Source organism: Lissotriton vulgaris, chromosome 8 (assembly GCF_964263255.1).
Source record: "Lissotriton vulgaris chromosome 8, aLisVul1.2, whole genome shotgun sequence".
NCBI classification, from domain to species: Eukaryota; Metazoa; Chordata; class Amphibia; order Caudata; family Salamandridae; genus Lissotriton; species Lissotriton vulgaris.
Genome location: NC_141696.1, coordinates 1307405366 through 1307982081, shown reverse-complemented (window position 1 = coordinate 1307982081; position 576716 = coordinate 1307405366). Strand labels below are relative to the sequence as shown.

General features: G+C 44.8%; 1 protein-coding gene across 2 annotated transcripts; it reads left to right on the top strand.

Moving 5' to 3' along the window:
* The first annotated feature begins 110129 nt into the window (after nt 1-110129).
* Nucleotides 110130-558719, top strand: ELMOD1 (ELMO domain containing 1). Of its 2 annotated transcripts, XM_086935243.1 has the most exons (12): nt 110130-110284; nt 237941-238033; nt 348990-349135; nt 411157-411185; nt 455970-456067; nt 463551-463680; nt 468453-468586; nt 471792-471860; nt 479480-479503; nt 542011-542052; nt 544930-545063; nt 557184-558719. In XM_086935243.1, exons 2-12 carry the CDS (start codon nt 238017-238019, stop codon nt 557354-557356), a joined length of 996 nt encoding a protein of 331 aa, XP_086791369.1. In that variant the 5' UTR covers nt 110130-110284; nt 237941-238016; the 3' UTR covers nt 557357-558719. The 2 variants fall into 2 exon arrangements, with proteins under 2 accessions (XP_086791369.1, XP_086791370.1); XM_086935244.1 differs by lacking the exon at nt 479480-479503 and having other exon boundaries at nt 110149-110284.
* Nucleotides 558720-576716: the final 17997 nt, after the last annotated feature.

Sequence of the window (576716 nt, the reverse complement as noted above, 5' to 3'; positions counted from 1 at the left end):
TTGTCCGAGCTGTAGAGAAAACCAATGCAATATGCACACTCCCATGTCTTGCTCTATTTGCCTATCCGTCACCCCGCATAACACCTCGACCACTTCCTCCCAATACGTTCCTAACTGCGGGGGCCCACATCATGTGGGCAAAATCTGCATCTCCTGCGTTGCAGCGGGGGCATCTGGCTGTATCCACGTTAAAAATTTTATTTATTCATGCTGGGGTTAAGTACGCCCAATGCAACACATAGAAGTGGATAAGCTGGAATCTAGCGTTACGTGAGCTCTTCCACGCTCGCTCCAATAGCCTGTGCCACATTGTTTCCGGAATCTCCTTGCCCAGATCTGCTTCCCATTTCCCTCGCAACCGACTCAGCGGCTGCAGCACTTCTTCTACCATCCGCCTATACAGACATGTTATGGCTTTGACAGTCCCCGCCGCCATCACGACATACTGACATGTTAAGGATACCTGCGGCTCAGATAGTCCTCCCCCAATGGCGTTGGATAGCCGACACCAGGGCTGAGTGTAGTAAGAAATCACCCCTTGGAAGGCTGTACCTTTCTTGCAGCACCTGATAGGGCAAGAGGGTCTCCTCCTCATACAGGTCCCCCATTACCTGCAAACCTTGCTCTTCCCACTCTGCCAGTGTAGACCAGTCCACTCCATGCGGGAGGGCTGTGCACATGCCCAAGGGAATCTCCTGTGCATACAGCCTAGTAACTCCGCCTCTACGCTGACTCCGGTTCGAGCACATTCTCAACGTTCATTCGTCATTGGTTAGCGAACTAAGTCGCAGCCGCTGACAAAGCACAACAAATGACAACACATGGCGTGGAATCCATCGACCCATTGTGTCATCCGGACCTCTAAACTCCCTTGCCACTGCCTGCGTAAGCCACTGCAACTAAGCAGCCAGGTGATACTACTCAAAATCTGGGACTGCCCATCCTCCTTCAGCTCAGGGCCTCATTGTATCCAAGGCCACTCGCCGTCTGCCGTTCCCCCACAGAAACCCCCCCATCAAGGAACAGAGCGCTCTGAACAATGAACCCGGTATCCAAATTGGCAGCGTCCTAAAATAGTACAGCTGCCGGGGCAGTGCCACCATCTTTAAAAGAGCCACGCGGACCGCCGCCGACAACGGCAGTGTGCCCCAGAATGCCACACTCCCCTTAATCCCTCACATCGCTCAACCCACATTACCCTCCAATAGGTCCTCTTGCGTATGATAGATATTAGTTCCAAGGTAGGGTAAGCAGTGGGGTTCTCATCGTAGTCCTTCCAATTGACTGAGGCTCTCCACCACCTGATGCATTGGGAACAGGCAGGTCTTCGCCCAATTCACCCGCAGCCCAGATACTAAACCAAACCTAAGCAGCAGCGTCGTCGCCCCCATCAAGGCCCCGCTGGGGGTGGCCAGAAACATGAGCAAATCATCCACATAGAGCGAGATATACTGCATGTCACTGCGCAGCTCCAGACCAGCATAATGCTGCCCTGATCTGGCACGCACAGCCAACGGCTCAATTGCAAGAGCGAATAGCAGCGGAGATAGTGAACACCCTTGTCTCGTGCCCCGGCCCACCGAGCAAGGTGACGAAACCGTCAACCCCGTCCGCACTCGGGCTGTCACTGATCTATAAAGAATCTGAGTCCACCCCACAAACGATTACCCCAATCCCATCATTTGCATAACCTGATACAGATACGCCATTCCAGGCTCTCGAACGCCTTCTCTACATCGACCGACAGGATCACTGCAGCAGGAGCCGAATCGTGGTCCCCCTCCAGAATCTGAAGCAATCGCTGCACATTCGTGGATGTGTTCCGTGTGGGGATAAAGCCCACCTGGTCCCGATGGACCAGCTGCGTCATGTAAGGAGGAGCCGAGTCGCAAGGATCCTACTCAAGATTTTGTAATCAGTGGTCAACATTGATAGAGGGCGGTATGCTGTCATTTCAGATGGCTCTCTCCCAGGTTTCAGCAGTGGAACAATAATAGCCTCCCGAGTGGTCATTGGCAGCTTCCCTGCCTTCCGCGCTTCCTGATACACCGCTAGCAATCTAGGAACCAGTCGATCCACATATGCTGAATAGAATTCTATTGGTAGGCCATCCACCCTAGGCATTTTGTTGTGCGCCATGTGTTTAATCGTACTCCGGATCTCCCCCAGGGTGATCTCCTGCCCCAGTGAATCCTCCTGTTCTTTCTCCAATCTCGGCAGGGCCAGTTCAGTGAGGAACTCCTCTAAAGCCTCCTCGCACTGGTGCATTTTACTGCAATAGAGATCAGTATAGTAATCCAGAGATAGGCTATTTATCCCCTGTTGCGTATATACTAAGTCGCCCGCCGGAGCCGCCAGTCCCAATATGGGTGTTCCCCTGGGGTTCGGGTTAGCCAACCACGCCAACAACACTCCTGTTTTATTACCTTCTGCGTGTATCCGCGCTCGGTCGGATTTATAGACAAAGGAGCGCAGTTGTTCCACCTGCACCGCTTCTGCCTCCCTAGCCTCTATAACCTCCCCCTGTGCTCCCACATCTTCATGGGGGGCTCTCTCGGCGCTATGCAGCCGACACTCTGCTGCCTCTAAGTCCTTCAATAGAGTCTTCCTCACCACCCGCCTTTTTAGCAATACATAAACCCCGCACTACCACCTTAAAAGCGTCCCACTCAACCGCTACCGATGCCGCCGTACCCGAATTCTCCGCGAAATATTGATCAATGCCCTCTCCCACCTCTGCAGAAAAGGCCGGGTCCTCCAGCGCTTCCGGCCGGAGCCGCCAAGTCTGTATCACTGCTCTCTCCTGAACTGTCACGATCGCGATCCGACGGAACTACTATTCCCGGCATGCCCTGGGCCGGAAACTACCGTTCCCATGATCCTTCGCGGTACTACGCGATAGCGCGAGAACGTATGAAAGACAGTCGGCGGCTGATGGCGGTGTCGGGAATTCTTCCGGAGACCTTGTCACGGCGTTTGGAGACTTTGGGAGTGTTGGTGCGGTAAGGGTGCCTGGCACCACAGCGCAATACAGCGGGATCGCTGAGTTCTTAGTTGTGTGTTCGTTTCAGCCTACTCGGTAACGGCGGTTACCGTGAGTAGGTTTTTTGTCAGTCTGTAAACTCTGGAATTGGCCCGGTTGGTATTGTCGGCCAACGGAGTGTACCCTAGCTGGGTTTTTTGGGTGTGCAGGGCGCACATAAACTGTGTTGATCATATCCCCTCCTAGACTTTGGATTATACCCTTGAACCCATTTAAGAGGCATTATTTGGGCTAGTAATTGAACTGAATTACGAAGGGTCTTCGCATATTTCTTTTGCATTGAACTGGATATTACTACAAGTGACAGCGTGTATTTCATTGTGTATGGGTGCTAACTTTTGTATTTACCTCTTCCACTTAACAGGGGTATTCTAGAGGTGTATGGTTACACTCTTCCCCTGTGATGCACAGTTAGAGGTATACTTAGGTAGGTTCTTCTAGAGGTGCTATATGTATAGAGAGACGCTGAAAAGTATGAAAACATTGTTATAGTACTGTTACTTGCTTTTGTATTGTTATAGTTACACCGCAACAATTTCTACGCTACCAGATACCTCTACACATCTAGAAGAGTTATATTTTCCTTTACAGGTATATCATTATAAGGTATTTTGCATACCACTGTCAGTTCTGAGTATTGTAAACATAGTCTTATGCGTGTTATCTGCTTGTGTCTTACAGATCTCCCTCCCTGCTGTCCCCTTCCTTTCCTTCCCTGATTCTTGCATCTTTTTCCCCTCGCTTGATCCTCTTAATGCTCTGTGCTATTACGGCTATTCAGGTGTTGACTCGATATAGAGGTGGGCATACTATTCCACAAACCAATCCTGAGGACATTAACTTAACAGAATTCCCAACCTACAAATAATAGTCCTTCTGGTCGGGTTGTGCAAGTATGGCCACATTAGAAGATGTGATAGAGGCTCTGGGTAGCTTACAGTTGGAAGTTTCTACGTCTCGTTGGAGACTGCGGACCTGAGGGCCCGATTGGATGGCATTCAGCGCAATCCATTTGATGCGGGGGCTGCTCCTCCGCCGCAGCCGGTGGTACTAGAGATGCCTGTGTCTATTTCATTAGCATCACCAGAACGATTTCATGGGGAGTACGACAAGGTTCAAGTGTTCCTCACTCAGATAGCTCTACATTTTTCCTGCAAACCTAAAGCATTCCCTGCCAATCAGGCTAAGGTGGCCTTTCTGATCTCATATTTAGCGGGCAACGCTGCACAATAGGCTGTCCCGTTGGTTCATCGCAATAATCCTTTATTGCACGATTGGGAAGCCTTCCAAACTGAATTTCTTGGAGTATTTGATAGAAGGGCTGATTCCTACACAGCAGATAGGGAATTGTTGGGGTTACGACAGGGTAAAGGGGACCTCGTTGTATACTTGAACGCGTTTAGGCGTTTAGTGGCGGAAACCACCTGGCCAGAGAACAAACAGTCGTCATTGTTTCATCAAGGGTTGAATGATGAACTTAAGGATGTCATAGCGCAAATAGATCCTCAACCCACTACTTGCGATGGTTTGATTAACTCTGCCTTAAGGTTAGATCATCGACTGGGCGAGAGGAAAGTCGAAACCCGTAAGAAACCAGTGGTTGAGACACATGTTACCAAGGAAGGGAATCAGGCCTCCTCTTCTGAACCTATGGAGATAGGAGCAGTGAGGACTGCTTTGACACCGGCTGAGAGAGAATCTAGGAGAAAACAGGGCTTTTGTTTATATTGTGACAAAAAGGGCCATTTTGTGAGAGAGTGCCCATCAAAGCCAAAAGCCAACCGTTTTCGAGGAAACCGAGTGGCTTCCGCTGATACAGAAAAGGTGAAAGAAAACTGATTGACTCTGGGAAACAGGAAGGGGTTTCTTGGAGTCCTATGCATGTCCCTTCATTAGGTGGTGGAATAAATAGGGTAACAAATCATCTGTTTGTGTCCATTGTGTTACTGTTGGCCGGTGAATCTGTAGGCACTTCAGCTATGGTGGACTCAGGGGCAACTGGTATGTTCATTGATATACAGGAAGCCCAACGCATGGGATTGAGTCTAGTGCAGAAAGAAAGGCCTGAAGACGTGTATGCGGTGGATGGGAGGAAGGTTAGTATGGGTCCCATTAGCTATGACACAGAATAAATTGAGGTGTTAATGGGGGACACACACTCGGAGTTTCTTGCATTTAGTGTTATCAGGGCTCCTCAATATGGTATAATCTTTGGCTTACCTTGGCTGGAAAAACCAAACCTGAGTATAAATTGGGACACCAGAACCGTTCAAATGGGTTCAGAGTATTGCTTGAATCATTGTCATAAGGGAGCTATGAAACCCGCTCAAGCCTTGTCTGGTGGGTCTTGTATTGCCACAGCAGCTGAAAAATGTGTTCAACTTCCTGCGGTGTATCAGTCCTTTGGCAAAGAGTTTAATGAGGCACAGGCTGAGGAGCTCCCCCCCATAGGCAGTATGACTGCCAGATCGATCTGGTCCCGGGAGCTGCAGTACCTTGTGGGCGGATTTATGCTCTCACGGAGCCTGAGAACTTACACCTTCGTGAGTACTTGGAAAAGCTATTGGGGCTGGGTTTCATACGTCCATCGAAATCTCCAGCAGCCTCGCCTCTTTTCTTCATCCCGAAAGCTAATGGCGAGCTACGCGCATGTGTGGACTTTAGGGCATTAAATGCCATCACTGTGAAAAATAGGTATCCTCTACCCTTGATCAGTGTTTTGTTGGAGCAAGTAAAAAGAGCTACAGTGTTCACAAAACTTGATCTAAAAGGGGCCTATCATTTGGTTCGCATGCGTAGCTGGGATGAATGGAAGACCGCATTCAAGACTCGCTATGGGCTATTCGAATATAGGGTGATGCCCTTCGGACTCTGTAACGCACCAGCGGCCTTTCAATTCTTCCTTAATGATGTTTTTCGTGAAATATTGGACCGGTATGTGATCGTCTACATAGACGATATCCTGGTCTACTCGGATTCGGAGGATCTGCACTGTCAGCATGTGGCAAACGTGCTCACCATTTTGCAGGCAAACAATCTTTACTGCAAACTCAGTAAATGGGACTTTCATGTTCGTACTGTAGAATTTCTGGGGGTAATGCTGAGTCCAGATGGCCAAGAGATGGCGGAAAGGAAGGTTGCGGCTGTTCGGAATTGGCCTGTTCCATGTAATGTCCGTGATGTTCAATGTTTCTTTGGATTTGCCAATTTTTATAGGCGTTTCATCAATCAACTCTCTCGGTTGGTGGCGCCTATCACTCAGCTGTTGAGGAAAGCAAGCGTGTTTGTATGGTCTAATGACGCGCAAGCTGCTTTCACTGCTCGTAAAGATGCTTTTGTGTCTGCCCCAGTATTGGCCCATCCGGATCCGGATAGAGCTTATGTTGTGGAGGCGGATGCTTCGGACGTGGCGATCGGGGCAATCCTGTCTCAACGCCATGTGGATACGGGGCAGCTACATCCGGTGGCGTATATGTCGGGTAAACTGAATCCTGCCGAGAGAAACAATCACATTGCTGAGAAAGAGCTTCTGGCCATTCGGGACTCGTTTCAGGAATGGCGGCATTTCCTCATGGGAGCCCGTCATGTGGTAACGGTCTACTCTGACCATCGGAATTTACAGTTTATGTCTGCCGCTCGTCATCTCACGCCTAGACAGCTCAGGTGGATGATGTTTTTCTCTGGCTTTAATTTTGTCATCACGTTCCGCCCAGGTGCGGACAATCGGAAGGCGGACGCCTTAACACGCCAGTCAACGGTCACCCAGTGTGGGGAGAGGGACAAGGCTAGTATTGTGGAGCCGGACAGAGTGGTATGTGCTATGCAGCCTGATACATTCCTGAGGGATGTCAAGAAGGGGGTGGAAGCCTTCGTTTGGAGGACATGGCTTGGTAGACACCCAGAATGGAAGTTGTATGGGGGCCTGCCAATGTTCAATAACCGGTTGTTGGTGCCTACATTGGCTTTGAGATAACAAGTCTACGTTTGGTGCCATGAGTCACCGTGTGCGGGTCACTTGGGGTATGCCAAGACACTGGAATGTGTGCTGCGACAGTTCTGGTGGCCTTCTGTGCGACCTGATGTAGGGTGATGGGTGTCCTCCTGTGCGCAATGTGCAAGCATGAAATCCAACCATACACGGCCGCAGGGCTTGCTGCAGCCTCTCCCTACTCCTTCGATTCCTTGGGATCGAATTTCGGTGGACTTCATAGTGGGTCTTCCTGCTGACCGGGGATGTACAGCAATAATGGTGGTGGTCGACTACCTGTCTAAGATGGGGCATTTTTTGGCCTGCAAGCAGGTGCCTTCGGCGGGTCAATTGGCTATTCTACTCATGGTCAACGTGGTTCGCTTACATGGATTGCCGAGTGTAATAGTTTCAGACCGTGGCTCACAGTTCACCGCCCAGTTTTGGAAGAAATGGTGTTCTTCATTAGATATTGACACTGCCCTTTCCACGAGTTTTCACCCGCAAACAGACGGCCAAACTGAGCAGTTGAATCAAATTCTTAAGCAGTATTTGAGGTGTTATGCGGATAACAGTAAGGAGAACTGGGTGGACTACTTGTGGTTGGCAGAAGTGGCTTACAACAATGCCACTCACAGCTCTACCAAGAATACACCTTTTTACTGTTTGTACGGCAGACACCCTCGGTTTCTTCCCTTTGCTCACCCGAAAGCTGAGTCTCTCCTTCCGGAGGTGGCTCAATGAGTGGAACACATCAAGGAAATGTTGTCTAAAGCGCAGGATCAGTTGCAGGCGGTGAAACTCAGGTACAAGGCTGCTGCTGATAAGCATCGGAGACAAGGTCCGTTGTACTGCAAGGGTGATGAGGTGTGGTTATCCACGAGGAATCTACGCTTCAGAAAACACAGTGTTTTCAACCCTCTGTACATTGGGCCTTATACTGTGTTGAAACGCGTGAACCCGGTTGCTGTGAGGTTGAAGCTACATTCCCATTTACGCATTCATCCGGTGTTTCACGTCTCATTGTTGAAACCTTCACGCTCGAAGGGCCAGCATCGTCCACCTCCTCTGTTGGTACAGGGAGAACTGGAGTGTGAAGTGAGACGAATATTGGATTCCAAGCTTCGGAGGAGTAAATTGTGGTATCTGGTGTCATGAAAGGGGTATGGGCCCGAAGAAAACTTGTGGGAACCTGCTCTGGGGATTCATGCCCCGGTTTTGGTCTCTGCCTTCCATAGGAGATGCCCCTATAAAACTGGTCCATGATCTCCTCTGTTGAAAGGGGGGATGTACTGTCACGATCGTGATCCGACTGAACTACTATTCCCGGTATGCCCTGGGCCGGAAACTACCGTTCCCATGATCCTTCGCGGTACTACGCGATAGCGCGAGAACGTATGAAAGACAGTCGGCGGCTGATGGCGGTGTCGGGAATTCTTCCGGAAACCTTGTCACGGCGTTTGGAGACTTTGGGAGTGTTGGTGCGGTAAGGGTGCCTGGCACCACAGTGCAATACAGCGGGGTCGCTGAGTTCTTAGTTATGTGTTCGTTTCAGCCTACTCGGTAACGGCGGTTACTGTGAGTAGGTTTTTTGTCAGTCTGTAAACTCTGGAATTGGCCCGGTTGGTATTGTCGGCCAACGGAGTGTACCCTAGCTGGGTTTTTTGGGTGTGCAGGGCGCACATAAACTGTGTTGATCATATCCCCTCCTAGACTTTGGATTATACCCTTGAACCCATTTAAGAGGCATTATTTGGGCTAGTAATTGAACTGAATTACGAAGGGTCTTCGCATATTTCTTTTGCATTGAACTGGATATTACTACAAGTGACAGCGTGTATTTCATTGTGTGTGGGTGCTAACTTTTGTATTTACCTCTTCCACTTAACAGGGGTATTCTAGAGGTGTATGGTTACACTCTTCCCCTGTGATGCACTGTTAGAGGTATACTTAGGTAGGTTCTTCTAGAGGTGCTATATGTATAGAGAGACGCTGAAAAGTATGAAAACATTGTTATAGTACTGTTACTTGCTTTTGTATTGTTATAGTTACACCACAACAATTTCTACGCTACCAGATACCTCTACACATCTAGAAGAGTTATATTTTCCTTTACAGGTATATCATTATAAGGTATTTTGCATACCACTGTCAGTTCTGAGTATTGTAAACATAGTCTTATGCGTGTTATCTGCTTGTGTCTTACAGATCTCCCTCCCTGCTGTCCTCTTCCTTTCCTTTCCTGATTCTTGCATCTTTTTCCCCTCGCAGTATCCTCTCAATGCTCTGTGGCATTATGGCTATTCAGGCGTTGACTCGATCTAGAGGTGGGCATACTATTCCACAAACCGATCCTGAGGAAAGCTATGCGGGTCCCCTGCCGGACCAAATATGCATGTACCTTATGATGCTGTCTGGAGCCCCCGTACAATCCAGGTAACACATTTCAAATCATGTAGCGTACCCATTTTGTGACCTATTCCTCACAGCTGACTGCCCCCTGCAACAGAACACACCGGTGTCTCTAAATACCCCAACCAACCCCAAAAATCTACCCCAGCTTCCCGTCCTCAGAACAGGCGCTAAAACACTAGTACCCATCCAAACTTCTACTTAAATTATTCCCTTTAGTAAGAACCAAGGGTAACTCCCATACAAAATATGGGGGAGTAGGCCCAAAGCTTCAGAGGTCCGACCCCCCAGCCCTTGGTTGGCCCACGCCCTACCCTCAAGATAGCTAGTCGGCCCCAACTGGGGCTACCAAATCGTAGGACCGCTTTCATGTGTACTCCTTAAGCTTCTCCATCCCCACCAGCCACCAGTATCTAACCACCACCTACATCAAAGGGAAACACCCTGGGACCAGATTCATTCCCTGCAGTGCCCTATGCCCCGCAGAGGAAACCCCCAACCCTACGCATCTACGATCTCATCAGCCATCCCAGCCGTCACATGGGGCAAGGGAAGGCTTCCTGTGTCCGATTCCACGGCATCCGATCCCAGCGAACCCTTCTCCGATACCGCCTGTGATATTGTTCTGTTCTCCTTCGAGATGGCTGTGACGGCCTGCAAAGCAGCAGTTTATTCTTTCTCCGTAAGCGTATCCGTAGGCTTTTGAGCTGCAGGATGGCATCTTCGAATACGTTGCGATCTTCGTGGCCGTGGATCCTCCACCAGTGTGCATGTGCTGTGCCCCACCTCGCCCGTGCCCGCTTTGTACAACTCCAACCAACTCCAGGCCTCCTCGTGCTATTGTGGAAGAAAGTCTTCCCATCCATGGATATCCAAAGGCGTGCTGGGAACATCAGGGAGTATTGGAGGCCCTCATCTCGGAGTGCTGGCTTAACTTCTACAAACGTGGCTTGGTGACACTGCACCTTGAGCGTGTAGTCCAGAAATAGTGTCATTTTGCTATTGCCCACTGTGTATGGGCCCGCGGGTCTAGCCTTGTGCAGCAGGAAGTCTCGATCCTTGTAGTGGAGCAGTCTGGCCACCACCGGTCTGGGCGGCCTCCCTGGGGCCAATGGCCGAGCTGGCACCCTATGCACCCTCTCCAGGGTGTAAAAGGGCATCAGGCCTTTGGGCGCAACATCCGTCCTCAGCCAGTCTTCCAGGTAATCCGCCATGTTTGCCCCCTCCTCTCCTTCTGGCAGCCCCATCACTCGAATGTTATTCCTTCAGTTCCTCCCTTCTGCATCCTCTGCCTTCCGTTCCAGGGTTTGCAGCTGGTGTTGGGCGTCCGTTATCTGAGCTGCAATCGCCGAGTGAGCAGGCTCCAAGGACTCCAGGGAGAGCTCCGTCTGTTTCACCCTGTCGGCCAATTTAGCATGATCAGCTCGGAGAATCCCTCTGGGTTTCCCCATGAGCTCCCGTGACATATATCCCAGCCCTCAGGCAGTTTCACCTTCCACGTACAGCTCCGCTCACGGCATCCGCCAATCCTGCATCACCAGTAATCTAGCCGGCCTCACCGCCGTGTTCCTCACTTTTCACTGTGTGGCTTGCCACCACGCTGTCCCAGCCCCTTGAGCACCACAGGCTATTGTTAGAACGGCACCTTGATTCCTCACCTTGCATTCCCAGTTTGCCGCACGCTGGCTCCAAGCAACGCATCCCTTGGGCCGCAGGCTTGTCCGTGACACCGATCATTCGCCCCCTCAGTCCTTGGGGTGCAACAGGGGCCCCCCCGCTCAGAACGTCCCACTGCTTGCTGTGTCACTCCTGCCGTATGTCCATTACTGCCCGGTCCCTCTCACCTGATGCAGTCGTTCTTCACGTGAGGTCTTACAGATCGCCCCACTCAGCTTGAACACCACACCTCCCGTAGCCAGGCTGCCTTTGCTATAGTACTCTCAACACAGCAGTGCCCGATGGGCAGTTACTCATCCACGGCCATAGTCCAATGTTCCCAGCTATACTGCTGGCTCACCGCTCTCTGTGATAGGCCCATGTTCCCCATAGCCAAGCGCCCCTCCAAAGGTACAATACGTCACTGCTCGATTCCCCCCAACTGCTCAGCTCAGCCCGTCTCACATTGGCAGCCCCTGCACTACAGCTGGACCATCCGTCAGTTCGAGCGCCTCTTAGTGCTCATCGCAGTATCGCACTAACACTATGAGCGAGGTGGGCTCCCACACAAACGCCCCGGGCGTTGGTCAGTCCCACAGCACTTATCCGGCAATGCCCGCTGGGTTTCAGCTACCCCCTGCGCCGCTTCACTTCCTGCTGCGTGCCAGCGTCCGTTTGTCCCTCCGGGGTTCAGCAATGGTTATCAAAATGTCCTTCGGTACCCACACTGCGGCCTCCAGACCGCCCGCATGCCAGAGCAGTCCCTGCACCTCTGCGAGACATCCAGCAGCTCGAGTGCTGCTCAGTGCGCACCGCAGTGCGGCATCAGCACTGCCAGCGGGGCGGGCCCCCACACAGACACCTCGGGTGTTGCTCGGTCCTACAGTGCAGATCCAGTAATTCCCTGCCAGGTCTCAGCTTCTCCCCGCGCCGCCTCACCTCCCGTTGCCTTAAAGCATCCATTTATTTATTTGAAGAGTTTTATATAGCGCTGGCTAGACCCGGAGGTATCAGAGCGCATTACATGAGGAACATTGAGTTACAAGATACAAATTACATCTGTTACAAGAGCATAGTAAAAACACAGGCAAAAAAACAATTTTAAAGTAGTTCATCAGAGGGAGACACAGCGGGGAGACAAGGAGAACTGTGCCCAATGTCCGGCTGGGTAAGTGACGGCCGAGGGGGAAAACCAGGGCCAATCTCCTTTATAGCTGTCTAGCAGCTCCACCGGACATCAGCCTTGTTGCTCAGGTCTCTGAGGTCAGGGATAACAAGAATAACAGTTTTGCATAATTACATTTAGTTATAGTTGCTTAGACAAACATATAAGGACAAGTCCCCAATGGAGGATAGATGAAAATGGGGAGGGGAGTAGAAACAGGGGGATGGGAAGCAGATCAGTTCTGGCAGATCGGCAGGGGAAGACAGGTACCTCATGGGAGCCCAAAAAGATTAGAGTAAGCTGGCCCAAGCCCAGGTGGGGGGTCACATAGTCACTAAGTCCAGTGCCAAATTCCATCACTGCGTTGGGTCTTCTCTGTAATTTGAGGGACCTTAAGGTGGAGGTGAAAATAAGGGAGCCTCATTAGTGTCCATTAATGTCTGGTGGGGAGCGAGCATCCCAGAGGTAGCCATCCAGGGGCAATGGACAGGGAGGCAACCAGAGGCGTGGACCGGCAGCAAGCAGTGATCCAGGAATCGGTCGAGGCCAACAAGATGGTGGGCCCAGAATAAGAGTCACAACAACCTCGGCACAAAATGGCAGTCCCCAGATCAACAGAAAATGCAAGCCAAAGAACAGCTCCAACCTCCCCCACAACAAAGCACATCCTGTGCAGTCTATTATGTGCACCATCTTCACCACCACGTTCACGTGGCCCCTAGGAACAGCGTTGATGGCCTCTACTCACCAGGCCATACACCCAGCCATCACCGACGTGGGGGAGGCAGTCTTCAGTGCCCACAGGCTCAGTCAGCTGCTCCACATCGCACAGCAGGTGAAGGCCCCCAGTTAGAGCCAGCACCTCGCGGGAGTCCTCCCGCCTCAGCCATAGCCGGGGCTTTTCTTGGGAGGTCTCCATTAGAAGGGCGCCATTTTAGGATTAGGCAGGCGCCATCTTAGGATCAGGCAGGGCTTCTCCACACAGGTCCCCTCCGGGCCCACTGCTTACTGGGCACTTAAATGAAAAGGGAGACTAGTCAGACTGGTGAGCCCCCTCGCTTTCCCGCATTCAGTGTCTCTGATTACGGCTAGCTTCAAAGCATTCCCAGTGTCTCAGGAGCATTGCATCTCCACAGATTTGTGCGCTGCGTGTCCCCCAATTGTTCGATGCTGCAAACCGCATGGGGTTGGTAGAACGCATTGGGACCTCCCTGCGGAGTCACTGAGTTATGGAGTATGCAGCGTTGTTGGGACCACAAACTCACAGTGCCAGATAACAGCAGGTGTTCAGCTTTGTTCAGTAGCTCCACTCTACGCCGACCTCTGCGCCATCTTAAGTCCGATCCCAGCCCTCTGCTCCAACACTCTTCTGGCTCAATCCCGCGCAGTGGAACCCATTTTGGAGCCTAATTCTGCACTCCTGATCAGCACGGGCCGTTCAATTTGCAACCCTCTACGAGCGCAAGAATTAGCTCGTGGCAGCCTCATGGGTCCGGAGCTGAAACGGCTCATGTCCGTTCAGCTCCGGCTGAACATTTGTTGCCACCCATACGTCCCCTGGTGCTCACACCATGGTGCTCACATTCATAGTCTCTTCCGGTCCGCCCGCCCGCCAGAGAGCTCTGGTGCCAAAATGGGTGCCGCAATCCAGGTCAATAATGAACAATATAATTGCCTATGTCGCTATTTCTGATAGAGACGATGTTTTGTCAAAACATCCGGGTGAGACAGTATGTTTTGTTGATTAAATCTTTATTCTTTATGTTCTTTTAAATTTTAGTTGATCACTTCTATTTGGGCGATTTAACTTATTTGTACAAATTTTTAAAATCTGATGTACACAACAAAAGTTGATTTGTATCAAAATCCACAACAAGTATTTACAAACAATTACATTTTAGTGACCATTCAAAACACATTCATTCGTGACTCAAACCAATACACACAACCACAACAAAACAAATAATTCACAAAATGTTGCAATTGCAATATTCGCAACAGCAAGCCAATATTTTTCAGCACCAATATATATGTACAATTTATATTTCTCTTAATTTTGATTTATTAAATTTGGCTTGAAAATTAAACAGGTCTACGCCTTTCGAACTCTCGTAATTTCGGAGTTCTCATCAGGACCAATATCTGAAATGGAAGAACAAAGGTTGTTTTAAATTTTTGGATGGCCACTGCTGTGCTGCCTAACCCCTAAACTGCAAGTTTCCTCACCTGCCTCGTGCTCATCAGAGCATGGTTGGAGTAGTTCTTGGAATACGTCTGCAAAACATGCAGGAAACCAAAATCTGAAAAAAGATCGCACTACTGGACACTAATTCAACACCACATTTGTCAGCATTCCACTTTCATGCCCACTTACTTGTGAGTATCTCTAATCGGTTGTATATGTGCCTGGCTCACCGTTTCTGGAAGAAAGGGGGTGATGGCATGGTTTTATTACTATGTTGGTGCTCTGGGGTAAAGTTTTTAACTGTGCGTGGGGGCATGCTAGTGCTTACCTCTAAGGGCGGGTCAGGCGCGTTGTATCGCATGTACTCAATTATTTCGAGTTGTGCTCTGTGAACAGACAGGGAGGTCTCTATTAGATCAGAGCCTATATTAAATTTGACCATAGCAGTCTACGAGTTGTGCATTGAGGTGTGTGCTGACGCTTACCTCTAAGGGCGGGTCGTTATATCGCCTGTTCTCCGTGTTCTCTCGTCGCGTCCTGTGGACAAACGGGGAGGTCTAGGTTAAATCGATGCCTATTTTAGACTATCCGTACAAGTCTACGAGTTATATAGCCGCTGCTTTTCTGTTTAGAGCAAGAACACTCTTCTTACTTGTATAGAGCGGAATCCTCGTCTCTCGGCGTCCGAATGCTAGGTTAATTGCATTCACTTCCTGGTCCGCATAGGATCATGGGAAGTGTAGTACCGGCGATCTTTGTAGTCCACGGACCGTTTTTTTTAAGGGATTCTTTCAACTTTATGAAGTGAAGTGCTGAGAAATTCCCCTCGTTGACAATGGTTTATTACTCCCATTAACATTGATGTTTGCCACAGACACTCGCCGCATGTTCCATCATCCGAGTCTCCCAGAATTCTCTGTAATCTTAGCACCTTGCAATCTGAACATTTTAATATATATATATATATATATCTCCTCTTGAAAGGGGAACTTGTCTTAATTACAATGTGTTGCTCTGCCAAGGCAGATGGTGTTGCTCCAAATGCACTTATGTTAAGCGGTTGATTTGTGTTGCTGCCCCTGGCGCCAGTAAAGATATGAGCCAGTCATATAACACAGTGGTTCTAAATGAGAGGGGTTGAATGAATTGATCAAGCCAGGTGGTCATGTTGTTTATAGTTTGAACATTTCTGACAGTTCGTTCAAACCTGTGAATTAATCACAGATTCAAAAACATTATTGGAAAAGGTACAAAAAGATATTGGCGAATTCAAAGATTATACGGTCAACCAAAAAACCGTGCAATACGAAAAAGACAAAATCAACTTTAATCTAGAGAAAGTCTATCCATTTCTCCAAGCGGATTTTTATTCCAAACCAGAGTCGAGAAAATATTTACAACAAAACCAGGGAAGATCCTACAATAAATTCATCACCTTCTCAGACACGTCATCATCTGGAAGTTCAAGTGAAGGAGACAATCTTACCCATCAGAGCAACTTTAATAGAAGAGGTGGTCACCAACAACAATATCAAAATTTTCAACAACAACATCAAAGTCCTTTTTAAGCCAGAGGCCAGACAAAACAACGAGGAAAGACAAGGAACACCCCCCAACCATGGGAAATGTCGACAAGACGGCAAAACTACAAGAGCTAATGCCATCACCAATATTCAATCTATCAGACAAGATATTGACAAAAGAAGAGGAGTCAATCCTAAGGAAAGGACTCACGTTTGTCCCATCAAAACATACAGATTTTATCAAACTCAAAACTGAGGTGATTGAATTTTGTCGTAAATTAAGTTTGAAGTCATTTTTTTCAGATAACTTGTATCAAGCAACATCGGAGTCAACTGGATTACGCAATAAATCAACATTTTGTCCTCCAACCAATAAAGTCCCCAAAGAAATAATTACATTTGAACGGTCGATACTATCTGCTGTGGCAAATATGGAAAACAAAAAGAAATGGATAAAATACAACACCTCAAAATTGGAATCAACAGCTTTGACCAATTTAAAAACAGACACCTCTGTCATCATAAAGCAGGGGGACAAAGGTGGGTCAATAGTTATTTGGGACGAAGAATTATACATACAAGAAGTACGGAGACAACTGAGTGATGATACATGCTATCGCAGAATTAAAAAAGATCCAACATCTGACTTAAAAAATGAACTATTTGTCATACTCGATACCGGCTTTGAACAAGGATTTCTGGGGAAAAAGGAATTTGAATTTTTAAAAACCAAATACCCGAGAATACCTTTACTATATGTATTACCTAAAATACATAAAAATGAAACTTCACCTCCTGGCCGCCCGATTGTTTCGGGCTGTGGTTCTTTATTAGAACCAATTTCAAAATTTGTGGATTTTTTTCTGAAACCTTTTCTCCATCAGGTCAAATCTCATGTACAAGATACTACTGATTTCATAAACAAACTCTCAACTATTGAATTTGACAAAAATGTGGATCTAATGGTTACGATGGACATTACATCCTTGTACACACAAATACCCCAAGATGAAGGCATAAATATCCTCGAACTATATCTGGAAGAACGCGAGAGACCACACAGGGTACCGACGGCATTCATTAAAACACTGGCAGAATTTGCCCTCAAGAAAAATTATTTCAATTTCAATGGGGAATTTTTCTTTCAAGTAGGAGGGGTAGCCATGGGTTGCCCCTTTGCCCCAGAATTGGCTATTCTATTCATGGCCAAATATGAGGAAACATTTGTTTACCATAATAATCCCTTTGCACAATGGATAACACACTGGTTTCGTTTCATCTACGACATTTTCTTTGTGTAGAGAGGGTCGGAAGAAGAATTAAAAAATTTTCATACATGGCTAAACAATAGAATGTTATCAATCAAATTCAGTTTGGATCATTCCAGAAATAAAATGCCATTTCTGGATGTTGAAGTATACCCCTCCAGTGGAGGCTTAGTGACAACTTTATACAAGAAACCTACGGATCGAAACAAAGCTCTACATTTTGAGAGCAACCACCCGCGTAGCTTGAGGGAAAACCTGCCTTATGGGCAGTACCTCCGCATTCGGCGGAATTGTACAGACAAGGAAGAATATTTTCGACACGCAGAAAATCTCACTGTCAATCTAAAACAACGTGGATACCCTAAAAAATTGCTCAAAAAATCAATGAAAAGAGCGTGGTGGACACCCAGAGAATGTTTACTGGAGAGAAGATCTAAAAAGGAGATTGAGAAAATGGTATTTGTCTCAACCTTTTGTCCTGATTCCAATGCTCTTAAAAAAGTGGTCAAACAAAATTGGCATTTGTTGAAAAATTTGGATCCATCCTTCCATAATGAACCACTGTTTGCGTTTAAAAAACCCCACAGTATTTCAAACTATCTAGTGAGGGTGGCTTTACCAGAAGTCAAAAATCCGGATGTACGTACCATGTTACGTTTCCCTCCAGTCCAAGGTCACCATAAATGTGGCACGTGTTCTTGCTGTGATTCTACACAAGAAGGGAAAGTTTTCACATACAACCAAATGAGTTGGAAACATGAAACCTTTTCCAACTGCAAAACTCGGTATGTAGTGTACGGAATTTTGTGTCCATGCAACTTACTGTATATTGGTAAAACCAACCAAGAAGTACGTGTGAGGATACAACAACACAGATCAAGAATAAAAAATAATATCATCAGGGCACCACTTGTAAACCACTGGAAAGAAAAAAATCACAAAGATACTGACTTGACCTGGACAGTTATCTCAAAGGTCGACAATGATATAAGAGGTGGAGATCTAGATGCCAAACTTACCAAGAGAGAAGCAATGCTCATAGTTAAGTTTAATACGGCATTCACAGGTTTGAACGAACTGTCAGAAATGTTCAAACTATAAACAACATGACCACCTAGCTTGATCAATTCATTCAACCCCTCTCATTTAGAACCACTGTGTTATATGACTGGCTCATATATCTACTGGCGCCAGGGGCAGCAACACAAATCAACCGCTTAACATAAGTGCATTTGGAGCAACACCATCTGCCTTGGCAGAGCAACGCATTGTAATTAAGATAAGTTCCCCCTTCAAGAGGAGATATATATATATATATATATTAAAATGTTCAGATTGCAAGGTGCTAAGATTACAGAGAATTCTGGGAGACTCGGATGATGGAACATGCAGCGAGGGTCTGTGGCAAACATCAATGTTAATGGGAGTAATAAACCATTGTCAACGAGGGGAATTTCTCAGCACTTCACTCCATAAAGTTGAAAGAATCCCTTAAAAAAAACGGTCCGTGGACTACAAAGATCGCCGGTACTACACTTCCCATGATCCTATGCGGACCAGGAAGTGAATGTAATTAACCTAGCATTCGGACGCCGAGAGACGAGGATACCGCTCTATACAAGTAAGAAGAGTGTTCTTGCTCTAAACAGAAATGCAGCAGCTATATAACTCGTAGACTTGTACGGATAGTCTAAAATAGGCATCGATTTAACCTAGACCTCCCCGTTTGTCCACAGGACGCGACGAGAGAACACGGAGAACAGGCGATATAACGACCCGCCCTTAGAGGTAAGCATCAGCACATGCCTCAATGCACAACTCGTAGACTGCTATGGTCAAATTTAATATAGGCTCTGATCTAATAGAGACCTCCCTGTCTGTTCACAGAGCACAACTCGAAATAATTGAGTACATGCGATACAACGCGCCTGACCCGCCCTTAGAGGTAAGCACTAGCATGCCCCCAGACACAGTTAAAAACTTTACCCCAGAGCACCAACATAGTAATAAAACCATGCCATCACCCCTTTTCTTCCAGAAACGGTGAGCCAGGCACATATACAACCGATTAGAGATACTCACAAGTAAGTGGGCATGAAAGTGGAATGCTGACAAATGTGGTGTTGAATTAGTGTCCAGTAGTGCGATCTTTTTTCTGATTTTGGTTTCCTGCATGTTTTGCAGACGTATTCCAAGAACTACTCCAACCATGCTCTGATGAGCACGAGGCAGGTGAGGAAACTTGCAGTTTAGGGGTTAGGCAGCACAGCAGTAGCCATCCAAAAATTTAAAACAACCTTTGTTCTTCCATTTCAGATATTGGTCCTGATGAGAACTCCGAAATTACGAGAGTTCGAAACGCGTGGACCTGTTTAATTTTCAAGCCAAATTTAATAAATCAGAGAAATATAAATTGTACATATATATTGGTGCTGAGAAATATTGGCTTGCTGTTGTGAATATTGCAATTCCAACATTTTGTGAATTATTTGTTTTGTTGTGGTTGTGTGTATTGGTTTGAGTCACGAATGAATGTGTTTTGAATGGTCACTAAAATGTAATTGTTTGTAAATACTTGTTGTGGATTTTGATACAAATCAACTTTTGTTGTGTACATCAGATTTTAAAAATTTGTACAAATAATTCAATTTCAATTCATAATCTTTATTCGATTGTAGATTTTACAATCATAAAAGTTCATTTTAAAAACACACAATTAAAAACGGTTACACACAATTCATTTTCAAAGGCAATTAATGACACAGTAGACAGTACAATATATCAGACAATAAAGCATGGGCAGTATATGGTTAAAAATATAAATAACTGTAGACTTAAAAATCACCAGCACAATTTTACAGCATGGTTAGCCGTCCATGCTTTTCCTAAAGCAGATGGCTTTTTTAAAAAAATTACAAATAAACAAAGTACAGTCAATATTCAGTAGTTGTAAGTGATAAAGTGCAGGTTTAATTTGTGTGAAGCTCATTTTTTTAAGACACGGTTTAAGGTATAATTTCTGTGGGGTGGAGTAGTAAGGGCAAATAAAAAGGAAGTGTGCCAGATCTTGAAGAGACTTTCCGTCGCAGCCACAAGCTGGCAACACTTCGCCCCGCTGTGCACCACTTGGGAATGCCAGTAGAAGGTGATAAAGGTCAAAGCGGAACCTTGTTAGAAGAAACCGTTCATAGCTGGACATAGGCCATGTCAGGTAAGGTTCTATTTGCAAGCATGTTTTTAACAATAGATGTTTCCTAACACTGACCTTCTGTATCTCAGCCTCTTCTCTGTCGGTACATCTTAACAAAACTATGGCATTCTTGACCAGGTTCACATCAGATTTTCTAATTGTATTTGGGGCATAAAACAAATCATGTCGGCCAATTGCCGTTAGGCTGTCCTTTATGTACTTTACCCACGGTACCTTAAATCTCCCATCTAGCTGTAGAGCTTCTTTCAGTAGGGCATGTGTTAATGGAATTTCATTGTTTAGCCAACATTTCAGCCAACATGTGACTGGGCTTACTGCTATTCTGTCACGTAGGAAGGGGACCCCCAGCTCCTCGTGTACTGAGTAATTCCCAATACCCCTAGGCAGTCCTAAGATCTTTTTTAGGAAGTTATTTTCTGCGACCTCTAGGTCTTTAGCCTTGCGATAGCCCCAGAGCTCACTCCCATAACAGGCAACAGCAACGCTTTTTGCTTGGTACAATTTAAGCAATGCGGCCAACGGGCAATTGCCGATTTTTTTTGCAAAGCCGAGGATGGCCGCATTGACCCTTGTAGTTTCTCCCTTCTTTTTGGAGACTGCTGGGCCCCATGATAACTTGTGATCTATCAGGACCCCGAGGTAAGAGAAGGAGTTGGTTGATGGAATTTTTTCCCCGTTTATACTGAAATGACCAGGTTTCAGAATGCCCTTACCTGCCTTCATAACGAAGGACTTGGAGTTATTTATACTTAAACCACGTGACTCCATAAATTTGTGGAAGGAGTTTAAAAGTTTCTGGAGGCCGATTGCTGTTCTAGAAATAAGAACAGCATCGTCGGCGTAGAGTAAGACAGGTACCCCTTTGCGCTCGACTAAGGGGTAATCTGCTTCTACAAGTAAGAGAGATTCCTCCAGTTCATTAATATACAGGTTAAATAAGAAAGGGGCCAAGATACAACCTTGTCGGACACCCCGATTTATTTTAAATTCATCCGTTACCTTGAGGTCTTGAGAGTAACGGACGTTCGCCCTTGTGTCTGTATGCAGATCAGCGAGGAAATTGACAAGGTTCCTCTCTACACCCATTCTCAGCAAGGTGGCCCATAATAGGCTTCTGTCTACGCAGTCGAAAGCGGACGACAGGTCCATGAAGGCCATATAGACAGTGCCTTGTCTCGCCAATGTGTACTTGCTTAGAATAAGGTATAGGTTCAGACACTGCGTGATGGTCGAGTGATCTGGTCTAAACCCGTATTGTATGGGTGAAAGGATTTTGTTTTCTTTAGCCCAGGTAGATAACCTGTTAAGAATTACTCCCCCCACCACTTTAACTACTGAATTCAGTAAAGAAATTGGCCTGTAACATAACGGGCTACTGCGGTCACCCTTCTTAAAAATGGGGACTATAGTCGAGAGACCCCAAGTTCTTGGGCAACCAGTTGTCACCGCTGCATTTATTACAGCCGTGAGAACCGGGGCCCAAAACGGGATGCTGGACTTAAACAGGTCCGGTGGTAAACCATCCGGACCCGGGGCCTTGTTGGTGGTTAGACCCTGTATTCCCCTAACGGTCTCTTGTACTGTGAAACACAGTGGAATCGCAGTTGGAGTTAAAAGGTCGGAGACTTCCCGTTGCTCATTGCTCTTAAAAATTGTACTGAAGTGGGACACCCACTCCCCCTCTGGGATGTTTGTTCCAATAGCTGTGTCATTTGGGTTTTCGTACATAGGTTTATTAATTATTTGCCAAAACTTACTGCTATTCCCCAACACAGATGGGTCTAAAAGGGATTCAATAACGTTTGCCTTAATTTCCTTTTTTCTAATGGCTATTATTTTCCTGTAGGCCATGCGAAGATTTTTTATCAATTCACGATCTCTTGGTTTGGTTTTTAATGCAAGTTTCAGATCCCTGCTTGCCTTTGAGCAGTTATGATCAAACCATTTAGAGTTATTCTCACTATGACCCTTTATTGGCGCTGTGAGCATGGAACCAATTTTAGCGACCAGCCCCTCGAACCTGAACAAAATGTTCGAAGGGATTGAATCAGATGAAAGACAAACGGACAGCTCCTCTTCACATGCGCTGGTTATATTAGAATACAAGGTGTCTTGATTTACCATTGACCATTTAATGCGACGCCTGCCATTTACGCACCTTAACGTGCCATGATCGAAACGTGACTGACGTTTAGCAATAAATGGTCCACCCAAGTTTATAACAAGGGGATTATGATCACTGTATATACTGGTGAGAATAGAAAAATGTAAGACCCATTGAGCAGCATCTGGAGATAGTAAAATGTGATCAATAAAGGAACCCTGCCCATGCCCTTTAAAGGTTGGGGTGTCAAAGATTTTTATATCGGGGACCAACGACATAGCTACAATCAAATTGTGCTCGTTCATTAAGTCGTTTAGGTTCTTACCACCCCTACTATGGGAGAAGTGAAAACCTTCCTCATTATGACACCCTAAAGACCCCATTGGCGAACTAGCTGGGTTACCACATGGTTGAACATTAAAATCACCTGCTATCAACAAATGCCGTGATACATTGTAAACATTTTTGCTCAGAATGTCATTTAGAGAGGCAATATTGCAAGTTTCATTGTTACTGTTAGCATTGTAAAAATTAACCAGTGTCATCACAGTCTTCCCATTTTTTAGATCAATCTTCTGTAAATTCAGATTTACACTATGGTAGTTGCTTATGTTACATTGCAGATCTTGGCTAATGAAGATGGCCAGGCCACCCTTGGCTCTACCCCTGGTCGAGGCAACTGCTGGAGTAATGAAGCTTAAGAAACCCTCCATATGAACATTATTTTCCTCTAACCAGGTCTCTTGGAGACACACAATACTAAATTTTCTGATAAATGATAGCCATACTAAATCTCGTAGCTTATTTGCCAAACCTGCAATATTCCAGGAAATTAATTTTACACTGTCATTGAGGGCAGGACAAATAACAGACTCTCTAATTGATTGTGAGGATGTTAAAGTAGGCGACATTACGCCTGCCACCACCGGGCCCACGGTACACACTGCATCTGGCTCCCGGAGCTCAGATATATCACTAGTAACTATCCTTATGTCTGAAGGGGGTGTGAAGGGCACCACATTTTCCCCTGGTAACACTGTGGGTGGTGTTTTAGGGGGGCTACTGTTTTTGACAGCGGTAGTTTGGACAATATGTGAATTTATATCATAACAGCGACCCCCTAGCTTCTCAGATGACCTTAAATTACATGAAGCACTTACCCCACCCCCCATAGCTTCTGCATTCCTTAACCATCAATCGCAGTCCTCTAGGCTGCTAAAGGCCGTGAACCTGTTGGAGAGCTCTAGGGGCGTAAATGGTAACAGGCTTGACATGTTCCCATTGAAACCGGTTTTGTGATTAAAAGGTATGGTATTCCACCCATGTATGGCTGGTGGTGGAGCCAGTTGGTGCATATATACGGGGTTTAGAGCCGACTCAATGTTAGGGAACTGAGAAGAGGAGAAGGTATTGTTGTTAAAGTGTTGTGGAGGGAAGACAGTGGATCTGGGATAAAAATATGTCAGGGGGCGTGGTACAATGCAGTTCTTTTCATTTCCGTAAGGCCAGTTCAAGATATGTTGTACGGCTCTCCTGTCTCTAAAGTTTATTACCACGACATCACCACCAATGTCCTTTGCTCTGCCCCCCAACCAGGACAGGCGCCGGACATGAACTATCTCACCGTTAATCGCAATGGGTTTGGGTCTATATAGAGAGAGCCAATGCGTTATTTTGTTTTTTAACTGTGAGTATCCCTCTCTTTTACCGTTGGGCAATTCTGGGACCCCGGTGAGTATGACCACATACGGTAATGCTTCTGGGGGAAGTTCTGTCGGTGGTGTCCTAGACGGGCCCCCTCTTCCCCAGTTATTCTCCTTCCCTTCAGGTCTAGGGGATCTTCCCGGGAGAGTACTAGATTCCCTGGGTGGGATATTTGCGGAAGTAGTTGGTAATAAGGTAGTAGGTTTACCCTGTATATCAGTTGAAGCTGTTGTTAAAGAATTTTTACCGGTGTTACCGCCAAGTGCTTTCGGTGCCACATTTAGGGAGTTAGGGGTGGCTGAAGTTGCTACAGCAGCCTGGCTATTACTTGTACTAGGTTTAGGCAGTGTGGGACCCACGGTATTTTTTAAGAGGGGTTGGGTTATTGTGGTGCCTTGTTGGTGCTGTACTTTAGACTGACCTTGTAGACGTACAAAATTCCCTAACGCAGTCAAATCCCCCTCAATTTTACCTAAACGTGCCTCCATCCCCCTAAATCTGTCTGACAGAGCAAGCATGTAACTACGTATGATCAACTCAATATTGTCCAGAAGCGACTTAGGGGTGGCGGGTTGCAAATCCTCCTCCATCTAAATAAGGGTAGAATCAGAGTCTGTAGATGCTTGAGGTAAGGGTAACGGTAAAGTGGGGCTAACTGTTATAGTTTGGTTTGTATCAGAAGATCCCATTAAAGGTAGTGTAGCAGTGTTCTTCTTTTTGCCAAACTCAGTGTGACTTGTTTTGGGCTTGTTAGCTGTTATGGTTTTCCTTCTTCTTTTAGGTGGAGGTGGCCCATGCGTTTTATCTGTCACTAGCCTCGAACTTTTACCTCGTACAACTTTACCAGGCCTTATTGTAGGGGATATTAGTATCTTAGAAATGTTATTCTGTTCGGTGGTCACTGTAGGGGTGATTTCTTGAGAATGAGTGGGTGACAATGCCGGAGCTAGACATTCTTGGAGGAGCAAGGGTACGCTGCAGGTCAGTAAGGTGTTATCTGCTGGGGCGCTACTCAGATCGTCGTCTAAAGAAACAGACATTATAGGTTCAGAGAATGTTCTGTTTTTTATTCGCTCGATGGAACGACGGCGGTCTGCCCTCCTCTCGGCTAGCAAAAGCTCCTTATTGCCATCTATGGCTGGTTTAAGGAAATAATCATCCAATGTTCGGTTGATGATATTTTTGTCCAACCCCACTAATGCAGGGCTTGTTGCCGCAGCGGCCATTCAATAGTGAGGAGTGTTCACGAGGTGGGCACACAACAGAGACAGTTACTTACGTACGCCTTGTACCAGGATCTCTGGCCCAGCCCAGCCTCTTCTGGCCGATGAGGGCCGTAGAGGGCCCGCCCTTTGCCCGGGCTTCGCCCCGGGCGTCCCGCTCGCGTCCCGCGTTGCGGGCGTGGGGCCGCTTTGTAGCGCCGCCTGGCGCTAGATGATGACGCGCTCCTATGCGCGATAGCGGTGCCCCCTGGGAATGCTAGTTCCTACTACCTGCGGCTCTGTTGCTTCTCGCGTCCCGGCAGGGAGGAACCAGCGGTGTGAGGCAGTCAGGTGCGTGGGCGTCCCGGTCAGCATGCGAACGTTCTCCCTCCTTGTGCGAGCCTCCACGGACCCGTCTGTATGAATTAGCAGTTCGCCCCTCTGGTCGGGCGTGGGGCCGCTTTGTAGCGCCGCCTGGCGCTAGATGATGACGCGCTCCTATGCGCGATAGCGGTGCCCCCTGGGAATGCTAGTTCCTACTACCTGCGGCGCAGTTGCTTCTCGCGTCCCGGCAGGGAGGAACCAGCGGTGTGAGGCAGTCAGGTGCGTGGGCGTCCCGGTCAGCATGCGAACGTTCTCCCTCCTTGTGCGAGCCTCCACGGACCCGTCTGTATGAATTAGCAGTTCGCCCCTCTGGTCGGGCGTGGGGCCGCTTTGTAGCGCCGCCTGGCGCTAGATGATGACGCGCTCCTATGCGCGATAGCGGTGCCCCCTGGGAATGCTAGTTCCTACTACCTGCGGCGCTGTTGCTTCTCGCGTCCCGGCAGGGAGGAACCAGCGGTGTGAGGCAGTCAGGTGCGTGGGCGTCCCGGTCAGCATGCGAACGTTCTCCCTCCTTGTGCGAGCCTCCACGGACCCGTCTGTATGAATTAGCAGTTCGCAATAAATAGAAACAGAAGAGAATCATGTAGAAACACAAGTCCTGTATAACATTCTGAGAGTCCGTTTCTGCCCAGTGAAAGTCTGAGGATTACGGATTACGAATGAATGTGTTTGAATGGTCACTAAAATGTAATTGTTTGTAAATACTTGTTGTGGATTTTGATACAAATCAACTTTTGTTGTGTACATCAGATTTTAAAAATGTGTACAAATAAGTTAAATCACCCAAATAGAAGTGATCAACTAAAATTTAAAAGAACATAAAGAATAAAGATTTAATCAACAAAACATACTGTCTCACCCGCATGTTTTGACAAAACACTATCAGAAATAGCGACATAGGCAATTATATTGTTCATTATTAGCTTGTGGCAAGCTGTGTCGTTGGGAGCCCAGACCCAGTGGTATTGTTCGCAATCCAGGTCAGGCATACAAAATGGCGGACCGCCCTTTTGGTCGGCCGCTTCTGCAGATTACAATCCGGCCATCAGGCACTTTGAAACCGATCCAGTGTCTCATCGCGCATCTCACTGATTCCAGGAGTACCACCTCTGTCCGTCACCAGTGTCCACACTGCAGCCACACTCCCGGCCTCAGCCCTTCCCACCAGGGTCAGGCTCTCTCGTACCACAGCAGCAAAGGATGGTCCCGGTCCCCAGCGCCTCTCCAAGTTTCATTGTGGCTGCAACGTCAGGTAGCACACCGGCAGGAGGATCCCCGCGACCCCCACAGCTCTGAGCTATAGTCCCGATGCAGTCCGTCAGTGCCCCCACAGGACCCGGGAGATCGCCATTGCCGCCATTTTGGGCTTCGTGTGGGCGACCAAGTTCTTTCTCCTTTCTTTCAATATTGATTCGGATTTCAGTGGTGGGGGATTTGGTCAAAAAGGGCTCTATCCTCAGATTTGAGGAACCCCGGAGACACTACCAGATGGCCCAAGGGGAATCATACAGATAACTGCAAATACGACACGCCCTTCAAGCGGCTTAACTTCAGGGATATACCAGACTCATCGCCACTAAAAGATCGCCTGCTCGATGGACCGCTGCAGACGAAAGCCATATCTTTAACATATAAAAAATTCTGTAATAACCTACCTGATACCTTCAGGAAACTTAGAGAGCAGTGGCAAGATGATCTGGGACCACTTGATTATGAGGACTGGCAAACGGCCTTTATGTCCCGTAGGGAAGCGGCCATCACACCTCGATTTCGCCTAATACAGCTCAGGATTCTATACCGGTCGTATATGATGGGGACTACCTTGGCCAAAATAGGCGCAATACAGGATGACCTATGTCTGAGGGGCTGCAAACAACCAGCCACCTTCTATCACACGATCTGGGGTTGCCCTGCTGCCCTTCACATATGGGAAGAAGCCACAAATCACTTACAGAACACACTGGGAAAGGAGATAGTACCCACACCACAGCTGGGACTGTTAAATGTCTGGGCAGCAACTGACCTTACTGAAATAGAACATCAACTGGTGACACTAGGATACACACTGGTCAAGCGGGAACTGGCAAGAGGGTGGGGGGGGGGGGGGGGGGGGGGGTTACCCCGCCGTCCACTTCTATATGGGCGAAGGAATTAGACAAGTGCATGATAGCTGAGAAAGACGTAATTTATACACCGGGGATGCCCCATAAAATGGTATAGGAAATGGTCCAAATGGAATGCCTATCATGGAGACTAATGTTTATCCCCAGTGGTGGAGTTAGAAATGCGCAGAACTGTAGACAGAGATGTGAGTAATTGATGTTATATGCTTGACTGACCTCTGTATACTGTACAAATGTATAAGTAACAATACTATCTGCTAATCGGTACTGTATGTATGATGATTGTCAAACTCAATAAAAATACTTTAAAAAAAAGAAAAAAAAAGATGAGTTTAAAGGAAAAAGGAAGCTGTGAGGCTATTTCACCCCAGTTCAATATTCAAGTTTCTACCTTTGCACACTTGACTCGCTAAAGGTAGCGATTGCAAGCAGACAAGGCTTACCCCAGGATGCGGTAGATAGATAGCGAATAAGATACAGCATAATGCAATATTATCAAATCTGGGTCTCTTCTAGACAACAGGGGCATAATTTGGAGGCATTTAAGGAATGAAACCCTCAAAATAACTCCATTATTCACAGTCCACACCATGTACACGCTTCGCTCTATGCAAATGCTTCACTCACCTATGCTCTCCTTACATCCGCCTCTCTTCTGACCCCCCATCCCGCTGGCATCAATGCAACTCTCTGCCACACTACAGACCATACTTTTTGTTAGTGAGTACCCGTGGTGTACATCATCATTAGAAATCATTGGCAAAGTCAATAAGTCCATTTGGCGAGATCTATTTGCAAAGCCAATGCTTGTTTTAAGTCTCACCTGAGGCAGCATTTGAACTGCCACTTGGAAGACCTTTTGTTTACTTACTGGAGGCTTTGAGCCCGTCCATTGTTTACCATTGGTTTCCTTCATTGTCACTCTCATTTCCGGGCTTCTCTTTAGTCAGCGCATGCTGCCTACACTTTTTCTTCCTGTCTTGGTCCCTCCCTTGGATCATGGCCCTAGTACTGCTTCCTTGCCAGTGTTTGTCCTTCCACTGTTCATCCGACTTCTGAGGTATTTATCTCTTACAGTTGCAGCAGTGGGTGCATCTCTCATCTCCCCATCGCGCTGCATTGTTCCTCGTCCCGTCGTTTGTTGCTTGATTTGACAAAGGCCATAGCTCTTACGTAGGCAAGACCTATTGGCTTTTCCAAAGCTTGTTGATGTTTGGGGCTCTTCACACTTAAGCCTTAATTAAAAAAATCCACAAAAGGTATCTTAGCCAAATCTGTTTCCTTTTTTACACCCTCTTGTTGGAGATTTTGAAGATGTCCAGTTTTTTGGGGATTACCTTGGAGGGAACCGAGTAAATAGCCAAAATGTCACAAAATGTTGTTTTTCTTTGGAAACAATGAAAAAAGTGCTGTGTAAGAAAGGATTTGTTTTTATCTAATAATAGCACCCACAAAGGGTTTGCCTTACTCAAATCAAGATTTCAAGAGAGACTATTGGAATTTAATGATGTATATTTAAGAACATATTAATACCCTGGATAACCGCATGAAGTACCTATAAAGGCTTTAGTTTTATTGACATCTAATAAAATGTTTACTCAACAAATTTTTCAATGGTGAAGTATTTGTATTCCGCATAAGATACACACTGGGAAATGTACACTCTATAAATTGTAAATATCTAAAGCCATTGCGTACCGACCATGCACCAATTCTCTTGATAAAATCTAACAGATGGAAAATGGTTATAAAGGAAACCTATTCATTTTTAAATGTACTCAATTTGGAGAGTTTATTAATAGTTCTTATTTGTACAACTCTCAATCTGAAGGTCTATTTTTATCAGAGGTAACACAGCCTAAATGCAGATTCCAGAACTTTCTTTCACAGAAATGTGAGGAAAATGTGTGATTTTAGTCAAAGTTTGAGGTTTTCAGGGCAATATGGGTAAAAAAAAAAACGTGTGGGATAACCTAAATTACACTTTTCTGGACTCCCCTGATTGACCACTTTTCAGAAATGTCTCGGTTTGGTAGATTTCCGTGGGTGGCGTCCAAGCCTCGGCCCAAATACTTCAGCTAGCTACATTCTGTGCCAGAAAGTGTCAATTTACAAAGTGAAAGCTTGCTGTTTATTATGCATTTTCTGGTCTTTTCTGTCACAGCGGATAGGCCCACCCACACAGATGTGGCAACAGTTAGATCGGAGAAGTGTGGTAATGCTGGAATGTAAGAATTTGGTGGATCGCCGCAGATGCTAAACCTTTGTCTCACATAAATAAGGGTAGAATGCTTGATTTGAGCCAGTTTGTAGGGCATTCTTGGTAAGAAACGTAGTAGAATCCACACACGCCACACCACCCTGGATTTCCCTGAGTGTCTAGGTTGCAGAAAGGCCCAGGGTTCACTGGTGCACTGGGCTTGACATGAAAATACAGGCCAGGTTGGTAAAATTGTGGCAGAGTGCCAACCCTACTGACTACTCATTATTGATGAGACGGGTGGTCTCTAAAAGACAGATAAGGTAGATAGGAGTAAATCAGGGATTTCTGCCCTGATATTGGTGTTTGGCATTTGACTGAGCCTGCCTCTGTCATTCCCCCTTTCATTAACACCAAACTGTAATCAAATTGCCTTATTTAGAACTGCATTGTAAATCCAAAATGATTTTAGTGTTTTTTTCCTCAAACCCTATCGTGTTCTAATGACTGCTACTGGTCTGGGTGCTGTATGTCTACCATTTCTGTGTTTTTAAGTAGACAGTGAGACACCCAGCACAAATGGGCTTGACACACCTCCTGCACATGCATGGACCACACAGAGCAGCGAGTGGCACCCTCAGCCCTGCCTCCTGACACTGTCTTCCCTAATATATACATCAAATTTTGTGTTGATCAATGGCCATTTGCCCATTCTGATTTAAAAAGAGCTGCATTTTGTAGCTTCTCTGATCACATAGAAGGTGATGGATTTGATGTCTGGTTTTATGAACTCTGTAGTAATGACTGAGGAAGAACAAATTCAATTGATGGTGTGAAAGGTGATGCGGCTCCCTTAATGGGGCCTAGGTCCATGCTGAAGCAGGGCAAACAGTTGGAGAAACTGGCTCTCGCAATGTTTCTTAGCCAGAAGATTATGAGTTTCAGTAGAGAGAGAAAAAAATCTTAGAGAAACAGTAGAACCTAAAACGTCTGAGAGCAAGGAATTTGTTCATCCAGCCATAGAGATGGCATTGTTATACCCAGCGAGGCTCAGCTGCACAAAGAGTAAATATATTTGTGAAAGCTGAGGCTACCATGTCCTTCCTGGAGAACTCCAAGGGATGGTATGCTGAAGAATGGGGTGTTGGGAGCCCTGTTTGAGGCTTTGAGTTAAGTCATGTGTGTCGTCATTTGGCAAGGTGTTGGCTGTGTTGAGATGTTGTGTGGATGATGGGACAAGGTGGTTTTTCAGTAGTTAACTTATTGGTGGGGTACGTTAAAGGATGTTCAACTGCACCTTTCCCAGTTCTGGGCCACTCTGGTTCAGTATTTGCCAGAGTTTTAGGTTTTAGGTTGATGTGGGGTTGGAGGTAAATAATTCCACATATTTTAGTTTTTAGGTCATTGTAGACAGTAGTTATACTCTGATAATATATTAAGGAGTGATGCTGCCCAGTGCCCTAACAGGCATGGTGGTCCTGTCTCATTATATGCTTTATTGTCAACCAGGGATGGTATTTTGTGGAAGATGTTGATGAATGTTCTTGAGGGTGGGTTCTGTTATTCTATACTTCATTGTGTTGTTTAAAAAGATTTTGTGGGGAACAAAGCTCCATTTGTCATTCATGTTCCCAGAATACCCAAAGGAATAATACTCTTAACCCTAGAGGAAAAGTTATTTAGGTACTTTTGACCAGTGACTGTATTATTTATTTTATTTATTTATTTCACTTATAAAGCGCACTATCACCTCAAGAGGCATCCTGGCGCTGGCAGACTCGAAAGAAAAAAGGAAGGGGCAGCTGATAACAGGCTAAGGATTAGGGAAAAGCCAAGTTTTCAAGTGCCTTCTAAATGCAAGAAGGCCGAAGACCTGCCTGAGTTCGATGGGAAGAGAGTTCCAGAGCTTGGCCGCGGCCACACTGATTGATCTACCTCCTGCTCTGGATCTCCTAAACCTCGGTACGGTCACCAACCTGGCCGAGGAGGAGCGTAGATTGCGGGCCGGCACATGCCATGAAAACTTCCTTTGTAAACACGCTGGGATTAACCCATGGAGGGCTTTAGAGGTCAGACAGAGGGACTTAAATGTCACCCTCTGCCTCACTGGGAGCCAGTGCAGCTGAGCCAGAGCCCCTGAGGAGGAAGATCTAGTTGGCCACCCCAGGGCTAATTTTGCAGCTGCAGACTGGAGTCTCTGGAGTCTATCCATGAGATAGCTTGGGGACTCCAACAGTAAGGCGTTGCAGTAGTCTAACCTACTGAGCACGGTACAAAGCACCACCTCTATCTGAGCACGGGGCGGTAACAAGGGCAGGATTTTTCTCAGAAGGCGAATGATGGTCAGGCAGCCAGCTACCACCTTTGAAACCTGCGCCTCCAGAGTGAGGTCTCTATTGAACATCACACCCAGATTCTGTACTACCTTCACCGGCTGCACCAGTGGAGAGAAATCCACTGGCCAGAAGTTGCTGGGTAGAAGAGATTGTAGCCTGGGCCTTGGGCAATATAACACCTTGGTCTTTCCTGTGTTAAATTGCAGGGAGTTGGCTTTCAACCATTCCACTGTAGCTCGCAGGCAGTTGTGAAATTCCTCCAAAGAGGTAGATTCATTTCCCTCCAAGGAAAGAATCAACTGCGTGTCATCAGCGTAGTTAACAATTTCGATCTTATATTGTTTGATGACCGCTATTAAGGGCTTCATATAGATGTTAAATAATATTGGGCTAACTGCCGAGCCTTGAGGGACGCCATGCGGGATGGTAGAGGAGGATTGAAAGGGAGCAAGGGACACAGCTTGTTCTCTACCCTGGAGGAAGGACTCAAACCACCCAAGGGCACTCCCTGCAACCCCTACCTCTCTCAACCTGTCCAGCAAAATACCATGGTTCACCGTATCGAAGGCGGCAGACAGGTCAAGCAGGATCAAAACCCCTGCCTGTTTCCTGTCCGCCAACGTAGCTCATCCAGCACGGTCACTAGGGCCGTCTCAGTGCCATGAGCTGGTCGGAAGCCAAACTGAACATCCTCCAGGAGCTTGTGCTGTTCAAGGTGTCTGGAGAGGGTGCCTGCCACCACTCGCTCTACAATTTTTGCTGGATAGGGTAGGAGCGAGATAGGCCTAAAGTTCTTAAGGCAGTCCGGATCAAGGGTGGGCTTTTTCAGTAAGGGGGTCACCACTGCTTGTTTCCACTGAGGTGGAACCACTCCAGTAGTAAGCGACTGGTTACACACCAGCCGGAGCATGGGGAAGAGCTCAAGCTCAAACTCCTTCCAGATTTTTAGTGGGAGCGGGTCAAGCGGAGACCCAGATGTACTTTAAAACCAAATAATCTCTATGGATGCTCAAAACATTTTGGGTGATAACAAGGATGGGTTCCAACAACTGTTTTTTCACCAGGACCCACAAAGCCTTCTGACACGTTTATGGCGAGGTTAGATGTGAGGTCAGTGAGGATGGAAGCTGATGTCATCACAAATATTCTATAACCTATCCACCACCCACACAAACTGAACATTATAGTATCCTTTAAAACTCCTACTACAGCCCAAGGTCAGACATACAAGCTCCCATTACAAGATATGAATTGTTCACTCAGTATGTCAAAGATTATCTGAACATATGTAGCTTTCTCTTCTTAGAATTGTCTGTATGGGGCAGATGTTGGTGGATTCTAAATAGCAGACTTCCCACAGCCCTTTATTGTTTTTTTCATTTCTGCATGCATCTTCATGGCCCAACCAGGGACCTTCATAGCTCTCATAGACCCAGCATACTGAAGCTGGTCCTGCTTCTGTACCATGTTTTAACTTTGAAGCTGTGATTCTCATCAGGGCCGGCTCTAGGGCAGTGCGATCGGTGCCACCATACTAGGCACTGACATGGGGTAGGGGAATCCTGTTTGCAAGTATATTTTCATTTTCAAAGCACCTGCTGCTGCGTTCCTTGTTTCCAGCAATTTTCAGCCATCAATAAAAATGGTAAGATCACTCCAGTGATTAATGTTTCTGCTGGAGAGAGATCATAAATGTGTCTAGTGGAAGTTTGAACTCATTGTAAGGTAGTGCAGTGGGTTAATATGCCTGTTGCAAAGAATGTGTACAGATCACAAAGTGCATATAATGTAAATAGGTAAGTGGGTTACTGCTTGTGTCCCAAGGGATCCTTTGGTTAGTTGCAGTTAATAAGTTAACATCCTAATATAGCATAGTGAGATATTAACTGTCATCAAAGAGCTGAATGCAAAATCCGAGATATATATTAGAGTTATATGTCTTTTTGCTCTGTCTTTCCTTATCCTAAACTTGCAAAAAGGGTTAATTTGGGTAAAAATAAATTCTTATAATAAAAAAGAGAACCCCTAACAATGATGGTATGTTTTAAATTATGGATGTGTGCTTCTCCAGACCGAGGACTCTTAAACTATACTGCTTACCAGTATAGATGACATGTGAGCCCTACACCTTGTAGTCCTCTGTCTTAGGTAACATTCCTGTACACTGATTTACACACGTTTGATTGTCTCTGTGCCAATGTGTGTGTGTTTTAAAGTGCTCTGACACCTTACACTGGTCTGAGTGGCCCTATAAAACTAAATCAGTCTGAGAGAGAGTGGTTATAGAGACTTGATGAGCACTGTTAAAGGTGGTAGTGAGGGAATCTGTGGCAGATGTGGTCATTAGGGGGCGCCTACAAACATTATCGCACAGGGCGCCACCAGTGCTAGATCCAGCCATGATTCTCATGCCTGGAGAGATGTTTGCTGCCTTACTTCTGCCTCATTCCATCTAGCATTCATGTGCAGTCCCTTTCAAGTTTGGACTGTAGATTCACTCTGGCATTCGGATCATTATGATAGGATCAGTAGGGAGGTATGTTGTTCATACATTCAGTATCATAAAGATTGTTGGACGGGCTTCGGAATTCCGTCTTTTGTCACCAGTTGTTTGCTCTGGGCACCCTGGAAAGAGGTAATGTATGACACAGGTTGATTAGCAGTGAAATACATATGCCTACGTGCCAGCTGATGCTTTTATTGAACCTGCAACATTTCCCTGGGTCAACCATATAAAAAATTCTAAGGAGGGGGAACTTATGGTGGAGCAGGGCTATAAGTGGGGCGGGTCCTGCTGGGTCAGAGAACTGACCCAGCAGGGTCTCTATCGGGAACTATATACCTATTCTTACACTTGCAGACAAAAACACTGACGAATTTCTCAACAGTGAGATTGTAAAAACCCTTCTCGTTATCCATGTAAGCGATGCAGTTCCTGTTACTTTTTATGGCTTACTGAATTTTGAATTTTCTAGGAGTGTTGGCTTTTTCCAAATGTTGTGTTTCTGCAGTTTTTTCATGCAACATGACTTGTTTGGTGCATACTTTGAACCGAGTCTCCTCCAGGTGTATTCCTGAGTTCAGGTGGTGGGCGGGTGTGTATGATGGGGATGACTGAGAAGTCTGGAGCTGAACCTGAAGTGAAGTTGTTTTTTCACTGCTTTTCAGCGGGTCTGGAAGGTGTTTCGACTACATGTACATCCAATCCTTAGCCTCTTGCAGAGTGCACAGAGCGATTGTCACATGTGAGCTAATTGTAGGTGTGGGGGGAGTGTGTAAAGGAGGTACATAGCAGATAAAATATGGACAGTTGCCAAAAGAAAACAAAATGCAGGGCTTACAAGTGAGTTTATAGGATGTTTGTGTGTGTATGTGGGTGTGTGCGTGTGTGTGTGTGTGTGTGTGCGCGGGTTGGGGGCGGCTGATGAAGTGGAGAAGGAAGAACGTGCAGAGGGAGAGAGTGGAAAAGGCTTTGCTGAAGAGGAAAACGATGACGTGTGGGATCTGCAGATGGAGAAATTCAGAAAAACATGAGGAGAACAAGCACTGGCGTTGCCAATAGGTTTCGCATTTGGAAAGTTGGAGCTATTGGTTTTGTAAATGACATTTTATATTTATATATTGTTATTGACAATGCCAATAACGATATATAAATATAAAATGTCATTTACAAAACCAATAGCTCCAACTTTCCAAATGCGAAACCTATTGGCAACGCCAGTGCTTGTTTCATTTGGATCTTTGTAATCGCAGTGGGGAAAAAGAAAAAAAAAAAGGAATGGAGGAGAGGACAAGCAAGGTGACCGGCAGCGGGAAGGGGCAGGGAGAGTGGGGGGTAGGGGGTAGGGAAGGAGCCGGTAACATCCCATGACGGTTGAAGAGGCACGGGAAAGCAACCACAGGGGCGCGGGAGGGGACAAGCGACAGCAGGAAGAGGGTGATTGGGGTACAGGAAGGTGCTGGATTCTAAGCATTAAAACGTCGGTGGGAGAGATGGGGCTTGCAGCCATGGGGGCGCAGGAGATACCAAGAACCAGTGGGAGCAGAGTGACTGGAGGACGAAACAAGAAAAAAATGCAGTGGGGAGAGCAATTTCAAACACATGCAAGCGCTATGGCTGAAGCAGTAGGCGGGGGAGGGAATGGGAGGAGGGAAGAACAAATAGTATCTCAATCATGTGGGGAGCAGAGGACGGTCACGGATTAAGTTGAATAAATCAGTGCTTGGTCCCTGCTGCATCGGAAGTGACGTTTCATCTGCACTTATCAATGAAGGTGGCTGCAAAGAAGAGTGACGCAGAAGCAGACAAACATGGTTAAATTGAATCGCATTAGCTTCGAAGCGCCAAATGGCCTCGCAATGCTGGCAAATGGCCGGAGGGAAGCCGGATGGGGGCGGGAGAGCCTGGTGGGGGGGCGGGAATGCGAGCGAGGGGAGGAGAAGTGTGGCAGCCGGATTAGGGAGATGCGCGGAGGGAAGCCGGATGGGGGCGGGAGAGCCTGGTGGGGGGGCGGGAATGCGAGCGAGGGGAGGAGAAGTGTGGCAGGCGGATTAGGGAGATGCGCGTGCTTGTGTGATCACGTGACCCGCTTTTGTGGTCACGTGACTCCTATGCACTGTGAAAAAACCGCAGTGGTTTGACGAGTCGATGGAGCACTTGAATTCTCGCCTATTACATTCGCAAGCGAATGATAATAGGCGAAACCTAAAAAATGAGGTGAGTGTCTACAGTATGAGGGACTGCAGAAGTTAGTGGTGTGGGGGGTAAGGTATGGACGCTGTGAATACCACTACCCCTTCAACAGACCCTAATAATGTTTATTTCACGGTCTCATATTTTCAGAATTGAACCATTTTCAATATTAATTGTACACAACAAATCAGTGTTACTCATTTATGTGGTACTTTATTAATCCCAATAAGCATGTGCAAAGTTGATAGGTCTGGCCTGTTTTACATGTACCTTCGTTTTTTTCTGAATGCAATACCACAGTCTACACCCAAATACTGGCCACATGCCATCCGGTATGCGTGAAACACTGGATTTTAGTTTGCATGTTAAAGCCACACTCTGCATCATTCTTAATCACACAGGCCACCCCTTTTGGAAAGAACTCATAGTTACGCTTTTCAGGCACTCCTCACTCCTACCCATAACCTTTTCTTCCAATTTAAAGCACTGTTGTGGACCTTAGAGAAGACACCCCCCTACTTTGAGGATATCCATTAAGTGAGGCACTCGTACACGACAAGAAAAGAATTGCCTGCCAGCGCTCAATGATGATTTTATCTCACTCGTAAAGGTTTAAATCCCACAACAGTCCTGCAGATGGCAATGAAGCACATCAAATGCATTCAGAATATTTTTTTTTAAAGGGTAAGACGGCAAAGGTAATCAATATTTCCATTTCAAAATGTGAATTCCGTTTTTTTCTTACACTTAACACCGATAAACAATTTTGATATGCACTAATGGACAAGCTGAAAAAAATAGGTCATTCTTATGGTGTGTGGGGTTTGGGTATATATTTGTACATATATACACATTTGATTCCCGGCGCGGCAGGTTTCTGGACCAGGGCCAGCGGACTCGATAATTCTCTCGCCTCGGTGCCCACTCTGATCAGCGATCACACTCGGCAACTCTGGGCATTAGCTTGCCTCATCTTCACTAACGGCCCCACCAGACCGGCGGGGATGCCTGGTCTCACCCTGGAGATACCCATTAAGGGACCATCTCTCAGGGAAGCCAGGAAGGGTTTCGCAGCGGTCGAAGCGCCTTGGGACCCTACGGGTAAGTAATGCGCTATATAAATGCCTATACATTTACATTTACATTTATACATTTACATTGTGCCTTGGTTTTACGTAATGAATAAAACGTAATAAAATTACGAGGACATATAAAAAGCAAAGTAGTGCTTAAGAGTACTGCTAACAGCTATAATGATCAGAGTATGAAAATGACTTCAAAACACAAGAGATAATTTTAACAGATCTCACACACAAGTGAATACGAGCGTGAAAACTGAAACAGCGAATAGAAAAGAACAGTAGGTTTGTAGGCCTGGGTGGTAAATTCCGTTTGGCAACTCCGCGTTGTATGGAAAACGCGGACTTGCCAATAATTCCACGATCCGCGGCGCCGCGGAATTTCTTTCCTTGTTTGCGCTTTAAAAATGCGTGTTTATGTGCGCGGGAGCCACCAACCGGGATCCCTGCATTCGTCAACGAGTTTTCCTATCCGTTTGCGTGCGTCACGAGATTTTGGTAGCCGGCCGCGTGATCCTGCGAAAGTGTGCGATCGCGAACACGTCATTCGGAGGCGCCAGTGTTCGCGAACAGGAAACACGCATCGCGAGCCAGCGGGACAAATGGAAGAAGATGGGCTTGCCAATTGGTGACCGCATTGGCAAGTTGCCTAAATATTTCCCCCCCGAGCACGCAAACAGCGTTCGCGAACAGGAAAAACGTATCGTGAATGGGAGGAACAAGCCATTCCGCGTGTTCACGGAACTCTGCGTGCTCGCTGAGAATTTTTACAGTTTCGCTGAGCTTTGCGTAGTGCAACTACGCAAATTCCGCCCACCGCTTGAGAGTGTGAGAAGTTATACAAGAGGAAAGGGCAAGGTTTTCACCTAATTCTTCTCCATGGTGCAAAAGCAATGGCATATCCTCTGATCCTATCCTTTAAGGGGAGGGAGACGAACAAAGCACATATTTTCCTTTGCATTTTTTGTGGTAAGGAATGACTGGTGTCGCACTCTTGAATGCAATAAATTATATACCTTTAGGCTGAGATCCGGTCTTTATGCAGATGGCCTAAACCCCGAGGCTGCATGTTGGGCTTCTTGGCTAGCCCAGCCAGATTGTAGCATGTGCATTTTTAATATGTTTGCTGTATCTCTCAGCCATATTTAAAATTTATATTTGAAGTCTCAGAAGGATAAAGTCAACATTACTATCCCAGCTTTCATTTTTCAAAGCGGGGGAAAAAGAGATGCAAGCATGTGCTCCTCGGTTTATTACTAGGAAAAAGGAGAACCTGCTGACTAGCAAACACTCCTTCAATCGCTGCTTTATCTTCTGACACCAGTCACTATGAGCAAGAGTGGGGAGATGTGATGCATGTCCTAATGGGTACTGGACCCTAGGATGACCTAGCATTGAAAAATGCATAGGATAGTGGAGAACAATCAGAGTATATGATGACGAAAGGGGATTGAAGTTATCTGGTTATTTAGAAACGGTTCTTAGTCGGTGAATTCCACTTCGCAAATGAGAGCAGAGCATTGTAGCTGCTTACATATGACCCAGTTGTAGCGTCCTTCCTCCCCAGCCTGGGTGCCCCCAAAGGACTACGCCACACAAGGAGCTTAGTAATACACGTCTTTATTCTTCTGCATGTAACCGTAATCTCAACATTCTAAATCAGCAGTCAGTGCATTCTGCTCTAACACTTTCGTCACAGTTCTACAGAGTCCTTCTGGCGTGAAAAGTGTTCCATCCTTTCTAATTCGCAAGACACTACATCTCCCCCTCTGTTGAATAAAAAATTACATTTTTTACAAAATACTTATATAGCTAGACACATACATTTACATCTCTTTAATCAATATTCTTGACACTTTTATTGTTCTTCCTGATCTTGTTCTGGGAAACTGGGGGGTGTCATCACCGATATCCAGGATCTGCGCCAATGGGGTCGAAGCAACAGCTGTCCCTGATGTTTCAGACCCAGTCGCTCTTTCAATAATTAGATCCGAAGAATGATTGGTCAAGTGCCTGAAATAAGAAAAGTCTTGAGTAATAGGCTTCCCAGGGTGCTAGGCAGTCACCATGTGTCCCTTAGTAGACACCACTTGGAAAGGTTCTCCATCAAAAGGATTATCAGATTTTCTTTTCTGCATTTGTCATACAAGCGCTGTATTTCCTCTCTTAAAGAAGATGTTCTTGGCATGTCGTCCTTGATCAGCATACACTTTCATCTTTTGTTTGTTAACCAAGTCATTCTCTTGAGGTGTTGTCTCATCTTTCTTTCTCTGATTGGTTCCATTGAGGTAACTTGGTGTTCATTGCTCTCCTAAACATTAGTCACAGGACTTTCATCTGTTGTTGAGTAGGGTGTTGAACAATAAGTTCTCAAGGTAGAATTCAATACAGTTTTCAAATTGAACTTCTCAATAGTTGCAGGCTGCTCTCGTTTCTTTAGCATGCTCATAAAATGCTCAACAAGCGAGTTGGCTTGTGGCCACAGAGGTGTGCTCTTCTGATGCTTTATTTTCAAATGCTCCAAGAAATCTCTGAACTCTCGAGTATTTAAAGGTGGTCCATTGTTCGACCTCACTAAAGCTGGAACTCCTCATGTCGTAAATATGCCATCTAGTCTTTCCATGGTTTGTTCTTGAGTTGCAGATGAAAGTTCTTCAATTAGTGGAAATAATGAATATTAACCCATAAGCAACAATAGATGATGTCCATTAGCAAGTGGACTGAAAAAGTCAATGCCTATTTTCTCCCATGCATGCTTCGGGAGTTCTGACATGTTCAAGGGGTGGTGAATAGTTTTTGTAGAAAGGCATTTGCATAAATGACCAACCTTTAATTCCATTTCAGCACTGTCATCAAGATAAGGAAACCAAACTCTGGCCCGTAGATCTTGTTTTGTGATAACAATTCCACAATGTCTTTCATGGGCTACATCAATTATTTTCTGTCAGACTCTCTGGACTCAGGATTCTCGACCCTCATAATAGAACTCCTTCCTGAGTGATGGACAGTTCATCCTTGACATTTTTGTACTTTTGATAATCACCATTACGGATAAGCATTCAAGGGTATTGTTTCCAAGACTGATGTTTAATTATACCCTTCAGCTTTAACATGTCCCTATCATGGCTCTTGGAAATGATAATCTGAGCCAACAAAATGGTAGCTGGTTTGTTTGATTTTACAACGAAGTGGATATAGGCCTCCGCCGTGTTGGATAGAGTTCCGTGACCTTGTACAGGCACACTGGAAAAGTAGTCAGCAGGTTTCTGATCCTTCCCTGAACAATGAACAATTGTATAATGTTAGAAATGGGGGTCTCTAGTTGGCAATGGTTTGCACCTTTGTCCAAATTGGGACCCTTGCTTCTAGTCAGGGTAAGGGGCTGCACTCCTGAAATAACCCCTGCTCACCCTTGGCATGAGCAGACAGGCTTATCTAAGAGGCAGTGTGCAAAACAATTGTGAACACATACAGTAATACAGTGAAAACACTACAAAAGGACACCACACCAGTTTAGAAAAATAAGCAATCTTTACTAGACTTAACACAAGACCCAACAGCAAAAATCAACAATACAATATTAAGAATACGAGTTTAAAAATGGTAGAACTACTTAGTTCAATGTAGATGGTAAATGCGACACTTTACTCTCAAAGTACCTTGGATGCGTCACGCAAAACAAACAAAAGGGTCGCAGGGAAGGTGATGCGTTGGTTCCTTACCAAAGAGGAGGTGATGCTTCGGTTTCTTAACTTCTTCGGTGCAGTGCAAATTCCACCTCGGTGCGGCGGAATTTGACGCTTGCACGATTCGGATGGCCCCCGGCCGTCGACACACACGAGCACCGTGACGTCGGACGGCCAGGGGCCGTCTGACGCATCGAAGAGGTTAATGCATTCCGGTTATGATGCAGCAAGATGGCACCTCGATGTGATGCGACGATCCGGTGCGATGCGACAAAATGGCGTCTTTGATGTGATGCGACAACGTGGATGTGATGCGTGCATGCCCGATGGCCTTGCGGCTAAATCGATTAACTTTGGAACCGCAACAGGCTCTGCGACGCGCTTCTCTGGTGATGCTGATGGAGCAAGGATTCGCACGTAAAGCGACTTGCTCGCACTCATGAACCTCGTTTAATGTATAATCATATTAATCCAACTGTTCGTCATTTATTTTAGCATTTTCCCCAACACGCGGGTGTCCCCAAGAGGCTTGCCTGTGTGTCTTTTCATATTAACAAAGCTTGCACTAGAAGAAATGGCTGCTTCGCTGAAATTCAGTCTGCGCATGCGTCGGTCATACCCATGTGATGTGACGCACTCGCATTCTGGAGGGAATCTGTGCTCATGCGCCCTGTTGCAAACATGGCCGCTTGTCTCGCACCATGCTCTACGCTTGCAACTGCTGCTTTAGCCTATCTGTCTTTTCGCACTAAACTTTAATACTATTGCTATTATAAAGTAAGGGGTGTGTAAGATTTTCCACGGTATACAGTGTGATCCTTTTTATGTGTGATTTTAATTTGTTCTCGCTTATTTTTCATGTATCGCGTCTCTGGGGGCTGGAAAATACATAACCGGCGCCATGATGAGGCTCCTCTGAGTATTGCCATGTGACCTGGGAGAAACTCTACTGCGCAGAAGCTGAAACAAGCCAGCTGGCTCCTGAAGCCCAATGCGCCTGAGAACCCAGCACAAGACGATGAAAATCACCTTGATACGCAGAGACATTGTTGCTATACCTTGTACTCTCGCAATTTCTACTGTATTCCTATGGATGGGAACGTGAACCCAAGGGGCGGATAAGCAAAATTAAATATGTATGATGAGAACACTGAATTCTAGGAGGTGACAATGACCAGGACACCTCTCCTGACCAATCATAATGTGAAAAACTGTCACTTGCAACATTGGTGGGTGGTCTAAGGGTCCCCAAACAGTATAATTGCCCTAGTTTAGCTTAGGAAAATTGCCCGACTTGTCCGAGTAGCAGACCTGTCACTGACCCTACGAACTCTATAGGTGATCCAATCTTGAGTGCTGCGGAGCACTCTGTCCATACTTTCCACAAACTCCTAGGGGTGGAAATAGTCTTGAGTGCTGGCGGAGCACTTTGCTGGGAAATTCGAAAACCCAATCAGGTTACTGGCGGATTACTTGCAGAAAGGGGTAACGCAGGCGTTGCTTCTGAAGCTGTGGGTGTTGGTCGTACCTTGGTGAGCCCAGTCCTGAACCAAATCCTGAGGGGTATCCTGTCCTGACTGCCCGTGAGCTGTACCTGCTCGCATTCTGGCATTCCTTTTCTGAGGGTCCTTGTCCCCGTCCTTCCAAACTGACCCGTGGCCAGGGTTAGTCTTCATTCTAAATTAGGTAATTATCAATCTGTGGGTTTGCGTCTTCCAATCCTTCTCTCACTTTCTCTCCTTTCTTAAATAAAGCACTTTTGCCTGTGATATTGCCCTATCTCCTTAAAATGCAAATTATATGCAATTGTTTATTAGAATTGTTCCACTTCTCTCCCCACCTGTAGGAAAGTAACGAACTGTCGTATTTTATTAGTGTGTCCTCGTTTTTCCCTTTTCCCTTAGCATGGTTGCAGTAAATATAGTAAGAATAGCATAAGTAGTTTAGTTCAAGTATACACTTCAGGTCCCTTGTTTAGTTCATGCTTATGTTGAATTGTGTGTTCTCTAAATACTCATATCCTTTGATGTCCACTTAGTCTCAATGGTCCTTGCTCTAATTCATAGTTATATTTTGGTTGTAATTCTAATGCTTGATGTGCTATTTTGTATCTTGCTTATCCTGACATATATATTTTGAATCATTAGATAAAACTTTTTAACCCCATCAGGTGTCTGTGGTCATTTTGCGGATTATAGTGTGGACAAATGTACTTTGGGTTATAAATTGTATTCCTTCTAGGACCCCTGTCACCTATTCCCTGCTAGCTCCTGATCCGTCTGGAGTAATGTGCCTGTGGTAAGTCAGGTACATGATTAGCAGTGGTGAGAAGTCACCCCCGGATTACTCATAGTAGCGTGTATAAACTCACCCGGTTCACGCCAGACGCGAGTCATTGGTTTGAATGTGCATGCCAGGGCCCAGTGCGTGTAAGAATCAGGAAATCCAGTGACCCGGGTGAACTGCGCGCTCTATCAGTAATTTTCTGGTAGCAGAGGATGGTTAGGACTAGTTAAATTAGGTAGACAGGATAGTTGATAAACAAACTGTGAAATTAAAATGTGCTGCTAAACAATTTCTAGGCTGCTGATTTTTCTATTACGTTTTTTCAAATATTTTGCAATGTTTTGAGAATTTATATGACTGTGTATATGATTTTTACATTGCTGCTATAAGTATTTTATGTAATATTAACAAAGAACTGTTTGTACGTGTTCAGTGTAGTCCGAATCCCCGGGGAAGTATATAGCTAACGGTGAGTAGAATCCGATTAGCTGGAAAAGTCACTTGTTTAGAGTCATTAGTGTAGGGTGAAGAAATACCTGGAAGCACTAATTAGGATCTTTTTCGTATCTGTATAATTGATAGCCACGCAGTCCTTTGTATAAAACTTCCCTTGTGATATCACCTAGAAAGGGTCACATGTGGGAGGAGTAATAGGGTCCCCGAGGCTTGTCTGGTAAGTAAGATAGTTCGCTGGTGAAATCCTGGCTCAGTACATATCCCCGACTAAGGTGGATGAGTCAGAAGAATAACGGGTTCTATATTACTAGTGTGAAGGGTCAGGCAAAGAAGTCTATCCAGAGTGAATGAAAAGTAGACAGAAGTGGCTTACTTGTAGTGAGAGAAAATTTTTCTACCTATTTAGGACACTCAAACATAGTGGCAGACGTTGTGTGTTAGTAACTAAGTTTTGCACCCGCACTTTAGGAAAAGTTAAAAGTTTCCGTTACCTTGTGAAGGAGGGAGTCGGGCGGAAGGCTGCTCTGACGTCACTCCGTGCCACGCTGGTATTGGTCAGGACAGCGGGTGTGTAGAGAAGCCGAATTTGTAAGGGAGGGGTGAGTGCCGGAGCGTGGGACTTGGTCTCGCGAAAGGCCGCGCACCCATTGGATAAGGATTTCTGTATTCACTGTGTTGATTGGTTGCTACAAAAATAAGAGTCGCGCTAGTATTGGGAGTACCAGAGTAAACAAAATTAATCAGGCCGAGCTAGAAGCGAGCCTGGAAAGGCATATGTGGTATCCTGAGTTCTTACCTAATCCACAGAACTCAGGCTTCTATAAGGAACAGATTATACGAGGTAGACCGCACATGATGTATGGAATAAAGAGAAAAATGTCATTTGCCGACAAGGTAAAGAATTTCTTTAAAACAGATAAACCCATTAGAACGAGAGAGGGCGTGATCATTCCTCCATCGAATACTCCTGCTTCCTTCATGATGTTTGAAAAGGGGTATCATACCTGTGTGTGGCTAGAAAATTGGGCAAAGTATACTGCAGATGACGGAGTTCTAGCATTTCCTATTGATGGTACCTTTAATGGTAGGATTCTGTATAACTTAAGGACCCGCATGAATGAATTGCATCCCAGACCCAGATTGACCCAGTACGAAGCCTTAGAAGAGTGGGAAATTGAGGCTTTGGAGAGGGATAGACCCCGGATGGACAAGGGAGTGAGTAAATGGTATCCGAGGGTCCATAGAGAAACCAAAGAGCAGAAAATGAAACAGTGGAGACAAAGCATGATGACAGAGGGATTGTTTCCAATGATGGGGGTATTAGAACAAGGAAAAGGAAAAAGCACAGAAAAGACCCATCACTTAATGCCCGTAGGGGACTCAGAAGATGAGCACTTAGAAGATTTATTGATGAAAAACCCCCCTCCCTATGCAGCCGAGTCTGAGCCTTTGAATTCACCAAACCCGTTTGCCAAATATCCCAGATGTCGGAGGGATAGCGAGACAGATGGAACAGGTACAGACAGTAAAACCAGTGAAGGGGATGGGTTTTGCAGACCAAAATCCACGGTCCCGAATTATCAGCCGTTTGGAGAAGGACCACAGCGATTGGTTACTCCTACTGCCCCAAGTATTTACCCTCCCTTGGTACCTCAAGTACTGCATGACAATCCCACAGGAAAGGGTTTGAGAGAACAAGAAAAAGAAGCCCTGGCTAGGCAGCGAGATGATTTAGTCCGAACCATTGCCCAGATACATCCCCATCCAGATTCCCTGACTATCCCAGTAACCATTGGACCCGCTATTCCTCTTTATAGGGATAACATGGCTAGTCCTCGTCCTCCTGTTATCTCCCCAATAATGCCTACTCCTAGCATTCCACCCCCGAGAAAGGAAGTATTCATAGATGACGACCAAGAGAGTGAATGTGAATCAGTGGTTCTGATGGATTTGCCTATTAGAGAACCTAGGACTAGCATGTCAGGGGCAAGAAGTCAGAATAGGCCAAAAGAGGTGTTGATCGAAGGTGCATCTGGGGTTAGGAGTGCCACAGTAGTGTAACCAGAAGAATTAGATAGATGGACCAAAGAGTTGGAGAAAGAGACCACTCCCCAATCCAGACCATTAGAGATCTATAAACTAAGGATAGAAATAGAAGAAATGATGGCTGGAAACGTAGGATTAGAGCGCCTAAACTCATACAGTGAAGAAGAGTTACTGTTTATCAGCAAAAATCTTACCCGAAATGCTAGATTGCTCCATGAAAGGATAATGGACACAGCCTCAGAAATGGGAATCGATGTCAGTCGCTCCAAAATCCTTCAGAAACCCTACAGAGTAGATTTTTCGGATAAGGACTTAGAGAGCTTGAATGTGGTAGGAAAACAGATCCAGATAAAGGAATTATTGAAACTCTTGCAGAAATGGGGAGAGGTGGGAAAATGGAGAACCCGGTGGGCAAAGAAAAAGGAAGACAGCAGGGCTAAGTCTCAGGCTTCAGAATTCGTGCTACAAGAAGTAACTCCGACAGAAAAGTTGTGTCCTATGAGGGAGGTCCCGGGAGGAAAATATGCCCATGTCCCTTGGTCCCGACAGGATATTGTGTCATTTACAAATGACTTCCCGAAATTACGGGAGAAACCTGTTGATTGGTACAGGCAGGTAGAACGCTTTATAAAAGTTCAGAAATGTCTTCTGAAAGACCTAGATGGGTTTTTCGACATTGTGGTCCCTGTAGATCTGTGGACTGACTGCAAAATTGAAATTGATTGGCCTAGTGAGGAATATGCGAGAGACGAGAAAACAGGAGCTCCTGCACCTGAAGTAATGAGGAAATATGAGCAAGTCATACAATACCTCAAGAAAAAGGTACCTGCAAAGGAGACAGATTGGACCAGAATAGATAGGACCACCCAAGAACGTGATGAAACTGTCCATTCCTTTTATGAAAGGTTACTACAAGTATTCAAAACTTACAGTGGAATCGATAATGTGGACATGAAGGACATGTGACCCACTTCAGTTACAGATTCGTGCTAGGATTAAGGCCAGAGATATCTCAATGGATTCGAGATAATAAAATAAGTTGGCAGGGAAAGCCCATAGATGATGTCCTGAAATACGCAAAATACTGCAAAGATGAAATCGAAAATAGAAAGAAAGCCCTCAAGGAAAAAGTGATGTGGGCACAAGTAAAATTGGCTGAACAGCAAGAAAAACAGTTAAGTAAATTGAATTCCAGTAATAATGCTCAGAATGCCACTGTTGGGGGAGGAGGGAAGCCCCGGGCAAAATTGAGTCGGGAAGAGGCTATGAAGAAGTTCCCCTGCCACGGGTGCGGACAGTTAGGGCATTGGAGAGACGAGTGTCCACACCTGCAGGCCGGTAATGCCCCTATAAATGGTTTAAATCCACAGGTGCAGAAAAAGGGGACGAAAAAGAACCAGCAACAGGTAAAGCTACCTCCAGTACCTCGCGCTCCTAGACAGCATTACAAGAACCAGGGCCAGCAGAATGAAAGGGCGGAAATATGGGAGGGAGAGAATGGAAGCAATGCAGCAATTCCACAGTACCTGTTAAATGATTCCTTCCTCTGTGATGAACAAGATTGACGGGGCCTGAGAGGGGAGGACAAGGAGTGCGTACTTGGCGCCTCCTTACCGGTAGACCAGACTGGACCATACATTGAAGGGAAGGTTGAGGGAAAAGACATCACCTTTCTGTTGGACACTGGTGCTACCCGGTCCACTGTGAGAACAGTGGATGTTCCTAACCTACCCCTCTCGGGAGAAGCTATCCAAGTAGTGGGTGTCTCAAATCAGATAATAAGTACTCCAGTAACTGAGCCTATGGAAATCTCCATAGGAAACTTTAAAGAAATGCACAGGTTTGTGGTCTGTGATTCCAGTCCTGTGAACCTGTTAGGACGCGATTTGTTGTGCAAAATGAACTGTACCATCTTTTGCTCACCAAAGGGCGTCGAAGTTCAGACCCCAGATGAAGATGGTTTGTACAAACTAATGTTAGTAAGAACTGATGCTGACATTAAAACGTTGTCAATTGAAGACTTACCTGAAGAGCTTCAGTTAAGAGTAGTACCAGAAGTGTGGGATTTCTCAGGAAAAGATGTAGGCTTAATGGCAAATGTGGACCCAGTTAAGATAGCAATTAAGACAAATGCAGTATATCCCAAAACAAGACAGTACAAAATGAGCGCAGAAGTAAAAGCAGGAGTCGCAACTGAAATTACCCGATTGCTCGAAGCAGAAATAATAGAAGAAGTAATGAGCAGTCCCTGCAATTCGCCTATCATTGGGATTAAAAAGCCTAGTGGGAAATACCGAGTAGTGCAGGACCTGCGCAAGGTAAACCAAATTGTTGTACCTTGCTGTCCCATTGTGCCCAACCCTGCAGTAATCCTGTATCAGATTCCTTGGAACGCGGAATGGTTCACTGTCATTGACCTGTGCCATGCATTCTTTTCCATCCCATTGCATCCAGAAAGCAAGTTCCTTTTTAGTTTTGAATTCGACAGCCATATCTATGTCTGGAATCGTGTCCCCCAGGGGTACACTGAAAGTCCTTCGATTTTCAACCAGATATTAAAGAAATGTCTTGAGACCCTAATACTGCCCGGAGAGTCCGTTTTGGTACAGTACATAGATGACCTTCTAGTGGCATCTAAAACTCAAAATGACTGTGTCACCGACACCATCGCCTTGCTGAATCACCTAGGAAAGGGAGGACATAAAGTATCCCCTGACAAATTACAGTTCTGTAAAAACTCAGTAAAATATCTGGGGCACCAGATAGAGAAAGGGATCCGGAAGGTCACCACAGAAAGGATCAAGATAATTAAAGCAATGGACCTACCCCGAACTCAGAAAGAGGTGAGGATGTTTCTAGGAGTTGTAGGATACTGCAGACAGTGGATTGTGGGCTTCGCAAATCTAGCCAAACCTTTGATAAAAATGACCAAGAAAGGAGTGGAAGACCCAGTCGGTTGGGACAGCGAAAGCATGTCCGCATGGGTAACCTTGCGAAATTGTCTATGTACCGCACCTGCATTAGGTATGTCAGACTATTCCAAGCGTTTTGAACTATTCTGTGACACCCGAGAAAATTGTGCGCTCTCAGTCCTGACCCAGGAGCATGGGCTGGTCAGGCGTCCTGTAGCGTATTTCTCAGCCACTCTAGATCCAGTGGCTGCTGGACTGCCCGGATGCTTGAAAGCAGTAGCTGCTACTTGCGTCAGTCTGGAACAGAGTGAAAATATTGTCATGGGACATCCTGTCACCGTATATGTTCCACACTCTGTTGTGATTCTACTGACAAGAACCAAGACCCAGTATCTCACACCTAGTCGGCTGACTAAGTATGAGAGAATTTTAATTGGTGCTGAAAATGTAACCATTTCTCGGTGCAATGTCCTTAACCCAGCAACTCTGTTACCTGTTCCCCTGGATGTAGACGACGAAGGTGAGATGGAACATAATTGCATTGATCTAACAGAATTCAGCACTAAGCCCCGTCCTGACATCAGAGAAGTAGCATTGCTTGATGGAGATCATACAATGTTCGTGGACGGTTCATGTTTAAGACATGAGAGTGGGGGTCTGTGTGCTGCCTATGCCGTTGTCACATTGACAAACACCATAGAAGCCTCTTACCTATGCGAAGTGAAATCAGCCCAAGTAGCTGAGCTCATCGCCTTGACTAGAGCCTGTAGGAGGGGAAAGAATAAAAGAATAACTGTTTACACCGACAGTCAGTACTGTTACGGGGTTGTTCATGACTTCGGCCAATTATGGTTACAAAGAGAATTCATGACCTCCTCAGGTACCCCTATCAGAAACGGAAAGGTGGTACAAGAATTATTGGAAGCTATTCAATTGCCCAAAGAATTGGCTGTGGTCAAGTGTGCGGCTCACAGATCTGGAAATGATGATGTGACAGCCGGAAATAGATACGCTGACCAAATTGCCCAATTTTGTGCCCGACACCAAATGTCCCTCCAAATTGGGTTGTGGGGTGGACACAGCTGCCAACTGATGTTGTTTGATAATGTGCCAACGTGGGATGAATTGAAAGACTTACAACAGTCAACAGGCAGGGAAGAAAAAGCTAGATGGAGTGAAAATGACTGCCGAATGAGGAATGATGGTGTGGTGGTAGACAAAAGTGGAGTGCCCGTACTGCCCGACAGTCTGATAGATCCCATGGTCCGAATGATACATGAGCCAACACATTTGGGGAGGGATGCCATGTGTCGTGTGTTTGACAAGGTGTTCTATAATTCAAGGTTCAGGAACCAGGCGGAAAGGCTTTGCCAGAGGTGCCTAGTGTGTCAGCAATTCAATGCGGGAAAGAGGACTGTAGTAGAGCAGAGTACCATCGGTAAGGCAATAGGTCCCTTTGTCAGAATGCAGGCAGACTTTATAACAATGCCCAAATGTAAGGGATATAGATATATCCTGGTCATAGTTTGTCTGTTCTCCCGGTGGGTGGAGGCCTACCCAGCTAAGAAAAATGATGCCCTAACTACAGCTAAGCTATTGCTCAGGGAGTTGATACCTAGGTTTGGGATCCCTGAGACGATTGAAACGGATCAAGGTGGGCATTTTGCCAACGACGTCCTAGAAGAGCTCTGTAAGGCTTTTAAAATGAAGCAAAGACTGCATTGTGCCTACCATCCCGAGGCATCTGGGGTGGTTGAACAGATAAATGGCACGCTAAAGTCCAGGCTGGCGAAGATGTGTGATTCCACCAAAATGAACTGGACTGACGCTTTGCCCCTTGTGCTGATGAGTCTGAGAAGTATTCCAAATCGAAAAACAGGCCTGAGCCCCCATGAGGTACTAATGGGGAGAGTGATGCGACAAGCATGGGTACCTGGACACAAACTGCTAAGCATTACTGATGATTTGGTGCTAGAATACTGCAAGCAACTGGGTGACCAAGTGCGTTCTATCTCCCACCAGATTGGAGAGACAGAAGACGAATGGCCCAAGACTCCAGCACATAAGCTACGACCAGGCGATTGGGTGGTGTTAAAGAAACACACCCGGAAGAGTTGCCTTGGACCAAAGTGGGGAAAGCCGAGACAAGTGATTCTTGTCACCACTACTGCTGTAAAGTGTGCTGGTGTGCCGAAGTGGATCCATGCCAGCCACACAAAGCGGGTAACCGGAGAAAACGCGACTGAAGCTGAAGGCAGCGCCGCTGAGGAGACTCCCGAGGAGAGTCCGGATCTCGCTGACATCGAACTGCCGAGCACAAGTCGAGACGTTGAGTGGTACCCTGCCGACGACCAGGTTCATGATCCAATACGAACCAGGAAATATTCCTACCTAGACAGTGAGTGGGACAGTCCAGGTGAGACAGAACTAGAGGAAGAAGGTCAGGTCAACAAGACACACATCACACCTGATCAGGAAATAGGCCAAGTAGGGACAGATCAAGACGTCGACACTCCGCCTGAAACTCCGGAGTCTGGAAAGGGACAGATAGTGGTAAGGGCTGAAGTTCATGCGGAAGACAGTGAAGAGAACGAAGTGCATGAACCAGAGCAGATAGAAATAGATGAACGTGTTCAGGAATCAGACTCCAGTTCACCTAACAGCAAAGAAAACCTACAAAGCGAACCTGAACAGGACCAGTTAGAGGACCAGGCAGAAGAATTAGATGAAAGACCTGGAACTAGTCAGACAGGGAGGGAAATAGACTCTGTCAAGCACAAGAAGAAAAATAAGAGAGTGCACGAGGAAGGTCAAGTGTCCTCAACAACTAAAAGTCACAGAAACAAAAGTACACCCAGGTACGTCAAAAGGCTAAGACTCCGAATAAAAACAGTCGAGGAGAAACTGAAAGACCGTGAAAGGGCTGAAAGTGAAAGAAAACCAGCCCGAGGCAAGTTTCTGAGAAAAAGCGACAGATTGAAGAAACAGAATAAACTGTATCGGAGCCCCGAATGGACATACCTGGTGCTGGAAGAAATTGATGAGCCAAATAACAGTGGGAAAAGTGACGAGGAGTCCGTCACTGATCGGAGTTCGGACGAAGACCCTCCTTGAGGCAAAACAGAGCGAAGCTTTGGTGTAAAGAAAAGAAAAGGAGTTGCAAAAGCCACCTGTAAGCTAAAATGTCTGATTCAAGCGTAGCTGGGAGATCCAGATTTGGGTGTTGTAAAACTTGCTGTAAGATATGCTTGTGTAGTATAGCCATGCTAATAGTAATGTGGATCGGATTAACCGTCTTTTTACCTTTTATGATAAGTAAAAATCCTAACCTGTCCCCTACTGAACCTGAAATATTAGACACAGACGTTGCATGGACTGCAGAAACGCCACGAAGCTTAGAACGACATGACAAGCCAGTTAAGCAAAGACACACACGAATGAAATTAGAAGCATCAGATGAGGGTGAACTGCACTTTCACAAGATGAGAAACCGGACACATTTAAATGTTTTTGCTAACTTGTTAGTACATTATGTAGAAGCTATGGAAATAGAAGACTGTTATGTCTGCATGAAGCTACCCACATCTGTAGCTGAAGGCGTGACATATCACCACTTACCCCTAACCTACAGAATTTCCTGTAGTATATTAGCTAGCTTGTTTTATAGAAGCACTTTACAGTACTACTATTCAAATGCTGACGTAGTCTTTTCTGAGCTTCCTATTAGAGGACACCTGAACCTTGTACATATTAAAAGCGAAGTAACTCGTTATATGGGAGAATACTTCCTGACTATAGGTAACATAGATTTAGATGAAGCAAGACAAGCTAATCTGACCTGTTCTCTGCAAGAGCAGGAAAAGATGTTCATAAAGATGGCAGATAGAAGAAGAGAAAAGTTTCAGAAGAAAGCAAGTGATGAAAAGGATAGAGTCCCTAGGTGGGCTGAGCACATGGATAACACCTCACAAGGCGAAGCTAATCCTGCTTTGTTGCTGGATTTTGAACGAAAGGGAAAACTTTGTATCCATAGGGAAAAGACAGAGTATTATAACAATGTATTCATCAGTTCCAGCGAGTGTGAACATAATTACAAGGTAATTGGAGGTTGGGGTTTCAAAAATGGGTCAGAACCTGTGTTCCCCGGAATTTATTATATGTGTGGGAACAAGGCTTATTTCAAATTGCCGGATCACTGGTATGGGAGCTGCTACTTTGGCATTGTTTTCCCGAAAATATACCATGTGAATAATGCAGCTGGAAGCAATGATGAAGAAACTAATGGCTTAGTGCGTAGTAAACGTGAAAGTGTAGGTGAAATTATAGGTGATATCTTTAGTGCACTGATACCTGGAATGGGGGTAGTTCTGAACACTCACAGGATCTGCAAATTGTCTACAGTAGTGGATCGGTTATCTACTGACACTGCTGCTGGATTCCTGCTGGTCAATACTGAAATGGTTGCGATCAAATCAGTGGTTTTGCAAAATCGCCTTGCTCTTGACACCTTATTGGCAAAAGAGGGCGGAGTCTGTAGAATGCTGAAGGCGCAACATTGTTGCACCTACATTTCGACAAAAGTATCGAATTAAAACAATATGTTAAGAACATAACAAATTTGGAAAAAGAGCTCAAACCATTAGAGGTTGACAGTGCCTGGACGAGACTGACTGGAGGTCTCTCCTCTATAGGTAGTTGGTTTTCTAACCTAGGTAGAAACATTCTGTGGAAAATACTGATGCCAATATTTGGAATAGGTGTGATTGTGTTGATAATTTTCATCTGCTGTAAATGTCAAAAGTGCAAAAGAAAAACTGTAAACAAAAGAGGGGTGAAGAGAAACATTGATGAATTAGAATTAGAAGAATTAAGGAATGAAATCTACAAAAAGGTGAAGAATCACCACTCTCATAGAGAAGCTGAAAGAAAAATCAACAACAAATTTGTTGAGATAGAAATGAATGATATGGAAGAATGAGAGTTGGCATCTGTTTCCGTTATATAGTGATGATAGTAAATATCATCAAAGAGGGGATTGATGGAGCAAGGATTCGCACGTAAAGCGACTTGCTCGCACTCATGAACCTCGTTTAATGTATAATCATATTAATCCAACTGTTCGTCATTTATTTTAGCATTTTCCCCAACACGCGGGTGTCCCCAAGAGGCTTGCCTGTGTGTCTTTTCATATTAACAAAGCTTGCACTAGAAGAAATGGCTGCTTCGCTGAAATTCAGTCTGCGCATGCGTCGGTCATACCCATGTGATGTGACGCACTCGCATTCTGGAGGGAATCTGTGCTCATGCGCCCTGTTGCAAACATGGCCGCTTGTCTCTCACCATGCTCTACGCTTGCAACTGCTGCTTTAGCCTATCTGTCTTTTCGCACTAAACTTTAATACTATTGCTATTATAAAGTAAGGGGTGTGTAAGATTTTCCACGGTATACAGTGTGATCCTTTTTATGTGTGATTTTAATTTGTTCTCGCTTATTTTTCATGTATCGCGTCTCTGGGGGCTGGAAAATACATAACCGGCGCCATGATGAGGCTCCTCTGAGTATTGCCATGTGACCTGGGAGAAACTCTACTGCGCAGAAGCTGAAACAAGCCAGCTGGCTCCTGAAGCCCAATGCGCCTGAGAACCCAGCACAAGACGATGAAAATCACCTTGAAACGCAGAGACATTGTTGCTATACCTTGTACTCTCGCAATTTCTACTGTATTCCTATGGATGGGAACATGAACCCAAGGGGCGGATAAGCAAAATTAAATATGTATGATGAGAACACTGAATTCTAGGAGGTGACAATGACCAGGACACCTCTCCTGACCAATCATAATGTGAAAAACTGTCACTTGCAACATTGGTGGGTGGTCTAAGGGTCCCCAAACAGTATAATTGCCCTAGTTTAGCTTAGGAAAATTGTCCGACTTGTCCGAGTAGCAGACCTGTCACTGACCCTACGAACTCTATAGGTGATCCAATCTTGAGTGCTGCGGAGCACTCTGTCCATACTTTCCACAAACTCCTAGGGGTGGAAATAGTCTTGAGTGCTGGCGGAGCACTTTGCTGGGAAATTCGAAAACCCAATCGGGTTACTGGCGGATTACTTGCAGAAAGGGGTAACGCAGGCGTTGCTTCTGAAGCTGTGGGTGTTGGTCGTACCTTGGTGAGCCCAGTCCTGAACCAAATCCTGAGGGGTATCCTGTCCTGACTGCCCGTGAGCTGTACCTGCTCGCATTCTGGCATTCCTTTTCTGAGGGTCCTTGTCCCCGTCCTTCCAAACTGACCCGTGGCCAGGGTTAGTCTTCATTCTAAATTAGGTAATTATCAATCTGTGGGTTTGCGTCTTCCAATCCTTCTCTCACTTTCTCTCCTTTCTTAAATAAAGCACTTTTGCCTGTGATATTGCCCTATCTCCTTAAAATGCAAATTATATGCAATTGTTTATTAGAATTGTTCCACTTCTCTCCCCACCTGTAGGAAAGTAACGAACTGTCGTATTTTATTAGTGTGTCCCCGTTTTTCCCTTTTCCCTTAGCATGGTTGCAGTAAATATAGTAAGAATAGCATAAGTAGTTTAGTTCAAGTATACACTTCAGGTCCCTTGTTTAGTTCATGCTTATGTTGAATTGTGTGTTCTCTAAATACTCATATCCTTTGATGTCCACTTAGTCTCAATGGTCTTTGCTCTAATTCATAGTTATATTTTGGTTGTAATTCTAATGCTTGATGTGCTATTTTGTATCTTGCTTATCCTGACATATATATTTTGAATCATTAGATAAAACTTTTTAACCCCATCAGGTGTCTGTGGTCATTTTGCGGATTATAGTGTGGACAAATGTACTTTGGATTATAAATTGTATTTCTTCTAGGACCCCTGTCACCTATTCCCTGCTAGCTCCTGATCCGTCTGGAGTAATGTGCCTGTGGTAAGTCAGGTACATGATTAGCAGTGGTGAGAAGTCACCCCCGGATTACTCATAGTAGCGTGTATAAACTCACCCGGTTCACGCCAGACGCGAGTCATTGGTTTGAATGTGCACGCCAGGGCCCAGTGCGTGTAAGAATCAGGAAATCCAGTGACCCGGGTGAACTGCGCGCTCTATCAATGCGACGGCAATCTCTGCGGCTGGGGCACTCTTCTCCGGTGATGCAACACGCTACCTCGGCGATGCGACGGTGAACAGCTGCGGCGGCGACACACTTCTTCGGCGATGGGACAGCAACTGGTGTGGCGGCGCCACGCTTCTTCCTCATTGCGTCGTGCTTCCAGCTCCCAGCGGCACGCAGTCTCCAGAGGGCCTAAAACAACAGCCGGCACCTCACCGCAGGTAGAATTCCCAGCAAGGAAACTCAGGGGGAGCTGGTGATGAAGTCTTTGTGTCCCTGAGACTTCAGAACAGGAGGCAAGCTCAGCTTCAAGCCATTGGAGAATTTCCTAAAGATAGTAAAAGTACACACAAAGATCCTTTTCTCCTTTCCTTGGCAATAAGTAACCACTGCAGGTCAAACCCAAACAGTCTGTATTGCAGGGGCAGTCTCCTCCTTCAGCTTCCTTGGTTGCTCTCCTTGGCAAAGGTTCGTCTTGATTCCCAGAAGTGATCTAAAGTTCTGGGGTCTGGGCCCCAATATTTATACTGCAAAAATCCTTTGTCCTCTGAGGGCAGAGGGTGCCTGTGCCCAGCCAAAATCAGTTCTGTTCTCCCTGGCGGAGCTTCCTGGCAGGAGGTGCAGACAGCATTGTTGAAAGCAGACCTGGCCCAGGTAGCTGTAAGGAAAACTCCTCCCCCTACTCTCTATTCTATGAAGGCTCGGGTCAGTGAAAGGAAATCTCCTCCCCCTACTCTCTATTCAATGCAGGGCCTATTCAGACCAGCCCTGAGCCATCAGACTGCTGGAGCCAAAGCTCTCGCAAGCCCCCTGTCACTCAAAAACCAGACATGGAATACACAAACCTTGCAGTGGCATGCTGGATTGTTAGGCAAGAAAATACCTACTTTCTAAAAGTGGTATTTTGAAACACAGAATGTAAAAATCTCCCACACTAAAAGCTGTATTTTAACATTTTAAGTTCAGGCATAGTAAACTGTTTTTTTCAACCTTGTTCCCTGGGCCAGTTAGGATTATAAGATGTTATACTCAAGCTGCCTATTCTGGCCAGTGGGAACAGGTAGCCTTCCAATAGTGAAAAACAGAATTGGCTATAATTCCCAATCAGGACATGCCGGACACATCGGGGCATGTCCTACCTTTCACATACAATGCAACCTGCCCTTGGGCCTACCTTAGGGTTGACTAATATGTAGAAAAGGGAAGGTTTAGGGTCTGGCAAGTGTGTGCACTTGCCAAGTCGACATATCAGTACCAGACTGCACACAGGCTCTGCGATGGCAGGCCTGAGCGATATTTTACAAGCTGCTTCTGTGGGTGGCACAACCAGTGCTGCAAGCCCACCAGCAGCATTTGATTTACAGGCCCTGGGCACACATGGTGCACTGTACTAGGGTCTGACAAGTAAATCAAATAAGCCAATCATGGAGTCACTAATCCATCACAACAATTTACAATAGGGAGCACTTGCACTTTGGCACTGAATAGCAGTGGCAAAGTGCCCAAAGCATCTAGACCAGCAAAAACAGCAAAAACACAGGAGGCAATAGAAAAAAATGGAAGGGAGACCTATCCCAATGGTGCCAGGTCTAACATATAGTCATACTCGTGTAACCATAGGTTAATCGTTCAATGCGAGAAGGCATTTTGGCGTTTTGATTTCCAAATATAGGGGTTGATTATGTCTTTGGCGATCTTGACACCGCTGTACAGTTTGTGGTGATCCATGAATGACCCGCCTGATTATGATGTGTGCGGTTGGACTCAAGACCGCCTCCATCACCAAGATAGTAGCTCCCACAGTGGGGGTGGTGAGGACATGGGCGGTCAATGGTGGTGGTGTTTGCATGAGAAGCGAAACAGCCATCACAACGCGGGCATTACAACGCAAAGCTATTTCAGCGCAACTTTTACAACGCAAACTCTATTACAACGCATGCTATTACAACGCATGCCATCACAACGCATGCCATCACAACGCATATGTAATTACATTGCATGCCATTACAACGCAATTTTGGGTAAGTACTCTATATTATTTATTTAATACTTGTTAATTTAATAATTTATGTCGATTTTAAAAACAAGTTATTTAAAAGCATGTATTAGTACAAATATTTTTTGGTATTTTAGTTAAAATTAATAAAATTTATCTTTTTTTTTACATTATTTGAAAATTATTTAAAAGCATGTATTAGTACTATTAATTTGGTTCTTTAGTTAAAATAAATTTAAAAAAAATTAGGAAAAAATACTTGGGTATTAATAATAATACTCAGTGTTTTTAAATAACGTGGTTGAATTTTTATATTACTAATTTTTAATCATTTGTAAAAAATAATAATCAGGAATGTTGTAAAAAAGTTTTAAAAATCAACATTACTTTTATTAAAAAAAGAAAAATACTTGGGTATTAAAAATATTACTCTGTATTATTAAAATATCTTTGTTAAATTATTATATTAATCATTTGAAATCATGTTTAAAAAATAATACTCAAGAATGTTGTTTAAAAGTTTTAAAAGTTAACATTTGAAAAAAAAAAGGAAAATCCTTGGGTATTAAAAATAATACTCTGTAGTTTTGAAATGTTGTTGTTGAATTATCATATAACTCTTTTTTAATCATGTGTTAAAATGAATACTCAAGAATGTTTTTAACATTTGTAAAAGTTAACATTTGTAAAATAAAAAAATAATAATAATTGGTATAAAAAAATAATAGTATGTATTTTTTAAATGTCATTTATTAATTTTAATATTACTAATTTTTAATGATATTTTAATACTCAGGAATTTTATTAAAAAGTTTTAAAACTTAACATATCTAAATTACTGCTAGAATAGCAATGAGTACCCCTACAATATCAAGCATTTACCCTATTCTTGTACACAAATGGTGTTAGAATAGTAATTAATACCCCTACGCTATCCAGCATTTACCCTAGTGTTGCACCCCCCTGGAGTTAGAATAGTATTTAGTACCACTACATTATCCACTACACTATCTACTGTTGCACCAAAAAGGAGATAGAATAGTAATTAGTACCACTACACTATCAAGCACTTACCTTACTCTTGCTCCCCCTGGAGTTAGATTAGTAATTAGTACCCCTACACCATCAAGCACTTACCCTACTCTTGCCCCCCGGAGTTTGATTAGTAATGTTTACCCCTACACTATCAAGCACTTACCTTACTCTTGCTCCACCCTGGAGTTAGATTAGTAATTTCTACCCCAACACTATCCAGCACATAGCCTACTGTTGCACCCAAAAGGAGTTAGAATAGTAATTAGTACCCCTACACTATCAAGCACTAAGCCAACTTTTGCAACACCCTGGAGTTATAATAGTAATTAGTACACCTACACTATCAAGCACTTACCCTACTCTTGCTCCCCCTGGAGTTAGATTAGTAATTAGTACCCCTACACTATCCAGCACTTACCCTACTGTTGCACCCTCCTGGAGTTAGAATAGTAATTAGTACCCCTACACTATTCAAGACTTGGCCTACTGTTGCTCCCCCCCTGGAGTTAGAATAGTAATTATTACCCCTACACTATCCAGCACATAGCCTACTGTTGCACCCAAAAGGAGTTAGAATAGTAATTAGTACCCCTACACTATCAAGCACTAAGCCAACTTTTGCAACACCCTGGAGTTATAATAGTAATTAGTACACCTACACTATCAAGCACTTACCCTACTCTTGCTCCCCCTGGAGTTAGATTAGTAATTAGTACCCCTACACTATCCAGCACTTACCCTACTCTTGCTCCACCCTGGAGTTAGATTAGTAATTTTTACCCCTACACTATCCAGCACATAGCCTACTGTTGCACCCAAAAGGAGTTAGAATAGTAATTAGTACCCCTACACTATCAAGCACTAAGCCAACTTTTGCAACACCCTGGAGTTATAATAGTAATTAGTACACCTACACTATCAAGCACTTACCCTACTCTTGCTCCCCCTGGAGTTAGATTAGTAATTAGTACCCCTACACTATCCAGCACTTACCCTACTGTTGCACCCTCCTGGAGTTAGAATAGTAATTAGTACCCCTACACTATTCAAGACTTGGCCTACTGTTGCTCCCCCCCTGGAGTTAGAATAGTAATTATTACCCCTACACTATCCACCACTTACCCTACTGTTGCACCCCCAGACCAGGAGTTAGAATAGTAATTTTAACTCCTACACTATCCAGCACTTACCATAATGTTGCACACCCCTGGAGTTACAATAGTAATTAGTACCCCTACACTATTCAGAACTTAGCCTAAGCGCCTACCCTACACGTGCTCCCCACTGGATTTAGATTAGTAATTTTTACCCCTACACTATACAGCACTTAGCCTACTGTTGCACCCAAAAGGAGTTAGAATATTAATTAGTACCCCCTACACTATCAAGCACTAAGCCAACTGTGCAACACCTTGGAGTTAGAATAGTAATTAGTACCCCTACACTATCAAGCACTAACCCTACTCTTGCTCCCCCCTGGAGTTAGATTAGTAATTAGTACCCCTACAATATCCAGCACTTACCCTACTCTTGCACCATCCTGGAGTTAGAATAGTAATTAGTACCCCTACACTCTCCAGCACTTACCTTACTCTTGTGCCCCCTGGAGTTAGATTAGCAATTAGTACCCTTACACTATCCAGCACTTACCCTACTGTTGCACCACCTGGAGTTAAAATAGTAATTAGTACCCCTACACTATCCAGCACTTACAATACTGTTGCACCCGCCTGGAGTTAGAATGGTAATTAGTACCCCTACACTATTCAGCACATAGCCTACTGTTGCTTCCCCCTGGAGTTAGAATAGTAATTAGTACCCCTCCACTATCCACCACTTACCCTACTGTTGCAGCCCCCAGGAGTTAGAGTAGTAAGTTTAACTCCTACACTATCCAGCACTTACCATAATGTTGCACCCCCTGGAGTTACAATAGTAATTAGTACCAGTACACTACTCAGAACTTAGCCTACTGTTGCTCCACCATGGAGTTAGAATGGTAATTAGTACCCCTACACTATTCAACACTTAGCCTACTGTTGCTCCCCCCTGGAGTTAGAATAGTAATTAGTAACCCCACATTATCCACCACTTACCCTACTGTTGCACCCCCCAGGAGTTAGAATAGTAATTGTAACTCCTACACTATCCAGCACTTACCACAATGTTGCACCCCCTGGAGTTAGAGTAGAAATTAGTACCCCTACACTATTCAGAACTTAGCCTAAGCACTTGCCCTACTCTTGCTCCCCCCTGGAGTTAGATTAGTAATTTTTACCCCTGCACTATCCAGCACTTATCCTACTGTTGCACCCAAAAGGAGTTAGAATAGTAATTAGTACCCCTACACTATCAAGCACTTACCCTACTCTTCTCCCCCCTGGAGTTAGATTAGTAATTAGTACCCCTACACTATCCAGCACTTACGGTACTGTTGCACCCCCCTGGAGTTAGAATAGTAATTAGTACCCCTACACTCTCCAGCACTTACCCTACTCTTGCTCCCCCCTTGAGTTAGATTAGTAATTAGTACCCTTACACTATCCACCACTTACCCTACTGTTGCACCCCCTTGGGGGTAGATTAGTAATTGGCACCCCTACACTATCCAGCACTTACACTACTGTTGCACCCCCCTGGAGTTAGAATGGTAATTAGTACCCATACACTATTCAGCAATTAGCCTAATGTTGCTCCCACCTGGAGTTAGAATAATAATTAGTACCCCTACACTATCCACCACATACCCTATTGTTGCTCCCCCCCCCCAGGAGTTAGAATAATAATTTTAACTACTACACTATACAGCACTTACCATAATGTTGCACCCCCCTGGAGTTACAATAGTAATTAGTACCTGTACACTATTCTGAACTTAGCCTACTGTTGCTTCACCATTAAGTTAGAACAGTAATTAGTACCCCTACACCCCTACACTATCCAGCACTTACCCTACTGTTGCAAACAACTGGAGTTACAATAGTAATTTTCACCCCTACACTCTCCAGCACTTACCCTACTCTTGCTCCCCCATGGAGTTAGTTTAGTAATTAGTACTCTTACACTATCCAGCACTTACCCTACTGTTGCACCCCCCTGGAGTTAGAATAGTAAATAGTACCCCTACACCACCCAGAACTTACCCTACTGTTGCAGCCCCAGGAGTTAGAATAGTAATTTATACACCTACACTATCCACCACTTACCCTACTGTTGCACCCCCCAGGAGTTAGAATAGTAATTTTAACTCCTACACTATCCAGCACTTACCATAATGTAGCACCCCCTGGAGTTACAATAGTAATTAGTACCAGTACACTACTCAGAACCTAGCCTACTGTTGCTCCACCATGGAGTTAGAATGGTAATTAGTACCCCTACACTATTTAACACCTAGCCTACTGTTGCCCCCCCTGGAGTTAGAATAGTAATTAGTACCCCTACACTATCCACCACTTACCCTACTGTTGCACCCCCCAGGAGTTAGAATAGTAATTTTAACTCCTACACTATCCAGCACTTACCACAATGTTGCACCCCCTGGAGTTACAATAAAAATTAGTACCCCTACACTATTCAGAACTTAGCCTAAGCACTTACCCTACTCTTGCTCCCCCCTGGAGGTAGATTGGTAATTTTTACCCCTATACTATCCAGCACTTAGTCTACTGTTGTACCCAAAAGGAGTTAGAATAGTAATTAGTACCCCTACACTATCAAGCACTTACCCTACTCTTGCTCCCCCGTGGAGTTAGATTAGTAATTAGTACCGTACACTATCCAGCACTTACGGTACTGTTGCACCCCCTGGAGTTAGAATAGTAATTAGTACCCCTACACTCTCCAGCACTTACCCTACTCTTGCTCCCCCCTTGAGTTAAATTAGTAATTAGTACCCTTACACTATCCACCACTTATCCTACTGCTGCACCCTACTGTTACACCCCTTGGAGTTAGAATAGTAATTAGTACCCCTACACTATCCAGCACTTACACTACTGTTGCACGCCCCTGGAGTTAGAATGGTAATTAGTACCCCTACACTATTCATCACTTAGCCTACTGTTGCTCCCCCCTGGAGTTAGAATATTAATTAGTACCCCTACACTATCCACCACATACCCTACTGTTGCTCCCCCCCAGGAGTTAGAATAGTAATTTTAACTCCTACACTATACAGCACTTACCATAATGCTGCCCCCCATGGAGTTACAATAGTAATTAGTACCTGTACACTATTCTGAACTTAGACTACTGTTGCTCCACCATTAAGTTAGAACAGTAATTAGTACCCCTACACCCCTACACTATCCAGCACTTACCCTACTGTTGCAAACAACTGGAGTTAGAATAGTAATTTTCACCCCTACACTCTCCAGCACTTACCCTACTCTTGCTCCCCCATGGAGTTAGTTTAGTAATTAGTACCCTTACACTATCCAGCACTTACCCTACTGTTGCACCCCCCTGGAGTTAGAATAGTAAATAGTACCCCTACACCACCCAGAACTTACCCTACTGTTGCAGCCCCAGGAGTTAGAATAGTAATTTATACACCTACACTATCCACCACTTACCCTACTGTTGCACCCCCCAGGAGTTAGAATAGTAATTTTAACTCCTACACTATCCAGCACTTACCAAAATGTAGCACCCCCTGGAGTTACAATAGTAATTAGTACCAGTACACTACTCAGAACCTAGCCTACTGTTGCTCCACCATGGAGTTAGAATGGTAATTAGTACCCCTACACTATTCAACACCTAGCCTACTGTTGCCCCCCCTGGAGTTAGAATAGTAATTAGTACCCCTACACTATCCACCACTTACCCTACTGTTGCACCCCCCAGGAGTTAGAATAGTAATTTTAACTCCTACACTATTCAGCACTTACCACAATGTTGCACCCCCTGGAGTTACAATAAAAATTAGTACCCCTACACTATTCAGAACTTAGCCTAAGCACTTACCCTACTCTTGCCCCCCCCTGGAGGTAGATTAGTAATTTTTACCCCTATACTATCCAACACTTAGTCTACTGTTGTACCCAAAAGGAGTTAGAATAGTAATTAGTACCCCTACACTATCAAGCACTTACCCTACTCTTGCTCTCCCCTGGAGTTAGATTAGTAATTAGTACCAGTACACTATCCAGCACTTACGGTACTGTTGCACCCCCTGGAGTTAGAATAGTAATTAGTACCCCTACACTCTCCAGCACTTACCCTACTCTTGCTCCCCCCTTGAGTTAAATTAGTGATTAGTACCCTTACACTATCCACCACTTATCCTACTGCTGCACCCTACTGTTACACCCCCTGGAGTTAGAATAGTAATTAGTACCCCTACACTATCCAGCACTTACACTACTGTTGCACCCCCCTGGAGTTAGAATGGTAATTAGTACCCCTACACTATTCATCACTTAGCCTACTGTTGCTCCCCCCTGGAGTTAGAATATTAATTAGTACCCCTACACTATCCACCACATACCCTACTGTTGCTCCCCCCCAGGAGTTAGAATAGTAATTTTAACTCCTACACTATACAGCACTTACCATAATGCTGCCCCCCATGGAGTTACAATAGTAATTAGTACCTGTACACTATTCTGAACTTAGACTACTGTTGCTCCACCATTAAGTTAAAACAGTAATTAGTACCCCTACACTATCCAGCACTTACCCTACTGTTGCACCCTCCTGGAGTTAGAATAGTAATTAGTACCCCTACACTATTCAGCACTTAGCCTACTGTTGCTCCCCCCCTGGAGTTAGAATAGTAATTATTACCCCTACACTATCCACCACTTACCCTACTGTTGCACCCCCAGACCAGGAGTTAGAATAGTAATTTTAACTCCTACACTATCCAGCACTTACCATAATGTTGCACACCCCTGGAGTTACAATAGTAATTAGTACCCCTACACTATTCAGAACTTAGCCTAAGCGCCTACCCTACTCGTGCTCCCCACTGGATTTAGATTAGTAATTTTTACCCCTACACTATACAGCACTTAGCCTACTGTTGCACCCAAAAGGAGTTAGAATATTAATTAGTACCCCCTACACTATCAAGCACTAAGCCAACTGTGCAACACCTTGGAGTTAGAATAGTAATTAGTACCCCTACACTATCAAGCACTTACCCTACTCTTGCTCCCCCCTGGAGTTAGATTAGTAATTAGTACCCCTACAATATCCAGCACTTACCCTACTCTTGCACCATCCTGGAGTTAGAATAGTAATTAGTACCCCTACACTCTCCAGCACTTACCTTACTCTTGTGCCCCCTGGAGTTAGATTAGCAATTAGTACCCTTACACTATCCAGCACTTACCCTACTGTTGCACCACCTGGAGTTAAAATAGTAATTAGTACCCCTACACTATCCAGCACTTACACTACTGTTGCACCCGCCTGGAGTTAGAATGGTAATTAGTACCCCTACACTATTCAGCACATAGCCTACTGTTGCTTCCCCCTGGAGTTAGAATAGTAATTAGTACCCCTCCACTATCCACCACTGTTGCAGCCCCCAGGAGTTAGAGTAGTAAGTTTAACTCCTACACTATCCAGCACTTACCATAATGTTGCACCCCCTGGAGTTACAATAGTAATTAGTACCAGTACACTACTCAGAACTTAGCCTACTGTTGCTCCACCATGGAGTTAGAATGGTAATTAGTACCCCTACACTATTCAACACTTAGCCTACTGTTGCTCCCCCCTGGAGTTAGAATAGTAATTAGTACCCCCACATTATCCACCACTTACCCTACTGTTGCACCCCCCAGGAGTTAGAATAGTAATTGTAACTCCTACACTATCCAGCACTTACCACAATGTTGCACCCCCTGGAGTTAGAGTAGAAATTAGTACCCCTACACTATTCAGAACTTAGCCTAAGCACTTACCCTACTCTTGCTCCCCCCTGGAGTTAGATTAGTAATTTTTACCCCTGCACTATCCAGCACTTATCCTACTGTTGCACCCAAAAGGAGTTAGAATAGTAATTAGTACCCCTACACTATCAAGCACTTACCCTACTCTTGCTCCCCCCTGGAGTTAGATTAGTAATTAGTACTCCTACACTATCCAGCACTTACTGTACTGTTGCACCCCCTGGAGTTAGAATAGTAATTAGTACCCCTATACTCTCCAGCACTTACCCTACTCTTGCTCCCCCCTTGAGTTAGATTAGTAATTAGTACCCTTACACTATCCACCACTTACCCTACTGTTGCACCCCCTTGGAGGTAGAATAGTAATTGGCACCCCTACACTATCCAGCACTTACACTACTGTTGCACCCCCCTGGAGTTAGAATGGTAATTAGTACCCATACACTATTCAGCAATTAGCCTAATGTTGCTCCCACCTGGAGTTAGAATAATAATTAGTACCCCTACACTATCCACCACATACCCTATTGTTGCTCCCCCCCCCAAGAGTTAGAATAATAAGTTTAACTACTACACTATACAGCACTTACCATAATGTTGCACCCCCCTGGAGTTACAATAGTAATTAGTACCTCTACACTATTCTGAACTTAGCCTACTGTTGCTCCACCATTAAGTTAGAACAGTAATTAGTACCCCTACACCCCTACACTATCCAGCACTTACCCTACTGTTGCAAACAACTGGAGTTAGAATAGTAATTTTCACCCCTACACTCTCCAGCACTTACCCTACTCTTGCTCCCTCATGGAGTTAGTTTAGTAATTAGTACCCTTACACTATCCAGCACTTACCCTACTGTTGCACCCCCCTGGAGTTAGAATAGTAAATAGTACCCCTACACCACCCAGAACTTACCCTACTGTTGCAGCCCCAGGAGTTAGAATAGTAATTTATACACCTACACTATCCACCACTTACCCTACTGTTGCACCCCCCAGGAGTTAGAATAGTAATTTTAACTCCTACACTATCCAGCACTTACCATAATGTAGCACCCCCTGGAGTTACAATAGTAATTAGTACCAGTACACTACTCAGAACCTAGCCTACTGTTGCTCTACCATGGAGTTAGAATGGTAATTAGTACCCCTACACTATTCAACACCTAGCCTACTGTTGCCCCCCCTGGAGTTAGAATAGTAATTAGTACCCCTACACTATCCACCACTTACCCTACTGTTGCACCCCCCAGGAGTTAGAATAGTAATTTTAACTCCTACACTATCCAGCACTTACCACAATGTTGCACCCCCTGGAGTTACAATAAAAATTAGTACCCCTACACTATTCAGAACTTAGCCTAAGCACTTACCCTACTCTTGCTCCCCCCTGGAGGTAGATTGGTAATTTTTACCCCTATACTATCCAGCACTTAGTCTACTGTTGTACCCAAAAGGAGTTAGAATAGTAATTAGTACCCCTACACTATCAAGCACTTACCCTACTCTTGCTCCCCCCGGGAGTTAGATTAGTAATTAGTACCGTACACTATCCAGCACTTACGGTACTGTTGCACCCCCTGGAGTCAGAATAGTAATTAGTACCCCTACACTCTCCAGCACTTACCCTACTCTTGCTCCCCCCTTGAGTTAAATTAGTAATTAGTACCCTTACACTATCCACCACTTATCCTACTGCTGCACCCTACTGTTACACCCCCTGGAGTTAGAATAGTAATTAGTACCCCTACACTATCCAGCACTTACACTACTGTTGCACCCCCCTGGAGTTAGAATGGTAATTAGTACCCCTACAATATTCATCACTTAGCCTACTGTTGCTCCCCCCTGGAGTTAGAATATTAATTAGTACCCCTACACTATCCACCACATACCCTACTGTTGCTCTCCCCCAGGAGTTAGAATAGTAATTTTAACTCCTACACTATACAGCACTTACCATAATGCTGCCCCCCATGGAGTTACAATAGTAATTAGTACCTGTACACTATTCTGAACTTAGACTACTGTTGCTCCACCATTAAGTTAGAACAGTAATTAGTACCCCTACACCCCTACACTATCCAGCACTTACCCTACTGTTGCAAACAACTGGAGTTAGAATAGTAATTTTCACCCCTACACTCTCCAGCACTTACCCTACTCTTGCTCCCCCATGGAGTTAGTTTAGTAATTAGTACCCTTACACTATCCAGCATTTACCCTACTGTTGCACCCCCCTGGAGTTAGAATAGTAAATAGTACCCCTACACCACCCAGAACTTACCCTACTGTTGCAGCCCCAGGAGTTAGAATAGTAATTTATACACCTACACTATCCACCACTTACCCTACTGTTGCACCCCCCAGGAGTCAGAATAGTAATTTTAACTCCTACACTATCCAGCACTTACCATAATGTAGCACCCCCTGGAGTTACAATAGTAATTAGTACCAGTACACTACTCAGAACCTAGCCTAAGCACTTACCCTACTCTTGCTCCCCCCTGGAGGTAGATTAGTAATTTTTACCCCTATACTATCCAGCACTTAGTCTACTGTTGTACCCAAAAGGAGTTAGAATAGTAATTAGTACCCCTACACTATCAAGCACTTACCCTACTCTTGCTCCCCCCTGGAGTTAGATTAGTAATTAGTACCCGTAGACTATCCAGCACTTACGGTACTGTTGCACCCCCTGGAGTTAGAATAGTAATTAGTACCCCTACACTCTCCAGCACTTACCCTACTCTTGCTCCCCCCTGGAGTTAGAATAGTAATTAGTACCTCTACACTATCCACCACTTACCCTACTGTTGCACCCCCAGGAGTTAGAATAGTAATTTTAACTCCTACACTATCCAGCACTTACCACAATGTTGCACCCCCTGGAGTTACAATAAAAATTAGTACTCCTACACTATTCAGAACTTAGCCTAAGCACTTACCCTACTCTTGCTCCCCCCTGGAGGTAGATTAGTAATTTTTACCCCTATACTATCCAGCACTTAGTCTACTGTTGTACCCAAAAGGAGTTAGAATAGTAATTAGTACCCCTACACTATCAAGCACTTACCCTACTCTTGCTCCCCCCTGGAGTTAGATTAGTAATTAGTACCCGTAGACTATCCAGCACTTACGGTACTGTTGCACCCCCTGGAGTTAGAATAGTAATTAGTACCCCTACACTCTCCAGCACTTACCCTACTCTTGCTCCCCCCTTGAGTTAAATTAGTGATTAGTACCCTTACACTATCCACCACTTATCCTACTGCTGCACCCTACTGTTACACCCCCTGGAGTTAGAATAGTAATTAGTACCCCTACACTATCCAGCACTTACACTACTGTTGCACCCCTCTGGAGTTAGAATGGTAATTAGTACCCCTACACTATTCATCACTTAGCCTACTGTTGCTCCCCCCTGGAGTTAGAATATTAATTAGTACCCCTACACTATCCACCACATACCCTACTGTTGCTCCCCCCCAGGAGTTAGAATAGTAATTTTAACTCCTACACTATACAGCACTTACCATAATGCTGCCCCCCATGGAGTTACAATAGTAATTAGTACCTGTACACTATTCTGAACTTAGGCTACTGTTGCTCCACCATTAAGTTAAAACAGTAATTAGTACCCCTACACTATCCAGCACTTACCCTACTGTTGTAATTTGACAATGGCCGAGTTAGCGCTTAGCTGTGCTACACGTTTTTCCCGCTTAAATTGGCTATACTTGGAAACGCCATCTTGTTTGTTACGGCGGCCATCTTAGATCATGAGCGGCCTCGTGGCCAGCGTGCCCTTTAGTCCGTTGTCCGTACCACTGACCACTCGAGTTTGCCCAGCAACAGGCTATTTTTAGTAACGGTCAAGCCTGTACATGCGCAGTCCCAACTGACCAGTCACCCCTCAGGAATGTGCCGCCAAACTGACCAGCGGGGTTGTAACCCCTCCAATGAGCTGGCAGTGTTCCAAAGATGACCATATATGTACATAACGCTCTGTAACTCTGTACCGCCTATCTTTTTATTACCTGCATATTGTATAAAAGAACGGGTCACACCGATGTTCGGTGTGATACTTCTTGCATTACCGAAGGGTGCTGTAGGAATGTACCACCACCCCATGGGGTCTTAATAAACTTGTTCTTTGTACTTTTCAGTTTCCGTGCCAACAGTTCTTTCAATAAAAGTGGGTTATCTTCGGAACATGTAGGCCTTGGGAACCCGATACAACAAATTGGCGACCACGAAGGGACTCATCGGCGACTCGGATGCCCGAAGGAGAGGTCGTGACGAAGGTTTGGAAACTCGCCATGGACGCGTACGCTGCCACCGAGTGACCCGAGTCTTGGCACCCGCGGTGTTTCTTCCTTTCCTTCTGATCTGACCTTCCAGGTGGCGCCGGTCTCCGACTGAGTTCTTGCTCGTCTGCGTTGCTGGATAAAGTGCCGTTTGGCTGATTCGATTAAAAGACCTTGGCAGTTGGAATCTGGACCTTTGAGACTTGGGTAAGATTTGTGATCGGTAAGGTAGTCTACGGACGCTTACTGAAGTTCTATGATTTGTGATCGGTAAGGTAGTCTGCGGACGCTTACTGAAGTTCTATGATTTGTGATCGGTAAGGTAGTCCTCGGACGCTTGCCGATGTTCTATGACCTATGACTTTGATTTGAGTTAGCTAACATTTGTGAATTTGTGAATTTGTGAGCTTTGAATCTATATGTGTAGTGCACTTCACATAGGCAGGCATGTAGAGATGTTTCTCTGATTTTGTTTTTTTTCCTCTGAGCGGCACATTTTGTGTAAAGTACGGTAAGTGCCATTTTATACGGTATCACGCTTTCGTGATACTCTGTGAACATGCCTGTTTTAAGCACACTCCGAGGGATGTGCTGTTTTGGAAATGGTACCTCAATTAGGTTAGCGGAATCACAGCCGGCTCCCCCAGAAGGAACTCCAAATCGTGAGATGTATATAAAATTCGGCCTTCCCCCTATAATGTACAGTAAATTATGGCATAAGTATACTAGAACCGATCCCGAGTTACAATGGCCTCTACATGGGTCGTTCGACTTGCGAAAGGTTCAGTTTGTGGAACAATGTTTGTTTCAGCGCAGGTCTAGACAAAACATGTTTGATTGTGTACGAATGTGGGAGAAAGCGGTGCGTGAGCGTATGAAGCGTGAGGTTGCCTTGGCGGACAAAGAGCAGCGTAAGGCTGCTCGGGATAAGGCTTTACAGCTTGAGGAAAAGGAAGCACAAGAAAAGGTAGAGAGAGAGGAACGGGAACGTAAATTGCAAACGACTGGTCAATTCCCTATTCGTCGACCGCTTTATCCTGTCCTTAATAATGAAATTGATGATTTTTCGTTACTAGATCGATCGCCGCCTCCGTACGTTCCACCTACGGCTCCGACTGTGGATTCGGATGATGACCAACAGGATAAGTCGGGAAAAGGGAGCAAGTCGAGTGTCAGGTTATCTGCAGAAAGATCCGCGGATTTGCGTAGTTGGGCCCGTAAATTGAATAAAAATTTTGTAACTGTGGCCGATGTTGTTGCAGAGAGGGGTAAATGGACAGAACTGGAATTAGTGTGCTTTTTATCCACTTTGGCTGATGAAGTTATTACCGCATTTCGTAAATATTCGGACACGTTAGAACCTAAGGCTGTAGCGGTTCATCATGAGAATGTAGATAAAGGTTTATTTGTTCTTACAGATGTTGATACGTTTTTCAAGCAACTGATGCAGCTGCGGGATGAGACGTCCAGATTGCGGGCCGAGCGGCAAAAGAATAAGGAGTCCGGGTCGGAGTCTCTTGGGGAATCTAAGGAGTGTTCTCTCCGGGGTTCAGATAAGAGTTCTACAATGCATGTTATGCCTATGCGTGAAGCCGCACCTTTGTATGTTCCGCCTAAAGGGGAAGGTACAGATGATGATAAACTGTCAAAAGATGCCAAGGGATATTTTATTTATAATTGGGTGTATACGCCTTGGAATAGAGCAGATGTCATGGCGCTTAAAAATTCTTTGCCTGATCTTAGGAAAAATCCGGCCGCATTTTATGAAGGGGTGGAAGGGGCTATTTCGTCCTGTGTTATGACTCTTGTAGATATAGATCTGTTTTTTGGGTTAATTCTTCCGCCTGATATGTGGAGACTAATTCGTAAAAATAATGATGAAACAATACTTGGGGGAACATGGAAAGAAATAAATGCTGCTGATTTAGATAGGGAACCTGCGTGTAAGCCATGTCAGTTGATTTTAAATCTCCCGGCGGCTATTTTGGTTAAATTAAAAACGCTCGTCCCGCCTAAAAAGATCGATTGGACCATGTTAGCTTCGTGCAAACAAAAGTCAGATGAAACAGTTTCAGATTTCTTTACACGCTTCGAGGAAGCATTCCATGATTACAGTGGTCAATCGTTAACTGACGATACGGGTAGGCATTTGTTTGTAGATAAGTATGTGGCTAATCTCCTACCGGAGATTGCGAAGAGATTGAAGTCGAGTGAAAGTTCCTGGGCCACGGCGACCCCTGCGTCTTTGTTAACTATGGCTCAGTATTATGAGCGGCAGAATTGGAGGCTAAAGAAAGTGTTGATAAGAAAGCGAAGGAGTTAAAAACAAAGGTGATGTTGGCACAGGTTCGCGGTACGCAATCTAGAGGGAACGATAGAGGCAGACGAGGAGGGGGCAATGCGTCGTACGGGCGTACGGATATAGCGGAGGATCAATGTGCTTACTGTAAGGAGTTTGGGCATTGGGCTGATGATTGTCCGGTGCTCCGTGAACAGCGTAGTCAGCGTGGTCGAGGAGGTGGAAGGTCGAGAGGAAGTTACTCGGGAGCGAGAGGTAGTGAAGGTGATCGTGGCAGGTTTGAAGAGAGGGGCCGTGGCCAGGATGAACGTAATACGTTTGATAGACGAAACCAGTATCAGATATCAGAGGGCGAGAATGTGGAACATCAGGATTATGTACATGCATAGGATTGCGTAGGATGGGGTACGGAATCAGTTGAAGTGCCAGTAGATCAGAGTGGTCCATATGTATCAGCGGGCATCTTGGGTTCTACTGATCAGTTTCTAGTCGACACAGGAGCTACTCGTAGCGCTTTGTCTAAAAACTTGGTTCCGAGGGCTCGCCTGTCTGGCGATATGATAACATGTGTAGGGTTCGATGGCACACCCACTCCTAGCCCATTATCAAAGCCTCTTGCACTTTGTCTCGATACATTTTTCAGTTTTGGCCAATTTTTGTTGTCACCTTATACCCCGGATAATATTCTGGGCATTGATTTGCTTAAATATTTTCGAGCAACGATACGCTGTGCTCCCGAAGGGGTGCGGGTTATTTTAAATGACAACTACCCAGATCCACACAGATTTTTCACGATTAAAGACATTGAAGCATTAGCCTCTCTCCCTCACACGTTATGGGCGACCTCGGATACGGATGTGGGACAGATGCTTATTCCACCTATTCGGATTACTGTCAAAGAGGGGGTCACTTTGCCACGTGTCCCGCAATATAAGATCTCTAAAGAAGGTGAAATTGCTCTGACGCTCATTGTTCAAGATTTGATCATTGCAGGGGTAGTGGAGGAAGTCCCCTATAATGTTTGCAATAGCCCTATTCTCCCGATCCTTAAGAAAGATACTGACGACAAAGTCTATCGATTTATTATTGATTTGAGAGAAATTAACAAAATTGTCATTCCCCAATACCCGGTGGTGTCTGACATCACGACCTTGCTTACACTGGTGCCACCAACGGCAACAACATTTAGTGTTATTGACTTGAAAAATGCGTTCTTTTCCATTCCCATCCATCCTGATAGCAGATATTTATTTGGTTTCACGTTAAATAATAAATCGTATAGATTTTGTTGTGTTCCCCAAGGTTACACAGAAAGTCCTAGCATTTATAGCCAGGCTTTAAAACGACAGCTTGATTCTTTTGACCTGCAACCAGGAGTAGCCCTTATCCAGTATGTGGATGATATTTTGTTGGCTGCAGATTCTTATGTACAATGTGAGGAAAGTACGCTTGCCCTACTGTCCTTTTTAGCTCAGAACAATCACAAAGTGTCTAAGAAAAAGCTCCAATACTGTAGACCCAAGGTGACCTACCTCGGTCATCTTTTGTCTAAGGAGGGGCGTGCATTAACATCAGATCGAATTCAAGCAATTTTAGACACACCAGTCCCCCGCACTCAGAGAGATGTACGTGCTTTCATAGCTTTGACGTCCTTTTGCAGACAGTGGATTATGGGGTTTTCGCATATTATCAAACCTTTGTTAGCGTTACTGTCCAAAACGACACCAATGTCCCTTGAATGGACAGATGAATGTCAGAATGCTTTTGAACAATTGAGACAGGCTCTATGCTCTGCACCCGTGTTAGGTACACCAGACTATTCAAAGATTTTCACATTGTACGTGCACGAGAAAGATGGGTGCGCGTTATCAGTGTTAGTGCAAGTACACGGGGATAAGCAGAGGCCATGCGCATATTTTTCAGCCCTTCTTGATCCTGTAGCACGAGGGTTACCTGGGTGTTTCCGGGCAGTTGCAGCAACAGCAGTAGCTATACGACAGAGTGAGGGAATAGTGTTATCGCACAAATTGTTGGTGTTAGTTCCCCATGCAGTCGATGCCCTGTTGAATCAGACGAAAACCCAGTATCTCACGAGTGCACGTTTGACAGGATATGAGCTTACACTTTTGGCGCCACATATCACACTGAAAAGATGTGCTACCCTGAACCCTGCCACTTTATTGCCCTATCCGGTCGAGGAGGGTCAGGAAGAAAAACATCACGATTGTGTTTTCCTGACTGAGGAACAGACAAAGGTTCGTGTCGACTTACAGGATATGCCACTTCCAGATGTGGATGGGGAACTGTGGGTTGATGGATCGTGTTTGAGGCTGCCAGATGGTACGACTTCCGCAGCATACGCGATCACGACACTTAAGACGGTGGTAGAAACAGCTAGAATACCACAGAAATCGGCTCAGGCAGCAGAGCTGATAGCGTTAACACGAGCCTGCGAATTGAGTGCTGGCCTATGTGTGAACATCTACACAGACAGCCGGTACGCCTTCGGAGTAGCGCATGACTTCGGGCTACTCTGGAGAGAACGTGGGTTTTTAACTTCTCATGGAGTACACATTATGCACGGAGAACTAGTGCGTGATCTCCTAAACGCGTTGCTTTGTCCGAAGAAAGTAGCGATCATTAAATGCAGTGCCCATAAAAAGATCACTGATAAAGTGGGCCAAGGAAATGCCTTTGCAGATAGCATAGCGAGACAAACAGCTATGTCCCGAACTGACTCCCCCATGTACGTAACAAAATCACAAGCTGAGCGATGGTACGATGCTAGAGCAGAGATACTAGACATCCAGAAATCAGCGACTGAAGCAGAGCTTGCGGCATGGGCAGCAGATGGGGTGCTAGATGACGAGGGTTGTTGGAGAAGCAAGGATATGGAGAAATGGAAATTGCCTGCAGCTTACTTACAGGCGATGGTTCAGATGACACATGGATTAGCGCACGTGGGAGCTCTTGCGATTACTCGATTGTTATCACGAGTTTGGGAGCATCCCGAGATCGCCAATACTGCCAAGAGAGTAGTGCAGACCTGCCTGATATGCTTACAGCACAATCCTGCGAAAGGGACCCATACTCCGAAAGGAGGGTTCGTTCCACCTTCTGCACCATTTGAGGTACTCCAAATGGATTATATCCAGCTTGAGCGTTGCAACAATCTGAAGTATGTCTTAGTGGTGGTATGTGCTTTTAGCGAATGGGTTGAGGCTTTCCCCACGAAAGACAATACAGCTTTGACAACAGCTAAGGTGTTGCTCAAGGAGTACTTCCCTCGATTTGGAGTTTGCAAATTTTTGTGGAGCGACAATGGGCCTCATTTTGTCGGGAAAATTGTGGAGTATGTGCTGAAAGGGTTAGGAATCCAGCAGAAGTTTCACGCTGTGTTTCACCCTCAGTCGGCAGGTCTTGTTGAGCGGTACAATGCCACGTTGAAACTAAAATTGGCTAAGATTGTGGCGTCCACGTCATTGAAGTGGCCGGATGCCTTACCGCTAGCATTACTCTCTCTCAGATCAGTACCCCACTCTCGAACTGGCCTCAAACCATATGAAGTGGTGTTTGGAAGGCCGATGAACATCTGGGGAGTGCCTAAGCCGCGAGTGATACATGATGTGCCTTGTATAATGATGAAGGACTATTTGGCACGATTAACAAATGATTTACTTTCTATTCATCAACAGGTTCGAGAAGCGCTCCCTGACAACTCTACTGGAGAGGCTCACAATCTCCGTCCTGGAGACTTCGTAATGATCAGATCGTTTGAGAGGACGAACAGCTTGGAACCGAGGTGGCGTGGCCCCGAGCAGGTCCTCCTGGCCACTCGAACAGCTGTACGAGTGACCAACAGAAAGCGGTGGGTGCACTCAACTCACTGCCGTCGTGTTTCTCTGGACCTGGTGAATCCTGCTGTGCTGACCGACTACAAGGAGATTCTGGATAAAGAAAAGAGCCCAGCTGTGACATCGGTCGAAGTTGAGGGAGCCTTCCCGGACCACACTGTTTCTGGACGAGAGCGCTATAATCTGCGGCCACGATAAAGAAGATTTTTTGGTTTTTCGAGACTGGTTGGTTACCGCTCTGGGGTTTGTGAAACGGAAACCGGGAATCTCAAGGGGGGGGATCAGTTCTGCCAAGAGTAGCGACACCCGTCTTGACCCCGGAGAAGAAAACAACGGCTACCTCGGAGCTCAGCACCGTATTTTTCTTTTTAGGTATATACATATGTACATTTGAGACTTTGTGAACTTTTGAACTATCTGAGATATTAAGAACTTTTTGAACTATGGCGTCTTCAGCATCACGAGACAAAAGAATACTTGGTGCCATCCTTTTCGTCTTGACGATTGTAGTAATAGCAGTGATAGCCTGGGTAGTTGAACTTGTGGTGCCTGCACGTGAACATTTGCTGCCGACTACCCCGGCTCCATCTGAACATTATCACTTCACCTTGCCCTACCATGAAGAACGGCACCGACAGACTTATTTGAACAATAGCTTTATTCAGATTCTGCATCATACGCATAACATGACAAATACGTCTAATTGTTGGGTGTGTGGGATGTTGCCTGGGCATCAGAAGAAAGGGGACACTCCACTCATTCCACTCCCGTTTTCACATAATGGTTCCTGTAATGCCTGGTACACTCTTCTCTTCACCTTACGATGGCCAACAAAAGGGGGGGTGCTTTTCTGTTTGAATAAAATTTGCTATCATGACCGGGATGGGTATCCACGAGCCAAGGGTACTCGATTTGAATGGGAGGAGTACCGCCCCGATAATGTGACTGCACCTCGTGTTTACAGCAATCAAAGGAACATTAATATGTCCAGTACACATGTTATTAATGTCATCGCTACAAAAGCAGATCTTTGCATTCGTAATAAAGGCACAATTCCGGTTGGGAAAAGTGAATGTAACACTACACTTACGTTTGACAGTCCGAATGGCATATCGTTTATAGCATCTCGCAATACTTATTTCATTTGTGGAATGAAGGGTTATCATTAGCTCCCTTTAGGATGGTTAGGCACATGTTATGTATCCTTTGTATTGCCCCCAGTATTCATTGCCCCACCAATGTATCATAATGATTATGTCCTTTACCACGATTTCGTGTTGAATCGTGTTAAACGTTCTGTTGTTTTGGATGACATCACTCAGACCGATACTGCTTTACAACAATATGTGGACTTTAATTTGGGACTGTTTTCCTTTGTGGGGGCTGCACTGAATAGTCGGAAAATACGACGACTGACCCGTGTTGTTGAGGCTGTAGCCAATGATACTGCTATTGCACTAGGGAATATTACTGAAGAACTCCAGATTTCTAGGATTGTCACGCTCCAGAACAGAATGGTTCTAGATGTGGTTCTAGCTGACCATGGGGGGGCATGTAGAATCATCGGAAGTAGCTGCTGTGTATATGTACCTGATAATTCGCCATCTGTTTGTGATGCTATTTCGAAATTGCACAAGATAGCTGCCGAAATACACCCAGACAATGGAACTTGGACTCTTTCAGGATGATTCTGGTCAATGCTTACCACTTGGGGTTGGAAACTGCTAACGATTTTGTGTATTATTGTTGGGATATTGTTTTGTGTATGCCTATGTATACAATGTGGCCCAGCTTTATGTTCCATGTGCTTATCGGCTTGCATACCATCAAGACGAGCTCTTGCTCACAACAAAATGATGCTTCATAAGGAAGTAGCCCAAATAATGCTAATTGATATTGAAGATGAACACCCTGATTATGTACACTATGAGGTAGCTTCAGCTAAACGCTAAAAGGGTCGTCTGTCGTAATTTGACAATGGCTGAGTTAGCGCTTAGCTGTGCTACACGTTTTTCCCGCTTAAATTGGCTACACTTGGAAACGCCATCTTGTTTGTTACGGCGGCCATCTTAGATCATGAGCGGCCTCCTGGCCAGCGTGCCCTTTAGTCCGTTGTCCGTACCACTGACCACTCGAGTTTGCCCAGCAACAGGCTATTTTTAGTAACGGTCAAGCCTGTACATGCGCAGTCCCAACTGACCAGTCACCCCTCAGGAATGTGCCGCCAAACTGACCAGCGGGGTTGTAACCCCTCCAATGAGCTGGCAGTGTTCCAAAAATGACCATATATGTACATAACGCTCTGTAACTCTGTACCGCCTATCTTTTTCTTACCTGCATATTGTATAAAAGAACGGGTCACACCGATGTTCGGTGTGATACTTCTTGCATTACCGAAGGGTGCTGTAGGAATGTACCACCACCCCATGGGGTCTTAATAAACTTGTTCTTTGTACTTTTCAGTTTCCGTGCCAACAGTTCTTTCAATGTAAGTGGGTTATCTTCGGAACATGTAGGCCTTGGGAACCCGATACAACACTACTGTTGCAAACAACTGGAGTTAGAATAGTAAGTTTTACCCCTACACTCTCCATCACTTACCCTTACTCCTGCACCCCCATGGAGTTAGTTTAGTAATTAGTACCCTTACACTATCCAGCATTTACCCTACTGTTGCACCCCCCTGGAGTTAGAATAGTAATTAGTACCCCTACACCACCCAGAATTTATCCTACTGTTGCACCCCCAGGAGTTAGAATAGTAATTTATACACCTACACTATCCACCACTTACCCTGCTGTTGCACCCCCCAGGAGTTAGACTAGTAATTTTAACTCCTACACTATCCAGCACTTACCATAATGTTGCACCCCCTGGAGTTACAATAGTAATTAGTACCAGGACACTACTCAGAACTTAGCCTACTGTTGCTCCAGCATGGAGTTAGAATGGTAATTAGTACCCCTACACCATTCAACACTTAGCATACAGTTGCCCCCTCCCCTGGAGTTAGAATAGTAATTAGTACCCCTACACTATCCACCACTTACCCTACTGTTGCACCCCCCAGGAGGTAAAATAGTAATTTTAACTCCTACACTATCTAACACTTACCACACTGTTGCACCCCTGGAGTTACAATAGAAATTAGTACCCCTACACTATTCAGAACTTAGCCTAAGCACTTACCCTACTCTTGCTCCCCCCTGGAGTTAGATTAGTAATTTTTACCCCTACACTATCCAGCACTTAGTCTACTGTTGCACCCAAAAGGAGTTAGAATAGTAATTAGTACCCCTACACTATCAAGCACTTACCCTACTCTTGCTCCCCCCCTGGAGTTAGATAAGCATGGGTGAATTTTGCGAATCTGGCGTTCGTGAATTTGCGTATTTGCGAACTCGCAATCCGCAAAATCCGCGAATTCTCGCGAATTTTTTTTTGTGTGTTCGCAAGGGTTTCTGCGAGTTCGCAAGGGTTTTGTACCTGTTCGCAATTGCAAACTTACTTGTCAGCTCGCAACGGTCGCGACTTTGTTGTTTCTACGTCTGGTTCATCATCACAGGTTCACAGCACCCTCTGTTTCACCACTGCCACCCTCTGATTCACCCATGCCACCCTCTGGTACATCACTGCCACCCTATGATTCATCACTGCAGATTATGGGGGGGAAAAGCAAGCACACCTGCCCTGCTTCAACTGACATGAATTAATTTGGGGTTGATTAATGTGTCACTGAATTTAAACTTCCTGTCTGGCACCTGCTTCCTTATCTGTAATGTGCTTTCTTTTGCAGTGCAATTTTTTTTCCCAGGACCTTTGTGGCCTACTTGTAGCTATTCTATGAGCCTGCTGTGAGGGTCAAAGCAGGGTCAAAGAATAGTTGCAAGTAGGCAACTGAACTCTGGAGGGGCCCCTCAGGAAGCACTACAGGGAATGGTTACTAATGATGACTTTGAACTTTTGCACCTGTTGAGTGCTTTCAGTTTTGCAAAACTCGTTTTTCTGCAGAACAGCAACTGTAATGCCCCAAACAAACGTAGGCAACTGAACTCTGGAGGAGCCCCTCAGGAAGCACTACAGGGAATGGTTACTAATGATGAGTGAACTTTTGCACCTGCTGAGTGCTTTCAGTTTTGCAAAACTTGTTTTTCTGCAGAACAGCAACTGTAATGCCCCAAACAAACTTACTTGTGAAAGTTGATTTCTAATCCAAAAGTGATCCAAAGAAAGTCAAAAAGGCCTCAAATCCAAAAAAGTGCAGGCGAAAGTCAACCTGAGGAGTTATTCTGATAAACATCATCATTTTCCGAAGGTTTATGCTGCTTGCTGGTGGATTTCTTGGGCAGAATTGCAAATTTTGTAATTTCGCCAGTGCGAGATTGTTGCTGCCCGCCGCATCTACATGTTCGCAATTGCGAACTTGCGCGATGCTTTGCCAAACTCCTGCGGGATCCCGCAGCAAGATCCAAAATGGCGAAGCACTCGCAAAATATCGAGAAAAACAACTCGACAAACGCTGAATGACTGTAAGGGATCGCCGCGCGCCGCAATATTGTATCACCAAGCAAAAAAATCAGCTGCGTGCGAATTTTCGGTAAATTTGCGAGAGTTCGCGGATTGCGAATTTACCGAAAATCCGCAAAATCCGAGAGCGGAACGGATTTTCCGCCCATGCTTAGAGTTAGATTAGTAATTGGTACCCCTACACTATCCAGCACTTACGGTACTGTTGCATCCTCCTGGAGTTAGAATAGTAATTAGTACCCCTACACTATTCAGCACTTAGCCTACTGTTGCTCCCCCCTGGAGTTAGACTATTAATTAGTACCCCTACACTATCCGCCACTTACCCTACTGTTGCTCCCTCCCAGGAGGTAGAATAGTAATTTTAACTCCCACACTATACAGCACTTACCATAATGTTGCACCCCCCCTGGAGTTACAATAGTAATTAGTACCCGTACACTATTCTGAACGTAGCCTACTGTTGCTCCACCATGAAGTTAGAACAGTAATTAGAACCCCTACACCCCTAAACTATCCAGCACTTACCCTACTGTTACAAACAACTGGAGTTAGAATAGTAATTTTCACCCCAACACTCTCCAGCACTTACCCTACTCTTGCTCCCCCATGGAGTTAGTTAAGTAATTAGTACCCTTACACTATCCAGCACATACCCTACTGTTGCACCCCCCTGGAGTTAGAATAGTAATTAGTACCCCTACACTATCCAGAACTTACCCTACTGTTGCACCCCCAGGAGATAGAATAGTAATTAATACACCTACACTATCCACCACTTACCCTACTGTTGCACCCCCCTGGAGTTAGAATAGTAATTTTAACTACTGCACTATCCAGCACTCACCATAGTGTTGCACCCCCTGGTGTTAGAATAGTAATTAGTACCCCTACAATATCCAGCACTTACCCTACTGTTGCACTCTCCTGGAGTTAGAATAGTAATTTTAAATTCTACACTATCCATCACTTGCCCTACTATTGCACCCCCCTGGAGTTAGAATATAAATTAGTACCCCTACACTATCCAGCACTTACCCTACTGTTGCAGCCTCCTGGAGTTAGAATAGTAATTAGTAACCCTACACTCTCCAGCACTTACCCTACTCTTGAACCCCCTGGAGTTAGAATAGTTTTTTTACCTCCTACACTATAAAGCACTTCCCCTACTCTTGCATCCCCCTGGAGTTAGAATAGTAATTAGTACCCCTACATTTTCCAGCACTTACCCTACTGTAGAACCCCCTTGGAGTTACAATATTAATTATTACCTCTACACTATCCTACACTTACCCTACTGTTGCACCCCCGGTGTTAGGAATGTAATTTTAATCCCTACACTATCCAGTACTTACACTACTGTTAAACCATCAAGGACTTAAAAAAGTAATTCAAACAGCTACATTATTCTACACTTACACTATAATACCAGTAATTTAGTGCATGACAAATTATATGAATTGGATAGTTTTAAATTACAAATTTATTGTGAAAAACTTTAAAATATGTAGTTTAATTAGAAAAATATAATAAGGCACTAATTATTCAGTTTTGTTTTCTTTAAATAAAAATGTTTTTGAAACATATATTAATTCTTTGCAGATTAAAAGCTCTTTAATTTCTATTTTAAAATCAATAATGTAAAAAAAAAATTTTTATAAAAAAAGTTGAACACATAACATGCTTTTTATTCCTCAAATATGTTTGGTTAAATTAAAAAATGATTCAATTTATTTTTAATATTTTTGATATGTATTAATGATATATTTTCCCATATATTAACATTGATGTTAACTGGGAAAATGTCCTTAATTTATTTCTACAGTACCTTCATTCCTGTACATTTTTGCTGCATTGCGGGACAGAATACAAGCCTATTGGAACAGCTAAAAGGTAAGAAATGTAATTAAACAAATTTAACCTGTAAAAAAAGATTTAGTTTTAATTTAAAATGTATTTAACTATTGAGTACAAAATCATATGTATATGCGTTTTGCTTTTTTTTATTTCCAATTTTTAAACATAACCGTCATTAATATTGAAATTAAATTTTGCAATATGTACAGAATGCTTTATTTTAATTTATTTAGATATAATTATTTACACTTAGGTATACTTTAAGTAGAAAGTAATTGTTCATTTTTCTTTTTTGTGGCTCCAGGTGATGTAGACGCGTAAACGTGAAACTTGAAGACAGCCAATTTGAGGATCTTCGCCGGACAGAGCAGAAGCAAGGGAGACCTGCGTTCAGGTAAGATACTTTTAAAAACTTAAAAACTATAGTGCATGAGTGACATTAATTGCAAGGAGAGACTAAGGAGGTTGATAGATGTTATAAATGTGTTTTATGTGTTTCACTTAATTTTTCACCAACCATGTTGATAGTGTATGCCCACGTCGGGTCACATGTTTACCTATCACAAATGTGAAAGTTAAAGAAATAGGCTCTAGAAAGGTTATCTATTTGTTATCAATCATATTCTTTTATAAAAATGTAAAAAATGTATGATTCTTTCAATGCCTTTAAAGGAAAAGATCGATTTTTGTCACTTGGATTGTTTTTGGATACCAGATGGACATTGTGGATTTTTTTGGATGGGTACATTGCTTTTTTGGATTATTTTTTCCTTACTTTGGTTTATGGTGTTTGAAACTTCGGAATTTTTGCAAAACATTAAAGAACTTTTGTTATCTGGAAACTTTGGGATTTACATCAAATCGAAGATGGAGAAGAATTACTTATGGATCAGCTTGGGAGCTGTCTCCCTGCAGAAGCCGCCTTTTAGCCCCGACGCCGGCACTGGTACCCGGAGCATAAAGGAGGAGAGGCCGCTCCTGAGGGAGGGGCAAGGAACAAGACATGAGCGTGGCCACCGATAGAGGCAGCTGCGAAGTAAGAGCCCGGGGGGTTGTCTAGGCAGACCCGACTAGGTCCGATCTAGCCCACGGCACCCCCTGAGTGCTCCGCTCGTGTCTAGCCCCTTGCGCTCTTGTGCGCCTACTTGTAGTTCCCTCACAGCCTTTTTGCCAGCAGCTGCAAGGGGGGCATAGTTAACATCCATTGCCAACCTTCATAACCAAGCCCTCTACCCACCACCTAGGAAGCCTACAGGAAGCTCTCAGGTAGCTAGCAAACAGTCAATAGCCCAACGGAGGGTATAAGCAGCCAATCAGCACAACAGGATCCGCAATCACTATTACACCAATCAAACCGACATTTAAGGGTGATATTGTACATGCAACAACATAAGAAATATAATATAAGAATTATAATAAGAATCATCAAGGGCAGCAAGGTCGGCCAAGGTTCAACAACCCCAATAAGCCTGACAAGCCCGACAAGTCATAAGCCACAAACCTACCAATTTAACTGTACATCTTCTTGCCGTTAACTGACCAGAGCACAAATTTAACTATTTAAACAACAACGAGAATGCATTCAGGAACAAAACGGCAAGCACCATCGAATAAAGCCCCACGCAGCAAAAAAACGAAAAAATCTAACCCAGACAAGTCCCTTCAAGAAACTCCCTCCCCAGTTGCAGTCCGGAAGGGAGGTGGGTCAGAAGCCCAGGGGGCAAGCGAGACGGAAAGACCAGTTCAGACACCCGACAAACCCGGACCAACTACAGGAAAACAGCAGAAGATTAATAAATTCTTCTTTCTGAAAGACCCGGTATCCGCACTCTTTACAACAACAAGGGAGGCACTGAACCTACCGAGCCCCATTCAGCCCAACCAGTCAAAACCACCAAGTCAGTCGGGAAGTTTAAATCTGGGCAAGTCGGCAGAAGAACAAACACAAATACCTGATAACTCTACAACAGTTCTATTCGCTTTACCTTCGGAACAATTGAACAATCAATACTTTAAAAAAATGGAAATCGTGCAGGCTCTGGTTCACAAATCTAATCAATCACTGATTTAAATTGAGCCGAAACTAAACCGACTTGAGGAAGAGAAACAACAACTAAGGAAGCCAGATATGAAGAGCGAACAACAAACCTCACTGATCTCCTCAATATCCCCAGGAAAAGATTCTCTGGAGAATATTTTTAACAACTCCAAAAACAAGATCAGTTTGGGGGACAGCAGCTACAACAACCCTTGTAAAAAGCAACAAAAAGATACATCCTTAGGAGGAACCAAAGAACAAACAAAACAGAGGCTAGAAGGGGTGGATGACTGGCTACATCCCCTCCCAATGCCTAGCGATTTAAACTCGGCCAAAACCACAACAAGACCAGTACTAAGTACATTTCCGCAAGGGCTTAACCCAGTTCAGGATCTAACTTTTAAGGAGCCAAGGCTGAGCCCAGTTGCGTCCACGCCACACAATTTAATGGAAAACAGTGGCAATCACAGAATTCTGATAGATGACAGCTTTAACTGCGGAGGTAAAGTAACTAAAGGAATCATGCAGACGCCAATTTCAATTTCGTCAGCAGGCACTACTACACATTTGGACGACCCAAAAGGGAGTATAGGCAGTCTAGAACCTAATGTGCACTGGGGAAAAGCACTAATCAGCACCCTGGACCAGGCCATAAAGGCGCTTAACTACCAGTCCGACAAAATGGAGGTTCAAATTGACCTCATAAATGTTATTGCAGAGCACATCACGCATATCAGCTCCAAGACCGATTCAATAATATCTTTATTGGCAAACAAAGGAAACCTGGACGATCTCCCAAAAAAGGTGTCAACTGATAAAGGAACCATTGACCAACTTCCAAGAAAATTTAAACAAAGTACTTGCGATTGTGGGAGCATCATTTAGAAACCTGCGTCTCTCCCAGAAATATTAAAAGATATTCTCGGAGCAGTAAAAACAGGGAACAAGCGGATGGTCAAACAAGACTCACCAGAAAAAAAACACAGCAAGGATAAATTAAATGCCCCAATCGTCCAAACTAAACCAAAACACAGTAGAGAGGGAGACGGGGAACCTAATCTAGAGTACCACACAAAGGACCAGACAAAGGAATCCGTAAATCCGGAAACCCAAGCAACCAAACGTCCGGGCAACTTTGGCCTTCAGCCCCAAGATAAACTAACAAAAAGGCAAAGGAAACGCGCAAGAAAGGCAAGGCCCAAATCAAAAGGTAATCAACCGTTTGCTACGGAGAATCTCTTCATAATACCCAAGAAGGACCCGAGACAAGATCAAGTAACACCAAACAGTTCATCAAACACTTCTACCAACAAGCCGGAAGATCAAGAATCCGACCGGGTAAGCTTTTCGTTTGAGAAACCGACAACGTGGGAACAGTTCCACAAACCAGACCTAACAACTCTCGAAGGGCCGATTTAGTGCCTGCAACCACCCACTGCTCGAACCAACCTAAAGAGGTTAAATAAGCAAGCATCAACAACAACGGTGGAACACCACCGAACGAAGCCTTCGGCAAAATCTTCTCCCCTATTAGGAGATTCAATTATAGCCATAGAGGGCAGCTTGCCCCAGAAGAACTGTACAACCCAGTCACTATTAGAAAGTGCCTGCAGAACACCGAACCACAACTTGAAACAGCGATCCCAGGAAGAAAATCCCGTTCAGTCAGAGAAAGACTTGATCCCAATAAAGATCATAAAAAACGGAAATGACAGGCAATGTATAAAACAAAGCAAAACTTGTGAACAGGTGGGAATTAACTTAAAAACAATAGGAGGACACGAACCGATCAGGAATATCACCCCTATTAAAATCATAAAAAACAGACAAGACCGGCAATGCATAGCCCTAAGCAAAAACCAAGACCAAGTAAAAAATAATCAAATCTTAAAAAGAGGACAGGCACTCACCAGGGACACTAGGGAAGAGGGCCACACTGGACAGGTGGCACCTAAAATCAAACCTAGCCCAGCAAGTGGAATCAAACCTCCCGAACCCGCCTCCCAAGGAAAACAAAAAACCTCCATAGACGAAATCGAACCAATTCTGTCATTTATACCAGAATACGTAACTAAGGGCAGGCAGGACCCACTAAACAGAGGGAACTTAATAAAACTAATCAACGTAATTCCATAGCTAAGGGGCACAGCTTCTCAAGACTTGGTAGCAGTTGAGTTCCGTCAAAATAAAGATAACCCAGATATTGAAGACTCAGTGATTACCTGGGCCTCTAAGGAGATAGCCGCCATGATCTTTGCCAACAGAGGATCATTTGAGTGTTGGGGAATAACCCTTATACAACACATGTGGCCTAGATATCCATACCCCTTTCAAAAAGTATACTCAACTCAAGAGGGGAGGATCCAACAAGTTGTAAGCAGTCATCATGCCTCCAGGGTGCCCTATCAGCCTCACAGGAGAAAACCCTTGGAATAACAAACATCAATCCAAACCAGGCACAAAAAGGAGGGCCTCCTAGCATCAACAAGGACTGGTCATGGATTTCGTAAGATCCTAAGCCAAAAGAGTACCTAAAACAGATGTAACATTAGCCCCAGACATAAATATCCAAGACAAAAGCATGGACAGAAATCACTTCGTTAAAATTAACATGTGCACCTGGAACACCCACGGATTTAGCAGCATGGATCAGGACCACGAGACACAATCTTTCTTTCAAAACCACAATATCATTCTGCTACAAGAGACCTGGAACTTGTCACACCCCGCAATCCCGGGTTTATCAGAACACCATATACTTGCAGAGAGCTCGTCAAATTATGGATATCCTTGTGGAGGGCTATCGACGTATGTCTCACAGAAATTTAATTGGCAAACTGAGAATCAGGACGTGGGGTTGAGTTGGGTCCAAGTAACAAAAATTACTAGAAAACCTCAGCAGCAACTTTTATTAATAAATGTTTACATTCACCCAGATCGTTCATCTAAAAAAGAGAAAATTAACACACTTGTCAAACTCATCAAAGCTTTCCAGAAATCAAACTCCCAAAGCCCGTTGATAATATCAGGGGATTTCAATTCTAACCTAATGAGCAACGGGACATTCTCTCACAATCTGAAGACAAAATCACGAGACGGGAACAATCCGTTCTCATTGAGAAAACTACAAACACTGGGCCTAACAATTTTAAAAACTACGAAAATGGGAACTCCAACGTCAGTACCAACATATAGGAGCGGCAAGGTCATGTCAACTATTGACTTTACAATAATCAGTGACAATTCACTAGATGCCATTGAAGACTATAAGATAGTCCAATGTATAGAAAGTGAAGGTACTAAACCTGGCAGATATTTAGCAGCCATCTGCAACCCCAGAACACGGCCTATCCCTGCTGACGAGGGGTGATACCCCGAAACACGTGTCCAGGGATGGCGAAGAGAGCAAAGATAGCAGAAGATCGAAAGATGATGCATCGCGAACACGTTACCACATTAACCAGAGTCCTTAGGGGCGACACCGCCGGTGTGTGAGTAGTGTGCGACCCCACCCCCATTTGTAACATTAAAGCTCCCTTGAGCACTTGGCTGACGAGCCTGGGATCCCGCACCTACGCGCCTGAGTGGTACTAAACCTGGCAGATATTTGGCAGCCATCGGCAACCCCAGAACATGGCCTATCCCTGCTGACGAGGGGTGATACCCCGAAACACATGTCCAGGGATGGCGAAGACATCGAAGATAGCAGAAGATCGAAAGATGATGCATCGCGAACACGTTACTACATTAACCAGAGTCCTTAGGGGCGACACCGCCGGTGTGTGAGTAGTGTGCGACCCCACCCCCATTTGTAACATTAAAGCTCCCTTGAGCAGTTGGCTGACGAGCCTGGGATCCCACACCTACGCGCCTGAGTGGTACTAAACCTGGCAGATATTTGGTAGCCATCGGCAACCCTAGAACACGGCCTATCCCTGCTGACGAGGGGTGATACCCCGCAACACGTGTCCAGGGATGGCGAAGACAGCGAAGATAGCAGAAGATTGAAAGATGATGCATCGCGAACACGTTACTACATTAACCAGGGTCCTTAGGGGTGACACCGCCGGTGTGTGAGTAGTGTGCGACCCCACCCCCATTTGTAACATTGAAGCTCCCTTGAGCAGTTGGCTGACGAGCCTGGGATCCCTCACCTACGCGCCTGAGTGGTACTAAACCTGGCAGATATTTGGCAGCCATCGGCAACCCCAGAACACGGCCTATCCCTGCTGACGAGGGGTGATACCCCGAAACACGTGTCCAGGGACGGCGAAGACAGTGAAGATAGCAGAAGATCGAAAGATGATGCATCGCGAACACGTTACTACATTAACCAGAGTCCTTAGGGGCAACACCGCCGGTGTGTGAGTAGTGTGCGACCCCACCCCCATGTATAGAAAGTGACCACTTTCCCCAAATCACACGAATTAACATCGGGGTTACCTCGTCCGAAAAGTTAATCTCCCTGTCTCAACAACCCGAGAAGTTTCACTTGCGAATAATAAGATGGAGAGGCCGAGAAACGAAAGCTATCCAAGAAACAGCAATCAATTTTATGATAAAATACGAACAACAGCAAGACGGAAACCACGTAAAGAATTGGGAAAAACTGTTAGAGGCCTTGACCCACAAGCACTCCACCCCTCCCGCTCCACAAAACGGGACTAAAGTTCTGAGAGAACCTTGGTTTAACCAAGATTTAAGGCAAGAAAAGAGCAAAATAGCCCGGGAGCAACGGAAGGAACTAAGGAACAAAAATAAGGGAATTAAATCAAATTGCAACCTCATTAGGAGTATGAGAAGAAAATACCACAAAATGGTGTGGATGGCAAAGGACAAATACAAAGAAGCAGTGTGGGTAAAATTGCTATTCGCAAGCAAAAAACAAAATACTCGGGACTTCTGGGGCATCATTAATAAATTAACAACGGCGAAGTAATGTCACGGGACCTACGGAATTAACAACCGTGGTTGGTAAGACCATGTAAAGAACCTTTACTTAAAAAGAGAACCCCCCCAACCGATAAGACTCAAGGCTTAAAAAGAGAAACCGAATCCAGCTACCTGGTAGGATTATTGGATATGGTAACAATCCCCACCGATTCAGACAGTGAAAAACGGGCGAATAACCAGCTAACAACCATCTCCAGCGAAAGCGTAAAAAGGGTTATACAAAAACTCAAACCCGAGGGTGCACCAGGACCAAATGGTCTTCCCATCGCCGTATGAGGATTTTTGGGTTAAACATCTAACAGCTCTGTTTAACCAAGATTCAACCGAAACCAGATGTCAACATCATGGAAAGGAAACATCATTCACCCGATTTTTAAAAAAGGTGACAGAAGATTCCCGGGGAACAGAAATGGGTTTTCAAATTGAGGACAGACAGACATGGACTGAATGATGACATACCCTGGTTCAACCTATCTTGAGGGTATATACAGGGATTGGCATGTTCTGCTCCGATAAGGTTAGGTTGACTGTATTCCTTCATGTCTGCAGTAATATGACTCGATATACTTGTGGTCATCTGATTTCTCTACAATGAAATGAGGAAGTTATATCTACTTTATGTAGGAACCCCAATTAATATTTGTGTTCTGACTGACTATAATTGAGTTTTCTGGAATTTCTCTCACTTTGCACGGCTAAATTCATATTGAATGCATTTCCACACAGGGGAAGACAGGCTACGACCTACTCAAATCAGACGTATGACGTTATTTGATAGTTCTTTATATGCTCTTGCGAGATTACGCGATGTAAATAAACATCAATTCATCAGCTTGTCTTTTTCCTCTGGGTCTGCAATCTGAATACACATAGCGTCGCATGAATCACCCTTCGTGTTTGCTGTTGCAATAAACACAGTGACCCGGGCAAACACCCTTCTCACATGGCTCATAAGACCGCGGCGTGTCCTTTGAACTACACGCATCTAGCGTGTGACATCATTTTGTAGTTCTCTGTATTTGGGCTCGCGAGACTACGCGAGCGAGGTACATCGCGACCCTAGTTGATAGCGAGTCTGTATCGAGGTCCGAACCTAACTTACAATACTTAAAAACTTATAATCATCCATAATCACCAATTGATATGAGGCATTCTCCCCTACACAGTGTTTCCGTTTAGCCCCTCCTCTTTAGTTCATGGATTGGTGGTGAGAGAGAGGTCTGGATCACTGAAATAGGAGGGATGTTGAGAGCCCAGTGCCTCCCCCTGACTCAGTCACTGACCGAGACAACGACGGACAGGTAGGAACACAGCTCTAATGGGCCGGTTTGTACAACTTGGTTCTGCCTTGTCCATCTTCGTTAACTAACAGATGTAGGGAGTCTGGACAGTGATTATTAAGTGGGCCCTCTCTATCCCCCTTTTCTTCATCAAATTTCTAGATTAGATGTGTGTATGTGGTTAATCTTGCTGTACCACTTTTTCATAAAACATGGTAAATTTTAATGCTACAGTTAATGCTAGAGTGGCTGTGAGGATTTTTTAGGGACTGTTTGCTATATGCTAGTTATTTCTGCGTGCAGAATACCATGTGGCCCCTTGGATTATAAATGGACAGAGCAGATCAGAGACTAGTATCTCTGCCCATGGGAATCATGGGGTCGGTTCTTGTTCTTGCAGAGCGGGGTCTCACACATCCTGAGCGAGGTCCAGGAAGAGGTGAGGTCTACTCCCCGGACACACTGGGTGAGTGATTAATTTGTATACATTTGCGAACTATGTATGATTCTAACAGACCAGGGTAGCTGAGTGGGGCTCACTTGACTGTTTGTCTTCAACAGATACTACTAAGACACCAGGTGCCGGAAAGAGGATCCTAGACAGCTGAAGGAATATTATATCCTTTACGTTTGTTGACTCACTTGTGTGTTTTTTATATTGTTTTTCACACATTTACTCACCTATAGGCAATAGCAATAAGATAGAACAGACGCCCTGAAGAAAGCCTTGGTCATTTACCTTTATAGGCTGAAACATGTTCGCCCTCTCGCAGCTATTTGTGTGTACTGCGATTATTGTGATGCACTGTTCTTGTTTTTAACCGGAAGGGACTTACGTTTATTAAATAGGTTTCTGTTAAGTTCCCTATCCTTTTTTAATCACCACCTATATTATTATTTCTTGCACTGCACCCTCCCATCATATCAACACCATGTGGTATAACCGAGTGATTATGGGTCGTCACCCCAAACCGACCATCAGGATATGCTGGCTGTCTCAATGATCAAGAGACACAATACCCCGGTAGGATTACCAAATGAGAATATTGATCGATACAAGACATTGATGGGAATCCTCAGTAAGGTTGACTGACAATCGCTGGTGTGTCGCATTTTGGTGATATGGTCTGTTAGTTAAAATTTGTTCTTCCTATGCACTTGAGGAGGCACAGGGACAACTCCAATAAATCACCAAAGGATTTCTAGTTTAGTTTGTTGGTTGTATTTGAAGAAATGATTATGCCTGCCTTCTCAAATCATATTCCAATTCATAAAAAATACACATTTGCTAGAAAATGGGCAGTTGCCCAAGCACCTGCATTATATAAAAATCATGTAGGATGGGATGAGGATTCTCCTCACCATAAAATCCAGTTAAAAAATCAACCTACTGCACAAAGGCAGTATCCTGTTAAGCAAGAAGCTAAAAAACAAGTCAGAGAGATCTTAGATCAACTTGAATATCAGGGGGTGATCGAAACATGCACCTCACAAATGAACAATCCTTTGTTTCGTGTCTCCAAGCCAGACGATTCATATCGTCTAGTTTTGGACTACAGACACCTAAACTCCTGCTGTAAAACCTTTGCAGTACAAAACTCACACAGTGCAGCACTAATGAATAACATCGTGCGCAAAAAATAGAAAACCACATTCGATATTTCAAATGGTTTCTTCTGTCAAAAGATAGCACCAGAAAACAGATATTTGACCGCTTTCTCAAGCATGAGGACCCAAAAGCAATTTTGTCGTCTCCCACAGGGATTCAAGAATAGCCCAGGATGATTATTTTCAGCCAGGGTAACAGAGTTACTACAAATGTATGATGATGAGCCATTATCTTATGTCGATGATATCTATCTTACAGACGATCACCTGGAGACACACTTGAAAACCATCATACTTGGGTTCGCATCTGAAGGGTACAAATTTAACTTTAAAAAGTCACGAATTGCCCACCTAACAGTCCTGTTTTTAGGATATGAATTATCAAGTGAAGGCAAAAGCCTAGCAGACAACTTCTTAGAGAAGTGTGCAGTACTGCAAACTCCAAAAACGCTGAAAAACTTACAATCAATTCTAGGTTTCCTGAATTTCGGAATAACTTACATTCTAAATTATGCAGAGAGGGTTAAACCTCTCTACGAATTATTAAAACCTGATTTCAAACCAATTAATTGGACTCAAAAACACACAGAAATTTTAAGATCATTACAGACAGACATGTTAACTTAAACAAAACTGCAAACACGCGCAAATGAACGCAACCTTGTAATCCGAGTCATCCCAGGAAGATGCGGATTCACAAACCTAACCTCTAATGAGGGAGAAACGGTATCAATAGCTTATAAATCACACTTGTACACACAAGCTGAAATGAAATTCAGTTCTACTGAATTTTATTTAACTGCGGTTCAAACTGCTGTAGCAAAAGAAAGAGCCCTAGCCCAAGGCAAGAGCATATCTGTTTTAACAGCAGTATCAGCCCTGGAGGCAGTAACAAGACCACGCATTCCGAATGCTGTGGCATTAGATCCAAAATGGATACAATGGGAAAATTCTCTTGCTACAGAAAACGTGAAACACGCATTTGATTCAAAAATGAAAAAACTAGAAGATCTGGAATACGAACATGAATATCCTCTGTCAATCGAAATAAATTCTGTCTCTCGAACAGTACACCTGTGTAATCTACAAGGACAGATTTGCACAACACTGCGTTGTGGAAAAACAAATTTACAATGCCGTGTGCGCGATTGTTAAACGTCGCTGGCGCTTAGGTAAATTCAGACCGATGGTCACTAAAACTGAATGAATCAGAAAATGTACAGCTCAGCGAGCTGAACTACGAACTTTAAAGATGGCGCTTGAAAATGCCGATCGCGAATTCCGCACACTAATAGTGTGCGATTCGCATTACTGCGTCGAATCTTACAATAATTCCATGCAGACCTGGATTAAAAATGGTTACAAAGATGAGACAGGTGGCACAATAAAATATAAAAAACTATGGGAACAAGTAGTTCTTTTGGAGAAAGAACTACAAAAGACTCACGTGATACATACGCAGAGTCTTCAACGTGATGGCGTTCACGTTGCAGGGTATTCATTGGCCAACAGAGCCATGGCGGCAGCAGTTCAATCGGCTTCCGTGGTGGTGTAGCTTGGGACAAAACTGACTATGAAATATATGGCCTGGTTGAGCTCTTGAAATATCCACATCAATTCAAGATTTCTTTAAGTGACTTTGTATCACGTAGTACTTTCTCTGATGATTGGGACTTTGAAAATATTAATAATATGATGTCAGATTTAGAAATGTCAGCAAAATATACAGAACATGATTATTTACAGGGTTCTTCAAATTATGAAGAAATGTATTGCTTCAATCACTTTGGGCATCATTATTTGCATACATCTGCTAAACCTAGAAATGTTTTCAATTATAATCAGTGGGAACATTGTCCAACTCCGCCAAAAGGCAGTTCAAAAACATTTTATGAGAAATTCCCATACTTCTCAGGGTTTAACATCACTGATCCAGAAATGTTTTATTTTAAAATTGTGAATAAGACAGGAGTGAAAAACATGTTGACAAATACTAAATTGATTTATTCTGAAAAGCTTTATGAAAAAATGTCTACATTTGGTTTTGAATTTTGGAGAAAAAAAACATTGAGACAAAAACTGTCTGGGGTACAAAAGAATGGCAGGTACAAGGTTTAGAATCATTATTTAGAACCTGCATGATCCCAGAACAAATAATGTTCCTGAATGACACCATTCAGCAAACAACCTGTCTTGGCCTAGCTAAGATAAAAGATTTAAACAACCCGTCTATACCAGAGCCTATGCCTGATAGAAACACCACTACAGATGAGGGGTTAGACGTGTCTTATATTTTACAACAAAACAGAACTATTCCTGATTGGAAAAAATGGCTGATCTGGCCCACATACACTAATAACTGACAAGATAGATTCCTGAACAAAATACAGGGGTTCAAACAGAATAGGCCACACCCAAGATATTCCCAGAGACAACATCCAGGGATAATAACAACATACAGTGTAGGAAAACTTTGCCTAGAATGGCTACAGAAATCCACACTACCTGAAATTAGGCAACACTTGACTTTACTTAAAGAAGGCGCTGACTTGCGAGATTTCTTACTGGGACCTCGCAAACAGCGTCAAAAACGTTTCATATACGCCGTTATATACGCAGCTTACAATGAAGCTTAGAAAATAACACAAATTGAAACTGAAGAAAAAAAAAGAGAAAATGATCGGATTAATTTGGAAAAATCACTTTCTGTAGTGGACAATGGGTTAACGACTCTGTCCTCCAGAATGTATTCACTGGACAGCATTGTATAATCTGCTATTGATATAATAGAACAGGATATGCTAATGTTACAACATGGCCAATCCCAATTACGTTCTATTGTACAGTTAGGCTGGTGTTACAAAATCTGCGTTCAGGCAACGTGCCATGGCGTCTAATCAACACAACGTCATTATTTTCTATCGTTAACCTTACTGATAGACAAATCTCTTTGGCACAAAGAGGGGCAGACTATATGGTGCTGAGCATTGAAAAACTAGAAAAATTGTCATTGCCAATGTCAGAACGACCGGTCATTGAATGGATAATACATGGCACCATTACAATCCCGATAACAACTTTTCAGTTTCAATACTGCCAACAGTATATACCAGCAGGCCTGTATGAAAGGTTGGGTAAAGGATACATCAAGTCAACCTGGAATTTGCCTTATACACATAGATGTTGGAGTGGGGGAAAGAAAGAAGTATTTCTTAGTTGAAACAAATGTAAAAATTCACTAAGCGGTACACTTCTGTGTCAAGGAATTAACTTGCATGGAGCCTGCGAAGGGTTATCAAACAACCTTTCATGTCACCTGCAAGGCACCCCTGCTACACAGATAGAGCCTTTTTTCAGACAGTTTTCCAACGGCAGCTATGTTGTAATAATGACCGCAGCTGTTGTGGCATGGTGCCAGGAAAAGCCTATCTTGTGAGCGTTACTTCCATGGTCACTTGTTGTATGCAAGTATTGTATCCAAACAGCAATCCAGACATGGAGGCGGCAATATGGCCTTCTTTGAATATCTCTTCTATACGAATTGATACTTTAAGCAGAATGAAGTCTATTCTTTTACAGACAACTGTGCCTTTAACCTCGTCCAAAGAGACGTATGATCTGCAAGTTGCAAGGACAGCAGCAGATATACATACCCTATTATCGACAAATTGCCCCGTGCATTTCGTAGAAATGTTAAGTCAGATCTTAAACATGTCTGATACCAGTGGCATCGCACATGTATTTAAAACAATTTTTTCACGACTGCTAACACCCTTCAAAGCAGTTCTTAGCATCTTACCGAATTTTGTGCATTCTGTATTCGGCGGCCTGCCTCTTCTTTTGGGATTCGTAGCAGGAATTTTATTTTTGTTCCTTCTGCTCCGATATGGCAAGCCAAGCCACAGACAAAACTCATGCTACAATGGAAGAAACGATCCTAGCAATACGATACCGAGAACGGATCACTAAAGTCCTCGGATTGGCCCGGCTAAGAGATCTGAATACTACCTGGTTTCTTTCATTCAGACCAATCTGACAAGATTGTATCTTACCTGTGCTTCGATGTTTGCTATGCGGAGAAGAATGTGTGTTGGACGTCTGTCTTACACTACCATCAGCAGTACCAATGGATATCGATGCTTTGCTTGGTTCGGTAACGGCTCATGCAACATGTTGTCCCCAGCGGCTACCTATTCTGATGACGGCATTCGTTGAGACTTCACCATTACGATTAGGTGGCGGCGAAGTACGAGATGAAAGTGGCACCACACAGGTACAACCTTCTGTGAGCATTGCTGATGTAGAAATCGATGATGGCAATGATTCTCACATATGCACTATTTTAGCTTTTTCGGATCTGGTCCAACTTTCACCTACTGTTGTAGACAAATTGTTTACCAGCCTATCTGAGCTAATGTTCTAATGTTCTCTCCTAACAACAAGAATAACTTTTGAAATAGCGAGCACACAGCGTTCCCTGAACTTTGAATTCGGCCTTCAGTTTTGATAAACAGAACTCTAAAAAACATTGGAACTATTTTTTCCTCCCTTCCCGAGAGCAAAATTATTTTTCTCCAATTCCCAAAATATTTAACCATTTTTGGCACACGGTACTCTGCTTATAGTAGAACTATTCTTAGAGAACAGAACTTCTATTTTTAGGAACGCTAGAGACAATATTTTGACTTAGCCTCTAGCACACGTACAGTATTGCATAAATATGTGATGAAATGGTCTCGACCTTCTCTTTGTATTAAGAGCTATTTCATAATTGTAATTTCACACAAATACCGCGCTGAACCACAAGCGCTCTGATAGCCAGTCAGCTCCTGAGGCACAGCCGGGAGCTGCAGTGAATCTTGTGTTGTTTTAAATTGTGTAATATTGAAATTTTGACTTTGTTTTTAAAAGCTTACTCACTTGTCTGCTGCACGATTACTGTGCAAAGGCACTCATCCTAGCGCAAAAACGAGCGCTGGGTAGGGCGTAATCGCCGGTTCCACTAGCTGGATCCCTCACGATAGGACGAGGACACGCCCACTCGAGGCCACGCCCTCTTCACCGCCCCTTTGCTACAAACATGTGCATGTGCCGGAAGCGCAGCGGAGGAGCGCAGCGGGCGCGACGAATGCGCGACGAAGGCGCGCATAATGCAAGCTCGTCTGCGCTCGTCCGCGGCCGGACGGGGCTAGGGGCACGTCTCCATGCCAAATTGACATCGTATTCTGCTGAGGAGCTTACTACTCTCCAGGGCCACTGGCCGCTTTCAGAGTCAGTCCGTAGCCACATCGCCTCACTAGGGCTCGCCCCTCCATCTTTGCCAACATCGGCTCCTCTGCCGGCATTGTTGCCGCTGTCCTCTCCTTTGCCTGATTCCCCTCCTCCCACTCCTTTATTATCTATTCTTTTCTTCAACACCAGGTCAGCAGTCAAACACCATCATGAGCTGTTTGTCCTGCTTGATTCTGAGAAGCCCGACTTACTGCTCCTGACCGAGACTCTTCCCTACCCGCACTTTTGGCTGCTCTCCCCCCTTCCTACGTTCCCCTACGCGCCGACCGCCCAGCGGGTAGGATAGGTGGTGGTGTGGCTTTAATTGCTCGGTCCGAATATAATTTTCTACTTCTTCCCTCCCCCCCTATTCCTTCAACTGAATTCCTTGTAGTTCGTTCTTTTTCCTTTTCCCCTCCAATTACTTGTCTTTTGATGTATCGTCCACCCCAGCCTTCGTCTTTGTTCCTGCCAGCATTTCAAGACCTATTGGCCACCCTGGCGGTCAACTATGCCTCTGTCTTGGTACTAGGCGATTTTAATTACTGGCCCTCGGACCCTTTAGAGTGCACTTCATCTAAACAATTCACTGAATCTCTCCTTTCCCTGAACTTTGTCCCCCACATATCCGTCCCCACACACTCTCATGGCCATATACTTGACCAGGTTTGGTCTCTTAACCTTTCTGTTTCCCCGGTGTCTGTATCTCCCTGTCCTTGGTCTGACCATGCCCTCATCTCTTTTTCCATCCTTCTCAACTCTGTCACTAAGGTTCCGCATGCCAAAAACACCTGGGCGCGGAACTGGAATCGAGTTGATCTTTCTTCACTGACCTCCCTGCTTCTGAACTCCTCTCCGACCCTCACTGGTCTATCATCCAATTCACAAGCCATCGCTATCAATACCTGGCTGGCTGGAGGCTGAGACTTGGTCGCTCCATTACGTTGTATCTCTATTCGACGACCCAAGGACTCCAACAGGTGGTTCAATGACGACCTAAAGGAACAAAAACTGACCGTACGGCAAGCTGAGAGGCAGTGGAGAAGAAATTACTGCCCCTTATTAAAAATTAATTATTCCTCAATATTAACTGAGTATAAAAAAGCCATTCTAGCTGCCAAAACCATCTATTTTTCCACAAAAATTCTGACAGCAGAAAATAAATCCAGGAAGATCTTTGGTATAGTCAACGACCTAGCCTATTCTAATAGAGCCTCACCCCAAATTCCTCCCACCCAGCCCCTGTGTGACCAATTAAACTCTTACTTTCTGGACAAGATTGCAACCATCAAGGCTAACATCCCCTCCCCCTCTTCTATTTTTGTTGATCCTTCCCCCCCCACTGTCCAGTGCCATCTTACCTCAATTCCCCCCCTCACTGAGGAAGTATTCTTGGAGATACTTCCTAAGGTCAAATCGGGTTCTCCGGCAGACATCTGTCCGGCGCGAATCCTACAACAGATCTACTCTACTTGTCCCCAGCCCCCAATTACTTTCCTCAATAGTTCCCTTACCCAGGGAGTTGTGATCCCCGCACTTAAATCAGCCACTATAGTGCCCATTTTAAAGAAGCCCGGCGCTGACCCGTCCATCTCAGCCAACTATCGCCCCATTTCCCTACTGCCCTTTCTGGGCAAGGTGCTTGAGCGCCATGTCACCTCGGTACTCAGCGCCCACGTAGAAGCAAATGGTGGCTTGGCATCCCGTCAGGCCGGCTTCCGCCCCAGGCACTCTACCGAATCCGTCGTGGTGTCGGTCCTGGACAACCTCAGGCAGGGCTTGGACCACAACAAACATCAGGCTCTGGTGCTCCTCGACCTCTCTGCCGCCTTTGACACGGTGGACCATACCATCTTGCTCTCACGTGTCAAGGCGGCGGGAATCGAGGGCTCAACCTTGGTCTGGCTATCGTCCTTCCTGAGGGACCGCACCCAGGCGGTCCGGCTGGGGGATTTCACGACTACTCCACTTCAAGTCACCTGTGGTGTTCCCCAGGGTTCCTCTCTTTCTCCCTTACTATTCAATCTTTACATCTTTCCTTTAATCTTTGCACTTCAGCAGCTGGAGGTCACCGTATATAATTATGCGGATTACCTCCAGCTCATCTTCAACCTCTCTTCTTCTCCCCTTTCTGTCTCCAATTTCCAGTCTACTATGATTTTCATCAGGGACTGGATGAACCACAACCATCTCAAGCTGAACCCGGACAAAACCGAGTTGGTTCTCACAGGTGGTTCTTCCAGTCCCTGGAACTCTCTCTTCTGGCCCTTTTCTTTTGGTCCTTTCCCCACTCCTTCCTCCACAGTTAAAACCCTGGGCGTCAAAATGAACAACCAACTCACTTTACACTCACAAATCAGTTCTGTTATTTCTTCCTGCTTCCTCACTCTCCGAACCATTCGCACTGTTTCCCGTTTTTTTTCCCCCCAGGCACTCAAACTGATCATGTCCGTGCTGGTGATTTCGCGGCTGGATTATGCCAACGCCCTATACAACGGCATCCCAGCATACAGCCTGCGGAAGCTCCAGATGGTTCAGAACCAAGCGGCTCGATTGGTGTACGGTCTCCCGCGTTTTCATCACTCAACACCCCTCCTTAAGGAGCTTCATTGGCTTCCTATCAAGGAACGCTCCCTTTTTAAAACCGGCTGTATGGTTTTCCAGGCTCGCCAGGGTACTGCCCCCGCTTTCATTTCTTCTCTGATTAACGAATATGTTCCTGTTAGAGAGCTCCGTTCATCTTCTAAATCCCTCCTGCAAATCCCACGTTTCAAACGTAAAAAGTGGGGAGGAGCCAACTTTTCAACTCTGGCTCCTACCTTTTGGAACTCCCTCCCCGACCACTTACGATTTGCTTCACACTACTCCTCCTTCCGTAAAGATCTAAAGACCTTTTTGTTTAAACAGGCCTTTTCCTTGTAACTTGTCCCGGCTATTTCTCTGCGTCAGACTTCCCCTGTCTCGAGTTGCTGGACCTATCTCTATAGCGCCAAGAAACCGTAGGGTGAACGCTGCACTTTACAAATGTTTTAAATTCAAATTCAAATTCAATTTGTGTGATGAAAAGGTCTCGACCTTCTCTTCTGTATTAAAAGTCATTTCATAAATGTAAATTTCGCAAATCATTCAGCCAACGTACCATATATACATTATCTGAATGTAACCTCTGCTTGAAAACGTACAGTATGATACTCATTTTTCGTGTACATACCATTTCAAATGCCTTTTATGTATTTTGGGGTGGGTTGGAAAACACATGCATCGTTATATGTTTAGTATTTAGTAATGATCGACATTATACGTGGAGTGGGTGTTGTAATCGGATCTAGGACCCTATTTAAATATTCCTGATTCATGCCCTTATGCGGTTATGACAAATCATATCCTTATAAAGGCATAAGAATCATATCCATATTTAGTCATAGCCAATGCAGTCCAAATACGACAAGGCTACTCCTGTGGACTCCTAGAAAGTACAACGCGTTCTTAAACAAACCAAGCCTCCAGCAGCCCGGGAATTCCCCCTGCGTCTGTTTTGATTTGTCCTAGAACTCCTGAGAGTCCTGAAAGAACTGCAAGTTCTTAGTGACGTCTTATGTCCAACCTTACGTCAAACTTGGCACCTTCCAGGTATAAATATACCAGCATTTGCCTTAAGCAAACACACAGTGGTTTGGAGCAGATCGGCTATCTACTTATCCGAAGCCCAGCTGATGCGAGACTCTCCCATTGACGGACTGAGAGAGACGCTGTCTTTTCTCCTGCTGAGAAAATACAGCTCCAGTGTTTCCAGTCACCCTTGCGGGTTGCTGGGAGATCGAGTCCTGAGAAAGTGATACAAGACCTCCTTCATTCTAAAACCAAGGTACGGAGCTGATTAGATCCTCAGAGAATTCTTGATTCAGATTCTTGGCAAAAACTAACTTAACTTAAACTGCAGCTCACTTACTCCTTCCCACGTACTAGGCTTAGGTTAGGTACACCGGGGTAGGCGTATCTTAGAAGCACCAGTTGAGCACGTTTAGTCAATGATTTTAAGTATGTATATATTTTATCCGTTTTAAGTATCATATGGCTCAGAAACCATATAAATGCTTTTACAGTATTACTTCATAATACTCCTTTTACTGTACGCACTTTACTTCATGATAAGTATTGCAATTGTGGCAATTCATTTCTCTTGCATAAGAAAGAAGACTGCTCAATAAATAACAACTTTTATTGAAAACACCTGTCTCTCTATTTCTCTGCACTCCTGGTGAAACTAAGCAAGCACGATTGACTGAGTGAAATAGCTATCTATTGTTTTCACACGACTCTGGAGATATACTCCTTATTCTAGGGGGAGCAAAGTTGTCATGTTTATGTGGTTGTCAGAAACGAATCCCTACTTGTATATTCAGGAAAGTTAACCCCTTCCTGTTTACTCGAGAAAGTTTCTAGTGACCTCTGAGCTAGCTGGCATACCTAATTAAGTCTAACATATTCAGTAGAGACCTAGTCGACCTCAGCCCTACATCTAAACTACAGTTTACGTTATTCCAATGTGCAGAGCCTATTGGGAATATAGGAACTACACTACATACCTGTCAGGCCAGTGGCAAGGCAGGGGGCAAGGCAAAGGCTCCCCTAATACCACTGCCAGTGGTTGGGGTTCCTTTTGAAAGGGTGGGGATGGACATTGTTGGTCCCCTGGACCCACCTACTGCCTCAGGGAATAGGTATATCTTAGTGGTAGTTGACCATGCTACTAGATACCCTGAAGCCATACCTCTTAGCACCATTGGTGCTCCTGCAGTGGCTAGAGCACTGCTTGGTGTGTTCACCAGAGTGGGTTTTCCAAAAGAGGTGGTGTCAGATAGGGGCACAAACTTCCTGTCCAGCTATCTGACTGCTATGTGGGATGAGTGTGGTGTCAACTACAAGTTCACCACCCCCTATCACCCGAAGGAAATGGTCTTGTCGAGAGATTCAACAAAACCCTGAAGGGCATGATAAATGGGTTGTCAGAGAAACTCGGGAGAAGATGGGATGTTCTCCTCCCCTGCTTATTGTTTGCCTACAGGGAGGTGCCACAGAAAGGGGTTGGTTTCAGTCCTTTTGAGCTGGTGTTTGTACACCATTGAGCCTGCTAAGAGAGTCTTTAGAGAAGCGTCTTAAAGAAGCTAGGGACAATGTGCTTGATAATGTGCTAGGCCTGAGATCTAGAAAGGCGAAGTACATGTACAAGGCAAACAGGAAACTGGAGGCCAGCCATGAGCTAATGAAGCACTGGTATGATCAAAAGGCTACCATGCCTGAGTGTACTCCAGGACAGTTGGTGTGGGCGTTAGAGCCTGTGGCTCCCAGGGCCCTCCATGACAAGTGGAGTGGGCCCTATCCAATCTTAGAAAAGAAGGGTGAGGTTACCTATTTGGTTGACCTTGGCACCCCCAGGAAACATCACAGGGTCCTGCATGTGAATAGATTGAAACCCCACCAAGACAGGGCAGACATGACCATGTTACTGGTCACTGATGGGGGTGTGGAGAAGGAAACTGAGCCTGTGCCCGACCTCTTCTCCACTAATGTGCAAGATGGGTCAGTGAAGGGAGTTGTGCTCTCTCCCAAGTTGGCAGACCAGCAGCACAGAGACTGTAAGCAGGTGCTGGAACAGTTTGCTGGCCTGTTCTCTCTGACCCCAGGCATCACTGAGTGGTGTGTGCACCACATTGACACTGGTGACAGCCTACCTGTCAAAAATAAACTATACAGGTCGTCTGACCACGTCAGAGCCAGCATTAATTCTGAGGTTGCTAGGATGCTGAAGCTGGGGGTGATTGAACCGTCTGAGAGTCCATGGGCCAGTGCAGTGGTACTGGTACCTAAACCTAATCCTCAGGGGGGACCCAAGGATTTAAGGTTCTGTGTGGACTACAGAAGTTTGAATGCAGTCACAAAGACTGACGCTCACCCTATGCCTAGAGCTGATGAGCTCATTGATAGGTTAGGGGCTTCTAAGTACCTGAGTACTTTTGATTTGACTTAAGGTTACTGGCAGATTGCCCTCACTGATGGAGCAAAAGAGAGGTCAGCATTCTCCACACCAGAGGGAAAATCCTTTGGATTAAAGAATGCACCTGCCACCTTCCAAAGGTTGGTGAACAGGGTCTTGTCTGGGTTGGAACAGTTCAGTGCAGCTTACCTGGATGATATAGCTGTATACAGTTCTACCTGGGGGGTCGCCTAAACCACCTAAGGGAAGTGCTTCAGGCCATGCAGCAAGCAGGCCTAACTATTAAGGCAAGCAAGTGCCAAATAGAGCAGAGTTATGTGATGTACCTGGGTTACCTGGTAGGTGGGGGCCATGTACAGCCCCTCCAAGCTAAAATCCAAACTATTTTGGATTGGACAGCTCCTGTTACCCAGCCTCAGGTCAGGGCATTCCTTGGACTGACAGGGTACTATAGAAGGCTTGTTCAAAATTATGGGACCATTGTGGGGCCCCTAATAGAACTGACTTCTAAAAAGAGGCCCAAAAAGGTGATTTGGACCCCAGAGTGTCATAAGGCTTTTGACACTCTCAAAGCTGCTATGTGTTCAGCGCCAGTGTTACTGGCCCCTGACTACACAAAATAATTTTTAGTTCAGACTGATGCTTCTGAGGAAGGGATTTGGGCAGTTTTGGCACAGCTAAATGAAGGAGGCCTTGATCAGCCAGTTGCCTTTATTAGCAGGAGGCTTCTTCCAAGAGAGCAAAGGTGGAGTGCCATTGAAGAGAGGCTTTTGCTGTGGTGTGATCACTGAAAAAGTTGAGACCATATTTGTTTGGGACTCACTATCGTGTTCAAACTGACCACAGGCCTCTCAGGTGGCTCATGCAGATGAGAGGGGAGAATCCCAAGCTGTTAAGGTGATCCATTTCCCTACAGGGAATGGACTTTACAGTGGAACACAGACCTGGGGTTGCCCATTCCAATGCAGATGGACTTTCCAGGGTTTTCCACTTAGCTGATGTGGACTACCAGGGTGTAGGTTAGTAGCCCATCACCTTTCGTTTGGGGGGGGCTATGTTGCAAAGTCATCCTGTGCCCTGGGCACCCCTCAACTTTTTGCTGACTGGAACTGGTGGTAACTGACTCTGACTGACCCTGGGCTCTGTTTAACCAAGCCCAGGGCCAGTGCCAAGCTAAAAGGAGCACATCAGAATGCAGTCAAGACACCCAACATACACTAGGGTACACTATGGTATGGTGGGGTACCCCCTGTAATTGGCATGACCTACCCCATAAGCCCCTGGTATGTAATAGGGCAGGGGATTGAAACTACCTAGAAGTCTCCAGTATCCTGGGGCAGGGCAGTTTAGAGGCCAGCAGATTTTCTGCACTAGCATGTGTGCAGTGCTGAAGCCTGAGGTCAGTTTAAAAGCAGCACTGGTGGCCAGGACAGCTTATAAACCTTAAATTGTGCCCAAACTCGACTTTGGGGGTAGGGGCCCTTACAAATGAAAAACCTACCATCTTTTTACATATTAGGGGCCCCCAGGGTCACCCCTAGGTATCCCATGGGTGGAGGTCAGTTATCTATAAGGAGCGCCCTTATAAAATGAGTTTTTATATGCCTGGGTAAAGTGAAATTTTACATTTCACTCCCCAAATTGTATTAAAGAGCTGCTCAAATTAGACTTTGATGCTAGAAGACTTGGGATGGATGGTCTGCAATATTTCTGCAGATTCAGAACCCCTGAAGTCTCCCCTAGTTGCACAGGGGGTGGGGGTCCTGTAGAAATTAGGGAAATACTTATAAAATATGTTTTTATAAGCCCTGGTGCTAGAAAAGTGTCCCAAGTAATTTTCCCCATTGCAAACCCCACGGCCCTTAGATTAACATGGTAGAAAGTTATTGATTAATACATTTTGATAGGAGAGGACTAGCCGGACCATTCAAAGACTTCCCAGAATGGTCATAGTAAACCCAACAATATTATATTGTTGAATTTCTCCTAAAGTGTACATACAAGAAGTTATAAGACTTTCTTGTTTGTAAGTCCAAATTCAACCTTCCAGTTGTCTGCACTGATTGGTCAGAGTTAAGTGGATGAGCCAGGCTGCTTTGAAGAGTTGATAAGGAACCCCTTGGGTTAATCACTCTGCTGGGAGGGCAGTGTGCTGGTCTATAGGAATGCCAGGCCAGGGGTGGAGTCGTAAGCCATCCTCTTCAAAGGCAGAGGGGAGGCCTGGGTTCCAGTTTCACTCTGACAATCCTGACCCAGAGTCAGGGCTAGGCTTAAGGAAGGTATGTGCAGATGGTAGGGGAAGAGTCCATGGAAATAAGCCATCCCAATGGGTGTATTTAGCCAGCTCTAACCTCCTTTCTGGAAAATCAGCCATTATGGATTTGGAAGAATGATGCACTCTGGGACAAACTAATACCACACTCTACAGGATGTGGTCAGAACTATGAGGAGTTGCCCTGCTCTCATTGGTCAGCATTGACCTGGTGCTTGACCCAGAGAATTTTGAATAAGTATCTGAGAGGGGTAGAGCCCTCCAGATATGCTGCTTGAAACTGAATGAAGCAAGAAGTGCCCTGCTGAAAAGATTTTGCTGTGCAAGGAACTCTAAGGCTTGACCTATGAAGACTGCACCAAGTGAAACTGCAGCCCTGTGGATTACCTTGCTGCAACAGGACTCAGTGGACTCCCTGCAAGCTACAGGTTAACAGAGCTCACCTGGACAGCCCCACAAAGAATTCAAAGCCTGGAGTACCCGTGGATTTGTAAGGGTTTTGTTCAAGTGGATTGGGGAATTGAAGTTTCACACTTTCAAGGACCCTCTTGGAGATTCCAGAACCTTGGATTGTGTGTTGGATACTTTGGGACCCGCAAGCAGAACTCCAGAAAAGGTGTTCTAACTGGACCCCGCTTGCTGAAGAAGGCGGCCCACCACAGTGGTGAGAAAAATCTTCATAACAATTTATAAAGGTGTGTCCCTGACAGAGAAAACGAAATGACTAAAAGGGGCACTGTTGGTTTCTAAGCATTAGAAAGTAACTAATCTTTAAAAATTCATATCTCTGGTTCCCTACTGTGTATTTTTTTCGTTTTGGTGTCATTTAAAAGATAAACATATTACCTATTTTCATAAATTGGTGTTGGATTTTTATTTTGTGTTGTGTCTTAATTATTTACTGAAATTGTGTTTCTAAATGCTTTACATACCTGTCTTTGAAGTTAAGCCTGTCTGCTCGCAGGTACGTTACCAAGGGTTGAGCATAGGAATAATTTTCTAAGACCTATGCTGAGTCCTATTATGTGTTAATTAGCCTTATTGCCAGTGGCAGACTCACATTTGCCCCTGGCAATAACCCACTTTCCAACATAAGGTGTTGGAATAGTAAATTATACTATTCCTTAGTTTAGAGCGCCCCCTACAGCAAGTCGTAAAAACGACTTGCGATGTAATGGTTAGCGTTATAACAACACAGTCGTAACAACCGCATTGTAATTGCATGTGTTGTACCGCATGCGATGTGAACTCTGCTTCCTGGTGCTATTGTGGCTTGTGGTGACAAGATTGGGCGACTTTTTGGAATGAGAAGTGTTATTTTTTTATTTTTGTCATGAAGGTCATTTGGGAATGTCTGCCACCAAAAAACATGCAAGAGAGTCAATTTGGTGGCCATGTTTGGACAATCTAATTGATGGATGGGTTTGTGATTGTGGTGCTTGGAAGAATAATGACAAAACGGCGAAACCTTGTGGTGCTGAGCTCATACCTGTAGATGTTCCAGAAGGACCATAGAGGAAACTGGGTATTGATATTATAGGGCAATTTGCTGTATTACCACAGAGAAGCTTTTGGCATAGTTTTGATTGACATTTTTTTGTAGCTTGCTGAAGTCAGGATGGTTGAGAAGGTTAATTCTGAGACTATTATTAAGTTCCTGGATGATGTATTCTTAACCTCATAAGTGCTGCGCCCAGTCCAACGGCCGACGGCACCACTACCTCAGGAGTGCTGCCGTCGGCCGTTGGACGTTCCAGCTGCACCTGCGCAATGGAACGTTCAGCACTGGAGCTGGACGTTCCATAGCAGCTAAGGTGTTAAGAGAAGGGTTGCCTACAAGTTTAGTATCTGATAATGGGCCCCAGTTTGCTAACAGCCGCATAACTGAGTATCTTAAACATTTGGGTGTTCACAAAAAAATCTCAGTTTTCTGTCCTGAAGCAAATAGCCTGTTGGAAAGATTTAACAAAGTGTATATGGATATTGTATAGTTAACTAAAAGTCATGGGTTGAGTTGGAGGAAGGGACTCCAATCTGGTTTTGTCCGTCGTACAACTATACATCCCGCTACTAGGGCAACACCTTTTCAACTTCTTATAGGACCTGTTCTTGGCTCTAACTTGTTTTTTTTAGTTGTTGAAGGAGTGCTGTGGGATTAGTCATGAGTATGTTCCCGGAAATATTCCTAGTCACAAGGTCAATACTAGGTTGAAGTTAGCAGAGAAAATGAAATTGGCTAAAGGTAGGGTTCAAGTGGGAAAAATTTCTCTTGGCCAATTTGTTAGAGTGAATAAGCCGACGGACAGAGGTAAATGGGCCTCCTCACATGGTTGTCTCCTGTAACTCTAACTACACAAGTATTTAAAAGAGCTATAAGAATTGAAAATGGAAAAGTTTGGAATTTAGGTAGGGTGTCCATAGTCAAAGGCAGTTTGGAGAAGGTGAGGAATTTTGCTAGAGATGAGGAAGAAGAGAGAAATTTGTTTTGGGGGGCTGGGGTTCCTTTTTCGAATAGTTGAAGCTGGAGGGGTGAAGGTGAGGGAGGAAGGAGCAATGGTAATGTGTGGGGAAATCCCAGAACACTGACACATACAACCAATCTCAGGTGTAGCAGTGCAAAAGTTGCATGCCAGGAAGCTTGACAGTTGGTTCTATGGTGTGGCTGAAGGTTGTGTATATAATTAGCTTTTATTCTTAGAGGTTTTCTTGTTCTGTTTTAGATGTGTGTTTTATCAAGTGTTATTGTGTTTCGTTGTAGGAGGGAAGATGAGTGGCAACTGGACTTGGTGGGGGGTGAAGGAAATATTGAAAAGGCTGCATTGAGTGAAGGAATGGACGAAAGCAAGAGCTGGGAAACAGGTGATGCAGAGGGAGAAAAAGAGGGTGAGATATGGGAAGGAAATGATGCAGAGAAAACGTGAGGTGCATGTAGACAGTAAGAATAGAGAGGGGATGGTGTGTTGAGGGGAGGGGTTGGTGAGAACAGAGTAAGAGCGAGGAGAGAACTCGAGAGAGGTGGAAAGTGAGAGAGGCAGACCTGAAGCGAGAGGGAAACGTAAATACAGACGAGGAGAGAATAGTGATGATGGGCACCAGAGAGAGACAGGGGGAAAAGAGGAGGGGGAGAGCATAGGGTAGTGGGAGGGACCAATGAGTGAACGGTAGAGGGAGAGAGCGAGCAGCGAGAAGGCGGCAGGTGAGCAGACACCTAAGCCTGGATGCAGGCAGCAGGCACGGGGCTCTGGCTGATGAGAGGGGCGGAGAGCGGCAGCGGGAAGCCTGTCTCCATGGGACCGTAATCCCCCGGCACAACAACACGGTGAGAGGATGGGGCAGGGCCGGGGTGGGTGATTGTGGCACACCAGTCTCCGCCACCCGCCAGTGAACCCAGGCGCTGTCATGGGTGATGGAACCAGCTGCCTGGGGGAGGGGGTCTGAGCCCTGAGCCACGACAGATCCTGTCTCGGTCTGCGCCCGAGGCTGCACGCGCCTCCTGTGTGCTGTGGCGACATCGGGACAGGTGCAGACGGTAGACCCCGGCGCCTCTTGGCAGTCGAGAAATGATGGGGGGTATACTCTGGGCACCGGAGGGTGGGGGGTAACTGAAGGGGTGGCAGCAGCAAGTAGGACAGACTGACACTCGAGGGCGCGTGTGCCCATCACAGTCCAGAGGCTGACACCCATTCTTCACTGTGTACAGAGGCTGACCCCCCCCCCCCCCCCCCGGCTTCCATACACCCTGCACCGTGCCCCCCTGCCCACGCCACCCTGCTCCTCAGCACAGCTCACCACCTCACAGTCCTGCGTGCACCATGCTGCATCGCTGCACGCCCCCTCTTCCGCACACCTACCCTGAGCCCCTGTCTCCTGTGTGCTGCGCTACTCAGCACTGTACAGCTCCATTCGTCACCTGAGACCCCCGCATATCCGCAGAATACCCCCTAAAACCCGTCTCCTGTCCCTGGGCGTCGCACACGCGCACGCACGCCCACACGCACCCACGCTCCCATCCTTTTCTCACCCATCATGAGCCCCACACACTGTCACCCTGGTCGTCTGTATCCAAAACCCTGCACCCCTCGCGACTGCACGCCCGCAGGTGAGGAATGGGGCAGTCTGTCTGTACTGTAATGACACCCAGGAACAAAGCCCTGGCAGGGAGCGGCGGAAGAAGGGGGCAGGGGTGAATGGAGGTAGGGGGAGTAAAGAAACGCTGCACCTGCTGTTTATTTAAATCAGTCCTGGAGATTATGGTCGGCATCACTGCATTGCTGCTGCACTGGGGGCGTGGAGAGGTTTTGAACAACGGCGCTCGCCTGGCATCTTCGAACTTCTTTCTAACGTCATGAATTGTTTAAAGCTAGCTTTTGGTTTCAGGCTGCATTTTTTATTACCCAGCACAATGTCTCTTCTCTGTTTCGCTGTTCACCCGCGCTCCTGCCCCAGATATGTCCCACGCGCCTACACAGCCGCCGTGTAATTAATAACTGTGATAAATTGCGTTTCTCTGGGCGCCTGTGCTCTTCAATGTGTGAGGACGGGAGGGGCTGCGGGTCTCTGGTGGCTTTTATGTCCCCGCTGCTTCTGTGTTATTGTCGGGGATTATGAAAGCTGTAATACACTGTACTTTGGAAATTAACAAATGCGCACATTTCGAGTGCGCAAATCGAGTCACTCTCTGCATTGCTCTGAATGAGAATGTTTTTAGGACAGTGCAGCCACGCGCATGGGTTGTTTTTTTTTTTTAGCTTGTATATAAATAAACCGGGTCGGGTTTGTTGTGCTCCTGTCTCGGTCTGCCCGTGCGTTGTCCCTACTCTGTGCGCTCACTCCGCACGCAGAGGGATGGATGGATGGCCAGAAGGAGGTAGGCACGTCCCAGACGGATTATTTGTATTCACGGCTCCCGTCTCGGCAGTCCCGCGAGATCTGCAAGTAGGCCGCGATTTCAGCTTGTGGCTGGAGTGGATGAAAGAGGATGGGTGTTATTATGAGCCCTCCCTGCCTCCTCTTCCACAGCAGAACTCGTTCACCCCGAGAGTGAATTAGAAGGAAAGAGAAAAATAAGGCCTCTTCATCTGCAACAAATACTGGCCAAGCCAACAGTGTCTGGTGTTGGCAGCCAGTCCATTGGCTTTGTCGATGCATGTTTTGTTTTGTCCTGGTTTTTGTAAAACTTTATTCTTCAGGATCTTGCTAGGCCCCACGACCAATATAAAAAATAAACATTGCTAAAAGTGGAAATTTGTTTTTTGGTCTCACAATGTAACTTGATACTTGTATAGCACACTACTCACCCGCAAGGGTCTCAAGGCACTTGTACGAATACCACTGTGGAACCCATCCTGGCTTTCCCTGTGAGGCGTCCACTCCTGGGCACCCCCAAGGTGGAGGCCAGGCATCCTTAGCGTTGTGGGGGTCATTGTGGAGATTAAGCAAGCTATTGCCCAGAGTTGGACTCCAAGATTGGAATAGGCACCCAGGCAAGAATTATCAGGTCCGTGGAATTTTGAGCTCAAGACCCACCAAGGCAGGGAATTGAACCCTGGTCCCAGGACAGACCACTGCATCAGGGTCTGCTGCTCTAACCATTGAGCCACACTTCTCCACAATGAAATCTTTACTGTAGTAGGCCCTTGAAGGAACTACTTTTTGTAGATGTACTGTCTCTGAAAGCAAAATGTCGCCACTCCCATTGAAATTAGGCAGTATCTGAAGTGGGGTACCCCACTGCCCCATGCTATAGTGGTCGGGGGAAAAAGATGAATCACACTACAAACAGACCAATGGACGGAGAGGGCTGGATGACAGCCCCTATATATAAGAACAAGTATATTTCTAGTAATATAACTTTAGTAAAATTAGAAAGTCTTGGCCAATGTCAGATCTAAGAATTTGAAAGATTTCGAAGGCTGACACTTAAGGCTCAAGGGTGGGGGATGGTTGTAAACAGCTGGACCAAGAGGCAGCAGATTTAATTGGTTTTTGAGAAATTCTAGATACACATGCTCTTACTTTGATGTGTCTGCTACCTTTCCCATGTGGATTAATCTATTTGCGGTTGCATGTACAAAAGGAACAATTTAATAGTATCTTTTAATTTCCCCTCAGCAAAAAGGCCTTCGTGTCCATCATCACTTATTCTTCTGACTGGTGCCCTTCCTCCACACAGAAGCTTTCCTATCATTCTCCTATATTTCTGATGGTCATTGGCGCTATGGCTAATAACGCGTTGTGGCAAGTTTTAATAGTTCACCCACACCTTTTTAGGTCTGACCAGAAGTAGTTTTTGTGTCCTTCCAGAAAACAATAACTATGGATTTAGGGCCAGATCTCTGTACTGGGGTGAATGCATAACATTGTTCTGCATTCTGTCCATCGATTGTTCTTTTAGCATTTGTCACCCTGAGTGGGATGGATATGCCCAGATGTGGGCCCCGTGCTCTCCATGCCACTGGAGTCAAGCTACCCTGGCTGATGAGGGGTGAAACCCTGAAACCGGTCCTAGGATGCTTGTTTCTAGTCCAGAAAGGACATGGCCTGGCAGTTCAGGGCGATTGGCCAAAAGGACAAGACTAATTTGCATACGGCTGGGTTCAAACTGGAATGCATGGGGAGCAAAAAACGATCATCAATTTAAGCCCAGATCTCTGTACTGGGGTGAATGTATAAAATGTTTCTACATTCTGTCCATCAATTGTTCTTTTTGCATTTGTCACCCCGAGTGGGACGGGTATGCCCAGACGTGGGTCTCATGCGCTATCCTGGCTATTGAGGGATGGAACCCCAAAACTGGTCCTAGGATGCTTGTTTTCGGGCCAGGGAGGACCTGTCCTGGAAGTTCGGGCTGGACTGTTCTCAATGGGCACAGGGTCAAGACTGATTTGCATATGGCTGGGAACAAACGGGAATGGCATGGGAAGCAAAAAAAACGATGGATTTAGGCACAGATCTCTGTACTGGGGGAAAAGTATGACATTGTTCTGCATTCTGTCCATCAGTTGTTTCTTTAGCATTTGTCAACCCGAGAGGGATGGGTATGCCCAGATGTCCCCGAAAGCCGTCCTAGGATGCTTGTTTCCAGTCCAGGGAGGACCTGGCCTGGCAGTTCGGGCTGGACTGTTCCCATTGGGCACAGGGTCAATACTGATTTGCATATGGCTGAGTTCAAACTGGAATGGCATAGGGAGCAAAATAATGATGGATTTAGGCCCAGATCTCGGTACTGGGGTGAATGTATGGCATTGTTCTGCATTCTGTCCATCAATTGTTCCTTTTTCCAGAGCTTATAAGCATACAAGTAAGCATAACAAATAGTATCACAGAATATGTACAGAATGTACCTTTGGGTTAGCCCTCATCAGCAGTTGTATGGATGGAAGCGTCCGTCACAGTTTGGCACATTCCATAGAAAAGTCATTCAATGGTTAAATTGCCAGCCAAAGATGTATTTAGTGTTGACTGATAACAGCAGGTGAGATCAGACTGCGGCTGTAGAGTCTGCCTGGTGGGGGTGTCCTGGCAAGCTCATTATTTGGTATAAAAAATTTCTCTGTTGTCCATGTAGGGGCCTAATAGAAGGGTCCCTGTGCGGCAGACTGTAAAGGAAGCAGGCACCCAAAGCCAGACTGTAAATCAGACAGTTCTGGGGGAGGAAGGAGGGGTTGCAGACTGTGCAGTAAGGGACACACAGAAAAAAAGGGCCGGTACAGCCTCAAATGTCTTGAGCGGCTCAGGCTGGGGAACCTCTTTAGTGCAGTCCTGGGGAATGCAAATATGAGCAGTGTTTTTTAGGGCCAGAGAGGTAAAAAGGTGTCTTGCATACTTGCATAATGTAACTTTAGAACACAACACAGATTTAGAAACATGATTACCCTTACATATTCGAATAAAGATGAAAGTGAACTACGGTGCAGTTGCCCTATATCTGCCCTAAAAGTGCAATCATCCTATATCAGCCCTAAAGGCTTACATGTAGCCAAAAAGTCTGCTATTATCCTAATTGAATTAATGTTTAATCCGCCCATGTATGAGGGCAATAAGGCAAATACAGTCTGTTCCTCAGACATTCCTGTATGCAAAGTACTGCCTAGTTGAGGTTCTTGTTGCTCTCAGACAACTTTTTGAAAAGCCCTGTGTTTATCAGTGCAAAGTTGATCTGGTCTCTTCATGTTGATGGCCAACTATCTATTTACATTTGAATGTGCAACAGTCATTAAAGACTGTTCTTCCTAAATGACATGTGTCCTTGGGGCATTGGTATGATGTGACAGTGCGACAACACACTGAGAGTCTAGTGCCCAGATGCATCAAAGTACTGTTTTGCGATTCCTAATTTGCGAAAATTACCGAATCGCAAATTAGGAATCTCAAAATGGTATGCATCATTTTTTTCGCATTTTTTTTGTGATTCGGTAAAAATCGCAATTTTTACCGAATCGCATAAAAATGCGATTTTCAAATTGCGAATTCGCAATTCCCATTCATTCCTATGGGCTGAAATGCCCATAGGAATGAATGGGAATTGCGAATTCGCAATTTGAAATCGGAATTCAACAAAGCATTTCAAGGGTGGAGAGGGGGGTCCAAAGGACCCCCCCTGCACCCATGAAATGCACTTTTACATGTAAGTTACATACACAGTGTGCATTTTTAAACAATTTTGCAAATTACCACGAGGTTCAAACTCGTGGTAATTTGCACTTACAATTTTCAAATGCGCAAATTTTTTAACAATGATGCATTGCATTTAAGGAATCGCAAAATTGCGATTCCTTAAATGCAATCGCATTTAAGAAATTCGCAAAATTAGCGAATTTCTACAAAAACTAATGATGCATATCAAAAAGCATTTTTGGAGTCGCAAACGGCCGATTTTAAGGAATCGCACCGTTTGCGACTCCAAAAATGCTTGATGCATCTGGGCATAGGTCCCATAGTTAACAGGAAATGAAACATTTACTTGCTCATAAATTTCATTATTCCAATTATCCTTCCTTGTCGCAGTACTTACTCTAATGGCTTGGTCACACCTGCCCAAGGCACCAAGTGTCTGAGGTTGGAAACACTCAAGTGAAAAGAGAACGCACGTCCAGGTTCGTTGGACAGTTCTGATAATGTCTAGTTTTAGTGTGGGACTAACAGGTATCTCACTTATGTTCCCTCTTACGATTTATGTTCTATATTAGAGGGGCATGTTTCTCCTGAGAAAGGCAAAAATTCATCTAATCATCAAGTCATTCAACCTTATAAAGAACAAAAAGTTATTTTTTAGTACTATCAAGACAAAAGTGTTGGATTGGAGGGCGTGAAACAGGGAGTCGGTTTGGTTATCTATACCCAGGTTTTTGCAACAAACAATAATCAACAGATGGACAAAATCATTAACACAATACTTAGGTAAGTGAACATTTGGTTAAGGACATATCACTACTTAGGTCTGGTAACAAAATATAAGTTTTATTCAGAATAATTCTTAAAATACAAAAACATAAAAATAAAAAGGTCACAGAATCAAAAGGTCGCCGCGTCGACCTTTTGATTCTGTGACCTTTTTATTTTTATGTTTTTGTATTTTAAGAATTATTCTGATGAAAGTGTACATTGTATATTGATTTTAATGAATTGGTTTTAATATAACTGTATTGTGGAATAAAACTTATATTTTGTTACCAGACCTAAGTAGTGATATGTCCTTAACCAAATGTTCACTTACCTAAGTATTGTGTTAATGATTTTGTCCATCTGTTGATTATTGTTTGTTGCAAAAACCTGGGTATAGATAACCAAACCGACTCCCTGTTTCACGCCCTCCAATCCAACACTTTTGTCTTGATAGTACTAAAAAATAACTTTTTGTTCTTTATAAGGTTGAATGACTTGATGATTAGATGAATTTTTGCCTTTCTCAGGAGAAACATGCCCCTCTAATATAGAACATAAATCGTAAGAGGGAACATAAGTGAGATACCTGTTAGTCCCACACTAAAACTAGACATTATCAGAACTGTCCAACGAACCTGGACGTACGTTCTCTTTTCACTTGAATGTTTCCCCACCGTCCTCTACAAAGTTAGAGTGGGGTCCTCCTACTTGTTTATACATGAGGTTGGAAACACTACATCCATAAAGTACCTCCAGTAACCTCCCTTTTATCCTCCCAGACTCCATCCTTTAACCTGGAGTCAAAAGTGGAGGGAGACTGTCTTATGTCTTGTCATCCAAAAGCAAAGAGGAATACATATTAATTTCTCATTCCTACCTTATCGCAGTCTTTACTTTAATGAGGACATGCCAATGTCAAAAACAATTTTACTTGAAGTAAAACTCCAATTCCAAAGCAATGTTTCCTTTCAGAACTTCAATCCCAAAATTCAAAGATTTCTGATTTATTAAATCCAAACACTAGTGCTCCACAAAAGCTGAAGGGACTGCCAGGCTGCTGCTCAATGAATGCCTGAAATAGAAGAACCTTCTGCTTCTCCCAAGACTCTGCTATTCCACCGGTGGGGCACCCTGGAACAGATTCTGGCTTTGCCTTCAACATTTTGTTCAGTCTCATATCTATTGGTTATGTATATATTTTTTCTAGTATGCTTTTAACTGACTTTTGTTATATTGAAAAACAACTATAAGAAAAGAAAAGAAAAACAGAAGAGAAAAACACAAAAAGAATATATAAAAAATTTGTAAATCTTAAAAGAATTTATAAATATATATAATATATACCAATAAAATCAAATGAGAATATTTCATTGTTTGAGATTATCTATATATAGTTGGACTTTCCATTCTCAATTTCATATGTAAGCTAAATCAACCATGATCTCCATATAAACACATTTTGATTTTGTCACTTGGCTATAGAAGTTCCTTAACACAGATTCTGGCTCCATAAGATTGGGGGTGAGCGAAGAATTACGCTCCACTGGTAGAGTTCGTGGAGTTTTGCCCACTCCGTGAAGTGATGCAGAGTGGTGTATTTTTCTCTCGAGCTGCTCTTCAAAGTTAAGTTGGCAGCCTTTGTGAGAAGAAAATCACTCTCTAGACCTCTTCCTGGCGAGATTTCTCATCACGGGTGGTCGCGGCTGGTGGGAACCACTCGCATTGAGAAATCTGCGGCTTGCGTTGAGGAAGCTGCTGCTCGAGTAGAATGTATTCCCCAGCAGCATAAAGCAGCAACGCCCTCTGGTGCGACGCATAGTGCCGCTTGTGCTGATTTTACAGGTGACACCTAGAAAGTGCAATTTTTCCTCGGTGAAGAAGAGAGCAGGAAAAAAAAAAGAAAGAACACTTTCTTTGTCTGTATGGAAAGTCAGGCTACTTTGGAAAGAGAACTGGGATCCAAACAAAGAACCAAACTGTCAAAGAAAAAAATACAGACAGGGAAGTCCAATGGACAACTATCCCAACTCATCCAGCTTGCGTGCTGCCGAAGTAGCCACAATGAAGAAAATTCTGAAGGACAGACATTTTATGGTAACATCTTCTAAAGGAGGACATTGTAGTGGTTTGACAACCAAGGGTAAATTCCAAGAGCGTACACTGCAACTGGTCAGAGAGGTGCAAGCTGAAGAAAGAAATCTTTTAGGAGCGGATTTGCCAGATGTTCCATATTAGAAAGAATCCCTTGCCTCTAAGGTGCTCGAACTGTCTCTATTGCTGCCCATTGAACTCCAAAAGTGTAAGGGAGGAAACTGTCAAACCTATGTGAAATCCATACTGAAGAAATTGAAGGGCCTATTTAGGTTAACAAGAAAAGGGATCTAAAGATCTGCCTAAACACTAGAAGGAAAAAGAAGTCTAGGCATGGTCATATGATCATCATAGAAAATGACAACTAGATTCTTGAATGACTGTTGCAAGAGGAGATGAAAGACCAAGGTGTTGAAGATCCTTCCTTTCCGCTTCTAGACAGACAGATGTACTGTAGCGACTCCTCGAGGGAGTGCTGCGGGGAGGTGGGGCGGGGGAGGGCCAGCGCGAGGGTAGTAAACTACGAATGCTGCAGAATGGAGTTGAGTAAAGAAATAAATAAATAAAACGAATTACAATGTGCGCTGCATCGCCGATTTGGTGTTGCAGCATGCGCAATGTAATTCATTTTTGGTGGTTAGCAACATTGCGAAAAAAGAAGTTACATTTGAATAAAGCTGCTACGTTGTTAGGGTACAGTTTTAAAGAGCCCGATAGTTAATCAAAATGTTTGACGCTTTCTTTAAAAATGCAGTAATGTTTATTTGTTTTGTTTACCCATAAAGTTGCAAAATAGAAAGCAGTTGTTATGAAAATGTCTTCCACCTGCTGTTACAGTAATGTTGCGAATGCAAACTCTGTAATCCCTCGTTTATGTTTTTTAAAAAATGGTAGTAGTGTCTTACCATATAAATGCTTATACTAAAAACAAGGGAATGATCACTAGAGACCTGGTGTGCCAAATTAAAGAAGACCAAACAAAGTCCCTAATAACACCTAAATGTCTCGGAAATGTATTTGTAATTATTTGTTATAATTAAATGATTGTATATATTTACAAATATAGATCCAACAATAAATCATAATGTACAGTGAGGTGCAAAAGTGCCTGTGCTCAGAAGAGTGACACAAGTTTTGGATTTCCGTACCTAGCCTCTATTAATGGAGGAATGTTTATAGACAGGAGTCAGCAGCAGGAAAATATTGCTACTCCTTAAATATTTGTTTGAGATCGGACAGACAACCTTATTCACACAGGAGGGGACACATGTCAAGGGCACATCCTGACATTGTGAAGCCTTGACGAAGCGGTAGGTGTCTTGAACCTAGGCGAAACGCGTTGGCGCAAGGAGTGGACTTTGTGGAATAAAAGACTTCTATGACCTACAACAATACTGTGGAGTCAAAAATTTGAATTGATATTTTGCAATTTGCATTGTATAGTCTTAATGTAGCAGGAGTTAAAGTAGTGAAGTCCAGTCCTCCATCCTGTTGAATCCAGAGTTCACTGTGTTCAGTCGAAGTATCCACTTCAATTCTTCCTTGTTCAGAATTTGATTGATGTTGCCATCCCTGGGGGGTGTTGAGAGGATGGAAATCACCAGCCAATGTAGGTAATTTTTTGTGTGGTGCATTGCAGAAAAGTGCAAAAAAATTGTTATTGTGGTGCTTGCATGTGTTGTGCTTGTGGTGGCTGTGGGTCTGCATACAATTGTGTGTGTATGTTGTTTGTGTGGCATCCAATATGTAACAAAAAGTGGCATAACAAATTAACAACATATGTTTTTGGGAGAAAACACAATATATTGTTTATTGACACATTAACAAGTATTACTTACCAGTCTCCTCTTGACCAGGGACACACTCCATCAGCAAACTGCCATTAGGGAAATGCCAGCAGAACGGGGATACCTAAATAGGCTAAGTGCAAACCCACTGGCCTGATGGCAACAGAGTACTGTTAGCCAGCAGAGGAGTCTGGTTCATTGACAAAGGTGCGCTGCTTACACAATGGCAAAGTGAACATTTCTCTGCTCTTACTGATCTATGTGCTATGTATCCTGTCTCAAATACATGTCTGGGCTGGGTGACAGCAAGACTTTGTGCATTCTCGCTAGACAGCCATAAACAACGGAAAAGGGTGGGTGTGGCAGAGAACTCATCTGCATTCATCTACATTCTTATAGCCTTACTGGGCAGAAAGGCGGAATGGGAACTAACACTTTTTTAAAACTTGTTTTTATCAGCAACATTGCATGGCATCACATTTTTGACATGTAGCATATACATGTTACATGGAAAACTGTCCTACTTTTGTGTTAATAGTGTTCATGCTAACCGTCATCGGCTCCATACTCCTGTGGTATACTGAACATTGAAATGTGTTTTAAACATATTTATATATATCAAACCTAATAGAAACGCAATAAAACAGCAACAAGATTAAACCCTCACCCACCTCCCCGGGAACTAACACTTACATCTAAATAGGCAGTGTCCTGCGCCCCAAACAAATTTGTATTTGTAGTATTTATAAAGTGCATTAGACCAGAAGACCTGAAAGTGCTGTGAGAGGATGAGAACTGTGTGAACAGTGTCAGCCCAAAGCAGAAAAACCTCAGCAATCCAACCACTAAAAGGGAGGACTAATCCACCAAAAGCCATATTTTAACTTGCTTATCGAACATGAGGTGCAAGCTTAGGCTCCTGTTTTGTTCAGGAAGGGAGTTCCACAGCTGGCAGCCACCACTGTTAAAGCACATTGCCCCCATCTGACTTTCTTGCACCGAGGAACCAACCACCTTATATCATCCAGCTGATCTCAGAACCCTCCTTGGTGCATATCAATTCAGGGCCATCCTGAATAAACTCGGCCCATGACAGTAGGGGATTTGGGCATCAAGCAAAGAAATTTAAAGGACACCTGCTTCTCTATTGTCCAAAGAAGGAATCTCAAACCTTCCCTGACAGAGGAGTGCTTAGGTACTCCCAGGCCCAAGCGTGCAGCTGAATTCTGAGTGATTGAGCTTATTCAATGAGTATTAGTTGACATTTAGATACAAGGCATTACCTTAGTTTAACCGAGAGATGGTAAGTGAAATGATCACTGACACCCTGAGCTCTTAAAGGAGAAAAGGCATTATTTTCTTCAAGATCCCAATCATCCAGAAGTAGGAGCTCACTGTTCTATTAACTTGGGTGTCGAAAGCCAAGGTGTTAATAAAAAACACACCCAGGTTTTTGGCCATCGCCGCTGGAGTGGGTAAGGTTCCACATGTTTGGTTGGCAGTAGCGGTGGGTGAGATTTTCAAGTGGTGGGGCACAAACTAATTAGCATACATCACCGTAGCGAGCGAGTGCAGTGAGCGAGCCCGAACCCCAAAAGGGGGGTTTGGGTGGATTACCCCCCCAAGAAAATTTTGAAAAAAAAGAAGAAAAATCGTGCATTTTCAAGCAAATTTGATAAAGCAGGAAGGTCAATAAAGCAATTGTGAAAGTGCAGTTATTACATTAATAGATGGCATAACATAGGTAGCTGCTTATTCAGTATTACCACAGAGCTTCATACATTCTGTCCTATTATGCTCAGGTGCTGATTCAGACTATAAGACTTTCATGGAAATCTCAGCTCTAAGAGTAGAAGAAGTTGCACAGCAGTGTAATGGTTGCCAGGCTCGTTCCGCAGGAGCGTCAGGAACTTGAAGAAAAGTCCACAGTCTTCCCCTACGGCCTTCCGACTCTATTAGACTCTAGAGTAACGAATGGCACGCAAGGGGAAAACAGGGAAACAAAACAAGGAAAGGCGGGGGAAGAAAAACAGTCTTGCAACATACTAATTAGACTCTAGAGTAACGAATGGCAAGCAAGGGGAAAGCAGGGAAACAAAACAAGGAAAGGCGGGGGAAGAAAAACAGTCTTACAATATACTGAATATAAAAGAGGCAGCGCAATGCGCTGTTACCGTGATTCTGGTTGAGCTGAGCTTTGTACACACACTTCACATAGGTCCACGCAAGTACCCCAAATATAAATGGTATAAAGGTTTTCGTAAGTTGCCAAGGGGAAAGTTTTGATAGGCAACACAAGCAAAGAATCGTTCACCCTGCGGGAGACAGGTCCGGCCAGTGAACAAAGGTGAGCAAATCTGTGTAGTCTCCAAATAGAACAAACACTACAAAACTTTTAAAAACAGAGATAACAATGCATTTCTTACCTCAATCAGAATTCATTCACTTTTTGTAAATGAAATCCGCACGTCTTTCTTTCAGTGTAGCAAACTTGTCAATTACTTTCATGTTGAAGTCTGGTATCTTTTGGACTAGCTTGCTCTCTACAGATAGCATCGCCAAAGCATTTAGTCTTTCCTCTAGCATGGTGTTCCTGAGGAATGTCTTTATGCGCTTTAAGGCTGAAAAACATCGTTCAGCTTCTACTGTTGTCATTGGAGTCGTAATCACAATTTTTAGTAAAGTCACTATCTCTGTAAGTGAGTTTTCCATATGCAGTTTATGACTTAAACTCAGCAAAGTCAAGGCGCTTTTGGCCTTCCGGTACACAGGCATTCTGTAGAGTACAGATAGCTCAGTTCTCAGCTGCTCTTTTATGAGCATAGGATATGCTTCCACAGCCTGATTCAGAGCACGCTCAGGGAAGGATTCATCATATTGTGCAAACTCTTTACTTTGCAATAAAGTTGCACTCACCAAATGTTTTGTGAATGAAAAACGTTATTTTGCCTGCACAATTACAATGTCACATACCTCCTTTCCAATTCGAACCATAGAGGTGATGTTTTGTCTGCGGTTTGCAAAAATAGAATCCTTCGGCAGTTTGCTCTCTAAATCGTCAACCCCATCTCTCACTTTCATAATCTGTTGTACAAATGCAGATGTATTGGCTTTCACAGAGACAGTATCCAGGTCTTTTTTTTGCAACTGATCGTATAACACTTCAACAGGAGTCATTATGTAATGAAATAAAAACAGTAAGAACTGAAACTCTTTGTCTTCTAGTGTTCTAATAAAGCCATGGGCTTCACCCTGACTTGTGTGATCAAAGTCTGCTCTGGATGCTATGGCGACAAAACATTTATGAAGGCCCTCCCTCTGTTCAAAGATTAAGTTGACTGTACGAGTGTGAAAGTTCCAACGAGTTGAGGATCCCCTTGGTACGCTTTTGTCCACAATCTCATGAAGGGCTTCTGTTCTTTTTGGGGAACGTGTGAAGAATGCTGCTATGCCTCCGATATCCTGAAAAAAAACTCGTGTCTCTCTGATCTTTGATACCGCCTGTTGCATAATAAGATTGAGTTGGTGGGCGTAACAGTGCACAAAATGAGCATTAGGGTACACATCTCGAATTCGTTTCTGTACTCCACTAAGGCTTCCACTCATTACGGACGCACCATCATAGCTTTGTGCGATAAGTTTTTGTTTTTGAGGCAGGTCCGGGAAAATTAAGTCCAGTTGATCCAGTATTGCTTTAGTGATGGTTGCTGCACTAGAGTCACTTAAATGTGTGAAGCCATAAAATCTTTCCACAACGTTTCTGTCACTGTCAAGGTACCGAAACACTAACACGGACTGTGTTTGAGTGGACACATCAGTGGTGTCATCAGCCTGAATAGCCACAAAGTCTGTGTTTTGCAACTCTTGCACAATATGGCTTCTTATAACTTCGAGCATACAGTCAAGGAGTTCATTTTGTATTGTATTAGAGGTTCCCTTAAAGACTGTAGCACGTGCTAAATGTCTTTCCAAATCCTGGTCTATGGTTGACAATAAATCCACTAGGCCTCGGAAGATCCCAGGTTTTGAGGAAGTTTCTGATTCGTCATGGCCTCGCAATGCCAGTTCGAAAGCACCACAGAAACGAATGCAATCAATGATCCTGGATAGATTTTGTCTGTTCTTATCAACAGCTGCATTGTGTTTTTGAATGGATTTGCGATACGCATCATTTATCTGCTGCTCAATTGGTGCGTCTTCCCCCAACATTCCCAGTCTTGTCAGGTTTTCCAGATGATTTCTTGTGAGCGCATGCTTCTTTATTTTTCAGCGATGTGCTTCAGGTCGACAATTCCTTGCCGTGTCCAAGAAAAGTCACCGCCAAACAGCAAGCAGGGGAAGCAGAACAGAGAATTTCTTATAGGGCACCCTGTAAGCCAATCAGCTTTTTTGTACCAGGCATTTGAGAATGTACGTTTTGACATTTTTCCTCTGTCCTGGGTAGTTTGCTGTAGGTTTATTTCAGGCTGATGAGGTCCTAATTGTTTTATCTGTAGTTTTTGTTCAAGTGGCCGTGACTGGAATGACTTTGTAATCAGCTCTTGTACTGTATTCATGATGGTGTGTTGTGGCCTTACCAATATATATATATTAAAGAAACCTGTCAATAATCAAAGTCCAACGTATAAGGTGCAGTGCAATAATATCAAATTTCAGTATAAATACATTATACATATATCTTGTGGGTTATCCTAATACATCTCAAATGACTGCTAAAAATAGAGCCGTACTCGCTCCTGCCTCTCTGTGCCATAGTGGTTGCTGGAGGCACTGAAAGAGACACTGCTTCAGGGCCTGGGGAGTGACCCGATACATATCCCTAACTCCCATGTAAAAAGAATATATAGCATCAGTTTCCTTACCTTTAACACTGGTCACTGGTGTTTGATGGGTTGTAGCTGGGGTCAGGTGAGAAAGCAGCAAAGGAGGTTGGGGTCCTCTTGTTGTTTGCTGATAAACCTGTCAATAATCAAAGTACAACGTATAAGGTGGAGTGCAATAATATGAAATTTCAGTTCAAATACAAATACATCTCCAACAGCACCCCTTCCCACAAAATGACTGCTAAAATACAGCCGTACTCGCTCCTGCCTCTCTGTTGCATAGTGGTTGCTGGAGGCACTGAAAGAGACACTGCTTCAGGGCCTGGAGAGTGACCCGATACATAGCCCTAACTCCCATGTAAAAAGAATATATAGCATCAGTTTCCTTACCTTTAACACTGGTCACTGGTGTTTGCTGGGTTGTAGCTGGGGTCAGGTGAGAGAGCAGCAAAGGAGGTTGGGGTCCTCTTGTTGTTTGCTGATAAACCTGTCAATAATCAAAGTACAACGTATAAGGTGGAGTGCAATAATATGAAATTTCAGTTCAAATACAAATACATCTCCAACAGCTCCCCTTCCCACAAAATGACTGCTAAAATAGAGCCGCACTCGCTCCTGCCTCTCTGTGCCATAGTGGTTGCTGGAGGCACTGAAAGAGACACTGCTTCAGGGCCTGGAGAGTGACCCGATACATATCCCTAACTCCCATGTAAAAAGAATATATAGCATCAGTTTCCTTACCTTTAACACTGGTCACTGGTGTTTGCTGGGTTGTAGCTGGGGTCAGGTGAGAGAGCAGCAAAGGAGGTTGGGGTCCTCTTGTTGTTTGCTGATAAACCTGTCAATAATCAAAGTACAACGTATAAGGTGGAGTGCAATAATATGAAATTTCAGTTCAAATACAAATACATCTCCAACAGCACCCCTTCCCACAAAATGACTGCTAAAATACAGCCGTACTCGCTCCTGCCTCTCTGTTGCATAGTGGTTGCTGGAGGCACTGAAAGAGACACTGCTTCAGGGCCTGGAGAGTGACCCGATACAAAGCCCTAACTCCCATGTAAAAAGAATATATAGCATCAGTTTCCTTACCTTTAACACTGGTCACTGGTGTTTGCTGGGTTGTAGCTGGGGTCAGGTGAGAGAGCAGCAAAGGAGGTTGGGGTCCTCTTGTTGTTTGCTGATAAACCTGTCAATAATCAAAGTACAACGTATAAGGTGGAGTGCAATAATATGAAATTTCAGTTCAAATACAAATACATCTCCAACAGCTCCCCTTCCCACAAAATGACTGCTAAAATACAGCCGTACTCGCTCCTGCCTCTCTGTTGCATAGTGGTTGCTGGAGGCACTGAAAGAGACACTGCTTCAGGGCCTGGAGAGGGACCAGATACATAGCCCTAACTCCCATGTAAAAAAATATATAGCATCAGTTTCCTTACCTTTAACACTGGTGTTTGCTGGGTTGTATCCCGGGGTCGGGTGAGAGAGCAGCAAAGGAGGTTGGGGTCCTCTTGTTGTTTGCTGGAAAATTGCCCCAAAATGCGGTAATGTTTCAGGTTGTTAGGTGCTGAAAATGAAAAGATAACAATTTATTTTTGAAACAGTAGGGAAATGAAACAAAGACTGTGGGGAAAAAACATAATGCTCCAATTTGTTCCTTGCAGTTTGCATCCAGCTCTTAGATGACAGTTAATAGCTCGCTGTTGTATGTTAGGATTTTAACTTAGAAACTGCAAGTAACAAAAGGATCTCTCTGACAAAAGCAGTGCCTCACTGACCTATTTACATATGCATTTTGTGATCTGCATCAGGTATATGCTCTTTGCAGCAGGCACATTAAGCTTCTGCGCTGCCGCCTGCTGCTAGTTCACTAATGGGACCACAAACATAGTCTGGCAGACTGCCAACGCTCCTACATATATAGGCCAACAACTGATGTTTCTATTTTTTGTTTTATATAGCGAAGTAAACCCGAGACATCGGGCATCAGAGCGCTTTACATGAGCACCAGTTTTGTAACATCACCATTATTGCCTAAATAAACATTAGAATAAAGCTTAAAATCCATGCCGGGGTAATGTGGCCCAACATTGTCAGGAACGTGAAAACCAGAAAGCAGATGAAACCAGGCAAGACATTCAATGGCACAGTTATTATTATTGTAACTTTATTTCACTTGTAATGAAACCTACTTTATCATAAAGCACTCTGACATCTTTGGGTAATGACCGCGATATGCAAAAATGTTCAGCTATATGCCATTGTTCGCCTCCTATTGCCATGGTCCCCACTTGTTAAATGCACGAATCATACTGCCTCTTGGAGCTTAAAATGTGTCTTTAAATCCACAATGACATTTGTGGCTCTGGACAGAGTTGGCTGCTTCTATGCACCTTAATGTTCACTTTCTGGCAAAAGATGGCCAACAAACAAAATTACTTGGTGCAAAGTTCTGTCCCAAACCCCTGTCCCAAGATGACAGAGTGAAGACAATAAGGCTGCCTCTCAAGTCAGTTAAACAATAGCTTGTGTTGTATTTTGAATCACTAAGATTATCTGCAAACAATTATAGGTATTTAATGGCAGATTAAAATAAAGACTAAAGCTCAAGCATTGCTATCTTTTTTCCTCACACAAGGAGTCACTATGGGTTCTGCATGGGCTCTCAGCCAATACCCATCTCCGAGGCTCACCTCACTGAACGACGAAGGCTGTGAGGGGCTGATCAGCATCTCTTTTTGAACCTATTAAGTGGAAACTCCATAAGATCATTAGCCTCAGTGCTTTTCACACCATGACCCTGAAGTGGGCCTGTGAGCACCACCTTTTTTTGATGGCTTGCATCCTCAGTGGAGGATGGAACGCCACACCCTGGTTAGTTTTCAATGCAAACTCAAATGAAGTGGTGTCTGCTTGAGTTGTCTACAAACAAACAGGTTGTAGAAAGTTTCCAAAACTGTCAGGATGCTAAGCTGAGCCAGCTGCAGTTTCAGGGTCTATGGCACCCAATCACCTGGACATGGTCAGACGTTCATGCTTGAAGGACACACAGACAGGGTGTCAATGAAGACCATGCGAGCCCTATGCGGGTCTAAAGGCATAGTTTGTAAGTGCAAATGTAGCTCAACGCAGTTCTAAAAACATTAGGAAGGACTGTAAGTCTTACAGTCCTTCCTAATGTTTTTAGAACTGCGTTGAGCTACATTTGCACTGTAAGTTAGTACCTATGACAAAGTTCCTGCAGAGTAACCTATATGGTGCACCACATCTCTGAACACAGATTCCAACATTAAGACCGCATCCAGAGCCATCAAAACTACTTTCTGATCCAGCATGCCAGAATGCTTAGGGGAGTGCCATATCTCCCTTTCCTGGTTGGTCCATGCATCCCACCGGAGAAAGGCTCTTCATTTTCATTACAGCATTTAGAAAGATATACAATTTCCTCTGTGTTTTCATCATGCAGGAATATATCAATGGGGCAGACGAATCAAAAGGACACCCCCTGGGGTAGGTCTCAGAAGAACAGGCAGGTGTAGATTTGCTCACAATTTCTTCATCTGGGTCACACTGAGTTTTTACCTGAAGAGTAATCTAGCTCTAGTATGTAAACCACCATTCTCATTACCGTTGGAAAAGTAACGTCCCCTCCAGACTGAACCCAAACACACTATATATTATGAAATTATGCAGTCCTTAAGTAATCTATAGACTGGTGGAAAACTGTCCCTGTGGAAATGTATTATGCTTTGGAGAACTAATGGGCACCAAACATGATAACCAAATCCTTCAGATGCCTAGACATAAACACAGGGCATATGTGACAGAGAGCGGTTATAGGAACACTATTCCAAGTCTTCAAAGTGGTGAGGCAGAGAATTTGATAGGACTATTCTGGGCACAGAAAAATCTCCAACCCCCAGAAGGTGCTCAATTGTTCAAAGTTGTTCAACTTCATTTATGCCGCTTCTGGAATGATTCTTTTAAAACATCACCAGTTTCATAAAGTTGGCCAGGATGAAAAGAGATGCAGTAAAAAGCACAAATTATTAAGAGAAAAACCAAACAAGCCATAGGTTTCAGTAGTCAATAATCTTTGCATGCTGGCAAACTTAAACACTGCAACATCACAAAGGTGCACTCTTAGAATTTTAATTCTGCAAAATAAGGCAGGCTGGGGAGAGGATGTAGCCTTGAGGCTAGAGCAGCCGACCTCAGACCTAGGGAACCAAGTTCGAGTCTCGGCCACGACACTAAACATCCTGTGATTTTGTGCAGTGGGTGTCTGTGTTTTTAAAGTAAATATTTGTCAAGGGTGAGGAATTCGTTTGTTGGGAATAAGTGAGAGGAATGGTAGGATGTTTAATAGACAGCCCACTCTCTTCAGTATAAAGCTAAAAATGTGTCCCTTATCATGTGTCAAACCTCCTGTTAATTCTAGCTATTTAGCAAATAACACTGTGCATTCTGGGATTTGCAGATTTATTCTGAATGTTGGCATTATAATTATGACGTAATAGCTTCATGCAGCATGTTAGGTAAAAATCCAGGACAAGCTGTAGTGTCAACCATGAATTCAGGTCACTTGGCAGGTGTGCACTGATATAAATGCAAGCTCTTTTCAGATAGTTATTTATTTAAAAAAATGAATCACTAAAATCAGCGAGTTAAAAGTTTAAAAAAAACATTGTTCAAAGTGATCAAATTCACAGTGGGACATGTCTCTGTCTCTTTTTAACAGTACCATCCCGAATGCATTGAAAATACATTGCTTGTCGGGGATGGAGCAAGGGTGTCAGGGCACTCTAGACATCGCTTCGCAGCACTGTATAGCCATATGTGGGGTCAATAGGGGGGCCCCTGGGCCAAGGCGCCTGCTTCACTATTGCCAGCTAAGCACCGACAAGGTGCGTGGATACGTTCTCATAAAAGACGAACGCTAGACTCCAGCAAATGTTAATTTACAATGCTCACCCTTACAGGGAAACCAATCCTAGTCCACAGAGCAGGTCGGTCGGATTAAAGCCATTGTAACCGTACATGTCTACTTCTAAATTGTGTTCTACTATCGCCAGATATGTACAGCTACACAAAGGTGTATGTGCAAGACTGATCCATCCAGTACAGCACAAAAAAAATAAAATTTCATAAACTGATAACTCACTTCTGCTGTATTTACTGGGGAAACTGCAACAGCATGGCATGGTGGCGATACTTAATAAAAGCAGAGTGGAAGTAAAAACTGAATTCTAAATATTGCATTATCATAAGAATACTCAAGAACCATAACACAATTACATTTGTTTACTAGCATATTTGATGTACAAAAGTCCTGCATTGAAGCGTTTTATTTTATGCTAATGGTACATTTCAATTTATTCTCATTTTAAGTTCTTCATGAAGAAATAGTTGTGGGGTTGTTGAGTCTCTTGGGAACACTGGGCTTTGGCCCTCTCTCAGGGGGACGAAGTACGCTGGGAGTTTGTCCACGAGGCAGACAATGAGGGTACATTATTGCCTAAAAACAATCCCATTACAGATAAACTATCCACATTTAAATTATGAAAACTTTATTAGAATCTTTAAGACTTTAACTCGAAAATGAAGTCCCTAAATGTATAGTATGAAAAAAAATATTGTAGAATCTCTCAATTTGACGCTCATCCTGAATATATTTATTGCCAGTCTTTAACCTAATTTTAGACCGAAAACAAGGTTGACCCTATGCCTTGTGCTCTGACTCCGAGTAATGCTACCCCTGAACTAATACTAGCCCTTAAGACTAACGGAAACCCTATGCCCTGAACCTTAAGCCTAACCTTCCCTAGCCTTTAGCTTCAGTCTAATGCCAGCCCTAAATGCTATCCTTAGTGTCTTAAAACTGAAGTTTAACCGTAACCATAGAATTATTTTTAACTGTTTGATGTATTCAATTTCTAGAGTGTGACCACCTGCCAATAGAGAACCTGTTAAATACATTGGAAAGCACAGTTTAAGGTAGTGCCTGGAGTTTTTATAGAATTATCTGCATTATTTAGGCGTTATTATGAATTAATTAGTATCATATATCAGCTGTCGGCGTTGTGCATGGCCCGGGGATGGCTTGGCTCGGGGAGCTGCTGAAGCCGGAAGTATGGGAAGTGTTCAAGACGAGTTAAATTGTGGGGTTTCCTGATAATCTATCCGAGGTCTGGCCCACGTAGGGAAGTCTGACTTTAGGAAAATCGCCAAAAAGACTCATAAAATCCATTCACGTGGGGGGTGAACTCGGAGGTAGTTATTTTACAAAATAGACAAATGAACTGTGTCCGTACAGGATAGGAGACAAAAGGAAGGCAGAGAGAGCTGTACTCACACACTAATAGAAGAAGAAGACTATATGGTGACTGTCACGACGGGTCCCTGGTCCAGACTCCAGAAAGAAAGGCAACAGGCGGCAGCGTCAGGCAATCAAAGGCACTGTCTCCTCCACACACCACGAGGCGAGTGAACCGGATCCAACGACACTGCAGCGCCGAGCGCCGCAAATGGCCAATCACTGCATGACTACATGAAGTCAGAGACAGTGATTGGCCATTGTGCAGGGCGGCTGAGCCACCCACGCTCGGCATCCAATATGGATTGCCCCTGCTGTGCTGCGCCGTGACCGGCCAATCAGATTGGCTTGGAGGGCTCACTAACTGCTCGCCCTGTCGCCTTAATAAACCTGCACCCCCCGCTCCCCCCTCCCTACTAGGGAATGGATTGTGAGGGCCCTGGAGTCCGGGACTTTAATGCGCATGCTCGGGCAAGTTGATGCCCGAAGCATACATGCGAGATTTTGAAAAGAAACAACTTGGAGACTCGTCTCCTGTCAATCACCACACCACCAGCCCGCCCCCCCCCCCTGCGCACTCCCGTTTCAGTCGGGTGCTGCCCGGTGGCGCCGGATAAATATTGTGCTAATTTATTTAAAAGTGACACAGTGAGTAAAAACATGTATTTTAATTATTTTACGGCAGCCGCGGGTCCAAGCGGGCTGGTGGGGCAACGCCCCTACGCCCCAATGGACGCACCGCTGCTGTTGGTTGGTTGGTCCAGATTGAGCTATGCACTCTGAACGCCACAATCTCAGTTTTCTCCCCATTCGTTTTGAGCCAGTTCTCTCTCATCGACCTGCTGAACTTCAGCATACAAGCCCTAAACCTGTCCGCCACCTCTTCCCAGTCATCGGAGATGGAGACGATGATGTGGGTGTCGTCCACTTAGGACGATACCTAGAAACTAAAAGAACGCACCAGTTTTGCCAGAGGAGTGAAAAACAAACTAAATAGGGTTGAACAAATTAAATAGAGTTGAGCTTAGGAAAGACCCTTGGGGAACTCCACAGGGTAACTGAAAGGGTGATGCTCTGAAATCTCTGCAAATAACTGTGATCGTTCGATCCCACAGGAAGGACACCAACATCTTAAGGGCTACGTCCTTCAGCTTGGCCTGCCACAACCTTTGCACCATCAATGATGGAGAAATGGTGTCAAAGGCTCCTGACAGGTCTAGCAAAAGCAGGATAGCCACACCTCCCTAGTCTACTTGCCTGCGAATGAAATCCACGAAAGCTATAGGTTGCCAATTAGGTGCTATGCTATGATTCCCCCTCAACTTGTCTGAGAAGAGTCCAGGAGTTCTTGATCTAGGAGATACATGGCTAATTACTGGTTGAAATGCTTCTCAAAGATATTGGCAGGAGCAGGCAATAAAGAGATCAGGCACACATTTGTCAGATTGCTGGAGTCTCTGTCAGGCTTCTTCTTCAGAGAGATGACTACTGACTCCTTCCAGCCCTGTGGGTACACACCGTACTCCAGGACCTCCGAGTAGATCTTCTCCATGGCATCTACCATAAGGTCCGGAACCCGTTGTATGATGCTGGGCAGACAAGGATCATCTGGTGAGCCCAAGGTGGTGCCACCTAACAGAGTGTTGATTTTAGGCACAGGCAGCGGGTAGAACCAGGCTAAGCAACTGGGGTTGGGTTATTCTGAAGTCACACCTTCCACGCAGAAAGGTGACAGTATCCCAGGATCAACAGAGCCGTCCATGGGAACTGGGAAGTCTGCATAGATCTTCATGATCTTATCTTTGAAGAACTCTAACACCTAATTACAGAAAACTTGTGAGTTTTTAACCACCTGATACATCAGAGGTGAAATAAGGGTGCAAACAGTATTGAAAAGTTCTTTTGGACCCGATCCTCTGGGAGAAGTATACTGATTTTGCTTTTATGATCATGCTTTTCCAGGGCAAAGGACTGATTACCCCCACAGATGGCCTGGCAGACAGGGATGTGATGAAAGGGGACCTGTGCACGTCAAGAACTGCTTTGATGTCACCCCGACTTCAAAGGCACATTTGAATATAAGTACTGGGGGCTCTGACCCTACCAAGACAGTCCACTACTAGACCTGGGAAGAACTCTGCTAAAGTAAAGACTGCTGTGCTGTAAGGATTACCACTTTGCCTTGATTAACTGTTCTGAGGAACTGCTTCTCTACATTGCTGAGCTGCACTGCTGATTTCTGCTCTTCTGAGGACAAGGACTAGATCCTTCTCTCTTGAAATGAAATGAAATGAACATTTATATAGTGCATGGCTACCCAAAGGCATCCCGGCGCTGATAGCAGCAGGCAGCAGAGCCATCGACTAAGGGAAAAGCCATGATTTTAAAGACTTTTGGAAGGCAAGATGGTTGGGTTCCTTGCGCAGGTAGAAGGGGAGGGAATTTCAGAATTTGCCGGCATTGTATGAAAACCGTCGTTCTCCACTGGTTTCCCGAATCCTAGGTACTACAACCAGAAGAAGATCATCTGAACAAAGGCATCTGCTAGCACAGTAGGGCCGGACCATGGAGCAATATATAGGGGGGCCCTTTCCAGCTAGCCACTTATGTACAGTGCACATAGCCTTGAAGTACACTCTTTCTCTAATAGGTAGCCAGTGGAGAGATTTCAGAGAAGATTTGGCCGATTGGTACCTCAGGATATCCAAAAGGATTCTAGCTGCCCAATTTTGGACTGTATGAAGTTTTGTAAAAGTTATGGCTGGGGCCTCAAGGTAGAGAGCATTCCCGTAGTCCAGGCTGGATGAAATGAGTGCCTGAACCAAGACCTTCCTTGCCTGGAAGGGAAGAAAAGGGAGTACTTAAAGGTTAAATCACGATCCAGCCATAAGCCCAGGCATTTTATTTTACTCTTGGGGGCAGGGGCGGGGCCCAGATTTGATGGCCACATACGATTGGGATCAAATATAGATGAATTCCCCAGAATCATGATCTCTGTTTTTCTCCATTCAATTAAAGAAAAGAGGCATTCATCCATTTAGCTACCGCATTCAAGCAGGGGGAGAGGCTAGAAGAGGAATTCTCTGCATGGGTAAGTCCCACCACCAGTTGCGTATCGTCTGTATACCTCACCATATGTACCCCAAAAGGAAGTACGATTTCCGTTAGAGGACTCAAATAAATGTGAAATAAAGTTGGACTCACGGAGGACCCCTGAGGCACTCCACAATGGAGTGGCAACTGTTTTGAAGTCACATCACCTTCGAAGACCTGGAAGAGTCTGTCCTCTAGGAAGGACTGTAGCCATAACAGTGCGACTCCGGTCAACCCCAGTCTTGTGTCTCTTTGGACCAAGATATGATGGTTGACAGTATCGAAAGCGGCACTGAGATCTAAAAGAATGATGACTGCAGTACCTCCGGCATCCAAGATTTGTCTAGACTCTTCAACAACAGATAGCAGGGCCATTTCAGTACCCTGCAAAGGTCCGAAGCCAGTCTGTGACCGGTGGAGAAGATTGTGGGACTCTAAGAAGGCAGACAGCACTGAGTTAACATATTTTTTGGCAATTTTTCTTTCCGGCATTGACTCAGCGTGTGCTGAGTCATTGCCGGCTTCGACTTCTTTACCGTAAAATTGCGGAAAGAAAAGTGACTCACACCTGGATTCACCCTGAAACCTATTTTGGTTTGGACCTCTCGACTGGTATGCGCCAAGGTGGTCGATTGAGGTTGTGAAGACAACGATTGTCCTACTGCAGTGGCTTAAAAATGTGTGATGCCCTGAAGAAATTGCCTAAAATGGAAGTGGCAATGAAACATGTTGGCAAGTGGAGTATGGCTAGATAGGTATTAGCTATTCTCACTTTTTTAACACCCCGCGACCAACACGAAAGTGACAGAATAAAGCTAAGTTCCGTGTTGCTTGTGGTCTTTTATATATTTGTTGTTTGACACGATTTGTGTTTGTTTGTTATTCCCACACACTTCATTCCCTCACAAACACTGTTTTGTTTGTTTTGTGGACACTCATCTTTCTTTTGAGCTTGATGGTGCCAATGATGAGATCAGGGCAATCCTGGTGAGTACCTGCCAGGTTCCCGTTGGTGGTTCGCCCGTGAGGCGCCATCTCGCTCACACACACTTTTTTCTACCTACCCGATTTAGGCACGTAGGTGTGTGTTATTTGTTGTCTCACAGCTGGTTTTACGTTTTCAAGGGACTGGGCATATGTTTTTTAATTATGGCATAACTTGGATGTACCTCCTACCTCAGAAATTAAAAGAGAGGAGTTATTTGCAAATGTTTTGCATTTGATGGTACACCATTAATTGATTTAATGTTTGATGCCTGTTCGGTCTAAGTCTTGTTTTGTGAATGCAGTACATTAAAGCCAAACCTACTGGTATTGTCGGTGCTTGTTTTAGATGGGTGTTCATGGTTGTCTGGTCCGAAGGCAATGCCCGCCCCTAATCATACCAAACCAGATGTCCTGTTCACTTTTTGCACTGAGACACCTCCACACACACTGTTCATCAGTGAAACACATTCAAAACGAAGGCACCTCTGGTCACAAGCCACATAATATATAGCCCCTAACAACTGTGCATAGATGATGGACTTTTTGTGTGTGCTCTTGCCAGATGCCTACTGTGGCTCATTCATCTGCGTAGCCCCCTTTTGTCTATTTTAGCTATGTAACTATTTAAAAAACCAGTGAGAAGTAACGTGTATGCCTGGGCCAACACATTTTGTTTTCTGCATCTGGTTTAAGAGTACATGTTTATTTATTTTATTTAAAGAGATGTATATGATGCAAACATTACCCTAAGGGTTCAGAGCGCTGTACACAGCAGCCCACACCCATTACAGAATAATATAACCCTGTGATAAAGTATATAAACAGAAACGGTCTCTAGCAAAGTTTGTTGACCAATAATATCTCATGAGGCTTGTTTGTGAGGCTGAAACCTCCTTCGTTATAGTCCAAGGGTATCAAGCTGGACCTCAGGGACCCCCTTGATCTTGGTCCTTACAGGAGGAAACTGTCAAATAGAAATCTTCTTTTAACTTGTTTTTTAAGGTTATGGCCGAAGGGTTTGTTGGCTCTCAGGTGGGACAGAGTTCCATTTTCTTGTTGGGGACTCTGAGAAACTAAGAGAGTTGGTTTTTAACTGTCTGAATCTCGGGGGTTCAAGCCATAGGTACTCAGCACTCCTAAGGGAGCAACTACCTCTTGATAGCTTTGGCAATTTTTAACTGGACCCGGCCTCGAAAGGGAGCCTGGGAAGAGCCTTGAGATGCTGCGTGAACTGGTTGAAGCATCGTGTTTCTGATATCAATCTTGCTGCACATTAAGGGTTGCCTTAAATAGAGCTGTTCATGAATTCAGCAAGCCTGTCAACGGGCCACACTCGCGTAGTCCAGGCTGGACACAACTAATGACTGTGCCGCGATCTTTAATTCTCTGGGCGTGATGAATGGTTTCACCTTCTTGAGTGAGTGGAGATGGTGGGCCGCTATACTAGTGGATATGCATATGCATACTTATAGGTTAAGAATTGTCCCCTGTTAAACCAAGGGATTTGGTGATTTCAACGATGGCTGGTTTGCAATTGAGGGAGTCTAGGTGGCTGATCCATTCTGATATGGGGGTGGTGAGATGGGAAGCAATTACGTTTTCAGGAAGTTTAATCTAAGGTGATGTCATGATAGGCAGTTCTGGTTGTTTGTTAGTGTGTCACAGTCGGGTGATATCCTCCATGGGAGCAATTTTTACATGTAGCTGAGTGTCATCAGCATACATGTGGTATGCGATGTTCTCATTCTTGAGTTTCTCTATCACTTCCTACTAAGAGTTTGTTTAGGGGTTTGTTGATTCATAATATTTCTAGAATTCTATTTTCCTGTACCTGCTATAAGCAGTCATTTCAATGTAATTGCTGTAGTTATTTTTGTTAGATCTGTGGAACCTTGGTGGGAAATGCATGTCCTATACAAACATGCCTTTTGTGCTTTACCTTGAGGACACACTTGCCAAAAGTATTTAAAGTTTACGCTGCACACTCCACAGCTTTAGAAATTTCTAATTGGAACTGGTCTGTCGGGAACAGATTGAATTGACAGTGCTGTATTCAATCTAACACTAACTAGACACTTCGAGCTAATTATCGAAAACATTTAGTCAAGAATTTATAATTCAGTTTCTGTGCTTTTCTCTTCGATGTCGATCCATGGGGGTTTCTGCTTGGTTTGAGACAGAGCAGAATTTAGCTTGGTTGGGCCTTGAGTAGAATCAATCTAAAAATGTAACCCTGTATGTATCCAGCTCGTATTAAAATACATCTTTTGAAACCTCAATAAGGCTCTGCAATGCATGCTTTATGTACTCTATGTAACCTATAGTTACCCAACTTATTGTGCAGCATATCACTCTATCACTCAGATATAAATATATGTATCTTGAAATATTGGTTTCTATACCAATGCATTTTGTGAAATAAAAGTACCCCAAAACGTTTTTTGTGTACAGGAATACATCGATTGATCATGTTACAGACCATCTGTTTATAAATATATGGTGCCTGGCCCTGTTAAGGGGGATGTGGGGTGAATGTTTTATGGTCCAGGAAGGACTTGGCCTGGCAGTTCGTGCTGGACTGTTTGCATGAGGAGCTGGGTCAAAGCTGATTTGTAAATGTCTGGGTCCAAGCTGAAATGGCGAGGCGAGCAAAAAAGACGATGGATTTAAACCAGATCTGTGATTAGGGGTGAATATTTGATTTGTTTAGCATTCTGTCCATCATTCTGTCCATCATTTGTGCTGTAAAATAATTTTTTAGCGCAATGCAGAGTTATAACATATGTTGTAATGTGCAATTTTTTTTTACCACTGGCAGTAACTGAATTTGTTTGATGGCTACATGTTTTCACAATACACTGTGCTGTAGGCAATAATACATGGCCGTAGTACACCTGGGATTGATATAAATACAGATAAAAAAGAAGGATTATGCACACATAATGAAGTCCAGTGACCTGAAACACTTCGGAAGGCCGCGAGTGTGCCATTTTGCACCTTAAAAAAAATGAAATGACAACTTCCTTTAGATTGCGTGCCACTGATTCTATTCTGTGGTGCAAACTATCAATGTATTTCTATGAACTGGTCATCTTTGATGTAATTTCCACCCAATATTTTTCCTAACTGTTATGCTGGCATTACTACCCTCTGCATTCTACCCCTGCTAAACAGGGATAATAAGCTTAATCTTTCCCCCTATAACATGGCTAAATTGGTTCATTCCCTTAACTTTCATATAAGTGCCAAGTATATAGTCTGGAACATACACCCAGGGTCTACTATTTAAATGCTACTTGTTCCCAGGACCTGGCTAGGCAGTTCGGGCTGGACTGTTCCCATGGAGCACAGGGTCAAGACTGAGTTGCATATGGCTGGGTTCAAACTGGAATGGCATGGTGAGCAAAAAATGATGGATTTAGGCCCAGATCTCTGTACTGGGGTGAATGTATTTATTTATTTATAACATTTGTAGAGCGCGCTGTTACCGAACGGTGTCCTGGTGCTGTAATGATAGCTCCCCCTAGCCTAAGCCTACTGTTTAGTTTGTGAACAGCCACGTTTTCAGACTTCTACGGAAGGTCATCAGGTCAGTAGTCTGTCGAAGGGCCACCGGGAGGGCATTCCAGGCTAAGGCGGCCCCTCGGATGAAGCTTCTGCCCCCCCATCACACTTTCCTAATGCTTGGGGTCTTGATCAGCCCAAGACCCGCTGACCTAAGAAACCTACATGGTCTATACCACTGAAAATACTGTCTAAGGAATGGCGGGCCAATTCCGTGGACTGACTTAAAGACTGTACACAGGGCCTTGAAGGATATCCGCTTCCGCACTGGCAGCCAGTGTAGCTTCATCAGTTCATGGGAAATGGAAGCGAACTTTGGTAGGCCTGTGAGAAGACGGGCTGCTGCATTCTGCAGTATCTGTAGCCTGTTGAGCACTCCTTGTTGGGCCTCGAGGAGTAGGCTATTACAATAGTCGAGTCGTGATAACACAAAGGCCATCACCACAGTTGTTTTACATTCCTCTGGTAGGAAAGGAAGGATCTTCCGAATAGTTTTCAATGTCCAATGGATGGATGAGGATAGAGCTTTTACTTGAGGTCTGAAAGAGAGCTTGTCATCGATCACGACGCCTAGGTTCTTAACCTTAGTAAGTGGAATGGGGGGTGTCCCCATCTCCTCAGGCCACCACTTCGGACTCCAGAAGTTGACTGTGGAGCCGAAAAGTAGCACTTCGGTTTCAGCCGAATTCAGCTTTAGGCAGTTCCTGGCCATCCAGGTACCAACTGCTGCCATACATTCCTGAAACTTGCAGGCCACGTCATCCTCTCTCCCTGGAAGCAGATACACCACAATCTGTGTGTCATCTGCATAAGATGTCAGTTCAAACCCATAAGATCGAATAACCGGGGTGAGGGAGGAGACATAGATATTAAAAAGGGTGGGGCTTAATGAGGATCCCTGGGGGACCCCGCAAGGTGGTAAAAATGGTTTTGACTCAAATTCCCCCAGTGCCACCACCTGGACCCTGTTGGTAAGGAAGGCTCTCAGAATGCTGAGGCCCTACCCCTGTACCCCGCAGTCCTCCAGACGGTCCACCAAGATAGTGTGGTGAACAGTATCGAAGGACGCGGACAAATCCAACAGGACCAGGGCCGCACGACTCCCTGCGTCCATCACTTTCCTGATTTCCTCCGTCGATTTGATCAAAGCGGATTTGGTGCTATGGCCTGTTCTGAACCCGTGTTGCAAAATATCAAGACCTTGTGTAGCTCCTAGGAATGCACTGAGCTGGAAGTTCATAGCTCTTTCTATGAGTTTGGCCGGAAGTGGTAATCTGGCAATAGGCCGATAGTTATTGGGATCTGCGATATCCAAGTTAGGTTTTTTTAGTAAAGGGATAATCGAGGCCAATTTCCAGCTGGTTGGAAAGTCCCCAGTCTCAAATAGCTGATTAAAAAGCTTGGCTAGGATAGCGGCTATAGGGGCCGCTGCCTGCTTCGCCACCATTGCAGGGCAGGGATCATGAGGCGAGACGGATTTTATGCTTAGCAGCTGTTTCTTGATCTCTTCTGCGCTGACTGGAGCGAAGGAAAGGAGTTTGGTCTCCTGTGAATTTGCTGTGGAGTTCCTAGACGTAGCTTCTTGCAAGCTGTGCGTGACTTGTACTTCCAAGGACACAAAGATGTTCTGAACCTTGCTCATAAAAAACTGTGCTAAGTTCTCGCAAAGTTCCAGGTTAGGGGGCGTGGACATTGGCTTAGGAGTTGCCAGGCTCGCAACAGTGTGGAATAATTCCTTGGGCGAGCTCTTAGCCCCTAGGATACGGTCAGTAAAGTACATTAGTTTGGCCTTTCTGATCTTCTCTTTATAGGTCCCCTGACTTAATCTGAATTTATTTTTATCCACCTCTCTATAGTTTCTGCGCCATGCCCGTTCTAGCTTTTTGCACTCAAGCTTAAACTCTCTGAGCTCCTCAGAGAACCAGGGGGATGACGGGGTGGTCCGGGTGGGGCGGCACCTTTTTGGTGGAGCCAGGGTCGTGCAAGCCTGGTCAATGTATGACATATTTCTGCATTCTGTCCATCAACTGTTGTTTTTGCACCTGTAGACAGCAGCACCTATTATACCATCCACGTGGTTGGCCTGTAAAACAGGAGTGCAGCCCTCCCATATGTAGCGTGATTGCAGCACCCTTAAAAGCGTCTGCCAAACCTGTTACAATAACCCTTTTTCATAGACATGAAACCCTGCTTTTAAATGATAATAAGTCACCTCAAAGTACACCTTGTTGCACACACAGAGCAGTACCTGATATTTAAAAGGCAAACATATGTGAAATGAAAGTTGGCATGGTACTCCAGTGACTAGACCTCCAAAACAATTTCCACTTGCAGGGCTGTAGCCGGATCCTAGAACATGTCCAAGAACAGATTATAAACTTTGATTTGTAAATTATGACAGTAAGTGGCTCAAATAGTCATTCAAAGTATTGTTTCATATTTACTAAAAGTCCAATTCATCTGTGAAGTTATTATTTTAATAAATATTCAGAAAAAGTTACTTTTTAAATATTACCTTTTCCTTGCCTGAAGGTCCTGGAGGCTAATTAGCATTAGACTCCCAGCAGCTGGTCAGACAGTAGTTGACCTTATTGAGGTGTGAAAACTGTTCCCAAAGCAGAAGCTTAGGCTTGGTGGCAGGATGGACTGGGTGTGGGACATATTGTTAAAGATTGCAGGGATTTGTTAGCATGAGCTGAAAGCCATTTTGTATTTCTGGCAGCCATCTTGTTTGCCATGTGCTGCCACGTGCTCGCCATGTGCTCTGTCCTCCCTCAGTTTTGACTGCTCTTGTTATCTGCCTAGAAACGAACTATATTTAACATCTTCCACCTTCGCACATGCTCAGTTGAGCTTGCAGCTGTCCTTGCAGCTGTTTCTAGTCTGTAAATGTCAGGATGTGTTCACCAGAATTAGCAACTGTTAGCTCCCCCCACTTTGTTGAGCAAGCAGATCTTGCATGTCCATAGGCATAGAGCCCCCCCGCAGCCCTGGGGACTGCCACCCCCGGGGCTTTGTTATTAGTGATGCCCCCCGAGCCCCGGGGACCGCCACCCCCCTGGGCTTTTTTTCTAAGTATGCGGGGGCTCACGGCCCCCCACAGCCCCGGGGACCGCCACCCCAGGGCTTTAATATTAGTGATGGGGGGCCACTAGGGCCCCCTGAACCCCGAGGACCGCCACCCCTCGGGGCTTTCTCGCAGCCCCAGGGACCACCACCCCCCGGGGCTTCGTTTTTTTAATTAAAAAAATTAAACCTGTGAGGGCGGCTCAACCCCCCCCGACATCACCCCGGGGACCGCCACCTCCCCGGGGCACTTATATGTACCAGCCCCTGGGACCACCACCCCCCGGGGCTTTGTTGATGTTGGGAGGGGGACCACGCGGCCCCCCTCCTGGAGCCCTCGATGGCCCTGGGGACCACCACCCCCCTGGGCCGGCTCCTGCAGTGTCCCGGGGTGCCCACCCCAGGACACTGCTGTTTGCTGTGGTCTGCTTAATTCAGACACTCTGTTCATCACCACCCCCTTTTCTGAATCTTTTTTGTCCACCATAAGCGTGGAAGGGTATACTCAGATGTGAGTCCCTTGCTCATTGCACCATCAGGATTCAAGCAAGCCGGGCCGAAGACAGCTGAAATGCCAGAAACCGGTCCCCGGAAGCTTGTTTCCTTACCTGTATAAGAATTGGCTTGGTAGTTTGGTCTGCCCTGTTCCCATGATGCACTGGGCCAGGGTCAGACTAATTTGCATGTAGCCAGGTTCTGAGCTGGGATGGTGCAGTGAGCTAAAAAACGGTGATGGATCAAGCCCTGATCTTTGGACTGGGTAAGAGTGGTCTGCTTAATTCAGACACTCTGTTCATCACCACCCCCTTTTCTGAATCTTTTTTGTCCACCATAAGCGTGGAAGGGTATACTCAGATGTGAGTCCCTTGCTCATTGCACCATCAGGATTCAAGCAAGCCGGGCCGAAGACGGCTGAAATGCCAGAAACCGGTCCCCGGAAGCTTGTTTCCTTCCCAGTATAAGAATTGGCTTGATAGTTTGGTCTGCCCTGTTCCCATGATGCACTGGGCCAGGGTCAGACTAATTTGAATGTAGCCAGGTTCTGAGCTGGGATGGTGTAGTGAGCTAAAAAACTGTGATGGATCAAGCCCTGATCTTTGGACTAGGTAAGAGTGGTCTGCTTAATTCAGACACTCTGTTCATCACCACCCCCTTTTCTGAATCTTTTTTGTCCACCATAAGCGTGGAAGGGTATACTCAGATGTGAGTCCCTTGCTCATTGCACCATCAGGATTCAAGCAAGCCGGGCCGAAGACGGCTGAAATGTCAGAAACCGGTCCCCGGAAGCTTGTTTCCTTCCCAGTATAAGAATTGGCTTGGTTGTTTGGTCTGCCCTGTTCCCATGATGCACTGGGCCAGGGTCAGACTAATTTGCATGTAGCCAGGTTCTGAGCTGGGATGGTGCAGTGAGCTAAAAAACGGTGATGGATCAAGCCCTGATCTTTGGACTGGGTAAGAGTGGTCTGCTTAATTCAGACACTCTGTTCATCACCACCCCCTTTTCTGAATCTTTTTTGTCCACCATAAGCGTGGAAGGGTATACTCAGATGTGAGTCCCTTGCTCATTGCACCATCAGGATTCAAGCAAGCCGGGCCGAAGACGGCTGAAATGTCAGAAACCGGTCCCCGGAAGCTTGTTTCCTTCCCAGTATAAGAATTGGCTTGGTAGTTTGGTCTGCCCTGTTCCCATGATGCACTGGGCCAGGGTCAGACTAATTTGCGTGTAGCCAGGTTCTGAGCTGGGATGGTGCAGTGAGCTAAAAAACGGTGATGGATCAAGCCCTGATTTTTGGACTGGGTAAGAGTGGTCTGCTTAATTCAGACACTCTGTTCATCACCACCCCCTTTTCTGAATCTTTGCTGTGGTTGGGCGGGATCCTCGCGGCTCCCACCCTACCACAGCAAACTGCTTTGATTTTTGAAAGAGAGAGCAGGAAACCTGCTCTCTTTTTCAAAAATAAAAGCCGATTGCTTTTCTATATGGGGAGCAGCATGTTAGCTGCTCCCCATACAGAAAAGCAATGCGGGCTCCCGCAGGATGCGGGGAGCCGGCGGGGACCATGGGGGGCTTAGGGACCCCCCCACGGCCCCCAACGAGGAAGGCCAGGCCCCGGGGGATGGGGTCCCCGGGGCCAGAAGTGGCCTGGGAGGGGGTTACGCGGCCCCCTCCAAAAATAAAAAATAAAAAATAAGTCTGGCCCTGGGGGATGGGGGGCCACGTGGCCCCCTTCCGATTTAAAAAAAAATAATAATTGGGGCAGGCCCTGGGGGATGGGGTCCCCAGGGCCAAAGAAAAAAGATAACGTGTGTGAAACCTATGGTTTTTTCAGTGAATTATATATATATAAGTGATTGCAACTGAGAGTTGGCTGTGGGCAAATCCAGGTTAACAAGTGTCAGAAATGCAAGGCATGCTAGCATGGAATAAACAAAAAGGGAAATCCACCTCCCTTTGATGAGTAAACCATGGGTAATTCCATGTTTCTTTAATTGCAGGAGTGACCATGTGGTCTATGTTCTTCAGTGCACCTGTCCTAATATCTACATGGTTAGCACAATCCACATGGCACACGTTAGGATCCTTCAGCACCTCAGGGCAATAAAAAACAAAGATAAAACATATCCGGTAGCCCGACATATAAATGAGATTCATGGAGGTAATGTGAATGAACTCTCTTATTAAGTAATTGATTCTGTCCCTAGAAACAGATGAGATGTGAACCATGAGATAAAGCTCAGGCAACTCGAATCCCTGTATATAATAATGTTTGATAGCAAGACACCCGAGGCCTGAATTCAGAAGAAGATATGTATGTCCATCTTTGAGCAGGAAGAGCATAAGTATCCAGAATATAATGTCATAAAGCAAAGATGTATGAGTTTCATCTATGCTTTTTATGAAATGTTTTGAATGTATAGATACATTTTATGTCACGTAAATATAAATAATATATTCTTCATAAGATTATGCCCCTATTTTTTGCACATTGAAAAGGTACATCAATTTGGCAATGAATTAAAATGATAACATGTAGGACGGAAATTAGGAGTCACCTAAAAGAACAATGCTTTTACAATGCACTAGCACTTTCAGATGTGGCACCGTTTATAAAATTGACATTACTAATGCAAGCAGAAAGTGATGTATAATGGAGCAATATAGAGTGTTATGTTTACCAGTGAATATTATTAAGGCAATCGCACTTTGTACATATAGCGATAATGCACAGTTGCATTTACATCGTAGGCTCGGAGTTGATATGTAAACAGGAGAATAGCTGAGCTATTTTGCATGAAGGCACTTGCACTTTATGCCCATATTATACAAGAGATCGTTATTAAGGAACTTGCACTTTGAAATAGGAGCAGGTTTTTGCCCAGATGCACTTGCACTTTTAAACCCAGAGTCCATACAACAGTACATTACTAGAAGAGTTTGTAGTGAGAAACAAAACACTGTGGGTTTATGAAATTTGCACAACTGCATTTGTACTTTAATGCGAAAATGCACCTACCAGAGTCCTTACAACAGTATATTACTGGAAGAGTTTGTAGCAAGAAATAAGCCATTGTGGATTTATATAAATTGGTAGAACTGCATTTGCACTTTAATGCGAAATTACACCTATCAGAAATATTTATGTATCACTCATGGAAAATACCTCAATTAAACATCTTAGTACAGTATATATATTTTTTGCCTTTTTAATATGCACTATGCACTTTATAGTGGCTATCGCCTAGTGATAAACACTGTCAACAGTGTAACTGTATTGACGTCCTTTCTTAGATTAGAAACATGCATTTTGTCATTTACAAGTATGAAGTATTGAGGTTGTGATGTTCATCTCAAATATAAAAATGGGAGAGAATCAAATAGAGAGGTCCATTGACAATAATAACAATAAATAATAAAACATGGGTGCGAAATCAAGAGGCACCTCTAAGGGGCACACAGGTCAAGCACAATGGTGTAACACATTTGGGTTCATTAATAGAGTAGAACGGTATTTATTAATTTTCACCAAAATGTATATAGCATGCCAGCAAACAATATAAAGAAAGATAAAAATGAAAAAATGGTTATAAAAATTAAAAAAGAGAAAGTATGCAGGTAAAGTTGTAAGGAACGAAGGAAGATGAGGAGTATGCAAATGTTATGAAATCTGCAACATTCTATTTGGAATAACTTTGGCGCCGTTTGATGATTCTTCGTGAAATTTTCAAAACTAGTGGGGCGCTCCGGTCCGCTCCTATCCTGAAAGTCTCAGGATGATTCGTCTAGCAGGGGCCGAGAAAAAAGGGGGTCCCAAAACGTGTTTTCCCCAGGCAATTTTCCAAAGGAACCTTTCAGCGCGGCTACAGCTCGAACTGCTGAACGGAATTACACCAATTTTGGCAAGGAGGTAGTCCTTAGTTCAGACTTGTGCTTTTTTCTGAAATGGAGTGAATCTGTTCAGTAGTTCCTGAGAAAATGACATTTAAAAGCACATATATATCTATGGGCATGCAGGATCCGCGCATCCCGAGCGCACCCTGCCGTGCACGAGCTGTATTTAATTGGCTGTCAACACTTCAAATCAGGAAGTGTTGGCAGCTATCTTGTTCCTCTGTAGAACCGAAGCACAAGAATCCTATAAAAAAATGCACAAAATGCAGGGTGCGCTCATCTTGTCGAGGAAAAAAAAAATGAAGCGCGGGCTCCCGTGCTATATTAGTTATTTGCCCCCGGTGGGCCAAATTCCGGGGGCATCTTGAATTAAAAAAAAGTGTGGGGTGGCTCAATACCCAAAATTATGTATAATTGTGGGGGTCACACTGCCTCCCCGCAGCCCTGGGGACCGCCACCCCTTGGGGATATTTAAAAAAATGTACATACCCTGTGTGGGGGGCTCAAACCCCCTCACGCCCCAGGGACTGCCACCTCCCCGGGGCACTAAATATTTAAATTGCGGGAACCGTGACTGACCCACCAGCCCCGGGGTCAACCACCCCCGGGGCTTTGCAGATGGTGGGAGGGGGGCCGTGCGACCTCCCTCCATGAGCCTTGTGATGGCCCTGGGGACAGTCATCCCCCCAGGCCTGGCTCCTGCAGTGTCCCGGGGACACTGTAGTTTGCTATGGCAGGGCGGGAGCCTCGCGGCTCCCACCCTGCAGGTATTTATAGTTAGGACCTATTATCCCTAGGAAATCCGCAACATTCTATTGACAATAACTTTGGCGCTGATTGATGAATCTGCGCAAAATTTTCCAAACTTTTGGCCAGCTCAGTTCCACTCCTTCCCTAAAAATTTGGGGGTGATTGGTCAAGCGGGGGCTGAGAAAAAAGGGGGTCCCAAAACATGTTTACCCCATGCAATTTCCCATAGGACCTTTAGCCACGGCTACAGCCCGAACGGGTGAACGGAATTACACCAAATTTGGCAAAGAAGTAGTCCTCAGTTCAGACTTGTGCCTTTGGCTTATTTGGTGTAAATCCGTTCAGTAGTTCCTGAGAAAATGATAGTTAAAGTAATTTATATATCTATGGGCGCAGTGGATCCACGGACCATTCCGCGTACCCTAAGCGCAGCCTGCAAGCACCGTGCCGTGCACGAGCTACATGGTGATTGGCTGTCAACAGTCAAAATCAGAAAGTTTTGGCAGCCATCTTGTGCCTCGGTAGAACCAGGACCCCCCCAAAAAAAAATTTTCTTTTTTTTTAAATCGCAGGATGCTCGTAGGATCCGAACATCCTGGCGATATTTAAAAAAAAAAGAAACGCTGTAAACATGTAAATTTGCCCCCGTGGGGCAAAAAAGTGAAAAAAAAGTGTGGGGGGGTCCCAATCCCCCCACACTGCCCCGGGGACCGCCACCCCCGGGGCTCTAATTTAATATATGCAGGGGGCTCACGGGCCCCCCGCAGGCACGGGGACCACCACCCCGGCTTATTCAAATGGATGGGGGGCTCTCAGGCCCCCCAGCCCAGGGGACCGCCACCCTGGGGCTTTAAAATATTAACTGGGGGGCTCTGAGGCCCCCCCAGCCCCGGGGACCGCCACCCCCGGGGCTCGATTTTAATGTATGCGGGGGCTCACGGGTGATGTCATCAGTGATGTCACTGACCATGTCATGAATGATGTAATATGTGACATCATCACCAATTGATTGCAGGCGCGAGAGTTACAATTAGTACAACTAACTATAACTTAGGAATTTCAATGGTTTTGTATAAGTGAAGCTAACTATAAAACCGCTGAAACCTATGTTTTTTTCAGTGTATATATATATATATATATATATATATATATATATATATATATTACCTACTGGCGATAGCCAGTAGGTATATATAGTTAGGATTTTTTTCCTATGGGATTATTGAAAATTCTATGTCGAATAACTTTGGCGTTTGTAGACGGAATTGGCTGAAATTTTCAGGAAAATGGCACATTTTGTTTCTGAGCAGCCCCTTGGGGGGGGGGGTTTCGTCAAGGGGGGGCCGAGAAAAAAGGGGGGTCCCAAAACGTGTTTTTCCCATTCATTTTTCCATAGGGCGGTTGGACTCACTTTTAGCTCGAACGGCTGAATGGATTTACACGAAACTTGGCAAAATTGTAGATATGGTTTGCCCGACGTGCCTTTGCTATGTCTCAATATATGTGCTCCAGTGGATTTTGAGAAATTAACGTTTTAAAAAATATATATATCTGTGACAGCGCTCCGGTTAGCGCCCCGGTTCGCGTACCGGAAGCGTAAAGGAACTTCGCGAAGCGAAGCTGATTGGCTCTCCGGTGTCTGTCAACATTCTAAACAGTCCGGAGCAGCCGCCATCTTGTCTCTCGGTAGGATCGAGAGACAAGAGGTGGTGAAAAATGAAGGGGGAAATGAAGAAAAGGGGGCAAGGTAGACCCCTCCTGACCCCCTAGGATTGATGAGGGGAATATTAAAGTGCCCCGCCGGGCAAAAAATTTTTTAAAAAAAAATTTGCAATTTTTTGCAGTAGAGGCGCTTCCCGGTACGCGAACCGGGCAGCTAACCGACAGCGTAACGGGAGTCCGCCATCTTGTGTGTTTGGAGCGTCCGGTTCGCGTACCGGGTAGCGTTCCGGTAAGCGTAACAAGGGGAAAGCCAAGAGAAACAGTAAAATAAAATTTAAGGGAATAGATTTCCACCAAACTTGGCAAAATTGTAGGGACTGTTTGTTTGATGTGCCTTTGCAAGGCCTCAAGATATGTGCACGTGAGCTCGTGAGCAAGCGGCGAAGGCTGTGAAACGCGTTGAGTGTTGTTGCCGAATAAAATCACTTAACAAGCAAAATTGGGCCTTGACTTTCTGTCGTGTGGATGAAAAAGACAATGTCTTCTTGGATCTAAAGGGGTAAGACGAAACCCCGTCGAGGCCCGCCATTGTCAAAGAGGCGCAGGCAGAACTTCGTCATTCTTTTGGAATATATATATATATATATATATATATATATACATATATATATATATATATATATATATATATATATATATATATATATATATATATATATATATATATATATATATATATATATATATACATATTACCTTCTGGCGGTTGCCAGTAGGTAGTAATAATTAAGTTTCCATAGGAAAGGTGTTTTTGGTTTTGCCAATAACTTTGGCGCTGCTTGATGAATCTTCACGAAATGTTCACAAAACTTCCCCTTTTTGGTTCAGCTACTGTGATTGGAGTCGTTCCATCAAAATAGGGGGTCCCAAAATACGGTTTCCCCATGTTATGTCTATGGGGATTTTTCATTTTTTGAACACGACTACAGCCCGAACTGATGAACGGAATTACACCAATTTTTGCATAAAGTTAGAAGTTGGTCCAGAAACTGTGCTTTTTGTGATTTGGTGTAAATCCATTCACTAGTTTTTGAGATATTTAACTTGAAAAAATATAGATATCTGGGGACGCGAGTCCTGGCAGTGGACTCACAGATCCTACTAACATTTGATTGGATGCCAACACTTCAACCAAGAAGTGTTGGCAGCCATCTTGGGACTTGGTTTGAAGCAGAGTTCCTGAAAAAAAGTAAAAAATAAAGAAAAGGGTGGTGGGAGGATCCCATATGGACCCCGCCAGAGTTTAAAAGCTTTAAAAAAAAAAAGTTTTGCCGCTGATTCGCTGGTGGATCTGTGAATTCTCAGCACAATGTAAAAATAAAAGACGAGTGGGCTCCCATGCGTCTTTTAAAAAACGCCCCAAGGTAGGCCAAATCCCAGGAGAAAGCTAAAATTAAAAGAGGGGTGCAAGGGAACCCCTCCTAGGGTTTAATCAAACCTCAAGGACCGCCACCTCCCCAGGGTTTTCCTATTGTATTATGTGGGGGTGCCTGCACTGCACCCCGTGCCCCAGGTACCACCACCTCCCTGGGGCCTGCTCTTTTAATACCTGAGGGTAGCCTCTTGAACCCCCTCCCAGCCCAAGGGACTGCCACTTCCCCAGGGCTTTATCTGTTATTAGTGGTGGGCCACAAAGAACCACCCAGCCTCGGGGGCTGCCACCCCCCTGGGCAACCTCTAATAAAGGAGGGGGGCATAGATGGACCTGGGGACCACCACCCCCCTAGAGCTGGTTCCAGCAAAGTCTCGGGGTGCCACCAAGCCATAGCAAACACTTCTAGTACACAAGAGCAGAAAATGCTCTTGCTTACTAGAAGTGGAGCAGAATTGCTTTTACACACAGGGAGCTGCATGTTGGCACCTCTCTATGTGTAAAAGTAATGCCAGCACCCACAGGAGGCGGGGAGCCAGCAGGGACCGCAAGTTCCTTCAGGTTCCCCAACGGTCTTCAACGTTTAAAACATAGGTGCCCTGGGTGAGACCAGGGCACTCACACTACAGGCTGTGCCCCAGGGGATGGGGTCCTTGGCCCCATTCCCTTTTAAAAAAATAATAAAAAGAAAAAAGGGGCAGTCCCTTGCAGATGGATCCCCAAGACTAAAAATGACCAGGAAGGGGATCCCCACTCCTTTATATATAAATAATAAAAAAAAGAAAATGCTGGGCCCTGGGGATGGGGTCCCTGGGGCCGAAAATGGCCCCCTCCCTTCAATGAATTTTTTTTTAAAAACACTTCCTTTACTGCCTCTCTGCAAACGCGCCTCCTGGTGCAGTGGTGGTTGGGGGATGAAGTCTCCTTAAATGCTGAGGGTCCTTGGGGGTCCAGTAACCCCTTCTGTTATCTCCAGTAAGTCCCAGAAAGCGGGATTGCTGAGAGGTTGTCAGAGGCTACGCTCCCTTTCTCCAACTCTCTGCAAACACTCCTCCTGGAGCACTACTAGTAGGGGGATGAACTCCCCTTGGCTATTGAGGGTCCTTGGGGCCAACTACCCTTCCCGTTCCCACCAGTAAGTCCCAAACAGCGGGATTGCGAAGAGGTCTTTGGAGTCTATGCTCCCTTACTCTGCAAAAACGCCTCCTGGCACACTACTAGTTAGAGGATGAAGTCCACTTTACTCCTGAGGGACCTTGGCATTCAAGAAGCCCTCCTGGGACCTCCTGTAAGTCCTACAGAGCGGAATACCTGAGAGCTGGTCAGAGACACAGGCCCCTTTCTCTGTCACTCTGTAAATGTTTCTACAACTTAAAAATCCATAGAAATTCATTGACAAAACCAAAGGTTACAGGGACTTTATAGTTAGGAATTAGCATTTAAAAAACCCTAGAAATTCACAGAAAAAAACAAAGGTTACAGGGACTTTATACTTAGGCTCAGATTTCACTCTTACAAAACCAGTGAAATTCAGCTGTTATAGTTAGTGAGCTAACTATAACTCACGCCCCTGCAATACACTGCTTATGACCTCACATATTACATCACTCATGACATAATCAGTAACATCACTCATGAAATCACTGATGACATCGCAAATGACATCACTCATGACATCAGCCACTTAATCTCTTACGCACCCAATCACACCCCATATAACCTTTCATACACCCACTCCATCTTCCACACTACCATTCTCAAACCCATTCACACATCCATACCAGTACTTAGAAAGCCACTCACAGATTCATAGATCAACACATCCACTCACATACCTATACAGCCACTCATACACCTACTCACTCACTAATACAGCCACTGACGTCCACTCATACACACATACAGCCACTCACACGCTGAATCTTTCACCCATAGAGCTACTCACACACCTACTCACTCATCCATACAGTCAGTCACACAGCCACTTACTCACCCATATAGTTACACAAACACACTCACTTGCTCATACAGATACTAACACATACTCATTCACCCATACAGCCACTCTCACATTCACTCACTCACCCATACAGTCACTCACATACACCATCACTCACCTATGCTGCCTTTCACATACCCATTTACTCACCCATATAGCACTTACACATGCACTTACTCACAGACACAGCTATACACATACTCACTCCCCCACACAGCCCCTCACACATGCACTCAGTAACCCATACAACCACTGACTCACCCACCCACTAACCCATACAGGCAGTCACACACCCTGTCACTCACCCACACAGACACTCAGACAACCAATCACTTACCCATACAGAAACTTACATACCCACTCACACATCCATACAGCCACTTAGACACCAACTGACAGACAGATACAGATATTCATACAACCAGTCACTCACTCCTACATTCACTGAGTCCCCTAATCACTCACTGAATCATCCAAACAGGCACTCAGACATCCACTGTTCACCAATACACTTTGGTATATCTATTTAACACTCATAAACTTTTTAAAAACACTCATCAGTGATGTCATTTGGGATGTCATGAGTGGTATCATCAGTGATGTAACTGGCCATGTCATGAGTGATGTAATATGTGAGGTCATAAGCAGTGCATTTTGGGGCCATGAGTTATAGTTAACTCATTAACTATAACAACCCTGTAACCTGTTTTTTCCTGGGAAATATATACATATTAATATATATATACATATATACATATATATATATATATATATATATATATATATATATATATATATATATATATATATATATATATATATATATATATATATATATATATATATACTTAAGAATACAGAAATTCCACCCCTCTGGCAGAAAATTACGAGCCACTCCGGTTGCAGTAAAAGGTATTGATTTATTGAGGCAGAAATAAAATAACGCATTTCGACCACACACAGGGTCTTGGTTAATTCATTAAGTCATTTTAAAGAAACTTCTGCGTTGCACATGACATGACAACAATAGACATTAAAGAAAATATATACGTATAGGCATGCATCATGGGTTGAATACAATTTGGTTTAATTTAATTACTCCAACTATGCTGATTCTGTTACAGACATCACACAATTCCTGTATAGTCATTACATCAATCATGTCTCATTGCAAAATGTCGATCAGTGGTAGAACTTAAATTCGTTCAAATAGCAAGTGGTTTTTGTCTCAAAATCATCTGTAATCCTGCTACTCGTGCACTTGTTTTGCTACACTGTGTTTAAGGTTCAGATTTTGCATTTTCACTTACTTCATTCATCATAATGACAGCTCGATGTCAAAATGTACATCATCTATCATCCGTGTAGGTATAGCGCCCCTATAACATAGTTTGACATGTTCATCCAATATCTGTTATTGCGCATCATATTGATTACGGTCATTTGCCCTGTTGCTCTAGTAGCGGCAGCGGTAAGGTGATATTCCATACACTATGAAATGCTGGTTATCGTACAATTACCTCTAAAGGTGACTAGGGAGAGGCGATTGTTTCCTGGAACATCTCTCCAACTCTGGTGCACATCAAAATATACTGATGACTATTCCTTTTTCAAGTCACTTGTATCAAACTGCTCCTGTAATATAAACATTTAAAATAAATATATATATACACACACACACACACACAAGAAAATGGATTGTTATTCTATACCGGGGCCCATTAGAAGTCTAAATTAAAAATATATATATTGAGGAAGGGGGCGGCGTGCATCAGCTCCAAGAGCCAAGTATTAGCTCTCAGGACTCTTTCCTCCAGGGTACGACGTAAGATTTGTGTCCTGGACACTAAATGAGGCTTGTGTCCCTGTCCACAGGCAGGAAACCCTAGATTGCTCCCATGTCGGGCATGAGCAGAAAGTCTGTCACCAGAACAGAGCACAAGCATACTCCCTGCCCGCGAGAGTGCAGTCAAAGAAGTCTGCATTGCTGCCACCACGCTACGTGCAGGAGCAGAAACAAAGGCTGCTGCTGCCACTTTGGAGCACCTTCACTGTGTTCAGCTACTGCCACCAGGGGTGTAGCTTCAGGGGGGAGTTTGGAGTGTGGCCCCCCCAAATAAATTAATTATTCGTTTGGAATTTGGGTGTGGGGCCCAGAATCAGGATTGCTATGCCTACGTTGGTTTTTCCCACTTGTTTAGTTGGGAAATGTGAGATTTACATCCTCTGAATCTCACTGACCAACCTACGCCCCTGACTGCAGACAGCCATGGATGGAAGATAACTGGGGAGCCAGCAGGGTTGCAGGTTCCTTGGGCCTCCTCCCAGTCTATAACAAAAGAATGAGCTGTGGGTGCCCCGGGCAGCACCATCTGTTCATAAACATATGGGGCCTAACCCTGTTAAGGGGGAGGTGGTTTGGGTAATTTTCAGTAACCTGGCAATAACGTAACTCTCATTCACCATGAATTGCTCAATTACGTATAAACAGTAACATTTGTGCCTCTTTCCTCATGTAAAATGTCATTACTCTAATAAACTAATTTGTTTTTATAATTTCAAGTATGCAGACAAAATTTTCCTCAGAAAAATCTTTGTGTCATATATGATGTACAAAACATTCATTATTGTATTCCTTTATCACAAAATAGAGATAGACAAATGCAAGACATGACACACAAGAAAACTGTGTGCACTGTTAACAACAAGTAAGTAAGTAAGTAATTATTTATTGTTTAGGTCAATAAAAACGTTACAAAAAGTGCATTAAAAACGATCTCATAAGAAATTTAAAAGGCCTTAAAAGCAGAAATTCATAATTGATCGAATAGCAAAGATAAAAAACAGTAAAACCCCAGCGGGGAAAATTGTTTGAGGCACTTGGTCCTGTCCCGTGTTTCCATTCAGCCAAGCGCCTGCGTTATTTGTTTCCGTTCCGCTAGTTTCAGGAATTTCACTAGCTTCCCGTTTAGTGGCGGGAAACAAGGATCAAAACAGGCGAGGACAGCTTGTCTGCGTGAGCGGACTCCTAGTTCGTTGAAAGCTGTTTTCAACAGAGCTACTCTTTCATTGTTCAGCCTCTGGCAAGTGCACAGTAAATGTTCCAAGTCTTCGATTCCTGTTCCGCAGAGCCGGCATTTAGTCCCGTAGTTCTGCCTCAACCATGGTGGTTGGTAAGGAATGGCGGTTTTGAATCCCTAGCCTGTGTTTGAAAAAGGCCTCTTTTGTTTTCCAGCCATACCCCAGACCAAAGTATGCTTGGAGCCCTGGTGTTTTGTATGTGCACAAGGTAATCCAGGCATGGCGCCTATAGGAGAGCAAAGCTTTGTCCTCCACATGCGAGTGTCTATTTAAACTCTTGTTAACTATGCGCTTGAATTGCGCATGTGATAGAGGAGTCTCCCATAGGTCTTTCAGTCCTGTAATGGACAGTGACTCCTCTAGGTATTTTTTCGCCGGCATCCGCGATGAGGTAATCATGTCTTGCCAGAGCTGTCGGTTCAAGGTGTTTTCTGGAGAGTTCTTTAATTTGGGCCAGCATTTGATGTATGAGCCTCTTCGAGCAAGTGTTTGGCACGTCAGCCTGAATTCCAACCGAATCTGGGCCTGCGAAGTATAGCGTGGCAAATTAAAGAGAAATCTGTAGGCCTTTGAGATGGTTGTGTCCAGAAGTTTTGCGTCAATTCCTCTTAGGGACTCACTGCCATACGTGATTGATGACTCTATTTTGATTTTAGCTACTCGTAATAGTGGAAGTAGAGTCTCGCCGGTCAGGTTGGTATTTAGCTGCTTCAATGTCACGGCTATTAGCATGCCTTTCCTCTTTATGGCCTCTAGTTGGTTTTGGTAGCGGCCGCCGTTATCGACTTGGATCCCAAGATATTTATATTCAGAGCAGTTTGAAATTGCTTCTGAGCCGAGCATCCAAGTGTGCGACTTTTTGCTCCTAGTTATAGAAAGAACTTTTGTTTTGCTAATGTTCACTTCTAGTAGGTTTTCGTCGGCATAAACATGAAGCGTGTTAATAAGGTTTTGAAGACCAACTTTTGTGTGACTGACCAGGACCACGTCGTCTGCATAGGAGATGTTGGACAGCCCTTTGCCTCCTAACCGCGGAGCATGAGAATTGCAGGCATCTAAGGCGGGTGGCAGGTCAGCTGTAAAGAGATTGAAAAGAGTTGGAGCTAACACGCACCCCTGCTTTAGGCCCTTTGTGGTAGGAATGCGCCTAGAGAGGTGCGAGCCGTTTCCAAGCTTTACCTGGACCCACGTGTTAGTGTGCAACTCAATCAGGAGGATTAATAGGGGGGGGGGGGAATCCCCCAGGAGGCCAGTTTTCACCAGAGGATTTCTCGGTTGACGTTGTCAAAGGCTGCCTTAAAGTCCACAAAGCAGAGGTGGAGAGCCTGCTTGGTCGCTCTAGCCTTGTCAATGAGCATCGAGATGACAATCAAGTTGGTTGTTGTCCCCATGTCTTTGCAGAACCCCGTTTGGCTAGATGGTATTAAGCTTTGGTTTGCAGCCCATTCTCACAGATGGATCAATAGGAGTCCTGCAAAGTATTTGGCCTCAACGTCAAGGAGTGCAATCAGTCGGTAGTTTTTTGGAAGGAGTCTGTCCCCCGCCTTGTAGATCGGTCAGATGATCGAGCCCCTCCATGAGACGGGAAGGCACCCAGAGTTGGTGACGGATGAATAGAGGGGGATCAATATGTCGGCCCAATAATCAGGTTCAAGTTTGAAGAGGGCCGGGGGAATACCATTTGGTCCAGCTGCCCCGTCTTTTTTACCTTTGGAGATTCATTTCCTGATTTGGGCCGCAGAGGGTACTAGAATGACATCTTCTCTTGATGAGCAAATTTGCGGTTGTCGGCCATCCAGAAGATTAAGAGGCTCTCTTGTTTTGCTGTCCTGGTGATTAAAATGTTCACAACAAGTGATTTTGTGTATAAAAAGATGGGAGTGTATCCAGTAAATCTTATTGCCTGCTTGGGTTCTTTATTTGGTGTCCCTAAATTCCTATGCCCCAGGGCCATTTAGTTTTAATTGAAGGGGAGGGGAGTGGGCCCTCCATTCCTCAAACCTTAAAGGGGCCTGTTGACCTCATCCCTAGTGCTTTTATCTTTATAAAAGGGGAGGGGGCACATAGCCCCCTATCCAAGCCATATAGAGCCCCAGAGAACCCATCCCCAGGCACATTTTCTTCATATAAGGGTAGGGGGCCACATGTGCCCCCCCCCCAGAGACTTGTAAGGTCCTGGGAACTCCATCCCCCATAATTGTTTTTTTTTAAGGGAAGGGGAGCCACGTGGCCCCCATCCCCGAGCCTTGTTAAGCCCTGGGAACCCCATGCACCAGGCTGTTTATTTTAATTAACGGGGAGGGGGACTGAGTGGCCCCCCTACCTGAGCCGTGTTAGGCCCTGGGGACACCACCCCCCCAGGGCCACTACTAAAATTAAAAGGGCACCATTCTCTGAGGCTTTTCATGGCTCAGGGGACCCCTTCTTCCGGGGCCCATATCATTGAAGGTGGGTGCCCTAGTGCCCACCCAGGGCACCCACCACACATTCAGTGGAGTCTACAGGAGGATCCCCAAGGCTCCCACGACCCTAGCTGGCTCCCTACATGCAGCGAGAGCCAGCATTGCTCCCATCCATGGGGAACAGCTACTAATGCTGCTCCTGCTGGGCGGGAGCTATATTTTGATCTGTCTCCCTGCATCACTGCAGGCAGGGAAATAGATCAAAAGTTTGCTCCCAGCCAGCGGTTGCATTTTCAAAGCACCTGCCCCCTCCCTCCTATTCCCCCCGGTCCTTTCCCTCCTGTGCCTTCGTGGATCGGAAAGAAACTTCACTTGAGAAACAAATTTAATTGGAAAGTTTTGTGCTGCTTCGTCTAATGGCATCCGAGCTATACGCAAACAAAAACGTCTTTCCAAAGGAAATAGAAAACGTAACCATAACTATGCAGTTACTATCACTGACTGCATAAAGTTTATAGTTTTTGTCACCACCTGACCATCCAGGTGTCCATCAGAAGGAACTCCTTTTTATATAAATCACTCTCAGGTCAGGAAATATTTGTAATCAGCTGGCTGGGTGATAGACCTGAAGATTATTCACACATCACCCTGAATAAACGGTCAGAACCATATACTTGACCACGCATACAGCTATAGCAACATACAGACACACCTTACATAATACATGAAACTCACAAACAGTCACTACATCCACAGAGGACCTATTGGCTAATTCTCATATGTATTTAGTATTATTACCTGTCTTTCTTTTCCTCCCTGTTGGGGAGGGCACTGTCTACCTGGTGGTGAATACCTAAAAGTATCCTAGTAGTTCTTCTGTTGATAGGCAGTCAGCAGTCAAGTGGGCCTGGAATTTAAGAGCTCATGTGAATCTCATCCCTCCTAGGCATCATAAAGGTTCACCTGTAAACAGGCATGCCAAATGTCCATGGGTGGAAAATACATGGTACAATCCTCTGACAGACCTAAACTCTGTCACCAGACACAGAAGACACAGTAACACAGCTATCCTTGTTCCATCTCTCTCACGCACTATCTCTTCCTCTTTTTCTTTCCTTCCTTCTCGTTAAACACCAGCATATGCCCAGATTAAAAAATCAATCTGGTGCCATACTAAAGTTAAAAATGCTTTGCAACTGTGTATAACATATAGGTCGGTGTCACATAACTGTTTTTCTTACCAATAAGTACACCATGTTCACAAATGGAGTTTCAATATTCACTTATTCAGTATTTAGTAATGCCTGGAGCCTAACCTTAGGAATGCTGCATCTCTGTGACTGTGGCATTACCTATCCCTGGCCTCTCCTCCTTGTGCTTTTCTCCCACTGGACAAACAAAACTGATCCTCAGAAAGCACCACTGAAAATTACACTGATGTATGAAAGTGACTCTGGTTTTGAAGAATAATTTGCTTTCTCTGAATGCTCTCACAATCTAAACACACCACTAACACACAACAAGCAATCAGTAAATTATAGAAAGCCCTTATAACTGATTGCCAATACAAATCTGATGACCCTCATTTCGGCCTTCATCCTACAACGCTCTGTAGTTGTTCAGGATGTTTTATTCAAGCAGGTAACATGTTGAATAGTTCCAGTACAACAGGTAGTCGAGTTGTGAAGGGGAGCCCCACCAGGAGCAGCGTCTCTGCTGCTTAGCCCATGCTCACCTGTCACTTCACCTCTCTGTGTCCCAACATTCCGAGGCACATCAAGACTCCAACATTCTATTGAGCACAGAGCACAAGCACTGGCTGAGCAGTAGGTATAAAATACATAACATTAACAAAGGCAGGATACTACACGCTCTTTAGCCAACATTAACACAACACACCTTTGTTCCAATCTCTCCTACTAATGGGCACACTCAAGCAGCACATGTTAGACAAATCTTCCTCATTATGTGTACAACACGGCACCAAAGCCATTTATTTGGAAAAGCATGACCAAATCATAGGCTCTGTTATGCACCACAGCAACATATACACTGGAAACATGGAGATAATAGTGGTGTTTGGAAAAAATATTGTGATGCACAAATATCATTGACAAGAATATTGTTTTTTGAGTTAAGTAATATTGTTGTGAATAATTTCAATGTTGTTAATATCGTTTTTACTAATATAGTATTTAAAATATTATTTTAAATTATTTTAATGTGTTTTAGTTGCTATATTATTCTATGTGTTACTTTTGTTTATATCAATCAATCCATGAATTCAGCAATTAATCAATCAGGGTTTTATACTCACGCGTGAGGGTCTCAAGGCGCTGGGGGAGGTGGGGTGTTGGCAGCTCCGCATCAGTTGAAGAGCCAGGTCTTGAGGTCCTTCCTGAACGATATGCAGGGTTGGGGAGCATCTGATGTTCACAAGAAGCTTGTTCCAGGTCTTGGCTGCGATGTGGATGAAGGCTCTCCTGCCTGTTCTGTTTCTGTTGATGCGGGGGACCTCTGCCAGGGGGAGGTCGGCGGATCGGAGGTTCTTCTTGGGTGTGTGGAAGGATAATCTTTTGTTGAGGTATTTGGGGCCGATATTGTTGAGTGATTTGTAGGCGTGGGTGAGGAGTTTGAAGGGGATCCTCTTATCGACGGGGAGCCAGTGGAGGTCTCGAATGTGTTGGGTCATGTGTTCATGATTTGGTGCCCCGAGGATGAGTCTGGCTGAGGCGTTCTGTATAGTTTGGAGTTTGTGTAGGAGGGTTCTGTTGATACTGGCATATAGGGCATTGCCGTAGCCCAGTCTGCTGGTTATGAGTGCATGGGTGACGGTTTTCCTTCTGTCGGGGGGATCCATTTGAATGTCTTGCGGAGGATGCGTAGGCAGTTAAAACTGGTGGAGGCAACAGCATTGATCTGGCGATTCATGGAGAGGGAGGAGTTGAGGATAATGCAGAGGTTTCGTGCGTGGTCTGTGGGGGTGGGCGGGCCTTCGAGGGTGGCGGGCCACCAGGTGTTGTCCCAGACGGAGGTGCAGGGTCCGAGGATGAGGACCTCGGTCTTCTCAGAGTTGAGCTTCAAACAGCTGTCTTTCATCCAGGCTGCCACAGTCTTCATTCCTTCCTGGAAACAGAGTCTGGTGTCTTCAGGTTTCTTCATGAATGAGAGGATGAGCTGGGTGTCTTCGGTGTATTATACAATGCTGAGCTCATGCTGTCTGACAATGGCGGCGAGGAAGGCCATGTAGATGTTGAAGAGCTTGGGGCTGAACGATGATCCTTGGGGAACTTCGCAGTTGGTATCGGTGGGTTTGGAGAGGAAGGGAGGGAGTCTGATCCTCTCTGGCCGGGGAGTAAGAATTGTATCCAGTCGAAGGTGGTTCCTTGTATCCCCGCTCCGTGAAGTCTGGCTGTGAGAGTGCAATAAGAAACTGTGTCGAAGGCTGCGGAGAGGTCCAGGAGGATGAGAGCTGCGGTGTGTCCCTGGTCGAGTAGCATGCAGATGTTGTCAGTGGAGGCGAGTAGAGCAGTCTTGGTGCTGTGGTTGCTGCAAAAAATGGACTGGGAGGCGTCCAGGATGGAGTTCTTTTCAATGAAGGTGGTCAGTTGAGTGTTTACGAGTCTCTCTGTGACTTTTGCAGCGAAGGGGAGGAGAGAGATGGGCCGGTCGTTTTTCAGGACCATTGGGTCTGCCGATGGTTTCTTGAGGAGGGGCTTAATCTCCGCCTGCTTCCAGTCATCTGGGAAGATGCAAGACCTAAAGGAAGCATTGATGGTCCGTCCTAGTTCGGGTGCGATGGCAGCGGCAGCCCTGTGGAATATGTGCAGGGGTCCGATGGGGTTCCTGAGTGGGTTTTCTTCATGGTCGCGGTGATGTGTTCTATGGTGGCGGGGTTCCAGGTTGTGATGGAGAGTTTATTGGCGGCGAGGCGGGGGGTGGTATCTGGTATCTGTTCATTGAAGTTGTTGTAGAGAACTTTGATCTTCAGATGGAAGTAGGAGCTGAGCTTCTTGCAGAGTTCTTGGGAGGGTGTGTTGTCCGTGGCTTCGCTGGGTGGTTTTGCGAACTGCTGAATGACGTTGAACAGTTCCTTGGCTGCATTGGTCTGGACCTTGTCTCTTATGAAGGTTTGTTTGGTGTTTCCTATGCGCTGGTGGTAATCATTCATGGCGCTCCTGTGGTTGTTCCGTGCTTCCGTAGTTTTCTGGTTTCTCCAGGTTTTCTCTAGGCGTCTGCAGGAGTATCTGGCTTATTGGAGTTCTGTAGTGAATCAGGCGGCCTTCAGGGTGCGTTGTCTGGCGAAGGGGTGTGAGCTTGTCAGCGCAGCAGGAGATCCAGTTGTCCAGGTCCTTGGCTGCGGAGTTGCTGTCGGTCGTGGCGCTGGGGGTCTGAGAGGAGGGTGCTGTTGAGGTGCTCCTCTGTGACTTTTCTTCAATTCCTTCATGGCGGGTGCCGGGCGGGCTTGGGTGCGGTCGTGATGTTGAAGGTGAAATGGATGCAGTGGTGGTCCGGCCAGAGGGCCTGGGTGGTGTGGCTGAAGTGGATGTTGGTCCCAACCCTGAAGATTGGGTCGAGGGTGTGTCCAGCCTTGTGTGTGGGAGTGTTGACCAGCTGCTTCATTCAGAAGTTGGTGAGGTTGTCGAGGAAGGTGGTGGAGTCTGGGTCATCGCGGTTGTCGAGGTGGAAATTCAGGTCCCCGAGTAGGATGTAGTCCGTGGAGGTGATGGCGTGGGGTGCAGTGAGTTCGGCGATGGAGGTTGCGGACTGGGTGCGAGGTCCTGGTGGTCTGTAGATGCGGGTGCCATGTATTGTGGTCCTGGGGCAGGCCTGGATCCTGAAGTGAAGTTGTTCTGTGAGTGGGGGTTTCTCGTGCTGGATGTGGAGAGTCGGAGGGGGGTCTTGTGCGCAATGGCGAGTCCTCCTCCTGGGCGGTGGGGTTGGTCCTTTCTCTGGATCTTGTAGCCGTCGGGGAGGGCAATGGTGATGTCGGGCCGGAGGAGGTGTTGGTCCAGGTTTCCTGTAGAGAAACCTGGCTGTCGGTCAGGTCCCAGATCTCTACAGCATGTCAGTGGAGGGAACGCATGTAGAGGAGAATGCATGTTAGGGTTTCGGCGGTGCATGCATCATGCGGGTCTTTGGCGGTTGGGGTGGTTTTGTCGACGGTGAAGAAAATGCGGCAGAGTCTACATGAGAACTGTTCATGGGTGGTGATTGGAGAGGATATTTCGCAGTCAGTGGGTCTTCCAGGGTCGAGTGCGTGGAGTGCCGCTGAGTCGTATCGGCTGGGTCCCAGAGGTCCAGGGTTCCTGTTGCTGGCCGCAGTCGGGTCATGGACAGGCGCAGACGGGCTTGCCTTAGGCGTGCCCGCTGCGCACGCCCGCTGCGCGACCGCGCAGCAGCCGCCATTAAGTAGGGGAGGGGGGAAGGGGGAGGGACGTGAAGCTGGGAGGCAGGAGCGGGGCAGTCAGGGGGAGGGGTCACGGGAGAAAAGCGGCAGTGGGAATGGAGAAACGGCGGAAAACGAGTGGCAAAGGGGAAAAAAACAAGCCCAACAGTGAGTGGAAAAGGGGTAAAAATGAGCACAAGAGTAGAAAAGGGGAAAAAACAAGCACAATATCACAGATTAAACAGGCACAAAAATGTATGGGGAATGGGGAAGAAAGCGAGCACAACAGTGAGGCACAATACCAAGATTAAACAGCAGCCGGGCAACAGAACATTTGGAGACTGGGGAAGAAAACAACAGTGAGACACAATACCAAGTATAAACAGCAGACAATACAGTCAAATTAAGAAGCACAGAGCAAAAGAAAAAACAAGACCGAAAAGGGTAGATTCAAACCCTGCATCAGTGGGGCTGGCAGACGACGCAGAGCACAGCGGAGCTGCAGGGGAGAGTGCGATTCTGAGACCGAAGTAGGACGTCTCACTCACTGTTATTCATTGTTTTTTAAATATAGCTTGTACTTTTAAGTGACTTTTTAAATTTTTAATAGTAATTTATAGGGTCTTACTGGAATGTTGGGTTTGCAGGGGGCTAGGGCGGTAAGTCAACTAAGTAATAATAAATTAACTATTAATTGCTATTTGCAAATTAATAAATTGAATTTTAAATATGTGAATTGTGGAATACTTATTTAATTTTATTTTATTTTAGTTGAGAATGCTAGGTTTGTTGGGGTCTAGGGTGGGAAGTTAAGTAATCATGATTTTAACAATAAATGAATAATTAATTGTTAATTTATTATATAATTTATTATAAATATGTAAGTTATAGAAAAGTTATGTTTTAGGTGCAGGCTAGTAGGTTTTCAGGGGTACAGGATGAGAGGTTAATTAATAATTGAAAAAAATATTTATTAATTGAGCATTATTTTGTATTGAATAGTAATTATCTTAATTGATGAACTGGTTTTAGTTTTTTAATACTTACATATATTTTATGTTAATTAATACTTGTATATAAAAAGTTTCATATTTTTTTACATTCATGTGGTTACTCATATCTGTAATGTGCTTGAAGTTAAAGATTTTAGTTACTCTTGCTTACGCAGAAAGAGAGAGTTCTCCCAGTTAATTTTAGGTCCAGAGGGGGGAGATAAAGACAAGCAAACAATACGAAATACCTCTATAGGGACCTATATTGCTTTAACATTGAATAAATCCAAGCTATTTTTATAACAGGATGCCAAAGAGGAAAATGGAAACTTCAAAGTATTATCAAAACATATACATTTTATTTTTCTTTTTTCCTTTTTTCAGATAAATATATTTTGAGACATTTGTGCAGCTGTACATATCATTTCATCATATATCATGCTCAACAAGTTCATGACTGTTACACAAATATTTTCAAAAAAATCTATAAAGTGCAAATGCAAAACAGTAAAGCATAAGAACAAATGTGCCCTCTAATAACATATAATCCTAACATTCATACATACATGCTCGCATACCATTCATACCTTTTTCTTTTCTTAAAAAGCATACCTAACAACATACACACATAGACTAGATCTCACAAGACATAGAAAAATGACAACCCGAAGGTGTACTTGATGGAATACAGTAAGAACTAAGATGGAACAGTTCCACCAATTAACTTTTTGGTCTAGATGGAATTGACCAGTTCATATCCAAACAGTAGATGTTGGGCCGACGTACGTTTCGGTGAATGTCACCTTCCTCAGGGCCAAGGACTCTGGCTGTTATTTTAGGCGTATACTTAATTGCATAGGGTTTTTTTCAAAAATGGAGAGTCCGTTAGAAATGAAGGGCGGAGGGCCTCTGTATGTCATGCATTCCTTCTGATCGCTTTAACTTTGTAGTATTCGAATATTTCGGTGGTGCAGTTCAGCCAGCCTCTGTATCTGATTATGAGAGGGCTGGTGCCGCGACCGGGGGTTCCTGGGACTGAGCCCAATGTGAAATTCACATTGGGCTCAGTCCCAGGAACCCCCGGTCGCGGCCAGAGTCTGCTCTTCATTGCCTTCTATGCACTGATCATCTACCCAATAGAAAACTGTGCCATGCCCTCGCTCTTTTAAGAATAAGTAGAGAATTTGTATTTATGTTATATATATATCTTCTTACATGTTGTCCTTGGCCCTGAGGAAGGTGACATTCACCGAAACGTACGTCGGCCCAACATCTACTGTTTGGATATGAACTGGTCAATTCCATCTAGACCAAAAAGTTAATTGGCAGAACTGTTCCATCTTAGTTCTTACTGTATTCCATCAAGTACACCTTCGGGTTGTCATTTTTCTATGTCTTGTGAGATCTAGTCTATGTGTGTATGTTGTTAGGTATGCTTTTTAAGAAAAGAAAAAGGTATGAATGGTAGGCGAGCATGTATGTATGAATGTTAGGATTATAGGTTATTTGAGGGCACATTTGTTCTTATGCTTTACTGTTTTGCATTTGCACTTTATAGATTTTTTTGAAAATATTTGTGTAACAGTCATGAACTTGTTGAGCATGATATATGATGAAATGATATGTACAGCTGCTCAAATGTCTCAAAATATATTTATCTGAAAAAAGGAAAAAAGAAAAATAAAATGTATATGTTTTGATAATACTTTGAAGTTTCCATTTTCCTCTTTGGCATCCTGTTATAAAAATAGCTTGGATTTATTCAATGTTAAAGCAATATAGGTCCCTATAGAGGTATTTCGTATTTTTATTAGTTACTCTTGCTTACACTACAGTAGGAATAGTATAATTAACCTCTTCACAGTTAACACTTTCCCTACTGTTGTGCCATTTGGAGTGGGAATAGTACAGTTCAATCAATCAATCAAACAATTTTAGAGAACAGCAAATCACCCGCGAGGTTCTAAAGGAGCTGGAGAAGATGGATGCTGCGTAGTGGTTCTATTATCCAAACATCCAGGTCTTTAGCTTTCTTTCTAATTGCTGGAGTGACGGAGTCGGCCTTAGTTGCAGGAAAAGGTTGTTCAAGGCCTTGGCTGCCAGGTGTGAAAAGGAACCTCCTCTGCTGTTGCTTCGGCGAATGCGTGGTCTGTCTGCGAGGGATGATGATCGGATGTGTGAGTCCATTGGTGGAATGTCAGGCGTTTGTTGATGTATGCTGGTTTTATTATCATTTTATTATCTATTATTTTTTCTTTCTTGCTGAGTCTTTGGGGGTGGGGCCATGGGGAATGAAAAGCTGCAAGAGGAGTGGTGGACACTGTCTCAGACTGGCCAACTGTCATGCGCACTGAAGCTGTCTCCAACCCGAGCTGCGTTGCTGGGTTGGAGAGAGCAGACACAGGCTCCCAGTCTCACTGGAATCGCGAATTCAGAGTGCTCAGGCCAATCCTGATGTTGCTCTCATGACATGAGAGCAGCGTCAAGGTTGGCCGCAGTGGAGTCTGGGAGCCTGTGCCAGTGGAAAGAGGAACAGAAGAGCATGACGTGGCCGGTTGCTGGTAATTTTTTTCTTTTATTTATTTTTTCTTTTGTCCCCCCCCAACGCTTCTCCTCACTCTGCCAAAACACCAGCCGCTTCTTTTGGTTCTTCATTATGCATGGTCTTGTAGGTGTGGGTCAACATCTTGAACTGGCATCTCTTCTGAATCGGGAGCCAGTGTAGGTTCTTGAGATGGAGCGTTGTGGGGCCTTTTGGGGAGGTCGAGTATGAGTTGTGCCGCTGCTTTCTATATTATCTGGAGTCTTTTTAGAAGGCCTTCCATGATTCCTATGTGGAGTGTGTTTCATCCCCTCTGAAATCCAACGCTTTCCCTACTGTTGCATAGAGTGGAGTGTGAATAGTACATTTTACCCCTCCAAAGTCCAACACTTTCCCTATTGCTGGGGCCTTGTGGCTCCCCCAGTGTCCCCAATGGAAGTATGGTGGACACCCTGGGTGCTCACTAGGGCACCCATCTTTTACTGTGCTGGTCCCTGGAGCCGGAATTGGCCTGGAGAGGAGGGCCACGTGCCCCTCTTCTGCTACAATATTTGCCAGGCCCCAGGGGATGGGGTCATCAGGACTGCAATTGGCCCGGAGGGGGAGGGGGGTTCTGTGCACGCCCTCTCCTCCTCAAAATTGGGGGATGGGATTCCCATAGCTAACCCCAGCCCAGGAAGGGGGGACATGCACCCCCTCCCCCTAAAAATAACATTGGGCCCCAGGGGTTGGGGTCCCAACAGCCAAAATCATCCAGAGGAAGGGGGATGAGCATGCCCTATTCCCCCTAAAAATAACGCTGGGCCCCAGGGGATGGGTGCCTGGGGCCAAAATCATCCAGAGCAGGAGGTCCAAGCATGCCCTCCTCTGCCTAACAATAACACTGGACCCCAGGGGATGGGGTTTCTGGGGCCAAAGGAGGTGGTACATGCACCCCCTCCCCCCAATAAATGATGCCGGTGATGGTCTCCCTAGGGCCAAAATCAGTCAGGAGAGGGGCAGCCACGTGCCCCTCCCCGTAATGATGACACAGGTCCCGGGGGGATGGGATCCTAGGGGTCAAAATTGGCAATAGATGAGAAACTGAGTGCCCCCTCCCCCTAAAATAGTTGTGTGCCCCAGGGGATGGGCCTGAAATTGGCCAGTGGAGGGGGGCCACTTGCCCCCTCCCTCTACAAATTACACCAGGCCCAAGAAGTTGGGGACCCCTGGCCCAATTAGGCCCAGGGAGGGTGGCCACACATGCCCCTTCCCATTTATTTAAAGAGTTGGCCTGGGGGATGGGGTCCCCAGGGCCTAACAAGCCTCAGCAGAGGGGAGCTGCATGGCCCCCCTCAACTTAAAAAAGCACACATCCCTGAGGAATGGGGTCCCTAGGGCCTAAAGAGCCTCAGGGAGGGGGGCGCGCGGAACTCATCCCCTTAATTTTTTTAAATGGCCCTGGGGGATAGGCTCCTCAGGGCCTAACAAGGCTCAGGGAGGGGACCAGCGTGGCCCCCTATCCTGTAATTAAAAAACAGATCACCCTGGGGGGTGGGGTCTCCAGGGCCGGGCCCTATGGCCAGCCTCTCCACTGAAGCATGGGGCTGTATGTATGGAGGGGAGTTACATTTACCTATGATACGTATTACATTATGTTAAAACAAAAACTAGAACAACAAAGGTTAAAGTAACATTATAGTTAGGTGACTCTGTCAATGACAACATTAATGTTTTGAACTAAAAAAACACAGAAATTCACATGTTATAGTTAGCAGCACTACTTATAACGTGCGCCCTTGCCATCCACTGCTTATGACATCATTTATGACATCACTGATGACATCTCAAACGACATCATTGATGACATAACTAGTGGCCACTAATGACATCATCCAATTAGTGCGCTAGTTTGGTTACATAGTGGTGTGTAACATCCATATTACTTTTCTACCTAAATTTGTGTAGCTTGGGTGCAGCTAATGAGTGTAAGGTTTTCAAAACACATGTGCTCCTAATGCAGCAAAACTGTGTAGAGATATTGAGCATGTTAGAAATGGTTGTATTCAAGAGTAAATCTGTGTGCAGGTAACCGTTGACTTGACTTCATTATGTTCCACACACATTTTCTGGTTCTGCACAAAGTATGCAACAAGAGAAAGGGTTTATGTAGTATATACTAACTTTTGTAAGCAGCCTTGAGTTATTAGAGAGAATTGTGTCAGCACGAAAAGTTCTTCTTAACATGGGAGACTGTGTGCACTAGGTACTGATCAATGTACATGTGGTTGTTTTGCTTCAGAAGATGGGCTATCTGTAAAGTTTTCACCACAGGTAGTATGATGTGCAGGTAGTATGATCTTTAGCACTTTCAGAGCGTGGTTATATTGAGCAAATTGTGTCTTTTTTTCATCTTTTGCATAGCGTGCACACAGTTCTCAGTAGATTCTTTTTAGTACTCTGTGGTGTATTTCTCATGAGAGTTTCACTGTTTGCAAACAGTGTGGTATAGAATAAACTCTCTACATAAAGTAAACACTGTTTACAATACCCAGTTCTTCACAGATACCAACTTAATTTCTCAATGGAGGTTCAGTGAGTGTCATGGGTTTGATACAGATAAACAATGTCTGTATTAGGGCTTTGTTTTGTAATTGGCATGCATTATTTTGCCTTTCTGTGAACAGTTGCATACAGATTGAACACCATACTCAATGAGGGTTTCCCATATATCTGAGGTTTATTGTTAATTTGAACTATGGTGCCTGCATAGTGTATGATTGTATGACACTGGCTCTCTATCTTGGTATCTTATGCGTGCTTAGTTGGACTGTGGGGTCCAGAAAGATCAGAGGAAAATCCTCATATAAAACCGAGACAGTGAGAAGAGGATACATGGCAAGTGCCCCCACATTGGCTCACAAGTCTATCTAGTCCACGGGTGGTCATGGTCAAGTCCTCAAAGTAATGGTGACGGTCAAAAACCTCCATAGGGAGGAATAAAATGCATTAGCCCACTTGGGCAATATGTCATGAAATAAGATCCACACTACTATGGTATATACTAAAACAGATGATGATATAGTGTCCGTTTTGCATTCCACAACTGATTGTTGCATAGTTTTAAAAAATGTCCTCTGGGGCTTTGTGCTAAAAGGATATGTTTTATCATGATCATGGGAAATGCCTATTATGCTTAAATAATTAATTTATAATATAGTAGCAAATATGTTTGGTAACTGTTTAGGATGGTCTCAGTTTTACCAATATGGAATATGTGCATGTGTAAACAGTGACAAGCGTTGAGAGACACATGATCAGGTAGACAAATTTGGAACTACCATTTATTTATATGTTTGATAATGAACACAAATGTACATGAAATTAGTGTGGAATACTACCACAAGTGTTTTGAAAAGCAAAATGTTGAAACATTTAAATGTTAAAAACATGAAAAGTGAGAGAACAGACGAATGTCATTGATGCAAATGATTTTTGCTTTGGTGATATTGTCGATTCAACCATTGCAACATGAGCACATGTTTTACTATGCGTTACAAATGATTTATTTTCCGTTTTTGATTTTTTTTAACATGCACCTAGGTTGAATGAAATGTATAAAAATATGAGATCCAATATGGCGCATTATGGTGATCAAAATTGCCTAGCAACCGAAACGTGTTGATTTTCCTTGTTGAGGAATAAACTTGTGAATTCTTAAAAAGCTGCCGGGTGTGCCATGTCCATGTCTGGAGGAGAAAACAGAGGGCGTTTCATATATATGTGTGTTTGTGTATTGTGTAACATAGTTAATAACGTTATTTTGCATTATATTTATTTTATGAATGTATTACATTTATTACTGTGAATATACATACACATCTACATATATACATTCATAATAATACATTTAATTTATGAAAACATGAATTTAATGTGATATAAATATTTGTATTAGTTGTAATATATACATATTCATAGTAATACATTTAAAATAAAAAATATAAAGCCAAATAAATATTTTTCTTATTTATGTTATACTATATATATTTATATAAATAATAAAAACACACATATATATGTGTGTGTTTGACTGTGAATTTAAGTATATATAGCATTAAATATTAGTGGAATATATTACATTTACATTATATTAAATGTATACATTAAAATATTTAAAATGTTCTACTTTAACCCTTATTTATATTTAAAAAGTCTATATTTGGACCAATTTCTGGACAATATTAGTGTCAACAATATATTTTGCCTAATATTGTTATACTTATCATTATAAATATAGGACCCCAATATTATGGAAAACGATATTTATGAAACTTTGAACCTTCCAGAACATTCTTGCTCACAAATGGCAACCAGTCCCCTACAGGACCCAGCCACCTCATAGCATGTACTATCACTAAGTCTCAGCCTTAGCCCAGACAGAGCCTATTAATTCACCCCTAATTCCATCTAAATAATATAGAGAGCTGTTGATGAAGGCATTTTTGAGGACTTGAAATTGTGCCTCTGTAGTACTACATCACATGCTTTTTTTTTTTTTTTTTTTTTTTTTTTGAAAACCTTTATTGTGCTTCAAGTCAGAACAAATACGGGCCTACAACCTTCCGGCCGGCCACGAAAACATTTGTGCATCAATGCGACTTTACGGCGACACAGTAATATCTTTCGTTATAGGCAAGCATTAAATGGGTTACACTGTAATTATCACATTACCATGTCTCAGGATCAGTGAAGGTTAATTTTAAAGTTTTCATCGCGACAATTAAGGTCAGGTCGTACTACTCCGCGCTGATACAAACAAGAAGAAAAAACTAGGGCCATGTAGGTGGGACTCGACAGCAAACACTCGGATCGATCAGTGCTGCTCGCAACATGCAAGTTCCAGCCAGAGGACGGTCACACAGTATGCACACCCCAAAGGAGGACGCAACATACCCAACCAACACCGCGCCACCACCCATCCCCCAGTCTGCCTAACACGGGCCTAGGAAAGAAAAAATTATATAAGAACAAAAGGCACCATAGAAAATAACACCAACTAAAATGTACCCCCCCACCCTACACACATGCAGAGGCTACGGCCTGCCCCCCCCCCCCCCCTAGCAGAGTGTTTCATCTCCCCAAAAACCCGAAATGCAGTAAGAGAAGAGAAATTGAGAAGAAGAAAGAAAAGGGAAAAGGAAGAGAAAAAGAGACACAATTCACATAAGTCCAGGGAGAGAAAGAAGAGTATACTACCCAACTACTCCCAGGAAAGGGAAAGGGAAAAGCGGGGAGGAGCCCACCCAACAACCAAACTCCCGGTCTCCCTCGCCGCCATTATATCCTGCGCCATGTACAACACAATGTCAGAAACTGTAAACCCGGTGGACCCGAATCAATAACACCCAGTACCTCAACACAGCACAAGTCCTCCCCCCAGCATATGAAGTGGACATCAGGAGAGATCGACAGCGACATATAGCAAACAACAGGACATTAGAGATTACTCAGCCAGTATTGCAAAATGTGTGCCAGTCCAGGCCTCCGCCAGCCGATCCAACCAAAGCGACAACGATCATACCATCACCCCTGTCCGGACCGGCAGAAGTGTTCCAGGCCTGTCCATTGCTACGAGTCACCTTCAACCGGGACAAAGAAGCAAGATGGCCGCTCACGAAGAAAGGGAACAATGAAGACGCATCGTGCCGCAGGGTCCCAACACCAGGTGTAACGTGCCACAGCTGTTCCAGTGAGAAATGCAGCTAGGGTAACATTTGGCAAGGAAAGTGAGGAACTGGGTTCCGATAAATAGCTCGTAGGCAGAATCACAGCTTCCAAAGTGAAGGGCGTCTCCGCAACTGTATCCTCGCCGATGAGCAGACACGTTACATTGTAACCATGAGGACGCCGCACCACCGTCCCTTCGCTCGGCAACATTGTTTCCCTTCCAGGAGGAAGCAGGGGCGGCGGAAGATACTCCAGCCGGGACTGTCCCGTGGTAGTCATCGCCTCATCGAGTCTCCGGGCCAGCGCCCGGGCAGTGCTCCGCATCTCCACCCTCAACGCCATTAGGGCAGCCAGGACATCACCACGGGTCGGGTCACTCAGTTGCAAGCACCGGTCCTCACTATCCCGCTGCTCCCCCGGTACTGTCAATGGCACAGGGGCATGTGGGCACGCAAGCACACTGTACGCAGGGTCAGCCCGCGTCTCAACAGGAAGAACAGGCGCCATGTTCACCTCCACTGCAGGCAATTAGTGGCGAGACGGGGGTGTCCAAATAAGCCAAGGAAGCAAGGATGCAGCCACCGGGGGAGCTCCGAGCACAAATCGGGAACAGCACAGGGAGAGGCACTCCACGGTGATTGTGAGAACCGGCCGTCCACTGTGGGAAGACGCGCCAAAATGGAGTCCGCCCGTTCCTCGTCAGAGTGGCACAGGAGAGCTAGTCACGGGAGCCTCCAGCTTCGTTCACGACACAGTCAGCGCGAGGGGGAGTCCGACCCGGATGGAAGGGTCCGACTCCGGTCGCGCGGCCAGCGCATTACACCCCCGTGATCATCAGCGGTACCCCAGCTCGTCTTCCCGTCCACGTCCCTCGGCGTCCAGCGGCAGCCAGCAACACAAGGACCAGGGGAAGCGCTGGAAGTCGGAGAAAACACCGAATCTGCTGCCAAACCCGCCGGCAAAGGTATCGGGAGAACGCCAGTCACTTCAGCGCCGGTATCCCACGGTGTTAGAGCGGCGCAGGTCAGGAGAAGTGAGCAGGATTATTGAAAGAAGCCAGGCGGCTCGCGGAGCCGGGAGCTCAAGCGTCTGTCCCGTCCGCCATCTTGGCTCCTCCCATCACATGCTTTTTAATGCATTTTAGAAATGGGAATATTCAGAAAATATTCATATACAATTAACAGAAATAGAAGGTACTATGTCCTCTTTGCACCTTTACTAATAGGGAGGTGGTTATTTCAGTTCCAATTCACAAACGGCATATAGGAGTATGTGAAGAAGCCCTCCTGCTTCTTACTACTACATCACATCACATATACATTCTTTTGTAAATTGGCTTCATACTCTGGGCTTGATTCCCAAACTGTACTTTGTAGTATGTTTTGTAGTGCTACATTAGTACTACAGAACTTACTACAGTGTTATTCATAAACTGCACTTTTGTGGAAACTTACACATGTGACTAAGTTTACTGCTTTTCGGTAGCCTCAAACTGCACTTTTGTAGTAACTTAAACTTTTGTAGTAGCTTACATTTTTGTATTAAGTCCCTGCCACCATTACTTTCCATCAGAGAGTGTTGTAGTAACAGTGGTTGGGTATATGTAGTGATCGACTAGCTTGCTTCGCAGATAATACAGAATACCACACGGTGGCTCAAACATGACAAAGCAATAGACACAACACCACACCCCCTGGAGAGGGATTTCACTTTATAAAATGAAACACCTCAAAGACTCTTTTCAGAATAAAGCTTGTGGTTTTATTTATGCAATGCTCTCCAACAGAAAGGCTTTCTCAAATGTCAAATGAACAACATTCAAATGTGTATGTATATATATATATATATATATATATATATATATATATATATATACACACACGTACACATTTGAATGTTGTTCATTTGACATTTGAAAAAGTATATATATATATATATATGTATATATATATATATATATAATAATAAACTGTCGGATATATATATATATATATATATATATATATATATATATATATATATATATATATATATATATATATATATATATATATATATATATATATATATATATATATATATATATATCCCGCTCCACTTTTGCCGGTGGAAAGGTTTCGGGCTGTCGCGGGCAGTCTGAGTTCAAATACCAGCACTTTGTAAATTCTCCCAACGAGTCCCCTCCACTTCCAAGAACCACTCGGACACTCCATTTGCTGCAAAAAATGTATTATGCAAGTGGAAAACGACATGCTTCGGTATTACACACATACATGATGAAACTTTGGTGCGCATGGTGGTCATTGATACTGTAAATCTTGGTGTGAGGGGTGTGAATCGTGAGCTATCATTGCGGAAATTGGAGTCACGCTACATTATTGATTTGGAACGTTTAGTACCGAAAGGTTTAAACGTAAGCGAAGAATTGGCAATTCATCTGTATGAGTAGATTATTTATCTGTCTGTATTCAGTTAGTCGATTTCAGTATTTTAAATCATGTTTTTATTCCAGATGTTGGGCACTTCTGTTTGCAACTGTCGGAATATTGATCAAATTATGAAAGGACTTTTAATGTATGGACTACTCGCATGGATATGTGGACAATATTTTTCCAATGGGAACAAAAAGTATGGTGTATCAGCATATACATGGTACATGATTGAGTGCCAGTAGGATATAGGTGGATATACAATGAAGATGATCTAACTGAATATCGGAATGGTGAATTATTTCAATTTCGCCCAATTGGGCAGCACTGTTGAACCATGGACCCGTAATGGTAGTATTGCGCCCACTGGGGCCTGGTTGTTGGTACGGAGACCTGTCTCAATAAAGTTATTTACTTGAAAGTTCAGGACAGGTTTGAACGCCGCATATATCCAGGCTTCACTCGGGTGCGATTTAGCATGCGCGAGGGTGATTGCTTTACTGATCTACATTTAATTTATGTAAAGAACACTTCCTGAAATATATAATGCGCCAGAAGTCCTATATGCAAGATTTTACTTGTAGAAATATATTTGCGTCAATTACAATGTGCTTCAACACAGAATTGAATGTGACATTTAAGCAATCATAATTACAAAATTGATTAGAATGTACAGTATATTTCTAATTCATAGATGAAATGTGAACATCAGTACATGTACATAGATGTTTGGGGACTTATTTTGACTCTTTTGTGATATTTTGCACATTTAAACATGGTTGCTCACTATTCACATGGGGGGTGAGTCCATTGTTTAATCACAGTATGTTTAGAAGTGTATTTAAACATGGAGTGCATATGAATTTATGAGCGTGATCAAGGTGTAATACCGAAACGCGTTGTTTTCCACTTCAAATTTTGCAGCAATTTGAGTGTCCGAGTGGTTCCTGGAAGTGGCGGGGACTCGTTGGGAGAATATATATATATATATATATATTAGGTTATGCACTGAGGAAAACACACTCTTTGTATCTTAGGTGTCCATGCAAAATTATTTTATTGTCGTCCGTCCTTGTTCCGACACTAAACATGTAACAAGTTGTCTTAAACTTTGGTAGAAGTAACATTTGAAGTACATCATAAGCTTGATCACAAAATTCTCTTCACGTAGTAGTTGTACAGAACAGCCAAGCCAACACGTGGTTCGCGAAATTAATTTGCTTCTTCAGGGATATTGATAATAAGACAAACCACTTATTAGCTTCCAAAAGATACCAAAGCAGTATTTAAAAAAGGCACATTCCATATAAGCTTGCAACATACAAAGCAACATATGTCATGGCTACATCACCCATGAAATTTCACATCTGTCACATTATATACCATTTTAACATGGCGAGAGGAATAAAAGTAACAACATTAAACTAGTATATCCAAAAAACAAAAACCCAAAAGTGTTGCATACAAAAAAGGAACTTTACAAATTAAGTTTGCAGAAGTTGCAGCAACTGGAAAGAGAGTACATAATAACACTTGGTGCTTCACAATAATCTAAAAACAGTATAGGTAGTAAAAAACAGTATAAAATCTGATATAATCGATGCACCCTATGTTATTGTAGTCCAGTGTTCTTATAGAATATAGGACCGGATAATCTCTCGGGCAAGGCAGTATCTATTCCATATTGTCTATATAGGCAAATATAATCTAAGGTATAATCTAAAGTATATAGTCCAAAGAATATATTTGAAAAAAATATATATATATATTTATATATACCTGCAGAATTTCAGTTCCATCCTACTAATAGTCTTCTCAACTCTGGATAAAGGGATCCCAAATTCACCCTGGTAATATGCACTAAATAGAATAGTAATCGACAATGGCACTCTGTAAGTATAAATATCGAGCTGAGATGCGTGTGCAAAGTTTAAAAACAATCTAGCAACCAAAAAATTCCATCTATATTAATCTACAATGCCGGGACCACCAGAACTAAGAAGAGCACCCCAGTGATGGCCAAGCCAACCGCAGGCAAACACTTGTCAAAGCGTGAGGAAAATATCTAAAGAGATAGTATAGGGAAAAATACTAAAAAGAAAAAGAAAAAATACAATAACACAAGAGGGGGCATGTCTCGAATCCTGGTCACTACTACTCCAAAAAAATGACATGAAATGAAAATGTCCCTGAGAATGTGAATGTTCCGGATGTGTTTCTGAAGAATCCACACTTAACGCTTTGCCCGGCTTTGCACAGCATAGAGGCCGGCTAAAGCTTTGCCTCCCAATCCAAAGAGGACTACATTGGATGTACCTCCGGCCCAAACTCGGGACGAAATCGAACAGATATTTAAAGCAAGCTTATGAGAGCTAGAGTGTAAGCCTCTGGTTGCAACTCTGGTGACCCCACGGCGATGCTCCCACTTCGCACAGAGGTACTAAATGGGGCTCTTGGCATAAGAGCATCACACCTAAGTCCGGCTGCGGGGTGGTCCACCCTGGCCTTCCCTCCCACCTAGTGCACAGCATGGGTAAAGCAGGCGCCAAAGAATTCAAACTGACTTTTGAAAGCAGGGGACAAACTCGACAGGAGGAACCTCTTCTGGAGGCGGGAGAGCAATCTACCCAAACGGACAACGATGCTGCGTACGATGACAACCTAAAAACACTGCTTCTGGGTATCAATACCAGTCTCAACACTATAGATTCTAAACTGTCTACCCGCCTGGACCACGTGAAAAATAGGGTGGACACTCACAACACAAAAATTGCGCAGTTAGAAGCGACAGTGTCGGACACTAAGGACGTGCTGGCGGCAGACAAGCAGAAACTGTGGCACATGGACAAGGTGATAGACCTAATTAAAGTCAAAAACGAAGATTTGGGATCGCGCTCCAGAAGGAGAAACCTCCGCATAACAGGAATTCCAGAATCCACTATCATCATGCGGATGAAAGATTACATCAAAACCCTCTTATGTGAACTCTTTGGCAATGTCCTATTTACGGTTTTCATTGTGGTGAGAGCGCACAGATCTTTAGGACCCTATTTACGGTTTTCATTGTGGTGAGAGCGCACAGATCTTTAGGACCCTATTTACGGTTTTCATTGTGGTGAGACAGCACAGATCTTTAGGACCAAGACCTCCCCCGGGGCCGCCGGCTCACTTGGTTATAGCCAAACTTTTAAATTACCTTGACAGAGATGCTGTGCTACGCTCGCCGTGTGAAATGGGTGAGGTGCGGCACCAGGGTAACATGCTGTCCTTTTATCCGGACTTCAAGCTCGCAGTTCAGGCTGCTCGCCGCAAATTTCTCCGAGCCAAATGGATCCTCCAGAAGCAGGACATACAGTACGCCCTAATTTATCCTGCTAAACTGTGCATCAGAAGAGGGACTCAGACGCAATTCTTCACTGACCCTAAAGCTGCTCTGGCGTTCACCAAGAATTGGAAAAGCAACAGCGCAGCTCCTCCAAGACCCCTGGACGCAGCGATGGAGGCACTACTAGTGACAATGATTAGAGCAGCTCTGCAACTCACTTGAAACTGTCCACTCTGGTGCTGTGCCGCCGTGTGTCGGACACAATCTATTGTATCACAGACCCCCAGAGTTGGAACATTCATTAACCTGGAACAAGTCATTTAGACCACCCGTCCGATTTGAAAAAGAATTGCCTGGCCACCCTGTCCCTGGTGGCGGGGGAGACTGCCAGGAGAAGCCAGGCCCTCTTGGGATAAATCCCTCGATCTCATAGAGTCTAATCAGTTGGTGTAGGGAGAAGGGTGGGTGGAATATCACAACCTGATTGGGGCATTGGCGCGGGAGGCCAGGGTGGGGGGGGGGGTTGTAATTTATGCAAAATGGGGGTTTTACCATATTGTTCTGTTTCAATGGGGAAAAGGGTGGGAGATTGGGGATCATTTACAGGGTGGGTCACAGGGCTTGCAGATTAAGAACTATGCAAATGCGCTTAGAATCCTGTTACAAATCCATGCGACATTAGCGAATGTACCTCTGCCCCCCTTTTCTTATCTAAGGCCCCTTGTTGTGTCCCTATGCTGCATGTTTATGAAACAAATGGGTTGGTATGGCTAGAGTCACCTGCCTGACATGGAAGGTCCGTGGCCTTAATGACCACCTCAGATCCAGACAGGTACATGCTTACCTTACCAGACAGGGAGTGGATGTGTGCTTTATGCAAAAGACGCACCTGACTGGTGAGACCGAGTCCTGCCTCCGTACTCAGTGGTGTGGCGAGACTTACTCATCTGCATACTCCAACTATGGCAGTGGGGTCGCTGTTTTGCTTAGGAAGGGATTGCAGTGGACCACTACCCAAACAGAGATAGACAATGAGGGGGGTATGTCATTATTGTGGGAAGACTGTATCAGCGGCCACTAACACTGGTGCTGATATACATCCCTAACCAGGATGACCAAAATGTAATCCTGCAGAACTGGAGGTTGGTGGCGTAGTGGGCAATAGAACAATGGATTTAACCCAGATCTTTTGACTGGGGGAGAATGTTTGCATTGTCAGCATTCCGTCCATCATTTGCTTGCTGTCAACTCTTTTCGCCCTAAGTGGGATGGGTATGCCCAGACATGGATCCCTTGCTCACTGTGCCACTGGATTCAAGCTAGCCTGGCTGAAGAAGGGTGAGATACCCTTGTCCCAGGATGCTTGTTTCCAGTCCACGGAGGACGTGGCCTGGCAGTTCGCTCTGAACTGTTCCCATGGGGCACAGGGTCAAGACTGATTTGCATATGGCTGGGTCAAAACTGGAGTGGCGTAATGGGCAAAAGAACGATGTATTTAACCCAGATCTTTTGACTGGGGGAGAATGTTTTCATTGTCAGCATTCCGTCCATCATTTGTTTGCTGTAACACTTTTCTCCCTAAGTGGGATGGGTATGCCCAGACGTGGGTCCCTTGCTCACTATGCCACTGGATTCAATCTAACCTGCCTGCAGAAGGGTGACATACCCTGAAACCAGTCCCACGATGCTTGTTTTCAGTCCAGGGAGGACCTGGCCTGGCAGTTTGGTCTGGACTGTTCCCATGGGGCACAGGGTCAAGACTAATTTGCATATGGCTGGGTCCAAACTGGGGTGGTGTAGTGGGGAAAAGAACGATGGATTTAACCCAGATCTTTTGACTGGGGGAGAATGTTTTCATTGTCAGCATTCCGTCCATCATTTGTTTGCTGTAACACTTTTCGCCCTAAGTGGGATGGGTATGCCCAGACGTGGGTCCCTTGATCACTATGCCACTGGATTCAATCTAACCTGCCTGAAGAAGGGTGACATACCCTGAAACCAGTCCCAGGATGCTTGTTTTCAGTCCAGGGAGGACCTGGCCTGGCAGTTTGGACTGGACTGTTCCCATGGGGCACAGGGTCAAGACTGATTTGCATATGGCTGGGTCTAAACTGGGGTGGTGTAGTGGGCAAAAGAACAATGGATTTAACCCAGATATTTTGACTGGGGGAGAATGTTTTCATTGTCAGCATTTCATCCATCATTTGCTTGCTGTCATCACTTTTCGCCCTAAGTGGGATGCGTATGCCCAGATGTGGGTCCCTTGCTCACTGTGCCACTGGATTCAAGCTAGCCTGGTTGAAGAAGGGTGACATACCCTAAAACCGACCCCAAGATGCTTGTTTCTGGTCCAGGGAGGACCTGGCCTAGCAGTTCGGTCAGGACTGTTTCCATGGGGCATAGGTTCAAGACTGATTTGCATATGGCTGGGTCCAAACTGGCTGGCTGAAGAAGGGTAACATACCCTGAAACCGGTCCCAGGATGCTTGTTTCTGGTCCAGGGAGGACCTGGCCTGGCAGTTCGGTCTGGACTGTTCCCATGTGGCACAGGGTCAAGACTGATTTGCATATGGCTGGGTCCAAACTGGGGTGGCATAGTGGGCAAAAGAACAATGGATTTAACCCAGATCTTTTGACTGGGGAGAATATTTGCATTGTCAGCATTCCGTTCATCATTTGTGTGCTGTAATACTATTGGTACTGGCAAAGTATAGAGTGGCAATGCACTGTGGGTGATGCCCCACACCAGTGCGCGCTGCATGGTTGCAGGACGCCACGTACTGTCAGGAGCAGCTTAATACATACTGGGAGCTCGTGCCCGAGCACGTTAGGCCTGTGGACATTTTGGAACCCTTTGTTGGGCACCTAAGAGAGGTGGCTGAGGCTGCGCCGGAGGCCCTGGACTAAAAAGCATGTTGATGGACATGTGTCCTGTGAGCAGGAGGGCATGAGGGTCTATGTTAATAAATGTATTACAGAGGCGCTAAAGCTACCCGAATCATTGAGTTGTTTTGCAGGGGGAAGGCGGGACAGGATCAAGTGGAGTTCTGATTATGTACAAATATCTCTGATTATGTGCATCTAATACTTCAAGATTTGTCTTATGTCTACTGTCAGCCTTGGTGTTGTACTGCAAAAAAGTTAATAAATAAAAATAAAAATAAAAATAAAAATAAAAAATTCCGAAATTCCAAAGGTAATTTTAGCCTCTGGCAAATGCTTTTTTTGTTTCCCATGTTATACGTTATAGTGTTGGTGTATCTCCTAAATTTACACATGCTTCTGTCAGAAGCGGTAACGTCGTGAAAAGGAACCTTTTGGATCAACTATTAGCTAGTGGCATTGTCCTGTGTCATTTCATATTAGTGACCAGGGCCGAGTAATCTAAATATGTATTAGTCAATGCAAATAGAACTTCAATTCAATGCGTTTTTGTTTTTGTTCACTCAGAAGTTTAAACACCCAAACAACTCTTGACTGACACTCACCATATATACTATAGAATATGAATGTACAGTACCCTGTATAATAATAAAATATCTGCCAATGGTCATTTTTGTGGCTAGACATTCTTTACTCATTTTTTCTACTTTTACTAATTCCTCATACACAATAGAACATAAAGATAAAGCCAGCATAAATATACCAAACCTTCATACGCGCAACATTGCGTCAATATAACATTCCTGGATTCTAATGCATAGAAAGGGAACACTTTACCCCAGCCACTGGACAAGCGACCATCCAATGCAGAGAAAAAATTGGGAAGTTCTTCGGCACATCCACTCATAGGATCTCCCAAAATCAAATGGAATGTACTTTCACATAGGCCTGTACGAAGCTCACAGAGTTTCACTCCGTGGAATTCCACGGGGTTATCTAAAAAATCCACGAAATTCCGCAGAGTTCTGCATGCATCATAATGCCAGTGCCACCGCCCAGTCCTAGTACTGATGACCATTTAGGCCCATTGCAAAGCAATATGATCTACAAAAGACCACCCCACGTATAAAAACATAAGATGTGATGTCGTAGTAATGGAACCACTTTGCAAATGTTGTAAAGAACGTAATTGGCAGTCTTAGTAACAGCAGTGTCAAACTGACGAGCAGAAGGTGAGCATTGGGAACCTCCTTACTGTGCTGTCTCCGGTGGTTACTCTGCACTTCGTCTGTAGAGTTTTAGTCCCTAACTGCTGTGTCTCCTGGTTATTGCGCACCGTGGCCGAGCTACAGATGTTGTGCTCTCAACCTTCACCGACCGGCCTGACTCCAGACAACTCATTCACTGTAATGGCAGCAAGAGCGGCTTGTGAGGACCCTGGCTTGATAATCTGTGCTTGCAGTCCCCCACCAGCCAGACATGGTAGAGCGGAGGAAAGGTCACCAGCGGAGCAGAGGCTGCAGAGCTTGGGGAGCACACAGAGGCTGGCATGGGGCAGGCCAAAAACACCATAGATGGCAGTCAGCAGCTCCTTCTTTTATGCTTTTGTCTGCCTTCAGTTACCCCTCCTCTAGAGTCGTGTACTGTTTACCCTACTCTTCCTAATGACGCAAGTATGCCCTTATCATCATTATCGCCATTCGCCAACCCCCGAAACTGATGCTAGCCGACGCAGACAAGAGAATGAGCGATGTTCTTAACAGCCATTTAGCATATCTGAAATTATGCGGCACACTACGGGCCCGATTCACAGAACTAATTCAAGACAAAATCCTAAAATGAGTAAGTGCCTTCTGTGAATACCAAATTGGTAGTAAGTTTAAGATTTTGTCTTAAGTTAGTTCTGGAATTGGTCCCTACCATATGTTCTGCCTTGTGAATGGTTGTTGTTGTTATACGACTGAAGAGCACAATGACGGACATAATCAATTAGTAAATTGCACAGATGACTCCCCAGCGCTGGTAAATTCTATTATGCAGTGGGTTGCGGAGGTTTTGGCGAACTCCGTGCTCCAAGCAGAGTGGGGAGTGACAAAAACTAAGTGAACCCCGCCGGCAGGGCAGAGTTTACCGCACACCCCTACTTTCACACTGCACTGCACAAAACATTTCTAAACTAAATATTGGGAAAACGTTCTACTAAACTTAAAAAACAAAAAAAGATAAACAACAGACACAATCGATTGCCTACCTTCACATGGAGGTAGGCCGTTCCTTTTGAAAAATATATGAGGACCCATTTTAAATCCTTTTAAATTTCATGGTTGGGAAATATTCTTCTTCTTAAATGAATATATACTCACTCGAGCCTTTTACCTCCTTCGGTCCCCCTCAATAGGCATTGTCAATGTAGAAATTCTCACCATGCAGAAGTGTTTGTTAGGCCTTGTTTGGGTACACATCCTTGCTTGAATACCTCAGGACAGCACATCTCCTTATCATGTTAGAATGGACAGTGAAAGAAAGTGAGAACAAATGTCTTTTCATGGATCACACGTTGGTTGCCCGTTCCCTGTGGGACTCGGCCTGGTAGAGATGGGCCCAATGACCAAGTACAACATAGCTGCCTAGGCTACCCCAATCAAGAGAGTTCTAGAGATATGAGACTACACTACAGAAAGAGGACGGCTAACCGCCTACCCAATACTGAATATGCCTATCCGTCACAACCCAGCAATCTCTCATCCTTGAGAGGTGAGGGGTTCTATAACTGGAAAAGGGGAAATGAAGGACCTTTTTCACCAAGGTCAGATAAGTCCTTTGAGCAATACAAAACCTACTGAGTGGTTAATTTGTGAAAAGCATAAGTGCCAGGGCTCTTGTCAGGAGGTAGCTTGCAACAGCCCATTTCTCCTGTTGGAGCCACCTAAAACAGAACCAACTGCTAACCATGAAATTTGGGAGAGGATCTGGTGTAATGGCCAGAGTTGCCGATTTTGAGGCTGGGGAACCAGGTTCGAGTCTTGATGTCGGCTCAACATGCTGTGATTCGGGCATATCACTTAATCTCCTCGTAAATGAATGTATCTTTAACTGGTGCTCATGAAAAGTGCCAGTGTTGATGATTAAGGGCCAGTGCTGTGCACCGGAAACCACCGGGTCAAATGAAGTAATGAACCTACGACATCCCTGAAACGAACAGGAAATCGGCCACTATACCCCTGGCCAATTTTGAAAGGATGGTCGGCAAATAGGCAGGCTTCGGGAGGCTCATTTCTAAAATTACTAGGGCACTCCTGCTTACCGACCTAGTTAAGATGTGGCGCCACTAGAAGAATTGGGAAACGGATCCGGGGAAACCGAACATAGATGAACTGTGGGTGGGTCTATGGGCTGACACTCCTAAGATTTATTGAAACACCCCCACATGAAGTCAGCATACAGGATAAAGTACCAATGGAACATTATTCATATAATCATACTCATTATTGTGATCTTAATACTTCCAGGATGTGCTCCTATCTAAATGATAGATTGCAGTTAATTGCATTGCCCCTTTTATCTCTGGGTTTCCCCGGAACTTCTTATTATCTCCCATTAACTCTAACATAATTACCCCACCAGATGCTCCCTTTATCTGTTCTCATGTACTTCTTTACAGTAAATTTGCTGACAACATGATCCTTAATATGGCCAATGATTTGAGGTGGTATCAACAACAATGTGCCCCCTTGCAAAAATTGGTATACGCACATTTTTGCACCTAAGTTTGCACATTTACAGCCACTTTTCTATAATTTTAGCACACACGCATTTATTAAATTTCTCATTAGTTACCAAACAATGTATTTAATCTCCTAATTGAGTATACGGCACTAAAACATGCTTAGCACTAATTTAAAGCACTGCTTTTCAGTCAGGCAAATTTATGGATGTTACATTGCTCATGAACATTTTTAAAGTACAGTCGCATCTCAGATATGCTGTGTGCGTATTAAAAATGAACCTTAATGGAGACATTTATAATTTTACCAGATTAAAAAAAGTTCTTAATTATTGCAGAAATAGCTGTCAGTAGTGACATCACCAGGACTGCCATTTACTCGATATTTTATTGGAACTTTAACTAAATATTTCCCTAAACCTCTCTGCAGCAAGTATCTGCAGCTGATGATTGTTAAGATGGCCGCCACAGGACTGAAATGTTATCAGCCGGGTTTGGTGCATCTTCATGTAACATAGCAGCCATGATGCATCTGAAGAAAATCAATGGAAGCATTTAATCAGTGCTGTGAACAGTGAAAGCTTCCTAATGTGAGCATCAGGAAACAATTCATCTCGGTTTTAAACCTCAGCCGTAACAAGCATCGCTGTCTGTGCTGCTCCTTACAACCGTGGTACCACGTTTCTTAACACTTTCATATATTTAGAAGGAGAACACACACAAGGCTGTTTTCTCTTTTTCTGTTTTCTCTACCCTGTGATTTTCTTTAAATTATTTTCTTAATATTTATTCCCGGACCCACATAAACATTTAACAATGTTGGGGCTAGTTTCAAAAACACATTGGCCAGATGTACAACATATTTTTGCATGCGTAAACGGGTTTGCGATCCGTTTATGCATGCAAAAATACCTAAGGGCCATGTACAAACCCTAATTAGCGAGGCACAATTTATTTGCGACTCGCTAATTAGGATTTGCGACTCGCTAATTAGGATTTGCGACTCGCTATTAGGAAGGGGCTTTTCAAGGGCGTCCCTTCCTAATGGCGAGTCTGAACCCTATGTATGACTGGTTTGAGACCGCAAAACATTCGAAAACGGGAAGGGGTCCCTAGGGGACCCCTTCCCCTTTGGGAATGCATAGGAAAAAAGTGTCACTGACCATGTCATGAGTGATGTAATATGTGATGCCATCAACAGTGCATTGCGGGGGCGCGAGTTATGGTTAGCTGAACCAACTATAACGGGGGAATTTCACTGGTTTTGTACAAGTGAAATGTCCAACTAACGATAACTCCCCTGAAAACTATGTTTTTTTCAGTGAGTATATATATATACATATATTTATATGTATATATACGCACTCTCTCTCCTCTCTCTCTCTCTCTCTCTCTCTCTCTCTCTCTCTCTCTCTCTCTCTCTCTCTCTCTCTCTCTCTAATATATTGGGGCATTCTGAACAAATTTATGCATTTACTTCACCACTAACGTTGATTCAAGTCAGATGCGCATAGAAGGCTTTTTAATTATTTGCTAATATCTGCAAAATCATCAGTCAATGAGGGGTAACCTTGTTTGTTCCGTTATTCAACAATAAATAATATTCACTCAAAGATCTGCATATGTGCACAACCTCTACACTCGTAAAAGCGAGTAACATGTAACCCTATATTTAGGAAGGGGCTTTACGTGCAGTTTCCGCTTTTCCCAGTCATTTGCACATTCTGAAAAGGGCCAATGTGTTTTCTTTGAAGTTGCACTAGCACATAATTTCCAGTAGCCCTTCACAAATATCTTATTTCTTAGGTGGCGAATCATGTTATGACTTGGAATGAACCCCGAAAACATGACCAGTGAATTCTGATACCACCTTGCCCAAACTAATGATCTGGCATACAAGGACAGTGTTGTCTTTCAGAGGGCCACCATAATGTAGAGACTATGGCAAGCATAGTGAAGTTCTATAAGGCCTCAATAATGCCTAGAATGCCCACAATGTGCCATGGAGAGCCACCTAATACCAGTGGTATCATACTTCCTAGAATGCCCAGAGTACACCAATAGTGGTAACTTTATGGAAGGGCCACCAAAATCTAATGTCCACAGTAGGTCAAGCATGTCCATGATAATGCCTAGAATGCACCTACAATAGCGCCGGGACAACTCCTAGGAGGTAGCTGTTCGCGCTCAATTAAATGACTGGATTATTATTGTATTATTATACCACTAGAGTGAACTCGGACCATAGCCAACATAATTGCCTATAATGCCCATGCCACTCTCTACCAGATTTACTGTCACCTCAATCGTCAAGCTCCCCTAAAATCTCCAACTGTCACTTATTCAATCACCTCAATTGTTCAGTTTCTGTCACCTTCATTTTCCCAACCTCTGTTTTGCCTGAAACTCTACCTGTCTTTTTTTCTACTGCCATCTCTTTGTTTCACTTTTATTTCCTCCAATCCTTCTTCTAGTCCCAAATATCCTCCTGTGTATGCACCTCATTACTGTCTTATACAACTCTCATTTTCACTTTTCTTCCTATTTTCCTTCTCACTAGTCTCCACTTTCTTTTATCCAATTTCTACCCTCTCTGTCACATCTTAACCTCCCTTCTGCTTTCTGGTTTTGTGCCTTGCTGAAGTATACAAAAACTGATGGATGGAATGCTTGAATTAATCTCAGCCATTGGGAATTACTCAGGGCTGCATCCCATTCCACTGTTTTTTTGCACGCCATGCCACCTCAGTTTGGACACAGCCATGGGCAAATCAGTCGTAACACTGCTCCAATAGGAACAGTTCAGCCTGTACTCCTAGGCCAGGTCCTCCTTGAACCAGAACACAAAAAAACAAAACCGATTTCACTCTGGTTAGGGCTCAGGGCTGGACTGGCCGTTGCGGGCACGGGGCATTCCCCCGGTGGGCCACCAGGGTGGGGGCTCGCTTTTGTTACAGGGCTGTTTTTGCAGCATAGCTGCAATATCGGCCCCTGTAACAAAATCGGCCAAAACCGGCCATGGCAAACAGCTCGGCCGCACCCCCAGCCCCATGGGGGGCAGGGCGAGCACTCTACCAGGGCTGGTTTTGGTTCCCAGTCCGGCCCTGTTAGGGCTCTTCAGTTGGGTGTAGCTTTGTTTCAGTGGTACAGTGAGCATGGGATCCTTGGCTGGGCATACCTATGATACTTGCACTGAATTATACTAAAAAGGGATGGGTGGAATGCTTGATTTATTACCAGCCATTGGTAATTACTCAAGGCTGCATCCTGGTCCATAATTATTTTGCATACCATAAACCCTTAGTTTGGACCCAGCCATATGCAAATTAGTTGTGACCCTGCTCCAAAAGGAACAGTCCAGCCCGAACTGCCAGGCCAGGTCCTCCCTGAACCAGAACACAAGCAAACCAAGACTGGTTTCGCCCTTGATTGGAGCTCTTCAATCGGGTGTGGCTTGGTTACAGTGGCACTGTGAGCCAAGTGGGTGAAGAAGACTGGTTTAAACAATACCACCTGTACTTTCCCCGCCACAAACTGTTAGCAAAGTGACAGATAACTGCTTTATAGATATGCTTTTGACAAAAGATAGTCCAGAATCCCTTCCAATACAGAAAATGAAAATGGCAGAAGCCTGATTTATTTATATAATTTTGTATTTATTTATAAAGCGCCCGAATCACCGCACAGTGGTATATCCGCGCTGTGATTACCATTACCTACCAAGGAGAGATGAATCAGAACAGTGTGGTTTTCAGCAGCTTTCTTAAAACCAGGTGGTTGGTGCATTGACGCAAGTGAATAGGGAGTTGGTTCCAGTAAAGTGGGGCAAGGCGAGAGAAATCTTTACCACCCATGCAAGCTTGTTTAAAGCGGGGCATATGGAGGAGTGCTTTGGACCCTGATCGGAGGGGCCTAAATGGCATATATCTGGCCCTTATTGTCTTCCAAGACCGCACTAATTACGTCCACCAAAGATCTAAGAAAAGCCCCACCTTCCGGGACCATTAATCATTTGATCCATGCTGCCAGTGGCTTTGCTGGTCAGAAGACAGCTTCCATTTTGTTTGTTTCACATCACACAATGACAAATATAAACAGTGTGACTATTTGCATTTTGACAGGAAAATTAAGGGATTTGTCTTTAATCCCACATTTTTCCTAGTCAAGTGGCAAAGGTGATATTTTGGCCAAAGTTACCTGGTTCCATTGTCAACTATTTAGACCATTGTTTCTTTTTCTGTAAAATTATGCTGCATAATTTGCTAAAATTTTAATGACACGTATTAAATAGTATTAAAAAACATATCTCAGATTTGGCTCCGCTGCAAAATCTTAATTAAAAGATCAAATGTTCCAAGGAACATCCTCTCACTGCCGTGCATGTGAGACATTCAGAAACACAAAGCGAGCATCTGTTAATCATCATGAAATATCCTGCTAATTTGGACAGACTGTCATGGAAAAACACTAGCACTCCTTAACTTCATTTTAGTAGGAAGGTGACTTTTTTGAACTGAGGGCAGATCTTCAATGAAAGTGGTGACTGTTCTTATTTTTGCATAAGGAACCTGCAGACAGATTTTTCTCCCTCAAAAAAGGGAAGTGGTAACGCTCCTCTTTCGAGAATGATTAGTTGCTGTTGTAGACCTTAGTGCCAATATCGGCAGCCCTCGCCATCCCCCCATGCAGCAATCTCCTAGAGAAATAACCAGACAAGACAACTTCTTTGTGGAGGAAACTGCTGCAGGTTTATTAGCATTACACATATGCCAATATGGTGGGTTATCTTACGGGCGATCCCAAGGCAGGCAGCCCCTCGCCACCTGCCACGTGCCACCTGCCACCTGATGAGCCAAATTACACCGTGGCCTTCCCCAACGGTGTGTGCCATATTTTGGGGGAGGGGAAGACCCCTCCCACCGGTGGGCCACCAGCCCACCCCTTTGCTCCCGCCCCATAAGGGGGCGGAGCCTGCCAGGCAACCCCTGGTTGCTCAGGTCCACAACCGCCCTTAGGACTAATGGGGCGTCGTCGCTCCTCCAGGATCCCACGCGAGGACCTCCCTGTGGATATTTGGCCTTTGCACCCTTGTTGTGCTTCTGCAGATGGTACCCGTCTGTACCTTACAGCCTCTGGATCGCCCTGTAACTCCGCTTGCAACACAAAAGAATACATTAGACAAAACCCCGCCGCCCACACCCTGCCTGAACGCTGGGTATGCAGTAGGGAGGGAAACGGCATCAGGGTAGTGGGCAAAGAGGGTGCCTGTGGACGGTGCGAGGTATATGTACCTCACCCCCTGCCCCCTCTACCCGGAAGTGAAGTGGCACACTGGACCCCTGAGGGTCACAACACTGGGAGGCTGCCTCCTGTGCCCTCTTGTGGCACTAATGCGGCCACCCTCATACTGGGTCTCCTTTGTGGACCCCGGGCAGCCGGCATAGTGCCAATACCGGCAACACTCACCATCCCCCCATGCAGCAATCTCCTAGAGAAATAACCAAACAAGACACCTTCTTTGTGGAGAAAACTTCTGCAGGTTTATTAGCATTACACATATGCCAACATGGTAGGTTATCTTACAGGCGATCCCAAGGCAGGCAGCCCCTCGCCACCTGCCACCTGATGAGCCAAATTACACTGTGGCCTTCCCCAACGGTGTGTGCCATATTTTGGGGGAGGGAAAGACCCTTCCCACTGGTGGTCCACCAGCCCACACCTTTGCTCCCGCCCCATAAGGGGGCGGAGCCTGCCAGGCAACCCCCGGTTGCTCAGGTCCACAACCGCCCGTAGGACTAACGGGGCACCGTCGCTTCTCCAGTATCCCACGCGAGGACCTCCCTGTGGATATTTGGCCTTTGCACCCTTGTTGTACTTCTGCAGATGGTACCCGTATGTACCTTACAGCCTCTGGATCGCCCTGTAACTTCGCCACAGCTCTGGGTGTGGCCACCGTCACCCCAGAGCCCCCCACCAAAATAGCCTCCATTGCTTACCCCCTGCTGTCTCCAAGGCCTCCCCCAGAGCAAGTAAGAACTGGTACATATCTACTCAGGGCAGGTGTATTCCACCTTCCTCAAAACACCCTGTGGTCTTAGTGTACAGTAACCCATGATGGATAAAATTAAACCCCCTTTGCTCAGTGAATTTCCTCATGGCCATGTTAACCTCCATCGAGAGACCTCCATGACTTCCCTTGATTGTGCACCCTGCCACACCTGCTGAGGCATTATCTCAGACCACCATATCTCACAGGTCCCCAGCTTGTTGCTAAACTTACACATGGTGACCGTCAATGCTGAAAGCAGTGCCCTTCTCCCCAGAGTTGCCAGGTTATTCACTCCCAGGTGTATGACCAGCCATTAGGAGAAGTAATTTGCCCTGCCCCCCAAGTCTCTGCTGCAGCTTCTACAGCAAGCAGGTCGAGCGCATGCCTGGGTATCCCAGCCAAATAATGTCTACTTTGTTCAGAGAAATTACATATGGCGTGAGGCTTCCTGGCCTTGTGGTGTGGGACACCCCCGCGCCGCACGGCCACCAGCTGCTGCGTGTGCCCCTTGCCTGCCCTCTGCCTCGCTGCTGCCTCGTTTTGCCGATTGCCGGCGGGCGCCGCTGCGGTTGTTTTTGCCCTTGTTTTGTCTAACATTTGTGCCTGTTTTATATAACTTTGGTTTTTTCCTTGTTTTCCTTGTTGTTGAGAATTTGTGCCCGTTCTGTTTAATTTTTATTTCCCCCGTGTTGTGGTTTCCTTCCTTGTTGTCCGCCTACCTCGCCGCCCTCCGCCCTCCCTTCCCGCCACCGCCGCTTTTCCCCGCCCCTTTTTCTATTCTGTACCCTCCCCGCTCCCGCCTCCCAGCTGCTCCGCCCACCCGCGCACTTGGCCTTAAATGGCGACCGTGCGACGCAGGTGAGTGTGACCCACTTGTGGGACACCCCCGCGCCGCACGGCCACCAGCTGCTGCGTGTGCCCCTTGCCTGCCCTCTGCCTTGCTGCTGCCTCGTTTTGCCGATTGCCGGCGGGCGCCGCTGCGGTTGTTTTTGCCCTTGTTTTGTCTAACATTTGTGCCTGTTTTATATAACTTTGGTTTTTTCCTTGTTTACCTTGTTTTGTTGAGAATTTGTGCCCGTTCTGTTTAATTTTTATTTCCCCCGTGTTGTGGTTTCCTTCCTTGTTGTCCGCCTACCTCGCCGCCCTCCGCCCTCCCTTCCCGCCACCGCCGCTTTTCCCCGCCCCTTTTTCTATTCTGTACCCTCCCCGCTCCCGCCTCCCAGCTGCTCCGCCCACCTGCGCACTTCGCCTTAAATGGCGACCGTGCGAACGCGCAGCGGTCACGCGCAGCGGGCGCGCCGATTGTGCGCCGAAGGCGCGCCAAAGGTAAGCCCGTCTACGCCCGTCCGCGCCTGGACCGCGCCCAGTGCCAGGACCCCTGGCCCACGAAGACCCCGACCGACCCGCCTGACGTACTCCGCCACCACCCTCACCGCTCTCAACACCGGCCGACTCCCAGAATGCCATCAAGCCTCTCCACGACGTACCCACGGACCCTTCAGCTGCCACGCCTGCAAGTTCACCTGCATCCGGACCTGCCTCGCACCAGCACCCACCAAGCCGAACACCAGCAGCACCCACCTCAAGTGCATCCTGCTCAACACCCGCTCCGTCCACAGACATGCCATCGAACTCTGGAACCTCCTCGACACCACAGCTCCAGACGTTGCCTTCCTCACGGAGACCTGGATGAACGCCTCTTCAGCTCCCGACATCGCCATCGCCATCCCAGAGGGCTACAAGATCGTCCGGAGGGACCGAAACGCCAACCAGATGGGAGGAGGCATCGCCATCATCCACAGGAGCACCATCCGTCTCACGACCAGCACCGACAACTCCCTGACCACCGCCGAACACCTGCATTTCCAGATCCACACCAACCCGAACACCACCCTCAGAGGCACCCTGATCTACCGACCCCCTGGACCACGCACACAATTCAGCGAGGACATCGCCGACTTCGTCAGCCCACATGCCCTCCCCTCCGCTGACTACATCCTCCTGGGAGACCTCAACTTCCATCTGGAGAACAACAACGACCGCAACACCAGCACCCTGCTCGACAACCTCGCCAACCTGGGACTCAAGCAACTGGTGTCCACCCCCACCCACCTCGCCGGACACACACTCGACGCTGTCTTCTCATCCAGCAAGGACATCGACTTCAGCCACGCCACAGAGCTTCAATGGACGGACCACAGCTGCGTCCACTTCACCTTCAAGAAAACAACGACCCACCACCACCAGCAACAGGCCGCCCGCAGAAGCTGGAACAAGATCACAGCAGACCAGCTCGCCACCTCCCTGAGCCAGCACCCTCCTGCCAGCTCAGCGAACCCCAGCCAGGCCGCCGACAACCTCACGAAGTGGATCAGCAACTGCGCGGACGAACTCGCCCCACTGAGGACCCCGCCCAGCAGACCCGGCAGCAAGAAAGCCCCATGGTTCACCGACGAACTCAAGAGCTCCAAGAAGAACTGCCGAGCCCTCGAGAAAGTCTGGAGAAGGGAACCGACACCGGACAACAGGACCTCCTTCAAACTTGCCACCCGGAAACACCACCAGCTGATCCGCGCCGCCAAGAAAACAGCATTCAAGGACCGGTTGGACAACAACGCACACAACTGCAAGGAACTCTTCAACATCGTCAAAGAGCTTTCCAACCCCAGCGCAGGAAACAACGACATCACCCCATCGCAAGACCTCTGCAACTCCCTGGCTTCATACTTCCACAACAAGATCGCGGACATACACAACAGCTTCAACAACCAACCAACGCACACCATGACCGAACAACCACCCCCCACCACCACCCTCCACGCCTGGACCCCGATCAGCACCGAAGACACCATCCGCACGATGAACTCCATCCACTCCGGATCACCGACCGACCCCTGCCCTCACCACGTCTTCAACAAGGCCGACGCTGTCATCGCACCCCACCTGCGAGACATCATCAACACATCCTTCGACACCACCATCTTCCCCGAGAGCTGGAAACACGCCGAACTCAGCGCTCTACTCAAGAAACCAACAGCGGACCCCACCGACCTCAAGAATTACCGCCCCATCTCGCTCCTCCCGTTTCCAGCCAAAGTCATCGAGAAGACCGTCAACAAGCAGATGGCCGCCTTCCTCGAGACGAACGGATCCCTCGACCCCTCACAGTCCGGCTTCCGAGCCAACCACAGCACCGAGACCGCCCTCATCGCCGCCACCGATGACATCCGAGCCCTGATGGACAACGGAGAAACAGCGGCCCTCATCCTCCTAGACCTCTCCGCGGCATTCGACACGGTCTGCCACCGCACCCTAGTACGGCGCCTCAGCAACGTCGGAATCCAGGACAAGGCGCTGGAATGGATCATCTCCTTCCTCGACGGGAGAACACAGAGAGTCCGCCTACCACCGTACAAGTCAGAGGCCACCGAAGCCATCTGCGGCGTCCCCCAAGGATCATCTCTGAGCCCCACCCTCTTCAACGTCTACATGAGCCCCCTCGCGGCCATCGTACGCAAACACAACCTCAGCATTATCTCCTACGCCGACGACACCCAGCTGATCCTCTCCCTGACCAACGACCCCGCCGCCGCCAGAGCCAACCTGCACGAAGGGATGAAAGAGGTAGCCGAGTGGATGACGACCAGCCGCCTGAAACTGAACTCGGACAAGACGGAGGTCCTCATCCTGGGCTCCTCTCCCTCCGCCTGGGACGACTCCTGGTGGCCTCCCGCCCTGGGCACCGCACCCAAACCGACAGACCATGCACGCAACCTGGGCTTCATCCTGGACTCCTCCCTCTCCATGACCAGGCAAGTCAACAACGTCTCCTCGGCATGCTTCAACATCCTACGCATGCTACGGAAGATCTTCTGGTGGATCCCCACCGAGACCAGGAAGACCGTCACCCAGGCCCTCGTCACCAGCCGACTGGACTACGGCAACGCCCTCTACGCCGGTACCACCGCCAAGCTCCAGAAGAGACTCCAGCGGATCCAGAACGCCTCAGCCAGACTCATCCTCGACATCCCACGAACCAGCCACATCTCCGGACATCTGAGAGACCTTCACTGGCTCCCCGTCAACAAAAGAATCACCTTCCGCCTCCTCACCCACGCACACAAAGCCCTACACGACCAAGGCCCGAGCTACCTCAACAGCCGAGTCAACTTCTACGCTCCCAAACGCCACCTCCGATCAGCCAACCACGCCCTCGCCGCCGTCCCCCGCATCCGAAGAGCGACTACAGGAGGAAGGTCCTTCTCCTACCTGGCCGCCAAGACCTGGAACTCCCTCCCGACCGACCTGCGCCTGACCCAAGACCACCTCTCCTTCAGGAAGAAGCTGAAGACCTGGCTGTTCGAGCAGTAGCGGCTCCCCCCCCCCAGCGCCTTGAGACCCTACGGGTATGTAGCGCGCTTTATAAGTGTCACTGATTGATTGATTGATTGGCCTCCCTTGACCAGGCTCCTTGCTTCACTAAGCAAGGGGTTATCCTTGACCCTATCTCCCATGTCCCTCAATAGTTGCTATCTTACGCATGGAGGACTTAATTTCTTACAGCAGTGCCTTCCTACCCAGGAAAGACAACTCATTGCTTCTTAAATGTGTGTCCCACTGTTAGGAGGGGAGACCACCCCCACAGGTCTGTGCCGCAGCTATCTTCAGCAAGCTGTTCCAGCGCTAGCATAGGCCTCAAACCAAATTAACTCATTGGTGGAAACAATACCTGTCTCCGATTCCTGCATTCCGCCCCTTGTGCCACCCTGAAGACGCACGAAAGGCCATATACCCAACCATAGATCCTGGCAAAATAAAGAAATGCTGGGTTGCTTAACACCCTTAACTGAGCACTGCACACCTTTCTATACACTCCAGGTTGCTCTAAGCCTATTTACCCATACCCTGCTTGTTCGAGCTCCTCTCCAGGTCCAGCAACCAGTCAATGCCCCCTCTGGACACAGGTAGGCCTCTTTACCTACATCCAGCTGATACCCGGGCCTCTCCCCAGTCCAGCAAACCAGTCTAAGTCCACTTTTAGCAATATTTATATTTATAAATACCTGCCCTTTGGGAATGCAAAATGTTGTTTAATACTTGTAGCTCATTTGTGCTTTAACCAGGAGTTACCCCAATCTTTGGACAGTAGCACACTTGCTGGATGACAAGTTCCACAACCTGCATGGTTGCTACCCAAGGCTATAGGTCGGGAGAATTTACACATGTTTATTGTTACTCAACTCAATGTTACTCGATATATCGACCTTAGAAAGATGAAATGCTAAGTGGACCTACCAGGATCTTAACCTGTGACCAAGAGGTCAAACACAAGCCCCTTTCAGTTTTGCCACTCCACAGGCCTGCAAACTTGTATCCCAGGGCTGACTTCTAGCACCTTAGCCCTTACTTTGACATACCTGAGCTAGAAACCCACATCTAACAGGCCTGTCAACCAGCTGCCCCCCAAATTGCAGTCCCCATGCTAGCTGATAACTCCCAAGGAAAATTCGATTAAATGAAGCAACTGGTAACATGCAATCCATATTGATCAGGGGACATGGAGTAAACCTAGCAGTAATGTACCTGCACCCTCTTAACTATGACTGCCAAATGTGCTCTGGTAGTTGCCATATTAGTGCTCCATCCCCACCATTTCAGCACTATCAAGGCAAACTGCACCCTCTTGGGAATGGCATACTCACGCCCCAGCTGGCAGAAAGTGCCTATTCATGTGTAGCCCCTAACCTTCTTGCAAACTTACAGAAAACCTGTTAATCCACACCTTTCCGCTACCTCTCCAGTTATCATGCAAAGTGTGTGCGTGTCTCTCGGAACCAAAAGACCATATATACGCTGGTGACTGTCCCTACGAGCTACATACCTGCCCCGTTTCCGATGCAATTCTGGGCATGGGCCCCAGGCCATGGATGTCTTGATCATTAAAACCTAATAAGGCATGCAATGAACCATAGACATACGTAATGTATCTGAGGTGGAGCCATCAGCTGACCCCAGACAGGCCAGATGCCCGAAACTTCGGATGCCAGAAACTTCAGTTGCCACAAGCAGCCCTCGGGGTTACAAAGGACCATCAGATCCCAAATAACAGCCCATTGGAGGTAAACCAAGCCGACCAAAATCTGCTTCCACCTAGCCTTGCTGAAACCTCTGCATCACACTTCCGGATTATGATCGATGAGCTTCATAATTGCCGTCTTTTCCTGCTAAGTGTGCCCAGATTGTACCCTGCATTACTTCTACTTTCTGTTCTCGCTGACTGCCAAATGAAAATATAATTGTAAGCACCACTCCGAATGCTAAAACAAATAGAATGCAAGCATCACTTGTCGGTAGACATTTAACCTCTGGCTTGAACCACAGCAAGCGTGGAAATTCAAGTACCGAGTTGAGAACCCTTTTATTTAACTTGAACCGAGATGCCCCGGTACCTCTGGTCCTATTACCCGGAAGGTGTGGTACGTCCCCCAGCTGGTAAACTTATGGGTGCGCATGGCACCCGTATGGTATAACCTGAGGCCCATTCTGTTTTAGCAGTTCACCCCTGTAAAACGCAGTCAAGATAGTCCTGCCAGTATCCTATCCGTGTCTCTTCAAACTTGTTCCAAATAGCCCAGCCTCTTTCTGATAATTAATGGCCATCTCTTTCTCAGAACATAAACCTCCCTATTATGCCAATTCACGTCTCAACTCGAATTCAATTCAACTCACGCTTCCCATGAGCCCAAGTTCACCTGGCACCTCTACCTTCCCATTCTACCCTTCTTGCGTGAATATGGGTTGTTTGTATTTTTTTTTTTCAAAAACACTTGTATTTACTACCATACTATGCACTTCTTTCCGCTGGTCTCTTTACTGTGCCTCATGTACTCTGAAGTCTAAGTGAGGGGCAGTGCATGATATGATCCGGTGGATTCTAGTGCACTGCTCCAGAGTCTGTGACAGCCTGCCCACAATGTGGTGCAGCCAAGCTGAAATATAGATGACCCTGACTACAGGGAACAGCGTTTACAACCCAACTTTTACCACGCAGTACCTTTACCACGCAACTTTTACAACGCAAGTCGTTACAACGAATTGCGCTGGGGGGCGCTATAGGATAGGGAATAGTTTAATTTACTATCCAAAACCTTCCCTACTATCCATGGGGACTGGAGTTGGAATAGTAAATTAAACTATTCACTATCCAGCGCCCTCCTCGTTGTAACGACTTGCGTTGTAAAACCTGCGTGGTAAAGGCATGCGTTGTAAAAGCATGCGTAGTAACGACATACATCCCCTGACTACACTAGATCATTAATCATATGTTGATCAGGTTACTGTTACCTGCCTCCAACGTCCTTCTTATAGCTTACGGAGACCGAACCAGGCCAACTATCTGTGCAAATTGCTGCTGCATCACAATAATGCCAATGGCCCGGAGTGTAAGAAACTGGTGATGCTGTGATGCAACTTATGTAAATGTGAGCAGTGTTAAAACCGTCAGTTCATATTTCAAGCACATGAATTCTTTCAGATCGAAACAAAGTATCGATAACAAGAACTGGCCACGCAGTGAACCATGGACAGACCCTAGCTGACTCTGCGGTGGGGAGTTTGGGAACACCTGACGGGCCTTAGCAAGAGACTAGAATGCCGTTAAGCATCAATCCAGGGATATTGAATTGTGTTTTCAACAATGTAACACTGCAGCTATGGTCCGCCCAACCTATCCCTCCAGCAAGCCTGGAGGTAGTGGGTAATTCTGCAGGACTCATGCTATGTTTATGTTTTCCCTAAACATGCCACTAATTCACATGCTGAGTATCGCTGGGGCCCTGCCAATGAATGGCAGCAAACTCCCAAGGCTGTCTGCTACTAGTGACCAACCATGGTAAATAAGGACGAATCTCCAAAGGCCCTTCCGCCTAAATACAAAAGGTTGTGGGCCCCGTGGAAAAACCAGAGAACAGGCTTACACAGACCAAATCCCCATCCAATGACCAGAGCCCTCCTCTAAAAGCAGAGCACGCCACCTGGGCAACACTGGAAATTACCTACTGGGTCCACACCCTGAGCCTGCACGGGCAAATTGAACAATCAATTACTGTGGGAAGAGGAGGTCACCCGCTGCAACCTAGCATTGCATGGCATTGCCTAGTTCCATTGACCTGGCTGAGGAGCTACCTTACCACTGTTGCTGACGTATGTAGTGCGGGGATAGACCACCTCCCACATTACAGCTAGCCGACACAAAGTAAAGACCCTTCCTGATTACCTAAGCAACGAAAGCTAACACAGAAATATCCTCAAAAAACCCACAAGTCGCCATAAGTTGTTTTGTCTTCAGTGGATCCATTACATTGCCCACATGCACTTTAGGAAACAAAAGGCATTCGACATGCCAATTCCCTACCCAGAAGGATGGCCGACAATTGCCAGCCTTTCCTAATATCAATGACGTACTTGCGCTTCAGCCAAGGCCTAATTTCTCTATAGAAATAGCGTTCTTACACCTTAATTCATTCTAGCCAAGGCAGTTCCCTAGAGTGCCACAGTGTGCTAAACAAAGTGTGCCACTTCAGACTAACATTAACTTTGCTTGAAAACCATGCTTTAAAAACCGATCCCACTAATAATATTGATGAGGATACCGCAGTTCACCCACCAATACATTTACAAAAGCTACGACACAACAAGCAAAGCTAAGTCTAAGGGTTCATTGCTAGTACGACCGCCATAGTACGAGTTTGACGGTCCGACTGCCAAAGGACCACTGCAGGCACTGGGGATCAGTGATCCCTCAGTGGTATTGCAGGGGTGTGAGGCCACAATATGCTCGAGGATATTACGAGTTTCCTCACCGCCGTCCTTTTCATGGCGGTTGTGAGAAGTTGGCCTGATATATAGTGCTCACTATTCTAGTGATCACTTTGTATCATTCCAAACAACCCTTATTGATGATTGGTTGCAAGTCAACCTTATAGACCAGCTATCCTAGTAGCATGGACAAGAGCAGTCTTTAGGCTAAACTCTAGAGGGCGTGTTAAGCCAGCTGTTATACCATCACATATACCCCTTGAACACCAAGTGAAAGGACACCACACAAGTTGTTATGAAAATAAAAGGATATTTATTTATAGCAAGTCTACCCTGATCTCTTTATGAGTCAGGGAGCTAAGCACACAACTAAACTCTTACGAAAATACTTTAAGTCGCACAATTTACACAAATGCCCGAGGGGCACGAAAAACCATATACACTAAAAGTGGAATGCGAAATACTAGCAGGTAAGTAACAAGATCCAGAGGCTTCAGGATCGCTAGGACTACACTACTGAACCTTCAGGTTAGGAGCAGGAGGCCTAGGGAGATCGGGTGCAGAGTGTGCACTCTCACGCGGGATGCGGGACAAAGTCTATGGATACTAGTATTCACAAAGTTACTGTTATCGGACGAATCCGACTAGATAGACTGAAAACGAAAAAAGATCTGGACACTTAGATAGTGAACCTAAGTTGGAGCACCAAAATGCTCAGGTTACCTAGCCCAGGGGCTGTGGCTGCATAGGGTTCAAAAGACGTCGGGAATCCTCGTTGAAGTCTATGGAGCCTGAAAGAAGAAGTTGCTGGCAGGCGACCAGTGAAGAAGTTCGAGGTGATCCAAGCCTGGATCGGTGATGGAGACGACCTGAAAGCAGAGGGGACTCAGTTCTTAATCACTAGCCAGTGATTAGGTGGGCACCAGGATGGCACCGGATGAAGTCACCTCGACCAGGTGAGTGGGCGACGCTGGACTCTGCTGTCCCTCGGACCAGGAGGCGTTGTCGGCGACCAGGCTGGAGGTGCGAGCTGTCCCACGAAGGTGTCTGCTGTCGGCGATGCTGGACCCAGGATTGGGGCAACAAACCTTGGCAAAGTCAAGCCCACGCGGTGGAGTCAAGATGGCATCTGAGTGGACCAGGAGGGTCCGGGGTGCTCCTCTTTTGGAAGGGAGCAAGGGCCAGTCTGCAGCAACCAGACCAGCGGTGTAATCGTCGTGGTTCGTCGTCAGGAGGGCCACTAGCCAGCAGGCAAGTGACCGGACAACGCGGTGAGCAGCAAAGAGCAGAAGGGCACCACGCAGATCTCGTGGATGCTGGGGGGCTGGACTTCGGTGCTGGAGCTACTCAGGGTTAGGGCTTCTCAAACCCCAAATCACTCATTCGAGGATCCCTCGGCGGTCGTGCTGGTTTAAGCGTTGTGCAGTTTTGAAGATGGCCGGTCCCTTCAGGTCTCGTCACACCCACAAATCTCAGCTGGGCTGATGATGCAGGTAGAGGTCAGAGATGCCAGGGAATCCGGGTCTCGTCGGGCTGGGCAGTCTTGATCCGGAGGATGGACTTACAGCAAACCGCGAAGCTTAGATGGTGCCTGCGGGTGCAGGGTGGCTACTCCTTAGCCACAAGGGAGAGTCTTCAGAAATGGTCAAGAGTCCTTTCGTGGAAAGTAGTCAAGATTCAGAATTATCTAATTTGGGAAGGGGGCCTGCTCCTACCTTTATTCTAAAAAAAGGGGCAGGCACGCGACTAGGTCCGGCCCAAGGGTGGGACCAGGAGGGGGGTGGTTACACCCCTCTCCCTTGTCCGGACTTTCCCCAGCTCAGGGGCTGGTGTGCCCCTGGAACTGGTTCAAACCGGCAGATGCATAGTGAGCACCGGGGTGCCACTTGCAGTCACCTTCCTCTCAGCCCTGCCTACCTGGGATACACAAAACCCTGTCTTGGATGGTGCTAGCACCGCCCTTGACAGGAAACCCTTTGTCCAAGCTCTCCTCGCTGGAAGGACTCCCAGCAGCAGGAGGTCAGACTTGTGTCTGTGGTGGCAGCATCCATTTTGTGATGCTGAGGCTCGAGTTAACTTTAACCGGGGTTCACAGTTACATACATGTCGTGTCCCTCTAGAAGGGTGGAATGCTAACCCCGTCGCCAGAATTGGCGAGGGGTTAGTATTCCAATTCGTATGACACCTTACTCGACATGTTTTGATAAAGCGATACCAAAGATAGCAAATAACCGCGAGGATTATAATGCACTTAAGAGTATATGGTACGCGTTATCATGGAACAGCTATTAGGACTTGGTTCCGCAAGCTGCAGACGGGCTCAGCTCATGCCAGAGCACCATGTCACATAATTCCAAGCACTCTGCCTTCAGGATTGCTAAGGCCTGCCATAGGAGTGACTGATAGGAATACATGTGTCCATTTTAGGGTTAGATATAGGAATACTATATCTAAAGCAAAGGGTGATTACACCACCTTGCCCCAGCTGTCGTGCAGCCAGTTGTGTCAGATTTGGATGGCCAGCCAGGGGTGGCATAATACATGCTGCAGCCCCTGGTAGGCTTTGGGTACACCGGTGTCCTGGATACCTAAGGTATACTGTACAGGGACTGATAAGGTGACTCAGTATCCAATTAGATATGTACCTAAGGTACATTGAATCCATTTTAGAGAGAGAGCAGTAGGCCTGGGGCCCTGAATAGCAGGGTCCCAGGTCAACTAAATCGAAGAACCAGCAAAACACCAGGCAAAAAGTTGGGGGTAACCATAGTCAGGTATCCACCTTCCTACATAATCCCCCCCCCCCCCCCCCCCCCCCCCAAAACGAAAGGAGATGAGGCTATCCTTGGCCAGGTAAGCCTATATTGCCTGAGTGGCCACATGAGGTTGTACATGCACTGGCATGGTTACCCCCTGTATCATGGTCCACTAAGCAATCCCTCACCCTAAGGGTATCTGAGGGTCTCCACCATAGGGAATCTCTACCTGTGGTGTGTTTTGGCAAAGTAAAAGGCTGGTGCTGGGATGGAGTACTGAAGTGAGACTCCACTAATGTTGGGCTCAACTTCCTCCAATCACTATCCACCATATATGCCTTTCTTTCCATGACTGAGTTGCTGTGAGCTCTCAGGGTCAACCTCTGGCTACCTAAAGCTGGAGGCTGAGTCCCTCTGTTTGGCTTACTGGAGGGACAGGTCAGGGTTGGGGTTTTTAGGCCCCAGGTTTGGCTGTGCCCAACAGTATCCATCTGGGGGAGGTCCCTAGCTAATTTTAAGGGGGATCCCTCAGGAGTCTGTTTTATTTTCACTTGGCTAGGTCTACTAGCTTTAGTGATCCTAATCTGCTGATTGGGGAGTTCTTTTGGACAGGGGGCCCTTTGGGGTCCACCACTGACCTCCCTGACCTCTACAGCCCTGGGCTGGCTGGGGCAGGATAGAGAGGGGCAGGTTACCTGCTCCAGACTGGGTCCCACCTTGGAAGGGTCCACTGACATCAGGGGTTCTGCCAGACTAGGCCTGACTACCTCTGGGGCAGTTCTTCACAAGGGGTCAGATCAGTTCACTGAGGAGGCTGATCCTTTCCTAAAGTCTGGTGGGAGGGAGATTTCTCTTCCTCCTAAATGCTCTCTGTCTGAGTGGAGTGATCCATAGTTTCAGGCTTCACAACACTATTATCTGTCTGAGTTTGAGCTGTGGCCATCACAACTCCACCAACCTTTTCAGGAAGGGACTCAGTTTGGGGATGGGCTGTGACCATCACAGCCTTGCCAACCTGTTCAGGGAAGGAATCTGTCTGAGATTGGGCTGTGACTGGCACAGCCCTCCTGACCTGTTCAGGGAAGACATCTTGGACTGGGGCTGTGGCTATCACTGCCCCATTAACCTTACCATGGAGGTTTACCATTTTAAAATGGGTTTCTTGCTCTACCTCAGCCCAGGCTGAGATCTCTAAATCATTCCCCAGTAGGCAATCTACAGGCAAGTTTGGGGATACTGCCACTCTCTTGTGGCCAGTGACACCTCCCCAGCTGAGATTGACCACTGCTATGGGATGATCTCTCTGCACTCCATCAATGTTGGTTACCTGGTATGTGGCTCCAGGTATAAGTTGCCTTGAGGGGACTAGGCTCTCAGTCACCATGGTGATGCTAGCCCCTGTGTCTCTGTAGGCCTCAACTTTTGAACCATTGATGAGGGGCTCCTGTCTGTACTTGCCCAAAGTGTTGGGACAAGCTGTGAAGTTGGCAAACCCCATGCCAGTCTCACTTACAAGAGTATCTAAGTCAGGGGACCTGGTTAGGCCAGAGTCCCCAGGAACTCCCAAAGTAAATGCACCCAGATTCTTGGGGGCACTCCCACCACCTGGAGGATTACTACTAGTAGTAACAGGAGGCTGGGAAGTTTTACTTGGGGGTATGTTCTCCTTATTGTCGTTGGCCCTTGGGCAACTGCTGTCAGTGTTGTAATGGCCTACCTGTTTGCAGGTATGACAATAAGGTTTCTTTTGGGAATTGGAAGGATTTTGGGACCCACCCTTTTCAGAGGATTTTTGGGGCCCTGTGGTTTGATCAGAAGATTTATTCCCACCCTTCTCTTGAGGCTTGGTTGATTCCTTCTTTTGGTCACCACCCTGGTTCTTAGGCCTAATCCTGGTTCTGATCCATTTGTCTGCCCTCTTACCCAATTCTTGTGGAGAGGTCAGATCAGAGTCTACAAGGTGCTGGTGTAATAACTGGTTCTGACAATTATTTAAGACTTGCTCTCTCATAATAAGATTATACAATCCTGTGTAGTCAGTAACTTTACTACCCAATAGCCAGCCTTCTAGAGCCTTAGTGGCACAATCAACAAAGTCAGCCCAATCCTGAGACTGAGTTTTCTGGGTGTCTCTGAACAGCAACCTGTACTGCTCAGTTGTTAAGCCAACCCCATCAACCAGTGTATTCTTCAGGACTTGGTAATCGTTAGCATCCTCAGCTCTAGTAGTGAGGAGCTTATCTCTACCTTTGCCTTCAAAGGAGAGCCACAATATAGCTGCCCACTGACTCTGGGGGATGCACTGGACAGTGCAGGCCCTCTCTAAAGCAGTCATCCATTTGTGGATGTCATCCCCTTGTTTAAAGGGGGGCACTATCTTACTCAGGTGTCTAGTGTCTAAACTCCTGTCTTTTTCTCTTGGGAGAATGCTGCCACCAGTGGGGACTGCCACCATTAAGTGAGGTGCCCCTGCCCCTGCACTCTTCAGTGTTGGCGATCGAGGCCCTCCTCCACCCGCAGGTTTCCCTGCGCCTCATCCCTGGTGGTCCAGTGGACCTCTGTCTCCTTTCTTTCTTTCTGCTCCTTCACTCGTTTTTCTCCCCTTTCTATCTTTCACCTTTCTGCACCTCTGCTCTTTTGCGCCTTATTTCTGCCCATTCTCCCTTTCTCTCCCTCTGCTCCTTCACTCGTTTTCACTCGTTTTTGTCCCCTTTCTATCTTTAACCTTTCTGCACCTCTGCTCTTTGTGCCTTATTTCTGCCCATTTTCCCTTTTTCTCCATCTGCTCCTTCACTCGTTTTCACTCGTTTTTTTACCCTTTCTATCTTTCACCTTTCTGCTCTTTTCTGCATCTCTGCTCTTTTGTGCCTTATTTCTGCTTATTTTCCCTTTTTTCTTTATCCCTTCTTTCCTCCCTTTACCTTTCCCCGCCGCTGCTGCCCCCGCGGCCCCTCCCCCCCCAGCACGACCGGCCCAATCCAGCTCCCCTCCCCGCTTCCCAGCTGTCCAGCCCTCCCCGACCCCTACTTAATGGCGGCCACTGCGCGGCCGTGCAGCGGCCGCGGGCTGCGGGCGCGCCGCTGGTGCACCGAAGGCGCGTCAAAGGCAAGCACGTCTGCGCCCGTCTGCGACCCGTCTGCAACCAGCACCAGGAACCCTGGACCTCCGCCCCGCCAACGCTACGACCCAGCAGCACTCCACGCACTCAACCCAGGCTGCAACAACAACTGCAAGCTAGCATCACCAGCCGACACCCATGGACTGTTCAGCTGTCACCGCTGCCGGCACACCTGCAGCACCGCCAAGAACACGGATCCAGCACAACCCGCCCACAAGAACACAACCGAACCGAAGACCCTGCAATGCATCCTCCTCAACGTCCGATCCCTCCACAAACACGCAACAGAAATCTGGGACCTCCTCGACAGCACCACCCCAGACGTAGCATTCTTCACCGAAACCTGGACCAACACCACCTCGGGACCGGATATCGCCATCGCCATCCCCCAAGGATACAAGATCTCCAGGAAGGACCGCCCCATCCACCCAGGAGGAGGAATCGCCATCGTCCACAAATCCAGCCTCCGCCTGAGCACACTCCCTGACGAGTCCACAGAACTGATGGAACGCCTTCACTTCAAGATACTGGCCAGCCCCACCGCCGCCCTCCGAGGAACCCTCATCTACCGACCCCCTGGACCCCGCGGACCCTTCGCCAACTCCATCACGGACATTATCTCCCCGCAGGCCATCGCATCCACCAACTACACCCTGCTGGGAGACCTCAACTTCCACCTCAACAATCAACTGGACCCCAACACCACATCCCTCCTGGACAACCTCCACAACATTGGACTCCGCCAGATCGTGACCGAGCCCACGCACTCAGCAGGACACACCCTCGACCCCCTCTTCACTACAGGAAACGCCATCACCTTCAGCCACACCACCAAACTCCCATGGACCGACCATCGTTGCGTCCACTTCACCTTCAGAACACCCACCATCCAAAGACACCAGCACCTGCTTCCACAAAGAAACTGGACCAAAATCACCAATGACCAGCTCACCTCCTCACTCAACAAATCCACCCAAACCATCGCGGAAAACGACGACCCCAACACCGCAGCCCGAACCCTGCATAGATGGATCTCGGACAGCACCAACACCATAGCCCCCCTCAAGAAAAACAATACCCGTGCCAAGAAAGCCAGATGGTTTACCACCGAACTTCGAGAGTCCAGGCGCACATGCCGCCGCCTTGAAAAGGCCTGGAGAAACACCAAATCCACAGAAGCCCACAACAACTTTAGAGCCGCCACCAACGCCCACCATCAACTCATCAGAGAAACGAGGAAAAAAGCAATTGAAGACAGAATCTCCACCCACGCACACAACAGCAAGGAACTCTTCAGCATCATCAAGGAGTTCGTCCAACCCACCAGCGAGTCTACCGACATCCCTCCCTCACAAGACCTCTGCGACAAACTCAGCATCTTTTTCCACCACAAAATCAAGAGCATCTACGGCAACTTCGACGAAGACAACCAACACACTGAACCCTCACCAACCACCCCGACACCCGGAAACCAGCGATTGATGACTGGACAGCCCTCACCACCGAAGACACACTGAAGACAATGAAGTCAATCCACTCAGGGGCCCCCACGGACCCCTGCCCCCACCACATCTTCAACAGAGCCGCCAACACCATCGCACCCATGCTCCGCCAAACCATCAACCGCTCCCTGGCGACCGCCTCGTTCCCCGACGACTGGAAACACGCCGAGGTCAACCCCCTCCTAAAGAAACCCTCAGCGGACCCCACCGACCTCAAAAACTACAGACCCATCTCCCTGCTCCCGTTCCCAGCCAAAGTCATCGAGAAAGCCATCAACAGCCAACTCGCCACATTCATTGAAGAACACAACATCCTCGACTCCTCCCAATCCGGCTTCAGAAAAAACCACAGTATGGAAACCGCTCTCCTCGCCGCAACAGACGACATCCTCACCTTACTGGACAAAGGAGAAACAGTAGCCCTCATCCTCCTCGACCTATCAGCGGCGTTCGACACAGTCTCCCACCGCACCCTAATACGCAGACTCTACGATGCAGGAATCCAGGACAAGGCACTCGACTGGATCTGCTCCTTCCTCTCCGGCAGGACGCAGCGGGTCAGACTCCCCCCTTTCCTCTCGGACCCCACACCGATCACCTGCGGAGTCCCCCAGGGCTCCTCCCTCAGCCCGACGCTCTTCAACGTCTACATGGCTCACTTGCCCCCATCGTCAGAACCTACGGACTCAACATCGTGTCATATGCAGACGACACCCAGCTCATCCTCTCCCTATCCAACGAGCCCAACACCGCCAGACGCAACTTTCGAGAAGGCATGGAAGCCGTCGCCAAATGGATGAAAAACAGCTGCCTTCAACTAAACACCAACAAAACAGAAGTACTCATCATGGGCCCAAACCCCGATGCCTGGAGCGACACCTGGTGGCCAACCGCCCTCGGAAACCCGCCAACCCCCACAGACCACGCACGCAACCTGGGAATCATCCTGGACTCCGAGCTCAAAATGGACCACCAGATCAACTCTGTCTCATCTTCCTGCTTCCACACCCTCCGCTTCCTTCGTAAGACCTTCAAATGGATCCCCCTCGAACACCGAAAGACAGTCACTCACGCCCTAGTCACCAGCAGACTCGACTACGGCAACGCACTCTACGCCGGAATAAACAAAATCCTCATCCGCAAGCTACAGAACATCCAGAACGCCGCCGCAAGACTGGTCCTCAACCTGCCAAAACACTGCCACATCTCCCAGCACCTGCGCACACTCCACTGGCTCCCGTCGAGGCGAGAATCACCTTTAAGATGCTCACCCACGCACACAAGGCCCTCCACGGCACCGGACCAGCATACCTGAACAGCCGACTCAAATTCCACGCACCACAAAGGACCCTACGATCTGCCCAGCTTTCCTACGCAGTGGTCCCCCGCACCAGAAAGACCAGATCGGGAGGCCGCTCCTTCTCCTTCCTCGCGGCCAAAGCATGGAACGCCCTTCCGCTCCACCTCAGACAGACAACATCGCTCCCCATCTTCGCAAGAAACCTCAAAACCTGGCTCTTCGACAGACCCCCTCCTTGATGGAATGGAACCTGCACCCCCCCCACCCCCCCCCACCCCTAGCGCCTTGAGACCCTTACGGGCGAGTAGTCCCGCTTTAACAAACTCCTGATTGATTGATTGATTGATACCATCACATATACCCCTTGAACACCAAGTGAAAGGAAACCACACAAGTTGCTATGAAAATAAAAGGATATTTATTTATAACAAGTCTACCCTGATCTCTTTATGAGTCAGGGAGCTAAGCACACAACAAAACTCTTACGAAAATACTTTAAGTCGCACAATTTACACAAATGCCCGAGGGGCATGAAAAACCATATACACTAAAAGTGGAATGCGAAATACTAGCAGGTTAGTAACAAGATCCAGAGGCTTCAGGATCGCTAGGACTACACTACTGAACCTTCAGGTTAGGAGCAGGATGCCTAGGGAGATCGGGTGCAGAGTGTGCACTCTCACGCGGGATGCGGGACAAAGTCTATGGATACTAGTATTCACAAAGTTACTGTTATCGGACGAATCCGACTAGATAGACTGAAAATGAAAAAGGATCTGGACACTTAGATAGTGAACCTACGTTGGAGCACCGAAATGCTCAGGTTACCTAGCCCAGGGGCTGCGGCTGCATAGTGTTCAAAAGACGTCGGTAATCCTCGTTGAAGTCTATGGAGCCTGAAAGAAGAAGTTGCTGGCAGGCGACCAGTGAAGAAGTTCGATGTGATCCAAGCCTGGATCGGTGATGGAGACGAAGCAGAGGGGACTCAGTTCTTAATCACTAGCCAGTGGTTAGGTGGGCACCAGGATGGCACCGGATGAAGTCACCTCGACCAGGTGAGTGGGCGACGCTGGACTCTGCTGTCCCTCGGACCAGGAGGCGTTGTCGGCGACCAGGCTGGAGGTGCGAGCTGTCCCACGAAGGTGTCTGCTGTCGGCGATGCTGGACCCAGGATTGGGGCAACAAACCTTGGCAAAGTCTAGCCCACGCGGTGGAGTCAAGATGGCGTCTGGAGTGGACCAGGAGGGTCCGGGGTGCTCCTCTTTTGGAAGGGAGCAAGGGCCAGTCTGGAGCAACCAGGCCAGCGGTATAATCGTCGTGGTTCATCGTCAGGAGGGCCACTAGCCAGCAGGCAAGTGACCGGACAACGGGGTGAGCAGCAAAGAGCAGACGGGCCCCACGCAGATCTCGTGGATGCTGGGGGGGCTGGACTTCGGTGCTGGAGCTGCTCAGGGTCAGGGCTTCTCAAACCCCATAGCACTCACTCGAGGATCCCTCGGCGGTCGTGCTGGTTTAAGCGTCGTGCAGTTTTGAAGATGGCCGGTCCCTTCAGGTCTCGTCACACCCACGAATCTCAGCTGGGCTGATGATGCAGGTAGAGGTCAGAGATGCCAGGGGATCCGGGTCTCGTCGAGCTGGGCAGTCTTGATCCGGAGGATGGACTTACAGCAAAAGGCGATGCTTAGATGGTGCCTGCGGGTGCAGGGTGGCTACTCCTTAGCCACAAGGGAGAGTCTTCAGAAATGGTCAAGAGTCCTTTCGTGGAAAGTAGTCAAGATTCAGAATTATCTAATTTGGGAAGGGCGCCTGCTCCTACCTTTATTCTAAAAAAAGGGGCAGGCACGCGACTAGGTCCGGCCCATGGGTGGGACCAGGAGGGGGGTGGTTACACCCCTCTCCCTTGTCCGGACTTTCCCCAGCTCAGGGGCTGGTGTGCCCCTGGAACTGGTTCAAACCGGCAGATGCATAGTGAGCACCGGGGTGCCACTTGCAGTCACCTTCCTCTCAGCCCTGCCTACCTGGGATACACAAAACCCTGCCTGGGATGGTGCTAGCACCGCCCTTGACAGGAAACCCTTTGTCCAAGCTCTCCTCGCTGGAAGGACTCCCAGCAGCAGGAGGTCAGACTTGTGTCTGTGGTGGCAGCATCCATTTTGTGATGCTGAGGCTCGAGTTAACTTTAACCGGGGTTCACAGTTACATACATGTCGTGTCCCTCTAGAAGGGTGGAATGCTAACCCCGTCGCCAGAATTGGCGAGGGGTTAGTATTCCAATTCGTATGACACCTTACTCGACATGTTTTGATAAAGCAATACCAACGATAGCAAATAACCGCGAGGATTATAATGTACTTAAGAGTATATGGTACGCGTTATCATGGAACAGCTATTAGGACTTGGTTCCGCAAGCTGAAGACGGGCTCAGCTCATGCCAGAGCACCTTCTCACATAATTCCAAGCACTCTGCCTTCAGGATTGCTAAGGCCTGCCATAAGAGTGACTGATAGGAATACATGTGTCCATTTTAGGGTTAGATATAGGAATACTATATCTAAAGCAAAGGGTGATTACACCCCCTTGCCCCAGCTGTCGTGCAGCCAGTTGTGTCAGATTTGGATGGCCAGCCAGGGGTGGCATAATACATGCTGCAGCCCCTGGTAGGCACTGGGTACACCTATGCCCTGGATACCTAAGGTATACTGTACAGGGACTGATAAGGTGACTCAGTATCAGAATTAGATATGTACCTAAGGTACATGGAATCCATTTTAGAGAGAGAGCAGTAGGCCTGGGGCCCTGAATAGCAGGGTCCCAGGTCAACTAAGTCGAAGAACCAGCAAAACACCAGGCAAAAAGTTGGGGGTAACCATAGTCAGGTATCCACCTTCCTACAGCGGTGAGGAAATTAAGTGGGCCCCCTAGGGTCCCCTGTTGCCACTGGACCAGGGGATGCATGCGGCGGTGGGCACATGTTGTGAACCCATGTATGTATGCACCCCCAGTTCCTACACGCCGTGAACTGCAGCACAAGGTGCCGTGCATGGCATCTCTGTGGGACCTCCAAAGCACCGCCCACCAGAACAGGGTTGAACTCCTAATCTGGCGGGCAGTGTGCGGACAGATTTGACGGTCTCGCATCAGGGCACTAGCATGGTGGGCCCCTGCGAGTCCGCCAAAGCCGTAATAAGGCCTTTAATCTGCCTGTGCCTAAAATGTAAAAAAATGAATGTGACCTTGTTTAATGTAACTGGTTCACATGTAAAGCACTCCAATATCTTTGGCTCGAGCTCACGCTATATAAAACTGCAAAAAGAAACAAAAAACGGACCTGATAATTGTGACATTTTTCCGAGGTGTGACAGTTATATATCACTGGAACAGTCCATTGTCATCTGGAGATATTAGTGCTGAAGTCCCCTGGCTCCAGTGCAGCCGTTATACTGCGGCTCTAACCGTGCGTGTATTTTTACCTCTGTCAGCAAGAGGCACTGGCAGCGCCCTTTCAAAAACAAAAAGCGTCAGAGCTTCAGATCTGTGATCTGAAAGCATGGCAACAGTAAAGGCAGGAGATTCATTTAGCTTAGATGTGAACATCTAAAAATAAACAGTTACAATTGTATTCGTGAGACAGCAGGAACGGAGACCTCCTTGGTTTTCTCTGCTCCGTCTCTGCTTCCTGAGGGGTTCTACGGCCTTGCGAGCCGCAGTCGGGTGAAATGAAGCGTGACGCAAACCCGACAGCGCCCCTGCGTGCTCTGACGCGTCGAAGCCTGGCTCCCGCTCTCGACAGATCTGAAGGGACACCGCAGCATGATCCTGTCTTTGCCTGTCACTTTCCGCTGCCTTGTTATCTTTTAAGCGACACTGAGGAGAAAAACAGCATCTTTCAGGACACATAGATGGTATGGGCACAGCTGAACCTGAGCATCGGAGGCCCGAGTCACAAGAGATGATTCACGCATGCGTGGTCTGGCAGCCATTCCCGAAAGGTGAATTATCCAAGGAAGCAGGGCCGGTCCTAGGATATGTGGGGCCCCGGGCAGAATAGGAACATGTGAGGCCCCTAAGCAGAGACAACGCGGAATCGGATCGGGCCGGCTAAAGAAAGGTTTTTTTTTTTTTTTTTATAATTAAAATTAAACCAAACTGCACACCCTCGTCTGGGTTTTGTCAATGGTTGTTAGCTGTTTAAGCTAAATGAGAAACAACAATAAATCATTTTCCTTTCACCTTGTTGCATTGACCAATAAGTAGCTCTTTCACACACATTAGCATAGAATCACAACTGGAATGCAGGACCATTGCTCTTTGTGCTCTGCAGAGAGGCCATATTTTGAATGATCATGTAATCTGAACACCTTTTTGACCCACAGACAGGCATAATGGGAAAGTTGTACTGCCTTCATCCTCAACTCCGAAGTGCTCAACTGTAGTCTGTTATAAAAACCTGGAGGCGACAGTACAAAGGGTGCATCATCCAAGAGTAATATGCTGTGAAATGAAATACAGAAACACACATGCTGAAAATAGCTAGCACTCTTGAGGAAAGCAAGATTAATTAAAGCATGTGAAATATGAACCGGAACAAAATCACTGCTTTGTTTTACCCTAACATCAGGACTACTGGCATTATGTGGCATGGTGAGTAAATTATGCGGCATGAAAATGCAAATTATGTGGCATAATCCGGCACATTTTGAAATAGTATTACTTCATTTCTTTGCCATTTTTAAACTTGGTAACACTGTTTGGGAACCGATTGCACCCCATTAGTACCAATCTAACACCCAAATTTAGCCGTGAGAAACAGGAAGTTGACTATTCCAGCTTTTCAAAGGGCCTTCCCACATGCGCAAGACGTGTTGCTGCGTTTTCAGTAACTTTTGAACTGTTTGAGATAGAAAGCAATTTTTTTGTGAAAATCTGTAGATTATGCAGCAGATGATGGATTATGTGGCAAATGCGTCAAATTCATAATCGTGCAGAAATCGCTGCACAATCGCATTGTTCCAGTGGCCCTGCCTAAGATGCAGCATCAGAATGGGAAAGAAAATAGGCCCCAGTACCAAAATAAAAGGGGCCCCCATTAGTGAGTTAGTTAGCTAGAAAAGTGTCTCATGTTTGCAAACTAGGGCAGTTTTAAACTTGTAAAGACTTGCTGTATAAGTTTTTTTGTGAGGTATGGAAGACTGCACTGATTTTAATTTTCTGCAGGCAATAAAAGCTTTAATATCATGAAAATCAACAGTAAAAACTGGCTCACCTGACCATAAAGCAGGTCAACAACTAGCCAAAAAAACAGCCAACATACTGACCTGACAGCAGGGTTTTAAGTGGGATGAAAAAACTAGGGGGGTCTTTCACAGGGGCATGGCTAATGTAGTTAAGGGAGTGGCTTAAAAACATGTAAGCTATAGAAATCTGTACTTAGCATAGTGGTATTTTGCTGCTTCTGTCATTGCTTCCAGATAAATATTACAACAAGTAAAATTACACCTATAACACGCCAGTACTATTGGCTTTGTCAGTGATTATCAGTTGCATACGATAAATAAGCAGCATCTATGGCTTCCTTGTATATAATATCGAAAATGCTCCAGTTCTGACATGATGAGACTGTTAAAGAATTATAACGAGTGTTGTTGAAGTTGCATTAAAGGCAGCAGAGAGTTGTGCTGCTGCAGAGTTTTTGTGTTTTCACTTTGAGGGTGACTGTAAAAATGGAGAGCGGCCCGTCTCATCACCTGCTTTTCTGAACTTTCATTTGTTTTGCAGACACTAGAATAATGGTTTTGCAGGAAAAGTTAAGGCCCCTTTTCAATGTCCATATTAATTTAATACCAGGTCTAAGACTCGAGTAACCCAGCAGACGTTAAACTCTACTCCATCCACTTTTGCATGCTGATACTGTTCCTCTGCATGCACCTCTTGCCCTTGTCTCGTTGCCATACTCACACCTATCTGCTCTAAATCCCCCCCCCTGTTATTCACTCCCTGCTCCCTTTCCACTTGTCCTAGGTGAGGAGTTTCCATTGTGATGCGCCGCCATTCTTTTGCTCTGCGCCCAGCAGGATATTTTGCCTTTCATTCATACAGGGGCAGTGCGTACTTCACAGGCAAGGGCGCTTTAATGGACTTTCTAATCACTGTCATCGACATGCAGATGTAGCCATTAAGCCCACAGAGACAGGACTGCAGGGAAGAGTGATAAAAAAAGAAGAAATGTAATCTTTTGGGGGGGCCCCCTGGGCCTCGGAACTCTGGAGTCATTAACGGCGCGAGGCCCCAAGGCTGCCAGCAGGTGCAGGGGCCCTGGGCAGCTGCCCATGCTGCCCATGCCTAGCGCCGGCCCTGCAAGGAAGCCGCACAACTTTTGCACTCCCAATTGACACTTAGGACCAGATACTCCAAGGTTCCCGTTTGCATTTCTTACATAGCGACTCCGTAGGAATCGCTATTTAAGAAATCAAATGGATAGTTACCAGGGGGCAGATGTATCAAGATACCGTTTTGCGAATCCTAAATAGCGATTTTTTGCGAATCGCTATTTAGAATTCGCAAAATGGTATGTATGTACAAAATCGCAAATTTTTTGCGATTCCTTATTATTCTTTATTTGCGAATTCGCATTTTGCGAATTCGCAAATAAAGAATAATTTTCAATGCATTCCTATGGGCCAGGAGGCCCATAGGAATGATAGTGCAATAATTCTCAAATTGCGAATTCGCAATTTGCTAATCGCAATTTGAGAATTATTTCAAGGGTGCAGGGGTGTCTCAAAGACACCCTGCTGCACCCCTCAAATCTACATGTGTGTGCATGTGGCACACATACATGCCCTATGGGCATGTATGAGTGTCACATGCCACCCTTACAAATGCCAATCAGAGCATTTTAAAAAGAAATCGCAAATTACCACCAACTAGAAGTTGGTGGTAAATTGCGATTTCTTAACACAAATTCGCAAACCAAAAATGTGTCATACATATCATTTAAGGAATCGCAAAATTTGTGATTCCTTAAATGCTATGGCAGAAGAAGGAATCGCAAAAAATTGCGATTCCTTAAATTGCGATTTTTTGATACATATCAAAAATCGCAAATTGGCCGTTTGCGAGTAGCAAAGGCCGAAATTCTGCGAATTTCGGCCCTTGCGAGTCGCAAAAGCCTTGATACATCTGGCCCAAAATGTGCAATTCCCTATTAGCGACACCTACTAGGAATCGCTATTAGGGAATACCTGTGGGCAAAATAGGAAATGGTTTTGCATTTCCTAAATTGCGATTTCCTAATAGGCCAAGGGTGACTCTGGGCTTAAGGCACCCATGGAATGGAGGCACCCTGAATGTCCTAGTGCACATGTAAGTGAACATATCCCTTAGGGGCATATGTGCGCTTCATGGCACAATAAAAAAAATGCATTTTTAGTAGTTTTTATTTATTTTGCACATGGTCGATGGTAACTGCCTTTCCTAAATACCCAATTCGCATTTAGGGAATGCTTTGAACATGTGCTTTAGGAATAGCAAATAGGTAATCCCAATTCCCTATTCGGGATTCCTAAATTGAGGTCGCAATTTGCAATTTCTACCATGTAGAAATCGCAAATTGCGACCGCGATTTTGCCTTTGTACATCTGAAAAGTCCATTTAGCGTTTCTTAACAGCTCAAAATAGCGATTCGGACCATTAAGGAATGCTAAAACCCTAAAGCCCACAGGCCTTCAATATGAGTCGTGCGGAAACCCGATTCAACTGGTAAGCAAGGTTACCGGCCAAATCAGGATAGCACGATTTTCAGGAACATCGCACTGCCAATATTTTTCCACAAGGACAGGTTAACTGTAGAAACCAGGCAAAAAGTGTGTCAATGCCAGGTTCTCCCTGAACCAGAATACAAACAACTGAAGTCTGATATCGAACCTGGTTGGGGCTCTCTAGTAATATGTTGCTTGGTTAGAGTAGCACAGTGAGCAAAATATCATGAGAGACATCTGAAATGAGGGAAAACTATGGAATAGATATGGAACCACTGATCGTCTGGTGAAATTTTATAATGGCGTGGTATTCCTGCACTTTGCAATTACCACATGTCTCGGAGAGGTCAATTCTGGTTTGGGAATACCAGTGTAGTTTGCCCCAATGACCTCTTAATGAGGGCCCTAGATCTAGAGAAGTAGTCATTCCCCTGTGTGGTCAGAAAAATACAATGCAAATGAGATGAACTCACACACAGTTGTAATTTTATGTGTATTCACCAGCGTTTGTCATACATATCCTGCACTAATCTGAATCGCAAAGCAAAAATGAAACAAGACCTAATTGGTAACTGTGAGAAGGTGGCCTGATATGCAGTGCTCACTATTCTAGTGAACACTATGTATCAGTCCAGCAACCCTTATTGATGATTGGTTGTAAGTCAACCTTATAGACCAGCTATCCTAGTAGCGTGGATACGAGCAGTCTAAGGCTAAAGACTCGAGAGGGCGCGTTAAGCCAGCTGTTTACCACACATATACCCCTTGAATACCAAGTGAAAGGACACCACACAAGTGTTATGAAAATAAACAGTTATTTATTTAAAGATCACAACAGCCCTGTACTCTTTATGAGGACAGGGTACTAAGCACAAACCAAAACTCTTACAAAAATACTTAAGTTAGCACAGTATATACAAATGCCCGAGGGGCACGGAAAACCATATACTCTGAAAGTGGAATGCGAAATTCCTAGCAGGTAAGTACAGTACTAATAGCTTTTGGAATCGCTAGGACTTGACTAGGGAATCGTTAGATTACGTCTAGGAGGCCTAGGGGACTCGGGTGCAGCGTGTGCACTCTCACGCGAGATGCGGGACAAAAGTCTATGGTAGCTAGGAATTAGAAAGTTAGTGTTCTCGGGCGAACCCGACCTGGTAGGGAGAAAACGAAAGTAGATTCTGACCCTTGGATAGTGAGGCTATGCTGGGGCACCGAAATGCCGGAGTTACCTAGCCCAGGGGCTGCAGCTGCATAGGTCTGAAAAGACGTCGGGAATCCTCGTAGACGGACCAGGAGCCGGAAGAAAAGATGCTGGCCGGTGACCAGTGAAGAAAGTTCAGTTGGATCCAAGCCTGGATCTCGAAGATAGATGACACCTGAAAGCAGAGGGGACCAAGTTCGAGACTACTAGCCAGTAGTCAGTGGGCACCAGGAGGGCACCGGATGGTAGCCACCTCGACAAGGTGAGTGGGTGACGCTTGACTCGAAGATCTCACGGACCAGGAGGCGTTGTCGGCGACCAGGATGGAGGATCGAGCTGTCCCACGAAGATAGAAGCTGTCGGCGTCGCTGGACCCAGGATTGGGCAACAAAGCCTTGGCAAATTCAAGCCCACGCGGTGGACCTAAAATGGCGTCTGGAGTGGACCAGGAGGGTCCGGGGTGCCTCTCTTGAACAAGGAAGCAAGGGCCAGCCTGGAGCAACCAGACCAGCAGAAGAGTTGTCGTCGGGCGTCGTTCAGAAGGCCACAAGCCAGCCGGCTAGTAGCCAAACAACGCGGTGCACAGCAAACAGCAGAAGGGCCCCACGCCGATCGTGGAGATGCAGGGAGGCCGATCTTGGATGCTGGAGCTGCGCAGGGTTGGGGCTTCTCGGACCCCAAAGCACTCACCAGTGGAAGACTCGGTGGGCTTGCAATAAAGATGTCGTGCAGTCTTGGCGATCGTCGGTCCCTTGAGGTCTCGTCGCACTCACGGTTCTCAGCTTTGCTGTAGAGGTGAGTAGAGGTCAGAGGTGCCAGGGAAGCCGGGTCTCGTCGTGCTGGGTCGTCGGATTCGTGATGAAGGACTTGCAGCAGACCGCAGTGTTCTTTAGGATGGTGCCTGCGGATGCAGGGTGACTACTCCTTAGCCACAAGGGAGAATCTTGAAGAAGAAATCGTGAAGTCCTTTCGAAGAAAGTGGTATCTTGATTCCAAAGATGATCTAATTTTAACAGGGGGCCCGCTCCCATCTTTATACTAAAAAAAGGGGCTGACCCGGTGACTAGGTCCTGCCTATGGGTGGGACTAGGTGGGGGGTGGTTACACCCCTCAGCCATGCCGGACTTCCCCAGGCCAGGGGCTGGTGTGCCCCTGGAACTGGTTCAGACTGGCCTATGCGTAGTGAGCACCGGGGTGCCACTCAGCAGTCACCTTCCTGTAAAGCCCTGCCTACCCAGGATACACAAAACCATGTCTGGGACGGTGCTAGCACCGCCCCTGACAGGAAACCCTTTGTCCAGGCTCCCCTCGCTGGAAGGACTCCCAGCTGCAGGGGGTCAGACTCGTGTCTGTGGTGGCAGCATCCATTTTGTGGAGCTGAGGCTTCAGTTAACTTTAACCGGGGTTCACAGTTACATACATGTCGTGTCCCTCTAGAAGGGTGGAATGCTAACCCCGTCGCCAGAATTGGCGAGGGGTTAGTATTCCAATTCGTATGACACCTTACTCGACATGTTTTGATAAAGCAATACCAAAGATAGCATTTAACCGCGAGGATTATAATGCACTTAAGAGTATATGGTATGCGATATCATGGAACAGCTATTAGGACTTGATTCCGCAAGCTGCAGACAGGCTCAGCTCATGCCAGAGCACCATCTCACACGATTCCAAGCACTCTGCCTTCAGGATTGTCAAGGCCTGCCATAGGAGTGACTGATAGGAATCTGTGTGTCCATTTTAGGGTTAGGTATAGGTATACTACACCTACAGCAAAGGGTGATTACACGACTTTGCCCCAGCTGTCATGCAGCCAGTTGTGTCAAATTTAGGAGGCCAGCCAGGGGTGGCACAATACGTGCTGCAGCCCCTGGCAGCCCTGGGTACACCTATGCCCTGAGTTACAGGGTCTGATAAGGTGGCCCAGTACCAATTGGAAATGTACCTAGGGCACATGGAATCCATTTTAAAGAGAGAGCAGTAGGCCTGGGGTCCTGATTGGCAGGGTCCCAGGTCGACTATGTCCAAAACCAGCTAAAACACAGGGCAAAAAGTTGGGGGCAACCATAGTCAGGATGTACCTTCCTACACAACCCCCCCCCAAACGAAAGGAGATAAGGCTATCCTTGTCCAGGTAAGCCTCTATTACCTAAGTGGCCATATAAGGAAGGACCAGCTCTGGCTTGGTTTCCCCCTGTGTCATGGTCCACTAGGCAACCCCTCACCCTAAGGGTATCTGAGGGTCTCCACCATAGGGAATCTCTGTCTCTGGTGTGTCTTGGGAAAGAAGAAGGCTGATGCTGGGATGGAGTACTGAAGTGAGGCTCCTCTACCTTTGGGCTCAACTTCCTCCAATCACCATTCATCATGTGTGCCTTTCTTTCTTTAGCTGAGATGCACTGAGCTCTCAGGGTCAGCCTCTGGCTACCTAAAGCTGGAGGCTGAGTCCCTCTGTTTGGCTTACTGGAGGGACAGGTCAGGTCTGGGGTTTTTAGGCCCCATGTTTGGCTGTGCCCAACAGTGTCCAGCTGTGGGAGTTCCCTAACTACTTTTAAGGGGGATCCCTCAGGAGTCTGTTCTATTTTCACTTGGCTAGGTTTACCAGCTTCAGTGATCCTAATCTGCTGATTAGGGGGTTCTTTTGGACAGGGGGCCCTTTGGGGTCCACCACTGGCCTCCCTGGTCTCTTCAGCCCTGGGCTGACTGAGGCAGGGTAGAGAGGTGCAGGTTACCTGCTCCAGACTGGGTCCCACCTGGGAAGGGTCCACTGCCATCAGGGGTTCTGCCAGGCTAGGCCTGACTACCTCTGGGGCAGTTCCTTCAACAGGGGTAGAGTCAGTTCCCTGAGGAGGCTGGCTCTCACCTAGTGTCTGGGAGGGGGACGACTCTTCTTCCTCCTCAATGCTCTCTGTTTGAGTGGAGTGATCCATTGTTTCAGGCTTCACAACCTCACTATCTGTCTGAGTAGAGGCTGAGACCATTTCAACCTTGCCAACCTTTTCAGGAGGGCACTCAGTCTGTTTTTGGGCTGTGACTGTCACAGCCCTCCTATCCTGTTCTGAAAAGTCTGTCTGAGCCTGGGCAGTGGCTACCACTGCCCTTCCAACCTTTTCAGGGAGGAATGGTGCTTGGACTGGGGCTGTAGCTATTACTGCCCCACTAACCTGTCTGGATAGGCCTATCATTCTGGAATGAGTTTCTTGTTCCACCTCAGCCCATGCTGAGAGTTCCAGGTCATTCCCCAGTAAGCAATCTACAGGTAGGTTATCTGTCACTGCCACTCTCATGGGCCCTGTGACATTACCCCAGCTGAGCTTGACTACTGCCATGGGATGCCTTCTCTTCATTCCATGAATGTCTGTCACCTGATAAGTAAAACCAGGGGTCAGTTGAGCAGAGGGGACCAGATGGTCACTCACCATGGTGAGGCTGGCCCCTGTGTCTCTGAATGCCTCAACTTTCTGACCATTCACTAAAACTTCTTGTCTATACTTGCCCAAAATGTGGGGTCCAGTAGTGAAGTTGGCAAACCCCATGCCAGTCTCACAGACAAGAGTGTGGTCAGGGAACCTGGCTAAGCCATAGTCCTCCTGATTGCCCAAAGTAATGCCCACCACATTCTTGGGGGCACTCCCACCACCTGGGGGATTACCACTAGTGGTAACAGGAGGTTTAGGAGTATTACCTGGGGGTACATTTCCCTTATTGCCATTTTTAGGGCAACTGGCATCACTTTTGTAATGGCCCACCTGTTTACAGGTATGACAATAAGGTTTCTTTTGCTCTGAAGGAGTGTTCTGGGACCCACCACCCTTGTTGGAGTTTTGGGGCCCTTGGGAAGTCTTCTCTGTGGATTTATCCCCACCCTTCTCTTGAGGCTTGGTTGATTCCTTTTTCTGGTCACCACCCTGGTTTTTAGGCCTAACCCTGGTTCTGACCCATTTGTCTGCCCTCTTACCCAATTCCTGTGGAGAGGTCAACTCAGAGTCTACCAGGTGCTGATGTAATAGCTGGTTCTGACAATTACTTAAGATTTGCTCCCTCATAATTAGATTATACAATCCTTTAAAATCAGTAACCTTACTACCCAGTAGCCAGCCTTCAAAAGCCTTAGTGGCACAATCAACAAAGTCAGTCCAATCTTGAGACTGAGTTTTCTGGGTGTCTCTGAACAGCATCCTGTATTGTTCAGTGGTTAAACCAAACCCATCAACCAGTACATTCTTCAAGACTTGGTAATTGTTAGCATCCTCCACCCTTGTGGTGAGGAGCTTATCTCTACCTTTACCATCAAAGGAGAGCCACAAGATAGCTGCCCACTGACTTTGGGGAACACCCTGCACAGTGCAGGCTCTCTCCAAAGCAGTAATCCATTTGTGGATGTCATCCCCTTCCCTAAAGGGGGGCACTATCTTATTCAGGTGCTTTTTATCAAAACTCCTTTCCCTATTGCTAGGTTTATTGCTGCCACCAGTGGGAACTAGCCCACATAATTCTTGCTCTCTAGCAAGGGCAAGTCTCTCTTTGGCCAGGGCAAGTTCTTCCCTTTCAATCCTCAGTTTGACTGCCCTTTCTTCTGCTTCATACACTCTCCTCTTAGGGGAAGACATCCCTCTGTGAGAAGAGTTGAGAGAGCCATTGGTTCGAAAGGATCTGTTAGAGCCTCTTGATAGAGACCTAACTCGTCCATTCCCAATGTTAAGCTGACCTGAGAGTGGGCCCAGGAGTCCCCCAGTACCAAGCTCATGTCTGCTTAAGTTGGACCTGCTTAGTCTACTGACTTCTAGCTGTCCCTTATCTGCCTCATCCCCAGACAACTCATCCTCCTCCTCAGCATCATCTGCCTCATGGAGGGGATGGATATCAAAGGGACCCTGTAAGGAGGGCATACTTCCTTCTGGATTAGAAGAGTCTGGGTTACCAGCCCTACTGGCATCATAGGCCTCTAAGAGACCAATCAGAAAGGAAGTGGTGGGGTTAGACCCCTGTTTTAGTTTCCTGAGAGTACACACTTGTCTCATCTCATGGAAGCTAAGAGCAGTATATTTTGAAGGGATGACCTGTGGAGGGTCAACTGACACAAGGGGAGACTCAGTGTTTCCTCCTGTGACCGACATACTGCTTCTAGTGTGGTGTAAGTGATGCACCTACCTACACTATGTGTTACCTACTGGTCCCTTGCTAGAGTTGCAGCCAAGGTGTGCTAAGCCTTGAGTAGCTACAACAGCTGGTTCAGTAGAACTCAGAGTATTCTAAGCTTTAGTTATATGTACCTAACAGTACTTATGTGATCTTTCAACAAGATATTCTTAGGATACGTGTGGTAAAACAACAGCAAGCTCAAATCCCAACCGCTGCTCACCAATGTGAGAAGGTGGCCTGATATGCAGTGCTCACTATTCTAGTGAACACTATGTATCAGTCCAGCAACCCTTATTGATGATTGGTTGTAAGTCAACCTTATAGACCAGCTATCCTAGTAGCGTGGATACGAGCAGTCTAAGGCTAAAGACTCGAGAGGGCGCGTTAAGCCAGCTGTTTACCACACATATACCCCTTGAATACCAAGTGAAAGGACACCACACAAGTGTTATGAAAATAAACAGTTATTTATTTAAAGATCACAACAGCCCTGTACTCTTTATGAGGACAGGGTACTAAGCACAAACCAAAACTCTTACAAAAATACTTAAGTTAGCACAGTATATACAAATGCCCGAGGGGCACGGAAAACCATATACTCTGAAAGTGGAATGCGAAATTCCTAGCAGGTAAGTACAGTACTAATAGCTTTTGGAATCGCTAGGACTTGACTAGGGAATCGTTAGATTACGTCTAGGAGGCCTAGGGGACTCGGGTGCAGCGTGTGCACTCTCACGCGAGATGCGGGACAAAAGTCTATGGTAGCTAGGAATTAGAAAGTTAGTGTTCTCGGGCGAACCCGACCTGGTAGGGAGAAAACGAAAGTAGATTCTGACCCTTGGATAGTGAGGCTATGCTGGGGCACCGAAATGCCGGAGTTACCTAGCCCAGGGGCTGCAGCTGCATAGGTCTGAAAAGACGTCGGGAATCCTCGTAGACGGACCAGGAGCCGGAAGAAAAGATGCTGGCCGGTGACCAGTGAAGAAAGTTCAGTTGGATCCAAGCCTGGATCTCGAAGATAGATGACACCTGAAAGCAGAGGGGACCAAGTTCGAGACTACTAGCCAGTAGTCAGTGGGCACCAGGAGGGCACCGGATGGTAGCCACCTCGACAAGGTGAGTGGGTGACGCTTGACTCGAAGATCTCACGGACCAGGAGGCGTTGTCGGCGACCAGGATGGAGGATCGAGCTGTCCCACGAAGATAGAAGCTGTCGGCGTCGCTGGACCCAGGATTGGGCAACAAAGCCTTGGCAAATTCAAGCCCACGCGGTGGACCTAAAATGGCGTCTGGAGTGGACCAGGAGGGTCCGGGGTGCCTCTCTTGAACAAGGAAGCAAGGGCCAGCCTGGAGCAACCAGACCAGCAGAAGAGTTGTCGTCGGGCGTCGTTCAGAAGGCCACAAGCCAGCCGGCTAGTAGCCAAACAACGCGGTGCACAGCAAACAGCAGAAGGGCCCCACGCCGATCGTGGAGATGCAGGGAGGCCGATCTTGGATGCTGGAGCTGCGCAGGGTTGGGGCTTCTCGGACCCCAAAGCACTCACCAGTGGAAGACTCGGTGGGCTTGCAATAAAGATGTCGTGCAGTCTTGGCGATCGTCGGTCCCTTGAGGTCTCGTCGCACTCACGGTTCTCAGCTTTGCTGTAGAGGTGAGTAGAGGTCAGAGGTGCCAGGGAAGCCGGGTCTCGTCGTGCTGGGTCGTCGGATTCGTGATGAAGGACTTGCAGCAGACCGCAGTGTTCTTTAGGATGGTGCCTGCGGATGCAGGGTGACTACTCCTTAGCCACAAGGGAGAATCTTGAAGAAGAAATCGTGAAGTCCTTTCGAAGAAAGTGGTATCTTGATTCCAAAGATGATCTAATTTTAACAGGGGGCCCGCTCCCATCTTTATACTAAAAAAAGGGGCTGACCCGGTGACTAGGTCCTGCCTATGGGTGGGACTAGGTGGGGGGTGGTTACACCCCTCAGCCATGCCGGACTTCCCCAGGCCAGGGGCTGGTGTGCCCCTGGAACTGGTTCAGACTGGCCTATGCGTAGTGAGCACCGGGGTGCCACTCAGCAGTCACCTTCCTGTAAAGCCCTGCCTACCCAGGATACACAAAACCATGTCTGGGACGGTGCTAGCACCGCCCCTGACAGGAAACCCTTTGTCCAGGCTCCCCTCGCTGGAAGGACTCCCAGCTGCAGGGGGTCAGACTCGTGTCTGTGGTGGCAGCATCCATTTTGTGGAGCTGAGGCTTCAGTTAACTTTAACCGGGGTTCACAGTTACATACATGTCGTGTCCCTCTAGAAGGGTGGAATGCTAACCCCGTCGCCAGAATTGGCGAGGGGTTAGTATTCCAATTCGTATGACACCTTACTCGACATGTTTTGATAAAGCAATACCAAAGATAGCATTTAACCGCGAGGATTATAATGCACTTAAGAGTATATGGTATGCGATATCATGGAACAGCTATTAGGACTTGATTCCGCAAGCTGCAGACAGGCTCAGCTCATGCCAGAGCACCATCTCACACGATTCCAAGCACTCTGCCTTCAGGATTGTCAAGGCCTGCCATAGGAGTGACTGATAGGAATCTGTGTGTCCATTTTAGGGTTAGGTATAGGTATACTACACCTACAGCAAAGGGTGATTACACGACTTTGCCCCAGCTGTCATGCAGCCAGTTGTGTCAAATTTAGGAGGCCAGCCAGGGGTGGCACAATACGTGCTGCAGCCCCTGGCAGCCCTGGGTACACCTATGCCCTGAGTTACAGGGTCTGATAAGGTGGCCCAGTACCAATTGGAAATGTACCTAGGGCACATGGAATCCATTTTAAAGAGAGAGCAGTAGGCCTGGGGTCCTGATTGGCAGGGTCCCAGGTCGACTATGTCCAAAACCAGCTAAAACACAGGGCAAAAAGTTGGGGGCAACCATAGTCAGGATGTACCTTCCTACAGTAACAACCTTGTCTGCACGGTGCAATTATAAGTTAATCCTCACGGAATGTGTAATAACCACTGGACCTGCTTTTTCCACAACAAATTGCGCACAAAATACCCAATTCTGGGAAGATTAGCATTCCCTGAGCAGGTGGTAAATGGGACCACAAAATGCCTCTGACTGCAAAGCACATTGCTTCTGTATTTGCAGTAAAAAAAGATTCAGGGTAGGTCCTGTTCCCTCTCTGTAGCAGTGAACTTACGGCCAGATTCATCAAGCTTAATTGCGCTCGCAAAGGGCCAGATTCTGAGAATCTGGCCCTTTGCGAGTGCAATTTTTGCATTTGGGATTCATCATCCCAAATGCAAAATTCGCTAATAAAGAATTCGCACATTTGCGAGGAATTGCATTTAAGGAATCTCTATTTGAGATTCCTTAAATGCAATTCATGAACCATTTTAAAATTGAGAAATCGCAATTTTGGGCCACTATTTACCGCGAGGTCAAACCTCGTGGTAAATAGCGAAAACTTTTAAATGCATTTTTCTAAGTTGCCGGTTACACACACACATGTCCTTTGGACATGTGTGTGCGCAACACCAATGTAGATTACATTTCAGGGGTGCTACAGGGTGTCCTTTGGACACCCCTGGCACCCTTGAAATCGCATCCATATTTGCGATTAGCAAATTGCTAATCGCAAATAAGGAATAACTCCCCATTCATTCCTCGCAAATAAGGAATGTGTAGGAATCGCAATTTATTTAGCGATTCCTACATGAATCCCGTTTTGCAAGTCCTTAATAGCGATTCCTTAATAATCGCTATTAAGGACTCGCAAAACGGGACTATGATGAACCAACCTGAGAGACGCTCATTCAGAGTGGTACACTGTGTCTGATGTAGTCACAAAGAAGTAAGCAGGGCCGGACTGGGAACCAAAACAGGCCCTGGCAAAGTGCTCGGACACCCCCCACCCCCACCCCCGAGCTCTTTGCCAGGGCCGGTTTTCGGCCGATTTTGCAGCTATGCTTCAAAAACGGCCCTGTAACAAAAAAACGGCCTCCAGGGGCCGAAAACCGCCCTCCATCCGTGCGGCGCACCAGGGGATTGCCCGGTGCCCGCTACGGTCAGTCCGGCCTTGGAAGTAAGAGTGGGTGGAGAAGAGCACTAAGTCGTACTCCCTAAATGCAACCAGCATTCCTTTGCATCAGGAATAGTGCATTGATTTTGCATTGATTGCACATTTATTGATTGTGCACTGATTGGCTGATCTTTTGAGGAAACTGTCCGGCTTTGTAAATGTAAATTGATACTTGTATAGCGCACTACTCACCCGCAAGGGTCTAAAGGCACTTGTACGAATACCGCTGTGGAACCCATCCTGGCTTTCCCTGTGAGGCGTCCACTCCTGGGCACCCCTAAGGTGGAGGCCAGACATCCTTAACGTTGTGGGGGCCGTTGTGGAGATTAAACAAGCTATTGCCCAGAGTTGCAGAGTGGGACTCCATGATTGGAATAGGCACCGAGGCGAGAATTATCAGGTCCATGGAACTTTGAGCCCAAGACCCGCCGAGGCAGGGAATTGAACCCTGGTCTCGGGCCAGACCTCTGCATCAGGGTCCGCCGCTCTAATCATTGAGCCACACTTCGGCTTTCTTGGCTCCGAAAAGCATAGCCAATCATGCACAGTGAGCTCCCAGGCATTGACTTGTAAAATGAAAAGAAAGGTTTAGAGGTGTTTGTAATTGGCCTAAATATCAGAAATCACTCACAAATGTGCAAGAGGGGGCGTTCCAAAGCTTACAACCTGCAACTTTAGGAGCCCAACCACACCAGTGAACCCTGGGGAAGCAGAGGACTTGCGGCAGTATCAGTTGGACCAGTGGGGCCTGATTAGCATATATGGCTTCTTGATTGTTTTAAAGATTTATGCAATACAAGAGGCCCAGTAATAAATATAACCAAGACGAAATTCAGGACACCGAATCCCCCTAAGTCTTATAAGGGTTGGGCTCCCCGCTGTGAAATGCAGCTCAAGAGAATCTGCCCCTTTGAATACTTAGGTCTAAAACTGTCCGATAACTTGTTGCGGGAACCCCATATCGCTAAAATGACTATGAAACATAAACAGCTAGTTGGGGCCCTGGGGAAAGAGCACCGATCCTCATTTAGAAAGCCGGTTGCAGCTGCTTTGCAAGTCTATGGCATCAAAGTAGTAGGCTTCGTGATGTCTGTATCAGAATTGTAGGGATTTGGGCAAATGGAGGAGCTCACTAGTTCAGAAAACAAATTCCTTAGGAGCCTAGAGATGTTGCCTCACAGCACCCCACATTTATCCCCAATGCTGGACATGGGAAGGCACTCCATTGCTGCAAAAGCCAAGCTGCATTCTCTGTTGTTCTGGCTGAGGAGTAAGTCGACACTCAAGCTATCTCCCCATGCCCTCGCTCTAGGGGATGTAAGTCGTATGGATAGATCTAACAAAGTCAACTGGCTAGGAAATGTGAAAAGCCTGCAGCTATCCGAAATGATCCCTCTTTGCTCCCCTGGAAAAATCAAGTAAAAGAACTCTGTTGGGAGAGGGTGTTGCAAGGTGAGCTTGGTAGTGGATCCCGAGGAAAGCTGACTCTAGATTTTATTGCCCATAAATTAGACCAGTCCTTCGAGGGTTACCTAGACTTCATAGAAACACCAAAGGATAGGAAACGATACATCCAGTTCAGGTTTGGCACCTTGTCTTTGCACGACTTTACAGGCAAATAGAAAAGCGATTTAGTGCCAATTCATTGTTGACCTGGCTGTAAAACCCCCAAGGAATACCTAGGACAATGTCATGTTTGTTTGCCCAATGTATGTGGGACCCATAAGTAACTCGTTGAATCCAATCTGCACGGGTGGCGATCTAAAAACCACAAGAAAGCATTACGAATCTTGAAACCTGAGGTTTGAATGTGCACTGGCCACGTTTTTGAGCCAAATGTGGGCTATCAGGAATAGAGAATACAATGGTTTTAAACTAGCTTTGCGCCCTTTGTCACCCGAGCAAGGGTGACATATGAATTTAAATCTAATATACCAAATCGTGTATTCTTAATATTTATTTGTATATATTTATTGACAGGTGCTTTTTTTATAATCTTGTGAATAGTTTTATGGCATTTTTTTAGATCTGTGTTTGAAGTATGAGTGAGCGTTGTGCTGTACTTGTTGCATGGTCCTCTTTAGCGACCTGTTATGACAAACATGTCAATATTAAGTACACAACAACAGCATATACGGATGCAACATTTTCTGAATACATTTCGGGCCTGTGCAGTAAAGCACAAAGCAGATAATCTACACTAATGAGTCCTCGATCCAGGGGAAACTCACTGCACTGATTCTAAAGTAGCTTTCGACAGACATGATGACTGGAAAAGACTTTGGAGTCTCTTTCGACAGACTTCAAATTAAATGCAAGTTGTTTGCACTTAGGCAGGGAAGAGGGTTCATAAAACTCAGTTCGTAGACAGTTTGTGGTAATAGGTCAAAGGTAAAGTTTGGAGGTGGGGGAGGGGATAAATCAGTACAGCCCATCGGTCAGTTAATTTTATTAGGTTAGTCACCATAAAAGTACATACACAGCCTCAACACATCAATTATTAATAAAACAGTTTCAATTTGTAAAAATATTAGTTTATTGACAGTTTTTAAAATATAAATCAACAAATTCGATAGACATGTTCAATTAGCCATCAATTGTAGACGGTGGGCATTGGGAAGGCGTATACGCCTTCAGTAATTCCTTCAGCTGAGTTGGGATTTACAAAAAGGTCCTAGTGAATACCCAGATATTATCCAGAACCGTGCAAACTTTTATAATGAATGTTTTAAAGCCTGCCTTGGGGCTTGACAAATCTTCAGCCATAGCAGCAAAGGGCCCAAACTAATCGAATTCTCCAAATAATTCATCCCAGTCTCTGCATTGCAAATGTATGTGGCCATGCTTGCAGGAACAGCTAAAAGTGTGCTTGTAAAGCTGTTTTCAACCTTTTGCAGGATTTAAGAATTGGAGTGGCACCTGTAGAGGACAACAGGGATTCATTTGGACTTAAAAAGACGTAACAGGCTTGTGACTCAGCTTTGAAGCAAAACTAAAATGCTCTTCTATCTCTTTAGAAAGCTGCTTTAATCTAAGGGTCAATAGAGGGTCCCAAATATGGTCTGCCCCAGTAGTAGTAGTAGTAGACTACTTCTGGAGCTACTGCTGACTACTGGTCTGAATCAAAAGGGATCCCCAACTAATTAAAATGTCTCACTTTAGTAATTGATACCCCTTCGATTGAACGGCACCTCAGAGTAGTTTACTTCACGCAAGCAAATTGCAGAACTCGAAAGACTTTTGGGCAAAAATAAACTTCATGCTAAATGGCAAACATCGCCAGTTTAACTCAGACATGACTGACAATCTCTGGAGTAGTCACATCGACCAATTATATAACTCCTCGTACATGTCATGTGTGGACAATAACATCGAGCATCTTGTGGAGCTTTCTCGGTCTAGCCCGAGTAAAATGCCAGTTCCAAAACTCACTGGGAATTCACAGATATTAAAGGCTACAGGAGACACAGAATTGTTCTCATTAAAGCAGGTCTCAAACTCCATAAAATCACTGAGAGCAGATGGAGCGCCCGGTCCTAACGGACTTCCCAACGCCTTATTTAAGAAAGACCCATCGTTTTGGGCCAGTCAACTAACACCTTTGTTTGGTCAGAGCTTACAGACCGGGAACATCCCCGAATCATGGAGAGGCAGTATTCTGCATCCAATCTACAAATCTGGGCCCAGGTCAGACCCCAACAACTATAGGCTTATAGCCTTAATTGACGTGGAGGCTAAGATCTACGCTTCCAACTTGTTGGTAGAACTGGAATCCTGGGTGAGCAGTACTGGGATCATTCCCCGGACACAAACAGGCTTTCGGCCAGGCCTGGGCACCTTGACCAATCTATCTGCGTTAACCCTCCTTGTTAACAAAGCTATCCATAACTCCACCCCGCTGTATACTTGTTTTCTGGACCTAAAAGCGGCTTTCGATAAAGTGCCTAGATCAAGTCTTTGGGCAAAAATGAAAGCCTGGGGCGTGCCGCCAAAGCTGTTGGGAGCAATTATTGAGCTCTACACAGATACCTGGGTCCAAGTGAAACAAGCATTGGAAATGCAATAGGTCTCGCATTAGAAAAGTTGGAGTTATTGGTCTTGTAAATGACATATTTTATTTATTTGTTGGTTTTTAAAATTGCTAAATTGATGGCTTTGTCATTTACAATGCCAATAGTTATAACTTTCGCGAATGTGACACCTATAGCATTTGGAATGCAATATGTTTTGTATTTACGTGACTTAGATGGCAGCTCTGGTCGTTAGGCCACATCTCTAGAGAGCAGGAGAGTGCAGCAGGGGAGAGAAGCACAGCAATGCAATAGGTCTCGCATTAGGAAAGTTTGAGCTATTGGTATTGTAAAGGACACATTTTTTATTTATGTGCTTGTTTTGAAAATAGCGAATTAATAGCTTTGTTATTTACAATGCCAATAGTTTTATCTTTCGCAAATGTGACACCTATTGTAACACAATATGTGTTGTGAGGGTGAGTGAGGGTGAGGGGTTGAGGGTGAGGGGTTGAGGGTGAGTGAGGGTGAGTGAGGGTGAGGGGTTGAGGGTGAGTGAGGGTGAGGGGTTGAGGGTGAGTGAGGGTGAGGGGTTGAGGGTGAGTGAGGATGAGTGAGAGTGAGGGTGAGTGAGGGGTTGAGGGTGAGGGGTTGAGGGTGAGTGAGGGTGAGGGGTTGAGGGTGAGTGAGGGTGAGGGTGAGTGAGGGTGAGGGGTTGAGGGTGAGTGAGGGAGGGTGAGGGTGAGTGAGGGTGAGGGTGAGTGAGGGTGAGGGTGAGGTGTTGAGGGTGAGTGAGGGTGAGTGAGGGTGAGGGGTTGAGGGTGAGTGAGGGTGAGGGTGAGGGGTTGAGGGTGAGTGAGGGTGAGGGTGAGGGGTTGAGGGTGAGTGAGGGTGAGGGGTGAGGGTGAGTGAGGGTGAGGGGTTGAGGGTGAGTGAGGGTGAGGGTTGAGGGTGAGTGAGGGTGAGGGGTTGAGGGTGAGTGAGGATGAGTGAGAGTGAGGGTGAGTGAGGGGTTGAGGGTGAGTGAGGGTGAGGGGTTGAGAGTGAGTGAGGGTGAGGGGTTGAGGGTGAGTGAGGGTGAGTGAGAGTGAGGGTGAGGTTGAGTGAGGGTGAGGGGTTGAGGGTGGGTGAGGGTGAGTGAGGGTGAGTGAGGGTGAGGGTGAGGGTGAGGGGTTGAGGGTGAGTGAGGGTGAGGGTGAGTGAGGGTGAGGGGTTGAGGGTGAGTGAGGGTGAAGGGTTGAGGGCGAGTGAGGGTGAGGGGTTGAGGGTGAGTGAGGGTGAGTGAGGGTGAGGGGTTGAGGGTGACTGAGGGTGAGGGGTTGAGGGTGAGTGAGGGTGAGGGGTTGAGGGTGAGTGAGGGTGAGGGGTTGAGGGTGAGTGAGGGTGAGGGTGAGTGAGGGTGAGGGGTTGAGGGTGAGTGAGGGTGAGTGAGGGTGAGGGTGAGGGGTTGAGGGTGAGTGAGAGTGAGGGTGAGTGAGGGGTTGAGGGTGAGGGGTTGAGGGTGAGTGAGGGTGAGGGTGAGGGGTTGAGGGTGAGTGAATTTGTGTTGCACAGTGACATGCACAAATTAAAACCGAAGAGTCAGCTGGAGTTTCTTTAATAAATCAAGGATGACTACAATAAACCAGAATTAACAAAAGCAACAGATCTGCCTTTTGTAAAGAGGCTGCATGGAAATACCTTCACTTATGCACACAAAGAGGCCGACATGCGCAAAGTCAACCCACATACAGGTGTCCATGCACACAGACAACACAAGGGGCGCACACACCTGCATAAATGCCATGTGGCCCCTCGTCATGTGACATCTTCAGTCAGTCCTTATTTCTTGCACGACCGCATTACTTGTGCTGTGATTTAAAAAATTGTACTTGTGAACTTAAAGCAAAAACCTTAAAAGAAAGAAGGCACCTTGTATGGTATAAATACAAGTGGTAGAAGGCATCACAGATGATACAAACTACTTCGGAGCGGAGACATGAGGAACTGCCCACATGACCGGGAGGAAATGGAGCAAAAACAAACGGCTTATCTAGCGAAAAACAGTTCGTGTTTTCTACTTTGCAATCCCCATGCAGTAAATAGAAGTCGTTCCATCTTTGAAACTGCAGTAAATTGACGAAATGCGACAGCTTAGATTGATAACACCAATTGCAATACACATGTCTTTATAGTTAAATAAAAAAAGCAGAGCCCTACCAAGAAAACATTTAACTATAGTAAAAGACAAGACGGAGGGAAGAGAGAGAAGGGGAGGGGGGAGGAGAAATGCGACACGGCGGGCAGGGGAGGGGGCGGAGCGGGGAGAGGGAACAGACGGAGGGAAGGCAGATAAGGGGAGGGGGGAGGAGAAATGCGACACAGCGGGCAGGGGAGGGGGCGGAGCGGGGGCCTGGAGTGCGGCTGAGGGAACTGATGTGCACGCGCTTTTAAGCTCAATGCGCATGCGCATTGAGCTTAAAAGTCACGGGCACTGCAAGGAATCGCCACGATTCCTTGCAAGTTGGATAAAGAGTGGATAAGCCCCCATAGTCTCGCTTGCTCGATGCGCATGCGCATCGACAGGCGAGACCTAAAAAGGAGATGGTCGACGCCTGACCAGGAAATTCCACACAACTAACGGTTTAAAGCAAGGCTGCGTTCTGGCCCCAAGCCTCTTCAACATCTACACTGCGGACCTAGAAAGTGTCATAAGCACCATCCAGGGGGATCCATCAAAATTGGCCCACTCGCCTATAACAAGTCTCCAATACGCTGACGACATTGTTCTCCTTTCAAAAACCCCCATCGGTTTACAACGTTCGATCTCTAAACTGTCGCAGTACCTTGTGAACGCACAATTGACTATAAACCTAAAGAAAACCAACATCATATGCTTCTGTGGCTCTAGAAAAAAAAAATAACTTTGTCTGGAGGATTAATTCTACCCCTCTAATCCAGGTAAATCATTACAAATACCTGGGAATCTTACTAGACCACCGATTAAAGTTTAAACTGCACCAAGACCAGGGGGAATCCAAAGCAAAGCAGCTCCAATTTGCCTTCAAAACAGTCCAAAAGCAATTAAAAGGTCATTCCACCGGCCACATTCTCAACATCGTAGCTGCCAAATTTTTGCCATCACTGACATACGGTTCCGAACTACTGGCAACCCGGGACGCTACAGCGTTAAATCTCGCCCAATCTAGGCTGTTCAAAACTCTTTTCTCAATTCCGAGACACATTTCGCAAGCCCAAATCCGTTTGGAGTACGGTCTCACTAACCAGCTCCCAGCAAAACAAGGAGCACTCGTCAAATATTACTGGCGCACGAGGGAGGCAGAAGAGGAATCCCTGGCCCACCTTTGCTGGTTAGAAGTCGAAAAACAGGCCGGGCAGCCAGACTCTATATACAAGATCTTGAGGCAAGCGCTGGAGGCATTAAAACTAGATGAATCTTGGCGTCTGCCCATGACATATTCTGCCTTCAAACTGCTAACCAAGAAAGCAGTCAAACAATCATCACTATTCATGGACAAAGCAGCAGTGGCTGGCAAAAGCCATGCCTGGATCGTCTTGCCGTCATATACCCACCTAAAACCACAGGATTATTTGAAAGAATGCTTCAGAGACCACTATAAAAGGAAACTAAGCCTTCTAAGGTTGGGCTGCTTCTCGTCCAAAGACCTCACTCCCAAATGGCTACGGCAGTGGGCAACTCCCGATTGCCGCCTATGCGGCAACGGTGCAGAGTCTTTACTGCACCTCATATGTATATGCCCGGCACTCCAAAATCTAAGAAAAACGCTCCTTCGATCTCCCTTAAGAGAAGCCCAGGTGAGAACTTGCAGGGCGGCGGTGATAAGATGCCTAAGCGGGTCTTGGATTGAACTATCATGCAAAACCATAACATTTTTGAACCTTGCCTCCATAGAGCTGGAAAAAAGAGCACCATCCAAAGAGGTTCCTGGACAATAGGCCAGGCTTTGGCAGACCACAGACTCTTCCTCCCTTCTTTCCACTTGTTGTTTTTACACAGCACAAGTTAATAATAATGAGCCTCTTGTTTGAATAACCATTATTCTTTTATACTTTTTCTTCTCTTCTTAGATCTTTTTTTTCCGCCACTTTTTGCAGAGCATGTTATTAATTTTTAACTCGACTCAAAGTTTATTCTGTGTTGTTTTTATGATGTAAATATCTCTTGCATGGTGGTAAGTCCACCCTTTTATGATTTGTTTTAAATCAAATAAAGTATTATTATCTACTTCCAGATTCAGATTGTTCATAAAAATGGGGAAGGTACTTGCTATCAGGACTGCGTCATCCACATATGATAAAGTGGGGATACAGCAAGTTCCCATTTTTGAAACATCCTTCCTATTTTGCAGTAAACATCTATCCAGCCTGTTAATATAAAAACAGAAACAGGGCCAAAATAGATCCCTGTCGGACACCCCGGGTACACCTTATCAATGGGATGCACTATCCTATTGGGCCAAATCTAATTCTGACTGTGGTATCCCAATGTTGACATCTCAATAAATTGACTAGTGCCTTTTCTACTCCCAAGTTTTCCAATATGGACCATAATTTAGAGAAATTAATATGATCAAATGCATTTGAGAGGCCCATAAACTCTAGCTTCAATGCACTTTTCTTTGCTTGGACATACTTTCTAATTGGGAGGGACAGATTAAAACATTGTTCCACAGTGCCGATGCCTGTTGTAAAACCAAATTGGACCTCTGGCAGGATACCATTAGTCTCAGCCCACTCCTCTAGTCTGGAGAGGAGAAGCCGTCCTAGAATTTCAGGGTGGAATCCTATAATGATATTGGGCGATAAGAGTTTGGTTAGTTCCAGTACCCGTCTTAAAGATCGGTGTAATAGTTGCCCCTTGCCAAGAAGTAATTAGTGGGCCAACAATTGCTGCCCAATCACATTTGTGAGTAACCGTACCCAAAATGCAATATTCTCAGGAAAGGACTTTGGAGTCTTGTTCAACAGACCTCAAATTAAATGCAAGTAGTTTGCTCTTAGATAGCACAGAGGGTTCATAAAACTCAGTTTGTAGATAGTTTGCGGTAACAGGTCAAAGTCAAATATTAGAAGTGAAGGGGACAGACATAAACCAATACAATTTATTGCAGGTATGAACATTAAGTAATGGAAACTGGACTGATATAGATTCATAAATAGAGAACACTAAAAGTGGCACCAGACAATATCGAATAAAACATGAAGAGAGATATGAGAAATGAAGATGATTGATGAAATACCGATAAAACAAAATCTTAAAGCAATATGAGTCTAGGGAGATCTGAAGTAAATTCAGATCAAATGTCAATGATGTTACAGAGCTCAGTTTTGCAAAGGTCTACAGTGAGACTACAGGGTCTAAAGACAGGTGAGCTGAAGTATAACACCTCCAGTTATGCCCTTTCTTTTCAGGATTATCCTACCAGGTTCTACAGCTCAGATGAAATCTAGTTTTACCCCAGTGCTGAGATTGCCTTGAAAAGGAGGCTACAGAGCCACTCCAAATGTAACCTTAAGTGGTAACTGGTCACTTCTCCTTCCAGCAGCCTCCCAGGCAGTGGGCATTCAACATAAACAAATGTACTGTTCGTGTACATGGACTGAACTCACAATACATGTATTTCTGTTCCTTTGAATGTTGTCTGAAGGGCTCCTCCTTCACATGCCCATGTCACTTTGGCCGGGAGTTTGTCATGTAACTAGGTCACATCTTACTGTCAGCACCACTTTTGGTGGGAGGAAAGGTGGTAAAATTGCTCAGATAAGTAAGAGGGTCCCCATTTAGCCTGCACCACCCCTAAGGTGGGGTAGGCGATGTGAACCCCTTTCCTGAAAATTCACCATCTTGAGATGGTGGAAAAAACTCCTATCAGGGTGGAGTAGTGCTGCATACCAATAGACACCTTAAAGGTAGATAGCCCATTGGATATCATCTGTCTCACCTTGTAAACACGCCTAAATTCTGTATTTTGATGGCTCCCCAAGACCTAAACCTCAGTTTTATCAGACCAAAGAAGACCACGACAAGGAAGACCCCTGCACAAGAACAGAAGCCTTGCTGCAGAAGAAAAAGACGCCACACTCTGCAAGCTGCTCAAAGGACTTGACAAATCACTGCCTGCTGTGTCGCCCTGACCCAGCAAGGACTCCAGGTACCCAGGAGCTCCTACAGCCTTCAAAAATCACAGCGAAGTTCCCATGAAGTGAAGGTATCACTCCCCTGCACACATCAGGCACCAATCCCGCGAGGTCTGGTATTTCAGCTAACTGCTCACCAACGACCTTGATGCAGCACTGAAGCAAGAAGAGATACAACAGCTCCAGATGGTCTAATCTGCCTCTCCACCAAGTTTGGAGGCACGAGGACCTACTGGAGCTGCAGTATATCACTACCTGAGGTACCAGACTCCCAATGGCGAACACTGAAAAGAAGAGTCTACTCTGGACCCCCATAGCACCAGAAGGGAGGACCCATTGAGGGACTTTAAGACACCTGAGATGACTTCCTGAGTGGCCCGCTGTCCCGTAATCGGCTCTCCAATTTTCCTGCTCCAAGCTGTGAGGACCTTAAGATGCACAATGCCCAGCTGACCTGTTCACTCTGCCTCTGGCCCCACCGGCTCCTGCGTCGTCTAACTAGCTATGCTCCAATGGTCCCCAGGACTTGTGACCTCCTCTCTCCATGGAGAACCACTCGACTTTTCTGTAAGTCCTCCCGGATAGTGTGTTTTCAAGTGCCCCCCTTCTTCTTTGCGCACCAGCATCCAAGACTCTCAGCACTCTGCTCCCGGCTGGTCAGGGAGGCTTCCGAATCTTCTCCTGCTGGAACTTTGGACCAGGTCCTGCAGCTACCTAAATGAAAAAGTGAACTTTGTGAAAGCATTGCCTGATTTCATATGCATTTTTTACTTTTCCCATTGATTCGTATGGAGCGCAATTGCGCACAAAAGTGATATTTTTTCTGAAATTTGAAAAGTCGTAACTCTGAAAGTACCTACCTTTGTACTATTTTTTTGGTCTTAAAAAATAAATTATTAAAAAACAACTTAATTTATATAAATTGGTCTCGGATTTATTCTTGAGTGTGTGTCTCATTTATTGCCTCTGAGAGTATAACACATGCATTGCACTACCCTCTAATACGCGTAAATGCTCACCCACACTACCACAACTAGAGCATAAGAATGATCTGCTTTTACCGTTGTGTACCATTTGGGGATTCTCTGGACTATCTGCACAATGTACTTCTCTTTAGTACACTATATAGAGATCCAGCTTCGTATATCCCTCTTCTGCCACAACTGGACATGCTTAGAAACGGGTCACCAAAGTATAAAGGGACTTATAAAACATATACTTCATAAATATTGCCGCACTTAAATTTACCTATCTTCTCCCACACAGCCTGAACATAAATTCAGATCTTTCGAAAGAGTCACACTAAGGAAGAAACAGACTTAGGAAAGCCAAAACCATCACTATGAAGCACTTCATGAAGTAAGTTTATTCAATGTTTTTCCTGTGCTTGATTTAAAAAAGTAAATGTAGTTGTCTGTGTGTACTTTTGTTGCACAATCTTTCCCTGTTGCCGTTGTTTTTGGAGGATCTAATGCAATAGAAACTGTAACATGTGTTTTACTGTTAGCTGCTTTATTTAGTTTTTTAAAAGGTTGTTAAACTATCTGCTTTTTTATATTTTCTTTCATTCATGTTTTTTAATAGTTCACAAACTTTCAACAGTAATCTGTCTCAACCGGTAACCCTTCGCTACAACAGGTTTGGTTGAGACTCTTTAGGACAATTGTTGGACTTTGGGTGAACAGCATATGTATTAGGACTTTTACATGTTTTAATGTGACATTGGTATGAATTTCATGTTTTCTGTTGTGGGTTCTGAAGCACGAGCAGCCTTAGGATCCCAGAGCCAGACTGGAGCCGATTTAAATTACATTTGTCTGGTTCCTACTTCGTGATGCTATAGTTGAGCAATGTGGTTTGTGAAACATTCAAACTACCCGATACCTGAGCCAAATTGTAATTGTAAAGCTGCTTATATAGATTGAACTGTCACCCTACGGGTATCCCGGCGCTTAGATTGAAAAATAACTGACATGCAAACGGGCCAAAGCATGAGAAAAAGAGAAGTCAGTCCTTGGCAAAGAGCCAGGTTTTCAGGATCTTTCTGAACTCAGTCAGAGAGTCAATTTGCCTGATACTCTGTGGTAGTTCGTTCCATAGATGTGCAGCAGCCACACTGAAGGCCCTCCCCCCCATCCTAGAACGCTTAAATCTAGGAATCATCATCAGATTAGCACTTGAAGAGCGTAGCTGCCTCTTGGGGAGGTACCAGGTGAATTTTTCCTGCAGTGGAACAGGCTCCTGATCATGTACCGCTCTGTGCACCATAGATAGCGATTTAAACTGTACCCTTTCCCTGATAGGCAGCCAATGTAGGTCTCTTAAGGCCACAGTAGTAGAGAACCTACGTTGCCTATTTAGCACCAGCTTTGCTGCTGCCGACTGGACTCTCTGCAACCCCTGGAAGATGTATTGAGGTGCTCCTAAGTACAGAGAGTTTAAGTAGTCCAGCCTGCTTAGCACTGTGCTTCTCACTACAAGGGAGCGCAAGTCCTTTGGTAGCAGTGGGAGTATCTGGCGAAGCATGAGCATCAAGGAGAAGCATACGCTGGCGGTTTTGTTTGCCTGCGACTCCATTTGGAGATTGTTGTCAAACAGAACCCCCAGATTGCGCACTGTATTGACAGGGGCCTGAGGTTCTTCTTCAGGGTGAGCCTAAACTCCAGTGGCAGATGCTTAGACATTTTAACCAAAGAGCAGTACACCACCTCGGTTTTTCCACCATTAAACTGCAGCGAGTTTCTCTTTAGCCAACCAGCGATCTGACACAAACACTCCTGGAACGTGTCCATGGATACTGCGTGTTTCCCTTCCAGGGAAAACGCCAGTTGAGTATCATCAGTGTAGTTGACTAGGTCAACTCCATATGATTTAATGATGGGAAACAGGGGCTGCAGATAGATATTAAAAAGAATAGGGCTGATCGCAGAGCCCTGCGGTACCCCATAGATTACCGATGATTTGCTAGAGGTGAACGGTGCCATGGTCACCATCTGCTGTCTCCCCGATAAGTAGGACTGTAGCCACTGCAGAGCCCGTCTCTTCACCCCTATCTTCTTCAGTCTCTCCACCAGTATTGAATGATTCACTGTGTCGAAAGCGTCCGACATATCGAGAAGCACTAATACAGTAGCATTCCTGTCGTCAGCTCGCCTACGTAAATTGTCCAGCATAGTTGCCAACGCTGTCTCAGTCCCTTGGCATGGACGGAACCCAGATTGGTCCCTATCCAGCAGTTGATTATCCTCTAAAAAGCAAGACAAAGTTTTGCTTACTGCCCTTTCCAAGATTTTGATTGGATATGGAAGGAGGGAGATGGGTCTAAAGCTTGCTGGAATTGTTGGGTGCAATGAGGGCTTCTTAATCAAAGGAGTCACAACGGCTTGCTTCCACTGATCTGGAACTATACCTTCTTCCAGAGATTGGTTACAGATCTGTTGCAACCAAGGGAAGGTGTCTTGGCCGTATGTCTTGCAGATTTTGTGTGGAAGAGAATCAAGCCCGATGACACGCTGTGAGCCAGATTATTGAAAGATTGAAAGAGGTATCGGTGAGGATTTAAAAACTGTCCAGAGAGGTTGTCATCCCCAAGTCCTCATCCACCCTCTGTACGAGATTACCCTGATCTCCAATAATGTGGGGATGGAGGTCACCAACAATTTTGGCATATTTATATTCGAGTTTCTGTGAAGCCACCACTTTGTTGTTCGTACAAGTCGGGGTGGAGAGCTCCTTAACGAGCTTAAAAAGGGCCCTAATACTATTGGGCGCTTGTATAATTGAGTTAGCATAGAAGTCTGCCTTGGATTTAAGGATAAGCTCCTTATACTTGATCTGCACTACTCCCAACTCTTTCTTATCTGACTCTAGATACTTCTTCCTCCATTTCCTCTCTGCCTTCTTACAGCTCAAACATAGTTGTTTCAGTTCTTCATTATACCAAGGGGCTGTGCTTTTACTCCTGTTTTTGAGCTTTTTTACCGGGATTAGCTGGTCCAAGGTGTCAGTTATATGATTATAATATGTTTTATAATTATCCTCTATTGTAGCAGTGGGGTCAAAGTGATTTTCGTTTGAGAGTGTCTGGAGGGTCCTACTTTTTTAAAATGTTGCCCACTCCCTTCCTCTGCGATAAGTCACTGGACGACTGATATTGTCCCTTGAACAGGGCAGCTTAGTATGAAAATGAATTAAGTAGTGGTCGGTGCAGATTTGTGGTGTTATGTTTGACACTCCTGTTTCAGCTTGATTTGCAAACAGAAGTTCCAGGACTTGCCCTCCCTGATGAGTAGGGTGTTTTACCAGCTGTTGTAGATTAACATTAGCACATGTGAGCCTCAAATCTCTCAAATGACTACAGAGACTCCCATCATCCCTCAGATTAAAATCACCCAGAATAATCATTCTGGAGTGTGCTAGTGCCAGATTGGTGATGGTGTCTAAGAGACTTTGGTAATGAGTATCAAGTCCAGGAGTCCTGTAGCAGATCATTCCTGTAAGTAGGCTGCCGCTAAGTTCCTGCAGCGAAAAGCCCAGGATTTCTATGCCTGCAATTTCCTCTATCTTAAAAGGCACAAAGTTCTGCTCCTCCTTAAAGATCACTCCCACCCCACCTCCTCTGCCCGTTTCCCTCGGCCTGTGGAGGATTTTATAACCTAAAGGGCAGGCGGATCCTATTTCCACCACAAAGTCAGTACCAGTCCACGTTTCTGTTAAGAAGAGTACATCCAGATTTAGATCTTCTATCAAGACTGATACCTCCCAGTGGTGTTTAACCATGGATCTCCAATTAATCAGTCCACAGTTAAGGATTTTTTCCACTCTTTTTTCCACATGACTCACCATATATGGCAAGTTATTGTGTCCGTTGCTCTCCCTCTTACCAAGATTCATCAGCTGTTCTCTCGAATATGTCATTTGGCCCAGTATTCTGTTAGAAAGGGCAGCATGTCCAGTGCTGAGCACATCCGGGGCGCGGACGGGCGCAGACGGGCTTTACTCTGGCGCGCCCGCTGCGAGCCCTGCGCGCTTGCATTGCTTGACTTAAATAGTCAGAGGAGTGCAAGCCGCCCACCACTAGAGCGCTCAACAAAATGGTGCTGGAAAAGGTGAATATGCTCTTAGTCCCTCACCCAAAATGGCGCAGATGTCGGGGATAAAGGCTTTGGGCCCGCTCAAACAGCGAGTGAATTAAGTGATTTTTACAGTGCAAGTAAGCAGCCTGGTTCCTGTTCAATCTTCCCCTTCAAAACGATTTTACACAAATGTTATTAAAACTTCTTTAAAAGTTTGTATTAGCGACGATACCGCAGAGTGTGACCAATGAAATAACCCCCGATATTCCTTCCACAGTCTCCCGCACAGAGTCAGATTATTTTTAGTCTCATGCGCTGCACGCTTGCATTACCCGACTTAAATAGTCAGAGGAGGGCAAGCCGCCCACCACTAGAGTGCTCAACAAAATGGTGCTGGAAAAGGTGACTATCCTCTTTTCCCTCACCCAAAATGGGGCATATGGCGGGAATAAAGGCTTTGAGCCCCACTCAAACAGCGAGTGTATTAAGTGATTTTTACAGTGCAAGTAAGCAGCCTGTTTCCTGTTCAATCTTCCCCTTAAAAACGATTTTACACAAATTTTATTAATACTTCTTAAAAAGTTCGTATTAGCGACGATACCGCAGAGTGTTACCAATGAAATAACCCCCGATATTCCTACCACAGTCTCCCGCACGGAGTCAGATTATTTTTAGTCTTTAGTATTCTTTATTCATTTCCTTATAGTCCCAGAGGGATGTATGACGTTACAACGCATACTTTTACAACACATACCTTTACAACACATTTTTTACAACGCAACATCCATTGCAATCCATTCCATTACAACGAATTTTTTAAAACTACCTTTACAACGCATTCCATTACAGCGCATACTAACTTTAAAACGCATACCATTACAACGCATACCATTACATTGCATGTATGGTAAGTATTGGATAGTGTAGGTGTAAAAATTACTATTCTAACTCCAGGGGGGTGCAACAGTAGGGTAAGTGTTGGATAGTGTAGGGGTAAAATTACTATTCTAACTCAAGGGGTGCAACAGTAGGGTAAGTGTTGGATAGTGTAGGGGTATAAATTACTATTCTAACTCCAGGGGGTGCAACAGTAGAGTAAGTTTTGGATAGTGTAAGGGTACTATGCGTTTTTATGGTATGTGTTGTAATGGTATGCGTTGTAATGACTGCATTGTAAAAGACATTTGTTGTAATGGTATACATTGTAGTGTCATGCGTTGTAATGGTTGTGTTGTAATGGATCTTGCGTTCTAAAAGTTTCGTTGTAATGGCAGTGCGTTGTAAAAGTTGCGTTGTAAAGGTTGTTTCCCTCCCAGAGTCAGGCATTTCCAATAAATGTACAGTGCCAGAAATTGGAAAGGTGACATTCCTATTTCTTTTGCTATCCTTTTCAATTCTGTGCTCTCAGCCTCTAGATGATTGTGGGTCTGCCTGGCATTGAGAGAGAAGAAGGTCAGGTGGCAGGTTGAATTTACCTTACTTTGCGGATTCTACCCATCTCCATTTCTTGACCTTACCCAAGAACCCAAATGGATTGGATTACTTACGGGTTAATCATGATGTAAATGCACTTGCATAAAATCAAGTATGGTAAAGCTAACACATTTTGACCTGAGGGATATTTGCTGTATTTCTGGCACCACTATTTTATTTGCCTTTTTGTCTTGCCTTTTTTACTCTGCTCCAGCCACATTTTTTTTCTACGCAGGCGTCTAAGGATGAACATGCCTTATTTCACACATGAGTCAAGATATAAAGCTGGGACAGGTAGCTCAGAGGATTTAAAGCCTCCACTCTGGGGATTTTTGTTGAACCCCATGGCCACAAGTTTAAATCCTGGTAGGCCCACTCAGTCACTCATCCTACAGAAGTCAATAACATGAGTACCATTGGATTAGGAAATGATAAACATTAGTTATCAGACAATAGCATCAAACAGCCCACTCAGGGGTGGATACATACTCTATAAATGAGCCTATTGTGCTGTGTTTTTTGCACCATTGAAACCCAATACACGCAAGGAGATATGGCTAAATGATAGGGTTGGCGTAGCTAATGAAGCAGAACATGGTTACACTGCCAAAGAATTGTGGTGCAGTTTGTACACCGTCTGCCTGCATTGTCCTTGACTTTGCCTAGTTGCTTCTATCCATAAGAAGGATAACATTTCACAACGCTGGCTTAGCTCAAAAAAGACTGTTCCAAAGATCTACGTCGCCATTCGAGTCACTACGCCAACACTGTGCTACAGCGGCTGTTTCATGTGAGGGCTTTAAACAGGGTTGAGATGATGCTGGAGCGATCAGTTACACTATGGAGAGCATTCATTAACTTTTCATGCACTCCTTCTTTCTTAACTTAATTAGCTCTGCTTTATTTACCACAGATCTCTGCTTGCTCTTGCTCATCTTTCAATGGGAGGGCTTTTCTCCATAATTGTGAAGCAGCAAAAAGCTTTGTTAAATGTGAGCAGCTCCTCTGTGGACAGCTAAACTGCTGTCCATATGTCTGCCTGGGTGGAATACACCAGCTGTAGTCTAGCTGCTGACCTTTCCGCTCTTTTATTCGAGAAGGCACATCTGTTCTGTTGCCCAGAATTATTTAGGGCATCCATAAATTACTGGCTCCTACTGCGGTTTCTCCAGCTCCTCTCCTCTTACCGGGTTAGTGCCTTCAAGGACGGCTTCTTTTTGTGTCTACAGGCCCTGGCAGGACTGGACCTCATCCTAAAACCGGTAAGTGTTGGTGATCTTTTAATTGCTAAGGGGGTGCCATGTCCAGCCTCTTCCTGGCGTTTGGATGGCCTCACTCTCAGTCGCAACACGATTTGGATGTTTTTCATTATATCTTAACTTATTTACTTGAAACTAAACTTGGAACTAAGCTTTATTAAATCCACCTTGTTTAATACCTGGCTCTAGGACTTCTTTAATTACAACAGAGCCTAATGACGACGATTGCGGACATTTATCGTCTACGTGTTTCTGTTTGTCACTGAATCGCCATTTTGATGGAAACCTCTCTCTCCCTGTGGAGAACTGGATTCAAGTTTTGGACACTTCAACAGATCGTCCTGTTTCATACAACTACCATGTCCCTACTGGGTACTTATCCCACCTATGTCCATCCTTCTTGGGTTCCATGAAAGTGTTTCCCTGATGCCAGTGCCTCTCTACTATGCATGTCCTATAATGTGGAAGATTTTCAATCCGCAAATTGAGCTACTTTATTTTTGTGCTTTTATGAAACAGGCATACAGTATAATTCCCATCTGTCTATTTTTTATGCTTGCAACAAAACCTTTCGTATTCTCCCTACCGCAACAGGATACCATGTTGATGCACCAGAATTACTTATTTAGTTATTTCTAAATCATTGTCTGTCGTTGCACCTGCTCGTGAAGGTTGTGAAAAACTAATGGGATGGGCTGTCAAGAGTCTTCGTTGCCCTTCAACAGAAAAACTTTTTTTTTTTACCTGATGCTATCAGTTCGCACATAATCGACACTTTTATATTAGTTTGTGATGGTGGTGAAATTTCTGTACTGCTAATAATGTCCATGGTATTTGTGATACCTGTTGTTTTTCTTTTAGTTTGTGTCTTCAATATGTTAAATAGTTTTTTTTTCTGTTTGCTGTTTCTTTTACCGTTTATCCTCATTTATTTACAGTATCCAATATTTTCTCACACTTTCCAAAGACTTTGCTTGGTGAAAAAGCTTTACATCTTTTTGTGTTCATACTGTAATCATTTTTATAGTAGAGAGCTGGAAGAGTACGGCATCCTTAAAAATAGGAGGTTGAGGAAACTCCCTGGTTAATGCAAGAGAGATAAGATTAATACGTGTTGTTCATTTTGTATTTTGTTTGTTTACAAAAAGACAGGAGATATGGCATCCTTTCCAGTATTCCCCTTGACTAGGCGGTGCAGAGAATCAACATTATCCATTTTGAACTCGTGGTTGAGTAGCTGAGAGGCTTGAAAATCGCACCACTTAGGTGAACATGCAGCAAAATAGTCAATAGCGAATCCTTAATTGCGATTTTTAAGGAATCGCAATTAAAGATCTGCTATTGGCTATGCATGTTGGAATCGTAAATGAATTAGCGATTCCTACAAATTCCTTAATTCCTTAATAGCTTCACAACAGCCCTCAGTCAAATACTAAATATCTCCTGTGTAGAATAAGTCATATCAGGCCCATGTAAATTTGTGCTGTATTAATTTCGACAGTCTTTTTTTCCTATCTGATAACACAGAAATACAAGGGGGCCCGAGTATTAAACTTTCATGCAACACAGGGCAGCAAGCAAAGTTGCTGCTCTCCATTGCATGCAAGGGAGAGAGCAGAAATGCTCCATGTTTATAAAGATATGGGGCATTTCTGCCTCAACCTGCGTTGTTGCACAGTGTGCTGCCTAGTGCCAGCGCCGGCACCCTGGCAGCAGGGTGCGCGTTACAGAGATGATTATTTGTGTGCAGAAAGGGGCACCTTCGAGGCGTTTTCCTCCTTCTATGTATGCTGCAGGTTGCCTCCTCTGGAGGCAGACAAACAATGAGACTAATAAATCCTTTCTATTTTACATTTAATAAAGCGGGTAATCCTTTAGCAACATTTCTGAGACTACTACTACATCGATAATGCTTCACCTTTTTGTAAGTCATTATAAAAAATATTTGGGTATTTTTTAAACTAACTACAGTATATATATCATGATCATTGTTCTGGGCATGATCAAATCTTTCACATTCCTACTCCCTAATTACAGCACCTTATATATCCTGTGGACGGTAGTGCTTTCAAATAAGTGTGCACTGTTGGCAACATTGTTCTCTCTTCCTACATGCGTTGTTACAACTGTGTATGGTTGCTTTTCATACCTCCATTATCTTGGAATTAGCATTCTTCCAAGTTCTTGAAAGGTCATGTGACATGTCTGTACTACTGACTTCTTCACAAAGATAGCGGCCATCTTTTGTATCGCTCTAATTACTAGGTACTTTCATTGACTTCGTCAATGAAAGTACAAGCAGATCACTTATTTTCACAATCCCAGTTTATGGTTCACATCTTGTGTCCACATTTAGTTCCTTTTACGTATTTCATCTTTCAGTCCGTTATAGTTAATTGCTTTTGCAAATCGCCACCATTCATGATTTTTTTCTATTTTCAAAACAGGTGACAGCTATATATTCAATTCACTGTTTAGTCCCTTAAAACACATGAATGTTATCATGGTCACTACATGTTCCAAAACATATACATGAATCCTCTTAACCATTAATAATCACACACCTACAATCTTCCACCATCCCCATTCCTAGTGCACTTAACAAAAACATAATAAACAAGTTAATTGTGTCAAGTAAATGAATCCAATGTTTCACTTTATGACATATTCATTTTATGACCACCACCTCAGATAGAAAATCAACATGATCAATTATTCCTAGGTGCATTTTATACACTGTGTGCTACTGCTCCATGTAAAGCCAGACCAGTCGCAACACAGTATCCTTATTTTATGTATTTATCTTGTATTAACCAAAATGTGACCTTTCCAGTAGTCCTCAAAGCATAGCATAGTCCACAGGAGCAACAGAATATGTATATTACGAATGCGTTAACTCGCGAATTATTTTTTATCCTAATGGCCTTGCCTGTGCATTTTGCCGTTGTGATATTATTTCAAAGTACAGTATACAAAGGGTTATATTCATGTTTTTCCTGTTGCAGAAGTTTGTTGTGTAGACCTATGGGTGTTCCAACCTATTTCCACCTGAACATTTTATCAGGCCATTGATGTACAGTGTTATCCATGAAAAGATCTTTGAGGGTAGCATCCATCTCAATTAGTAACCAATGTTTCATAATTCTCCATTACCCACCAATTAAACCTTGGTCGTTATACAGCTACCATGGCTGAAAGGATGGTTACCTCTGGATACATTAATTTCGTAATGGATAAAAGAGGAGAGCGAAGCTAGGGTCCGGCTTGCATCTCTCGCGAAAAATCATGACCTCACGAGGTGTCAAGCAGGGATGCGTGCTGGCCCCACTTCTCTTTAACCTATTCATAGCTGACCTGTCAAGCACTCTAGACAAGGTAAATAGCCATCCACCCAAAATAGGAGGTGCAGCATTATGTAACCTTTTATACGCTGACGATTTGGCCTTGTTTAGCCTCACTAGAGTAGGGTTACAAAGGCTCCTTGCTGAACTATCAAAATACACGTCCGACAACCAGTTAGAAATTAACATGGAGAAAACCCTGATAGTCCCATTTGGCAAGAAACACTACAGCGGCGGTGGCTGGTCAATTCATAACACAAGCATTTCGATCGGCCAATCATACAAATATTTAGGCGTCCATCTGGACGCAAGGGGTAGCTTCTCAAAGCAAAGCAGTGTGATTGCAGCTAAAACTACGGCCTTAGTGGTATCTTTAGCCAAGCTATTGAAGAAACTCTCAGGCCTAACCTTTGCCCCCTTATTAGAAGTCCTCCGAGCAAAAATTGGGCCAACACTTTCGTATGGCATAGAGATCTTCAAAGGCAAAATGAACACTGCCCTTAACAAATATACAACTAAAATCTACAGGAAGGTACTTCATTTACGAGCGCTGCCTCCCCGGCTCAGATCAGACTAGAGCTGGGATTAACCAACTATGAAGCCACTAACGTTGGTGCTTACCTTAAGCTATGTCATAAATTGAGACAGGCCGAACCAGGCACACTAGAATCCCTAATATGAATAGAAATCAACAAGACTAATCCAGGGGGAACATTTGGGCGCCTTCTGAATGATTACATCCATCAAATTTCAGCTGCCGATCTTTGGGCTCTTAACCCCAGTCAGACTGTTTTTAAAAACATAATCAAAAAAGGTGTAAGACTGAAATCTCTGGCTTCGGACAAAGTTCTTGTCACGAAACGCAGTCACTCCTGGGCGGTAGTTAACTCCTACAAACGATTGGCCCCTGCTGCCTACCTCTCCACGACATTTGCACTTCATCTAAAGCGCGGTCTGATTGCTCTTAGACTGGGAGATTGGCGCTTTCTCCAAAAATCTTCCCACCTGGCGTCGTAAGGAAGAAGACACAACATGCAGAGGATGCGGGTCAGCAACAGAAACAATCTTACACGTGCTCTGCATCTGTCCCTCATTCAATTTCCAGCGGCGATGCCTCCTCAAGCCAGAATGGAACAGGCTTGGTATTCGGACCTGCAGGCACGCCATCATTGCTGCTATGTCTCCAGATAACATTGTCTTAAAGATAAATCTGTCCAAATTCATTCAGCACGCTTACCGCAACCTAGATAATATGGACACTGCTGAGGCCATATAGCTGATTGATAAAATGGAAACCTGCACTTTAATAGACCTTGCAACAACGGGGAGAGTTAACTTACAAACTGAAAGGTTTTAATTATTATGCTTACGGTCATATTTTAATCTTTGATCATTTTTTATTCATAAAACTGTACACAATGTGATTTGTGCAATCTTTTAAAGATATGTTTTTTATATCTAAATAAAGAATTACTACTTAAAAAGGAGAGCGAAACCTCTCTCGTTATTAGGGAATGATGTGGACAAGAAATTTTGAATGCAAAAAGGATAATTTAAATGCTGTCTCACCTAATTTTCCCCCTCTTCATGGCCTTGCCCATGTGCTCTGCAGAATCTAGCTTCATTAGGACGGCGTTGACCCTTTATCTTATTGGTGAAGCTGTTACTGGGGTCTATTTAAATGCTGGGGTCTCTTTTTACATACCAATAGGATACCTGCTCACATCCTCTTCATTGTCTTGCCAGTCTCTGAGTTGGCAGCTGGTGGGTAGTGTCATCAAAATGCATGAAGTGGGTGTAATCTCAGAGAGAATTTTGTTTGCATTTAGAATGCACTTCCTCTGAGCCCATGTGCAATACAAATCATATTCCAAAACTGCAATAAAGACAATAAATAACACGAATGTTCGTTTTAATAGTATGTATTGTGTGAAGTTACAGACTTACATTCTATTCTGTAGGAATATATCCTAAAGCAGAGACAGCTGGAGAGCATCTATTCTTAAATCAGAGGCCATTTTCAAAGAGTATGTTGGACAAACATATCCTTCATCCCTACATCTCATATCTGTATTCATTGAACTTTGTATGGGTTTTTCACAAAGACAACTGGCCAACCAAAGAGACAGATAAGGAATGACAATTCTTTTAAAAAGAACACACGTGGCTTAGCCCATTTTGAATGTCAAGGTGGCTGTGTAGGTCAAAACAGAGTTCACACATGGGGAGAACAAGTTACATTACTGCACAAAGAACAAGACAATTGGGGAAAATCGTCTTTGATGGTCTCCCCACCAGATGAATCATCTCTCTTGTTAGGCAAGAGATCTAAAAACCTTGATGGAATTGACAAGCAAACACGCCTTCTATAATTATGCACCCAACCTCTGATATATATAAACGCATACCAGTTTTCTGAAATAGTTCAGAAAATAAGTTAAAACCCACCATTTCATCCTGTATGCCTCGTCAGCAAGCTATACCAAAGGGGATGATGGATTGAGCGTTTAGCAAATCAAACACTCACCCCCAGTCAACTGATCTGGGTTTAATCCATCACCATTCTTTAGCTCACTCCACCACCCCAGTTCAGACATGGCCATATGCCAATCAGTCTGACCCTGTGCCTCATGGGAACAGTCCAACCCAAACTGCCAAGCCATTTCTTCCCTGGACCGGAAACAAGCAACCTGGGACCGGTTTTGGATTCATATTCCTCATCAGCCAGACTATCTTGAATCCAGTGGTAGAGTGAGCAAGGGACCCATATCTGGGCATACCCTGCCAACTTAGGGTGAACAAGGCGATACCAAAGGGGATGATGGACAGAGCGTTTGAGCAAATCAAACACTCACCCCAGTCAACTGATCTGGGTTTGATTTGCTCGAACACTCAGTCCATCATCCCCTTTGGTATCGCTTCGTCAGCAAGCTGGCATTCTTCAGCTTCCTGCAGCCACCCCCTACCCCCACATCCTTCCCCTTATCTCTCTCCTTAACTCTCCAACCTACTGAGCTATCAATATGCTCTTGCATAGTATCTGTAAAAAACCCTGCCAGGCACATATAGTGTGCTATATAAAGTGCTTCACTACCTTCTAAGGTCAGAACTGGAATAAGAAAGCACTGGAAGGCCAAATTATGCAGTAGAATTGACAAAAATATGTGGTAAACCAAGTCAAATTACGGCGCATCTTCTGTAGTAGTGTCCTCTTGCCATTTTGTTATTGTAAAACACATCTATAGAAAGTGCTTTGTATACAAAATAAAAAGGTTTCTTAAAGAAAAAAAGTATACACATTCACTACCTCTAACTGAAAATGCTATTCACCAACAATCACCTTGCTTGGAAGCACTGGGACACAATTTCATTAACACTGTCCCTTCTAACTCCCAAAGTCAAATAGCTTCCTGAAATGTACAATGTTGCACTCACCAGAATACAAATATACATCTTCAAATTTCATGCAGTAAATGTGCCTTTTTATGTTGCATATCCCAGTTAAGTTTTAGAACTTTTCAACAGTTTTGGTTTTACACTATATACACCCTGTAGGCAAGTTTTTGTGGTGGTGGGAACAAACATTTTTGTGGGGCCTCTCTTTGTATCTGATGGAAGGAACAGTGCGAACTTAAGAACATATTGTAATGATGCCATGTGGCGTGATCCCCCCTCGCCTTGTGATGTAATGCATTCCATTACTTTACATTGGCACCTTTATGTCACCCCATACCCAACATTCCACAGTTTACAGTTACCGAGCGTTTCAGTGTCAGTTACTCATTTGCCACCCCCTTCTTCTTGACATGTCTGGGGCTTTATGGTGATAAACTTACCTTACTCAACTTTGCCTACGCGTCATCTTTACACATATTCTCTGGGGAAAGACAAAACACAGTATTTGATGCAAAATGGAGGTGTCACCACTTCTAGGTGAATCAAGAAAAAACAGATCAGGCCTTCTCTTTTTTTAAAAAAAACTCGTTTTATTAACATAATAATCATAGAAGAACACCAGGTGACTTCAGCAGTTTTACATTTGGCAATATAACTTTCCATACACACAGAATAATAAATACAAAATAAGTATTATGGATCATGGGATTCCAGCGCCTCAGCATCTGTTGGACGTATCGGGGGTGTGCAAATATCTCCAAGGTGTCGGTTCCAGGCCTCGAATACCTTTCCCCACTTCTCAGGGCAACCTCTGGCCACATAGACAGACCTCTCCCTGAACATGCACCAATCCTCCTCCCATTTCACAACCAGGGGTGGCTGACTGGCTCCCCACAACTGTGCTGTGTTTCGTTTCACAGCCATACATGTCAACATCACCCATTGTTTCCGGTACACATTCAGATCTGTGGGTTCTCAAACATTTAATATGCACCTGCGGGCCTCTGGTAGTATCTCCACCCCAAGGACATCTCGCAGAACCTCATGAATCTTCACCAAGTAATCATGGACCCTTGTACAGTGCCACAAAATATGCATAAAGGTGCCAAGTTCCCCGCAGCCCCTCCGGCACTCCCCACACTCCGCTCGGCCCATGTGTACCAGATGCGGCCCCGTGACATATGACCTGTGCAAGATCTTCAGCTGTACTAGTCTGAGCCTCATCTGTATCGCAACTACTCTCGGAGAAGAGACCGACTCCCTCTAGACTTCATCGTCCAGCTCAAATCCCTCTTTACTCCAATGTTACCGAAGGGACGTCAACGGGTCCTCCATATTGTTTACAAGCTTCCTATATATTAAAGAAATAGTCTTTTCTGGGAGGTGTCTGTCCAACACTCGGTCCTCGAGAGGGGAAGCGTCGGGAAGCGCCATGCCTCTAGGGATATGTGTAAGTAGAGCGTGCTTGACCTGGAGGTAACGGTATTGTTCATTATCATGAAGGCTGTACTGCTGCTTCAGAGAATCAAATGTGTGCACCGTGTCTGTCCCCCACACATCTTTGATCTGCTTGATCCAGATAAGGTCCCATTTGTCGAATCCCTTAGATGGCCATAAGCTTCCCAACTTCTCCGAACTTCATAGGGGGGTGGCAAGTCTGAGTTTCCCTTCCCATCAAGATGTCCGTTAGCCGTGTGCCAGACTTGCACAGCATGTGCCGTTGGTCCCGTCAGAGGAAATCGGCAAGGCCTGGCATACAGAGCCCTGGTAAAGTCATTCCCTGGCGCCAGCCAGCGATCCATGGCGTAGCCCGGATCCCCAGGGGGCCCGTACACGACCTGGTTCACTGCCGCCAGCTGGGAAGCCCAATAGTATTTTCGTAAGTCCGGCAATCCTATCCCCTGTCATACCAGGGAAAAGTTGAGTGAATGCTATTCGGGGTCTATCGTCCCAGAGCAGCCGTCTCTGAAGGGCCTCTATGTTCTTAAAATAAGATGCCGGTATCGTGTTCTGGAGTGCATATAAGAATAGAGGAAGAGCCTTCATCTTGAAAAGCACTGCTCTGCCCAGAAGGGAGAGTGGAAGAGCCTTCCAATGCTCCACATCTCTCCGAAGATGGGTCAAAGGGGATTCCAAGTTGTTAATATATCTTAACTTTGCGTCGAGCGTGATATAAATACTGAGGTACTTAATAGTATAGTATAGTATAGGCATTTATATAGCGCACTACTTACCCGTAGGGTCCCAAGGCGCTTCGACCGCTGCGAAACCCTTCCTGGCTTCCCTGAGAGATGGTCCCTTAATGGGTATCTCCAGGGTGAGACCAGGCTTTCCCGGCGGTCTGGTGGGGCCGTTAGTGAAGATGAGGCAAGCTAATGCCCAGAGTTGCCGAGTGTGATCGCTGATCAGAGTGGGCACCGAGGCGAGAGAATTATCGAGTCCGCTGACCCTGGTCAAGAAACCTGCCGCGCCGGTAATCGAACCCTGGTCCCGGGCCGTCCTCTGCTCTCGGGTCTGCTGCCTCTAACCAGTGAGCCACACTACTTAATTAAACCCCCGTTGATTCGATCTGTATTGGGCAGGCCTGCGGTAGTGCCGGTGGATCACCCCTAAGAACAAAGAGCACCGATTTCGCCCAATTTATTGCGAAATGGGAATACCTCCCAAATATAGCCAGCACATCCAGAAAGCAACTCAGGGATCCCCTAGGGTTGGTGAGGTAAAGCAGGATATCATCGGCATATGACAAGATGTTGTCCTCCCAGCCTAATTTCCACCGCAGGCCCCGTATCGAGCGGTCCCACCGGACCCACGCTGCCAAGGGCTCAAGAGCAAGGGCAAACAGCAGCAGGGACAAGGAACATCCCTGCCTCGATCCTCTGCCAAGAGAAAAGTCAGCGGACCTGCGATTATTTATGACAACTCTAACCAGTGGATTGGCATACAGTAGACGTATCCAGCTCACAAACTCTGAAGCGAATCCCATCTTCCCCAGTACTGCAAATAGGTAGGGCCACTCAACTCTATTGAAAGCCAAAGTGGCATCCAAGGGCACCAGAACTACCGGTTCCTGGATCGTTGAGGACCTGCCCATTATGCTGTGGAGCCTGCGCAAGTCGACAGCTGTGTTACGGCGAGGCATGAACCCGGATTGATCTGGGTGAATTAGGGTGGTGATTACCTTGACTAATCGTGTTTCGAGCAACTTCACCAGGATTTTAGGCTCAGTGTTTAACAGCGAAATTGGTCTTTATAAGAACAATGCGTTTGGGGTTTACCCGCCTTGTGAATAACCACAATGTTAGCCACCCGCTGGTCATACGGGAGCTGGCCCCTCTCTCTACTCTCCAGGAATATAGACCAGATGAACGGGGCAAGTTTATTAGCGCTTAGTTTATACAATTCAATGGGAATTCCGTTCGGGCCCGTGGCCTTCCCAGAGTGCACCCCCTATATAGCCTGCGCCAATTCATCATCCGTAAGGGAGGAGTCTAAGTACTCTCGGTTTTCATCCGAGAGCACTGGCATCTGGATATCCCTAATCATTGCACCATTTTCTTCCTCCGTATATCCGCCGACCGAGGAATACACCCCGCCATAATATACAGAGAATTAATCCGCTACTGCCTGTGGGTCGGTGACTATCGTGGAATCAGTTCCCTGTATTTCTGGCACCAGTCTTGGCACCCGCTCTTCCTTCTCCAGCCACGCTATCAATTTGCCGGCCTTGTCCCCATGCTTGTATACCCTATTCTGTGTATCGGCATTCTGAGTCACTGCCTTGTCTCTTGTGAGGTTTCTATAGTCGTCCTGTTTCAATTTTAAGAGGTGCATATTATCCGGAGTCGCCGCCCTGGCTACTACCTCGTCCAGCTTTATCACTTCCGCCTCTGCCCTGTCTATTTCTGCCTGGCGCTTCTTTTATTTCCCCGCTGCCAAGGACACTACCTCCCCCCGAGCAACTGTCTTGTAAGCTTCCCACAGGATTTACGGTGAGTCCACAGAGCCTCTATTTTCTTGAAAATATCTCTCCTTTATCTTGACAATCTCTTTCTTAGTGTCTGGATCTTTCAGGTGCCATGCATTAATAGGAGCCACCCTACCCACTGCAAAGTGACCAAGCTCAAGCTGAAGCCATATGGGAGAGTGGTCGGAGATCCCCCTCCCTAGGTGTCGCGCTTCCCGGACCGCAGCGGCCCGGTACCAGAATATAGTCAATTCTAGACAGGCTGCGGTGTGTGGCTGAGATATGTGTATATTGCGATCCTGTGGGATTATGCATCCTCCAACCATCCAACAGCCCTGTCATGTCTAGGAAGTCGGGAAGCCACATCTGTGCCGGCCTCAACGCTCTGGCTGGGTGCCTGTCTATCTCCCCGTCCACCAACACGTTAAAGTCTCCGCCCATCACCAGAAGACCCAAAGGGAAAGTCAGAAAAATAGCGCCCAGGTCATGAAAAGTGTCAGACAGAAGGCCGGGCGGGACATATATGGACATAAATGTAACTGTCTTCCCTTCCCACTGCCCAGATACACCAATGTAGCGGCTTCTCCGGCCAGACCATGTAGCCTGAATGTTTAGGGGAAAAGAGTTTTTAACCAGGATACCAACCCCCCTAGACCTTGTAGTAAACCCCGCATGTGCAACCAACTTGTAACCCCCCTTGTGAAGGGCCAAGCACCGATCACCAATAAGATGGGTTTCCTGTAATAACACTACTTCCGGGCAGTGCCTTCTAATCAACTGGCCGACCATCCCTCTCTTAATTCTATCTCCCAGGCCGTTCACATTCCAGCTTTGCACTTTTATCCCCGATCCCCGACTAATATCCGACATTAAGCCAGTATGGATACAATACAGTCATAGTGTTGTCACCTGATGCATAAAGAAAAAAAAGGCAAACAAACGCCAAGTCGCCAATCAAACAAACTCCCCACCTGCTTGACCCTGAATGCGCAGTGCCTCGCTAACCCTGGATCCCTCCCCCCCTCCCTGGACCCCTGTCTCGACTAATGCCCATCGTCAACTTGCAGTGTGCCTGTCGCCCCACAATGAAATTTACAAACTAACTAAAGGTAGTAACGAGGAGGAGAATCGATGTTCGGCACCACCCCAGCTCCACATCAGACATTGGTTCAATAATTCGGATTCCCCCACACCCTCTCGATATCACTGCATCAATAAACAAAACACACCGATGAGCCGAGACCCACCACCGTGTACAGAACCATAGATCCATTGTTCCAAACGCCCCCTCACTCCTGCTCTGCGTCCCCATCCACTCGATCGTGTCTCTCTGATTCAGCCGGGGGGCGGCTATCGATCCAGTCCGCTGCAACCCCGGGTTATCAAAAAACCAAGTCCGCCCCTTGGCCTCCACTCTCAATCTTGCAGGAAACATCATTGCGTACCTCAGACTCTTGTCTCTCAATTTCTTCTTAATGGGTAAAAAGCTTTGACGCTGTCGCTGCACAAGCTGTGTGAAGTCCGGAAAGAAGGAGAGGGTGGTGTTCTCATATTGGAGGGACCCCCGAGCGAGCCACCTGCAAAATAATATCCCTGTCCCTGAAATCCAGGACTCTCGGGATCATAGGGCGAGGTGGCGCTCCAGGTCTGGATCGTCCCCCGGGCACTCTGTGTGCCTTTCAATCGTGAAGAGGTTACTCAGTCCCTTAGGCTTGAGGTGTGTAAGGATGATGTCCTCGACAAACAAGTCAGGAGCAGGGTTCTCGGCCTTCTCCAGCACCCCGAGGACGTGAATGTTATTTCGGCGGGCCCTCCCTTCAAAATTGTCAAGCTTCTTATCTGTCAGGGCCTGAGAAGCCTTAAGATCACATACCTCCTGCTGGATCAGTGACATGTCATCTATCAGACTTGCGGTATTTATATCCAGCAACTTGACCTTCTCCCTCGCCTTTGTGAGTTCCGCCCGGATGAGGTTGACCTCTATCGTAACCGTGTCCAGTTTGTTATCGAGAGATTCCATTTTGTGCCCCAAGGAGGTTTGACCTTCCTCAATGGCCGCCATCAAATCCTGAAGCGTCAAATCCGCCGCTGCCTCCGGTGGGCCACCGCCTGCCGACTGAGCCTGTTTCGTCACCACAGGCGATCCCTTAGGCATGGTGTAGCGGTCCAGTTTGTTGGTCTGAACCTGCTTGGACCCTCTGGAAGACCTGGGCAAAGTCTTATAGGATATCCCGCCTGGCCGCCATCAGGAAAGCTACTCCACAGCTACTTCCACCCCCGGGTTCCGTGTGCTCACACAAGGCTCCAGGCCGATACAGTCACACCCGCTAAATCTTCTTCTCTTCCAATGTCCAATACCACCACACGGGAAAATCCTGAGCAATAAGACGCCCCCTAGAGTTACGACTATCCGCAGCCCCAGAGCAGGATCCTCAAGAGGACTGGCCAAAACCAAGCCGGTCACAACGTGTCTGTAACAGGCCGTGGTCCACACAACACGCCCCGTCTTACCAGGTGTCTCGGGCCCCAGACGGCCGCTGCCCCCACGGACAGGACACAATCACAAAGGGGCCGCAGCAATGGAGGACCCCAAAGCGGGGAAGATAGGTAAGTGGATAAACATTCCGGGGGCCGTACTGCGTAAGACCCACCTCTCGCACTCACCACCAGTGGAACCAAGGCCTCCAGGGCCCACAACAGGCGGATGCGCCGACCAATGGTGTAACTGCGCCTATGGAGTCTCTTGCTACTCCCCAGGCATCTCAACAGGGCAATTGATGCTGCGACCAGTCACAGGCGCTCCACCGCACCCCTCAACACCAGCCACCTCCAGACATGAATCAGGCAAGGGGGTGGGGGGCGAAAACCACAGGGCGATGATGGTAGCAGAGGAGGTGGACAGGCTAAAGACCACCTCGCGGGAGAACCACTCCACAGCACCATCACAGGAGAAGTGAGGCCCCCGGGGCCAGCAGCAGGATATTACGCCAGGTGACGGCGCAGCAGCGCTCAAAGAATCCCTTGGTGCTTCCTGGACCACCACACTGGGCAGCTCATGAGGCGGCCAGTTCATAAATACCACCACGCCCCCTCCTTCCAACTGCCAACAGTGGATAATCAAGCCAGGGGAGTGCGGGGGGAGAGCAGGGCAAAGCCAGGCTACGTCTCACCTGGGGTCCCGATGCTCCCGACAGCCGCTCCACCGGTCCCCCGCACAGAGACTCTCCAGCATGCACGGGGGGCACAGCCGGTACCGCCGATGTCCAGATAAACCCCCTCCTCCCGTATGCGGATGTGTTGTTCCTTTCTCTGAGTCCTCGTTGCTCCTTTCTCTGAGTCCTCGTCGCGCTCCCTCAGCGGGCCGGACCGGTGACTTCCGGTTTCCGGCCCCGCTGTTTACCCACTGCAAACGGCCCCTGGGCTAACTCCAGCCCCAGGTCCCAACCGCCTCCGAGGCCGCAGATGCTGAACAGCGTAACTCTAACCCCTGATATCGCAGCAGGGCCAGAGTAAAAGTCGGGAGCACAGCAGCACTTCCGACGTCGGGCAAGGGTCTCCGAATCCAGGATAAAAGACAGGATCACGGAGCTGGGGGACTAGTTCCGCGGAGCAGAGGTCCTAAGCGGCCATCTTGCTTGACGCGTAGCTCCTCCCAGGCCTTCTCTTTTAACATTTAAAAAGATGTAACTAGTGAGTGGGGCATGTGGAAAAGGCCCAGATGCTATTCCCTTTTGATGGTCTTGCTTGTGGGCTTCTAGAAGCACATCTGTCCATTAAGAAACACCCCAGCAGAACAGTACCGCACATTACGTGTAAATAACGTAAGTCTCTCACTAGAAGGCATTTTAACAGTAAAGAACCCAGATCTTAAAAAGAGGCAATAACATGTTTGGGCTATTTCTGAGTGGCCTTTCAAAATAAGAGCTGTTTGAAACCAGCATCTGTGGTGTACCATGAATGTGCATGGAAAATAAAGCAAAGCATGTCTGAGTTGCATCCAGATTCACGAAGATTATTTTCAAGATTTTAATGCTACAGAAAAAAAGCTCTTCTTCTGCGCTTTCATTGGAGGACATTAATATTGTCCTAACTAAAAAGCATCCTCGTTACCACCAGTTTATTAACTGTGCAGAGAAAGCAACAGCTGAAACGTGGCCAGTTAACCTTTTACAAAGTGCCTGCCACTCGGCTGCACCATGTGCGTCATGTTGTCTTTGAAACCTGATCTGTTTAAGCTATAAGCAAATATTATTTGATGAAAATGCTAATTATGCAGACGAGGGTGGTATTGCCCTCCGATATGATCAATTCACAATTAGACAGAAATAGCTAGGTATATTCACTTTTTTTTAGTGGGCCTCAGTAAAAGGAAGTACCACGCAGCACTGTGACCATGGGAAAATCTTCAATCAAATGGCCCGGGTGGAGAACAAGGACAACAGTACATGTATTCTGAATCCGTGCCCTTGTAGTATTTCTCAAAGCGCATTGTTCAATTTATTTGAGCCCTCTTGACCCACAATTACCCAGTGGTCCAGCCGATGGAATTGATACTCCACCAGAATATCGGATTGACCACAGTTCTATGTTTTATCAGAGATGAGAAAGCGTATGTCAGCAGAGACCATGAAAAATAAAGTGAACATCCACAAACCTCTATGTGTGTGGATGTTCAAAGAACGTGCAGATCATTCTGTATTTCGCAAATTAATTGAAATCTATTCTTCCAAAAAGACGGGAGAAGTTGTGTTTCTTGGGTGGGAAAGCAAGGTAACTCCTTACATTTCACGAGGTTTTGAGCAATGGTTTATTCCACAGGGATAAGTAACAAAATAAAAAAGTTGTTTGATCAAATGCATTGAAATCTACTAATAGGATACATTTTTATGCATTTTTCCTCTCCCAACTTTTCTATCCACCCTAAAGATTGATTGAGTTTGATCAAAAACATATGTGCATTTGCCTTGAGATAGGATGCAAGATTCTTTTGAGATTCCTGAAGAAGAGGTTTCTAATAAGTAATGGCTAGAGTGCCACATCCAAGGCTCTATGGGTGGCTTTCTTGTGACCCACCTTCTCTTTTGAGGGCGTGGTGGATCTGGAGTTCAGATGTGGCGCAAGAACAGTCAAGCAGAGAGATGGCAATACAGGTTTTGTGTGAAATGGCAGTGGAACTCAAAAGGACAATCTGGTGTCAGTGAGATAATGCCAAAAATACTACAATAACCCTGTGATTTCCAGCATCTTTAAGAAGCCCATAAACGTTCAGCACCGGTGATACCAATGCCATCATTAAGTAGTTGATCAGGGTACCTGTCAACAGACAGCACAGATCCTTTCTCATTTAATTGCTGAAGCAGCCCAGGCTCCTCAATTCTTTGTTCCCAAAAGCTTTAAGAGAGTGTTCAGGCTCAGGGTTTGACCAGTCTAGAGCAGCAACTAAAAACCTGCTCTGACCTACATTACCCCCTTCCAACCAGCAATAATGCAGGACATTTAAACCCAGGAGCACGGTCGGTGTGCCTTTATTGTCCAAACTACCAATCCTGTTGCTAGCCAATACCATCATCATTTGACCATCAAACAATGGCAATCAGAGAGATCCCGCCAAGTACAGTAAGTCGTTTTTTTCTGTCACTTTTAATTGCTCACTCACATTTCGTATAGTTCCATAAATGATAGTGGAATTTCAGGTTAGATCTGGCAGAACAGAGATTATCAAGAAGACAGAACACTGTAACTTCAGGAAAATAATGTTTCAATTATTTTCAGGATTTTTTTTGTTATGTGTATTTCAAGGACTTCACGTCACAAAACATAATTCACTAACCAAGGCACATATAATGTATAATTGTGGAAAATCTAGCATCATCTGAAAAAGAAAGGTGGTGAGGTATTACCAGCTCATAGCCCAAGTCGCATAAGTTATATAGAAAGGTTATTTTAAAGTGGCATCAAGGGAACCAAAGACAGCTACTACCCACCGCTGTCAAAGGACAACAATTACAAAATAATTATTGTCACAATAGAACAAACATGTAGGATTCCCTGAGCACAAAAGTACATGTATCTGTGAATGTTTACAGATAATATCTGTTCAAAGAATCAGTGTCCATATCTATTCATCCAAAGTATGAAAAAGTCCTTATTTTTTATTTTCAAAGTCCAAAATTGTTCATGAAGACTTGTGGGTACAGCAGTACAGTCTTGAAACAGAACATAACAGCCACAACGCCAACACGTGTTTCGTCAGGGACATTTACCCAATGACTTCTTCAGGGCCTAGAATATGTTCCCACTCATGGTATCGTGTAATCAGGCTCATATCAAAGACATTAATCATATAATTCTCTCATTTATTAAGTCTTTCAACTTCCCAAATAGTCTCTTTCTTCCTTAATACGTAAGTATTGGTAAATAAAACCAGGCAATATCAGCCTGCATTCTGTGGAACCGTCATAGATATCTCGGGTTCCCCGCATCAACCATGCATCCGATCCTAGTCCAATACGGCGTGTCTAGCATCATGTTATTACCCTCAAGTGGTTAAAGAAGATTAGCTCACATTTTAAGGACATTTGGCATTATTTAGATCTTGGCAGATGGGTTACTCTGTCACAACAGTGACGGATATCCTGTCCACCGAAATATAAATTCCATGGGATATAATGGGATTTATATTTCGCGGGACAGGATATCCGTCACCGTTGTGACAAAGTAACCTGTCCTCCAAAATCTAAATCAAGCCCATTCTTTGAAAATCAGACTTGGACATGCTCATTTGAGTTGAGGGAGATATGACTACTTTTAATCTTTTTCATGGACCTTTGTCATATATGTACCCATTTCCCGCAGATTTAGGGTAAGACACATGGGCAAGCATTCTTGAATTCCAGGAGACTTACACTGCTATCATTACAAGTCCCCATTGCCAGTATCTATTTACACCCACTTCCTTAATACTATCCCCCTGTTTCCATCTGTGATACCCCCCAAACTGCTTCATCACTTTCTTGCACAAACCACACATATTCCAGTAGCAGGGTACTCTTGCCAGCCTCGATACACCTCCCCGTCATACATCATCAGCACAGTAGTGCCTGCTGAGTGCTATCCACCGAAGGAATAATGCAGAGATTATCAGCGCCACAGGTAAAATGGTATTTTGCCTCTGCTTCTCTTCCTTATGAAAGCGGTCCTCTTTGCCACCCATCCTGCTGGTGACGCCACAAGGCAGCCGTTTTGCCAAGGCTTGGGAACAGCCCATTCCATTGACAGTCCATTCCTTAGCGCAGTTACTTCCCTTTGTTGTCCTTCATATTCCAACTGTCATGTACTGCATGCTTCAGTTTAAGTCCTCTGATGCAAGATGAATTGTAACCACCACAGCCTCCACTGTACAAGGCCCCCATTAACAGCATTCACGTGCCCCCAGGACCAGCCTCTTTGCATTAGTACCGCTCCATTGCCCATGGTAATGCTCCTCCCACTAAAACCAGCTTCAGGGCACCGCATTGTCTCACACATGACCAAACCACTGAAGCAAGGTTATCAGGTATGACTATAAACTGTATGTAGCTGGCTCAGTTCTATACATTACAGCTGCTCATGAGTGACTTGCACGGGTGCAGTGCAACCCTCCTCCTCTCACAGCTTGACTCTAATCATCCCTGCAACTCAAAGCCCACCTTTTCGCATGTTGCCACATTGAATCTACCCCAGCCTGCCATGACTATTTTCATGGACTTCAATACACCAGTCGCTAGGGGTAGCGGAAGTGACATTGCATGTCATTTGACCTTTACTTTGACTCACATACACATAAGCTTATACATACTGGCAAATTCACACGCCCTCGCTCACATAAATACAGAAGCATGCATACAACATACATTTAACTGCATATTTTAATTCCCTTAGCTTCCAGAAGGGGTCATATTGCGTCCAATGTGCACCATTTTTTATTACACCAATAGTGAATAATATTATTCACTATTTATATAATAAACATTGTCAGAAACCAGGCAGTGGAGCTCCAACCAGTGTCCATTGGGAAGAGCTGCCCCTGTGTGCAGGCACTGATTTTGCCAACTCTGAGGCAAGGGGTCGCAAAAAGAGTGCCCCGGGTCGCAGTGGCAGAACAGTACCGCACATTACGTGTAAATAATGCAAGTCTCTCACTTGAAGGCATTAGAACTGTAAAGAACCCAGATCTTAAAAAGAGGCAATAAAATGTTTGGGCTATTTCTGAGTGGCCTTTCAAAATACCAACTGTTTGAAACCAGCATATGTGGTGTACCATGAATGTGCATGGAAAATGAAGCAAAACATCTGAGTTGCATCCGGATTCACGAAGATTATTTTCAAGATTTTAATGCCACAGAAAAAAAGCTCTTCTCCAGCACTTCCATTGGAGGACATTGCCTTAACTAAAAAGCATCCTCGTTAGCACCAGTTTATTAACTGAGCAGAGAAAGCAACAGCTGAAACTTGGCCAGTTAACCTTTTACAGAGTGCCTGCCACTCGTCTGCACCATGTGCGTCATATTGTCTTGGAAACCTATGATCTGTTTAAGCTATAAGCAAATATTATTTGATGAAAATGCTAATTATGTAGACGAGGGTCGCATTGCCGTCAGATATAATCAATTCACAATTAGACAGAAAAGGCTAGGTATATTCACGTTTTTTCCAGCGGGCCTCAGTAAAAGGAAGTACCACGCAGCACTGTGACCATGGGAAAACCTTCAATCGAATGTCCCGGGTGGAGAACAAGGACAACAGCAGCCCCGTACATGTATTCTGAATCCGTGCCCTTGTAGTATTTCTCACAGCACACTGTTCAAGTTGTTTGAGCCCTCTTGACCCACAATTACCCATGTTTTACAAGTCTGAGTTGAACTTAGTAATAAGTAGTGGTCTGTGGGCCCACATACCCATATCCTGGTTCACAGAATCATGATCAGTAAACAGTGGTCCAGTTGATCGAATTGATACTCCAGAAAATACACCAGAAGAGCGGATTGACCATAGTTCTATGTTTTATGTCAGAGATGAGAAAGCGTATGTCAACGGAGACCATGAAAAATGCAGTGAACGTCCAAAGACCTCTATGCGTGTGGATGTTCAAAGAACGTGCAGATCATTCTCTATTTCGCAAATTAATTGAAAACTATTCTTCCAAAAGGTGGGAGAAGTTGTGTTTCTTGGGTGGGAAAGCAGTGTAACTCCTCCATATTTCACCAGGGTTTGAGCAATGGTTTATTCCACAGGGATACATAACAAAATAAAAAGCTATTTATTCAAATTCATGGAAATCTACTATTGGGGTACATTTTCATACATTTTGCATCTCCCAAATTTTCTTTGCGCCCTACAGATGGATTGAGCTTGATAAAAAAAATTTGGATTTTTCTTGAGATATGATGCAAGATTCTTTTGAGATTTTTAGAGAAGAGATTACTACTAAGTAAGGGCTTGGGTGTCACATCAAAGGCTCTATGGGTGGATTTCTTGTGAATCTTCTCTTTTGAGGGCTTTTATGGATCTGGATTTCAGATGTGGCACAAGGACAGTCAAGCAGAGAGAAGGCAACATGAGTTTTGTGTGAAATGACAGTGGAATTCAAATGGACTATTTGGTGCCAGAGAGAGAATGCCAAAAAGCTACAATAACCCTGTGAGTTCTAGCACCTTTAAGGTGCCCATAAATTTTCAGCACCAGTGATACCAGTGCCATCATTAAGAAGTTGATCAGGGTACCTGTCAACAGACAGCACAGATCCTTTCTCATTCATTTGCTGTAGCAGCTCAGGCTTCATCCATTCTTTGCTCCCAAAAGCTTTAACAGAGTGTCCAGGCTCAGGATTTGTCCAGTCTAGAGCAGAAACTGAAAACCTGCTCTGACCTGCATTACCCTCTTCCAACCACGAATAATGCAGGACATTTTATGCAAACCCATAAACCCAGCAACAGGGTCGGCTTTTTGTTCAAACTGCCAATCCTATTGCTAGCCATCACCATCATCATTTGTCCCACAAACAATGGCAATCAGAGAGATCCCATCAACTACAGTAAGACATGTTTTTTTCCAGTCACTTTTCATTGCTCAGCCGCATTTCGTATAATTCCATAAATGATAGCGGGATTTCAGGTTACAACTGGCACCACAGAGATTATCAAGCAGACAGAATTTAACTTCAGGAAAATATCGTTTCAATTATTTTCAGGAAATGTTTTGTTATATTTATTTCAAGGACTTCGGGTCACAAATCATAATTCACTAGTCAATGAGAGGCACAGATAATATATAACTGTGAAAAATCCAGCATCATGATATCACCTTCAAGTGCTCAAAGAAGATTAGCTCAAATGTTAAGGACATTCTTTGAAAATCGGAAATTGAGATATTGCTGGAGAATTTTATACAAACTCACTTGAGTTCGGGAAGATATGACTACTTTTACTCATTTTCATGGACATTTGGCATATATGTACCCATTTCCAATAGATTTAGGGTAAGACACATGGGAAAGCACTCTTGAATTCCAGTAAACGTACACTGTTTTCATTACAAGCCCCCATTTCCAGCGTCCATTTAGACTCGCTTTCCTTAGTAACATCCCCTTGCTGCCATCTGTGACACACCCCTAAACTGCTTCATCACCATCTTCTACAAACTACCCATATTCCGGTATCACCCTACTCTTGCCAGCCTCGATACATCTCCTCTTCATACTGCTGAGCGCTACCCACCACTGGAATAGTGCAAGGACTATCAGGGCCACAGGCAAAATTATATTTTGGCCTCTGATGCTCTCCCTTATGAAAGCAGTACTCTTTGCCGCCCATCCTGTCTGGTGGTTCCACACGTAGGCTGTCTTGCCAAGGCTAACGGATGTACTGGCCCAGTCCTATTGACAGCCAACTCCTTGGTGTAGCTGCTTCCCTTTGTTCCCCCTCATTTACCAACTGCCATGGACCACCTGCTTCAGTTCAAGTCCTTTGTTGCAAGATGATTTGTAACCACCACAACCACCACAGCCTCCAAGAGCCCCATTAATAGCCTTCATTGCCCACTAGGACCAGCCTCTTTGCATTACTACCCCTTCCATTGCCCATGGTAATGCTCCTCCCACTAAAACCAGCTTCAGTGCACCACATTGTCTCTGACACATGACCAGACAGAAAGCAAACCATTGAAGCAAGGTGTTGTACTTAGATTTCCTGCTGCTCAGCCAGAATGCATGAGCGTGTGTGTGGAATGTTGGAGTGCCTGATGACTGTGTAGAATGTTGGTGTGCTTGGTGGACTAGAGGAATGACAGTTACAGAGAGTGGGCTGAGCAGCAAAGATGCTGCTCCTGGCGGGGCCATGAATCAGCTTGTAACAACTTATCGACTTGCAACTACCATCCTGTAACTTACCAATAAACCTCTACTTTGGTTCACCTCGTGACTACAGTTCATCCTTTAAACACTTAGGCCCCGATTCACAGAATGAACTTAAGACTCAATCCTAAACTTACTACTATTTTGGTATTCACAGAATGCACTTACTACTTTTGGTATTCACAGAAGTTTGGATGTTGTGTTAAGTTTGTCTACAGAAAAAACTTAAGACAGACTTAAGACAAAATCCTAACTTAAGTCTGTCTTAAGTGTGTCTTAAGACAAACTTAAGGCAAAATCCTAACTTCTGTGAATACCAAAAGTACTAAATTCATTCTGTGAATGCCAAAAGTAGTAAGTGCATTCTGTGAATAACAAAATAGTAGTAAGTTTAGGATTGAGTCTTAAGTTCATTCTGTGAATCGGGCCCAAGGTTATCAGGTATGACTATAAACTGTATATAGCTGGCTCAGTTCAATACATTACCGCTGCTCATGAGTGAATTGCCCGGGTGCAGTGCGACCCTCCTACTCTCACAGTTTGACTCCATCTCTGCAACTCAAAACCCACCTTATCGAATGTTGCACCCAATAGCACATTGAATCTACCCCAGCTTGCCATGACTATGTTCATGGACGTCAATTCACCAAAATGCCAGTGGTAGCGGAAGTGACTTCGAACGTCATTTGACCTTTACTTTGACTCACACACACAGACATGCTTACACATACTAGCAAATTCACACACCCTCGCTCACATAAACACACTCTCACCCGCAAGCATGCATACAGCACATGTTTAACAGCGCTTTTAGCTTCAAGAACGGGCCATATTCCAGCTTATGTACTTTACTGTTTTATTACACTAATAGTGAATAATAATATTCACTATTTGTACAATACAAAAATTGTCAGAAACCAGGCAAGTGGAGCTCCAACCAGTGTCCATTAGGAAGAGCTGCCCCTGTGTTTAGGCACTGATTTAGCAAACTCTGAGGCCAGGGGTCGTAATAGGATGCCAGGGGTGGCGACCACTAAATGACATCCATGACCATGTTCCCTGCCCAATTTCTGTCACATTGATTTGTTCAGAGGCTCATTGCCGGTTGCATCACACAGAACCCCCTTTATTCTCAATGGAAGCAACAGCGTATCAGATAATCCCGTTCGTGGGGCATACCAACCACCTCTTCATCTCTGCCAAGTTTGATTTCTCGCTGCATTCGTCTAAATTGTCTTTGCTGTCCAAGTGCCTTCCTGTGCAGTCTTTGTGGGAGAAGGTATCGGCATATCAGTCAATTGAACTGGCGAGCTCTGTGCAGCTGGAACGCCTTGAAGGCCTGGTATTGAATACTGTCGATGTGACCTCATTAATCAATTGTCCCGTGTTTCTATTTCGCATGCATATCCGGTCACCAGTATCAATTCAAACTGTCTGAAGAGGCCTTGTGAGGTTATTTCTGCTTGCTTCTGGGGATACAGACCGTGCTATGTTTGAGTGTGATACAGTGCATTGCTATTTTGCATATATAGTCCGTCTTCTGACAGGGAAGCCATTTTTAGGTCGAGCTGATGTGGCATTCATGCGAAAGCATGAATGCTGTCAGCTCGACAACTTATGTTGCCCGTATTTAGGAAAGTGGACAGCAATCAGACGCGCGCTTTCCCATTGTCAGATTTCACCTCGGGAGCGCGCGTCTGAGCTGCGCTTACGCGGAGCAAAGCCCTTGCTCACACACAGACACAGGCAGCCCCCACCCCTCTGCATGCACGCACGCACACACACACACAGGTGCGCGCATGCACACGCAGGCACACGGCACACATACAGGCACACAGCACACTATCCCCTGCCTCGTATTCTCTCAATCACACACAGTCACGCATGCGCACACACATGCACACACGAACACACGCGCGCACACGCGCACACACTCCCGCCCCCTCCCCTCCCCTCCCCCACAGGCATACACACAGGCACGCACGGACTTCACATCAGCCCTGGGCCCCACTCACCGACTGCGCTCTTCCGGCGGGGCTCCTCACGGCGCGTCTCCTCTTCTCAATCGGGGCTCCCTCAGGTCAGAGGAGCCCGCAACAGGCGCCACACTCCTCCTTCTCCCTGGCCCCCTCCTGGGGACCCGGGCTACCCAGGACCGGCAGGGCGCTCCATGCGCCGGCAGGCCGTCTCACGGACCTCAGGAGGCGGGACTTCCGGTCGGCCGCGAGCGGATTGGCCGGCCGGCCAAGAGCTTCCGGGGCAGCGCGGCGGCACTCTCCCGATCACTACAACAACAGGAGATGTGCATCCGACTGGCCGCTGGCGTCTCGCGTCTCTTCCGCCTTGTTTTGTTTCACGCTGCCCTCCACAATAATTATTTAAGTGCCTCTTCCATAATGCGCGGCGGCGTTCAACTGGACAGTGAGAATAGGTTATTGAGTTATGTCAGAGGCAACTGAAGTTATGTGCAAGCCACCGTGTGACCGCTCGCACCACCGCCGGCTTGCCTCGGCCTCTCTGAGCCTCACCCGGCCCAACCAGTGTTGGCGGCAGCTGACTCAGTTGTGAGACTGCTGCTGCCCGGTAGCAGAGCTAGGTGCTGCTCGCCACTTTTGACCCGCTGCCTGCTCTGTGCAGTGTGTGGAGTGGTGCAATCATGATTCCATGGTGGACAAGGGATCAACCAACTCAGGCCCGACCGAAGCCGTGCTGCCTGCACTGCAGCTGTGAGAGCATGTACCAGCCCGGGGGAATGCGCCTGTTGCTGTCTTCGTTCATCGCCTGCCTCAAATCCAAGTAAGTGAATTTATAAACAGTGAACTCATAAAACTGTGCTCTTAAATAAAAGTGATGTCCCTTTTCTCATTTTATTGGCCAGATTTATAGCGGCTGAGCAGTCAAGAAAGCGATTAGGTAAACCTTGTTATTTTACGTTTGTTAGAGCAAAACGAGAACTTAAAGAACACCTTCTGAATATTTCTGTAGTGGAGACTGCACCATGGCTACAATCCGTTCCCCAGCGAGCGATGATATGTGCTTGCATGTGAGGAGACCAAATCTGGAAAACAGATCCGCCTCTTTCTCTTTTTATCCCCCACTATTGCAGTCATTATTTAATCTCTGTACTCGAGATGAGCAGGTGGCAAGCACAATGCGCCGTTTTTTTCAATAGATCATCTGGCCGTATTACAATGACTGACCGCTAAAATTCACAGAAACATTCTTTTGTTTGCAGTGGCATGGCGCGCACTGTTAATGAGTGGTGCAGATCTGAGTCCTCGTTTTGTTTAACAGTATGATCAGCTTAGAAGAGAACTAAGGTGCTTCAGTTTCTGGTGCTTTCCGGCAGTTTAAACATCTTCTTAGAATGTCTTGATGCTCAAATGGGTGTAACAGCTGACATTTATATGTTTTCCTGGTTTTCTTTGCTTGATTTTGGTTGCGAGAAAGTGTCACTCATAGTGCTGCGCTCTGACAATCGAGTGCCAATCTACCAATGTCCTGTGCGGCTGCTAACTTATTAAGCAGCGGCTTACTTGCATTTATTCAGGGCTGCCAGGCAGTTTGGAAGGAGCCTGCGTCACACAGTGATTAAAGATACTGGGTCCACCCCTGTGGAGTCATTCATATGGTAGGAGTGTCACAGGGCTTCCTGACTGCCACATCTGATGACTCATGTAAAATGTAAGTGAATGCATGGCGGTGTAGCAGAGTAAGCCACCGCTTGATTTGAGTCAGGATGAGGTGGGATGGGGAGACAGTGACAGTGAGGCACGGGGGATGGCAATCAAGGTACATCCGAGCGAACATAAAACGAATATAAGCATTTGTAAAAACAAATGTATAGAATATTGTGTGTGCATGCATGCCTGCTTCCATGTTACTGGGTGTGCTTGCATACAAGAGTGTTGTGTGCAGTGTCCATTTTACTGATGTGTAACAGCTGAGGCTTTTTCTTAAATAGAGTGCTATTCTTCTGATGCATGTTAAGGTTTCTCTTTAAATATCCCACATTATTTGCTATTGTGCATAATGATAAAATATGAGATGTCTCGATCCCCTTAAATGTGATGCCCTAGTCCGCCCCAAAGTATCACCTCTAACCCCACCCCTAGCCCCACCCCTAAAGTTTGGAAAGTACCTGCACTTATTTTTTCCCTTTTAAAACACTGACTGCACTCATAAACTTACTATTGAAATGCAGTTTTGTGAATACTGAATGTGAGAAGTTGGCCCGGTATATGGTGTTCACTATTCTAGTGAGCACCTGGCACCAGTCTAAACGACCCTTATGGTGATTGGTTGTAAGTCAACCTTATAGACCAGCTATCCTAAAGGTAGCGTGGACAAAGCAGTCTTAGGCTAAACTCAAGAGGGCATGTGAAGCCAGCTGTTTTACCGTATGCAATCCCTTTTAATACCAAATGAAAGGACACCACACAAGTTATATATTACAAAATATATGTATTTATTTCTAGAATAATCCCCTTAACTCTTTATGAGCACAGGAGCACAAGCGTTAAACAAAGAACACAGTATAACATACAATAAGCTGCACAATTATGGATAGGCTGGGTGGCCACTCAAACCATATATTAAGAAAGTGGTATAAGTACCACGTCACGAACAATGAACAGGCCTAGGGCCTTGGGAATCGCTGGGTCTACACTGGACTAATGAAGGTTAGGTCGGGAGAGGCCCACAGGATACGGGTGCAGAGTCTATAGGCAACCGCGTTTACCATACAAGTCAATGGTGCGTAAAAATCAGAAAGTTATAGTTTTAAGAGACTTCCGACTGGACTGGAACTTAGCCACCTAAAACTAGGACACTAGAGGTGTAATCCACTATAGGAACACCAGAGTTAGATCGTTACCTCATCCACAGGAAGCGGGTGCATAGGTGCCAAAGTGTGTCGGGTTTCGTCGTGAAGTTCTTTGGAGCCTGGAGATGAAGATGCTGCAGGAGGCCAAGAGAGAAAAGTCCGGTTGTATCCAAGGGTGGATCGAAGATGTAGAGTGCCTGAAAGCAGAGGGGACAATGTTCAGGTCACTAGCCAGTGACCAGCGAGGAACCAGGAAGGAACCAGGCAATGTCGGGTTGCAATCAGGTGATGTTGAGGTGTTTGTCTCCGCTGCCACGTGGACCAGGAAGGATCGAGGCTGACCAGCTGGTGAATACGAGCTGTCCCGCAACGGCTTTTGCTGTCGGCGGTGTCGGTACTCGATTCGGAGTCACCAAGCCTTGGGAAAGGCAACCCACACAGGACTCGAAGATGTCTTCTTGATCGGACCGGGAAAGTCAGATCGATGGCTCCTTTTCAGGGGAGCTGGGGCCAGTCTGGAGCAACCAGACCAGCAGCGTAGTTTTGATGTTCCGTCGTCACAGAGGCTACTAGCCAATGGGCAAGCGACTGGACAACGCGTCAAGCAGGAAAAGTGCAAAAGGGCCCCACGCAGCACTCAGAGAGTGTGGAGAGGTGATCTTTGGAGCAAAGGCCGCTCGGGGCTGAGGCTTCTCAATCCCCAAAGCACAGCGTCGAGGGAACCTCGGGAGCTGCACAGGAAGCACTTCGTCAACTTTTCAAGAGGGCCAGTCCCACGTCTCTCGTCGCCTCCACGGGTCTAAGCTTTGCTAGGACTGTGGATCGGGTTATTGGAAGTCTGGGAGTCCAGGTCTTGTTGGTCTCTGTTGTTCGAGCTACGGCGGGAGCAACGCAAAGAAAGTCTTGTCGCGCTGATGGTGCCTGCTTGCACAGGGTGGCCACTCCTTGACCACAAGGGAGATTCTTCAGTCTTCTACGTTGAGTAGGATGTCAAAGGGTCCAGAGTTTCGTTTCAAAGTTTCAGTCAGGATGATCTAAATTGCATTGGCACAGCTCCTACCTTTATTCCAAATCAAGGGGCTGGATCACCTGCTAGGTCCCTCCTATGGGTGGGACCCAGGAAGGGGGTGGTTACACCCCTTTCCCTTTGTCCATTTTCACACCAGAGCTGGGGCTGGAGTGCCCCAGCACCGATTTGAACTGGGCTAGGCATGGGACGCATTGTGCGCCGCAAGCAGTGCCTACTTTCATTCGACCCTCCCTGCTACAATCCACTATCTCCTATCTGGGGTGGTGTAACACCTCCCTGTGACAGGATACCATTTGTCCAAGCCTCCCCTGCTGGAGTTTCGGTCAGCAGCAGGAGGCCAGACTTGTGTCTGTGGCAGCAGCATCCATTTTGTGATGCTGGGGCTCTGGTTAGATTTAACAGCGTTTAAGCAAAGTAACATGTCTTCTCCCTCTAGAAGGGTGGAATGCTTACCCCGTCACCAGAAATGGCGAGGGGGTAGTATTCCAAAGCGTATGACACCTTACACGACATGTTTTGATAAAGCCAAACCAAAGTTAGCAAGTAACCGCAAGGATTATAATGCACTTAAGAGTATATGGTATGGCAATATCCCAGAACAGCTAAGGGAGTTGGTCCCGAAAGCTCAGCTCATGCTAGAGCACCAGCTCACATAAAACCAAGCACTCTGCCTCCAGGATTGATAAGGCCTGCCATAGGAGTGACTTATAGGTGTATATGTGTCCAGATATAGGTTTAGATATAGGTATACTATATCTAAGCAAAGGGTGATTACACGACCTTTTTTTTTTTTTTTTTTTTTTTTGTGGGCTTATTACGCGCCGGCATCACACCCGAAGGTGTATCTCCGCGCGGTGCTGTAAGGTGGGCAGGTAGAAGAACTCCTCCTAGAATAGCACAGTCTTTAGGCGTTTCCTGAAAGCTGAGTGATTCTGACATTCTCTAAGGGAGAGGGGGAGGTTGTTCCATAGACGGGGACCCATGATGGAGAGGGCACGGCCTCCCTGTCTGGTCTTATAATGTCTAGGAACCTGAAGCAAATGTTGGTTGGAGGACCTGAGGGTGCGGGAAGGACGGTGATAAACAAATTTGTCTGCCAAGTAATGTGGTCCCAGATTGTGTAAACTTTTGTGTATCACACAACTGATCTTGAATTCTACCCGTTTCCGGATAGGGAGCCAATGAAGGGCCTTAAGGAGGGGGAGGGACGGTGTTCTGGGGGGGGTGTTGGTCACCAGCCGTGCTGCGGTGTTCTGCACCACCTGTAGTTTATTGAGCACTCCCTCATTGGCAGCTAGGAGTAAGCCATTACAATAGTCCAGGCGACTCAAAACGAGGGCCTGGACCAGGGTCTTCCGGGTATCGTCGGGTAGAAGGGGGAACACCTTCCGAAGGAGGCCAATAATGTGGAAGCAGGACCCTACAGTGGTGCTGGCATGGTGAGAAAGGGTGAGGTCCTGGTCTAGACGAACCCCCAGGTTCTTTACTACCTGTTTGGGGGGCGGGGCCTGTCCCAAGCTAGAAGGCCACCAATCTGGGGTCCAGAGGATTCTCGCCTCCCCGAATAACATGACCTCAGACTTTCCCACGTTGCATTGTAGAAAGTTCTTGGCCATCCAGCTGGCGATTGCAGTCATGCCGTTAGAGAAAGCTTGTCTAATCTCTGGAGTAAAGGTCTTAAAAGTAAACAGCAGCTGCGTGTCGTCAGCGTAGGAGATAGGCATAAACCCAAAGGACCTTGTCATGTTGGCCAGAGAGGAGACATATACGTTAAACAACGTAGGGCTAAGACATGAGCCCTGCGGGACTCCTCTGATGATGTTAGCTGAGGTGGATCTAAAGGAGCCCATGTTCACCTTCTGAGTCCGCTCTGAGAGAAAGCTGGTAAACCATGCCAGGGCAGATTTGTCGATGCCTATCTCCTTTAATCTGGTAAGGAGAATGGCGTGGGATATGGTGTCGAATGCTGCGGACAAGTCCAGCAGCACCAACACCACAGACAGCCCTCTGTCCAGGGACATGCGTATGGCATCCGTAACGGAGAGGAGGGCGGTCTCAGTACTATGCCTAGGCCTGAACCCGGACTGAGAATGGTCTAAGCTGCCAGTCTGCTCAATGAAGGTTGAGAGATGGTGATTGACGTGCTTCTCCGTCAGTTTTCCGATGAATGGAAGAAGGGAGATAGGCCTCAGGTTGGTCATGTCTGACCAAGGGATGGCGGTATTCTTCCTGATAGGCTTGACATTGGCCTCCTTCCACACCCGGGGGACCAGTCCCTCAGACAGGGAGCGATTGATCACCGTCCGAATGCAGGGGCTAAGGACACTCCCAATGAGGTGCATGACACGGGCAGGTACGAGGTCTACCGGGCTGCCTGACTTGATGGTCCCAATCAGAGAGTTGACCTGATCTAATGTGATCTCAGGGATGAATGATAGTGAGGCTGGAGCAACACAGGCTTTTCCAGGCTGAGAACTGGAAAAGGGGGCATTTTCATCCACGGATGTGCTTGATTGGGAGATTTTTTGGTAAATGGCATCAATTTTATCCGAGAAGAAACCGGCCGTGTCATCGCACACGGCCGGTTTCTTCTCGGATATTGCCCCAGCTGAGTGATATTGCCCCAGCTGAGTGATCAGCCAGTTGTGCCTGGGATGACTCTTGGTGGCCAGAGGCCCTTGGAAAAGCACCCATCCCGACGGACCACGCACGGAACCTGGGCGTCATCCTGTATTCCTCACTCTCGATGAACAGACAAGTCAACGCCGTTTCTTCATCTTGCTTCAACATTCTTCGCATGCTCAAAAAAACATTTCGCTGGATCCCCACCGAAACTAGAAAAACAGTCACCCACGCTCTGGTCACGAGCCGATTGGACTACGGAAACACCCTTTACGCCGGTACCACCGCAAAACTCCAGAAAAAACTCCAACGCATCCAGAACGCTTCAGCTAGGCTCATATTAGACATCCCGCGTAAAGAACACATCTCCGGTCACCTGAAAAGCCTCCACTGGCTCCCCGTCAATAAGAGGATTACTTTCCGACTCCTAACCCACGCACACAAAGCACTCTACGAAATTGGACCCGAATGCCTCAACACACGACTGTCCTTCTACACCACCCCCGCCAGCTACGATCCTCCAACCAGGCCCTTGCCACTGGACCTCGCATCAACAAAACCACCATGGGAGGTAGATCCTTCTCCTACCTGGCAGCTAAAACCTGGAACTCACTTCCCACTCACCTTCGCCTTACTCAGAACCACCTAGCATTCAGAAAGCAACTTAAAACGTGGATATTTGACAAGTAAGTCCCCACCCCTCTCCAAGCGCCTTGAGACCCTCTGGGTATGTAGCGCGCTATATAAATTTATTGACTTGACTTGACTTGACTAGTTTGGATAGCCAGCCAGGGGTGGCAACATATATGCTGCAGCCCCTGGTAGGCCTTGGATGCACCTATGCCCTGGGTACCTATAGTACACTTGTACAGGGGCTGATAAGGTGACCCAATGTCCAATTGGTTATGTACCTAAAGTACATGGATGTGAATTTAGAGAGAGAACAGCAGGTTGTGGGTCTGATTAGCAGGCCCCCAGCCACATTAAGTCGAAAACCAGTGAAGCAAAAAGCAAAAAATGGGGTGACCATAGGAAAGCTGACCCTACTCTCCTAAAACAGAAAAAGCATAATCTTATACCGATGGTTAAGTTTACGCTTTGTGAATCAGCTCCTCTGTGTCTATTGTTTCACACCCTGCTGAGTTTTAACACACAAACAGAACATAAAGAACTAAAAAGAGTGTCTTTAAAAATGTAGCACAAATGTACCTAAAACAGGCTGCAAACGGTGGGCATTTTTTCTATCTACTGGAAGCAGAGGTGAACCACTGGATGACTATTTCCAAGATTCTAGTCCAGATCTGTGAAAAATCACAGTAGCTACTCATAGCAGGCTACAAGCCACTTGGAAACCACAGGCCGTATGCTGTCTCCATAAAAATGAAGCAGGGCTGGTACAGAGTCATTACAACTGCTGGTCAGGGCATCCAATCAGAACAACTTATTTAGCCTGCTATGTCAGAAAATTGTGATTGGTTGTGTGCTAAACAGACACTCAGAAAAACCTGCACAACCCATGTCTATTCCAACTGCCATCAGTGTTGGTAAAAACCAAGACACAGAGTGGGGAGGGGGAAAGGGAGCAAGGGAACGGAACATGACAGGGGTAGGAGAAAAGGAAGAACTAACATGACTACAACAGTTATATTGCAGACAACAATCTAGTGTTCTTAGTGGGTTGTAAATGACACACACTGTGGAGACATTTGATGTTTTGTTGTTGATAATTCGATGAATCTTAAGCTTGTTGAGTGCGGCTGGGGGTCCCACAAAGATGCTTACATGCCAAATGTCTATGTGGCTTGTACAGCAGGTTTGAATGCGCATAAAGAAAGTACTGTGTAGGGATGTGTCTTAACTGGATAGAATAGGGCGTATGCCACGAATCCAGTTTGGACAGGTACTGTCGTCTGATTCGAGTGATGGTGTTATGTTATTTTATGTTATGTAGATTTCAGATTTTTTTAAGTTAGCACAGTTAATTAAAACAATTGCAATAAAAATGTATCCGTAGCGTATTTACCACATTAAAAACAAAGCGAAGCAAACCATCAAATTCATATCACATGTTTCTAACAAGGCAATCTTGTACTGTGAGCATAACAGTAATTATGAGCTTCAAAATCAAGGAGAAAATGAGCCTTGTGGCACAGTTTAGTGAGGAGACACTAGGACAAAGGGCAAAAGTAGGCTGTGATGAGTTTTTGGGAAGAGGGACAGGTTGGGAAGAGGCAGAAGAAGGAGAGAGCAGGTTTTCCAAGAGTCTCAGATATTTTACGGACCTTGCGAACATTTGAATATCTGTGCAAGTAAAACGGAGAGCAGATGCTTCCCAACATGTGCTGATGCCCCTTTTTTTTTCGATATAACGGTTTTAGGAGAAGTCTTCTAGGCGGGTCTAGGGCGGGACAACAGCACAGAAGATCCAGCCATGATTCAGACCTGTAATTGCATAGTCTACAATCCCCCTCCTAACCAGTTGGAGCCCATCGGTTGAAGGCAGTGGAGCGCATACCTAGAAGATGCATAAACATTATATTTTTGCGGGCTACTGCATTCAAACTATCAAATAGGTATGGTTGCGGTACCCCGGGGACGTATGAATCGTTTAAGGTGAGCAAGATAGTTGTCGTTTTTAAGACCGAGTGTCCATCTTGAAGGAGATTTGTCTTGCCTGCTTATTGATAACCCTTTTCCAGACTGTGTATGGAATAGAGTCTGCAGTTAGTGATGTTTCCTCGATATGTAGCGTTCTTATGGCTTTTACAATTTGGCGATTCCATGGGTTCCTAGAGCTGGCAAGGGTAACATTTAACCGGGTTTTAAGCGTATTATCTGAAGCCTTTAGTACCCTTATGTAGTACTTCAGGGTGTCAGCCTCACAGGAAATAGATCGTCTTTGAAGACCCAGCTCAAGTCGTAGTGTTGCCCTGTGAATATACTTCGGGAGATGGAAGATTTTTTTATAAATGGTAACCTGGTGTGGTCAAGACTGGCCGCGCATGCTTCAGGAAAGGCCTGGTGCCCATATGTTATGTAGATTTGTACAGCGTGCTATCACTTAGGATATCCTGGCACCAACCAGGTGTGAGTCTAGCCAAACCTAGGGCTTAGTGGGACTGCTCGAAATTACAGGTCTTTAGCTTCTTGTTGAATCCAAGAAGTGGGGAGGAGGCCCATATCTGTAGCAACAAGTTGTTCCAAGTGGTGATGTAGGAGATGGTTCAACCACCGGATCTAGTTTTCCGTATGCATAGGATGTGCACAAGCAGGAGTCTGAAAAACAGAGGTGTCTGGAAGGTTTGCAAAAGCAGATGTGATCGTTGAGGTACACTGGGCCAGTGCTAGGTAGTGACTTGAAAGTGTAGGTGAGAATTAGAATTGTGTTCATTTGTGTACGGAGAGCCAGTGGAACTCCTTCAGTTGTGGTGTGAGGTCAGTGCAACATGGGAGGTTGAGAGCGATCCTGGCTTCCAGGTATTGAATGGTCTGCAGCCTTATGGCGAGATTTTTTTTAATCCAAGAATAGATGGTGTTCCTGTGGTCCAGCTTGCTTGGGTGACGGTTTTCTTGGTGGTATGGTTGAATGTGTTGGCAGCAATTTGATATGTTATGTTGGAGGACTGGTAAAAGGTGTTACAAGTTGAATCAAGAATTACAATAATTGAGGAGCACTTTGTCTCCAGATATTTCATCTGCTACAAGCAGGCAAACGGTTTGGGTGATCCCAGGCCTGGTAATGTGGACACACTGATTGCACTCTGTTATCCCCATTGAGAAGTAAACAATTATAATGGCCTCTTATTCTTGTATCCAGACGTGTCAATACACTGGTACTGATAATTCCAGATGCTGGACTATCAATGCAGGTGGTCTGAATCAGGGCCTAAGAGATATACATGTATAGTGCTGGATATAATATGTTAAATATGGAGTGTTAAAAAGATTATGGGTGTTGTTCGGTGGAAAGTGGTGTCAGGAGCACAAATAGAAGACCTTAATATACTTACCTTTACAATATTTTGGTGTTCAATATTTTGACTACTATATTTTTTTGTAGCACTATTATGTGTGTGCTATATATAGTACAACATACAACCTAGTAATCATTAATACTAAGGTAAAGATGATTGGGTGGGAAGGGGAAAGGCAAGCTGTTCCTGATAAGAAAGAGGGGCATACTCTGTCAGTATTGGAAAGAACAGTACCAACATCACAACAAGTCTAAATTGGCCATTCTGCCACCATGCATTCACCCAGCTAGCTACAGGCTTGTGTGCTCTTTTCACAGCCGGATGGTCTGCCTTGACCTACCTAGGCCTTAATACTCTCTTCTAGTAGTGGTCTTCTGCAGTGTGGGACTGGTTTGATTATGTTTGCAAGGATTGATTTTGGTTTCCTGTCAGGCACGGGTCAACATTGCTATAATTTGGGCTCTAAGGGTTAAGAATACAAACGTCCTGCAAGTCTGCATATCTTTATGGTAGTAAGACTTGTGTCATGGCAGAAGAGTGGGGATACTGCTAATGTCGGGGGAAAAGGCATTGGTTGCCGAAAAATACCAAGAGTAAGAATTAAGATTTCTTTTTAAATTATAAAAAAAATGAAAGAATTCATGTCATGTGTAAGAATGGAGTCCAACCTGTCGGATTTAGTACAACTGTAAGCTATTGGCCACTAGGTTTTGGCCTTGTAAATACAGAGACCTAGGTATGGAAATATCAGTGGTTCGTTTGGAAGGCCAGTGTGGATGGTGCTGCTGTCGTCCCTGCTTTTCTTGATGGGAATAACAAGTACTTTGTTCAGTTTATTCATAGGTCACAGACTATATGAATGTACTCATGGCCCATACCTTTCCTACTCAGATCTCATTTGATATTTCATTATTTTCCATTTTGACAGCTCCCCAGGTAGCACAATTTCTGCACAATTGCAGTCCCTTTTTTCTGCTGACATCTAGTGTTGTGTCCTCAACCTGTGCCTTTCATTCCAATTCAATGCCCACTGGGATTTCTTCAACATCCATGCAAGATGAATGCATATATATATATATATATATATATATATATATATATATATATATATATATATATATATATATATATATATATATATATATATATATATATATATATATATATATATATATATGCGTATAGATATATAAATATATTCACAGATATATCTAGGTTAAAATTGTTAAATAAACCATACTGTTTTAAACTAACAAAGCCACTGAAATGTCCCAGCTATAATTATCTCATCTAACTTAACTCAAACCCTAAAGTAACTATAACTTGCACCACCAGCATGCACAGTGTTGTCATCAATGATGTAATTTCAGATGTTGCAGAGATGTTATCAATGATGTATAGAACATGTCAGGATGTTGTAATATGTGAGGTAATTAGCAATGCATCGTAAGGGCTTGTGCTCAACCGCCTGGGGGGCCCACTCCACACACAGACTGACTGCAGCCAGGCCCTGCAGGTGCTCAAGTATGGATTTGGGTACAGCTGTGCCCAGCCTCCCATGGGTGTCCAATGTCATGTAGCAATATAAAGGGTGTCATTGTAAGTAAGGCAGACCAACTGGCTTTATCGTAGGATCAGAAAACCAAAATATAAAATGCGGGCCTATTGGTTTCATCTAAGGGCCAGCACATCAACGTATATAAATCAGATGAACCAGTTTTGTCAAAAAGTCACCAATAACTATCATCAAATGTATATTTTAGAAATTCACACATGGCAATGTTTAATAACAGTGATTGTCATAAAATATTTTCAAAAGAGCATTTAAAGAAAAAAGAAAATAATTTTCCATGTATTTGACTCTTTTATAAACATTTTTTCAGACCACAAAGCACAGCCATAGAGCCAACCACAAGGGGTCATCTGCACTACAGATAAAGAGCTTGTTGCTTGGAGTCCTTTAAAAATTATGGTAAGCTCTCCTGGGGTCATGGATTTAATGACCAAGGAGACTTACTGTTATTTTTTGTTTAATGTTGTTGGGAGAGCTGTTGCGCTCCAACAGCCCTCCACAACATTAACAAAATGCTTGGTAGTGCCCCGCCCTTTCTAAGGGAACCACCAGGATAAAAAATATTGCTAAAAGTCCTCACATGGCATTATGAGTTGCTTTTTGCATGGAATAGTAAATGAGCGGCTCCTGCTGCTAATTTATTATTCCTATTTTATTATCCTTTTTGGGGGGTGGGAATCCCCCACCCACCTGGTTCACCCACACTTTGCATTACCTTTGGGGGCTACGTGGTGTGCCTCAGAGGCCTTGCCAGCACCCCAGCCAGCACCCATACTCGGTGCCAGCGGAATCCAGACTTTATTTGACTGTGGGTCCCCTGATGGCCACCTAGGGTACCTACACCTTTTTTTAATTTAAGGAGTAGTGGGAGTGCACCAGGGCCCCGGGCACCTTCCGGCTTCCCCAGCGGCACCCATCCTGGGTGCGGCAAAGTTGTCTATTTTCCCTTGCTATGGCCCGGAGGGAGCAGCTTTTTCCTCTGCTTCTGCGGGGTGGAAACAAAGCTGTGTTCCCTGCCCGGTAGTTTGCAGGCAGGGAATATCATTTGTATTCCATACCTGCACTCTCCCGTGTAGGGAACATCGCTGTCCAGGAGGATGGGGTCCTGGGACACGACTGCCACCCACTAGGCCCGAGAAGATGGGGTCCCCGGGTCGATAGGATGTATCGGGGAGTCGGGTACCATGCCACGTCCCCAATTAGAAATACCTTTGACCATGGGGGATGGGTTCCCTGGAGCCCTTCAATGGCCAGGGAGGGGAGCTGCATGCTCCCATCCTCAACATAAGTATACTGGCTCCGGAGGATGGAGTTCCTCGGGATTCCATAAGCTTGTTGAAAGGTGCGACATGCCCCCTCCCCTAAACATAATTAAATTTGCCCTGGGGGATGGGAGAGAGGGGATGCTGCATACCATCCTGCCCAATAAAACTAAGTGCGCTGACCCCCTGTGCCCTGGTCTACCCCAGGGGCCTTATATTTGAAAAGGGCATCCTGCCTTTTTTTATTGGTCCATGGATTGCATCGTAAAACATTTTGGCCCCAGGGTCTCCCCACCATCGGGCCTAGGGGGGGCAGGGTATCCCTAACCTGCTCCCTATCTAGCTTTCTGGCAAATTTGGTGTAATGCCGGTTAGGAACACCCTCCTCTTTTTTTCTCAGGTCATGCTTGATGACTCATACCAAAACTTTCCAGGAAGATGCTGAGGTGAATGAAAGTTATTAGCAAACCAAAAAATTGACTTCTTGTGGAATCCTGGTTCTAACTATATCTGCCCAATGGCAACCGCTACTGAGTTATGGCTATCTATCTATCTATCTATCTATCTATCTATCTATCTATCTATCTATCTATCTATCTATCTATCTATCTATCTATCTATCTATCTATCTATCTATCTATCTATCTATCTATCTATCTATCTATCTATCTATCTATCTATCTATCTATCTATCTATCTATCTATCTATCTATCTATCTATCTATCTATCATCTGTCTATCTATCTCTGTCTCTATGGATAACCAAAAAAAGATGGGCACTCCAGGATGTGAATTTGCAAACCTTCTTTATTGTGCAATCAGGTCCTGAAGAGTTTTGCCATTTCACACTCTAGTGTACCTGTCTGCTTTTGATAATCCAAAACCTTGGCTCATGTATTGGGGGGACTCACAGCCTTGACGGAGCACCCACGCTGGAAGTGGAAGCGAACACACTTCTGCAAGGGAAGTTAGGGCAAAAGGGAGGAAGAGAGGGGAGGAGGAATGAAAGATAGCCGAGAGGCAAGCAGGTACGAGGAATTCAGAAATCTGAAAGGAGGAGCTCATTTTTAGTACTGGGGTTGTCAATAGTACAGGTGCTCTGGGGTATGCAGGCCACTGCACCACATTTATGTCTGTCATTTAATACCGACCACACAAGGCAAGGGACTGTTTTCACATGCTTGTATTAGAGACAGCGCTTAATTTGATCTGGCACTCATTCATGGTGACCCAGCACTTATCTTTCCTCATCAGACTTTGACCCAGAGCCTGAGACAGAAAAACACAAAAGGGGGAAAAGAGGAGAAGAACAATGGAAAACCAATGACAAAGAAAGGAAGCATTGCTGATAAAGAATCTAAAATACTGGGATAACGGTGCAGAGAGTGTCTGGTTTTGGATTAAAGAGCCATCAGTTTGACTCATGACTAGGCTGTCTTGGTATTCAACGGTTTCTGAGCAAAACTTTGGGCACAAGCACTTATTTTTTTACAAACCAAGCACTGATTAGGGCCCGTGACCCACTTGCTATGTCAATGCTTTTGAACCTTGTAAAGTAGATGTGGACCCTGATTGGTGCTTTACTGTTCTTTTCTGATCAGCATCATTGGCGGCAGGGTGGCCATCTTTACTTCCAGCAACCCAATTGTCTCCATCACTGCTTCTGTGCTATTTGCTGCTGGCACTGCTGAGTTTACTCCGTCTTGCGGTGGTAGTTGATACTTTTGTCCAGGGCACTGTGGTATTTCCTGAGAGTGCTAGGTGCATGTTACAATTTTTGTATTGCTGACGGAAATGCTTTGGTTTGTCTCTCGCCATGCCATGCAGGTGATCCTTTAAATAGAGATGCTTGCTCTGAAATGACGGTGTTCAGGGGTTGGCTGAAACACTCTGTGGGATGCTGGCACATTAGCAGCCTTATTGTTCCAGCAGTAATGAGAGGCAGAATCCCTAAGGGGCTTGCTTTGTGTACGGCTTCACCATGGTGCTGATAATCTAACTCCCAGTCACTGTTTTACTCCCCAGCCTTCTGGGTTCTCCCGCTAGGAAATATCAGAACAAATTCACATATGTGATGCCCCAAAACACACCACACATTTGCTGGCTGCTTGTGATTCTGTTTTTTCTTGCTTTTCGGATTAGTTGTATTACTCCCTTTCTTTTGACTGCCCCTCTTTTGACATCCTGTGTTAGAAAGCGCTATAATGTGTTTCTAAGCACATCATTTAAGAACAATTTCTTGTGTATGAATAAGGTCTGGCTGATGGGAACACTGCTCGCATGGTGTAATACAGAATGTTCTATGTGACTCCAGGGCCTAGGAAGACTACTTTTTGGGGGTTTTAGTTGGTTTCCGAAGGCCTGCGGGTCATCACTTTGCCTGAGACTCATTGCTACGTCATTTGTTGTTCTCTCCCCAGATTCAGCTCAGTAAGTGGGTGGTCAATATCTGTCAGGGACTTCTTTTCCTCTCTGTACAAAGCACTCCCGCTCGTGAGTACTCAGACAACTGCCTGTGGGCCCGATGTATCAAAGGGTTTTACCCCTTCTGTGTCCAAGGGAAAATGTGTTCATACATAAGGTCCTGCATGCTCTGATGTTTGGGAGTCAAAGAGTCGCTGTTTCACGCTGGCCCAGAATCCCCGGTCAATTTATTTATTTATTTATTTATTCAGAGTTTTATATAGCGCGAACAAGATCTTTACAGATATCAGAGCGCTTCACAGAAACAAGGGTGGGGATAGCATGAAGGTGACGCAACATAATATTGGGTGCAATATAAAATTCAGTAGCATGATCGGATGGCAGTCATGTTCTAATAAAAGATCAATAAACAATCAAATAAGCGATAATATAAGACGATACTGAGTCTTTCCTACAACTACGATAAAAGTCAGGCGAACTAATGCTAAAGAGATTGCTTATGCCAGTATCTAAAAGTTACGGGGAGCAAAGGGGACGGGCATCGAGATTCAGTAGGCTAACGTGAATAGTCTAATAATAGATATTTAGTGAGTAGTATAAAAGGATTGACTATCCATCATGGAATTATGGCAAACAAGAAGAATAAACAAGTCTAGATCCTGAATAATATGACATTATTTGACATTAGACAAACATGTAACCAGTAATACCCAAGCGGTGCGAAGTCTCTGAGCAACAAACATTAAAGTTCAGGTGAACTTAGCCATGAGGATGGCTTTCACCTCTTTCTTAAAGACGGCCGTGGAGGAGATAAGCCTGGTTTCAGGAGGGAGTGCGTTCCAGATCCTCGGTGCCATTCCTGAGAAGGAGCGTTTGTATGTTTTTTCCTTCCGGAATCTGCAAGGTTTCAAGAGTAGATTTTTTGTACTTCTATTGGATCTCGAACCTCCTGATATAGTCAGCTTTTGAGTGAGGTAGTTAGGTGCCTTGTGGTGAACGGCCACGTGTGTCATCACAGCAATTTTTAGTTGTATTCTGGCTTCAAAGGGCAGCCATTTCAGAGATTTCAAGTCAGGGGTAATATGAGAGTGTTTTCTTGAGCCCGTAATGAGTCTCGCGGCAGCGTTCAAGGAGGCTCTTAGGGGTGCAGTTGTTGCTAGAGGAGACCACTGAGGGTCACAATTCCATAGTCTATGCGGGGGATGACGAGGGCTTGTACTGCATTTTGGAAGTCTTTGGCTGGGAGGAAGGGTTTCAGCTTCCTCAATGAGTTGATATGGAAATTGGCTCCTATCGTTGCTTTGCTGATGTGCTGTTGCATGTTGAGCTTTGCGTCAAGTGTGACACCTAAGGATTTCGCGGACTCCACGATGGTGGGCCGGACATTGAATGCTGTTAGGTGGTTGAGCCAAAGTTGGGTGGTGTTAGATTTCGCAGGGGGTGCTATCAAAAGGAACTCAGTTTTCAGAGCATTTAGTTTGAGGTGATTGTCGGCCAACCACGATTGGGTCTTTATAAGAGTGTGGTTCAGGAGTTTGATATCTTCCGGGGATTGTACCTTTAGGTAGAGTTGAGTGTCATCGGCATACATATGGAAGCATACATTGGATGCTTGGAGCAGGGTGGCAAGTGGCTCCATGATGAGGTTGAACAGTGTGGGTGAAAGGGAGGATCCTTGTGGAACGCCTAAGTCTACTGGCACAGGCGAGGACAACACATTGTTGATCTTGAACTTCTGAGACCGGTTATGTAGGAAGGAAGTGAACCACTTGAGAACAGTCCCGGATAAACCCATTCTAGTGTTTAGCAGCTCAAGGAGGTTCTCGTGTTTGACCGTGTCGAAAGCTGAAGAAAGGTCGAGAAGGATGAGGAGGCATGAATCATTGCGATCAAGCATTTGGAGGGCGTCATCGATTATGTGAGTCATGGCCGTTTCCGTGCTGTGCTTCGCTCGGAAGCCTGATTGATGAGGGTTGAGGAGATCAAACTTGTCAATGTGTTTTGTTAGTTGAAGTTGCACACATTTTTCCAGCAGTTTGGCCAAGGTGGGGATGTTTGTGATGGGACGGTAATTGTTTAAGTCAGACGGGTCGGCTGTAGGTTTCTTGAGTATGGGCGTGACTTGCCCCACCTTGAGTGAGTCAGGGATGAGACCCTGTTGAAGGGAGCTGTTAATGATTTTACTCCAGAGTGGGAGGAGCATGGTGGTGAAGTCTTTTACCGCGTTAGCTGGCAGGGGGTCTGTGAGGTGATTAGAGGGCTTTAAGGTACCGAGCAGTCTGCGTATTGCATCTTCAGAGTAGATGTCGAATGAAGCCCACGATGCGCTGTTTTTTGGCTGAATGTTAGACATTCTGATGTGAACAGGGTGTTGGCTTACGTCATTGATGAGATCCTTTCTTATCTTGTCGGTCTTTAGCTTGAAGAAGGCGGAAAAGTCTTCACTGTGTGGGATATCGCTTGTTGGGTTGTTTGATTGCAAGGGTTGCGGCTTTGTTTGACTTTTGACTAGTTCGAACAATTTTCTTGGTCGGTTTTTCGCTTGGTCAAGCTGGAGGCGAAAGAAGTCAGATTTCGCATGCTTGATTTTCCTAAAATAGGCATTTCTCTTGTTCTTAAGCTTTTTGCTGTGTAGTGAGGAGGGGTCAGCTCTCCAAGTGCGCTCTGCCGATCGCATAGCACGCCTGTCTTCGTTGAGTCTGCCGTCATACCAAGGGTTCGAGCTCTTGGTGGAGACTCTCTTTAGTTGCAGTGGGGCGGCTTCATTGATTATAGAGGTCATAGAGTCGAGGTAGAGGTCGGTCAGTGATTGAACATCAGAGACGTCAGCAGGGGGAAGGAGGAGCCTGTGGGTGTGGGGAGGTAGGGCGTTAGGGTTGAGATTCTTCATGTCCCTTTTCCAGATCTTGCATTTGGTGGGTTGAGCCGGGGAGGGTTTGACTTTTTCATTGATAAAGAAGGTGATGATGTGGTGATCTGACCAATCACAGGGTTGGATTGACCCCAGTTGGGTAGCGTCCTCTTTGGCGATGATGAGATCGAGTATCGAACCTTTATCATGTGTTGGGCTGTTGCATATTTGGGTGAGGTCAAGCGCATTAAGGAAAGATTTGAGACTATTCACCACTGTGTCTTTCTGTCATTCCAGTGGAGATTAAAGTCACCCAGGTAGATTTGAGTGATCTGCCCACCGGCGTTGGAAGTAATAGTGTCCATGAGTTGTTGAGAGAAGATGAGGTTCTCCCTCGGCGGGTGATAGATGAGGTGTAGAGCACAAACTGGTTTGCCCTCACTGGAGATATTGAGGCAAAAGAGTTCACAGGAAGTGAGGGAGGGGGAGGTGACTCTGGTGACAGATAGATTGTTCCTGAAAATGCATGCGATTCCCCCACCCGTCTTGCCGGTCCTGTCTAGTCTGATGATGTGGTAATTGGAATCCTGCCCGTTTACTCTCCGGAACTCTGGGAGCCTGGCTGCTGGTCCCCGGAAGTGTCACTCACCGCCCAACTCTTGCTGGCTTCCTTCCCCTCTGGTGCACTGACTCTTCCTTCACTGCGGGCCCTGCCAGATCTGTGGGGTTCTAGGGTCTCTGTTGTTTCCATGTGAGCTGCACCCTGTCTGACTGATCACTTCAAAAAACACGATTGACAGAAAGATTTTCACCTGGTGAGTTTTTGACTGAGCACCAACCTGGCCACCACAGCTCCTCGACGCCACTTCCAGGAAGCTCCTTGACGCCACTTCCATCCTTCTGTGCAGAGGGTCAGTGCCCAAGGCTGCTCTCTGTTGGCTCCCCAGCCACTTTACCTGGGCAGAGACACATCTGCACTTCGAGACAACAGACCACTTACATTCACACCAAACCTTCTTCAGGTGGACTTTTTTCTTTTAACAAATCATTTCCTAGTGAGTCTTAACACTGCCTGTTGGTAATTGCACTGGGTTTTCATGTACCTTGAAAAGGCCCCATACCCCCCTCATTGCTAATGTTTAGTGGCATAGCCATACCACCTGTCATTAGAGGCACACTCAATTAATAATAATAATTTAATTGTTAATAAAGAAAGGCATTGGGGATGCATGACATACTGAAAATGTAATATTTAAGATCTTCTAGTGCTACAGTGGGGTTAAATCACCCAATAGCACAGGTGACTCTATGTTACCAAGGGTGTAATGCTCCAGTCTTCTGATCAGGTGTCGTGATTAAATTGGAACATGTAAAGTGAACCAGACCCATGACTTCCAGACTGGACATGGCTCCAGGATAGTAGCACTGTATCCTTGATGACGTGGAGTCGTCTGGTATCATTGCTGTATACTGAACTGTGTTACACCCATCCTTCCGGCTCATTCACAATTTGTTCAGTCACACAAATCTATTCCTTTTTTGGTCTAGCTACTTTCAGCTTTAGATGTTTGGAGCACCTCATGTTATCAATTCTTCAAAAAGGTATAAACTGAGCATTATAGCGGGGCCAAACTTGGAAGCTTTCTGGGATGTCATCGCAAAACCCATAGATCGCAAACTTTACTTCCAACTGAGAATTGGGAGTCTACCTGTAAGGGCATTCACTAATAGCTGGTCTAGGGGGGGGGGCCAAAGCCGCTTGTCCAGCCTGCCCGGCACTTTCGGAATCTATTGGCCACTTATTGTTCGAATGCCCTGTGTATGAGGCTCCTCGCCGGATCTGGCTACGCCCAATGTGTAGGCTATTGGGCACTAACAGTGGATTGGCTGCAGTCAGAATAATTCGTACCTGTACAAATATGACTGTGAATGTAGCGGTGGCAAAATTCCTGGGGTGGGCATGGATTATTAGAAGTAGACTGTTATCAGATTAATTTTTATACTATGGGTGATAAAATTTCCCTGTCTAAATAATGTGTAATAGTACCGTTGATCGTATACTAGTAGTGGTTTTATGAATTTTTATGACTATGCAATTTTAAGAGTATTTATTCATTTTATATATGTATTTCATATGTACTGTACGCTTTTATGACAATCGTCGAATAAAGCTTGCTTGGCTTGACTTGAGAATTATAGCGCATGGGTTTTGGGTCAGTCCAATTCAGCCATAGGCTTTCTTGTATTTTTCATGATTTTCCATTGCCTGGATAGGGCTTTTCATTAAGGCCATGGCATCTTGGGGAATGTTATATTTGTGTGGCCATTAGGTTTTGGTGATGGAACTTGTTAGTTTAGAGCCAGTTTGTGCCCTGTGATATATTTACTTTCCTGACACAACAACGTTTTAATTGCTTGTTTTTGACTATTTTGTTTAGAAAGTGCTTGCTGTTTGAATGTCTTGGCCTATTTTAAAGACACAGTGCAAGTCACTAATATCCCTTGCACGTATATTTGTCACACTTTACTGTCACAATGACATGTTGTTGATTTAACAGCTTCTTTTGTTCACGAATTAAAGATGTCCGTGCTCCTGTGCATTATTAAATATGTAACAAAATATTGTATATTTGTCAAAGTATCTAGCATGGAACATTTTCTTATTAAGTGCACTACTTACAACATAAGTTTCATCTTCTGACTTCTTTTCTTAACAATCTTCCTTGAAGGTACAACCTAACTTCACTATTGTTTTAATCCAAGACATTGCTTCATTGTGAGATGTAGTAAAGCATTGTACATTGTGAAGGTCTGTCATGTTTCCTTCTTGATTGTCCGAAGGGAGGGTCACTTCTTCCATTAGCCATGCTGCACCCTAAGAGGTACAGAGCTGAAAGTTGTCCGGTGCCTCCTGAAGAGGCTCTGAGTTAGGTGAAAAAGGCCAAACAGAGCCAAAAATCTTCTTGGCAATCCTGTAGCTCTTGATAGAAGATGAAGATTATGCAAAGGTAAACAAACAAGGCACTAAACTCTCCCAAGCATCAGGGAAGAGGAAAGTTGAAACCAAAGAATTCCAGTAAAAAATCCAAAGGGAATTCAGGCGGCAAGGAGCAGAAATCAGGGTAGAAAAAGTACCGGCTGGGCGATGAATGGAATTAAAAGTAAGGGAACAAATGTGGTGCGACCTCTCATCGCACATTCATGCCTCCTTTATGGATAATCCAGACATGAACTTACATCACAGGAGACATCTTTATTTCATCTTGGATTGGGAACCCTAGTCAGAAGTCTCTGGACTGACCCAGTATTGGAAAGGGCAATAAGGCTTGACCACTTCTCTCTTTTCTAGCACCCGGTGTCGACTAAGCATGCGAGAGGAAGAATCCCAAGCAGACATCTTCCCTCTGATACAGAACTCTGCAGTCCCTTTACTGCCCTTCTGCCCTTCCTGCATGATGCTCCTCACAGCTTGTGGAGCAACCCTCCAAGTGATTGCGAGCGTGGAAACAAAGAGAGGTCTAGGCTGCGAGGACGCCCACTTGTCCTCCTGCTAAACACTGCCTGACTGCAGGAGGAGCACACCATCTTCCTCTGATGGCTTGCTGCCTCTGGTAGGCTTTCAGCGTGGATGGAACAGATACTCTTTATAGGATAGCTACATTAAAGTGCCTATTAGCAAACACTTCTCAAACTATTGGTTTTGCCAATGCTTGTTCGTCACTTCAAGGTATTCATCTTTTTTTTCCTGACTCCGCATCAATGGCTGCAGAAATAATAATACATACTTTTAGCCAGGTCTCAGAGGATGCTGAAAGAATCTCTCTGTAAATTCCCAGGCACATGTTCTCTTACAATGCGATCCAGCACCCTCGACAGACCCTTGTTTCTTTGAGAAAGTAATTGTTTAAGTAATTAATTGTGTCTAATGACTGTGCGCATATTTGATGTGTTTGTCTTCTGCACTGACTTGTTGTTGGCGCTCGAGGATTGCTGGTGCATGCTTTGTGGTGCACCTCAAACTGGGCTGCAAGGAAGGGCAATTAGGCATGTGATCTACGAAGCACTGAAATGGGCCGGTTGTAATTACGAATGCGCTGATGCAAATTCATTGCAGATTTCCCTGCTGGATGGCTAATTAGGACACAATCAATGTTTGGGCTGTAGGCAAAATATGTCAGCTTGGATTACTGATGCTGCAGCAAATCAGCAACAGTGGAGCTCTGTTTTTAACTAGTCCTGGGTAAATATCTGTGAAACTTGCATATGTAGGTGTGGGGGTTATACAATGACCATCCTAGCAACTTGCCTGCTGGTTGTTTCCATCACCCGCTCAGCAACTATGGACAATCCTTAAAATAGTCAATGGGAATTGCATATTTTAGGTATGCCAACGCTCCCCTGTAAGTTTATTTAAATACTTTTCTTTCTTTCTTTCGTCTTTCTTTTAATCGATTGGTCCTAAATTCCCATTGTCCTGCATTCAACAACTAACCTATATGAACCTGTGTTTAGCTTTTCCAACTGGATGCTTCAGTGGCCTATATTCCGGAGACTCTGGGGAAGTGAGTACATATGGTTGCCTGTGTTCAGGAACAGAATGAAACTTTTTTATTGTATCTGCATTTGGATCATATTTTTACAATGAGACAAAAATCAATTCTGCTAGTGAACAAAAAAAAGGCAAATGACTCTAATTTCGAATTTTGGTACATTAGAACCAGGGAGGACAAAAACGGTAAACCCGGTTCTGCCCCGTGGTACACCTCGGACCTCCGACTACTTCGCAAAAACTGCAAAAAAGCCGAACGGCTTTGGAGAAAAGACTGGCAGCATGCCAGCAAGGAAGCATACCATAACACAGTCAGACTCTATAAAGAGGCCATCAGGCAAGCTAAAGCTTCCCACTATGACGCGCGGATACAAGAATCCTCCAATTCTGCCAGGGAATCCTTCTTAATTGTAAAGGAGCTGCTCAAAGTACCTAACACCCCTACCTCCATCACCACCCGGGTCGACCGAAGTAATGAGCTAGCCTCATATTTCAATGACAAAATCTCCCGCATCCTGGCTTCCCTCCCACTTCCCGCCCCCCCTAGCCGCTTGGCCAGCTTTGCATCCCTCTGCCACACCGAAAGCGGCTTATGCCCCATACTTGCGACATTCCGGCCAGTAACCTGCACAGAAGTAGAACGAACCCTGACTAAAATGAAAAGCGGATCTCCTCTGGACCCGGCACCCATCAGATTCCTCAAAACCGTGGCCCCTGTCATCGTTCCCACGGTCATGGAGCTCATCAACAGCTCGCTTGCCCATGGATCTGTCCCTGACAGCTGGAAAAGTGCGGTGGTGAAGGCACTTTTAAAAAAAACCCAGCTTGATCCAGCGGACATGTCAAACTATCGACCAATATCACTACTCCCCGGAATCAGTAAGGTAGCCGAGAAATTGGTCAACAAACAACTATAGAGTCTAGAAGGCTAGAAAAAGTACCCATCAGCCCACTCACAAGTGGAGTCTCGTCATCTGGGTTGTTGGAAAAAAGGTGTCCTCTAGGCTCCTCCTCAGGGAGAGTCTGAGGTTGCCTAATAATGGACCCTGTGATCAAGCATACAACCAACAGAAGACAGTGTGTGAGCGGAAGGGGTATAAGTTGCAGTGCTCAGAAAAAAAGAAGAAAAAGGAAAATAATCCTTGTGATTAAAAATACCTACTTTGATGACATAAGTTAACTTTATTGGGTCTGACCATCAAAGTGGTATCATTAAAAGCAGTATGCTGATAGCATGCAATCAGAGTGCATCAAAGTAGGTATTTTTAATCACAAGGATTATTTTCCTTTTTCTTCTCTGAGAATATCACCCCGAGCAGCAACTCCGATCCCATCTGCACAACACCAAGGCATTATGGGACTTGCAGTTCCACAACGCGGAGCTACAAAGGAGTGCCGGTCATCATCAAGGGGGCGGAGCAAGATTTTGCAAACAGCAGCGTGGCAGATCAACAAACACCGCAGCATTGGCAGCAGTTGGAGAGGGGCACTGAAGAAGGCTGGTATTGCCGAAATGCATTTGCCTGGGACACTCGACCAATAAAGTGCTGCTTTGTTTCTCCCTTTGGGTCACAGCTTCTTTCTTTGGGAGGAGTATCTACAAACATTTTGCTACAAGCCAGTAAGCATTTCTGTGAACCCCCGCCGAGCAAGTGGTTTGGACTTTCTGGCAGGCTCCGCTGGGAGCATTTCTTCGTTGGACTGCGGTAGCAGTCAAGTCCAGCACCCACCCTGACACCTGGCTGATATTACGGGCAGGGGATATTCATGTCCCCTCTTTGGGCAACCAGGATCCCTGTGCTAGCCACCGTGAAGTATTCCGGATGTTGAGGTGACGGCGTGACAAGAAGGGGGACCCGAGGCAGCGCCGAATTGACTGATTGCCCCACCTCCCAGTGTGTTTCCTATGCTGTGTCAACCACGGACATCTACTCTGAGAATATCACCCCGAGCAGCAACTCCGATCCCATCTGCACAACACCAAGGCATTATGGGACTTGCAGTTCCACAACGCGGAGCTACAAAGGAGTGCCGGTTATCATCAAGGGGGCGGAGCAAGATTTTGCAAACAGCAGCGTGGCAGATCAACAAACACCGCAGCATTGGCAGCAGTTGGAGAGGGGCACTGAAGAAGGCTGGTATTGCCGAAATGCATTTGCCTGGGACACTCGACCAATAAAGTGCTGCTTTGTTTCTCCCTTTGGGTCACAGCTTCTTTCTTTGGGAGGAGTATCTACAAACATTTTGCTACAAGCCAGTAAGCATTTCTGTGAACCCCCGCCGAGCAAGTGGTTTGGACTTTCTGGCAGGCTCCGCTGGGAGCATTTCTTCGTTGGACTGCGGTAGCAGTCAAGTCCAGCACCCACCCTGACACCTGGCTGATATTACGGGCAGGGGATATTCATGTCCCCTCTTTGGGCAACCAGGATCCCTGTGCTAGCCACCGTGAAGTATTCCGGATGTTGAGGTGACGGCGTGACAAGAAGGGGGACCCGAGGCAGCGCCGAATTGACTGATTGCCCCACCTCCCAGTGTGTTTCCTATGCTGTGTCAACCACGGACATCTACTCTGAGAATATCACCCCGAGCAGCAACTCCGATCCCATCTGCACAACACCAAGGCATTATGGGACTTGCAGTTCCACAACGCGGAGCTACAAAGGAGTGCCGGTCATCATCAAGGGGGCGGAGCAAGATTTTGCAAACAGCAGCGTGGCAGATCAACAAACACCGCAGCATTGGCAGCAGTTGGAGAGGGGCACTGAAGAAGGCTGGTATTGCCGAAATGCATTTGCCTGGGACACTCGACCAATAAAGTGCTGCTCTGTTTCTCCCTTTGGGTCACAGCTTCTTTCTTTGGGAGGAGTATCTACATATATATATATATATATATATATATATATATATATATATATATATATATATATATATATATATATATATATATACATATATATATATATATATATATATATATATATATATATATATATATATATATATATATATATATCTGGAAACCCTCAAACCACTTCCTGAGTTCTCCCAGCGGCAGTCAGGCGAGGAAAGAGACGCAGACCTCTGGAGTTTTTCAAGTGGGCAGTATTTTATTTCAGTGACCCACGCCCAGTGATGGGCGTCTTCTGGTGAGCGGAGGGCCTGAACTACAGTACACACTGGAGAAGACAATGGTGTTACTCTTGCTGCCTTTACCTAACCAGGTTCAGAATTGAAGTTTGTTTGCCGGGACAGCGCACTTGCATCTCAGAACTTTTCCATGTTAACAGGCATTATAACGGACTACCTTATCCAGAATGCCCTGTAGAAACGCCCACTGGGGCGGGACAGCAAATCGAATAAATTAATGGTTCTTCTCACCTGTCCTCGTCATTCTTACCAGCCAGTGAACAAGAGCTACTACTCTGCTCGAAACGCGTATGGCATAGAAAACTAAGGCTTGGGGGCATGCTGTTTCTTCTCCGCCTGTGGTTTAAGTGCGGTAACCTCTGCTCGAGTGGCGAATCCTTGGAGGGCAACCTTGTGGATACATATTAAGCGGCCGTGCCCGGTCGCGGACTTGCCCCACCGCATTTCAGCGGGTCCGGGATGCTCGAATCTATGGGCGTCTTCTGGTGAGCGGAGGGCCTGAACTACAGTACACACTGGAGAAGACAATGGTGTTACTCTTGCTGCCTTTACCTAACCAGGTTCAGAATTGAAGTTTGTTTGCCGGGACAGCGCACTTGCATCTCAGAACCTTTTCCATGTTAACAGGCATTATAACGGACTACCTTATCCAGAATGCCCTGTAGAAACGCCCACTGGGGCGGGACAGCAAATCGAATAAATTAATGGTTCTTCTCACCTGTCCTCGTCATTCTTACCAGCCAGTGAACAAGAGCTACTACTCTGCTCGAAACGCGTATGGCATAGAAAACTAAGGCTTGGGGGCATGCTGTTTCTTCTCCGCCTGTGGTTTAAGTGCGGTAACCTCTGCTCGAGTGGCGAATCCTTGGAGGGCAACCTTGTGGATACATATTAAGCGGCCGTGCCCGGTCGCGGACTTGCCCCACCGCATTTCAGCGGGTCCGGGATGCTCGAATCTATGGGCGTCTTCTGGTGAGCGGAGGGCCTGAACTACAGTACACACTGGAGAAGACAATGGTGTTACTCTTGCTGCCTTTACCTAACCAGGTTCAGAATTGAAGTTTGTTTGCCGGGACAGCGCACTTGCATCTCAGAACCTTTTCCATGTTAACAGGCATTATAACGGACTACCTTATCCAGAATGCCCTGTAGAAACGCCCACTGGGGCGGGACAGCAAATCGAATAAATTAATGGTTCTTCTCACCTGTCCTCGTCATTCTTACCAGCCAGTGAACAAGAGCTACTACTCTGCTCGAAACGCGTATGGCATAGAAAACTAAGGCTTGGGGGCATGCTGTTTCTTCTCCGCCTGTGGTTTAAGTGCGGTAACCTCTGCTCGAGTGGCGAATCCTTGGAGGGCAACCTTGTGGATACATATATATATATATATATATATATACAGAGAGAGAGAGAGAGAAAGAGAGAGGAGCCAAGAGTAGGAAGACAGAGTAAACAAGCTGCAATGCAATAGGTCTCGCATTAGGAAAGTTTGAGCTATTGGTATTGTAAATGACACATATTTTATTTATGTGTTGTTTTTGAAAATAGCGAAATTAATAGCTTTGTCATTTACAATGCCAATAGTTTTAACTTTCGCAAATGTGACACCAATAGCATTTGTAATACAATATGTGTTGTATTTACGTGACTTAGATGTATTGTTATTACAAATAACAATGGCTTTTTTTTAAAAATAATTAATACTTAAATAAAAGCTATTGTATGTACAGCGTTCATTAGAGGCATTCTGCTCCTTTTGCAGACTGAGGAACTTGGAGATTAATATCTCTAAAACAAAGTTCATGGTGTATAACAGCAAACTAGCCAATTGCCCTCGCCCCCACATTGATGGAACGGTACTGGATCGAGTGTCTACCTTCGATTATTTGGGGGTTACACTAAATGACAGAATGGATTGGGGGTCTCATATGGCTAAGGCCAACCTGAAGTTTGTCCAATCGTCTGGCGGTATCTTAAAGGTCTTTAATAACACCTCTTCTAAACTGTTGAGTCCGCCAATGGAGATTTATAAAGCCCTGGCGAGAGGGGGAGCGCTTTACGGTGCAGATGTATGGGGTCATGTTAGTGCTGGCCCCCTCTCCCTCACTGAGAACAGTTTTATTAGGCGTCTTTTGAGACTCCCTATGAGTACCCTCCTGACCCCCCTCTGGCTGGATCTAGGTTTGGTTCCCATTCAGGAGATTGTCTCCAATTGTCCCCTCCTGTATTGGAGACGTCTATGGCCGACCCCTGAGCTCTCAAGCTTCAGGGAGAACCTGGTGGATCTTTTGTCCAGGGGGAGCATGGGGAAAATTCCCTGGTTAAACCACGTCAAGCATCTCTGCCACGCCCTAGGTAGGGGGGATATGTGGTCGTCCTCTGAGGAGACCTGTCCTCAGTATTCCAAAAAATCATTGAACGTGGCTCTAAAGAGCTACTGCATGGAACTTATAACAAGAAACCCTTCTTGGGTAGGCTGACTAACATCTTCTTGGATATCAAGGCCCATCCTCACCTTGAGAAATATTTGGATGATATCCAGCCTCCCCTGGCTAAAAAAGTATTCATTCAGTTTAGAGATGGCTCTTTGCCTCTTAGGGGCGTAAAACATAAGTGGTCAAGTGCCCCATATACCGCAAGATCTTGCCCTGGGTATGTGAGTAGCAGAGAGACAGAACTGCACGTTCTGCTCTTCTGCCCCCTTCACGCCAAGGAAAGAGCAAAATGGATCATTCACCTCTGTAAGTCCAGGGGCCTTAGGGACTACAGGGAGGTATTTAGAATCCTTAAATATGATACCACCCCCCTGATAGTGTTTGTAACTGCTAGATTTCTCTTGTCCATGTGGTATTCGAGGTGTGCAAAATTAAAAACCGAAAGCCCACAAATCACCATTCGTGTGGCAGAATAAATAAGGCAATTAATGTGGTTCCTTAGATGCATTATGGTTAGGGATTGTTTATTGGGAGCGCCATTTCTCCTTATTTTATTGTATCCAAACACATTTTATAACTCTTATTTAACTAACTTAGGAATTTTTATGTGTGCTTGGACTGTAATGTACGATCTTTTAAACGTTCTTATTTATTAGCTGCAATTGTGTATTCGTATCTGTAATTATGTATATATGTCTTTTTATGGTATTTTACCGATAATAAAAGGTTTTGACTGACTGACTGGCTATTGTAATTTATAATGGCAATAGCTTAAACTTTTGTAAATAACTTTTGTGAAGATTATGTTCAGTGTATTTTATTGTGACGAAAATACAAGAACAGAAGTGAAATATTAACATCTTTTTGTGACTTTTGTAATAAAGCTTGAAACATTGAGAGAACATATTTGAACCAGTTGTTGTTGAATGGTTGCACAGATTGATGCTGTGGTGGCGCCGAGTGATGTTGTGGTGGCGACGAGTGATGCTGTGGCGTTCAGTGATGCTGTGGTAGCGCATAGTGATGTTGGGGTGCCCCTGAGTGATGCTGTGGTGGTGCTGAGTGATACTGTGGTGATGCAATAGATAGATAGAGTGAGTGCGATAGAGAGATCGAGGGAGGGTGATAGATAGAGTGAGGGTGATAGATAGATAGAGTGAGGGCGATAGAGTCATGGCGATAGAGTGAGTGCGATAGATAGACAGATAGAGTGAGGGTGATAGATAGACAGATAGAGTGAGGGCGATAGATAGATATATAGAGTGAGGGCGATAGATAGAGTGAGGGCAAAAGGTAGATAGAGTGAGGGCGATAGATAGACAGAGTGAGGGCGATTGATAGACAGAGTGAGGGTGATAGATAGAGTGAGGGTGATAGATAGATAGAGTGAGGGTGATAGATAGAGTGAGGGCGATAGATAGATAGAGTGAGGGCGATAGATAGATAGAGTGAGGGCAATAGAGTGACGGCGATAGATAGATAGAGTGAGGGCGATAAATAGAGTGAGGGCGATAGATAGATAGATAGATAGATAGAGTGAGGGTGAGAGATAGATAGAGTGAGGGGCGATAGATAGATAGAGTGAGGGCGATAGATAGACTGAGTACAACAGATAGATAGATAGATAGATAGATAGATAGATAGATAGATAGTTAGAGTGAGAGCGATAGATAGATAGAGTGAAGGCGATAGATACATAAATAGATAGATAGAGTGAGGGAGATAGATAGATAGATAGATAGATAGATAGATAGATAGATAGATAGATAGATAGAGTGAGTGCGACAGATAGATAGAGTGTGGGCGATAGATAGAGTGAGGGCGATAGATAGATAGAGTGAGGGCGATAGATAGATAGAGTGAGGTGGCCTCGTGGTGGACGTAGTGGTGGTGGTGGATGTGGTGGACGTGGTTGTGGTGGTCGTGGTGGTGGTGGAGGTGGGTGTGGTGGTCGTGGTGGACGTGGTGGTGGTGGAGGACGTGGTGGACATGGTGGTGGTGGACGTAGTGGTGGTGGACGTAGTGGTGGTGGATGTGGTGGTGGTGGATCTGGTGATGGTTGTGGAGGTGGTGGTGGAGGTGGTGGCGGGTGTGGTGGTGTCTGTGGTGATGTTAGTGGTGGACATGGTGGTGGTGGACGCGGTGGTGGTGGACATAGTGATGTGGTGGTGGTGGACGTGGTGGACATGGTGGTGGATGTGGTGGCAGTGGTGGCGGTGGTGGTGGATATGGTGGTGGACATGATGGTGGGTCTAGTGGTGGATGTGGTGGTGGACTTGGTGGTGGACTTGGTGGTTGACTTGGTGGTGGACGTGGTGGTGTACGTGGTGGTGGTAGTGGATGTGGAGGTGGTCGAGATATACGTGGTGGTGGTGGACCTGGTAGTGGCCTCATATTGGACGTGGTGGTGGCCGTGGTGGTGGACATGGTGGTGGTGGACGTGGTGGTGGTGGTAGTGGTGGTGGACGTGGTGGTGGACGTGGCGGTGGTGGACATGGTGGTGGTGGACGTGGTGGTGGTGGGCGTGGTGGTGGTGGACGTGGTGGTGGTGGACTTGGTGGTGGTGGACGTGGTGGTGGACATGGTGGTGGACGTGGTGGTGGTGGTGGACGAATGTCTGACATAATATCGACAGACAGAATATCGAAATACAAAAATATCGGAGCAAAAATATCGACATCAAAAATATCGGAATCCTATGTTCATAAAGGTAAGTACAAAATATCGAAAAAATAATATCGTAGTACAAAAATATCGGAATCAAAAATATCGTTTTTTTAAATGTATTAATAATAATGTAAAAATAATTTTAAAATACATATAATTTTACAAATATTAAATAAAAATATTAAAACAAAATTAAAACTAATACATATACATTTAAAATAAATAAAACACTTAATATTTTAATGTAATTTTTTTTATGTTATTTATTTGATTTAATGTAATATTTTTTTGTTTTTACCCTGTACGCCTGTACCTCAAAAACCCAAAACTGACCCTGAACCCTAAAAATATCCCTGTACCCCAAAAACCCAAAACTGACCCTGAACCCTAAAAATACCCCTTTACCCAAAAACTGAAAACTGACCCTGAACCCTAAAAATACCCCTTTACCCAAAAACTGAAAACTGACCCTGAACCCTAAAAATACCCCTTTACCCATGAACTGAAAACTGACCCTTATCCCTAAAAATACCCCTTTACCCAAAAACTGAAAACTGACCCTGAACCCTAAAAATACCCCTTTACACCACTTTCTTCAAGGTATGTACACGATTTGCTTTTGAAGGAATACATCTCTGGTGTAACTATGTAAGCATGTGGATTACTTGAATATTTCAGAAATTAATTTAAAGAACTGCCCGTAAAAACCATAGCTGTTTCATTCATAGTTTTGGGAAATAGTGCTGTAAAATGGATCATTTGGTAGTAGTTAAACAGTCAATTAGGCACTGAAAACACTTCCAAGTCGTTGGCCTTCTTTGCAGGATAGGGCTATGGAAGAGAAAGTAGGTGGTCAGGGAATAACAGTAAGTGTAGAGTAGCAACCAACTAACTTTTCTCAAATATTCCAGAGTACCAGAACACTGTAACACTTCATTAAACTGAGAAACCCATCCTTCCTGTTCAGCCAAGTCTGATGACGTAATGGAGGAAATGGAAGAGGTATTAGCTATGATGGAACCATAAACTACATATACCCTAACTGGATGCAGGAGAAGGAAAAGGAAACTAAGTAAGAGGGTACGAAGGAAAGAAAGAAGGAAACAACCTTGAAAAAGTGCTGACAAATAGACCAAAAGGAGATCGATAAAGGAAAGACAAAAAAAGGAAAGATGGAAGCAGAGAAAAAGAAACCATAATTAGAGACAGCAAAAAGGCAAAACTGAAAGAAGAAAACGGAAAAATGGTGATAAAGGAGAAGAGAAAGAAAAAAGGAAACGAAAAAGAAACAAATGGAAAGGTAGAGACAAAGGATAAAGGAGGAGAGAATGGACGAAAGTAGGAGAGAAAAGAAATATGAGAGAAAGAAACACGGGAAGAAGAGAGAATAAAAGCAGGAAAGAGAAATAAAGAGGGAAGGAGAAGAAAGGAAAAAAGAAAGAAAGGAGCGAGAAAGGAATGAAACCAGAAACAGTGCAGCTTTGAAAATAACCCTCTAAGTGTTTTAACATCGATCTTAATGAAAGAGAAGTTGAAGAGAGGTAAAAAATGTTAAACGTGTGCTATTATCGGAGACTTTTTTGTAATGGTCAGTCCTCTTCCCAGGCAGCTGCATGGCATTGTTTATTCAAGAAGAGGAAGGCCGTGCTGGTCCTGCCACCTCTCCCTTCCTCACAAGAGGGGAAAAGGATGAGTAAGGTATGGAAACAAGGATTAAAGCATAACAAGATCTCGGCATTATCGTCTTTCTCCATGCATGCGGGCAGACAGAGAGATAAACATCTCACATGGCTTCCTATTGATGTGGCAGCAGATTCAACCCAGAGGGTGCCTGGAACCCTGAGGCGGGTTTCAAGGAGCAGATAAAGACGTAAATGAGTGGAAACAACGTCCCAGCGGTGACAAAAAAGAAAGCAAGAATAGTCGCTTCCATGCACTTAAAGTTAACTCAAACCTCGCACAGGAATACCTCACACACGTTCAACAAGGATTAAAGCACAACTAGCTCTTGGCATTGCGTGGCGGGGGAGCGGCTTAGACACTTTAGTGAGGCAGCGCTGCTCAGCAAAACAAGCTCTGGCATTGCGCGGAGGGGGGCGGGGGAGCGGCTTCCTTTGAAGTCTGATGCCGGGGCTCAGACAAATGGTGTGGGAAGTGGCTGGCGATGTGCACGGCCCTGGCTCACATGAACTGTACCCGATCCACAGTTTGGGTAGACTTTTGAAAGCCTTACTATAATCCCGCCAAACAAGTATTGCAAGCAATGCTGTAGGCGAGACCTAAAAATGGAGAGAAGCCCCAGACAGAAAAGTAATCATGTATGTTTCCAGTACAAATCTTATGCTAGACAGAGCACCATGCTGAAAGGTTATATATATATATATATATACATATATATATATATATATATATATATATATATATATATATATATATATATATATATATATATATATATATATATATATATATATATATATATATATATATATATATATATATATATGTGTTTTTTTAAATGCTAATTTCTAACTATAATGTCCCTGAAACCTGTGTTTTTTTCAGTGAATTTCAAAGGTTTTTTTTAAATGCTAATTTTTGACTATAACGTCCTTGAAACCTATGTTTTTTTCAGTGAATTTCTAAGGTTTTTTAAATGCTAATTTCTAACTATGCCTTTATAGGCAGGACCTGTGAAAAAAGAGGAAGAATGGTGCAGAAAGAAGAAAGAGATATGCAAAAAGAACCATCAGAGGTGCAGAAAGAGGCCTTGTTGTAAAGTCATCCTGTGCCCTGGGCACCCCCTGGGTTTTTGCTGACTGGTACTGGATGAGTGTGTGGGTAATGCCTGGTTCATTGCATGAGTGTATGGTTAGTGCCCGAGTGATTGGATGAGCATGGGTAATGCCTGGGTAATTTTATAACTGCATGAGTAGTGCCTGGGTGATTGCATGAGTACAAAAGTAGTCAGTGGTGATTTTTTAAGTGCTTGGGTATTGGCGGAATGTTTGCATGAGTGCATGGGTAGTGCCTGGCAATTAGAGGAATGCATTGGTAATGCCTGGGTGATTGCATGAGTGCATGGGTACTGCCTGAGTGACTGGAGAAGTGTATGAGTAGTGCCTGGGTGATTGCATGAGTGCATGGGTAGTGCTTGGATGATTGGAGGAGTACAAGCATAGTGCATGATGATTTTTTTAGTGCATGCTAGTGACTGAGTGATTGCAGCAGTGCATGGGTAGTACATGGCTGATTGGATCAGTGAATGGATAGTGCCTGGGTTATTCAATGAGTCGATGAGTACTGCCTGGATGATTGGAAGAGTGCATGGGTAGTGCCTGGGTGATTTCGAAAATGCTTAGTTACTGCTTGGGTGATTGCATGAGTGCAGAGGTATTATATGCGTGATTGGAAGACTGCACGGTAATGCTTGATTTATTTATTTATTTATTTATGATTGTATTAGTTTATGAGTAATGCCTGGATGATTGCATGAGTGGATGGGTAGCACCTGGATGATTGTAAGAGTGCAAGGGTAGTGTATGGTGATTTTATAAGTGCTTCAGTATTGGTGGAGTGTTTTGATAACTGTATGGCTAGTAGCTGGGTGATCGGAGGAGTGCATGGGTAGTGCACAGGATAATAGAGTACTGTATGGGTAGTCCCTGAGATATTACATTAGTGCATGAATAGTGCCTGGCTGATTGGAAGAGTGCTTTTGTAATGCCTCGGTGTTTTTGTAAGTGCATGTGTATTGCTTGAGTGATTTTGTAAGTGCATGGGTAATGCCTGGGTGATTGCATGCGTTTATGGGTAATACCTGGGTGATTGCATGAGTGTATGGGTAGTGCCTGGGTGATTGCATGAGTGCATGGGTAGTGCCTGAGTGCATAGGTAATGCCTGGGTGATTGCATAAGTGCATGACTAGTGCTGGGGTGATTGGAGGAGAGCATGTCTACTGGCTGGTTAATTGAAGGAGTGAATGCGTAGTGTCTGGGTGATTAGAAGAATACATGGATAGTGCCTGGTTGATCGGGGAATGTATGGGTAGTGCTTGGGTGATTTTGTAACTGCTTGGTAAATGTCTAGGTGATTGCATGAGTATGGATGTAATGTATAGAAGATTGGAAGAGTACTTGAGTAATGCTTGACTGATTGCATTAGTTCATGGGTAATGTCTGGATGACTGCATGCGTGCTTGGGTTGTGTTAAGGTGATTGGAAGAGTGGAAGAGTAGTGTGTGGCGATTTTATAACTGCTTGGGTATTGGTGGAATGTTTGGATAAGTCTATGGTTACTAGCTGGTTGATTGCAGGAGTGTATGGGTAGTGCATGGGTTATTGCAGCAGAGCATAGGTAGTGCCTGCGTAATTGTATCAGTGGATGAGTAGTGCCTGGGTGATTGGAAGAGTGCTTTCATAATGCCTCATTAATTTTGTAAGTGCATGTGTAATGCTTGGATGATTACATGAGTTTATAGGTAATACTTGGATGATTGCATGAGTGTATACTAGTGCCTGGGTGATTGCACAAATGCATGGGTAGTGTCTGGGTGATTGGAGGAGTGCATAGGTACTGCCTGGGTGATTTTATAAGTGCTTGGGTAGTGGCAGAGTGATTGCATGGGTGCTTGGATAGTAGCTGTGCTATTGGAGGATTGCATGGGTACTGCATGGGTGATTGCATGAGTGCATGGGAAATGTCTGGGTGATTGGAAGACTACATTGCTGATGTTTGACTGATTGCATTAGTTTGTGGGTAATTCCTGGATTATTGTATAAGTGCATGGTTGGTATCTTGGGGATTGCAGGAGTGCATGAGTACTGCCTGGGTCATTGGAGGAGTGCACTGATAGTGCATGGTGATTTTTATAACTGCATGAGTATTCACAGTGTGATTGGATAAGTGCATAGCTGTTGATTGGTAGCTGAGCGCTAGAACACATGGTCTCTGCAGCCGGCTCTCTTCACACTGAGCTGTCTGGGTGCACAGACAAAATATCGACTCCAAAATATCGACTGGACATAATATCGAGTTTTAAATATAGACTGGACAAAATACCGACTGGACATAATATCGACTACAAAAATATCGTTTTTCAGGTAAGTGAAGTAATATCGACTGTATAAAATATAGATAGCAAAAATATCGAATTTTTAATAATATATAATATTTTATAGTGTATTTTTATGTAATAATATGTGTGAAAAGTGTGTATTAATGTTATAAAATATTTTATTAAATGAATTTTGTTTTTTTAATAATTGCGTAATGTAATTCTGTAGCGGGTTGTGGGTTTATAGGGGAATAGGGTGGGAAGTAATTTAATAATAATTAATTAATTAATATATATTTGTAAATATTTATAATTAATAATTAATTGATAATTAATTAATAATAATTAGTTAATTAATTAATATAATTTTGTACATATTTTGTATTAGTAATTAATTGGTAATTAATTCATTGTAATTAGTTAATTACATTAATTAGAGTACATTTTAATATATATAATTTTGTGTTATTGTTAAGTAATTAATTGGGAAAAAATAATATTAATTATTAAAATAATTACAGCTAATGTGCTAATATATTTACTTTATTGTTATTGTTAATTAATAATTATTTGGTAATTAAATAATATTGATACATTTTGGGTAAAGGAGTATTTTTAGGGTTCAGGGTCAGTTTTCAGTTTTTGGGTAAAGGGGCATTTTTAGGGTTCAGGGTCAGTTTTTAGTTTTTGGGTAAAGGGGCATTTTTAGGGTTCAGGGTCAGTTTTCAGTTTTTGGGTAAAGGGGCATTTTTAGGGTTCAGGGTCAGTTTTTAGTTTTTGGGTAAAGGGGCATTTTTAGGGTTCAGGGTCAGTTTTCAGTTTTTGGGTAAAGGGGCATTTTTAGGGTTCAAGGTCAGTTTTCAGTTTTTGGGTAAAGGGGCATTTTTAGGGTTCAGGGTCAGTTTTCAGTTTTTGGGTAAAGGGGCATTTTATATATATATTAAGCACACAGAGTTGCCCCCAAAAAAAGGACGAGCCGCCCTTCAGGTAGGTTAAGTTTGTGCTTTTTAATCAGGATGCTACAACAGGGTCAGCAGAATGTCACGCTTTCAAAGCGCCTGACGCGTTTCGTGCAGGGATGCACTTCATCAAAGGCAAAGTTCCTGAAACAGCGCAAAGCATTGTGGGCATTATTTTTAAACCTTAGGTACCCGCCCAGTGGCTGCTGGCAAAGCCCTCTGGTACCTGTAGTGTCCATCCGTATTCCTTCAGTAAGGTGCTTAGCGTTTTACAGCTTTTGCATTTTTGCCTCTTGTCTCTACCATCTATCAGTGATATCTATCCTTCTTGCCTTCTGTATCAAGCCTCATGAGACCTTTGGCTCTGTGGCTTCACATATTTGCGCTCAGTGAGGAATTTAGCAACCTGTGCATTATTCAATATGTAACCAAATAAAATCTCATTCTGACGGAAATATTGCGGCCTAAATAGCGTTTAAAAATATCGTCCCATTGGAGTTAATAATGGGAAAAACACAACTAATGTGACGACATGTTCGATACACGATGTTCAAGACACAATATTTTCGCTATCGTCCTTGCTAACCTTATTCTGCCATACATTCCCTGACAAACGTGAATATATGTGCAGAAACATTGGGCAACCCTTTAGCGGATAGAACCTGAAGTACAGTTTCTAATATTGTGAGGAGTGTTTTTATATCCTCAAAATAACCAAGCAACCGGAACACTATTTAATAGCAAAAAAACACGGTGTAGGCTTATATATTGCAAAGGTTGTGCTTTGAACGATGGGCGGTGCTTGCACCTTGTGACTTTTGCTGTCTGAATTTCAGTTGGCGCGTTGACATGCTTGATTTCAGCTGTCCAGTTGGTAACCAGTAAGCGGCCCTCTTCTGCAAATATCCGTGGCATTATTGCAGAATGGGGTTCTCACAGGCTGGCGTTCCCATACAGTTTAGGCATGCACTGAACTTTAAAAGAAGCACAGATGGACCTACATGCAAACACATTAAGCAGGTATAAGATTAGAATGTGCTTGCTGGCTTCGAAAAGGTGGCTTCTGGAAGAATGAGGCGCAATGCGCAAGGAAGCTGGTGCCATGCAGGATACAAACCCTGGTCACCACCATCTTGGAATTAAGTTAGTTCACCCGAACTAAACGAAACAATACAACAAACCCAAAACACAATCCATAATCAAGCTAGTTAGTGCGGGCAGGATTCAGAAACCGAGGCACAGGAAATGGGAGAAAAGTAAAGAGTGAAGGAAGAAGCTACTGTGAGCAAAATATGTCGTCAATGAAAAATGCCAGTGCAACACAGTTAAAGTAGCCAGGCATCTTCTCAGTGAAAGTCAGCATCTAAAATACTTCTGCTGCCTGCATTGCCTTGCAGTCCCACCCTTTAAATTCTCTTTAGTCTAGTAGACTTGATGTCCTAGCCACCATAGGCTGGTTCGTCTCAGTCTTGCAGGGCAATGCCTCACAGTTCTTGTCTGTCGCATCTCAGGAGCAAACCAAGATATATAAGCCCCTTGCTTGTTCCAAACAATACTCTCCCTCCTTAGGACCCCCTTTCATAGTGCTGCTTTAAATGTCAACTTGTGATGAAAGAAGAAATCGAATCTGGGAGCATGAAGATGTGAACCTGGTTCCTGGGAATGTTAAGCAGGTCCTTTCCACTCAGTGACAAACCACCAGGTACTGAAACAGGACGCTCGCTCTTCCAGAGTCCAATATAGCTTCTACCTCTAATTCTGTGATCCCAAACTTAATAATTGGAGGAGGTGAATTGGTAAAGTCAGACAGACAAAAGGTGATGGGAGGGATGCTTGCAATTTATCTAATCATTGGCAATCACTCGGGATAGCATCCCAACCCAACGTTCTTTTGCTCAGCATGCCATCTCAGATTGGACCCAGCCATATGCAAGTCAGTCTTGATCCTGCTCCAAAAGGAACAGTCCAGCTTGAACTGCAAGGCCAGGCCCTCCCTTAACCATAACACAAGACCGGTTCCACTCTCATTAGAGCTCATCAGTCGGAAATATATTGGTTCCAGAGCTAGGGACCCACGTGTGGGCGAAACCGTTCTTGGGTTGCTTGTGTTCCAGTTCAGATAGGATATGGCTTGGCTGTTCAGGTTGAGCTTTTCCTGTTGGAGCACAGTCAGGACTGATATTATATATTAAGGGGATTATTTTCAAGACCCTTGTGCCACCGGTGCGTCACTTTTTGTGACGCACCAGCAGCACATTTTACTGTCCCATATTTACAAGAACAGGAAAGCCACCCTGCTTTGATTTGCTGGGATATTTCGGGCAAATGTGGAATATTCAGGCAGAAAGACTAAAGAAAAAATGTATATTGCAGAGAAAGGTGATCCTGTTTTGGGGTGGCCACATCCTAATGCTATTCCCCCTGTTTATGATGTAGAAGATGACAATGCTGATGAACAATATAGGTCCAACTTACAACACAGACTTCTTCAAATATTTCAAAATATGTTCAGAAAATTCAAAGGTTCCACCACAGGATTGAATTGAAAGACAATTCTGATCCTATTTATAAGGGGATACTGAAATATTTGTGTTCTAAGAAGATTGTTCAAGCTACATCATCTTCTGCATGGGTTTCTCAGGTTCTGGGGAACTGAGATTATGTGTTTGTGAAGCTTGAGTGGAGAAATCTGGGACGACAGGCTTCCTTAGGCGAACCTACATGAGTTGGCGTCTACATTATCTGGGGCCACTGTGTTTTCCACTCTAGATCTTGCAAATACCTTTCATCAGATGGCATTAGAAGAAGATGCTAAGCATGTGACAGCAGTTACAATGCTAGAGTACATGTTTCAATTTCACAAGATGCCTTTTGGTCTGGCAAGCACTGCGTAAGTCTTTCACTGATTAATTAAAGACACTTTGGAAGGTATGGCTGGCACACTGCCTTTCCAAGATGGCATTTTAGTGTTTGTTAGAACTATAAATGAATATAATGAAAATTTGTCCCAAGTTTTGCATAAATTTGAAAATAAAGGATTAACATTTAAAGGTGCTGAATGCAAATTGAAGTGTGTTGAGGATTACTATGGATTGTTTTAGTCCTAAACAAAACAATGTTCAAGCGATGTTAAATGCTCTAGTTCCCAGATCTAAACAACAACCTTTGTCTTTCCTTGTCTTAACTGAATTTTATGAGAATGATTGGTAGTTATGCCACAAAGATTGAATTAGTCCTTGTTTCATAAAAAAAAGTGCATTTTTGAATGGCATATGGTGCAAAACAGAGCATTTTCAGAGCTTAAGATTGAATTAGATGAGGCCAGGGCTCGACTGGCCATAACGGACACCGGGCATTTTCCTAGTGGGCCAGAAGGGTGGGGGGCAGATTTGGACCTGTGGGGGGCGGTTTTGTCAAAGGGGGCCAGTTTCTTTGCAGCAGTGCTGCAATACCAACCCCCTGTAACAAAGTGTTTCACCCGACCAGGGGCCAGTCGAGCTGACTGCCAGGGCTGGTTTCTATCCCAGTCCTGCCATGGATGAGGCTGGATTTTTTAAATCACTTGAAATAGGTAAGGAATGTGTGGTGATGGGTGATGCACATGTGTGCTCTTGTGGCAGTATTCTTGCAACTTAACTGTACAAAGAAACATGCGGAGTTGCACATAAATAAGGAAGGATAAATGCGCAAAGAGGATGTGTGCGAGGATAATGTTTTTCTAGACGTTACATCATACACTAGGTCTGCTGATGATGGGGGAACTTCTGTAAACTCTGCTATTCAGTAAACTTGTAATGAAGAAGAAACTAAGGGCCTGATTTAGATCTTGGTGGATGAGCACAACAGTGCAGATATCCCGTTTGTCTAAATCTAAATCCCATAGGACATAATGAGATTCATATTTCGGTGGACGGGATATCCATCACCGTTGTGACGGAGTAACCTGTGCACCTGGATCTAAATCAGGCCCTAAGTTACAATCTTTGTAGAATCCTATTTCTGGATGTACTGGAACAAGGCACAGTAGTCGAGTGAGACAAACTGCAAGGGTTTATTAGCTTTAAAAATGTTGAAAATGTATTATGGTTTATTTGTTTTTTCTGTGTTATTTCGCTTTAAATGGTAAATGTGTGTTGTATCTTCTCTATGAATTTCTGGAATGTTATGTGTTTCGGGGATCTAGATAGTGACTGGTGATCTAGGAGGAACAACTAGAACCGTCGTCCACTGAAGTGGAAAGGTTTGTCTGCTCCTGCTATCTGGAAATACGTGTTATTTGTCAAATTCTGTGTGTGTCCAGTGACTTAATTACAGCAAAAAAAACAACAACCCCAAAAATGGCAATATTCGTATCAAAGATCATCTTCAGTGCTCATGTAAACTAAACCATATCTTTTCAAGTGTTCGACTTGCAGCCTCAGTTTGCAGTAGAAATGACTGTTGTTTACGAGCTTTGCCAAAGCTGCCTTATCAAGATGAGTTGTTGCACATCATTAGCGCCTGTTGTTCAGATGGTTGGTACATTCAACACATATCGCAATTGTAGAACATCTACATTAGCCTGTATAAGACAACTCACCTCCATCATGAATGTAATGACTACATATGTCAAGGCACATTGACAGGACGTGGTAATAAATAAGATGCTTCAAGATGTAAGCCACGTCCTGCTTCATAAACATCCAAAAACAATAAGCAATAGCCTAGACACACTGAACCTGCATCAGATTGTCCATAAACCCACACACATCGCTGGACATATTCTAGATGTCATTTTCGCTAATACCAAACTAGTTACTGTTCATACTATAACTCCGATCACATGGTCAGACCACCATTTGCTTGGTTTCCAACATAAAACAACACTAAGTGACTCACCTAAACCCACCTTACGTGCATCCACCTATCTACCATGGAACAAACTCAATTTGGAACACTTAGAAACACAACTAACATCCAGCTCAGATCTGGAAACAATACATTCTGTTAAAAAACTATATGAGTGGCTACAGAAAGCTGTTACTAACCTGATACCACTCATAACCACACAACAGAACAAAAGAAAACAAGCACCTTGGAGAAATACAGAAATAAAAGACATAAAACTACAAGTTAGAAAGCTGCAAAGTGACTGGCTCAAAACAAAAAACAAACAAGACAAACTTCACCTACAGAAAATTAACAGATTATACAAGTCAGCTATCAAAAAAGCAAAGAAAAGGTACTATTCACGCATAATTCAAAATGCTAAATGTGCAAATAAAGAATTTTATAAAATACTCAATGAATTTCGTAAACCAAATTGCCTAGAAGGAACTCATCCCGTTACTCAAGATTTCACAGACAAACTGGCAATTCATTACACGGACAAAGCAGACACGTTGGACTTGTACTTAAAACAGAGACAACGCACCAGCACTAACCCTTTTACAAAACAACAATCCAAGAATTCTCTAACTCAGCCTCTCCATTCCTTCGAACACATTTTATACAATGAATTTATGGAACTGGTCAAAGCAAGCAGGCCTGCGGCCATCCCTTCTGATCCATGTCCACCTCAAACTTTCAAGACAATTCTTCTAACAACCCCTGCTGCCAATCCAGTAAGAAGAATCATCAACAATTCCTTAACTACCGGAATATTTCCAGAAGAACTCAAAAAGTCATACAAAGCCGGCATAGAGGGCACTGCTTTAGACTGGATCACGTCCTACCTTCGAAACAGAACTAATATCATCCATACCCCACCTTTCTCCACCCAACCGTACTCCACAAAAGCTGGGGTCCCTCAAGGCTCTATCATCTCGCCCATGCTTTTCAACATCTATATGAATTAATTACCGGTACTAATCAATCAATTTCACCTCAGGTGCTATAACTATGCAGATGACACGCAAACACTCCTTCAACTGGAATACCACAAAGACATCGGAAACTCGCCAACTTTCAGTTGCCTCAGAGCCGTGGATCAATGGGTGACGTGGAGCCATCTCAAATTGAATGCTTCTAAAATGGAAATACTCACGTGTGGTGATTGGAAACATTATGGCATGCTTTCCGCCTGGCCTGATGAACTGGGATCACTGGCTAAAGTATAGAAGGAAGTAAGAAACCTTGGAATGACCATGGACTTCAATCTGTCGATGAATGCCCAAGTGGACAAACTAGCAAGATCAAGCTTTGTTACTATAAAAACTCTGCGATGAATCTTCCCCCATTTGAAATTTCCACACAAGGTCCAAGCTACCATCTCCCTTGTTCTGTTCAAACTTGTTTATGCCAATAGCCTCTACGATGGATCACCTTTAATGATTATGAAAAGACTACAACGGATTCAGAACTCGACTGCCAGACTACTCTTTCATATCAAACCGCGAGACCACATCTCCCCTACCTTGAAAGCCCTGTATTGGTTACCCGTTGCCAGAAATCCACATTCAAGCTGCTTCATATCCCCCACAAAGTGATACATGGAATGGGACTGTTCTACATCAGGAATAAAATCACCAAACACATTCATTATATGAACCTCCGCTCTAGTGTGGCACCTTGCCTCAAAATCCCAAGATACAAGATAAAAACCATGGGTGGCACATCGTTCTCTGTTCAAGCAGCCAAAATATGGAACTCTTTACCCCCAACATAAGATCCACCGACAACCGCCTTATCTGCAGAAAACTAGTCAAGAATTGGCTCTTCCACACATAAGCAACATACGCAAACAGAAATATACAGCATATCCCTCTGTATATAAGCATTTACATGTACTATAGATATGTACCTACATATGTGTATTGCTTTGTATAAAAATGTCGAATAATTGTTAAAAAAAGAATTTAAATGAATACATTTTTACGTACAACACTTGAAAATCAGAGTTTATCGAATGCATCTTTAATCTACGTATACTTACTTTCTTTATGCATCTATATACCTTCCATGTACTTGGATCTATGTATTTATCACTTTCCTCCCCCCAAAAAAAGCATATTTAATGCACTACCCTATTCCCCTCCCTGTACCTCCCTGTACCTCTATCAATATCTTTAATCTACGTATATCTCTTCTATCCCTCCACTATCCTTTGCAATCAAAATAACAGACTAACATGTCCACTTATCAAATTTCATATGTCACTATACTAATTCATCACCACTAATGCTTCATGCGTTCCAAGTAGCGTTCTACTCGCTAAAAAAAGTGCTTCAATACCTCCTCATTAGGGGTAGCAAACTCTATATAAATGCAACACTTTTTCCCTCATCTATCCCTCATCTATCCTTCTCAATCCAAATAACTGACTAATATCCACCACTCAAATATTTTTCAGATTGCACTATACTAATTCACCACTAATCCTTTATGGGTTCCGGAGTAGTGTGCTACTCACCGAAAAAGTGCTTTAACACCCCATCAGGGGTAACAAGCGCTATATATATATATATATATATATATATATATATATATATATATATATATATATATATATATATATATATATATATATACGGACTAACATATCATCCACCACTCAAATTACTCTCATATTTTACTATATACTAATTCAACACTAATCCTTTAATGAGTTTCGGAGTAGCGTTCTACTGGCCAAAAAAGCACTTTAACACCCCAACAGGGGTAACAAGTGCTATATAAATGCAAACCTTTTCCCCTCCTCTATCCATCCGCTATCCTTCTCAATCCAAATAACTGATTAATATCCACCACTCAAATTACTTTCATATTTCACTATACTAATTCACCACTAATCCTAATGGGTTCCAGAGTACAGTGCTACTCACCAAGAAAGTGCTTCAACACCCCATTAGAGGTAACAAGCGCCATATAAATGCAAACCATTTTTCCCTCTTCTATCCCTCCGCTATCCTTCTCAATCCAAATAACGAACTAATATCCACCAGTCAAATTACTTTCATATTTCACTATACTAATTCAACACTAATCCTTCTTGGGTTCCAGAGAAGCATGCTACTCGCCGAAAAATCGTTTGACGCATCGTCAGGGGTTGAAAGCGCTATATAAATGCAATTACAATACAATTACAATACAGTAAGAAAGAAACTGCAAGAGGAAATAGTAGTGTTCCAATGACCGTAATAGAAGACAGTTTATTAAAGACAATCTAAGGGCATTCTGGGTGCAACCCCTAGAAGGCAGGATAATACAAATCATGTTAATTTGTAGCAAATGGCAAAGTGCAAACCTATTGTCAGGGGTACGTAAAAGTTCCCTTTTCAATGTTCTCAAGGTGTGTTATGGGTAGAAGTAACTGAACAACCTTTAAAAAATTAATTCCCCAGTAATTCATTCAGGTGGCCACTAATGATTTTAGGGGAGCTGGAAATGGCATAGATGGAGAACCTTTACTGAAAGAGCTCCCTATCCGTGCACAGCATATGGGAAGCTGGCACAGTACTCACCATCCACAGTATTTTCAAGTGATACAAATTGGCATTCACCATCCCCCTGACCTGAAGCACCAGGGAGTTTTAATCGCAGCTACAACACAGGTGCCTACATATTCTGAAAATAACGTTTTTATGTACCGCTTCATACAGCACTTCTGCCATTGCTAAGCACTTTAAATGCCGTTTGTTACTATCACCCAGTTTTATGGCACTCCGTTCAACAATCTTGGATGGCTGAACCGGTCTTATAGGAATCCACACTTATGACCAACAGGTTATCACATAGCTCGGAGATGAGTACTTAACTAAGTGAGCCATGTGGCCGGCATTAGTCCATTCATCCACCATCATCGCGTTGGTTGTGTTACATTTCAACTCATTGTAATTCAGCCTCTCAGTGGCATGTATGTATGCTGAGCCAAGATGCCAATGGCCCCAGACTCTAATCCTACACGAGGAGGGTCTGACATCTCCGATGTACATTTATAAAAGGGATTCCACTCATTTAAATAAGGCTGCCTGTGCTGCACGGGCGGCAGGGGGCTGTGTTACACCCCTGACTGATGGTACTGAAAGCGTCTGCTGCGGGGGCAGCAGGGGACAGCGTTACACCCCTGGCTGGTGGTACTAAAAGCCTGTGCTGGGGGTCCTGCAGGGGGCTTCGTTACACCCCTGACTGGTGGTACTAAAACACTGTGCTGCAGGGGCGGCAGGGGGATGCGTTACACCCCTGACTGGTGGTACTAAAAGCCTGTGCTGCGAGGGCGGCAGGGGAATAGTTACACCCCTGACTGGTGGTACTAAAAGCCTGTGCTGCGGGGGTGGCAGGGGGCTGCATTACACCCCTGACTGGTGGTACTAAAAGCCTGTGCTGCGGGGGCGGCAGGGGGCTGCGTTACACCCCTGACTGGTGGTACTAAAAGCCTGTGCTGCGGGGGCGGCAGGGGGATGTGTTACACCCCTGACTGGTGGTACTAAAAGCCTGTGCTGCGGGGGTGGCAGGGGGCTGCATTACACCCCTGACTGGTGGTACTAAAAGCCTGTGCTGCGGGGGCGGCAGGGGGATGCGTTACACCCCTGACTGGTGGTATTAAAAGCCTGCGCTGCGAGGGCGGCAGGGGAATCGTTACACCTCTGACTGGTGGTACTAAAAGCCTTTGCCGCAGGGGAGACAGGGGCTGCATTACACCCCTGACTGGTGGTACTAAAAGCCTGTGCTGCGGGGGCGGCAGGGGGATGTGTTACACCCCTGACTGGTGGTACTAAAAGCCTGTGCTGCGGGGCGGCAGGGGGCTACATTACACCCCTGACTAGTGGTACGTAAAGCCTGTGCTGCATGGGCGTCAGGGGGCCTCGTTACACCCCTGACTGGTGGTACTAAAAGCCTGTGCTGCGGGGGTGGCAGGGGGCTGCATTACACCCCTGACTAGTGGTACTAAAAGCCTGTGTTGCGGGGGCAGCAGAGGGCTGTGTTGCACCCTGGACTGGTGGTACTAAAACCCTGTGCTGCAGGGGCGGCAGGGGATTGCGTTACACCCCTGACTGGTGGTACTAAAAGCCTGTGTTGCTGGGGCAGCAGGGGGCTGCGTTGCACCCCTGACTAGTGGTACTAAAAGCCTGTGTTGCTGGGGCAGCAGGGGGCTTCGTTACACCCCTGACTGGTGGTACCAAAAGCCTGTCCTGTGGGGGTAGCAGGGGATGCGTTAAACCCCCGACTGGTCGTACTAAAAGCCTGTCCTGCGGGGGCGGCACGGGGCTGCATTACACCCCTGACTGGTGGTATTAAAAGCCTGTGCTGCGAGGGCGGCAGGGGAATCGTTACACCTCTGACTGGTGGTACTAAAAGCCTTTGCCGCAGGGGAGACAGGGGCTGCATTACACCCCTGACTGGTGGTATTAAAAGCCTGCGCTGCGAGGGCGGCAGGGGAATCGTTACACCTCTGACTGGTGGTACTAAAAGCCTTTGCCGCAGGGGAGACAGGGGCTGCATTACACCCCTGACTGGTGGTACTAAAACCCCGTGCTGCAGGGGGCGGCAGGGGGATGTGTTACACCCCTGACTGGTGGTACTAAAAGCCTGTGCTGCGGGGCGGAAGGGGGCTACATTACACCCCTGACTAGTGGTACGTAAATCCTGTGCTGCATGGGCGTCAGGGGGCCTCGTTACACCCCTGACTGGTGGTACTAAAAACCTGTGCTGCGGGGGTGGCAGGGGGCTGCATTACACCCCTGACTAGTGGTATTAAAAGCCTGTGTTGCGGGGGCAGCAGAGGGCTGTGTTGCACCCTGGACTGGTGGTACTAAAACCCTGTGCTGCAGGGGTGGCAGGGGATTGCGTTACACCCCTGACTGTTGGTACTAAAAGCCTGTGCTGCGAGGGCGGCAGGGGAATCGTTACACCCCTGACTGGTGGTACTAAAAGCCTGTGCTGCGGGGGTGGCAGGGGGCTGTGTTACACCCCTGACTAGTGGTACTAAAAGCCTGTGTTGCTGGGGCAGCAGGGGGCTGCGTTGCACCCTGGACTGGTGGTACTAAAAGCCTGTGCTGCACAGGCGGCAAGGGGCTTCGTTACACCCCTGACTGGTGGTACCAAAAGCCTATCCTGTGGGGGTAGCAGGGGATGCGTTAAACCCCGACTGGTCGTACTAAAAGCCTGTCCTGCGGGGGCGGCACGGGGCTGCATTACACCCCTGACTGGTGGTATTAAAAGCCTGCGCTGCGAGGGCAGCAGGGGAATCGTTACACCTCTGACTGGTGGTACTAAAAGCCTGTGCCGCAGGGGAGACAGGGGCTGCATTACACCCCTGACTGGTGGTACTAAAACCCCGTGCTGCAGGGGGCGGCAGGGGGATGCGTTACACCCCTGACTGGTGGTACTAAAAGCCTGTGCTGCGGGGCGGCAGGGGGCTACATTACACCCCTGACTAGTGGTACCTAAAGCCTGTGCTGCATGGGTGGCAGGGGGCCTCGTTACACCCCTGACTGGTGGTACTAAAAGCCTGTGCTGCGGTGGCGGCAGGGGGCTGCGTTACACCCCTGACTGGTGGTACTAAAAGCCTGTGCTGCGGGGGCAGCAAGGGGCTGCATTACACCCCTGACTGGCGGTACTGAAAGCATGTGCCGCGGTGGCGGCCGGGGCTGCATTACACCCCAGACTGGAGGTACTAAAAACCTGTGCTGCGGGGGTGGCAGGGGGCGGAATTACACCCCTGACTGGTGGTACTAAAAGCCTGTGCCGCGGGGGCGGCAGGGTGTGCATTACACCCCTGACTGGTGGTACTAAAAGCCTGTGCTGCGGGGGGCGGCAGGGGGCTGCATTACACCCCTGACTGGTGGTACTAAAAGCCTGTGCTGCGGGGGCGGCAAGGGGCTTCGTTACACCCCTGACTAGTGGTACCAAAAGCCTGTCCTGTGGGGGTAGCAGGGGATGCGTTAAACCCCTGACTGGTTGTACTAAAAGCCTGTCCTGCGGGGGCGGCATGGGGCTGCATTACACCCCTGACTGGTGGTATTAAAAGCCTGTGCTGCGAGGGCGGCAGCGGAATCGGTACTCCTCTGACTGGTGGTACTAAACGCCTGTGCCGCAGGGGAGACAGAGGCTGCATTACACCCCTGACTGGTGGTACTAAAACCCTGTGCTGCTGGGGCGGCAGGGGGATGCGTTACACCCCTGACTGGTGGTACTAAAAGCCTGTGCTGCGAAGGCGAATCGTTACACCCCTGACTGGTGGTACTAAAAGCCTGTGCTGCATGGGCGGCAGGGGGCTGTGTTACACCCCTGACTGGTGGTACTAAAAGCCTGTGCTGCGGGGGCGGCAGGGGGCTGCATTACACCCCTGACTGGTGGTACTAAAACCCTATGCTGCAGGGGCGGCAGGGGGCTACGTTACACCCCTGACTGGTGGTACTAAAAGCCTGTGCTGCTGGGGCAGCAGGGGGCTGCATTACACCCCTGACTGGTGGTACTAAAAGTATGTGCCGCGGTGGCGGCAGGGGCTGCATTACACCCCTGACTGGAGGTACTAAAAGCCTGTGCTGCGGGGACGGCAGGGGGCTGCATTAAACCCCTGACTGGTGGTACTAAAACCCTATGCTGCAGGGGCGGCAGGGGGCTACGTTACACCCCTGACTGGTGGTACTAAAACCCTATGCTGCAGGGGCGGCAGGGGGCTGCGTTACACCCCTGACTGGTGGTACTAAAACCCTATGCTGCTGGGGCGGCAGGGGGCTGCATTATACCCCTGACTGGTGGTACTAAAACCCTATGCTGCAGGGGTGGCAGGGGGCTACGTTACACCCCTGACTGGTGGTACTAAAAGCCTGTGCTGCTGGGGCAGCAGGGGGCTGCATTACACCCCTGACTGGTGGTACTAAAAGTATGTGCCGCGGTGGCGGCAGGGGCTGCATTACACCCCTGACTGGAGGTACTAAAAGCCTGTGCTGCGGGGACGGCAGGGGGCTGCATTAAACCCCTGACTGGTGGTACTAAAACCCTATGCTGCAGGGGCGGCAGGGGGCTACGTTACACCCCTGACTGGTGGTACTAAAACCCTATGCTGCAGGGGCGGCAGGGGGCTGCGTTACACCCCTGACTGGTGGTACTAAAACCCTATGCTGCGGGGGCGGCAGGGGGCTGCATTACACCCCTGACTGGTGGTACTAAAACCCTATGCTGCAGGGGCGGCAGGGGGCTCTGTTGCACCCTGGACTGGTGGTACTAAAACCCTATGCTGCTGGGGCGGCAGGGGGCTCTGTTGCACCCTGGACTGGTGGTACTAAAAGCCTGTGCCGCGGTGGCAGGAGGTGGCTGCATTACACCCCTGACTGGTGGTTCTGAAACCCTAGAATATATCCAAGTCCCGTGGACCTGGAGTTAGACGTCAGGGAGTAACGTTAGACAACCCTCAAATAGACCCTTTATCAAGAAAAAGATATAATTCTTGAAAAAGCAATTTAAAATTGACCTCTCCTCTTTTTACATGTTATAAAACAGCATTTGTAGCCTAGTCCCTTGGTGCATGCACAAAAGCATTTGGAGAGAGGTGAAGATAAGAGCCAAGGAAAATAAGTAGAGCGTGAAGATCAGTAATGGACTTGAGTGCAGAAGCTCTCAGCCGTCAGCGCTTGCTAAGGTGCAGCCAGATGGGAACTGAGATGCTTGAGTTTTCTCTGCCATTGGTACTGGGCAGTGTCTTCATTTCGGTTTGGAAGAATAAATGTCAATAAAAGTGGGATGTTTGAAGCAAGACTCCTGTCATATTATTACGCATGGGAGCCATTAGTGTGAATAACTGGATTCTAAATCCTGTAATTAATTGCAATGATGTAGTAGCAGTGGGTAACATTACTTGTTATCCACTGCTGCTATTTCATAAAGGAACTCCAGGCGGCTCTCCCTAGGCTCTTGGGCCCTTATTTATGAGGCCTTGCGTCAGTTTTGCGCCACCGGTGCGTCACTTTTTGTGACGCATCAGCGGCGTAAAAAATGCGCCCTGTTGCGCCATATTTAAAAAGTGACGCATCTAGGTAGATGCGTCACTTTTTAAACCCCTGCGCCACATTATACCTGCGTCAGGTATAATGTATGTAGAGGGGGCGTTCCTCCGCAAAAAGCCTCGTAATAGTGACGCAGTGAAATCTATGGGATTTCACTGCGTCACTTTAAGGATGCTGTTGCGTCAAAATCTTGCGCCTGCCTCACAGCAGGCGTAAGACTGGCGCAAGCCCTTTCACATGGGGCTTTCCCCATGTGAAAGGACGCATTGCTGGAGTTGCGTCACTTTTGTGACACACTCCTGCAATGCGTCACTTTTGCGCCACACAGATACGTCAGAAATACTGACGTATCTGTAAGTCCTTGCGACATGATGCGTCATACATTAAATATTACGCATCATTGGTGTCGCAAGGAGTGCGCAGTGAAAAGTGACGCATCGCTGTTTTCACGCAGCGATGCGTCACTTTTCATAAATGAGGCTCTTTGAGCGCCTGTGAGAGCAGTGCTCGAGAACAGGCTTCTGAAGCAGTGCGTAATTTGGAGAAAAAAATAATACGTGCCGGGCCCTTGTCAGGAGGCCGCAGTTTGCCCCACCCATTGCCCCTGTCAGCACTGCCAATGACAGTACCAGCACAACTAATAACCATTACACTCCTACAAGTGTGGCGATTCAGACTTTTAATATGCATTCAAAATGGATTTAATCTGCCGTCTAAGCTATTCTTATAACTTTGGGTGGCAGGTATTAGTAATTTTTTATGCATGTGGAATTATTAAACACCAACTGCAGTGCTCAACAAAATAATTAAACAAACAGCACCCACCTGTGGCAGGCTGTCCTAAGTGCAGGTGTTAACAATAAAGTGCAGGTGCCGAGCACCACAAACCACCGGTCCTGGCTTTTTAGTGAAAAGTACTTCGCATGCTGGCATTTTGTGCATCTGCACTTCCAAAGATATATGCAAAATTAAATGGCCACAGGAAGAAAATCCTTAGATCAGATTAGTTGAGCTAAATTTCACTCGGCGTCAGGAAATGCACAATTTCTGTGTAGATGTTTGCATACAATAGCATATTAAAGCCATACCTACTGAGTTTGCCAATGCCTGTTCTATTGTATTTGGAACACAGTAGAACACGCACAAGCCCATCATAAGGCATTTTAGCAAACAGCACTTCCCATGCAGGCATTTTTGTACACATCCTTACAGTGATAAAAGCAAACCTGCATGCCCCAGAATGCAACATGCTTAAACAGGACAAGCTGGAGGAGTCACAAATCACACTTGGGTTTGAGGTCAGCTGGCAGCAGGGACACGGGTTGAGGCCGTGAAATTGGGTGGTTAACGATCACACATGGCATGTGCATGGTAATAGGGAATTGCTAGAGCTTGAGGCTCGTGAATTATTCATCCCCTGCATCCAGTGGCCTTTGATTTTTTGTTAAGTCAAATCAGATTGCTTTTGTTCCACTCAACATCTTCCTGGTATGAAGGGGACTTCAGTGACATTCTGACAGTAGCAGCAGAAGTGACATATTTCTCCAAAGCTCTGACGAGCCATGCTTTTGGACAGAGCAGTCTGTAGTTCGAGTCAGACAAAGTGCTGATCCGAAACATTGTTTTAGTGCGCCACTGCTTCACGTGCACTATGCAACTGTGGATTCATATTAAACGTAAAGATATGAAACTGCGTCACAAAGCAAATTAAAAGCACTCACAGCCTTTCTGTAACAAAGGCTGGCTCGTGATGAGGTACTGACACTATGAAAAAAACACAATGCTTAGTTAGCGCAGAAATTAATAAGCAGTCATGTCATAAAAATAGATAGCTGGCTGAGAGTAATGTCCAAAGTAATGTAGCCCTATTGCCCAGTGAAGATGACAATATCATTCATTAAAGGCCCTCTACTTGAGTTGTAGGTCCAGGACTCACAGGAGGTTCTATAAACAGTGAGAGCTCCTTTAACGAAGGCCATAGGTGGAGACAGAAGAGCTATAATACCATTAGAACATTCCACCCACAGAGGATAGAATGTTCTAAATTTCACAGGAAAAAACACAAAGACAGACTTTGAAATGTTGAAGCAGAAAGACTATATGCTAGCCTTTATTCGCCCTGTTACACTTTGCTGTCTTGAGTTAAACACTTCACATTCCAATTTTCAAAGAGGTGTTAATAACTGAATTAAATCGGATAAATAAGTACATGTAATGTGGATTAGTAGAGTGCTGTTTGTCTCCTGTGAGGGTATCCAGGCACTGAGTACGCGAGTGTATGCGTGTGGTGAGGCTGCCCCCGAGTATATGCTGTCTCGATGGTCCCGCATGAAGACTAAACGCCAGGTCTTCAGGTTCTTGTGGAATTCAAGAAGTGAGAAGGAGGCCCTGATGTGTTGGGAGGTCTTTATGGGATTTGGCAACTTGGTAGTAGTATGATCAACCTCCTGTTTTGGTTCCATGGATGCAAGGTGTGTGTTCGATTGAGAGTGATGCTGAGAGATGATGTCTGCTTGGTTGGTGGAAGTAAAGCTGCTGATTGAGTCATGCGGGTCCCATGGTGTAAAGTGGCTTGAATGTGTGTGACAGAAGTTTGAAAAGGCATAACGTTTGGATGGGGAGCCAGTGGAGCTCCCTGAGGAGTGGTGTGGTGTGAGTTTGGCACAGGAGGAGAGGACGAGTCTGGCAGTGTTGTTTTTTTATGGTTTGAAGTCTGTGAAGAAGATGGGTTTGGATGCTTGTGTAGAATGTGCAGCCATAGTCCAATCTGCTTGTAATTAGGGATCTGCATGATGGTATGCCTGGTGTCCAGTGGAAGCCACTTGAAGGTTTTACGTAACATACATAGGATGTGAAAGCAAGAGGAGGTATCAGTGCTGACCTGGGACTTCATGGTGAGGTTGGTGTCTCTGATGAGGCCTAGGTTCCTGGCTTGGTCGGTTGGGGTGGGTGTGAGTCCAAGTTCGGCAGGCCACCAGGTTGAGTCCCATGGTGAGCTCTTATCCCGAAGATCACCACTTAAGGTTTGTCGGTGATGAGCTTGAGGCAGCTTTCTTTCATCCAACTGGCCATGCTGGTCATGCATGGTTTAAAGTTGGTCTTGGTGGTGACGGTGTCATCCGAGAGGGAACAAATGAGCCGGGTGATGTCCGCAAAGGAGATGATGTTGATTCTGTGGGATCTGATGATGTTAGGCAGAGGAGTCGTACATGTTAAAAAGTGTGGGGCTGAGTGATGGTCCCTGTAGGTCTCTGCAGATGAGGTCCTGATGTTCTGATGTGAACTGCCTGAGAATAGTTGGCATTTTGAAAGAAAGACATTTGAAGATAGATATGCTTCAAAAGCACAGGGCAGGTTGGTTATTCACATCAGGGAATTCCTGTTCTAGACCCGTTGTATTGATGCTCATTTATAATTTAAAATCATTCAAATGAAAAGAGTTATTGATTGTCCATTTTCTACTTATTTAAAGCAATCGTAAATTACAGGATCGATCAATTATTAATGTTATGCTTCTTCTGTCCCATTAATGTGTTCTATGTTGTAGCTTGCCTTCCAGGTTATTACAACGACCGCAAGTGAAATTAAAACTGCGATTTATAACCTATGGGTGTCATCTGGGCTAAAAAAGGAAATATAATACGCTTTCCTAGAGATACGTAGTGAATGTAAACTAACATGTGCGTCGTATAAAACGTTAATTTGAACATGGAGCCTCCCTAAACTTTTGATCGCACACTTAACCACTTACACAGCAGGAACATGACAGATATGTGGGTTTTCATCTGTAAACCTGAATTCCATCCAAGGAAGCTGTGGCTTAGGTTGTAAATAAAAAACGGATATATTGCCCCAAAAACTCAGTCTCAGAAAACATGTCTGGAACAGGAACATTTGTAACTGGAGCAGTTTTACATTCAATAAATGGACTCATCCTTGCTCTTATATATAGTATAAGCAAAGACTGAGATTGTATCAGTAGTTGAATAGTATATCTACCAATGTGACTAGAACATCTGCAAGAGTATGTTTGTGTTAAGACAGTACTTCTTTTTAGTTATCAAGGAACACCAAACTCAGCACAATGCCACACTTACCCAGGTGTTAAAGACCAGAATGGAAGAAATACAGCTGTGAGGTTCCTGCATGAACAGTAAGAGATGCTCTTCCTCTCAACCCCTATTGCCCATCCCACGTTCTCCCATCACATGGCTCCTCTGAGTTTCAATTGTACTGGGTTTATGACACAACGGGGTACTGGCAGGTTCCCCATTGTTTCTGCGGCAGAGTCAAGGATACAGGTTAGTGGATCTTGACAATAAGGATAGGTTCACTGGGTTTGGCCCATCAGCCTTTCCTTTATAAATTGGCAGCAAGTGGCCGAAACAGCTGAGAAGGTGTGGAAGGTGGATTTTAATCCAATAGTGAATACAAATATATGGGTGGGGTGTTTGCTTCTATCTTTGACAGTGTTTTTAAAGGGCAGGGCTGTCCAAACTTAATAATTATCCATCTGGCTGAGAATGACTTGGTACAGAATATGAACATCAATTTTTTGAAGTCAATGAGAAAGGCTTACATTAGATTAAGAGGTTGATGCCTGGTACACTCATCATCTGACAGAGCTCGTGCAGAAGACAATTTGGAAGTGATCTTTCTCGTCAGCAGCGATATATATCGGGCCAGGGAATCTGCATAGAGAAATGCAGGATATTTGTCCAAACAGGTCCGATCCGGCATACATAGGCCAAAGGAGATACCTAAACCTAGATCAGGGCAGGAGGGATTCTTCTAGGCATTGAATATTATTTTATGGAAGCCCATTTTATAAGAAAGAATGAGAGGTTTCTAAGGGATGGAGCAGACAAATGCCCCAGAGAGGGATTTTTTGGGTTGAGAAGATGTTGATAACATCTAGGGGCCCCAGGAATTGGCTTTGTCACGAAGCAGGTAGACCATCTCTGAGGGACATGGGGGAAGCAGTGTATTTATTTCTATGGTTAATTATTTAAGCTTATTAGATGTATTTGCATAACACCAGCGTAGCAACATAGGTTTTGGAGCGCTTCACATAGAACTAGGAATACAATGAGCACCATGCAAGGATGAGAAGAAAAGTAGTAACAGAGGAGATTCAAGCACAGGTAAGAAAAAAGCCATATAAATATTTTACAAGACAAAATCAGAAGCTGTAGAATAAAGCAATGAGATATAGGATTACTGAAAGACAATGCTATGTAAAATCAAAAGGAGGTGCATATTATATGAGAACAGTGCTCTTTACATCATTTATGATGACCCCTTCTGAGTGAAGCAGGAAAATCATTCGACGGCCTCCAGACTGTGATAATGGTTTTCATACTAAATGCTTAAAATGTAAAATATTATATTTGTTGGCAAAGCCTCGTGCACCGCAGGACATCCGTTTGTGCCTACCCAGCGAAGGCCAGGTCCATAGTTTGGACATCCCTTTGTGCCTACCCAAGTGAGGGCAGGTCCACTGTTTAAACAACCCCTGGGTGCCTACCCAAGGGGTGGCAGATCCACAGTCTATAGACTACTGATTTCCTGAGAAAACTGAAGATTACAAAATTGAAAAGGGGCAGAGTGTGTTTGACTGGATAAACCTGCTACACGTGAAGCAAAAGGAGTAGAGAAAACAGCAGTGCATGGTCCATTGGTTACAGTGCAAATAGTTTTTGCATTTTACAGAAAATGTTACATTGCAGACCGAACATGAAACACCATAAAAAGCCTGAGGTGATGCTAACCACAAATGTTTTGGAATTTGTGAGAATAAAAATGTTATTCAGGCATGTGTGGCCGTAAAGGAAAATGCTTTTGAAGCATTTGCCCGTTCATGGTTTAAAACCTTAGTGATAAATAATGTCCCATGTAGCATGGTCTTTGACAATTTGTGCATAAAAACACATTCTTGGTATAGTTTTGAATTTATTTTCTTCGTGGAGCAAATTAACTCGATGGGAGACTGAGGGGCAGATGTATCATCCGTTTTTTTTGTCGCAAACGCTGCGAATCGGAAAATAGCAGCGTTTGCGACCAAAAAAAACGGGATTTGGAATGTATCATGCAAAAAGCCTCGCAATATTAAGGAATCGCAAAATTAGCGATTCCTTAATATTGCGAGGCTTCTAAGAAATGGCAAATTGCGATGTATTATTTGAAATGTATTAAGCATTTCAGTGTTGCGATTTTTGACTAAGAATTCGCAAATTACCATCAACTTGTAGTTGGTGGTAATTGGCGAATTCTTTTCAAAAAGCACTTTTTTAAAATTCTAAAGGTGCCATATGACGCTCATACATGCCCTTAGGGCATGTATGTGCGCCATATGCGTACACATGTCAAATTCAGGGGTGCAGCAGGGTGTCCTTAAGACACCCTTGCACCCTTGAAATTATTCTCAATTTGCGATTAGCAAATTGCTAATCGCAAATTGAGTATAATTGCACATTCATTCCTATGGGTCTCCTGGCCCATAGAAATGAATGGGAAGTTATTCCTTAATTGCGATTAGCAATTTGCTAATCGCAATTAAGGAATTTTTAGAAATCGCTAATAAATAGCAGAATTCTACATACATACCATTTTGCACTTCTCAAATAGCGATTCCTTAACAATCGCTATTTGAGAAGTGCAAAATGGTATCTTGATACATCTGCCCCAAGGTCGGTTTGTCGATAACAGTATCAGGAACATGGGTATCTGAGATTAATAGCAGAAAACAGGGCACAGTCTTTTGGAAAAGGAGTTTGTCTTTTAAATGGACTTTAGCACCCAAGATTGAAAGCACTGTAGCAGTAGTTGTCCGGACTTTTCCAGATCTCCGCAGTTACAAGGACAACGAAATGCCAGTATTAAAAGTTAGATTACAAGGACACAAGATACTAGGTCAGTAACAGAAAGTTGGACTTTCAGGCTTCCTTGGCTCCTAGTAGGCTGAAAAGCTAAGGCCTACTTCAAAGGAGGTGAAGTGAAGGTTGATCTGAGGTTTAGGAAACACCTTTTACAATTAGAATAAAGATGAAAGAAATGCAAATTCGTATTTGCTATAGAGAGCAACACCTATAATACAATAACTCCACAAATATATGAAAACACAGTTCACTAGTGAAAATCGTAACTCAACAATGTAAATCACAAAAATGAAAGGAAACAACACACTCACACATGAACATGCAGTTGTAAAATTGATCCTCTGAGTTTCACAAAGAATAGGCTGTTGGTTGCACTATATAATTCCAAATGCTGTTCTGGTCCCAACGCAAAGAGAAACCAGAGCATTGTGATCCTGTTTGCAAATCACGTTGACGTTAAAGCAATTGTTAATGGCTGCTGACCGATCACAAGCACCAGGGCCCGTGTTATGTATCCAGCGCGCTGTTCATGTTTGCACCACGATGTACATTTAAACAACTGTATCTGATGCAAACATAAACAGTGCGTCGGATTATAATGGAGACATTGCCCTCAGGACAGCCGCCAACTTGTGGCTGCCCTGGGGGCAGCGTATTCAGTAAAATACAGAGAAGCTGCTTTAATTAGCCGCCCTGTGTAGGCAGCATCCGTCTGTGGCAGAATGTTCTAATAGCCTTATAGCCCTTCGTAGCTGGGCTATACCGGCTATTAAAGTCCCTCTCCCATGTTAAATGCCCTCGCCTTCGGCTCGGACCTTTAACGCTGGAGAGGGCCTTTAATAGCCGGTATAGCCCTCTACGGCTGGATATAAGGCTGTAGTGAAATACAGAAGTGCTCATTTACGGCCCTCCCTTCTTTAACAGGAAAAGGCTGAAGTAGTGACATTTTGCCACCTTAGACAGTGGTAAATGCTTGCTTACCTCAGTTTAAAAGTGCATTTGGCTTGAATTGCAGCAGTATTTGTTGATGTCGGTAAAGTAAACAACAGAACACAAGACAGCAATCAAAGTACCACACAAAAATATTACATTGCAATAATGCAGCACAAAGGCGACCCATCACAAGAAACAACACAACGCATCATCACCACAACAAAATGCCACACAACAAACATCCTTGCCACACATCCGTCTGCCAGAAATCTGCCTTGATAATATGGTGGTAAAAGGTGTTTGGACCAAGGACATGAAACAGTGCCGGTCAAAAGTGTTCGGTGACCCGGTGTCCTGTGAATAATTCAGACTGTTACTGATTAATTCTGAAATAAACTTTTACCGCACCCCTAATGACAAAAACAGAAACAGAAACCTGTTATACTAAACTTTCTAATCTACACTATAATCTGTCCCTGTGTCCCATGACAAAACTTGCCTTATCTGCAGACTACTTACACGGCTTGCAAATACATTAAAATATGCCTCTCAACAGGCTATAAGTAAGCAATAAACCTCCTATAATACACTTACTTTTAAATACAGCCATGTCAGGTATGCCAAATACTAATTAATGTCTTGGGACACTTGCCTGAAGCTGCGGGGTGAGGTGAGCTAGCCTCCAGCGTTGCCGCCACCGCCAGGAGTCACGACCAGCTTGGACTGCGCCGCCGCACCGGGAATACATTTCCTGGCTGCCTCAGCGGCGGCGCTGCTTATATGTGCACCGCAAGCGCCAGGAGGTGCCTTAAAACAGCGTTTGGCCGGCGGAGCGGGGGGACACTTGCCTGAAGCTGCGGGGGTGAGGTGAGCTAGCCTCCAGCGTTGCCGCCACCGTCAGGAGTCACGACCAGCGTACACGTGCACCGCAAGCACCAGGAGGCGCCTTAAAACAGCGTTTGGCCCGCTTCGTGGGATGCGAGCGGGACGCCGAGCGAAGCCCGGGCAAAGGGCGGGCCCTCTTAGGCCCTCAGAGGCAGGAGGAGGCTGGGCTGGGCCACGGACTTTGGCGTATACTTCAAGGTCTTGCCGACTTCAGTGAGCCCCTTTTAAATGTTACCTGAGTAAAGTGCCTGTGAACATTAATATTAATATCTGTATCCTGAGTAGCCTTGAGGAAACTATGTCTATGGGGAAGACAAATAAATCTACACTTGCCCTCAGAACCATGGATAATTAGCTAGTAAAAAAAGTGACTCAAATTAATACCGAGCGAAGGGCTTCACTAGGTCGAGGAAACCAATGTGATGTACATGAAGAGCCGCTTTTTCCAATGTCTGACCTGGCTGTAACTGATAACTTGGATCAAGGCAACGACGAGGGGGGCACTACTATTATGGTCGTTGCACAGGTCCTTGCTGAACCTAATGACGATCGTCCTGATTTAACTAACGATATAATAGAAGAATTACCACCTTTCCCTAGGCCAGTCAGATCTTGTAGAAAGCCCCAAACCAAAAGGGGGGGTAAGAACAGTAAAAGAAGAGTAGAAAAAGGTCACATAGTCGCAAACACTGCAGCAGATGCAAATGATCTGCAGGAGGGAAAAACTGTGGTTGGTACAAATATATCTTTGGAACAATTTACTCTCCTAATCCATATGATGGAAGCTAAGATAGAGGGAAAAACTGCAGAGCTGATGAAACCCCTGATCTCTAAATTAGATACTATGGCTTCAGAAGTGGAGAGATTGGGTGGCATCTTGGCATCATACATGGCCTCAGCTGCTGCTGGAAGATCAATAGCTGAAGATAAGAGCCCAGCTGCTGAGGGGCAAGGAGCGGGCAGAGTAACTTTACAGCAAACTAGCCAGCTGTCATCTGTAACTGAGCCATCCCCACTTCTGCCCGTCCCTCCAAATACCGGGAATATAAAGGCCACTGTAGCCTCAGAGGGAACGCCAGCTCCTAACTATGTAAAGAAAAGTCGTTATGTTAATCTTCCTCCGGACTGTGCACCATACGTGGTGGTTCTTACAAACGTTCCTCCCACTGAATGTCACTTTACTCAGTTCCATGAAGAATCTCATGATTCATTAAAAAATAGAACAGTATCATGGCTGAATAAAAACTGTGGGTTCCCAGTTAGATATGCCGATCAAGTCTTGTCAACAAGGAGGGTTAACTGGGTTGGAACTTCCAAAAAGACAATAAATGGAGACTGCATTATCGTCAACTTCAAACATCCCCAACATGTTGCCACAGTCTTACTAAGAGCGGCCTCCCTAGTTTACACTGAGAACAGTATATGTGTTCGCCCCCTTGGCTATTTTTACACCCACTTGATTAAAGCCCCACTGAATCCTTGGCCTTTAAGACCATTTACTCCTAAGCAGCCGCTGACCTCGAATGGAGTATATCAGTACAATGTTGGTAATCAGTGTGGAAATGGGTTCAACATTGTAACACAGAACAGATATGACACTCTTTAAGGTTTAGAGTCTTGTGATTGACTTGAGGAATCTGTGGACCAGGGAATTGATAGCTTGGAGGAAGTGGGATGTACTGATATAACTCGTGTAAAAATGAGGGAGAATAATGTAATCTCATGGAATATTGCGGGCCTGGGTACTAAGATGGAGGACTGCAATTGGATCAAGTATATTAAGCAGTATCAAATTATATGCCTACAGGAGACCTGGTCTGTTGAATGTAATCACTTTCTCGAAGGGTACAAGGCTTTTTATATCCCTGCAACGCCAACCAATAGGGGCAGACCCAAGGGGGGAAGGGTAACGTTTATATCTGTTGCTTTATCTAGTAAAGTTCTTAGAGTGCCAACTTGTAATACTGGTATCATCGGTTTAGTCTTATTGGGGAATAACTGTATGGCCGGTGTTTTAAATTTTTATAATGCTATTAATTTTGGTTCTGTTCCTAGTCAGATAGTAGCATTGAATGCTTTTATTAGCAGCTCAATGAAGGACTGTCTACATAACCTTCTAATTGTGGGGGATTTTAATGTGCACCCATGTGGGGACCCCCTCCTTAAATGCATGAGGGACCTTCATTGTGCACAGTCCGAGGGTTTCCACCTTGAACATATCATCGAGGGGGAACACCTAAATGACATGCTTAATGACCTGGACCTAACGGCGACAATGGCTCTGATGGACCCTACTGTGTTATTTGAGATACCAACCTTTAAGGGCCACGGGAGGGGAACCTTCATTGACTATGTACTTTTAACATCTTCAATGCAGCCCTTTATGGATTCCTTTATTATTGAGGACAGTGAATTTAGTGACCACAACCCACTCACTGTACATATGAAGGGCCCATGGATAGCTGTAGAAGGGCTGAATCACACTTCGGGTAGGGTGACCACGACAGATGGGAGACGGTGTTTAAGATGGTCTAAGATCACTCCAGACCTGCTATACAAAGAGATTAAAGTTGCCTGTGCAGATGAGATCATGGTCTGTACGCAAGAAGGCGCTCAGCCAGATAATATCCTTAGCGCTTTCCAAAATCTCACGGTCAAGGTCTCAAAGCTGTTGTCAGCTCCTGCTAAAAAGAGGGTGACTGAGGGACCTAAATGGTTTAATCATGAATGCTCAAAAGCAGCCAGAAATTTAAGATTAGCACTGGCTGCTAAACCAAGAATTAAGGCAAATGTAGAGCTATGCCGGAAGAACTATAAAACCATTATCGCCAGACATAAGGACTCGCTTAGGAAGGAAGCCTGGAGCGAGATTCTTGATCCAACTACCCTGCAGAGTAGTACTAAATTCTGGGCAATGATGAGGAAACCTTTCTTGGCCCATGTACAGGGGGATGGTCTAGAATGTCATATAACTAAGGATGACTGGGAAGAACATTTTAAGAAATTGTATTGTTGCCCATTGGACGTGTCTCATAACACTGTCCCCCCCCCAGTCAGTGGTGGTGAAATGACTAGCTTCAACAGAGGTGAGGTTATTAGGGTATTGTTGGCCTAACAGCTGGGAAAGCCCCATGGCCTGGTGGGATCCCACCGGATTTATTCAAATCCGAGCCCAATTTTTGTACACCTATATTAGAGTCTGTTTTTAACGCTGCTGTGAAAAATGGTTGTCTGCAATCGTGGGGTGTTTCTACAATTGTCCCGGTTTTTAAGAAGGGGGACAAGGGCAGCCCACACTGTTACAGACCCATCTCACTAATAGACTCGATGGTTAAAATTGTGGAGAGAATGGTTCTGCAGAGACTATCTGAATGGGCAGAGGAAAAAAATATTATGTCCATTGCTCAGTATGGGTTCTGTAGCGGTCGTTCTACAATAACTCAGTGTCTAAATCTTTTTTTAATACTAAATAAGTACACTGTTGTGAAAAGGGGCACCATACATCTCGCCTTCATGGACTTGTCCTCAGCCTTCGACTGTGTTAACAGGGGAGGGCTGTGGCAGTCCATGAGGGAGAAGAGGGTGGATGACGGTCTGGTAGGTTTCCTGGCTGACTTGCATAACAATACCAGAGGTAATGTGAGATACTCCCAAGACCTGTGTGTAACAAGTAATTTTAACATTGGAAAGGGTGTTCGCCAAGGATGCATCTTGGCGCCTTTCCTTTTAAATTTTTATATTAATGATCTAGATAACGTGCTTCAGAAAGTTCAGGCAGATTGCCCTAGAGTAGGCAGGCGGGGAAATCCAATTCTTTTATATGCAGATGATGCGGTTTTAATTTCACGAACTGAAAAGGGTCTACAATCCTTGTTAGACGCTTTTAATTTGCTCATGACAGATAGAGATCTTTTGGTGAATAACTCAAAATCATTTGTCATGCAAGTTGGCAAGCCACCAAAAAGAATCTTTAACTTTAAAATCGGGGAAGCTGTAATCCCTTTAAAAAAGTCGTTTTCCTATCTTGGGGTTCTTTTTGACACTAAACTCAATTGGGCCCCACATCTTGCAAAAAAGAAAGGAGAATTTGTGCGGGTTAATGCCTCTATCTTTAATTTTGCTGCAAAATTGGGGCAAAAACCTACTTGTGCCATGCTGAAATTGTATAATGCTAAATCAGTGGCAACCGTTATGTATGGGAGTGAAATCTGGGGGTATCTTGGTGGGGAGCACCTGCAGATCGCTGAAAACTGCTTCTTGAAGCGTCTTCTGTGTGTCCCGGCAGGCACTGCCAACTTTCCCATACACGAAGAGTTAGGGATACAATATTTAAGTGATCTGTTTTCATTACGCCCCTTGGTCAGCTGGCTAAGAATGTGGTTGATTCAGGACATACCACTAACACATCTGATTGTGAGGGATTTTGTCTGTCAAGATAATGTAATGTGTACCCCCTGGCTGAAATATTTGAAATCTAATTTTGCTAGGCTGGGTCGTCTGGACCTGTTTGAACATCCAAGTAAAATTACAAAAGGGGATCCGGAGCTCATTAAACGGGCCTTCCTTCTGGATAGGAGACTGCAGAGGGAGGAAGTGGATCTCCAAAAACAAAGTGTGAGGAAATTTGCCATGCTGAAAACTTGTGAAAGTATAGAACCATATTTGGCTGGCTCATTGACCTCCCACGAAAAATATCTCCTTACAAGGTTCAGGCTCAACTTATTCCATCATCTGTTGATTAGACCAAAAACAGACATTTTTAACAAATGGGCAGCACCCTGTGGCTGCGACGGAAAGTCTCCACAGGATATGCTGCATTTTATATTTTTATGTAAGTTTTATGAATTCCCACGCAAGCGTTATCTAGTATCACTTTTAAAAAAACTTCATTTTACACAAATCAAACCGGCGCTAATGTATTTACAACTTTTGTACAGTGACAGTATCCTCCAAATCAAGGCATTTTTTAAATTGTCTGTAAGACTGAGAAACTGTTTGGACCAGTAATGACACACTGTGAAATTTTGCTGTCTTGATTCAACTTTGTGGAAGAAAGGAGTTTTTATTTTCACTTTTGGCACTTTATACGATATGTAGTTACATTTATTTGTGATATAAGATTTTATATTGTATGTGTACTTTTATGGTTTGCAATATAACCGAAATAAAGTTTGATTGACTTGACTTGACTAATTAATGTCTTAATTATCATTTTTTTTGTTCGTCCTCACAAAAGAGTGTGTCAGGCATGTCCAATAATGCTCTTTTTATTCCCCTTAGTTAATGAGAAAAAAATCTATCATTTCCTTATGTAGATTTAAGCAGTGTGGTTCAATTGCTGTATCTGATTGCGGGCCGACCATTTCCTTAATGGTCTTGCAAAGTGTCTTCTGTCTCTCCAATCATTTCAAGCAGGGCAACCGGGCTGATCTCTGGGAAGTGGGCAACTTTCTTTTTAGTTGTATTTTAAGCTGCATTGGTCACTGGTTCAAGTACGTGTCATTGTTTATGCACAGTTTTCAGAGCTGACCTTGCTTAAAAGTTGTTGTTTTTTTACACCTCCTACTCAGGAGACTTTTATGTCTCTTTACAATTCTTGTTTGCCAGAACCCAAACTCGGCAATCTTTTTTGCACTCCTAATATGTGCAAAGTTCTTCTGCTACACTTAAGCTTAGTTCATCACCTTCTCAGTTTCAGAAACGAGTGATAACACTTCTATTATGGGATTTGACACTGATTTATTTTTTTACCCACATTTCAATAGTTTTTGCAGCCAAGTACTTGTGCACTCGGTGCAGGAAATCTACCGACACATCTTTAATGATACTTGCCACTCATCAGAAAAGAGTATTCCAGTCATCTGGGACTAAGGGACTGCAGTAACTAACTGCTGGTGAAATTCCACACTCCTCTGAACATCTGTCAATGAATTCCTTTATGCTATGGCATTTTGTAACGGGTTATTTTCATGCAATAGTTCATTTAATATATATATATTTTGTTTTAATACGTTCAGTGACGTCAAACCTGGTCAGTTAAAAATAAAAAATGAATATGTAGTTTAATATAATCCTACTCAAGATATTGCTGGACAACTAGCAAATGGTCTTGTCTAGCTAAACAGCATGTAGATTTAGAGATAGGCAATGATGACTAAGGGAATATGTTTCACTGAAAGGTTCTGAGGCACATCATATGGACAACAATAATCTCATCCAGCACCTGGACCAAAATACATTTCTGTTATTCACAGTCACCCCAGCTACAGTTTTATGTTATGCATGGAAACCGTGTCAATTTCGCCTGCTTGCCTCAGTTGTGCAGGGGGAGAGAAAACATGGGAGAGTCATAATGAGCACACCTGCCTCCGCAGCATTCTATGTCTTACACCTGGTGTCCTAACACTGATCACCACATTCCCATTCATACAAATTGAAAAAGAAAACATACCTGGAATCCTGCTACTCTCCCACTCGCACCCAACATTAAAAGATAACTTTGTGTCCTGCTTCTCACACCCACCTCCCTCTGTATAATTTATTCTTCCTGCCCAATTTGTTTAAAGCAAATGGTGTCCAGCCATCCCACCCACATCATACTCTGTTTGCTGGCTACATACCGCAGCTCAAATATGGAAAAGTACTGCCTGCCCTCCTGCAACCCAACATCCTTGGTGCCTTACCTCCCTCCTACAGCCAAGCTCCCAATGGACCAGAGAGCTGGAGCCCTGCTGACAGGCTCTCTGAAAGCCATTATCAATCAGTACAGGTTTGGAATTCCAGTCAGTGTGGGTCTGCAGAAACCTGTAGCTGACAGGAAATGTGGAGGCTGGAGAAAGCATTGTGCTGCCCCCTTCCAGGCTGTCCTTGTGGTGGCAAATGGTTCTTTCTAATGGATGGTGGAGTTCTCTCTTACTCATCTACTGGAAATGACCAGGTCTGCATTCCTGAATTCCATATGGTTGTGGATGATGTAGGAAGAATACTTGCACTATGCATACTTACACTATGCAAACCTACACAAGAAACAGTACTAGAAGCTGGGAACAAGTATTGAATCCTGCTAACTATAATTAGCGAGCTTTGTGTATTAAAAGTTCTGATTGAGCAAGTATTACTTTTGCTACTGACCTGATGGGCTGAGTGCAGAAGCTTATAATAGTTCTATAACTAATTCCATTGACAAGAGCATCAGCTGAGGTAGTCCTACTACCACCTGAATGAAAGCTCATCCAATTAAACCATATGTCTCCCAAGCCATCCAAAATGGCCTCACTACAGGGGACTGCTCTAGAGTGTCATAGGCATTGATAGACAATGGTGCTCCAACAGTACATGAGCTGGGAGATGGAGCAAGCAAAGATCCAATGGTAGACATGGTTGACACAGTGCATCGTCCCACACCACAGGAGCTGCGCAGATACCACATATCATCCAATTCTTAGTGGGCGCAACAGTTTTATTTTCTATGTCTCTTCAATGGTTTAGCTGAGACCTGCACATTCTTCAGGGACCCAGAAGAAGAATCAGACTGTGCTGGGTCACAATTGTGGATCGTAAGACCAAGCATCAACACTCTCAGTCCGCACGATCCTGCAGCTGTAGACTCACTGCCTGGATGGGAGTTACAAACAGCAAAACTCAGGGTCATTGGCTGGCCAAAGCTGAACGAACTCAGGGCATCATAATGGTTACATGGAGAGGCTCCTGGTGACTGCCATCTGTCCCTCCATGCCTTAAGCACAGTGGAAGCTATGACCATGTCACAACTGGGTAGTGTCCCCGATGATACTCCACAAATCGCACAAAAAAACTATACAGAGCACCATATCTTCAGTCATTTCTGCAGCGAGATCCTCAGGTAGCAAAACATTGGTCATCCCCAAGGACACCACCTTAACTTCTATTAAGCACCCATTTATGCTGTTGGGGTTTCATTTGCAGTTCATTTAATTTTCCCGGGCTCATTTGTATTTTGCACTCTTGCGAGAAATTCACTATGTAGGGTTTGTCAGTTTCGTTTGACTGGAAGGGGTCTTGCAGCTCAAACAAATTTGAGAAAAAAATTCCTTGTCACAAGCACACAGGTGCGCTTATCATTTTTGCATACCTGGAACTCACAGTTTGAATCAGGGAATGCTGTTCAAATATACAGCCTGAATATTTGTTATTAAGGCAAGTACCGGCAAGCAGGCACCCCAGCACAAGCAATTGACCTGGACCACTCCTACGGAGTGCTTAATTTTCTTTCCACTCAAAGGGGTTTATATTGTCATGCTGTCTTAGTGAGCGACAATGTGATTATTGGTCCAGTTATCTACTTATTCAGACAAAATATTTAAAAAATATTGACAGCAACCCAATCCATTTAAAGTGGAAGGACTATCCCTTTAGAACCAATCCTCATTGTGAGAAATTGGGTAGTTGGTAGAGTGGGGTGTTAACTCTGCTCAAGCAACAGCCACAGTCCCCGTCAAGGTGAATCACAAAAGTCACTAACTTAACATGTGCTTAACTCTGTGCTTAGCTTGCCACAAAAGCAGACAGGCTTAACTGAGAGGCAATATGTAAAGTATTTATACAGCACACAAACAGGGATAAAGTGGAAATACAAAATAAGAAAAATCCCACAGCAATTTAGAAAAATAGAGTACATTTTAATACATTATTTGACACCAAAATAACAAATCCAATCAGTAGAACCAGAGTTAGGAATTTTTAGAGTTTAAGGTAAAAACTAGCGCCTAAAGATCAAACTCAGACATCTAGTAAAACACAGACATCTAGTTGCATGAGACCGGGTCAAAGTCTAAAAATAAGGCGTTGAGTTGAGTCGGATTGAGCCTGGTCAGCGCTTACCTTTGGACTTAGAAGAAATTTCAAGAATTTTGTTTGTGAGAAGGTAGAAGTTCAGAGGAGCTAGTCTTCAGGCGGTGTCCAAGGAGGAGCTGTTGTCATTGGGGAGCCTCTTGATGAGGTTGCAGTGGAGAGTTCCACATTCGAACTTAGTCTTTATTTAAGAAGTAGAAAATCCCCAGCAGGACGAGGCTGGAGGCTGTAGCCGACGAGGGCTCCAAGAGGCAGATACCCCTTCTGCGAAGGACCAGATGAATAGGATTTGCTGCTACAGAGAAAGTCAGGCGGCCAGTGATGCATCTTGGTCTCAGTTTTCTCTTGGCTCTCAGCAATTTTTTGCCAAAAATATTCAAATTCAGAAGTTTAGAATTTTGGCTATATGGGCACCCTTATCACCACCACTAAGGGTCCAGGACTGGAGGGACACCAATTGGGGGGTTAGGGCTCACTCAGGCTGGGTCCAGGTGTGGGTTCAAGATGTTTGGAGCCTTTTTGGTCTCTAAACTTCCAATCAGGAGGCTAGCCAGCTAACCTTTGGAGTCACTCTGGTAGTCCTGGATTCAAGAACAGGGCTCAAACAGCAGGGAAGGCCTCTGAGGATTCAAGGTAGACTTCAGGCAGAAGAGCAGGCCTTCCAGGTGCAGCAAAGCAGTATTCTGAAGTACACAGCAGGCCACAGCAGCGAGCAGTCCTCTGAGAGTCCTTCTGCAGGTCCAGAAAGGGAACTGAAGAGTGGGTATGAGGGTCCTTTTTTATACTGGTACCTTCTTTGAAGTAGGAAAAGTTTAAAGAGAAGTCCTGTCAAAGTGCTTGAAAATTACTGCCTCTCCTGCTCTGGTTCCAAGCTGGCTACCTGAACAATGCAGTGGGGACAAGTCCTTTGTGTGAAGGCAGTGCGCAGCCTATTGATTTGCAAGTAGGGCTATGCCCAGATCCTTCCCCCCATCCAGCCAGTGACTGATAACCCATCCAGGCATACTTAACCCTCTATTGCATGGCTGTCCGGAAGGAATAAACAAAGTCCAAATGTCAACTACAACCAGTCATGTGACCCAAAGCCATGCTGCAGGCACCAAGTAGGGCAGAAAAATGTCAACTTTCTAAAAGTGGTATTTTCAAAATTGTAAATTAAAATATGACTTTGCCATTAAAAAAGGAATTTTAAGGACAATTTCTCAGAAAGCAACCATGAAGATTTCCTATTCCCAATTATCCGTTAGCACTTATTAAATGTAATTGTGCGATGTGTGGCTGTGGCATTTTTTGCATAAGGATAGATCTGCCGCATTTGCCACATAATCCATTGCTTGCTGCATAATCTGCAGACTTTAACAAATAAATTGTTTCTAGGTCAAATGGTTCAAAAGTTACTAAAAATGGGGCAGTGTGTGTTGCTATGCAGTATGATCCTTTTCAAAGGTTGACTTGCCACCTTTATGCTGTATTTGGGTGTTAAACTGGTACGAATGAAGTGGAACCAACACCCAGACAGTGTTTACAAATGACAACATAATCAAGTGATACTATCATAAAATGTGCTGATTACTTAGCATAATTCGCCTTTTCTTGTTGCATACTTTACACAACCCTGCATCATAATTTCACCCTTCCCTGCTGCATAATTCCAGTGGCCCTGCCTATGGGAGAGGTAGGACTCAAAATAGAGAAAAATTAATTTTGGAGTTTTTCACCACCAGGGCACAAAAAACTTAAAATTTCATGTCCAACATTTTAATTACAATACACCCTGTCCTATAGGCTACTTAGGGCCTACCTTAGGGGTGATATTATGTAATAAAAGGGACATTTAAGGCTTGACAAGGGGAAATATTTTATCAAGTAGAATTGGCAGTTTAAAAATGCATTCAGGTTGCAATGGCATACCTGGGACATGTTTTAAGGGGCTACTTAAGTGGGTAGCACAACAGGTGCTGCAGGCCTACTAGTAGCATTTAATTTACAGGCCGTTGGTATTTATAGTATTCTACTTCACTAGGGACATATAAGTAACTTATATATGCCAAGCAAGTGTAAGCCAATTTTCCATATCTTAGGGAGTGAGCACAAGCACTTTAGTACTGGTCAGCTGAAACCCAAGCAGTCAGGCTTCACTTAGAACCTATGTGTAAAGTATTTATGCAGCACTTCAAACAGTAATAAAGTGAAAACACAACACATTAGTAGACAAATAGAGTTGCATTTATTCTTTCGTTTGAGACCAAAACAACTAAAATCCAATCAGTAGAACAGAAGATGTGCAATTTTAAAAAGTTACGTGGAAATAGTGTTTAGAAGTACAAAGCGTCAATTGTGGTTATCTGGTTGCACCAGACTGGGTCAGATTCACAAGTTCAATGGAGCGCGGGCCAAATACAGGGGCTACGTTAGGCCAGCTGAAGAAAGAACCTTAACTGAACGAATTAATAGAATTTATAAAGCGTGATCAGCTGCTCGAAAAGGGGCGCCCTGGTGCTAGGTGATAGTAAGACGCACTGAAGGAGACTGGGGAATAAGAAAAGATAGGCCCGAATTAGGTCTCTTTATAGAGGTGGGTCTTTAGGAGGAACGTAAAAGAATCCTCAAAGGTTGCACATCTGATGTGCTTTGGGAGAAGGTCCCAGATTTTCCGGGCTAAAAAGAAAAGAACCTGCCACCCACCCTAGCCATGAAGATCTTGGGGACACATAGCAAGATGAGATGGGCAGAGTGCAGTGCTCTACGAGGCTGGTATCTTTTCTTTTTGTCAAAAGATATGTATCGGGCCTTTAGTTTGGGTGGCCTTGAAAGCTATTGTCAAAGCTTTGAACTTTAAACTTTTATTAATGGGAAGCCAATGAAGGTTTTTTAGACTATTTGGAAATATTCAAAAACACTCTAGTTGCTGCTTTCTGGACCCGCTGCAGTCTGTTTATCAGTGCTAAGGGAGATTCTAAAAGCAGCACATTGGTGCAATTGAGTCGAAATGTGATCAATGCGTGAGTAAGGATTTTTCTAGTGTGTTCAGGTAGAAATTTGAGTGTCTTTCTTAGAGATTTCAAAAGGGAAAACGAAGCTCCTGCAGTAGCATTAATATGTGGCTTAAAAGATAAAGTATTGCCAAGCTTAACCCCCAGGTTTTTGGCAGAACTGATACAGCATGATGCATCCCCAACACAGGACTTCCCCAACACAGATCTTCCACAGGTTCAGAGGTGTACTGAAAATCCTGGTTTGTGGAGTACTGCGAAATCTCATGTTGAGGACCTGCAGGGCTGCAATCCGGTGCCCTGCATTGGCATCCAGGATATCGTCGACCAGGATCTTGCGATACGAAGTCCTGCGCCACAGAAGCATCCCACACCCATGGTTCCAAAGAAGCTGCTAATTCCGGCATCATCAGCACTGCTGCCGTCGATAAGGGGCTTGCGATGTAAAGGCCTGCTTTGAGGGTGGTCATACGGATCACTGACATAATATCGACTACACAAATATAGAAGTACCAAAATATTGAAGAAAAAATATAGAATGCAAAAATATCGACTTCCTATCTACAAACAGGTAAGTACAATAATGTCGTTTTAAAAATATAGTTAGTCAAACTATCGTTTTTTTTTATTGTCTTAAAAGTAATTTAAAATTAATGAAATAATAAATATAACATTTACTATTACCACTCCAGTGAGTGCAACAGTGGGGAAATTGTTGGATAGCGTACGGGTAAAAATTACTATTCCCACTCCAGAGAGTGCAACAGTAGGAAAAGCGATGGATAGCGTAGGGGTAAAAATTACTATTCCCACTGCAGAGAGTGCAACAGTAGGGAAAGCGTTGGATAGCGTAGGGGTAAAAATTACTATTCGATATTAAATTACTTACCTTCAATTCAATATTTTTCACCTTTATATTCTGTAAATTCGATATTTTGTCCCTTCTATGTTTTGACTTCGATATTTTGGTAATTGTATATTTTGAATTCGATATTTTGTCTTGTTACCGGTCATACAGCGGCATTCAGAGGTAGCTGTAAACCTTGATGCAAGGTCCTGCATCAGGGATGTGTTGAGCTGCGGTGGTTCAGAATAAGCTGCAGGGCTACAATGCGAAGTTCTGCTTCATCGGTGAGGCTGCTGTCGATGAGGGGGTTGTGATGAGAAGGCCTGGGTTGAGGATGCATAATGCAGGGGGAGTTCCAAGAAAGCTAAGGGTTGCTATGCGAGGTCGTGCATCAGTAATGCATTTTGCTGTGTTGGTTCTGTTCACTGGACCACAGATGGGCTGAAAGAACCCCTCCAGGCCCACTTCCAAGGGCCCAGGATTGGTGTCACCACTTGTGGGAGTAGGATTCACAGCAGACAGAGTCCTGTTGCTGGGTTCAAGGTGGAATATAGCCTTTTCTGTACCTGAGGGTCTGATCAGGAGGCCAGCCAACTAGCCTTTGAGTCACTCTGGTGGTCCTGGGATCAAGATGCAGGTCCAGTCCTTCTTTACTCAGGAAGCCGAGTAGCAGGACAACAGGGCAATAGAGCAGCAGTCCATATTGCAGAGCAGTACAGCAGTTCTTCTGGGTCTTCCACAAGTTTAGAGGTGTACTTAAAAGTTGGGTCTGAGGGTACATTATTTATACCTGGTACCCACACACTTTGAAGTAGGTGAGATTCTTGAGGTTTACACCCACAGAGGTGCTTGGAATTTTCTGCCTCCTGGACCTTGCCCCAGTTGTCTGGGGTCACAAAAGGCTAGTATCTACCCCTTTGTTACTGTGCTCAGGCAGAGCCTTTCTGAGGTGAAAGTATGAGATGTGAGAGCACCCCCCCTCATCAAGTCAGAGATGGCCCATGCTGCCATCACCTATTTTTCTTTTTCTCACTGTCTGGGAGCAATACACAAAGTCCAACTGCAACTGGCTAGCATAAACAGAAGCAGTCAGACTTCACTTAGAAGCAATGTGTGAAGTATTTATGCAGCACTACAACCGCGACATGTAAATCTTGAAGGTACATGTTCAACTTTTAAATGCACTTTACCCTGCGTCTGGGCCGTTGAGAGCCTACCATAGGGATGACTTAAATGTATTACAAAGGAATGTGTAGGCCTGGCAAAAGTTTTTTTTACCATGTCGAATTGGCAGTTTGAAACTGCACACATAGGCTGCAATGGAAGGCTTGAGCCGTGTATAAAAAGGCCACCAAAGTGGGTGGCGCCATTAGTGCTGCAGGCCCACCTGTAGCATTTAATTTCCAGGCCCTGTGTACATGCAGTACCACTTTACTAGGGACTTACAAGTGAATTCAATGTGCCATTTGGGTGCAAGATAATGCTACATGTTTAAGGGAGAGTGCACAGGCATGTTATCACTGGTTAGCAGAGGTAAGATGTGCAGAGTCGTAAAGCCAGAAAAAAGGAAGCCAGCAAAAACAAGAGGATTAAAGGAAAAATGTTGGGGGAAAACAATGTCAAGGATGTAGGTACAAAAAGGCCCTTATGTTCTAATTATAGGACTGAGCCACAGATGAGTTCCTGCAATAGTGAAAAACTTTACATTGCAACAAGGGCAGAATATTCTAAATGAAACAAGGAACAATAGAAAAATAAGCATTAAAATGTTGAAGCACACGATCCATAGTGGTAGTTATTGGCTCTCATCCACTTCATTGCATTCAATAGAGCTCTCAAAAAAGCAATATTCTAATATAGTATTATAGCCCACTGCCTAGGGCTATAATAGTTGTTAAACGCCCTCAAACTGAGTTATAGACTTTTAACAATCAGTTTGCCCAGAGGCAGAAAAGCCACACTGCTATTAGAACATTTTAACGACCATCGGTAAAAAGTCCTAAATTCAAAAGGTAGAAACAAAAAGACAAACATTGGAATGTTGGAGCAGGACATCTGTACCAGTCAATATTGTCTCTGATGGATCTCTCACCATTCCATTGTTCTCATGTACCATTATAGCCCACTGCAGAGGGCTATACTGGACTTTAAGATCCCTTTAACCAAGTTATGAACATAAGCCAAAGGCAAGGGCCTATTAAGAATAGAACATATAACTACAGGTGTAGCCCAAGGATGTAGAGCTATAATGATTTTAGAACATTCCTTCTGCTGAAGGTATACTGTTCTGAATGACACATGGAGAAAAAGATGGAGAAATTGGAATGTTCGATTAGAAGATAGATGCCAGCTATTATTTGCTCTCAGCACTCCATTGCCTTTAGTGGAATTCCCAATATTCCAATGTTCTAATATGCTGTTGAGCATATCACTTCTGTCCCATTAATACATCACAGAAAAATAGACTGTGTAGAATGTGGAATGGAATGTGTGAAGAGATCTGGAATGTGTGTGGTGTGCCATTTGGTGAGGCACTTGGAAGAAGCCTGTGAGGTGCTAAAAAGATCACGTGGATGCTGCACGGATAAATACATCTATTAAAGACTTTAAAGATTTCAGCAACCTACATCATATCAGTGGCATCAAGGAAGGGATTTGTCTTTCTAGAAGGAATTGCTCGGATCTGCTGTTACATAGAAGACATGACTGTGTGTGAGATTGCAGTCTGCTGTACTGATTCCTTCAGGGAGTCGTAAGTATATATAGTATTCTTGCTTCATTCAGGGGACACTGAAGAGAATGTAAAGAAAGATAAATGTGCTATAATACACACCACCAATCATTTTATGCTATGAATGCTCTATTTCAATAGGACACATTTGCCATTGGTGGTGTAGCATCTAAGCACGTGGGCTGTCTGAGTTTGCATAGCCAGACTAGTTTTGAACTCCCTGGAGTTCCATTTTTGTTTATATATGGGCTTTCTGAGTGAGCATTGCTGTTTGTCTCTGTGTGGCTCGAGAGCCAGATCCAATGATGTGACATGATTTGATCTTTTGACCTCAGTATTTGAAAATAAACAATAGCTTCCAACTTGTATGATAGCATAGAAATCCATAGTATATTATCAGGTAGTTTCTTAATTTGCAGGGTACACAGTTTATGACAATACTATCATACATCACAAACAGCGATGAATGTGTTTCTTCCAAAAACACATAGCTTGATTGTGCATCTACGCTGTGTATGGAGGGCAATGGAAAATACAACTTTAAACAGCATGTACTCTTTATGTATGTTGAGCAATGGAAAATATTGCTTGATACACCATGTACTCTTTGTGTATGTTTGTTGAGTAATAGTAAACACAGCTTGATATGACATGTATTCTTTATGTATGGTGCACAATGGAAAACATTGCTTGATCGTTCATGTACTCTATGTATGTGCTTAATTATGATTAATTGCGCAGCTTGGGACAAGCTGGCTGATTCGTGGGAAAATAAGAGTATTGCTGACAGTTAAAATATTCTAAAAATTAGTGGTCATATATGAAATCTAAAAAAAATGCAAAAATGGATCAAACCCAGATCAGTTGACTGGGGGTGAGTGTTTGTATTGTCAACGCTCCGTCCATCATCACCTTTGGTTTTTCAATATATGAAATCTAATCAGGTAGTCTTGCCATATTTTCAGATGTCCTTGAAACAGCCGTTCAATAAAGATATCTTCATTAGGGTGGACATTAAGATTCCAATGAAGTGTCTACAAATGAAAATTATTGACCTGATCCATGAAAGCCACTTTGGAAGAGCATTTAAATGAAAAGAACATGACATGCCGGTGTTGAATCTGACATCCTTTTGCATGATTTTCCCAAACATTTTGTCTTCAGTCCTCCTGTTTTTGCTAATTTCGTTTTTGCTGGCCTTAGAACCACTGCTAACCAGAGCTAAAGTGCTTGTGCACTCTCCCTAAAACATCGTAACATTGGCTTCCATCCAATTGGCACATTTAATTAACTTGTAAGTCCCTAGTAAACTAGTACTACATATACCCTGAGCCTGTAAATTAAATGCTACTAAATTGTACCACCCACTTAATTAGTCCTGTAAACATGTCTCAGACCTGTCATTGCAGCCTGGGAACACTTTGGAACTGCCAATTCGACCTAGCAAAATCAAACTTTCGCTACACCTAAATCTTCCTCTTTAATACATAAAATTCGACCCTAGGGTAAGCCCTAAACAGCCCATATGGCAGGGTGCAGTGTATATAAAGAGCTGGACATGTACTTTTAACTTTTACATGTACAGGTAGTGAATTCAATTAAATTCCTTTTTCACTTTGCAAGGCCTACCGTACCAAAGGATATTACCTTATTACATTTAATAAGGGACAACTTTCAATTGGGAGCAGGTAGAGAAGTCAAGTTTTGGCTCTAAATGTTTTTTACTTAAAACCCTCTTTAATGGTAAATTTGGATTTTTAGCCACAATTCTGAAAGTGGCACTCATCCCAACCATTTGGTGCCTGCATCCTTTCTCCTGGGTCACATTACTAAGTGTAGCTGGCAGTTGGTCTTTGTGTATTACTCACAGGAAGTGAGACAAAAGGGGAATAGATGTTGTCAGGATGTGTTTATCTGTGTCAGGCTGAGGGGGAAAAGCTGTCACCTACCACACTTGATCACCACAAAGACTCTGTATCAGTACACTAACAAAGGGTTTCACACTAGTTGTTTGTGCCTCCAGATAAGCTGGGGCCAGGGCAGGGAGGAAGCAAATCCCAGGCCCCTCTGTAGGGGGGAGTACTCTAGAAAGATCTCTCACTTCAGAGTCGTCACCTCTTATAAGTAGTGTACCCTCAGACCTAACTCTTCAGTTCACTTCTAGACCTGTGGAAGACTCAGAAAAAGGACCGCTGTGCTGCTCTATGGCAAGAAGGACTACCCTCGTGCTCTGCCCTGCTGTCTTGGTGCCCTGCTGTCTGAGTTAGGAGGACTGGACTTGCATCTTGAACCCCGGACCTCCATTATGACTCAAGGGCTAGTTGGCTTGCGCCCTGATTAGAGCCTTAGGGACAGAAAATGCTCCAACATTGTGACCCCTGCACCTGGGCTCTGGCTGCTGTAAGCCCTAACCCCCAAGTAGTTCCCCTCCAGTCCTGGACCCTTGGAAGTGGGGCTAAAGATTCTGTGCCAGCCTAGATGGGGTCTCTACCAGAATTGATACAGCGCAACACATACCCAATGCAGCTCTTTGCAGTTCCTCATTGGAACTGAAACAGTGCAACACAGCCACAATGGTAGAACACATCGCATGATGTAGCCTTGATGCAAGCGTGCATTGCAGCCCTCACAGCTCATCGGAGCCGCCATTGCGTGACACATTCTTCAATGCCCACTGTCAGGATTGAAGGGATATTTCTCAGAAGACCTTTGCCCTGAGCTTGTGACTTTATCCCAATCCAGCCTGACCTGATAGCCACAGTTGGCGTTTTGTGCTTCTAGGCAATATTTTTCCTAAACCTTTAAAGTTGCATTTCTCTGGTTCTACTATTTAGATTTTTGTCTTTTTGGTGTCAAATAGTTTGTAAAATGTTACTCTGTGTTTCTAAATTGGTGTGTGATGTTCTGGAATAGTGTTTTCACTCTATTAGTGTTTGTGTGCTGAAGAAATGCTTTACACATTGCCTCTTAGTTGCCCCTGACTGCTTGTGTGCCAAGCGACTGGAGGGTTAAGTTAATTTAAGATTTGCTCGTGTTTCACCTTGAAGAGAATTGCTACTGCTGCTTGAGTAGACTTTCACCTCTCTCAGCCAGTAACACAATTTATTACATGTGGCATATGGAGTCTGTGGTGAAGATCAAACAAAGGAAAGATACATGGGAACAGGTTTCAGCCTTTGTTGCACATGAAGTCTCCAGGGGGTCTTGAGTTAAGAAAGTGATGGATATAGTGTGTCTGTCTGCGCTGTCTTAAACAATTACCAAGGTCACAATTATCATAGCTGATGAATATTTGCAATGCCTGGCTGCAGACTCTGTTAATGACAAAACAACACGTATAATGTTCAAATTTATGAAAGACGGTTTCTTTAAAAAGGCGCTCTAAAGAAATATGAGAGCATTACATAGCACCTAAAAGGGTCTACAAATGAAAAAAAAATATGAGAATGTTGCAAGTAATTGTGATGTATTTACCCCGTGCAAGCCGAAGGTGTTCCTGGAGAACTATGGCATAAAACAAAGAGGAACATATCTACATACCCTAAATCTACTGGACTGTCAGAATAAATGCACAAGCAAAGGGGAGTCACTAAGTATCTCAGGGAAGTTAGAACGCCTGTTTTTCTAGATATCAGCCCTTCAAGGCACATGTATTGTAGCATCTGGAGCTCCACACCTTGAAGGACTTCTTATGATCACCCCAGAGAGAAGAAGAATATCTGGTACAAAACTGTAACCTGAATGGATTGCGTCATATAGATTCAAATAATTTCATCACCATGAAGTGTGCGAAAAGCCAAGAATTTTTAACATAACATAACGTGTATTTGTAAAGCACACGTTCACCCAAGGGTATCTTGGTGATGAATGACAGATGTTTATTGTTACCCAACTCAATGGTACTCCACATGAATTTAAGATTATGAATAGGCTGCCATGGGCCGAGTTAGACCTCTTTTTGAAGCAGGAGGGCAGATGAGAGTGCTAGGTTTATTACTGGGACGGATCCAGGAGCATCTTCCAGCTCTTAAAGTGTGATGGACCAAAGTTATCAACAGTATGGTGGCAGCTGAAAAGACAAAATCACCCGGAGGAGCAACTGAGCAACAACTGGAAAAGCAGAGATCATTTGATGCATGAAGCTAAAGTGCCGAATTGCATGATATTGAGGCAAGGCACTTTCTGATGTCGTGTGCGATTCGCAAATGGCTGGACCTGGGTGACGGAGGTAGATGAGTTGTTCCAGTGACTTTGTGCATCGCATTGCTATTTCTATGTGTACCTAAATGCAGAAGGTAGAATGTAGCCTTAGTGATTACATACCAGAATAGTAAAATGTTTGAGTGTGAGATGCTTGGAGGGATCAGCAACTAGCATTGGGCAGTGCTTGCTGGAACCACTGCTGGATGAAGCCTGGAAAGTGCTTTGAAAACACTTGTGTATGTTCCAGTAATAGATGACCTAATAGTACCTATGAAGTTTCTTTTGGCCCAACCTCCTTTTCTAATGTACTAAATATATCAATCTAGTGTACTATCAACCGCCATGAGTTGTACATTGTTCTGCTGACCAAGCTGTTGTGATATTTTTTAATGTTTATAATGACTTCACCCATTGAAATTTCTATATTTGGACATCCATGCAAAACAGAAGTGACAACATCTTCCTTTTCCAATAACAATAAAAACACATGCTTGTAAAAAGGTGGTGATTCACTTATGCACACTACAACACGCACCAGGGACTCACAAACCATGGACATGTCTTAAAAATAAATGTCAGTGACACAAGCCTGAAAGTGAAATATCGTCAAATGCTTATGAGTAATCGTAATTAAAATGCATTTTCTGAGCTTCAATTGTTTGTGAGAAGGTTTGAGAGGAGGATATTTGATTCTTCACTGTTTTGCACAGTTTATCTAACACAAGTTACCAATTATGCTGCTGGTTATTTATACATTTTTGTTACATTACGTTTGTTGTCTATATTCTGTTGTTAAATGAGATATTTTCTTTCAGAATGGTGGTGCAAGTCTGGCTGTATTTTTACTGCATTTGCTTGTGGCGCTGCTTGAAGTTTGTCTTGAGGAAACTCACTGGACGGTGTGAGCTACAGAGGATCTGCTATAACTCTAAGCCTGGAGCCAGAAGAACCACGAAAATAGGTAAATATGCACATTTGTGTGTGTGTGTGTGTGTGTATGTGTGTGTGTGTGTGTAGTGCTTAATGTGAATCTGTGGTTTCCAGTGCTCGGCACCGGCACTTGATTGGTTGCATAGAGACTTATGAAAGTCTGACACATGGTGAGACAAATGTCTTATTACATGCCGCCTATGCTAATCTTATAGCTGTGGGGGCCTTGAATAGTCTGAATTGTCAAACTTGTAGGAGTGTGTTAGTTAGTAGCTGGTTTGGTACTGTCATTGGCAGCAGTGGCAGCTGCTACTGGACAGGGGTGCTAGGGCGGGAGAGGGGAATATGATGAAAAAAAAAGACTTACCTTTAACAGCCGGCCGCCGCCTCTCCTCATCGTCATCTTCCTGTCCTGGCCGACAGCAGGAAGCATCTGGGCACACAGGCTCCCATGAGTCAATCACAGCGCTGGAATGCAGCGTTGTGACTGGTCTGAGCGCAGTTGATCGCTGCTCAGACTGGAACAGGGAGCCTGTGCATGTTCCTCACTAGGCTGTGTAATGCAGCCTGGCAGAAACATGCAAAGTATGCATGAACTGTTTGGTCTGCCCAAGAGAGCCAGACAAACAGTTCATGCGCACTTAGGGATTACAGACCACTCCTCCCCTCTTCTGGCAAGCCCCTCCCCACCACTGACTGCCTTAAGGAAAAATAAAATGATAATGACTATATATTTTATTTTACCTTTTTAGCCGTGGGGCAACGCTCCTCCTCCCTAGTAGAGGAGCCGCCACTGATTGGCAGTGCTACATTGGCAATGGGTGATGTAGGCTGCAGTGGCCTCCTGATGAGGGTCCTGGCACTTATCTTTTTTACAAATTATGCACTGTATATAACCAATACATTATATATTCGCAAGGTGTTATCCACCAACACACACATCGGCAACCAGCTCGTCTCTAGTCTTATGATAGATTGAGTGCCTTTTCTTTCATAAAATAGGGCATGTAGAGCCGTGCATTCAGTTATTAGCTGTTGGTTTACTTACCGCCGTAGACATTAGCCGCTTCGTCATAGTAGCTTCTGCTTCAGGGGGAAGGGCACGTGACGAGTGTTCATGTGATAACTGACATTAACAAAAGGGAAAATGCTTCAAGCAATTACATGTTGTGTTGAATTGACTTTTAACACGGGTCAGTTGTTTCTACCACTTCACCAACGATCTAAACAAGTAATACTCTTTTACTTGCTGTGATTTCGAGCCATTTGTATTCATGTTCAAAATTGCCTCTTTTCTAATCTTCATTTTGCCTTAGTTTCAGTATAAATGACCGTCTTTATTAAAATCACCCACACACTGCCCAAAACATGATGTGGAACAATAAGAGTGCTGTCCAGGAGAAGTATGCCGTTTGCATATGACGTCACCCCTCAGTGTATAGTTTGGCAGGTGACAAGTGCTTAATTTGAGCCAGTCGTATCCGGTGTTGGGCACCGGAACTTAATTGTCAACACCAGCACTTTTGACACCTGCCACTTGGTGGCACTGCATGCACAATTTAGAGATGAGCAGAACCGCAGTTGGGGGCCTAAAAAAAGTTAAGGATTGTGCCCGCTGACTCCTACACAGCAGGGGAATTCCAGGTAAATTAACTAAGAAACATGAAGATTGGCGCCAGCATACAGTCTTGCTTTCATCTTTTTGCAGCGCTAAATGAACTAGAAATGACCCCCATTTTCTAACCCCCTTCCACCCGACAAATCTTCAACCTGGGGTGTCTGTACGAAAAGACTGCAGAAGCTTTGGTAATCCTGCATGGATACCCAGTTTAGAATGTTTACTCCACAGCTTTCCTCTTCCTACTTTGTCAAGGACAGAGGTATAATCAATTATAGAACAATTTAATATTCTCTGCACCAACTGAACAAAGATAAGCACATCATTTGGCATCAATGCACCTGCAGGAAAGCTCGATTGGACATAAACTGCTTGATTCAATGCAGGCGGCAAAACCTTTTAAATCTAGTGTAACATACAAGTTCTGTTCAAAGTCGAGCAGGGATATATCATGGAGTATTTTTCTGGGTATTCTGTAACAGTTTTATACAAAGGTACTAAAAGGCAGCGCTCCTAGGGACACAGAAGAGGTTTAATTATTGGATCTTCCTCAAGGGTGTAATAAGGCTGCTCAGAAAGCTAGACCGAGTTTTAATAATGCTATGGCTACGACATTCGGGGCACGTGCGGGGAATGAGATTTTGATATCAATTTATGATTATGATCAATTTAATAATTTATCTCATTCGTCAATTTCGGACCGATTTGTATCTGTCATTGAGTAAAAGACAACCCCCGCATAGGTTAGACAAACCCCATTAACTGACGCCACTCTGAAGAACCACTTACAACTGATAAAGTTTAAGAGTTTTATATGAAGTAAATTTGAATGCAAATACAATCCACTCAGGATAAAATCTCAAAGTATACAAAATACAAAATCAGTTACAATATCAGCAACTTAAGCTTCGATGTGAAGTGGTTCCTTCTGCGTCATCTGCAGTAAGATAAAATAATCAAGTTAAAACTGTCCCTACTCTATGCTACGTGACATCCCTACTTCGCAAGTTTCTTCCCTAAAAAGGTGTCAGCAGTTTGACTTCCAAAGAAGTTCAAACTCTCTTAGCCTCTAAAGGAATCTTAAGTTTCAGAAGCAGTACCCTATCTGCCTACCCATCCGCTCTCTCTAAGGGTCCTCGGCCTACTGCTCCCTTGCGCTCTGATCTCTCAGCGCATCTGCTCAAGGCATCTACCCTTGCCTTCGCTCTGAGCAATTCGCCCTTCTCTGATTGCCCTCTCCTGATTGCCAATTGCTACCTCCTCCCCGGGGTGCTGTCCCTAAAATACACAATCACAGTGTGGGTGGAACGCCCCTTGACGCCCACCACGGACTTTCCCCGATGATGTCAACTTCCTGCTTCTTCCATTGGTCCATTCCTTGCGTCGTTCGTTAAGTTGACCTTTCTCCTTAGCTGTCATCTTCATCATCTCATTGGCGACTTTTACTGACTCTTTCGGATCAAATGTCATATGAACTTAGACAAGTCTTTAACTTATACCTGCAACTCTTTAACCTTCTAGATCCTGTGAATGCTCTTGTCAAAACATAGTTCACATTCAAAAGTGTCTCTCCTCACGTTCGAGCAATAAGCTCCGTCCGGCATTGTCACCTTAAATCTAACAAGTGCTAGACTTCTTGGCTCTCACGTCCACATCAAGCTATTTACGACTTTTACAAGCCCTCTAAATTACATACATTTGACTATGCTCCTTCGAACTCTTGGTCAGTCAGGTTACAATCACAAATGACCTAAACTCTTCTAGCATTCCTAAAAACCCTCTACACAGTATAACCTTTGGCATACATTTATATATTCGTACTTTAGCAAAAAGTCTTAGTTATACTTGAATACATTTTACATAGAATATATAATACATAGAATACAACTGCGTAGAGTATAACTTATGCATTCTCCTTGGTTACATCGTTATGTAAGTTCTCTTATACATGTATCCACGTTACATTTCTCTACGCCTTTCCATATAAAGTTACACACGTACACGAATTCTACTGTGCACGTTCTACATTTCCTAAGCATTTCTACACATTTCTATGTTTACTCATTAGGTATACGGGCCTTCTAAATCTAATGCATGTTTAACACGTGAATATATTTACATTTCCTATACCATGTTATCACGTTAGTTGGCCTTTATGCTATAATCATCAACTTTACATTACGATATGCGTTTCATTCCTACGTTTATAACATATACGTCTAGATATGGCTACGATATACTTTATATTCAAATTGCGCTCTCTCAGTTCCCCCCTTTGATGACTTTTAGGAGTCATCACTAAAAGCAATTTGAATACATCTTTTATACAGAACTAGTTACATCAGTTCCTCTTTTTATCGATTCGAGTGCTCTCAGACTTTTATACTGTTGATCTTGTAGAACAGCTAGTCTCCTTTCCTGGTCTCTCATCGATCTTTGTAACTGGTTCGACCTATACCACTTATACAATTTTACTAATCATACTAATGTAATTATGCAAATTAATACTATTAACCCCTTCCATGCTGATGACAGAACGGTTCCGTCATCAGCTACGGGTGAGCTGTGCTGATGACGGAACCGTTCCGTCATGAGCCCGTTAGAACCTTAGAACCCTCAGCACAGCGCGAAAATTCGCGCCGCGCTGAAGGGGTTAATACAGGCTTTAAAATATACCAAACTATACTTTTGCCAAGATTAGCAAACCAACTTCCAACCTTTCCCACTCCATTTCCTACTTTAAAATATACCAAACTATACTTTTGCCAAGATTAGCAAACCAACTTCCAACCTTTCCCACTCCATTTCCTACTTTTTCCCAAACATTTATTTTTGATAAATCTTCAATTTCTTGATGAATCTATGTGATGTTCCGTATGACTTTCTCAAGTGGTTTTGAATTATCAGGAATATAAGTACAACATTCCTGAACTTTCAAAGCTTTACAAACTCCGCCTTCCTTTGCTAATATCACATCTAAAGCAAGTCTGTTCTGTAAAACCATTGCTCTGATCGACTGCATCTCACCTTCTACTAACATTAATGACCTTGCAGTACTGGCAGACAATCTATCTACGACTGTCGCTAACCTTCTAATCTTAACATCGTTAAGAATCAAACCTAACAATGGAAACATCGCTCCAAATACATCTCCTACTACCTCTGCATCTCCTACTTCCCTTTTCGTTCTCGTCGAAGCCTTTCCTTCTATTATCGCCAAATCCTTTGCATGATATATTTTGGGGAAGACAATTGCCAAGTAACACGAACCATACCAATTATCAGGTAGTTTTACATAGGCATTTCTCCCACATACAAAATACACATTCGGAATGGCTTGCATCCCTTTCATAAAATCTTTCGTGTAGTACTCTAGTTTAAAAGAGTGCTCGCAACTAACTTCACCTACAAATTCACTCTCATAATACGTTTTGCTTCGAGCTAAACATAGCTTTCCTTTCTGCGTTCTATCCAATGCTATTGGACCATTGCTACCTTTCCTTTTATGTGCCTTCTCTTCTTCTGTCCAGTCTATTTTCCATTGTCCTGACATTTTTAGAATCTTCTGCCTTCTGTATCGGTCATCTACTTGTGCTATAAACCTTTTCTCTACCTCTGACACTTTGCAAGTCAGATTATTTCTACGTGCATATGATGTATCTAGTGTATCCCAAGGAAGAAAGAATTTAGCCAGTCTATCCTCCTTTTTGTAATAGTCCCACTTATTCATTTGCTTATAATTCGGAACTTCAGGCAGTACCGAATCATAATTTGAAAAGTAGTACTCAAATCCTTCTCTACCATAAAATATACTAAGCAGTAAACTACATGTTATCCCATAAGTCAATGGGAGATGGTGATATCTAATGCCTTCATCTACAGAAGCCGGCAATTGCATACAAACGTAGCAATCTTTGGCCTCCATGGCATCAATATACTCATATAACAGTTTAGCGTATGCGTTTGACCTGAAATTTCCCTGTGACTCGTCTACGTGTAATCTACGAGCTTCATCTGCAAGTAACGCCTTTTCACGTATAACAGTGCTCTCCTCCTTCTTTCCCACAAGAGCAGGTTTCAAAGTCGTTACAGTTTTTACATTCGCTATTTCTTTATCATTCTCATGTCCTGTCATGTAAGATATCGTTACTACTATAATTATGAGAAATATCACTATTGCTATAAGTGTACCTACTATACATCTAGCTTTTCTGTTTGGGTTGCCGTTCTCCATGTCATCAAACAGCGTACCTCGTTCTCTAGCAAATGGTTTCCTTTCCAGTCTTTGGTTGCTTGGTTGCTTTCTCAGTCTTTAAAGTGCTTTTTATCAATAAAAGTCTCTTTTTCACAAAAATGTCTTTTCTCTTTTTAGCAGCAGACAACCCTAGCCCTTCTCCGTCCTCTAAATGTAATCCCTAATTTTATTCTTCTTTCCACTCGGCGCTAGGTTATCTTCTTCTTTATAACATACATACAAAAGCCCTTTTTATGCATCAACAATGATTTTCGGACCTGCAGCTTTCACAACAATTATCAATAATTCAAAGCGAATAACTTTTTCTTCTTCTTCTGACATTTGCTGACCAACTGTTGGAAATTGTAATCTTTTTAGTACTAGATCTTGAATTTTACTCAAACGTGGGGGTATGGGAAGTGTGAAAGTCAGTAATCCCTCAGTCTCGAGTCCAGGCGCCAACATCCATATCTCCACTGCCACAAATGGATCGAGATCGATTACTTTCACGCTCTTCACTCTCCCAGATTTCTGTCCCCAATACATCTGCTAGATAAGTCCACTCTGGGGTGGCGTACCTTCTGCAGGGCACACGTACCCTTCTCGATCTTCGTGGACTCTCCGTTCCTGAGTCTGTCGTTTCTTCCTCCTGATCCGATTCTTCAGCGATCGGGGCAAGAGTTCTTTCTTTCTTTTCTTCCGTACTTGGCCTTTTCCTTCTCTCCGGCCAACTGGCTTCGTCACTCTTTGTCTTTCCGCTCCTTATTCTAGGACCTGTCTCTTGGTCACTCTCAGTTTGCTCAATATCTGTGTCGGACTCCCAATTACTTTCTTCTCCTGAGGCGACTTCGGTCCCGCTAGTGTCCTGACCTTCGTCGTCCTGTTCCAACACAGTTTCAGTTTCTTCGATCACCTCCCCAGCTTGGTTTTCCCCCTCTATGGCTTCTCCGCTTCCCGCTGGATTCTCATCCGAGAGAGGAGCTGTTTCTTCTGGAGGTGTTGGCACTCTTCGGGTGTGTGAGGCATGTATCCAGTTTGGCAGACCTCCACACTTCACTGCGGTATTCGTTACAAGTATGACTTGAAATGGTCCTCGCCAACGCACGTCTAAGCAGTTCTTCCTGACATGCTTCTTCACCAGGACCCAGTCTCCTGGACTCAGGTCATGACACAAGTCTTGTACTGATGGAACCTCTGCAGCCTGGACCTGGAGGGACACAGAATTAACGGCATCAGATAGTCCCTTGCAGTAGTCCAAGATCAAATCGTCTGTGATGTTCACTAGCGCTGCAGTCGGAACCGATGGCAACCTCATAGCTCTCCCCATTAGCACTTCGTGTGGAGAGAGGCCTGTTCTTCTATCAGGTGTGCTACGTATGCTCATAAGAACTACTGGAAGTGCGTCTGGCCAACTCAGGGATGTCGATGAACAAACTTTAGCCAGTCTGGACTTGATGGTACTGTTAATTTGTTCTACAATCCCTGAAGCTTCTGGTCGATAGCTGCAGTGTAACTTCTGATCGATATTCAAAGCTGAACACAGCATCTTCACCACTTCGCTATTAAAATGAGTTCCTCTGTCCGATTCCAAGGAGGATGGCACCCCAAACCTCGGTATCAACTCTCTAAGTAACAATTTTGCTACTGTAAGTGTATCGCACCTACGTGTAGGGTGAGCCTCAACCCATCTAGAAAATATGCAGACAATCACTAAAACGTATCTGAGTCTGTTGCATGGAGGCATTTCTATAAAGTCAATCTGCATCCTATTGAAAGGCCCCCCAGACCTCCCAATGTGACTCAATGTAACTGGTGTTCTCTTTCCCACATTTAGTTGCTGACAGATCGCACATCGCTGACACACTGCTTCTGCCGCTACTCTAAACTTAGGATTGAACCACGTCTGTCTGAATACTCTCACCATAGCCTCTCTTCCTATGTGTGCTGATCCATGCAATTTCCTTGCCATTGGACTAACAAGTTCATTTGGTAAAACTGCCCTTCCATCGGCAGAAACCCAAAAATTCATCTCACTTTTTCCGCAACCTGCTGTTTCCCAGCTCCTTTTCTCGTCATCTGGTGCATTTTCTTGTACTGCTCTCAATTCATCCCATGTATCTACAGTATCTAGTAACATTGTCAATTCAGTTCTTTCCTGGATTCCCCCCACTTTTACATCAGTGTGAGAATATCCCTGCTCTGCGCAATAACGCGCTACTTCATCAGCATATCTGTTTCCTAGTGATACAAAATCAACATTTTTTGTATGCGCAACACATTTGACCACAGCTATGGCCATAGGTTTTTGCAAAGCCTCTAACAGAAGTCTCACGAATTCTCCATTCCTAATGGGAGAACCCGAGGAGGTCATGTAACCTCTTTGAGACCATAACTGCCCGTAATCATGAACTACCCCGAAACCATACTGGCTATCGGTGTATATGGTGACTCGAAGTTTGTCGCCTGCTAAGCAAGCACGAGTCAAAGCGACAATTTCAGCTACCTGTGCGGAGTGTACTCCTTCCAGGCAAGCGGCTTCTATAACTCTGGTAATCGTGCATACTGCATAAGCTGCTTTCAGCTGACCGACATCGTTTCTTACGCATGAACCATCAACGAAGAAAATTTCGTCTGGATCTGTCAATGGCTCATCTACGATATCAGGTCTTGGTTTGGTACATAGTTCAGTCACATCGAGGCAGTCATGATCTGTACAATTTTCATCGTCCACTTCATTCGGAAGTGGCATCAAAGTTGCAGGATTCAAGACAGAGCATCTCTTTAGGGTCACATTCTCGGCAGCCAGTATGACTTGCTCGTAGCGTGTGAGCCTGCTATTCGTCAGATGCTGAGTCTTTGTCCTGGTCATTAACAATTCCACAGAATGCGGCACATACACCACTAACTGGTGTCCCATGACTACGCTCTCCGATCTCTCAATGCTGACACCCGTTGCAACTACGGATTTGAGACATCCGGGCAACGCTGCGGCTACTGGATCTAATGTAGCCGAAAAATACGCCACTGGCCTGCGCGCATCTCCGTGGATCTGAGCTAAAACCGCTAAAGCGCATCCCTCTCTCTCGCAGCAGTAAAGCAAAAAAGGTTTGGTGTAATCTGGCATTCCCAAAGCCGGGGCGCGACATAAGTCCTCCCTCAGCTGCAAAAATGCCATCAAACAATCTTTGTCCCATGGTACCGGATCACTTACTCCTTTGTGCGTCAGTTGCAATAACGGTTTAGCCTTCAGTGAAAAGTTTGCTATCCACTGTCGACAATAACCGACCATGCCTAGAAACATCCTGACTTCTCTTTGTGTCGTAGGCGCATTCATCTTCATAATCGCCTCTATTCTATCTGGAGACACCTTCCGCTTTCCCTTTTCAATCCTATGGCCCAAGTATTGCACCTCAGTCTTACAATATTGCAATTTACTTGGAGACACCTTGTGTCCGTTCTCGGCCAAGTGATTTAACAAGGTGATGGTGTCTTCTCTGCAAGCTTCCTCAGTTTCTGACGCAACCAGGAGGTCGTCTATGTACTGGACCAGAACTGAATTCTTGGGCAGTACTAGACTCTCAAGATTTCGTTTCAATAACTGGTTAAAGATCGACGGGCTTTCTGTATACCCCTGAGGGATACGACACCATGTTAAGACGCGATCTTCCAGCTTGAAAGCGAAAAGATACTGGCTCTCTTCATCTAACGGTATCGAAAAGAAAGCCTGGCACAAATCTATCACGGTAAACCATTCAGCTTGGAACGGTATCTGAAATAATATCACTGATGGATTCGGTACCACTGGACAACATGAGACAACAATGTTATTAATCTTTCGAAGATCCTGCACTATTCTGTATTTTCCACTAGGTTTCTGCAAACCCATGATCGGGGAGTTACATGGACTACCCACGATCTCCTTCAGTATTCCCTGTTTAATCATGGATTCGATCACAGGCTTTATCCCTGCAATCGTCTCTGGCGTTAGCTTATACTGTGGTGTTCTTGGATACTCAGCATGGGGTCTTACCAAGATCTTTACCGGTTCTGCTCCTTTGATCAATCCTATTTCTTCCCCAGTAAAATCCCATACCTCAGCTGAGACTTTCTCCCTCAAGTCCCGTGGAAGCTCCTCCACTGTTAAGGTAGGATATAGTTCCACACACTCTTTTGAGTTTACGACTTTAAAATCAGCATCCTCGTCATTGGTCTGCACTTCTACTCCTTCTGGTGTGCAATGTATCGTGCAATTCAGTTTGCACAGCAAATCTCTCCCTAGTAAGCACACAGGACTAGAATCGCAGATCACAAACTGATGTTCGTCACTGTAATTCCCTATCCTTACTGACACTGGTTCGGTCAAGGGATTCGTCATCCTTTTGTTCGCGACTCCTACCACCTGAACCATTTCTCCTGATATTGGCAGACCTGGGACTACCGCAGATCTCAACGTGGATCGAGTGGCCCCCGTATCCACCAAAAAGGTTGTAGGACATCCCGCTATTTCAGCCTCTACGTATGGTCCTCTCTGATCTACTTCCAAGGCGGCTCCTAGAGTACAATCTTCCTCCCTATTCACCCACTGCCCTGTAAGTGGATCAACGTAGTAGCATTCCTCTCCTCCTACAAACAATGGCATCTGTCTGTAGGTTTTCCCTCCGTTTGAGATGCGAGGTGGTTGAGGAAACGGGGCTCGAGGAGTCTGAGTCCCCCCTCTGACAAACTTGCCCTTCGGGACTGTGGCTCCCTTAACCACGTTGTTCTGAACCTCTTCCTCCTCCTGCTCAAATTCCCCTGACTCAACATTGTAAGGACACTCGCGTCGCCAGTGTCCCACCTCATTACACTGATGGCATCTCGTCGTCTTTTTCAGTGTCGCGATATCCATTCTCGGTCTCGGTCTTTCTTCCTCATCTCTGCTCTGATTATTCTGTTTCTTTGCCTGCGTTCCTGTTCCCTGCTGGCGCGGTTTATCCTTTCCAGCAGCTTGCATTTGCACTAGCATTAACTTTTCTTTAAGCTTCTTTGCCTTAGAGTCTATCTCGTCACTACAGTACCTTGCATACCTCAGAATCTCATCTAAAGGTTTGTTCTGCCAACAGATCAGATGCTGTTGGATCATTAGGCATATTTCTGGTCTCAATCCGAGGACAAACTTTGAAACAAACTGTCCTATGTCCTTGGGATCCATCACATCTAACCCGCTGTACTGTTTGAATGCTTTCAGCAATCGCTCATAGAACTCATGAACTGTCTCCTTCGGCTCCTGAGTAGTTCGATCTATCTTTACCCAGTCTATGTCTTGCACTGGCACTTTCTCTTTTAGCCATGTTATTACTCTCTCGTATTTTTCCATGACTCTAACTGATGGACCATTTGTCCGAGTATCTCTCGGAGGCTCACAAGTAGGCCATTCAACACTAAGCTTGCACGCCGTCCACAGATCTCCGGGTACTACGATATCGAACAGTGTGTTCAAATCGATCCACAGTACCTTCGAGATCTTCACGAATCTTTCTACCTGTTTGTACCACTCAACGGGATTATCCCTAAGCTTTGGGAAGGAATTGGTAAATGCCGCCAAATCCCCCCTACTCCAGGGCACGTGAACGTAGCTTCCATTCGCGATTTCTCGCAAAGGGAAGGCTTCCATTCGCATCAAGTCTGCGTCCTGGGACTTCCCAAGCACACTCCGTCTAACGGAGCCCTTCTTGGACCATCTTTCCTCCCATCTATCCAGATCTCTCCATATTCTGATACTTAAAATCAATTCCCTTATGTGTACCTTCAGCGCGATCGTTCTACGCTCATCCAGATCCCGATCTGTGCAAGTTAGCCTATGGTTACTCTGTAAAGCCTTAGTTCGCGACAGGTCTACCATGTACCTGTTTGCCAAATTAGATAGGTTCTCATGAGCTGACCTCGCTCTACGAGTAATATCCTTGGATAAGAACAGTATTTCATCTGGTGTATACAAGTCTAATCTCTCTAGTGACACTGTACCATCAATTATTTCATCCAAGTCTGACTTCAAACTCATAACGTCAAGTCGTTTTGCTTTTATTTCAGCTTTCAGCATTTCAGTTCTGTGTTCCTCTCTCATATCCCTCTCACCTCCACTATGCGCCCTACGCCTGAGCACAGGTGAGTTATGAGGAGTCTTCCTTCCTTCTCTTCGTTCCCACCCCTCTAGATCCCAAGCCTTTCCATCTTCACGTGGGGTATGGTGGAATAATGCTCCGTCCCCCAACCCTACGTTCCGACTTTTCGGCTCGGTTTCTCCAGATGTGAGATAGGATCCACCGTTCTGTTCTAACCCACCGTAACTCGCTTGTTGTCTGGTGTCGCTTAATAAACGATAAGGTCCTTCACGGCCCTCCATGTTCCCGTGATCTCTTTCGCGATCACCGGATGGATGGCGAGACGTTTCGCGACTCCCTATGTTCTCCTGACTCCGTCCACTATCGCCGGATGCATGTCGAGACGCTTCGCGACTCTCCATGTTTCCGTGACTCCAGTGTCTCACATCTTCACCTGGGGCATGGTGTGTGCACCTAAAGGTATTCCGGTACTCCTGTGTCCTACGTTCCCCTTCACTGAAGGTGACGCGAGGCACTTCGCCACACCCTGCACTTCTGTCTTCGCACATTGGCCTATTGCCGCTATTGGTAGGACAAGTATCTCTTCTGCTTTCTTGACTCCCTCTCTCCCACTCGGGGCTGCTTTCGCCAGCTCCACAATGAGAGAGAATCCTGTTATCCTGCTCTCTCCACTCGGATCCCGTTTCTAAACTTCTATTCCGAGCCTCTTCGACAGTGTCCCAATCCTTCAAATATTCTCTTAAATCCTTAAAAGTCTTTGGTTTAGGACCCCTCAAATCCATTGGCCCTCTTCGATCTCCCTGTTCTACCCTGAGACCCGTTGCAGAATCTAATGGGGTACTCCGACTTATTGGTGCTCGTATTTGCCTGTGGGGATTCATTGTGGCATTCCTATTCTCCACTTCTGCTCTTTCACTGTCCCATCGTGCCTGTTCATCCTGCTGGACCCCTTCTGGGTTATAGATTGACACAATAGGGCCTATGGTAACCGGAACCTGCAAGGCGTCCGGCATTTGGTACGACCTAGCGCATTGCGTCTCTGGCACCTTCTGGACCACAAATCTTCCCACTACTCTCTGTTCAGAACTAGTTTGGGGTATTTCCTCAGTCTTGTTAGCGTCCCACTCCGTTACTGGGATCGATTTATATTCCCCCCACCTAGCTCCGTCTGCTTGCGGTAATATGGGACTCGCAAGTTCACCGCTGTATGGAGGGGGTCTATCTGTTAATAACCTCTCTATTAGATCCTCCTCCGACTCGCTTTCCTCATCTTCTTGTTCTAGAGGTTTCCTTTCTCCCGTAGCCTCTATCATGGTGAACAGTTTGTCCGCTTCTATCTTTTGTACTCTCCATTTCTTAGCTTCTTCATCCCATTTGGCATCCTGTACTGCCTTTACTGATCGTCTCACTCTCTCTTGGCGCCTCTTTACGCCCCTTTCGTGTGCTGTTCTAAACCACACACCAAGAGCTTCAAATTGTGTTGGCCTCGGTAGAGGTCTCATTGAAAGCATCGTCGCCTTCAGTTGGTTCAACACATCTAATTTAAACGTTCCGAATCTTGGAAACGCCAGTTCTTTTTGCCCTTCAGTTAGCCTATGCCACTCGGAGATCCATAATATCGAATGTAAGCCTACATTGACTGCCATATGATATGCTGGTGTGCCTTCTGGTGGAGCTTCTTCTCCGGCATATAAATTTCTCCTTTTTCTTTGAAAGATTTTTCCTAAACCCTTGAAACACTTCATTTTGATAACGTACGATATTCCTTACTAATTCTCTTCCTTATTTACGTCTTGATGACTACCACCAATCCCTGTGCGACTCTCGCTTAACCGCCTATCCCAGCACGGTTCTACACCAACCGACCAATCTCAGCGCGGCTCTACGCTGACGTCACTTGTCTCTTCTTCAGCAGCTTCCCTTGTTTCTCAACTCGTCTCACGATCTCACATGCGTTTTCATTCATACACTGAAAAATGACTACTTCCGTCCAAGCGATCACTTTTCTCTGACTGTACGGCCACAGTCTAACTGTAATTGCTACCTCAACTGGCACAGCGTCTTTCCTCTTGCGGTCGGACACTTGCCTCAACTGATAGGTTACTTACACACAGTAAACGTACGACCAGCGTCCGCTACTCATTCACTCACACATACGTTCCCCCTATCATCGGTCTGTCGGGAAATCAATGGTACCTCATGACCCCCTTTCAATGGTAGACAAATTACTCTGGGTGTTCGATACACCCGAACCACTTAAGTCCTCTGGACATAAGATTTCATCCGGTTGCGCGCGCTCACAACCTTCCCCCAATCACACTACAGGCATTCAACTCCGCTTGACATTACAACACAGGAACAACATAAAACACCGCAATCTTACAACGCATGACCCTTATACTCACTCTCGACCGACTCTGCTGCTTTTCTCTCGACGCACCGTCAGCACCGTCTTCGGCTGCAATTCTTCTTCTGGTCGTCGATGACTAGGGACCTTGGGGTAAAACTAACCTGGCCTAGGTCGTCTTCCTCAAGAAGATAACCATCATACTCTGCTGCCAACTGCGGGGAATGAGATTTTGATATCAATTTATGATTATGATCAATTTAATAATTTATCTCATTCGTCAATTTCGGACCGATTTGTATCTGTCATTGAGTAAAAGACAACCCCCGCATAGGTTAGACAAACCCCATTAACTGACGCCACTCTGAAGAACCACTTACAACTGATAAAGTTTAAGAGTTTTATATGAAGTAAATTTGAATGCAAATACAATCCACTCAGGATAAAATCTCAAAGTATACAAAATACAAAATCAGTTACAATATCAGCAACTTAAGCTTCGATGTGAAGTGGTTCCTTCTGCGTCATCTGCAGTAAGATAAAATAATCAAGTTAAAACTGTCCCTACTCTATGCTACGTGACATCCCTACTTCGCAAGTTTCTTCCCTAAAAAGGTGTCAGCAGTTTGACTTCCAAAGAAGTTCAAACTCTCTTAGCCTCTAAAGGAATCTTAAGTTTCAGAAGCAGTACCCTATCTGCCTACCCATCCGCTCTCTCTAAGGGTCCTCGGCCTACTGCTCCCTTGCGCTCTGATCTCTCAGCGCATCTGCTCAAGGCATCTACCCTTGCCTTCGCTCTGAGCAATTCGCCCTTCTCTGATTGCCCTCTCCTGATTGCCAATTGCTACCTCCTCCCCGGGGTGCTGTCCCTAAAATACACAATCACAGTGTGGGTGGAACGCCCCTTGACGCCCACCACGGACTTTCCCCGATGATGTCAACTTCCTGCTTCTTCCATTGGTCCATTCCTTGCGTCGTTCGTTAAGTTGACCTTTCTCCTTAGCTGTCATCTTCATCATCTCATTGGCGACTTTTACTGACTCTTTCGGATCAAATGTCATATGAACTTAGACAAGTCTTTAACTTATACCTGCAACTCTTTAACCTTCTAGATCCTGTGAATGCTCTTGTCAAAACATAGTTCACATTCAAAAGTGTCTCTCCTCACGTTCGAGCAATAAGCTCCGTCCGGCATTGTCACCTTAAATCTAACAAGTGCTAGACTTCTTGGCTCTCACGTCCACATCAAGCTATTTACGACTTTTACAAGCCCTCTAAATTACATACATTTGACTATGCTCCTTCGAACTCTTGGTCAGTCAGGTTACAATCACAAATGACCTAAACTCTTCTAGCATTCCTAAAAACCCTCTACACAGTATAACCTTTGGCATACATTTATATATTCGTACTTTAGCAAAAAGTCTTAGTTATACTTGAATACATTTTACATAGAATATATAATACATAGAATACAACTGCGTAGAGTATAACTTATGCATTCTCCTTGGTTACATCGTTATGTAAGTTCTCTTATACATGTATCCACGTTACATTTCTCGACGCCTTTCCATATAAAGTTACACACGTACACGAATTCTACTGTGCACGTTCTACATTTCCTAAGCATTTCTACACATTTCTATGTTTACTCATTAGGTATACGGGCCTTCTAAATCTAATGCATGTTTAACACGTGAATATATTTACATTTCCTATACCATGTTATCACGTTAGTTGGCCTTTATGCTATAATCATCAACTTTACATTACGATATGCGTTTCATTCCTACGTTTATAACATATACGTCTAGATATGGCTACGATATACTTTATATTCAAATTGCGCTCTCTCACACGCAAGTCCCTTGTTTTTTTTAATTACATCTATCTCAGTTGTAGTTATTTCAACATAAATTTTCCACTCATTAGTGCACTGTAGATCATATCTTGAAGTAGGAGTGTCTCCTGCCTTGCAAATAAATAAACCAGGAACGTCACCATACGAAGAACGGGTTTGTTCATCCCACTGATATTCAGAAATAAACTTGCATGAATTAGCCCTGTGAATTTGCACATCTTCCGGCAACTAAGGCCCGAAATTCCCTAATATTTCTGATGCCGATTCCTACAATACATTTCTCCCGTTCCTTAAGTGCAAATCTGATTTTAAATCTTTGTAATGTTAGGTGCTTGCAGTGAACAACATATACTTTGCTTCCTGGTCGACTACTTATTTTTTGACCAACATTAAACGCGGTCATCCTCAAGGTGGAAATGCTTGCATTCAACTAAACAGTCATCTAAGGCAACCATGCCCTTATCAAAGGGACCGTACATCCCCTGGTGGATAGATAAGACCTTTGGCCCAAAATGACTTCGTTTCATTGATCACCGGCACTTCCAGCCTCACCGATATCAAAATCATGATAAACATTATGAATATCTTAATTGTGCTATAATTCCATTGGGGCTTTCACTTTATTGACCATTGTGTAACATTGTCTGTTGCCCAACGTTTAGGATAAATTCAGGGCTTGTAAGTTGCCTGGATATTGATGATTTCTGAATGATGCTTACTATCAACAGTAAGGTGAATGTTAAAATTTACTATGAGCCTGATATGGGCTCCTTTCTAGCTGCCAGTGTCAAGGATCTGATAGAAAAAACTATAGGTGTCTTTTGGGCAAGAGTGTGCTAGAATGTTGGTTTTGAGTGGGGCTATAACCAAAGTAGAAATGATGTTCATAAGATGTTGGGGGTCTCATTGGTATAGGAGCAGGAATGGTTGTATGTTTTGAGTATAATTCCGATTCCACTCCCTTGGGGGTTGATTGGGGTTGATTGAGGTGGGTGTATGAAGATAGCATCGATGGTGTGGTGGGCTGCAGTACTTACATTTGAGCCGGTGGTTTCCGATGCTCAGCACCAGCACTTAATTGGGACTTATGACACATACCACATGGTTGCTCTGTTTGTGTAATATAGAGATTACCACAACAACATTTGTTTATTAAGCAAATAGACATTAAAACAACTAATACCTGCCTCCCATACCATGTTTATACCTTTGGGGTCCTCGAACAGTCTGAATTGTCACGCTTGTAACAATGTGATGGGTAGTAGTTGTGTAAGTACTGTCATTGGCAGGGATGGCACAGGCAATGGGTAGTGCAAGCTGGGGTGGCCTCCTGATGAGTGCACTGTCACTTATTTTATATACAAATTAAACACTGAGTGGGATGCTGGTGTTGCAAAATCTTCTTGGGTCAATCCAAGCTTGATGGCAATGGCAGTGAAGTGTAGCGTTGGACTTTGAGAGTCCAAATGATCAGTGACAAAGGATTTCTTGTTCTCAATAATATCAGGCATTGAATAAGCAGACAAAGAAGTGATCTTTTGGGGGCTGACACAAAAGTACTCTGAGGTCAATTTTGTGTTCAGCCTGCATGGGTAGATCAGGTGATGAGTGTAGGGTTATGGGTGACATCAATGGTGTGTGAAGTGATGTGATGTGAGGTGGGGAAGAGTTCAGGAATAGAAGCGGTATGCATCGGTGGATGTAAAAAATGCTATACCGTTTAGGGAGATCAAGGTGTATCAGGAGAATATACATGGTTGGTGGGGTGCTTCTTTCAGAGAAAATATGGCACACCAAGTAGTAATTTTTTAGATTACTTAAGCAATGACTACACATAGTAAAACAGGCAACTGTACAAATAGAGGAGTTCAGATAATAACGTGGCCAGAATCGGATTGAACCTACAACGCTTCAAGCACTGTAACACTTTGGTTTTTATATAATGTTCTGCAATGTAAATTGCTTTGGCCTGGTCTCATACATTTGTAACACAGTTTGCAATCTTGTCATATGTGTGGTGCATTAGAGAATAGCATCATACTTACTGATTTGGTAGGAGTAATGTGGAAGAGGAGAGGTTTAAGCGCTGTACAAGACAAATGTTCCTTCATGGGAAATTTTGGACTTTGGGTTCGCCATTTGGCAGCCCTCAGGCCCGAATCTGTCCAAACTGGAAAGTTATTTTTTTTTCCTTTAGCTGCATTCGCTGATCGGGACAGTCAAATGTGATACATAGGAAATGATAGCAGGACTTTTTTCTTTGCGCATCTCCTGAAGAATCTAAGTCAGGCCTGGCTGTCAGATGGCTGCTGTTGTGAAAGTATCTGTTGCCTGGTCCTAGAGCCCAAACAAAGGATGCAATGAAAGAACCCAATTTAATGCTTAGCAGACTATTAATGCAAGAACTAAGATTGAAGACAGGAGTTAAGAAAGACAATTAACAGTTTAGTAGATGAATGCCCATATATCCAAAAAGAATGGCAAATTAATGTCAGAAAAAATAGTTATAAAGTCAATTCAGGAAAAAAACTATATTTAGCTGACTGTAGCTGAACTGCAAAACTAGACTTAGAGATTAAAGTAAAGCGTTAAGAGAGGAGTACATGGCCCAGAGATCCTGATACTGGATATGAATTCCTAGTATTGTCGGAGGAACTTTTGCTCAAGGCTCTGGACCTTTACAGGCTTGAATAAACAGTTGTGGAAAGGGTTGTGAGCAGGTAGTTGTAAGTATTTATTTGTTGATTACTTAAAATCATTACAATCAGCAAAGTACATATACAAAATAAAATTAGATTAAAAAATATGCAGCTACAGTGTACATTTATATCCAAGCAAAAATCTGCAACTAAGCCCTAACATAGTTTATTTGACTGCAAATGATCAACATGCAAAAATAAAGTGCATTGTGCCAGCAGCTATAATTTACAGTATACAATACATTACTCTAAGAAAGACTTTATAACAATGGGAACTGCGAAGGTAAAAAACGCCCAATAAAATAACATTTAAGATAGCTTTAGCAATAAAGTGCAATTGTGCTAGTAAACTTTTAGAAACAGAAACTAAAGTGCCTTGTACTAGCAGCCGAAGTTGTCAATACACCAAAAAACTTTAGAATAGTGAAAGATACATAAAAAACAACCAACCATAGTAGAATTGCATTAGGAAGGACGTTAGCAATAAAGTGCATTTGTAATAATAGACTTTAGCAACAAAAATAAACTGCTTAGTGCTGGCAACTTTAATTTACAACATACCATTCCTCAGTCTACAAGGTACTTTATAACAATGTAAACAGAGACAAGAAAGTAGAAGTCGTAGTAGAATACAATTGTTCAAACCTCGGCGATCATGTGTGTTTCAGCTGAGCAGACTTTACATGTTTTAATTTAAAGGATGCCAGTACTATCCCTAAAACCATTTAATAGCAATATAACAAACAGCAACAGTACACTTGGGCTATCAAACCCTAATGACTACGGTTTAAAGACTGTGCATAACCCAAGAAATACATTGCGGCATTTTAAATAATGTTCGTATCATAAATATCTTCACTTCAACTGTCAAGATTACAAAGTTTCTTTTCAGCTATAAAAATAAACTTAACAAATCGGGAAATAAGACGGGGGTGGCTCCATTTAGACATAAGATGATGGCATTTCTACAAGATCTTACCCCCAATTCATTAAAATAGACTTTAATATAGTTTTCCGCTCTTCTAACAATTTGGGGCATAAAGTTACTATATGCACTAAGGTTTCCTCACAAGAACCACATAACCTACACAATTTAGAGAATAGGAAAAATCTCAAAATGGCACTTATTTTCTCAATGAAATACTTTCATTCTATCAAGGGCATCAATGTTGCTCAACAAGCGAAAAAATAAGTCAATACATTCGGTGCATATTTATTTAGCACATCTTATGTTTGTAAACTGCATGAATTTCAACCCAAAAGGTAGATGATATTGCAATTAATGCATTGGCAATATAAGCTTAGAATCAACACATTTCTATGTTATTAAGTCAGTTCAAAAAACGTGTCAATGCGCTCAAGGTGCATAGAGAAAAGGTTTTTTTTTAGAAGGGATGGGTAAGTGGGGGTGAAGGTGGGGACCGGGTAAAGGTGGTGTGACTGAGTTAAAATCACAGTGAAAAATGAAAAGCCTTTACAGCCTATGTACAGATCTAAAGGTTCCAAAAACAATCTCAAACATAGGTTCCGTAGTTATCCATTATTTAGTCCTATGTTTGGAACAGTGAAGAGTAATGATAGTCGACGTTTCGACCCCTGAAAGGTGCGGGTGATTCAGAACCTCAGGATGGGGTCTTCATCAGGACGTTGGACTATAACAGGAGCGCCTATAAATAATGTAAAAGCGATGAATGTATCTCATACTCCTATATATTAATTAATGCACTCGAAATTGGGTAAAAAGTTACCTACTTCGCATGAGGCCCGTTTGGGCCTACAGCCTGGGGACCTTCCAAGGTTCCTTAGTGGTATGTGAGGTCTGTAATTAAGTAAAGGCGGTATCAGTATAGTGGGCTGGTCCACCGGGGATGAAGCAGAGTAAAACTACATCCACAATGAAAAGGGGGGGGAAGAACTTACTGGTAGCTTTTCTCAAAATCGTTCAAATGCGTGGGGTTCTGTTGTCCACTGGACCGGCCGGTCCGTGGTGGAACGCCGTGTGTCTCTGAAAAAGAAGTAGGGTATCACACTAAGTGGTAGTAGTTGATCTCTGTTAGCGCGCCAAAATGTCACAGGGGATTGTTTCATAGAGAGCGCGGTTATTAAAGACAAGGGGCCATCTGTCTCTCAAGGGACAAAAGTGCTTCGCGTGAATCAGCGTTAACACACCCAAAGTTACAGGGAAAGGGTGTCTAAAGCGCGCGGTTTTAAGCGTATAGAGCGAAGGAGTACCATTAAGGAAAGGTAGCCCAGGCGGGAGAGACTCTCCATCAGTTTAGTGATATTTCCTAAGCGCGCTTCACTGAGGTTGAAGCCTGGAGTGTGGCTCACCTGATTAATCGTAGCGCTAGTCTGTCTCTTTCCTCTCCTCTGGTTGTCAGCAGTAAAGGGAGCCGCCGCGAGGTGCCGGCGCTAAATGCTGCTAGGGGGCTCGCCCTGCTCTGGCCAATCAGCCACGAGTTGCCCAGGGAGTGAGGAAAAAGAGTTGTAGTTTGATATTAAGGGGCTGTTTGTAGGCAAGGGATCGTGGTTGCGTTGTATACCTATGACCTTACTGTGATGTCCCAGGGAAGGCGAGTGAAACAAAAACTCGTATGTAACCCATTGTATATCTGAACAGATTAAGAGCATAGTTTGCAAGCGAGATATCCACATAAACCACTAAGGGCGACACGACTCGGTGTCATCATTAAGGTGCGGAAGTGGTATACAATAATGTCCAAGCTTAATTATGCAGTCGACTGGTGCTTCAACATGACCCAAAGCAGGCCATCAATTCATTAAGTGTACATATTGATTATAATGCATTTGCTCAAGTTGTAAGAGACCATTATATACACACATCTTTCTCTGATATTGATTGGCACAGCGTGACACAGTGTACATATCAATGAAATACTGTATGTGTATTCAAAAAACAGCCATCATTGCAGCCTACATTAAGGCATCCAGTCCTTGGTTCAGTCCGGATCTAAAAGGGCCATCTGGGAGAAAGTGGTTTCCAGTTCATTAAGGCCCCTTTGTACAGAGTCAAAAAATTGCATCCATTTGCATTCACGCACATTGAGGATAGAATTGAGATTACCTCCCCGTGGGCCCAGTGTAATTTTCTCAATAACCACCCACTTGATTGATTCAGGTGTATGTGAGTGCTCCTGGAAATGTTCTACAAGGGGGGCTCCCACCGTTTTGCACCTTATCCTGCTGCAATGTTGTAGCACACGGTTCTTAATCTTTTGTTTCGTCTGGCCTATGTATATCATTCCGCAGGGGCAAAAGATAGCATAAATCACTCCCTCGGTGTTACAATTCGTGAAGGTTTTCAAGGGCACAGACAAACCATTGTGTGTTACTGTTCCAGTCTCTAGGCACAGTTGGCAGGCCTTACAACTTCCGCATTTGTGGTTTCCCAGGATGGCAGGAAGGTTCCACATTGATTGTATTGTGGGGGCAGTCGGGCTGTCTAACATGGAGCGTACTACAGAGTCTCTGATGCTCTTCGCTTTTCTGAAAGCATGCATTGGTGGATTGGGCATCTGGAGGGTCTTAGATACAATATTCCAGTACTTGTTCACTATCCTGCGTACTGCATTGCTTTTGCAGCAGTAGGTAGTCACACAGATCATTCTGTCATCCAACGGTTGGCGCATCTTTGGTGTCAGCAAAGATTCTCTATCGCTAAACCATGCCCTTTTCCGCGCCCTCTTGACCAGCCTCTTCGGGTATCCTCTTTCAATGAGTCGGAGGATCAATTCATCAGATTCATGAAAATAGTCATCTTTCATCGTACAATTCCTCCGGATCCTGAGGAATTGTCCGAATGGTAGATTGTCCCGGAGGGCCCGGGTGTGATGACTAGAGTACTGCAGTAAGGTGTTTCTTTCTGTCGGTTTCCTGTACAGAGTGGTGAAAAGGATTCCCTCACTTTCCTTGATGGTTATATCTAGAAAGTCAATGGATTCGTTACTACAGGTGCTGGTAAACTGGATATCACTTGATTGAGCATTGAGCCAGTGTGTAAAGGCCTCCAATTCTTGCTTATTGCCTTCCCATATTATCAGTACATCGTCTATATACCGACGGTATTCCAAAATTTTCTCACGGTATGGGTTGTTAGGACAAAGGATCCTATGTTGTTCGTACTCGTTCATATAGAGTATTGCCAGATCTGGGGCAAAGGCCGCCCCCATAGCTACTCCTTTCATCTGCATGTAAAAGTCATCTTGGAACAAAAAGAAGTTTTGAGTCATAGCGATCTCAAGTAAGTCAGAGATGAATTCGGTTGGAACTTCCGCTGGTTGTGGACGGGATTCCAAAGCCCTTCGTATGGTTATCAAGGCTGGTTCTTGGGGGATGCTCGTGTATAAAGACACGATGTCCATAGTTACCAATAATTGTTTCTGTTTGTCAAATGGGCGTTGGTCTATCAGGTTAATCACCTGCATCGTGTCTCTCAAATAGGTGTCGGTTGCTTCTGCCAGAGGCTTCAGGAACACATCTATGTACTTACAGAGGGGTTCGAGAATGGACCCACACCCCGATATAATCGGTCTTCCCGGTGGTGTGGTGGGGTTCTTGTGAACTTTAGGTAGAACATAAATCGTTGGTATGCGTGGTTGATCCACACGTACCAACGATTTATGTTCTACCTGTAAGTACATAGATGTGTTCCTGAAGCCTCTGGCAGAAGCAACCGACACCTATTTGAGAGACACGATGCAGGTGATTAACCTGATAGACCAACGCCCATTTGACAAACAGAAACAATTATTGGTAACTATGGACATCGTGTCTTTATACACGAGCATCCCCCAAGAACCAGCCTTGATAACCATACGAAGGGCTTTGGAATCCCGTCCACAACCAGCGGAAGTTCCAACCGAATTCATCTCTGACTTACTTGAGATCGCTATGACTCAAAACTTCTTTTTGTTCCAAGATGACTTTTACATGCAGATGAAAGGAGTAGCTATGGGGGCGGCCTTTGCCCCAGATCTGGCAATACTCTATATGAACGAGTACGAACAACATAGGATCCTTTGTCCTAACAACCCATACCGTGAGAAAATTTTGGAATACCGTCGGTATATAGACGATGTACTGATAATATGGGAAGGCAATAAGCAAGAATTGGAGGCCTTTACACACTGGCTCAATGCTCAATCAAGTGATATCCAGTTTACCAGCACCTGTAGTAACGAATCCATTGACTTTCTAGATATAACCATCAAGGAAAGTGAGGGAATCCTTTTCACCACTCTGTACAGGAAACCGACAGAAAGAAACACCTTACTGCAGTACTCTAGTCATCACACCCGGGCCCTCCGGGACAATCTACCATTCGGACAATTCCTCAGGATCCGGAGGAATTGTACGATGAAAGATGACTATTTTCATGAATCTGATGAATTGATCCTCCGACTCATTGAAAGAGGATACCCGAAGAGGCTGGTCAAGAGGGCGCGGAAAAGGGCATGGTTTAGCGATAGAGAATCTTTGCTGACACCAAAGATGCGCCAACCGTTGGATGACAGAATGATCTGTGTGACTACCTACTGCTGCAAAAGCAATGCAGTACGCAGGATAGTGAACAAGTACTGGAATATTGTATCTAAGACCCTCCAGATGCCCAATCCACCAATGCATGCTTTCAGAAAAGCGAAGAGCATCAGAGACTCTGTAGTACGCTCCATGTTAGACAGCCCGACTGCCCCCACAATACAATCAATGTGGAACCTTCCTGCCATCCTGGGAAACCACAAATGCGGAAGTTGTAAGGCCTGCCAACTGTGCCTAGAGACTGGAACAGTAACACACAATGGTTTGTCTGTGCCCTTGAAAACCTTCACGAATTGTAACACCGAGGGAGTGATTTATGCTATCTTTTGCCCCTGCGGAATGATATACATAGGCCAGACGAAACAAAAGATTAAGAACCGTGTGCTACAACATTGCAGCAGGATAAGGTGCAAAACGGTGGGAGCCCCCCTTGTAGAACATTTCCAGGAGCACTCACATACACCTGAATCAATCAAGTGGGTGGTTATTGAGAAAATTACACTGGGCCCACTGGGAGGTAATCTCAATTCTATCCTCAATGTGCGTGAATGCAAATGGATGCAATTTTTTGACTCTGTACAAAGGGGCCTTAATGAACTGGAAACCACTTTCTCCCAGATGGCCCTTTTAGATCCGGACTGAACCAAGGACTGGATGCCTTAATGTAGGCTGCAATGATGGCTGTTTTTTGAATACACATACAGTATTTCATTGATATGTACACTGTGTCACGCTGTGCCAATCAATATCAGAGAAAGATGTGTGTATATAATGGTCTCTTACAACTTGAGCAAATGCATTATAATCAATATGTACACTTAATGAATTGATGGCCTGCTTTGGGTCATGTTGAAGCACCAGTCGACTGCATAATTAAGCTTGGACATTATTGTATACCACTTCCGCACCTTAATGATGACACCGAGTCGTGTCGCCCTTAGTGGTTTATGTGGATATCTCGCTTGCAAACTATGCTCTTAATCTGTTCAGATATACAATGGGTTACATACGAGTTTTTGTTTCACTCGCCTTCCCTGGGACATCACAGTAAGGTCATAGGTATACAACGCAACCACGATCCCTTGCCTACAAACAGCCCCTTAATATCAAACTACAACTCTTTTTCCTCACTCCCTGGGCAACTCGTGGCTGATTGGCCAGAGCAGGGCGAGCCCCCTAGCAGCATTTAGCGCCGGCACCTCGCGGCGGCTCCCTTTACTGCTGACAACCAGAGGAGAGGAAAGAGACAGACTAGCGCTACGATTAATCAGGTGAGCCACACTCCAGGCTTCAACCTCAGTGAAGCGCGCTTAGGAAATATCACTAAACTGATGGAGAGTCTCTCCCTCCTGGGCTACCTTTCCTTAATGGTACTCCTTCGCTCTATACGCTTAAAACCGCGCGCTTTAGACACCCTTTCCCTGTAACTTTGGGTGTGTTAACGCTGATTCACGCGAAGCACTTTTGTCCCTTGAGAGACAGATGGCCCCTTGTCTTTAATAACCGCGCTCTCTATGAAACAATCCCCTGTGACATTTTGGCGCGCTAACAGAGATCAACTACTACCACTTAGTGTGATACCCTACTTCTTTTTCAGAGACACACGGCGTTCCACCACGGACCGGCCGGTCCAGTGGACAACAGAACCCCACGCATTTGAACGATTTTGAGAAAAGCTACCAGTAAGTTCTTCCCCCCCCTTTTCATTGTGGATGTAGTTTTACTCTGCTTCATCCCCGGTGGACCAGCCCACTATACTGATACCGCCTTTACTTAATTACAGACCTCACGTACCACTAAGGAACCTTGGAAGGTCCCCAGGCTGTAGGCCCAAACGGGCCTCATGCGAAGTAGGTAACTTTTTACCCAATTTCGAGTGCATTAATTAATATATAGGAGTATGAGATACATTCATCGCTTTTACATTATTTATAGGCGCTCCTGTTATAGTCCAACGTCCTGATGAAGACCCCATCCTGAGGTTCTGAATCACCCGCACCTTTCAGGGGTCGAAACGTCGACTATCATTACTCTTCACTGTTCCAAACATAGGACTAAATAATGGATAACTACGGAACCTATGTTTGAGATTGTTTTTGGAACCTTTAGATCTGTACATAGGCTGTAAAGGCTTTTCATTTTTCACTGTGATTTTAACTCAGTCACACCACCTTGACCCGGTCCCCACCTTCACCCCCACTTACCCATCCCTTCTAAAAAACCCCCTTTTCTCTATGCACCTTGAGCGCATTGACACGTTTTTTGAACTGACTTAATAACATAGAAATGTGTTGATTCTAAGCTTATATTGCCAATGCATTAATTGCAATATCATCTACCTTTTGGGTTGAAATTCATGCAGTTTACAAACATAAGATGTGCTAAATAAATATGCACCGAATGTATTGACTTATTTTTTCGTTTGTTGAGCAACATTGATGCCCTTGATAGAATGAAAGTATTTCATTGAGAAAATAAGTGCCATTTTGAGATTTTTCCTATTGTTTATATTAGACTCCGACCCTTTATATATGTACCTGTTTTAATTGACCTAGGTCAAGGAGGTCTCAGGGTCTACCCCGTTGTAACTCACTACACAATTTAGAGGGCCACTTGTTTTCCCATTTTGGTATTCCATCTTTAGTCGGATATCTCCCGAACCGTAGTACCATACATTTGTTCTTAATTAAGGATTTTAAATGTAACAGCAAATATGATTGGGGAGCCAGTTTACCAAAGGAATTTGCAATTGACTATAAGTGTTTTTTTTCCTAAGTTCATCTTTATCTATTATATTTGACAATAAAATAGCTGACTGATTAATTGTTTTTTTATAAACCACTTTACTCCTAATTTCGTCTTCTAGATTTGGACAATCAAAATTACATAGACACTCATTTAAGTATGTTTGCCAACTACTCGCGTATTCACTTCTCATCATCTCATGCCAACACTGATTTGCAAGAGAACCCTCTTCAGCACGAAACAATGACAATAAGGTTTTTAAAAATGTAGATTGTCGGGCCAATATTTGTCTTTTTAGACCAAATTCTAGTCTTATACTGGCACGGCTAATATATCTAGGAATCCTAAAAAACTGATTTATATGTCCCTATTTCAATGGCGTCAAGAATTTTCGCGTCTTTGCCGCGGAAAATGATGGAACCGTAATCCAAGGATGGAATTAACTTTGCTTTCATAACCTTCAACAGGTGATCGTAATTTGGGCATGATGGCTTGTCTCTCAATTTTCTAAAAGCAAATAATAGTGATGTTCCTTTAGCTTAAAGGTTATTAAAATGCTGCCTAAACGACATACTATCATCAAATGTGATTCCTAAAGATTTATACGGTTTTACACATTCAATGACCAAACCATTGATATTCCATTCTTTCATTCCTAGTTTCGTTTTTCCCACGGTCATTATTTTTGTCTTTTTTGTATTTATTTAAGACCATTTTGAGAGACATATTGGTTAAAAGAATTTATTTATCGTTTTAATCCTATAACAGATTTGCTTAATAAAATGGTGTCGTCAGCATATTGTAGATATTTAATCTCTTTGCCTAAAATAGCAGGTGAATCGGCATTAACATGTTTAAAATTAACTGGGAGATCAGACATAAAAAGATTTAAAAGACAAGGGGTCAAGACACAACCTTGTTTCAATCCAATATTGGTCTCGAGGCGACGAGTTGTGTGTCTTCCATCACTAACTTTGATCTGTACCCATGTATTGGAGTATAATAATTTAATCATCTTTAGTAAGGTGGTAGATATGCTCCAATTAGTTAACTTTGACCATAATACATTTCGCGGTACAGAATCAAAGGCGGCTTTTAAATCAATGAAACAAATATACAATTTCTGTTTCCTATATTTGGCCCTATCACCCAATAATGTCAATAAAATCAAATTTGTGTTAGTCGATTCTGCCTTTCTAAAACCAGTTTGTAAATTTGGGATCAAATCCTTTCTCAGGGCCCATGCTTCCAGTTCTTCCAAAAGACAACTAGCGAATATTTTAGCCTCCACATCCGTTAACGCAATTAAACTATAATTTGCGGGATTGTCTTGGTGACCACTTTTATATATTGGTTGGATGATACTTCCCTGCCGTGATTTGGGAATAGAACCCGTTTTAAGCACATCATTAAATAAAAGTGTTAATACCTCTGGCCAATGTTTTAGATTTGCTTTAAAAACTATGTTCGGGATTCCATTCGGGCCGGGGGCTCCATTTGATCTAATATTATTTATTACTTTTTTAACTTTCTCTACCGACAATGGCTCTTTATCAAATGGACTTAATGGATCATGGACACTTAAGACTGACCCGCCTCTTTTATTTTTTCTTGCGAGACATGATGGGCAGAATCAAATTTATTAGAATCAAACTGTGGGCCCGGAGGAACAAATTTAAGGTTATGGAAACAATTTACCCAGCTTAATTCTCCAATATTGGCACTATTGCCTCTATGATTACCAAGTTCAAGATTATTGATGGTACTCCAGAATAACCTTGAATCTTTAGTTTTACATGAAAAATGTAATTTAGACTAAATTCCTTCTTAATGCACTTTTTTAGCCTTCCATATTTCGTTCTTGTATCCCTTTTTCAATTGTTTAATTTGTTGGGATAAAGCAAAATTAGATGTTCCTTTTGCTTTTTTATACAATGCTCTTGTTGCTCTATTAAGACTTCCTTTAAGGTAGAGTAACCGATTTGAAAACCACCCTGGTTTATTTGAAGTCAAAGTTACACCTTTTGATGCTTTAGAATTAGGAAAATTAGCCAAAAGAGTGAAACACAAACAAGGCCACAGAGCAACCATAGATTTTCCTTCAGCAATTGCATCTTGAACATTTAAAATTAAACGGGAAAGGACTTCCAATATATCCTTTTCGGTTCTCTTTTAAGGTTAAATGGAATAGGAGCAGTTTAAAAAATGAGTGGACAAATGGTGCATTTTCAAGCAAATTTGAGAAAGCAGGAAGGTTAATAAAGCAATTGTGAAAGTGCAGTTATTACATTGATAAAGAGATGTCATATAACATAAGTAGCTGCTTATTCACTACTGTCAGATCTACCTCACAGACACTCTCACCATTACACAGACACAACACAGCATCTGGTAACATGAGAATGAACTGAACTCACATGCAGATGGTAGAAACAGGCACTTGATTTGATATCACATATAACATTTCGTGTAATAAATATCCACTGTAGTGGTTCTGGTGTTATAAAACAATTCTCCCGTGCATATTACATTCCTCCACCCCAGGGGAATACCATGTGTTGTGTTGCTTGTAATCAGGCCTCGCAGATTTTATGGAACAATTTATTCCTGAGCCTTCCCGCCTGCACCACCCTAGCAGGATGTATTCTTGTGAGAGCAGCTCATCCACATTGATTTTTATGACACCACAGTCACACTCGGAGCGGGGACGGGGCCGTTCACAAAAGCAAAGACTCGGGGACGGGGTGTAAAAAGTGAAAGAGGGGGGTCTCCCGGAAGTGCTTGCAGCCACTTATATATAACCTAGCGAGGGAATTCCATCGTCCCCTGGTTTGCAGTCAGTATCCACATGTTCATGTGAAAAAGCTAGCAGATCCCATATTGTAATCAATGCTTCTTTCTGTGGGGAATCCATAGTGGTGACACTCAGTAGGCCTGAAGTAATCAGCACTGTATCTGTGTATTTAATTACATGCTACACAATTTTTCACATGAACGGTGCTGCCGGGTTGTATCTGACGCTTGCTTGCACATCTGCGGCCCAGAGTGTACTACTTCTGCATGTGAGTAACACCCACCACCGCTGTGTGGGAGACAGAGAGAGATAGATAAAAAATGAAAATGAAAGAGAAGTAGTGAGAAGATGGCAATAGGGCAGAATCCGATCGTGAAATAGTGCGTGCGTGTGTGAGCGAGAGAAAGTGCTACATGGAAAGGAGAAAAGCGAGAGGGACTGAAAAGAGAATATGGATGAGGAAAGAGGGGTAGCATAATAAAGTGAGTGGGAAGAGCGAAAGAATGAGAGCACGGGAAGGAATGATGGGAAAGTGAGAGGGAATTGAAAGTGGGGGGGGTGAGACAGAGACAGCCATTTGAAAGGGCAGCGGGTAATTGGGTATATGAACGGAGGTCACAGTAAGAACTGTGGAGATTGCGTTACTACTGCACCCTAAAGTCACGATTTCATCAGCGTCGGCGGTCCTACAGTGTTTCTCACCTGTGGCCCAGGTTACTCATGCACCTCTACACCCCAGACACACAACCCACTCAGCAATTCTAAAAACTCTCTGAATGGAGAGCAGCTTTTGTCAAATTGACGGCTGTGAATGATCTGCGGGTGTTTCGTACAATAGCAACGAAAAGGGACATGGCAGCAAATTAACAATGCCTAGTATTTAGTTACAGATGCAATCAACAAACACCACCAAACTAACATCACATCAGTCGAGCATGATGCTCACGAGTCCCCGTCATAAAGAGGCATTTGTGTACAACACACACTTCCCAGATGTAGAGTGGCCAACTTTTCATTATCACTGCGCAGTGTGCACGTGGGATACATTAAACATGTGGAGACAGTTTGCTCAGTCTGAGGCACCATAAGTGGTTTTTGGGGGCATAGGTGGTGGAACTGTGTGTCACATAGCTAATTTTTGAAGTTTCAATCTAAATTCTCCAAGTTAGGCCACCTTAAAAGGATTCATTTGCAGTCGCAGCCGGCATTACGGGCGGGTGGGGGGGGGAATGGGGTCGTCGCGCCACGAAGGGGATGAGGGGGGAGGTGGGAGGGGTTTAAGGGGAAAAAAATATATACAATAAGTAAAGTTTAACTTACCGGCATCCCGGAGACTCCCCGACTCCCGCCGTCCTGTTCTTCAATTTCTGCAGGGCAGGTCACGTCATCAGGAAGGCGGCAGGCAGCCTCCCTCCCCTCCACCACAGCGCAACACTGTGATTGGTCTGACCGCTGCCCCACCAGCGTCATTTTCTCAGAACAGGGAGAGTGGGCGGTGTTTCTCGAGGGCAGGGGGAGTGGCTGGCCCACTGTTGTACATACTGACTGTTTGGGCGGCCTCCAAGGAATTACCAAGCTAGATCTGGTGACATATAAAACAACCCTTCGAGCCCCGACCTGTTTCTTACGAAAAACCAAAAACGAGTGAAATTATCAGAAAAATGTGGTGAATAAAAAGAACTAACTTCACTCAAACTAATTTCGATCAATGTGTGATAATTGAACAAGGAATTATCTTTTAATAATAATACTTTTTTGGAAAGGAGGAACATCCGCTCACAGCACTTTCCTCATCAGATTAAAATAAAGCAACTGCTAAATAACATCTGAATTAATAGCAAAAAATGAGAATTTTAAAGGAGAGTTTTGTGATCATTAAACAAGAATGACCTCCTTATCAATTATTTACCACATTACTTATTATATGCATTATGTGAGGAAAATGTAGTGTCGCGGTCTAGTCTCCTGTGTCACCTGACTCCCGCAAAGCTTGCTGGGAGTGACGTGATGCGGGGGACTCGCATTGTGTGATCGCGGCATGAACTATGTAGACGGCTCTCCCTAATGCCGAATAAAGAAGTATTCCTCATGCACACTTCGGCGTCGATTCCGATCCGGTAAAATGCGCTCCGAATCGTCGTACGGAGCAATTTTCCCCGTACGAATCGTACCCGTACACGTCCCCGTACGTACGACGAAGTACGATCCGTACCAGGAGCCAAAGACCGCACGAGTCGTACAGGACTCCGTACGACTAAAATATCCGTACGAGTCTCACTCGGAACCCGCTGTACGTGACATCGCTACGGTTCGCGGCTGGTTTTTACGACCCAGCAAGTATGATACGTGTCGGGTACGCAACGTACGAGCCTTTTTTTTACGGGAGCTGGAAACAGCCGTAAACGCATAGTTCACGCCGAAACAAGTACAGAACGCCCCCCCCCCCGGGGACGCCGCGTACCCCACATGATCGCCGGGGTACGGCCCGTACCCCGGCGATCATGTGGGGTACGCGGCGTACACCCAGCGTACATGGGGTACGCACCGTACTCCATGTACGGTGGGTGTACGGTGCGCACCCCATGTACGCTGGGTGTACGGCGCGTACCCCACATGATCGCAGGGGTACGGCGCGTACCCCGGCAATCATGGGGGGTACGCGGCGTACGGTGTGTATGTGATTGAACGCTTTTCCGTACGAATCGCCCTTACCTGACACGGACCGTACGAATAGCGTCCTGATCACCCGGTCCGGATCGTACTCGCCGGGTCGTACTGTGTGTTTACGAGTCGTACGGAAACGGCTCCGGATACGATTCGTACGGGGATTTTTTTTACCGGATCGGAATCAAGCCCCTCATGTCCTCATTTCAGGGGGGCAAGCAGCAATTCTACAGAAAAGCATCAACACTGTCACTCCTATGAAGCACCACCTAAAAATATTAACAGAGGAAAACAACCTCACCACCTTTAACTATTAGCTATTAAAGGGAAACAAGGACTTTACACTTCCTGTTCCTTTTTGTGTGGCCACTCTGTCAGTTCACACCACACAGAGTAAGAGCCTGTGTTTGTTTAGGGTTGTCAGTGCTTTGGCTTGATTTTCTCTTTTTATCCTCAGCTGGTTTCATATAATTTTTGGGATCGTGCAGGGAGCATTCCCTTCCTTTTTATTGCTCATGTACTTGCTTAATTAAATCAAATGCAAGGATTTTTGCTCTGTTATGTCCCTAACATCTGTTTCTTGGTAGAAGTTTTCTGTTTGATGAAACCTCGACGGGTTCATGCTCTCTCTTTTTATTAGGTCTCGGCTAGACAGTGCATGCACTGTCTTGAAGAGATATGGTTTGTTTAACCCCTTCACTGCGGCGGCTATTCCGCCGCAGTGCTAAGGGGGCGGGGCGGAAATGCGGCGGGCGAATGCTGGTGACGGAACCGCTCCGTCACCAGCGTCGGTTGCGCTGTGCTTATGACGGAGCGGTTCCGTCATGGCCCGCCCACTCAATAGAACGTTCAGCGCAGGCGCGGAATTGGCGCCGCGCAGGAGCGTCAGGCGGGCCATGATGGAACCGCTCCGTCATCATCACAGCGCCACTGCAGCTGATGACGGAGCGGTTCCGTCATCAGCAGGGGAGGGGTTAATCTGCTGGGCTCCAGCCCACCCGAGGCTTCCCATTTGCTCGCTCAATCGTCTGTCTCATATTCTTTGTCACTCTTTGTCCATAGCATGCATGGCCATGCTTCTTCTTCTGTTTAACCCTCCCCCTAGAGCATGGACCAAGTACTTGCAAAGATTCACTTCTCCTGTTCCTATGATCATTTTAGAAACAACTTTTTTCTTTCTTTATCAGCACTCTACACAGTGTTCTTCCTTTTACCAGCTCCATCTCCTCCCACCTGCACTCATGCCCCATCCACAGATCACCCCCTCCTCGGTCACTGCTTTTCCCTTTGTTGCAGCTTTCTGTTTCCCTCAACTCCTCTCTCCTGTCTCTGCATGCTCCCTCTCACCTCTTGGTGCTTGCCCTTCCACAAATCACCCTCTTCTCCACCCCATCACTGATCTAAACCCCCATTTTAGTTTGTTTTTTTCTAGCGTGTGGTGTTGTTCTGCCCTTTAATGTCCTGTTAGTGTGTAGCTGACCCAAAGGTATTGAAACGCTTTACGTAAGAGCTGGTTACTTTTTCTTTTGCAGTTCTATATAGCGCTATTACCACAGATAGGTAGTTGAGTGCTTTACATTAGCAGCAGTTTTTTTTTTGTACAGGTTTGTATAGCGCCACCACCACCGAAGGTATTGGGGCGCTTTACATTAGCACTAGTTACTTTACAAAAGGACACATTAATGTTTGTAGGCATGGGGAGATTAAGCAATTTGCCCAAAATCAAGGCAGTTAAACTGATGCCGAAAATCAAACTCGGTTTACTAGCTCTATAGCTGGGAGCTCTGGCCCTTACGCTACATCCTCTCCTGAAAGGATGTCATATCATCTCCCTAGCCTCCGCCTCAGTTCCACATTTTTCCATTATGGATAAATCACAAAATCTCCCCTTTTCTAAGAACAACAAGCATTGGCAAAACCAGTACGTTCTGCCTGTGAGTATTCTATTGTTTTTAGTTCTTGGCTAGACTGTACGTGCCCTGCTCGACTAGATATCGCTGTCTCGAAGCGAAGTGTTGTGTTATGTCTGTGGGCTTATAGGCCGCCCATCTCCTACCATTGGTAAGCTTCAGTGTTGCCTCATTTTCTTTGATGCCATTCCTCATGGCATGAGAGCGTCATGCCCTCTTCTTGTGTTTTGTGCTTCCATAGCTCATGGATCAAGTACATGTCTCCTTCCACTGCCTCTCGTTTGCGCAGCTATATTTTTCTTTGTTGTCATGCACTCCATAGGAGATTTGTGTTTTCAGGCTATCTCCTTTGTACACATACACACTTAGTGAATTTCAGCCATGTTAGACAGCAAATGCGCTGCTAGATATCATGGCTAAAAAACATTCACATTGACAAGGCCAATCGCTCGGGCATTGCTGACACCCATTGGCTTTGCCAATGCTTGAAATTCAGGAAGTGTGGCTGCAGCACTGTCATTACCGTATGAGCATGTGCCTATGCGTCTCATTTTTTGAGCCAACTACAAAGGCAGCAGACTGGAGATTGTTAGTTCTCCCTGAGGGCGTGCAAAGCATGACCAGATCGCACCCTTGTCTGGATCTATTTTTGGCTGCCAGAGTGTTTTCAGAAACTGTTATTGCTTTGACCCACATTCTTTAGTAATGGCAGACTTTCTCTTCTATTGGCAGTGCAGAGGGCCTGCTCATTGAATAAAAGATTTTTTTATGGAGCACCTGGTTCAGTGGAGAATCTGTTGGGGACATATTTTCAATTCCTTGTAATTTTTTTTATTTCATATTATCTTACTTGTTACTGTCTTCCTCCTGATGTCTGGGTAACAGTTTAATGGCAAACCAGCTGTCTTATCTTTCTTTTCCTTATTTAAAGGAACCGAGGTGCTCATAAAAAAGGAACAATATAAAAAGGGGTTCTCGTTATTGTTGCCTGTTTGGTGTACTTCTCTGTGTGCCGTTTTTTGAAGTGATTGTTTCCCATTATCTTCTGGAACTGATTCCATTTTTTACCTTTCTTTCCCTCCGGTTTGGTAATTTGTGATGTTCACAAACTCTTCTTTTTGTTCCTTCTGTATTCTGGGGTACTTTATGTACAATATTTACTACCAACCCTATGGGGATGTGTGTGTTGTTGCTTGCAATGGGGAAGCACAGTGAGAAGAGTGGACATCTGTTGCCCACTTCTTCTAGGCAATAAGGTTCTTCAGCTGCTGTTAAGGCCAGGCTGAGGAAGGGCTCTTTTGGCTTAGCTCTGAATATTTCAGAGCTAAACAACTACAGATTCTGATCAGATCTATTTGTGATGCTTTCAGCAAACAACAAGAACAGAGCAGCTGTTTGTCTCCTGCCAGAAGTGATACTTCTCAATTCTCTGTTTCATCTCCTTCTTCCTCCTGGTCTTGTCCCAGTTGCCAAACTGACAAGTTTAAGACTGGTGCTCCAAAAGGGAGTTAGAAGCAGGATCTAAAGTGACTGGTTTCTTATATCTCCTCTAATTTGTATCTGTCTATGGATGAGAAGTATCCTTCTGCAAGTAGTGCCTGTTTTAGACAATGACTCCTGACTATGCCAAGTACGGTTTCTTGTAGACGACTGATGAGGAAATGCTAAGCCTCTTTTTCAGAGGTTAGCAGAGTCTCGTCAAAGACAACTTGATTCTTTAGGTGGTTTCCCAGATTACTCCCTAGAGCTTCAGTCTCTTCTTCCAGAGAACTGTTTTCTTGTGATTCAACTACCCAGATCTCTAGAGAAGAGTCAGGCTTTACATGAGAACATTGCGTTGTTACTTCAAGAGGCAGCCATTGTGCCTTTTCCGAATCGTGAAAGGGCCCTGGCTTGGTAAGGAACCCTTCAGGGTATTATTGCAATATGATGGACCTCAATGATCTCAATCTTTTTCTAAAAATGATTAATTTCAAGATTATTCCCTTCAAGAAGTAATTTCATTGGTTCATCGGAGCAGCTACTTAGCATCCATAGATTTACAGGATTCTTACTTACATATTTTGACTGCCTCTCTTCATTAGTGGTTTCTAAGGTTTGCAGTGGACGGAAATCATTGGCAGTTCAGAGTTCTTCCTTTTGGACTGAAAGCATCCTCATGAGTATTCAGCAAGACTTAAATGCCAGTAATTGCAATTTTACACAAAATTAATATTCAGATCCATCCACATTAGGCCAATTTCCTTGGTTTCCAATTTGGCTCTGAAATTGACATTGGACATTCTGAAGGTTCAACAGACCATGAAAATGTTTGAGTTTCTCATCAATATCAAGAAGTTGGATTTGGAGCCTTTGCAGAGTCTAACATATATTGGAGCATCGTTTCTGATGGATTTGCGTCTTGTCTGTGTCCTAGAGGGAGGAAAGTTGAAGCTAGTTCATATATTGCCAGTGGTTTTAGAGATTGATCAAGCATCTGCGAAAGAATTCCTGTAAGTACTGGGAGGCATGGTAAGTGTTAATAATTATCTACAGATCCTATATGCATGGTTCTCCAGAGGTTTCAGTAAGGGATTATTCATAGCAATGTACTGGTGAGAACTGACAAAGCAATAGCAATGTTATATCTGAACAGGCAATTCGGAACAGGTTCCACATCCTTGAATTTACTGGTACAAATAATAATGGACTAGATGGAGTAGTATTTGTTATCTTTAAGAGCGACTCATATTCATAGATGGGACAACAGGATAGTGGACACCCTGAGAGAAGTGTTTCCTTCATCCCAGAAATTGAGAATTACAAGGGAGGTGTTTCAAATGATTTGTCGGAGGTTCGGCAACGCCTTCATAGGTCTCTTTTAAGAACTGTCCAGTACAGTCAAGTGCTCTTCTTCCCAGGTCCTTTTCCAGTGGTGGATGCATTTGTAGTTAGGGCTGGGCTTTACTTGCGCACATTGCTATGTTAGCATAGGCTTATTACAAGTTTTAACACCAATTTACCTTTTTGCTGCTTTTGCACACAACACTATATGTAACTGTTGTTGTAAGTTAGGCTGCTTGAATTGCTTCACATGAAAATGGCTTGTTTTTAACGTCCCTAGACTTACATCTCGACCTTAGTCTGCACAGTGAGTGCTGAAGCCTCCAAGGTTATCAAAACAATGTTCAGTGTTGTTCAGGCTGATCGTCTCATGCACTAGACATAACATGCACGCAGCTGCAGCTAGCTGAAAATCTGGCGTCTTTAATATAACACAGCATGCATGTTTTAGACACTATGAAAGGAAGCCCGTTTCCAGAGAGACAGAGAGCTATTGCAGATCCTGATGTGATTCACTTCTACTGATCTTGGAGGCATGGGGTCCCCTATTGAAGCCTAAGAGACCTTCTATATTTTATAAAACATAGTTCCTAGCTAGGGAGGGTGGCATACTCATTATAATATGAGTTCTCCTTTTGTGTTTTATGGAGTTGTAACAATGCTGATCGTATTATTTTTAATCATATGTCTGCTTATGCTCGCAAAAATACTGCATCTTAGAGCACGGCATTAAAATAAATATTTTAAACTTTATTGTGTCTCTTTCTTTACCCATGTTGTGGACTGGTATGAGAATATAACAAAAGAGTGTTCTTGATTCCACCATTCCTGAGAGTAACCTAAGTCGCATGTTCTGGGTTGTCTAATCATTGGTACCTTTGCTATAGGACGAAGAGCTAATGTGACACGGATGCTAGTCGGTTAGGGGTTCTAGGTACTGAGGTGAGTTTTGTGGTCCACCACAATTCACTGATATCCTGGATCTCTGTGCACAGTTCTGTGTGTGAGCAGAATCCATGCAACTTGATGCACCTAACGACGTGGTCTTATTTTGAGGGGCTCGAGTAGTGCTTATATCAGTCCACGACCCCCTCACTATTGTTTCCGGTTGACAGTGGTAACGGATTAACCTACCTATAGATGAATAGGTATTTTCAAGCTTGATAATTTAAAAAGGTTCTTACTTGAGTTACTACCCGTTAGTGCTACAATTCTTTGACATTGTCTTTTCTCTACTGTGTCGCTATGGGTGATGTTGAAATACCCCAGCATAGTTGGATGGCTGCCCGCAATCATTTGCAGACGTTTGCCGTCCCCTAGGAGGGCATGGTGGTCGTTTTTGTGGAGGGTGCAGAAGCGGCTTACCCGTTTGAGATTTTCTACTCATGGGTTACATTCCCTGCGGTGAATGCAGATAGCAATACGTTTCATGTTTACACTCAAACTGCCGTGCCTATGGAGTATACTCCTTATAGGACACAGGAGATTCCAATTTCTTCTTGACAGCATCAAGTTTGGTTTAATGGCGCCCTTCCCCACTGAGTAACGGTGGTGAGATTAGGTCCTTTGTCCATCCCTGGAGCTACTTGGCCGGTCTTGGCCGGGTTTACTCCGCATCCGCGTTACTCGACAATCCCCGTAGGGGAAACAAGAGTCCTTTAAACCTCTGCTGTAGGGGTCATTAGAGCTTTAGTGCAAAACGTTTCCTGCCACGTCCAGGCAGGGCCGACTGGCGCTGTGGGGCAACAAACTACACCGACCGGGATGAAAATGAATCCCGTCATGGTTAATTCGGTTATGGGCAAGCGGCCCCAAGAAAAGGATGATCTACCTTTTTGCCTTGCTGAGAAATTTGACCAGCAGGAAGCAGTATTTCCTAATACATCTCCTGTAGAGAAACACAGGATTCTGACGATTAGTTTGAAGAAAGACTTAATACCGGAGGTTGCTGACCTGGGGTAAGATATTTGCGACAGTCTATACTAAGCGCTTCGATACTCCATCTATGGCTGTCCTGCCCTCCGTCATTAAGCGGGTCCAGGATGAACACGGAGCGGAGGCGGCTGTTGAATTGGGACTGAGACTCGTTGGAGCATTTGAGGTTGTTTCCGATCTCGTCCTTGCTAATGTTAAGGGGGATGCTGTGAGCTTCCAGGTATCTAATACTTTACGCGCAGTCCCCGAAGCCGATAAGTCCGGGGCAGTTACCGAAAATCATTGCTGATGCTTATAAAACCATTGGCCACAATAGTTTCGGTGTTAAGCCATTTGCTAAAACAGCAGCGCAGAAGCAACCTAACGTGGCGTATTCTGATAAAGATGAGCGTCCCTCTTTTCCGAAGCAGAATTGGAATAAGAATTAAAAACAGGGAAAAGGGGGGAGAGGAGGAGCTGAGCTGGCGACCGTAATGGCCCCCTGAAAAACAGCTCCGGTCCTCCTTGCTCCGCCACCAGCACATCCTGATCCCCATCCTGTTCCCTGCCTCGTTATTCGGGTGGGGGAAGCCAAGCGGTGCCCACCGGTGCCACCCTGGATTTTTGGGACCCCCTCTGGACTGCGTAGCGCCTCTCGGCAAGTGCGGCCTACACTCCATTTGAAGCTGGGGACTTGCGTGGCCTGGTCCCCCGGCCGCAGTGTGATAACATCGGCCGCCGGGACGGCCTGTTGCCGGCCCGGTCGGCGGTCGGGGGTCGGGCCTGAGTTTCGCCCCGGGGGCTGCTGTGGCACGATCGGGACCCCCACTGGGTGGGAGGGGGGTCCCGCAGATTGAGGGGGGCTGAGATTTGCCCCGTTGGAGCCCCGGGAGCCGGTGCTCTTGCCCTTGCGCTGTCCTGATTGAGGAGGTGCCGGGGGCTTGGAACGGGCCTCCCCTAGCATCGTTGGCATTGCCTGGATCGTGGCACGGGGGGTGAGAAGCAGCTACGCCCCCCCCCCCGGACTGCAGTTGGGTGCCAGAATTGTGCCAGAGGGCGGTGAGGTCCTGTGGAGTGGCCTCTGGAGGTCTGCTGGAGGAGTGGGCCCCCGGGTGAGGAGTGGAGCCCTGACTGCTGATGTGGACGACTAGGGGCCGGGAACCGAAGAGTCTTTGCCTTCTAACCGTTGGTTGTGGGTCAATTTAGTGGTGGTCGAGACCTCCATGTGCTGGGAGTGGACTCCCGCCTGAAGATCCTGCGAGAAGTGGCGCCTGGGCTGGCTGAGCCTCCGCATGTTGTTGTAGGTGGTGGTGCGGTCCGGATTGGACAGAGGTCTACAGTCACGTGCCTTATCCTTGACCAACTTAAGCTTAAGGGGCTGAGCAAGTTCTTCACTGTGGAAAGAGCCCACAGAGTGCCTGGAGGCAGGCCTCGGGTCGAGGCGCCTCCGCGGCCAATAATTGCTCGAGTGCTGAACTTCCGTGACCGGGACGCTATCCTGCAGGCGGCCCGTTCGGCGGATCCCTTACAGTTTGAGAATTCAAAGATCTTGTTCTTTCCCGATTTTACCCAGGCGGTCCAAAAGCAGCCACAACGGTTCATCTCGATTAAAAAGAAACTGAGGGACCGGGGTATCCAATATGCAATGATGTTTCCAGCCCGCCTCCGTGTGGAACTCGAAGGGAAGGCCTGGTTCTTAGACAATCCTGAGGTGGTGGCGGACTGGTTGGACACGCTTCATCGCCCGGACCGGGAGGCTGCGAACTGTGCGGAGACCGAGGAACAATGATGTGTTGAGTGGGGCTTGTTGGAGGGGCAGCATACCATAACAGGGGGATGGGTTCCGTTGGGTTGCCGGGCCTTGACTATGGGCAGATTTTGGGTGTGTGAGTCTGAGCAGTATTTTTGATGACCCATTATGTTTATTTATTTATTTATTTATTTTTTACACTTATAGAGCGCACTGATACCAGTCGGCGTCCTGGCGCTGAAGTGATAGTTCCAGAGAAGCGAAAGTCTAGGTACTTATTGGGAGAAAAGCCATGTTTTTAGATCCTTCCTGAATGCCAGGAGATTTGTATTGAGTTTGAGGGAGAGAGGGAGGGAGTTCCACGCCATCGCAGCTCCCCTGACAAAGCTCCTTCCACCCCAGCGTGCCCTCTTGATTTGGGTGGTTTTAACCAGCCCCAGACTGGCCGACCTCAGTTGTCTACCTGGTCTATACCACTGAAAAAGATCTTGAAGGAACACTGGGCCAAGGCCATGCAGTGCCTTAAAGACAATACAAAGGGCCTTGAACCTAATTCGTTTCCGTACCGGAAGCCAGTGCAGTTTATCCAACTCCTTAGAGACTGAGGAAAACTTGGGCAAACCCCCAATCAAGCGGGCAGCCGCATTTTGTAAAACTTGAAGCTTGTTGAGCACTCCCTGTTGTGCCTCGAGAAAAAGACTATTACAATAGTCAATGCGTGATAGGACGAGGGCTGTCACCACCGTCTTTCTACAGCCCTCAGGAAGGTACGGTAGAACCTTTCTGATAATTCTCAGAATGTAATGTACTGAGGAACTCAGCGCATTGACTTGGGGTTTGAAGGTGAGAAGGTTATCAATAACGACCCCCAAATTCTTCACCTTTGTAACAGGGATAGGAGGGGCCCCCATATCAGTGGGCCACCAGTTAGGGCTCCAAAGATTAGTACTTGGGCCAAAAATGATCACCTCAGTCTTTGATGAGTTCAGTTTTAAACAGCTTTTTGCCATCCAAGAGCTGACTGCCGACATGCAATCCTGAAACCTGCCTGCCACCTCCCTCTCAGTCCCCGGGAGCACCGAGACCACAATCTGGGTGTCATCGGCGTATGATGTTAACTCGAACCCGAAGGATCTGATTACAGGGGCAAGAGCGGCTACGTAGATGTTGAATAAAGTGGGGCTTAGGGAGGATCCCTGCGGGACCCCCCCCGGGAGCTCGAAAGGTCTTGATTCATACTCCCCCATGGCCACCACTTGTACCCGCTCAGTTAAAAAGGCCTCCAGGAGCTTGAGTGCTTGGCCGCGAACCCCGCAGCCCTCCAACCGATCTAGTAACAATGCATGGTGGACGGTATCGAAGGCTGCTGACAGGTCTAAAAGAATCAGCACTGCCTGGCCCCCTTCGTCAAGCACCTTCCGGATCTCCTCTGTGGACTTAATCAGAGCCGTCTCAGTGCTGTGACCCTCTCTAAAACCATGTTGTGCTGAGTCTAGACCTTTAGAATTGCGCAGGAAAGAACAGAGTTGGGAGTTCATAATTTTCTCAACCAATTTCGCAGGCAGTGGCAACCTGGATATTGGTCTATAGCTGTTGGGGTCCGCAATATCCAGGGAGGGTTTTTTGAGGAGCGGGCTGATTGAGGCCCGTTTCCAGATCGTAGGGAAATTGCCTTTTTCAAACATTAAGTTGAAAATCCCTGCCAGTTGGTTCGCAATAGGGCCAACCGCCAGTTTAGCAATAGAAGTGGGGCAAGGATCGTAAGGTGAACTAGATTTGGTGGCTAGCAACAGTTTTGCTACTTCCTCTGCCTCCACAGGTTTAAAGGTTGAGAAAGTAGCCCCCGTGGATCCCGCATGGGAATTCTTATGGGGAGTGTCATGGAGGCTCTGAGCCACCTGAGGTTCAAGAGAGGTAAATATCACCTGAACTTTATTCTGAAAGAACTTTGCTAAGGACTCACAGAGTTCTAGATTAGGCGGGACCATCACCGCCTTAGGAGAGGCCAGACTGGTGACAGTATCAAAAAGTTCTTTTGAGGAGTTCTTAGCCTTCTCAATACGCTCCGTAAAGTATGCCCTCTTAGCTTGCCTGATCTCGTCTTTATAGGCCCTTTGGCCGGCTTTAAGCTTTTCCTTGTCATGCTCCGAATAGGTGGACCTCCAAATCCGTTCTAGCTTTTTGCATACTATTTTGGCATCTCTAAGGACGTCCGAGTACCAGGGGGCTGATGGCACTGACCTAGCGGGTCGACATCGTTTAGGGGGTGCCAACTTAAGGCAAGTGGGCTGGGGGTGGGTGGGCTGGTCCGTAGGCCCTCCTCTGTGTTCTATTTTTAGATATATAGTTATTTGGGGGCGACAGGCACACTGATAGTTGGGGATGAGTGCGATCTTTATGCAGGGGTGCAGGGAGGGGGGTTGGGGGGTTGAGGTTGGGGTTTGTTATTGTGTTTTTGTATGTATTTTTGTTTGGCACTGGGCGTTTTGGCACTATAATCTTGGTCGCTTTTCTTTAAATGTCCTCCGTTAAAGGGGCTATGGGGATCTCCACACTGAGTTGGAATGTGAACGGTCTAGGGGACAAGATTAAGAGGGGTATGGTGAGTCAATTGATTCGTAGACACTCCCCAGAAATGGTGTTGCTGCAGGAAACACATCTCATGGGTAAGCGATGTATGGCACTTCACAGAGGGGGGTACAGGTTGGTGGCGCCTGCGGGTTTCATGACTGGGTCACGAAGGGTTGGGATTTTGATTAAGAAGGCCTTTACACTTGCTATACAGGCTACGTGGATCGACAATAGGGGGAGACATGTCGGGGTCTCTGGCTTGTGGGAGGGGAGAACAGTAACTTTTTTGTCTGTCTATGTTCCTCCAGCCCTTCAGTCAGACACATTTTGCGACCTTGGGAAAATTCTTTTGTCCTTGCCAGTTGGATTGTTGGTTGTCGGTGGCGACTTCAATGCTGTGATTGATCGGTGCCCGGCTCGCGACTTGTTGCCCTCCCAGAGGTGGCTGGCTGAGTTTGTTGACACCATGGGTTTGGCGGATAGCTGGAAGTTCAGACACCCCGACGAGGCGCATTTTACGCACGTTTCTGCGGCACACAAGTCTCTCTCTCGAATAGATTACGTTCTGGTTCCGGCAGCGCAAGCCGCCTGTGTCCGGGAAGTGCGCCATCTGGCTAGGGGGGTGTCAGATCAATCCCCTGTTTTGCTTACTCTCGATCTTGGCGGAGGTGATCTGGTGTGTGTTGCCCCGATAGGTGCTTGGAGGTTTAGGGACCCCGGGGCCAAGAGAGAGATTGTGCGGTGGCGGACAGGTACTTTCAGGAGAACGTTGACTCGGTGGTTTCTGCATGCTCCCTATGGGAGGCTTATAAGACAGTCCTTCGGGGGGAGTTGCTTTCGTTTATCTCGGGTAAGAAAAGGGAAGTGCGTGCTGAGATGGATAGGGTGGAATCGGATTTGCATGCATTGGAGTTGTAAGTGTCGCGTGAATTCATGCCGGAGGGGTTACATCGCTTGAGTCTTCTTACAGATGAATATTTGTCATTGGCCCGTGATAATGCTAGATCACAGCTACTGGACACTCAGAGTAGGATTTATGAACATGGGGACAAGGCGGGGAAATTGATAGCTTGGTTGGAGAAGGGAGACAGGGCGTCACAGCTGGTCCCGGTGTTTCAGTCCCCCGGGGCGGATAGGGTCACTGACCTGCAGGAAATTGTGGATGTCTTTGCCAACTATTATAAGGGGATCTATGCAGCTGAGTGTTTATATTCGGAGGCTGAGAACGCGGAAATGATTAGGGAAATTCCGATGCCCGCTCTTTCGGATGATGACAGAAGTTTTCTTGACTCTCCCCTTACTAATGATGAGGTGGCCCAGGCAATTAGGGGAGTTCGCTCTGGTAAAGCATCGGCCCCGAATGGGCTCCCAATCGAACTGTATAAAGTCAATGTGAACAAGTTGGCTCGCTTTCTGAGGGGCATGTTTTTGGAAAGTAGGGAGAGGGGCCGGCTTCCCTATGACCTGAGGGTGGCTAACATTATTGTTCTTCATAAGGAGGGCAAACCGAAAACTGAGTGTTCGACGTATCGGACGATTTCTTTGTTGAATGCCGAACCCAAAATTCTGGCAAAACTGTTGGCAAACCGCATGGTCAAGGTGATTACCACGCTGGTGCATCCGGACCAGTCGGGCTTTATGCCCCGCTGGAACACGGCTCTTAATTTGCGAATACTGCATGGGGTCGTTAGCGGGGCGTCGCAGATACACGAGCCGACGATCTTGCTCTCTCTAGACGCCACCATGGCCTTTGACAGGGTGGAGTGGCCCTATCTTTTTTCGGCCCTGGATAAGTTGGGGGTGAGCCCGGAATTTATTTCTTGGGTTCGCCTTCTGTATTCAGGCCTTCTGGCCCGAGTAGTCATAAATAATCATAGGTCCGCCGACTTTGTGTTGGGGGGGGCACCAGGCAGAGGTGTCCTCTTTCCCCTTGCTTTTTGCTTTGGCGCTTGAGCCGCTCGCTGCCTGGGTCCGGTGGGATAGGTCGATTAGGGGTCTCCGGTGGACATCTGAATGGGAGGATAAGATATCTCTCTATGCGGACAACATTTTGCTGTATCTCACCTCCCCTCGGACATCGCTTACTGCATTTTTGCATGTCTTGAAAGTGTTCAGTAGGTATTCAGGTTTTGCCATCAATTGGACTAAGTCGCTCTTGTTCGTTTTGGGCAGGGACCCCCCAGAAATCCCCCCACAATGCCCGGTCAGGCTGGAAACTGTTGGTTTTAAATATTTAGGCATTTTCATATCACTAGACCCCCGGTTTCGGTATTCCAAAACCTTGTTGCCTCTGCTGGTTCGGCTTAGGCGGGATGTTGACCGTTGGAAGGCGCTTCCCCTGTCCCTTCTTGGTCGGGCGGTATTGTTTAAAATTATGGCACTCCCGCGTTTTTGTATGTGCTTCAAAACACCATGGACCCGGTTCCGCCGTCGTTTTTCAAGGAGATCGAGTCTCTTCGGAGGCAGCTTCTCTGGGAGGATAGACCACGCATAGCGTAAGCTAAGTTGACATTGCCGTGGTACGACGGCGGAATTGGCTTGCCTAACCTTAGGAAATACTATTGGGCATCACAGCTGGTGGCGATTAACCATGCTATTTACGGGTCACCGCTTGACCCCGGCTATATTATGGACCGTGGTCAGGCTCCTGGGGGAGAACTCACGAGGGCTTTGTATGCTAGGCGGGGGCGTTTTCCACTGGTGGGACCAACGGCGGTGGCTGTTGGGGTCTGGTATGAGGCGAGCCGCTCCCTTGGCTGGGAGGGGAAAATTACATTGGCAACTCCCCTTTGGAACTCGGAACTATTGGGCAGCCTGTGGAAATCTAAAGGATTGGACAAGTGGGACCTTATTGGAATCTCCCGGGTTGAGGATCTCTGGGGGAAGGATGGTATCCTCCCCTTCGGGACCCTGCAAGAACGATATCAGATGCATGGGAGTGAGAGGTTCCGTTATTTTCAGATTCGGCATGCGCTGCTGGCTAACATTCCCCCTGGAGGGATGCCCCCGGAGGCCTCCCCGTTGGAGGATAGGGTGCTCGATGGTCACCTCCCGACGAAAGCGATTTCTTTGGTTTATAAGAAGCTAATTAATCATGCGGAGGATCCGTTGGTGGCCCTCAAAGATCAATGGACGGCCGACGGTTTGTTGCTTAACGATTTGTATTTGTATTTGTATTGGTTATTTGTAGAGCGCAACTATCGCTCCGGAAGGAGCATCCTGGCGCTAATAAAACAAAGTGTATACAATTACAGGTACAGAGTTAAATGGCTGTCATTACATACTCATCTGGCAGATTGAAGATCCAGGTTTTCAGAAGCTTCCTAAACTGGTTTTCCTGAGTCAGCAATCTAAGGTGTTTGGGCATTGCATTCCAGGCCTTGGATGATAGGAAGGTTAGGGTCTTACCCCCCTTGGTTTTATAGTTGAATTTGGCCAGTTTAATTAGATTTTCTCCTGCGGATCGTAATGTCCTAGTTGGATTGCAATGGGGGAAACGCCTAATGAGATACTTTGGGCCGGCGCCATTGAATGCTCGAAAGGCGGCAATCAAGATTTTAAATAAAATTCTCTTGTGAAGAGGCAGCCAATGTAAAGTCTTTAAGGCAGCTGACGCTGAGGATTTCCTTGGCAATTTAAGAACAAGTCTGGCCGCTGCATGTTGTACACTCTAGAGTTCTTTTAGTGTGGTTTTCTTAACGCCGGCCATCAAGCCATTGCAGTAATCCAAAGGTGCGAGGATTAGAGCCACAGTGACAGCTTTCCGTGAGTCGATGGGCAGGAAGTCGAAAAAAATGTCTTTAAGGATTTGATAATGCTAAAACAACTTCCTGCAACATTCCTCACATGTTGGTCAAATGAAAGCTCGGTGTCAAATAAGACCCCTAGATTTCTTGCTGATATCACAGTTTGTGGGGGAGCATGAGAGTCTTCGGGCCACCATTTGCTGGGACAAAAATGCTGGGACTTTCCCATAGGAAGAATCTCTGTTTTATTTACATTGCATTTAAGATGGTTTTTATCCATCCAGAGAAACACATCCTTCTAACAGTTCTTGAGGTTTTGTTCAGCATTGGTAGAACTCTTCTCAAGAGGAACGATGAGCTGAGTATCATCGGCATACGATGTTACAAGTATGCCGTATGATTCAATGAGGGAGATGAGAGGAACCATGTAAATATTGAACAGGAGTGGGCTCAAAATAGAGCCCTGAGGAACTCCTGACAGTACCTTTTTTTCTTTGGAAAGGAAGGGGCCTAATGCAATTGTTTGTGATCTCTCCGTCAGAAATGAGATGATCCATGTCAATACTACCCCTGAGATTCCAATATCTCTAAGTCTCCTTATCAATATTGTATGGGAGATGGTGTTGAACGCCGCTGTGAGGTGTAATAAAATTAGAAAAGCGTTCTTTCCTTGGTCCTGCAAGATTTTTATGGAGTCCGTGAGTTCAATTAGGGCTGTTTCTGTGGAATGGTTCGGTCTAAAACCCGATTGTTGAGGAAGCAGGATATTGTTGGTCTCTACGTATCTTTTTAGTTCTTTGTATACCATCTGTTCTGTAATCTTGCCCAGAACTGGGAGAAGTGAAATTGGGCGTAGATTGGCCAACTCTGTGGGGGATTTGTTGGGTTTTTTCATCAGTGGTTTTACGATTGCTTGTTTCCATTAGTGTGGGACTATACCTGTATTAAGAGAGGTATTTACCATCTTATTTATCAAAGGATAGACCACTTCGATTACCTGATGAAGAATTCATGGGGGGCACGAATCAGAGGGGGCACCTGATTTGCACGCGAGGATTACTTCCCTGGTTTGGGTTAGTGACACTGGTGTAAAGGAGCTAAGACTACCCGTTGCATTTTCTCCCTGGTGAGAGGGGATCGAGGGCTGATAGACTTGAGGAATTGGGAAATCCTTTTGTATAAGGTCAATCTTTTCCACAAAGAAATCTGCAATTTGATTGCAAAGTTTTAAGGAGGGTGGAATTTCCGGCTGTAAGGTTTTTGGATGCGTAAAGGTCTTTACGATGGAAAATAATGTTTTTTGTTTTTGTTTTGCTTCCTTTATAGCGTTAGTGTAATACTCCTTCTTAGCGATTTTAATAGAGGCTACATATATTTTCCTCTGTTGGACATAAAGGATTCTGTGGGCAGGATCATAGGTTTTACGCCAATTGCGTTCACCTTTCTTACATAGTAAGTGGAGCGCTGCCAGTTCTGGTGTGAACCAGGGGGCATTCCTCTTTCCTCTTTTTTCCATTCTACGGGGATGTTTCGGTGGAACGCGTTTTGTAATCTCTTGCTGCATCCAGCTGTGAAAGTGTATTGAATCTTGTTCAGCATTGCCGGACAAGTTGGGAATCTGAGTTTGTATTATGGGTTGAAGTTTAAAACTGTCTTCGACCTTGGTCCAGTTTATATTATTTACTGACTGTTGACTCAATTTCAGTGAGTTCGGGAGGCGTGACGTTTTAATGCTAATGGGAATCAGACTATGATCTGTCCAAATTTGTGGGATGGGTGTGTGGATGTTCAAAAGGGGAAAATTCGTGCATATCCCGTCCAGGATATGGCCTGCTTGATGTGTCTGTTTCGTTACCTTTTGTTGTAAATTGAAAATCTCCAGGGTTTGGTGGAAATTAAGCACTTGAGTGTCTAGTTTAGATTCCAAATGTACATTGAAATCTCCCAGAAGTGTGAAATGAGGGTAACGGAGAAGGAGCTGACCTAGGGAATCGCTCAGTGATTCTAAAAACTTAGTTGTAGAACCTGGGGGGCGGTAAATTAGCCCTCCTGAAAAGGAGGTGGTGTCATTTAGCTTGATGGCGAACCCAAGCCCCTCTGTACCTTGCAGAGGTTCTAAATTGAAGGTGTGACATTTTATATGGTTTCTCAACACCAAAGCAAGACCTCCTCCTCTCCCCTTCATTCTATCCTGCCTAACAATAGTATAGCCGTCTGGCAGGGCTATTGCCAAGTCTGGGTTACTGCTATTCGTTAGCCATGTCTCAGTTATGAGAAGGCAATCCAGGTCCTGCTCAAGAATAAGGTCATTAATGTCCTGGCTATGGCCACACATGGAACGGGCATTTATCAGCCCACCTTTAAAATGTACAGTGTCGGCATAAGTGGTGGTGAGCGGGGCTGTATTCTCAACTGGGGGCTCGAGGGAGGTCCACTTGCAATGTTTACAAGAAAAAGGTCCCTCAATCTTGCTCATGTCCATGTTACAAGCACAAATATTTGTATTGTTTAGAGTACGAAGGTCGCTTGCCTGATACAGAAGAGAGGGGTGTGAAGGTCCAGAGTGTCCTGCGCCTGTCGCGTCCTTGGCGCGGACGGGCGCAGACGGGCTTGCCTTTGGCGCGCCTTTGGCGCGCCGCCGTCGCGCCCGCTGCCTCCAGCCCGCTGCGCGGACGGGAGGTGTTGGCCTTCATATAGTGGTGGAGGAGGGTGAGAGGCGTCGCAAGACTGGAGCGCTGCCCTTTGTTCTCCCCAAGATGGCGTCCGTCCCTGAGTTCGATCGCATCAGCTGTAAATCGCTGTGCGAGGACCAGGGATCGAGTAGGTGCAAGAGCGCGGGTGATTGCAATGTTTCAAAAGGAAATTAAATCTTCCATCATAACACACAGTAATAAAAACTATTTAGTTCGTTTTTAAAAAAGTGCTAGCCTAACCCCCGGCTTTCTGCCTCAGGGGATAATTTAAATGCACAGTGAAATGTTGTGCGCAGAGTAAGAGGCCACTTTTATACCTGGGAGGGCGGGAGGCGTCGCAAGACTGGAGCGCTGCCCTTTGTTCTCCCCAAGATGGCGTCCGTCCCTGAGTTCGATCGCATCAGCGATAAATCGCTGTGCGAGGACCAGGGATCGAGTAGGTGCAAGAGCGCGGGTGAGTGCAATGTTTTAAAAGGAAATTAAATCTTCCATCATAACACACAGTAATAAAAACAATTTAGTTCGTTTTTAAAAAAGTGCTAGCCTAACCCCCGGCTTTCCGCCTCAGGGGATAATTTAAATGCACAGTGAAATGTTGTGTGCAGAGTAAGAGGCCACTTTTATACCTGGGAGGGCGGGAGGCGTCGCAAGACTGGAGCGCTGCCCTTTGTTCTCCCCAAGATGGCGTCCGTCCCTGAGTTCGATCGCATCAGCTGTAAATCGCTGTACGAGGACCAGGGATCGAGTAGGTGCAAGAGCGCGGGTGAGTGCAATGTTTTAAAAGGAAATTAAATCTTCCATCATAACACACAGTAATAAAAACAATTTAGTTCGTTTTTAAAAAAGTGCTAGCCTAACCCCCGGCTTTCCGCCTCAGGGGATAATTTAAATGCACGATTAGGATTGGAGGGAGGCGGTGGCCTCTACACGTGTTGTGGCTGTCCAGATGAGGCTTCGCCTGGTTCAACTAAAGATTCTGCATCGCAGTTATGTGACGGGCCCACGGCTAGTGCGAATGGGTTTGGCCGACAGTGGAGAGTGCATGAGAGGGTGTGGTGAGTTGGGAACCTTTTTTCATATTTTGTGGGAGTGCGCCCACGTTCAAAGGTATTGGTCTGCTGTTCATGCCAAGGTGAGGTAGGTGTGGGAAGTGGGATTTGAATTGGAAGCGAGACGTTGTCTTTTGAATGTTTGGGACCCGACCGACCCTAGCGCTCATGGAAAGGTGTGGGCAACGTTGGCTTGTAGTATAGCGAAATGCAATATAGCTAAGTTGTGGGGTGCGGCTCAGCTGCCGATGGTTGGGAAATGGATGGATGATCTGGATTGGTGATTGTTCCGAGAGTGAGAAATTTGCCGCTTTAACAGCGAGGTATGCCACGGATAGTGAGAACACATCTTCAGAACCTGACATGGGCGCTGACGCTGTTAGACAGCGCGAGGGAAATTACAGTAGTGCAGGAAGCATTGCGTCCATTTCTGAAGGTGACAGTAACTGACACGTTCGTTACTGTTGAGACAGGTGACACTAGAGTGGCTCCCCCTGAAAGACTTTATGAAATAGTCCTTTTAATTGAAGGTGACATACAACGTATTATAAAAGGCGTATTTTGGGAAAATCCGACTACTACCTATGACATTTTGTTAGCGGAGGCTGATTGGCCCCCACCCTTCGTTCTGTCCGGTCCTCAAGGGAAGGAGGTGATCCTCCCTGCTTTCGCGCACACAGTGCCAAAGGAGCAGGCCCTGAATTTTGCAGAAGAGTGGGCTAAGGTGCTAGCACCGGCGTTGTACCGTACTCAATGTGGATGGGACAAGCTTTCCCCCAGACATGAGATACCATTTCGGTCTATGCCACAGCCTCAATCCCAATATCTCATGCGACGTGAAGCGAAGCTCCCGTGGCGGAAATCCTTGAACAATTGGAGTATCAACGTGTGATTGAAACTTGTGTGTCTCCGATGAATAATCCTCTTTTTACTGTGACCAAGCCTGATGGCTCGTACCGCTTGGTTTTGGATTACCGGCACTTGAACTCTCATTGTCGGACCTGCGCTGTACAAAATACTCACAGTTCTGCCCTTGTGGATAGTCTCGTGCGTAAATGTTTTAAGACCACACTTGACATGTCCAAGGGGTGGGACTTGATAAAAATAGGAGGATCTTAGAATACAACACAGGTGTTTATAGTTGAAGGCGAGGGCTGAACATTCAGCATGCAGTTGGAAATGAGAAGAGGCAGTCATTGAAACACTCGAGGTACGGGTTTGTGTAACTTTTTTTGCAATGTGGAATTTAAGGGATAGATAAGGGAGCTTTTATATCGTTTGAGGGGATTACTTTGAAGGCATTTTCGGGAATCATTTGACAACAAGCACGTAATGAAATTAGGGGAGTTTAACTCATATTATCAATCATTATGAATTCTGCGGGCATAACGTCGATCACGGGGTGAACTTTAGCCTCAAACATGTACTGTTGATATGTAGTACATAGGATGTTAATATGATGAACACAAATCATTTCAAGATGTAGCCTAATAATTGTGTTTTTAAATTTGTAGTTTTAACCCCTGACGAAGTGCCATGAAAGGCACGAAATGCATTAGGTGAAAAAGATTGAATCAAGGAGAATCTATGTAGCATTCCATGCTATAGAACAAGGCTCGTCAAGGCATATCTAAAGCGTTAAGGATTTTATGTTAACATAGTGCTTCCCACATGTGACTGAATAACCATGATTAATGTTAAACATGGAAAGACGAAAATGGAAATAAACAACACTGATAAATTGGATCAACTCCTGGCATGTTTGTTATGCTCTAAAGCTGTGCGTCCGGAGTGGGGTGCAAACCCGCCCCCACGTTCTCTAGCAATGTCTTTTTTAGCCATAATCTGTCCTCTCTTAGTAGTCAATGGACAGCGTTCCCCTGTGGCAGTAAACAAAAACAGTTCAGAGGATTAGCTATGGGCTATAAGAACAGTCCTGGCGTCTTTGCCGCCCGAATAGTCTCTCTTCTAGAGAGACTCGACCCTGATGCATGTTCGTATGTTGATGACATTTATCTCCCAGACGACAAATTATGGCCGCATCTCTGTCGTGTTGACCGCATCATCTGTATGTTTGCGGACTTCAGTTACAAATTTTACTTTGCAAAGTCACACATTGCAGAGTACACAGTGTTGTTCCTGGGCTATGAGCTCAATAATGAAGGTCGAGGTTTGGCACCTCACTTCCTGGAGAAATGCGCACTGCTGTGCGCTCTGACAACTCTGAAAAAACTACAATCTCTGCTGGGTTTTTGAATTTTGGTCGTACCTACATTCCTGATTATGCCCTGCGTATCAAGCCGCTTTATACCTTGGTACAACCTATTTTTACCAAATCTTACTGGCTGCCTGAACATTCTGCAATTTTGCAATCTTTTCAGTCTGATATTCTTGAATCTAAATTCTTACTAACTTGTGACACCCACACAAACCTGGTGATAAGAATTGTGCCAGGCGCAGTGGGTTTCACGTACCTGACTTTTAATGAGGGTGACACAGTCCCTATAGCTTACAAGTCATACTTGTACACTTCAGCTGAAATGCGGTTTTCCACTGTGGAAAAAGTTTTGACTGCAGTGCAGATGGCGATTCTGAAAGAATGGGCACTGTCGCAGGGGAAACGCATGTTGGTTGTTACACCGTATCCTGCCTTGGAGGCAGTGACAAAAGCCAGTGTACCGAATTCAAAAGCTTTGCACCTGAGGTGGATACAATGGGCCACGTCATTGACATCTCCGAATGTCCCGTTCATTTTTGACTCCTCTTTGCAAAATCAAGAGTACTTGCAGTATGAAATTGTTCACCCTGCTCCTCTGACCATGCGCCAGCTGGAGGACTTTCATTGTATCATATACACAGACGGATAGGTGCAGCCGGCGACAGATTCAATGCCAGAATCCGGTCCTCGGAAGCTTGTCTCCGGTCCAGGGAAGACATGGCTTGGCAGGTCGGGCTGGACTGTTCCCATGAGGCACAGGGTCAGACTGATTTGCATATAGCCATGTCTGAACTGGGGTGGTAGAGTGGGCTAAAGAACGATGATGGATTAAACCCAGATCTTTTGACTGGGTGTGAGTGTTTGATTGATTCAGATGCTCCGTCCATCACCACCCTCTTTTGCACCACCCCCTTTTGTACCGGCGACAGATTCAAAGCATGCTTATTCTGCGGCCTGCGCAAAAGTGGTAGGTACTATGGTGAATGGAGAGTTCAAGTCCGATGTTGTGCATACACAGACATTAGGGGACTGTACCCCCCAATTGGCAGAGCTATGTGCTCTGGTGCTTGCACTGGAGTAGACAGATCCTTGTGTGACTACTCTTATAGTGAGTGACTCTTACTACTGTGTTCAGTCCTACAATGACAATCTATTCTTTTGACTCAGAATGACTATCGCAATTCCAAAGGTAGCACAATTAAACACAAGATTCTATGGGTTTGAGTGGCTGAGCTTAAAGAAAAGCTTACACAAGTTGTACTCCCAATAATCATTAGAAGCATCCCATGGCGCTCCACTCATTCATCTTCTGGCGTACCAGAATTCCATAAATATCACAATTCTGTGGTCTCAAAAATTTCTTTTATTCATCATTATTCTCATTCGTTTCTTTTAAAGGCTTATATTCTATTGCTTTTCATATAAACCGACATTTAGTTAGTCCAATGCATTTCGGGCTATGATGCCCTTCATCCGGGACCAAAAGGTTTAGATGTTCAAACGGTAATATTGCCGAAGTTTTGCATGTATTTTAGGACGCCGCAGCGTCTCCCACACGATCGACAATTCTAGTCTTACTCGAACATGAATAGCGGTAGCCCGATGAAGGGCATCATAGCCCGAAATGCATTGGACTAACTAAATGTTGGTTTATATGAAAAGCAATAGAATATAAGACTTTAAAAGAAACGAATGAGAATAATGATGAATAAAAGACATTTTTGAGACCACAGAATTGTGATATTTATGGAATTCTGGTACGCCAGAAGATGAATGAGTGGAGCGCCAGGGGATGCTTCTAATGATTATTGGGAGTACAACTTGTGTATGCTTACTAAAGGTCGCCGACGACAAGCGACGCCACCCAGGCGGCACCCTCGACCCATGAGAGATACTTACAACTTGCTATAAAAGAAACGCTGTGCACCTTCCACTATCTCTTTGACTTAAAGAAAAGCTCCCACTCATGTTTGTAATTCATACTCTTGGTCACCAACGCGTGGGGGTACATGCTGTTGGTAACTGTCTTGCTGATGAAGCAGCGAAGACCGCAGTTGCGACATACTTAGTAGGAGCAGTTACACGCTCCAAAAGTAAGATTGATGATGACATCTTGGCAGCTATTGCTGCAACAGAGAAGGAAGGTAATTACCCTAGAGGTTTCCCTTCTAAATACTTTTATGTTTTAAGTCCTTATAAAGTTCCCTATGTGAGAATTGACGACGTTGATGACAGGTTGATTCACAAAGCGGACCGCAGGCAAGCCTTGATAACAGCTGTTCAAGAGGGTATGGCCTCGGCTCATGCCGGCGAGTCAGCTACTGTATCCCTCTTACAACAACGTTACTGGTGGTGCGGATTGTACAAACAGACGCGTGATTATGTCCTTCATTGTGACATTTGCCAGCAGATTAAACCTTCAGCGGCTGCGCGCCCGCCCCAAACACAGTTATACATATCTAATAAACCACTCGGTGTGTTTATTTAGATCACTGTGGTCCTTTCTCCTTTGATACTGCGTATGAGTACATCTTAGTTGCAGTTGATTCGTGCACACGCTTTGTTTGGGTGTGGCCACAAAGGAGTACTGATGCCCACACTGTCATCAGGGATTTGCGTGTCTTTGTGGGAATTTTTGCATGTGGTACCTTTCATTCGGACCAAGGTCCAGCGTTCGCCTCTAAGGCGTACAAGGATGTCATGCGTTCATTGGGGGTACAAGTCAAATTTTCGTCTCCATACAGGCCTGGGGCAATAGTGTTGTGGGTCGGATGAACCATGACTTAAAGCAATCCTTGATAGCTAAGGTTTTAGGTACAGGCCGGAACTGGCTAGCCCATCTCTATATGTTTATGTTTATGCACTTTATAAAGCGCGCAACTACCTGTAGGTGTCTCAGCACTGCACCGTGCACTTAATAATCTCCCTAGAAGGTCTCTGGGTGGGCGGACCCCATACAAAATTCTCTTTGGCATCAAAATGTTTATTCCGGATCTTGAGGGTCTAAACATGGCTGCGTCTGCCGCATCCTTTGACGTAGATGAACATTGTACTGTGTTACAGGACCTACAAAAGACCAGAGACAGTCTTGCATAGGAACAATTGCCCTCCACATCTGATACTGCTCTTCAGATTCCGGTAGTTGGCTGGCTACCCCGAGTTGGTGATCTGGTCCGAGAGAAGGTGGAGATCAAGTAGGATTTCAGCCCCTCATATTGTGCACCGGTTCCTGCGCTTGGCGTGCAGGGTACAAGAACAGTAATTTTACCACCACTTCCTGGTCGCAAACAAAACAGGTACATCTACATTGACCATGTCAAATTACAGCGAGTGGCTGATTCTTCTTAGTATGACTCCTGTGGTCTCTTGTCTAGCACTGCTGAGAAATTCTGTTTTTAGCTTCGGCAAGTTCCACCAGGCCTGACGTGGCCATCAAGATGCCTTTAGTTACTGATCCTTTATTAAATATACACCAGTTGGTGATCCCCTTGATGAGACAGAGTATACCTACCCTACAAACTTGTCGATGCCTGATTTGAAAACCCCTGCAGTTAACCAGTCATGCTTTTTATTTGACACTGACTCTGTTGCATCAAAGTCTCCATCGAAAATGTCGATTTTTGCTGTTTGGTTTAAGAAACACTTTTTAATACCCCCTTGGACTTACATTTGGCTGGTGCTTTTTAATTTTGTTGTGGTTCATGTCGATTGGATTTGTAGTGTATTTTTTCCGTTTGGTAAATGGACACTAAGTTAAAGAAAGAACTTCAATTTGGTTAATTGATGGTACTTTGGCACCCAAGTCCTCATCTCACATCATGAAGAGGGACCAGACTTTTGTTAATATCACTGCTTGGCCCGTTTTAGATGGGATTGTATGGGATGCTTCAAGATTTCAAATCCATGGCCCCACAGAGGTTACTAATGTTCCCAATGTACTACGTGTTTCAATGGGGGACCTGGTCAAACAAAATATACACTCTGATGATTGGGATGTCCAGGCCATAGAGGCTTTGTTTTCTGATTTGAAATATTATGCTGCTTTTGATGCTGAAGATTTATATTTGGACTCAGCCAATTATGCTGATTTATTTTGTTACCAGCACTATGGCAACCATTTTCTGCACAAAGCTAACACATTTAGAAATGTGGTTAATTATAAACAATGGGAACATTGTCCAGCTCCCGTTGAGGGCAGCTCAAAAACTCTTTTGAAAAAACTTACAGATTTTAATCATTCCAATCTTGATGCATTTTCTTTTAAGAAGACTGGCGAGTCCTCTTCCAAAGTTAGACTTACCCACACTAAATTATTAAATTCTAAGTCCTGTCTTGACCAATTATCAGTTGGGGACTATGAACCGTGGAAATAATCTATCGATCTTAAATCTGTTTGGGTTTCGGAAGACTGGCAGGTAAAAGGCACTGAGGCTTTGTATCATGCATGTCTCATCCCGAAACATATGTTGTTTTTGAATTTGACAATGTTGCAGACAACCTGCTTTGGATTGGCTACCTCTGAAAAATTAAATGCTTCCTCTCTTCCTGATTTAGTAGAATACCCGACATGGTACAATCATACAGATTTGTCCCTTAGTGAATTACAGTCTCTGTTGCTCAATTCTTCTTTTAACATTTCCAGTTTCGATTCCCGAGGTTGGTTATTATGGCAAAAAAGTTCGGATTTATGCTAACATCCTTTTCTGGGTCAGACCCTGGCTATACACAGGTGAGAGTAGATCCCAGTTTTCAAAGTGATCATTCGGTTACTACCTATTCGGTAGGCAAGTTATGTCAGAACTGGCTCAAACATTCCACCTTAGCGTCAGTCAAACACCATCTCTCCACATTAACTGAAGATGTTGATCTGAATGACTTTGTTAAGGGCCCTGTGGGAGGCAGAGCAAAACAATGGGTATATGCTGTTTACAATGAAGTTTGGAAACAATCGCAAATTGAAGCAGCTTCTAGATTACGTGAAATAGATCAAGCAAATTTAGAAAAAGTACTTGCAGTTGTTGAAAACAGCATTAACACCCTTTGTTTCCGAATTTACACATTGGACAATATCGTTTCTTCAGTTATTGATATCGTCCAGGATGAAGTGTCTGTTTTGTATCATGGTCAAAATCAGTTACGTTCCATTATGCAATTTGCTTGGACATTACAAACGTTGAAGGCTGGTAAAGTGCCTTGGGACTACATGAATACTTCTTCTTTATTGTTACTATTTAATTTGACTGTAAAGCAACAGTTCATGTCGATGAAGGATGCAGCATATTCACTTTTGCATATTGAAAAGTTAGAACCGTTGCCTTTTTCTGTTACCAAATCTAATTCAACTGTATGGCTCATTCATGGTTTAATAACATTGCCTTTTCCGCTATTTAAATTTGATTCATGTATGAAGTTCTATGCCATAGGCAGGTTTGAACCTTTCGGTAGCGCTTATCTCCATGAAGCTAGGTCTCTGCCATTTACCTATAGGTGCCTGAGGGAGGGTAAAGAAGTTTATTTGAAAGGTGAAGATTGCACTTCCACACCTGATTACTCATCAGTATGCAGGAATAACCAATTGCACGGCTCTTGTAATTCAAACGCCCTGAATTTAGCGTGCATTTTAAAAGGAAATCCTGTCCCAGCAATAACCCCGACTTTCACATTGGTAGCAAACAGTAGTTATTTGCTTTTAAATAATCAAAACTGCTGTGGTATGCTGGCAGGAATACCGTACATTGTGACTGTTTCCCAACGTGTAGTCTGCTGCAAAAATGTGCTGTTTCCTCCTCAACATGGGAAGCTCGATCTATCCATCTGGCCTTTCATTCCGACCTTGAAAGCACAGTTCTACAAGATGAGTCGAAAAAAGGGTTCTTTTGTCTCAAAAAGAAGTAAACCTTACATCTTCGCGTGAAACATTCGTCCTTCACGTGGCAAACACTCGTACCAAGGTATATGCGCTCTTAAATACTTATCTCCCCCTGCATTTCGGGTCTTTGATTCACTCAATCTTTAATGCCTAATCAGCCACAGGCTTGGCGCACTTTTTTAAAATTGTAAGTTCTGGCCTTGTGACTTCATTTCAAACTATATTTGGTGTGATACCGGCATTTTTTCATAAAATTTTTTCCAGCCTCTTTGGCGAATTACCATTAATTCTCCCCTTGGCTGCTGGTGTACTGCTGTTGATATGCTTGCTCAAAAATGGCTGCACAATCTGTGCCCCACGACAACATGCCCCTTCTGCTCCAGTTTCGTAACCGGATGCTTGCTTACTATGGAGCGCTCCCGCTGCCTACATTAAGTGTGGCGTATGGATTATCTTTCCGGTTCTCGTATTTTACATGCGTGCAGCCTGTCTTCCATTGCCTGGATTGCGGTTTCGAGTAGGCCGGGGATTTGTGTCTCTGCAACAGGGTGTCTCCTAACCCGGATTATGATCTACTAATGAGTCCCTTAGTTGCTCATGAGTTACACTGTTCTAGTATTGGAATAATGGCCTGCGGAGCAGCACATGGAGTCCTAGGTAATTGGAACATATGGTCTGCAGCCCATGATTTTCTGGCACGCAGTTATTTCGAAGAACACCCGAGTTGTCCTCTGATAGTGCTAGAGGCTCCGGCTCTCGAAGAACATGTGTGTTCTTTCCCTTTATTGAAGTGGATGGCTGAAATGATTTCGGATGAGAACAATGACTTCCTCTTGGAAGCAGTTGCAACATACTGTGCTTATACACTTTTGGATTTAAGTGCTTTTTACGTCTGATGCATTTGTGACTCATTATTTTTTCAATTTTTTTTATCACTCAGTTCACATTCTGCGCCTTGAACTCTATACAGCCCCTGCATCGTGTAGACTGAATTTTACTGTTTGGCAAAATTTGAACTTGGTTCTGTCTCACTCGAACTTGAGCTCTGCGTTTCAAATTACCCCCCGTTCTGTGCGTGTTCCAATCACGGGAGGGTGTAGTGAGGGCTGGGCCTTACTTGCGCACATTGCTATATTAGCATAGGCATATTACAAGTTTAAATGCCATTTTACCTTTTTGCTGCTTTTGCACACAACACTATATGTAACTGTTGTTGTAAGTTAGGCTGCTTGAATTGCTTCACATGAGAATGGCTTGTTTTCAACATCCCTAGACTTACATCTCGACCTTAGTCTGCACAGTGAGTGCTGAAGCTTCCAAGGTTATCAAAACAATGTTCTGTGTTGTTTGGGCTGATCGTCTCATGCACTAGACATAATAAGTAAGGGTGGGCGTAGTTCGCGATGTAGCGGTACGCGAAGTGCACTTCGCACTATGCGAACTTCACGTAGCACTACGCGAGCTGCGTAGTAGCATGTTCACACTGTGCAAGATGTGTTTTCAATGATTGCACAGTGCGGACAAGCATCCAGCACTGTGCAATCATTGAAAACGGCATCTTGCACAGTGCGAGCAGTAGTTTTCTGCTGCTCGAGAAGATTATTATTCGAGCTGCAGCTCCCTCAACGTGAACTGGTAGTTTCTCATTGAGAGCGGTCGGGAGCATGCGCAACCACTCACAATGAGAAACCTTACCTCCCCGCGTTGAGAATCTCGCCGGGATGTCATTTTGCTTGCTCGCTGTCGCGAACATGACGTTCAGGACCGCGAACAAGCAAAAAATGAGCGCTGCACTACACTACGCTGCACTACACGTGTTCACACTGTGCTACGTGCAGCTCGCGTAGTGCGAAGTTGCGCAAACTTCGCAAACTCCGCGAGCGTAGCGTAGTGCTTCGCCCAGGCCTAATAATAAGCACGCAGCTGCAGCTAGCTGAAAATCTGGCGACTTTAATATCACACAGTATGCATGTTTTAGACACTCTGAAAGGAAGCCTGTTACCAGAGAGACAGAGAGCTATTGCAGATCCTGATGTGATTCACTTCTGCTGATCTTTAAAGTATGGGGTCTCCTATTCAAGCTTAGGAGACCTTCTATATTTTATAAAAACATAGTTCCTAGCTAGGGAGGGTGGCATGCTAGGTGCTATATAACCTGTTCCCACCATCATTATAATATGATTTCTCCTTTTGTGTTTTATGGAGTTGTAACAATGCTGATCGTATTATTTGTAATCATATGTCTGCTTATGCTTGCAAAAATACTGCATCTTAGAGCAAGGCGTTAAACTAAATATTTTAAACTTTATCGTGTCTCTTTCTTTACCCATGTTGTGGACTGGTATGAGAATATAACAAAAGAGTGGCCCTTTCTCTATTACCTCTTCTATTTCTCCAGTTGTTGAGTTTAGTGACTCACGAGTTGAAAGGAATCAGCTGAGGAAGTTAGGTATGACTCATGCTGTGCCAGAGTCCATTCAGGCTTCTAGAAGGTTATCCACTAGAAGGTTTTGTTCATTACCGGACCTCTTTTTCTAAGTGGTGTGAAGATAAGGGCTTTTCTCCTAGTATGTGTCCCCCAGAAACCATTCTGCAACTCTTGCAACAAGGTTTTAAAAAGGCATTTATTAAATATTGAGCATGAGTTCTGTATCCTGTTTTTCTTTTATATACACTTGGGTATTCTTGCATATATTGAGTAATGGGGAATGCATGAGGGGGCAAAGTTTTGGGAGGTTTGGTATAATCTGGAAGTGTGGAGTCCTATTTAGACATTTCACCCATTCATGATGAATTGGTATGCTTTTATTTTATTTTTATCCATGTATTGTACATGTTTCAAGTAATATTGGTCCATGAAATCTCATTTTTGTCAATTTATTTGCAGAGAGATCACTGAAAAACTCCAAAAACAAGGTAATGTTTTCTAAAAATTGTAAAGTGTGTTTCATATGTCTCTGCATGATTGAAATCTAACCATGTTATTTAGATACATACTAAACTGTAATCACCTTTTAAATGAGCATAGAGGGAGGAGAGATGTCCTAGTTAGACAATTTATGTTGCAAGTACATACTTTCTATAATTCACATGTAGAGCCCTTCTTCTTATCCCCTTAAGTGCTGAGGCTCCACTGAGCTCGTGCCTCCTCCTCCTCCCCCCTTCACCATGCTGACCCCTGTTTGATATTTGTGGCAGTTTCTGATTAAGACTTCATAACTTGTCTTAGTACAGAAGATACTGTGGCCAAATGTGTGTACTTTTTCTCCACATCTTGGGGATTCGAAAGGTATATTTGTGGATTCATTTGAAATGCACTGGGAAGAAGTGGCAAAACGTAGCAAAATGTTAGTTTCTGGGGGAAATAAATGCTGTTGAAGAAAGTGTGTGTTTTTTCTATATCATCAACAAAAGGTTTGCTGTGCTAAGATCACTTTCTTTCCCATCTTTCAGTAGTAGAAATAGCAGTAAAAACAAGCATTGGCAAAGCCAATAGGTCTCGCATATGAGAGATCTACTGGCTTTGCTGGACTGTACTGCAGTGGAGTAGGTTGGCAATGTGTCGAGCGGAGCGGAATTTTCATAGAGTTGAATAGAGTAGAGCAGAAATGAGAGGAGAGGAGTGGAACTGTGTGGCATAGAGTGGAGTGGAATTGAGTGAATTGTGTGGAGTGAAGTAGAATTGTGTGGAATGGAACTGTGTGGCATGAAGTGGACTTATGTGGAGTGGAGTGGAACTGAGTGAATTAGAGTGGCCTGGAGTGGAAGTGTGTGGAGTGGAATTGTGTGGAGTGTAGTTGAATTGTGTGGCGTGGAGTGGAACTGAGTGGAGTAGAATTGTGTGGCATGGAATGGAGTGGAATTGTTTAAAGTGCAATTGTGCAGAGTGGAATGGTGAGGAGCGGAAGGACACCAATCCAACTAAATCAATCAGTACTTGGTTCATTCGCCAAATGAAAGAACAGGAAATGGCACTGGTAAGTGCTGGCCAATCAAGAGGCAGCAAATACAATAAAAAGTGACAAAGAAGCCAATGAATATTAAGCACTGGGTCGGCTCCAAGTCCCTCATAGTAAACAATACCCCTCGGAAAGCGACAGTCCATGCTCTGTCGGCAGGCGAGATCCAATCAGTTGCCAGAAACAAGCACCAGCAAAGTCAATAGGGCTTGTCTTTGGGATCTATTGGCTTTGCCAATGCTGTTTGCCGATGCTGTGCACCATCTTCAAAGAGCATTTTAGTTGGCAATGCTGTGCATGAATTGGTCAACAGAAAAATAAGGGACATTACTACAACCACTGACACCATCATTTCATAGGCGTGCACATAAGAGATGACATAAGTGAGTGCTTGTGGGACCACCTATATATATCCATGCCTATGAAATGACATGCACTCTGTGTGACTGGAACCAAGCTATACCCTGCTGATGAGCCCATAACAAGGACGAAACTGGTTCTGGTTACTTGTGTTCCGGTTCAGGAAGGACCTGCCCTGGCAGTTCGGACTGAACTTTTTCCTTTGGAGCAGGACCAAGACTGATCTGCATATGGCTTGGTCCAAACTGAGGTGGATGGTGAGCAAAATAACGATGGTCTGGAATGCGGCCCGAGTGATTACCAGTGGATGAGATTAATTCAAGGACTCCATCCATCACTTTTTTTGTATACTTTGAAATGACATGGGTGCTAGTTGTGTTTTTATTTTTCCCAGATACAAGATATACCAATACATTTAAAAAAAAAAGTATATAAATGTTGTGAAAAGACTTTAAGGTGGAACAGCTGGCAGCAATTGGCTGCCTGGCCCTGCCAGAATAATTAAAATATATTTGTTAAAAAAGAGGACGATCGAAGTTTAGGGATCACCGGAGGAGTGGGTTGTGAGCCAGGAGGGTGCTGGGGGTACACAATAGGGAGCAATAGAAGCACTTGAAGGTGGACCCAGGGAGCAGAACAAATAATATTGAAAATAAAAGCCTTTGATGGGGTTTGGAAAGCAATGAATGAGCTTTGGGTGGTGGGGTGAATGAGGTTGCAACTCTGAGTGCATGCTGTGTGCAGGTGTTTGGGGGGAGGAGGCAGCATATATCAGGGTGGGAGATGGAAAACGTGAACTCTCATAAGGGGCGGGGACTTAGAAAAATATAGTTCCCTGAATGTGGACCGTCAAAGAATACAAGTTATCCAATCAAAATAATGGCAATCTATCTATGCTCTAAGGGAAGGACAAATACAAGAAGAAGGCAAGCTATCAAATAGGAAGCAAGCAAATGAGAATGGCAGTAAAGACGACCAATTAGCAAGCAACGAGAGAGCTATAATTCTACTGCAAGTTTCTGGTATGGTCCACAACAGGAGTTTACTACAGACATAAGGCCAGACAAAAAAACTGGGCCTTACACACAAAACATGGTCATTGTGACTATCTCACTGCATTGTGCTTGGGGTGTGGTGCTGTAGCTCTGTTTATGACTGATGCATAAAGGAAGAGGCACCCTAGGGCATCATGACTACCTCAAGGCCTCACCTTCCGCAAGTCATTATGCTCAGTACATCTGCATATACAATATATATTTACATAGTCGCACTGTGGGAAACCTTCGGCATTAGTATTTGACCTTTGTGTGAAAACGTGTGGTTTGTCCTATATCAGAAAAAGTGCCTTTCATCAGTGCACAGCTAGAGTTCTTGAGTCGTTAATCTGAAAACGAGTCATTTTATTAGAACACCATTAGTTATGTTGTAAACATTTAGGGACCAGAACTTTGTATACTTAAGGCTCCAGCCTTCGGAACTCCCTCTCACGTCATCTCCGCTTGGACGAAGACCGCTACAAGTTCAGACAAGGACTGAAGTTCCCCGGCTGCTTGCTTCAGCTTGTAACCACACCCTGTGCAGCCAGAAGCACACACACACACTCCATCCCCGTCACGCACCCGCTGAAATCTTCTGTAACCTTTCCCCACCTGCGAAAGTGCTTAGAGGCTGCCTGCATAACTGCGCTACACCGATAGTCAGGCAATGCTTGTGCGCAGCCGCAGGAAGCACTGGGCAGTAAGGCCCAGGCGGCAGGCGGGGGTTGAAGAGCCGCTGGGCAGGGATTAAATCAGAGGTGGCAGGCAGGAAGGAAGCATGAGCCTGGCAGCAGGGGAGAGGACTGAGAAAGTATTGAATGTGTGATCAGCGACTGGATTGGTCAGTAAAAAAAAAATTAAATGCGTGATGATTGACAGTACAATAGTCTATCATACATGCCAATCAAAGCTGAAAAAAACATCCAAGCAGCCGATAGAAAGACACGCGCTCCTCTGTGGTTATCAAAGATGCGATTGACATGTCTCAAGTTAATGGCCGAAGGGTCCTAAATCAAAGGAGCAAATGCGGGAAGAAAGCTGAAACAAAACACTTTACACATTAGTATAGTTTATATAAATCTTACAAACATGAAGAATAAAAATAAAATTTCTAGTGCCATAATAAACGCGCCAAAAACCTGTTACATATGTGATGCGAAATAGATATTAAAAAAAGTTCAATACAAGTCCGTTATTAGAAAAAAGGCATGCGGTCACGCGCTGCCAAATAAAACAAGTGGCGCGCACGTTACGCCTGTGTGGGCACAATCATAGCTCCTTCCGCGGCCTATTGGTGTCAAGTACGCGCTTGGGGCGCTTAATAGACACCAATAGGCCATGGGAGGAGCTATGCGCGTGCTTCAGGCCAATTGCGTGCAGTCTTTTACAATAAAAGATGCACGCAAAGGCCAATGGGGGAGCTGAAAAGGAAATGCACATGCACGAGCGTGTGCGATTCCTAGGTCAGCTCACAATCCCCGTTTTTTGATTACTATAACTCACGCGACTTGCGTGAGCACTGCTACGCAGTGCACCGCAGATCGCAAGACCTAAAAACTATTTTGCACCAAAGCCTTTGCAATTTTCTAACTGGTAGTCGGTATTTCACTATTTGCAGTTTCTATCTTCGTACAGTTTTTGGGCAAAGAAGTATGACACCAATATATGAAAAAGTAAAGCTGTACATTTCTCAACAGCAAACACAATTATGAATTGAGCAAGGATTATTCCTGTAGATTACTCCTGGTTTTCCCAAAGAAGCACATCAATAAAATAAAAAAAATGATTAGAGTAAGTAGGAAAAAATAGAAATAGGTGAGAATGTTTTAATCTGTAATTTTATTTCCTACAATGGCTGATTGGCAAAAGTAATATACCATTACACGTGTAAAAAACACCTCTAGTTCCAAGGATATATAGAGTTTGCTGGTTAACCAAAGACACACAATAGCCAAAGCCATCAACCAAGTTGCAGCTTACAATGATTTTTCATTGTGTGCTGACCATGCATTAGAAGTGTGGCTCAATGATTAGAGCGGCAGACCCTGATGCAGACATCTAGCCCGGGACCAGGGTTCAATTCCCCGCCTCGGCGGGTCTTGGGCTCAAAATTTCACGGACCTGATAATTTGCACCTCGGTGCCTATTCCAATCTTAGAGTCCCACTCTGCAACTTTGGGCAATAGCTCGCTTAATCTCCACAACGGCCCCCACAACGCTAAGGATGCCTGGCCTCCACCTTGGGGGTGCCCAGGAGTGGACGCTTCACAGGGAAAGCCAGGATGGGTTCCACAGCGGTATTCGTACAAGCGCCTTGAGACCCTTGCGGGTGAGTAGTGCGCTATACAAGTATCAATTTACATTAATTCATAAGGTAAATTCTAACGAATGAGCAATAGTTATGGAGGAAAGTTATGCTCTTTGGAAATGTGTCCAAGAATCTGAGTATAGGAATAGTAGGTATTTGTACAACTCTGGATTTGGGGTTATCTATTCAGAGGGCGTTTTGAAATGTGTTCTTTCTTGCACACTGGCTTACATTTGGAAGCCAAAGTTGGGGAGATGTGTCCCCCACTTCCCTCAATAAAACCTCAATACTTTTGTGGGCATGCCTATCCCCAGCAATAGGAAAACACCCTAAATGCAACTTAAAGACATCAAGATTTTTTTCATAGAATTTCAATCTTTCGGTGGAAATGGTTAGCTTGGGTATTTCTGTCGAGGTTCTGCTGCTACCCAGGAAACCTACAACCCCAGACATTTTGGAAAACTAGACACCTAGGTGCAGTCTAGGGTGAGGTGCCACTTTTTCCTACTCACAGAACGATTTAAACATCAAAATTTGGCTAATATAGCAGATTTTTCTCAGATTTCTGAGAGGGAAAGTTCCAGAATTTGCAAGGATCGCCAAAAGTCCAACCACCTAGTATTCCCACATGTCTCCTAATAAAATAAACAAATCCTCTTGTGTGGGTGGGCCTATCACCTACAACAGCCATGCCCAAAATTCAACATGAAGGCACCAAGATTTTGCCTTAGAATTTTAATCTTGCTGGAGAAGTGAGTGACTCCAGTATTTGGGCCCAAGGTTGGCTGGCACCCAGGGAAATCTACCATCCTCAAACATTTGTGAAAACTAAACACCAGGTGGCGTCCATGGTGGTTTGGCGTGCATTGGTCTCACTACATTTTTCTTCTCAGAATGCCCTACAGATGTCAATCTTTAGCACCCAGCATTCCCACACTTCTCCTGGTAGAAATGGTACCCCACTTTTGTGGGCAGGCCTATTATCCACAAGAGGAAAGTCCCCAAAATGTAATGCATAGACAACAGGATTTTTCCTAGGAATTAAAATCATGATGGAGATATGGGTCCAAGATTAGCTAGCACCCATGGAAACCAATCTACTGCAAACATTTCTAAAAACTGAACACAAGAGGAAGTCCAGGTTGGTTTGCATGTGTGGATCCTACTACCTTCTCTTATCCAGAATACCCAGCAAAAGTCAAACTTTCGTTAAAATCACAGATGTTCTTCATGTTTCTGTAAGAGAATGCTCAGGAATCTGCAGTGGTTCTACAACCCACTGTTCTCACACTTCTGATAAAAATGGTCGCCCCCCCTTATGGGGGTCGGACCTTTTATCTATGGCAGAAAAGGCCTCAAAATGTAAAATGGAAGCATCATGATTTTTCCGTTGACCTTCCATTATTCTGGTGATGGGGATAGCTGTGCAATTTGTGCTGTGGATTGGCTGGCAATCAGGGAAATCTACCAACTCCAGATGTTTCTAAAGGTTGGTGTGACTTGTGTTGATCCCACTACTTTATCTTACCCAAAATGCCATGCAACTCTCAAGCTGGGCTAGCATAACAGAATTCCCTCACATTTCTGGGAGTTAATGCTCCAGAATCTGAAGGGTATTGACAAAAAGTCCTACCATAATTCGTATCAAAATAGTGCTCACTTGTTTGAGTAATCTTATTCAGGAACCAGTCAATGTTTTTTAAATTTTTTTTTTAAAACCTTAATTGACATTTAAACCAAATACAAGTATGGGCCTACAACCCCGGGGGCCAGCCGCTAAGCAGTTAGATTAACAGAGAGCAATTTTAATCACATGCAGCACCTCGGGGAGCAGAATCTCCATGCTAGCGTACTCTCGCCCACTGAACAGCACAATTAGAAAAACAGGATATAAAAGGTTTTCATTTTATAATATAAGATGGAAGGATCAGGTGCCGAACAATTTCCCAGCAGCGAAAATAGCAGGCATAGTAGTAAACGTATCGACAATAAACAGTAATCGATCAAATCAATGGCGCTGAAACAAGAGATCAGGATGTTAAGGAATATTACGGTTAATTCGCGCCTGCAGTTACCTGCCCTAAGACCCAAAAAACACCACGAAAATTGAGGCACAGATGAAAAAGCAGTGATTGATACCAAAGGAAACTCACTGCACTGACCCAGAAAAGAAAGAGACAAAGAAAGAGAAGAGAAGAGAAAAAAGGCCATAGAAACAAAAATAAAAACGAAAGATCCCCTCCCCCAACCCCCCACCCTGCACCCCTGCAAATGACTATGGCCCCCCCCCCCAGCAGTGTGCCTGTCGCCCGAGAACCAAACTCGAAATATGGAAGAAGAAGAGAAAAAAGAGAAAGAAAGGAAACCCCACCTAACGGGAAAGCGGAGGAGGGCGATAGTCTATGCGCTCCCGGTCTCTCCCGCCCGCCCTATCAAAGGGGCCCCCCTAAGCCAACACAAGTAAAGTTGTCCACCATACAAAAATACCCCGGGGGGAACCACAAACCCCCGCCCCGGAATCCGTCCGTTGATGAAGCAGTCCCGTTACCAATAGATCCATCGTAAACGATTCAACCCACAATCTCAGCCTTGGCCCCGTCTAACAAAGTTGCCGTGTCCCTCGGATAAGAAAAGCCACATCCCCGGAAAGTCAAAGTTCACACAGAAGTAACCGGAGCTTGAGTCAGCAATTAGGAGAGGAATAGCAGGTCCCAACGCACACAGCTTGCACCAACGATGTCCCTCCCCGTCCCCGAAGCCAAGCATCGTTCCATCCGCCATATTGGGAGACCGATTGGGGAGGGGGTGCGACCCGTTCCGACACAGATCAAAGTGTGGGCCAACAGTGTCCAGGATGGGGAAAGCAGTGAAATGCTCCGATAACTGTAGGACCGATGTTTCCGAGAACTTAAGAGAGTCACCAATCTCAGCACACACGATGAATTCCGTTTCTTCGGGGGCAGGCACAGCTTCCAGCACCGGGTCCAAACACACCAGTAGGGCTTCCAACAGGGGGCAAGTCGGCTGCCGGGTCTCAAAGAGCAAGTCAGGGCTCGTTCCCGGTCCTATGATTCCATCTGTTGCCGACAGCCAATGATTGACCTGGGTCCTCACCATCGCCTGAAGCGCCGCAACTTCCGCCATTACCATCCGCAAGGAAGGGCCACATTGAGTCCGTTCCGCCGGGTTCCATTCGGCCGCAGGCATAACGATCCCCACGGAGAGGGTCCCTCTCCGGGGCAGGATACGCCGGAAACGCAGGATACGCCGGAGCAGAAACAGGCCGTGAGGGACGGGCCAGCAACATGCAGCAACACGCGGCGGGACCCCTACCCCGGGGCACCAGCGGTGCTAGTGCCGGGCCTCCGGGCCGGGGCCCCCCGCGACGCAGCACCGCGCACCACCCGTCGGCTCACCTCAGGTACAGCACCAGGCAGCAGATTGTTGCAAAGTAGTTCAGAGAAATTTTCGAAAGTTCCAGGGACCGGACCCAACCACCCTTGGCAGTCCGTTGTTGTTCACTTTGGACCCGGGTAGACCAGAAATCGAGACCCCGGCTTCCAGTCTGGGTTAGGCCTCAAAACATTTTCGATGTTACTTCACACCGAGCCCACCCACTCAGGGGGGCATACCCTTGATCCGTTTTTTACTAATCTTACGGAAGCCTGCATTACCAGCTACACACCCCTAGCATGGACTGATCATTATTTGATACAGATCCATTGCCCTATTTCGGCTACTCAACCTAAGCCAGTGGTGTGCTCGGTTCCAAGACGACGCTGGAACAAACTTAAGCTGGATGAGTTTTTCCATCTCCTATCGGCTGACCCATTTGACATCTTGGGATCGCCTGATCAGGTTTATGACAGGTTTTGTAACTGGGTATCCAGGGCTTTGGACATCCTTATTCCCTTGGTAAGCTGTAAAACTGGAACTGGAAAAGCCAGCCCCTGGTACGACGACTCACTGCGGGCACTGAAGGTCTCTTGTAGGCGTGCAGAGCGGGCTTGGCGTAAAGCCTATAACAGCACAAAGAAAGTTCTCTACCTGTCGACTGTGAAAGTGTATCATCGGGCGGTATGTAGAACTCGTGCGGCATTTTATGCTGCACAATTTAGGAGTAGCTCGAACCCGTCTAAGGCTATCTTTAAGGTATTGAAAGACCTTACTGCCAAAAAAGTAACAACGACGCACCAGAGCTCTGTTGAGCACTGTGAAAAGTTGGCAGAGTTTTTCCTGGAAAAGGTAAATGCCATTTATCGGGCCTTTCCGCCGGCCACTCCCTCGGCTAATCCATCTCCTAAGCCATTACCATCTGAGGGATTGCATTCCTTACCTATGTTAACATCGGATAGCCTTGACACATTGGCCCGCCGAGTGAAGTCTGGGTCCCCAGAGGATCCACTTTGTCCAGATGTGTTCAAAGACCTAGCGGCACATGATAGCTCACCGCTATGTTCTTTGATCAACTCGTCGCTAACATCTGGCGAGGTTCCACTGAAGTGGAAGCGAGCCATGGTTCGGCCTATACTTAAGAAACCCAGCCTGGACGGCAGCAAGCCTGAGAGCTACCGGCCGATCTCACTCTTGCCGTGGCCGGCTAAGGTTATGGAGGCGCATGTAAATGCCGTCCTTTCGGAACATCTTCGCCGCGCAAACATCCTCGACGCAACGCAGAATGGGTTTAGGGCTGATCATAGCACGGAGACGGCTCTGCTTTATATGGTGGAGCATCTTCGCTCTGTGCTTGATGCGGGACAAACGGCAGCGCTCGTGTTATTAGATCTGAGCACTGCCTTTGACACCGTCTCGCACCCGATCCTTCTGCTGCGCCTAGAGGAGGCTGGTGTCACCGGTATCGCTCTCCAGTGGTTCCGGTCGTTTTTAACCAACCGGGCCTTTAGCGTGACCGTCCCACCTTACCAGTCCAAATTCCATCCGTTGAACCTGGGGGTCCCCCAAGGCTCCTCGCTGAGTCCTACGCTGTTTAATCTGTACGTAAGGCCGCTAGCTGAGGTTGTCCGACAATGGGGCATGACGATGGTGTCATACGCCGATGACACCCAGCTAGCGGTCACGATCAGCGGGGATGCCGAAGTCGATGCCCCCAGGTTTCAACAAGGACTGCGGGCGGTCGCCAGCTGAATGACGTCCAACTGTCTCCAGCTGAACGCTAGTAAGACCGAGGTCATGGTTTTTGGCAGACGGCCGGATCTATGGGGAGAGAGATGGTGGCCTGGGGAGTTGGGTCCTGCTCCCATCCCAGTCGCCGAGCTTAAGAACCTCGGGGTTTGGCTGGACCCCTCCCTCACGTTTGCGTGCCATACCAAACGTACGGCAGCATGTTGCTTTGGCATTCTGCGCGGGCTCCGTCCTGTGCTTAAGTTCTTCGATGCCCCCACTAGGCAACTCATGATCCAGGCTACTGTCATCTCCAGGCTGGATTATGCGAGTTCCTTGCTGGCTGGTCTGAATCAGGCAGAGATCGGGCGCTTACAAAGGATCCAGAACGCCGCAGCTAGAGCGGTGGTAGGCCTCCCAAGATTCTGTCCTACCTCTAGTACCCTGCGGTCACTGCATTGGCTCCCGGTGGCCCAGCGGATCCAGTTTAAGGTCCTCTGCGTCGCCTATAAAATTCTGAAGGGGTCTCCAGCAACGATCCTTATGACCCTCCTTACCAACTACACCCCTGCGCGACTTTTAAGATCTGCGGACCTAGAACTGGCGGTTGTGCCGCGCTTCAAGCGGAGTAGAGCCGGAGGACGCTCGTTCCGAGTGCGTGCGGCGGCCCTGTGGAACTCCCTGCCCCCGGCGATTCGCGCTATGAGAGATCTGCTTTCCTTTCGCTGCGCGGTGAAAACCTTTTTATTCCCTTAGTTTGTGTATATACGTTTGCTTTGTTTTAGTTGTGTTGTGCAGCTACCTTGTCGGGCGCCAGGACGCTCCTTAGCTGGAGCATCTGTGCGCCAAATAAAAACGCATAACATAACATAACACCAGAACATCAGAAAAATTCCGCGATCACACCATTGGGATGCAGACTAGTTCACCCACACGAATCCGGGGCAGGAGATCAGGATATTCGACAGGATAAGCGAGCGGAGGACGGGGGTCAGCGGAGCCGGGAGACTATGCGACCATCTTGGTTGGTGTCGTAGCTCCTCCCCCCCAACTTGGTCAATGTTGATTTCAGAGTTATAGTTTTTGTTTGTTCACGCCTCTGACTTGCATTACATCCATATACTCATGGAGTAGTGTTTTCATTGGGAGCAGTGTGGGAACGCAGCGTGGTAAGACGTTGGCCATTGACTGGAAATGCCTGAGATTTCTGTTGCACAAATATGGGAAACCTTTTTTTTGGGCCCATATTTTTATGTTCTCAGGGTATTCTTGGTAGGGAAAATGTGGTGGTATCCACATAAGCCAGGTCACCCTGGACTTATCTGGGTCTCTACTTTTCAGGTTGGTAGGTTTCATTGGGTGCTGGTCATATGGGATTGAAATGCTGCAAACCCCCATTATGCCTTCCACTTTGGGGCAGAAATATTGTCTGGTACCAGAGGTAGGGGGGTGTTGCTAATATGGAATAGTTCCCCAACCCATTCCTTTTCTCACTTGTTTCTATGGTAGTTGAGTGGGCTTTCTGGTCTCCTGATGGGCAGTTTGGGTCATTTACCCTTTGTCAACCTATCTTGTGACAGTAGAGGTGTGTGTATGTGAGAGGCGGTTAGAAAGCCCACCAGTGTAGGTCTTGCCTATCCCCTGGGGAACCAAATAGTCTTTTTGCCCCCTTATGGGGAAGATTTGAAGGTTCACCTCTTCTCATCCTGCCACAAAGGGCAGAAAGACCACTGTACACCAGGGTTTTGTGTCCAGAAACGGAGAGTTGTGCGGCATCGGCCAGCACTAGATAGCCTTTCTGCCACATGGAGAATTCAGAATGAGGGAGCGGGATACCCCCAGCTTATACGTCGAAACTACACCCAAAAGGAATCCACATTCCTTCTCACTTGCCATTGGGATGGCTGCAGTATTTGGGCTGTAGATCCCTGAGGGAAGGATGGAGAGGACAGGGCAGAAAGACTGTTTGGGGACTCAAAAGGTGGCGATGCCCGGATAGATGGGTCCCCATTCAATTCTTTAAAAACAAAGAATCCTAGAGTCCAATCACACATTGGATGCCCTCTGCTTGTAAGCATGCAGCACACCCTTAATTTGGTATGGGGCACATATTGAGACAGTGAACATGATTACAAAAACATGATGTTATCAGCGCAAGCACAAACTCTGAAATTACTCGCTAAATGGATTGTATTAGTGAAACACTGGTCAGCAGATTGAAACCTGGCTCCATCTTTCAGTGGAGGTGGACTGCCTCTCTTTGAACAGGGGAATGCCTGGAGTAGGGATCACTGGGACCCCCTTGCCACCCCATCAAGTCACCCACAGGGAGCATACTGACTATGTACCTCCTCAATGTGGCACCTCCTGACAGTTGTTTTGCCTCTGCACCCACATATGTTATACAGCGCAGGTATAAAGGCAAGATGTTCACCCAGGTGCATGAAGTCATGCCCCTATGCAAATCAGGAAATGCCCCCTTGTAATCGCACTGGTGTGATCCATATTGTAGAAGAGAATGCACAAGCATCTGCCGCCCTTCTGTAATATCAAAATGCCCAGTGGGACCTGTCAAATGTAAGTAACCACTAATCTGTATGCCTTCTGCAGTAACTATGTGAATCCCAACAGTCTACTTCCCTGTCAACGGCACTAAACACTTCCAAGAGTGCACTTGGGCTGATTTTGAAGAAGGGGAAAGGGAATTGAAATATGAGAGAAGAAACACATCAGGTGCCATTGGCTTGTAGTCCCACTGTAGCCTTCTCATCTGATGGAAGCTCCGTCACATTTTCTGCAGTCTCTCATAACTACCATATTTTTTATGCTTAACAGAACACACAACCACTGTTAGTCTCTTCTCTTACATCAAATTAAAATACATGCATTTTTTTATTTACATGGATTTTGTATGAATGGTAGCATTCACCAGGAAATGAGACATACAGTAGATTTATAGCAGGATTGACTGTGCTGGTATATATGTATGTATGTATGTATGTATGTATGTATGTATGTATGTATGTATGTATGTATGTAGCTATGTGGTATTTCTATAGCATGCACTTAGCCAAGAGGTAGAAAAGTGCTGTACATTTCAAAGACAAGCATAAAGTCAACTAATGATAGAAGAGGTAGCTGGTTTGTGGTCTGTTAATACATTGTCAAATAGTGTTACATAAGAAGGTGCATCTTCAACTCTTTCCTAGATTGGAGAAATATTGCCACAGTCTTGATATAAAAGGGGATGTTATTCCAGATACTAGGTGCCAAGATGGAAAAGGTCTGCTGCCTTGCTTTTTTGTTTTTTGACTTCTTAGTCAGCAGTCAGATGTTTTCCTGGCTGTGGGTGTGCCAGGAAGCACCAGCGATGGTGAGCATGTCTGCAAACTAAGTGAGGGTGCTGGTCGTGATAGCTTTGTAAATGATGCATCTGGCTTTGAAGCTGATCCAGGCCCATAAGAAAAGCCAGCTGAGTTCCATCTAGGGTGAATCTAAGTGGCTTGGCATTTAGTGAAAGTTGGGGATTAAAGCCATCAAGGTTCATGTAAATGAGCTAGGTTTGAACTATGTCTTGCTTGTTGTTTTTGGCAATTATAAGTGTTTGAGGCATTGGAAGTTTGAAGTAGAGGAGATACTATTATCTGTGTGTACCTTTTTTAGCGAACCAGAGCTTCAATTATGTTCACACATGCAGGTTCTTTGTAGGTAATACTTACCACTTAAGAACAATTCACATAGAGGTTTTACTACCCCATATTTTTTATTTTTTATTATTTTTATTTATAAAATTTAATATAGCATGAACATGACCAATTTGGGTATCAGAGCCCTGTACATCGTGTAAGCCAAAGGTGAACACACAAGAGTATACACATGTGTGTGAACAAAAAGGAACTAAAAGAACGAAGATCGTATTTAGAGAGTCCTGTTTCAGAATGTTCATCTAAATCATATATAAAGTGGCATCATACAAAAATAAATAATAATAGGTATGTAGTATGACCACACAGACTGGTGGAAGAGCAAGCCACGGAAGTTACAGTCTGGAAAGGTTGCATCTTCATTTTGCGAGGAATCTGTTCATTAATAGAGACTTTATTTCTCATTTGAAGAGGGCAGTTGACGGGTTGGTTCTGGTCTCAGGAGGAAGCAAATGTAAATATTTAGGGAAAATTCTGGAGAAGGAACATTTGTGAGGTTTTTTTTTGTTGAATTTGCATGCCTACAGTAGAAGGGAACCTGTGTTTCTTGAACATCTATTCTCACCCATTAGGACGAGTTTCTTGGGCAAGTAGGTTGGAGTTTTGTGTCGTAGATCTGTGTGAGTCATGCAGGCGATTTTTAGGTAGATCTTTGCCTCATAGCGTAGCCAGTTCAGCACTTTGAGGTCTGGGGTAATATGATCTCATTTTGTGGAGCCTATGCGGAGTCAACCCGCTGCATTGAAGGTTGCCTTCGGAGGAGCCCGTTTTTCTTTAGATAGACCCACGAGGGTAGCACTACCATAATCTTGGAGATCACTAATGCTTGAACCGCTGTCTTGAGATCTGCAGTTGGCAGATAAGGTTTTAATTTCCTTACTGTGTACAGTTGTTAGTTGGTGTACCTGGTGGCGGTGCTGATGTGATCATGCATAGAGAGGTAATCGTCCATGATTATTCCTATAGATTTTGATGAGGTTATGATGTGTGGGGTACAGTTCAAGGCTGTTAAATGTGAGACCCATTATTTGACATTAGGAGTGTGGTTGGGTAGGGAGTTTATGAGGAATTCAGTTTTGAGAGTGTTTAGTTCAAGATGGTTACAAGTCAGTCAGTGTTGAGTTTTTGGCACAGTGTTATTGAGGATGCAGTTGTCTTTTGGAGATGTGATTTTCATGTGGAGTTGGACTATTGTTAGATCTGGGGGTTTCTAGTTGGCAATGGTATTCACCTTTGTCCAAATAGGGACCCTTACTTCTAAGTTAGGATAAGGGATTACACTCCTAAATAACCCCTGCTCACCCCCTTGGTAGCTTGGCACGAGCAGACAGGCTTATCTCAGAGGCAGTGTGTTAAGCATTTGTGAATATACACAATAATACAGTGAAAACACTACAGATGGACACAACACAGGTTTTCTAAAAATAAGTATTCTTTATATAGACTTAACACAAGACCACAAACGACAAAAATCCACAATACTGTACTTAAGATTGATTTAAAGTTGTTAAAAGTTACTTAGTTCAAGTTGGTGATAAATGCGACAAAGTTCTCAACAAAGTACCTGGATGCGTAACACAAAATGAACAAAAGGCTCTCAAAAGGGGAGATATGTCGGTTCCATGATCCGGGGAGATGATGCGTCGTGCCTTAATGCTTGTGCAGAGTAGGAGATGCATCGTGATCCTTACCGGTGCGGGAGTGATGCGGAGATTTTCGGCCTGCTGCCCGGTTGCGATGCACAAGATGGCACCGCAATGCGATAATCCTGATGTGATGTGAGAAGATGGTGCCCTTGATGCAACAATGTGACGATGATGCGTAGACGCCCTGGCAGCCTTGCGATGACTCTGTAATTTGAAGCAGCGACAGGCCCTGCGACATGCTTTTATGGCGATGCGATGATGACCCTCTTGATGGCGTCACACTTCTCCGGTGATGCGACAGCAGGCAGCTTTGACGAAGACACGTTTTTTGGGAGATGCGGCAGCGGCACACTTCTACGGCGGTGCGACGACTTCAGCTGCGGCGGCATCACGCTTCTTCTCGTTGCGTTGAGCTTCTAGCTTCAAGCTCCCAGCGACACCCAGGCTTCTGCAGTTAGAATTCCCAGCAATGAAATTCAGGGGGGAGCTGGAGATGAAGTCTTTTGTCCCTGAGACTTCAGCAGGAGGCAAGCACAAATTCAAGCCCTTGGAGAATATTCTGTAAGATGATGAAAGTCCTTAAAAGGTTCCTTCGACTTTCCTTCGCAATAAAGAAACCACTGCAGGCCAACCCAGCAAACAGCACACTTGCAGAGGGGCAGTCCAATACTTCTGCAGCTTCCTTGGTTCTTCTCCTTGGCAAAAGGTTTGTCTTGTTCTCAGAAGCGCTCTAAAGTTCTTGGGTCTGAGTCCCAATATTTATACTACTTTTCTCTTTGTTCTCTGAAGGCAGAGAGGCCTTTGCCCAGTCCAAACCAGTTCTTGAGCACTTTGTTTACAGGACTCCTTCTTCCCTTTCACAGTGCAGGGCAGAAACATCAGACGCCCCACAGGAGGTGGAGACATCATTGTGGAGGGAAAGCACAGCCCTGGAGCACTTTGTTGACATGATTCTTTCTCTTCTTTCACAGTGCAGGGCAGAGACATCAGACACACCACAGGAGGTGGAGCCAGCATTGTGGAGGGAAGGCCTGGCCCTATTCAGGTCCCAGGTGCAACTCCTCCCTCCAATCTAGATGCAGATCTCCCTATTCACCACTGGGCTGACTCATTCCGTCTCTTGGAATCCCCCAGCCCTGTCACTCAAAACTCCAGACAAGGAATACACAACCTAGCAGAGGCAGGCTTTGGATAGTTAGACAAGAAAATACCTACTTGGTGCCGCTCGAGGCTCAAGACTTTGTGGGACTTTGCCTGCTGACTGCCTGCCTTACCGGGGTTATCCTCTTCCCGCCCCGCCTCCCAGGACTCGCGGCCCCCGCTCCGCGGGAGCCGCTTGAGGCTCAAGACTTTGTGGGACTTTGCCTGCTGACTGCCTGCCTTACCGGGGTTATCAACGTCACCGGGCACACTTGTGGAGTATTTTCAGGACTGCGAGGACCAGGTTGCCTAGCGCCCCCAACACCGGCCGCACCTGGGTCCTCTTCCCGCCCCGCCTCCCCAGGACTTCATAGAGCCTCGCGGCTCCCGCTCTGCGGGAGCCGCTCGAGGCTCAAGACTTTGTGGGACTTTGCCTGCTGACTGCCTGCCTTACCGGGGTTATCAACGTCACCGGGCACACTTGTGGAGTATTTTCGGGACTGCGAGGACCAGGTTGCCTAGCGCCCCTGACACCGGCCGCACCTGGGTCCTCTTCCCGCCCCGCCTCCCCAGGACTTCATAGCGCCTCGCGGCCCCCGCTCTGCGGGAGCCGCTCGAGGCTCAAGACTTTGTGGGACTTTGCCTGCTGACTGCCTGCCTTACCGGGGTTATCAACGTCACCGGGCACACTTGTGGAGTATTTTCGGGACTGCGAGGACCAGGTTGCCTAGCGCCCCCGACACCGGCCGCACCTGGGTCCTCTTCCCGCCCCGTCTCCCCAGGACTTCATAGCGCCTCGCGACCCCCGCTCCGCAGGGGCCGCTCGAGGCTCAAGACTTTGTGGGACTTTGCCTGCTGACTGCCTGCCTTACCGGGGTTACCCTCTTCCCGCCACGCCTCCCAGGACTCGCGGCCCCCGCTCCGCGGGAGCCGCTCGAGGCTCAAGACTTTGTGGGACTTTGCCTGCTGACTGCCTGCCTTACCGGGGTTATCAACGTCACAGGGCACACTTGTGGAGTATTTTCGGGACTGCGAGGACCAGGTTGCCTAGCGCCCCCGACACCGGCCACACCTGGGTCCTCTTCCCGCCACGCCTCCCTATTTAGGATTCCCAACTCACGCGCATGCGGGATGCACGCGGGGGGGGTGCCGGGCTAAGCCCGGGCAAAGGGTGGGCTGTCTGAGGCCATCCAAAGTCGAGCGTGGCCGGGCTGGGCCCCCCCTCTTAATTATCTTTTTGGATTTCATCTTTGTATTAGTTAGTATTAGTTATTATTATTTGTTTATTGTCCCTCGGTTTATTTATACCCTGGTTATAGTTGAGGCAATTTATTGTTGACCACCGGGCTATTGTACTTGTTTTTTCTGCTGCCTTCACTGAGCTGTTGTGTGGACTACAGCTTTTGAGGTATTAACCACTATGGCTTTACATTCTGGGAAAGAAATAATTGTACAGGTCTCAACAAAGAATGGGGTGGTATCTGGTACTCTTGATCATTTTTTCAAACAAGCAACAGGTATTTTAGAAAAGGAGATAGCCTTTGTTGAGAAGCGCTTATCCGTTGACCTCACAACAGGAAAGCGCTCGTCCTTGGGCAAAATTGGGTCAGCAGTATCCCCTATTAAATTAAGCCATCAAGCCCATTTAGCGACCCAAAGCCCAAGTCGAGATCTTACATCTATGGCCTTGGACTTTTAGGCGGATTGTCCCTCACTAAATACCAATACAACCATATCCAGCACGTCCACGACTAGCTTATCCAATAGTGTTGGTGATCCTCCTCTCTACCTTAGTCCTGTACAAACAACCCAAACTGAGGGTAAATCGAACAATTCTTACCCCAGTAAAAGGAAGAGAGGGAGCCTACTCCAGAAAGGGGGCACTGCTAAAATGTCGAAAAATAGTTTAACACAGCCTATGCATACTTTACATACCATAAATAGCCCCCCAATTCCCACGGTGGCGTCCATTGATACTGTTGATCAATGCCTGTCTAGCAGATCAGACGACGATCTTTTGGGTAAAATAGAAATACTTGTGAAATCCTTGATGTTACCTCTATTGGAACGTACGAGGCTGATCAATTCTAAATTGGATCTGCTGGAAAACCTAGGTACATGTAATTCCAATATGTTAGATAAACTAGTAAAAGGTCAATATAAAGGAATAGAGTCACCGCCTATCTCTCAGAACAAAGGGTTTGTACCAAAGATGGTTTCTTCAGTTACTACTGATTCACCAAACTATCAGTTGAGTCACCCACGAGTGGAATTGCCTCGTGTTTGTAATAACCCTCCGGCTTCTACTAAAGGCACGGCCTCGAAGGAAGGTGTGGCGTCTACAACTCAGCCCGCTCCCCAAGTGCCGGTCATTAGTGGACAGCCCAAGGGGCATGACAAACTGGGGAATGGGGCAGTTAAAGAGAGGCTCCAATGTGTAAATTTACCCCCTGAGTCCGTTCCCTATACTATTATCTTGACGGGAGTCCCAGCCATTGGGGAGGATAAAATAGAATCATATAGGGACCTGAAAAATAAAGTCACTTTTTGGCTAAATAAGAATAGAACTCTCCCTCCCCCGTCTAAAACGGAGATTTTAAACGTCAGAAGAGTTAGCTGGATTGGACACTGCCCTAAAGACCTAGAAGGCGATTGCATAATAATTAATTTCAGGGACAAATGGGTGGTGGATTTTATCCGCAGAGAACTTAGGTTTGGAAGGGTGGGCTGTTATATACATGCAATTTGTTTCCTTATGATTTATGTAGAACATGTAGAACCTTGGGGTTACTAGGTTACGGGGACCTGGAGGGTTGGGAGAGCAGTTGCTGAGCCTATGTGGGAAGGTGAAGCTGTGTCCCAGAGGTCCCTGATCTATGACAATAAATCTACTTATACAAGAACAATATCTATTGGTGATTCTTCAAAATTGGCGACGAGGATGGGATGGATCGTTTTTTAATGAAGAATACCTTCTTTAAGCTGAAAACTTCTTTACAACGCTATCATGGACGTTTTTGACCACTAAGTGACCTCTGGATAAGGTATTTGTGATACTGAATGCCTTTCATCTTTTAACTGTTTGGACATTTATCATTTTTTTTTCTCTCTTGAAGCATTCAATTATTTCAAAATCTTTGCGAACATTATGCACCTGTTTTTGTGCCCCAATTCCTCATTCTTCGGAATTTGGTGTATGCTTAAGGCAAAAAAAAAAAGACAAGAAATTTTAATCCATTCAACGCACATTTGGCGGATTGATTACGTACTTGTGATCCTACAGGTTATCTTGAATCTCTGCCGATTAAGCTACTGACAGCTTTGTGATCACGGATTGGTATTCTTTTATATCTGTTATGCTAGTGATGTGCATTTCCCCAGCGTTTTAACAACATTTTTATCTCAGCATGCATTTTCGTTCATTTTTCGTTAATATGGCAATTGCTGTTTACCTTTAAAATTCCTGTTGCCATCCCCATGCTAATTGTTTCGAGGCAACACGCGCACAAATTTCCTGGCAGTTCTGTGACGCTCTTGTTGGAACTCTTCTGTCTGAAGCCTCGTTTCTGCTGGCAACGTCATTTCCCGACGTACGTGACTAAACGTGCCGCCATTTTGGATTGGGAAGCAATTTCAAGAATCGGCAAATTCAAGAATCGGCTATGTTCATTCTCTGTAAGCTTGGTTTTATCAACATTTCTGCGTAACGTTCTTCAACGGTGATACGCACACCTACATTTCAGTGATTTATCTATTTATTTATTTTTCTCATTGTGCTGACACGTATTCAGAAACTTTTGGCAATCTTCAGTGATACACACACTAAGATCCTTGTGTGTTTCTTATCATCTACGGTGATTCACACACCCAATTAACATTACTGGTATTTCAACATTATTGTTTTTGGTTTTCCATCATTTTAGAGTGTGTTTAATTTTAATTATATTTTTAGGAACAAAAGTCTTCATTTTTTTGTGTGTTTTAAATGAATATGTCTGCCCAAATTATTCCTGCACCACCATTTTTCTTACAAAATCCTGGTCAACCTTGCATGTTATGGGAACATTGGAAGGAAACGTTCGAGACCTATCTTGAAGCTATTGGTGGTGATGTTTTTGTTTCAAAAAGGAAATTAGCTATTTTAAAACAATTCTTGGGTCTTGAGGGAAGAAATGTTTTGAAAACTTTACCATTAATGGAAACAATACCTGTAGAACCTGTTAATGATAGTGAATCATCTGGTCATAGCAATGTGGATGTGTATGACATTGCTTTAAAATCTTTAGAAGGTAATTTTGGAAAAAAAGTAAATGTGGTTGTTGAGAGACACAATTTTTTTTCACGTGCACAATCTTCACGTGAAACTATTGAACAATATGTAGCAAGTTTAAGAATGTTAGCAGTTACATGCAAGTTTAATACCATGAGAGATGATATTATAAGAGATCAATTAATTAACAGAATGTCTGATCTTAGAATTCAAGAGAAACTTCTTGATTTAAAAGACCACACTTTGGACAAAACCTTAACTGTTGCCAAAAGAATGGAAAATACTTCTAAATATATGAAGGAACTTAATGGTGCTTCAAAGAAACCTGTACAAGACAATGAGTCTGTTCATGTTGTAAACAAAAGTCAGAAAAAGACTTTTCAAAAAACCTTTTCTGATACCAAATGGGATATTTCAAAACTCAGACCCAAATATTGTTTTAGATGTGGTAGTCCAAAGCATACTGCTGATGCGAATTTTTGTCCTACCATCAAAACTAGATGTCATAAATGTAAAAAACTAGGACATTTTGCTAGATAGTGTAGGACATCTGCTCCGTCTCAAAGTGCGGTCAATCTAGTTGATGACTGCAACTTTGATCATAGTGTGGTTATAGATCACAATAATGATACTACTGAAGATGATGATTTTGAAGTCATGATGATAGGACATGAACAGGTATTGGAATGCGATACAAATAAAGATGAAGGTTATCGTCCTCCAAAATGCAATGTCAAAATAAGAGGCAAAGATGTACAAATATGGGCGGATTCTTGTTCTCCCTATACCATAGTTGATAAGTTCATATGGGAAAGTATTGGAGGCAGGTTGGAAGAATTGCAATCTACTGATGCACTTCCAAAGGGTTATTGTGGCGTAAAGTTACCCATTATTGGATTTATTGAAACAGAATTGTTATTTAATGATAGGAAAACTATGGTGAAACTATATGTGGTTCATAAAGGTAAATCCTTGTTGGGGTAGAAAGATCAAAGAGCTCTTGATATCATTTTAAATCCAAATCATCCGTTACAGGTACTCACATTGTCCTCCGGGGAAATATCCAAATGGTATTCCAAGTTTCCTGAGTTATTCAGTGAAAAATTGGGTTGTCTTAAAAAATCTAAGCACAAAATAATTCTTAAGGAACATGCTGTTCCCAAGGTGCACAAAGTTAGGAATGTGCCTTTTGTTTTAAGAGACAAGTTAAAAGAAGAACTAAATAGACTCTGTAATGAAGGGGTAATTGAGCCTATTGAGGCATCGGAGTGGTTAAGTCCGATTGTTTTGGCTAAGAAACCCAATGGCAAGATTAGGATGTGCATTGATTTGAGAGATGTAAATGATAAAATGTGGGTTGACCGCCATCCTCTTCCCCGAATTAATGAATTGTTAGCCACTGTGAAAGGAGGGACACATTTTACTACTTTGGATCTGTCAAATGCGTACCATCAAATCATATTGCATGAAGATTCCAGACACATCACATCTTTCATTACTCCTGTTGGAGCTTTTCAATTTTTACGTATGCCCTTCGGTTTGGTGTCAGCCTCGGCTGTATTTCAAAGAGTAATGCAATTAGTTCATACTGACCTAAATAAGGTAGTAGTATTTCAGGATGATGTTTTAGTGTGGGGAGAAAATGAATCCGATCATGATTGCAATCTAGAAAAGGTTCTCAAGAAATTAGCGGATGCGGGTCTAACAGTAGCTAGAGAAAAGTGCAAATTTGGCAAGAGTGAAGTTGAGTATTTAGGACACACCCTGTCCAGTGAGGGTGTCAAACCCAAACAGAATTTAGTAGAGGCAATTGAAAAAGCACCGGCTCCAAATGATAAGGACCAGTTAAGGTCGTTTCTTGGCCTTGCCGAATATTATTCTAAGTTTGTAGATAATTTTTCAGATAGAGTGTATGAACATAGGAAATTGATGAAGAAAGGGGTCAAATTTGAATGGTCAGTTGATTGTCAACAAAGTTTTGACTCCATCAAGAAATGCATTGCAAACGCTGTCTCTCTGAAACCTTTTGATCCTGCTGATCAAATTAATGTCTCTATGGATGCCAGTAACTATGGTTTAGGTGCTGTACTTATTCAAATACATGATGGTGTAGAAAGAGTTTTGGCTTTTGCGTCTCGTACGTTGAAGGGTGCAGAACTCACTTATTCTACAATTGAGAAGGAAGCTCTAGCCTGTTGGTGGGGCGTGCAGTATTTCAGAATGTTTGTATGGGGAAATCAGTTTCAATTGCATACTGATCATAAACCTTTGATTGATCTTTTTTCAACAAAGGGAGCAAGCAAAGCTACTCCTAGGATAGCTAAATGGTTGTATCGCCTTCAGGAATATGTGTTTGACATTAAATATATTCCTGGGGCAAAGAGTGTAAATGCGGATTGTGTATCAAGGTTCCCTTTGGATGTTGGACAAGATTTTATGGAGGATGATTGGATTGTAGCTGAGGGGGAGGATGTTTGCAGTGCCATTACGCTAGTAGATTGGAAAAAGTCTTTAGATGAAGATGAAGTTTTAGGCAAAGTAAGAGATGTTGGAGAGCACATAAGGACCTGTTGCCATTCAAGTTAGTATGGTCAGAGTTGAATGTTATTGATGATTTACTCAGGAGAGGGGATAGGTTGGTAATGCCTGTTAGTTTAAGAGATATGTTGTTAAAGATTTTGCATGAGGGACATGGAGGCATGTCTGCTTTGAAAAGGAAGTGTAGGGAGAATTTCTGGTGGGTAGGCATGGACATTCAAATGGAGCGTTTTGTCCGTGATTGCATTGCGCGTGCATGTAGTGACAAGACTCATTGTTCTAGGGAGCCTGAAATTGTGTCATCCCCATTACCCAAGGGTCCCTGGGAGAAGTTAGCGATAGACATTTGTGGTCCTTTTGATATTCTGGGTGTATCAGAGAGATTTGCAATAGTCATGATTGACTATTTTTCTAAATGGCCTGAGGTTGCTTTTGTGAAGGAGATTAAATCTCGTAATGTGATTTCTTTTTGTGAGGACATTTTTAGAAGAGAAGGGTGTCCAGCTGAAATTATTACGGATAATGGACCACAATTTATTTCAGATGAGTACAAGTCCTTTTTAGGTAGATGGGCTATAAAGCACAGCACTACTCCTCTTTATCATCCAAGGGGTAATGGTCTTGTTGAACGCTTCAATAGAGTATTAGTGGAATGTGTTCAGTTGGCATGCACCAATGGGGAACCTTGGAGGGATCATATTAGGAACATGTTGTGGTCGTATCCCACAACACCACATTCTGTGACTAAAGAAACACCTTTTTCTCTTCTTAAGGGAAGGGTTCCTTGTTCTCAAGCAGTGCCGGCATGGATGAACAGAGCTGGTAAACATGAGGTAAATTTAGGAAAATTACAAGAGAGGGTACAGAGGTATCAAAAGGATTATTGTGATCGCCACAATAAAAACATTGTCATGCCCAACGTGTCTTTCTTTACTCAAGGCATGTTTGTGAGAGTGTTTATGGGTGATAAATCCAGGAAGGGTTGGTCGAAATGGTCATCTCCAAAAAAAGTTATTTGTGCAAAGGGGAATAGTGTGATGTTAGATGACGGAAATTGGTGGAACACAAGAAAGATTTCTTTGTGTTCTGATACTGAGCTAAAAGTGTTAGCAGAATCTCATCAAGGAGTGTGTACTAATTTTGGTGGGATGCTTGACAAAAAGGAATCATCTGCTCACGCTTGTGATGTTTCCAATACTTTGATTAGAAGATCTTCAGAACGTTGTCATGTAAGGCCTAAATGATTTGATGACTATGTGTGTGCATATAAATATATCTTTATTGTTAAAAAGCATTGTTTTTTTTTTGTTTTTTTAAGAAGGGAGATGTGTTATATCTACATGCAAGTTGTTTCCTTATGATTTATGTAGAACATGTGGAACCTTGGGGTTACTAGGTTACGGGGACCTGGAGGGTTGGGAGAGCAGTTGCTGAGCCTATGTGGGAAGGTGAAGCTGTGTCCCAGAGGTCCCTGATCTATGACAATAAATCTACTTATACAAGAACAATATCTATTGGTGATTATTCAAAATGGGCGATGTTCAATCTTTAGATCTCCATTACTTCTATCCCCAAAGAAGCAGTGACTCTCTCTCTCACCCATTCAAGCCTCGAGGGAGAAATCCTATTATAGGACCCCGCCCTGATCGGGCAACATACCTTCCATTTTTTACACACTTGTTTAACCGGTTTGAGCCCCTCTCAGGCTTGGAGGGAGTTTATTGACTTCTGTCCAAACCAGGCTGTAACACCCAGTCCAAGAGCTCCAGAAGGGTTTCTGACGGTACGTGTAAACGGAGGACTGGGGAAGATAGTAATGGGGATCTGGTACAGTGTAGGACTAAGGAGATTGTTATGGTGAGATTGAGAGACATTCAGGGGATGGACAGGACCCCCCCCGATCCCCTGCTTAATGACTTATGTAGGTAGGAGGACATCAGACTCCAATCTAGGGTCCCCTGAATCAAGTCACCTTACCCTTCAGGATTCCCTACTCAAAATCGCCTCGTGGAATATCTCAGGGCTTAAGGGGAAAATAGATTTAGCAGAGTGGGCAGACTTTGTAGACGATTACGATATCCTGATTTTCCAAGAAAGCTGGGCTCCTGATCCCATTTTCCGACTGGGGTATCTTAACTTTTTTAAACCTGCCATCAGGGGTAAAAAAGGTAGAGCTTCTGGTGGCCTAACAATCTGGGTGTGGCAGTCTCTTAACTATAGGCCCTCTGAAGTGTCAGTGACCAACCCAGACATTCTTGGGATAAAGCTCAGTAAGGATAAATACCAGGACATTTTTATTATTAACGTACATGCTCGTGGTTTACCTGCAGGGCGTTGCCCGACAATTATCGGAGCATTAGACTCAATCCTGAATTCAATTGGAAGGGACAAGTTTTTAGTTCTGGCGGTGGACCTAAACTGTACTTTTGAACCACTCCATTGTGAGGGTGAGGACTTGTATGCCGAAGAAGATGCGCTATGGAATGTTCCACACCTTGACTTAAGCCCAATTAAGAAGGGGACGGAGGCAGCTCTTCATTGGTTGGGACTGTGTCTCGAATGGGGGCTCAGAGCGGAAAATGGCCGCTCAAACTCCGATAAAATGTGCCGGCCAACATTCGATAATGGTACTAGCACAAGTCGTATTGACTATATTTTAATTAAAATTGAGTTCTGGTCACTCACTACTTGATGACATGACAATCCTTGCACGCCCAGAGAGTGACCATAACCCGTTGGTTTTAAGTTTTTAATCCAAAGTCAATTCTGGGCGCAGTGGCCCGAACAAGTGTGCTACAGCTGAGGCTTTCCTCACTAATGATAGACGCAGGGTTCGTTGGAGTAGGATAATCGAAGAACCCGCTATCTTAGATAGGATTTCCCATGAAGTCTCTTCTACTCGATCTGCTATCCAGGCTCTGACTAAACACCAGTTAATAGTGCTCCATGAACAGCTATTTGGTAAACTAAAAGTTCTCTTAACCAAAACTGTTAAATCAGGACAAGCTCTGGCACTGCCGCCAGGTAAAAAATGGTATAATATATCATGTCGACAGGCTTATAGTTTCTTGACTAAAGCCATAAAATCCAGTGTGGTAGACGATGTTAGAAAGGCAAGGCTCATGTATAAGAAGGCCCAAAGGGAAGCCAAACGAGTATGGGACGATAATCGCTGGCAGGATTTATATGAAGTGAGTAGGTCCTCCAACCAGATTAAGTTTTGGCAGGTCGTAAAATGGGGTGGGAACCTGGATTCGCAATCTCCGGCAAACCATGTACCCGCTGAGAACTGGGTTGAGTACTATGCACCCCAATTTAAGGGCCCTGATCCAGATCCTGGGTGTGGATTGGTCATTTCTGCGCCTGTGTCCCCTTTGCCATGTCCGCCTCTAGTGTTTGAACACAAGGACGCTGAGTCTGCGCTGGGATTGGTCCAAGCCGGCAAAGCTCCGGGTATGGACTGTATCCCGGATGACGTATTCAAATATGATCCGTCGATTTGGGTGCCATATATCACTACCCTTGCAAATGCTATTGCAGAAGGGGCACGGATCCCGGTCTCATGGAAAGGGGCTGAAATCCTACCGATTTTTTAAAAGGCGGATCGTTCGGCCCCGGGCAATTATCGTCCGATAAGCTTAGTAGATGCTATTCAGAAAGTCATCTCTAGAATGGTATTGGCTAAAATACAGATTTGGATTGATAATGAGAATATTTTATCCCCTATGCAAGCTGGCTTTAGATCAAGTATAAGCACTATAGACCAGGTGCTCAGATTTATTATGATTTATTGGAAGGTGGTGTTATTGGGTGGAGGAACCTTATAAGCAGTGTTCGTGGACCTTAGGTCTGCTTTTGACCTCGTCCCAAGAGAAAAATTATGGACTGCCTTGAGAAAAATGGGAATGCCCTGCGATTTGTTGAAATTAATCATAAGATTTCACGAGGACAATTTTGCAAGGGTAAGACGGGGCAGACAGGGGCAGGTAACCGAGCAATTTATAGTTAATTGCGGTGTCAGACAAGGGTGTGTTCTTGCCCTGAAATTGTTCCTGCTATTTATAAATCAAGTAGTGCAGTTTTTTGCAAACTCATCCACTGATGCCCCTGTCTTGGGTGGTACAAAGTTTCCCCTTCTTATCTTTGCAGATGACACCCTCATTCTCTCTAAAACACGCAAGACACTTCAGACAGCGATAAACAAGTTTGAGGTTTTCTGCAAAACGAATGACCTACAGGTAAATGTGAGTAAAACAAAATTTATGGTTCTAACAAAAAATAGACTGCTGAAGAGTCATGTAAGCATGAATGGCATGGAATTAGAACAGGTGGAAGTAATGACCTACCTGGGGGTAATTTTAGAATATAGGTTAAAATGGAAATCCCAACTCGAAGCACTCTGTTTAAAATTAGCTCGAATAACTGGGTGCCTAATTAAGGAGTAAAGAACCTCACAAACTAAAAGGATAGCGCCAGCACTAAAAATATATGATACAAAAATAAGTTCTGCAATCATGTATGGCGCAGACCTATGGGGTTTTTCAGACCTTTCCCAGTTGGCCAGGATTCAAAATAAATTCTTATGAAATCTGGTTGGTCTTCCACAATCTACTCCTATCAAACCCTTATTGCTCGATATGGGATGCCGCTCAATTGTTGATGTAGCACGGTATAGGATGATAGCATTGTGGCGAAGATTATGGACAACACCGGAACTGGCTCTTTTCATTAATGAGATCTTAGATATAAGGTCAATTGCGGGTTCAGGTAATCTTCCCTGGTTTAGAGAAGTTAAGCTTATATTGGGAAATATGGGCCTTAGTCTGTTGTGGACGGACCCTGGAAATAATGCCTTTCCTTCAAAAGGTGAATTTAAGGCATTATACTGGGCTTCTATAAGATATCAAATCGTTGCCCAGACAGAGTCCATCTCTTTGACTGATAAGTTCCTGGTAGATAAGCTTGACCCCTCATTGGAGGTATACTGGGACGTCATCATAAAGAGCATAGATAGAAAGCTTTATCATCAGCTGAGAGTTGGGACGTTACCTGTGAGGACTTTTACAAACAAGTGGCATGTACAATCATCTGAATATTGCCCTTGGTGTAGGGATCAAAGGGAATCAATAGGTCATATTTTCTTTGCCTGCCCTGCTTACCTCGCCCCCCGGAGAAACTGGTTAAAGCCAATCTGTTCTAAATTGAGAACGAGGGTGAGCGCGGAGGCGCTTTGGCTTTTAAGAACTAACACATCTGATATTGTGACCATTGCAGTAGCAAAGTTTTTGGGGTGGGCTTGGATTATCAGAGCTAGGCACCCGCATACAAGTTGATTAACTGACAGTTTTATCTTTTAATACAATCGTACATCTGTAATTGTAATTTAATAATGTTTTATTTGGTTGTATAATATGTTCAACCCCTCATACAGGAATTTTTTGTGTGCCGAAATTGGCTGTTGCACCCTAGGGTTGTATGAAATTAGCGTTTAATGTTTTTATCTGGGGCATCTTGTCTTTTATCACTGTCAAGACCATTGTCCTTTATGTATAATTTTTATGTATGATATCTTTTATGATGAAATATTTCGAATAAAGACGTATGAACTGAACTGAAATACCTACTTTCTAAAAGTGGTATTTTCAAACACAGAATGTTAAAACCAACTTTACTAAAATATGTATTTTATCATTTTGAGTTCAGGCATACTAAATTCGAATTTCTACCATGTTCCCTGAGTCAGTTAGGATTAAAAAATGTAATAATCTAACTGCCCATTCTAACCTAGGGAGAACAGGTAGCCTTGCAATAGTGAAGCACGAAAATGGCTGTAATTTACTATTAGGACATGCCACACACACCAGGGCATGTCCTACCTTATACTTACAATGCACTCTGCCCTTGGGACTACCTTTGGGTGTTTGATATGAAGAACAGGGAATGTTTAGGGATTGGCAATTGGGTGCACTTGCCAAATCGACATGGCAGTCACAGACTGCACAGAGGCCTTACAATGGCAAGCCGGAGACATTATTTACAAGCTGCTAATGTGGGTGGCACAACCAATGCTGCAAGCCCACCAGCAGCATTTGATTTATAAGCCTTGGGCACACATGGTGCACTGTACTAGGGTCTGACAAGTAAATCAAATAACCCAATCCTGGAATCCCTAATCAATACATCAATTTAACATAGGGAACACTTGCACTGTGGCACTGAATAGCAGTGGTCCCTTACAAATAATAATGCTTAATCAATAAATATAGACAAAGTCGTTGCTATATTTGAAAAAGACATGCCCAGCTGGGCAGAGGTCTTGGTATTTACTTTTCAGTCAATGTAAAACATGAATAACACACAATATACAAGACAGGGCGCAAGCCTGTACCCAGTCAATCACACAAGAAATATCAGGACAGGGAACAATTAAAGGGAACAAACAAAAGGGCTTAGGCAAGAGCTCAACGTTCTGTAAACTTGTTAATCGCACAGTTTTGATTATAAAACAGAGCTATATTGACACCTTCACACTTTTAAAAGGCAGATAAAACATTCCATGTGTGTAAGGTGCTCATAGTTGTCGACGGCGTTTCCATCCATTTAACACATTCTACGGATCTCATCAGGACATTTAATGTATACCTAATAGTAAAGCAGCCTCATTTGCCAAGAGGGAAGCCAAGGGGTTCAAGGCTTATTGTGTACCCGGTCACAGGAATATCCGGGCGGGCTGTTGCTGTGACCTGTTGGGGTAAGCTTGGATTCGATTCCGGTTAGCAATGTGCTTGTGTAAGACTGAAGAAGGGCCAAGGTTTGGCTAGTCAAAGAACGTCAGGCGGACCTCAATCGGGAGTATAGGGACGTTCAAGATAGTCCAGTACGATAACCGATAGTAAGGATGCAGTGCTGCTCAATCGCGGGTGCCGCCCTCTAGGAAAGGGCCAACCACCAATCCATTATTTATTTATTTGTTTTTTTATTTAGTGTGCTTTCTACCCTCCTGCAGAGGACTGTTTAGGGCTAAATCCCCAAATCTGCCTCCCGAGGGAGCCAAAAGACTGTGGGCTTTAAATGTGTGTGTGTGTCCGGGGGGAGGGGGGTGCACCTCGATGTCAGGACTGCCAGGACAGACTGGCTGCCACTGCCCCTTTGTTTTTTTTTCCACCCCTACTTTCTAGTGTTCTTCATGCGCTCCTCCCCCGAGGCTGACAGAAATTCACCAATCTGGGCCCCCGACTAAAACACTGTTTGAGTTTTGCATGTGAGGCTAGGACAGGCCAGGACCCTACTCTTACTTCTTTAATTTACTCCTGGTGTCTAGTGTATTTTCTGTCCCTCTCCCAGTCTGCCCCCCATGAGATTAGAAAAACGGTGTGGTCTCTGTGGGTATAGGATGTGGCTCAATTTGAGGATGGGTTAACCCCTTTTCCAATCTTTCCCAATCTGCCCCCCTTGGGGTTAGAAAGACTATGCTGGCTTTAGAATTGGGGTGTGTCTTGATGCAAGGACTGGTCAACACCCGCCCCATGCTTTAAATATATTAAAAAATCACTAGTTTCTGGTGTGTTTTCTGCCTCCCTGTAGAGTGCAGAAAGGGTAAATTCACCTAATATGCCCCTGAGGAAGGGCCAATAGACTGTGTGAGCTTCAAGGTCAGGAGTGTGGCACAATGCCAGAAAGGGCAGCTGCCATTCATGCATTTACAAATATATCCCCAGCTTTCATCACCAATGCCCCCTGAAGGGCAGATTCAGCGTCAATACCCATTCTGCCCCTGTGGGATTAAAAAGTCTGTGTTGGCTTTAGGTGTAGGGGAGAGTAGATTCAGGGTAATGCCCCGTGGTTGGGCATCATCAGAGGAATTTGTGGGCTTTAGAGGTGAATGATGCACCCTGCTCCACGAGGGGTGGCCCCGGCCCTACCCTTGAAAATATCCATCCCTCTTCCCTCACCTAAAAAGCGGTGAGCAGATTGGGGTTAAATTCCAATTTCATAGTTTTGGTAGGAATCTTATGGGATCCTATAACATCCAACATTTTGACCCATCATTTTTACACACCCCAGAATTCAATTTGTGGTTTGACAAACCAAGTAGGTTAAATGTTTTGCCTTACAGGGAATCTTAAGAATTGGTGAACAACTAAATCTACCTTTCATGGATGACTATTTTTCCAAATCCTTAGGGTACCTAAAGTAACATTATAGGTGGTTGGCCACTTGTGGCATCAAGAGTTGACATATTTCTCCAGCCTTAACCCCTCAACAGCCTCCTACCACTAAAAGCCTTGCTTACTTTCTACTCCTCACAGTTTCTTCATGGCCCGGCACTCATAGTTGCAAGGACACTTCCAGGTGTACCAAATGTCAAACCTGAAGTGGCAAATATTTGCTACCTCTGCTCAATGTCCTTGTCCACTTTTAGGACATGCTCTGGTTGCTGGTTTTTCTTGACTGTCTTCTATCCTACTTCTATCCCTTGTGTTAATTATACCACAATTCTATTCAAAATCCTCCCACTCTACCCTCATCCAACCTATCACCAGTGGTTCATTTGTAAAAATAAATAAGCACCGGAGCTCTTGTCAGGAGGCAGCTTGTACCAGCCGATTTCTACTGTTAGCGCTGCCTAAAAGAGAAATATGAAAGCGGGTAAAGGATGTTGCATAATGGCCAGAGCTGCCGACTTCAAAGCTGGGGAACCAGGTTCGAGTCTAGGCATTGACTCAACATCCTATGATTCTGGGCAAATCACTCAATCTCCCCTTGCCCACCACAAATTAATGTGTCCTTAACTGGTGCTCATGAAAAGCACCAGTGTTGATGGATAAGTGCCGGTGCTGAGCACTGGAAAACACAGGCTCAAATTAAGTACTGCCTACCCCCTCCCTTACTGAATGTATTTTATCATGATTCATACCCTCAAAGGTACTCTGAAACCTACTTGCCTTACCATTTGTGACATCGCATCTCATCAGGTATGGATGCTTTGAGCTTTTGCCTAACCTGCATGTCTGACACCCTCTCCCCTAAAACATTTGACCTCAGAAAAACAATGCAAGCTGGTTCAACCCTGAACGTAGTGCAGTCAAAACAATGAATAGGATTTGTGAGTGCAACTCAATGATGCAGACAAATAGGCATACCATTTCAATTCAGATACAGCAAAAGAAAAATTGACAGTGCCGAAAAGCAGATTATTTCTACAGCATGTCGACTACACCCATTAATGTACAAAATTAGTTCAGGATGAAGCAACTCTTCAGCATGTGCAAAGATTATCTCCAAGTCCCATGCATTGGGCAACTCCCTTTCCACCTATTCTCTGATAAATACCCTGCTTTGAAAACTTTCATTTCTTGCAAAGCTCTTTACTCTTTACACCCCCCTGCCTACTATCAATCCTGCTCATGCCTTGCTCACCCATTTCCATCTCTGTCTAAGTTTCTTCCACTCTTCTCACCAATTCTGGTAGTCTCAGGCAGACAGTCCTGCTCTTTATGCCTCCAAAAACCAAATTACTACACAGTCCTAGATACTTAACGGCCAAACAGAACTTTTACATTTTGTTGAATTTAGCAACATACAGGGCTTGGCATAGGTGAGGGTTTATCCAGGCCTAATAAGGTAATTTGGGGCTGATTTAAAATTTGCTGTATGGTTTTCCCTCATGAGGGCGACTGAATAAATTACTCAGTCGCCTTGACAGAGTACCTGGCTGCCAAATTTTGAAATGTCCGTCAGTTTGATGGACATTTCGATCATTCACAGAAACTACTGTCAAGGCGGTTCTTGTGAATGTATTATAATTTTGCTTTACACCTCATCTAGATACTTATTTAATTTACAAAAACAAACCCCCAAAGTGGACTTTTATTTATGAAAATAAAAAAAAGCAATGCCCCCCTCGCTATGGTGAGAGGGGCATATGAGGTTTTTTACTGCCCCTTACCATCAGGGTTGGCCTCTTGGTGACAGGCAGTAATAAAAATATATATATCTGCCTATCTAAATTTAGTTGGCAGACATATAGCCAATTCTCTGATGCACCTTACTCTATCAGATGGTCAGATTTATATGGTCCGCCCACATATAAATTTGACAAGCGGGCCATTATATTGGCGTTAAGCATTCTCGGGCTCTTTTGCTGCTCATACTGCTAATATATAAATCAGGACCTAATTATGAAGTGGTTCTCCTGTTTCTTCCCTGACAGATCTCAAATAGATTCCCTACCATTTTTTCCAGGAAACTCAAGATTTATTCCCCCACCTTGATCACTCTCGTCTGCTCCTTTCCGATTACTTGTTTCATCCCTGCTAATGACTCCCCAATCATCACAGTAATCTTCAGATAAATCCATTCCAACCACAAGTGCCTGGAAAAAAGCCTTGTTGAAGTTGCGCTCGACCATTTTATGCAAATGTAGACAACACATTGACTCTTATCTGTTATAATACTTCCTTCTCTTTAACAATCTGGTGGCCACCTGATTTAGCCCCAACTGCTGTAGATCCAATAATATAAAGAAAATGGACAGTCTTCTTGATGCACAGTTAACCCTAACTTTCTTACCTGTCAGTCCTATAATCCATCCGTGTGACAAGGGCTTTGTACTCGCCCTTCCTGATTATTCAAATAGACTAATACATATACTCCAGCATGCTCTAAGCACGTCTAACCCAACTGGGCTCCTAGCAACCCCTCTATTTGCTGCTTTCTGGTCATTAGCTCCTAGTCACTCAACAAATCAGTGTCAAGGCACACTGATTCCTTTATTGGGACTAAACTGATGTGCTGTTTATCTAACCACATTTTCTGCTCAACTGAGGAACTAATCTTAGCAGTGCCACCTTTCATGATTGTACACTACAGCAGGCATCTTCCTGTTGCTCCATAGATGCCAACCCCACTTTCAGGCTACAGGCTAGCACATAAATCAACGTCTTCTCCAGTAACAGACATGCCAGTACTATATGCTCACTCAATGAGCCACTCTTTTTTATTCAGAAGTGGAATTGGGGAGGCCCAGCCACCTCCTGTGTATCCTGGCCATACTAATGTTTGTAGCTTTTGGGGCTTATTTTGATGTCTGGCAGAATTACTTCTGCCTGACACTGACTCGGTCCTGGGAACGACCTACACCTGGTCAGCTGTACTGACTGACTTATTTCAATGCAACTGAACACAGTTCAGTCTCATGCTCCCTTTCCTCAATGGGAGCTCGTGGTATAGCCGTAAACCGGCTGTAACACAAGCTCCCATTGAGGAAAGGGAGGTGCAGTTCATCCCTGCACCCGGTGGCCACAGGGTGCAGAGATCAACTGGGGGGCACAATAGGTGCCCCCTCCGCCTCCTACCGGAGGCCGTGCACTAAAGGGGGCACTGCTGGGGCCCCCAAATACGCTTTCCGACATTGTTTCCATGTCAGGTAGGCCAGCATGGAAACCATGTCGGAAAGCGGGTATCGTAATCTAAAGGGCAGTAAAGCCTGCCCTTGAGATTACTAGCTGGATTCCGACTAGCGGACAGGCTCTCTGAGCCCGTCGGATGCCAGCCGGAATGACCAGCAGGTTTACTTCCGACCGCCTCTATCATAATGAGGTGGTCGGAAAGTAAACCGAGCGGCCCATTACGATGCACCCCTAATGACTTCGACTGCAGGTCAGAGTCTTTAAGGGCAGCATCATAATTGGCCCCTATGTGTGTTGTTCATTTTTCAACTCTTGACCTGACTGCACAAACATGCCTGATGGCATGCACACCTATTCCCTGCAGCTAAAAAGTACGTAGCAACATGGTCCATGTCACAGCACAAATCACTACATATGATCCAGACATTTCTAACATAGAAAATAGTCTGTCTAAGCGCCTGCACAGACTCTTCCTTATAACGGTGGCTTGTGCAGTGGTTTATCAACATAATGGTAACTTGCATGACCTCTAGTTTGTTTCACAAAAGCCTTTGTGTCGTACGGGTTCATGCAGAAGCAACTTTGATTGAGTACCAGTGACACAATGTTGCACAACAGGCGGGACATGAAATTTACTTTGACATGTGTCACATCCAATCCCACAAGAATGTATGACGTTACGGAGCATACATTTACAATGCATGCCTTTACAATGCAGTTTTTACATTGCAACATCCTTTACAACGCATGCCATGACATCGCATTTTCAGAAACTACCTTTACAACGCATTCCATTCCATTGCATTATATCTTTACAACGCATACCATACCAATGCACACCATTACATCGCATTTAAGGTAAGTGTTGGATAGTATAGGGGTAATAATTACTATTCTACCTCCAGTGAGTGCAACAGTAGGGTAAGTGTTGGATAGTGTAGAGGTAAAAATTACTATTCTAACTTCAATTAGTACAACAGTAGGGTAAGTGTTGGATAGTGTAGGGGTAAAAATGAGTATTCTAACTGCAGTGAGTGCAACAGGAGGGTAAGTGTTGGATAGTGTAAGGGTATTATGAGTTGTAAAGGTATGCATTGTAATGACTTGCGATGTAGTGACATGCGTTGTAGTGACATGCAATGTAATGACTGCGTTGTAATGATATGCTGTATAAAGGATGATGTGATGTAATGACTGCTATGTAAAGGTAGTGCGATGTAATGACTGCGTTGTAAAGGTTGTTGCCCATCCCACAACCCTTGCAATAATGCATCAAGATAAGGGATTTGTGGTTGTCTGCAATTATCAGGGGAGAGGATGTAGCCTAACGGCTAGAGCTGTTGACATCGAAGCTTGGGAACTGGGTCCAAGTCTCGGCAACGACGCCCAGCATCCTGGGATTCTTGGCAAATCACTTAATCTCCTCGTGCCTAACTAAAATTTATGCATCCTTGTGTAAAGCAACTGTTGCTCATGTAAAGCTCTCTGATACCCAATATCTTCTGGTCGAGTTTGCGCTATATAAAACGAAAAGATATATATATATATATATATATATATATATATATATATATATATGATTCCAAAACGGCGTGCCAAGCGCGCACTCAGGTACAAAATCCACACCAGACAGCAGGTTAGTCAACTTGAGTAGGGTTTATTCACGCCATAAGCCCTACGTGACGCGTTTCGCACTCCATGAGTGCGAAACGCGTCACGTAGGGCTTATGGCGTGAATAAACCCTACTCAAGTTGACTAACCTGCTGTCTGGTGTGGATTTTGTACCTGAGTGCGCGCTTGGCACGCCGTTTTGGAATCATATTGTTACCGGTTACCTCACCGGCAGCGCGCCACCCCCACGAGACGAGGGATACCCCACAGAGGTGCTCTTTGGATTTATATATATATATATATATATATATATATATATATATAAATATATATATATATATATATATATATAAATAAATATATATATATATATATATATAAATATAAATATATATATATATATATATATATACGTATATATATATATATATACATACATACATATATATATATATATATATATATATATATATATATATATATATATATATATATATATATATATATATATATATATATATATGCACAAATGCAGCTCTCTCACCAAACCAGCGCAGCAGCCGCCACAGCAATGATGGGAAAGAAAGCCACGCCACTCCAACGTCCGTTATGGGCTAAAACGATTTATTGAGCGCTCAAGGCCACCAGATCTTACGCGTTTCGGGCGTCCGCCCTTGTTCACAGATCAACAGTCAGTAAGTTCACAATGGCTTAAGTACAAAAAGTTTTCCCGGGCATTTTTTTCACAACCACGTGATAGATCGACATAAAAGACACACTACGTAGCTTAGGCTAAGGCAGTCTTTCTTCTGAATCAGTGCCATGATAGATATATACATATGAATAGAATGACAGCATAAATGCGCTATTGAAATCACAATCAAAATACAATTCATTTTATGATTAAAAAATAAATATATTGTAATCTATAAAAATATATATACATTTTTATAAAAAACATGTGAATTGAGACACTGTGCAAATATCGCAATTGTAGTAGTGTTAGCAATTGGTCACAAATATATAAATGGCATGCTGTGTGCAAAAAGAAAATAATGTCAAATCATTAAAATCTAATGCCAGTATGTTGCACCAATGCAATCTCAAATATATCAGACAATAGGTCTGTCCGATATGATATCAGCATGAATGCTTGTTGTATTGATTGTGATTGATTATGTGTACCATGGTCACTGAATTCCATCGTGAAATACGAAAGAGTTAAATGACTGCCTATAATCATGCCCCATTGGTCTGTGTCTAAAATAGAAGTGAGAAAAGGTTTTGGGAATGTGTGTGCCCCCCAGAAAGAAGGGAATAAAATGAAGGGAAAATGTTGTTTTTTGTAGTGAATTTTTTTTTATATTATTTCATTTTGTCTGTTTAATATCCAAATGTGAATAGGAGTGAGAGCTCCTTATCACTATTCAACATGTAAGCCATGATGAATGAAATTTGATTCAGTGAATATAATTCTACACAGAAACTGAGAAGGAAACAGGAAAGATAGGCACTGGCATACTAGCTGAAAATAAGTATGAATTAACCAACAAAAAGGCGTTACAGGAACACATGAAGGTCTTCCGTGGTGTTAAGACCGTTTGGAAAACGGCTATCCAGTTCAAGAATGAACTGGGATTCCAATCTCCTGAGCATGAGATCCCTATCCCCCCCTGATAGGTTTTGGTACGGAGGCTATGACAAAGTATGTTAAACAGTCAAGATTATTCTGGTGGATGGCTTTAAAATGACGTGCCACAGGGTATGAGCTGTCGTTGTTCACGATGGCTCGAAGGTGTTGTAGAATTCTGACATGCACCTGTTTGCCTGTACTGCCTACATATCTAAGGCCACAGGTGCATGTCAGAACGTATACTGCAAAATCTGTTTTGCAGTTGTGTTTCCCTTTAATTTCCACAGGGTCAGGTCTAAAGGGTGTAGAGTATTTGGTGGTGTTAATCCCGAATTTACATGCTCTACAACTGGAACAACGGGTAAAGCCAGGCCTGGCCATCCAATTGTCTTGTTTAATTAATTCAGGAAAATCCCGACTCAGTTGGGTTCTCATGCTTGAACCTTTCCTATAGGTGATATTAGGTCTATCCGCTATTCTGGGGGCCAGCACCAAGTCAGTTTTTAAGGCTGGCCATCTTTGGTTAATGATAGAGCGTATTTTGCGTTCCTGTCTATTGAAAGTCAGAATCAATCTAGGTGGACTATTGCTTGATTCTGTACTTGCTTCAGAACTAGATTCTGAGCTGGATAAAAGAGATTCCCTGGGTCTGCAGTTGGCTTTAGCAATGGATTGCTTAAGAACTGATTCTTTGTATCCCCTTTCCCTGAACCTGTCAAGAGCTTCAGTAGCACAAAGTTGATAGTCCTCATCGCTACTGCAAATTCGTTTAAGCCTTAGCAGTTCTCCTTAGGGGATATTGTTGATGACGTGGCGGGGGTGGGAGCTGCTGGCGTGGAGTGTGCTGTTTCCAGCAGTACTCTTGCGATGCAGTTTGGTACACAACTTAGAATTTCTCACAAAGACCTTAACATCAAGGAACTCCGCCTCTAATTCGTCAATGTGTGATGTGAAGTGTAAATTCTCATTGTTGTTGTTAATTGATTGTATGAAATTTTCTGCATCGATCCGATCCCCCCTCCAAATAATAAAAACATCATCGATGAAACGCATCCAATGCAGTACATTGTTGGACATGATGTCACTGAAAGTGACATTGAGTACCCGCTCCTCCCACCAGCCAACGTGCAAACACGCATAGCTGGGGGAGAAGCAGGCACCCATAGCCACTCCTCTCTGTTGTAAATACATTTCTTTGCCAAACATAAAGAAATTGTGATGCAAGCACCAATTTGTCAATTCTATTAACATCTTGTTATGATTGTAACAATTAATAGATCTGGTTCCCAAAAAATGTTCAAGTGCTCTAAGCCCGGCCTGATGGTTAATGCTGGTATAGAGTGATTCTATATCGAGGGTGATTAGTAATAGATCCTCACTCCAGGGAACATTTTTGATTTTATTTAGGAAGTGACCAGTGTCTTTAATATATGATGGCAAAGTTTGTACCAGACTTTGGAGGAAATAGTCAATGTATTCCCCAATGTGTTCAGCCACACTGGAGATTGCAGAGATAATCGGCCTCCCAGGGACAGGGCTCACCATTTTATGCACTTTAGGCAACAAGTAAAGTTTTGGCAGTACAGGGTTTTCAACATTAAGAAAGTTAAATTCCTCTTTGGAGAGCATGTTTTCCCTCCTCCATTTGAACAACAGTTTTTTAAGACTTTCTTTTGATTCAATATATGATTTCATGTTGGATTTGTTATAACAAGTTCCATTATTGAGTTGTCGCAAGGCTTCGGCAAGATAGTCTTTCTGTGGCCAAATGACCACGTTGCCACCTTTGTCTGCCATGGTCACTATGATGCTCTGATCTTTACTTAGCTTATTAACCAATGTAGTATATGCTTGTTCTTGGTTACTTCTGTATCTCTTCTTGTGTTTTACTTTATGATACAGTTCTTTTAGATCCTCAATGACCATGTCATGAAATGTGTCTATTGAATTACGAGGCATAACTGGAATGAAGGTAGACTTGGGTTTGAATGGACTTAAATTCATTCCTACCTGAGATATTTGTGCTGCCTGGAGTTCCTCTTGGGTTGCCATTACCTCAGCAGCCGGTACCTCGTTCATTGCCAGTTGATGCAGTGTTAGAAAGGCTCTTGTATCTCCAGCTGGGACATCAAGAGAACTTGTTGCAGTTCCAGGCTGTTTGGAAGGGTTGTTCTTATTGCCATCCTTAATGTCAAAAAATTTCATAAGTTTTAATTTCCGAATGTAAAGAAAAATATCCACATGTGTTTTCGTGTAGCTGAAGTCTGATACAGGACAATAACTAAGTCCCAAACTCAAAAGCTGGTTTTCTGCCTCAGTTAGTACGACGGTGGATAAGTTAATGATTGTATTCTTTACTGTTTCTTTTTTTTTTTTTTTTTTTTTCTTCTTTCTTCTCTCTTCTCTCTAATATATATATATTCAGTCTTGCCAAACTTGTACGATTTGAAGAAGGCGCTGACACCATGAATCTGAATCCAAACTCGATTTATTCGATCAGTGTCTGCTTAGACGCGTTTCGGCGTTGCCGCCTTGTTCACTACATCTGCACCTACATTGAGTCCATACATATATACAAAGGAGCCATGGGCGTGTCTATCAATTAGCATACAGGTTAGATCCAGATGTTGCCATGGTTACATTGTGGCAAACCCTGTATGTTGAAAAAGTCTTTTCTCAGTTTTTACCCTTATGGCGAGCATTATATCAGAAATATTTTTTAAACATATTCTAAATTACTAGAATCACCAAAACATGTGTTTAAAATAATATTCACAACCTTTTCATCATGTAGCATGTTAATATTCACAGCTAACAAAAAGGTAACTTAAAAAACATTTGCTGGAATTTCCGTGAGAAAATTATAGTTTAGCACACTTTGCTGTGGTTTCCCCGTGCTCTTGCCATGGATGTTCCTAATAAAAGGTCCTTTCCTAGTAGGCCATCTGGTTTGCCTGTATCCCATTCTCTTACAGACGTCCCAAACATGTCAGCGTACATGTTCGGAGATAAACCAGATTGGTCTGAGTGAGCCGCGCTAAGCCGCAGACCAGATGTGCCGCTATGTAAGTACTTTGCGCGTTTAGCAATTCATGTGTTTGAATGCCTATTGATGCTGCTCGTGATCTCTCGGCTAAGGTTACTGCATTGCTGCCCAAGTGGGCTTAACGGCTCACCTATTGTTCCGTGGCAGTTACAAACATTAACGTAGGTCACTGGACATTGTGTGAATCACTACTGTTAACTTAAATACAGTGAAGCTTAATTATACGAACCATGCCATATCTGGAGTTAGGGGTGGGGTATTGCGCGTGTACCTATTAAGAACAAACATCCAATTCGTACTTCTCTGAGTAGAGTGAGTGGTTGGGGGGATACGTAAAGCAAAGTGTCTAAGTGTGTTGTAGGGTATAAAAAGGGTGATAAGTGCTGTGTGTTCAGGCATAGTCCTATGTCTGAGATGTGCTCTTATGTGCCCATGTATAACCCGTGAATCGTGTAGTAGGTGAACTGCAGATGTTAATCGAATGGTAATCGGGGGAAAGAAATGCAAAACAGATGTGTCGAAATCTACTAGTTATAAGTGGACACTTAAGGCTTCGTCCGCATTCAGGCCGAATGGGATCTTAGAGTTCAAAAGTATAATGTACCTTGACTCTAGGCGGCGCAGCGCTAATGGGCGGTTGCCTCCCCTCATGTTTTTCGGAATGCTATCAATTACAAAATATTGGATGTTTTTAGCATTACCATTATGGGTCTCATGTATATGTCTGGCTACAGGGTACGTAGGATCATTATTGGCGATTGCTCGCAAATGCTGTAAGATCCGTACGTGTGCTGGATGAATGGTGGAGCCTACATATTTCTTACCACAGGAGCATGCTAGCACATATACTGCGAAGTCTGTCTTGCATGTGAATGCGTCCCTCAAAACATAAGGTTTAATCCTGAACGGGACTTGAACTTTAGTGGTGTTCACACCGTGGGTGCAGGCTTTACATTTTGAACACTTTTTTAAGCCCCTTTGGGAATCTAGCCAATTTTTGGTCTTTTTGAGTGCTGGCGCATTACAGACCAGTTCTTCCCTCATAGATTTTGCCTTTCTGAATGTTATTAAAGGACTGGTGCCCACTGATTCACCTATGCTTGTGTCTCCCCGAACTAGGGGCCAGTGTCTTCTCAGGATTTTGCGTAGGTTACTATGGTATCTGTTGTAACCAGTTATTAATCTGGGAGGGTCTTTACTGTTGGGATCTGTTGTTATTTTTGTCGTTGTCACTGGGAAAATTAGATCTTTCCTATTTTTTCCTCTGCATTTGTCTTCGGCCCTTTGGCAAGTGCTGTTAGTGTACCCTCTCTTCCTGAGTCTTTTAAACAACTCTTGTTTGGCATTGGAGAGCCCTTCATTAGTACTACAGTTTCGTGTCATTCTCAGGCACTCAGCATAGGGAATTGACTGTTTTAATGGTGTGGGGTGGAAGCTGTGCGCATGTAGGAGGGCATTTCCTGCGGTAGGCTTTCTATATGTACGTGTCTGTATTTTGTTGTCTTGTACATACAATTCTAGATCAAGGAATTGGATATTAACAGCGTTTGTGTTACATGTAAACTTTAGGTTCAATACATTTTCATTCAGAGCCAGTGCAAATCTTTCTGCTTCTTCAACACTACCTTGCCATAGAATAAAAATGTCATCGATGTACCTTTTGTACATCACCACATTGTTTAGCATAGTGTCTTTATGCTGGACTTTCAGGACCTGCTCCTCCCACCAGCCCATGTGTAGATTCGCATAGCTGGGGGAGAAGCAAGTACCCATGGCTGATCCCTGGAGCTGTTTATAATGAAGTCTGTCAAAGATAAAAGTGTTATTTGTCAGACACCACTCAGCCATTTCCAATAACATTTGTGTGTGGTGATATAGTTCAATGGGTCTGCTTCCAAGGTAGTATTTCATGGCATTGAGGCCGTCTCGGTGTCTAATACTGGTGTAAAGTGATTGGACATCCAGTGTCATGAACCTATAGTTGTCGTGCCAGTCAACATCAAAGATTTTTGCCAGAAAATCACTTGTGTCTCTGATGTAGGCAGGGAGTTTTTTGACCTCTGGTTGAAGGAAAGAGTCAATGAAAATGCTCGTTTTTTCAAACAGGCTGCCAATCGCTGATATTATCGGCCTCCCAGATGGTGTTTTTTCGTTTTTGTGAACCTTGGGTATTAAGTACAGTTGAGGTGTGATCGGATAGTCATTCTTTAGGTAATTGAACTCGTCCTTACTGATGAGGCCCATTCCCTTCCATCTATACAACTCATTGTGATACTTTTCTTGGACGCCTACGTTGTGGGTAGGGCTTACCCTTATATAGCAATCCTTGTCTTGAAGTTGAGTCAGGGCTTCCTGGTTGTACATTTGGAGGGGCCACAATACCACATTGCCCCCCTTGTCTGACCATCTGACTACCACATCTGATCTTGATTTGATCTTTGTCATTAGGTTGTTATATTTCCTTCTGTGGTCTTGATTTTCTTGCCAATATTCTTTTGTGCTTTGCAGGGACAGATTTTTATATATATATATATTTATATTCAGTTCACTTGGCATAGTAAATCCATTGACAAAGTCCATAGCAACATGATCCAGGATTCATTGATAACTATCATGTACAAAGCTGGACATTTTCCATCATAGGTCTCTTACTACATAACCTCCTGGCCACCGTGCTATCTCATCTTGTGACAGTAAAGACTGGGACTACTACACTTTTAAGTTCCAGTTTTTTTAAGTTGTACCCTAAGCAAATGAAAGTACCATAACAAACATAACTTGTGGTTTTCATACGATTAGGTTTTTGTGATTCCCAACCCCTGTGCTAACATTTTCTGCCTTTTTGCCAAATGTTGGGAGTCATTTGGGGACACACGTAGATGTGCTTGTGCAGATTTTCAGCGACAAACTAGCATTTTTAACCTCGATTACACACACAATCTCAATTAAATATAAATAAGTGGAGTTTCATTTAAACATGTGAGTGTGATCTTTTCTACTACTTGATAGCACTGGGAGAGACAGCTGTGGAGAGGGTCAGAACCTGAGGCAATCCAAATTATATTTCTGTCTCACCATCCAAAGGAATAACTGTGAAAGTGTATAGCAGAAGTAGTATTTGAAAGACAGGAGGTGTAAAGATTAGGCATCAGAGGTTGAGGCACACCACCCATCCAGGCCTTTGAGCAGAAATGTGAGAATTGTGAGATGATCGCTGTGACAAAAGGATATGTCTGGAGCAATGAGCATGGGGAAGCAGCGAGTGGTAAAGAATGGCCTCGTTATCAAGGAAGCAAGAACGGAAGAGGCCTCAGCAGGCGCTTGAGCTGAAAGGCATACTGATGTTGGCAAGCACAATGGAGAAATCATACTTTTTCGTCACAGCAAATGAGCTGTGAGTGCAATTCAAAGAAAGAGAGGAGTCCCTTTGACACCACCGTCGCTCTAATTGCATGTCAATGTGTTGGAAATTTCTTTTGTACCTGCTTTGCATGTACCGTAGCAATCAGAGATGGAACAAACAGCAAGGCCCATAAAAATTACATTTTCTGCCTTGTAGTTTCCTTTACACATATCTTCTTCCTTAAGACTCCCAGCTTAAAATGAATGAATGAACAATAAGCTGGATTTGTAGAGCGCATGGCTACTCCGAGGAGTGTCCCGGCGTTAAAAGAGAAAGTAAGAAGCAGAGACTGGAAGAATTAGATGGTGAAAAGCCACGTCTTGAGTTGTTTTCTGAACGGCCTCTCACTTATAATCTGATTCAGTCCAATGTACTCTAAAACACTGTCTAAGAAGGCATGAGGTTGCCTTACATCATCAGCAATGAGTCATGATTTTTCTATTGGTTGTTGATGTCATTCTGTGGTTATAGTAGGTCCATAAATGACTAACTGTATTGGTTTTACTCGGCAGCTCCTGCAGACAGCAGTCAGTGCACACCTGGATGTTATAGAGAAGACCGTGGATGACATCATGACTTTGAAGTGCATCAACAGCGATACTAATCCGCAGTAAGCGACATATACTATTAATTTCCCCTGTGGCAACCAATACCTGTATCTCCTACGTCCTTGTCCCGACATTACTCTTGAGGTAATCACCTCCAGACAAAAATAAACAAACCAGGAAAATGCTTTCAAAAAATGCCCAGCCCATTGTTCTTTGGGCACCACAAGGGGCTTGACTTTCCCAGCATCCACCTGTTTTGTTTTTCCTGCCTCTGATTGAGACTTGGGATGCTAGGACCCTGTGGAGGCTCCTGCTGGACTTGAGTCCAATTTGCTTTCCTTCTCTCCCCTGATTGTCCATTGATGACTTTGAGACAAAGGAGTTGGGGGCGAGGGGGGGTTAATTTATTTTACATAAACTTCAATGCGTGGTAAAGTTTGGAGTCTGCCTATTCTATTTCCAGAGACCTTTTGAGCAGAATATGTATATGAATCAAAACCTTATATATTGAGGGGAGCTGACTTGCAAATGTTAATGGTGTAATTTTTCTGTGTACTCCATGACCACCGTTCTCGGCTGTGATTTCAGGATAGGCAAAAGCGAGACAGTAAGTGGAGCAATTTTATTGATGTTCATTAATTTCTGAGTATGCATGCTTCTGCCGCATTTCAGTTTCTACAGAATGAGCACTGTTTGCCAGATTGGCAGGTAAGTATGTGTTTTGCTTGGTGGGGGTTTACTTTTCTGTCATTTACTAACTGAACAACACACTGTGCTGTATGGGGAGGGAAGGGGTGAGTGGAGGGGTTCCTTGAACTGCTTTATTATCTCCTGTGGTCTGTGGCTGCTTCTGATCAAGAATAAGTATCGAGAACACACAAGTAAACACAATCATGTGGAATCCTCTTCCTCACTATCATCTTATAGCTCTACTTCTCTTGCCTACAAACAGAGCAAAAATGGCGAGAAAGAGAGATTAACGAAAATTTATAGAAATCCCCATAACCTTAAGAAGAAACCCAGGAAAGACTGGGGGGCAGATTTACGAGCCCCTTGCGCCACGTTTACGCCACTGTTGCGTCATGCAAGGTGGCGTAAACGTGGCGCATCCCTACGAGGCATTTACAACGGGACGCGTCTATGGAGATGCGTCACGGTGTAAGGCCCTGCGCCATATGAAACCTGCGTCAGGTTTCATGTAGGCATTCCGGTGCAGGGGGGGGTGTTCCGTCGCAGGAACGCCCCTTGAAAGTGACTCAGTGAAATCTACAAGATTTCCCTGAGTCACTTTCCCAAAGCTGCTACGTCAATTCCTTACGCCTGCTTGAAGCAGGCGTAAGGAGTGACGCACCATGTAATGTATGGGTGGCCCCTGTGCATTACACGACTCCAGCAATGCGCAGCCCATAAGCCAAAAGATGCGTCACGCATCTGCCCTTCCTTGCATCATGGTGCGCCGCATTGTAAATGCGGCGAATCATGGGTGGTGCAAGGATGGACTTGCGTGACGTATCTTTCCTGGCGCATCTCTGCCGATTTGCAGAGATGCGTCAGGCAACGTAAATCTGCCCCTCAGTTCCTTGAGGTACTACTTCTGGCTCAGGGGTTAGAGGCGGCAGACCTGGAGCTTGAGTTCGGCCCGGGACCAGGGTTCAATTCCCCGCCTCGGCGGGTCTTGGGCTCAAAATTCCACGGACTCGTTAATTCTCGCTCCGGTGCCTTCTCAACTCACGGGTTCACACTCTGCGACTCTGGGCAATAGCTTGCTTAATCTCCACAACGGCCCCTCGCGGTGGGATGCCTGGCTTTCACCTTGTGGATACCCTGCCAGGGTTATCTCACAGGGGAATACCATGACGGGTTCCCTAAGCAAGCGCTGAGATGCCCCAGGGTAAGTCGTGCGCTATATAAGTTTCATTCATTTCATTTCATTTCACTTCTCCAGAGACATTTCCCTTCTTAGACTGGTAGATTTGGATAGTAAGGCAATGACTAAAGGAGGAAAAAGGTAAATAAAATGGAAAGGATATGCTCTGCAGTATCCTTTCTCATGTTCTGAGGTGCAAGCTATTTCATCTAATGTTCTTTTGAGTTTCAAAAAGCTGCTCAAATGGGTTTCCCTGTTTATCCTCATGTATGGATGTAATTTTGAGAGAGTTGAATGACCTAATGAGATCAACTTCCAGGCTTATTTCCAAAAGCTGCATCAATAAGAACAGATGGAGGACAGGTTACCAGACTTTGTGGTGGTTGATTCCCTTGTGGGGAGTTTTCGAGGACATCCTTGGCTAATGATGTTATGATCAAGAACATTACAGACTAGTTTCCTCATTAAGAAAAGCATACATGGGCTTGGACCTGGCCCTCAGAGCCGGGGTTTAGATAGCCCATGGTACTCAGTCATTGATTCCTGAATTCAAGAGTCTCTGTAAAGCCATTGAAGAATGAACAGAATGCTCTGCTGCCTTGGAAGGAGTGGAGAGACAGAGGTTTTGTCAGATGTCTCTTTTCATATCATTAGAGCATCAGCTCAGTCAAAAAGAAAAGTGGTTTCGGCCCATATGAACCTTGTGTTGAAGGATTTGCATAAGGCTACATCAAAGAAAGTGGCAGTTCTTCCTGTTCCTTTTAAAAAAGTTTGGTATTTTATTTCAGAATTAGAAGAAAAGTTCTTAGTTTGTTAAAAAAAAGTTGCACTGTTTATCCTTTAAGTATCAGCAACATCAATCTATATCTTCAGGATCATCTGGAAAATCTTCCTTTACACATCCGTCGAGGAAACTGCAGCAATATCATGCACAGGCTTTTCTGGAAAAGGTCAACAAAAGAAGAAATCAAGTTCTCTGAATAATTAAGTCCATTCCTAACTAGGCTGGGAACATCCTGACTATTTCAGTAGGTAGACAAATTCCAATTTTCCGGGAAAGTTGGGACAAGTCTACCTCGGTCACGTCGGTGCTTCAAGTGAATTGAGAGAGATACATCATAGAGTTTGTCTCTACCTCTTAGAATTCGGACATCAAATAAACATCATGTTCCAGTTGTCGGGAGAAAAGAATTGCATTTATGAATGCCATTCAGGAGTTACTAATTAGGAAAGCACTGGATCCAGTTACGGAAAAATGCGACAGGAATTAACTCAAACCTCTTTGTGGTACCGGAGATATCATGGTAGTAAATTAGAAATTTCCGAATCAGTGGGTGAAGGCAGTATCTTTCAAAATTGAGACTCTTCAGAACGTAACCTCTCTGATCCCTGCATCATGATAACAGTGGACCTAATCAACCATTATTTCCACCTCTTGATACCTTTCCTCATCAAAAATATCTGAGATCCCAGAATCAGAATTGGCAAATTTCCATCCTCCCATTCGGTCTGAAATCTGCTCCTTGAGGGTTTATGAAGATAGTGGCATTATGGTTTGCCACTATTCATTTTCCAGGATTGAATGTGTATCCATACCTTGATGACTGGCTTCTCCGTGCACCATTGAAATCTCAGACACAGGAGGTGTTGAAGACAATTTAGAAGTGTCAAACCCAAACACATATTTGTATTCAACTGGAAAAAATGTCAGCCAGTTCAGCTGAAGGACCTTATCTTAATAGGGGGTGTGGTTCAATACTAAGTTGGACATGATGTTTCTCCAAGACCACAGAGCTGCAGACTTTCATGTCTCTGTCACCACTGATATTTCAGGTGAGATGCAACCAGATCAGGACTCCCTTACCAAGGTTTTGCTCTCTGTCCCAGAGAAAGCAGCATGAGGTGTGGATGGCATGTTGGTCAGTTGGCCTAAAAAACTGCTTTATACATTCCCTCTAATCTCTAGATCAGGGGTCTTCAAACCGGTCCTGGAGGGCCGGATCCATGCCAGATTTTTGGGATATCCCCATTGAGATACATGTAGTTATTTTAAAAATCTGGCATGGATCCGGCCCTCCAGGACCGGTTTGGAGACCCCTGCTCTAGATCACTGGAAAAGCTCAGACCAGACAGGGGGTCGCACAGGATAATTGTGCTAGTTCTCTTTTGGACAAGGAGGTGGTGGGTCCCTCTTTTGATGTCCTTGGTTCTGGCTCTCCAGTGGCTTCATGCTCTGGCTCCCCTTACTTTGAGGATCAAACAAGATCCACTTCCAGAATATCTTGATCTTTTGGTCTGGAATTTAACGGGGAAGGGTTACAAAGGAAATGTTTGCCTGTCTACCTAAGTGAGGTTATACAAAAATCTTGTCAGCCTCAAATTTAAAGACATTTCTAGACATTTGAAGAGCTTTTAGAAATAATGTGATGCTCATTCTATTTCTGTTTTACGGTGTGATTTTCCTTCCATTCTTCAAATCCTGTAGGAAATCCATACATATTATACATATGTTAGAGCACAATGGTCTTCTAGCAGAGCTTGCAGGGTTTTTTTGGAAACTCTAAGCGAAGTTGGATGTCTTGTTTCTTGTCTCATGGACAGTTTTACCCTAGCTTGTCCTCCAGGGCTTTGACTCCACCTTGGGATTTAGCTTTGCGTCTTCAGGTTCTGCAGAGACATCATTTGAAGCTCTAGAAGCAGAAGATATAACAATGTCTGACCATGAAATTAATCATTTTACTGGAAGTCACTTCGGTTGGAAGGATGGGTGAATTAGGAGTGTTGTCATGTAGAGCACCCTTTTATGTGTACTTCACAGGCTATCCTAAGGTCAGACCCCAAGTTTTTCCAAACTTTCCTACTCCTTTGATTAGGCAACACAAGGTAATCCAACCTGTTTGTTTTTCTTCCTCTTCTTCTCAGGAAGAATAATTGTTGTACTATTTAGATAAGAGGAGGGCTATTCTGATCTATTTGCAATGCCATGACAAAAGGAAGTCTGACCATTTGTTTCTTCTGGCGCTGCAAATCAAGGCAGGAAAGGTACCTGAATGACCATCAGTAGATGGATTGTTTCTACAGGTGTTTTGGAATTTTCAATTGTTGGCCATGAGGGAATACAATGTAGATCTACCAGGGGAATTGACAGTTTCTTGTGCATAGATCGAAGGTGTGTCATTGGCAGACATCTACATAGCAGGCATGTTGGATTATACCTAAGACTTGTGTGCAGCATTACAAACTTCAAGTCATTGATTCAGATTAAAATAAAGTTGATGTGGGGGTATCGATTATTTTCTAAGTCTTATTTCTATGAAATCACTGGTTGTTGCATTATACCCAGTGTTTTAAGCCATCTTTTATTATATCACCAATCCCTTTGTGCCTCATCAGTAATGAAAAGAAGGTACGATGTAGAGGTAATTTTTCCAATTACTTATTGGCAATCTTCATTACCGCACATGTAATCCCTTTTACAAGGATGTCAGGAATAAGAGTAATACAATGTACAGGTATCATGAACATTATGTAGTTCAACTTTTGTCAAATATTCAATGACTTCTTTTTAAGTACTTAATTATACTTTCTTTATGTATTGCACAAATCCAATTTTTTCTTAAAAATACAAATCTTTACTTTTAGCTTGTTTATTGTAAATCGTTCATGGAACCCTCCGAGTAGCTATGCCGACAGACATAATAGTTTGAGATTAGTAGATGTTATACCAAGTACAGGCACTGAGTGTAGAAAGAGATTAATGTGAATAGAAACATGCTCTTTACACATTTCCTTTATAGCAGTGAATATCTATCTATCAGGGCTTCTGATACGTACTTTTCAAACATTTGTTGAGCATTTCTTTCTACAATTAAGGACATTTTCGAGAATCTTGAATTGAAACCGACTAAGGTGCTAAACAGTGAAAAGCACTGACCCTTTTTCCAATACCTTGAAAATCAAGAAAGCTATGCTGTCATAACTACAAAAAAAGCAATCTAGTTGTTTCTAAGTCAGCGAATGGTAATTATTCCCATGAGTTAGGAAAAACAGGATACCAGACATCTCAAAGGTGTACTGTTGAATCTTTTTCAGTTCCTTGCTCTTCGCTCACAGATTCATGCCTGCAGGCTTCTTGGTCAGGTGGTGAGCACCAGCATGTATAAAACCAGGGGTGCTTCGCAAGCTGCTGGGAATAGGAAGTTGCCTCCAGGGCAGAGTAGCTTGTGCATAAAGAGGGAAGATTTGCCAGACTTTGTTATGCGCATCCTCCTCCTATTGCAGTGTATGTGACATGCTTGAGACCAGAAATTATGTTTAATGTTATAGGGTCAGATCTACAGTGTGGCGGATGGTACTATGTCTATCAGGGTGGGGAGGAAATTACATCCGCCACCCTGAATGACTACCATCTACCAAATTTAAAGATCACCACTGGCCCAGTGGAGATCTCTGTATCTTGACAGAAACCACAATCATGGCGGTTCCTGTTAAGGCATAAAACGTTTGGTGGATGGGCGCCATCAGTTTTAGTAGCCATCGACCAGACGTTTTATTTTTCAAAAATAAACTCCCAAAGTCTTTGCTTGTTTTTGAAAAATACAAAACTAATTACCCCACACTCAGGAAGTATTTTTCCTGGTTGTGAGGGTTATCATTTGTTTTTTTCTATCCCTCACCACCAGGCTTTACCTGCAGGTGACAAACAGAACAAAAAGGACATCAGAACCTCCAACCTAACTAGGGCGCGCGGTGGAATGTCCTACCTTCGGTGACCCTACAGAGTATGGCCGTCAGAGAAAGCCTTCCGTGGATGGAGACAATGGCGTCTCCTTCAATGAGCTGATGGACCTCTTGATCCTAAATAGTGTGGACCGATTGTCATTTTTGGGGACATTGTGTTTACAATGGAGGATATTTTATGCCAAACTGTAAATTACCCTCAGAGTTGTCATGTTCAAACAGTGGTCTGCAAATTCAATGCACCGTTATCCGAGCTGATGAATTCTCCACTGGCACTACACCACAGCCTCATTTTTATACTTGCATTGAATCAAAGGCATGAAGGGCACTCCTTTGTTAAAAAAACATAAAAATATGAAACCCGAAAAAATAAATCCAACAGCAGGAATTCTTTTTTGAGGCAGAGCTTATCTGGCTTTGTTCAGAGATGAAACAAACCTCTGTATGGCCTACATCAAGTTCCCCTACATAATGCTGCCTCTCTACACCAAAACAAGAAATATAGACTGGGTAAAGGGTGGCACCGGAAAAAAACTTGGCACATGGGAAAGGCAATAAAATAGGTGCCATGATGGGTGTATTAGGTCACAGGAGAACTCCGTCCTTTTGAAAAAAGCATGGGGAATTTAACACCAGTAAGTTACAAGCACTGTGTGTGAAACGTCAATGGTAAAATCACATTTTTCCCCGTAATTAGACTTGCATCATCCTTTCATTCTCCCCATCAATTTAAAACTATACACATTTCTGAGGGTTTTATGTTGCATTCAGTGATGCCATAATTTAAATTGTCCATTCATCTTTCTGTACTAGGGAATTCACTTATTCCTATCCAGACAGCTTTAAATCAATACATAAATACGTTGTTTTATCATTCCAGTTACCTTTAGAGGGATATCATGTATTTAAGAATTCTGTTTCTTCTTTCCTTCTCTTAGGTTAGGAGTATCATTTCAGGCCTGCCTCCTGCAGATTGTTGGATACAGAAACCTGACAGTAGAAATAGAAAAGCTGCGCAGAGAGCCGTATGATGCCGACAACCCAGAACATGAAGAGATGCTGTTAAAGGTCAGTTTAGGACAACATTTGTGATCCCTTTTACTTGCATACCATAGCTGAAGTGGTAACTATCACTGATGAATATGCCCGATGTAGGTGGCCATTTACCGGCCGGTAACGGCCGAATTCGGCCGTTACCGACCGGTAAATGGGTTTTCAGATGTAGGGGGCCTATATTTTACCGATTGTGTAAATTTATCGAATCGGTAAATTTACAGAATCGGTAAAATACCGAATCGGTATATTTACCGATTCGGTAAATGCACATATAGGTGGCACTCCTAAGAGTGCCACAGGCCCTTTAGAATCGGTATTTTACCACCCAATCCTATTGGGTGGTAAAATACCGAATTCAGGTGTGCATGCACATGTGTGCATGCACACCAGTGCCATGTGACACACAGACATGCCCTTAGGGCATGTCTGTGTGCCACATGGCACACGTGCCTGAATTCAGGGTGCTAGAGGGTGTCAAAGTGACACCCCCTGCACCCTTGCAAAAATCGGTATTTACCGAATCGGTAAATACCGATTCGGTATTGACCATTGATTCCTATGGGCTTCAATGCCCATAGGAATCAATGGGCTTTACCGATTCGGTATTTACAGAATCGGTAAATACCGAATCCTAACGATTTGGTATTTAATGAATCTGAAATACCTACATTTTACCCCTTCTAATTTACCACTTCTTAACTACCTAATCGGTATGATTCAGTATTTTAGAAGTGGTAATTTAGAATTACCTACATCGGGCCCTTGGTCTCTTGTGGACATTTATTAAAATAAACACTTACTATCAATGGAGGAGCTGCCGGCCAGTCACTGCAGGGAGCCAATCACAGGAAGGACATCTACAATTTGTGGGGCGGATCTGATTACTCCGAATAGACACATGTGTCAACTTCATCACTGCTAATAAAACAATTAGTGCCCATTGTCTTGCTGCAGCAACCCCAGACATTCAGGGAAGAGAGCAGGAGGAAATGGGCGCTAATTGTTTTATTAGTTTATCAAGCAGATATAGAATTACATTAGGTTGTCTCAAAAGGCATTTGAACTTGCAGGGTCTAGAAAACAATAAAAGAGTGACGCATCATCAAAAGTTTATTAACACACCCAGACTTCCCAAAAATATTTGCTAGCTGCTTTCTAAAAAAAACATTTTTAAGAGTCCATAGAATGAACTATGGGGTCGATTATGATGGTGGACGGACCTGCGTCCGTCCGCCACCCCCGAGGTGGAGGGACCGTCCGCAGGGGCAACGGCGTTCCCTCCGTTTGAATTAGGATGTGACCGCCACCCTGGCGGTCACATCCCGTATAGTTAACTTTGCAGCGGGTGCTGCTTTAAGCAGCACCGCCCGTAAAGTTAAAAATGCATGCTGTGCATTTGCATGCACAAAGCAACAGGCACCGCGCGGTGCCTGGCGCATTGTGCATGCAATTGCAGGGGGGTACCATAGGTACCCCCATTGTGCACCCCCCCTTCACCATGGGGGCCCGCAACGGGCCCCCAAAGCAGGAACAATATGCCTTTTTGTGGCGGCATTGCCGCCACAGAAAGGCATTCCTCCAAGGCCATCCTAATATGGCTGGCGGTGTCTGATAGACACCGCCACCATATCAGGCCTTTTACACCGCGGTCGACTTGCGACCGCGGCGGACGGTATTCCCCTCCGACACGGTCCCCTTCGCCATTGTAATATTGCGGGGGGAAGAAAGGTGGCGGACGGGCAAGGATGGCGGACGGATCGCCACCGCCTGCATGGTGGTGGCGATCCGTCCGCCATCCTAATGGACCCGTTTGTTTGGCAATAATACCGTAGATTTACCTAGGATGCCATAAATTGGATTCATTTGTGGTCCTAAAATTATGTGTGATGTAACTGGAGAAAATATAGATATTCACAAAAAACCAGAGTAAACCTGAATTCTTTTTGCCATGTGTGCTTCACGTGAGGGAAAGGTAATTGTTTTTTTACTTGGGTATATTTTGCCCTTACTAAAAATGTTTGTTCACATCACACTTCAGCTTTGATAAGCAGTGAACTTCATTTTTTCTGGACAAACATTTGGAAAGCTGCTAGCAAATATTTTTGGGAAGTCTGGCTGTGTTAATAAACTTTTTGATGCGGCGTCAATTCTTTACTGTTTCTAGACCCAGCAAGTTCACAGGTCTTTTGAGACAGCCAAATGTAATACTAGATCTGCTTGATAAACTAGTAAAACAATAAGTGATAGCATTTTTTCTGCGTACCAGTTGATATTGCAAAACATGTAACTAACTTCAACAGGCTTTATTATTGCCCAATGTCTTGCTGCACTCTTCCCTGAATATCTGCGGTTGCTGCAGCATTTGTCACATCCCTAGGCCTATGGCCGTGCGCGGTTGGGGTTGATCACAGCGTCTGGCCAGGCTCGGGGAGGAAGGCTGTTTTGCCCCCCACTCCTTTTTTATGCATTTGGGACCAATCAGATGGGGTCCCTATGGCCCTATTACGCTATGGGGATTCGTTTCCTCCTCCCCTTTAGTAATATATGCACCTCTCCTGGGCCCTGGCATGCCCCGGGAAGTTTTAATAAAAAAAAGTGCAGGTTACCGCTCTTTGTTTTTTGCTGTGGATGTGCAGATTGTTATGTCTTCTTTTGCATTTTTTGTTACGACTCGGAACCGAGTCCCAGGTCTGCCACCACCCCAACCACTTCCTGGTTGGGGTGGTGGCAGCCATCAGATCGCTCAATGAGATTTGCCGGCTCTGTGGATCCTCTGCGGCGTGATATATACAAATTTGTTGGACCTTTATTTCTCCAAAACTACTGAACGTATTTACATCAAAACACAAAAAGCACTCTTTTCGAACCAAGATCTAGCATTCTGCCAAATTTGGTATAAATCTGTGATTTAGGGTGTAGCTGTGTCCAAATTTCCTATCGAAAAACGAATGGGAAAAAAATATTTTGGGAACCCTCTCTTTCTTGGCTCCACTCCACTTGACAGATCACCCCATAACTTTCCATGCAGAAAGTTGTCAAAAAGTAGCACTTTTTTGGAAAGTTTTTGTGTGTTGTGAAGATTTGTCAAACAGCACTAAAGGTATTAGCAACACAAAAAAAGGTATTTCCTATGGAAACACGATCCTAACTATAACTCGCCAGTATGTATGTGTGTGTGTGTGTGTGTGTGTGTATATATATATATATATATATATATATATATATATATATATATATTTTTTTTTTTTTTCAAACACAGTGACCACTCATCTGAAGCGGTCCAATCACACTCCGCAAACAGTAAGCAACACCGGCTTTCTTTAGTCATTCAGTTTTATTGCATATTGTTATTATGCCGCAACACCCAACGCAGGATGCCTACGCGTTACGGCTTACGCCTTCACCCAGGCATCCTTTCAGGCTCAGAGTGCAGCATAATTTATGCAAGAGAGAAAGAAAGAACTCTGGATAGTTCCCAAGTTTAAGTGGAGAGCAGGTCCTATACAGAGCGTCCTTCTACACCAGGGACACTCTGAATCTGCTCACCTCAAATGTCTGTTTTTCATGCAAAGTTTTTAGGTTTAGGATTAGGACAGTACCATCTGGACAGAGCTAGAAACCAAAAAAGCCTGTTGTGATGTTTACTGCAAAGTCTTTAGGCATAATATTAGCTAGTGCCATCCATGCCGAGCTGAAAAATTACTAATGCCTTTTTACCACTCCAGACACAGTATTTGAATTGGTAAAATACCATCCAACCAACTTGGAAAGAATAAAATCAACTCCTGACATGCGCTTCGCTCTTGTCATGAGCTCTTCAGAGAGTTATAGATTGTCCAGACACAAGAGAGTAAAAAAATACCCTTTTGGGCTTAGCGTACCGCATAAATTAAGCGAACAAGGAAACAAGGAACTCCGGGTAATTTTTCAGTAAATTTCTTTAAAACGATGGATCTACCTTTCTCAAATAGAAAATAAGTACTTTGCACTTGTAGATCATAACCTCAGAGCACCTAAGTACAAATAGCTTTATGGATCAGACCTTCATTCGTTGCTCTCAGTTCCGTGATTAGGATATTATGGGCCCCTTTCCTAAGAAGTTTGATTTGAATAGGAATGATTAGCCTTTGTAGAATTCTTGACTTATTTCTGAATTCTTGGAGTAAGCCAAAAGTATTACAAGAGCATGTTGCAGAAAAATCTTTGTGACTTAGGTACAATGTTACCTACTGACGATACAGTGCTGTGTGTTACTTAGATCCTGATTTTCATTTTGTATTTTTTTCTTGTCTGAATACAAATGTTTTGTATAGCTCTCCAATAATGTTTTGGTTATGTCTGCACTAAGCAAATAATCTAATTGAATGTGTTAGTAAAAAGCTTTGACAACTATCTACAGTCCTGCTTCAATGTCTGTAATTTAGTATAGTTTGTTGCCAAACTGCACTGCTTTCAAAAGCACAACAACTTTCAATTTGGACAGTACATGAGAATAAAAAGAGCCACATTCAATAGCTTTCCAATTGTCTGTTCAAAATGGATTTTATTGTTCTGATTTTGGAACTTGGCAAACAGGTCTCAATTAAGTACATTTCCCAAATTCCTTTGTGTGCATCTTTATAATTCTGTACACACATCTGCTAATGTTATTCTTGTTCTCAACTACTGCTTAAACTGACGTTTCTAAAGCCATGTGTTAATAAATATAGTTGGACATGGGGTAAAAAAATAATCTATGTACATTTATCAAACAGTTGTCTTCAGTCTTTGTTTCTAATCTCTAGCTGTGGAAGTGTCTGAGACCTGGAGTCCCACTGGAAAGACGGATCACCAAACAGTGGTGCGAAATTGGTTTTCAGGGAGATGATCCAAAAACAGATTTTAGAGGAATGGGATTACTGGGATTATACAATTTGTTGTAAGTACTTTTTTTATCATTAAAATCTTGGGTTCAAAATATCACAGTTTCAAAGTGGATCCTGTTTAAAAGCCTATTGCCAGTGATGTTGTGGTGTCATTTGTGAACAGAAGATTCAATGCCCTTGCTAAATAAATGACAAAAAAATATAGATTTGGAAGAACAAGCCAAATGAGGGTCTATATTAACCTGAGCCTCTTGCGTGATGGATAGTGGCTTAGCTCAAGGTAGAATGGAGAAGCTGGTACCATATACATTTGGTGAGGCAACCATCCAAATATTTAGGGTAGCAGCCGCATGTGGTTGTCAGTCATGGCTCATTATAAACAGTGTTTATTACAAACCACGACTGACAGCTCTGGCTTTGAGGGGAAGGCTGAAAATGAAATAAAATTGAAAATGAAAATGAAAAATAAAAATGCACTAACCTCCGCTGGTTTGCCTCCTCCGGCCCTCGTGAGCTCCTTGGCACTCAGACTGCAGCAATGGAATTCTCCACAAATCCCAACGCTGCTGTCATGGGGCAGATGAGCAGCATGAGAGAAGCACCAGCATTGGCTAGAGCAGGCTGCCTCAATGCTCCTCGAGGCAATGGGGGCCTGCAGCCGCGGCCGGTAGTGGGAGTACCGGCAGGGCGGTGACGTGGGGAGGGGGAGGGGCAGGGTGGGGGGTAGTAATGTATGGATTACGGAGTTTAACAGGTAAGTAAACATAAAATAAATAAAAACGAATTTCGTTGCGCACACTGCATTGCATTTGGGGATGCAATGCACGCAACAAAATGTTTATGTTTACTTGCCTGTTAAACTCCATAATCCATACATTACTACCCCCACAAAAAAAACCAAAAAAAAAAACTGCAGGTTATGCAAAATTGCGCGGCTTGTACTCTCCTACGCATCCCCAGACGGCAATCAGTGAAATCTGAACTAAGAGCCCTTCACTGGCTGCCAGTAAAGGATAGAGTCAACTTTAAAAGCATGTGCATCGCCCACCGTGCTTACTGGAGGAAAGGAGCAACCCTGAATCACACTTTAATCACCACCTACCACCCCAACAGGCAGTTGAGGTCGACCCTCGCCTTCCAAGTCATCATTCCTAGGTTCAAAAGAGAAAGAAGTGGAGGAAGAATGTTCTCTACAAACGCGGCCAGGCTCTGGAACTCCCTCCCACTCTCTATCCGATCTGAACCTAACATCCTGCTTTTCCGTAGAAAATTGAAAACCTTTTTCTTCAGCAGATAATCTCGACCTGCCTCACCCACCTGTACTCTGTTAAAGCGCTAGGACGCCTGCGGGTAGCTATCGCGCTATATAAAAACTTATTCCATTCCACCCTGCCCCTCCCCACGTCACCGCCCAGCCGGAACTCCCACTACCGGCCGCGGCTGGGGGCCTGTGTCTGCTCTCCACTTCGCTGTCTTAGACTGCTGGGTGGAGAGGTTTACACTGTGCATGTCAGGCTGGCTGTTGCATGACAGCCAGCCAAAATGACGTGCACAGTGTAAATAGGTGGAGTGAGCACCACTCCCATGCTGCCAGTCTGCAGCAGTGGCCCGCCCCCAAACACGGCTCGGCTGGGGAAAGGGAAAAATAAAATGGTAATAAATTAATTTTATTACCATTTTTTTCACCTTTGCAGCGGCGCTGGCAGAAGGGGGGTTGATGCCCTTCTGCCCTAATGGAGGGGCTGCCGCTGCTTGCCAATTAAATATGCGACAATGGGTCAGATGTATCAAAGGATTTTAGCCATTTTGTGTCAATGGGAAAATGTTTTCGCAAATATGACTCTATGAATCTCCTTTGATACCTGAAAAAGAGCTACATTTCTAAAATATATTTAAAGCTGATATTTGAGTGATAAATCATGTAGTGTAAGGGAGATGTATTATTAATATTACTGTCTTAGTGCCAGGGACATTGCAGCTATAGCGGATGGAGGCAGTTGAAATTGGCAAAGCCTTTTTTACATTACTGCTGGCAATCCTGTCTGATGCACTGAGGTGATCACTTCTAGCACTCTTGATTATGGTGGCCAATAATTTAATGTCTGGTGTAGTCACTCTTAGAACACTACCAATATTAGTAGCTGGGGATGACTTCCATTAAACATAAGTAGCTCTTATTACAGAAAAGGTTGGAGTCCCCTGATAGATTATCTGACTTTGGAAACCTGTTTGTGGTGTTTGTTGACACACTCCGAATTTTCCTTGAGATTGAAGCAAAAGCATCTTGGTGAACTACAGGCCTTTCTTTTTAATGGGTTGGTGACAAATAAAAAGCTTTAGATAATGGATAAGTGTGCATGTGCAGAGCTGGTAGCAAGGTGGGCTATTGTATCCTGAAGCTTTGGGGCTTATTAAGCAATGTCTTAAGCACTTGTTACTAGCCTCTCAGTAAACAAGAATACTATTTTCACCAGTGCTTAATTTGTAAAAACAAATAAGTGCCAGGGCCCTCATCAGGAGGCCACTGCAGTTTGCACCACACATTGCCACTGTACTTACATGCCTACTAACCATCACACTGCTTCAAGTTTGATAATGCAGATTGTTCTAGGCCTTCAAAGCTTTATGAATGGCTTGGGGGGCAGGTATTTAGTTGTTTTTAATGTATATTAAATGAACAAAAAACTGTATTTTCTGCTCATCTTTAAATACACAAACAGCACCACCATGTGGCAGCTATCATAAGTGCAGCTTCCAGTAATTAAGTGTCAATGCAGAGCACCGGAAACCACCAGCTCAAATTAAGCACTCATCTGCACAGCCAATTCAGCTGGGCTACTATCCTGATGTAGGCAGTTTCCATGTAGGATTGTAAAAGAAAGACATCATGCAGCATATCAGGACGCCCCCGGAAAAATTTGTTTTCATAGTTCCCTGTCATGATACAACAGAGAATAACCCCATTCTGTTTGCTTTGTGATTGTCATTCTGGGACATATTAACCTAAAGTTTACTACACATTAAAACAGGACAGTGAGAGCAGCGCAAAATTGCATGACATCGCGAGAGTGTGCCCACGCAAATGTTAGCAAATAGATCCATCTGAGTTAATGCCCTATGCACAACCGGAGCTGTAGTTGTCTGTGGTTCCAGGTTTCTGGAAAGATTCTTGACAGACACCTGTCAATTCAAGGGCAGTGGACGGCTCCAGTGCGGCTTCTGCTGTTTACAGTGATGTGTTTCTGTTTGTCTCTGCAGATATTTTGCTGAACGGGATACTGCTTCTGCCTTGCAAGTCCTGTCTGATTCTCTTCAGCCAAAATGCAGGTAATATTTTAAACCTGATCTATGTATGTTAAATTAAATGCAGCACCAGCAGATTCGGTTATGTTTCTTGTTAAGACTTAGGGCCAGATGTGCAACACATCTTACTATGTACAAACCCTATTTTGCAAGTAGGTAACTTATTACCCACTTATAAAATAGGGTTCGCTAGTTGCTGTTAGGAAGGGGTGTGCAAAGAGCTTCCCTTCTTAATAGTGAGCCCGCAAGGGGATCTACGATTGTTTTGCAACCGGAATGCGGTTGCAAAACAATCGCAGTTTACAGCCTACTTCAAGTAGGTGGTAAGCCAGTCGTAAATGGGAAGGGGTCCTCATGGACCACTGCCTGCTCTTAGAAAATGATACTGAAATGTTACATTTTTGTTTTTGAAACCCATCCCATTTTTCTTCAAGGAAATTGGAGACTGCATTTAAAAAAAAAAAGTTGCTTTATTTAAAAATCAAACACAGACATGGGGGTCTGCTGTTCCTAGGAGGCCACCATCCCTGTGTTATTGCCCATTCCCAATGGGCCGTAAATTGCAACCTGCCTCATGAATATTGATGAGGGAGATCATTTGCAACTCCATTGAGAAATGTGTCCGAGACGCATTAGTACATTTCCTTTGCCAGTCGCTAAAATTCTCATATTGCGAGTCATAAAAGAAAATGGTCAGATATGTGGCCCTTAGTGCCTTCTGTCTACCTCGGAAATGCTTATGTACATCCCTCTTCTACTCTGTAATACCTATTTTTACTGCAGATGCAACTTACGCTCCGTTTGAAAGTTGGGCGAATAGGGTGGGTATTTACTGCATATGGTAAATAGTATTTCCCCATGATGGGGTATTTACTACAAGTCTCAAATACCTCCTAATTTGAGTTTTCAACTTGAAAATGAGGCATAACATGCAAAACTATCTGAATTGCGCAGGTTTTGAATTTTTTTTCATGGCCTTACTGTAAAGAGGATCCAAACTCCAGTATTAGGAAAGAAGAAATGTATCTTTATTGGTCATTAGTAGAGTGACCTCCAGCTCCTTCCCAGCTTCTTCAGTACTGGCACAACTCATAAGATAACATTCTAAGCACCCTAGCAACATCATGAAATTCTAAGGAGAATGAACCTAACACATCTCCCCCAATACAATATAAAAAGAACAATGGAAAAATTAACATAACAAATTAAGAAGAATAGCATTAACATGAAATAACATAAAATAATGCACAAAAGGAATATACCCTATACCCACTATGGAGCAGGACACTTTGCAACATTACCACAACTCCAAGCAGAACCCTCAGATAAAATGAGAACATTTTTCTTAACACATTTCACACGTTTGGGCTGAGAAAATTTACTATCACCCTTAATAATACCACAACCCAATCACCTTCCTTGAAGTCACATTCTCTCACCTTCATCCTCAGATTGTAGTTTTTTGCAGAATCAAACTGTTGTTTTTCTACACCACACTTGACTTTCGCACGGTCAACCCACACACACTCCTTACTTTTGAGCCAACCCGGAACTTCCTTCACCCCAGGTTCACGTCCCTTCAAAGAAACCAAAGGCGAGACACCAGTAATAGAATGTGGCGTAACCCTGTACGACCATACCATCTTCTTGAGCTCATCAGACCACAACAAACCGTTCGCCAATGATAGCTGAATGTTATCCATCAATAACCTGTTAATCCTTTCAACTAGACCATTGGCCTGTGGCCTGAACAACGCCACCCTTTCATGACAAATTCCCATCTTATCTAGAAACTCTTTCATTTGTCTTGACACCAACTGCATTCCATTATCAGACACCAACGTTTTCGGAATCTCTTCATTCGAAAATGTTCTCTCCAAAAAATTAATGACTTTCTTGGTATCAATACTGTCAGTAGACTCCACCACAAACCACTTCGAATGGTAGTCAACAAGAACCATTAAAAATTTACTGCGAACACCCAACCTAGAAATCGGTCCAAGAAAATCAATCCCTAATTTTTCCCAAGGACGAGCTGGAAAATCAACACAAGAAAGAGAAGGCTGTCTAACCAATTTTGTCTTATCACTCCCTGCACAAGCATGACAGTTCTTCACAAGTTCATCAATTTCACCATCCATGCCTGGCCACCAAAATGACTCACAAATCCTCCTCTTCGTCATATTCCTTCCCAAATGACCTTCGTGAGCTAGGCTCATAATTTTGGATCTAAGTTTTAATGGTGGTACCAGTCTACTCCTTCTCCACAGTTTGTTTTCACAAACACATAACTCCCCTCCCACATAGTAAAAACCTTTAAGACGACTATCAGAACAAGAATCATTAGACCAACCTTCAGAAACACACTTCATGACACTGGATAAAAGCTCGTCGTCAGACATTGCACTCTCCCACTCTTCTTTATCAAATGCTTGCACCTCATTGCATTTAATCTAACCATCCATGTCCTCTGAATCACCAAACTCTTGGTCCACCGGCATCCTGGATAAATAATCTGCCACAACATTCTTCACACCCTTCATGTACTCCACTTCAAAATTGTATTCCAAGACCGATAAAATCCATTTAGATATCCGTGGAGTAACATTCCCCTCCAAACCTCTCCCACCCTTAAATAAATGTACAAGAGGTTTGTGATCAGTTTGCACTCTAAAAGGTAACCCCCAAAGGAAATACCTGAAATGCTTAATCCCCCAGGTACAAGCAAGAGCCTCACGCTCGATCACTGAATAAGAAACTTCAGCACATTTTCACAACAATCATCAATCCCATCCTCGTCGCCAATGTAAAGAGGACCCAAACTCCAGTATTAGGAAAGAAGAAATGTATCTTTATTGGTCATTAGTAGAGTGACCTCCAGCTCCTTCCCAGCTTCTTCAGTACTGGCACAACTCATAAGATAACATTCTAAGCACCCTAGCAACATCATGAAATTCTAAGGAGAATGAACCTAACACATACCCATAATAAGGACCATATTTATGGCCAAGTCATGTAGTTAAGCACAGCAAGTAGGGCAGCACAGCAGGTCACCTTTCTGCTCTGCACTACGTGACAGGGAAAGGGCAAGAATGCATTGTATTTAAGTCAGTTTGGCGCATTCCTGTTTTTTCGCCTGCTCTGGCGCCCGTTTGGATGCCCAGCACCAACGCGGACACCCTTACACCATGGTGCAAGGGTGCCTGCATTGTAAAGAGGATTCTTTTTGTGCAGAATAGGCATTTACTGCACAAAAACAACCCCCTGGGGCATTTTTCTATTTCTATGTGTGCTGCACTATGCAGCACACCTAGAAAGAGAAGGAGAAAAAAACACATTTCTCCTCGTTACGCCTCACGTGGGGAGGCGCAGGTCTTTGGCCCAGTCCCAGGGCTACCACTTCTGGTAAATCTGGGAACACGTCCAAGTCCATGGATATTGCATGGGAACACCCATGCAACGCTATGGTAACGCCTCCCTGGCACAGAGTAATGCAACGCAGAGGGATTTGCGCTGCATTGCATTTCTCGAGATTTATGAAGCCACTCAGGGCTATGCACGGTGGTCTTGCGTGGCATGATAAATCTAATTTTTAATTTGCGCCATTCTTGCCCCTAAATGACAGTAGTCGTGGGCCTGAGTACAAATAGGGTCCAGTAGGAGGTGATAATTATTGCACCTAATACAAATCCGAAACCGATGTTTTCGGAATTTATTGAATGCAATAACTTTTGCATATTCTTGGTTTTGGAAAGTAAGGTGGATTTTGTTGTTTAAAGGCCCAAAACTACGGGGTTCATTAGGATGATGGGCGGATTTAGTCCGCCAGCCATCCTATCGGAAGTCGGGACCGCCTGCCAGAAGGGCGGGGGTCCCATGGGGGGTATTAGGATGCGCCCGCCACAGTGGCGGGCGCATCCTGCATTTTTAACATTGTGGCGGGCGGTGCTCTCAGCACCGCCCGCCACAATGCTAAAAATGAATGTATGCATTTGCATACACAAAGCGGCAGGCACCGCGCGGTGCCTGCCGCATTATGTATGAAAATGCTGCCGCCACGGAAAGGCATCTGCTGTGGCCCATCCTATTCTGGCTGACAGTGTCTAATAGACACCGCCACCATGTTAGCCCTTTTCCGCCCCGGCCGCAGGGCGACCAGGGCGGAAAAGCGGCGGACGGTCTTTCCGTCCGCCGCGGTCCCCCCGCTATCCTAATATGGCGGGGGGAATTTAGGTGTGGATAGCGGGCGGATTGCCCCCGCCAGGCTGGCAGTGGCTACCACCAAGCTGGCGGGGGCAATCTGCACGCCATCCTAATGGGCCCCCTCGTGTCTTGATAAATACTAGATCTTGGACCTGCTGAAACGTAATGGAGGTGCAATCTTTACTTTATCGCATCTGGTAATTACAGACTGCGATAAACACATTACTGTTATAGCTGCAGTTTCTGCGCAAACGAGTGCTTGCCTAGGGATATCAATTTAACTGTAAACTTGGAATCAGGCCCCAATTGACACACAACTAGTAATTTCGATCCTGGGGTGACCACCCTGTTTGTACAGAGATCAGAATTTAACCCTTAACTCGTGACTAGGACCCACATTTGTAATACACCTGTGTAACAGTTCTTTAAAAATTCAAGTTTACTTGTACACTGTCAAGTTCTTTATTCTGAACTTACGCTACTGTCTGAACAAGTAAAATAGGATTCTGCCAAATTAAGAGCTACTTCACCGAATTCAGTTGACCAGAGGCAATTAAAAAAGTTCCAAAGGGCAAACGCCTTCTTTGTGTAAACGTTTTAAACACCATAATAATGTATTAGAAAGCAGTGTGCAATCCTCTTTTCTTTTCTTCTTGAACCTTGCAGAACTGGCTTTGGCAGTGCAAACAATGTTGCCTAAGATCCAACTATTGGGAGGTTTCAGTCTTTGCGTGAATATCTAGAAACTTGAACAGGCTTCAGAAGTCATAGAATACCTGGAATCCATAAGTCTGTCTTAGCAAACATTCTCTCCCACCCATTGAGGCTGGCCACACATTGGACCTGTTTTCTCAGATTTAGTAGTTGAACCATACTCCTGGGCAGGTTAACCCCTAATCACTTTTAAGACAACAAAGGAATGTATTCACACTAGTGGGAAAATCACAACCCAAGACACCCCTATTTCTTGTAACTGTAAGACATACTCAGCAAGATAAAGACTTAACCTGTCTCTAGTTAACCAACACATAGCAGCACAGCCATTGAGTGAGAGTCTGGCATCCAGGATGCCGTCTGGGTGAAGGGGCAGGTCTTGTGCATCTTGAGTGGAAGAATTAGAATTAGTTAGTGATACTACAAGTCACAGTTGCCTGGTAACTTCCTGTGCCGAAGGGCTTGGACCACTTTTGAGTAGTGCGTTCACCGCTCGGTCTCCACACTCCCATTTTTAGACAAAGTAATTGAAAGTTGCATTGCGTCCCAACCTGCTTCACACATTCGAACAAACAACTTCCGAGACACCCTCCAATCTGTTGTCCGTCAGGGCCACAGTACAGAAAGTGGGATCCTCCAAATAATCCATGACTCACTTTGAATCCTCGACTCTGGTAACTCTTGCCTCCTGGTCCTCCTGGACTTGTCTGCTGCATTGGACACTGTCAACCATCTGAACCTCCTTCGCACTCTTGAACAATGCATGGGATGTGGAGGCACAATCCTCAACTGGTTCTCCTCCTACTTAACCATCTGTTTCCAAAATGTGAAAATGGGCAACTCATTCTCGAGACCAGTCAGCGTACATCAAGGGGTCCCTCAAGGCTCATTCCGTCCCCCAACACCCTTTAACCTCTACCTAGAATCACTATGTGTAATTCTCGAAACTCTGGGATATTCTTTCACCTCTATGCTGACGACACTCAAATGTACATGAAAATCTCAACCCCTGAATACATTGCGCTCCTTTCAATCACCCCCCTAAAGATTCAAAACTGGTAGTCTAAACACCATCTAGAACTCAACCCAATTCCAACAGAATTTATTTAGATTTCACCTCTGAAAGCAAAAACTCAATTACAGGAATGGATGGCTAACTTTCCTGCACTGGGTGCCTGCCCAGCCATTGTCCGGAGTGCTGGATCACTTGGTATCATCCTTGACAATCAAACAACAGTAGAACTGCATTACTGTGCCCATCTCAAATTGTGTCACTGATAGACACGATAGATGCACAGCATAACAATGTGTATGTCACAAGAGAAATAGCCCTGTAGTAGTACCTGAGTTCCCTCTGTGGTTAGCACAGGGTGTGATGTGCAAAGAAGGTAATATCTCTGTTCCTGTTGAGATGTATCGGAATCTGTCTAATTTCCATGGTAAAAGCCTGAGGGTTCACACAGACTAATATAGTGTTAGCTAGGAACACCACAGAGTTACATTTGGAACCTCGAAAGACACCCTTTGCTCTTATCCCATTATCCAAGAACTGTATGCCTTTAGCTGTAGGAGCAAATCATTGGCACTTGAGAACTGCAGAATATTTTTTGAGTACTACTTCCTTTCCCGTTTTAGGGCCCAATTCACAAAGTGATCAGTGCACCTTAATTCAGCTAGGGTGCTACAGTGCTTGGCTGGCGTTGAAATTTGGCTAACTCCCTCAAATCTGTGATTTTGTGTATATTCACACATATTTCCAAGGTAGACTCCCACCCTGGATACTTTCGTGGGCATGGCAAAAGTCTATCAGGTTAGAATCAAGTTGAAACTGCTCCAGAATTGGTGGGTGTGTGGGGGAATGAGTTTTTGTTTGGGACAAATCCTTGTGGAGAAGATAAAAAAGTTAGCACGTGCAAACATACTTCTGCTAAATATTTCCAAATGCATAATTGTATCCATGTATTTTTAAAACTTGTTACTGTTTACACTTTGGAGTGTGCCTATAAATCTGTGACTATTGAAGTAATACTGGAATTCTTCAAAGATTCCCCAAAATGTGTAAAGCTGCTCCTAAAGCAGAAGTAAACTATAGTTCAAGATGGTTGTTTTGTGATTTGGGCCGTCAGTGTTCTTCACTCTAATCTTCTCTTTTGATAAAGAGGAGAAATGCCTTTATGGCAAACATCCCATTGCTGCCACCACAAATGAGAGTTGTGGTCAATACTCCAGAGTGGTCCTGTGTGTTTCCTGTGATCTTCAGGCTCATTCCCACAGGAAGTGGTTTTTGTTATCATATCCTCCCACGGAGACCGTAAATTTGAATATTTTTCTGATATGCTTGCTGAGCCACACAGACCGATTCTACTGGGTAAGTCAGATTATTTCTCAAAACCAACAAGTTCCCTCATCTTGCTATTTTGAAAAGTGTCTTGTCAACTACAAGGGAGAATTCTGATAAGCAGTTGGAGGTAGTTTGTGTACGATGATAAGAGTTAAACAGTCTAATAAATGACTAATATTGTGGCTGTTTGTTTCAAATTCATCCAAAATGTTATATAGAGTAACCAGCAAAAGCCGTCTGCAGATGTAATGTGTTTGATGCAGTAATGATTGTATTATTATTATTATTTATTATTTGAAGGATGCTTGTAATAATATTATTTATTATTTGAAGGATATAAGTTTTAATTTGTCATTTCACTATTATTTTTTCTTTTACATTCAAGGGAATTCACTAAGGAGGAGCTCAGGTATTCTCTGTTTTCATTCATTTTAAGTTAATTTACTTTCATCCTAATTTTGTTAAAAAGTACTAAATACCAACAAACTAAAATGCATTATTTAGAATGGTTTGCGTCTAGTTGTTCAACTTTTCAAGAACAAATTGATGGAAACTGAGGAAAATCGCTTTATACTTTTTATCCACCTACCCTCAACAAGAATCCATTAGCAACACACGCAAATTAAAAAGTGCAGAGATCATATCCACCTTTTTTCTTAGCAAAATTATACATCAGAAAAGACATTCACCTTTTCCTAGTATCACCAAAAGACAACATTGACTAATTAAAAAATTATTATATTCATGTGAATAAAAATGGACAGGACAGTAGAGGCAGACAATAGGTTAGACACACACTACTGGAAGAATATAAAAGCATGTGGTGTGAGCCACTGTGCATATTTAATGCACCAAGTATTAGATAATATTTTATGACAAACTATTTATTTTGCATACTCAGTCATTTTATACAGTGTGTGTGTAAGGCCCATGTGCATACAAATGTTTTTCTTAAATCAGAAATATTTCAGGAACAAATTTAGACATACAGATTTCTCCACTGTCCCACACTGCTCCTGTCATCTTCAACTTCTACATGGAGCCTCTTGGTGCTCTACTCCTAGATAACAGCATAAAGATTCACTAACATCCTGATGAAACACAAATTCTCTTGAAAGCCTCCTCTGCTTCAGACATCCAGCGCCTTAAACACTGCCTGCATATCATCCTGGTCTGGATGTCTAGTGCCTACCTCAAGCTCAACATAAACAAGATAGAATTCCTGGTATTTTCTATGAGAAACAAACAAGAAACAGTAGAAATCTGACTCAATTATATGAATGTTAATGGCTTCAAACCCAAGCTTTTACCATAGGCCAGGTCACATGGATCAACCCAGAACACCAACCTCACCCTCAAGGAACACATTTCCCAAAAAAAAACAAAGATAGTCTGGTACCAACTTTCTCTTCTATATAAAGAGAAACAGTTTCTTCCAGAAAGTGACTTCAAAACTGCTGTTCATGACCATATACTTGTGACCCTGCTCCATGGCCTCCCTGACTCCGCACCGGCAACCCTTAAGGGCATACTACACACGGCACCACATTTCAGCCAGGGCCTGAAAAAATATGATAACTTCACTCCCATTCATTGGATCTCTTTGCCAGCCAGCAGCATCGTCAAAATCAGCTGCTTCATTGTACAAGCCATACAAAAGGGGATGATGGACGGAGCGGTTGAGCAAATCAAACACTCACCCCCAGTCAACTGATCTGGGTTTAATCCATCACCATTCTTTAGCTCACTCAGCCACCCCAGTTCAGACATGGCCATATGCAAATCAGTCTGACCCTGTGCCTCATGGGAACAGTCCAGCCCGAACTGCCAAGCCATGTCTTCCCTGGACCGGAAACAAGCATCCTGGGACCGGTTTCGGTTTCATAATCCTCATCAGCCAGGCTATCTTGAATCCAGTGGCCAAGTGAGCAAGGGACTCATGTCTGAGCATACTCTGCCAACTTAGGGCGAACAAAGCGATACAAAAGGGGATGATGGACGGAGCGTTTGAGCAAATCAAACACTCACCCCCAGTCAACTGATCTGGGTTTAATCCATCACCATTCTTTAGCTCACTCAGCCACCCCAGTTCAGACATGACCATATGCAAATCAGTCTGACCCTGTGCCTCATGGGAACAGTCCAGTCCGAACTGCCAAGCCATGTCTTCCCTGGACCGGAATCAAGCTTCCCTGGACCGGTTTCTAGCATTACAGCAGTCTTCAGCCCGGCTTGCTTGACTCCAGTGGCAAAGTGAGCAAGGGACTCACGTCTGAACATACCCTGCCAACTTAGGGCTCCGTCCATCATCCCCTTTTGTATCGCTTTGTTCGCCCTAAGTTGGCAGGGTATGCTCAGACGTGAGTCCCTTGCTCACTTGGCCACTGGATTCAAGATAGCCTGGCTGATGAGGATTATGAATCCGAAACCGGTCCCAGGATGCTTGTTTCCGGTCCAGGGAAGACATGGCTTGGCAGTTCGGGCTGGACTGTTCCCATGAGGCACAGGGTCAGACTGATTTGCATATGGCCATGTCTGAACTGGGGTGGTGGAGTGAGCTAAAGAACGGGGATGGATTAAACCCAGATCAGTTGACTGGGGGTGAGTGTTTGTATTGTCAACGCTCCGTCCATCACCAACTTTGGTTTTTCCTCATTGTAAAAGCCATCATGACCGGCACCCCTGCTTATCTTACAAAACCTCTCAAGACCCCATCAGATTGCAGACTAAGGTCCACTTCACAAAGGGAGTTATGTGTAATAAAGTTACAACTGCGTAGTCTCTGCACTCTGGGCAGAATCTCCATACAGTGCACTCTCTGCAGTGCACCGCATGGAGATTCCGTCCCAAATGCAGAGACAGCAGGCCTTTTCTATCTATGCACCCAAGATCTGGAACTACATCCCTATATTTATAAGGACTGCCTCAATACTGCTCCAATTTAGGAAAGAATTGAAGACTCACCTCTTTTTAGAGGACTACATCACAATGCATCGCTCATCTGCAACCCAGCAAACTCCTATCGCTCATTCATTGTATGCTTGTCTTTGAATCAGCTAGCATAGAAAAACATCCATCAGACTACATGGTGGTCAAACCAATACAACTTTGAAGACATCTTCAGGGTTCAGTACAGGAGGCTGCCAGAGAACACAGGAAAGTTAGTGACAGTCAAGAAAAGTAGGCGTATTATTGCTTTTTGAAAGGAGGAGAAGGATGGATTTGTGCGGATTGCCAGGAGACAAGAGTTCCAAAGTAGTGGTACCCTCCCTTTGAAACGATTTTGTTTCAGATGAACACCTGAACAAGATTGTCAGAGCTGCATAGGTGGTGTCAGAGAGCTCAAGTTTCTAGGCTAAGTGGTCAGAGTGATCGAAGAGAATTAATTTGTGAACTAAAGAAGCAAGCTTGTATATCAATCTGGCCTGAAATGGGAGCCCACCAATGGTGATCAACATGGGAGTAATGTGGTTAAAGCAGTCAGTTCGAGAGATCATTCAGGCTGAAGCATGAAGTAAGGCTCTAAAGCAGGAGAGGAGCAAGGTGAATTCTGGGAATACCAGTAATAATGGAATTGCCTTAATCAAATCCCAGGAGAACCATAGATTGGACAACTACCTCCAAGCCTTCGTCTGGTAAAAACTAATTGATAAGTATCAACTGGTAGCTATAATTTTGTGCCATGTTACTGATCAGTTTGCGAAGGTTGGGCTGGATTTCTGGAAGAAAGGACAAGGGATGTTGACAGATGAAGTACAATCTAGGATGTCAGTTTTGAACCTAGGTGGAGAGATCTTGAAATGAGTGGGAAGAGCATAAGCTAGGATGGAGCATCGAAGGCATCCGTGTTGTATAAGGATGGTGCTAAATAGAGCTATCTACGTTGGCCCTAAATAATCGGCAGCAAATACTTATGATTCAGGAAAAGGGCCTATAGTTCAAGATTGAAAAATATCGGTGTGCTTTTGGTTAAAGCTGTAATCACCCTCGGACAGCATATCTCTTGTGGGAAAACGTGTAATAGTTGATTTATACATGCAAATGCAAATGTCACAGCACAGAACAGTGCTTCGGCACAGATTGGCTGGCAGCTCTTTTACGATGATAGTTATTTGTTCAATTAAATTCAGACAGATGGTCTGTGTATCATGCCAACTATTCCAAAGAAGTAAATCACTCTTAGATGCGTTCATGTTTTGAAAAATCTTCCCCATTGAAATGAGGATGCATTTTCAGGAACATACTGATCGTACGTTTGCAAAATAATGGCTCGTGCTACAGAATAATTATAGAATAGGATAAGTAGAGAAAGAGAATGATGGAAAGAAGTATAGAGGAACGATACCAAAAGCTGATTTTATTATTTGTTTTGCACAGTCATTTATGCCAAGCCCGCCATCCTTGGGTAAACATAGAAAATGTGCACACACCCAAAAAAGATTCTATAACATTTAATTTTTTGCTTTTTGTCAATTCATGTTGAGACGCTGAGAAATCACACTACTGGATGTAATGACATTTTTCACACGTTTCTAAATAGAAAAAATATGAAACATTTTCATATAAGTTCTGTACAGTATATAGGTAATAAACAATCACTGTTCCGCAATCTGCTTCAAGATAGGTCCTTTCTTTTTCTTAGCAATTGTAAATGTTATTAAATGATGAATATTTTTGGTCTAATTGTGCATTTTTTTAAATTATTTGTGAGTTATACAACTGCAGACAAATTGTAATAATTCAGTAACACTGATGATAACAATTATATAATAGAGGGCGCATTTCCGATGGGGGGACCAGCATAACTTAGTGGTTGTGGAAATGTATAGGAAATGTCGATTTTTCAATAGTGTAGCAACAAATCACCTCCATAGTGTCAATTGCCCATACTTGGGTCCACAGGTAGGCAAAAACCCCCGATAGTTAGGATACTCATCAGTTGGATGCGTGTTCTTCTCAAGGTAAACGTGGTATTATGGATGGTGAACCTGTGTACTGTCTGGTCTGGGAAAGAGCCATCACTTTTCCCCTGTATCCCCACTTCTTCAGACCCTGTCTTCTGGTGTCTCCTGGGGGTCAGTGCCTCCTCCTCCAATATCCAACCCAATATGCTGATGCAGCACCCCATGGAGAACTTGCAGCACAGAGCTGGTGGCATATACCCTAGTTAGTGGTAACAATCCTAGGGGTTGTCTTGAAGTTTGGTGTATAACACTTTGCTGTGTTTCTGTAAGACTTCTGCAATCTGGCTTGACATCAAGGTCACATATTGCAAATCCTGTTTGCTGACAATTTGTTTCTTCTTCTTCTTTCTCTTCAATGTGATGCTAACTTAGTGTGGTTGAACTGGTGGCTACTTTGGTGAAGTCACCAGTGATTCTGACTCTCTGGCAGGTGTAATGTTATTACCTTCTGCATTATCTTAAATGTCAGCTGCAAATCGTGATTACCACCAACGTTTTCCGTTGTCATTTCAGAAACTTGCAGAGCTGGCACTTCAATGCTTTTGGTGTTTCATGTATCTTTTTATTACATGCCAACAGTAAGACATCAACAGTATGAGTTGACAATGGCAGTTTACAGCATACTGTAACATATCTCCAGATATTTCTTATTTAACCAGATAGCATTGCATGCATTAACACAGCAAATGAAATGAGAAATCAAAGTAGACAACAGAATGCACGGCACAGCCGTAGCAGCAGTATCTACATGTACTTAAGGCATTATACAGCACCAACTGTATAGTAATCATACAGTAGACACACATGTATTGGTAAACACACTTGTGGTAGGCACACAAGTGTCATCGTTTATTTTCAACCCCTACAGCACCTCCTAAATCTATTGTTCTGGCTTCAAGACATATCTTTCTGATTAGAGACGTTTTTGTGCTCCGCCTCGTTCCAGAACATGGTTACCCAAATGTAATACCTTAAAAAACCTTTTATGATCATAACCTGCTATTGTTGACCGGCACCTGAGGCCATACTAAACCCCTCATACTGTTTTGGAGATTGAATGGTCTTACACAAGATGACCCTGCCTTTCGAGAGGGGTTCGGGGCTGTAGTCAGTGATTACTTTGCAGCTAACAAGGGTACAGCCTCTGTCTACCCTTGCGTAATGGGAGGCAATTTAAGTAGTTATCTGAGGGCACTGCATAGCCAAATTCATCCGGAGTAGAGTCCAGTTGCATAGGGAAATCAAGAAATAAACCTTCTGACAAACCTGTAGCTACCCCCTATCGGCAACTCTGCCCCTAGAGACCAGCTACGACTGGAACTAGAGAAACTCCTGGCGTTGATTGAGCACCTCCAGACCTATGACCATAAGCCCTACAATTTGAGAGCATGTGACAAGTGTGATAAGACGAGAACGATGTTGGTTCGTTTGACCAGGTCAGATTGGTAAATCTCCCGGATCCTTCAGATGCACACTTCTGATGATAGGACAGTATATACTCAGACTGACATTAACAAGGTCTTCGCGAGGTACTATGCCCAGATCTATATCAAGCAAGATGGGGCCAACCTATGTATGATGATGTTCTAGCAACAGGAACCCACAGAGTCCCTGTTGGGGTTTATAACCACTATAGGGTGCGAAATAATGGTCCAAGTAGTAAGAGAAGCCATCAAAACGATGGCCTGAGGAAGGATCCCTGTCACAGACTGTAGGAGAGTAGGGTCTGCTATCCTATGGTCACCCCAAATTTTTGCTTTTTGCTTCACTGGTTTCTGACTTAATGTGGCTGTGGGTCTGCTAATCAGACCCACAGCCTGCTGTTCTCTCTCTAAATTACTGCAATGCACTCTAGGTGCATTACGAATTGGAACTGGTTCACCTTCTGAGCCCCTGTATTAGTGCACCCTAGGTGCCCAGGGCATAGGTGTATCCAAGGCCTACCAGGGGCTGCAGCATGTATTATGCCACCCCTGGCCTGGCCTCAATATTTGACACAACTGGCTGATCACTCAGCTGGGGTAAGTCGGTGTAACCACCTCTTACTTAGGTACAGTATCTCTGTGCCTAACCCTAAACTGGACACATATGTTCCTATCAGCCACTCCTATGGAAGGCCTCATCAATCCTGGAGGCAGAGTGCTTGGAAATATGTGAGGTGGTGCTCTAGCACGAGCTGAGCCTGTCTGCAGCTGTCGGGAACCACTCCCTAAGCTGTTCCGGGATATTGCCATACCATATACTCTTAAGTGCATTATAATCCTCGCGGTTATTTGCTATCTTTGGTTTGGCTTTATCAAAACATGTCGAGTAAGGTGTCATACGAATTGGAATACTATCCCCTCGCCAATTCTGGCGACGGGGATAGCATTCCACCCTTCTAGAGGGACACGACATGTGTGTAGCCTTAACCCCGGTTAAAGTTAAACAGAGCCTCAGCATCACAAAATGGATGCTGCCACCACAGACACGAGTCTGGCCTCCTGCTGCTGACCGAAACTCGGCAGATGGTGGCCTGGACAAAGGGTTTCCTGCCTTGGGAGGTGCGAGCACCACCCCAGACAGGGTTTTGTGTATTGGGTAGGACAGGGCTGAATAGAATCAGACATGCCCGGGGCACACAAGGTGTCCCCGTGCATAGGCCAGTCCAAACCGGTCCTGGGACTTTCCAGACCCAGGCTTGGCGCGGAACTGGACAAAGGAAAGGGGGTGTAACCGCCCCCCTTCCTGGTTCCTCCCAGAGGAGGGACCTAGTAGGCGATCCACCCCTCAGATTGGGAATAAGAGTGGGAGCAGTGCCATTGCACAGCAGATCATCCTGAATCAACTTTACACGAAGAAGAAGACTGGACTTCGACATTCTGCTGCACAGAAGACTGAAGAGAATCTCCCTTGTGGCCTAGGAGTGGCCACCCTGTGAACACAGGTACCAACCAGCAACTCGACGTCTGCTTTGCCGCCGCCTCCCGCCGGAGCCCGAGCCCAGAGCCCAACAAGAACCAGACTCCCAGACCTCTCCGAGCCCGATCCACAGTCCCTGCAAAGAAGGGACCCGTGGAGGCACCGAGTGACGTGGGACCGGACCTCTTGGAAGACACTCGAAAAGCTGACTGCGCAGCTTCTGAGGCATCCTCGACGTTGTGCTTTGGGGACTGAGAACCCCCACCACCGAGCAGCCTTTGCACCGAAGAGCAGCCCTCCAGCATCTCCACGATCTGCGTGGGGCCCTTTTGCATTGTGCCACTCGCCGCGCCATCCCGGCCACTAGCCACGTGGTCAGCGGTCATCTTGGCGACGAAACCGACGATTTACACAGCAGGTCTGGTTGCTCCAGACCTACCCAAGCTCCTGTGAAAAGGAGCACCCGCTTTGACCTTGCTGGTCCGAGTGTTAAGCATCTTTCCCCTTCTGCGTGGCTTGTATTTGCCAAGGCCTGTTTGCTCCGATCAGGTCGCCGACACCGCCAACAGTGAGAAGCCTACGTGGGACAGTTCGTGACCGACTCCTGGACGTCCTCGACCCCGGGTATCCACGTGGCTGCAGAAAGAAGCAACCCGACAACGCCTGTTTGCACCCAACATCGCCTGGTTCCAATCTGGTTCCACGGTAGTCACTGGCTAGTGACTTTGAACACTGTCCCCTCTGCTTTCAGGTCTTCACATCTTCAGATCCACCCTTGGATCCACCGGAACTCTTCACATCGAGCCGCCTGCAGCATCTCCAGCTCCAAGCACCATCGACCGGCGTGACGAAACCCGACACTACTTCGACCCTGTGCACCCGCTTCCTGTTGGTGAGGTAACTCAGCTCCGCCAGTGCTCCTGCATTGGTACACATCTCAAGGGCCTGTGTCTTAAGTTTTAACTCCGTAGGTCACTCGGAAGGTTCCTAACTTTCTAACCTTGTACTTTTTACGCACCATAGACTTTACATTGGAAAGTGCGTGCACTTTGAACACTGCACCCGAGTCCCGTGGGCCTCTCCCGACTTAGTCACTGCTAGTCTCGAATAGCTCCAGCGATTCCCAAGGCCCTAGGCCTCTTCACTTTCCTATTGGTATCTCTTATACCACTTTCTTAGTATATGGTTTAGGTGGCCCCTAGGGCTCATCCATATTGTGCAACTTTTGTGTATTTTAAACTGTCTTGTGATTTAACGCTTGTGCTTCTGTGCTCATAAAGAGTCCAGGGGATTTTATAGTTAATAAATCAATATATATTTTCAATATATATCTGTGTGGTGTCCCTTTCATTTGGTATTCAAGGGGGTTGTGTATGGTATAACAGCTGGCTTCACATGCCTTTCAGAGTTTAGCCTAAGACTGCTTTGTCCACGTTACCACTAGGATAACTGGTCTACAAGGTTGAATTACAACCATCATCATAAGGGTTGCTTGGCATGGTACAAAGTGATCACTAAGAATTAGTGAGCATTATATACCAGGCCAACTTCTCACATTGGTGAGCAGCGGATTGGTATCTGAGCTTGCTGTTGTTTTACCATTACAATCTTTGAGATTATCATTTGAAAGATCATACAGGTACCTGCTAGGTACATATAAAACAAGACTAGTATACTTAAGTTCTACTGAACTTAGTTGTTGTAGAGCAAAGGGAGTAGCACACCCTAGCTACAACTACTAGATAGGTTTAGTAGGTAAACACCAGTGTAGGTAGATTGCAACACATCCACCCACACTAGAACAATGTCTGGAGCAGAGGGGTCCAGTGGACTTACTCCTGTTGAGAGTGACCCTCCAAGGGCACCATCCAAATTTGCTATTTTTTCCTTTAAGGAATTAAGACAGCTTTGTGTCTTGAGGGGTCTGAAGACAGGGCCTTCCCCTACTACAGACCACCTAAGAGAGCTCTTAGACCAGTCTGAGACTCTAAAGCCCTCTAAGGCAAACCCCACAGGGGATGCTGAAGGAGGCCATCCTTCAGAGGATGACACTGTAGACACCCCTGCCCCTATCATCCTGGTAGATGAGGAAGCCTCCACCACTGGAGCTCCTCAGGTAGATGAGGAGGAAGAGGAAGAGGAGGAGGAGGAGGTGGAAAGCAGTGAGTCAGACGATGACAGAAATAGTCAGGTGCTGGTCAGTAGACTGAACCAGGCTAACTTAAGCTTACTTGGGAATGAATCAGGTAACAACCCATTCAGACCCCCAGGTGGACTTAACCAGAAGCCTAGGAGGAAAAGGACTCACTCAGGTGACTCTGACAACTCCCATGCTTCTAGAGGTTCTCATGGTCACTCCAGAAGGGTGATGACTAGCCCTCAGAGAAGGGAACATGAGACCAAGTTGAGAGAATCTCAAATTAGAGAGGCTGAATTTAGAGTCCAGAGACAAGAGTTAGAGATTGCCCTGGCCCAAGAGAAACTTTCTAGAGCAAGACAGCCTAGAGAGAGTGGGGTAATAGAACCCACTGGTGGCAGCAATATCCACAAGGATAAAGACAGGTCTTTTGATAACAGAAACCTGAGTAAGATTGTGCCCCCCTACAAAGCTGGGGATGATATCCATAAATGGATTACTGCAATGGAGAGAGCCTGCAGAGTACAGCAGATCCCTCAGGAGCAGTGGGCAGCAATCTTGTGGCTCTCCTTTGAAGGTAGAGGCCGAGACAGACTCCTCACAGTTAGTGATGGGGATTCTAGAAACTACCTGGTCCTGAAGAGTGCTCTGATTGATGGGTTAGGCTTAACCACTGAACAGTACAGGTTAATGTTCAGAGACACCCAGAAGACACAGACTCAGGACTGGTCTGAATTTGTTGAGTGTGCCACTAAGGCTCTGGAGGGATGGTTGCTGGGAAGCAAGGTTACAGCCTATGAAGGATTGTATAATTTGCTGATGAGAGAACAAATTTTAAATAATTGTCAGAACCAGCAGTTGCATCAACATTTGGTTGACTCAGATTTGACCTCTCCCCAAGAATTGGGAAAGAGAGCAGATAAATGGGTAAGAACCAGAGTTAAGCAAAAGAACCAGAACCAGAACCAGGGTGGTGACCAGAAGAAAACAGACCAGAAGGGTGGGGAGCAGAAAGCTAAAGACCAGAAGTCTTCAACAGGGCCCCAAACTGAGACAGAGGGTGGGTCCCAAACTTCCAAGTAGAAGAAGAAAGAAGGTCAGAAGAAACCCTGGTGTAAAACTTGTAAGAACACCTCTCACTGGACAAGTGAGTGTAAAAAGGGTGGAGCCCCCAGCACTGCAGCCCCTAAGGCACCTGCACCCACTAGTACAGTTAGCAGTGCTGGTCCTCAAGCCAAGGGATTAGTGGGTATCACTTTGGGAACTGAAGGAGATTCTGACCTAGTCAGAACCCTTACACAGGCTGTTCTGGTTTGTGAAGGGGACATAGATTTGACCCCTGACATAAGTCCCAGTAACCTGGGCAAATACAGACAGACACCTTTGATCAACAATAAAGTGGCTCAAGCTTACAGGGACACATGTGCCAGTGTCACTATGGTGACACCTAACTTTGTGGACCCTGGACAGTACATGCCAGGCGATGATTACCTGGTGACCAATGCCAGCAATGTCACTACTACACATAGTGTGGCACTTGTTAACTTTTCCTGGGGAGGGGTAACTGGCCTAAAGAAAGTTGTGGTTAGTGCTGATCTCCCAGTAGAATGTTTGTTGGGCAATGACCTGGAGAACTCTCTATGGTCAGAAGTTGAGTACAGGACTCATGCAGAGATGTTAGGGATATCATCACATGTCCTTGCTGTGACCAGGTCACAGGCCAAAAAGTGCCTCTCTGAACCTCAGGTCTTGGATCCTGGAACAATGGACCAAGCACCTTCCAAGAAGAAGAACAGGAGGGTTAAGGCTGCGCCTTCCCAACTGCCTACAAGTGAGGATCAAGCTTCACAGGAAACTGATCTTGAGACCCCTGAAGGAACTGTCTCTGAAGAACTTGAGCCTGATCAGGTTGAGTTTCTGGGGACAGGGGGACCTTCTAGGGCAGACTTGGGGCAGGCTCAGTTAACCTGTCCTTCTCTTGAACCCCTCAGACAGCAGGCTGCTGCTGAGGCTGCTGGGAATGCTCAGGGTGCCCATAAAGTATATTGGGACGATGGACTCCTTTATTCAGAGGCTAGAGACCCCAAGCCTGGTGCTACCAGGAGGTTGGTTATACCTCTGCAATTTAGGGGCTTCCTACTCACCTTGGCCCATGATATTCCTTTAGCAGGACACCTAGGCCAGAATAAGACCTGGGACAGGCTTGTCCCTCACTTTCACTGGCCTCACATGTCTGAAGACACCAAGGAGTTTTGTCGCTCCTGTGAAACCTGCCAAGCCAGTGGCAAAGCAGGTTGAACAACAAAGGCCCCCCTGATACCACTACCTGTGGTGGGGGTTCCCTTTGAAAGAGTGGGGATTGATATTGTTGGTCCAATGGATCCCCCTACAGCATCTGGGCACAGATTCATACTGGTGGTAGTGGATCATGCCACCAGGTACCCAGAGGCCATTCCACTTAGGACCACAACAGCTCCTGTTGTGGCCAGGGCCTTACTTGGAGTTTTCTCCAGAGTGGGGTTTCCTAAGGAGGTAATATCTGATAGAGGTGCCAACTTCATGTCAGGATATTTGACAGCTATGTGGAAGGAATGTGGTGTCAACTACAAGTTCACCACTCCTTATCACCCACAATGCAATGGGCTTGTTGAGAGATTTAACAAGACCCTAAAGGGCATGATTAAAGGATTACCTGAAAAGCTCAGGCGAAGATGTGACATCCTACTGCCCTGCCTTTTGTTCGCTTACAGAGAGGTCCCTCAAAAGGGGGTTGGCTTCAGCCCCTTTGAATTGTTGTTTGGGCACCCTGTAAGAGGACCCCTGTGTCTAGTGAAGGAAGGATGGGAGTTACCTCTCAAAAAGCCTAAACAAGACATAGTGGACTATGTACTTGGTCTCCGCTCAAGGATGGCAGAGTACATGGAAAAGGCATCCAAAAACCTTGAGGCTAGCCAAGAATTACAAAAAGCTTGGCATGACCAAAAGGCTGTCCTTGTTGAATTTCAGCCTGGACAGAAGGTATGGGTGTTGGAGCCAGTGGCCCCAGCAGCACTCCAAGACAAATGGTCTGGACCCCATACAATTCTGGAAAAGAAGGGAGAGGTTACCTACTTGGTGGACCTAGGAACTCCCAGGAGCCCCCACAGGGTGCTCCATGTAAACAGATTGAAGGCATATGTCAGCAGGGCAGACATGGGCTTGCTCATGGCTACAGATGAGGGACAGGAGGAAGAGAGTGACCCTCTCCCAGACCTGCTCACTCAGAACCCTGAGGATGGCTCAGTTGATGGTGTGGCCTTAGGTGGTAGCCTCACTGAACATCAGCAACATGACTGCAGACAAGTTCTACAGGCATACAGGCATATGTTCTCATTGACACCCAGTCAGACTAACTGGTGTACCCATGTGGTGGACACTGGTGACAGTCTTCCTGTAAAGAGCAAGATTTACAGGCAACCTGACCACGTCAGGGACTGTATAAAGACTGAGGTGCAAAAGATGCTGGAATTAGGTGTCATTGAGCCTTCAGAGAGCCCCTGGGCTAGCCCAGTGGTTCTGGCCCCCAAACCTCACACCAAAGATGGCAAGAGAGAGATGAGGTTCTGTGTGGATTACAGAGGACTCAATGCTGTCACCAGGACAGATGCACACCCTATTCCAAGGGCGGATGAGCTCATTGACACGTTGGCTTCTGCCAAATATTTGAGCACATTTGACTTGACAGCCGGCTACTGGCAAATCAGGTTAGCTGAGGAGTCTAAAGCCAAAACAGCATTTTCTACCCCTAGTGGGCATTATCAGTTTGTGGTGATGCCCTTTGGTTTGAAGAATGCACCTGCCACCTTCCAAAGGTTGGTGAATCAAGTCCTTACTGGGTTGGATGACTTTTGTGCAGCTTATCTGGATGATATTGCTGTCTTTAGCTCCACCTGGGAGGATCACCTGGTCCACCTGAAGGAAGTGCTTGAGGCTCTGCAGAAGGCAGGCCTCACTATCAAGGCAACCAAGTGCCAGATAGGGCAGAGTAAGGTTGTATACCTGGGCCACCTTGTAGGTGGAGGCCAAGTTCAACCACTGGAGAGTAAGATCCAGACCATCAAGGACTGGTCCCCTCCAACCACCCAGACTCAGGTCAGAGCTTTCTTGGGCCTGACTGGGTACTACAGGAAGTTTGTTAAGAACTATGGGTCCATTGTGACCCCTCTTAATGATCTGACATCTAAGAAGATGCCCAAAAAGGTTCAGTGGACAGAAATCTGTCAAAAGGCATTTGATGACCTGAAGAAGGCCATGTGCTCTGCACCTATCCTGAAAAGTCCTGACTACTCAAGAGAGTTCATTGTCCAAACAGATGCTTCTGAGTTGGGAGTGAGAGCAGTGCTTTCACAGCTTAATGTAGATGGCCAGGACCAGCCCATTGCTTTCATTAGCAGAAGGCTGACCCCCAGAGAGAAACGTTGGTCGGCTATAGAGAGGGAGGCCTTTGCTGTGGTGTGGGCCCTGAAGAAGTTGAGGCCATACTTGTTTGGTACTCACTTCAAGATTCAGACCGACCATAAGCCCCTCTTAGGGCTTAATCAGATGAAGGGTGAAAACCCCAAACTACTCAGGTGGTCCATTTCCATACAGGGGATGGACTTTACAGTGGAGCACCGCCCAGGGACTGACCATGGCAACGCAGATGGTCTCTCCAGGTACTTCCACTTAGAACATGAAGACACAACTGGTGAAGGTTAGTCTAATGTCCCTGCGTTTGGGGGGGGGGTTATGTAGGAGAGTAGGGTCTGCTATCCTATGGTCACCCCAAATTTTTGCTTTTTGCTTCACTGGTTTCTGACTTAATGTGGCTGTGGGCCTGCTAATCAGACCCACAGCCTGCTGTTCTCTCTCTAAATTACTGCAATGCACTCTAGGTGCATTACGAATTGGAACTGGTTCACCTTCTGAGCCCTGTATTAGTGCACCCTAGGTGCCCAGGGCATAGGTGTATCCAAGGCCTACCAGGGGCTGCAGCATGTATTATGCCACCCCTGAGCTGGCCTCAATATTTGACACAACTGGCTGATCACTCAGCTGGGGTAAGTCGGTGTAACCACCTCTTACTTAGGTACAGTATCTATGTGCCTAACCCTAAACTGGACACATATATTCCTATCAGCCACTCCTATGGAAGGCCTCATCAATCCTGGAGGCAGAGTGCTTGGAAATATGTGAGGTGGTGCTCTAGCACGAGCTGAGCCTGTCTGCAGCTGTCGGGAACCACTCCCTAAGCTGTTCCGGGATATTGCCATACCATATACTCTTAAGTGCATTATAATCCTCGCGGTTATTTGCTATCTTTGGTTTGGCTTTATCAAAACATGTCGAGTAAGGTGTCATACGAATTGGAATACTATCCCCTCGCCAATTCTGGCGACGGGGATAGCATTCCACCCTTCTAGAGGGACACAACATGTGTGTAGCCTTAACCCCGGTTAAAGTTAAACAGAGCCTCAGCATCACAAAATGGATGCTGCCACCACAGACACGAGTCTGGCCTCCTGCTGCTGACCGAAACTCGGCAGATGGTGGCCTGGACAAAGGGTTTCCTGCCTTGGGAGGTGCGAGCACCACCCCAGACAGGGTTTTGTGTATTGGGTAGGACAGGGCTGAATAGAATCAGACATGCCCGGGGCACACAAGGTGTCCCCGTGCATAGGCCAGTCCAAACCGGTCCTGGGACTTTCCAGACCCAGGCTTGGCGCGGAACTGGACAAAGGAAAGGGGGTGTAACCGCCCCCCTTCCTGGTTCCTCCCAGAGGAGGGACCTAGTAGGTGATCCACCCCTCAGATTGGGAATAAGAGTGGGAGCAGTGCCATTGCACAGCAGATCATCCTGAATCAACTTTACACGAAGAAGAAGACTGGACTTCGACATTCTGCTGCACAGAAGACTGAAGAGAATCTCCCTTGTGGCCTAGGAGTGGCCACCCTGTGAACACAGGTACCAACCAGCAACTCGACGTCTGCTTTGCCGCCACCTCCCGCCGGAGCCCGAGCCCAGAGCCTGACAAGAACCAGACTCCCAGACCTCTCCGAGCCCGATCCACAGTCCCTGCAAAGAAGGGACCCGTGGAGGCACCGAGTGACGTGGGACCGGACCTCTTGGAAGACACTCGAAAAGCTGACTGCGCAGCTTCTGAGGCATCCTCGACGTTGTGCTTTGGGGACTGAGAACCCCCACCACCGAGCAGCCCTTGCACCGAAGAGCAGCCCTCCAGCATCTCCACAATCTGCGTGGGGCCCTTTTGCATTGTGCCACTCGACGCGCCATCCCGGCCACTAGCCACGTGGTCAGCGGCCATCTTGGCGACGAAACCGACGATTTACACAATAGGTCTGGTTGCTCCAGACCTACCCAAGCTCCTGTGAAAAGGAGCACCCGCTCTGACCTTGCTGGTCCGAGTGTTAAGCATCTTTCCCCTTCTGCGTGGCTTGTATTTGCCAAGGCCTGTTTGCTCCGATCAGGTCGCCGATACCGCCAACAGCGAGAAGCCTACGTGGGACAGCTCGTGACCGACTCCTGGACGTCCTCAACCCCGGGTATCCACGTGGCTGCAGAAAGAAGCTACCCGACAACGCCTGTTTGCACCCGACATTGCCTGGTTCCAATCTGGTTCCACGGTAGTCACTGGCTAGTGACTTTGAACACTGTCCCCTCTGCTTTCAGGTCTTCACATCTTCAGATCCACCCTTGGATCCACCGGAACACTTCACATCGAGCCGCCTGCAGCATCTCCAGCTCCAAGCACCATCGACCGGCGTGACGAAACCCGACACTACTTCGACCCTGTGCACCCGCTTCTTGTGGGTGAGGTAACTCAGCTCCGCCAGTGCTCCTGCATTGGTACACATCTCAAGGGCCTGTGTCTTAAGTTTTAACTCCGTAGGTCACTCGGAAGGTTCCTAACTTTCTAACCTTGTACTTTTTACGCACCATAGACTTTACATTGGAAAGTGCGTGCACTTTGAACACTGCACCCGAGTCCCGTGGGCCTCTCCCGACTTAGTCACTGCTAGTCTCGAATAGCTCCAGCGATTCCCAAGGCCTTAGGCCTCTTCACTTTCCTATTGGTATCTCTTATACCACTTTCTTAGTATATGGTTTAGGTGGCCCCTAGGGCTCATCCATATTGTGCAACTTTTGTGTATTTTAAACTGTCTTGTGATTTAACGCTTGTGCTTCTGTGCTCATAAAGAGTCCAGGGGATTTTATAGTTAATAAATCAATATATATTTTCAATATATATCTGTGTGGTGTCCCTTTCATTTGGTATTCAAGGGGGTTGTGTATGGTATAACAGCTGGCTTCACATGCCTTTCAGAGTTTAGCCTAAGACTGCTTTGTCCACGTTACCACTAGGATAACTGGTCTACAAGGTTGAATTACAACCATCACCATAAGGGTTGCTTGGCATGGTACAAAGTGATCACTAAGAATTAGTGAGCATTATATACCAGGCCAACTTCTCACACAGACGGCCTTCCCATATAATATTATTTAACGTATGTGGATGTCCTAGCCCCAGCAATGACCACATTGTTTAACGCCGCTAGGGATGCCAGTTCCCTCCTTTCGAAACTCAGCGAGGCTCTATTAGTTCCCCCTTCTTAAGAAGGATAAACCTGAGGGGTTGGTTACCTCATATACAGCTCTCTCTATACCGCATGTTGATTATAAGCTATTGAGCAAAATTCTAGTAAACAGGCCACTTCCCCATGTCCAAGACCATTTGCAGAAAGACCAAACAGGATTAATCCCTATTCAAAATACTGCAAGCAAAGCCCGTCCATTGGTACGAGCTATGCACTCTACGTCAACCGAACACCTGAAACCCCTTGTCATGGCTTTTGACATTAAAAAGGCCTTTGATTCACTGGGCTGGAACTATCTGTATGCTGCAGTCGCTGGGGTGGGAGTAAGTAGTGGTCCTGGGTTGTTACGTATAATATAAGAGCAACTCTTGCCTCCGTGAATCCCTCTATACAATTCTAGTTCTTCCTCCCTCTCTCCATGATGGGAAGAGTTGCTTTATCGAAGATGACATTTCAACTCAGGTTGCTCTACCTTATAACTACACTGTTGTCCGGCTTCCTGGGTCCTTTTTAAAGGAAATGGACGGCTTACTGACTCATCTTATCTGGGGTACTAAACGCAGTCGCATAGCACTGGGTACATTGTGCCTCCCTGCAGACAAAGGGGGACTAGCAATCCCAGATATGGAGCTTTATAAACTAGCCTCACAATTAAATGGATGGTGTATTGGCACCACCTCTGATGGTGCAGCAACACCGGGAGATGTTGATTTCTCTCGGCAAAGGCCACTCTGGCGGAATTACTCCTTGTGCCTCGTCCTCAGCCCTGAGTAGAACTCTAGGGACCCTTGCTGTCCTCCCTTCGATTTGCATGGTCCCAGGTGTTGTAATGCACCATCACAACACTTCCCTATGCTAAAGAGCTGCCCCTGTCGATGCCGCTCTACCTCCCACACACAGGGGAGTGGACTACACAACTGGGAGTAAAGAGGTATGGCGAGGATTGGAGGCTCATTTTCCAATGGCCAATTGCCGGATTTCCCAGACTTGGTGACTGGGTTTGACATACCCCCAGACTATTTTCTCCTCTAATGCACTGGGGTAGCCTCTATCAAGTGGATGTTGGATAGAGAATTGCTGGAACTCTCGAAACACATTTACCTTAAGACAATCAGCACTACAATGGGCCAGAAAAGAGCAATCACACTTCACTATAGATCACTATTCTCCCAAACTAAAGACGATCTCTCGCCATTTCAAAGACCATTGGGCGGCAGATATCGGGAGGGAATTGACAGGCAAAGACTGGGTTAATGTCCTTAGGCATAACTCTCAAACCTCTAGAAATGCTTGATTTAAATTAATACAATCCTATTATCTTCACAGAGTATACTTGACTTTTAAGCGGATCAACAGAATGTTTCCGGAGGCACAGGCATCCTATCTTAAATGTATCAAGATGGGGCATACCTTTACCACATGGTTTGGGATTGCTCCATTCTTCTGCCATACTGGGACAAAGTGATTGCCCTTATAAACACAGCTGCCTGCCACAACGTGGATATGACCGCAGCTGTCTGCATATTGGGACTGTTTCCTAAACCCCAAAGTAAAACCATCACCTTCCAATTTTTTAACCTCGCTTTAATACTAGTCCGCCAACATATTTCCATGTTCTGGAAATCCCCTACGGGCCCTCCACTACTAGGTTGAACACGAGAATTGACTAAGTGGTTGGCATGTGAGGTCGCTAATATGACATTAGAGGTGTAGAAGGGTCGGCTCAGCCCTGAACATACACAAGCATGGCATCAAACCATGCATGACTGTCTTTTTTTTTTTTTTTTTTTAATTTTTTGAAAACCTTTATTGTGCATGAGAAGGAGGACAAATACGGGCCTACAACCATCAGGCCGGCCACGACACTGTAGGCACAAATGTAAGCAATACGGTTCCCCAGCGGCATCAGGCAATATAGCATCAATTAGGAGCAGTTACACTGTATAGGTTCATGTCGCCAAGGAGAAGGAGCAATGAAGGTTTGAGTTTTTAAAATTTTTCTAAATATAAAGCAGTGAAGAATAGATTCGAGGAGAACTGAGTCCGAACATGAACTTCACAACATGAGCAGGCAGCATAATTAAGAACAACAGTAGCGATAAACACCCCACCAGTATAGCAGTACAATACAAAACAGCAGGAGTACCAGTACACATTTACGCACCACCCACAGCGCCACCCACTCCCCACTAATCCCATGGCAGACCCAGAGCAGAAACAGCACAAGAAAGCGCAGAACTTTAGGAAAATAAGGCCCATAGAAACTAAGAAGGAAAACCAAATCTACCCCCCCACCCTACAACAATCCGGAGGCTACGGCCTACCCCCCCCCCCCGGTAAAGTGCCTGTCGCCCTTTAAAGAACCCGAAATATAGAAGAGAGAAAGGAAGGAAACGAAAAGAAAGAAAGATTCGCACTCTTGAGTTATAGGGAGGAAGAAAAGAACAAGCCATTCTACCACTCCCAAAGAAAAAAAGGGGGGGGTGGGGAGGAGCCCTAACAATACCAAAATCTCCCGGTCCTCCAGCCACCTGTAGCCCCTACATCTACGAGACAACACCAGCAATATCAGAGGTGAGTTAAATCAGGTGCACCCCCGTCCCCGAAACAGTACACGAGTGACCAAACCTCTAGGAGGGTGAACAACGGGAGATGCACAGCTCCACCCACGTGCGAGAGTACCAGGATAGACAATAGCAGCCACCAGGAGGGGTCAACACAATACAGTCCCGGTCGCGTCTGTCCCACACACCCACATCACCCCACTTATTGGTACCAGAAATTGCAAGCAATCCCCGGTCCCAGCTGGGAGAGTCATCACCGATCGTGCGTCCATATCAAATACAATACCGTATAGTCCCAGTCTCCGTGTGCCAATGAAACTTTACTGCAAGGATAGGCATCTAGCCCTGGCCCGATTTAGGAAGGCCCCCCAAGCAAAACACATGAAGGAAGCCGCCCCCTTCCAACGCGACAACACAAAATGGCCCCGGATAGTAGTGGTCATTGTTCCAAAATGGACGTCTCCAGTCCCCTCGAGATCCATCATCCACAGTGAGGAGCGAGTCCAGAACAGTCCGGTGGCACAGCCTGCAGAGTTTAGAAATCGGAGGCCATCGAAGAGCATTGTACACGAGAGGTGGAGGAAACAAAGTTGCAGTCCTTGGAGGAGGGAGAAACAACGTAGCAAGAGCAGTGTCGGTGGAAGGCAGCGTGCATGCTCCAATAACGCCAGTAGTTGCCCCCTCACTGCTTAAAACATGTGCAGGCATAGTAGCCCCATCAGCCGGTAACAAAGGCGAGTCCACACGGCACCAAGTGTCGACCCTCCGTGCCCTCCCCGAGTGAAGCAAAATGGCGTCTAGTTTCTCACCCAGTGCACGGGAACAAAGGGCCATCGCAGCTCGCAGGTCCCGGAGGGCGGCAAGGACGGTTCCATGGGTAGGAGTGGAGAGCGGATCCTCCGTCTCAAAGTCATGGGAGGGTTCCCGGAATCCGAGCCCCATCGCCGGCCGACTACGGCGGACGGGGGATGAGGGTAGACGATCCTGCACGCAATGGGTGACGCGGGGCACCTCCATGTAGTAATTCAACGGGAATGTCGGGGCGGGCACGGCAGGAAGGAGCTGCAATCCAAGCAATCCAAGCAACCGGTCCTGCAAGATGAGCTGCAGTCGGTCGTCTGTAGCTGGTAACGTGTGTTGCTCCGTCGTGGGGTCGGGACACGCCAGGGTCCGCTCGTCGGTGAAGGGCAAAGACTGGAGCGGAGGCTAGGCAGCTCGTCTCCGGTACCACTCAAAGAAGCCGGACATAGCGTATATCTCTTCCTCCCAGTCAGCTGGCACAATGATCGAAAAACTCACGGCAGAAGGACGCAGTCTGGTCCGAGTCCAGGCGGGAACTGCACTTCCAAGTCGCCAGCACCAACCCAGCAGCGCTGCCGTCCTTTGTCCTTCCCGGTCCGGCGGTGCACAGCGGCTCAAGCCGGGGCCAGAGTCGCGGGACGGACTAGTGGGTAACTCCGGTCACCGGGTGGGTAGAGACCCCGGGAAAACGTGGGTAAACTCAGCGCATCCTCCGGAACACACCACCGTCAGAGAGCGCCAGGATATTCGACAGGATATCTATGCAGGGCTCAAGGGCTGGCGGAGCCGAGGGCTTACACGTCTGCCCCGATCGGCATCTTGGCTCCTCCCCCCGCATGACTGTCTTTTGATAACTCTCAAAAGAAAAATGTATGCTGTTCCTAAAGGGAAAAACAACAGTGGATGGACAGAATGCAGAACAATGTCATACATTCACCCCAGTACAGAGATCTGGGCTTAAATCCATCGTTTTTTTGCACTCCACACCACCCCAGTTCAGACATGGCCATATGCAAATCAGCCTTGACCCTGTGCCTCATGGGAACAGTCCAGCCCGAACTGCCAAGCCATGTCTTTCCTGGACCGGAATCAAGCATCCTAGGGCCGGTTTCTGGCTATCAGCCGTCCTGGCTATCAGCCGTCCTAAAGGGGACACGGGACACAGGACAAAGGGGAGTAGGTCAGAGAAAAGGAGCCACTGCAAGGGGAGTGGTTCTTTTTTGGAACTTGGCCCCTCACACACCCTTGCAGGTCTCATGCTTCATCATTAGGCTTGCTCCTCATTGAGCCGGTACTGCAATGCCTGTGAGTACCCTTTATCAGAGCCATGATGTGAAGTGAAAATTGAGGGCGCTTAATGTAAGGAAAGGTAGGTGTCGATGAAGTGGTTAGTGACTTAAAAAAAGGCTAGGCAAGTCACAAATCAAATTTAAATCCATGAGTATGCCCGACTTATTAAAAACGTAATGTGGCCAGTGGGGACAATGATCCCTGGTGACTTATAAGGGCAACATGTTTCATGCCGTCAATAAGTCAAGATGTGATCTAGGGCAATTCTTCAGGGCCGTAACATTTAGAACTAATCTACAAAGTGTCTGGGACCAAGGATGCAACAAGTAGTGTCCAAACCCTAAGTACCCTATAAGTGCACCTGCTGAATGTAAAATCACTGACCCAATGAGGGTGATGTCATCACCTCCTCAAGAAAAATACTAAGATAAATGCTAAAAAAAATGCGTGGTCATCCATTGGAGAACTTCACCAACGACCTACCCCTTCCCCATCTCAACTCCTGAGGCACATGAGAAGGGGTAGGTCGTTGGTGAAGTTCTCCAAAGGAGGACCACACTAAAAAAAATGGTGTTTATATCAGTGTTTCTCTTGAGAAGGTGAGGCCATTACCCTCATTGGATCAGCTCCAACTTGTTCAATTATTAGACAACGCTGGTGAAAGTTAAGATTTACTAGTGAAGTGACATTTTTTTACCATTATCTGATTTAGGTCGAGTTGCTTTCAGTAAAATGTTGGTTCAACCTCTATTCTTATTTTTATTTGCCAGTGTTCCATTTAAGCTTAGTAAGAGTTTTGTTAATTAGGAAGCTTTTTATGGACGCATGAGCGTCCACATTTCGAACTGAACGTCTTAACGTGGCTAAACGCCGCCTTGCAAATATGGCACCCTTTCACTCTATACTTAGTGTGAAAAGGGTGGGCTATGGGTATTGTGGTGGGCGTTCCGCCGCAACACCCATTGATTTTGACTGTGTAAATAGGAGGCAGCACCAAAGTTAAGACCAGGGTAAACCTGGTCTTAACATGACAAAACAATGAGAAATGCATTATTGCTCCTCGTTTTCATTGTTTCTATATGTGCTGCATTGTGCAGCACATATAGAAACAGCAAAACGGCATGAATGAGTGTTTACGTGCAGGAAGATGTCCCTTCCTGCACATAAACAATCATTAAAAAATAACGATTTGCAACTTCTATGTGTGCTGCACAATGCAGCACACATAGAAGTTTCAAATCACCATTTGTGATTGTTTATGTGCAGGAAGGGACAACTTCCTGCACATGAACAACCATTCCCTCAACTCAGGCGCCCTTGCACAATGCTGCAACAGTGCCTGCGTTGGCGCTAGGCAGCTTAATTTAGCGCCAGCTCTTGGGAAAATGCAGGGATGTGCCATATCTTTGAAAATAAGGCTCATCCCTGCGTTTTCGGAACGGCAGAGCGTGGCATTAGCATTTTGTGCTTAACGTCACCCTCCGCCATTCCCTTGTAAATATGACCCTGAGTTTTTTGTTAGATTGATGCTCTATTACACCCTCGGTTCCTGCACGAATCTTTTACTAATGCCCCTAATAAATTTTTTTGTCAGCGGAAGGAGATTGGTCCCACATATTATTTACCTGCTCAGTTTTGCAAACATTCTGGGGCCAGATATTTCGATTTATAAGCCAACAGCTAGTAAAAAAGGTGATACCAGATTAACTATTAGTACTTATGGGCTATTGGGTAATAATTGGGCCTTTTTGCGGAGTGTACAGATTTTATTTGTTTAGCTGTTTAGCTGATTCAAGTGCACGATCTCTCATTCTAAAATTTTGGAACTCAACAAGGGACCTCTTATTTACTCAATGGCAAGCTGAAATGATTAGGGTAAGATAATTGGATTATGCTTATGATAAAAGGAACAGTCAAATGACGAAATATGAGCAGCTGTTTCCCTTTTTTCCGGCATAATGCGGTCATGGGCGTTGCTGAGGCGAGAGGGGTGGGTTAAGCATTGGTAATTTAGGAGTATCTATTAACCATCAACATCTTAACTAGACAGATTACAGCACACAATTCAGTTCAGAAAAATAAATCACAAACCAGCTTTTCAATAAACCCCATGGGAATATCTTATCTGATAGTATTGAGGTTCTCCTGCAGAACATGTTTTTTTAATGGAACCAGAGGTTTTCTCTTACTTTGGTATCTTAGTGGCAGATGTCAGTGCCTTCTGATAGTATATCAAAATATCACCAACAAAAATATTGCCCTACAAAACTATAAATTCCATAATACCGAGTTACTACAATATTGTGATGGTACATATATTGGCAAGTAGAGAATTACTATTCTTACCTTATATTGATGTAAACTGAGATGATACATGTACTTAGGATATGTAGATGTGGAGTTAAAATAGTAAATCTATATTTACCTAAATAAACTTACCTTCACAGTATTGTAGTTGTAGATATTCTAGATACAGTATTTTTGTAGGGCTATTTTTAAAACTAGATATTCTGATAGTTTTTTTAATAGAGTTTTATAAAGCGACAACTAGACTCGAGACATCGGGTATCAGAGCGCTTTACATGAGCACCAGTTTTGTTAACTTATGAGGACACATTCATATTTTTTTTGTTAGGCACGGGGAGATTAAGTGATTTGCCCAGAATCACAGGATCTTGAGCGTCGTTGCCGAGACTCGATCCCGGTTCCCCGGCTTCGAGGTCGACTGCTCTAGCCGCCTCTCACAGTGCACTAGAACACTTTTCCTGATCCCCAATGGAAGCACAGGACTTCTTGATGTTGATGCAAGGACTCTGCATGTAGAAATACTTCCAACATAATTACTAAGGTCTATGTCTGAGAACTGATAACCTAATTTGTGTAGCACATTTGGTTTGCTTAATTCAAGTAGCATATGTCAGGATACACAACTTCACACAACGTGGGTACAAATTAATTTTAAATCAACGTGAAACCCATTCTTCAACCCTATATGGGTTTATATTCATCCATGAGATGAATCAAGCAGAGCACATCTGCTAACAGGAGACCTGAGAAAAGGAAGGGAAATAGTGGTCATCGTGAAAGACCAGTACTATCAACTATAAAGATATATACTTTGTTGTCAATATCCATGAGGACGAGTGGGAGACTTACCCCATGACAGTACCTCCCTAATATCAGTCTAGCCATTCAAAATATAATCTTTCCTTTGGGAAGGTTAATGTGACTGAATAGAACTCTTCCTGTCACTTTAGTGTTTTAATCAGAACTTGTGCCTTTTTTGTAAGTGAGAAACCATTTGTCAGCCTTATTGCTTTCATTCATACTGTCCAGAATCGGTCGTTTCAGTCTTCATCTGTAGATAACCAAATGTTAATGCCACTTAAGTTGGGACCTCATAGTTTCCCTTTAATTCTGTGATTATTTGGTCCACCCCTTACTTATAGTGCGAGATTAATATGAAGATTAGCTATTCAGAATTAGGTCAATAATTCAGGAGATTAGGACTTCACTTATAACATACATGATGGGCCCATACCAGTGGCATAATAAAAGGCCCCTGCAGCCCCCTTGGTGTGGGTCTCGGGCTCCAGGGCCCCCCTGGCCCTGTGCGCAGGGGGCAGGTCTGGGGGGTCTGGGGGCCTCGGTGTACTTTGCAGGGAGGCCCCCTCAAATTTTGTTACACCCCTGACCCACATAGTTTTTAAATCAGAACCATTTTGGGACTACATAAAAAAAGCTCTTTAGGAAATCTGATCAAATACAGCCTATTCGCAGTCTTCCGCATCACGCACTCTGTTCCCACTCAAACCAGCCCAACATTTCATAAAATCAAAGGCTCTGTGCAGCCTTCCTGGGGGCAGATTTATGTTAACTGGCGCATCCCCAGGGATGCGCCAGTTAACATGCGCCACAGTGCGCCACAGCTCCGCCAGCCATGGTGCGCCGCATTTATAATGCGGCGCACCATGGTGCAAAAACAGCACAGATGCGTGACGCATCTGTGCCGCAAATGTGTTGCATTGCTGGAGTTGCGTCGCAAGCGCGACGCAGCTCCAGCAAGGCTCGGGGGTGCCCCATTTTAACAATGCTGCGTCAAGACCTTCGCCTGCTTCAAGCAGGCGCAGGCTTTTGACGCAGCATTGGCTTAAAAGTGACTGAGTGAAATCTCATAGATTTCACTCAGCCACTTTTGCGAGGCGCGCTGCCCCGGAACGCCCGCCCTGCGCCGGAACGCCCACAAGTGGCGCAGGGCTTTACAACGTGACGCATCTGCCTAGATGCATCACGTTGTAAATCGTTCGTAGGGATGCGCCACGTTTACGCCGCCTTGCGTGACGCAACAGCGGCGTAAACGTGGCGCAAGGGCCTCATAAATCTGCCCCCTGGCACTTAAGTGTTCATGCATGAAAGCTTTCACACACGTTCAAACAGGCAAGCTCAGGCAAAATTTAAACACTAAAGCACATCAATCAATATGCTCCTTCAGAAACATACTCAGACTAAACTAAATTACTGGATCCGTAAAACAATTCCACATCTTCATAGGAATTCTCAAGTTCCGATATCCTGTCTACGTTTTACAGGTACTACACCTATGGTGCAAACGTAGATATGAACCAATGCAGTGCTGTACACGATGTGGGATTTACATTAGACAATGTAGAGGGTCCGAGGGCAAGGCTGCTGGGGTGAGATTTAGAGGAAGGGTCAAGGCAGCAAGAAGTTGTAGGTATGTGGGCAGATATGGGTGTGGAATGGGAGCGAGTTGGGTGGTAACTCTTCAGTGAAAAACGTTTTACTGTGGCCCTAAACCACCTTGGGTTACGTTGCTGCTTAAAAAGATAGGTTTTCAGCTGCTTGTGGAACATGAGACGATATGGAGCATAGCAAATGTGAACTGGATATTGTTTCACATAATTGGATGAAGGTACTAGACATATTGCTTTATGTTTCATGTATTTCCTGATTTCCAGTGTGGCGTAGCTGCTAGTGCATCTTGTGCATCCCCCTCACCCCCAATAGTCTTAATGTAGTTGCCAGGTGAAGTAGGGTGTCGGAGTTCAATGTATGTGAGTGTTTCTATGGGTGTGTGAGTATGTGAGTGTCTGTCTGGGTCTGAGTAGGTGTGTGAGAAGTCCTTTAATCATGTGCTGCCTGGAACTGTAGAGTGTGTGTGTTGTTTTGCTGCTGGGAGGAGTTCCCCCCATACAGCTACTAACTCACACACTCACTCAACTATACATCCTGTCCTCACACCCACTTATTCATTCTGCCATACAGTCACTAACACACACCGTCACTCACCCATACAGCCACTGACACAGCCACTCATTAACCTATACAGATACTAGCACAGCCACTCACTCACCTATACTAGTACTAGCACAGCCACTCACTCACCTATACAACCACTCAGATACCCATTCACACACCTATACAGTCACTGACATACCCACTCCCTCACCCATACTGTTACTGACACCAACTCACTCATCCATACAGTCACCAACACAGCCACTTACACACATATACACCCAAACAGTCAGTCATCCACTGGCTCAGTCACCTATACAGCTACTAACACTTGCGCGCATACAAATGTACAATTTGCCACATCCACGTATTGACCCATACAGTCATTGAGAGGCCCATTCATTCACCCATACAGTCACACTGACACATGCAGTCAGTTGCCCATAAAGACACTAACTCACACACTAACACACCCTTACATTCACTGACACAACCACACACTCTCCCATGCAGCTACTAACACATCACAATCACTCACCCATACAAACATTCATGCATCCACTCACTCACCCAAACAGCTATTCACACACATATTCACACATCCGTACACCCAGTCACACAAGCAGTCACTCACCAATAAAGCCACTGATACACCCACTCACATACCCATACAAACTCAGTCATTCATGAACACATGCACCCACTGTCAAACCTACTCATTTATCCACATACCTACTCACTGAAACACTTACACATCCACTTACTTACTCATTCATGCACCCACTTACTCACTAACACAAAGAGTCATTTATTGGGCCTGATTCACAGAACTAACTTATAACAAAATGCTAAACTTACTACTCATGGTATTCACAGAATGCACTTACGACTGTCCTACGATTACGTCCGCACTTGGGTGAATGCAAGAATGAATAAGTGATTAAAGGATGCACAAGGATAAGTGACAGAGTGCATGTATCATGACCAATCAGTGACTGAGGTGTAACATTAATGCTTCTTATCTACATTTGTCTTGTTGCACATCTCATCACTCAGTTGCGCACACTACCAAGAAAAGTGTGCACACAAACATTCTATTGCCGCACACGAGGAAGAATAATTAGAGGGTACATTGGTTACAGGGACGTTATAGTTAGGAAATAACATTAAAAAACCTTTGAAATTGCTGAATAAAACAAAGGATACAGGGACATTATAGTTAGGAAACAGAATTAAAAAAAACGTAAATAAATCATTGAAAAAAACAAAGGCTACAGGGACATTATATGGTGAGGACCATTTATGTCTGTTTTTAACACACCTGCCATGACTCCAGCACCCTCATTAGCTCAATTGGGCATCTCTGGTTGATCAGAAGGACGTAATTAGTATGATGAGGCAGGGAAAGTAGCATAGTGTATTGCCCACTTGGGCGTGATTCTGCAGAAATAATCCATTAGAATATGGGGGCCACGCCAAATTCTGATGATGCTCCAAACGCACAATATGCAGCATCACACAATATGGAACATACTGTCAGCTCGTACGTATGCAGACACTAGATATCTGCCACAGGGTGGCGATCTATTAACCCATTGGGCGTCACATACTTTCATCCTTGGGATTACTGATGTAATAATATCCAAAAGTATAGATCCTTTCATTGCCAACTTGGGCTTTTATTCTGTATGGATACTCCCTCTTAAATCGAAGGGTCTAACCAACTCACCCAAGTAGCGCTGTATGGCATAGAGCATGCTAGGTATTTTACATATACTGATGTCGGACATCCCTCATGGATGCAATAGTATCCATTTGAAGGGGTTTTTACACTGCCCACTTAGGCGTAATGCAGTGCGGATACTCCCTCTGTAACTGAAGGATCTACCCAACTCTGTCAATATCACATGACATGTCCCATGTAGTGCCATGTGGCATGGAACACGTTAGGTATCACAGGTATACTGATGGCGTGCACCTCTCAAGGCATGAAATCAAGCATTAAAGTCATCATGGCTGTAAATGAGGGGCACCAAAATATTGCCCAGTATCACACATTGTTCTATTATGTATGGGAATGGATTATTGCTCGTAATTTGACTGTATCAAAACTTCAGTTGTATAAGTGGCACACTTTCTTAGATATTTCTTTTGACATAATTTCAATTAGATTATAATTCTGATAATGCAAAATGAGCACAAACAAATGTATTATATGCATTACTGTCCATACCGATGTCACTGGGTGACTACTTCTTTTAAATGTTGGTGATTGGTTTGCAATTTGTTGATGAAGCCTGCACTTTAGAACGTCTGTAAATGCCGAAATGTATTGTCGTTGATACTCACAATAAAAAATACAAGGATTATTTGGTCATTGAATATCTATATATATCAATTACTATCTATCTATCTATCTATCTATCTATCTATCTATCTATCTATCTATCAATCTCTCTCTCTCTCTCTCTCTCTCTCTCTCTCTCTCTCTATATATATATATATATATATATATATATATATATATATACATATATATATATATATATATATATATATAAAAGGATATCTCCGAACCTCTCTGCAGTGCCCAGCCGGAACACAGCCAAAGGACGAAATACAGACTCCAGTTTTCGTGGAAATGCAGGTCTTTTATTTTTAAAGTGTTGTCAGACGCGTTTCGAATACCTCCGTATTCTTTCTCAATTGACAAACAGATGGTCCGCTTTTAGTTTTTATACATTTTTTGGTGTGATGCTTTCACCTCATCTAAGTGATAAAAATAGAAGAAATACTATATACATATGCCTGCTGGGTCTTGTAGTTTTAAAACAAAACCTTAAAATCAATTGCTTGGCATATTGACTTAAAACAACATAACAGCATGAATGCCGGTTCATTTGTGATGTATATAACATAATGCACAATTGTATTGGTGTATTGGCACAAACCATATTATAATTTGACAGGTTGGCCACTTTTAGTGTATACTTCAATAAATATGCATGAATGCACCTAAAACATACAAAAATATATCTCTCTTTTTAAAAAAAAATATATATGTATATAATAAATATGCATGTCATATACAATATAAAAATAGAAATATACTATAAAAATATTGGTACTTCACAATTAAATACACATGTATATCGGAATGAATTCCATGATTTCATACGGGCCTAACCTCATTGATCTGAACTAGTCAGGATAAAAGTTGTGCAAAATAGAGCAATGTGCAAAAATACAGAACAAGTGCAAAATTGTTTAATAGCAGCATAGAAGTATTTCCTCGAATAAAGTGCTAACAATTGAAGTGATATTTTCCCAACTCCATGAATTCAGTGCTCTTATTTAAGAAAAATCTTGATATTAGCAAGATGTGTGTTTTGAAAAATTATAAGATAAAAATAATTTATACTTATAATGTGGAAGACTAAAACCAATATTGAGATGAATAGAAAAGGCACTGGGGCCACAGTGATATTATTAGGCTTCATAGTAAGATACGGGAGTTTGAAATGCATTATCGGAGAAATCTAACCAATCGATAAGTCATCAAAGGAAATGATGTAAGTCCTCCGTATTATTTAAACCATTGGGCTGTCTACTGTCTAATTCTACAATAAATTTGGATTCCAGCTGCCTAAGGCACTTCTCTCTATTTCCACCACGCGGATTCTCATTTACAGCTCCGATGACAAAATATTTTAAATCCGCTAGATTGTTTTGGTGGATTGCCTTAAAGTGTCTTGCGACCGGATACGTACTATCGTTATTCACGATAGCACGCAAGTGTGGCAGAATTCTGACGTGTACTTGCTGCTTGGTACTTCCCACATATCTGAGCCCGCAAGTACACGTCAGAATGTAGACTGCATATTCAGTTTTGCAGTCATAGCACCCCTGAATTTTGAATTCCTTCGGGCTAAATGGTGTGGTGTATTTTTTGTTTGTTATACCAAACTTGCAAGCCCGACAGGACGAGCATTTGTAGAAACCCTGTTTTTCCGGTAACCAAAGAGTGCTCTTCTTTTTGGTACCAAGGTCTGGGATGCTTTTGGCTATTTCACTTTTCATGGAGATGCCTCTCCGATAAGTTATTGTGGGTTTTTGAGGCAATTCCGGTGTCATGACTGCATCTGTCTGCACTATCGCCCAATTTCGATTGATTATTGATCGAATTTGGCGATGCTGGTTATTGTAGGTTAGTATTAGCCTAGGTGTATTTGGAGTTTCCTCACTTTCCTGCGAAGTACTTTCTTCTGTGTTTGACAACAGTGATTCCCTGGATCTACTATTGGCTTTATCCAAAGCCCTTTGTAGATTTTTTGCCGTATAGCCTCTCCTACGGAATCTTTCCACAGCTTCTCGCATGCACATGTTTTGTTGTTTCTCATCGCTACATATGCGTTTTATTCTGAGAAGCTCACCATAGGGAATGCTATCAATTAAGTGTCTGGGGTGGGCACTTGAGGCATGTAACGTAGAGTAACCGGCTGTGGATTTTCTATGCACCTTTGTTTTTAACTCACCATTTTCTACAAAAACTTTTGTGTCCAAAAAATCTACCTCATTACAGCTTTTGTTCGAAGTAAAATTCAGATTCATTTGGTTCACATTAATGTCCTGTATAAAAGCATTGGCACTTTCATTGTCCCCTTTCCACAACACGAAGACGTCGTCTATAAAACGTAACCATACTATTATGTTGTTACCATATTTTAAGGACAATTCTTGTCTGAGTGTCTGCTCCTCCCACCAGCCAACCACTAAACAGGCGTAGCTGGGGGAGAAGCAAGACCCCATCGCCACGCCCCTGCATTGTCTGTATATCTTTTTGAAAAATGCAAAATAATTGTTGTTTAGGCACCAGTCAATACTTTTCATGATTACTTTGTTGTGTTCATAATATTCGATTGGTCTTGTGGACAAGAAGTGTTTAGTAGCATCTAATCCCACTTGATGATCTATATAGGTGTATAGGGATTAAATGTCCAATGTTAACATTCTCATATCGTCTTCCCATTTGATATTACTGATTTTTGTTAGAAAGTCACCGGTGTCCTTAACATATGATGGTAATCCCCTGACCAGATCTTGCAAAAAGAAATCAATGTACTGTGATAGGTGCTCACTTGCACTTTCAATCGCCGATATTATCGGGCGTCCTGGGACTGGAGTTCTCTCCTTGTGGGTTTTGGGGAGAAAGTATATGGATGGTAATACAGGCGAGTCATTCCATAGAAAAGCATATTCCTCTTTGGAAATCATATTGTCTCTTTTGCATTGGAGTAGATGTTTCCGCAATGTTTCCAAAGCTCTTGTGTATTCTTTGTTGTTAGTTTCCACATAACACTTGGTATCCGACAGCTGTCGATTGGCTTCCCTTAGATAGTCTTGCTTGGGCCACAATACTATGTTGCCGCCTTTATCTGAGGCTTTTATGATGATTTCGGTGTTGTTTCCTAGTTTGGTCATTAGACGATTGTATTGCAGTTGGTTTTGACTTAATTTTTTAGGGTGATGACTGACACGATGATGCAAATCTTTTATGTCTTCAGTCACCCTATCGTGGAATATATCTATCGCATCCTTGGGCATAATTGGTACGAACACTGATTTCGGCTTAAAAGGACTTTTGCCTGCCCCCAATTGAGTTATTGACGCCGATTGTAGGTATATATATATATTGGAGTTATATATAGCATGAACATGACCCAACAGGGCAACAGGATATCAGATCACTGTGCAAATAGCATACAAGTTATACATCAGGGAGAAATGTAGTACGAATACATACAGAGAGAAATATAATACTAAATAAACAAGCCGCAATACAGATACTATTAACGCACTAGACCTAGCAAATTAGGATCTGGAAGTGAAAATAGACACGTTGATTAGCTTCAAGTCTACAATTGATGCAAACTGTTTCACAGAAGATATTTTACTTTGCTTTTGAAGGAACTAATCAAAGGGTTTGACTTGATTACAGGAGGAAGTGTGTTCCGTATTTTGGGGGCTATACCAGAGAAGGAACGGTTGTAAATGTTCTTTTTGTTGAACTCCTGTGGTATCAACAGTAGAGACTTAGCACTTCTTAGGGTACGGCTACTCCCACAAAGTTTGAGTTTATTGGCCACGTAGATGGGCGTATTATGGTGAAGATCCTTGTGTATCATACGGGCTATCCTCAGCTGTATTCAAATGGGAGCCAGTTTACATGTTTTAGCTCCAGTGTAATGTGGTCGAATCTTCTGGTTCGTGTGATGAGCTTAGCAGCTGATTTCAATGTGGCCCTTGGGGGCACCAGCCTTGCTTTGTGTAACCCTGCAAGAGTAGTACTCCTGTAATCTAATTGGGAGATGACTAGAGATTGTACTGCTAACTGTAAGTCATCAGGGGAAATAATGTCTTAACTTTCCTTAGTGTGTGTGAGTGTTGGAAATTGGCTGCTGTTGGTGACAGCACTGATGTAATCTTGCATGGTTAAGTATTTGTGCACTGTTATACCTAGTTATCTAGTAGAATCAATAACGTGGGGGGTGCAATTGGGAGCTGTACATTGTTTGAAAGAAGCCATCCGTCGCGGTTTTGATACACAGAATAAGTCAGCCAACATCGTATTTTCTGACAAACGAAAGAAACAATAGAAAGCAATAAAGAGGCAGTGTTATCAAGCAAGGATGGCCACCCATACCCTCTAATAGAGAGACCGGAAAAGGACCGGAAAAGGATTTTTGGGAAACACTAATCAATTGGCTGATTGAGATCGGTTGATCTCAGTAAGAAAAGCTATTGGTGCTGATGAGAACCCCTTATCTATGTGGGTTTGAGACGCGTCGACCACACGTGCAGCACAAAGAAAGAACCCCCTTATCTCGTTACAAGTGTTAAACTAACTAGTCTATCATGGAGATTTAGTTTTGATGAGGAGAGGGTTGTTTGAACAAATAGGCACTGTTGACTCCAAGAATTTTTATTGAATCATTAATAAACAATTTTTCTATGTATTTATATGTGATGTTTGTATATTTTTTGTACAAAGAATGTTTTTGTTTTTATGTTGTAATTAGGTTATGTCAAAATTATTGTTTGTCTTTTGTATAAATGTATAATGTAGGGTGTGGGTTGTATATAAGCAAAGTGTAAAGTACATTAAGTTTTTCACAAAAAAAGATGTTGAAGAATTTGAAAAAATAAAAAAGAATAATGAAGTTATTCCTGGTGTCACATTGAGTCAGGGATGTGTACCATTTCGAGAATAAGGTAGGAAATTGTGAATAGTATTGGCGATTCTCATGGTGTTTTGTTAAATGGGCCTAGCCTTGCTGTTGAAAGGCCGAACCTTCTAGTGTTTGCCACTCTTCTGTGGGGGCATGGGGATTTTGGGGGCAATCAAGAGAAATTCAGTTTTAAGTGTATTGAGCTCAAGTCGATTGCTGTTGAGGTGAGTTGAGTTTTTAACACAGTGCACTTGAGAGTTTTGATATCTTCAGGAAAGTTTCAAGTATAATTGAGCAACAGCAGCATACATGTGGTAAAGAATGTTTTAGTGCTTCAGAATTTTGGTAAGAGGTTTCATGAACAAGTTGAATAATGTGAGAGAGAGTGTGGATCCTTGAGGCACTCCAATCGAGCCCGGAGCAATCTCAGAAAGGGTTTTTATTTATTTAGATCCTTTGAGCTCTGTTGTGTAGGTACAAGACAATACCATTTAAAATGGGACCACAAAGCCCCATCCTTCTCTCCAGCAGGTTAATCATGCTATCATGTTTGACTGTGTCAAACGCAGAGGAGAGATCAAGAAGTATAAGCAGGCATGGCTCATTCTGATCAAACCTTCTCAGGGCATCATCAACATTGTGAATAAGTGCTGTTTCCATAATATGACATATTCTGAAGCCAGACTGGAAATGGTCAAAGAGATGAAACTATTCAATAAATGTGGTTGCAGAGTTGCAAGGATACATATTTCTCAAGTAATTTTGCTGGAGTTGGGAAGTTGGTAACTGGATGGTAGTCCACATTAGGTGTTGTAAGGTAGGGGTAACTTTTCCAATTTTTAGGAGAGAGAGATATATTAAAAAATCTTAGTTCAAAGCAGGGGTAAGAAGGTTCTAAGTTCTTTGATGATCTTGGCAGACAGGGTGTCATTGAAATGATTGGAGGGCTTCCAAGTTGCATTATTTATTAAGGTATGACGAGTATAACCAGTAAGAGAGGATCGCACCAGGTGCTGCACTGAAATGAGACTAGGCTGCAACGGGCCTAGTAGACTTTGGAAGGCGAATTGCAGTTCTGATTTAATCTTCTTGGTTTTTCCAATGAAATAGGCAGAGAATGCATCTCCAATAGGCACTGCTACCTTCTCTACCACATGATGGTTTGAGTTGCAACTTGTTTGTTGTTTGACGATTTCAAATAGTTTTTGGGGCCTTTACTTGGCATAGTCAAGTTGCACCCCAACGTATTCTTCTTTTGACCTACAAATGTGTTTATTGTAGAAACTTTTTGTCGACCTCAATTGCTTGAGATGTGCAAAGGAGGCAGAGATTCTCCCTGATCTCTTGGCATGCCTTAAGTTGCTTCTTTTCTGATTAAGGTTGCTACTGAACCACGGTTTGGACTATCTACTAGGCATTCTTTTTAGTTGCTTTGGCGCAATGGTGTCAAGTACGATTGATACGGATTTGGTGTAATGATTGGTGAGATTGTTCACATTTATCATGTGTGTGGGAGGAGGTTCTTACTACTAGAAGGTAAATCAGTTAGATTGATATTTCTCAAGTCTCTAGACCGTTTTCTGGGTTTAAATGGTTGGCCCTGTCTAGCTAGCACATTTTCCAAAATGAGGAAGGACATTAATTGTGATCTGACCAATCATAGGGGGATTTGGATAATAATTGAATTACATTATCCTTGGATATGATTAGGTCGAGGGTAGAGCCTCTATTATGAGTTGGGCCATTACATAAGTGGGTGTGGTTGAGGTCCGATAGGAAGGATTTGGAGGTGTTTAGTATGGGGTCATTTAAGTCGTTCCAATGAATATTGAAATACCCAAGGAAGATCTGGTTGGTATGTTGGCTGTATTAGATGATATGGACATTTGTTCAATGAAAGGTAAATTATTTCCTGGGGGATGGTAATTCGTGTGATGTTTACATAAAATCTTGTCAATGTTATTGAGCAGTTTGTGAAAGTTTCACAGTGAGTATGGTGTGGTAGATGCAAGCAATGCCACCCTCAGCTCTTCCAGATCTATCCAGTCTGATGATGTCATAATTGGGTGGAACTGAAATGTCTAAAATGGTTGAGGAGGTGTCTTTGAGACACATTTCTGTTCAGATTAAGAGACTGAGATCTTGTGAGAGGATGAGATTGGGAATGTCTGCTGTGTGACCTGCAGTTAAGAAGTATAGACTTGATATGAGATTTGGTTACTAATGTCTCTTTGTGTGTTATGGAGACCTGCAATAGATTGATCTTGTTCATATTTCTGTAGTTGAGACCAGGTTCTCTGAATGGGTTGGAGGGAATAGTTTGGATAAGGACCGATGAGGGCAGCGAGTCATTAACCCCTTCCATGCTGATGACGGAACCATGGGTGGGCTGTGCTAATGATGGAGTGGTTCCGTCACGGCCCGGCCGCGCCTGCGTGGCACAAATTTCACGCCTGCGCGGCGCGTTCTAATGGGCGGGCTGGGCCGTGATGGAACCACTCCATCATTAGCACAGCCCACCCGTGGCTGGTGACGTAGTGGTTCCGTCACCAGCATGGCGGCGCCGCGCGGCGCTCCATCCCCCCCAGCGCCGCCGCGGAATTACCGCCGCAGCCAAGGGGTTAAGTGTAGATAAGAAAACAGGAGGTAGTGAATGTCAGCTTCAGATAAGTGGTCTGTAACCCTCTGGGGTCTAGAAGAGAGACTGAGTTGGGGGTCTAGATCTCCACAGCAGGAACTGGGAGTTTTCCATGATTGAGATCCTGTGCCTGGAGTAGTGCAGCCTTCCCCTTGTAGGTGGGTTATATGAATTTGGGTGTGGTGTTCTATTAATCCCACTGGTCAGGTTGGGATTCCAGAGCTTCTCGAACTTCGAGGTGATGTGTATAAGGTTCAGGAGATCAGCTTAGGAGTTGGAAGGGGTATAGAGTGGTAAGGGTGTTTTATGGTTTAGAGGTGGGTACGGTTATAGGGTGGTAAGGGTGTTTTTACAGTTTAGGGGTGAGTAAGGGTATTAAGTGGTAAGAGGGTGTTTAAGTTTAAGAGGTGAGTAAGGGCATAACATGGTAAAGTTACAAGGAGAGGTAAAGGGGGTTCCCCCAAAAATAAAATATTTCTTTTTATAATACTTTAAAATAAATATTGGGGGGATAGGGGATCTCCCACAGTAAACACACACACACTCTGGAAAGTGCATTATTAGTAGTGGTAAATATATATCTACCACTGGCAATAAGGCCACTAACACAGTCTAGGGCTCAGAATAGGTCTCAGAAAATTATTCCCATGCTTAACCCTTGGTAGCTTGACTGGAAGCAGGCAGGCTTAACTTCAGACGGGTATGTAAAGCATTTATAAACACCAATTCAGTAAATATTAAAGACATAACACACAATAAAAATCCAACACCAATTTATAAAAATAGGAAATATTTGTATTGTTACAATGACACCAAAACAGAAGAAACCCAACGTAGGGAACCAGAGATATGAACTTTTAATTATGTAGCACTCTATAGCATATAGAAACCTATAGCGCCAATTGGGACATCTGGTTGCGCTATACTGGGACAAAGTAAACGTTTCTGGCCAACCACGATGGAGCCCTGCGCGGCTACCCCTCGCCGTAGGCCTCGGTCAAAGTTTGTACCTTCTGATTTAGAAACTTTTCTGGAGCTTTTTCTGCCGTGGTGCCTCGAAGCTTTCCACTTGTCCGGATTCAGTGAGGGTTCACCAGCTTGCCTTGCAATGAGCTCCCGGTCAAACTTACGGACGTAAAACCTCTGGAGCTTTCCAGCAGGATGAACCAAGGATCCAGGCTGGCTCATTGAAGGTGGGCTGCTTGACTCTCGCGGTTGGGACCAGTCAAGTCTGTTACCTTCATATTTAGAAGCTTTTTAGAGCTTTTTCTCCCAGGGTCTCTCGATGCTCTTCACCAGATTGGATTTGGTGAGGGTTCACTGGCTTGGGTTTTAACCAGCTGGAGGGCAGACCGGCTCATGGTTGAGGGTCACCCGCTTGGATGGCTAGATCGAGTTGGTTCTCTTATGGAGCTTTTTTCCAAAGTTGCTCCAAACTTCGGGAACTTCTTCCTGAAGTTCCGATGAGGGTCTCAAAGTGTCCAAAATTTACTTCAAGGGTCTGAAAGCTCCAAGATGGCCCTTGAAAGTTTGGGACTTCAGTTTCTACAATCGACTGGACAAAACCCTTCCAAATCCACTGGTAACCCTCCCAGTTGGGGATTCTTGGTGGTAATGATCCAGGTTAGCTCTGTTAACCTGTAGCTTGCTGGGAGTACACTCTTTAGTCCTTTTAAAGCAAGTTAGGCCCACAGGACTGTAGTTCCAGATTGTGCTGCAGGCACAGTCAGTCAGAGTGCAGAATCAAACTTCCAACATGGACACTTCTTCTTCTGTTCTTTCAAGCAGCAGAGATGAGAGGTTCTGCCTCTCTCAGATTCTTATTCAGTGTTCTCTGGAGTCAAACAGGAGGGCACTCCTGTCCAATGAGGTGCAGGGCAACACCCGAGAGCATGACCATTTCCTCCAAAGTGTGGCACAATGGTCTCCCAAAAAGCACTATTTCTCCAAAATTATTTATGGCTGAAGTCTCAGCAGAGAGGCTAGAGCTAGTTAAACCAACCTCCAGGATGGCTCATCTCCAGTGTCTCCCTCCCGCTGGCATCAAACACATTCCTCCCTTAAGCCTGCCATCTGGATGAGTTCAAAGGGATTGTGGTAGTTGGAGCTGGCTTCTTCTGCCTTTCCTCTTCTTCTTTTGAAGCTCATGGATTATGTCCCCTCCCCCTTGCTCTGGCATTCCTGTGGAGCAGAACCATGTCCTTTCAGGATGGCTCCTCACCCTAAGTGCCACTCAGCATTTAATCAAAGCACCATGGCTAATCCACGTAATTCTGACCAATCAGGGCAGACCACTGGAAGGCTGAATTTTGGCTTACAGACAAGAAAGTCTTATAAATGATTTTCTGTACATGTTAGGATAAATTCAACAATAGCATATTGTTGGATTTATCAATACCATTCCTTCAAGTCCTTGAATGATATTTTTCTTCAATCCTTAGCATTAGTTATTAATGTATAATTTAATGCAATGTTACCCTAGGTGGCTGGGCATGCACAATGAGGAAAATGAACTGGGCAATTTCTTTCACAAGGGCTTATAAAACATCTTTTATAAGGACCGTGCCTATATCTACAGGACCCTCCTCCCCTGGAGCACCTAGGGGAGATTTTCGGAGTTCTGAATATGTAAATATATTGAAGATCCTAATTCCACAGTGCTTCCAGCATTAACATCGATTTTGAGAAGCACTTGACTACAAACAGGGAAGTGAAATGTGCAATTTCACTATCCCCAAGGCATATAAAACCTCTTCTATAACGGTCCTCCTTATGAGTACCTGAACCCCCCCCCCCCCCCCACCCCACCCTTAGAACACCTCAGGGATACTCGGCGGTACAGAATATCCCAAAGAATTGTAGTATATTGGTTTTTAAGTACCCCAAACACCAAAGTCGAGTTTGGGCACAAATTACATTTTAAAAGTAGTCCTGCAACACAGGGCTGCTTTTAAACTGACCTCAGGCTCTTAGTAGCGCACACATGCAAGTGCAGAAAGTGCCTCTAAATAGCTGTGACCTATTATATTCTAGGGACTTAAAGGTAGTTTTAAACCCCCTGTCCTATTATGTTCTAGGGCCTATAGGGCAGGTCATGCCGATCAATTGGGTACCCTAACCCATAGTGTACCCTAATGTATGGATGTGTTTTCACAGTATTCTAAATGTATTTTCGACATAGCACTGTCCCAGGGCCTGGTTAGACAGTCCCCGGGGACAGTCAGAGTCAGTTATCACCAGTACAATTCAGCAAATAAATGGGGGTGCCGAGGGCACAGGATGACTTTGCAACTGTGTATATATATATCGCAGAGCACCCGCTGCTGAGCGCTCTCGGAGCACAAGGATCACATTGTGGGAAAAATTAAAAAATAAATACATATATATATATATATATATATGTTTTCACAGAAAAAAGCAAAGGTAACTACAGGGACTACAGGGATGTTATAGTTAGGCTCAGGTTTCGCTCGTACAAAACCAGTGAAATTCTGAAGTTATCATTAGCTGAGATAACTATAGATCGCACCCTCACAATGCACTGCTTATGACCACACATATTACGCTACTGATTACACCATCCAGTGATTATGAGTCTTTTTGGAAAGTTTAAATATTTTAAATATATATACCTAGGTGTATTGATGAATCCGTGATTGTATGAGTGCATGAATGGATGATTCAGTGGGTGTGTGACTGACTGTATAAGTGAGTGATTAGGTGTCTTAGTGAATGTATGGGTGAGTGACTGGTTGTGTAAATGCTTTTATCAGTCTGTCAGTGGGTGTCTAAGTGGCTGCATGGGTGTGTGAATGGATACTTGGGTGGCTGTATCGGTGATTGATTGGTTGTCTGAGTACCTGTATGGCTGTCTGTGTGGGTGGGTGAGGGGTATGTGACTGCCTGTATGGATGAGTGAGGGGGAGTCAGTGGTTCTATGGGTTAGTGAGTGTGTGTGTGTGAGGGACAGTATGGGTGACTGAGTGTTTGTATCAACGTGTGTGTGGGTGGACGTGTCAATGGTATATGAGTGAGTGACTGGGTATGTGAAAGGCAGTATAGGTGAATGATGGGGTATATAAATGACTGTCTGGGTGAGTAAGTGAATGTGAGAATGGCTGTATGGGTGAGTGTGTGCTTGTGTGAGTGACTGGATAGGTGAGTGAGTATGTGTTAGTACCAGTATGAGTCAATAAGTGTGTGTGTGTGGTTTACTGTAAGGGTGAGTAAGTGGCTGTGTGATTGACTGTATGGGTGAGTAAGTAAGTATGTGAGGAGCTCTGTGGGTGAAAGACTCAGTGTGTGAGTGACTGTATGGGTATATCAGTTGATATGTTAGTGGTTGTATTAGTGAGTGGATGCACAAGTGTCTGTATGGGTGAGAGTGGATGTGTGTGTAGGTCTATGAATCAGTGAGTGGGTGTGTAAGTACTGGTATGGGTCTGCGAATGGGTTTGTAAATGGTTGTGTGGGATTGGATGTATGAAAGGCTCTATGGGGTGTGAGTGGGTGCATTGGTGATTTTGTGGACAATGTCATCAGTGATGTAATTTGAGATGTCATCAGCATCATTTATGTCATGAGTGATGTCACTGACCATGTCTTGAGTGATGTAATATGTGAGGTCATAAACAGTGCATTGCAGGGGTGCCAGTTATAGTTAGCTCATCTAACTATAACTGCTGCATTTCACTGGTTTTGCACGATTAAAACCTGAGCCTACCTATAAAATCCCTGTAACCTTTGTTATTTCTGTTGAATTTCTAAGGTATTTTTATTCCATTTCCTAACTATAATGTCCCTGTAATCTATGGGTTTTTTCAGGGAATTTCTATTTTCTTTTAAGTTGTAGTGGTGTTTGCAGAGTGGTGGAGAAAGGGGGCTTACCCTCTGACCAGCTTCTTAGGAATCCCACTGTGTAGGACTTACTGAAGGTACCAGGAGGGCTTCTTGTCCCCCAGGGTCCCTCAGCATCAAAGACGACTTCATTCCCCAACCAGTAGTGTGCCAGGAGACACGTTTGCAAAGTGATGGAGAAAGGGGGCGTGGCTTCTAAAGTTCCGCTTTGTGGGACTTACTGGAGGTAACAAGAGGGGTAGTTAGCCCACAAGTTGTCATTGGGACCTGACCCACCTGGGGGCCAATAATAAATGAAGCGCGGAGCCCAAGCATTGTTGTTTTTAAACGTTTTGGCCAGATCTGAGGATCACACTAACAATTAAAATAAAAAAATGTTTTTTTGGGCACTGGGGTCTATCAGTGAGACCACCCCAAGAGGCCTCGGGGATCGGGGTGTTTCTACCCTGCCCTCTTTGTTTTTTCTTTTTTTGTTTTACATTTTTTGTGGGACTCAGTTCAACCGATTCCCAAGATGGCTGCCAACACTTCCTGGTTGAAGTGTTGGCAGCCAATCAAATATCAGTAGGGTCTCAGTAGGGTGTTGGGATCCCAGATATCTATATATTTTTAACTTAAATATATCTGAAACTACTGAACAGATTTACACCAAATCACAAAAAGCATATTTTCTGTACATCTAGCTTTCTGCCAAATTTGGTGTAATTCCGTTCAGCGGTTCGGGCTGTAGTTACGCAAACAAAATGAAAAATCCACATAGATATAACATGGGGAAAACACATTTAGAGATCCCTGTTTTTCTCTGCCCCTTGCTTGACAAATCACTCCAAAACTTTCAACACAACAGTGGAGCCAAACGTGTTTTAAAATTTTCATGAGTAGGTTATATATATATATATATATATATAAAAATAATATATATATATATAAAACCTATATATATGTGTATGTATCCATCTAAAGCGCAGCAGCCGCCGCACTCCGCTATGGCCCCTCCTCTGACAACAGCGGTCCGTACCGGGCAGCGAGCCCAATAATTCCAAACAGTCACACTCACGTCCTTTAGATGAAGGGACATTGCGAAGTACGGACACAGAATAGCGTGTTCCAAAGTTTCTTTATTCAGCAATGACAAACAGAAACAATGTCTCTCCGACGCGTTTCGGGGCTCCTCCCCTTGGTCACGAGTAGTTGAAAAAGTGATAGGTGCAAACATAATATAGTCTCTATCACATGGTGTGCCACATCAGTAAACATAAAGAAAATACTATCGCGTTCACAGACGCGAAAATATTAATAACAACAAAAGGGAACGGTGTAATTATCATACAAAGTAATAATAACAACAAAAGGGAACGGTGTAATTATCATACAAAGTTAAATGTAATCCGGGGAGCAATATACCGTATTTATGATTTTTAAGAATGCAATTTACATCATTTTAGCCATAATATCATTCTTACGTGAAAACCACATTTAGGTCATAAAAATAAATGACGGACTTTGGATTCCATATACATAAAGGAAATCACTGTCCTGAACGGAAATAATAACGATTATAACAGTGATTTGCACTTGTGGTAATGATCACTGCCCAAGTGGGCAACAAAATCAATAATACTGGCGCAATAAGAGTCAATGCTCAATTTCTTCCAAGTGGAAAGGTTGTGTATACAACTTGTAAACCATGACGGGGTCTCTGCAAATAATCAAAGAACTAACTCAGTTCATTGCCCACGTGGGCTTGTGTGCAAAAATAGCTCTTAGCCTAAGTTAACCAGTCCGGCCCCAGTGGGCTAATAATTTCATTCATACGTGCTAATCATTATATGAAATGTTCAGTTCCAATACTAATCAATATTTATGCTGGTACTCCCATTCAGTCAAAAAAGATTCATTCAGGCCGTCCCTGAAAAAAGAAGAAAAGAAATAATGACCAGTGATTCATGATAAAAATTCTTAAACCTTTCACAACTCATGTAAAAGGACACTAGAAGTTAAAAACAAATTAGGGCAATACATATTTTTCATTCACCAAACAGAGCTCTCACTAGACAGAAACTACGGGCAGCTCAATAAAACTTGAAATATTCTATTTGTGCTCTATCATCCTAGATGTACTTCCATCTCTTCGTCGCTGTTATGTCCACCTGGGACCATGGTTTTGTACTGAATAATCATTCTCGACTCTACTCTACGCAAGTTCTGTACACGATTGCCACCTCTCTCATCAAATTTCACAGTGCACAACACACAGCAGCTCAATAAGTTCACATTTTGGTTGTGATGACTATGAAAGTGACGCGCTATGGGGTATGACTTGTCCATGTTGGTAATAGCACTTAAGTGCTCAAGCACCCTGAGTTTGGCTGGCTTAATTGTGCTGCCTATATAGGCTTTGTTGCACGGACAGAATAGTGCATAGACCGCATGGTCACTGGTGCACGAAGTGTGTTCCTTGATAACAAAAATTTCAGATGTGGGTGAGAGTCGTACTTTTTTTAAATTACGGCTATTTTTACAGGCTTTACAGTTCCTGCAGGTAAAAAAACCTTCCACACCCGTGGCTTTAGCTTTTTTAGGAATTACTGCACTGCATAACTGATCTTTAAGGGACTTCGCTCTCCTAAAGGAAATTTGGGGCGAGTCATTGACATATTCAGCTAAATCAGAATCATTTAACAGTAAGGGCCAACATTTATTGAGGCTCTTTCTAAGCAGACCTGCTTGGCTACTGTAGGTAGTAATGAAACGTGTCTTGTTATCATTCTCCTTTGGTAAGTCATTTATTATAGGTAGTAGTAACGACTCTCTTGAGCGTTTCTCTACTGCTTTTTGGGCATCAGAGATTATCTTACTGGAGTAGCCTCGCTCAGAATATCTTTTGATCATATTTTGTTGTTCAAGCACAAAAGCTTCTTTTGTGCTGCAATTACGCTTAGCTCTTAAGAGTTCCTCCATTGGAATACTCCTAATCAAGGAGTTAGGGTGGCAACTGCGCGCGTGGAGAATGCTGTTCCCTGCGGTCTTTTTTCTGAACAGATGTGTTTCCAATTTCTTATTCTCCACTTTGACACATAGATCCAGAAATTCTAAGCTGTCTTTGGACCAATTACTGGTAAAGTTTAAATTGAAATCATTGACATTAAGTTCATTCACAAAATTACTTGCCTCTTCCTCCGTCCCTTTCCATACTACCATCACGTCATCTATGTACCGCATCCACTCAATAACGTGTTTACGGTACATAGATGATCTGTATGTCACTGTTTCCTCCCAGTACCCCATATAGAGACCCGCAAAGCTCAGGGCAAAGCAAGTCCCCATAGAGGTACCAAGAGTCTGCTTGTAGATCTTGTTATCAAACAAAAAATAATTTTGTTTAAGACACAGTTCCATCATCGTAATTAACATTTTGCCGTGGTGTAAGTATGATACAGATCTTTCGGACAGAAAATGCATGCACGCATCAAGTCCCAGTTGATGAGGAATCGAAGTATACAAACTTGTCACATCAAGTGAGAGAAGAGAATAGTCTTCCTCCCATTTCAAAGTCTCAATCTTTTTCAAAAAATCGCCCGAATCTTTAACATAAGATGGTAATTGGTGAACAAAGGTCTGCAAAAAATAGTCCACGTATTGGGAGGTACATTCAAAACAGCTACCATTGGAGGAGACAATGGGTCTCCCTGGGGGGTTTGTCATACTCTTATGTATCTTGGGGAGGAGGTACAAAGCTGGCAATTTGGGATATCTACAAAATAAAAACCTGCATTCCTCCTCCTCCAGTAAACCTCTAGTTCTCCATTCAGTGAGTTGTGTATGGAACAGTTTGATCGAATTTTCGTATTCCATACGATAACTTCTACAATAGCTGTTTGTGTCAAACAAATGTCTCATACCTTCTGCTATGTAATTCTCCCTAGATTGAATCACTATGTTCCTGCCTTTGTCACTATTTTTGATTACAATGGTATGATCTTTTCTTAGGTATTCAAGTGATTTTAATTGTACTTGAGTGACATTCCTCCATCTTTGGTGATATTTCTTGTTCTCAATCTTAGTCAATTCATTAGTCATGCATTTTTCAAAGACCTCAATAGAATCATTACGAATTTGAGGTAAAAATATAGATTTCGGCTTAAAATTATTGTTAGAACTCAATTCCAACGATACATTGGCTGTAATTAGATCTTGATAGGGGTCATGGCTCTCATCCCATTCCTCGCTTAATACATTGAGGGAGTGTGCCAGATTGACCTCCGCAATGCTCAAATGATGCGTTTGATCTATAACGGTAGCATTGTCTTTCCCTGCTTTAGTAGCATACCATTTTCTTATTTTTAATTTTCTCGTAAAGAAAAATAAATCAATCTTACTCTGGGTATGGTTAAAAATCCTGAGCGGACAAAATGTCAATCCTAAAGATAACAACTCTACCTCTTTGTTTGACAGAATCCGCTCCGACAGATTAATCACCGTTTTCTTCTCCATCATTTTGTTTTCAGTTGGCCCCTTGTACGCTTTCCCACCGGGCTTCCTAGATTTCCTAATGAAGATGTATTTTTGCCTTTTCCTCCTCTGTTGCCTCTTCCACGCCCTTGATACCCTTGTTGGTTGCCGCCTTGTTTGTCTTGCATCACCATTGAAAATTCCATTAAAACATTGGTTTTTACTCCTGAGAAGTTGGTTCCAGTGGAAATATCACTACCACTGGTGATTGATTGTAAACCATCTTCAGATATATTTTCGGACGTGCTGGCCAGTTCTTCTGTCTGTTCCATACATATATATATTCAGCACTCCGTTGTTTTACCAATTTTCCTCCAACACACGGACATTGACCACAGAGTAAGTGTTCATTTCTTCTTTATTTCAAAGCGACCATTACGCGTTTCAGCTCCACTTGAGCCTTGAACACATGGCATATGTGTTCGTGTGTGTGTGCACATATACATACATATATACGGACACATGTATGTGTGCGTATACATGTATATACTTATATCTAAAGATTATATATATATATATATATATATATATTTATTTATTTTTTTGTTTTATAGAGCGCGAACATGACCCGTGAGGGTATCAGAGCGCTTTACACGGTATACATTGTTTGAGCAAACAAAAGATTAAGGTGCAGGGACAAACAGATCAAATGTTACACGGTATACATTGTTGAGCAAAAAGATTAAGGTTTAGGGACAAACAGACCCACACGAATGGTTGCACTCATTGTCATAGACAGAAACAAAAGCAAGGTTCCAAATGTATTCGTCGTGGGTAGCTTTTGATATGTGAGGCGGTAGTCTTAGATTAGTCCCACTCAATGAGGAGGTTGTGGGCAGGCCTTAGGCGAAGAATTTACCCATGAGGAAGGTTTTCGTCTCAGTTTTGAAGCGTGCTAGAAGAGGGATTTTTCTGATGGAGGGTGGAAGAGAGTTCCAGATTTGTGGTGCTGCTCCGGTGAACGCCCTGTTATAAGTTCTTTTTTTTTTAAGGATGCAGGTGGAAGCAGTAGGTTTCCGGCAGACCTGGAGTTTCTGCTTCCTCCGGATATCACTAATTTCTGTGCCAGATAAGCAGGGGAGTTTGTGTAAAGCGCCTTGTGTACAGTGCAAGCCAATTTCAACTGGATTCTGGCCTCCAGGGGGAGCCAGTTCAGCGCTTTCATGTGTGGAGAGATGTTGTCAAACTTCCTGGTACCTGTGAGTAGTCTGGCAGCCGCGTTGAGGCAGGCTTTTAGAGGCGCTAAGGAGGTCTTAGGTAATCCTGTGTGGGTGGAATGGCCGTATTCCAGTCTGGAGATGACAAGTGCTTGAACTGCAGTTTTTAAGTCTTGTGCATCGATGAAAGGTTTCAGCTTCCAGAGGTAGCTCAGGTGGAATCTGGCTGCTTTGGCCATCGAGTTAATGTGGTCTCTCATATTGAGGTTACTGTCGAGGATTATGCCCAGGGATTTGGCAGAGTCCACAGTGGTCGGTGGGCAATTCAGGGCTGTGATGGCCTTAATCCACATCTGGATCTCCGGGTTGGTTTTAGATGGGGAGATTAGGAGAAATTCAGTTTTCTTTGCATTTAGTTTGAGTTGGTTATTGGATAGCCAGTGGACAGTTAACTTCAGAGTCTCGTTCAGGGAGAGGATCTCATTGAGCGAGGAGATGTTGATGTATAATTGGGTGTCATCCGCATACATATGGTAGGAGATGTTGGCGGAGCGGAGAACTTCGGTGAGTGGCTCAAGGTAAAGGTTGAAGAGGGTAGGGGAGAGGGTTGAACCTTGGGGGACTCCGACTGTGACCGGGGTGGGAGCTGATAGATTGCCGTTGATGAGGAATCTCTTAGAACGATTGTGGAGGAAGGATCTGAATCATTCTAGTTTCACGCCATCCAGGCCCATCCTGAGTTTGAGGCGTTCAAGTAGTTTTTCATGGTTGACCGTATCAAAGGCGGAGGATAGATCAAGAAGGATTAGAAGGCAGGTTTTGCCTTGGTCTAGGGCTTGGAGGGCATCGTCCACGATGTGCAGCATAGCAGTTTCGGTGCTGTGCCCTGGTCTAAATCCAGATTGGAAGTCATCTAGTAGGTGGAAGTTGTTAATATGCTGGCTTAGTTGCTGTTGAACACACTTTTCTAATACTTTGGCTAGTAGCGGGATATTGGAGATAGGTCTAAAATTGTCAGGAGAGGCGGGGTCAAGTGAAGGTTTTTTTAAGATGGGGAGAACTTGGCCAGCTTTCAAAGGGTCCGGGATCAAGCCCTGCTGGAGAGAGGCGTTGATAATTGCAGTCCAACAGGGGACGATGGATTGGGAGGCGGTGGTGAGGCAGTTGGAAGGAAGCGGATCATTGAAGTGATTGTTTAGTTTTAAGCTAGTGAGAATTTTTGAGATGGAGCCTTCATTATAGTATTTGAAGTCCGTCCAGCGGGCTTTGTTTTTAGGGGAGGCCATGGAGGTAGGAGTGGAAGGGTGTGGCAGAGCAGGAGGGTGTTGGGCGCAGGTGGTAGTACTAAGTTCAATTCCTAATGCCGTGATTTTATCAGCGAAGAAGGAGGAGAATTCGTCTGCAGATATTAGCGATTTGGGGGATTCTTTCGTTGTTTTAGCCAGCTTGTTAGATTGGAATTTGACCAGTTCAAAAAGCTTTTGGGGTCTGTTCTTGGCATTCCCTAATTATAATCTGAAGTACTCTTTTTTGCAGTTGATGATGTGCTTGTTGTATGCATTTCTCGCCTGGCGCAGCAGTTTTAGATGCACTGCGGAGGGGTGTTGTCTCCAACTTCTTTCAAGCTGACGGAGGGCTCTCCTCTCCATGTTGAGGGAGCCAGTGAACCAAGGGTTTCTGTCCTTGATTTGAGTTCTTTTAAGTTTCAGAGGGGCAAGGTCCTCTCGAATGTTCGAGATGGATGATGAGTAGTGCTCGTTGAGATCGCTAACCTTGGTTATGTGCAGGGGTGGCGGTAGGTCAGATCTGCAGCTAGCCTCGAATTTCCCAAAGTCAAGGTTCTTAGTGTCTCTGGTCCATCGCTTGGGAATCACCGGTTGAGACGCCTTTGTCTTGCGAGTCCTGGGGAAAATGAAGGATATGGAGTGATGGTCAGACCAGTCGCAGGGGTCTATGGAGATAAGTTTGACAGCGGACTCCTTAGAAATGATCCAGTCAAGGATGGCTCCTTTTGAGTGGGTTGGCATAGAGCAGGCTTGGGTCATGGCTTGGTCATTTAACAGGTCTTTTATGGTATTGACGTAGGGATCTTTAGCGTCATTCCAATGCAAGTTGAAGTCACCCAGGAAGATTTCTGTGGCATTGGAGGAAATCTTTGTAGTCATGATTTCCAGAAGGTGATCAGTGAAAGCATCGTTTGGACCTGGTGGGTGGTAAAAGATGTGCAAGTTACAGAGGTGTACTGAATTGTTGCAGACGGAGAGTGCGAGGTACTCGCAGGAATCTGAGATGTCCGTTGCGAGTTCAGTGATAAGCAAGGAGGATCGATAGATGCAGGCTATGCCTCCTCCTTTCTTATTAGCGTGTCTATCCAGTCTGGCGATGCTGTAGTTGGGAGGGACTAGTATATCCAGGCAAGGCGATGAGTATGGCTAGGTCTAGGTTTTTGTCCAGAACGAGGTCAGCGATGTCAGCGGCGTGTTTAACTGCTGACCGGCAGTTTATTAAAAGACCAGATAAGGGGTTGTCCGAGGGAGAGTCAGGAGTCTGGACAGATAGAACTACAGGCGCCAGATTGATTTTTACCACATTTCTGTTGTGGAGGGTAGCTGGCCTGTTTGGGTTAATGGTGACCGTGCTGATGGGGTGTTCGGGCCGGGTGGTTAGCAGACAGGGGATGGCTGGGGTAGAGTTGTGGTCTTGTAGGATGGCTAGGATTTAATTTCCAGTGAGGTCAAGATGGTTAGGGGAGGCGGTGGGTGCGTTGTAAGTGAGGGCGAGAGCCTGGGATTCCTCCTCAGAGAGTGGGCAAGGTTGTTTGCGTGGGCGAAGATGTCTTAGGGGTAGCAGGGGATGTTGCTTGGCAGGCTCGGTGTTGGGTGGGGGGAAGTATGCGGTGGCTTCAGGTTAGCTAGTGAGGTCTCGGCACTGTGAAGGAGGTTCATCAGGTCCAGAATGGAGCAGTGAATGCTCTGGGTGAGTTTGGTCGCTCTGGAGTGCAGAGTTTCAAGATTGGTATAGTCAAGGGGTATGAAGGGATAAGGGTTCGAGTTGACCAGATCAGTCGAAGGGGCATGTGACAGTGGTAGGGCATTGGCTGGAGCAGGCTCCATGTTCTTTGGAGAAGGAGTGTCAAGCTCTGGATTTTGGTGGGGGGCTGGCGGGGAGGAGGTCTGGTGTCTAGGGGTGGTTCCGTTATAGGTGCCTTGGTCGGGGTGATCAGGGGTAGGGGCGTTAGGGGACTGGCACTCACAGGGGCAGGGGACATTGGGAGGGTATCAGTGTTCTCGGTAGAGTGGGGCACTAGATGGGAGGAGATCGCAGGTGTGGGGGAAATGCTGATGCCAGGTACAGGAGATATGGTAGGGTGGAGTGGGAGAGCCGAAGTGGAGACCCTTGGGGGACTGGTAAATGGCTGGCTGGATCTGTTAGGGACAGGAGGCATGATAGGGGGGATTGGGTGAGCCGAGGTGGGGACCCTTATATGATTAGTAAGTGGGTGTTTGGGTCTGTTAGGGTGACGTGATGGTGGGTCATTGGTACCAGTATTAGATATCCAGTTGGAGTTGTTCACGTGGTTTCTGAGCAGGGGGAAGAGGTCTGAGAATTTGTGGAGATTGTAGGTTGAGGCTTGGATTAGCACAATGCCGTTTTTGGAGAGGGTGATTGTGAGATCAGCTCGCAAAGTTGGGGAGGGTGCTATTGTGAGCTTAGTGCCATGTGGAATGTTCTTGGTTAAACGAATGTTGAGAAGTTGCGCAAGGGTTTTTCGCCAGGAGGCGGTTCTTTTGGAGTGGAAGATGAGGTCGTTGATAATTGTGCCGCTGTCCGTGCAGTATCGCATGTCGGATATGAGCGTCTCAGGGTGTCTTTTTAGGGCAGCGTGCTTAAATGATTTAGTGGCGGTTTTAGAAAGGTTTGGGGGGTAGATAATAGTATAGGAATTTTCCCCAGACACAGATAGGTCAGGACTCGACATGGTTGATTGGAGGAGGCACTGGTAGTCGGTAGAGAGAGAGGGTCTCCAGGTACCAGGGCGGGATGGAGCTCGAGCGGCAGAATAGGTTGCTTGACAGTCATAGAGGGATGGGTCAGGATTGGCTTTAATAGAAGGTCAGTCAAATGTATTGTAGGCAAAAATAGGAGGGGGGGGGCGTTGTTTATAGTGACATTTGCATCAACCCTAGTTTGCCCACGGTGACCTGTTCCAGGTGAGTTTTCTGTGCTTTAATACACGTTGCTTCCTGATTAGGGTTAGTTAAGCATACTTTTTGAATGCACAGCTGCATTAGCATCATCTTGTGGGTTACTTTTTAAATGCACAGCTGCATTAGCATCATCTTGTGGCACATCACTCCATTCAAAGATGGCCGAAGTTGTTTCTGTCCCCTTCTTTCTTTCTGTTTTTGTTGAGTCCACTTTTAGTGTCAGTTCCTGCAGGGTCTTTTCCCTTTTTTTATTTTCTGTGTTTGTTGAGTCCTCTTTCAGTGTCAGTTCCTGCAGGGTCCCCTCCACGAAAGTCGAGTGTTCTTTGCTGACAAACAAAGCAGAGTGAGGAGTTTAAGCTGCCAAATAGGAGTTTTAGATCTGGACATCTGGTGCCCCCTTCTCCGTGGTCAGGGAAAACATCAGCAGATCAAAGTAGTTGATCTCTTGCAGTAATCAACTTGTGGGGCAACGCGGGCTCCATTTTTAGGTCAGGCATGAGAGAACTACGCTCCGCAGGATCCTCTGCTGCAAGGTCTTCCACGACAATATCAGTTTTCTGCAGTTATATGCCGGGCATAGGGCGGCATAACCCCAGGGGCTCACACACGCAGACAAGTGTGGCCCGACTCGACGACAGGTCCGAGGGCCGATGGCCGATGCGGGGAAAAATGCCGTCGGTGTCCGCTCCACTTCCGCTACCCCAGTCTCGATGGACTCGGCCGATGCGGCCTGCCCAGCACCACAGTCTGAGATCGTAGGGGGCCCAGAAAGCCAAGTAGCCTGCAGCAGGGTGGCAGGGGGGGGGGGAGGGAAGTACGGAAACGGACTCACCACTGTCTCAGGGCAGGGCGCACATCCTCGGTCCGGCCCCCCCCCACAGGCAATGATATATATATATATATATATATATATATATATATATATATATATATATATATATTACCTACTGGCTATCGCCAGTAGGTATATATAGTTAGGATTTTTTCCCTATGGGATTTTTGAAAATTCTATGTCTAATAACGTTGGCGTTTGTGGACGGAATCGGCTGAAATTTTCAGGAAAATGGCACAATTTGTTTCTGAGCGTCCCTTGAAAATTTGGGGGGGTTTCGTCAAGGGGGGGCCGAGAAAAAAGGGGGGTCCCAAAACGCGTTTTTAACATTGAGTTTTCCATAGGGCGGTTGGCCTCACTTTTAGCTCGAACGGCTGAATGGATTTGCACGAAACTTGGCAAAATTGTAGGGACTGTTAGCCCGATGTGCCTTTGCTAGGTCTCAATATATGTGCTCCAGTGGATTTTGAGAAATTAACGTTCAAAACAAGATATATATCTGTAACAGCGCTCCGGGCTGCGCTCCGGTCCGCTTACTTTTCGCGAAACGGAACTTTGCGATGCGAAGCTGATTGGCTTTCCGGTGTCTGTCAACATTCTAAACAGTCCGGAGCGGCCACCATCTTATCTCTCGGTAGGATCGAGAGAGAAGAAGAGGTGAAAACGAAGGGGGAATTTAATGAAAGGGGGCAAGGTAGACCCTTCTTGACCCCCTAGGAATGATGTTGGGGTTATTAAAGGGTGCCGTGGGGAAAATAAAAAAAAATTGATTTTTCACGGTAGAAGCGCTTCTCGGGCCGCGAACTGTGCCGCAAACTGGTAGCGAAACGGGAATTCGCCATTTTGTGTTTCGTTTTAATTAAATTACTAGGTATAAGGGGGTGCGGGAGACGTATCCTGATCCCTTATGTTTTCTGAGGGTGGCTGAGGAGGCTCATATATGTTGATATATGTCTTCCAGCGGCTGTGCGTGCGCCATCTTATCTCTCGGTAGGATCGAGAGAGAAGAAGAGGTGAAAAACAAAGGGGGAATTTAATGAAAGGGGGCAAGGTAGACCCCTCTTGACCCCCTAGGAATGATGTTGGGGTTATTAAAGGGTCCCGTGGGGAAAATAAAAAAAAAATGATTTTTCACGGTAGAAGTGCTTCTCGGGCCGCGAACTGGGCCGCAAACTGGTAGCGAAACGGGAATTCGCCATTTTGTGTTTCATTTTAATTAAATTACTAGGTATAATGGGGTGCGGGAGACGTATCCTGATCCCTTATGTTTTCTGAGGGTGGCTGAGGAGGCTCATATATGTTGATACATGTCTTCCAGCGGCTGTGCGTGAGCGTTTTTTTTTTTTTTTGCTGCGTGACGTCTGTTAACGTTCGATTCGATGGAAATCAGGAAGTGTTGACCGCCAATTTGTCACTGCGATAAAATATTTTGTTATAAATGAATCCTTATTGATAAACATTGTCTGCGCCATCTTGCCTTTTTTCCAATGGCACAATTTTGTCGTGCACGGCAGCCATTTTAGATGCCTTGACCAGACCCACTCTCTGCACGCCGTCGATTCTCAGCACGGCTCCCCACCCTCGCAAGCATCTACCCCACGCACTGGTCACCCCCGCTCTCTCTCCCGCTCTCTCTCTCATGCATGGGCCATAAACTTCCCCCCATCTGCGCTGCTCTTCCCTGAGAATCACACCCTGTGCCCGCCCGACACCTCCCTTTCACCCTATTTACTACCGCACCCTCTGACACTCCTCTTCTTCTGTGTCCGATTGTCCAGGCCGGTCCCAGGCTATCACCTAGCCCTGCGGATGTAGTTTATGGCCCCAGCTGTAGAGAATCCAGACATGCCAACCCTCCCGATTCAGGCGTGAGACTACCGATTTCAGTGCTAGTCTCCCGCCTCCCGATTCCTGCAAGCAAAAACCCAATTCCTCGGGGGTTTCAGCTGACAGGGCTTGGTATTGTGTTACGTGCTAATTCTTCCAGGAAACGTCAGAGGGCCGATGCAGGGGCTCTAGAAGGGGTGATAAACCATTTAAGCCTCATTAACAAGCGCATGGTCTTTTAAAGATCTGTGAAGTACTTGGGGCGGCGGTGTGTGTGTGCCCTCTTTCAGGAGCAGGCGGGGGGGGGCACTGCCAGCAACTTGCCAGGCCAGGCAGTGTTCAACACTTGCATCACCCTTTCTCTGCCTGCTATTGCGCTCCATGCTTCGGAAAGGTAAGAAAAAGAACGTGCATTTGAGTTTGAAATGTCCGATCCTGTAGCAGCACACTTCCAAAGCCCACACATGACAATAACCCGATTCAAGGCCCCATTCACCTGATTTTTAAAAAATATATAGTACTCCAACAAAGTAGGATTATAAAACTTTATTAACTTATAAATATATCGAACGCAACAAAAACTGTAAATACATTTAAACATTTTTTGGCAAAAAGAAGCAACAATGGTCAGTAGCTGTCTTTTGTGCGAATAGTCCCAAGGCAGCACAACGTGCTGAGTTCTGGACGGCACCCAGGTGATGTTACCTGGGTGCCGCACTGGTTTTGGGTTTCCTACAATGCAGCTCAGAAAAACAGCGTGGGGCGTCCCGGGTGGTGCGGGGGGAGGCCTCGTCAGTAGCAGTCTGTTGTGCGAATAGTCCCAAGGCAGCAGAACGCGCTGAGATGTGGATGGCACCCAGGTGATGTCCAGTAACTTGCCGCACTGGTTTTGGTATCCTACAATGCTGCTCCGAAAAACGGCGTGGGACGCCCCGGGGGGGGGCGTGGGGGAGGCGGCGTGAACGGGCCTCCCCAGGTGGAGGCTCGTCTGCTGTACTGGGGCGCCCCTTTACCGTTTCAGTTGCCATTCCGCCCGCTTTTGCTACACTGTGCCTCATCCTCCATTCAGCTGTTTATCGCCCGCTCTTGCGGCTACAGCGACTCGCTCACCATGTAGTTGAGTTGCGCCCACTCTTGCGGTGCAGCGATAGGCGGCTGCCATTGGATTCTTAAAATGGCGGACGGCTCTTCGGATTTGGGCCTGGTCCACTAAAATGGCCCTGGGACACCTTGGAACTCGGACGCTTGCCTGCTAGGGCTTGGGCTCCATTCTCGAAAGCGTACCCTCAGCCGTGAAGATTCTACAAAAGTCTTGGGGGCCCTCGACTCCTGCAGGCTTCCGGTGGGGAGCGGCTGCCATGATTGCTCGCGGAATGACCACGACGGAGCCACGAGATGGTGGTGCTCTCATGCTGACGCCAGCTTCAGTCTGAAACATCCAGAAACAAGGTGGGGCTTTCATCGTTTGGGAAAAAAAAATGTTCTAAACCAATGAAAAGTGTTATTTTTAGGTCATATGACCAAGCCTTCCATCATTAGGAAACCAAAAGTAAAATGAACCAATGAAAAGTTTTATAAACAAGTCACATGACCTGTTATGCGGCATAGGGCTACAAAAAGCGTAGAAAATCCGTTGGCACGTGAGGCGGCGTCAGTAGCGGACCGATGTGCGAATAGGCCGAAGGCAGCACAACGCGCCGAGATCCGGATGGCACCGAGTTGTTGTCCAGCAAGTTGCTGCACTGGTGTGGCTATCCTACAATGCTGCGCCGAAAGTCGGCGTGGGGCGCCCCGTTGGCCTGTAAGGTTGCGTCAGTCAGTGGGGGCTGTGCGTCTCCCCCAAGATGGAGGCTCCTCGGCTGCAGTGCAGCGCCCCTTATCTTTTCACTCGCCGTCCAACTGAGTTGCGTCCGCACTTGCGGCTACAGTAGGCCGAAGGCAGCACAGCGCGCCGAGATCCGGATGGCACCTAGGTGGTGTCCAGCAAGTTGCCGCACTGGTGTGGCCATCCTACAATGCTGCGTCGAAAGACGGCGTGTCCAGCTGAGTTCCGGTCACTCTTGCGGTACAGTGACTCGAACGCGCCGAGATCCGGATGGCACCAAGGTGGTGTCCAGCAAATTGCCGCACTGGTGTGGCCATCCTACAATGCTGCGCCGAAAGTCGGCGTGGGGTGCCCCGTTGGCTTATGAGGTGATGTCAGTAGTGGACCGATGTGTGAATAGGTCGGAACCAGCACAAGGCGCCAAGATCCGGATGGCAAGTCCTGGATGTTGAGTGCCATAGTTGAGAGTTCTGAGCAGTGCTTGTAAGACTGTCTGAAGCTTATTTGCACCTGCAGCAGCTTCACTATTGCCCTGGTGTGGCCAAAGATCGCCCATGACATAGGCGGCCATCTCCCGAGGTCCTGCAGAACTTTTTTCCTTTTCCTTTCTGCATCTTGTCCCACAATCCGTTTGACCTGAAGACACGACCAGGTCCCTGAATGTGTGCAGGGGGACTTTATTGATTGAATCAAAATGGCGGCTTCACACAAAGCTGACTCAAGCGTTGCTGTTGATGCTATACAGACAAAAATTGGTTTTTAGTTTGTACATTCTTCAGGATTTTTTTTTCCATCCAAGGCTGATTGAGAGTTTGTAGAAAAATGGCTTCAGATTTTCAACATACTACTCTTCAACATTCTTCCTAAATGTAACAATGTGAGACTCACTAGGAGAACGGCTGTTTATCTTTCCTTTCAAAATGCTGCCAACAATATTTTCTGAATGGAAGACACCATCTTGTAGCATAAAGGGCCGAAAGGGGTTCTGGTCTGGCCGATGGTTGGTGGAGACATTTTGACTATATCTTGGACCTGCCCGGCTTCGCCCAAAATGGCGCCGGTATAAATGGGACTCGTAACTCCTTGTTGTGTACTGGTTGAACAACCTTGATATCACGAGATATGAATGCAGTTTTGATGCTCATGGCGGACGGGGACGAGAATTGATTGAATATTTCGACATCCCTATTGATATTAAGTTCTGATGTGTTATTGATTACTGTACTATTGAAAGTTCGAATTAACGTCACCCATGGTACTTGCCCGCAAATGTATATCTAGATGATTTTTTTGTAAGTGGCTTTGTCGTATTTTAATTACAAAATGTACGTCCACCGATTCCGCAACTGTTAGACACCTTAGTTCTTGCAACCTAATGGCCCGCTCGTTACGTTCCTCTACAGTGTAAATGTCTCCTCATCATATACGATTTCAGTTTGCTCCGTGGCCGGCCCACGTGGTTATAGGCCCGTATTTGTATACTAACATTTTCACAATAAAGGTTTTTAAAACAAAACATGGTAGTAGTATTTACATTGGTAAAGTTTTTACTTTTAGTCACTGTTTTCGAATCAGTAAAAGGCAAGTGAAATAAAGCAGTCCAATTACATGACGGATAAAAGGTATAATACGTAGGAACGCAGTAAAGATAAATGGTCAAGGGCAGTTGTGTTTTCCACTCCTGCAACATAAAGTGATCGATAAGAATCTGATAATCAGGCGTATCGGCGAGTAAGACAGCAGGCCGAGCCTCTTTTACTCAACGGCTCCGTCATGGGACGAAGAAACGCCCTTTTTCTCGAAAAAGGAATATATTTTACTTGCAGGACAGTTGTAAATTTTCCGGGAAAGTACATTAGCCTGGAACATTATAACATATATGTTTAAAAAAAAAAATGTTCGAAATCAATAACAAGCATATTTTTTAGGTCATATGACCAAGCTTTTCATTATTAAAATAACAAAAGTAAAATGAACCAATAAAAAGTTTTATTAACAAGTCACATGACCTGTTATGCTTACGTTACGCGCTGCGCGCCGCGCCCCGGATCACTTCCGGGTGCGCTAACGCGGCGTGTCATATAACGCATTACGCGACAACGTAGGTCAAGAATATAGTCAAAATGTCTCCACCAACCAGCGTTCGGAACACAACCCCTTTCAGCAGTCCAAACAGTTCTGTTAAATGACAACAGAGGGGACAGGCAACAAGAACCATCAGTCAAAGAGGGGAGGGCAAGTTCTTCTCTACCGGGTCATGTTGGGGCGCTACCGGAACTGATCGAATTGGTAGTCTACAGTGTTTCTGGATGTTTCAGACTGAAGCTGGCGTCAGCATGAGAGCACCACCATCTCGTAGCTCCGTCGTGGCCATTCCACGAGCAAACATGGCAGCCGCTCCCCACCAGAAGCCTGCGGGAGTCGGGGGCCCCCAAGACTTTTGTAGAATCTTCACGGCTGAGGGGACGCTTTCGAGAATGGGACCCAAGCCCTATCAGGGAAGCGTCCGAGTTCCAAGGTGTCCCAGGGCCATTTTAGTGGACCACGCCCAAATCTGAAGAGCCGGCCGCCATTTTGAGAGTCCTGTGGCAGTCGCCTATCGTTGCATCGCAAGAGCGGGAGCAACTCAACTACATGGTGAGCGAGACGCTGTAGTCGCAAGAGCGGGCGGTAAACAGCTGAATGGCGGAAGAGGCACAGTGTAGCAAAAGTGGGCGGAATGGCAACTAAAACGGTAAAGGGGCGCACCACTACAGCGTGTCTTCAGGTCAAACGGATTGTGGGACAAGGTCCAGAATAGAAGAGTCATCAAAAGGCAAAAAGTTCCGCCGGACCCCGGGAGCCGGCCGCCTATGTCGGGGGCGATCTCAGGCTACACCAGTGCTATAAGACTTGGGGAGGGGGTCGGAGCCAAGCGTCTTCTCCGAGTCCGTGCCATCACACCGCCCCTTGGGGGCCTCCGTCAAGCGGTTTAGGGAGGTACCATATCACATTGTTTTCAAATGCAGTCAGGTCCACAAACGACCCTCACTTACTTTGAGAATAGTGAAGCTGCAGTAGGTGGAAATAAGCTTCAGACAGTGTTACAAGCGCTGCTCAGCACTCTGAACTATGGCACCCAACATCCAGAACTTATGCCATTTGAGAATGGCAGTGACATCGAAGCAACTCAGGGACCAAAACCATTAACGTACTTTCACGTATGAAAATCTTACTTGGGGAGGGGGAAGGAGCGAAGCGCCCCCTCCCAGTCCGCGCCACCACACCGTATGTTGAAAATCTGAAGCCATCGTTCTACAAACTCCACCAACCTTGGATGGAAAAATCTAGAAAAATGTACAAACTGAAAACCAGTTTTGGTCTGCATAGCATCAGTAGCAACGCTTGCTATCAGAGTGCATGAGTTTCATGCTCGATCGATTGAGCTAGCCGGATCGGGCAACAAAAAGTATAAAATAGTTATGTAAATAGTTATTTAATAAAATGTTTTACCCTGCTACTTTGCTGGTGTGTTGTATATATTTTTAATATTTGCATAGGGTTTGTCGTTATTTTGGGCGGGGTGGGTGACGGAGCCGAGCTGTCTTGCAGCCCTCATGGTGTGGAGCTCAGTTCATCTCACTATTTTCGTATTTCTCATGAAGGGTTGTTCCTAATATTTCTATTTTAGCGAGGTCAAAAAGAGATCCAATTAGTGGCCTACTGATTTTGCTTGATTCCTTTTTTTTTTTATACGATTTTTCACTATCTGAAAAGACTAAACAGAGTATTGCGACTTTGTGCTTGTTTGAAAATAGAGAATGAACCAAAGAGAATCAATTGTAAAACAGTAAATGCTTGGATAACAATCAATCAAATGGAGAGACAAGCAGGCACGACGGATTACAACGGGGGTAAAGGTCTGCGTTAACTACCCTTCACTATCTGCAAAGAGAGAGTACTACTAAGAGAAAAGAGGGGAGGGGGGGGCAGCGTTCAAAGCACATCAGCGTGCATAAACACGAAAAAGTTTTTACCTATCACATACTTGACATTTGACAGCTTTTGATATTTGCTATTAAAGAACCATTGAAATTCACAGAAAAAACCATAGGTTTTAGGCCATATATAGTTAGGAATTTGCATTTACAAAACCTTGAAAATTCACTGAAAAAACCATAGGTTATAGACCATATATAGTTAGGAATTAGCATTTACAAAACCTTGAAAATTCACTGAAAAAACCATAGGTTATAGACCATATATAGTTAGGGATTAGCATTTACAAAACCTTATTTTACTCGCACAAAACCATTGAAATTCCATATATAGTTAGTTGCACTAACTATATATCGCGCACCCGCAATCCACTGCTGATGATGTCACATATTACATCATTCATGACATGGTCAGTGACATCACTGATGACATCACTGATGACATCTCAAATGACATCACTGATGACATCTCAAATGACATCACTGATGACATCACTGATGACATCTCATTTGACATTACTGATCACATCACTGATGATATAATTCATGTGATAATACGATGAACCTCTTCAGACTCTAATATAACCTTAGATACAATCAGTGTAAACAGACACTCACAGACTGTCACTCATCCATGGAGTTACTCACACACCTAGTCAGTCATGCAAAGAATCAATCACACCTCCATTTCCTCAACTATACAGTTATACAAACTTGATTTATTCAAACATATACTAACACATATTTACTCTCTTATACAATCCCTGATACAAGTTCACAATGATCCATACAGCCACTCACACATTCACTGGCTCTTATGCACAGTTATTTATATATGTCAACTCTTACATGTACTGTGTTTTACATATGTACTTACTTTGACATGTAGCACTGAGATATCCATTCACTCACCAATACACTCATGCACACAGTCAACCGCCCATACAGCTGTTTCCACATGCACTTTTGAAACCATACATCTAGTGAATCAACTGCTCACACATCTATGCACAGAGTCATAAACCTCCCAGCCACCCACACACACACTCAGTCTCCCATACAAATACTTGGGCAACCAATCAATAACCCATAAACTTACTCATATAGCTACTTATCAACACATGCAACAGTTTACAGAACAACAGACATAATGATGCACAAATTAAGACAGTTTAGTCACTAACCCATGCACTCAGTGAGACACATTTAATCACTCACTCATACAGTCAGTCATGCACCTACTATATCCTTCATCCAGACACTTATACATCTACTCATTCTTCAATATGTAAGACATATTTTAACTTTACAGAAACATACAGTCACTGGATTTTGTCATCAGTGATGTCATCAGTGATGTCACTGACCATGTCATGAATGATGTAATATGTGACATCATCAGCAGTGGATTGCGGGTGCGCGATATATAGTTAGTGCAACTAACTATATATGGAATTTCAATGGTTTTGTGCGAGTAAAATAAGGTTTTGTAAATGCTAATCCCTAACTATATATGGTCTATAACCTATGGTTTTTTCAGTGAATATATATATATATATATATATATATATATATATATATATATATATATATATATATATATATATATATATATATATATGTATGTATGTATATATATATATATATATATATGTATATATATATATATATATATATATATATATATATATATATATATGTAGGTGTTTAACTTACCTTATATATATTTATCTTGCAATGTAAAGGGATGCATGGTAAAGGTCTATGTGTGATCTCTCACCTGTTCTTTCATCAGGACTGAAATATAATTCTGTGTTTAGCAGAGATGTGTGAAGCTAGAATTGTACAGGCGAAGTTGCAAAAAGTACACACACTTGCACTTCACAAAGATGTTGTCGTTTGTATCATGCTGGTCAGGGAAGAGAAGCCAAACTTCGTACTAGAATTTTTTTGTGGAGCGATTTTCAAGGAAAAACTGACTCCTCTCTAGAAGTAGGTTTTGCTGGGATGGTCGACAACAAACAAATATGTTTAACACAATTTTTAAAAAACCTCATAAAGCAGATGTAGGTAAAATGCTGCATCTTTACACACTCTTAGTATTAATCATTCAACCGAGTCGTCTATCAGAAAAGGGGAAAATACAATTCCCCTTCAAATGGGTATTTGAAATGTGTTGTAGGGCCTGCTTACAAGAGTGTAAGGTAAAGCTGTTAAAGTACTCCTTGTTGCATGTAAAGTGATGATAAAATATTGAGATTAACTGCAACATGATAAAGTAATGAATCTATTTTTTTTTGCAGTAAATTAGAATGGGACAAGAAGAAGTTTGATAAAGCCATTGGGTAAGTACACGAAATTTGAAAATCAGAGCAACCTTATTGAACACCAAGAATTTAAAATGTGAGCAAAACTCTTAAAATAACGTTTGATTATTTTATTATTGTTATTTTCTGCTGAAGGCATTCACAGTTGTTAACCGCATCGCTGCAGCGGTTATTTTCGCGCTGTGCGGCTTTTTTTCAAAAGCCGCGTTAGATGACAAGCTCAGCTCGTCATCCGCACATGCCCCCCGTGGCTGATGACGAGCTGAGCTCGTCATCAGCATTGAAGGGGTTAAATACTGCTTATCTAAGACTTAGGCATTCTTAGTCGTCAACACTCAAGTTATGGCCCTAAGCATAAGGGTGGCAAATGGCATATAAAAACAGGTAATAACTGGTAGCTCTCAGCACCCAATTCCCACATATTCACGCCCTACAGCAAAACAAAAAAATCTGACTTTCCAAATCTTCGTCATGTTCCTTGGTAACTGAACTTAAAATGCAGGCATTTACCTAGCATTAAATAAGCATACTATCAATCTAATCTTTTTGATTGGCTGCACTTGTCTTAGCATTCTACAGTGAATATCAATCATGTGAATTATACTTTCAAAAACAGCGGCCAACTTTGGAACTAGGGAACCAGGTTCAAATTCCTGGCGTCGGCTCAACATCCTGTGATTCCAGGCAAATCATTTAATCTCCCTGTGCCTTAAGAATAATGTATATGAGGGGGCTCTATGGAAACCTCTTGTGGGGCTGACCTGTGTTTGTTGCCGTTTCTTTCTGTCCTGCTGCCGCTCTTCCTGGTCCCCCCCTCGCTGCTGCAGCCTTCACCAGCACAGCGCAGCCAGTGTGGAGAGGGGGACTACAAGTCCCGTGATTCCCTGCCAATGGAACACTACAATTAACACACAGAAATTGTTGTTTGCTAAATCTATTATGGCCGTACAAAATTTTACTAGAAAAATGGCCAAAAAACCGATTGTGGAACTTCTAAAAATATATCGAGCTACTAGTGTTGCAATAGCAATATATGGCGCTGGTATATGGGGTTATGCTAACGTTAAATCCCTACAACTAGCAGAAAACTCCTTCATGAGACATCTTCTAACAGTTCCCGAGAGTGTGTCCTCATATAACTGTCATATGGAGCTAGGACAACCCTATATAGAGGATATAATTAAAATTCAGCCAGTTTTATTATGGCAAAGAGTGTGGACCACGGAGGAGTGTGCTTTTAACCGAGCAATTTTGAAAGACGCTTTGATCGTTGAAAAAAGTAATAAAATAAGATGGTTGGTGTATGTAAAATCTTTTATTCTGGATATTGGCCATAGTGATTATTTCGATGATCCTCTCCTTATGTCCCATGTAACTAGAAAAGAACTAAAGCGTCTATGTATGTTACATTTGGAGGACAAAGGGTGTTTTTTAGAAATGAAGTAAAGCACCGTGATCGCCCACCAACTGGTATTGATCATAAGTGAAATTCAGCCATATTTGAAATTGCAAATGAAAGGTTTTGAAAAGTTTCTACTAATTCGTTTTAGATTGAATATTTTATTCAGATTTCTAAGCTATCCTAAAATGAATGATTGGACCAAGGAATTAAACAAATGTCGATGTGATGAATTGTCCACACAATCGGATATGCACATTTTATATTTTGTAAATTTTATGATGCCCAAAGGAAAAGGTGGGTTATGCTGCTATTAAGGATAATGGGATTTAATCAGTGTCGCCTAGCTTTTTTAGCTATACAGAAACTAGATAATGTCTTAACTGTTGCTTCAGTTTCTGACTTTTTTAGAAATGTTTTTAGATTTCGTAAATCAATTCTGAATACTGTGTAATATAATATCAAATTGATTGATGATTGTGTACACATACTTGTGCTTTTTAATGAAATGGTTTTTATGATTGTAAATATTTTTATTTTTTATTGTGCTTTTATGGATATTTATGCTCAATATCCGAATAAAGAAAGAATTGATTGATTGGTATCTGACCTCGTGAAATTCAGAGTATTCCAATGCCCTTGGGCCATGTTTATATTATACAGTGCCTAATTTGTCCCAAAAATAAAAATATCTGCCAGAACCCAAGATGTATTTCAGGTGGTCACAGCAGCTTGCATCAGTGGTGTCAAATTCCAGTACTGAGGCTACTTGATAACCATCACTTTCCTACGAATGTGACAATTTGGATTATTCCAGGTCACCCAAATCTGTAAGAATGAGCTGGATGCGCTGGTATTAATACTGCACATTGAATTGTTAAAAAACTGCTAATGTGCTCTGTTTAATAATAGACAGTGCTACAATGTGATGTAATAAAAATGTGCGGTGTAAAAAAAAGTGCTGGTTCTGAGCCCTGGTAAACACCAGCACAAATTAAGCACTGCAGTATATAAAACCTAAAAAGGGAGAAAGAGCCTGTTTCAAGATTGCTGTGCTCAGAAGACATCGAGGGCAGGGGGGGGGGGGGGGGGGGAGAGCGGCTGCTTCTTGGGCCCAGAAGTTCGAGAAGATTGCAACACCACAACCATGGGAACCGTTTTTTTGGGTCAGTTAATGTTTTTGTTTCATGACTTTGCTCTTTTATAAATCTCACACTGAGCTACGGAAAAAGTCTCCCTGAAATGATCTCATGTGTGCCCATCCCTGCCCCTCCTGATCCCCCACACCTTGCCATACATTTTGGAGAGAGCCCCAACTTCAACATATTTTGCTTTGGGGGGCTAAGAGCAAAAACGTTTGATGACCTCTAATCGCACCTTAAGTCAGATGCTCATTAGGGCAGAACAGAGCCAAAGAAGTATTGTAGGAGCATCAAACAGTGACAACCTGGAATCAGTGAATCATTTACAATTCTCTTTTTCTGTGTTTTTTCCAGCTATTCCTTTGCTATTGTTGGCATTAACATAACAGACTTGGCATACAACCTCCTGCTAAGCGGCGCATTGAAGACCCACCTCTACAACGTGGCACCCGAAGCTCCGGCGCTGCACCATTTCCAGCAGACATTCTGTAAGCATTCCCTCACGAGCTTCGGCTTTCTCGTCTAACACTGCTTTTTTAAGGATACTGTGTCAGGATGGTTAGAGAATTCTACTGATGTTGTTGTACCCGTGACTTCCGATTATCAATAACACAGAAAACGAAGTACTGGGACAAGGGCAAACGAGACCTGTGCACACAGCATAGTAACAGATATATTGAACAAGACACAAAGGCGCCAGCAGCTGCAAAACTCGAGCCCTTCAGTGGCTCATCCAACAATACTGTGCCTGATAATGTCACAAAAACTCAGGCTGAGCCTTCTATGAGGGGGAAACACGGCAGACCAAAGAACAAACACACCGCACTAAAGCATAATTCTTAAGCAAAAAAAGAGAATATTTTCAGGGGTGACAATATGACATAAAAGAAGTTGGTGAGTGTGACGTTCCTGAATAAGAATTTGAAAACACACAAAGAAGAGAATCCCAAGATCATAAGAATTTCCCATGATGCAAATATTTGGTACGACATGCAGACACAAAACTAAGCCCCACTGCCAAACCTGAAAACCTGTCTCTCCAAATACCCACCTAAACTTTAGATTATCCACAAAAGAGAGGTTGTCCCAAAAGTAAATGTTGAAATCATTATCTCAGCGGCTGGCTTTGTACATGGTGTCAGGTGCAATTCCCTACAAATAAGAAGTCATCAGTTATAATGCAAAGGGGCCAACAGTATTAATATCCCTCTCATTCAATTGCACAATCCTCTGCTTATGTAAATTATGCCATTACATAATTTATGCCACCACCTCCAACCCTCTATATATTTTTAATAACAAAAGTAAGCAACAGTTGTAATTCTACCTCCAATAATACTCCACCCTAAATCCTCAACCTCGCGCAACTTTCATGATTTTTAGGATTCTGGAGATAGAAGGTCCTGAAGCTGCCCTCTAAATCAAATCCTTATAATTCACTTATAGACCATCCATTAAACAGTTTCTCCCAGCCCTTTTTGTTGACCTCAGGTGCCATCTTTACTCCACTCCTGCCTAATTGATATTAATGATGCAGGATTTGGTCAGCAAACTTCTCGCGGGCAGGTGTAAAAGCAGGACTGGAGGACTGAAATGGACGTCACACTTCTACCTCTATAACCACTTCCACAATCCTTTCCCAACTGGCTCTGGAAGGGATATGGGTTGCAATGGCAAAAAAATATGCAAATTGGCAAGATGAACTTTGTGAGAAGTGTGCACTGATTCATGGCCCTTTCACTCTGATGGCTGCTGCTGTCCTTACATAGTTAAAGGTGTGCACTATAGACCGCTTCCACATTATTTATGGTCACTTGGCAACCGTGCAGTGTTTTGTGACTGCAGAAGGAGTGACAAAATATGGACACATTTCAGGCAATAGCAGTGTGTCTAAATTGTGATAAATTAGGTGGCCCTATTTTCTCTTTGAAATAGGGTTATTCAAGGACTAATTTGTTGTGAATATCTTTATTACACAAGGAAAGTGATTCATAGGTATTAAAAGTATTTTATACGTTTCAAAATGATTCCAAAGTCGTTTTTTCTCCATGTGTAAAATCGTTGTTATATGTACTGGGGCAAAATCTGTTTGCTCCATTTTCTGTTACACAGCAAAGATTATGCAGCTGAATTTAGCATGTTTTTCTACACAAGTGCAAAGGTTCTGTGGCATGGGTTCAATCCTGTTCTGGAAACCTAGATGATGAGTGAAATTGTGCACACCCATCCCTGCTTGTGCTTTGATTTGATCAAGACACGCCATCAGAATAGACTGTGTGACCGGGGCAAGGGCCTTAATGTTCATTAGAAATTTGTATTTTCTGCTGCACATTTATTGTTGTCGACAAGTTAATGTGTTTAGCATTCTTGCTTAGCCCAAACTAATTCCCACATGCCTAAACACTTGAGGGACTTAGTACGTCTTAAATAACTCACATGTTCTCATTGCCTCCTCATCCTGTATTGTGCTACTGTATGGGTACTCACAAACTTTCTCTCGGGGGCCAAATTTACAGTGTGGTTTCTGTCCAAGGGCTGCACCGGTGGGGGCGGGGTCAGTGGGAGAGGGGGCGGGGCCAGAGCAACAAAAAAACTGGGACCATGAGGTTGAACACAGGTCCCTGCAGCGGACGCCTTCGTCCACTGAGCCACCAGACTCGGCATACACACATCTCTCTCTCTCTCTCTCTTTCTTTCTCTCTCTCTCTCTCTCTCTCTCTCTCTCTCCCTTTCTCTCCCTCTCTCTCCCTCTCTCAACCTCTCTCTCCCTCCCTCCCTCCCTCTCTCCATCCATCTCTCCCTATTTCTCCCTCTGTCTCACTCAGACTGTCTCATTCCCTCTCTCCCTCTCTCTCTCCCTGACTCCCTCTGTCTCCCTCACTCTGACTGTCTCACTCTCTCTCTCTCTCTCTGTCTCCCTCTCTCTCTCTCTCTCTCTCTCTCTGTCTCCCTCTCTCTCTGTCTCCCTCTCTCTCTCCTTCCCTCTCCCTCTCTGTCTCCCTCTCTCTCCTTCCCTCTCCCTGTCTCCCTCACTCTGTCTCCCTCACTGTCTCCCTCCTCACTCTATCGCCCTCCTCACCCTGTCACCCTCCTCCCTCTGTCGCCCTCCCTCCTTCCTCCTCCCTCCCTCTGTCTGTCACCTTCCTCCCTCCTCCCTCCCTCTGTCATCCTCCTCCCTGTCTGTCACCCTCCTCCCTCCCTCCTCCCTCCCTCTGTCTGTCACCCTCTGTCTCCCTTTCTCTGTCTCCCTCCCTCTACCTTTCTCTGTCTGTCTCCCTCCCTCTCCCTCTCTTTGTCTCCCTCTGTTTCCCTCCCTCGCCCTCTCTTTGTCTCCCTCTGTCTTCCTCCCTCTCTTTGTCTCCCTCTGTCTTTCTCCCTCTCTTTGTCTCCCTTCCTCTATCTCCCTTCTCCCTCTGTCTCCCTCCTTCCACTGTCTCTCTCCTCCCTCTGTATCCCTCCTCCCTCTGCCTCCCTCTAGCCTCTGCCTCCGCCTCCCGCCTCCCTCCTCCCTCTGTCTGTCGCCCTCTGTGTCTCCATCTGTCTGTCTCCCTCCCTCCCTCTGTTTGTCTTCCTCTGTCTGTCTCCCTCCCCTGTCTGTCTCCCTCCCTCTGTCTGTCTCCCTCCATCTGTCTGTCTCCCTCCTTGTCTCCCTCTGTCACCCTCTCCCTCCCTCTCTCTGTCTGTCTCCCTTTCTCTGTCTGTCTCCCTCCTTCTGTCTGTCTGTGTTTGTCTCTCTCCCTCTGTCTGTCTCCGTCTGTCTCCCTCCCTTTGTCTCCCTCCCTCTCCCTCCCTCTCCCTTTCTCTGTCTCCCTTTCTCTGTCTCCCTCTCTCTCTGACTCCCTCTCTCTGTCTCCCTTTACCTCCTTCCCTCGCTCTTCCTTTGGCTGCCTCCATTCCCCTCCCTCCCTCTCCCTCCCTTTCCCTCGTCCCCTCTCCCTCCCTATCCCTCCCTATCCCTCCCTTTCACTCCCTCCCTCGCTCTCTCTCTGTCTCCCTCCCTTTCCCTCCCTCCCTTGCTCTCCCTCTGTCTGCCTCCCTTTCCCTCCCTCCTTTCCTTCCCTCCCTCGCTCTCCCTCTGTTTTCCTCCCTTTCTCTCCCTCCTTTCCCTCCCTCCCTCTCCCTCTTGTCTGCCTCCCTTTCCCTCTCTCCCTCACTCTCCCTCCCTCTCCATCCCTTTCCCTCCCTCGCTCTCCCTCCTTCTCCATCCCTTTCCCTCCCAACCTCACTCTCCCTCTATCTGCCTCCCTTTCCCTCCGTCCCTCGCTCTCCCTCCCTTTTCCTCCCTTGGTCTCCCTCACTCTCCCTTTCCCTCCCTCCCTCCACCTCCCTCCCTCGCTCTCACTCTGTCTGCCTCCATTTCCCTCCCTCCCTCTGTCTGCCTCCCTTTCACTCCCTACCTCGTTCTCCCTCCCTCTCCCTCCCTTTCCCTCCCTCCCTCTATCTGCCTCCCTTTCCCTCCCTCCCTCTGTCTGCCTCCCTTTCACTCCCTACCTCGTTCTCCCTCCCTCTCCCTCCCTTTCTCTCCCTCCCTCGCTCTCCCTCTGTCTGCCTTCCTTTTCCTCCCTCCCTCGCTCGCCCTCTGTCTGCCTCCCGTTCCCTCTCTCCCTCGCTCTCCCTCCCTTTCCCTCCCTCCCTCGCTCTCCCTCTGTCTGTGTCTGCCTCCCTTTCCCTCCCTCCCTCCCTCGCTCTCCCTCTGCCTCCCTTTCCCTCCCTCCCTCTGTCTCCCTCCCTCTACCTCCCTCTGTCACCCTCTTCATCTCACCCTGCCTGTGTGTGCCTGGGCTTTCAGGAACACACACACACACACAGCCGCACCTGAGCAATTCACAGGTCTTTAAAAGACCATTTGTATGTTAATGAAGCTTTTATATTTCACCTTAGCACCCCTGCAGCTGCACTCTGACTATCACTGGAATGGCCGGGCCCCCACAGAGCAGCAGAGTCTCGGCGCACAGTGTTTGTAGACACACTTTAATTTATTTATTTTTAAACACGTGTAAACTGTCTGTTAGGTCCGCAGGCCATCAGGGAAGTCTTGCCGGGCCGCTGGCAGCCCGCGGGCCGTACTATGAGTACCCGTGTGCTACTGTGTAGAACACTCCTGAATTACTTTAAGGGATCTTCGCCTTACCTTTATGACGGCTCAGCTAGGTGCGAGCTCTGCAGCGGTATGCTGCTTCTGTGGGTTCCCACCTTTACCTTGGCTACCTCTGGTCCTGGGTTGCCATGGCGTAAGCAACAGCTATCTTGTTTTTTCCCTGTGCGCGTCAGCTCTTTCAAGGCCATCCACAGGATTATTTACAAATCTCTCTTGCATGCCAGCTTGTTGGTACTGCCGCATACAGGAGAAATAGAGCAACCACAGCGTTCTGGAACACTGTTCAGTTGTAAATAATATATTATTTCAGTACTTTTCTGTCCTATCTATTGCTACAATATGCCCTGTGTTATATTATGAAGCTGAATGTCTTTTTAGTAAATTAGTCCCAATCCAAGATGGCCGAATCATTTCTTGAATTATGTCCCATCTTGTTTGGCACTGTAAGGAGAGTCAATTTTGAGCTAATTTGCATCACATTGTTTCTTCTTCATTATTTGCTCACTGATCGCTGAATTCTCCATCTTCTCTATCTCTTGCTTGTTATTGGGTATTATTTTCTGGTTGAGTACTTGACTCCCAGTATCAACTTAGCTTCTGGTGTTGCCTCTTGAGATAGTAGGCCATTCCTACTCCACTCCAAGCATTGCACAGAATGCCTTCTCTTGACAGGTTGCAAGGCCATTAACATTGTTCAAGTCCAACAGTTACTGACAGCAGTGAAATACCTGACTCTTCAGATTCAAAGTTTGACCACAGAAAATGCCTCCTTATGTCAGATTCTTGTACTACAACAAGGCTCTTTGGACCCTCCTCTACCTGGCATTGCAGAAATGAAATTCGACAAGAGGAAACTAAAGACCTTTTTTCTTATTTCACTTTTAACCCCACATTTATGCTAGTGAAAGTTCTATGGTGGGCTTTGTCGTCATTAATATCGCTGGAAATGCCTTGGCAGGGGCTATACCTTTACTTTTGGATGCGATTCCACTTCTGATAATTTTCCAAATTTCCTCACGGAATTCAAAACATTTTCGACCTCCACGACCTTAAGGTCTCTACCCAAGAGAAGATTTTTTAATTCATCCAAAGAAGGTTCTATATATCTACATACATACATTTCCAAATTCAAAGGTTTAGCTAGAGAGATTGACTGACCTGACTCCGCCCTTTTCACCACATTTCAAAAACGCTTAAAGGATGAATTGAAGGACAAACTCATGACAGTTGTCAGGCTAACATCCCTTCAAGATCTTCAACCTACCATTCAGTTTGACAGCTGGATTCAAGAAAGAAAACGTAAGTGTTGTAAACAAAACCTCTTTTCAGGCCTATGTTCATCCAGAAGATGAGCCTCATGCAAGTGGGTTACACTAAAGATCCTTTGACTGAGTAAGAGAAGACAAGATGATAAAATCAAGGGCTTTTTTCATACTGTGGTCAGAAAGGTAATCTTCTGAGTTCTTGCCTTGTAAGTCCTGTTTGTCTGCCTACCAGGTTGGAAAACAGGTATGCTCACCTCTAGTACAAGGAATAGAGGCAACGGAACCCCCCCCCCCCCCATGGCTTTTCCGTGGCAGTCTTCTAGTTTTGTGCTTCTACAATGGGAGCTATTGGTTCAGTCTCAACATTTCTTTGCATCTGTTCGTTTAGACTGCAGAGCCTTCAATGTTTATTTGGATATTCAGTGGGAAATATCCCTTTAGATTCCAATTCAAAGGAAGAATGTTCGAGTAGCTGTAGAAGCTGTGGATGGAACTTTAGTAGAATCTGGCTTAGTCATTGAGGAAACGCATGTCTTGTCTCTTCGGATTGCACCATAATATGAGAACTTCCCCTTTGATTGAATTTAATCACCTCGTTATTCTAATATGTTGGGTATCAACTGGCTTCCTCAACATAACCATTACATAAAAATGGCCGGCAAAAACCTTGTCCCTGGGCTCAGATTTTTGCCTCTCTCTCATTGTACTGCCAATCAACCTTCATTAGCTAAAGCTTCTGAAAATGCATCCAGTAACACCGCCCAGTTGATAGTACAACTATCTGAGATTCCAGAAATTTATAATGAATACCTGGATGTGTTCCATGAATTAACTACTAAGAAGTTGCCTCCTCCTTGACCTTTTGATTGTGCTATCAAAATCCTTCTAGATGCTAATGTTCCATATAGATATATTGTTTCTTTATCTCCTTTGGAACGACAAAAATTAAAGGAATTTTTAGATGCAAATTCAGAGAATGGCCCGATTACTCCAGTGAAATCACTCGCTGGTTCATCTTAATTTTTTTTTGCCAAAAAAGGGTTTGAGAATGTGGATTACTAGTTAGAGGAGATGGGAGTTCTCACCAAATAATATTGTCAAAATTCTGTATTAGGTCAAGTTAGGTTTCAAAAATGTAAAACCTGAGCTCAACTCTAGGTATTTGTAGCATAGAACAGACATGCTCTTAGGAGAAATGTGTAAAGCATTTATCAGTACCAAAACATTTAAGAGTAGAAAATACAACACAATAGAAATCACACCCCAATTTATTAAAATAGAGTAGACTTTATTGAAATGATATACACCAAAATGACAAATATAGGATGCAGGTAACCGAGAATATGATTTTTAGATGTTTTCATTTAAAATGGTGCCTAAAGGCGCCAATCGTGTTTACCTGGCTGTACTACACCAAGTACAAGTCAAAAGGTAAGTGTGACCTCAAACTACACCAGTCGGATACAGGTAGCAGGTTTGTCCTGTTGGTAGAAAGTTTACCTTCTGACGATTTCCTGGAGAAAAGTTATCCTTGATAGGTCGATGGTAGGTCGGGCTAGAGACTACATCCAAAGGAGCGCTCGATGACAGCAACCTGGTGGAGCGCGGGTCCTTGGTGCAATCCTCAGCTCTGGCTGGAAACTTGCCATGGTTGGCGTGGATGCTAGGAAAGCTCCGTGTGGGTGAAGACCGGACTCCTTGCCCAGGAAGGTATTGGCAGTCGGATGCTCTTCAGCGGTAACCTCAGTAAAGCCCCTCTACGTTCGAACTTAAAAACTTCTCTGAAAGTTAACATTCCTTCAGCAGCAAAAACTAGAAAGTTCAATCCGACCAGCAATTCAATGGCAGCAGCCCATGTCTCCCCTGTTCTATGGAGGAAAAGTTCTGAAAATGTTTCTAAGTGTCCAGTTTTGCAGTTTTAGGGTCACAGGAGTACACTGTAACACCAGCACCACTCACAGGCACCTCTTTGGGGCTAGGACTTCTGCTTCCTGAAGCCATCAGTAGGGCCCAGGGCAAATCCATTTTATAACTGTTCAGCTGGGCTCTTGGAAAAAGTAGGCTTCTTGCTGCTTTTGTAGCCCTGTACCTTAAAAGGAGGTCAACCAACTGACCTTTGGAGTCGACTCATTTGTCCTGGGTCAACTTGAAGCAAGTTCAGTTGTTAAGGTTTCTCTCCTCAGTTTCAACAGCAGGTACAGTCCTTCTGTCATCCACAGGTCCAGATGTGATCTGAAGAAGGTGCCACAGGGTTGTCACATTTATGCCTGGAATTACCTGGTGGGTGGGGAAGATTCCCTGACCAATAGGGGAGTGGCGTCACTAGGGGGATGCTGGGGGTGCGGACCGCACCGGGTGACACCATCACATGGGGTGGCACCAAAATAAACTGCAAAATATTACTGTTCCCAATACTAAGGCGTTCTAATCTGCCAAAGGCCCACATCTTAATTTTACCCAAAAATTTCCCCAGGGCCAAACTTTAAAAGCAGTCTTTCACTCCCTATCTATTGTAGTGTGGCTATCTAGCCCCCTGCAATCACGTGACCCAGGTGAGGTATCGTGAGGGTGCGTGATGCAGGGGGCGAGCTGATTGTACGAGAGACTGCAAGTGTACTGACCGACTCTCCCCTATGCAGAAGCATCTACTAATAAATATAAACTTAACACGCCCCATAGTCTGCGTTCTTCCGTTCCGTGGAGCCCTGCACTTTCAACTCTACAGTGGCGACGAGGCTGCGAGGCTCATTGACATCCGGACTTAGTGGAAGAATTCAAAAGTTTTATCAAGTCTTGGGAAATTTGTGCTCAAAATAAATCTGAAACACAAGAAAAGCATGATTATTGTTAACACCTGAAACTCCCTCAAGACTTTGGGAGATAATCCCCACAGATGTTATTGTGGATTTACCCCATGTGAGAAGTGCACCACAATAATGGTAACTTTGAATTTGTACTCTAAAATGATTCACTTTTCAACACTCTCCATATTACCTACTGTGTCAGAAATGGCTGAGATCTTCTACTCTGGCATATTCATACCTCATGGACTAGCTTAGTTATCTCTGACCAAAGAGCTCAATATGTTTCTAAATTTTGGAAATCTCTGTATCATAATCTTAGCATTCAACGAGCATTAACTTTGTGCTTTCACCCTCTAGCAAATGGGCAAACTGAAAGGTAAAATGTAACTCTTGAAAGATATATAATTGTTACATTTCCACAACTGAAGAACAATTGGAAGTCTCTCATACCTGCAGCAGAGTTTGCTTACAATAACTCTGTTCAAACTTCCTCAGTATTCCCCCCATTGCCCTAACTGAATACCATTCTCGATCCTTTCCAGACCCATTAGAACTTGATGATCTGGTACCTGTATTTCAAAATTAATTAGAAATACTAAAGAAGAGAAATTACTTCTAACTGTATATGCTGCTAAATCTTAACAAAGATTATAGACCAATGGACATAGACGACTGGCTCCCACTTATTGGATAGGAAACAGAGTTTGGCTTTCCTCAATCAAATGACCTTGCTCTATCTTTAGGCCTAAATTCTCTCCTAGATTGTAGGGCCCCTTTGAAATTTCCAAGGTCTTTAATATTGTTCTTGTTTCCCATTTAAAATATTATCTCCTTCATTAACGTAATCGGGTTAAAACATGACCAACTCCCATACTTGATGGGCAGTCTGAGTATGAATTTCAAGAGGTATGTGACTCCCGATACTTTAAAGGGAAGCTTCAATAGTTTGTGACTTGAAGATATATAATCCTTGTGATCATTCATGGGAACCGGCGGTACAGGTTCATGCTCCTTTATTAGTCAACCAATTTTACTTGAAAATTCCCTATAAACCAGGAGCTCCTAAGAGGAGACATTGTGCAAGGGATCTTCTTGTACAATTATGGGGATTCAGCTGGGCGCAGAACCAGCAGCTGTTGCATCTCGGCAGGCTCCCACCCACACCTTCGCTGACTCTGCCCCCGGGTCGCCGTGGTATTCTCAATGGTCATTTTGTTTTCTCCTGGTGTGCGTTGTTGGTCTCAAGCTTGCGATAAGCATTATGGGTCAACATTTCCTGCATGCAGGCTTGTTATCTATATATATATATTCCTACAATATACCCTAAATTGTATTATGATATTGAATTTATTTTTAGTAAGCTATTACCAATCCAAAATGGCTAACCCATTTCTTGAATTATGTCACATCCTCTTTAACACTATAAAAGGGAGTCCATTTTGAGTTCAGTTCTTTCACAATGGTTTCTTATTGATTGCTCACTCGCTGAACACAGTAGATTCTCTGTCTTTTCCCGCTCCAACTTGTTACCTCTTGCTCGTTGCCTCATCAGTTGGAAAGTTTTTCTGGTCTCCAGTTTTTTCCTTCCTGCTAAGTATCATTTTCTGGAGAAATACTAGACTTCTAGTATCAATCTGATGTTAGGTGGTGCCTCTTCAGATAGTAGCCATTCCTACATATGAAGAAGGTACTCCTAGTATTGCCCAGATGACCTACTATTGACGGTTACTGAGCCCAACTCAGAGAGGTAGTGCCACTACAAGTGGCAAACAGACATTTCCATTATACTGCTTCACAGTGAGCCAAAAGGACTTGAGCGATAGGAAGAGTGTTTCCCAAAAAATGCCTAATGTTAGGTCTGCTCTACTGGGAGGCCCTGCAAATGTATTCAGTTGATCTGCTAATACCCTGGTGTGACAAGGAGCAGGTCTGTGTAAAAAATAAGTTAGTATGGACTGTTTCTAAATCCAAATAACCAGAATAGAGGTACTCAGGCCTTCATTATTTATTTTATTTATTTATTTCTTGCTATTTTTAAAGCGCGCAAATACCCATACGGGTGTCTCGGCGCTGTTGCTCAAGGAACTCTTACTCTATGAGAATGGTTAAACAGAGGAGAAAAGCCATGTCTTGAGGCTCTTTCGGAATTTAATGAGGGTGGGGGCAGTTTTGATGTGCAGTGGGAGGGTATTCCATAACTTGGCAGTAGCTGTAGTGAAGCACCTGTCTCCCCAAGTCGCTTTCTTTGTCCGAGGGACAGACAGCATGCAAGTAGTTGAGGATCGAAGTGTTCTGCGGTGCTCCAGAGGATGAAGAGCTATTTTTAGGAACTTAGGCCCTGGATAATTTAGGGTCTTGTAAGCTATACAAAGAGCCTTAAATTTTATTCGCTTTCTGATTGGAAGCCAGTGGAGTTCTTTGAGACGGTGGGATACTGAGGTGAATTTGGGGATTGAAAGTAAAATTCTTGCAGCCGCATTCTGGACGGTTTGGAATTTATTAAGGACTCCTTCCTGCGCATTGAGAAGCAAAGAATTGCAATAGTCCGTTTTAGAGAACACCAGTGTACTAATGAGAGTTTTGCCCGCTGATTGAGGCAGATATGGGAGAAGTTTCTTGATTTTTTTTAAGTATAAAGAATGCAGATGATGTCACAGTATTGGCGTGGTGATGGAAGGTCAGTTTGTTATCAAAGATAACTCCTAAGTTACGAACCTTAGTCACCGGTTCGGGGGGGGAACCCAACTCCGGTGGCCACCATTGTGGGGACCATGCTGGTTTCAAGCTCCCGAATGTCATCACCTCCGTTTTATCAGAGTTAAGCTTGAGGCAATTTGATGACATCCAGGAGCTTATTGCCTTCATACCTTCCCGGAAATTAGCTGCCACACTGGTTCCGTTGTCATGTACCGATAGCACTAGTTGCGTGTCATTACAAAGGCTCATTAATTAGTCCAATAATTCCAGTCCCCGGTGATCCTATTACTGGCAGGAACATTATCTATGGGAGTCGTAAAACCCATGCATTAGGAGAAGGACCACTTGGGGATTGGGAAATAACTAGGGGCTCAGAGTTAGCCAATCAAGTCCTCCTGTTTATTTCTGTTTCCTACCCTGCTTTTCACCTTCAGATTTCGCTACTTTGAGCAGCCAGAGTCTCTGGGGGACCTGTACGGGCCAGAGGTGTTTCTGCTCTACTCGTAATCTCATTGGCCCTGTAACTTCCTTGACTTCCACAATGAGCGTTTCAGTGTGATTTTGAAGTGCAAGATGATTTATTTCCTTAAATACATGAAGCTCATCCAGTGCTGTTGTATAGGCTAGAGCCTTAACCCAGAAATGAGTTGTAGGGGGTTATTTATCGTAAAAGTGGGAAAACCTGGGGTTAAGTAGACACGGGGAATCCTTTTATCCTTAACTGTTGCATTGCTTTCCTAACAGGTTACCTGATGCTGGAGTTTCACAATTTCTGGATTGAAGAGGATCCCCTGGATATAATGGAGTTCAACCGCGTCCGCGCGAAGTTCCACAAGCGGATTTTGAAACAGCTCCGCAATCCCGACATGGCCTTGTGCCCTCACTTCGCTGCCTCAGACAACCTCATCAATCTGTAGTCACCCATGCTGTCTCATTCTACGAACACTGTCTCACCATTGTGTTTCCTCACTGCTTTGATCACGCCTAACATAAAGAATGACCTTAGTGATTGTATGCATGCCTTTTTGGTGCAGTATTCATCTATTTTTTCATAAAGATTAGATCCCGAGTCGGTGATCTTTTTAGAGATTTCACATAAAATTGGTGCTCATATTGTGGCATAATGCAGTGTTAAATTCTGAACTGAAGTATGAAGAAAAATGTCTATTTTTTTAGATTTTTCCCATAACTCAGCATTGAAGAACTGCTTATCTCTCGCTTTGCTATGTAAGTGTGTCTCTCATCTACCATTTCCCGTGTACTGCAAAACTATGCTTAACGTTACCAATGTGTTAATTATGATTGTATTTACTCACATCAAAAGGAAAAGCCAATAGAACCCAAATTGCTTTCCAAAATGAACAAATGAGAAACGGAAAGTCATGCATTTGAAACTGAAATCAGGATTTCCACACACACAGATATACATATTTTTGTACATATATATGTGTGTGTGTGTGTATATGCACACACACACACACCAGGAAACCTTTGCTAAAGTTTCTGTGTTAGTCGCATAACTTTAACAGATAAAAGTCTTAACTGTATCTATTGACAAAGATCCACCAGAAATCTGCATGTACAACAACGTGTTATAAAAAAACTGTATTTTTTCAAATGTATTCTTTAGTCAGACATAGTATTGCACATTAAGGATGGCATAAGCTCATTATCTAAATGTATGCAAATGAAGTTCGACTTATAGACTACATGAACATTTTCATTGAGTACTTGTATTACAGTCTAAAGATTACTGTTTTCTGAAGCAATTTATAAGTGTGATTATTTCCGTTTTTTGTTTTTTTGGTGGATTTACGCAAATGTGTTTTTCTCTTGAAAATGCAATTATTCTAAAATAATGCCATGTGTCGGCCTTCCCTTTAAACTTCCTAACGTTTGGTGAGTGCCTATTCCAAGAGTAGGAGAAAAAAACATTTATAGTTATGTGAATGGGGAATGTAGAATGTATCTCCCATAAACATACTAGCTATTTTCTGACATGTTGTTTTACCAAGAGCAATTCTCTGTCTATCAGCAATTCCTCTCGTCCTCTCACATCGCCTCTTACTTGTTCCCTTGCCTATTTTGCTTATCCCTTTGTTAATATGATCAGATTAGTATAAGTCCTTTGCTGTGTGAGGAGTTGACCCTCTTTCATTAGTGACTTTGGCTGCTATTTCGATTTCCATGACTGGTTTTATGTATAAATGCAGTTATCTTACATTCCGTAAGTGTAATATACTCACTGACACATGTATTAAATGTTTGTTTTCTATGTCATTACTTTTTGTTGATAATTACAATTCATCAACGCTTACAGTTCCTCCAATATACAATGAAAAAGGTTTGAGAGATCTAAATAGAAAATATATCAATGGAAGTGTGACAGCTTAAACCCCAATGCTTAGTTTGTAAAATAATAAATGCCAGGGTCCAAGATAGTTCTCAACTGACCTCTGCAGTGTGCACCACCTACAGTCCAAGCCTGCACAGCCAAATACCACTACCATGGACACCTCCTGACCATCACAGTCCTACAGATGTGACAATTTAGACAACACCAGTTGACCTAAACCTGTAAGAGTGGCCTGAGCATCCTGGTATTACTATTTTTAATATAATGGTATATTGAATTGCTAAACACTTTACTCACATACCGGGATTCAAAATAAGTGCCAGTGCCGAGCACCAACAAACACTGGCACAAATTAAGCACTGGGTAAACCTATCCTTAAAGCATGATATAGGGAGTCATGGTTCTTAATTACCCAGATCCACAATCATGAGCCTGAGCGTCTTAGGAAGGCCCCTAAAGATGCATTGGGTAATGAAATTCTGTTTTTTTCCACATCAAGGGCATTAAGGATGTTATCAACAGCACAGCGCCATTGGGCTTCTCCCACACAAATAAAGGCTGCGGATGCGCAGAAGTAGGAACAGTGCTGAACTCTGTACCATCTGGTCCTCCAGCCTGTTCATACGATTAGCTTACCTCTGTTGAAAACAATGGTACAAAACCTACCCCTCTCTCATCTCCCACCTCATCTATGTATATTTTGGGAACGCATAAGATGTAGAAAGAAGCATGATGTCCAAGGCAAGCACTCCCTTTTAACACCATGCTCTAGCTTCTCAAATAAACTATAGTGATGGTGTTCAGAGCAGGGTGGGAATGCAATGCCCCACTAAATACAGAAAATAGCAAACAAAACACAGGGATCCCTACACTCCAGGACTGCATTACCAATAAAAGGTACACCATAGGAAGAGGAATGTGGCAGCCTTTGAATAAGTCGTAAAAAAGGGGAACCAGGAGCTATATTTAAGCCCGGCCTGCACAAAAGCTCCAAGGGGATAGTGTCTCAAAGGGGTGTGTAGTACCTAGGGGAAGAGGTGGGAAAAGGGATGTCTTTCTTCGTGATGCCCTGACACACCCCAAAGGATGTCATACTTCATCATTGGGCCTCCTCCTTGTCGGGCCGGCGCTGCAATGTCTGATGGGCACCCGCGAACTGAGCTCTTTGGCGGAGATCTTTTGAAGAAGCTGTAGGGTGTGTACGGGTGTGAGGTATGGGTGAGTTAAAATAAGTCTGGAGCAGTCCAACTGTTGTGTTTCTATTCCTCTGGTAGCTCTAACCTAATTTAAATAGGTAAGCCCCTATATGGGTGTAATGTTCTTATATGGCTAAACTGGTGTAGTGGGTCGACATATTTTGTGCCTGTTAAGCCCCTAATGGGTCTCGTGGCACTTCATCGGGACCGTATATGAAGTTTTTTAAGAACAGTGAAATTTGTGTGCACTACCGTAAGTCTGGTTCAGTAAATTGTTGAAGGATTGCCAGATGCAGTTGCGGACCCTAGTTGAAATTGTCCCGGGGTATAAAAGACCAGGATTAAGAATGGCCAAAGGCTGACGGGGGAGGGAGAGCACATAGTTGCTCACATTAGCCGGGCGGTAAAGCAACTTGCTTCTATCCTACCCTGGCTCTGGGCCTTTGAATAAGGCCTGAGCAAAATGGTAATTACACTGGAGTAATCCGGGTCATTTTGGTAACTTTGCACTACTCTTGTGGCGGGAAATCACCAAATACTATTTGATTACTCCCATTCACATAATTCTACGTAATTTTGAACAAAAATGTCTACCAAAGAGCATAGGGAGTGTGTGAGCAGCTGCTGACTTCTGCTCTGTTGCCTTTGTGTGTTATTTTCTTAGTGCAAAACGAAACCTTGGGTCCATTTTGGACGTAAGGGTGCATTTTGTGCTAAGCAAATAGCGCTAATGCAAGTTTCGCTACTCGCATAATTCTACATAATCTTGCATAATGTTGCATAATTACACATCATCAAATTACATGAGTTTCACCCACTCATACCTATAATGCATCACTTGGGGGCGTTTACTGGTGTTATTGACTGCAAATTAAGCATTTGAATTGGCTATGAAGATTCCAACATTCCGTTCCGGCTGCTAACACAAATTAGCACCCCTTTTAAAATATTGTCATTTATTCACAAATAAGACTGGGTTTGTGGGCAATAACTACCCATATCTGTCTCTTATTGAGCCTTGAATGGTTGTGTAATGACTGTGGAACGCTGGCAATGATGATGCTCTCACCCACTAGTGCTTGTTACCACCTCTCATAACGTTACTTTTTACTGGATGTGTAGACAATCTTGGCCATGATGGGCACAGCACCTCCAACTATGAGACTCTGGCTGCCATCTCCTCCAGTTGAGATTTGGTGGCAAGATACTGTCATGGAGACGGATATTGCCTTTTTTGGAGTGGATACAATGTCAATTCTTTGGGTATGGATGGTGCAGAATATGAGAAGGAAAGGCGCTGTCAGGTAGAAGCTGCATTGAGGCAGAGGCACTGTGAAGAGTATATTTTAAGATTCTGGTTGATACCACTGGGCTCCAGGGGAGACGCTGTACTGTGTTAGCATGGGACAGAGAGGGCGTGATTTGTGAAATTTGATAAGAAATGGATTGTGGTGTAACGCAGATATGCCGAGTTGAAGAGCAGCACATGGTGCGATTGTTAAAGGCTAGCGTATTACCCTTCTATAGGTCTCTGATGGTAAACGTTGTTTACAACGCGGTGTTTACACCGCACGACCTTTACCACGCTACCATTACAACGGAAGTCGTAACGACTTGTGCTGGATGGCGCTGTTGGTTAAGGAATATTGTAATTTTATATTCCAACATCTTTCCTACTGTTACGTGGACTGGTGTTGGAATATAAAATTATAATATTCCAAAATCTGCGCCCTCCAACGCAAGTCATTGTAACGACTTTCGTTGTAATAACCGCGTTGTAAAGCACCGTGATCTAAAAGATCACGTTGTACTGACATACATCCGTCTCTGATGGACAACGGTTTACAAAAATGCCTAGTATGAAAGGAATTGGAACCAGGCACTCACTGATCATCAGTGACATTGTAGGATTAAATCTTCTTCCCATCATTAGCCTCTCAATAGGATTCTATATGCTCCTAAGGGTCATTAATAGTGGAAAAGAGAAAACTCAAGAAAGCAGACAAAGTTGTCAGAGCCCCTTTTAGCTTCCTGTTGCTGCTTTCAGTTCTTCTTTGACCAAGAACAGAAAGATTGAGCTAGGGGTAACAAAAATTAAGTATTTGTGTCCAGCTGCCACCCCTGGTAGCCCCAATTGATGTCCATCCGTGGCTGGTGCTCTGTAAGTGGTGGCCATCTTTGTTCGGATAAAAATAAATAGCTACTGTTCTGTGACTGAACCTGGCTGCCATTTTTATTTGGGTCACCTAGGGTTCTGAAGCATTTACGATGTCAGCAAAGCTGTGTGAGGAGCAGAATCCCTTCACAGAGAATAAGAAGTGTTATGTTCCAAAGCAATAGGCAGCTGCTGGGAATTAATGTTTTGTCTTGATGGCTAAAGTAATTCTACCATTGCACATACTTTATACATTTTAGCAAATCAGTCTGTGTCCAGTTTCATATGGATGTTCTCTTCAATTAACTTTTTGGGGGAATACGAATAAACAATTCCATTAAATCGAAAGGATTTAGGGTGTTTAGTCTATTTTTTACAACACACGCTATATTTATGCATTTTTAGCTGATATTTTTTGGTGCAGTATTATTTAAATGTGTGTAATATTTTTGTGACCTACATAGAACACATTTTTTTGTCTCAGGCAACTCATTGTGAAGCTACACTAATAAATGCTGTGACATTCCAATTCGCTTTAGTATTAACTTTTGTATCAATGTCTACCTCAATGAACTAGTTCATAGGAAAAGAAGGGACATGTTTAAAAAGTGTGCTTTCAGAGACAACCAGTCAGACATCGCCTTTGCTTTGATACTTTCCTACTTTTGGGCTTCCCAAAAGATTTTCAGCAGGTTTTGACAGAATCCGCCCACCTCTCCAGAATGTGACACTGCCAGAAAAGAGAAAAGTCCCCATCAGATATAAATGCCGGAGGGAAAGGGGAATGGGATGTTGAGAGTGAGATAAACAGATAAAATATCAACGTCTTATGTCAGTTAACACAACAATGTTATTGCTTAACACTTTCTCATGGAGGACTGTTTTCATATGTAAGGAGAGAATATATAAAGCTTTATTAGCGCTAATGTGCAATTGAGCTTTTTAACAAATTGAAGCCTCATAATCACTGATTAAAGATGGCAGGCCACAATGATCCTAAGCCGGACTGCTGGAAGTCAGCAAGACGGTCGGTCAGTCATGAAAACTACAAATGGAGAAGGGGAAAGCCTGGCCGTATCCAACGCGTAATCCAGGAGTCAAGGTCAGGTTACAGACCAAAAGGGTCAGAATACCAAAGGGAACCAAGCAGGAGGAAAAAACAGAGTTAAGGGACCAGACAATGAACAAACCTTATGACAAATTGAGAGCCTAAGCAATATAAACAGTTGCCAGGCACCGTCCTTTTGCCAAACAGGTATTTAAATAGTGTAGCTGCTGGTCTTGACCTGCAAGTCTTACCCCTTGACCTCAGTGTCCATCTGTCCCGTCACCCCAGGCTAGAGAGAGCAGTACAACCCAGTCTTAAAGTAGAATACCTCCAAGATTTACCAACTAAAGGTTTCAGACTCCCAAAAGGCTGCAGATTCCTGACGGTACCCCCCTTGGAAGCAGTTTTCGCCTGAATTTTTTTTTTTTACGAAAAGAGGCTACTATTCTGGGAGCATGAGCAAATCAAGCCAGTTCCCAAGGACAGTTGGTCAGCCCATAACCTTTACATGCAGCCACATTTTTGAATTTTTGTCTACCTTTTCTGTAGTCTATTATGGCTTCTACTTTAAATTCTCGAGCCCAATCTCTTATGACTCGAAGAGGAAGAACTGCTGGCGTGGAGGTTGCAGGTTCCACCCTAGATGTGAGCAAGACTGAAAGCACTCACTACCCTATAGAAAGCATTAGAGCAACTGCTTCTTGTCCAACTAGCTATGGGAAATGGATGTACAAATGATGATGTGAACTTTGAATGAAAACAAGGTGATGACAAAAAGCACAGTCAGACTAAATCACCTTTTTTTTATATTTGGGTGCCTTTTGACAATGTCGGCCAGTAAAATGTTTATAGTTTGCTTTGTTCTGTTCCATATCTAAAAGGATACAAGTCAGTACTGAAGAGATTGCTGAGCTTAAATCAGTAACTGAAGGGGTAGATGGAGATGGAAGAATGTCTGGAAATAACCGTGGGCAGAACCCAAAGAAACAGGGAAATAGTGAATGACAGAGAGATAAATGCAGTGGGTTATTATAAGCCATTTCAGATAACCCATTGCACCAGCTAATTTAGATTGCAACACTGCATATACTGCTCTAAGGATTGATTGACCCTCTTGGTCTGACCATCTGTTCCAGTTGGTAACCAGTTGACTTGAAATGTATTGTCCCCAAAAGGTGTATTATGGTACTCCAAATTGTTTAATGAATTGTCAGCCTTAGTCCATCGACATTTAAAATTGCAATCTAACAATCTCTTTCATAAAGATCATATTCAATTGAGGAGCAATGGGTATTTTGTGCAAATTAATTAAATGGGCATATTTCGTGAAAAGATCCACCACAATCAAGATTGCAGTTTTTTTCTCAGTTGAAGGTAAGTCTGTAATGAAATTCATGGAAATCTTTTTCCAATGTTTGTCTGTTGTGGACAATGGAATCAACAATCCTGATAGTTTTATGGGGGAATGTTTAATTGGAGCAAAATTGGAGCATTTCTTTACTTTTGACTTCATATCTTTGCTTAACGCTGGCTACTAAAACTGCCTCTTAACCAAGTCCAGAGTCTTTCCTTTACCGAAATGTTCTCCACTTGGGGAATCATCATCAATGCAAAACCTTTCCTTCAAGAGCTTCTGTGTGCAGGAATACCTTGCCTTTATGAAAAAGCATTCCTTCGATACTATTTCTTGCTTGTGTGCCTTCCTGTATCCAATCCCCAGATTTCTAAGTTTCCGCCTCAGTTTTGAATGACTCCAAGAATTTCTCCCAAGCTGATATGTTTATTTGTTGAGTGACACAATTGTGAGGACTCTGTTACAATCTTTCAAGTTCTTTCTGTCATGATAAAGCATCTTCTTTGCCATGTCTTTTTCATGGTATGTATGTTATGTACTATTAAAATGTGGGGAAAAGCAACATCCAGTAGGCATGGTGAGAGTTGCACTTTTTTTTTAATTTAGGATCCCCAGGTTCTGATGGTCCACCCAAATAAGTACCAGATGCTCGGCTCTTTCCAGAGGATTAGATCAGTGGGAAAATGTTTCTTTAATAGCAAATAATTGTTTGTTGAGGATGGTATTACTCTGTTATTTGGAGGTTATGGTTTGAGACAAGACATCTTTGCGATAGGATAGCTCCTAAAGCAAAGTAAGAGGCGCCAGTGTCTCCAAGAAAAGGAATATCATGACCAACATGCCTGATAATCGGAGCTGCCGTAAAAGGCTGAGTGAAGGGCTCCTCTTCTTCGGGGGCCTCAATGAAAAGCTTTATCTTTTCTTTTCTAATGATACAATGGGTGCCACTATTATCGAAAATGCCTCAATAAAATATCTATACAAGTTTTCAAAACCAGAAACCTTCGTAATTCCGAAACGTTGAGAGGAACTGGCCACTTACGACAACTGAAACCTTTTGGTTTCTCAATCCTAAACCAGACAAAATGAAACTGAGAAAAGCCACTGACTTATCTTCAAAGATATATTTCTCTAATTTTTCATATAAGAAGTATTCTCATAATCTGTGTAACACTTCCCTCACAAGTTTACAATGTTCTTCTAAAGTCTTTGCAAAGATGAGAATGTCTCAGTGCTTAATTTGTAAAAGAATGAGGGCCGGTGGCCAAATCTCTGTTCAGAATCCAGCAGCCAGCGCTATTAAATGTTGTCACCAACGCTACGTAGTCTTGAATGCAATTCATTCCTAATTAGTCCACTACTAGACATTCCCTGCCACTTTATTTCCCTCTCCGAATTCCTGCTTTCTCCCTTTGTGAGGTTTTTTCTGTCATTCTCTTCCTTCTTTCCCCTGTGTGTGTATTCCCTCTCTTGCCCTCAGTAAATGTCTTATGAGAAAAAAATAAATGCTGATCCCCAAAAATGAGTGCTGGTGGGCTACACCAGCAACCACCAGCTCAAATTAATCACCGAGGTCATCACAATATGTGAAACACAAGTGTCCAAAAATATTATTAAAGATGTCATTGATCAGATGCTCAAATGTGGCTTTCGCATTGCAAGGTTCGAGTGGCATCACCAGATATTTAAATCGTCAATACCATTTGTTAAAAGCAGTCTTCTATTCATCGCCTGCTTTAATACAGACAAGATTATAGGCCCATCTTAAAATTAGCTTGATAAATATTGTGCCCATGTAAACTTGAACCAAAAGGACAGAAAGTAAAGGCAATGGATATCGATTTTTCAGAGTGACGGCATTTAATGTATAAAATATGTGTGGATTTTTATTTCTCTATAGTCCACACATAGTCCAAGTAACGGCTCCTCCGTTATATCGGAGAAGCGTCACATCACTGCCAGCAGATAGAACAAGTGGAATAAAGTGATAATAAGGCAATTAATAAAATTGCTTTATTATCATTTTATTGCACAATACGGAGCAGGAGCGGAGTCTTGAGGTTAGGGCCTGACAGCACCAGCAGGAGTGGTGGGCACAGGGCACTGCAAGTGCGCATGACTGTTTGGGAAGCATTTCAATTTATGAGCACTCAGAATACATTATTCCCAGAATTATAAAAGTTACACATAACTATGTTAAAATTACTACATTTTCAAAGTACCAACGTATAAAATTATTTCAAATCATACAATATTAATATCGTTTGAAGTGATTTTCATTAGTACATATATGAAGATCATAATCTGTGAGTTTCAGATCAGTTATATTAAGTATGACTATGTGACACCGGTTTTCTCTTGTCATATTGGGTGCACATGTTACACAAAGCTTCCAGTATCTCATGAAAAGGTGGCTAAGTTACATTAGATCTCATTAATTCTTTTCACACAATAATTCAAAGAAAATAATTAGGAGTTTAATATCACGTGCGTATATCTCATAGCCTTACATTTTCCCTACTTGTTGAAATGTACAGTAAAACAGATTTATAAAATATGAACTATATTATCTGGCATGTGATTTCATTTACCCTACTATTTATAGCCATGCTTTTATGATGCAGCACCTAAAGTCTCTTGCATGTCTCTTTTACACATTTCTCTTAACGTGTGATCAATGTACGTTTGCTCAATTTCACTGAAGTGTCTTAAAATCAGTTGTAAGTATGTCTTAAAAGATTCAGCTGTTCATCAGCTCCATCAAGTCCAATTGTTGAACTAAATGGGCGGGGGAGGGCGGTTCTTTAGCTAGTTTTTTATCCCAAGACACCCACTTAACACTCTGTTCCAACCATCAATGTTTTTTTTTGTGTGATTCGTGGTAGGGAGTGGGGCTTCTGGTTTCTTGTTATACAATTGCATTATTAGGCCATTTTGTTTCAATCACTGCAGCCCTAGCCAAAGAGCTGAGTTATCACAATCCCTAAACACCCAATGATTAAAAAGAATCTTTTTGAGCAGCCCAGTAGTAAAGCTTAATGTTAGGCATGGCCATCCCTCCGTCATAATGTAAATGGACATATTTATTGAATGCTACCCTCAGAGGGCCCGCGCAATACAAAAAGGAAGTCAAATTAAATGTCAGCAATCAAAAAAAGGTGCACGGTAATATTAAGGTCTAGTTTTGCAATATATAAATGATTTGAGCGAGGGATATCATTTTACACAAGGCACCCCTGCCCATTATCTAGTGGCAACTTCCAGCGGGCCTCCATTTTACCTTTAAGCTTGTTTAGGGGTTGTAGGACATTTCAAGTTGTGCCGAAGTTTCTTGTGATGTGCGGAGTCATACGATATTCCCTCAGGAATCTGTAAATGGCTTTCTCCAGTGGTGACCCGTCTGCTAGGGCTATGAGGATGGTCTTGTTGAGCGTGCGCATGAACCTCTCCACTTCCCCGTTGGCTTGAGGCCAGCGCGGGGTTATTTTCCTGTGGTGGATGCCCCAGCTCCTTAGGTATTCTGCAAATTCCTGACCGTGGAAGGGTGGTCCATTGTCTGTCTTGACTACTTCAAAGATGCCATGGGTGGCAATTGTTTTCTCAAATTTGGCGATGACTTCTGTGGCCGTTTGGCTCCCCACGATTTCCACTTCGGAGTACTTGGTGAAATCGTCAATGATCACTAGTATTACCCGTCGGGGAGGTGTCCAAAATAGGCGCTTATGCATTCCCACGGCCTCTGAGGATTGTCTTCGGTCACAACTGGATGAGGGCGGTCTGGTTGCCCTGCTGCTTGACACCAGTCGCATGATCTGACAGTTTGTTCCACCATCGGGTCCATCCCCAGGAACCACACCTTGGCTCTCAGCCTGCTTTTGATCTTTACCATGCCCTGGTGTCCTCTATGTGCGAGTTCCACCACTTGATTGGTTAGGCTGGCCGGCATGACTCGACGGGGGCCCTGTAGCAGGCATCCTTGGCTGTCCAGGGATAGTTCTTCTTTGATTCGCAGGATGGACTCCAGAGTCGCCTTGGCCTGTGGTGTTCTTCTGCTCAAAGAGTCCTGGATGGGGCGCCAGTTTCCTGACCGGACCGCATTGGCGACCAGTTGAAGACATTCATCGTTTCGTGACGCTTCAACGATGGAGTCGAAGCTCATGGGTAGTGGTCGGGATCTTTCTGTCACTAGTCGGACATATTCCTCTGTGTCCTGCGCGTCCTCTCTCTCTTCCGGGGTGGCCTCTCGGGGGTGTTTTGACAGGTAGTCTGCGGGGTTCGTTGACCCTGGTTTATACTCCACTCGGTAGTCATATCCTTGTAGTTGGAGTATCCACTTTTCGATTCTCGGAGGTGGTTTGGATACTGAGCCGTGAAATAGAGGTATGAGGGGCTTGTGGTCCGTGGTCACCGTGAAGGAGTGGCCGTACACGTAAATATGAAAGTGTTGGCAGGCCCAATGGATGGCTATGGCCTCTCTCTCTCTATCTGTGAATACCTCTTCTCCGTATCAGTCAAAGAGCGGCTGGCATGGGCTATTGGTGACCATTCTCCATTTCTTTGAAGCTGTGTCAGCACTGACCCTAGGCCGAAGGGGCAGGCATCTGCGGCCACGTTGGTGGGCTTGGAGGGATCAAAGTATGAGAGAGTGGTGTCCGTGGATAAGGCTGCCTTGGTGTCTCGGAAAGCCTTTTCCTGTTCCGGGCCCCACTGCCATGTGGTGGCTGATTTGGTCAGTTCTCGGAGTGGCTTGGTGAGGTTGGAGAGATCCGGGATGAAGCGCCCGCAGAAGTTCACCATGCCGAGGAAGCTTCTTGCCTCTGAGACGTTCGTTGGGGCTGGGGTCTCTTGGACGTCTTTTACTTTGTCGGGTCATGCGCCACTCCTTGGCTCGAGAACGTGTATCCGAAGAAGCTGATTTTGTTCTGCAGGAACTGGCACTTTTCCTTGTGCAGGGTTAAACCGGATTCCTTGATTCTTTTGAGGACTCCTCATAGTCTTTTGTGGTGTTCTTCGATGGATGACGCGTAGATGAGCAAGTCATCGCTCACGTTCAGGACTCCTGGGAGTCCACTGAGGACTTCCTGAATTGTGTTCTGGAATACTTCTGTTGCACTTGATATCCCGAAGTTGAGACGCCGATATCGCCTTAGTCCCACATGAGTGGAGAAGGTGGTTATGTACCTTGAATCAGGGTGGAGCGGTAGCTGGTGATATCCCGATCTGAGGTCTACTTTGGAAAACCACTTTGCACCATTGAGCTCTCCTAGGATGTCGTCGATTGTGGGAGTCAGGTGCCGTTCCCTCTTTACCGCTGCGTTCGGTAGACGCATATCCACACAAATGCGGACCTGTCCGGGTTGCTTGGGCTTCCGGGCTACCACGATCGGAGATACCCATGGGGTGGGACCGCTGACCTTTTCTCTGATCCCCTGTTTCTCCAGTGTTTCTAGTTCCTCCTCTACCTTCTTCCTCAGGTGGAAGGCGATTCGCCGATGCCTTAGTGCGACTGATTGGACCGACGGGTCAATGGGGAGGGACACTTCTTTCCCTTTCAGGCACCCTATGCCTTTGAATACATCCTCGAATTCCTCCATGATGGTGTCTAGTTCCTCTTCTAGTACTGCCATGGAGAAGGATATGAGTTTCAGATCTTTGGCCGACTGTCAGCTTAGCAGCATGCCACTGCCTTCTCTCGTGACGTAAACAGTTGTGGGTACTGTTGCCTCTTGGTGTTGCAGTTCTGTTTTGAAGCACCCAATCAGGGGAATGGGCGTCTTCTGGTCGTATGCAAACACTCTGATTTTTGCTTCATGAAGGGGAGGCCTTGCACGCAGTTGGTTGTATACATTCGCAGCCATCAGCTCAATGGATGCCCCCGTGTTAATAGTGGCTCTCACCTCTTGCTGGTGGATCCTGATGCTGCACTTTGGAAGGCGGCGTTTCTTCCTTTGTGGCTGATCAATGGCGTACACATAGTGGGCTAGGTAATCTTCTGTGTCATCATCCATGTCTTCACTGTCCCTTTCTTCTCTCACCGCGTGTGCAGCTTCCTTCTTGGCTCTCGTGGATCTGCATACCGCCGCAAAGTGGTTCATCCACCCGAATACGCTACATTTCTTTCTTCTCGCCGGACAGTCTTGCATGCGGTGAGGTTGGCCTCCGCAATATCCACACTCCTTCTTCTTGTCTGGCTGCCTCCTCCCTCCGGATTGTCTCCCTTTGGGTCTTACCACGTTTACTTTCTCAGCTGTGTTGACTTGCTCGACCTTAATTGGTCGGTATGGGGCTGTTTCCATGTGGGAGGCTCTCGCCTGAGACAGTTCTTTGGAGCGGCCCAGTTTGAGTATGTCTGCAAGGGGTTTGTCGTCTTCCTGTAGGATCGCAACTCGGAGTTTGGACGAGAAACATCCCTGGATGATTTGCCCTCGGATCTCCTCTTGCTCATCCCAGAATCTGCAGGAGCTGGCTAGTTCTTTCAGCCTGCCATGGAATGCGTTTAGTGACTCGTCAGCCTCCTGTTTCGCTTGGCGGAATTTGAACCGCTCATAATCCTTGCTTGCCATTGGTTCAAAATAGGCGCTCAGCGCTGTGAGGAGTGTTTGGTACGTCTTTGGTGTTGCCTCTGTCAGCGTTTTATAGATGCGGTGTATGTCCTTGCCCCCTAGGTGCAGGAGTAGGGCTCTGCGCTTCTCTCTAGAGATCCCAGCTCCCTCGAAATAGATTTGGAGGCGATCGGTCCAATCCCTTCAGCGTGGGGCGAGGGACGATGAGGCTCCATCAACTACAAAAGGTTCAAGGGCGGGAATCAACGCCATTTTGGCACATGCACCGCGTGCCGAGCTGTTCCTCCAATGGTCCTTTTCTCTGAACTGGCACTGGCCCGGGGACTGACGACCGTCCCTTCAGTTGGGCTGCTTGTGCAGTCTCCCTCGGCACTTGGTGCGCTTTCACAGCCTTGGTCTGGGGCCTGAGCGGTGCTGCGCGTATTCTGCCTCAAAGTAGACTCTTGGCCTGGGGTGGCGGCGTGGTGCGCTGCTCTTACCCGCTCTGGTGTTGCGGGGGTGCTGTTCCAACTCGTCGGGCTTTGCCGTGACTTCCTTTCCGCGTTTTCTTGCGAGCGCGGCTCTGCATGACAGGTTCTGGGCCCGACTGTCCGTCACTACTTTCGTTTTCCCCTTTTCGATCGTCTTCCCGCACGGGGATGCAGCAGTTTAGCGGGGCGCCGTGCCGGGTGCAAGGTGGGTTCTACAGGACCCTCGTCGCCAGTGTAGCGTTTGCTGTCTGGCTAGCGCTATTATGGGCGGCTACGCAGCGTTAAATAATACAGGAGCCGTTATTACTGTTCACGCGTGGCTCCGACTAGTCTACCGTAGCCACGCCTCTTTATTTTATACCCTCCCCTGCGCCTGACGTCACGCGTCAGTGCGGGGGCGCTCCGGCGGCGCGGGTCAGCTAGACCGCTGCCTCACGCCGTGGAACACTACAGACAGTAGGGGCGGTTTTACAAATGTGCTGATTTTGCCTTGGTGTCCCTAATTTGAAGCATTGTGTGAGAATAGAGATGACCAGGTCTCTGCGGTTTAATACAGGGATGCGCACCTGGAGGCAGGATATTTCAGACCACAGTAGCCCCACTTCACTGCAACACACAAGCGCCCTTTGCTGCAGGCGTCTCCCCAGAAGATGTAGTTGTCACTATACTCAAGTCCCACAGCCACCACTGAAAACATCTGCAAGTACTGATTGGTGGAATTAGCCCAGGAGCGATCGGAGAGACAGGAAGACAGGGAGAGAAAGAAGGGGAGTGCAGGAACACTTACCACCCTAAGAAGAACAAAATGTATTTGTAAAGTGCATATACCTAGACAATTCATGTAGGTTTAGGAAGATACACTCTTTAAACCTAACAGTGATTGGGAAGAAAGGCTGGAATATACTTCATTATTAAGGATTAAAGCCTCAGAAGTAGGACCACTTTTTCCAAGTTTCCCCATGTAAGGGAGCAGAGATGGGTCTAAGATTGTTCATGTTGTTGAATCCCAGGGTAGGTGTCTTTAACAGATCTCACTTCAGCTGTCTTCCACAGGTCTGAAAAATGCCATTCTTCAGGAAGCTGTTAAATACAGCCAGAGGGATCCCATTTTCCTCTAAAAGGAGAGTATTTAGACCCTACTGAAACAGGATAATTTGGGGACCCCTAAGAGCAGCTGGTAGTTCCTCGTGTGTAATTTGAGTGAAGCAGTTTAGACATCAGTAAGAAAGTCTCCAGCCACAACTGCAATCCTTAGGCCAAATTATATCTGCCACTGATATCTCTTGGAATTGGTGTCCTCTAATTTTATTAAAACTCGTCCAAACCCTCATATGAATGCTGTGTAGTGTCATACTGGTTCAGCAATTAAACATACACCAAATCGCTGAACCCTCGATCTGTATCGACGTAACCTGCTGTTTTAGCAGAAACATGGATCACTGAAGATAGTGCTTCCTTTTTTGCATCCCTAAGTTTCTCCTAATTTTAAAACCCTAAGAAAAAACAGGTCACAAAGACTCGGAGATTGTTTAGCGATTATTGTATATGACTCACTGAAGATCAAAGCACTTGGGAGCTTAAACCTATAATTCGAGTTCCCCTTCAACAATCCTACAAATCTAAGAGGATATCATGGCCACCTTAATCTCCTTAAACTACAGGCCTAGTGCCAACTCGCAGGCCATATGTGTGATGCGATATTTGCCTTGGCTAATCTAGTTAGAGTGCTCAAAAACACTCATAATCTGGACTGACCATTTGAGTATTGCATTCCACATAAATTACCAAAATCCATCACTAGCAATAAAGCCTTGGCGTTGACCAGCACTTGCAACAGAATAATTTTCGTTGCAAACTGAGTTGCCACAGAATGAATAAATCTATGGGTGCAATAACGTGCACTGCTTAAAGATTCCAACCCTAAATACTACTCCGTAATTCAACCCTACGCTCCTTGCTAGCCAGGATGCATGATTGCAAATCTGGGAACAAAAATCTGCACATGCAAAACAAATAATTGAAAAAAATCGAGGGAAAAAAACCTTTAACTACAAGGGGCTTATTTACAAGCCAAGTGCACTGCCGGACCGTCACTTTTTTGATGTTCTGGTGGCGCACAGTGCAGGCCTATATGCACGAGGCCATGGAAAGCCATCCTGCGTAGCGTTTCATGACCTCGTATATATGCTGTAAGGCAACACAACACAAGTCGCTACGTTGCCTCACACTGCCTCAGGAAGATGAGCCATGGGCATTGCGGTGGGTGTTCCCACTCAACGCCCATGGTTTTTCTTTTTTTTTAATTTTTTTTTATTGAAGCCAAGGTTTGTCAAACATAAAACATTCACATATTGCAGCATTATATCGTATCAAAGACACTAAGCAGTTAAAATCTATTTTAACAAAATGAAAGACAATAAGTTGCTATCCCACATCACAGACTAATTATACATTCATAAAATAGAATTAATCAGGTACAAAAATACAAATCTCCCCTAGAAAAAAGCACCATGTAAACATTCACACAATAAATAGATAAATAGTCAGTCGACGAGGTCTAAAATCTCATTACCCCTCTCCACCAAAAATACTAGTTACTGCCTCCTCTCCCTCTGCTTTAGTCAAAGCTTGAACCCCATGTTTTCTTAAATTTCTTAAGTCCCCCATTTCTTGCTGCGAAGGTATATTCACTTATCTTCACCCTTCTCATCTTCTGACCCCAATCCAAAGCTGACGGAATTGAGTGAGTCGGAACGCCAATTTTGTAGGACCAGTGACCTTGCAATCGCCATGGCTATATATAAATACTAGCGGCCCGTCCCGACGTTGTCCGGGTAAAAAAAGGCTAGGCAGCAATGGTTTTAGTACCATTGTACATTCGTCCCACATGATAAGAGACACATTTTGAAGCAGTGTCCCTAAAGGTCCGTTTTTCCGAATAGAGCATATTGAATCCCTTTCAAGGGAAACTGTTAGAGGCAGTTCAAAGGTAGAATGTGCTGTTTTCCCAGCTGTTAGCAAAGTGGCAGCTATTCCAGATGAAGCAACAGCTACAGCCAAATTCCCAGAAGATCGAACTTTGGCAAGTATGAGGTTGATTAGGTAAGCCTTTCCTGTGTCACCGGGGGCGTCTATGAACAATAGTTTGCCTTGCTTCTTTTCAACACTATCAACTATGGTGTTGTAGGCGAGTTGTTGATCGGGAACTAAGTTAGGCAAGTGTTGAGCAAGGTAGTTATTTAGCTCTGGAATATTGTGTGCGGTAGCGATATTGTGGTATCCAGTTAGGTTAGTTTGGACCGCTGGCGGCAGGCTGAAATCTTGTAGGGACTTCTCGCTTAATAGATACAGTGAGTCTTCAGTTTCTATAAGTCCTTGGTTTATGATTTCATTGTTGATAGCAGCCCGTGCCGACGTTGTCCGGGTATGAATTACTGCCGGCCAGTAGTATATTGTTTTGTAGGATTTCGTTTTGATAGCATTTCTTATCTGTGACAAGCCTGTGAAGCGCTCCGATTCACAGTGCACTGCTGATGCACTTAAGAGTGCGCGTTCAGTAGTGTGTGAACTCGAGTTTCCCTACTTTATATTTCTTTGCAATATTATATAGCGCAAACTTGACAACATGGCATGAGCACAATTTACATTACAGAAGAACACATTCATTTGTGGTAGGCACGGGGAGACAAAGCGATTTGCCTGGAGTCACAGGATGTTGAGCTGATGCCGAGATTCGAACGTAGCTCCCCATCTCTAAAGTTCGCAATTCTAGAACTTGTGGCGGGAGGTGTGTCTAAAAGTGTATGTTGGTGCTGGCCATCAATGAGAGAGACCTGTGCATTTTTCAAATGGGTGGTGAAAAAAAATTGGTATGTTGCTGGAGATGTGGGCCGCCGTGCCACCAATGTACTTACCAGGGGAGGGTAAACACCGATTATTCCGCAACTTTCTTTCCGCATACCATCACTCCGCATACTTTCATTACGAAAGTACCATGACTCCGCAATGCCATTATAACGCATGGCATTACATTTTATATGCTTTTACTAAGCATACATTTACAACGAAATTCGTTGTAAATGCATGAATGGTAAAAGCATGTTTTTTTAAATATTTGGATAAGGTAAGTATGGGTATAGGGGTATATGTTTTGGGGTACTGAGGTATATGTTTTGGGTTGTTTTAAGGGTTCAGATATAGTTTTGGGTTATGGGATACAGGGGTAGTTTTAGGGTTTAGGGATAGGTATGGGTTTTGGGGTACAGGGATATTTTTAGGGTTCAGGGCTAGGTTTGGGTTTTGGGGTATAGGGGTATTTTTAGGATTCAGGGGTAGGTTTGGGTTTTGAGGTAAAGGGGTATTTATAGGGTTTAGGGATAGGTTTAGGTTTTGGGGTACAGGGGTATTTTTAGGGTTCAGGGGTAGGTTTGGGTTTTGGGGTACAGGGGTATTTTAAGGGTTCAGATATAGTTTTGGGTTTTGGGGTATAGGGGTATTTTTAAGGTTCAGGGGTAGGTTTGGGTTTTGGGGTACAGCGGTATTTTAGGGTTCAGGGGTAGGTTTGGGTTTTGGGGTACAGGGGTATTTTTAGGGTTCAGTGCTAGGTTTGGGTTTTAGGGTACATGGGTATTTTTAGGGTTCAGGGCTAGGTTTGTGTTTTGGGGTACAGGGGTATTTTAGGGTTCAGGGGTAGGTTTGGGTTTTGGGGTACAGGGGTATTTTAGGGTTCAGTGCTAAGTTTGGGTTTTGGGGTACAGGGGTATTGTAAGCGTTCAGGGCTAGGTTTGTGTTTTGGGGTACAGGGGTATTTTAGGGTTCAGGGGTAGGTTTGGGTTTTGGGGTACAGTGGTATTTTTAGGGTTTAGGGCTAGGTTTGGGTTTTGGGGTACAGGGGTATTTTTAGGGTTCAGGGGTAGGTTTCGGTTTTGGGGTACAGGGGTATTTTAAGGGTTCAGATATAATTTTGGGTTTTGGGGTATATGGGTATTTTTAGGGTTCAGGGGTTGGTTTGGGTTTTGGGGTACAGGGGTATTTTAAGGGTTTAGGGCTAAGATTGGGTTTTGGGGTACAGAGGTATTTTAGGGTTCAGGGCTAGATTTGGGTTTTGGGGTACAGAGGTATTTTAGGGTTCAGGG

Excerpts from the sequence above, each read along its gene's own strand:
- ELMOD1 (XM_086935243.1), top strand. Across the intron at positions 456,068-463,550 it reads AACAGCGATACTAATCCGCA|GTTAGGAGTATCATTTCAGG; the intron begins GTAAGCGACATA and ends TCCTTCTCTTAG. Across the intron at positions 479,504-542,010 it reads TTCACTAAGGAGGAGCTCAG|TAAATTAGAATGGGACAAGA; the intron begins GTATTCTCTGTT and ends TTTTTTTTGCAG.